The 576,716-nt window shown below is 42.6% G+C and overlaps 7 protein-coding genes, 9 long non-coding RNA genes and 1 pseudogene across 42 annotated transcripts in view; 7 read left to right on the top strand and 10 right to left on the bottom strand.

Moving 5' to 3' along the window:
* Positions 1-9,086, top strand: part of robo3 (roundabout, axon guidance receptor, homolog 3 (Drosophila)) — a 181,269-nt gene extending 172,183 nt beyond the window's left edge. For 4 of the 12 annotated variants that reach the window (XM_078931050.1, XM_078931048.1, XM_023962265.2 and 1 more), the window contains exons 22-27: positions 2,880-3,098; positions 5,744-5,940; positions 6,021-6,128; positions 6,227-6,394; positions 6,780-6,922; positions 8,339-9,086. In XM_078931050.1, the coding sequence (XP_078787176.1) occupies positions 2,880-3,098; positions 5,744-5,940; positions 6,021-6,128; positions 6,227-6,394; positions 6,780-6,922; positions 8,339-8,350 (847 nt within the window). In that variant the 3' untranslated portion in view covers positions 8,351-9,086. Of the gene's footprint in view, positions 1-2,879; positions 3,099-5,740; positions 5,941-6,020; positions 6,129-6,226; positions 6,395-6,779; positions 6,923-8,338 lie in introns of all 12 variants that reach the window. The other 8 variants (XM_078931049.1, XM_078931047.1, XM_023962263.2 and 5 more) reach the window with 3 other exon arrangements.
* Positions 4,684-59,704, bottom strand: robo4 (roundabout, axon guidance receptor, homolog 4 (Drosophila)). Of its 5 annotated transcripts, none has more exons than XM_023962267.2 (19): positions 59,358-59,704; positions 50,822-51,160; positions 50,296-50,453; positions 48,602-48,722; positions 48,348-48,486; positions 46,971-47,098; positions 37,091-37,206; positions 36,777-37,008; positions 36,552-36,673; positions 35,807-35,978; positions 35,511-35,708; positions 35,339-35,381; positions 32,996-33,108; positions 29,853-30,176; positions 29,667-29,756; positions 29,424-29,550; positions 23,282-23,500; positions 22,850-23,196; positions 4,684-4,878 (listed from the first exon to the last, which is right to left on the bottom strand). In XM_023962267.2, the coding sequence occupies exons 1-19, from the start codon at positions 59,557-59,559 to the stop codon at positions 4,826-4,828; spliced, it is 3,243 nt and encodes a 1,080-aa protein (XP_023818035.1). In that variant the 5' UTR covers positions 59,560-59,704; the 3' UTR covers positions 4,684-4,825. The 5 variants fall into 5 exon arrangements, with proteins under 5 accessions (XP_023818035.1, XP_078787184.1, XP_023818034.1 ...); XM_078931058.1 differs by lacking the exon at positions 4,684-4,878 and adding an exon at positions 9,578-11,423; XM_023962266.2 differs by lacking the exon at positions 4,684-4,878 and adding an exon at positions 18,156-21,072.
* Positions 59,705-65,192: 5,488 nt separating this feature from the next.
* On the bottom strand, positions 65,193-71,502 carry tmem218 (transmembrane protein 218). Of its 3 annotated transcripts, none has more exons than XR_013647579.1 (4): positions 70,792-71,151; positions 69,825-69,927; positions 65,792-66,040; positions 65,193-65,527 (listed from the first exon to the last, which is right to left on the bottom strand). XR_013647579.1 is itself a non-coding variant. In XM_078931065.1 (4 exons), the coding sequence occupies exons 2-4, from the start codon at positions 70,899-70,901 to the stop codon at positions 65,906-65,908; spliced, it is 348 nt and encodes a 115-aa protein (XP_078787191.1). In that variant the 5' UTR covers positions 70,902-70,916; positions 71,374-71,502; the 3' UTR covers positions 65,193-65,905. The 3 variants fall into 3 exon arrangements, 2 of the variants coding, with proteins under 2 accessions (XP_078787191.1, XP_023818025.1); XM_078931065.1 differs by adding an exon at positions 71,374-71,502 and having other exon boundaries at positions 65,193-66,040; positions 70,792-70,916; XM_023962257.2 differs by having other exon boundaries at positions 65,193-66,040.
* A 258-nt stretch (positions 71,503-71,760) lies between these two features.
* Positions 71,761-73,109, bottom strand: LOC144983772 (uncharacterized). Its single transcript, XR_013647580.1, has 2 exons — positions 72,970-73,109; positions 71,761-72,597 (listed from the first exon to the last, which is right to left on the bottom strand). It is a non-coding gene; the product is annotated as an uncharacterized LOC144983772 (long non-coding RNA).
* Positions 73,034-180,185, top strand: LOC101163134 (pbx/knotted 1 homeobox 2). Of its 3 annotated transcripts, none has more exons than XM_023962256.2 (12): positions 73,051-73,190; positions 86,610-86,691; positions 139,567-139,673; positions 144,509-144,645; positions 155,606-155,777; positions 157,133-157,318; positions 157,473-157,605; positions 168,861-168,958; positions 173,843-173,962; positions 174,041-174,117; positions 174,843-175,021; positions 178,718-180,185. In XM_023962256.2, exons 3-12 carry the CDS (start codon positions 139,587-139,589, stop codon positions 178,981-178,983), a joined length of 1,455 nt encoding a protein of 484 aa, XP_023818024.1. In that variant the 5' UTR covers positions 73,051-73,190; positions 86,610-86,691; positions 139,567-139,586; the 3' UTR covers positions 178,984-180,185. The 3 variants fall into 3 exon arrangements, with proteins under 3 accessions (XP_078787188.1, XP_023818024.1, XP_078787187.1); XM_078931061.1 differs by lacking the exon at positions 73,051-73,190 and adding an exon at positions 86,406-86,451; XM_078931062.1 differs by lacking the exon at positions 86,610-86,691 and having other exon boundaries at positions 73,034-73,190.
* On the bottom strand, positions 74,032-80,453 carry LOC144983776 (uncharacterized). The gene is made up of 2 exons (XR_013647584.1): positions 80,319-80,453; positions 74,032-74,277 (listed from the first exon to the last, which is right to left on the bottom strand). It is a non-coding gene; the product is annotated as an uncharacterized LOC144983776 (long non-coding RNA).
* Positions 180,186-235,181: 54,996 nt separating the features above from the next.
* On the top strand, positions 235,182-245,849 carry LOC101163377 (pannexin-3). 3 transcript variants are annotated; one of them, XM_023962728.2, is made up of 6 exons: positions 235,182-235,306; positions 236,040-236,232; positions 242,043-242,185; positions 242,539-242,753; positions 244,237-244,988; positions 245,391-245,849. In XM_023962728.2, the coding sequence occupies exons 2-6, from the start codon at positions 236,046-236,048 to the stop codon at positions 245,447-245,449; spliced, it is 1,356 nt and encodes a 451-aa protein (XP_023818496.1). In that variant the 5' UTR covers positions 235,182-235,306; positions 236,040-236,045; the 3' UTR covers positions 245,450-245,849. The 3 variants fall into 3 exon arrangements, with proteins under 3 accessions (XP_023818496.1, XP_078787190.1, XP_023818497.1); XM_023962729.2 differs by having other exon boundaries at positions 235,251-235,306; positions 236,040-236,167; XM_078931064.1 differs by lacking the exon at positions 245,391-245,849 and having other exon boundaries at positions 244,237-245,231.
* A 6,277-nt stretch (positions 245,850-252,126) lies between these two features.
* LOC144983764 (uncharacterized) lies at positions 252,127-268,648 on the top strand. Its single transcript, XM_078931044.1, has 3 exons — positions 252,127-252,246; positions 252,322-253,308; positions 267,253-268,648. Exon 3 carries the CDS (start codon positions 267,805-267,807, stop codon positions 268,450-268,452), a length of 648 nt encoding a protein of 215 aa, XP_078787170.1. The 5' UTR covers positions 252,127-252,246; positions 252,322-253,308; positions 267,253-267,804; the 3' UTR covers positions 268,453-268,648.
* On the top strand, positions 254,223-569,982 carry opcml (opioid binding protein/cell adhesion molecule-like). 4 transcript variants are annotated; one of them, XM_078931040.1, is made up of 10 exons: positions 254,223-254,606; positions 432,323-432,398; positions 505,844-506,079; positions 520,622-520,747; positions 548,083-548,220; positions 549,148-549,268; positions 550,068-550,103; positions 550,532-550,683; positions 564,899-565,020; positions 565,101-569,982. In XM_078931040.1, exons 1-10 carry the CDS (start codon positions 254,546-254,548, stop codon positions 565,386-565,388), a joined length of 1,356 nt encoding a protein of 451 aa, XP_078787166.1. In that variant the 5' UTR covers positions 254,223-254,545; the 3' UTR covers positions 565,389-569,982. The 4 variants fall into 4 exon arrangements, with proteins under 4 accessions (XP_078787166.1, XP_078787165.1, XP_023818600.2 ...); XM_078931041.1 differs by lacking the exons at positions 254,223-254,606; positions 432,323-432,398 and adding exons at positions 436,239-436,315; positions 436,397-436,460; XM_078931039.1 differs by lacking the exons at positions 254,223-254,606; positions 550,068-550,103 and adding an exon at positions 412,892-413,012.
* LOC144983771 (uncharacterized) lies at positions 375,840-376,343 on the bottom strand. The gene is made up of 2 exons (XR_013647578.1): positions 376,214-376,343; positions 375,840-376,133 (listed from the first exon to the last, which is right to left on the bottom strand). It is a non-coding gene; the product is annotated as an uncharacterized LOC144983771 (long non-coding RNA).
* On the top strand, positions 381,281-382,393 carry LOC144983769 (uncharacterized). Its single transcript, XR_013647574.1, has 3 exons — positions 381,281-381,384; positions 381,810-381,924; positions 382,004-382,393. It is a non-coding gene; the product is annotated as an uncharacterized LOC144983769 (long non-coding RNA).
* Positions 382,383-384,371, bottom strand: LOC144983768 (uncharacterized). The gene is made up of 2 exons (XR_013647573.1): positions 383,374-384,371; positions 382,383-382,748 (listed from the first exon to the last, which is right to left on the bottom strand). It is a non-coding gene; the product is annotated as an uncharacterized LOC144983768 (long non-coding RNA).
* Positions 402,732-409,462, top strand: LOC144983770 (uncharacterized). Of its 2 annotated transcripts, XR_013647576.1 has the most exons (5): positions 402,732-405,730; positions 405,973-406,177; positions 406,299-406,453; positions 406,605-406,684; positions 408,737-409,462. It is a non-coding gene; the product is annotated as an uncharacterized LOC144983770 (long non-coding RNA). The 2 variants fall into 2 exon arrangements; XR_013647577.1 differs by lacking the exon at positions 406,605-406,684.
* LOC111948695 (uncharacterized) lies at positions 436,052-436,515 on the bottom strand. Its single transcript, XR_002874653.2, has 2 exons — positions 436,391-436,515; positions 436,052-436,305 (listed from the first exon to the last, which is right to left on the bottom strand). It is a non-coding gene; the product is annotated as an uncharacterized LOC111948695 (long non-coding RNA).
* LOC144983763 (uncharacterized) lies at positions 478,838-479,700 on the bottom strand (annotated as a pseudogene). Its single transcript, XR_013647569.1, has one exon. The product of XR_013647569.1 is annotated as an uncharacterized LOC144983763 (transcript).
* LOC144983767 (uncharacterized) lies at positions 514,066-520,142 on the bottom strand. The gene is made up of 2 exons (XR_013647572.1): positions 519,388-520,142; positions 514,066-519,057 (listed from the first exon to the last, which is right to left on the bottom strand). It is a non-coding gene; the product is annotated as an uncharacterized LOC144983767 (long non-coding RNA).
* On the bottom strand, positions 538,536-540,910 carry LOC105353729 (uncharacterized). Its single transcript, XR_013647575.1, has 2 exons — positions 540,262-540,910; positions 538,536-540,157 (listed from the first exon to the last, which is right to left on the bottom strand). It is a non-coding gene; the product is annotated as an uncharacterized LOC105353729 (long non-coding RNA).
* Positions 569,983-576,716: the final 6,734 nt, after the last annotated feature.

Genomic DNA, 576,716 nt, shown 5'->3' with positions numbered 1-576,716 from the left:
ATTGAGTCACACACAACAGGATTAGGAATTGTCAGGGGTCTAGACCAGTGTTTTTCAACCTTTTTTGAGCCACGGCACACTTTAACCTTGACAAAAATCCCGCGGCACACCAGCATCCAAAAAACAAGCAAAAAGGAGAAACTCATAGTCTGTATTGATGTACAGTCCCTCTGCAATCTCAAATGCATTTTTGAGATAATTGTGGCAGAAAAAGCTGGAAGCTGCAGCTGTTTTTCCTAATAGATGTAATAAAAGTTAAGTTAGAAGATTTAAAAACGGTTTATTTGTGTTTGTTGTGGTTTCAAGACGTTAAGAGGAGAGACTCATTGTGCGCCGAGACGCTGTCACTCTAACCCGATGCATCATGGGAGATGTAGTGCAAAAATCCGCCGACTGCAGACAGACTAGCGTCTCTGAGCTTCATGGTTTTGTTCACTTGTTCCACGGTCTGAAACCGGATTCTGTGGAAAGCTACACCCCTAAAGACGAGCTCTAGCTGGTATTTATGTTGGAACTGAGAGACTTTATGAGCAGAATCAGAACAAGGAAGTGAAGACTTGAACCACTTCTGATTGGTCAGACTGATGATGTATGATTAAGCCTCCAAGAATGATTGGTGGAGACAGTTAAAGGGGCGGGACTTTTCCTAATACAGCTGACCGTGGTACGGTCATTCTGATCAAAATGTCTTTAATAGAATCAAATAAACACAAAGAAAAAAGTATTTTATGGTCTTTCATATTCCTAACTACTCAGTGTTTTATCAGGGCCTGTTTGGATGAACAGAGAGCTGAAATCCTGGAGATAGTAAATGTTTTTAGATCAGTTAATGAGGGCAATTTCCCACGGCACACTTGACCATCTCCCACAGCACACTAGTGTGCCGCGGCACACTGGTTGAAAAACTCTTATTTAGATAATGGAAGTGGTGCATCCATCACATTTAACTATGATGGAAGTCTGAAGGACAACTATTCCTATCTCTACCCATGGAGGGCCAGTGTTGTTAGAGTGGTGTGTCCAAAAAGACATGCTGCTTAAATTAGCAGCCCAATAATAAGAACGACAATTTGGAAGCGACAGACCAACGTCTCATTTAGATGTTTCCTTAAAAATGATTACATAATAGAATCAAGTTCCTCAAAGTAAGCATCAGGAATGTTTACTGGGAGGCACTGAAATAAATGCAGAAATCTAGGCAGTACTGACAATTTACTGCATTTACCCTCCCAACTAGTAATAGGTATAGGGGAGACCATTTTATTAACTCCAGCACAATTCCCATGTCACAGTAATTCCAAGATAAAAAAGTTGTTGTTTGCAATCTTAAAAAGAATATGAATTCCTCCAGAGTAGATTCAGACAGATTGATTGGCAACAACTCACTTTTATCTAGGTTTAATTTGTGACCTGACACCTTCCCAAATTTATCCAAAGGATGAAGAATATGAGGGATGTTTTTTTCTGCTGTAGATATAAACAGCAGAAGATCATCTGCATAAGCCTTGTGCTATCCCATGGGGTCCAGATGACCATTGACGTGTTCTCCCTACCATGACAAAGGTGGATAAAGGTGGAAAGATTTCATGTAATCCATGGACACCAGTGAAGATCACAAATCATTGAAGAAAAAAGGTTCAGAGCACTGTCTAGTGGGTCTAGATGACCCCACTCCCAATGTTAAAGTGCCTAGGATGGCACAAGGGTTACAGGGCCAGTTTATGATCAATACCACACCCAAGATAGATAGCCATAGATTGAAGGGTCATTCCTAATGGCTATTACCAATGGTTCAATGGTTCAATAGCCTGAATAAACAAAAGTGGGCTAAGGGGACAACCTGACGAGTCCTGCGGTGTGGTCTGCAAGGCTTTGAGTAAATATCATGAGTGAGTACCATAGCAGAAGGCGAGGCATATAGAAGCTTAATACAAGATTTCAAAAAACGAATAAATCCAAATCTATGCAGGGTTTCAAAAAGATATTCCCACTCAACCCTGTCAAATGCCTTTTCTGCATCCATAAAAAGGAGACACACGGATTCACTGACACTGGGGGTATTTGAAATGTTAAATAGTCAGCAAATACTGAAAAAGAAGCGTCTGTCTTTGACAAAACCAGATTGCTCGCCAGATATGAAGCTAATACTTTTGCCAACATTTTATAATCACTATTCAAAAGTGAGATTGGCCGATATGAGTCACATTCTAAAAGATTTTGGGGAGTAAAGTGACATACAAACCACATCTATAGTGCATTGATCCTACTGAGGGATCTCCTCACGCTGTCTGAAGACAGTGACATCACCTGGTCACCAGGAGAGGGTGGAGTTTTCTGGACCGTTGTGGTGTTCATTGCCTGAAAGCGAGTGTTGAAGGAGTTCAGAACGTTCAGCAGGGAGATGGAGCTGTCACATGTCTGTGGAGGCTTGTAGTCTGTGATGGTCTGAAGTCCTCGCCACAGGCTCTGAGTGTCTCTGCTGCTGATGAAGTGATGAGCGATCCTCCTGGAGTATTGTCTCTTAGCTTCCCTGATGCCGCGGGACAGGTTGGCAGACTTGACTCATAAGAAAACCTGAAGGCTTCATTTATTCCCCGCTGGGCAGTTATTAATGTATTGTCCTGTGCTGTTACCCCAGTAATAACTTACTTAGCCCTTTCCCCTTTCAGATGTTTTGCTAATATTTCACCTGCCTTGTCTCCGTGTTACTCATACATAGATGTTACTCTGATTTCTTAATTATAGATACTCAATGGAGTATGCTGTAACAGTGTTAGCCGTTCTTTGTACAGGTTTTGGGTGGATTTTGAGAGTATCTATAATCTATGTCAGCTATTTGTTTTTCCAAAACCTTCTGCCTTAATCACATTTCTTTTTAGGTCAGAGGACGAGTGGTGCCCCCCCCTCCCAGAGAGAACATACCTGATGGAGGGCTGTGAGAACGGGCTTTCCCCCCCTGAGAGGAACAGCGCTTCCTCTCCTGCCAACTCCTACAGCCACCAGTCGACTGCCACACTCACCCCGTCACCCCATGAGGAAGCCTGGCCTCAGCCTGACGCCCCCCGTCCCAACCCAGTGGAGGGCCAGCCGCTGTCACGGTATGAAAGACAGCTCAGCTTGGACTGTTGTCCTACCTTCCAAATGAAGTCAGACTGTCCACATGTATTTGATTAGAGAGCATGGACCTTCACATGCAAACATTCACTCTCATTTGAAATGATTAACCATGGATGGATATTACCGGATTGGCCTTCGTCTATTTGCAGCTGCGCACAGCGACGCGCAGACGCCATAGCTATGCATCCAGTCACGTCAGCAGAAACCTGCTGTTCCTGTTTAGGACAGGCAGACATCAATCAACCCCCCCCCTTAACCAATTTCTACAAAACTATGCTTGATTTAAAACTTGGAAAATTATTGATCTAGTTTATTTAAGTATTTATTATCTGTAAAGATTAATCTGTAAACAGTGCAAGAAGTGCTCCTTCTGGTGTTACAGGTAACACATTACTGTCAAATGAACAGCTTCTGAATATCTGGGATTTGCCTATATGTCAGCATTTATGTAACTGAGTCTGTAAATGCTTGTCAGCCAAACCCAGAAATGAGGAGGATGGTTGAAGTTTAACAGCATGGATGGATGATAAACTTGACAAAGTGAAGTAACTAAGTCCTTTTCCTATGAAAAGCACCTCCAAGGGCTGGAAAGGAGGAAATTGCCCTCTACCATACATTTAAATGTAAAAATCCACCACAACAAAAATAAATAATAGGAAACTACAACTTTTATTATCGTTGCATTGTATAAATGTCAAATACATCTTAACTTCGTTCAGGAAAACATTCAAATACAGTAAACCCTTGTTTCTCGCGGGGGTTACGTTCCAAAAAGAACCCGTGAAAGGCAAAATCCGTGAAGTAGAAACCTCTATTTTTTTTAACTATTATCATACAATTAAATCCTCTATTATACATTGAAAAGAAAGAACAAACCATTTTACAGGCTCAAGCATTTGTTTCACAATAAAAGTACTTTAGAAACGTTTTTTTCAACAAATAACTTCTGTACTGTACTGTCAAATAATAAGTTTAATCATCAATGTGAACAGAAGACTTCAAATTGCGGAGATTAGCCCCGCCCACCGCGACCCGAGTATTGGATTAAACGGGAGAAAATTTAAAATGATTATAAAAAATACAAAGTACAGTGGGACAAATAGTGTATTTCACTGCTCTTCAGACTGAGCCGCTGCATCCTGACTCCGCTCTGCAGTGTTTTCTTCTTTTGAAGCCCGCGGTGCAGCTGTGTTTGTTCAGGAGAAGAACATAGTGATAGGCAGTTGTTGTCGCTCTTTTTTCTATGGGTTTTAGAGAAACTTGAAATTGCAAGAGAATTTGCACGTACGTAATGTAAATTTGGAAAGCTGATTTACGTACGTGTACATATTAAACTGCAACGTTATTGACGCACAGGTAGAGAAGAAGCAGAGTGACTTTTTAGCCAATCACAATGCAGAACACAATGCACCATGCAAATCCGTGAAGTAGCGAAACCGTGAAGAGCAAACCGTAATATAGCGAGGGATCACTGTAGACAATTTCATAGTCCTTTGAGAAGAATCAGCTTGGGGTTGTGTTAATGCTGTCTGCAGCTGTGGAGTGAGTAGATGTGCGTCGTGATGCACGTCGTAGGTGACGTTCTGCTGACGACAGGACAGCAGTTACTGATTCTGATGGAGTCTGCCAACATCTTTGAGGTTTACTGGATTGAAGGCCTCTGCAGATCTTTGAGATGCAGTACTTTCCAGAAGCTGTCCTTCCAAATCTACCAAATCTCTTCCAAAGATACTCCTTTGGAAGATTTCTTTACAATCCAACCTACAAAAATAAAAACAACAAAACAATTTTGTAAGACCAACTATGGCACAACTTCAAAAAATGCCAGAAAAATAAAACCTTTTTTTTCATTTCTAGTCCAATAACTGTAGACTTTTCAAAGACAATCCAGTTAATAAGTTGATGAAAATACTGCATCTCATGGAGTTTTATAGTAATTTTTGGCAATGAAGAATCTGTAGAACATTTGAGAGAGCAGGATATTGTTCTAAAAATACATTTATTTGTGTTTTATTATAAAGAAAGATTGATAGATGTTGCTCTCTTTATTCTTAATCAAACAAAACAAATGAACTATTTGCCAGTTACTAGTCCACTATAACTGCTGTTTCCTACAGGTGTGTAAATTATTAGCAAAGTAGTTTTGCTTAGTTATGGGACTTTAGCAGCATGGATGTAAACGTGTCTAAAACACAGTCTTCAGCTGCAAAGCCTTTTGTAAAAGGCATGAACGTTATTCCTGCACTACATCCCAACATGGCATGAAGAGAGAGAGTCTGTTTGTCAGACAGCCGTCACTCTTCCGCGCCTGACTTCTCTCTATTAAAATGTCATCACTGACCTGTGAAGGGATTCCTCTCCATCGGAGTTTTTATGTGAATCTTTGCGTTCCTGTTTGAACCTCATCATTACTTCACTCAATGCATAGAAATGGCTCATGTGTGTCACGCCGTACGTCACGTGACGACCAATCCAGTAATATGTAGATAGATAGATGAAAAAAAAGAAGACATTTCTGTTTTTTCTTAACTGTGTACTTTTTTGTGTTTTCTAACTCCACTTCAGTTCCCTCACAGTATCTGGGCAGTAACAGCCAGTAACCCACTGCCTTTCATTCCCACAGCAGAAGGTTACCCTGCGGTCTGACGCCAGGACCACAGGCCCCCAGCCCAACACTGACGCGGTCCAACCCAAACCTCTCCAGCCAACAGCAGCATGCCTCATCAGAGGGCTACATGCCACACTGCCAAAGCCCCGCCCATCGCTGCTTTCACAGCCAGGGGCCAACCAAGGATGGAGGCGCTGTCGGCACAACTACACCCGGTAAGGTGACAAACCCGGCGGCCCACTGACACGAGTGGGCATCTCATCTCTCAGCTGTGTCACCTGTGTTTCTCATCCAGCACATGACTGCCCCTCCCCAGCAGAGGCATGCACCCCTCCCTACCAAAAATCACGAGGAAAGAAAAAGCTCTCTAAAACTTCTGCGTACAGGAGGGATCTGCAAGGAGGTGATTTTCCACGCATGAAAGAGTTTTAGAGCTTAAATGACTTTTTTTGGTTTGGTTTTGCATTTCATGAGTTTCTCTCCTGATTTCTGTCTGCTTAGACCTTCCACCCCCACCTGACCCCCCTTCAGAGGAGGACGGACCACAGGGCTGGCAGGGCTGCATGGAGGCGGGCCAAGCGTCAAACAGAGTCCTGTCCTCTTTGGAGAGGAGGGAATACAGCAGCAACAGCCAGCAGCGGAAAAGCTCTGCTCAGAGGCACGCTGACAGTAAGACTCTGCTTTTCCTTTGGACTTCATTCATTCATTTTGATGAAGGTGGAAAAAAGGTCAAAGAACCATTTTTCTTGGTGAACTGTTGGTCAACATGTTGGTAGTTGCACTTCTGATGTTCAAACACGTTTCTTCACATGTTCCTTTTCACACAATCCCGTTTGGCAGATCTTGATTCTGCAGCATTTACGTTCTTAACCTGATCTACGTGGTGGATCTCTTTTTTGGGGCAAATTCACAGGAGTTTTACTGACTGTATTTAAAGGAAACTACTTGTTTGTGCATTAAAAATGTTCATATTTTTAATTTAAAGACCAAATCCTTTCTTTATTTTCTAAAAGCTTTAATAGCTTTCCAAACTGTCTCTTTCTTGGCTTGCTAGACGAAGAAGGGATGGCGTACAACAGTAAGGGCAGTTATCTCTCCAGGAGTCAGATGTCTAGTAACTGCTCAACCACAGGAAGCTCCTCCTCCAGAGGATCCACTGGCTCTCGAGGGCTTAACTCCACCCAGAAACACAGCGAGGTAAAGCTCTCCTCTGTCCACCGCTGCCTGAACAAAGCCTGTTCACGCCATGTTTAGTGTCATGCAGCCATAATTACATCTGCTCCATAAAGCACGCAGGAAGAGAGCTCCTGCAGGCACACACACACACACACACACACAGGCACGTCTGCCATCACAGTCTATCAGAGAGTTTTACAGTACCAAACAATTAGGGTTACATGCCTGTCACTCCTGAGTGCACTTCAGAGGGTGCACTTCACAGTGGGGCTGCTGCTTTAAATGCAGCCCCTGCAGGCTGCTCTATAATGGAGCAAGCTGAGCCCGTCTACCAGAAAGGTCTGCAGGGAGTTTGTGCTCCCTCACCAGGTCTGACATGGCTGCAGGTCCACTGATCCACAGCCGACTGCAGCTTCAGCCCTGTCTGAAGAAACCAGCAGATGTCCCTCTTCCCTCGAATCCAAAAAACCCTTTTCATCTCAAAGTGGATTCATTATCCAAACCATCTCCCAGCAGCTGACATTTGGATTCTCTCTTCTAGATGAACGTGTACATGGATGTAAACGTGTCCACTTTAGTTTGGTTTTAAAAACCTCCCTCTGTCTCTGCCACTGAACAAGCTCAGTTTGTTTGTGAAAAATGAGAACCTGAGTAGCAGGGGGGCTTCCAGGTCTCCTGATGTGACCCCTCGGCTGCTCGAGAGCTGCACTTGTTACGTTCATGGCTGTTTCCTGAGGCGACGCCATAAAGCGTCTCGTGTGAGGAGACAGGATGGGAAGCGTGCCAGGCGTGGCTCTCAGCACGCATCTGACATGGGAATGTTGCAAAGAGTAACAAGCACATCTGCACTTTTTTTTGGCCCTGCACTCAAACACAGACATGGCCCCCCATGTACCTCATGCTGTCACCCGTAGCCCCCCACAGAGGGGTGAGGAAGGCTCCCACACTTCCTCCCAGCTGACCCTGACTGCTCTTACTCAGACACAAAAGCATTGCATTAATCTGCAGTGAAGTTTGGGTGGTTGTAGCGGAAGCTTACAGAGGTCACCTCTTGCTCCTGGGCGGCTCCAGCCACCTCCCTCTGACCCCTGACCCCTGACCCTGGCAGTCTGAGCCAAGCAAGGCAGCTTGCTGGCTTAGAGGATGCGTAAAAGATCTCTTCAACAAAGTAAGCCTGATGCTGTCAAAGAGAGAGGCCATTTACTGCTAAGAAGCTGTCTCCTGAAGTGCATTTTGATCTGAAAAAGCTCCACAAAAACACGTTCAGACTCTTATTCTGACAGGTTTATGTCAAACATGAATGACTATCTGTTGATAGAAGCCCAGCAAACGTTATCTAAAGGTGAGGATGAACATGACAAGCACATGCCTCTGTGTTCAGAGTTTGTTGAAGTGAGGACGTCTGCTGTCCCGTGGCTCAAACGTGTGTCTCTTTAGGACATGAGATAAGGACAGCAGAGGTTCCTGGTGGGACGTGATGCCTGCATTACCCCGCCCTGGATAAAGGGAGCTCAGCTGGAAGCTCAAGAAGCGAGATTCATTCCGGTGTCATTCCTGTGAAGAAGGGGAAAAGGACGGACTTTTTAGTCTTCTCAAAGTTATTTATGATTTGGAGCTGACAGCTCTCCATTCTTCTGTAAATACCTCTGCTGTAATGTTTCTTTGTGGATTCTGGATGCAGGCAAGGAGAAGTTTCATATTTATGATGATTAAAAAACATAAAAAAAGTCTGTTTTCAGAAAGACGTTCCCCTCCAATGTGCCATGTTTTTTGGTTGTTTTTTGTCTGAATATGAAAACATTTGAATAGCAGAACCACTGCTGGACTCTGGTTGTGATGGAAAAACAGAAGAGGATGTGAAGCACAAAGTGTGTTTGCAGGCTTGGAAAGGAGCTCAGAAAACCAAAAGGAGCCTGGAACGATGCCCGCACTCCCAGCATTTTCCTGACGGGATCCCAAATGTCGCCTTTCTCTTCTGGTTTCCCTGCTGCTCCAGCTGACAAACTGAGAGGCACATGAACGTTTGATTGTAACCCCCCTGTTCCCCCCATGTCTAGCTGAGTCTGTTTGCTCCATTTAGAAGATCCGATTTTCCTACATTCCTAAAGTCAATGAAAACAGATGTCTGTACTGATTTTTGTACTCTTGTTGTTTTGTAATTGTACAATAAAATACATTTGCTGAGTATTGACTTCAGTAGAACATTTTCAAATCCAAATCACAGCTTTTACTTTTATTTCACATTTGTAACCCTTGTTCTATCCTAGGCACTTTAACGTTGGGAGGTGGGTCATCTAGACCCACTAGACAGTGCTCTGAACCTTTTTTCTTCAATGATTTGTGATCTTCACTGGTGTCCATGGATTACATGAAATCTTTCCACCTTTATCCACCTTTGTCATGGTAGGGAGAACACCTCAATGGAAGGGGGGGTCATCTAAGATAGCACAATGGTTAAGCATCACTCTATATCAAGGGTGCCTGCACTGTTTTAGCATGTGAACTACTTTTGAGATGACAAAATAGTTGTAAGCAAGCTACTCTTCTTAGCCTGGAACTATGCACCAAAGTCACTTTTTTCAACTTCAAAGTTGACAACTTCTAATGTCTTCAGTCAAAAATGCTGTTTATGTACTACTAGTTCAAAACTACACAGAAAGAGTACACAAATCGTTGTGAGGAGATAGCTTTGTTGTGTGTATTAAAATCATTTTTGTACTAATACATATTTAGAACAGACACAGCGTTTTATTATGAAAACAGAAAGCAGCGACGATGCTCTGCAGTCAACCATATAATTGGGGAAGCATGACGTTTCTAAAGCTTAAGCACAGCTGAGCATCAGCCGGCCCAGGGAGAAGGGCTGGAGGAGCTCATGCTTGTGGACAACGCTGCTGCCAAGTGGGCTCGAATCCCTCAAACTGTGGCAGGACGGCTGAGTCGACCGGGGCATCTGGAACTTGCTTCTGATCGAGGAAGAACACGGGTCAGGCCAGGCCTCAAGCTTGGGTGAGAAACCACCCGCAGAGGGTGAGAGGGGCGGCATATATAACATATATAATGATGGTAATATATATTATATATACTGTAGCCACTCCTCCAGCTTGGGGGTTACTGCCCCGAGTGCTCCAATTACCACAGGCACCACTGTCACCTTCACTTTCCAGGCTTTCTCCAGTTCTTCTCTTAGTCCCTGGTATTTCTCCAGTTTCTCATGTTCCTTCTTCCTGATGTTCCCATCGCTTGGCACTGCCACATCCACCACAACGGCTTTCCTCTGTTCTTTATCCACCACTACAATGTCTGGTTGGTTTGCCATTACCATCTTATCAGTCTGGATCTGGAAGTCCCACAGGATCTTTGCCCTCTCATTCTCTATACCACCTTTGGAGGTGTTTCCCATTTTGACCTTGGGGTTTCCAGTTCATATTCTGCACACATGTTCCTGTATATTATTCCAGCCACTTGATTGTGGCGCTCCATGTATGCTTTACCTGCCAGCAGCTTACATCCTGCAGTTATGTGCTGGATTGTTTCAGGCGCCTCTTTGCACAGTCTACACCTTGGGTCTTGTCTGGTGTGGTAGATCCACACCTTGGGTCTTGTCTGGTGTGGTAGATCTACACCTTGGGTCTTGTCTGGTGTGGTAGATCTACACCTTGGGTCTTGTCTGGTGTGGTAGATCTACACTTTGGGTCTTGTCTGGTGTGGTAGATCTACACCTTGGGTCTTGTCTGGTGTGCTAGATCTACACCTTGGGTCTTGTCTGGTGTGGTAGATCTACACCTTGGGTCTTGTCTGGTGTGGTAGATCTACACCTTGGGTCTTGTCTGGTGTCGTAGATCTACACCTTGGGTCTTGTCTGGTGTGGTAGATCTACACCTTGGGTCTTGTCTGGTGTGGTAGATCTACACCTTGGGTCTTGTCTGGTGTGGTAGATCTACACCTTGGGTCTTGTCTGGTGTGGTAGATCCACACCTTGGGTCTTGTCTGGTGTGGTAGATCCACACCTTGGGTCTTGTCTGGTGTGGTAGATCTACACCTTGGGTCTTGTCTGGTGTGGTAGATCTACACCTTGGGTCTTGTCTGGTGTGGTAGATCTACACCTTGGGTCTTGTCTGGTGTGGTAGATCTACACCTTGGGTCTTGTCTGGTGTGGTAGATCCACACCTTGGGTCTTGTCTGGTGTGGTAGATCTACACCTTGGGTCTTGTCTGGTGTGGTAGATCTACACCTTGGGTCTTGTCTGGTGTGGTAGATCTACACCTTGGGTCTTGTCTGGTGTGGTAGATCTACACTTTGGGTCTTGTCTGGTGTGGTAGATCTACACCTTGGGTCTTGTCTGGTGTGGTAGATCTACACCTTGGGTCTTGTCTGGTGTGGTAGATCTACACCTTGGGTCTTGTCTGGTGTGGTAGATCTACACCTTGGGTCTTGTCTGGTGTGGTAGATCTACACCTTGGGTCTTGTCTGGTGTGGTAGATCTACACCTTGGGTCTTGTCTGGTGTGGTAGATTTGCTTCTGCAAAGATAAAAGCGTCATTGTAAAGTTACATAATAAATGGGGGCGGGGGGAGGGGGGGTCCAGCTTTCTGGGATCAGCAGAACTTGTCGGTTCAGGAGAAGGAAACGTCCCCAAAGACTCCATGTATGTGAGTGAAGACTTTTAGGCTAAAACAGGGGAAAAGACAGAACCTGCTCAGGTTTTGTTCTGATGCCACATCTCAGTTTCACCCAAAAGTGAAAAGAACTCCTGTGAAGGTGAGACGATCCCGTACAAACTAAAGCGAACGACCACCAAAAGATTGTTCCTGACCTTTCAGAGCAGGACCCGGTCCTCCTTATCCCTTCACATCCCTCCCCCGGACCTCCCCTCTATCCTACTGTTCTCCCTTTTAGTTATTAATCACCTCACTCCTTTATACGATGTGTGTCGAGGCAAAACAGCCCCCTGACTTGTTGAGGGGTGGGGGTGGGGGGGGGGGGTCCCTCAGAGAGATAGAGAAAAAGCAGCAATGAAAAGAAAGAGGGGGGCACTGTTTAAAGCCTGGCTTCTGTGATCCAGAATGTAAGTCACCAGTTTCCATGCTAATTTGTTTAGTGACAGAGGATATGGATGTCTGGGGGGGGGAAGGCTACCGCATGAATGGTGGGAGGGTAAATGAAGCCGTTTCATCAGCAGCATGGATGATGTGACATGTAGACTGCTGAGACTCAACAAATCTTTCACCAGTAAAGTGGCATCATCAGAAATAGAAATTAGTAAAGGCCACAAAAGCTCTGAGTGACTTTTGGAAGTTGTTGACTTGATGACCGTCCTTCAGAGGAAAAGACAAACCTGAGCGTGTTGTTAGGCAACACTCAGAAGCATCACTGTTATGCTTGTGTGGTTAGTTGAGTGTAAAATAAACCTCCAGCAGCGGTGAAGCTGTTTTTAATGGCCTTTGGTGACACAGTTGCAGCCCCTTTGCAGATTCAGATGGTTCAGGACACAAATGTCATGTGCAGCTGGGAAATGAAGGAATTCATTCATGAAGTCTGCATGAAATTTTAAACCTTTTTCAAAAGGCAGAGATGAAAAAAAACGACCAGCAAGGCTCCATGGTTCTCCGCTCTCTTGATTGGCAGCATGTAGACATGCAAAATGCGTCATTTGACTGTATTTTTGTCGTCTGCATTCCGCAGGTGTCTCTGTTCCATAAACACTCCTGAACAAAAAAGAAAACTGAGACCAGGAGACCACAGACAGGCCTGCTGCTGACCTTGGAGCATCTTATCTGGTCCTCCAGGCATATTCACATTACAATATCCAGACATGTATAGAATCAAGTGAATGCATAATCAAAAGAGTAAATATAATGGAACCCTGTTCACCTCCAAGACTTCTTCACAACGCAGCTGGATTACAGTAACTCTTCATTTTCAGTCAGCCAGTCGTCTCTTTTGCATCTCCAATAGTCCAGAATGCAGCTGCTTGTGTGTTAGTTGGAGCACGGAAGAGGGACCGCATCCCAGCCATCCTTCACTGGCTGCCTGCTGTGAGTTCACGGGTTCCCTCCCGACGTTCAGGCCCTGTGCCTAAGATCAGCTGACCAGTTTCTCCTGAAGGTACCAAGGTCCAATAGGAGGCTCAGAGGAGAACCAGCATTTTCAATCTGTGCAGCACAGAATCTCAGAACACATTTTTACAGCAGGAAACTCTGCTGAGCTGCTGTGTTTTATGTGTAATATTACTTTACTATGTCAAGTCTTTTTAGATTTCACTTTCTAACCTTTTTTTAATCCTTTTAATTGCTGTCGGTGTTTGGAGTTTGAACGTCCGGTGCTCAGTAAGCTGCTCCCTACCCGGAGAGTCTGTCATTCTGCGGCGTGTGGGGCCAAAGTCTAACAGAGATTCTGTCTTCAGAAAAATGAAAATAATCCAAAGTGTGTAAAAAATACTTGATGGAAATAAACAACATACTGACAGACAATGAAGGACAAATATGAGCAGAGATGCCTGTTTGCTCTTCAAGGACAACAACCAGTTTATCTTTTTGTGTTTGTAAGCGGCAGCGACAGTGACTGAGTACATTGTCAGAATTTTCACACCCACCACAGATGAAGTCACTTCTAGCTGCAAGAGGAGCTAAAAATTGTCCAGAAATTGGAAGTCAGGCTCCACTCAGCGCAGGACGTGTCCACAGAAGCAGCGTGTTTGTAATTATGTTAATGAAAAAGGCATCACCATCATGCTGAAGTGGGCTTTTCTGAAAGGTAGGTTGCTGCTCCTGAGTGTGTGTTGTGGTCAGTCAGTGAGCGTTTGTGTGTCTTTTCAGAACACACACCTCTAACTGGCTTTCAGGAAAAGACACTGAAGCATATTCTTTTTAGCAGTCTAGTGCACTAACACTTTGACTTCCAAACACTAATGAAGACGGCAGCAAATGGACAAAACAAACAAACATATGTAGCTGGAATTCTGACGTGGAAAAGAAAAAAAAATATCAGAAGAAATGATGCAAAACTAAATCCTGAATCATTTTTGTTTCCATGCTAAATGAGTTACTTCCTGTTGCTTGTTTGAGCTCAGAGTCTCTACAGCAGGGGTGTCAAACTCATTTTGGTTCGGGGGCCACATTCAGCCCGTCTGATCTCAAGTGGGCCGGACCATAACATAAAAGCAAAATAACAGCTTTGTTTTAGTTTTTTTACTCAGTTGGAAAAAATGCCTCAACCAACATAGTAGCCTAATCACTTTGGGCCAATGGATCTTGAATAAAATTAATTTCAGTTAAAAAAAATTGGTCTATTTAATTTTATACAGACTGAATATTTTACATCTGACACTGAAGCAATCCAGAAACTTTTCTTTATGGTAAATCTCATAGTGGTGCTGAATGTTATATTCTTTGAATTCTTTTGATAACATACCAAGCATGCAGGTTTTGCATTCAGCTCTGTGAACAAATTAAACTCTGTCCATTTTTCCTGGAAAGCTCAGCAATCCACTTCTTTTTGACGACATTTTGGTCATTAGGGTGTCACTACTGGTCATCCTTAACCCTTGTGCTGTCTTAGATGACCCCACCCTTACTTTGACGTGTTCTCCCTATCATGACAAAGGTGGATAAAGGTGGAAAGATTTCATGTAATCCATGGACACCAGTGAAGATCACAAATCACTGAAGAAAAAAGGTTCAGCGCACTGTCTAGTGGGTCTAGATGACCCAACTCCCAACGTTAAAGTGCCTAGGATAGCACAAGGGTTAAAGCAACATAACAGTGGTAAGGGAACCAAAGTGCATCTTATCCAGACACAGAGCTGTCAGGTTTCGCTTTTGTTACATGCAGAGTCATGCTGTTTCACCCGTTTTGCCTTTCCTTTGCTCCCTCTAGTGGCGGAATTGCCCATTTCGGTTATTTCTTTAAAAAATCATAACTCGCCACAGGAATGGACTAGAAACGTGCTTTCTTTTTTTAAAAATCCTTTTGATTTTTACTCTTCATGTGTGGGCCGGACTTAACCACCTGGCGGGCCGGACAAGGCCCGCGGGCCGTATGTTTGACACCCCTGCTCTAGAGGAATCTGTCTGACCTGGGGGGTGTTCCAGAAAGCAGGTTATGCTAGTTACCACGGTAAGTTTGAGGCTAAGGAAGTGGATAACCTCAGCTTTCAGTTTCAAAACAGAGGTATGTTTCAGGGTATGTCAAGTTGGAATAGCAACTCATGGTCTGAACATAACCTGGTCTGGAGCAGGTTTAGTTGAAGGTTAGTTTGTTTTCAGAGAGGTGAAGCAGCATGGCGTGTCCATTTAAAGATTATTGAGTGGATGAAGAAGCTCAGATAATACTTTTTCCACCATGAGAGGGTGATAAGACCACATATGGATGTTGGAAAGATGAACTTTTTACTTTGATCTAACTTAATTATTTGCTTTAGTTAAGATAAATCAATTCTTTTTTGTTAAGTCATTTTAAAAATAACATAGTTATCAGACATTTATTTTACTTTCATTCAAATTAATTCAATTTTTTTTTTACTTAATGGTAAATGGCTTATACTTATGTAGCAGTTTTCTACTTACAAGCCCCAAAGCCCCTTACAGTCACAGACACATTCACACACTGGTGGCCGCTCCGCTGCCAAACACAGGCGCCTGCCTACCAACAGAGGCAAGGTGGCATTCAGTGTCACTTCGACTCATGGGCGTGCAAGGCGGGAATCGAACCTGCAGTCTTACGATCATGGGTTGACCGCCCTACCGCTGCACCACGGCCGTCGCTTAATGAAGTTAATAAATACCAGATGCTCAAAATGGCTACTGAATTATCTTCACACTAAGATACATAGAAAGAATTTCAGTTCAAATGAAACTTTACTAAATAATATCCACGTCTTTGTGTTTGTGAGTTTGACCTTGAATTCATTCTTTAAAAACATGTCTAATGTAAACAAAGTACATTTCATAATATTAGAAATCTTTAATTAAACTATTTTTTTTAAAAATGGTAGAAAAAAAGAAGCTGAGTTATAAACAGAACTCATTTGAATATTACAAATTGTAAATTTTAAGTGTAACAATTTCCAGCTTTAAAAAAAAGAAAAAATATATGTATATAAATATATTCATTCTAACAGTGCGGCTGCTAACTACAGACAAAAAATGTTAGTATGCAATCATTTTTTCATAAGAAAAAATTCATCAAATGTAAACATCAGCCTTCAAATGAGAACGGAGAAGAGACAACAACTTGGAATATGTAACAGAAATCATTAAATAACAATTCTTGAATATGTTGCATATATATTATATTTGACTGATACAAAATCCATAAGACCTGCAGGGACCTGATTCCAAAAAGTCCATAAATTAACAACTAGAGATAAAATAGAGGCACGATGTGAGGATTGGGTTTCACATCTCTGACTGCGCTGCATGCGGCCTTTTCAGCCTCAAGCCAACGTCCTGAGGGAAGTGTCCAGTTCTACCTAGTTCAAGTGAAAAAAGGGGAAACAACTTCATCACTCACATAGAAATCATTTTAAGATATAAACATCAGAAGGACTTCCCTGAGGTGAAAACAAAAAGTTCAGGATCAGACGTGTCACGAACAGACAGACTTACGGTAATGGAAATACAAAAGAAAATTCATACATTGAGAAAAGTAACACAGTAAAGAGTTGCCATGTAGATGACTCAGGTGACTGGATGACTCAGGTGACTGGATGACTCAGGTGACTGGATGACTCAGGTGACTGGATGTCTCAGGTGACTGGATGACTCAGGTGACTGGATGACTCAGGTGACTGGATGACTCAGGTGACTGGATGACTCAGGTCACTGGATGACTCAGGTGACTGGATGTCTCAGGTGACTGGATGTTTCAGGTCACTGGATGACTCGGGTCACTGTATGTCTCGGGTCACTGGATGTGTCAGGTCACTGGATGTCTCAGGTCACTGGATGACTCAGGTCACTGGATGTCTCAGGTGACCGGATGACTCAGGTGACTGGATGTTTCAGGTCACTGGATGACTCAGGTGACTGGATGTTTCAGGTGACTGGATGTTTCAGGTCACTGGATGTTTCAGGTCACTGGATGTCTCGGGTCACTGGATGTGTCAGGTGACTGGCTGTCTCAGGTGACTGGATGACTCAGGTGACTGTATGTCTCAGGTGACCGGATGACTCAGGTGACTGGATGTTTCAGGTCACTGGATGTCTCAGGTGACTGGATGACTCAGGTGACTGGATGTCTCAGGTGACTGGATGACTCAGGTGACTGGATGTTTCAGGTCACTGGATGACTCAGGTGACTGGATGTTTCAGGTGACTGGATGACTCAGGTGACTGGATGACTCAGGTGACTGGATGTCTCAGGTGACTGGATGTTTCAGGTCACTGGATGACTCGGGTCACTGTATGTCTCGGGTCACTGGATGTGTCAGGTCACTGGATGTCTCAGGTCACTGGATGACTCAGGTCACTGGATGTCTCGGGTCACTGGATGTGTCAGGTGACTGGCTGTCTCAGGTGACTGGATGACTCAGGTGACTGTATGTCTCAGGTGACTGGATGACTCAGGTGACTGGATGTTTCAGGTCACTGGATGTCTCAGGTGACTGGATGACTCAGGTGACTGGATGTCTCAGGTGACTGGATGACTCAGGTGACTGGATGTTTCAGGTCACTGGATGTCTCAGGTGACTGGATGTCTCAGGTCACTGGATGTCTCAGCGGACTGGATGACTCAGGTGACTGGATGTCTCAGGTGACTGGATGTCTCAGGTCACTGGCTGTCTCAGGTGACTGGATGTCTCAGGTGACTGGATGTCTCGGGTGACTGGATGACTCAGGTGACTGTATGTCTCAGGTGACTGGATGACTCAGGTGACTGGATGTTTCAGGTCACTGGATGTCTCAGGTGACTGGATGTCTCAGGTGACTGGATGTCTCGGGTGAATGGATGTCTCAGGTGACTGGATGTCTCAGGTGACTGGATGTCTCGGGTGACTGGATGACTCAGGTGACTGTATGTCTCATGTGACTGGATGACTCAGGTGACTGGATGTTTCAGGTGACTGTATGTCTCAGGTGACTGGATGACTCAGGTGACTGGATGTTTCAGGTCACTGGATGTCTCAGGTGACTGGATGTCTCAGGTCACTGGATGTCTCAGGTCACTGGATGTCTCAGGTGACTGGATGTCTCAGGTCACTGGATGTCTCAGGTGACTGGATGACTCAGGTGACTGGATGTCTCAGGTGACTGGATGTCTCAGGTGACTGGATGTCTCAGGTGACTGGATGTCTCAGGTGACCGGATGTCTCAGGTGACTGGATGACTCAGGTGACTGGATGTTTCAGGTGACTGGATGTCTCAGGTGACTGGATGTTTCAGGTGACTGGATGTCTCGGGTCACTGGATGTCTCAGGTGACTGGATGTCTCAGGTGACTGGATGACTCAGGTGACTGGCTGTCTCAGGTCACTGGATGACTCAGGTCACTGGATGTCTCGGGTCACTGGATGTGTCAGGTCACTGGATGTCTCAGGTGACTGGCTGTCTCAGGTCACTGGATGTCTCAGGTCACTGGATGACTCAGGTCACTGGATGTCTCGGGTCACTGGATGTGTCAGGTGACTGGCTGTCTCAGGTGACTGGATGACTCAGGTGACTGTATGTCTCAGGTGACTGGATGACTCAGGTGACTGGATGTTTCAGGTCACTGGATGTCTCAGGTGACTGGATGACTCAGGTGACTGGATGTTTCAGGTCACTGGATGTCTCAGGTGACTGGATGACTCAGGTGACTGGATGTCTCAGGTGACTGGATGACTCAGGTGACTGGATGTTTCAGGTCACTGGATGTCTCAGGTGACTGGATGTCTCAGGTCACTGGATGTCTCAGCGGACTGGATGACTCAGGTGACTGGATGTCTCAGGTGACTGGATGTCTCAGGTCACTGGCTGTCTCAGGTGACTGGATGTCTCAGGTGACTGGATGTCTCGGGTGACTGGATGACTCAGGTGACTGTATGTCTCAGGTGACTGGATGACTCAGGTGACTGGATGTTTCAGGTCACTGGATGTCTCAGGTGACTGGATGTCTCAGGTGACTGGATGTCTCAGGTGACTGGATGTCTCGGGTGAATGGATGTCTCAGGTGACTGGATGTCTCAGGTGACTGGATGTCTCGGGTGACTGGATGACTCAGGTGACTGTATGTCTCATGTGACTGGATGACTCAGGTGACTGGATGTTTCAGGTGACTGTATGTCTCAGGTGACTGGATGACTCAGGTGACTGGATGTTTCAGGTCACTGGATGTCTCAGGTGACTGGATGTCTCAGGTCACTGGATGTCTCAGGTCACTGGATGTCTCAGGTGACTGGATGTCTCAGGTCACTGGATGTCTCAGGTGACTGGATGACTCAGGTGACTGGATGTCTCAGGTGACTGGATGTCTCAGGTGACTGGATGTCTCAGGTGACCGGATGTCTCAGGTGACTGGATGTCTCAGGTGACTGGATGTTTCAGGTGACTGGATGTCTCGGGTCACTGGATGTCTCAGGTGACTGGATGTCTCAGGTGACTGGATGACTCAGGTGACTGGCTGTCTCAGGTCACTGGATGACTCGGGTCACTGGATGTCTCGGGTCACTGGATGTGTCAGGTCACTGGATGTCTCAGGTGACTGGCTGTCTCAGGTCACTGGATGTCTCAGGTGACTGGATGTCTCAGGTGACTGGATGTCTCGGGTGACTGGATGACTCAGGTGACTGTATGTCTCAGGTGACTGGATGACTCAGGTGACTGGATGACTCAGGTCACTGGATGACTCAGGTCACTGGATGTCTCGGGTCACTGGATGTCTCGGGTGACTGGATGACTCAGGTGACTGGATGTCTCAGGTGACTGGATGTCTCAGGTCACTGGATGTCTCAGGTGACTGGATGACTCAGGTGACCGGATGACTCAGGTGACTGGATGTCTCAGGTGACTGGAGGACTCAGGTGACTGGATGACTCAGGTGACTGGATGTCTCAGGTGACTGGATGTCTCAGGTGACTGGATGACTCAGGTGACTGGATGACTCAGGTGACTGGATGTCTCAGGTGACTGGATGACTCAGGTGACTGGATGTCTCAGGTCACTGGATGTCTCAGGTGACTGGATGTCTCAGGTGACTGGATGTCTCGGGTGACTGGATGACTCAGGTGAATGTATGTCTCAGGTGACTGGATGACTCAGGTGACTGGATGTCTCAGGTCACTGGATGACTCAGGTCACTGGATGTCTCGGGTCACTGGATGTCTCAGGTGACTGGATGACTCAGGTGACTGGATGTCTCAGGTGACTGGATGTCTCAGGTGACTGGATGTCTCAGGTCACTGGATGTCTCAGGTCACTGGATGACTCAGGTGACCGGATGACTGAGGTGACTGGATGTCTCAGGTGACTGGATGTCTCAGGTGACTGGATGACTCAGGTGACTGGATGTCTCAGGTGACTGGATGTCTCAGGTGACTGGATGTCTCAGGTGACTGGATGACTCAGGTGACTGGATGTCTCAGGTGACTGGATGTCTCAGGTCACTGGATGTCTCAGGTGACTGGCTGTCTCTGGTCACTGGATGTCTCAGGTCACTGGATGTCTCAGGTCACTGGATGTCTCAGGTGACTGGCTGTCTCAGGTCACTGGATGTCTCAGGTCACTGGATGTCTCAGGTGACTGGCTGTCTCAGGTCACTGGATGTCTCAGGTGACTGGATGACTCAGGTGACTGGATGTGTCAGGTGACTGGATGTCTCGGGTGACTGGATGACTCAGGTGACTGTATGTCTCAGGTGACTGGATGACTCAGGTGACTGGATGTTTCAGGTCACTGGATGTCTCAGGTGACTGGATGTCTCAGGTGACTGGATGTCTCAGGTCACTGGATGTCTCAGGTCACTGGATGTCTCAGGTCTTTTGTACGTTCACAGAGATGCTTGTTTTTCTTTTCACTGCCAGCCTCTATGTCTCAGAGGGGAGTCTTCCAGGATAGAGGGCTTTGTACTGGGCGTCCATTTCCTCCATCCAGGCTACGCTCCAGTCCCACACAGGGACAGGCTCCCCGAAGGAGTCAGTGTCTCCCCACTGCGATGGGTACAAGGCACTGAGGGGGGAGGCCGGTGGGGAGAGATCTAAAGAAAGAATGTTTGAAAGAAGATGAGAAGGTTCCAGAAAACACTGCAGTAAGCTGCTCAATGTGATTTCATCCCTCATGTTCTGTTCTTTTCTTCTGTCTCTAAACACATTTCTTCCTTTTTCCCCATCTGGAACAGAATCAACTGTTTTTATTATAAAGACAACAGGAAATGATCTGAACTGCTTCTCTACTGGAACACTGAAGCACAAGGCAAATTCAAATCTAAACACACAGATTTCATCTTGTGTCCATGTCTCTGTAAAAATAAAAAAATAACTTTGGCTGTAAAAAGAAGTGGTTCAGTTGGCTGTGTGTTGGAAATCAGGGTTCCACCCCCAAGGGGCGGGATGAGCTTCATCCAGTGAGGGTTCTTGGGCAAAACCCTTCATGCTATTGCCTAACTATGAAGCCACAAGGGGGCCCTTGTGGCTCTCCCTGTGCCGTTCCCCTGGCCAGATCAAATGCAGAGTTGTGTCAGGGAGGGAATCTCTGCCAAACCATCTGTGAGGCTCAGCGACCCCTGATTGGCTGTGGTGAATCCTGAGGGGATGGGCTGTAAGGTCAACAACGTCTTTTGCTAAAAAACATCAGTTTGAACGTATCCAGAGGTCACAAATGTCATCTGTCTCTTTCCTGTCTGCACAGCCCATAGGCTGTCACAGCAGGAGGTCACTGGCCCTGAGTTTCTGCTGGAAGTTTCTTCCTGAAGCTTTCATTTGGAGACGTTTCCTGTCTTCTGAACATTAAATGATGTGTTTTCATCTTAAACATTGTGAGAATCCATGTGACTGTACAGAGCGCTCACATCTACTAAATCCCTCACAGATCCCAACCTCTCCTCTTTAGACTGGGATGCCTTTGTGACCAAAGAGCGCCATCTAGAGGAGCAACATGATAATTACAACAAAACATATGTGACAATGATGCTGCTTCTTGGTATTATTGTGGCTCACTGGTGTGTACTCTCTGTCTGTGCCTTTGTTTTCAGAATCTGTCACAAACCAGTGTGCAGTTTCTCTATCTCAGAACTGACTGTAAAAATGAAAAATGAGGCTAAATGTAGCAGCTTAAACGTCCAGAAATGATCTTAGTTTAGTCATCAATGTGATAAAAATGAGACAGAAGCTCAATGACGTTCATAGTGTTTGTATTATTAACTGACTTCTTAGGTTCTTCTGGTGTCAGACATCAGACACATACCAGGTACGTGTCTGATGTCTGACACCAGGAGAACCTAAGAAGTCAGACAGGAGCTCAGGGGTTTTTGAATTTAGTAAATGCTTCAGCTTCTGACTGAGCTCTTATAGCTCCAGTCAGACACATTGAAATATTTTTCTGCCAAGAAGCAACAAAGGCACCTTACACGCCCAGACCTTGAAACCGTTTTTTCTCCGTTTGGCTAACAGATGTAGACAGACAGATTTTGTGGAGGAAAACGGGCTCATTTGAAAGCTGCTCTTAGTTGACCTCCACAGCTTTGTATTTTTACAGGTTTCCTTCCCCTCAGAGGAAAAACACTGACTGAAAATGACACTAGCCTTTTTAAAGTTTGGAATTTCTTTACAAACATGCTGGAATAGGAGAGAAGAGCGGCACATTGGAAAACCAAACTCAGGATATTGCTGAAATGACTATTTGACTAGAGTGAGTGAATCACACAGACATTCTACATGTTGTCTGTTGCACAGCTAGGCAGTGATTGTTTCACAAACATGCTGGTTACAAATCCATTTCCAAAGGTGGATGTTAGGGAACATTGTTCTTCCCTGTACCTGTCAGTGAAGCTCCGCTCATGCTCTCTGCTGCCACTGCCAGCATGTGGGCGAAGGTGGCGCTGTCTGCGGTGTAGCAGCTGTCCACTGAGCTGATGAGGCTGGTGCGGGCGCTGTCCAGGTTGCCGTCCATGACTGAGCTCCAGGTGTTCCACAGGGAGCCGTCCCAGTCACTGTAGCAGGACGACGGCGAGCTCTGAAGGCGGGCGTGACGCAGAGCGATGGGTAAAAACTCCAGCTTGTTTGTGGCGCTCTCATGCAGTAGAGAGGAGCAGACTGGCCCACAGATGCTGCCCAGGGCAGAGGACGGGTACTGAGTCATGGCAGGACGCTGCTCTGGCAGAACACTGCCCACAGAGGCGGATAGATTAACCAGGACAGAATTAACAGAACAGCACATGCAACGGCCCAGGCTGCATTCAACACCCTTACCTCCTCCTTTCTGGTTTAGGACTGAGTTCCAGATACACAGTGTCCTCCTGTGAAGTCAGAGTCCCACCTGTGTCATTGTCCAGTGACATGGAGCATGACTGGTGGCAGAGGGAGGGGCAGCTGCTGGTTGGTCCTGCTGGTTGGTACAGGAGGCCTGATGCAGGAGGGACTGACTGGATGGAGCCAACATCTTCTGTCAGCTTAGTGGAATGACTGGAACTGTCAAAAGTAAAAGACACAGCTGCATTAGCAGTAAAGAGTTTGATGACACAGCTTTTTTATTGAATATTTTACCTTTATGTGTATTTGTATTTGTGTATCAGCTTTGGATACTGTTTTCTACTTCTACTTAATTTTAATGAAATGTAGGCTGCTTTTGTTTTTTAGGAAAACATCGAGTGAAATTAAGAAGTTTTTTTCTAAGGGGTGTAACAATGATGTTCTGATACATCTGTCTGAGGCAAGTTATGAATCAAATTGACTTAAACCAATAAATTTCCACTGTCTGTTGCACAGATGTGTGAAATTTGTTCTCTGCATTTGAGCTGCAGACAAGCTGCACTCAGGAGGCAGCAGTGTTAAGGGTCTTGCCCTGGGTGATGTTAATTGCTTGCCATTGAAATGGTAATTGCTGCATTATTTCCAGGAATCGAACCCTGGATTCCTGCGTGGCAGCCTTCCACCTTACCACCCAAGCTAGCCAGCCGGTTCCTGACATTGTTTCATTGTATAAGCTGCTGGAGCCTATCCTGGCCACTTGTGGGTGAAGGCAGTGGACACCCTGGACTGGTTGCCAGTCTGTGGCAGGGCCACAATCACACCTCCATTCCAATCACACTCACACCTAGGGACAATTTAGAGTTGCCAATTGACCTGTGAAGCATGTTTTTGGACAGTGGGAGGAAGACAGAGACCCCGGAGAAAACCCACACATGCACGGGTAGCACATGCAAACTCCACACAGAAAGGCCCCCCGTTGGTGTTCTGAACCAGGGGCCTTCTTGCTGTGAGGCAAGGGCGCTAACCACTGTGCCACTGTGCAGCCTTGTTTCAAAATAAAATAAAAATTGATTATATTGATACAGGAAAATACCTTATAGATTGACACGTGGTAGTTTTACTTTACCATACGGTAAAAACAACCAAGTTCATCACTTCAGACAACACACGTGATGTCAGACAGATCAGCCCATCATTCAATGTGTGGAAACACTTTGAATTTAGCAAAGACATGTGACCATACAGTGAGCTATAACTTATTCCCAATAAGTTGTGCATTATCAGAAATTAACCTAAACTGTCCAAAGTGGAGGAGGCTGCCTTCATGAAGTGCATTCAATTTTGATAATGGACACATCGAAAGGCATTATCCTGATTTTATCATGGTCACTTATAAAAGAAATGTGTATTCAACCAATTTGTAATACTTCTGTCTAGTTGACTTTTTAGATTTGCATCACATTTTCACAAAGAGTGAATAAATGCGATACTTGGTGCAGCGCGTTGTCATGGCCTCGACTGCAGAGGCAAAGGAACGCAATCTATATGCTGATGATCACGATGTTCAATTCAATTCAATTTTATTTGTATAGCCCAAAATCACAACAACAGTCGTCTCGATGGGCTTCGAAGTAAAACATGAAATCAAAAGGATCACGAATACAAAGAGTTCAATAGGAAAATACTAAAATGAACTAACAAACTGACTAAGCTATACTGGCATCCCTGCCCTTAGACCCCCCTTCGCGGTAAGGAAAAACTCCCAAAAAAACCGGATTCCGGAAAAAACGAAGAAACCTCAGGGGTGCCCACATGAAGGAGGGATCCTCCCCCAGGACGGACAGGCGATTTACCAGAAATCTTAGAGAAGAATTAACTTATCTAAATCTACAACTACATATATAAAAGTCCAGCAGACGAGCTTCATCCAGCCGTGGTTGGGGGGACAGTCAAAGGCGCGAGTCGAGCCGGAGACAGGAACCACAGCCAGGTGTAGGAGCAGGAGCAGAGACGAGGTACTCGGTCAGGTACAGAGCAGAGACGAGCCAGAGATGAGCCAGAGGCAGGATCCACAGCCAGGTGTAGGAGCGGGAGCAAAGGCGAGGTAAACGGTCAGGAACTGGAGCACGGATGAGCCAACTGGAGTCTGGAAGCACTCCCACTCCCCAGGAGGGGAGAGGAAAAGAGGAACAATACATGAATCGCACTGCACCAAACAGAGGCATGGAGAACTAAATGATAAATTATGATCAAGAATAGAGGAGAGAGGAAGGGTAGAAGTAAAAAAGGAAAGAGGACAGAACCCCAGTGCACCATAGTTACCCCAGCCTCAACTTCTAGCAGCCTTTTAAAAGAAATAGTTATTATTAAGTTTAATTTAAACAAATTAACATTAAGTTGAATAATCTCTGAATACTAACTAGTCTGACAATAAGCCTGTCCAAAGAGGAATGTTTTCAGTCTAGCTTTGAATGTAGAAACTGTGTCGGCCTCTCTTACATGAGCTGGGAGTTTATTCCATAAAACAGGGGCTTGGTGGCTAAACGCTCTACCTCCAACCGTACTTTTACTAATTCTAGGAACCACAAGCAGTCCTGCATTTTGCGAGCGAAGTGTTCTGATTGGTTGGTAAGGGACTATGAGGTCCTTAATATAGGACGGGGCCATTCCATGTAAGGCCTTATAGGTTAACAGGAGGATCTTGAACTTGATTCTAGAATCAACTGGGAGCCAATGGAGCGAAACTAACACAGGAGTGATGTGATCTCTTCTGCTAGTTCCAGCTAACAATCTAGCAGCTGCGTTCTGAACAAGCTGGAGACTTCTTAAGGAACTCTTAGGACACGCTGCTAACAAGGAGTTACAGTAATCCAGCCTCGACGTAACAAATGCATGGATGAGTTTTTCAGCATCACTCTTAGAAAGTATATTTCTGATCTTAGCAATATTTCGCAGGTGAAAAAAGGCAGTTCTACATGCCTGAGATATGTGAGCCTTAAATGATAAATCCTGGTCAAGTAAAACCCCAAGGTTTCTAACTGTGGAATTGGGGGCTATACTTATACCATCCAGGGAGACTATCTGAGCAGACAGAGCATCTCTGAGGTTTTTAGGACCAAGTATAATGACCTCAGTTTTTTCTGGGCTTAAGAGGAGGTCATTAATTGTCATCCAGGTCTTGATGTCACTGATGCAGGCGTTCAGTTTCTCTATCTGGTCATTCTGGTCAGGCTTCATGGATAAATACAACTGCGTATCGTCGGCATAACAATGAAAATTAATGCTGTGTTTCCTGATTATGTTTCCTAGGGGTAACATATAAAGCGTAAACAGGATCGGTCCCAAGACTGAGCCCTGTGGGACTCCATAGTTGACTCGAGTGCACTGAGAGGAATGACCATTTACATTAACGAACTGATACCTATCAGACAGATAGGATTTAAACCACTGGAGAGCAGATCCTCTGATCCCTATGTCCTGCTCTAATCTATGGAGTAAAATACCGTGGTCGATAGTGTCAAAGGCAGCACTGAGGTCCAACAGGACCAGAATAGAAAGTAGTCCCTTTTCTTAGGCCAATAACAAGTCATTAGAGACTCTAACTAGTGCAGTTTCCGTACTGTGGTGAGGTCTAAACCCCGACTGAAAGTCTTCAAAGTGGCTGTTGTCCTGTAGGTGGCAGTAAAGCTGCTTAACTACAACTATGTGTTAAATAAAGCATCAGTTCTAAAGTCTAAGTTGTTCATTCTTCCTCATGTCTTATTTCCCCCTGGATTCTTTTGTCTCTTTCTAATCTGCTGCATTGGATTCTACAAAATGATCAAATGAACCAAACGGGAGGAAACTATAAAATCATTCGTCTTTTCTAGTGGCTTGCAGTTGTGATAAACTGTAGAATAGGTTATGAAAACTTATGTCTCTTCTCTAACTTGTGTAAAACATGTTAAATATTGGAATGTAGGCCAGCACAGTGACAGTTTTTTTTAGGCGTGCATTATCACTGTGGAATATGTAAGGGAAGTATGCATTATCACTTTTTAACCCTTGTGCTATCTTAGATGACCCCCCCTTCCATTGACATGTTCTCCCTACCATGACAAAGGTGGATAAAGGTGGAAAGATTTCATGTAATCCATGGACACCAGTGAAGATCACAAATCATTGAAGAAAAAAGGTTCAGAGCACTGTCTAGTGCAGGGGTCGGGAACCTATGGCTCGCGAGCCATATATGGCTCCTTTGATGGTCACATGTGGCTCGCAGACAAATCTTTAATTATACTTTTTTTTTTCTTTTTTTCATTAGACCAGTCCTTCTCGGGCGCGATGCGATGCCAGAGGCGCGCAGTAGTAGCGGTGCTTGGAGAGAAAACTATCAGTTTACTGTTATCTATTATTTCACAGAGTTTGTACCACCCGGAAACCTGTGAATTGCCGTGCCTAAAACTGCGCGCTCTCACGGGAGTGCGGAGACGGGATGTGTGAGGAAGAAACCAGAGGGTGGGGGTGGGGGGTGGAGTTGTGGGCACAGGCAGCAGGTGAATCGCGCAGGGATTGTAATAACGTAAAACCTGCTACCCGTCACTCACTGCAGCGTGGGTGTGTGGGTTTGGCTCCAGGTCTGCATGTGAGCAGTCTTTCTCACATCTACAGAACATTCAGACCAACCTACGATCACGTTTAAAGTCTCAACGCCTCATTTATCAGCAACAGCATAACAATGTTATTAAAAAGAATCCACAGACTTATTGTACTTTAAAAATGTTGAAATTAAATCAAATGCACACATTCACTTGTATATTTAGTTTTAAACATATCGTTGCTTACTGACGTGGACTGGGTGGCTGTTGGGCCGCGTTAAAAGTTCTGATCTGATTGGCCCTCAGTTCTGTCGCTCAGCCTGTTGTTAGGTAGTTTGGACCAATGGGGTTCAGCTATGGGCCGAATAAGGGAAATGGGAGGGCTGGAGAGGGGAGCAGGTGAATATAAAGTTGGGAGAAGCGCTCTCGTCTCGTGTCGACAGGAGAGATTCAGGAGTTGCTGAATTAATTTTACGGCGTTTGTTGTGGTCTACAGTAACCAGAATAAAGAACCTTAAAAGAGGTTAAGTCTCCGTGCCTCAGTGTGGGAAAGGGACGCTACATTATTGTATGGCTCTTTTGAAATTACATTTCAAAATATGTGGCGTTTATGGCTCTCTTGGCCAAAAAGGTTCCCGACCCCTGGTCTAGTGGGTCTAGATGACCCAACTCCCAATGTTAAAGTGCCTAGGACAGCACAAGAGTTACCGCACGCCGTGGAAGCCTGAACCGTTGGATGTGAAGTGCGTTAAAAAGTGATACTCCATACATCATCGGCCATTAACCTTATACCATGGTCACTTACAAAAGAAATAAATAGTAACCAGTTTTTAGTCCTTAATTCTTGTTTTTTTTCCAATTTTCTCACAAAAAGCGGACTATTTGTTGATATAAAGCAATATATATATATGCTGATCTTTCAGATGGGTTGAATAAAGCATCAGTTCAGAGAGAAAGTTCATCTCTTACCGCTTGTTTTTGTCCAGATGATGAAGATAAAGGTTATTTTAAAGAAGCCGGCGCAGTGATACAAAACATTTAAGCTAGGTGACAGGAACTTCTTTTTTATCATGTGGTACATTACTTTTTAATGCACACCCTGCAGCCAATCAGAAACGAGTATTCACCCAGACCATGGTATAACACTTTTTAATGTTCCCTTTGGATTCTATGGATGTGGAAAAACAACAGTGGTGAACTTTAGGAAACTAACATGTGAATGGATTTGACATTTATTCTAGTTTACTTGTTTATTTCATTTCCACTTGATGATCTGGAAGAAATCCAGGAATCTGGAAAACTTCACTGTTCAGTATCAGGAATTTCTGTCTGAGTCTCAGTGCTGGAAGTTTGGACAAAGATGATCTGGATCCATTATAGGTCAGTGAATGGGATCATTCAGAACCAAAGTTGATTAGGATTCGGATTAGCAACCACAGATTATGATATGAATCGGATCTTTATACCCCTATTTTTTCATGATGGGAGTTGGGATGGGATAACTTCAAAACCTGAGGAACATTTTGAAAGGGCAGTTTGATCTACGCCCCTCATGGCTGCCTCACCCTTCATCTGAAGAGAGGCTGCGTTTGTCTGACGCGTCCTCCGCTGGTGGAGGGGGCAGCACGTCCAGGAGGTGCAGTGATGCAGAACAATGCAGCAGACGAGAGCTGCCGTCACCTTTACAACAGTCTGCATGGAAGCAGGAGAGACCAGGGGAAAATATGGATTTTAATTCAAGTTACAAAGTCCTGGTTTTGAAAGAAGAAAGGTGAGTGCATGTCCCAACAGAACATGGGGAGCGGTACCGGGCACTGGTGTGTGGCTGAGTCGTTGCTTGTAGAAACACGCCTGACTTCTGGATGACAGCACAGGAACACTGTTCACTGCATGCAGCTCTAAGGGGGGAAATAAAACCATTTGCTTGTGTTTTCACTGAATGAAGGGCTTCAAGCAGAAGACTAAAGCATCAGACAAGCCTCAATATAAGTCACCTTGCTTGTTGTGTTTCTTCTCCCAGCATTCCCTCAGCACACCCATCTTTGGCTGAGGGCGGATGACTTGTTTCCACGGCAGAGACTCCCGACTGCTGGCAGACGGGGAGCTGGAGGGGCACTGAGGAAATATCTGAATGGTCTCTTGTCCTTGTTGAGCAGGCAGACCATGAGGCATTTTAGGAGAGCGCCTGGGACTGTTGAAGGTCTGAAGGGTGCTCCCTGTGAGGTCAACATAAAAGGTCCTATAGACACCACAGCTGTCTGTCACCATGGGAACCGAACAGTCCAGGCTGCTGCTGTGCTTGGATGAATCCGGGAGACCTGATTTGACACGAACAAAAAACCAAACCCCCTTGGTTTGATCACTAATGACCATTGATGAAAGCTTTTTAGTAACAAACAGCCAAGCTGAAGAAATGACCAGACCTGAGTGTTAGTTCTCACTTAAAGCCAACTCAGTTGCACTGAGTGGCACAAAGACTCAAACGTTTATGGAAACTGATTCTTTTTTGGACTGCGGTAACATTCTTCTGTCTGCTCTTCCAATGGGATTGTTCCAAAAGCTCAGCATATTCTGAACACAGCTGCCTGAGACTGGACCAGAACTAGAAGGACTGACCCTTTGCCCCCTGCTCCTCCATTCTTATGCTACGTTCACACCAAACATGATTTGCACATTAAATTCATGTCAGCCGCTTCTCCTTTGCCGCACAGCAGATTTAGCCTCATGGCTACAAAGAACAGTGTCTGTGTGTTTCACATTATGATTTTTAGATATCAAGTTGAGTTTTTTCAAAGAGCTCTATAAAAACATGGTCTGAGTTCATGAGATCATTCAGAGATTCTCCCGGTACAATGAAGTTTACTCCTGCTGCGTCTGAATGATGGCCGCTTCAGCTGTGTGTCTGTGTCCCAGTTTAAAGGCTTAATGTCCCGCGCTCGTTCCACAGGGGAAAAGTAAAAACAAGAACAAAATCAGAGACTTTTATTATTATTGTCTCAATGAAAATAATCACAAAGTTCAGGAGGCTGCCTCCCTAAGCCACGCCGGCTTTCTGTCCGGCTGCCAGCTCGCCCCCCCTGGGGCGGACCCCAGGCGCAGCAGGCGAGCTCGCTCCAGCCCCATGGGTCCTGAGAAAGACAAGTGACCCGAGCGCCGCGCTGCTGTTGACCGATGCGTCCATTGCTCAAATAGCGCCGCAGGACCTCAGATCGCCTCTGTACCATTGACTTAACCTTAAAACTGGCCACTTCTGCCGCGCGAGTCGCGCCTGGTGTGAACGCAGCTTCACACCGCCTGCTAGTTAGGTGAGAGTTTGAGCTTTAATCCAGTTGTGTTGGGCCAACAACCTCAGGTCAGAATCAAACAGTGCTGTGGTGTGTGAGCGTTTGTGTATTTGTGTTTCATGCTGCGTCTTTGTAAAGTACTTCAAATACTAGAGTATGAACGGTGCTTTTCCCATGAAAGCTGTCTGGCCTTTAATATTAGATTGACGAAACCTTAGAAAAAAGAAACTTTAAAAAAGGATGGCTTACTTTGATGGCTGACTCTGGGACTATAAATGTTCTTGTGGCTGTTTTAGAGCACATGTTTGTGCACAAAGAAGCCAACTATTTTGTTAGTTGGTAAATTGTAACATCTGTCCAGGGAAAACAGATGACAAATATGGCTACGTTTGGCTCATTGCGGTGATGCTTTAAATGGGCTCTGTCCCTGAGAAATACATCCAGTTAACTTCCAAAGGCAACAATAAAACACAGATGATTTGTGATGCCGCTACCTTCTGTTGGATGCAAAAGTCTGTCTGATGTTTAGCATTAAAACCAAAATGATTATCAGTGGGGAAAACTAAAAGAATTCAAGTTTCAAGTACAAAAATTCTGAGTGATGTTGATTTCAATGAGCACAACCATTTATTTAAATAGAAATCAGGTTTATTTTTTCATTTATCAGTGATTTACTATTTGCAGAAAACAAAAAGGATTTATGATACGGAGGCTGATGATTCAAAGAGAAATCAGAACATAGTAAAAAGTTCTCATCATTTCAATCCATCCTCAAATGTTCATCTCCTGTTGTTTTCTGCATTTTGGGACCGAATTTGTTGGAATAATGTATATAGGTTATCTCATATTTGCTTATTTTATGCATCACCTAGCTATATATAAATATATATATATATAGGTGATTTAATCATGTTTGCAGAAGTGTCTGTGTGTGTCCAAATCTGTTTCACAGGAAGGTTGGAGGTGACACACTTGGGAGAAATGAATCGAAGGACGCTCTGTGTTAGTTTATCTGTGAGAAATGGATTTGCAGGTCCAGAGATGATTTGAGACGACTGTGGAAGGACGGACATGTTGTAATAAATGCTTTCTGATAGCGCTGCAGCTGTGTTTTTATCTGTTTCCCCTCCTTAGAGCTCAGTGCATGTGTAACTTAGGGACAACCCAAATCAACTTATTAAAAGAGGAGGCAGCAGAATTTGCGCCAGAGTGGAGAGAGATTGTTAACTGGGTAGATCTCTGTCTGCTCTCCTCGTAAAGGTACCTTTGTCTGTTGGTCTTTCTTTCCTTTTTGAATTGTTATCATGTTGCAGGTTGTTTTAACCCAACAGAATTTCACTACAAAATGAACCAGATAGCCGTCAATAGTCTGTCTGTGATGGAATAAACGGTTTTCCAATAGGCGTCTGTCTCTAATAAATGCTGACCCGGCTGCCAAATTTTTGGATCATTAAGGCAGATATACAATACAATATCAATATATATATATATACAATATCGACATCAATCTTAGCAAAAGTTCGGGTGTTGTTTGCTTTCATGGTAGAATCACAGACACACTGCTGAGGCCGACTCTAGGATGACGTCATGAAATGGGCGGCACCCACAAGGAGAGAAAGGCGGAGCCTCTGAGATCAAGCCGTCTTACTTCCAGGTAGGAAAAGAGTTCACACAAATAAGTCATATTTCATAAACAATTTGTTCTTTTGTATGCCAAAAATCATATGTATAGATTTGGATATAGATATGGATATGGAATAGAAAAGCAGGATATAGGCCCTTTAACAAGTTCCAAGAACGGTGATCATGTTGTTTTGGCACCCAATCCTCCCTTATATAGAGTGGATACTCACTGGTGCTCCGGATTCCGGGGTGTTTCTGACCCTGAGCCCATAAATCCTGATACTTGTGCTTGAAGGCAGGTCTCCAGCTTCCAGATATCCATGAAGAATCTGGAGCTGCCATCCTAGAGATGAATCACAACACTGTAGATTGCTAAAACGTAAAAGAAACTGAATATTTGAGTGTATGACCTAATGCATGAACATCGTTTGTCTATAAATGTTTAACTTTTATGATTACATCCATCAGACTTAATGACTGGCAAAAGATCATTTCATTCAGAATAATTTGTTGTGATTTAGCTGTATAGGTTTTTAGAAAGGTCCCACAAGTATTAAAAGAGATGTTTGGACCTGTCGTCTTGCCTGGATGTTTTATGTGGTGTGTGCACATTTGTTTGAGTTTTAGTTCCTGTAGAGCAGTGTTTTTCAACCAGTGTGCCGCGGCACACTAGTGTGCCGTGGGAGATGGTCAAGTGTGCCGTGGGAAATTGCCCTCATTAACTGAAAAATTAAACATTTAACATCTCCAGGATTTCAGCTCTCTGTTCATCCAAACAGGCCCTGATAAAACACTGAGGAGTTAGGAATATAAAAGATCGTAAAATACATTTTCTTTGCGTTTATTTTATTTTATTAAAGACATTTTGATAAGAATGACTGTACAGTACCGCGATTAAGCTGCACCTTCGGCTGTATTTTGGAAAAGTCCCGCCCCTTTAACTGTCTCCACCAATCATTCTTGGGGAGCTTAATCACATGTCATCGGTCTGACCAATCAGAAGTGGTTAAAGTCTTCACTTCCTTGTCCCGATTTAGCTCGTAAAGTCGCTCAGTTCTAACAAAAATACCAGCTAAAGCTCGTCTTTATCGGTGTAGCTTTCCACAGAATCTGGTATCAGACCGTGGAACAAGTGAACAAAACAAGGAAGCTCAGAGACGCAATCTCCGCCGGCCGTTTAATGCACTACATCTCCCATGATGCATTGGGTTGTGAGAGTGACAGCGCTCAAGGAGATCTGTTGTTAAACGTCTTGAAACAACGAACACACATCAAACTGTTTTTACATCTTCTAACTTAACTTTTATTGCATCTTTTAGAAAAAAACAGCTGCAGTTTCCAGCTTTTTCTGCAACAATTATCTCAAAAATGCATGTGAGATTGTGGAGGGACTGTAGATCAATACAGACTATGAGTTTGTCCGTTTTTTTTTGTTTTGTTTTTTTTTTTAATTTTTGGATCCTGGTGTGCCGCGGGATTTTTTTAAGGTTAAAGTGTGCCGTGGCTCAGAAAAGGTTGAAAAACACTGCTGTAGAGGTCCAGCTCCCCCACTGCTGCTGACTCCGCCCCCTGCTGATTGAGGCTCCAGGAATCGCCCGGCTGGGAGGGAAGTTTCAAAAACCTCTGCTGCAGTGGCGGTTGAATTCCCGAGAAGAGTTTGTTCTTCAGCCTGCCTCTTCTACAGTGTTGCCAGATTGGGAGGTTTTCTGCCCGCTTGGGCAGCTTTGGTTCTAAATTTGCGGGTAAAAAGACTTTGGGCGTTTTGGGTTTTAGGGTTGGTTCGGCGGTTTTTATTTTATATTCAAAATATAGTAGGGGACTAAGTAAAGCTGGGTGGCTGTTGGAGTTCCGCTAATTTTCTATGTACTGGAAGTCCGTGAACGCAGCAGGCAGAGCTGCTTAATAGACCCGGGCTCTGTCATGTAACCTGTTGTTGGGGGTTTGCCGTCCCGCCCCGCCTGTCCAAAATTAGTCCAGCAGGGGGGGAAAAACAAAACAGCTGTGTATTGTTGATTCTCCTGATCCCGTTATTCTATTTATATATGGAGGGGCAGGGTACGTAGGAGAGCCCCCCCGTTTTTTTGCTGGGTCTGGCTGTTTTCAGATGGAAAACTGTGACACTATCTGGCAGCACTGCTCTACTGTCTGCCTGGCCTCAGCCTGTCAAAGCCTCTGGCTTTCCTCTCCTTAGTTTTATTCTGGATTTGTCCTTTTTGTTCAATTGAACCTTGTGGTTTTTCTTTGCTTTTTGAGTAGTTGTTGTGTTTTAGAGACTGCATGTCTGGGGATAGGTATCTTGCTTTAAACCTTAGAGTTTATGAAGTGATTTCATCGTTAAGCCAGCCTTTAGTGTTTGGTTTTTATGTTGTGACACCTGCAGCCCTAATAAACGGCTGTGTGGCTACCGGAACTCCGCCCAGCTGTTATTTTTCCTTTACGTTACCTACTTTCTCCCTCCTCCCTAAAGAGGGACGTTTGTTAAAGTTATTACAGCTCTGGAGCAAATGGTGTTACCATATCAAACTTTTTCATATTACTGCACATGGCAGCTGGTCCAGCCTTCCCCTTTGTACCTGTGCTTGATGATGAGGTCTTCACTGGTCAGCCTGCAATCACCTGAAGAACAGAAAAACTTGAACATTTAGCTTTTTCATAGATCAGAATCTCACTTTCTAAATGAGTTTCATTCTTCAGATTTGATCAACACCCTAGTTTAACAATTATTTTGGCTGTTTGCACACACACCCTTAGTTTTGCCGGGTCCAGGGAACAGCTTGCCAGCGTGGCTGTGGCGTCTGAAAAGGAAGATGGCGGTGACCACAAGGCTGCAGCACAGGAAGGCACTGAGAAAACCAATCACCACTGGATTGTAGAGCAGATCCATGACATGAAACAGGTCTCGGCTTTGCTTGTCTGACTCGTTCAGGCTGCGTGTCTTTGGGTCTGAGTAATAACAGAGAACAGTTAATGAAATCTTGTCTCATGGTGTTTCTAAAACGCACAGCCCAGGTGTGGGCAGAGATTACAGCCAATCGGCTCACAGATCAGTAATTCCTGAGGGTCACTGAGCATTCCCACTCCAGCTCCATTGACTGCTGCCATGGTGATCCAGTACTGTTTCCCTGCTTTCAGATTTGAGACATTCAGGCTCATTTGGCTGCTGTCCACGGTCCAGTTTTGATATAGCTTTTCTTCAGACTCCACACACCACACCTGGAGAAGCATTTATGGCATTTTAATGAGTTTTCTAAGAAAACATGCTTTCCAGGCTTTTATTAATTTGAATAACTAGACACTTGAGCTGGACATCTATGGGGCTTAAACATGAAAAAACATCAGCAGGATTTTGATGGATCTTGACTTTCCAAAGTCCCTGTAGATTTTTTGCATTACCATGTTCCATCAATAATACACATTTATAGTCAAATAATAATCCCCCATTGTCATACTATGGAGAATATGTCATTGAAGATTTAAAGATATGCTCTTAACATGATCTCTCAGTAAGAAAAAGAGAAAGGCAATAATGCCACCCGTTGTGAGAAATGGGCAGTGATGCACAAACCCTAGAAGTGAACTGTAATTCAAATCAATCTAAAAAAGGAGTGAACAACATCTTATTTCCCAGCTTGGGGTGACTTGAACTTTCATTCAACAATTGTAGAATGAATGTGAGGTCGATGTGACTGGAAAACACCAATGACTGTGGTGGAAGTCATGAATGGAGACATCTTGGCCTCAGTTGTTTTGGGGTCTGGTTTTAGCAGTCAGGAGTGCTTTCATTACCTGGTATCCCTGTATGATGCCGTTGTGGCTTTCAGGAGGTGGAGGCTCCCAGCTCAACCTGATGGTGTTGTTCTGTTCATGGTTCACTGTCATGGACACCGCCAACGGGGGTGCACTGGGGACTGAGCAATAAGAATTCCAATAAACTCACTGGCATTGTTGTTAAACAGTTATTGTTATATAAGGAAAATACATGTTTGGTCCTGTAACTCTTCAACTTCTCACCTTTCTCTGGGACTCTGAGGTCCTGTGTGTTGCTTTCTCTTCCGTACAAGTTGCTTCCATAGGGGCGAACTTTAAATTCATACTTATATCCCCTTTTCAAGGGGCCTACATGAGTCTGGAATTTGGGCACGCTGACTTTTTTAGCTGCCCAGTCCGATCTGGCAGGCAGAACAGAGCGATAGAGCACCTCAAAGCCATCCAGGTAGTGTGGCTGGGATGGGATGTGCTGGGGCTGGGTGGAAGCAAAGCAAAAGAAGATCAGACACCTGCTGTTTTTCAGTACAGAATTTCACTGGAGCTTCGATGCATCATACCGCCCAGCGAACTAAAGATATGTTGGACCCTGTGGCCATGATGGTGATGTTCTCCAGAGTCACCCGCAGAGCTGACAGTTCTTTGTGGAAGTCTCTTTGCTCAGTGCTCGCAGACTCTAGAAACACAAATACTTCATTCATTTTTGAAACCAGTGAAAAAACAATATGCTTCTAACTGTAAAACTGTAAAAACTAAACCTCTGTTTTTTTTATCCCAAATTCAATTTTTGATTTTGATCCATCTTTTTTTGCACTCCTTTTAATCCTTTAAAAAAATGACAATGATGGAATATATTTAACAAAAGCTATTTTATTTTAATATCTCCTTTTGAAATTGGCTTTAACACAGAAGACAACTAAATACAAACTGTAAAAATGGTTTTAGAGCAATGTACCAGGAGTTTTGTGAGCTACCGCTACCTTGAGAATGTCATACATAGAAACACTAGAACACATTCTGCAGAGCATTTTTGGTAGCAACAAACTGACTTTGAAGAAAATTAAGTCATTCATAAATGGTATGAAGATGTATTTAATGTCATCTAACAGTACACTCAAATTAAAACCTGTGGAGAAAAAAAGGACAGATTTAGAGGAGGCAGATTGACAGAAAAAAAACTTTCTTCCTAATTCTGCTTCCAGTTGATACATTTTTATATAAATCAAAATAAAGTTTTAGGTTCTTGTTTCATTGACAGATTCATTCTCACAAGGGGGGCTTTTTTTCCAACTCACCACTGGCTTTGTAGTGTTGCAAAGGCACTACTAATAAAGTTGCATACAAGGTGGATTCACGTCTTTTATTATATCTATAAACCACCATTTATGCCCTATCAATTAATGTCATTATATTTATCAGCCACATCTTAATGTGCAGTCCATGAAAATATTTCAAACAGGATCGCGGTTTAATGTCTCTGGATGGAACAGCTCACTAGCATAGCACAAGCAACATAGCATCCTAGCACCATACCATCCTAGCACCATACCATCCTAGCATCATAGCACCATAGCAACCAAGCATCCTTGCATCATAGCATCATAGCACAATAGCATCCTTGCATCATAGCATCCTAGCATCATAGTACAATAGCATCCTAGCAACATAGCACCATAGCAACCTAGCATCATAGGACCATAGCATTCTAGCATCCTAGCAGCATAGCATCCTAGCATCATAGCATCCTAGCACCATAGCATCCTAGCATCATAGCATCCTAGATTAATAGCACCATACCATCCTAGCATCCTAGCACCATGGCATCCTAGCATCACAACATCCTAGAATCATAGCACCATACCATCCTAGCACCATAGCATCCTAGCATCATAGCATCATAGCACCATAGCAACCTAGCATCCTAGCATAATAGGACCATAGCATTCTAGCATCCTAGCATCCTAGCACCATAGCATCATAGCATCCTATCACCATAGCATCCTAGTTTCATAGCATCCTAGCACCATAGCATCCTAGCACCATAGCATCCTAGGATTATAGCACCATACAATCTTAGCATCCTAACACCATAGCATCCCAGCATCATAGCACCATAGCAACCTAGCACCATAGCAACCTAGCATCCTAGCATCATAGCACCATAGCATCCTGGCATCATAGGACCATAGCATTCTAGCAACCTAGCATCATAGCACCATAGCATCCTGGCATCATAGTACCATAGCATTTTAGCATCCTAGCATTCTAGCACCATAGCATCCTAGCATCATAGCACCATAGCATCCTAGCATCATAGCACCATAGCAACCTAGCATCCTAGCATCATAGCATCCTAGCATCATAGGACCATAGCATTCTAGCATCCTAGCACCATAGCATCCTAGCATCATACCATCCTAGCACCATAGCATCCTAGCATCATAGCACCATAGCATCCCAGCATCATAGAACCATAGCAACCTAGCATCATAGCATCATAGCACCATAGCATCCTGGCATCATAGGACCATAGCATTTTAGCATCCTAGCATCCTAGCACGATAGTATCCTAGCATCATAGCATCCTAGCACCATAGCATCCTAGCATCATAGCACCATAGCAACCAAGCATCCTAGCATCATAGCATCCTAGCATCATAGGACCATAGCATTCTAGCAACTTAGCACCATAGCATCCTCGCACCATAGCATCCTAGCATCATAGCATCCTAGCACCATAGCATCCTAGCATCCTAGCATCATAGTAGAGCCCTGCGCGGGACTATTTTCTTTATCCCGCTCCCGCCCGCGCCCGCTGAATTTTTGACCAATCCCGCCCGCTCCCGCAACGTATGCGTTACACTCCCGCCCGCTCCCGCAATATGTTTGTCCACTCCCGCCCGCACCCGCAAAACTCATAGAATTTAGTCCCGCACAGTAATAGAGATGCATTGATTTTGTATCGTCTCCCGTCCCGCAGGAAAAAAACACGTATTTTTATTGATATTATTAAAGAGATTCATGTCCCTCCTCCAGCCTCATCTTTTCATGCATTCCTCTTGTGTAATGTGCAACTTAATTATTAAATATATTTTCACAAATCCCGTTCGGTTAAAAGTGTGCGTGTGTGCGCGCGCAGACAGACGGCCTGAAGCGCGCTCTTAGTAAGAGGCGGGGCGGGGCGCACCCCCAACAACAGGTTAGATGTCAGAGGCCATTGGGCGTCTCTACCTGATGCCTTCACGGAGCTTCAGTACATAAGAATCCAACAGCCGCTCAGCCTAACGTAGTCCGCTAAAATATATTCATGAGATATTCATGCCAGCACTGATCCCGCGGGGGTTTTTTTTTGCCGCCCGCTCCCGCCCGCAGCACAATTCAAACCGCCCAATCCCGCGAGATTTGGGTTGGGTCCCGCGGGACCCGGCGGGACCCGATCCCAATGCAGCCCTCTACATCATAGCACCATAGCATCCTAGCATCATAGGACCATAGCATTCTAGCATCCTAGCATCCTAGCACCATAGCATCACAGCATCCGAGCACCATAGCAACCTAGCATCCTAGTATCATAGCATCCTAGCACCATAGCATCCTAGCATCCTAGCACCATAGCATCCTAGCATCATAGCATCCTAGATTCATAGCACCATACCATCCTAGCATCCTAGCACCATAGCATCCTAGCATCATAACATCCTAGCACCATACCATCCTAGCATCATAGCACCATAGAATCCTAGCATCATAGCATCCTAGCACCATAGCATCCTAGCATCATAACATCCTAGCATCATAGCACCATAGCAACCTAGCATCCTAGCATCATAGCACCATAGCATCCTAGCATCATAGGACCATAGCATTCTAGCATCCTAGCATCCTAGCACCATAGCATCACAGCATCCGAGCACCATAGCAACCTACCATCCTAGTATCATAGCATCCTAGCACCATAGCATCCTAGCATCCTAGCACCATAGCATCCTAGCATCCTAGATTCATAGCACAATACCATCCTAGCATCCTAGCACCATAGCATCCTAGCATCATAACATCCTAGAATCATAGCACCATACCATCCTAGCACCATAGTATCCTAGCATCATAGCATCACAGCACCATAGCAACCTAGCATCCTAGCATCATAGGACCATAGCATTCTAGCATCCTAGCATCCTAGCACCATAGCATCCTAGCATCATAGCATCCTAGCATCATAGGACCATAGCATTCTAGCATCCTAGCACCATAGCATCCTAGCATCATACCATCATAGCACCATAGCATCCTAGCATCATAGCACCATAGCATCCTAGCATCATAGCACCATAGCAACCTAGCATCATAGCATCATAGCACCATAGCATCCTGGCATCATAGGACCATAGCATTCTAGCATCCTAGCATCCCAGCACCATAGTATCCTAGCATCATAGCATCCTAGCACCATAGCATCCTAGCATCATAGCACCATAGCAACCAAGCATCCTAGAATCATAGCATCCTAGCATCATATGACCATAGCATTCTAGCATCCTAGCACCATAGCATCCTAGCACCATAGCATCCTAGCATCATAGCATCCTAGCACCATAGCATCCTAGCATCATAGCATCCTAGCACCATAGCATCCTAGCATCCTAGCATCATAGCTTCATTGCCTGGCAACACCACTGTCTCCAGATCAACACTTTTTATTAAACGTTCTGGTTGCTGATGGAAGTCCAGCAGCTTTATCCTCCAATTGTGTCTAGATCGTGTTAAAAATCGACACATTTCCAGCTGCTTCATATCAGCCCAAACTGAACGCTACACCGAGGTGGCACTGGGCATTCTCATGTCACGTGCACAGTGTGCACAGTCGTGCGCCTTGCGAGAAATGGGAAGCCCAAGAAAGCAGAGAGCTAGGAAAACAAAATCTCGATTTTCCCTAAAATAAATCTTCTAAAACAAATTTGAATTTATCAATAAAATTGATTTATACCTCAGCCCTAAAAGATAGATCGACATTTACTGAATATAGATCACATACACTAGATCTATGCCACAGAGGCATAGAGCAGCTGCACTGCAATTCTATTTAAGGCAAAAAAAACGTAAATATTGAGAAAAGCAATTCCTAGACATGCCCCCAAAAAAAACAATGTCGGAGGAATCAGAGGACATGAAGAGTTGCTTGATTTCGTACTTGAGGAAGATTGAGCCAGTAAGATCCAACATGGACAATATCTGAACACGGTCTAAGAGGTGAAGCAGGTCCGGGCTTTGCATGAGCAGACTGTCAACAGGATTGATATAATCGAAACACGAAGAGCAGAACTCCAGGATTAACGACTTTATTATCACCGGATTGAAAATCAAACCCCGGTCATATGTCCACGCAGTGACTGCCGGGAATCTGACGAGCAGGAGACGATCTCTGTGGAGAAACAGGTGGAGGAGTTCCTAAAGTCCAAAGGAATTTCTCTGGACACAAACAATGTGGAGATCTGCAGACCGCTTCCCAGGAGGAGAGAGACCGACAAACCAGCAATCCTCTTAAAGTTTTTCAATCGGAAACACAAAGCAGCTTCATTGAAGCAAGGAAGAAATCTGAAGGGAACCAACGTTTTCATGAATGACAACCTCACTAAAAGGAAATGCCGACATCGCCACAAGGGCACATTATTTGAAAAAGCTGGGAAAAATTCAGAGCACTTGGGTGAGAGACTGCAAGATTTACGTGAAATGAAGCGGCTCCCTGAGCAGTCCAAGGTTCTTATCAGAAGCCTGAAGGAGCTGGAGACGTTTTCAGCCACTGCAGTCTAAACAAGCGATAAGTGAAGATGCTGGTCTTACGAGGTGAGGAGACGAACTATACTATCCCTGGCTTCTTAAAAAAACAACACTTTTTCTTCAACAGTCACCTGCACAACTCTCAGAGAGATCTGAATGGTGAGCAAACCGACCTTAAAATATTCAGTGATGATGAGAACAACCTTCAAGACATCGACCCTGATCAATTCTTTTCCACTGTTAATATAGACTGCAAATACTACAGCATAGATGACTTTAAAAACTCTGTTAACCCAGAAGGAAGGCTGTCAATCATTCACTTTAACAGCAAAAGCATGTATACCAATTTTGAAGACATCAAGGACTATTTACAGAATATGGAGCATTCCTTTGATAACCTTGGTTCAGCCGCGACAAGGACACTGACTTTGAATTGGAAAACAATGAACTTAACTATGTGGACAGAGTAAACAAAAAATGTGGAGGAGTCGCAATATATGTGAAAAAAATTCAAAGTTTACAGTAATTGATAAATTGTCAGTTGCAGTGTATGGAATACTGGAATGTCTTACAATTGACATATGTAAGGATACAGGGAAAAATGTCATTATAATGATATTAAATTTTCTGTTAATTACATTAGGTCACCAGGGTCAAGCTTAGAAGGATGGAAAAGATGTTTACCTCTGAAAATAACAATATATTATACATCTAGGGTTGCACACCCTTCCAAACTCCTCAACCAGACGTGCCAAGTTCTCTTCTGAGTCAGCCACTAGTGCAGTATCATCTGCAAACAGCAGCTGATTCACACTCCATTCGCTGCCGTCAGTATTTATCATGCTAACACCCGTACCCTACACCCTTTCATTCACCTCTTTTACCACACCATCCATATACACGTTAAACAACCACGGAGACATCACCCATCCCTGACGCAGGCCAACCCTCACAGGAAACCACTCACTCATGCTATTTCCCACTCTCACACACGCTCTACTGTTTCTATAAAAACTCTTTACACCTTCCAACAACCTACCATCAATACCATACATACTCAACACAACCCACAACGCCTCTCTATCAATCCTATCATACGCCTTCTCTAAATCCATGAATGCCCAAAACACCTCCCTCCCCTTAGCCAAAAACTTTTCACACACCTGTCTCACAACAAACACCTGATCCACACCCCCTCTACCTCTCCTGAAACCACACTGCTCTTCACCAATCATACACTCAGTTCCCTCCACTACCCTATTAATCAGCACTCTCCCATACACTTTGCCTACAACACTCAGCAGACTAATACCCCTAAAACTACCACATTCATACTTATCACCCTTACCCTTGTACAGGGGAACCACACACGCACTCATCCAATCAAGCGGCACCTGCCCATTTGCAAAACACACATTCAACAATCTCACTAACCACTCAATCATGATCGCTCCACCACACTTCAGGCATTCCACAGCACACCCATCCACACCTGCAGCTTTTCCTACTTTCAACTTTCCCACAGCTTGCTCAACTTCCTCTCCCCTGATCAACGATTCATTCAACTCTCCCAAAACATTCAGTCTACTTTCCCTTCCATCCATCCCAATCACAGCATCCCGATCTTCCTCCAAATTCAGCAGCCTCTCGAAATACTCTGCCCATCTTTTTCTTACTGCATTCCCCTCATTCAACATCCTTCCATCTTCTGTTTTTACTTTCTCCTCCCTCCCTGACACTCCCTATATATACGGACGGATATATAAATAAACGAACTGAAATAACACGGTACAGTAAGAAGTGTACGTCAATAATCTACTGAATGAAAATAAAAACAGCGTAAAGCGAGTTTGGGAAATATTAAATAACATCATTAAAAATGGGACAAACAAGCGAACATATTCAGATTACTTTACAGACAGAAAAGGTCAAAGCTAGAACATCAATGAAGCAGCAAACTGCCTCACTAATCAAAAATGCTCTGGACAAAAAGAAATATGCAGCTGGAATTGTTATTGACTTAACCCTTGTGCTATCTTAGATGACCCCCCCCTTACATTGACATGTTCCCCCTACCATGACAAAGGTGGATAAAGGTGGAAAGATTTCATGTAATCCATGGACACCAGTGAAGATCACAAATCATTGAAGAAAAAAGGTTCAGAGCACTGTCTAGTGGGTCTAGATGACCCAACTCCCAATGGTAAAGTGCCTAGGATAGCACAAGGGTTAAAAAAAAGAAGCATTTGACTGTCAATCATGACATCCTACTTGACAAACTGGAAGTGTATGGGATAAGAGGAATAGCGCTAACTTGGGTCAAAGCTATCTAACGGGAAGAAAACAATTTGTCAAGATTGGTGAATTTACATCAGAAACCATAGTTGTGGTATCCCACAAGGATCAATTCTGGGCCAGCTACTATTGAATATTTTTTTAAATGATATATTCAACATTCAAAGCTGTTAAAACTCATATTATTTGCTGATGACACAAATATATTCTATTCTACAAACAATCAAAGGGAACGTATCAATGTGGTAAACGTAGAGTTAACCAAAATTAAATCATGGATGGATTACAACAAATTATCTTTGAACCTAGATAAAACCAAAGTGATGTTTTTTGGTAACTACAAAGCCGATACCGAGCTCTAAATTAAAACAAATAATGCCTCGATTGAAAGTGTTACAGAAATCAAATTCTTGGGGGTTGTTATTAATAACTAACTACGTTGGAAGCCTCACATCAGACACATACAAACTAAAATCTCAAAAAGTATTTCAATCATAAATATCTAAACATATATTAGAATACAACAGTATATATTTATTGTGCTGCTCCTTAATTTCACCAAATTTGACCTACCGGATAGAAATTTGGGGGGTTCACTACATCCTCTCTTCTTACTTCAAAAACATGCCATTCGAATTGTACATAAAGCAGGCTATCTTGATCACACAAACAATTTATTTTATCAATCCAGACTGTTACAACTGTCTGACCTTTTCTGATTATTACACCGCACAACTTCTACACAGAGCCAGTTGGAAATCGTTACCATTCAATATCCAAAAACAGTTGTTGGAAAATGAAGGAGGCTACAGACTGAGGGGATGTAGGAACTTCAAGATCAAACTGATAAGAACCACAAAGAAAAGTTTCTGTGTGTCACTGTGTGGCACTAAACTTTGGAACGGGCTAAGTACTGAGCTCAAACAATGGTCAAACATCCAAATATTCAATAAAACACATAAAGAAAATCTGATTTTATGATATAAAGATAAGAGGAGTTAAGGATCAACAGGTGTTTGAATAATTCCAAATTAATGTGAGAACTTGATTGTGGGGAAATAATCAAAGTTTTTTCAATTATAATCAATTAGTATTACATTGTAATGTGCAATAATGATTACTGAAATGTTTGAATAACAATCAATAAGCTCTTGATTTTCTTTATTTGATCTGCAATGCACTGCAATAATTACTGGTTTTGTGTGATATTGTGCTCCTTTTGTAATCATAACGGTACATAACGGTTCCCGTTACTGTTTACTAAAGTCATGAATTAATGTTTTCTGAAGATAATCAGTCATAAATAAGAACTGATCTAGTAACTTAAAAAATAACTGCTTTTGAATCTATGCATTTCATCATTTCTGTAATGAATTTGATACATCTGTGTGGATTTTTTATTGTATTGATAGCAATGCTTGAAATCAATCAATCAACACGTTTTAGTCCAGCTCAAACACATTTTAGTCCAGTTCAAACATGTTTTAGTCCAGTTCAAACATGTTTTAGTCCAGCTCAAACACGTTTTAGTCCAGTTCAAACATGTTTTAGTCCAGTTCAAACATGTTTTAGTCCAGTTCAAACACGTTTTAGTCCAGCTCAAACATGTTTTAGTCCAGCTCAAACATGTTTTAGTCCAGTTCAAACACGTTTTAGTTCAGTTCAAACATGTTTTAGTCCAGTTCAAACATGTTTTAGTCCAGTTCAAACTCGTTTTAGTCCAGTTCAAACATGTTTTAGTCCAGTTCAAACACGTTTTAGTCCAGCTCAAACACGTTTTAGTCCAGTTCAAACACGTTTTAGTTCAGTTCAAACATGTTTTAGTCCAGTTCAAACATGTTTTAGTCCAGTTCAAACACGTTTTAGTCCAGTTCAAACATGTTTTAGTCCAGTTCAAACACGTTTTAGTCCAGTTCAAACATATTTTAGTCCAGCTCAAACATGTTTTAGTCCAGTTCAAACACGTTTGAGTTCAGTTCAAACATGTTTTAGTCCAGTTCAAACATGTTTTAGTCCAGTTCAAACACGTTTTAGTCCAGTTCAAACACGTTTTAGTCCAGTTCAAACACGTTTTAGTCCAGTTCAAACATATTTTAGTCCAGCTCAAACATGTTTTAGTCCAGTTCAAACACGTTTTAGTTCAGTTCAAACATGTTTTAGTCCAGTTCAAACATGTTTTAGTCCAGCTCAAACACGTTTTAGTCCAGTTCAAACATGTTTTAGTCCAGTTCAAACAAGTTTTAGTCCAGTTCAAACTTGTTTAGTCCAGTTCAAACACGTTTTAGTCCAGTTCAAACACGTTTTAGTCCAGTTCAAACACGTTTTAGTCCAGTTCAAACATGTTTTAGTCCAGTTCAAACCTTTTACCTTTAACTAGTAGCTGTGCGCCGGCAGTGGCCATGCCAGCATCATTGACTGCAGTGCACATGTACTTTCCTGCATCTTGAGTTGTGATATAAAAGAGCTGAAGGGTCTGGTCTGGTTTCACAAGATACCTGCAAGCAGAAGAGAACAGACTTGGGTGGAATACCACTTGAAACAAATGGGAGCATTTTATCAAACCAACAAGTAAAATCAGATTCAGTTTTTAAAGTGAAATGCTGCTTGACGGTTTCTCCAGAACCTCTCAACAATACGTAAAAAAGGAGACAACCAGCAACATATCTGTTAAAAATGCAGCACATTTACCAAAGCAAACATCCTTCAAACATGTGAATCTATTTTACTGGTGGACATCAAACAACATTTCAGTTATCCTGATGCAGAACAGCTAGAAAACAAGACTAACAGCATTTTTTGAATAAAGAAAAAAGCAAAAGATCCCTTCTGACTGATGAATGAGGATTCTTAAATACCCAGTGCGGTAAGGCTTTATAATAAGAGTCCTTAATAAACTATTTATAAAACATTAATAAGCACTAGTAATGTTTTAGTAAGCTGCTTATAAGTACATTAATTACCATTTGTAAATGTCTTACAACTGACTTACAAGTTTAAATAAGCTGTTTATAGATACATTAAAATATTCCTTAATAAACTACTTATAAGACATTAACAAGCATGAGTAATGTGGTATTAAGCTGCCTATAAAGACATTTATTAGCATTTGTTAATCCTATTCACAAGCTATTTATAAATTGCTTGTATGGGATTAATAAATATGTTAACAGTGTTCTTATTAACAGTTTATTGGGTGTTTTGCAGTGCTTAATGTCTTATGAAGTTTATTAAGTTTATTAAGGACTCTTATTATAAAGTGTTACCAAAAGGGCATTTTAAAACCGAATGTCAACGATGACTTTTATTCAGCTCATTTCTGACAGCACTGTATTACCCACAGGGCTTTACAGTAAAAAAAAAAATGGAAAGAGCAATACAAGCAATAATATAAAAACAATACAAGCAATAATATAAAAAAGATATAACAAAACAGCAATATCATAAACCCTTGTGCTATCCTAGGCACTTTAACAATGGGAGTTGGGTCATCTAGACCCACTAGACAGTGCTCTGAACCTTTTTTCTTCAATGATTTGTGATCTTCACTGGTGTCCATGGATTACATGAAATCTTTCCACCTTTATCCACCTTTGTCATGGTAGGGAGAACATGTCAATGTAAGGGGGGGGTCAGCTAAGATAGCACAAGGGTTAGAGGTATGACTGCAGCTCCTTGTGGTTCATATCTTAGAGATTTATGAGCAGAGGTATGGCATGAATCCTGCCTGATGCTATTGTACTCTACCTGCCATTGGGCAGAGCCCCCCCCTCTCGGCTCCAGACCACTGAAGGGGGAGGATCGCCTTTTGCTTGACAGTAGAAGTGGGCGGAGTCTCCCACCATGACAGTAGCATTTTCTGGTGTCAGTGTCAACACTGGCTTTGCTGCAAACAGACAACAGAAATACTTTGGTTGTTATGTATGTAGTGAAATAAAAACCAACAAAAATTGGTTCAAATAATGGAAGATTTTGTAAAGCTGTGGGAAGTTGCTTGTTACCCAGCACAGAGAGGCGAGCTGCCCTGCTCTCTCTCATCCCCATGATGTTTGTGGCCACACACACATAGGCACCGGAGTGGTTCTTCTCTGCAGGAGCTATGATCAGCTTCCCACTGAGCTCCTGCAGCAAACCCCCAGAGAAGACAAGCAAGGTATTCACTGCATGTTTATACGAACAATATCCATGATATGAAACCCGAGGCTGGTCAACAGTGGAAGCAGTCCATAAAGACTACACAGAATATATCTAAGACTACGGTCACATATCCCGCAGGTTTTTCAGCTAAATCGGCAGGTGGCATTTGTGACCACGAAGCGACAGTCGCATCTTCACAAGCAGCGCAGAGCTTTTCCAAAATAATTCAAATTTTGTGGCGACTGGACAACTTTTTGACGTCGGTCAGCGGTCGCCCTGTCACATGGCAGGTCGTGCGGTGGCAGTCCAGTGACAGGCGGGTGGCAGGAGGGCAGCAGCGTGATAACTGACTGATAGGAGGGGCCTCCAAGTTCCCCACAATCGTCTGAATATAGGTCAATTTAAGACTGCCATCCTCCAGTCACCCGTGCCCCCATCCCACTGCACTGTCTGATCATTAGAAATCGTATGGCAGCAGCTCGGGAACTCAACGAGGGCTGTTGACATGGCTAGCGGTGACCAGACGTCTGGTGATCCCCACCTCAGTGGGTCCAAATAGGAAGACGGTATTGATGCTGCACAAAATTCGTCATGGCGTTGATAGCACCACAGCGACTGAGAAAAACTGTGTCTAGACAAGTTGCAGTTGATGCCAAGAATCCAAAGAAGACAGAACATTGTGCTGTCCTCGGAGGCCTGTTGTCTGAAATTGTGTAGATTTGTAAATTGACAAGTTTATGTAAATTGACAAAATCTGAGTAGCAATGACCTGTGGTGCAGAATGGCTCACTTTTTGTATACCAGTGGCTACTGGACAGCCGTAATTGTCCAATTGTCCAATCAGAGCTGCTGCCGGCCAGCGATCCGGTTGCCACCGCCCTATGGCCTCCCAGCTGTCGTCCCATTTTGTCATCCCCGCCTGACTGACGGTCGCCTGACTGCCGCCATTTGTATTCATTAACACGCCAACAATTTTCAAAAAAATCGGTCAGCAGCTAACCTTGAAGATTCTCCCCAACACGCGGTGACAGTTGTATATGTGACCGTAACATTAATAAAAACAAAGACAAGCTTAATGTTGTCCAAGAAAAATGTTCATTATTGGAGTTTATTTTGCATTTTTTTGATCCTTTTAGGCCAATAATGTCTACTGCATATATTTAAACAAATGGAAGTAAAAATAGTTAAGAAGCTAAGCTAAAAACAGCAGACATTATTATTATTTGAATGGCAGAGTTCTCACAAACACAAAGCTGATTTAAAGTGTTTAAATCTAAGAAAATGTAGATTAAACACACAAGTGTTTCATTTCCATATTGCACTGATATGAAAATATACGTTGTGTATCAGGAGGTGTGACAGCACAAACTTCATAAAATTTGCTTTTTTCTTTGACTAAGTGCTGCCTTGTTCCCAATTTATGAATTAATTATTAATTTGTTTTTGGGAGGGGGGGGTATGGAAAGCTCAAAACGATCAAAAAATTCAGATCAAATGAAAAATTCCTTGTGTGTGTTGTGGTAGCATGAACTCTAAATGAAAACATGCATGGCCTTACAATGTAGCGATGGTCTGAGATGTTGATGGGTATGCCATCCTTCTTCCACATGACATTAGGCTCTGGGTGTCCCACTGGAGGGACACAGTTTAGGACGGCAAGCTCCCCCTCTGCCACCTCTACATCTCTGGGTTGTACACTGAACTCGTCCTGTAACTCTGCAGAGACACAGGGACAGTCACAACAAACTGCAGCTCCCATCAGGCCAGTCACATCACTAACTGGGATTGGCCTTGATGCACTGAGGAAATATGTAATGGTAACTTTACTCATGTTGATAAAAGCCCAATGGAAAATGTCATTTCATTCATTCATGTTTGTGCATGTCCAGCAGTCCTAAAAACAAGCATTTTCTTTTACTGATGTCAAAGTAGAACTTCATATGTGCTTCAGCCTCACTCACTGCAGTCCACGGGACAGGCAATATGCAAAGAGTTAACACCCACACATACACTGCTTAATCCTAATGATTCTCATGTTACCTGCTACAAACTCAGCATTAGGCCTGCACACAACAAAGTCTTACCAGCAATATGCAAGGATGCATTGCGGCTGACAGCCTTGCCAGCACTGTTACTGGCAACACAGGAATAGACGCCCTCGTGTGGTGAACCACGCCTTGCCCCTCCCACGCTCAAAAAGAAAAGGTTCCCGTCAGACAGAACCATGGGTTGCAGCTGGCCGTCTCCCTCTCTGGTTCTGAGAGGCTGACCGTTGCGCAGCCACTGGATGGTGGGCTTTGGGCTGCCATCTGCACGGCAGGAGAGTGTGGCAGGATTGCCAACTTTCACCACAACGTCAGAGGGCTGATGGACTATGTGTGGGGGCATGTCCTCCCCATGAACTCCGAGGCCTGAAACAAAAGCTGCATATGATAAAGAGGGTCAAATATTCTATTTGGACAAAAAAGAATTAGTGCTCCACATATTTAGACAGTCGTTTTTCAACCATCAATAAGGGTCTGGTTCTGAAAAGAGCAAGTTAGAACCAAGAAAAAGTGATGAGTTTGGTTTTCAGTATCAAGCCAGGATTTCATTTCAAGATCACACATGTGTGGTACATACATGTGCAAACACCTTTTGACTCCATTCAACATCTACAGAGCCCCTACAGCAAACATGCTTTAACCTTGCTGCCCTAAATAATGTCTATTTACAGCCGGCTCAAGTGGAATGCCATTGTTTGAACTTCCTGTGAGGTGGAATGATCAGGTTGGAGGAAACGGGAAGAATGCCATCAGCTTCCTGTCAAGAGAGGAAGGTCTTAGGAACATCAGCTCCAGGCCCATTGACAGAACATTACAAAGCAGCAGTGAAAACAGACTCACTCTAATGATCACCTTTAACCAACGCCAGTCAGAACAACGCCTGACAGATCTGTGACTTGTTCACTGAATCCTCTATAGTAGAAACATCAAAGGTTTGTGAGCTCTTGAGTCGTACAAAATGCACTTCCATGTATGAATTCATTCAGTCATTGTCATGCTTTAGTCCTTTTGTTACATTTGTTACACAGTAACAAATTGACTATAGACATTCATCACAGATCTTTTTCCAAAACAACTGTGAAGGTGGTGGTGGTGGTGGTGGTGGTGGTGGTGGTGGTGGGGGGGGGGTCCTGATTTCAGACCTCCTGAGAAAAGAGCCCAGAAATTCAGATGTCCTGCTGCTGTCACTCAAAGACTCAAACCTCCAGAGTGTTGATCACACCTGCTGCCTGTAGGACACAACCTCTCTGTTAGTCTCTTTGGGTTTTTAGTTCATTTGGTATTTAGCAGAAGAGCTGTGGCTATTTGCAAGATAACTAATCTATATTGTGAAAATAAGATCTGATGTCATCTTTCACTTTCTTGTTCCTCAGAAATACAGAAATAAATTAGTGATTCTATAATTAAGGGTATAAGTCTTGCCCCTGAGTTGTATTTATCAGTTTTATAAACTATTAACTTCCTGTGTTACTGACATGTTCATGTGAATTTGCTATTCTATTTGCAGAAACACATGTACAATTATAAAACTATGAGTTGCCCAAGGTTCTGCGGGTAGCACAGGGCTCTAACATGGCCAAAATGTCAACCCTGTTACCTGTCAAACATGTTATCTGTCAACCATGTTGCCTGTCAACCATGTTATCTGTCAACCGTGTTACCTGTCAACCATGTTACCTGTCAACCCTGTTACTTGTCAACCATGTTATCTGTCAACCGGGTTACCTGTCAACAATGTTTTTCTGTCAACCGTGTTACCTGTCAACCGTGTTACCTGTCAACCATTTTACATTTCAACCATGTTACCTGACAACCATGTTGCCTGTCAACCATGTTATCTGTCAACCGTGTTATCTGTCAACAATGTTATCCGTCAACCGTGTTACCTGTCAACCGTGTTGCCTGTCAACAATGTTTTTCTGTCAACCGTGTTACCTGTTGACCCTGTCACCTGTCAACCGTGTTACCTGTCAACCATGTTATCTGTCAACCATGTTGCCTGTCAACCCTGTCACCTTTCAACCCTGTTACCTGTCAACCCTGTTACCTGTCAACCATGTTATCTGTCAACCGTGTTGCCAGTCAACCGTGTTACCTGTCAACCATGTTACCTGTCAAATGTGTTACCTGTCAACCCTGTTATCTGTCAACTGTGTTACCTCTCAACCGTGTTGCCTGTCAACAATGTTTTTCTGTCAACCGTGTTACCTGTCAACCGTGTTACCTGTCAACCATTTTACATGTCAACCATGTTACCTGTCAACCATGTTATCTGTCAACCGTGTTATCTGTCAACAATGTTATCCGTCAACCGTGTTACCTGTCAACCGTGTTGCCTGTCAACAATGTTTTTCTGTCAACCGTGTTACCTGTTGACCCTGTCACCTGTCAACCGTGTTACCTGTCAACCATGTTATCTGTCAACCGTGTTGCCTGTCAACCCTGTCACCTTTCAACCCTGTTACCTGTCAACCATGTTATCTGTCAACCGTGTTGCCTGTCAACCCTGTCACCTTTCAACCCTGTTACCTGTCAACCATGTTATCTGTCAACCGTGTTGCCTGTCAACCGTTTTACCTGTCAACCATGTTATCTGTCAACCCTGTTACCTGTCAAACATGTTATCTGTCAACCGTGTTGCCTGTAAACCGTGTTACCTTTCAACCATGTTATCTGTCAACCATGTTATTTGCCAACCGTGTTGCCTGTCAACCGTGTTACCTGTCAACCATGTTATCTGTCAACCATGTTATCGGTCAACCGTGTTGCTTGTCAACCGTGTTACCTGTCAACCGTGTTACCTGTCAACTGTCATGGTTTGAGTTTGTTGTGTCTTGTTTTTCGTTTTAGTTCTTGTTCTGTCTTGTTTGGTTCTGTTTCCTGTTTTATTTTGAAAGGTTTCCTGTCTTGTATTGTTTCTTGAGTTTTACTTCCTTTGGTCCCCATCTGCCCTGATCGTGTTCACCTGTGTCTTGTTTGCCCTGTCTGTATTTAAGTCTTGTCTCTGCCTTCCTCCTGTGCTAGTCCATTAGCATTTGTCATGGTGTTCACGTCTTCATGTCTAGCGTCCTGGTTTCATGTCCCTCGCCATGCCACAGTGAGTTTTTGTTTTGTTTTGTAATCCTGCTCTGCAGCGCTTTTGTTTTGCATTAAACCCCCTTGCCCTTGAACCGTGTGCCTCCGCCTCTGCATTTGGGTCCTACCGGCTCTCGAGCCACCCCGCATCGTGACATCAACCATGTTATCTGTCAACCGTGTTGCCTGTCATGTCTATGGTTTTTTAGCGTCATAATCTCAGGGCTCACCGGCGCCCCCTAACATGAGGCACGAGAACTGCTGGCCTCACCCAGCGGCTTTTTCGCCGGCGTTTAGCGCTCAGCACAAGAAACACGTCCCTCACATACAGTTATTTATAAAAACAAACACTGTACATCATATACATCTGCTAAATTATGTAAACTCAGCTCCTATAGTACAAGTGATTGAACCGACACACAGAGAGACAGCAGTACCGTCTGACTACATAGGTATTGCGCAATCCAAGGTGATGCTCAGCGGGCTGGTGCCTCATCGCACGTCACTTAGTATCTGAACGGCAAATGCGGAAATTCAGCGATTTTGAAAAGAAAAAACACCCAAAAATGGTACATTTAAATGGAAAATGACTGCAAAGCACAAATTACTGATTAAATATAATAATTGAATTTATTTTTTCTCTTTTCTTCCCAAAATGACAGGTGAGGCACAGCCTCACTTGCCTCTCCTGACTGCACGTCACTGTCTAAGATAGCACAAGGGTTAAATTTGTATTTCTGAGTAATTTTTTAGTAAAATCAATCAGATGAAGAAATGCAGTTTGAAAGGGCAGTTGAAGTCAGCTACAGTCAGCGGTCCACAAGCTCCACGTTCTCCTCCATTCTGATGCATCCACTGTCAAATAGATTCATGATCGTCTTTATTTTCTCGTCTGAGCTGGTATCTGGATCTAAACTGTACGGCTGGATAGCTGTGACATTGATCACCATTTTTGATGCTCTGGTAATGTTAGGTTAGAGGTGAGAGGGGTGTTAGCTGGTCAGAGGGAGTGTAAACAAAGAGATGATGGGAAATGATGAAGGGCTTAAGGCCCGTTCACACCGGGACGAATTTCGCGCGTGATTTTCGCCGACGTTTAACGCCTCGTGACTAAACAAGGGGCACCATTGAGAGTGTGCACACCGACGCGAAAAAACGCCACGCGTCAAAAAAAAAAAAACGCCTCGGGTTCGTTTTTTTTTTTCTACGCGTTGCGTCGAAATCTATTCGACCAATGAGAATGCCGCTTTTGCACACGTGTCTGGAGCTTCTGAAGTTACAGTAAAACACAACTTGGGGGCGCTCAAACACAAAACTGCCTTGCTGAGCACACATCCCAGCGAAGAAGATAGACGCCAAGTAGCGTCTACACTGCCGCAAAGAAATAATGACGGACATTATAAAATATCCCCTTACCAAGTACCAGTTGGAGCTACTGATGCTTGAAATATTCATGTTTTCTTTGTTTGATTCTGACAAGCGTGTAAATACTTGCTCTCTTCTTCTGAGTGAAAAGCGACTTTAAGAAGCGTAAAGTTGCGCAGCGCCACCTTGTGTACAGGAGTATTTCTGTTTACATTAAGCGCCATCTAATGTCAGGGAATGAAATTGCATGTTCGCTCGGCTCATCGTCAGCGAAAATCGCCTGGGTGTGAAAACAAAAAACGTGGCGAAAAACGCTGGCGAATAACGCCTGGCGAATATTCGTCCCGGTGTGTACGGGCCTTTACTCTGCTCCAACGGTCCTACAATTCTCAAATTTCTAATAAGCTCATGTTGATCTGCAGAAACTATGTCCTGGAAAACTACCCAGGATTTTTGATTTTGGCTAAAAACGACATAATCATTATTACAAAACCACGAACGCTGATGAGTGGGACTTTAAAAGAACAAGAACAAAGATGAAATACAGTCAGTTGCGTTGAGTTGGAAAATACAAAGGGATTGGAGACCCATTGGAAAAACATATGTGGCCCACAGAGACATATGTTCAAACTTGCTCCGTTTAAGATTCTATGAAGTGCTTTAAATTGCAGTAGTTTATCAGTTCAACTGAAAACATCAGCTACATTTATGAAATAAAACGTTTTTTATTCCATAAGGGCCCCCCTGGTCTCCTGTCCCATCAACTGGGTTATCGGTGTTTTTGTACCATGGATGAAATGTAACAAAAAAGATTTGGGAAATTCCTGAAGAGGGAAATCAGAGATGGAGATTAAATCCACGTTCAATGTTATAAAATCCCCATTGTAAAGCTCAAAAGTCATCTTTTCATATGAGTTGGACAGATAAACTCTGACTATCTTGTAAATGACAGAAACTCTTTCAAACAGATGTGTTATCAAATGTGTAATATACTTACAAATCCTTTGCATTACACAACATTTTTCTGTACCTCAGCTGACAATATAATGAATCAAATCTTCATTTTTCATTTTTCATATTTCATATATATATATATATATATATATATATATATATATATATATATATATATATATATATATATATATATATATATATAACTATTCAGATATATATTCACGTATTTCAAAATTCAATTCAGCTTGAGCTTTCTAATGAATCCATTCAACATATTAAATGTGTCCTGAAAACATGGAGTTTCTTTTTTTATATCAGAACAGAAAACTAATATTAGGAGTTTTAGCTTGAACCCCTACAACCAGAGGCCCCTCTCTACATGTCCCGCTCCCCGCTTTTCTCCCGCATCAGCAGATTTTCGGCTGTTTGCTGATGACATTCTTCCTTTCACTCCAGAGTGAGTTCAGTTTAAGGGGATTTGCCAGAAAACTCTCCACAGAACCTCTTCTTTTCTTTCAGCAGAAACATGACATGATTCATTTAGAAATAAAGAATTCAGCTCTCACCTGCTGACAGAAATCCAAACACAGCCACGGACACGCGCACCGCACACTGCCGCATCTTGGCGCGCGGGACTACTACTGTCTTCCTCTTTTCTAGTAAAGGTGAAGCTGCTGGCTTACTGACTGACTGACTGACTGACTGACTGACTGACTGACTGACTGACGCTGTAACACAGAGTTGCACTCACGCGGGGGCGCGCGCGCTCGGACAATGCCGCTCAGCTACTTCCGTTACAAACTTCCCTTTTGTTTAAAAAAGAAAAAAAGGAAATATGTATTTAAAAAATAAAATGCTAAAAATATATAAAAAACTAGAAGGGGTTTATACAGATTTACACCCTGGTCCCCCCCGAAGATTCATAACCTGTTTTGTAATATTAAAAGCTGTCCAACACAAAAGGCCTTCAGCCTTCATCTGTTTAATCAGCTGTTTGTCACAAGTTAAAAAACAAACAAAAAAAGTGGCAAAAGATAGAAAAGACATTTGGAATTGGACACGACAGCAGAATAAAAGTATCCTTTTGTTTTTCCACTTCTGCAACAATGATGGTCGACATGATCACATGAACTGTCATGACGTGGACCTAATCAGGTGGGAGGAGTCATGAAAACAGGTCAAACCGGGCTCAGTAGCTTTCCTTCTGTTTTTCTGACTCTGAAAGTTTTGAAACTTTCAGGTCTCCTCTTTTCTAGAACCATCAGAGGGATTCCTTTCAGAGAAGATGCTGAATTACTGAAGACATTACAGAAGGATGCTGAGCTCCACCTTTGTTGTTTTCCAAAGCTGCCATCCAGTGATCTGAAGCATGTTTGCTGTTGGAAGGGGACTGCCTATTCAACCTCTGCTGTTTAGTGTTTGTGTTCCAGCAGCTCTATCACCAACTAAGAGGCAGGAAGTCCTCTGCATTCTCTTTTTATACAATTGGAGGAAGTAGTGGATCTCCGTGAGTGCAGTTTGTTCAGCTCTCAGACAGCTCTTTGTCTTGGGCTGCAGGATGTGGGCTTGTAGTTTACCAAGCTCAGAGGGCTGTCGTCATGAGAGCGTTAGTTAGATGTGTCTTCACCCACCAGTTCTGTCTGAGGCAGAGAGCAAAACACGTCAGAAGGTTGAGTTTCTTTCCAGGTTTACTTTCCAAGTAAGTGAAGCAGTGCTAGTTCATTCCCTCTGATGGCACACATGAATGAAGCATAGTGAGAAGAGCCCTTCTTTGTTTAGCTCAGAAAAGCCCTGGCCTAAGTGATGGATGTTTATATAGATCCAGCAACTTAGGCTTGATGGCCGCGGCATCAGCCAGCTTTCAGACAGCAACAAAAGCTTTAGAGGGGATGAAGGATGAACGTCCTGCTCAAAGGCAAACTGTGGGAATGGTGCGAGGCTGAGATGTGCCCCGAGAAGGGACCTTTTTTCAGGCTGTTGATTCAAAGGTCAGAAGACGCATTAGAAAAGAGGATGGAAAGAGACTAAAAGAAGAAAGGACATGTCAGCCACGCTGAGGAATGGGAGAAACACAGACTGCAGAGTAACTTCCTGATATGTGTCCCTGAAATGCTCCAACTGTCACTGCTTACACCAACAAATGCTTTGTAATAATTAGATAGATACTTTATTTATCCCACAATGGGGAAATTCTTCTCCGCATTTTGACCCATCCCCTGGGGGAGCGGTGAGCTGCAGACTAGCCACGCTCAGGGTGTTATGCATAAAAGTGTTATGTCTTTGATGATGGATGTAAAAGAGACAGATTGTCTTCAAAAAGGTGAGCAGAATAAATCAAATTTCAAATTCAAATTTTATTTGTCACACACACAATCATACAGCGTACAATGTGCAGTGAAATGCTTAGGCGACCGCCCGCGACCTCAAACAAAGAAAGAATATCAATAGGAAAATAGATTTAAAATATAGAAATATAAAAACAGAATGTCCGAATGAGTGCAAATATGCTCTAAAGAAAAATAAATGTTGTAATTAGAAGTAATCAGGTGCATTACATAGAGATGATAGTTGTAATTTCAGTGAGCATTAAAGTACAGAAAGAATTCCTGATACATGAAATGAGTGACTGAGTCAGAGTTTTAGCAGAAATGAAGGAGAAGAAACGATGTAAGGTGTGCTGGAAGACTCACTTCTGTACACGGGACGTGACAAGTCTTTTTCTTTGAAATGTGAAAAAGATAAAAATGTAAGAAAAGATGAAGAATCAAAAGTGATCTTCTTTTTGCTTTTAAAGGGTCTAAAATGTAGCTTAAAAGTGTCTAAATTTGATTTATCCTTCTGTATAAACATTTTCTTCCATTTCCTTAGTAAAATATCACAAAGATTGACATAAGTTGATGATGCAATTTGCATCATGGACCTTCATGATTGATTCTGCTGCAGCACAGGGCTCTTTAGTCAAAAGAAGGTGATCAAAAATGTTCATTCTTTTGCTTCTTTAACTCCGTAGTGTTGCAGAATGCTTTAAAATAAAACCGTAGGTATTGCAACATTATTGACATCCCTGTTTTTTTTTTCTTTTTTCATTACAATCCACAGCAGAGAGGTGTTTTTCATGCAGCTGCTGCTTCAGTCTGCAGTGACAGCAGCAGCCCTGCAGCAGGCTGCACAGTCTTACCTTTTCGATGTTGTTGTTGTCTGCTCCTGTGAGATCTGTGCTGGTGCCCCAAACTGTGATGAATCTGCTCCTTGACCTGGATCTCTGACCCCCTGTCCAGGCGTGCCTCTTTTGGACAGATGTGCTGGAACGGGCACTGCTGGGAGAATTCAGTGTACGCATAAAGCCAGTAAACCAATAGAAACCAGGCACTAACGTGCATCTTCACTCCACAACCCTTTCTGGTTAAAACACTCCAACCCCTTCAAGCTGCTACTCCTCAGCAGCCGTGGCCCCATCCACACTGAACGCCCTGAGACGCTGCATGTGGCTTGTCCTGGGATTGACTCGCTTGGAGTTTGGCACCCTGCACGTACTTCATTTTACTTAAGACACCCTCCCCTCCTGTTTTCAGTGCTGCTGGCATCTTGGTCTCCCTCCTTCCTGGGTGTTGGATAGAGCAAAGCTGGAAGGGAATAGAACAATCATCAACTGGAACTTTCCAACTTCATGCTGGGAGAGAGGCAAAGGGGTCACAGGAGTTTTGTATTGTCCAACAACATTTGCATCGATACATTTGGAAGTGCTGAGAGAGGGGAGAAAACAAAGCTAACAGGCCAGAGGACAAAGATCCAATGAGCTGACTGTTCTCTAAGATCAGCTTCATGTCGAGTGTAATGAGAGAAAGGTAAACATGAAAAAAATCATCTGCCTCATTCAAAAAACTATTTTTGCACAATGTAATAAAGAAATAGAAATAGAAAGTTGTAGAATTCTATCAAAAGTCAATAAAACTGAAAGAAAAAAAAAATTACTTATAAATTATCTTAAATGTAAAAAGCAGTGAACTTTCCCTGTACTAAAGATGTTTAAAGTGACAAAATGAGAAAAAAGGCCTCCTTTTGTCACTGCACTGTGGGTTATTGCCACCATCCTCTTTTTCTCCTCTATCCACGTCACACCGGTCATGTAGCCAAAGAAATTTGTTGCTGCCTGTCTGCACAGTGTGAGTCTCATATATCATCCTGGTTCGCCCGCAGGAAAGCAAAAGTAGCAAGTCAATTTTATGGCTAGTTAGCTTGTCTGGTGTGTGCCCCCCTTTTTTCCGGAAAAAGTTCTTCACTTCTGATTTTTATCTTTCTTCTACCAAAGAAAATGATCAATTGAAGTTGATCACAAACCTAAATGCCACAGAGATGGCTGTCTGTCAGAAACTGCAGCTGGCTGAAACTGTTCTGTTACTGTGGTCTGACAGCATTAGCTGGCCTTTTTTGGTCTTTCATTTACAGTCACCCAAACATTTCAGAGAAAGCTGTCAGTCACCTAAGTCTGACCCAGAGCATGATTCTAAAAAACAACATCGGAATACATCCATTGTTGGGTCAACCCAAACTCCCCAAACATGGCAAGAACCGGCCATGAATCTGGAGATAGTGTACAGCTACAGCATCAAAGACAGTGTCAAGAAAAATAAATGTGCCTTTGAGACATACTTCATTTAATCCAATTATTGTTTGCTAAATGCTTTCTGTCATATTTTAAGCAAAAAGAAAAAACATGCCCAGCAAATTGAGAGTTTTTCTTTATTTATTTGATAGCCACGGAGCTTCTTCATGTTGCAGACAATGTGTCTGTTATTGTTGTTGTTCTTTGTAAAAAAATCATTCAGAATCTGACTTTAGAAAAAGGTCATTTTTGTTTTGTGAGAGACTAACAGCCATGACCACATGGCCCCTGATTCTGTGAGGGGTGGGGCTTTGTAACTAAATCAAAAATTACACATAACATTAACTTTTTCATGGTGTAAACATAATTTAACCATTGTGCTGTCTTAGATGACCCCCCCCCCCTTCCATTGACGTGTTCTCCCTACCATGACAAAGGTGGATAAAGGTGGAAAGATTTCATGTAATCCATGGACACCAGTGAAGATCACAAATCATTGAAGAAAAAAGGTTCAGAGCACTGTCTAGTGGGTCTAGATGACCCAACTCCCAATGTTAAAGTGCCTAGGATAGCACAAGGGGTTAAGTAACTAACACCAAACTAGCCATTTCACTTGCTAACAGCTGTACTTTATTGCTCTTAAACAGGGACAAAAAGACAAAACGATGGTCATTGTTTGTGTAGTTCTCTACTCAGACCACTCTAATAAATGATGGTGCAATTTCTATCAAACTGGAATTCAGTGTGATGATGTATGGAATAATAATCTGTAATCAGTAAAGGAACAAGAGTGAAGTGAACATCTTGGTGTCTCTTTGCTCGGTTCACAATAAAAAGCTATACCCCCAGGAGAAAGGAAACTGCAGCTTTGAGCCCACATATAGCAACAGTGTTCATTCAAGTCAGTCTGATGAAAATTAGTGTTTGTTTGGTTGGTACTTGGAAGATCCTTATAATACAGAAGATATGATTAAAGTAGGATCTCTGGTTTTTTTCTTTAGAAAAATGGTGTATTCAGGCCATTAATGTTAAGATGCTGTGACTTTGATCACGGGAACTATGGGTAATATATTGTCGTTTTCATAATTCATGCAAACAGAGCCCCCATGGGGGGAGTTCAACCTGCCTGTCCTCCCCTAGATCTTCATATTTGTAGCATACAGAGTTGAACACTAATTCTGTTGTGACAAATAATTAAAAGACTGAGACAGAAGCTGCCCCCCTCCCCCCCCCTGTGAGTTGCAGTGATAGCCCCCTGGTAATGTACAAAAGGACCAAGCAATGTTTCCTTGGTTGCCAAGGAAACAAAGCTGTGTTTCTTTTTTCACTCTGTCTTTCACACTGTAGTGAAAACACCATCGTCTTTAAGCTAGCCAAACACCCACCCAGTCCTAATAAAGTGTCGTCTAAACGAAGCTCAGGAAAGCTTTCAGTGATACTTCAGGGAGCACTAAACTGGTTTTGTTTACCTGACTTCGACTGAACATGAACAGAGCCACATTCTTGTTAGAGAAGTGCACAAACAGTGTCTGAAATCTACTCATTGAATTTCAATGTTTTGGAATCTGGGTGGGACGGGAACAGCGGGCAAAATGGCTGCGGATGTGAACGGCAAGCTAGAAGTTCTGCTTCAGTGAATCTGAATGTCAGTTCTGCCCCAGGAGACGTGCTGCCTGTTCCCTTTGCAGTCTCACAACCAAGCAGCCTGGGCTTTCAGCTACCACCTCTTTGCCCTTGCATTGCTCTTGTTTTCGTGGCCACGCCCACCCCTTCTCTTTATATGTCCAGCTGGCTGTGCCACAAATGATCCTCACACCCCCACATGCTTTGTTCCGCTTATTTTCCCAGTCCCTAGAACCTGAGGGGGGAGACAAAGTAAGGTGACATGGGAGAGGGTGTGAGAACAGAGGAGTGGGCGAGGCATTCTCTTGGACATTTTGAACCTCAAGCTCTGGAAATGTCTTGAACTTCCAGAACTTGAAGGCCGAGCGGAAGTAGTGAGAGTGGTGTTCCTGACCTGAGACTCAACAAATGAGTGACATAAGTAAAAATGAACTTGTTCCACTTTCTGCTACAAGTTAGGCTCATGTTTATTCCTGTCTGTGTTCACTAAGAAGTCAAAATGGTGTCACCGCTTATCTCCCACTTCTGAAACGCCAGCAGTTCCCATGCAGCTTCTGGAAAGTCGTGCAGAAATAGGTCCACAGTATGGACATGTGGGCTGGAACTAACAGGATTGGTTTTGATTCATTAGATTCTCTTTCATCGCCCTGGTTGGAATTCCACTCCATGTCTCCTCTGACTTCACACTTTAAAATGGATGTGGGAGGGGTCCTTTGTAAATGAAGCTTTATCCTACAAAGCTCATTACTCACTGGGATCGTCATTTTATTACAACGCCACGGGATCGACCTCACAACACTTCTGAATGCAGTGCTGGGATCTTCAAAGGTATGATTCAGTGGCAAAATGTGAAACCAAGGTGTGGAGTTCTTTGAAAAAACAAACGCATGTTTCCTTCTGTGTTTACTGCCATGGTGGGAAGCATGTGAAGAATTCATGACAACACAACTACTCTTGTTAATTCAAGCGAAATCATCTTTACCAGCTTCAGTGATTATTTCTATTTTTGTTTTTTTTCCAGTCAAATAAATGCAGAACTCACAAAGCTGTGTTTTTATGTGCCTTTTTTTCTAGGAATGACAAAGCTGGTTATGTGCTAGTGTATTATTCATTAGGAGAATCATACCCACCAAATTCAGTTCTCTCTAATCCCTACTCCCACTTCCAAAAATAAATTTCCTGTTTACATGAAAGCTAAAAAATCAACACGCAGGAAGCTAAATGCGGCTTCTTGGTCAGTATGTGGACATGTACTGAACAACCCTTGTGCTATCCTAGGCACTTTACCATTGGGAGTTGGGTCATCTAGACCCACTAGACAGTGCTCTGAACCTTTTTTCTTCAGTGATTTGTGATCTTCACTGGTGTCCATGGATTACATGAAATCTTTCCACCTTTATCCACCTTTGTCATGGTAGGGAGAACACCTCAATGGAAGGGGGGGTCATCTAAGACAGCACAAGGGTTAAATCCTCCTTCTTGGTAAGGAAAAACTCCTAAAAAAAACAAATTCCAGAAAAAAACATCAAAATACCTCAGGCGTGTCCACATGAAGGAGGGATCCTCCCCCAGGACGGACAGGCCATGTACCAGAACTCATAGAGAAGAATTAGCTTATCTAACTCTACAACTACTTGTTTGAATAGTCCAGCAGACGGCCTGTGTTAACCTTACAAATTTGTAAAACGATACAAATGCTCTATATATAGCAGACTAAAGCCTAACATTATAGAATGCATTGTTTTCAAATAGCTAACTATAAATCAACTAACCAAACAAGCACATTCTCATAATTCATTTGATGCAAATGAAATAAACAACAATATACAACATTACTTTTGCTGCTGAGAGCCATTATTTACCATCTCTGTTTCTAATTACATACAGAGAACTTCCTAAAGGCCATTTTTTTAAGTTTATCTATACATTTTTTTATTAAATTGATGGTCAATTAGTGTTGCTTCCAAAGTGGAGTGGACAGTTTGATTTCACAAACGTGTGATTGGCTTGGAGTAACTTTCTGTTGTTCCCCAAGTATTTGCTTTATTTTTTTGAGTATGTGTACAAAGTTAGTCTGGAAATGTTGCTCAACACTACAGGAAGACTGAGCTGCTATTTCAAACGTCAAAGCACTGAGAAAGCAGCAGTCTGGGTACAAGGCTTTCCATGTTTTAAGAACCAATCACGGTTGTAGGTTTTTGTTTTCAGGGCAAAAATGAAGAGCATTCACCTCTGTGGTCTGCAGTAAAGTTGCTGAAAAAGGGCAGCAAACATTCAGATCAATTGTACGATGTATCAAAATGTTAATTTTTGAACAGTTCAGTCTCATTTTGTTTTGAAACAAACAATGACAATTCCCATTTCATGAGGACATGTTCTTCATATGTTAGTTAGATCATGAATTAACCCCTTGTGCTATCTTAGATGACCCCCCCCCCTTCCATTGACGTGTTCTCCCTACCATGACAAAGGTGGATAAAGGTGGAAAGATTTCATGTAATCCATGGACACCAGTGAAGATCACAAATCATTGAAGAAAAAAGGTTCAGAGCACGGTCTAGTGGGTCTAGATGACCCAACTCCCAACGTTAAAGTGCCTAGGATAGCACAAGGGCTACAGCGGGTTTCCACAGCTGGTGTGAATGTGGCTTTAGGGCAGCACTGACATGTCAAAGGTGGTGGACGTTTGTCGGCTTGGAAACTTCCTGCTGGGTTTGACATCATCAGCTTGTAATATTACTTCCAGTAGCAGGAATGAAACCCAAATGTAAAGAACATGAGCCAATCTAGAAGGTAGGTGCAACGTTTAATATACCAAAAAACTGCCACAGGTGTGGGAACAAAACTGCTTTTCACAGGCAAACAAGAAACCCCTCTCAATAAGGCAGACTATAGAAAAACACACTCTGAAGACCCACAGACAGATAGTTAAAACAAACTGACATAGTAACTTCCAGTCACATAGTAAGCATTCAGAATGGAGGTGAAAGGCTTGGAAAAAATGTCTGAAGCCCCCTCAGTACATGGTTAACACTCTTCTGGATGTTGGAGTTGAAGACCCTTCAACAGTGAGCTCAGATCTTCCCCACTGATGAGTCTAGAAGGTTCTTTTTAAGGATGGACTTTCAGAGGATCCAGAGTTAAATGTGTGTCACGAACCAGGAGAAAGAGAACAAAAACAACTTTAACTGACCTTCACACACATGTGGAGTTTTTAGAAAAACTGTCAATCGTGTTTATCATCGGTCAACCAAAAATGACTATAGATTCACAGCATTAAACATTTTGTCTGTTTGTGTTTGTTTTAATTGACAGAAAATTACACCTCAGAAAAAAACAACAACAGTTTGTTTGTTCTATGACTGTCAACAACAAACAAAGTCTACCCAGATCCATCTGAGGGCTCCCCCAGGAAAGGTTCAGCTAACCGGCCGCCTGGCTTGTCTTGTGTTCATGCAGGCGGGGGGCGTGGTCTTGGAGCCCCCTCTGATGCTGGCGGCTCACCGTCTTCTTGAGACCTTGGCATGCACCGACTCCAGGAAATGAAAGGGAAGCAGCATAAAGACTGTCACCAAGAAAACGGCGCTCACCACAGCCAGGAGAACATAGCGGCCAATGAACAACGTGTCTGTTATCTGTTGAACAAAAAGAGAGAACTAATAGATAATACTATAAATAATACATTGAGTCCTGTAGCATTTGTGCTTGGTTACTGTCCCTTTGCAAAGGAAACAACTTTCCATCAGCAGTCTTTATTGGCCACTAGATGTCAGGAGAGCGCTTTGGTCAGCTGGGCTGTTATTTACATGCCTAAAGAATTTGTGAATGCACAATTTAAAGCCAATATCAACCAGCAATATTCTGCATACTGTTTGTTTATTGTGCATTGTTGTTATTGTGTCTTGGGTCAGCGATTCTTTGTCAGGAACACTGATTTTCCAGATGTTGGGCTGCCTGTGGAGTGAAATGTCTGATCTAATGTTTAGCTTTTGCTTCATTCACATCAATTGAAGGTAACTGGTTGATTTGTTCAGGAACTGACAACATGATGAAAGCTTCAAGCATCAGTTACATACATCGAATCATTGACAGCCCCCCACCATTTCCCCTCCTCCATCTGCACAGGAGAAAGTACTAAACCACTTTATTGTTACACTACAGTTTGGATTTTTCTCTGACACTGTCATTTTGATTCAGGAACATAATCATCTGAACATATATGAAGAAGAAACTTTAGCAAAGCCTATATGGAAATATTGGGAAACCAGTTGCCTAAAAAAGGTTCTCAGTAAATTTGGGTTATGCTTGAATGTTGTGGTTACAAAAACGTAAAATGTACAGGTACAATAACTGCTGACAGGTCAGAGAAAATGCACTCACTCTGTAGTTAAATACCAATGCAGCAGAAAGAACCGGAGGGTTTTGGTATCATTGAACGTCACGGTGTGAAGAAAAGGATCATATGCAAACACATAATGTCTGAAACTTGGAGATATAGTTTCATACCTAAAAAATGTCTTGAGTAGAGAAAACTGGAGATGTGGGGATTGTGAGTCCTATATTTGTTCCGTTGTTAAAGTAAACTGTGTGAATGAAAAAAACCTTCAAAGACTGAAAACTTTCACTTCTACACATTTCTTCCCAGTTTCTGCAGGTCTGGCGGTGAATAGATTGGTTTTACATTCATATTTGTATCAAATTCATACTGGATACAAGAGAGCAGCTTATCCCAGACGTCTACTGTAACGGCAGAGTTATCATCAAACACAGGAAGAGTTAAAAAAGCAGCTGCTGGTGGGATCAGATACCACACCACCACACACAACTGCAGGTTATACAGTTACAAGATCTGTTTAAATAAGACCATAGTGGAATGTAGTCAACAGTTTAGGTCCATCACCGTGAGACAGCCTCAGTTCAACTAGCTAGAGTTTTCACGTCTTCTTTCAGCTTAGAGGCTGAGGACAGAGTGAACCAGCTGATGAGAGCAGACAGTCAGTGCTGGTATGTTCTATGACACAATCTCATTGAATCTTTTGACAGCTAATTGGAGGTTCAATGGCCTAGCTGCTGCTGCTGCTGCTGCTGCTGCTGCTGCTGCTGCTGGGTTTACGTTACTGTCACAGCCACGTGAAGACACCTGTAACCATGTAGCTCAGGTGTAGAAGTGGTTTATGGTGACCTGGTCAGAGCACTGAAGCGTCCATATTCCACACTGCAAGCTACTGAATGGACGGCAGTTCCAACAGAAAGGATATGGTTTGATGGGAGACGTCTTCATTTACAGACTCAGAGTTCACTCCCTAGGAACCTAACTTACCTTATGGGATTTATTAAAGTAAAAAATGAATCACAACTGTATTGACTTAAAACCCTAACACTAGCAAAGTCAGTCAGTAAGAGTTATATTTTTTAAGAAACTTGTAAAAAGAAAAGGAAATGTCAGGAATCTCAGTGCAGCACCACTACTGTCACAGTAGAGTTTGGGTTTGATGTAAGTATGGATATCATCATGACAGGATGCAGTCATTTAAGCAGTAAATAAAGAGAGCTGAACAATGTTCTCTTGAACCTAAAATACAAATTCCTGGCTTCTTTATTTCGGCTCTGAAGACACGATTAAAGGACTCAACAAGGACGCTGAAAGAACAAAAGCCTGTCACCACCTTTAAATCCAAAGACTGGGCAAACTTTGCCTTCCAGAGACCTGCCGAGTTGGTGAACTAGCTTTTTTTAAAGTGAGTGTTAAAAATGCCGGCAGTGCAGTAGTTTACCATAACTACATTAGAAAGACAGGTCTCAGTAATTCAGTGATCGGTACATAAAATATGAAGAATGGAGAGGAGATCCTGAAGAAACAACAAGCCTCTCCGACAGATGTTGATGCTTCTTTGTATAGAAACTCATGTTTCAGAGAGATTTTCCAAAAGCTCACTGATGTCTCAGAGTGCGCTAATAATTTATGAGCCGCCAAGGAAAACAAGACGACAAAGTGAGAAAAAAGCCTCAAGCAGAAATAACAGGAGACAGCAGCCCAACTGTTGTGTACAGAGAGACAGTGACTTTTATGGAATGAGACAAGATGATCATAGTCCTAATGATGATGATGATGATGATGATGCCTGTGAAAAGCATTCTTGTGTCTAAGAAAGGCGGGTATAACAAAGGGAGTCATTCAGAGATGGATCCAAATAACACACCTCAGGTTTTAATCTGCCAATTAGACGGCGAACAGGAAGCCTGAGTGTGTGGAGCATGTTTTATTAATGTGCCTGTGCGTGGGAGCAGGTGGGGAGTGGGGTGTTAAATAGACCACCCCCACCCTAAGTTTAGGACTGGTGTAATTGGTGGTGTGATGTTTTATTTGAGCTTAACAGGATGAGGTTAAGGCCGCCTCTCGTGGGCGCATCTCTGCTGGCAGCTGAGACGCAGACACAAAGGATTCTCACTGCATCCAGTTCTTTTCCATGAACTGTATTTTTAGGAAAAACAAATGTAGCATCATTATCATGTTCTCTTTTTCTGAATCATATTTTGTGAGATTTGAATCAAGTTGACGGCTGCTAAGGGGAGCAGCAGCTCACATGAGGACAGGAGTGAAGTAACCGGAAGGTCTGAGCGGCTCTGACATCTTTGTCTGTGGAGTCTGGAAGGGAAACCCAGAGCGTCTCTGCTGGTCTGGCCGTCAGACAGAGGCCACGCACGCAGGACGCCGCTCTGCTCGCCTATTTCAGTGGGGCGGCAGCTTGCTTGGCAGAGCTAGTCGGCTTACTGGCACGACTCTGAGGCAACATGGGGGAGTGTTTGTTGTGTGTTGCTGTTGGAACAAGATGAAGCAGGCAGGCCTCCACAACAAGTGCAGAAATTCCCACAGTGACACTATTTGCAGGCACACAGGCTGAAGCACAATCAGCTGTCGCTGAAGACAGAATCCTGTTCTCACTTAAGGCTGGGCATCGTCTCCCTTCTGCTTTCTTTGTCCGCAGACACAGAATAAGTGTGAAACTCAGACACCACATCCTTTTGAGTGCATTAGTGAGCGGCGAGCTGAGCTGGACCCTCTGGATGCAGACACGGCCGTCTGGACCCAAAACAGTTGGTGGTGATGAATCCCAATGGCACCAGATCAAGACTGCTCTGTTTTCAAATGAGCCACATTATGCTTCCATTAAGCATGTGCCGCCATAACAGCCCATAATACTGCTAGGGTCTTTACTGCACTCAGAGTGGGGGGGTGCTGTTGCTGCTTTTGGCAGCTGTGCTGGGGAAGGAGAACGGCTTCTGGGAGCCCTTCACAAAATAAAAAAGCAGAAGTTTTCACTTCATATCCTTGATGGGACTGGAGGAAGGACGGTGTGCAGTCAGCTGCAGCTGCACAGCAGCAGGTTGTGAGAGGAGTGTGATGTGCGTCCAGCTCACCTCCTTCTCTTTGAAAGGGGGAGGAGTCTCTGGGCTTCGAGGGAAAACGACCAGAGCTAAGGTGATGGAGAGAGCCAGGAGGAAGACAGGGATGACTCCTAACCTGCAGGAGGAAGACGGTTCAGATTCAGAGGTTCAGGACGTCATCAGCGGCTCTCTGGGAGCTTTGGTGGAGTAATTTCTGGTTACGTTGTGTAATCTAACTACAGTTACATTATCAAATGCTGTGATCACTGCATGGACACTGTGGATGTTTCAAGAAGTCAGAAAAACAAGACACTGCTGATGTCTACAGAAAAAAGGATGTGTGTGACGGAACCAAACAGGGTCATGAAAAAAGGTTACATCAAACGAATCAAATCCATGTTAACAATAGCCAGTAGTTTACAGCAAAAAGCTTATTCAGGTGGTTTTCTTTAAATAATTCACATTTTTGGATACAAGTTCCACCTTTGTTTGAGTTTAAATCATGAAGTGGTTTTTTAGAACCACTTCATGAAGGGAAAATGTAAAAATAAATGTCATTGAATTAATCAGTAAACTTTTAATCATCATCTAATCAGTGCAGTATTTTGGCAGAAATACCCCCCACTATTATGAAACGGTTTTCTCCTGTCAGCTCAGTCTGAACAGGAGAAAAAGGTCCATCAATGAGATGTTTAACCTTTTTCTACAAAGAGATCAAAGATAAACTTTCCAAAATCAGATTTATGGAGTATTTGATAAAATCCTGATGTGTGAAAGAAGACGACTTGAACAAATCTCGAGGTGTTCCTCAGGGCTCAGTGCTGGTGTGTTGATGACATCATGCTGTCAATCAAAGTCTTCAGTTTAAATCAAACTGATGCTGATGATTCACAACCTACTACAGGATTTCAACTGGACGTGTGTATGAAGCACGTCATCACGAGCTGAGGGAGAAGCATCAGCATTTGAATGAGGCCTTCCGGTTCGGGTTCCCACTCACTTGGCAGATCCGGACGCTCTCAGCAGCAGGATGCCGAACGCAAGAGCCGCGACCCAAACGAGGGCGAGGATCAGGACTCCAGGGCCCACCTGGAGGACGGGGGAAGCCATGCTGATGCTCTCTGTCTGTCTACGGACGACAACAGAGATGTGATGATCATGTAGAGGCGACCGCGGCGCCGGTTCCGGGCCGGCGGCAGCTCGGAACTCCGCCGCCCGGGATTCCGGCTCAGCCCCGTCCTCCTTCCGGTTGGTTCTAGGTCAGCGTGGCACACGCACGCGCGTGCTTTGTGTAAAATAATATATGAGCGCTCAAGTTTTAAAGCTATATTCCCAGTGTCTGCGCTTTTCACCGTTTCCTGGTAACCAGAAGCTTTGCTCTCATTGGATAAATGAAGTGGAAGATAAGCCAATCGGCTGTGAGGTTACTTCGAACAGAGCCAATCAGAAGGCCGCCTCCATGTTTCAGGACAGATAGGAGAAAAATGGATTTGGGAGATTTGTGGGGAAACGAATCATATTTATATACGATAATCATTTAAAATTCAATGTTCACGGAACAAAAGGCGGTAAAGGAAAACACGTGCCTTAAATAACCTTCCACAGCCGCCGGGGGGGCTGACCGGATCCGCAGGGGGACCGCGGGTGTTCCGCTCACTGATTGGCTGGAGCTGACGCTCAGCAGCGTGCGAAGACGTGGTGCCTTTAGGGTACCCTCGAAACTTCCATGCACTGTTGTTTAAAAAAGCCCGAGAAGGTTGATGTGTTCACGGCGTCTGGTGATCAATTTAGAAGATCAAGGGAGCTTTTCAATAAAAATAATAGATATAAAAACAGACAAAGCTGCCAAATTTCACTGTCAGTGATTTTGTGAGAAGTCTAAATAAAGGCTAACTGAGGTGAATAATTCAGCTGTAGTGCAGTTTTGCATCTGAGCATTTAGACATTTAGTCAGAGAAATAAACTAAGAAAAGCTGAAACAAAGGATTTTTAATGAATTTTCTGGTCAGCCAAAGGCAGAATGTAGGATTCACATGCTCTGTGCCTTCTTAGGTTATTTATATTTGAAAGCAGTTTCCTTCATTAACCGGTGCAGGGATGTAATGGGATGGCTTCAATATTCCTTAGCATTTCATTCAAAGTAAATATAAGTTGCCTGCAGATGTGCGGTGAACTGATCTGGACAGGAGAGTGAGTGGGCTGCTTTTGAAAGCAACTTTATGGTTTATCAATAAAAAATAAACAAGCTGAACATTTTTTCCATCATGTGATAAAAGGTGGAAGTGAGGGATGACCACTGAAAGCTGGAGGAGTAGAACACACACACTAAAGGTCAGAGTGCTACTTCCTGGAGAAGAACAAAGATGCCTGATGTTAGCAGTAAGATGCTGCAGTTTGTGTGTCAGCTGGTCCAGCAGCACCAGAGACTCAAAGAAGCAGAACAAGCTGACCCAAGATGCTGGTTCTGAGATCAGCCTGAACCTCTCAAGCTGTGTCCAGACATCCATCGTGCAGGACGTACTCAGCATGTTGTTCACCTTTCCGCAGGGGTCGCCACACACAGCTGTCACTGATTCACACAGGAGGCTTGGCAGAGATGTTTACGCTGGATGTCTTTCCTGACACAACCCTGTGTTTTATCTGGGCTGGGGACCGGCACCGGGGACCCAGACTCGGGTTCCTTTGTGGCTACGTAGTTAGGCAGCGGCATGAAGAGTCTTGACCAAGGACCCACACTGGAAGAAGCTCATCGCGCCCCTGGGAATAGAACGCTGGTTTCCCTTGAGCCATCCAGTCACTACAGATGCTGGAGGAGCACAGCATGAAAGATGAAACGTCTCATGATACCGAACACTTCTTTGAATTGCGCTTTCAGTCAAAGGTCTCTTTAAATTTGAATAAAAAAAAAACAGAATAGCAGAAGAGGATTTTTGATGTCTTTAGTAAACAAGACATTAAAGCCTAGGCTAGAGAGTTTACGTTTATGCCACATTCATGTAAAATAAATCTCATTATGACTTTACAAGCAAAATAGCTTTAAAGCATTTATAACATGCTTGTCTTTCCTGCTTTCAAATTATTGAAAAAATAAAAAAGTACAAATGCAGGGATTTGTGCCTTCAACAAAAACAAGACAGGAGATGATGGAACGAGAAGTTTAGGCTTGTTATAGTGAAACCTGATCTTCGTGATCCAATCGGCGTCTTCCAGTTGCAACTGCCCGCGGTGGCCGTATTTCCCACAGACATGGAAGGCATCGGCAGCCCGGGTCGGGAAACAGAAGAAAATGGATGAAGATGGAGGTGGGAGGAGTCTGGCTTGGCTGACGTCAGCGGCTGTGTGGAGGAGTATAGGCTGTGCTGTCAGCCCAGTGTCAGTCTGATGAAGATTGGCATGCAGGTAAGCTGTCATTCATTTTCAGTGTCAGTGCATGAGAGCAGAGCTGCAGCCCTGCAGCGGCCTTTCCCCCCTTCCCCCCCTCATTACAAAAGGCAGGACATTATTCATGCAGGCAGGCAGACACCCAGCCAGGCCGGAGAGGGAGGGAGGGAGGAGACGGAGAGGCAGAGGAGGGGAGGGGAGGGGAGGGGAAGAGGAGAAGCAGAGGAAGAGGAGGAAATGCAGTTTGCTGGGACCGTGGAGGAAGAGCGGCCGTTTCTGTCTGCGCCTGTTTGGGATGCTGGATCCGCTGGCTGTTGTGTTGTTGTTGTTGTTGTTGTGTAGTTAGAGGTGCAGAGTCGAGGCGCTGGAGATCCGCCGCCGTGTGTGTCTTTGTGTGTGCGTGTGTGTGTCAGTGTGCGTCCTGCAGCCGCTGGTAACCTGTGTATTTATCTGTTTACTTCATTGTTTAACATCATTCTAGTATCTTTTTAGAGTTGGTGAGAATATTAACTTGTAGAAAAATGTGAAAGAAAAAAAAGTCTTTTTAAATTATTAAACGAAGTTTGTGATGACGTTTTCTGCTGTTTACACTTATTTATTCTTTTGGAAGAATATGATTGTAAACTTTTCTCAACAGCACATTTCTGACTGACAGAAGACTATTGCATTTACTCTGACCCAACAAATAAACCAAGAAATCAAAAATGGGTTGGATGCTTGCTGACTTTTGCTGCTGCAGTTCTCTCTTTGTTTTGCGTAACTGAGCTCCTTTGTTTGTGTCGCTACTTTCCTCTTGTGTTCTGTTTGTGGATGTTTGGCTGATGCTTGTGCGAATCCTTGTTGTGTGTGTGTGTGTGTGTGTGTGTGTGTGTGTGTGTGTGACCTGCAGGCGTCCTGGCTGAAGTCTGTCCGTCTGCGTCTTCCCACGTCACCCACTTTACTCTCTGGGTGCTTGAATGACGGTTTGCATGTTTTGACAGCTCTCAGTCTCAGTGTGTGCGTCCTGGAAGCCCGTTGGCGTCCAGCAGCACTCTGTCCACCAGCTTTCAGCCGTTTAGGGAGTCCGTTCAAGTCGCTCCGTCACTCAGAAATGGTAGACTTCCACCTGTCACCAAGAAGGCAGATTTGGAACTGATGTGTGACTTTAAAAATTGCAAATTTACTACTTTTAGGTTCACAATATATTCAGTTTTTGTCTCCTGTCAGTGAAATTAAAATGTCTGTCAAACCGATTCATTAAAAAAGCCTGACAATCAAGAATCCATCAGCTTAATCAAATATGTCTGAGCCATTTGTTTACTAATCATCCGCCTTCCTTCGAAATCCCAGCGGTGATTTGAACCACTTCAGCTCTTTCCTCAGAAGAGCCTGGCAGGTGTGGGCTGTAAAATGCCACGAGGAAGTAAAGCGGCCCCCTCTGTGGCAGTCAGGGCTTTGAGAAATGCTGCTATTGTCGCTGCTCAAAGACCATGAGACGGCCTGTTTCCTCTCCCAGCGGTCAGATGAAAGTGTATTTTTGTCAGTGGATGATTCAGCGGGGAATGAGTTTCAACGGAGCACGAAGAAGGTGTTTGCTCTTTGTTGTGATGCTCCCCACGCCGCTCTGTATGAATTGGCAGAGTGGGATAAGACTAATTTAGTTTATTCACCAAGTCCTGCTGAGATCTTAATTGATGATTTGTGTCATTGGACAAGCAGCCCAGGGGCATATTTGGGAGCCGCAAAATAACTTCAGCACATTTGCATATTCTCATTTCTGCTGTATGGATAAATGATAGGATGGAGTGTAATGCTGTGGATTCCTGCAGCTTTTGGGGGGGAATAATCCCCAAAAGAGGGATTCAGTCGCACTAAATGAGGAAGCTAAACGAAGCCAGGATGGCATACGTAAAAACCAAATTTCAACATTTGTGTGATTGAACCTATGAAGAGGAAATGACATCATCTTGTTTGCTTCTTTTCTCCTTTATTTTTTCCTGTCTTGTTGATTCAGAAACAGATGAATAAGATCATGTAGTAATTATCCATCTATTCTTTATGAAAGTGCTAACTGGACTTCTGTAATAAGGTTGGGATTTGTTTACTTATTTATCTTTTGAAACATCTAAAAGGTTAAAATTCTGCAATGAAGACAACTATTGAGAGTTCTTTGTCAGACTGGTCTGCTGGGCGTCACTGGAACATCCTACAGGAAGTTCCTTCTACCCCCTCTCTGTAGTTTGATTTCAGCTGGCTTTCCGTGTTCAGTGGTGCAGCAACACTAAAGACAACTGCATTGCGTGTTTTAGCCGTGTTGGGGGCCTTACAGGCCACGGCCACTGAGCCCGCGTGACCCTGCTGCTCTCCAGAGGAGGGCGGAGGGCTTTTTGAACGGCTTAAGGACACAACCTTCTGGCTTTTGGCTGTGCAGCCAGCTCTGTTGTGGCTGTGCTTTAAGCAGACCTTGAGGGATCCAGCGGCAGCGCTGAGGACCAGCTTGATTTCTGCCTCCACCTCTTCCAGAAAACGTCAAGCAGAGGTCTGCTTCTGCAAAGCCAGACTACAAACAAAAGTAGAAAAGCTTTAGCAAGACTTTTGCTTAATGCACTTCAGAGATTTTTGTTCCACTTCAAACCATTCCCAAAGCCGGCACATGATGTGATCTTTTTTATTTGTTTGTCAAATGTGATCTGCAGAGGATGCATTCTCAATTTAAATGTATTACTGTTTATTGATTGAACCTCTCATTTTTTTCATGTAGCTCAGCGATTTTCAACTAAAATTTAAAGAGATCCAGTTAGAAAAAAATTCTTGAAGCTAAAAAGAATATTTCTAAATATTCTGTGTAATATATTACCGAGTAGCTGAGGATTTGTGGCACATCTGCATGTGTTTATTATCTAACTGTCACTTCAAATGAATTCAGTATAATTTAAAACCTTAGGACAGTTTTTAATGTCACAACATAACACACATGGAACTGTGCACGCACACACACACACGTGCACGCACGCACGCGCACACACACACACACCGCGCGCACACATACACACACAGCAAGCACACATACACACACACACACACAGAGCAAGCACACTACCAGGACAACTACCGATATCACCTGGAAAACTAGAAAAAGGAGGATCCTCCAGCCCTCATTAGCTTCTTCCACAAATCAAACTCCTCCCCAGAAGAACGTATTTGATCAAATGTTTGAAGTTTTTCAGTCCATCAGGGTTGCATTTCAAAACTGGTAAATTCCTGCTAAATTCAACTTTTTCTGTAGGAAAAATTCAAAACGTCCCTTTTCCCAGTTTCTTCAGTTCAGAAACATCTTCAGATAAAGTCATAAAGTGAATTTAAACAAAAATAAATAAGTAAAAATCACAGCAAAAGCAACCGTTAAAGAACATAAAAAACTACTGGGAAACAACAACAGCTGCAACAGTTTGTGAATAAACACGTAATTATACCATGGTCCGGGTGAATACTCGATTCTGATTGGCTGCTGGGTATGCGTTAAAACCTGATAACCGCACGGTGAAAAAAGAAGTTCCGGTCGGCTAGCTTAAATGATTTGTATCACTGCGCCGGCTTCTGTAAAACAACCTTTTGCTTCATCATCTGGGCAAAAACAAGCGGTAAGCGATTAACTTTCCCTCTGAATTGATGCTTTATTCAACCCATCGGGACGATCAGCATATTTATATCGCCGAATCTTGACTGCAGCGGTGGTGCTGCGCGACGTTTATGAGAAAAGTGATCCAAATCGGAAAAAAAAACAAGAATTAAGGACTAAAACCTGGTTAATATGTATTGCTTTTGTAAGTGACCATGGTATAAGCGGGTTAATGGCCTTCGAAGTGTGCAGTTACTACTTTTTAACGCACTTCGCGGAAGCAACCGTCCTCCGCGAAGGCTTCCACGGCGTGCGTTAAAAAGTAGTAACTGCACACTTCGAAGGCCATTAACCCTTACATAAGTAAGTGAATGAAAAGAAAAGAAAGAACACCCGTGGGTCCATAGTGTGTCACTGTAACACGGTGTTGTACAGTCTGATGGCTGTGTGTGTGTGTGTGTGTGTGGGGGGGGGGACCTGTGGTAGCTTTTTCTTGCACTGTGGGGGCAACAGTCTGGTGCTGAAGGAGCTTGTCAGCGCCTCTACCGTTTGGTGCAGGGGGTGGGAGGGGGTATCCATGATGCATGTTAGCTTAGCCAACATCCTCCTGTCCCCCACCTCGATGGTGCAACCCAGGACAGAGCCGGCTTTGTTAAGCTGAAGCTAAGCTGAAGTTGAAGCTTTTCTTCAGTTTCCTCACTGGCTCTTTTCCCCAAAGAAACTTTCCAAACACGTCTTTTTGTTTGGCTTTTGTTAACTTTTAGCTTTGGGCTTATAAGTTAGCTTGCGCTCCGAGCGAGCAGTCGCTTTTTGTCACCGAATCTGGCAAGACAGGCAGAGGTGGTGAAACAGAACCCAGTAGTTTTCCAAAACAATACTTCCTTCTGAATCGGAAAATAAAAAATGGGAAAGAATCAAAGTTAAACTACTGTATGCATTGTTTTCCCATCGGCTGCCCCGGTACCAAGCGGCCCTAGGACTGCAGACCGGTACTGGTTCGGGGTCCGGGAGTTGTGGACCCCTGATTTAATGCGAACAAGGCAGCGCGTGGAAAAATTATGAATTGGGGACACCCAAAACGTATAAAAGTAACACGGAGGGGCCCCCGAAAATACACCCATATATGGCAAGTCAAGTTGGGAGTGAGAACGTATCGGTTGCAACGACAAGAGCTCCACCATTTAAAAAAGAGGCGCCCATCGTATTGGTTTTGTGTCAAGTCTGGTTCTGGTTCTGGGTCTGCGTGACCCAGATGCTGGGTCTGCATGACCCAGCGTCTGGGTCTGCATCCTGACAGTGGTCCCCAGTTAGTGACCCCTGATGGAGAACCTTTTTATAACTACAAGGCAAAAAAACAACAACATCCTAATAGCCTACGTGCACGATAGAACTTCCGGTTAACTTCCGTGTTTCGAGTGTGAGGCCTTTCATAGCTTTCCTGTATATGTGTCGGTGAGAGCCGAATGGATGGTGAACACGGCGGGAGGACTTCACCCCAAGCAAGACGAGTCGTGTTTCGTATTTGCAGCAATCGGAAAGAAAATGCGTCATGTAAACACGCCGTTCGGAATACTTTGCCCCGGTCAGACTCGTTCGGATCAAAATTTCTTTCCGATCGAGATAGCTGGGTATACCGATCGTTGTTCATGTAAACGGTCATTCCGATCGTGTGTCACTGCTGCTCTGGGTTACGTCATGCATAGACGGTGTTTCGCTGAGAGAAAGCTAGTGAGCTCATACGGGACCGACCAGCGGCTCTGCGGACGCCCCGCGTAAAGCCCCACTCTGCTCTCGCCCCGCTGGGTCTCCCCTCTCTTTCACCCCTCACGAGGGAGATGCGGGGGGGATGCGTGTCCACTGAGGTCTGGACCCGGCATCCGAGCTCTGCGTTCGGGCTCCGGTGCCAGTGGACCGAGTGAACCTCTCTGAGCAGAGCAGCCGGATTTATTGATGTGTTTGAGGGGAGGGTGCTTTGTTATGTGTGCGTTTTGTTATGTGTGAGAATTCGGACTGCGAGCCGAACCGCCGCTCTGGGTTAGCGGCTGCCGGACTCGCGAGGACAGAGCAGAGCACACAGTGTGTGTGAGCTTTTCAGAGCAGAAATGCCGCTCAGTCCTTAGAAACTGTTCAAAAAAATCACGACACATGGAATTGTGTTTCTAATTGTGCCCCGACAAATAAAGGCTGATCATTTACGTGCAGCCAGGATGCAGATTGCAGCGTTTCCCACATGGTTTGTCCTGGATTTTGTCTCCATCAAAAGGCTAATGTTGTTAGCCCGTGTTGTTAGCCTATCCTAACACTGGGTTGTTCTTCAGTTCTGCTCTTCTTCCACAAAAAAAAGCACTGACCACAAGGATTAAATATAAAATGATGAGCGAACAGGCACTTCATAATATTCATAAAATTAATAAAAGCACGTTTGGAAGATCGCCTCGTATGTTACCGAGCTGCTGCATAAATATGTGACAGCACAGGTTTGTCTACAACGGGACACATTTCCTTTCGGTATTTTCGACACTATACATATATTTTAGACACGATATTTTGCCCATGTAACCACGCACTGGTCGACAATCCTGTAGATGTCGTTCACGTCGATTTTCGGGAGACCTTGTAGAAAACGGGTGATATATACCATCTTTCGCAATCAAAATCTGCCGTGTCGCTGCTATAGAAGTTGCAAGCCGGAAATGGTCGGCCTCACACTCAAGGCGGTGGAAGTAGAACTCCTTACTTTCGTGCACGGAGCCTATTCCATCCATCCATCCATCCATCCATCCATCCATCCATCCATCCATCCATCCATCCATCCATCCATCCATCCATCCATCCATCCATCCATCCATCCATCCATTATTTTGCAGTTGTGAGTTTTTACAGCTCTTCTAAAACACAGAATGACCATCATTTAGGCATTTTGAATGAGCTAAAGTCTTTTGTCTTACAAACAAAGAACCAAATTAGCTCAAATTTTAACAGTTAGACTTTAAAAGAAAGCCAATATAAATACATGTAAGCATTAAAATGCACTTCTTGTTTGAAATAAGTAAAGACATAATATAGATTTATCTTGTAATTTGCATTCTTTAAATATTTTTTTATTATTCAAATTTGGAAAGTTTTTGTTTTAACAAGCACCAAAGTCACTTCCAAAGAAACATAAAACCAATTTCAAAATATTGCTTAAAACATTATGTTGGTTTTTGTGTCAGCCGGAAACAGGAAAGGTGAACACAATAGAAACATACAGGTTCAGGAAGGTTATTGCCTCTGAAATGACAACATTAAATTATGAGGCACTAAAACATGCTCAGATAATAACACAACACATTCATCTTATTAGAAATGATTATTTTGTAAAAAAAAAAAAAAAACCAAAACAAAGCACAGACTGTAGCTCTCAGCACTTTGGGATCATTTTTTTGCACCACAAGTCAAACTGAAGATAAACTTGAATCCCTTCAATACCAGGACAAGTGTACACTGGAACTCCACAGCAAGGAAGGATGGATACAAAAGCTGTAGTCATTAGGTAATGATTTTACCATCAGTGCGCATCTTTACAGACAGAGGAAATGAAGACCCAGCAGGGACACATTCCCAAAGTGAAGAAAAAAAAGTCTAAAAGTGGAATGGAAAAATACGCAGCAGCTTTGGTTGTCAGCACCAGCAGGATGCACAACAAATGCAGCAGACGAGGCGGCTTTGTTTTAGTTTCTCACCATTCTTCAAAAAACAACAGTTCTAATGTTCTTGCCAGTTTCACAGTAAAAACAGCTACAGGAGGTTTTTGGATCCATCACAGATATTTAATGATCAAGCAGACAATAAAATTCCTTCATAGCTTTGACTAAAATAATATGCTGTAAAATGTAGATAAAGGGGTGCTCACACTTGTTTGGCATGCAAGCTACTATAAGGAACAACAAACTCCAAAGGATCTACCTATAAGGATCCATATATGTATGTATGTATGTTTATATGTATGTATGTATATAGTGGTGTATATGTAGTGGTGGATAAAGAACAGAGGAAAGCCGTTGTGGTGGATGTGGCAGTGCTAAGCAATGGGAACATCAGGAAGAAGGAACATGAGAAACTGGAGAAAGCCTGGAAAGTGAAGGTGACAGTGGTGCCTGTGGTAATTGGAGCACTCGGGGCAGTAACCCCCAAGCTGGAGGAGTGGCTACAACAGATACCTGGAAAGACCTCAGACCTCTCAGTCCAGAAAAGTGCAGTGCTAGGAACAGCTAAGATACTGCGCAGGACCCTCAAGCTCCCAGGCCTCTGGTAGAGGACCCCAGCTTGGAGGAGAAACCACCCGTGGAGGGTGAGAGGGGCGTTTTATATATAAAAGTCTAAAATACTTTATGTACTAGTAACTCAAAAAATACACAGTAAGGGTACACAAATCTTTTGGAGGAGAAAGCTTTGTAACGTTTATAAATATTATTTTGTAGTAAAACACTATTAGAACACATAGAAAATACATCTTTATTTTTGGGGTTATTTATCTTTGATGATCCCTGATCAGTGTTGCTAGATTGGGCGGTTTCCCCCCAGTTCAAGGTTTCTGAAAAATATTTTACTTTTTATGGAAAAAATAAAACAATCAAAAATTACCCCCAAACAATATTGCGCTCAGCCTACCTGCACATACCAGAGCGTGTTTACAGGTGGGGAGAGAAACCTAATTAGATTAACACCACACTCACGTGCATCATTCAACACCCAAACAGTCAAGGAAGGGGGGAACCCAACCCTGAAAGGACCACACCTCCGCCTGTGACCTGGTTCTTGTGAGGGGCTGGCTCTGAAAAAAGATAATAAGTACACAATTTTAAAGTACACATGCACAAACATTCTCCTAAAAAGATATTGGGGGGGGGGGGGGGGGGGCAGTCATAGCCAGATGCTCTGCAGAGGCAGCGGCCGGTCAAAAGAGTGAGCGTGGCAGAAACCGCCAGTTTGAAAGGATCTCGTAAGCACTTTTTTTTTGTAGTGGCTGAACGCGATGTGGAAAGAGCACTTGTTTGTAAAGCACTCAGTACTGTATTTTCACAACCATAGGGCAAACTGGGTTATAGGGCGCGGCCTCTGTTATAGAGTTTTTTCTGTATTTAACACATACAAAAGGCGCACCAGGTTTTAATGCGCGGGCACAGTAGAACATACCGGTAAAACATGGATGAAAGAAGTTTAAAAAAGGCAGCGGGAGCAAAACTGAGTTGGTAGTGATTTATTTTTTATTTTTTCAGTCATCAATCAGCATCCAAAAATCCATCAAAGTCCTCATCTTCTGTATCTGAAATGAACAGCTGGGCTACATTTCTATCAAACACGCCAGGCTCCTTTCCGTCATCGACAGAGTCCGTCTCGTTGCCTGCAGCTCCTCATGAATGATGCCGGCTTCTGTGAAAGCTTGAAGGAGACGTGTTAGCCCAAGCTTCTACAATCCATTCACAAATTGTGGCATAACTCACCCGGCGCCTCCCAGTCTTAGTAAAACTGTGTCCTCCGTTTGACAGTGGGACCACCAGGATGTCAAAAGTGAGCGGCATCTCGTCCATGTTGGTGATGTGGATGGATGTGTTTGTCGGTGATCGTTTTACTGCAGTATGAGCTGAAGATGAACAGCTTTTCATGGTCGTCTGCTGGAAGTTGCTGCACCACCATAGTCCTTGCCCGGAAGGAAAGATGACGGCGTTTCATAACAGGAAAGCACCAAGACGGCCCTCCATGAAAATGTTCAATTTTCATTTCCTCTACAAGCGATACTGCGTTCTGTAGAATGGTTACTGTATAGACGCTTCTTCCAGCTGTTCTCTGATTGTTCATCCATCACTCCAGTAGATCTTGAAACTTGGAAGACCCCCCCCCCCCACTCTGTACATGGAAGTGGTAGCTATATACTTTCTCCTCAGTAACATCCTACTCTGAAAACCTTTGAGGCGCTTCACAGTTTAAGGCGGTAGAATACAGAATACAGTAAAGGGGTTTTTAGAAACCCCCTTAAATGTGTTATTCAATAATGGTTGCTTCTTCTGCCTGCGCCATCTCCTTTTATTCAGCCTTTTACCCTCCAGGACAATTCCTCCTAAAAACAACGTCTCTCAAACTCCTCCCTTATTCCTTGTTTTGAAGGAAAGTGGCATTCTCTTCACATCCATTTCTTTACCTTGCTGGGAATCACTAAGGAGTCTTTGAGAACGTCTGGTGGCTTTGGTGAAACAGCAGCTTATCAGCAGACCTTTGGAAAAGCTTTGTGCAGTACCAAGGAGCAAATTGTGCCATAATCGTTTTTAGCAATCCCTTTTTTTTAGCAGCAAATGACTTCTTATATGTCAAGCTGCATGTTGTGGGAAAAGGCCAGTGATTTTATGGCAGCGCTGGCCTCTGTCTTAGTGAATATGCAGTGCCGGGGGAAGGTTATATGCATAAAACAGTGTTGTAATGTTGTTATATAAAACACTTTTTCAGTTTTTCTCCTGGACGTCTTAGTGAACAAATCAACTCATCAGAATTTCTACATGATGGTAATGGCTCCACAGCCTGCAGCTCACTCTGTTGCAGCTGGTGTATGAGGACTAACTAGCTTAGAAAAGTGCTTTATAAATGGTACAAAGCATTGTTTCAGAGGAAAGGTTCACTTCTTACGGTTTGTCTTTGTCCAAATGATGAAGTAAACTTATCTTTCAAAGAAGCAAAGTCCACAAGTAGTTTCCTAGATCTCTTTCATTGGGAGAAATAACAACCAGTAACTCTGGTCATTAAATGTGAATCAACAAACATACTATTTCTTTCATTAATTATGAAAGGAATAATGCCAGATGAGGTGCCCATTATTAGAAATTGATGGATGATGTGGAGGCCTGAACCCCCCAATGGGAAGCTGGGGGTGGTTCTGGGCATTATCCTTTCCATGATGCACAACTCAAAGGCCATCATTCTGTTTATACCATGGTCACTTACAAAAGAAATGTGTATTCAATCTAATTTTTAGTACTTAAGTCTTGTTATTATTTAGATTTAAATCCCTTTTTCACAAAAAGCGGACTATTTGGTATGTTGCCATGGTAACAGCCTCAGTTGCAGTAGCAAAGGAAAGTGTTAGAATATTTACGGTGATTGTCATAATAGATCAAAAAGGGCATCAGTTCAGTGAGAATTTTCCCCTCTAACCACTTGTTTTTGTCCAGATGATGAAGTTAAAGTTTGTTTCAAAGAGTCTAAATTGTTCCATCCCTTCCTCATGTCTTATTTTCTCCTTCTAAAATTATTTTCTCTTACTCTCTTCTGCTGGATCGCAGTCTTCAGAATGATCAAATGAAGCAAACAGGATAAAGGAAACTAGTCACTCAGTCGTCTTTTCTACTGTCTTGCTGTTGCGATAATCTGTGGAATAAGCCACGACAACCTATGTTGTAGTTGTTGTTTTGAATGTTAATGATTGGAATACCAATAGTGATATAGAACATTTGGGCTATGTGACCAAAACCTCTCTTTTTAGGTGTGGAATATCACTTTAATCCACACTCTGCAGCCAATTGGAATCGAGTATTCACCCGGACCATGGTATAATTTGATATGACATATTAGGACCAAAGAAATGTATATAACACATATATCCAGAGTTGTAATGGCCATACTGAACTCTTAATACAGGAAACACGTTTTATTGTTGTCTAAATGTCACTTGCACTGCTGTACTTTAAATGCTACTTTTACTTACCAATAAAGATTTGTGGTGTAAACATTTGTCCACCTCTGCGTGCTAGAGACTTTAGCAAAAGCGGTTAGCGTTAGCTTGAGGGACCAGTGAACCAGTGTGAACCATGGTCATGGACAAAAAACTAAGGGTAAAAGGTAACTGAATCCGCTCCAGGGTTCTTTTTAGAACATGCGATAAACAAAGGACCACGACAAGTCTTTGACTTGTTAATTCAGGTCTTAATGAGGTCTTTGTCATTTTATACTTAAAAAACAAAAAGAGCTACTTACATGCATTCACACAGGGCTGCCCAGTCTTGGTCCTAGAAGTCTTCCACTCTGCTTGTTTTCCAGTTCTCTGTTCACTGGTTTCTGCTAAATAGGTGACTCAGCTGTCTCCTTATTCGGGGTAACTAAACACACCTGATCCAAGTAATCAGTAGCAAAAAGTGCACGGTGAGCTGGAAAACAGGCAAGGTGTTACATCTCAGGGGCCAGGTCTGGGCACTCCTGCACTGACATGTTTAACATACTGAGATGGAAACAGATCTTGAGGCAAGGTTTTACCTTTACCTTTACCTTTACCTTTACCTTTACCTTTACCTTTCATTTGCTGTTACTGGTCTGGTGGCTGTTTTCTTGTCATGGGATGAATTTAAATTCACCTTTCCCTAACAGCTGCTGGCTCTCTGGTGTCCCGCTTCAACGTGGGTCATTGGAAGTGCACACAGTTGTGTGTAAAGGTTCACCTGCCAGAAAATCCCTTCATTTCTAGTAAAGAATTATTGTGGTGAATACATTTGACTGTAAATACCCCGAGCACTGCACCTTCACTCTGTGTTACCAGCATGAATGATTTTGAATTCAAGCCATTCAAATTGTCTTAACCTCAATTCCACCTGTTCAAAAAAAAATTGAAAACACAAGAAATAGAATCACAAACTTGATTTTTTTTATTTCCACTCTGATTTGTTGAACTGAAATAGTTTCTCATTGCTAAATTGAGAAGAGAAATAACTGATGAATAAAATAAAATTGTAGAGTTCTTTAACTCTTGATTTCCCATGAGGTGTCAGCAGTTGTACGTGCTTCCTCTGTACAGGATGTCTGCCCGACTCTCTGTTGTTATGGAGACCGACTCTGCTCTGTTCACAAATTAACATTTAATTTCATTTTTCTTGATTGTTCTGCCGCCCGCCTGTGCAGTTTGAACTGAGGTGTTGTCTGAATGGACGATGTCAGCTCCTGAGATGCAGCAGTTAAAGAAAGCCCTCATCCTCATTCATCCTCATCTTCACTGTCATGGATCAAGACTACAAATGAAATATGAAATTACAGAAGCACTTCAGGTTACTTTTAGAGGGAAAAGTTGTTTGCGCTGTTGATGACAAACCTGCCAGTTTATCTTTACCCTGTGTGGCATGCAGAACAGAGGTCCGTCCCTCTGATGCATGCCATGGGTTGTGCTCTTTCTTAATACTTGACTGGGAAATACGGCTGTTTACTCAGACCTTATAATCAGTAAGTAATCCTATCTCCACCAAAACCGAGGTATTCATAGACCGCTGATGGTCCCCAACAAAAAGTACTTGTTACATCCAGGTCTCATGTGAAAATAAGTGTCATCAGGCAGAGAAGTGTCAGAAGAACATTAAGATGTACTGTATTTTACAAAGGACTGCATTTGTTATTGTCTGATGACCAAGGTTCTGTTATGTGTGTGTGATTAATCGTCCTTGAATTGGTTAGTGACATGCTTTGAGTGTTTGTGTCTGAATTGTTGCATTTGTGAAAAAGCACTTGTGTTTGTACGACGACACATGTCTGGGAGCCATCTTGGCCATATCTTTTGCCCTTGCTTTCTCCCTTCTGCACCTCATTACATTTACAACATTCTGACTTTATTGCTTTGAGTGTTATGGAACAGGAGAATTGCTGACATAAACCCGCAGAGTTCAGGGAGCGCTAGTGAGTTCTCTTGCTGCAGTTTGCTCGTCGTCCTGTTTTTTAGTTATTCAAATATTTTTTGGGTGTAACAATAAGAGAATCTTAAGTGAAATGACTCTGCATGAGAAACACCCTTTAGGTTTTGTTGGCTGAACTCACTGTATCATTTTTGCCTTTAGCTTGGACTCTAAAGTCAACCACAGGGGAGAAGGCTTACATGTTACAGGATGGATGGCGCTGATTCACACACTTCTGTCACAGGTCAGTAAAACCAACTCCTTCCCACATTAGCTTTTAGGATTTAGAACTGGTCATGTAAAAAATCCGTCAGTGATGGCTTGCTGTGCTTTGTGTTGGTCTCATAGTTTTTCAAAAAAGCCACAGAGTGTTTACAGCTTTGCAGCAGGAAAACACATCCACTCAGTTTTAGAAGAGGCAATATCTTACAGCTCTCCTTCCCAAGTGCTCGACACAGAGCACCTCTCCTTTCTGAAGGTGTCCTTTGTGGACTGATGACCCAGACGTCATGTTGCTCTGCTTCCAAGTTGGAATGTAAACATGCCAAAGTTTGGAGCTTGCTGCGGGGTTGGGAGAGCATGCACAATTATTAGAACGAACACTTAACAGACTGAAAATGTACAAAAAACGTAGCGGCCTGTTCTACACGAAACAGTGCCTCTGCTTTAAGTGCTGAGTATAAGATGAGTCTGTATGTGGTTAATCAAGAAAGTGCAATCCCACTTGTTAATTGCAACTCTGTGAACCTAATGAGGGGAAAAACGGAACCCCTCTTGCTGAACCAAGACTTCTTGCCACTACAAAGAATAATTACTTTTCCAGCTCCCCTTCTATAATTAGTTACTACTCTTATAATATCAATGTGCATAATGATCACAGTCATCATATTAGATTATTTCATGCATAATAAATGAATTCAGACTGTGGGTGGGGTAATTAGCATGTTAGTATACGAACCATAATGAGACACAAAGACTTCATTGTTGAAATCTTGTGTGAGCAGGAATGCAGATGGAGCTGAAACCCCAGTGGTTATTGCTTTTGCTGAGTCTTACTTTGAACCTCTTGCTAAAAGAAGACAGCAGTCCACTTACACACAGAAAAGAAGACATCAGCACACGAAAGAGGCTCCTGTAACACTCATCAGTATTTTACAGTAGTTTTCTTTTCGGAGCAAGGCTTGGTTCATTTTTTTACATATAGCCGTATCTTTTATTAATCCAGTGATCTGATATGAGAAACAGTTTTAGTTTGGAGAAGTTACGGACAGCAGCTGCACCACTACAATGCAAACTGTTCCAAACTTGTGGGTCCACATCTCACAGCCAACAGTTGCATCACTTGCAGTGAGCAGAAAACCATGATAGTGTCATGCTGTAAAGATTAGCAGCAGCTGCGCTAGCTTGTAGTATTTGTCACTGTGAACCACGATGCTGACAATACAAATGTGAAAGCAGTGAAGAATATGTTTAGGTGAGAGAGAATAACAAAACTCAATTCAGCCTTGTTTTAATAAAAGAAGCACATTGATGTCACAGAATATGAGAAGGAGCAGAGCATCACAGCATTGATGAAACTGAAACCTCAGGGCAGTATTTGGACAGTTTTGTTGTCTGTGTAGACAGAAAATGACCCGTGTGAGGGCTGGAGGACAGTGAGTGGGGAGGTGTGCAGTAGGGGGGACAGAGGAGTTCAGGGTGGAGGTGGGATTACATCAGGAAACAGCTCTGAGCCACTTCCTGGTTGGAACAGTGATGGACAGGCTGACAGATGAGGTTAGACAGGATTCCTCATGGACTAAGATGTTTTCAAATGGTGTCTTTTCATCACCTCCTGATTCCCCACAATTTAGACTCAGAAATGCAATTTTTAGCTTAATTTTCTTTATATTCATCCATCATATAAGATCTTTAAGAACATGTTGAAAACACCCAAAACACCATTTTCAGAATGTTCCAAATTTCAAAAATATTAAAAGAAAAACAGCATTCTCTGCTGTCTCTGGATCTCATTCAAAGGAGCTGCTGGTGCTGATTGGTAGATGCAGGTGGGCGTGGCCTCTCGCTTCACTCTTGCTCCTCGTCTCACTTGGTTGGCTCAGCAGACACAGCCGCTGTCCGGAGTTTTAGCGCTGAAATTATTTTATCACTTGTTATTTCAACTCATTTTTGTCCTCTATCTATCGCTCTCTTTGTTCTGGTTTGGAGTAAACCGAGAAACAAGTTTACCATGCTCAGGTTTCTGGTCGCCAAAGCTAGCAGTAGCAGCAAAGCTGCCCGTGCCGGGGCATTAGCGGAAGCAGCAGAGACCGACTCGTTGGGCGGGACTGAAAACTGGAATCCCTGTGCTCAGCCCAGTCTAGTTTGTCTAGTGCACATGTGTCAAACTCAAGGCCCGGGGGCCAAATGCGGCCCTCTGTGTCCTTTCATGTGGCCCGCGAGAGCATAAAAGTTTTTAAGTAATAATAAAAATTGGTGTGTATTTATTTATATCTAGGGGTAATCAGACTTGAAATATGGGAAATATACATTAGAAATTAAACAATGTCCATAGAACCTAACCTGACAGAATCAAATGTAAAAGGATTTATGCTAAAGTAACAAGCAAACATATGTTTTCTATGCAACTGTAATTGTCACTTTCAAAAGTTATAATAAATAGATAAATGAGTAATTTAACATTAAGGAGTAGTTACATTTATTTTCATTACATTTAGTTACATGTAGAAGTTATATCTGGCCCTTTGAGGACAGACACTATGTTGATGTGGCCCTCAGTGAAAATGAGTTTGACCCCCCCTGGGCTAGTGTCACAAGCACAGCCCCTGCTTTCCCAATTGCTCCCAGCCCTGACCAACCCCGCTACAGATGATGTAGATTTAGGCTTGAACACTTCAGCGCCGTCACAACCCACAGCTCTTTTCCCCAAGCGTAACTCTGGTAAGAACGCTCTCTCATTCTGCCCAGGCTGGTATTGTGGAAGACCATGGCTGGAGTATTCAGCAAAGCAGGATGAATGCTTTTGCTTCCAGTGCTGTAAATTTGACAGGGATTTGTTTTTTACAAAACAAGCATTTAATACTTGGAAAACTGCATTGGAAAAAGACAAGGGACTCACAAAGCATGGATCAAGTCAATGCCACATTCATTCATTCATCTTCTTCCGTTTGTTCCCTTTTGGGGTCACGGGGCTGCTGGAGCCTATCCAAGCTACTTCTGGGCGAAGGCAGGGGACACACTGGACAGGTCGCCAGCATGTCACAGTCACACACATGCACACCTATGGACAATGTAGAGTAACCAATTAACCTATGAAGCATGTCCAGAGTCCCCGGAGAAAACCCACGCATGCACGGGGAAACCATGCAAAATCCACACAGAAAGGTCTCCCATTGGTGTTCTGCTTCAGGTCCCCCAGCCGGGACTTGAACCGGGGGCCAAGAACGCTAACCACTGCTCCACCGTGCAGCCTCAGTGCCACACAAAAAAAGCAAAATCCTGGTCTGAAATGTCCCACAGAGAGGCCACTGGGGAAACCGTCAGTAATCTGTTGGCTGCACTCAAGTTGGAAAAAAAAAAGGTAAATAAAAACAATTGGAAAGTTGCAGCAAAGTTGCAAAATACACCTGTCACAGCATCCAAGATGAAATGATTGAAACATTGGCCAAAATTGAATTAAATAAAATCAAAGATAATTATGACAAAGCAGATTTTGCTGGGTTTTTGCACCAAAAGTGATTGAACCACAGACAGATGCAATGTGGAGTATCTGTCAGTCATGATTAGATTTATCTGGAAAGGTATTCCAGAGGAACACCTGATTGGTCTGCTTGACCTCAGTCAGTTAAATGGAGAACTTATTACCCAAATTCTTGATCATCTTTCTGCCTCAGGTCATAGTGCTGCTGAAATTATCAGTCAGTCTATGATGCAGCTTCTGTCATGGGTGGGGTCAGGGGTGGTGTTCAGGCCTTATTGCAAAAGAAGGTAGGGAAGGATTTACCTTCTATCCACTGCTGGAACCACCAGCTGCATTTGTCAGTAATCAATACACTGCAAGCAGAGCCGTGTGCACAAACCTTTTCTGATCTATCAGGATCCCTGCACTCGTTTTTTCATCATCATCAAATCAAACGTTATTTATAAAATAGCGCTTCTCATACATTGCGCAGCTCGAAGCGCTTTAACATTAAAAACAAAAACACACATTATTACATTAAAACCCAACCCACCCTTTACCCTTCCCACTCCCCTCCATTAACACATACGACCCATGAGCCCACACAATGAATACTGATAAAAAGAACTTCTAAAAGAAATGGAAGGCTTGGCTCTGCTGTGAGGAAACAGTATTTGGGAATCCATTCATACCAGGAGCAGCTCGGCCATGGGAGCATCGCCACGGTGCCAAACCAGACTGGGACACTTCACAGCCATGAAGCTGCAAAGTTAAACTCCAGCTGCCCCAGCAAGGGCGACAACTGCAGCAACAACCACCGACCAAGCCGGCAAGTCCTGGAGGAAAAGATCCCCACAAGAGACACTGGGGCTAAAATCATTATCAGATGCTAGAATTAAAGACAGAAGATGTAAATAAATATAAAACTGAGAATAAAATGAAAATAAATACATAAAATAGCCTATACTAAAACTAATAGAATAAATTAGCAGTTAAAATCAACTAAAAGCCAAATTAAAAAGGTGGGTCAGTGATGATGTTATGGAGGCATCATTTCTTTAAACAGGAAAGTTTCTTCTAAAACTTTTGGGTTCCCTGAAGTCTGCAGATGCCCCGCTGCAGGCTCATTCTGTTGACCTGTGCTGTGCTTCAGAAGCAGTCAGTGCATCTCTGCAGCCTCTGAAGCCGATGAGGGATGAAGAGAGTGAGATATTACCCAGCATGCCTGCACCAGCTGCTAAAAGAGTGAGAACAATGAGCTCAGTGCTCAGGAAGTGCTGACATGTCCACTGTGGGCCGTGAAGAAGACTCCATGACTCCTCGCCAGGCTCTGAAGTGAACTCTTCTCAACATTTTGGACATAGCCATTGTGGAGATGGAGACAAGATTTTCCAATAGCAATCTCGACCTCATGAAATTAGTTAATTGTCTTCAACCTCAACCTCCCTCTTTTCTGAATGTTGCCATGTTAAGTCCTCTGCAGAAAATGGCAGAAAGTGACAAACTTTCCAAGAGATTCTTGTCACAAAAATGATTTTGGAAAAAGAGTTCAAAAAGACTGATGCTGACAGCAATGTGGAGTTTGTAGACCTCTCCACTGTTTGCTAATATCTACAGAGCTATAAGAATGCCTTTCCTCAGCTCCATCATATGCATTATGTAAAAGCTCTTTCTCTACTTTGTCTCCAGTTCTTACCACCTTCTGCTGCGCCATGCTACATTAAAGAAAACAAAATTTAGTTATTTTAGCTCATGAGAAAGCTCACAAGAAGCCTGGATATGGACTCGTTTGTTAGGACTTTTGCACAAAAAAACAGATGAATAATGCTAAAATGACTGAGAGAAGCCAAGCTGTGTGTTCAGAACTAAATATTAAAAAAAATGCATACAAATAAATTAAAAAGACAAAAACATTAAACCAAAGATAAACTAAAAATAAATTAATAAGCGACACAAAGTATGCAATAAATAAATAAAAAAGGTTAAAAAATAAAATACAAAACAGAGATGGAAAAACAGACAGAAAGGCTTTAAATAAATAAACGTAACCACTCACTCACTCACTCACTCACTCACTCACTCACTCACTCAACTCACTCAACTCACTCAACTCACTCAACTCACTCACTCACTCACTCACTCACTCACTCACTCACTCACTCCACTCACTCACTCCACTCACTCACTCCACTCACTCACTCACTCACTCACTCACTCACTCACTCACTCACTCACTCACTCACTCACTCACTCACTCACTCACTCACTCACTCACTCACTCACTCACTCACTCACTCACTCACTCACTCACTCACTCACTCACCCACCCACCCACCCACTCACTCACTCACTCACTCACTCACTCACTCACTCACTCAACTCACTCAACTCACTCACTCACTCACTCACTCACTCACTCACTCAACTCACTCAACTCACTCACTCACTCACTCACTCACTCACTCACTCACTCACTCACTCACTCACCCACCCACCCACCCACTCACTCACTCACTCACTCACTCACTCACTCAACTCACTCAACTCACTCACTCACTCACTCACTCACTCAACTCACTCAACTCACTCAACTCACTCACTCACTCACTCACTCACTCACTCACTCACTCACTCACTCACTCACTCACTCACTCACTCACTCCACTCACTCACTCACTCACTCACTCACTCAACTCACTCAACTCACTCAACTCACTCAACTCACTCACTCACTCACTCACTCACTCACTCACTCACTCCACTCACTCACTCACTCACTCACTCACTCACTCACTCACTCACTCACTCACTCACTCACTCACTCACTCACCCACCCACCCACTCACTCACTCACTCACTCACTCACTCACTCACTCACTCACTCACTCAACAGGGCAGAAGCCAGTGTCACATTTGTGCCTGTCCAAAGCCCGGGTAAATGCAGAGGATAGCGTCAAGAATGGCATCCTACATAAAACCTTGAAGAAAAGTCAAGTGGAACACAGGAGACAATGGTTATATCACAGTTAGCATAGTTTTTATACGACACCACTCTCGTTGTTCCATTTCCCATCTCCTTTAGCCACATCTTTAAGTTGATTGTGTTTCTACCTTCCATGCCAACCTTTATATTTGGTTGATGAGAGGTTGCTGCTGTACAACATGACACACGAAGATCAGTGTGGCTGCAGTAAATCAAGTCTTTGGATGATTAAAAGCGTGCTTGTTCACTAAAATTATTACCCAATTTTTTTAAATTCACTAATAAAATGGAAAAACTGTTTCAGCCGTATTCAAAATATTTTAATTAAACTTCTTCAGCTATCTCTACCTTTAACCCTTGTGCTATCTTAGATGACCACCCCCCCTTCCATTGACGTGTTCTCCCTACCATGACAAAGGTGGATAAAGGTGGAAAGATTTCATGTAATCCATGGACACCAGTGAAGATCACAAATCATTGAAGAAAAAAGGTTCAGAGCACTGTCTAGTGGGTCTAGATGACCCAACTCCAAACGTTAAAGTGCCTAGGATGGCACAAAGGTTAAAAAGTGTTGAAAGTTCTGTCCATGTCTCATATTTTCTTGAGGATTCAGATGGATTTGATCTGCTTTTTTAATGACAACTAATAAAACAGTCATTCTGGGTTTAAAAAATAGCAAAATCACAAGTCATCAGTCATCCATCTGTGTTGACCAGATCACAACCAAGCCAATGGGAAGTTTCCTTCATTTAAGAAGGAACATCGTTTATTTGCATAGGTTCTCCACTACCTCTTTGAGATGGCTAACCATAATACTTTCCACTGATTTCTATAAATCAGAGTAGTAGAGTTTCATAAAAAAAAGTTTTCCTCTTTCTTCTTAAGTTTTATTTTATGGCTTTAGGATCTAAATCCTGTATGTTCATTCTATTGAATGATTTCTCCTTCTGCTGCTTCTCTGTTACAGCAAACCTTTCTAAGGGATGTCGATCAGGTTTTTTGGGGGCCAGACCTGATTCATCATTGAGTATCTGCCGACACAGTCTGGATCCAATGCTTTTGTAAAACATTGAAAAAAATGAACACATTTAATAAACAGATTTAGGTTGTCCCACATTTTCATTTCATTAACTTTCTATTATTATTTAACACCTAAACAGAGCACTTCTATAAAGTAACTTAACAATAAGTAAAATAGTGCAACTATTTATGGCACTAAGTATGGCAAAATATCTACTAAGTATGGCAAAATATGATAATTAGTCAGATGAGAAAGTGTAGTGACTTTAGCTTTATATTTTCAGAACATTTTTAACCAAATGTGATTTACATCTTCATTTAAAATTCTTAAAAAATAATGATGACAGTTGTAGCATGAATATGATGATGAATATTCATGACTAACTGATAACATTAAGACATCATATTTTGTTTTTTTTTGACAATAATTAATTAACTTAACTGGGTCTCTGTCAGAGAAATAGAAAAGGCAAATCAAAGCAGAGTTTGGGTCTTAGGGGGTTAAAACACAGAGCTAGCGCTTAGCAGCTGCTGTGCAGCCGTCTCTGTGTCAGAGCTTAACATTAACAAAAACAAAAAGACAATCTTTTTTCTGTTGAAATGCATTTGTTGTTTGGATTAAGAAAAACTACTAGAGATACCTGTTGTCAGTTTAAAACATTTGTAAGAGTTACTGATCCTGGAAGTAAGAATCTATGAACATCTTGCTAGCTTGACTCAGTGATTCTCAAACTTGTTCTCTTGCCCCCCCCCCCCCCCCCCCCCCCATTCATTTTGTACAAACAATAACATTGAACCTTTGTGCAAAAAAAATAAAAAGTTGTGTTAATGGCTGCAATGTACCTGCTTTGTGCTACACATCCTTCCAAAACGAGGTTGCAGGTTTGTTACTGCAACCTTCAAGTCCTGCTCAATACTGAGCATAGCTCTGTTTTTTGATTTCAAAGTGGTAACAGCAGAAAATCTCACAAAGATATGATGTAGAATGGAAGCAGAATGCCCCCAGCCTTCTGCTCCATGAGTGGATGCTGCCTCTCCACACCCAGCAGAATTCAGGGAGTGTCTGAGCTGTAGACGTCATCCTCAGGGTGGAGTCTGACATCATTTTCCAATTAAAATTCCTACTGCAAGACATTGCTCAGAGTACGCATGGTTAGAGAGAAACTAGCATGTCAGAGGCTGCAGTTATGAGAGTACGGCAGTTACAACGAAAAGACTGATGTGCAGCAACATTTGGATTTAACTAAGCGGAAGGACATCTGGACATTCAGAGAATCCGATTCGTGCTATTACTGCTCATTATATCGAGAACAAAAAGCAAATTCTCTTTAATCTGCTACTGAAACAGACATACAGTATATATGCCTGTTGCCCATGGGCTGTTTCTGTCACAGTATACTTAGCCTCATAAGCGACTCTCAGAATACCAGCTAGAGCAGGCAATGGTTATTCAATGTAAGTCAGATGATTCCGAAAGGGTTATTGAACCAAACCCATTTTGTACTAACACAGCAACTAGTGATTGATGTGATAGCCTTCAAAAACTTTCCTGGAGATGCTGGAATGTAGCTACAATCATATTCAGCATTATCATATCATGTAGGCTGAATGTTAAGGGTCATCACAGTTAAATGTCATGGGGCACCTCATTCACAGATTTACATATCCAATGTAAATCTTTAATAAAAATTATATTTTTTAAATTTAACTTTTAACTTAGAAGCTACAAACCCAATGTTAGTAAATGTTAGAAGCATGGACAATGAACAATGTGTTCAGCCTACTTTGATTTAAGTTTCATTACAACAGAGAGAGAGGACGTGTAGAAATTTAAATATTTTTATATCAGAATTATCACACAACAACACTGCAACAAGCCATACATATTAATATTAATAATGTTAACTTCATATAAACTGATCATAAAGGTGTAAATATGAACTTCTTTTAGTTATTCTAGCTTTTGTAAAAATAAACAAAATAGTTTCAATCACACTAATAGAGAGAAAAATATAAATGCAAAAGCTTCAACAAAAAAATTGCAACAATAGGATATATCTCTGCCTCACGTAAGTCATCCTCTAACACAGTGTTCCTTAACCATGGGCCCGCGGCCTAATTTTGGTCAGTGAGTGCCAACTAGTGGGCCGCAAAACAAAATCTGTTCTGAATCTATGGGCCGCTCGACCTGATCGCAGCCTCCCGCCACTTGGTGGCAGTGATGCATCAGTCAGGTGTTATAGTGTGCGGCAATATGCAGTGTAGCTGAGTCAAAAAAAAAAAAAGCTCTTTGTCCGAATTTCCACCTTAACCCCTAACTACTAAAGAAACTCTACAGTGTGGAACTATGTAGTGTCCTGAATTTTAAAAACAATTCAAACACAATGCTGACTACTTTTTTAAACGGCGAAGATGATGTCATTGATTTCACGAAGTGAAAATCTAATTTATATGAGCATTTTGCGACTACTATTTATGAATCCACTGTTTTCTGGGAATGAAATCACTGATAATTTCTTTAAAAAACAAGTTTAACTACATTTTCTTGTCAAAAAAGTTTAAACGCAATGCATTGTGGTCTATATTCGCCAATCTGGTGAGCATCCATGCACACTGGTTTCTCACATAGATGCAAAAAGTGTGGGTACCTCTGCTGTACAGTAGACACAGCACAGAGAAGATCGAAAAAGTCTCCAGCCAATCAGGACACAGAACAGGGTGCACTGTTTAAAAAAAAAAGCAGCATAATCGCTCTAAAAGAATGAGCAAGACCACAAAAGATGAACAGCGACGTTGAAAGGCAACACTGTTTTATTTGACAGGGATTTTTAGAGGGCTTCAGATCAAGGCACAGACTGCAGAGGGGGAGATAAAAGTGTTACATTCGAACTAAATGATCCGTCTCTGTTCAGGGGGCTGGACCAAAAATAGTTACACTGTTAGTAACACGCTTATATTTAAACAACATTACTCCCAACACCGCAGATGAAACATCCAAGATGCATGAATACGTCAAGTAGAAGTCCCTAACTGACAGTGTGGTCAGTGAATGTCTCAGCACATGGAGAGCAGTATAATGGAAGGACAAGCCCTTGCATGGGATGTACCACCAAGTAATTGCTAATACCTTGGTCAGATGCACCAGTGAGAGGGTTACCAGTATGGGTGCTATGGGTTTTGAGGTTGGCTGGGCCTGTAGAGAGTTGTTGAAAGGAGGAGCTGCATCTTAAAAGGAGAGCAGATGTGTCTTGCAGTTCCTTTGGGGTTTTTTCATGGCCACCTTAAGGGATGTCGTGAAACTGGGAAGTACCATTGTCACAAGGAGAGTGCACCTTTTATGTGAACCCATCCATGGAGTGTCACAACCAAGTGTCGGAAATAGTGTAAAGAAACATGTGCAGGATAAGGCCTGGAAAACCAGATGTGGATAAAGAACAGAGGGTGGCCGTTGTGGTGGATGTGCCAATACCAAGTGATGGATACATCAGAAAGAAGTAACATGAAAAATACCAGGGACTCAGGGAAGAACTGGAGAAAGCCTGGACATGGACACTGAACATGACAGTGATGCTCCCCCCAACTGGTGCACTTGGGGGAGAAAAAAACCCAAACAGAAGGAAAGCAGTAATATCTAGCGCTTTGCTGCTGGCCACTGATCTGCTCATGCAGCTGCCAGGCAAGATGATCAATTTAGAGTCTATTGTATAAAGCTGAAACCATCACTTTTTCTGGAAAGGTAATGTTTGGTAAATGAGTTGATCTGTGAGGTCACTTAGTTGCAGCTTTGGGTTTACATGGGGGAGCATTTGATTTAGTTGCCAAAACTTAGCTAGACCTCGGTATTCAATTTATTATTTGTCTTTTGTTTTAAGTTCATCTGAGTCATAAAAATGCAAGTGAAATTTCAGAAAAGACATCATGGCATAATGTTAATCTTGCTTCTGGCACTGAGAGTCTGTATTGTAATGGATCTTGCTATTGTCATGGGAACAAAGACCACTAAACCTCTGCACAGCTGTTGGTATTAAAGCTTGTGAACAGCTGGGGGCTATGGCTGACAAGAAATTGTGGAAAAGCTAAACGTTCTTTGTACTATGACCCCTAAACTTTTGTTAGATTTAAATATTCACGTGCCTTACCCAAGTCTTCTGATATGCAGTCAACAACAAAGTCAAACAAAAGTAAAGACACTTTCTTTTCCTGTCAATAGTTTAATTTGTCAGTGAGCAAATATTATATGTAACTAACTTGGCATCAGTGGTGGAGATCGAACATTTTAGTAAAGAAACAATAAAAACAAATGTTTGGACATTTTTGTTTGACAACTGAAATCCAGATGGTACATTACCGTCCCAATCCCAAATAACAAAAGCAAAACTGAGGACTTTTAAAGGGTCTGTACCATGCTTTTTGTAACCCCTGTGCTATTCTAGGCTCTTTAACGTTTGGAGTTGGGTCATCTAGACCCACTAGACAGTGCTCTGAACCTTTTTTCTTCAATGATTTGTGATCTTCACTGGTGTCCATGGATTACATGAAATCTTTCCACCTTTATCCACCTTTGTCATGGTAGGGAGAACACGTCAATGTAAGGGTGGGGTCATAGGAGAGCACAAGGGTTAAGAATTTCAGAATAAATTATGTCCATATCTAGGATCATATATTACCTTTCGCATACTAAAGAACAAACTTTTATGAAATATGAGTTATTTTCGCAGTTCATTTTTCTACCTAAAGTAAGATGACTTGATCTCTGCTCTGCCTTTCACTCCTTGTGGTTGCCGCCCATTTCAGGATGAATGCAGCATGAAACGTAAGTTTGTATCCGTCTTCTTCTTCTATGATTGATAAAGGGCTATACTGCCTCCAAAAGTTCCTGTTGTGCTTTGTGATCCCAATGACTTTGTGGCTTGTGATTACTATCCCTTGTGCTATCTTAGATGACCCCCCCCCTTACATTGACGTGTTCTCCCTACCATGACAAAGGTGGATAAAGGTGGAAAGATTTCATGTAATCCATGGACACCAGTGAAGATCACAAATCATTGAAGAAAAAAGGTTCAGAGCACGGTCTAGTGGGTCTAGATGACCCAACTCCCAACGTTAAAGTGCCTAGGATAGCACAAGGGTTTAGCCGGCCTGCAGTCCCTCCATCCTAATGCAACCAACGCATCAGCTAAAGTATCCAGCAAGATAACAGCGGGGGTAGGATAGCACAAGCATTAAACTGATCCATTTTGGCCACCAAAACTCACCAAAAGACGCAAAGCCTCACCTTACCATTTGGAAAAACTACACTGTTTGTTGTTGTGTCCATTAAGTAATTCATCTATAAACTGTAAGTTGTGAATATTTGAAACCATTGAATATCAGTCTAGATCGTTTGCTGTACAAAGAACCAGACACAGACATTGCCTTGAATTTTAACTGGTTTAATTGACCTGCCACAAGGCTGATCACAATCTCTGCATCATCTTACGCCTGGTGTGTGTTGCTCCACAATACAAACTAGTTCCTCAAAACTTCCCAACACATTGCACCTTTCCTGATACGCACATAACATAAACAACATCCCTTAAGCTGTACAAGCATTTTCTTACTGAAACATTAGGCTTGGAGCAACAACATTTTAAACGACGGTAACCTGTTGCATGCAAGGGGGTTGCTCTGTAGCTTAGAAGAACTAAGGAATGATCTTTCTGTTTTAGCATATACATGGCCGTCCTCACCACCACCTGCCTCACCATTAGCTTGTCAAAAATGTGGGCTGGTAGTAACATGCTGGAAGTCAAAATTCTTTGAGAAAACTTGGAACACCACAGGAAACTGTGGTCCATTGTCAGTGACCAACGCAGTTGGGCAACCCCATCTAGCAAAGATGGTGCTGAGGTGAGAGCGCACTGCAGCTCCAGTCAGACTTGGTAGATAGATCAGCTCAATGTATCTCAAAAATGAATCCACTACAACAAGATCATTATTTTATTAAATTCCCAAATATCTGCATCCACTCTCATCCAGGGCTCGTTAGGTAAAGGGGTGGAGATTAGTGGCTTATGCTGCTGTGAAGGTTTTGTTGGCTGACAACACTGACAGTGTTCAATCCATGTCTGCAGCACCTTGCCGATCCCAAACGCTTGACTGCGCCCATGTGGCCATCATGCAGTCTTGTCAGTATTTCTGACCTCAGGCTTTTGGAAAAGACAATTCAGTTTCCATAGAGAAGCAGGTCAGTGGATACTGAAAGGGTGTCTTTTACTGCATAATATGGCTAAGTTGTTAGCAACTTTTGAAGCATACTTAGGCCAGCCATTTTTGACAAAGTTCTGCATGTTCTGTAGCTCGGGGTCCTCTTTAGTATGAAGTTTGACCTCCTGCAACCAAAAACTTGACACCAGCCATGCCGCCTGTCTGGCTTCTTCCAAAGCTAATATGTCTTCTGACAACTCAACCGCCTCCACTTGCTGAACTGTGCAGGGGTGTCGCGACGTGGAGAGAATGTCATCAAGATGTACCTTTCCGAATTCCTTGCTGTAGTGAATTCAAGGACAGTATGAAATATTCACAAATATACAGGTACAACTGTGATTAACTATTTCCAATTGATTTGGTGGAATTACATGAAACAAAGCAACTGTTACATAAACACCAGGCGAGTCCTCGCATTCAGAGACTGGCTGTTTCTCCGTTGCTCCGCTCAGGTCAAAGTATTGTGCAGCAAACAGCTCAAATAGACCAACGGGCCGAAACTCGCAAATCTTCATATCCAATTAATGAAATGAACAGTCAGTACTTATGATCCCATGAAGCAAGATCTGTCAAGACTATTTTCTTAAAACATGAGTTTTCCAAAAATAATAATTTCTTCTTGCCATAGCATGGAAACTGTCACATTAAAGGTTTTAAAGACAAGCCAAAAAAGATGACCTTGTCCCGTGTTTCAACTGGAGGAATCGGACAGGATCGGTTAAGTCAACACAGTGCTGAGGATTGTCAGTTGGGCAGAATGAACTCAGATGAAGATAGGGTTCATCTTCTCTCCGGGACAGAGTGTCAGCCTTGGTGTTCTTGGATCCGAGTATGTAGGACAGGGTAAAACTGAATTGGCTAAAAAACATTGCCCACCAAGTTTGGCATGAGCAATGTGAGTCTTCTCATCCCACATTTTCCTCTCTTGGATGGGTTGATGGGGCAGCGACTTTGCTGTAATTCCTAATACACTGCTGATAGAAATGAGCAAAGCCCAAAAACTGCTGGAGTTGCTTGTGGTCTAGGTTAGGCCAATCAAGGACTGCCTTAATTTTAGCTGGATCCATTTTTACCTTTCTTTACTCTTTAACCAACCCTAGAAAGGTTGTGGATGGGACATGGAACATGGAACTCCCACATTGGTCCTGGAGGAGTTCAGGTTCAGGTCCAGGAGCAGTTGTTGCTGGTAAGCTGAGACATTTTGGCAAAGGCTGCGTTGAAACAGCGCCGATTTTGGATGAGGCCAGGATGCTGACAACCCAGATGGGTCGGCATCCATAAAACTGGGGTGAAGCAAATCATTTGAGGGGCTCAAAATTTTATTAAGAAATTGCTTTTGTTATTTTTGCAGTGCTTAAAGAAGCTTGTATTGATGATATCTTAATCTTTCTTAATAATAATACTAATATTTAATCAAAATGCTGGGGGCATGTGGGGGGCAAAGCTTTTAGCTGGGGGGGCAGCTGCCCCCTACTTGTGCCCCTGCAGGGTAACTTGTAGGCTCTAAGACTTCAGAATTCTTCACCTTAGTTTTTAATTTACTGTTTTCCTGTACAAGTTCTTAAAATGATCACCTTGGAAGTGACAGCAAAGAGCGACAGGACAAAGCATCAACAGAAACTGAAGAATTGTTTCTGACCGCTTCAACCAGATTCAGTTTACAGATAAAAAGAAGGACTGGAGGAAAGAAAAGGCTTTAAGTGAGGACAGTTCAACTAACTAAATGGTGCTAGGAGTATAACCTCAACCATAGCTTTTCTTTAAAGAAAGCTCAAACTCAACACTTTAAGGTGTTAATGCTTCAACCCAAGAGAGGATCTGGTTCAGCAGGAGAAAAATATATATTTAAAGGCTTTTCTTTTGGAAACCCTAAGTTTAACAAGTAATGCTTCAGTCAGAGAACCAAGTGTATTAAATCTCCTCTGGTTTCAACCATGGACTGTAAATAAAGACGAGTGAGAGATGTGGTTAAATGACCCTTTCTTTCACATGAGAGCGGTTTTGAAGCTCTTTGGTAGGCGCCATCTCACCCTGATGTGACATCAACAAATTGTGGCCTTTGAGCAGATAAATCAAAAACTCATGGGGCTTTCAGGTTCCCTGAATGTGTAAATGAACAGCTAACGTCCAATATTGGGGTAAAGGAGTGGTATAACAAAAGTTTACTACCCATGCAGTTTTTTATTAATCAAGATGCCATATTATGATAAAACATTTGGGGTGGGTAAAATAACCCAGAAAGTTCTTGCATCGTTTGGGGATAGTAAAAGTAAAAGCAAGTACTTCTAGAAACTTGATTCTTTTGTGCGTTCAAATAGGTGTTCAGGTCAGAAATGAATTCAAGCTTTCTTGCAGTGGGACTGAATTTGAGACTGTACTGGTCTCAGTATGACAGAAACCAAACCTGGAATCATATGGGATCATCTACGGCTGGTGTAAATATCCAAATGGTTTTAAGTAGCTTTGCATAAGCGGTCATGAGCCAGACTAGTTTCAGCATAGAGTGTGGTCACACCAGATGTGGCTGTCAGGCAGTTGGGAAACTGCACAGCTGTGCTAAACATAGACATGCATGAAATCCGTTTACCTGCGCTGCAGTGGATGAATTTTATAAATGGAATCTCATAGTCTAAGAGAAAAAACAAGGATTTATGAAAATAGAATCAAAATTTAAGGCCACAAATGACCTTTGAGTCGACGATCTCCTGTCAAAGTCCAGTCAAATAAATTTGAGAACACAAAAACAGAATATGATGCACATAAACACTCATGGACGATTTAGAAACAAGCTCTACAGTCTAGTGTTACATACCTCTAGAAATGTTTCCAGTGTGTTAAGGCCTGTTCACACCGGGACGAATTTCGCCGGCGATTTTCGCCGACGTTTAACGCCTCGTGACTAAACAAAGGGCACCAATGAGAGTGTGCACACCGACGCGAAAAAACGCCACGCGTCAAAGCGTCAAAAAAAAAAACGCCTCGGGTTCGTTTTTTTTTTCCGACGCGTCGCGTCGAAATCTATTCGACCAATGAGAACGGCGCTTTTGCACACGTGTCTGGAGCTTCTGAAGTTACAGTAAAACACAACTTGGGGGCGCTCAAACACAAAACTGCCTTGCTGAGCACACATACCAGCGAAGAAGATAGACGCCAAGTAGCGTCAACACTGCCGTGAAGAAATAATGACGGACATTCTAAAATATCCCCGAACCAAGCACCAGTTGGAGCTACTGGTGCTTGAAATATTCATGTTTTCTTTGTATGATTCTGACAATCGCGTAAATACTTGCTCTCTTCTTCTGAGTGAAAAGCGACTTTAAGAAGCGTAAAGTTGCGCAGCGCCACCTTGTGTACAGGAGTATTTCTGTTTACATTAAGCGCCATCTAATGTCAGGGAATGAAATTGCATGTTCGCTCGGCTCATCGTCAGCGAAAATCGCCTGGGTGTGAACACAAAAAACGTGGCGAAAAACGCTGGCAAATAACGCCTGGCGAATATTCGTCCCGGTGTGTACGGGCCTTTAGGCTGTATTCAAACTGGAGACATTTGGTTCGCTTAAAGTGAACCAAAGTTCGATAATATGCAATAAATTTCCAGTCTGAATACACCCAAGTGCATTCAATTTTCACCCAGATGAGTCTGAGAGTGGTCAAAGCAGTGGTCTGAGATGAGTCTGCCAGACTCATTTTTAATGTGGTCTCTGTTCGTTTCCAGTCAGACTGAGCTTCGGTTTGCTCTGAGATTCCTCAGTCTGAATACAATCTGTTCCCGGAGGGGAACAGCTGAACCAAAACGGCCACCGTAGCGGGTGGTCACGTGATATAAACAGATTAGAAAAGAAGCAACCTTCGGTCTGTTTACTTGTTAGAGCGTTTATTTCAGCACCACTGAAAACGCTACTTACATGCTTTTCTGTGTCACGTTAGCTGCTCACTGTTTTCCCAACAATCTATATGTCATAAACACATGTCAGCGTACCTTTTGTCTTCTCGTCAGTAACTGCCCTGCAGCATGCCTCCACCGGACCAAGAAAAGCGAGTAAAAAGTGTTGAGCATGAGGTTGATACAGACGTTCAAAATTGGTATATGTTTATGATATACCCTCATTATAAACATTTAACTGCAATGTTGTGGTTCTCTTGCCTCCAGAATTTGTTTTCCACTTCCATAATTTCTGGCCAATGAGTGAAGAGATCTTTTGTCACGTGGTTTTCTTTACAAGCCTTAGTCCGGAACAGAAATCTCCGTAGATGGCAGTATGAATACAGACAAAACGCAACGTTCAGGACTCGATCCGGACAAAATTAAGCGGACTGGGTTCAGACCAAATGATTTTTCCATTCTGAATACACCTTTAGATGTCCTTGGAAGACCGTGGAAAAGAGAGTGGTAACACATTTGGATTTTCATCATATCAGTGTCCTGGCAAGTGCAGACAAGGCATTTGCCAGGCTTTTAGACGTCATTAGTTTCTGCACGATCACTCTGAAAAAAAACATTTTGCTTTTATAATATCATCACAGATAAGTGAACTGATCTGTAGACAGTGTGTTCAGTCCTTATCTTATTTTAGTTAAAAATTTAAATACTGTTTAATTATTTGAATCCCCGGTCTGTGCTCCTGTTTCCCCATTCTGAGATTGAGTTTAAGTGATTCTGCATCTAGTCAGGAATGTTAATGTTTCCTCTGTAGACTTTTGTGAGGAACTTAGAGATTAGACCTCTAGCTCTCTGGGTGGAGGCCCTCGCTGCTCTGACTCCTACTCTGATTTACTTTGACGCTGACAGCAAGGTCAGTTTGGTCCCAGAGGGGTCATGGAGAAGGAAAGATGGTGAAGGGTGTGTGGCGGAATTCAGTATACCAAGACACTCTGAAAATCTGAGACAGAGGTAAAATGTGGGAGGAAGGGTCTTCTGAGCCTAGGGAGGGCCTCAGGAGGGATTACTGAGAGGCCAAAATGTTTTCTTTGTAGCTACAAGAAACCCAACACAAGCTCTCTCTTAGACTGTCTCTGGTATAAACAGTCTGTCTGGAAGGAAAACTGTCTACCTTCACTAATCTGTTTTGTTGGGCTTTGAGTAGGTCTACTGCCAGTAACCTGGCAGTTTTACTCAGTGAATCCTCAATACTCAGTAAAAGCGTGTTGGAAATAAAAAGCAATATTGACTGGATTCTCCTCCTATGTGACCATTGTGTAGCACATTATGCTTGAGTATTATTCACCAGAAATACCTCATAGCACAATATCAAAGATGAAAGCAAAGGAAATACATGTTTTATTAGCTCTATGTTTCTCAAGAATTACCTTTTTTTAAGGTATAATTAGTTGTTTTCAGATGAAAAAACACACCAGAACACAAACAGCAACTGTTTTTACAAAATTGCTACTTATTCTTGAGTTTATTTTTAAGTCTTTATTTAAAAAAAAACATGTTCAAATTCTTTCTATTTTTACTGTTCACTGTTTCTTTGTGAACCTAAAGCATCAAAAAGGATAACATTTGAACTCTTTTCTAGGATTCTATACAGCTTTTCTTTCAATCCTCCTGCTTTTTCATTTGGGGCCTCTGTTGGTGTCTACCTACCGCACACAGTAGTCCCCACAGAGCGCTGCTAGACTAGTTACATATCATCTCGTCAGTGTTGCCCGCTGCGAGGCCCCACTGCATTCTTACTGCTCTGAAGCAGCTTTGAGCGAAAGATCAGGTGTCCAGGTCCGAATTCTTGATTGAACTTAAATCTTTTGCATGTGCGCTTCAGCTCAGTATGTGGTTCAAAACCCAGCAGACAGTAGCTGCTTCGAACTCAGGTCAATGACTCCACATTGCTACTTTCCTTTCATCGTTGCTATAATGGGGTTCATGATGTTGAATACACAGACAATTGAAATATAAGATGGCACATCCAGAAACAAAAATGAAGATTTTATTAGTCCCAAATAGAAAGAATACAACTATTTCCTTAGATGCCCTTCTCACAGGCCAATTCAACAAACATTTCCACATTTCCAGGCTGCACGGTGGCGCAGTGGCTAGCACTCTTGTCCCACAGCAAGAAGGCGCCTGGTTCAAGTCCTGGCTGGGGGACCTGAAACAGAACATCAATGGGGGACCTTTCTGTGTGGAGTTTGCATGTTCTCCCCGTGTATGCATGGGTTCTCTCCGGGGTCTCCGGCTTCCTCCCACCATCCAAAAACATGCTACATAGGTTAATTGGGAACTCTAAATTGTCCATAGGTGTGAGAGTGAATGGATGTGTGCTTGAGGACATTTTACCCTGCGACAGACTGGCGACCTGTCCAGGGTGTCCCCTGCCTTCGCCTACAAGTGGCCGGGATAGGCTCCAGCAACCCCGTGACCCGTGAAAATAAATGAAAATGGGAAAAAATGAATATCCGCATTTCCTCTCTAGAGTTTTACCTTTGCCTTTCAAATACAATTCAGATAATTCTTACACATAAACCAAACAAAAAATAATAATAAATAATAAAATGTAGCCATGTTTAACCATTATATATTATTTAATTATATACAGTACAGACCAAAGGTTTGGACACACCTTCTCATTCAAAGAGTTTTCTTTATTTTCATGACTTTGAAATTTGTAGATTCACACTGAAAGCATCAAAACTGTGAATTAACACATGTAGAATTATAAACATAACAAAAAAGTGTGAAACAACTGGAAAATATGTCATATTGTAGGTTCTTCATAGTAGCCACCTTTTTCTTTGATTACTGCTTTGTACACTCTTGGCATTCTCTTGATGAGCTTCTAGAGGTAGTCACCTGAAATGGTCTTCCAACAGTCTTGAAGGAGTTCCCAGAATGCTTAGCACTTGTTGGCCCTTTTGCCTTCACTCTGTGGTCCAGCTCACCCCAAACCATCTTCATGGGTTCAGGTCTGGTGACTGTGGAGGCCAGGTCATCTGGTCTAGCCCCCCCATCACTCTCCTTCTTGGTCAAATAGCCATTCCACAGCCTGGAGGTGTGTTTGGGGTCATTGTCCTGTTGAAAAATAAATGATGGTCCAACTAAACGCAAACCGGATGGAATAGCATGACTGTGATGCAAGATGCTGTCATCATTTTTTTCAGAAATCAATTTATTAATCATAATTTTGTATATCTTTAATATACTGTACACATTGCTGACTGCAGATATCAATAATGTAAATAAAAGTATTTGATTGCAAAATCTTACTTTGAAAAAATTGTTTCCTTGAAAAGAGAAAAGAATGACACTTTTAGCTCCAATATCCAAACCACATTTAGAACTTAAATGTAATTTTCTGAACAAAAAGAAGTTAAAGTTTGGTAATCAGTTTTATTTATTCATTAACTAAAATAGATGAAACTGTATTCTTGTATCAGGGAGCAGCTTAACCCCTGTGCTATCCTAGACACTTTAACGTTGGGAGTTGGGTCATCTAGACCCACTAGACAGTGCTCTGAACCTTTTTTCTTTAATGATTTGTGATCTTCACTGGTGTCCATGGATTACATGAAATCTTTCCACCTTTATCCCCCTTTGTCATGGTAGGGAGAACACGTCAATGGAAGGGGGGGGTCATCTAAGACAGCACAAGGGATAAACAATTCATGTTTAGTTTTAAGTGTCCATTACATGGAATTTCAGTTTGTCATTGAATTAGTTTATTGTCTGGGAAGCTGCTAACAATTCTGTGAGACCTAAACAAAAACCCCACAGCTGTTGCAGAGTTGAAATCCTTAAGGTGCCTAACACCCTAGTGCTAGCAAGTCAGGCTCTTTTCACAGATGTGGCTCTTTTAGCCCTGTTTCTGATAATTTACCCAATTAGAGGAATTGTTAATTGTTTGAGTGTTTCTAATGATACGTTTATTCCTTGTTTCATTGAAGCCTTTTTATGCAGTTTCTATTTACACAGTTCCCACTGTTAAACATTTTACTCAAACCTTAACATCAACAATTGAACACAGAACAGCAAACTCCAAATAGCCAGTCTTGTTGATTATGTGGCTGAGGGGGTTCAGACCTGTGCAGAACAGCAGTGGGGACAGAGTGTCACATTTAAGTGGCTTGCCATTTTATATATATATATATATATATATATATATATGTGTGTGTGTGTGTGTGTGTGTGTGTGTGTGTGTGTGTGTGTGTGTTTGTGTATTTCATTTGACCTTATCCTTAGTTTGATATATCTATATGTGTATACACTTTTTTTTCCCCCCATTTGTCGTGAGATGAGCTCAAAGAGCTGAAGTATTTGTCTCAAATGATTTTCACAAATCTGTCTAAATCTGTCACAGTAAGCACTTCTTACTACTTCTTCACTGAGATAATTCGTACCACCTTACACGTGTGTTATAATCAAGATGCTGATTAGACAGCATGATTATTGCACAGGTGTGCCTTAGATTGGCCACACTAAAAGGCCACTCTGAAACATGCTATTTTGTTCTATTGGGTGGGGGGGTCTGGGAACTCTGAAAACCACTTAGTATCTGGTGTGACCACCATTTGCCTCATGTACTGCTACAGATCTCCTTCAGATAGAGTTGATCAGGTTGTGGACTGTGGCTTGTGGAATATTGGTCTATTCCTTTTTAGTGGCTGTGGGAAGTTGCTGGTTATTGGCAGGAACTGGTACAGACTTCCATATGTGCCGATCCAGAGCATCCCAAACATGCTCAATGGGTTCTACAGGGGGAGCTGGCCATGAAAGGTTTTCAGCTTCCAAGAATTGTGTACAGATCATTGCAACATTGAGACTGTTATGCATAGAAATGTAAGTAATGCTTTGTGAAAGTAACCAATGTTTTTCCTAAGGTGTTATATCTTTCAGTGAATAGTTGAACAAAAAAGCAGTCCAATACAATTTATAATAGTAAACAAAGATATGATTAATCACAGAAATATACATTCTAAAGAATCCCTGGAGAAATGTGTGCCCATCAACCAACATATCAACTTTTAGCTGCTCTGTATCCTTGGCCACATGAACTCCACCTTAAATGCTGGTATGATGTAAAAACGGTAACTTTAAAAAAATGTCAAGGCTGGTGTTAGGTTAAAGGCAGTCCTTTGGGCTTTCTTTCCAAACTTCTTCTATTATATTTTTCTAACTGAGGTGTGACAATGTCCTGAATAAAGGAATACATTAGGTAAAATTAAAAAAAATAGGCACCAGTGCTTGATCCCTATCTAAAAACAATAATCTGCCACTCACATTCCTGCTACTTTTAACAACATAAATAGGTCACATCATGTCCTTCTCATTAAATCTAGTATGTATTTAAATGGTGGACAAAGACAGACAAACATCTGCTCTAAATTGTGCTTTGATGCTCAGGCCCTCAAGTGGCACGGTTTTAAAAACAGACGCCTTTCTATAACCTAACTAATAGTACGGACGGAGGAGCACATTTGGCAACCATTATCAGACTATTTATGGCATTTGCAGGAGGGGAATTAGTCATTTTTTAGGACCTATGTGTTTGAGAAAGCTCACAGCGTGTGAAAAGTGTGTTAAATGTGTTGATTCGGCAATGACAATCCATACAACCGAAATAAATACTTCAGAGGAGCAGATGTAGAGCAGTCCACCAAAGATTGCAGTTTAGGTTCCCGCCTTGCCCGCCCAAGTGTTGAATCGTCCTTATTTAACCCTCCTTTTATGTACATTTGTGAAGAAACAGAAATGGTGTTCACGGGTCAATTTGACCCGATACATGTTTAATTATCCAAAAAGGTATCTGAACCCTAAATAAATCCTAACGAGCAGTGTGAATATTTCATTATTAACTCCATCACTAATTATTTGATCAATATTTAGTGCAATGGTGTTCCTCGTTTCCCTACTTTTTTACTTTTGAAAGACTAACATATAAAATATAATAGTTTTACATAACATTAAAACATGAAATTGACATTTTGTTTTACATACATGCATTGTGAACCAGAAATGTGTGTGTGTGTGTGTGATTGGGGTGAAATATGTCTTACAGCTGCAAAAGAAAAAAATCTCCAGACATTTCTGACACCTTTGTACCTCCAGTTTGACTGCTGGGTCAAATTGACCCAAACAGTGTCTATGTGATATAAACACGCAGGGGGTGGTTGCAAATATGCAAGATTAACCATTTTCAAATTATATGTTGATTACATTAAATAAGGCAAGCAGAAGAAGTTTAATACTGAAAAAATACTTTTAACAATTTTTCCTAAATGTTCAAATACTTATAAGTGCTATACAAGTACAAGCCATTTACCTTTTTTTTATTAATTTTTTAAGAACATTTGACTTGGGTCCAGTAATTAGATTAGAAATTATACATTTGAAGAAGTAAATGTCCTCAGACTCAGACTCATCTCTGTTGTATGGCTGGGATAGATCCTCCTCCAAAATTACAGAGAGGAAGAATTTATAGTTGAGTATTAAATAAAAAAAGCAGGCATCAGTATTTCGTTTTTTAGAGTTCAAAGGTGTGCACTTAATACGGCACCATACAGCAACTCTTTGATTATTAACCAACTCAACTGAGGAAAGGATCCTGCTGGCCTTGAAGGATGTCATATCATTCACAACATTTACTGTAGTTCTGGGAGTCCAAAAACATGATAATGGAGACACTTTTTGTGTCACCAGTTCTTCCTAAAAATAATACATCTATTCCTTTTACATGAATGGGAAATGCAGTGAGAGAGATCCAGTATGTCTGGAAACATTTTTACTTGACATTCTTCAACACCAAACTCTTTTTTGCTTGTTCTGATTAAATGAGTCAGTACAGCTACACTGGGCCATTGCTAAAGAGGCTGAATAACAAAAACTCAACATGACTCATTGGTGCAACTTGCTGCCAAATCCTGACCTAAACACCATTTTGCTTCACCCATTCAAGACAAATAAGAAATGAAATCAAACAAAAAGAATGCAAAACAAAATGACTCCTGATGAATTATTATGCCTCTATTGATATGTTGTTTACAATGCACTGCTGGTGTGTGGGCTTCATATATGCTGCAAGTATTTTGTTCTTAAAGAATTACTTTTTGTTTGAATGTGTGTTTCTGTAACAATAAATTTTTACTATTGCTTATGAACCCCATTCTTAAATAGATGTACATTATGCATTTGTTTTTCTCCGTTTTAGCTGCCAAATCCAGAAATGGCTTTAAGTAGACACAGTTTTGTATTCAAATGTTTAATCATTGAGAGATAGCCATAATTACTTATGACAGCAGACAGTTTTAAAGTAAGGTTAAGAAACGTACAGTTAGTTAACTCGTTGTACCTTCTAATGTTTTAAAATATAAACACCTTTTGGGAAGATGCAGATGGATTTCTGCTGGAAAAATGTAAGCTCACAATAGATCAAAAATTTTCATTTTTAGAATTTTAGTTTGACTGCCAGAAAATATCTGCTGGTAATAAACGTTCAGTCTTCTCCTAGCTAGAATAATAGCATAGTGATTTTCCACATCAGCCCCCGTCAGTGGTCTCCCTGCCCCCCTTCCTCTCCATACCCCAGTTCTCTATCATGATTCCCCGCCAAGGATTGTTTTACGCTTAATTTTGTTAGACTTAATGAGATTTCACTAATTAAATCTCCTCCCGGTTGGAGACTTCACCCCCTCTTCTCTTTACATAGGCTCTACAATCCCTCCAAACATAGCTTAGAGAAACAGAAGCTTATTTGTTATTTTGTCTAGTCATAAAGAGGCAGTGGGTTGAATGAAGAAAAGCCAGTTTAAAGTTGAGATCTTTTTTTTGTACCAAGATGCAGCACTTCTGGTAGCTGCTATGCTTCAAACCTGACCTGGGTTGCATGTGATCATACTGATGTTGACACAATATAAAACTGTTATGCATTTAAGCATTCTGTATGTCGGAAGTCATTTGCTCTCTCTTTTGGATGTGTAACTGACTCCTTGTTGTGGGTCAGAGGTACAAAGTCAATTCAGTGTGATTCCATAAATTAATATATCTCGTTCCCACAAATTTATTAATTTGTGCGAACAAAATAATTATTTGCGTCATTCCTAAACACGGATTGCTGCTTCGCCTACCGGAATTAGCTCCTAGCTTCATAAACACGCATGTGAACAATATTTGGATTCACAGCAGATACTTTCACATTTCTGTCTGTGTGTCTCATTACATTGCATGGAAGACACAGAGGATCTTTAGAGATCAAATTTTTTTATTGTAAAAAGCACAAAAGCATCTGTAATCATGTTTTCATGTCTGGGTTCATTCATATTCTGATACGCTCTCCGTCCATCCTGCTGCAAAAGCCGCTTTCTGCTGCTACTTCCTTGTCTCTGTGACCCACATTCATTTAAGAGGGGAAAAATAAAAACAAGAATGACCGATCTATTATTGTCTCGATGAAAATCAGAAAAATATCATAAGATTTAGGATGTCCAAGCTTCCTGCTTCACCATACCGGACATGACTCCGAGCTCTGGCGCAAAACTCTTTCGCTTGTCATGCCGGCATTCGGGCAGCTGGCTGGCCGAAGGCCGAATGCCAGCTGTGGTATGGGATATTGTAGTTTAGGGTTGAATAGGTATAATAATATTCAGGACTTGTCTTTTATTAACATACTCTTTAGCAGTCGCTTTATCAATCATAATCGTTTGCCCTGTTGTTACACTACAGTTAGAGGGACACGGTGACTGGATGCATTATGAGGAATGTGTGATGCATGATGGGATACGTAGCATGTAGCCTACTAGCCTTTCGATGTAAAGTGACTGCTAACAAGTATGATGCTTTTGTAGGGCTTTTTAAAATAAACAAATCTGATCTCTAAAGATCCTCCGTAGGCCTGCACAATATACCGCAAATTTATCGTTATCGCAACATCAAGCTGTGCAATATGCATACCGCAAAAGATGTCAAAAATCGCAATAAATGGTTACCTTAAATGTGCTAAAACAAACTCATGGCAGCTTGAAATAGTGAACAAATGAAATAAATCCCTTTATGCATTTAACCAATCAGAAGGACCCGTTTACGTTGTTGATCAATCAGATGAGCCCTTTTATGTTTGATGTTTGCCTCCTACGTCGACAAGGGTCATTTGGAGTATAAATTTTAAACTGTTGCAGTGAAATGGAAATTATGTTTTTGGTTGTTTTGCTATTTGTTTATATACCGCAAATTATATCGTTATCGCAATATTAATCACCAATATCGCCTATCGCGAGTTTTCCTCATATCGTGCAGCCCTAATCCTCCGTATCTTCCATGCAATGTAATGAGACACACAGACAGAAATGTGAAAGTATCTGCTGTGAATCCAAATATTGTTCACATCTGTGTTTATGAAGCTAGGAGCTAAGTCCGGTAGGACACGGGCTCCGTACAGAACAACCAGCGCCTCGGCTCCTGAGCCAGAAAGTCCAATATACCCACACCCCTCCTCCACTCATGTACATGTGTGTACAGTGTAGCGAGTTTCTCCCCATTCCCCGCCGTAAATGTGTCTCTGACACACACATACACACAAACACACGCACATACACACATACAGTGTAGTCTGAGGAACTGCGCCTCTCAGTTTGGGAGGTGGGCAGTGCGCCCGATTCCATTGGGACTGGCTCCCTGATGAATGCTCATGCTGATGTGTTTTTGCCACCTGTCAGTCAGATTAGGAGGCAGACAAAAGGGAGGGTGGTGGTGGGAATGAGAACCAGAAGAAGTTGTGGAGGCGTAACAAGATAAATCACTGGATACTGTGCCTGTTGATTTTTTTTCTAGTTTTTTACTCCTGCAGCTGCAAATGTATAGATAAATAATAGATATTACTTTTTTCATTTTACACTATATGTGTAATTATATCCCTGGTATTTCTCCAGTTTCTCATGTTCCTTCTTCCTGATGTTTCCATCTCTTGGCACTGCCACATCCACCACAACGGCTTTCCTCTGTTCTTTATCCACCACTACAATGTCTGGTTGGTTTGCCATTACCATCCTATCAGTCTGGATCTGGAAGTCCCACAGGATCTTTGCCCTCTCATTCTCTACCACCTTTGGAGGTGTTTCCCATTTTGACCTTGGGGTTTCCAGTCCATATTCTGCACACATGTTCCTGTATATTATTCCAGCCACTTGATTGTGGCGCTCCATGTATGCTTTACCTGCCAGCATCTTACATCCTGCAGTTATGTGCTGGATTGTTTCAGGCGCCTCTTTGCACAGCCTACACCTTGGGTCTTGTCTGGTGTGGTAGATCTACACCTTGGGTCTTGTCTGGTGTGGTAGATCTACACCTTGGGTCTTGTCTGGTGTGGTAGATCTACACCTTGGGTCTTGTCTGGTTTGGTAGATCTACACCTTGGGTCTTGTCTGGTGTGGTAGATCTACACCTTGGGTCTTGTCTGGTGTGGTAGATCTACACCTTGGGTCTTGTCTGGTGTGGTAGATCTGAGCCTCTATCGCTCTGGTGCTCAGGCCTTGTTCCTGAGCTGCCAGGATGAGCGCTTCAGTGCTGTCCTGTAGGCCAGCCCTTTCTAGCCATTGGTAGGACTTCTTGATATCAGCCACTTCTGTTATGGCCCGGTGGTACATCCCATGCAGGGGTTTGTCCTCCCATGAGGATCTGTCCTCCAGCACTGTGTCCTCTGCTCTCCATTGCCTGAGACATTCACTGAGCACACTGTCAGTTGGGGCGTTGAGCTTGATGTATTCATGCATCTTGGATGTTTCATCCTGGATAGTGGCTTCAACGCTCACAAGAACTAACATAGAACTGACAGCACCTTCAGTGAAGGTTATACTAAACATGGATTTTTGTCAAATCTATCAGCTCATCTTAATGTTCTATTTACACTAAACAAGAGCCCTTTATAAATAAGACAATGTGATTTTCTCATTTTGTCTTTCATAGTTGATGTTTACTAATGATGAAAATTTCAGGCCTCTCTCATCTTTTCAGGTGGGAGAACAATTGGTGGCTGACTAAATACTTTTTTACCCCACTGTATTATGAAAGGGATACAGCCTGACGAGATGTTCGTTACTATAAATGAATGAGGTAGACGGAGGGCTGATCACATGGGACGGCAAACTGTGGAATAAGGTCTGTCAAAATGTATTTGGGCATTAATAATAAGCTTGTGGTCAGCATGTTTTGGATTTTTAAAAAAGTGTTTCTTGTTTTTTATGGTAAATTTGAACACTCTGGACCTAATGTTTGGTTGGTTGTTTCGTGTTTTGTTTTTTCTTAGTTGTTCAAGAGTTAAAAAAAATCCCTCTTGATGGTGTAAAAGTAAAGGTTGGAAGTCTGTTATATGAGGAAAACCTAAAAAAGCCATTTTTTTTTGTAATTTAAATAAAAGAATCTTAAAATTAGGCTTTTTACAGCAATTATTAGGTAAACAATTATTGCGATTAAAATTTATATTAATTAGAGTAATTAAGTACAGGTCACAGAGTGAAGGCTCTCTCTGCATTTGCATTTTCTGACATGATCCAGCAAGATTACACGGATGTGTATGTTCCCATTATTGCGGTATTTGGTCTGTGGCTTTTCTTGTTGTGGGGAGAAAGTACTACTTCCTGCACAGCTTCACCTGAGTATTTTTGCAGCTGCATGTATGACTAACTTGTGAACTGGTCCATGCTGACCTCTCTGAGACATGGTGTTAAGCTAACCCTTGATGTTTATCATCAGTCTCACTTTGTGCTGCTACATCTCCCGCTTACTACCTCTGGGCTTAACCCTGTTCCAACAGTCCACTCATATCCTTTCTCCCTCACCACAGCTCTTTACCCCCCACCCATAATTGTAATTATGTTGATTTTTATTAGGCACATGTGGCACCCTCCCTGTCATCTGAATGGAAGCTTATTTATTTATTTATTTATTCCAATTTCTCAGGGTTCCTGTCGGCATTTTCAATTACTCTTGTTGTGCGTCTGTAATTGCCTCCATGCTAATGGCCGCTAGACAATCATGCTAAATGAGGTGAAGCCGAAAGGCTAGAAGCCTGACTTCATTAAGAGCTAATGGGATTTTATAAGGGGGACTGAAGACCCATCTCATCAAAAAGATGGAGCTGTAAGGAGAACAAAACAGAGGGGGGGGGGGCAAAATCACTAAGACTGCTTCTTTTCCTGACACTAATGGAAAAGAAAGAGAACAACAATTCCTGTCCAGGAATCCCACACAACTGTACACACAATGGCACAAAAACCCAGTGATTCACAACAAAGCTCACATCACATCTATCAGCTAAATGTGTAAAATTCATTTAACAGGACGTCTGAACATTCTATTAATATTGCAACAAAAATTCTCTTTAGCTTCAATCACAAAAAAACAAATTCAAAAATGTGTGTTCCTGAAAATGATGGACAATTATTGTCAAAGTGGCCACATCCTAAACACACTTTAGATACACATGGAAGGTGGGACCTCTGATCGTATGTCCCCTACCCATCCCTCATGGGGGGAACCAGGCCCTTGCCACAGGGGGGCGTGTCCCTTGGATGCTGGCTTCCTGGGCTGGGAAGGCCCTTTTCCTCGTGAGTTCCTGGGTGGACCACGAGCCAGAGATCATATTACATCTGAGCCGGGGGGGGTGTCCGTGTTCCCGTGGTCCCCTTCAGATTTCCAATGGTGGGTGAGCCTGGTCTAGCAATGTTTACTATGCTCCTCAGGGACCCCACTTCCTCATTGACGAGGGTGGGCGGCCCCTGCCTTACTCTCTCCCAACATCCTGCAGGGTGGGAGGGTGGCTGCCTGGAACTTCTGCCATAACTTCTGGGTGGTGGTGGTGGGTGGCTCGTCTGGGGCTGGGGCGCTGTCTGGGGGTGGGGTCCCATGCTGGCGTGGCTGGGGCCTGCACTCTCCGTGCTTCTGTGCCTCCCTGCTCTTTGGCGTTGGGGGGCCGTCGGGCAGTCCTGCTCGCACCGGTTCAGGTGTCTGGATTGCCCGGCGGGCGGATCCCCTCTATCAGCTGTATCGTGCCGGTGTCTAGGACCCTGGCTACCGCTTCGGCGGGGGTCTTGGTTTGGGGAGGGCTGGAGGGAGAAAAAAAGGGAAAGTATTAAATATGGACCAGCATGAACTGTATTTTTATTTTTTTTTTGAGTCATTCCAAAGACAATATTGGGCACAGAGCAGTGAAGTCGACCAGGACTCACGTTGTGGTCAACCTTTTGGCTTGCAGTCTGTATTTCAAAATATATTTGTTAGGAGTGATTAGAAACAGAATAGTTAGAAACTCCCTTTTACATTTTATTACACTAACTTTTACTTTTACCACATTAATAGTTTAAACTTGATTCACTATGTATTATCATCTCAAAATTATATTACAGAGCACAACCAAGACTATTGTCTCGTAACATTCCTTCAGCATCCTCCCCGTTCATCTTTGTGTGTCCCGGTGTATGCGGTCTGGCAAATGTCTGTGATAACCTCAGAGAGATCTGACACTTTTAGGTTCTCTGACCTTCGAACATCTAGCCTGCAACAGTCTGTGGGTGGGTTTTTCACACCATGACCCATCGGATGAGGTTCTGAATATGCAAATGCAAGGTATATAGACCAAGCCTATTTCTGAGTTCCGTTGTTCGGACTCTGATGCAACAGCTCTGTTCATCTGTCTGTAACCCTGCGTACAAATTTGTGCTCTTGGAACTGGATTAAACCTACAAAAGATAAGTTTTGTCTCTGAGTCATTTTTTGTTCATTTCTGTGTGCAAGAAACTGACGGGGTACGAACTAATATAACCCTTGTGCTATCTTAGATGACCCCCCCCCTACATTGACGTTTTATTCCTACCATGACAAAGGTGGATAAAGGTGGAAAGATTTCATGTAATCCATGGACACCAGTGAAGATCACAAATCATTGAAGAAAAAAGGTTCAGAGCACTGTCTAGTGGGTCTAGATGACCCAACTCCCAACATTAAAGTTCTTAGGATAGCACAAGGGTTAATGCAGTCCTTTCTAGAGAATCCAGTTTCTTCACAATATTTTTATGATTTTTGATACTTTTTTTTTAATGGAAGCGTGATGCATTTAATAAAAAAATTAAATAAAAAAAGACCACTGTTTTTATTTTGAACAATAAAATGATTTCTTTTGTGTTTCCCCCCCCAAAACATCATGGATGCAAAAAATATGCATATACTGAAATATGAACAACGCTTTGCATTGTTGTGTGTGTTCTTACAGACCAGTGTGTTGTAGTTGTGAGTCTTTAGTCATTTCTCAGTCTTACAACATGGAGCAACAAGTGATAGTGAGTTTGTGTTGGCTGAAGTCAGTGTGAGCAAACGCTTGAAATTACAAGCGCAGCAATTGTGAGTTCTTAATGAAAGCACATAAGTGCGGAAATTCCATGCAGCCCCTGAATGCATCTCCTGCTGCGGCGAATGTGACTATTACATCTGCGTAATCAAGTCAGAGATAAATGTTTGACCAACTCTGGGTTGGATGTTTGTTGTGGGGGACAGACCCTTAAAAGTCAGGGTTGTGAGTTTGAGCCCCCTGTCAGAGAGAACAACGCCTCATCTGCCAAAGTGGCAAGTGAAAAGGTTTTTCTACCCGCCAAATTAAAGTTTTTCCCCACATTTGGTAATACAATAAGCAAAGTTTTGGTTACAGATACCACTAGCTACAAACAGAAAGCCGTGTTGCATTCACGTATAACAAAGAGCAGCTAACAGCTTCCAGATACGATGAAATAAAAAAGATTTGAGAGCCATTAAAAAGCACATGAAACGTGTTCCTATGGCCCTGATGAAGAAGAAATGGGGGCAGAAAATGAAATGGTGAACATTATTTTTTGCTTTCTTTCTTTAAAAAGTAAAGTCAAATATTGTTCATTTATTTCATCTAGAAGTCTTCTTTTTGCTTTGATGGTGTATCGGGCTGCAGAGCCGTGGAAGAAACAGCTGTCCAACAGCTGCTATCTCTCCTGCTTCAGCACGGGGGGGCTGGGGTTGAAAAACAGTCCCAAAGCTCTTGGGTCAGAGCCCTGGTATGGTGTCTCCGTAGCAACAGGAGGCGAGACATTGGTGGTAGTGTGTGTGTGTGTGTTTTCTCTGCAGTGTCAGAATACTGAAGCCTGGATTTAAAAATATGTCCACTTTCTGCACCTCCTTCCACTGCTTTCCTGAGTTAATGTCCAAGAAGGTTGAGTCTTCACCTCCCAAAAGTACATCCACACTCAATCCACACAGTGATGACTCATTCTTTGTCTATTTCTATCTTTCACAAAGCTGAACTCAACATGAGAGAAAGTGAATCTCTGCTTAGATGTAGATGCTGGGGGACGGGGGTGTGGGGTGTGTGTGTCTGTGATGGGGTGGAGAATGTGGATGTAGGAAAAAAAGAAGAGGCAGCAATTGCAATAATGAGGTAGACAATGGTGAGGGTGAAGTCAAGAAAGAAAAGGACCACAGAGGGAGGAATTGACGGGGACAAATGGATATGAGGAGATCCTCGGCTTCAGCTCTGCAGACATGGTCAGGCAAACTGAAACCACGTTTTGGTTTGACACTGCATACAAACACACACTCTCTGTTTCACAGAGACATTTATCATCTTTCCAGTTTTAAAATAAACATTTAATGAGATGATAATCATTTAACCAGTTTTCTTATTCGTGCAATTATTCTCATGTAAGTGATAGTTTCTGACCAGTCTTCTAAAACTTTTACATATCCTTTTAGTTCTGAGCCAAAGTATCAAACATATCTCCTCTTCATACATGTTTGATTGGATATGTCTGCTTGAGTTCAGGGGAATGCTGTCCAGGGAATTTTAAAATGAAATAACGTTTTAGCACGGTTAACGGTGTTAGGTTAGGATATGGCGCTTGTATTTGCTGCTGTTCTTTCCCACTCAGTTTGTTTTTATCTGCTTGTTAATGCCACATGGCTGTGGTGCAGAGATAGAGCGGTTACCCTCTGTTCAGAAAATGGCAGCTTCATTTCCCACGCTGCCTGCCCATGTGTCAAAGTGTCCTTGGGAAGACATGGAACCCCATACTGCTCCAGGTGGTTCTAGGTTGGTGCCAGTGTTCGGCACCGGAGCCACCACCAGTGTGTGAATGTGTGGATGTGTGAATGGAACTGTGATGTAAAGCGCTTTGGGCCTTTAAGGAAGGTACAAAAGTGCTATATAATTATACACCATTTAATTATGTCTTTATATTTAGGAAGTCTAAGAAGCATCGAACACTTCATTCTTCCACATTTTGTATCCACAGTTAGGCCTTTCAAGTGTTTTTAGAAACAGAGCCAGTATGGTTTATAAAGAGAAGTAAGAACTATTTTCTCAAGTTGCAGTTTGTTTGTTGAAGTGAACATTTTGCGAGCAGCAGTATGGTTTCATGCCAAAAAAGAGCACAATACAACATTTATTCCTTTTTTTCCCTTTCATGAAGTGCAGGAACATCAGAAATACAAAATCATGTACCAACCACAACGCAATCCTACAACTTCAGGAATGAAATGGAGCAGTGGAGCAGAAGAACAGTGCTCTAATTTTATGCCTGCCCCTTTGAGGATGTTGATAGAGAAGTACAGAGAAGGTCTTTGTAGATCTAAAGAAAGCTTATGATGGGGTGTCCAGAAACAAACTGTGGTATTGTATGAGGAAGTCTGGGGTGACAAAGAGGTGTGTTAGAGCAGTGCAAGACACGTATGAGGGCTGTAAGACAGTAGGCAGGTGTGCTGTAGGGGTGACAGAGGAGTTCAGGGTGGAGGTGGGATTACATCAGGAATCAGCTCTGAGCCACTTCCTGTTTGCAATGGTGATGGAAAGACTGACAGATGATGTTAGACAGGAATCACCATGGGCTATGATGTTTGCAGACAAAGTATCTGTGCTCAACAGTCCAGAATAATAGAGAGTGTAGAAAAGAAGTGAAGAAACTAATGCAGGCAGGTTGGAATGGGTGGAGGAAAGTGTCAGGTGATAGAAAAGTTTCAGGTCAAATGAAAGGAAAGGTGTAGAAAACTGTGGTGGAGGCAGCCATGTTGTTCAGCCTAGAGACAGTGGTACTGAGGACGAAACAGGAAGCAGAGCTGAAGGTAGTAGAGATGAAGATGCTGAGGTTCTCTTTGGGAAAGACCAGGATGGATCGGATCAGGAATAAGGATATCAGAGGAAGGGCCCTTGTTACAGGTTCTGGAGATAAAGTCAGATGGTTCAGACATGTCAGAGGAGAGACAGTGAATCTATTGGTAGAAGGATGCTGAGTCTAGAGCTGCCAGGCAAGAGGTTTAGAGGAAGACCAAAGATGTTTGTGGATCCAGGGAAGGAAGACATGAAGGTGGATGGTGTTTGTTAGAGGAGAGCATGCAGAAGACAGAGATAGATGAAAAACTGTTTTAAGTGGTTTTGTGAAATAGTTATTGTAAAACACCATGACTGAGATGTGTGAACTTAGGCTTAGAATGTAAATGTTGTAAATTGGAAAATAGCAAACCTGCTGGCATTGATTGTGTGCTCCTGTCCAGCAGCAAACCTAAAAAGTTATCTTCAAAAGCTCATTTTAAACGCAAGTCTGCCAGTTCTGACAGAGCAAGACTTTGTTCAGGGGATTGATGGTGTTTCCATAGAAACAGACCTTGTGTGAAAAGGTCACTGTCTGTCGTTTGTCTCTGCAAAAAAAGGGAAGAAACGATTAAAGGAAAGGAAAGTGACAAGAACAAAACATTGCTATTCCATTTTAAAGGTTTACTGTGCCACACACAGGCAGACTCACACTTCCCCACCACCACCCACATGCTTAGTATCTTGGAGAAGGCTGCAAATGGTGACAGTCCCTTCTTTGTATACTTATTATTTCTGCATTCGTTTTTGAAGTCAGGAATGGAAGGAGAGTGGTAGACAGCCTGTGCAGTGCCTGAGCTTTGTGTTTCACTGCAGATACGTTGCTTGCCTGCCCCCTCTGTCACCAGCAGCCCCTCTCCCCCCCTTCTCTCTCAAGTCATTTTAATTAAGTCAGTCTCACTGGCATGGTAGGCAAAGATAATTGGAGAGGGTTTTTGGATGCCATTTACTCTAAATGACGCCTGTTTCTTCCCATTCTCTCTCTCTTCCTCCACCCCCTATGCTCTTCATCTCCTGGCAGAGTAACCTATCTTCCGTCTTTTCCTTTTTTTCTTCTTCCATGAGATGTGGATTAACCTCTTCTGTGTGGCTCTGGGGACAACTTCCTGTGAATTGCAAATTTTGGCCAACACTCCAATTTATTTGAAATGGCAAATCAGGCAAAGCAATTTATTGGATATGACGTGCTTCTTTGAACTCTCCTCCTTTGAAAATGTTTGTTTTTTCATTGCAAGGGAGCAAAGAATCTCTCAGGAATGTCCATTGTGGGCTTTAATGAAAAAGTACAATGCCAAAACACAGAATAAGCTTTGATTAGCATCTCTATGTCTGGAAAACATTTTAACGTTAAAGAATCACATGCTGACCTGTTAGCAAGACGCTAATTCAAAACTCATTCTAAACTCACGTTTCTGAAAATTTGTTGAGGCTGGCACGGATGGGTATTGGGGACAAAAACACAAAAATGGATATTTTATCTGTTGATGCTGCTCTGGAATCCAATCTCTGTTGTTAGTTATAAAATATAGATTGTCCTCCAATCAACATCATGGGGTTGACAAGCACAATCACACTTCTTTGTCTAAATACTTATATCAAATTTAAAGAATGATCACAAAGTTGTATCTTTGCCCCACAATGATTTGTGTGTTGTGGTTCCCTTAAATGACATCAGATCACACATTAAGACATTAAGATAGGCTCACTTCGTGTGTCTAGTCTAGTGCGAAGACTTCTGTATCTGTAAGCAAAAATGATGCTGCAATAAAGGCTGACGTAAGAATTACATCCAGCAAAGAGGAAAAAGTAGAAGATTTTGCAGAAAACAATCCTCCTCCAAAACCTTGCTTATGTTCTCTCTGCTACCATTCCTTCTTACCCTCAAAATTGGAATTTTAAGGTTTTGGACCTTCTTCAATTGGTCTAATCTGCATTTGGGATCTACCTGCCTCAGAAATCCACTTTCCTCTGTGCAATGCAGTGGCACTGTGAAGATCATGTCCTCTGATTTTCCCAGTTGGTTCAAAACAGCAGCTCTTTTGCTGTTTGACAAACTCCAGGAAAAGCACATAGACACTGCCATAGCTGCCCGAATTATTGAGTGTGTAAGAGAGACCACAGGCAGTGGCCTGCTTAGGGGTCTGTGGTCTATTGGTTTCTGTTTTCCATGAACATTTCTGACTTTCAGAACATCTCAGAGTCTAACCAATTTCTAACATAATGCCAAAATTGTGTGTTTCTGAGTTTTTAAAAGAAGGGCTGAGTATGAATAGGTAGACCAATTTGTATGTCTTACAGCAATCAGTGAACCTATGATACAAAAGAAAATTTTTCCTTTTTTAAGCCGTGAGATTGAGTTCATCGATAACAAATGAAATTCCACAATTTCCTGGGGGAATAATGGGGCTACGTTCACACAGCAGGCTGAAAGGATCCTATTTCGATTTTTTTGCCCCAATGCGACCTGTATCTGATCTTTTCATGACAGTCTGAACGACACAGATCCGATCTTTTCAAGTGCGACCCAGGCCACTTGGGTATGTGGTCCTGAATCCGATACGTATCCGATCTTTTGAAATGCGACCGCCGTCTGACCGGCCAGGCCACATGAATCCGACCCGTACGTAATCGATACGCTACAAACGTCATCATTCTGCGTTGAAGTAGGCGGGAACGAGAACGTAAACATCAATCATGGCAGACGATGCTGCTGAGACCAGTCAGTGGAAGGGAAGCCAGGTCACCGATTTGATTACGGTTTGGGGTGACATCTCTATTCAGGCCAAACTCCAGGGCTCTTATCGCAACCGGGCGGTTTTTGAAACATTTCCAGCGAAATTGCCGAGCGTGGTGTTGAACCTTCCCCGCGATGACTTTTTTTCCTTTCCGACTGTGGTCAGAAGCACGGGGGAGACCGGCTTCTCCAGGGTCGAAGGTGGATCCTCCTTCGGGATTCACTTCCCCGTTTGGACCCTCAGATTCTCCAGAGCGGGTTAATTGCATTTATTCTGGGGGAAACCTTCTTTTATTATCGTTTTCCTTCCTTCCTAACGCACAACATGAATGCGTGCCCCCACTGCCCCCCTAATTCCTTAACTCGCTGCACGCACTCTCTTCTCTTTCTTACACACACACATGCGCAGCCGCAGCACATACACATCTCCATTCCACAACAGTGGGTACAGACGATTCTGGCTCCAATGTCTTCTTAAAATGAGAAGATTGTAATTGTGCTGGCTCCTTCATGAAAATAAATGTAATAATGCAAAAAGAGCTCTGCTGTTGACAACACTGTTGTTGACATCCATTGCTAACGTTAGCTACTTCCACAAACGAGTGACGTCGTTCACCGTTGAGTACTATTCTGCGCATGCGGGTTACTTCTGGGTCATTTCACGGTCACAAAGGAGATCACAAAAATTCACATTTAATTGGAAATGTGAACGGCTGTTACGGCCCCGACAGGCAAACCTGTCCCAGTCTAGGGGAAATCAAAAAGGGGCCAAAGCATATGGACGATGGACACCAAATACATTTAGGAACACAGTTTATTAAGTTGTAGAAATAACCTGTGTCCTGTAAAACAAAAAAGAATTAATTACTGTGCTGGTCCCAACAAAAGACAAAACAGAGGGATTGGAGCCTTGGCCAAACAGAAAATAATTCAGGGAGACAACTGACCCAGCCACGTTGACCGTCGGAGTCAGCAGCTCCCTGCTAAGGCTGCCTAACAAAATCTAACTATTGAAACAAAATAAACAAAGCCCGCAAATAAGGACTACCAAGGTCCAACCCCAAACAAAAATAACAAAACCCAGCAGTACAAGACTGCTGAGGACCAAGAGGGAATCAAAATGGAAACAAAACAACCAGCACAGCTCCAACTCAAAGCCAACTGCTCCTCAGCCTCCTGCTCTGCTCTCTCTGCATGCCTCTCTTGGTTGTGGCCTCCTAAGACTTAAATACCTGGCAGGTGCTGATCAAGATCATTGGCTTCACCTGCCAGGTGAGCAGAATGAAAGGAGATTCAGCAAAGCAGCAGCAGCAAGACATAACAACGGCCTTGCAAAAAATCGAGATTTTTTCAAAAAATCTGAATTGAGCATTAAGCCATGCAGTGTGAAGGTAGCCCATGTTAATCAGTTCAATAGTTAATCACAAAAAATAAACTGAAAAATCAGCCAAAATATCTTTTACAAAGAACATGTTTCTCTAAAGAAGTGTTAATCTTTTAAAACTGGAAGATCTTTTGCAAGTCTTAAGTGGACAGTGCAGGTTTTTCGGTTTAAAGCCATAGTCTGTCCCAAAGCTTGTCCAGTGTGCAAAGGCAGCTCATCCCACTGTTTTGGTTTGGGGAGAACAGGATGATGGAGCTCAGAGACGACTTGGAAAAAACATCTTCAAACATTTAAATACAAAAAGAAGACATTGCATTGCAGTAATCTAAGCTAGTATCAAGGAGTTGAACAAAGTACTGTTATGACACAACGCTTGCTGTGTACCAATGTCAAACAAAAAAAAATCATTGCTCTATTTCCGGATGTTTTTCAAATGTTTTTGGAGTTAACCAACTTAAAGGCAGCTTCACTGCTAAGTCCAAACACCAAGTTCATTCTTTGCATCTGATAGGAGCAGAAAATACCCATCAGCTTTATTGTTATGTAGGCAGCAGGATTTAAAGACAGAACTCTTTGTCCAGTGTTTCAGATTGGAGCACTTATTGCTATCTGTGTGGATCTTGAAAGGTGAATGTGTGTGTGTGTCTGAGTGTGTGCATGTGTGAAAGGGGGTGTGCTTGTGTGTGTGTGTGTAAATGCACAGAAAGGTGGCCATGGCCACCCATCCAGTTGAGAGCTCAGGGAAGATCCTACGTCCTCAGTGCTTTAATTTGCTCCAGATGTCCCTTCAGCTTCCAAGGAAAGAGGGATGTGGAAGCTGGAACTGGAGACTGTTGTAGCTGAAAACACACCAGAATCTGGTTCACAGATTGCACCTCTGAATTGCTGAAGTTTCTCCTCAGAGGTCCACCTGAAATTTAGGGGCTTTTACAGCTGAGGAAAGTTTGTGTTTAATCAAAAAAGATAAATGAAGTTCATGTTTCCATGCATAAATGCTGCACACATAAGGTGTCTTGCCCATAGGGCGCTTTCAGGATGTCCACATTAACTACATTGTAATTGTCGAACTTCGTAATCTCTAACAGACAGGCTGTCGCAAAAAGGTTCCTTGCACAATCCGCAGAATTTGGGTGCAGTTGAAAAAATGAAAAATCACAACAAACTTACTGCTGCACGTTGTATAAGGAGCCACTTACCTGTTTCTTCGCAGCATGCCCATTGAAAAAAGAACACAAACATTTTCACACTACCGGCCTACTGCTGGTCTACCGCCTTAATACATCATGTAGGCCACCTACATTCTCTGTACATGTTTGTCCTTTATTCATCCACAGACAGCCTGTATCCACCTGTAAGGGCAGTAGTGACAAAGGCTTAGCTGTGGGTATCTGTCATTATACTGTACATATTTCTGATTTACCCCCAGGCCAGGTGTAACTTTCATTTCATTATTTAAAAAAATCATACAAACAAACATTTAGAAATAAAATCATTGACATGATGTTGAAGTCAGGAATGAAGACAACAGTTGGTGAGAGCAATCTTTTAACAGATGAGTCTGGCCTGTTGTAGATGGAGAAAAGCCATTGACTGTTTAAAAGAACTGGACCAGGTGAGTGTGACATCATCCATGTAAAATGCTTTTTCTTTCCGAATACAGTGAAAAGAAGCAAATTCAGTCATCAATGATGATTGAGCTTGTTCAAAGTCAACGGCCCTTCCACTTAAAGCATACATGGAAGAATCTGTCAATCAAATATTCAAAGTGGGGGCTAGCAGGCACTACATGCTTTTATGGAGGCATCTGATTGTTCAGTCCATAACACTTGAATAAATTGCGCTAAAGAAAAATATAGGACCAGCAGATGTTAAAAACAAAGCTATAAGAGCAAGAATGGTTCTTCTGACTAATAGAATGACGAGTATCAGCTGTTTATTTCTCTATAGAAGTCTTCCTGTTTGCAACGCTAGTGAGGAGGGGTCACTCAGTCCAGTTCTCTATAGACATTCAATGAGAAAAATGGCTCTTTGGCAAACCTTTACAGGTTATTGGCTGGTAGTTGGATGGCACTGCACTCTTTGGGGGATCCTTCTGGATCAGGATCGTACGCCCATCCGCTCATCTGGGACCAGAAGGAGCAGCAGTCTAAGCAAAGATGCCCAGACTTCCCTCGCCCCAGCCACTTCCTACAGCTCCTCTGGGGGATCCCGCGACATTCCAAGGCCAGCCATGAGACCTAGTCTCTCCTGTGTGTTCTGGGTCTTCCACGGGGCCTCCACCCAGTGGGACATGCCCGGAACACCTCCTAATGAGGCATCCAGGAGGCATCCGGAGTAGATGCCCGAGCCACCTCAGCTGGCTCCTTTCAATATGGAGGAGAAGTGATTCTACCCCGAGCTCTCTGCGGGTGACCGAGCTTCTCACCCTCTTTCTAAGGGAGCACCCAGCCACCTTACGGAGGAAGCTCATTTCAGCCACTTGTATTCGGGACCTCGTTCTTTCGGTCATTACCCATAGCTCATGACCATAGGTGAGTATCGGAACAAAGATCGACCGGTAAATTAAGAGCTTTGCTTTTTGGCTCAGCTCTCTCTTCACCAGAACGGACTGGTACAGCAACCGCATAACTACGGACGCCGCTCCGATCCGACTGTCAACCTCACGCTCTGGTCTTCTTTCACTTGTGAACAAGACCCCAAGACATTTAAACTCCTCTGGGGCAGGGACACTCCACCCACCGAGAGATGGCAAACTACCTTTCTCCGGTCAAAAACCATGGCCTCACATTTAGGGGTGCTGACCCCCTCTTCAATTTAAGCCCCAGCCACTTCACACTCGGCCAAAAACCTCCCCAATGCACGCTGGAGGTCCCGGCTCGATGAAGCCAACAGGACAACATCATCTGCAAAGAGCAGAGAGGAAATTCCTGTGGTCCCCAAACCAAACTCCCTCCAGCACCTGGCTACACCTAGAAATGATGTCCATAAAAACTATGAACAGAACCGGGGATAAAGGGCAGCCCTGCCGGAGTCCAACATGCACCGGGAACATGTCTGACTTACTGCCGGCTACGCAAACCAAGCTCTTGCTCTGGTCGTACAGACACTGGACAGCCCTCAGTATGGCTCCCCGGACCCCATACTCCCACAGGATACCACGGGGGATGCGGTCAAATGGTCCAAATGCAGCAGGTTTATTAGCTCAGCTTATAGTCCGCAAAGCTAAATCAGGATCAGGCAGCCAGGAGTTGATAACAGACATGAGTTCATTAGAGGAGACACAGGATGGTCAAAGTACACTTGAAAGTCAGGGCAGGCAGCAGGCAAACAGAGTAAGAGTCAAAGGATCAGGTCAAGATTTAATGCTCAGTGATGAAGGCAGAGTGGCACAAACAATACTTCCCACTGAGCTCAGCTCAGTGCAGAGCTTAAGGAGACTGTGGTTGACAGAGTAAATGAAAGTCAGGTGTGCAGCATCCAGCAAGTGTGGCTAGAACTCTGGAGATGGTTCCCGCTGGTGAACAGAGGGGGAGAACACTCTAAAAAGAAAAAAGTTGATCCAACTTAAATGAATCACTTCAATTGGTAACACGTAATTGAATTAAGTTTATTCAACGTAACTTTTTATGTAATTTCCATATCAAAGACATAACTGACCCAGGGACCTCTTTCAACAATCACTTGACATGGGTCCGTCTGCCACAGAGCAAAGGTGTGATGGAATTGTTTTTCAATCATGTCGAGTAAAAGATTATTCAAATTAAAAATAAAGACATCACCAATAATCCAGACTAATTTGAAAGACAATGAAATAGATTTTACTTAAATATTTGGACATGTGCTGTTTTCGCAAAAAATGTGTTGCAAATGGAAAATATTTCATCTTGTTTTTGCTCACGATACATATAAATCACAACACAACATTATGTGATCATACAGCATGTTAACACTTCTTTAAATTGAGAGGAAAATAATATGTAACACATTTATCTATTGCTGTTATGATGCATTGTTTAATAAATAGATATATAAAGGTTACAATAAGATATTACATTTTTAAATTCTATATTAGGACCACAGAAATACAATTTTCGAACTTGTTATGAGCTGGAGGACGCGTTCTTGCAAACTATGTCATTTAGGAAAATATGTTTTTATTGCTGTCTAAAAGTCACTTGCACCACTGTACATTTTATGAGTAAAACACAGAAGTACTTACTGATGCAGATTCATGATGGAAAGATTAGTCCCCCGCTGTTATCTTGCTGGATACTTTAGCTGATGCGTATTGGTCGCATTAGCATGGAGGGACTGCAGGCTGGCTTAACCCTTGTGCTAACCTTGGCACGTTAATGTTGGGAGTTGGGTCATCTAGACCCACTAGACAGTGCTCTGAACCTTTTTTCTTCAATGATTTGTGATCTTCACTAGTGTCCATGGATTACATGAAATCTTTCCACCTTTATCCACCTTTGTCATGGTAGGGAGAACACGTCAATGTAAGGGTGGGGTCATCTAAGATAGCACAAGGGTTTTAAACTGTGGGCGTGGACAAAAACAAAAGGGGGGAAAAAAACACTAAATCGGTCCTGCCTATATTCCCTATAATTGGATTAGACGGAGTTAACTCCAGCCAATACAGCAGCGCCGTGAGCTGACAATTTAGGCTTCAAGTAGGGGACTGTAAAAGTCGATGGGTGAGAGAGTTTATCCGTCCGTCCATTTATATATATCTTTATGGTCTCTTTAGAAGAAGTGGTGCATGGACTTCATTTATGAGTAAAAGGAAGTCAACAATTACAATTTTGGTGATTTGACAATCAACAGCCATTGTCGGGCGGGTATCTCAGGGAAACGATCTGGAGTACCTGGAGGTCATCACCAACTTTGTGGACTGGTGTGCTCTGAACCACCTGCACATCAACGCCAGCAAGACGAAGGAGGTGGTGATCGACTTCAGCAGGAAACCACATCTGACTGCACCGGTGAACATCCAGGGCTTGGACATCGAGGTCGTGGAGGACTACAAGTACCTGGGTGTTCACTTAAACTATAAACTGGACTGGACACACGACACAAACGCCCTGTACAAGAAGGGCCAAAGTCGTTTCCACCTGCTCAGACGACTGAGGTCCTTTGGGGTGTGCAGGACACTGCTAAGAATTTTCTATGACTCTGTGGTAGCTTCAGCCATCCTTTATGCAGTGGTCTGCTGGAGCAGCGGAAGCTCGGAGAGAGAAAGGAAGAGACTGAACAAGCTGGTCAGACGGGCCGGCTCTGTCCTGGACTGCTCCCTGGACTCCATCGAGGAGGTGGGTGAGAGGAGGATGTTAGCCGAGCTAACATCAATCATGGACAACCCCTCTCACCCACTGTACCAGACTGTTTCAGACCTCAGCAGCTCCTTCAGTGGCAGACTGCTGCACCCACGATGCAAAAAGGAATGCTACCGCAGGTCCTTCATCCCAGCTGCTATCAGGCTGTTCAACCTCAGCCTAAGTAAATAGTTTTTATAGTTTTAGTTTTTGTCTTTTATTCTACTGTACAAAAACTGTATATACAGATGACTCTATATTCCTGCACATCTCTTTCCCTGTTTATTATTTCAGAACACTCTTATTTCTGTATATATCCTTTCAAAATGTGTATGTTAATTACTTTCTGAACATACTTCTGCCAAACTCCATGCTACTGTGACAAGGAAATTTCCCATTCGTGGGATTAATAAACAAATCTAATAAGTCTCTATTAAATGGCAAGACTCAGATTTAACAAGATCTCAAATAAAGAGCTCAAAACCATGCAAGCCAGTGAATAGAACACATGTTCCAAAATTATTAGGAGTTACATGTATGTCTTTACTAAGGCCGGCCACACAAGGGATAGGAGGTGCATGCCTCAACATTTAAGCAGGGATTTGGCCCGTGGCAGTTCCTGTTTTCGGTGATGCTCAGTAAAAACACACTGGACAGCTGGTCAGCCTGCATCTGTTTCTGTGGCCAGATCTGGTCCAGATCCTTACCCTGTGCCTCATGTGTCTGCTCCCCTTGTCTTTTGCTATTGTGCTTACATCTAGATAGAATGACGGTATCATTTGTGTGATTGGCTTCTTTTGGATTCCTTTTTGCCAGCCCGTTCTAGTGGAAGTTTCAGAAAACTTACAGAAACTATAAGCTTGAATTTCTGTCATGTCAGTTGCTCAGCTTAGACTAACCTAACTCGGGGACCAAAGTCTTTTTTATAAATTATGTTATGTGCAAGACCCTTGCTGTGACTACAGTCACATGACATTTTCAACTAGATTTGAACCCGCCCAAAAGTGGTGTGGAAGAACAAAACTGTGTTGTCGGCTCAACTGAAGACATTCAGATCAGTCTGTGCAGATTTAACATCCAAATACCCATGAATCAAAAATAAGGAAAGAAAATATATAGCATTTAACTGCATTGTAAGCAGCAATTAAAGGTTCATACTTATATTAACACGAGTATGTTTCCCCACTAAAACTTAGCAACAGTGTAATGGAGCAGAGTTAGCTGGAATGACCTAACATATTTTATAATTACAGCTTTGGTAAAGCACTGGTGTCTGCCTAGACACATTGTGCAGAAAAACACATCATCATATTTGCATGGAGAATAATGCAAACAGTAACAAAGAGCAGCAGTTCAACTTCAGCCAGATGCTCGTTCCGACGGTAAAGCACATTGCAGTGATCTTTTCCACGAGTGCATGAAAGTGAATAAAAGTTGATGAATTTGTATTTAAAAAGTCCTTCTTAACAGTAGGGGACCTTCACCTCTTCAAGCCTGAATTTATTTCTTGTTTAAAAAAAATAGTCTTCAGTGTTATTCCTTTCAGGGTGATACTAAATTAGGTGGAGTCCTGGATTTCATGGCACTACGTGAATTAGTGACATATGGCGTTGAAGAGGTTAAAGTTTTTTTATTAGCATGGAAGGAGTGATTGCAGGAACCAAACAAACTGTACTTTTATGTCAAACATCTCTAGCGTCCAGTACAGATAGCCTGGTGTGGGTAGATCCTAAAGAACACTACTGCCTTTTCGCATTTCTTCAACTTGTTTGACAGTTTTGGCACATTTTTTATCAAAACACTTCATTTCAACAAGGTTTCGAACTGACAAAGCCCCTCTCACTCACTTTTATCAATTTACAATGACATTCTTTACTTGAATGTATCTATAACCTTGTTTTGAGCTGAAATGCCTAACAAACACCCCTCACATATTCAAATATTTCTCAGATCATAATGAAGACACAAGGATTTCCCTCGGGGACGACAGTTTGCTAGATCCACAGCTTCATTTTTAATTGCTGACAATGGCATCAGTACTTGTTCTTGTTTTCTTTTTATTTATGCAAATGCTTGTTTGGTCGTTATGGAATACAGTTTGTGTTGGTTTCTGCTGTTAGAATGACAGATAGTTTGAGGTAGGATGGGCTGTGTTAAATCAAAAGTGGAGTGATGCATTTTTTGTAAATTTCCTCTGGGGCAGATGGTAGGCATGCAAACAACTTTATTATCAACAACTTTATTATCAACATTAAAAGTGCATTTTTTTGGTTCAATATTCTCTGGGAAATATTGATCTGAAAAATATTTGAAAAAATATTCCAGTTGAAAGACAATAACCCAATAACCCAACCCGATCTTATTGTTACTGCAAAAAGCCTAAAAAACAATGAGACAGACCGATAACATTCTAAAAATGATAAATAATGTTGACAATTGCTGTTTTTCATTTAGGAAAACAGCTTACATTTGCTTTTAAAGTCTGTATGAAATACCTCTGTTAAAAATAAAATCCAAAAATGCACAATCAAACTTTTCACCCTTTTAGCTGCTGTCATCCAGCAAACTCAGCAGGCAGAACTCTAGTTTTCCTTTTACAAGCTCTAAAAATTATCTTCCTGAGTTACAGTTCTCTGACTGCATGAGCTGTACATCCACCACAAATGGTGCTGTTAGAGTTTTAGATAGTTGGGTAATTCCTGAAAAGGGTAGATACTGTCAAAGTGTAGATAAGTATAAAAGATGCTTTATTTTAACTGTAGGAACCTGGGCAAACCTTAGTCTGTGGGAGAGATTGTATCCAAGGCTCCAGTTTTATGTCTCTTTTAGAGATTATCTGACATTGGAATGGGGCCATGCCAAGAAACCAAAAATTAGAAAGCAACACAATATTTTCTTAGTGATCAGACAGCAGTTTCTGCAAATGACATACATGGAAATATTCCAAACCCTGGAAAAAAGTAGATCATAATCTCTTCTTCCCTCCTTTTCCTTTCCGTCCGGTCCAACAAAAGACTATGAGTAAGATGAATAAAGTTTAGCCTAAATTACAAAAAGGGTTTATTTAAATATACTGTACACCTAGTGTGTGAAATGTTTCATAACCCCTATTGTAACAGCAAAATATGTCCAACACAAGAGGCTTTCAGCTCTCATCTGTCTGCTCAGCTGTTGGACAGGACAAGTTAAAAAAAAAAGATTACGTAAGACCGCATTGCAGAAATCTGCTTGATGGAAAGTTAGTAAAGTTCAGTTCTGTGTTTCTTAAGACAAGAAGGAGAAAATCTACATTGTTTTTGACTATCTTACTGTACCGTAAAAGAGTAACTACAGTAGTTAGTAGGGGTGGGTATCGGCATTTCCACTTGATGATCTGGAAGAAATCCAAGAATCTGGAAAACTTCCTTGTTCAGTAGCAGGAATTTCTGTCTGAGTCTCACTGCTGGAAGTTTGGACAAAGATGTTCTGGATCCATTATAGGTCAGTGAATCGGATCCAGTCAGATGCAAATGACTTTCAGTCCGGTTATATTGCCAAAGTCTGCCCTTTTTGGGTGTTGAGATAAAAGCTTTATGGATTGAGTACGGTAGTTAGGTACGAGCTCCAATGCTTGTTGCTTTTGCTGAATGGTGTAGGTGAAATTCAGCTATTGTCACAGTGTGGGTGTGAAAGTCTGTCCCACCGCGTCAGTAGGATGAAGTGATCACTTTGTCCAGTTGAGCTCCGTGTAGCTCACCATGAAAAAGATCGGAGATGGATCCCCCCAGTGGAAAAAGCCTGGTCTGTACAAACAGAACCAAATGCATTTCAATTACCAGAAAGGCTTAAATCCCCTCTGATAATTCAATCAAATGTGTCTCTTGAAACAATGTTGTGATATTCCACATGTAAATGGTCAAATTCCTTTAGAATACTCATAATTTTCATTTACATAATAAGAAAAGAGAGGTTTTTTTCTTAAAGCCCGCACCAGCTGACTCACAAAAACAAAAGACATAACTAACCAGTTTTTGTGTGAAATTATAAGTTTGGCGGGTCGATAAGTACGAAGGCGCTTGGCAGCAAAGCTTTTGCCTACATTCCCATAAGTGCACATCCACTGACCTGCATCTCCTCCACAGTTTTATAAAGGTTACACTTAGTACTGGCAGCATGGCAAAGCTAAAGCAGTGTCCATGATGTGCCTTTGGAACAGAATCATGTGTTTCTCATTAGACAAGGGCAGCCCCATCTGAGAGATGTGCCTGGCCTCTTTCCCTGTGATCTTAAATAAACTTACTTGTTTACAACAGTCCTAAAAGTCCTTCACACAGTTTTCAGTCAATACTTGATCTGTCTTGTGGGCTAGAGGGAGTCCAATCAACAAGAGCAGATGAATAAATGATATTGGTATGAATTGTAAGTGCTGTGGAGTCGAGTATTAGCTGGATGAAGGGAGGAGCAGAGGCTCAGGTTAATGAGGTGGTCTGGGAGCGTAAACTGGCTTCTTTCTGTAGTATGCAAGGAGCTTGCTTTAGCCTGGGGGCGATTTGTAGCCCTAAGACCAGTGGTTAGGCTCTCCTTGCCTCAGGCTACTCGTGCACTTCAGTGTATACGCATGCAAATGCATGTGTGTTTGTGTGTGTACTTCAGGTTGTGATGCTGTGATGGGGATGCAGCTCCTTGAATGACTCGAGTTGAAGCTGTGAGATCTCCGTATCTATGCAGGCGTTTCAGTTGATTTAAATATACCTTAGTTTGAATGTCGCCAAAAGAAAAACAACAAAAAAAGACCCAAAACTCATTACTTTTCCGCCCTTTCCTCCATCGTTTTACTCAAAGCCATCAAGACTTCCCTCCTGTTGTTTGCCTGGTAAATCAGGGCTGACAATAAGGTCATGATTAGATCCTGCTCCCTTTCAAAAACACCCCATTTATTTATTCGGCTACATCCCTTTCAGCTCATTAGGATGCATAATATCTTTCCAAGGTGACATATCTATCTCTAAATATTATTCATTGCTTTGATGGTCAGTCTTTTAACCAGGACACTCAAAAAGATGGATTTCAAGGGGAGCAGAGCATGTCTCACACATGTAGATGTAATATTGGTTCGTCTCTAAAAAAGCAGAAGAATGTTGTGTAAGTTGTATGAGTAAGAGCTCTTCATCCAAGCTTTAGGTATGAAGCCTCTTTTCTCCAAACAAATGGGTTCTAAGAAGTAGAGTCTTTAAAGATAACTGCCCCCCAACACACCCACCCACACATACACCCATCCCATATAGGCTCACAACTTTATTTAAAGTCCAAAGAGACATTTAGCTTTGGTTGTAATTTCTTGAGCTAAAAGGACACACTATGCTATGTGACTGAACACAGACGTGTTGAATGACCACATTTTTAAAAATGATTCCAAAGCCGGAATTCCAGATTAGTAGAAAGCTACTAACTGAGCCAAAACTTGTCTCTTTACTTTTAGAATGGTAAAAGCATTTTTTACAGAACTCCTGCTTTTTGTGGCACCAAAGGATGAAGGCAATGCTGAAGACTGCAAGCAGCAATGCAGGACGAATACAAGCAACTCAGTGGCTACAATATGAAGACAGTGCAAAACAAGCGATACTGTCATCTGAAGCTGATTTCTCCTCTCTAGTTACCTCTGATGAGTCACCAACGTCACCAGACAACAACTTACTTGAGTTTAACATATTCTGGTGGTAAAAAAGTCAGAACACCTCCAAAATAAGCCCTCACCTTTTATTCCTCAACTTAATGCAAACCGAAAAGTATTTGCGATTTATGGGTTTATGAAGCTTTTGTGTTTATTGTTTGTAGGGGTGGGGGTGGGGGTTAATCAGCTGTCTTGATTTTTCTCAGTGAGTGGTGTATTTTTTCTGATTGGCAGGTTGTCTTTTTGCCTTGAAGGCTTCATTTATAGCCATGCACAATCTAAAAGGTGATGTCAGAGAATATCCATATGTTGTGTATATTTTTATGATCAAATGCTGTTAGTGGTGTAGTGCTTAGCGCTCCCACCTCACAGCAAAAATATCATTGGTTCAAATCCTGACTGGGACCTTTTTGTGCAGAGTTGCATGTGTCTCCCCGTGGATGAATGGGTTTTCTCTAGCTTCCTCCCACCATCCAAAAACATGCTCTAAACTCTCTGAATCCCCCCTGGGTCTGTGCGTGTTGTGAGCCTGCGACAGGCTGATGACCTGTCCTGGGTGTACTCTACCTGCACTCAACAGTTGATAGGACAGATTCAAGCAGCCATGTGACCCCAAAAGGAATACAGTGGGTTAAGAATATGGATGGGTGTTAAGGAGCATTTTCAGAAGTACATACAGAAGTACATTCCTGCTTTATGTCCTCTCCACATGTTTGTGGCAAATTTCTCTGTGCTTTGTGATTTTGAAACAAGATAATATGCAAATTTTAAGAAAAAAGGCAAAAACAAAACATACTAGACCCCAGAACTCAATCAGGTTGTTCTCCACAGTAATGCTTGCTTGTCTTAAGGAGGAAGCGGCACACATTTAAAAGAGATACAGTTCTAAAGATGGACTCACCTTCAAACCAAAGCAAATACCAAGGACTCAAATGGTCTCCATTGTCATCAGATCTCAACCCAATAGAGAACCTTTGGGATGTGGGGGAACGGAAGATTGGCATCATGGATGTACAGCCAACAAATCTGCAGCAACTGCGTGATGCTGTCATGTCAATACGGACCAAACTCTCTGAGGAATGTTTCCATTACCTTGTTGAAGCTCTGAAGTGTCCAGTTTGTGTATATGAATGTTTATGGAGCTGAAATTACAGGGACTGTCTGCAGGATTTGAACTTTTAAATGAAAGAGGAATGTTGCTCTGCAAGGGCTGTGTTTTATCATTGATTCCTTTTTATTTTCTATTTTTTCTGTTTTCTAGTCTCATTGTTTGAATGTTGTGTCTTCTTAGCAGCCACGTATTGCTTGCTTTAGACCAATCCATGGGCATAGATTGATGATTACCTGCTTAAATTAGGCAATTGGAGGCTTGTTCCTTTGAGGAATGCTGAAACTTGAATAACCACCTAAAACATTTTGGTAATTGGAATTGCTTTATCTTCAGTCTCATCAATTAATGTGTGATTTTCCATTTAATCACTAGCACACTTGCTGCATTTGCAATTAAAATTAGGACTGATAACAGAGAAGATGTCTTACAGCTGATACCACTTGGAATGAGAACAGAAACCGAAAGATGCAATCAAAGAACTAAATGACTCCCAAAGACATGCACATGGTACACAAACAAGTGTGACAGCACACACCACACACAGCCACTGTGATGAATCCACAAACGTTTAGACAATGCTTGGCCGTCTATACAAGAATTAGCAGATTTTCCTCCAAAACCCCAAACTAAAAAGTGTCTTGACATATATCATCAGCACAGGCATCCATACTCTGTTCTGATGACAGACGGAAGACTTGATCTGGCTCTTGACCATGGTCTGGATCACTGTAGAGGATATACACTCACCAACCGATTTATTAGGCACACCCGTCGCGTTAAAAATGTCTAATCAGCCAATTACATGGCAGCCTTTCAATGCATTTAGGTCTGTACACATGGTTAGAATGATCTGCTACAGGTTAAACCGAGCATCAGAATGAGGAAGAAAGGTGATTGAAGTGACTTTGAATGTGGCATGGTTGTTGGTGCCAGATGGGCTGTACTGAGGATTTTAGAAACTGCAAATCTACTGGGATTTTCACCCACAACCATATCTAGGGTTTACAGAGAATATAAAAAAAAGAGATAATATCTGGTGGGCATGACAGCCTACCTGAGTATTGCTGCTGACCATGTCCATCCCTTTATAACCACATGTGTACCATGGTGGTGTGCATATGACAATAAACCCTTTGAATCTTGAATCATCTAATGGCTACTTCCAGCAGGATAAGGCGCCATGTCATAAAGCTGGAATAATCTCAGACTGGTTTCTTGAACATGACAATGAGTTCACTGGACTCAAATGGTCTCCACCGTCACCAGATCTCAACCCCATAGAGAACATTTGGGATGTAGTGGAACAGGAGATTGGCATCATGGATTTTCAGCCGAAAAATCTGCAGCTACTATGTGATGCTGTCATGTCAATCTGGACCAAACTCTCTGAGGAATGTTTCCTTGTTGAATCTCTGCCACCATGGATTAAGGCAGTTCTGAAGGCAAAAGGGGTCCAACCCAGTACTAGCAAAGTGTAAAAGTGGCTAGTGAGTGTACATTCTGATCCCTAGGTCTGACCTTGCGACAGCTGAAGAATTGGTCTCTTTTTCTTTTTCATCACAGTTGGTCTCAAGACCAGTGGATGATACAAATATGTTTAAAACTCATCCATTTGTTTTCAGTATCATCACCGACCTGCTTCTGTGTCCAATTTTTGTCTTAACGACTCAATTTTTAAAAAGCTCTGCTTTGTTTGTCTCTGTACTTTCCTTTATTTTGGGTGCTGCAAAGAACAAACTGAGTATAGAAATGACAGCTTGCAAATAGTGAGACGGTGGGATTTGAAGTGTGTAAAGATCCCAACTTTGATTGTTTAGTCTTAGCAGCACCTGGTCGCTGCAGATGTTATAAAACTGATCCATGCCTCATTTCTTGCACTAACTTAAGGTTTATCTCCATTTATGTCTTATTTTTCAGTCTCATTGTAAAGCTGTCCCATGATGAAACATGTGTCCCCATCACCTGCAGTGACAATGATGGCCACCCAGAGTGTTCCTCCACCATCATACCAGGAGAGCCAACAGGTGAGAACACTGTCCCACAGCAATGGAGCAGGTCCAACACAAACATTTTGTTCAAAACCCTTGTGCTATCCTAGGCACTTTAACATTGGGAGTTGGGTCATTTAGACCCACTAGACAGAGCTCTGAACCTTTTTTCTTCAATGATTTGTGATCTTCACTGGTGTCCATGGATTACATGAAATATTTCCACCTTTATCCACCTTTGTCATGGTAGGGAGGACACGTCAATGGAAGGGTGGGGTCATCTAAGATAGCACAAGGGTTAAGTGACAACATGTCTTTGTTTAGTGTTTAACTCCTCTTACTTGGGCCTGTTTCTATTTGGACATCATTTTCAGAGAAAAAACACAGATTTACAAGAAACAAAGAGCAAATTTGATTTCTTAAAGAGTTTGAATCAAACTTTATTTACAGACCCTTTCCAAAAAATGTGTTTCTGAAATGTAACTTCTATATCTCTGTTGTATACCCTAACATTGTGTTTGTTGTCATAGTTCTGCTGATGACCCAGTTTTGTATCGATGTGTCTTTTAAATGTAAATGTACTTTACACTGTATTTTAGATTTAAAGTCATGGATGGAGGACTTACTCAGCTTAACCTTCCTCTTATGTTACGGGTCAAATTGAGTTGTTGTTAAAAGAAGTTTGAACATCTGGGAAAAATAGTTAAAAGTATTTTTTCAGCATGAAACTTCTTCTGCTTGCCTTAATTAGTGTAATCAAGATATATTATGAAAATGGTTCATCTCACATATATGCAACCCCCCCCCTGCATGTTTATATCACATAGATGATGTTCGGGTCAATTTGACCCGGCAGTCAAACTGAAGGTACAAGGATGTCTTATTATTATTAGTTTTCCTTTTATTTGCAGCTGTGAGACATATTTCAACCCAATCACACACATAGACACACACACACAAACACACACAGGTGCATAGTTGTTATGACTTTTGACAGGAACCATTTATGTTCTTGCGGGAAAACTCAACCCACATTCAGTGATCACTCAACAGGGGAGGGGCAACAAATTTAAAAGATTCTCTGCATGGAAGTCCTTCCAACATTACACTCTTTCAGGCAGACCTTTAGAAAATGAGCAGCAGAAGCAGAAAGACGACAGTCCAGGAGGCTCTGGAAGTCATCACTGATCATGATCAGAAGAAGACTATCTTGAGCTAAATTCTGATTCTAATGATTCTGATTTTGAACCAGATGAGGGCATTTTTATTTTTGTTCCTCCAAGCAAGACATTCAAATCAAAGAATGGTGAAATACATTGGTCTTCATCCCCAAATATGCGTCAGACAAACCTGTGTGCAGAAAACAGAATAAAGACAGTGCCAGGGCCCACTAGGATGGCAGTGACTCATGTGACCATGTCAATTCATCCAATCTAATTCAATTCACTTCATTTCAATTCAGTTTTATTTGTATACCCCAAATTCACAACAACAGTCATCTCGATTGGCTTTGTATCGGTAATTGAAAAGTAAAACATAAAATAAAAAGGATCATGAATACATAGAATTCTATAAGAAAAAACTAAATTGAACTAACTAAACAGACTAAACTAAATGGTCATCCCTGCCCATAGACCCCCCTTCGCGGTAAGGAAAAACTCCTAATAAAAGAAACGGATTCCGGAAAAAACTAAGAAACCTCAGAGGTGTCCACATAAAGGAGGCATCCTCCCCCAGGACGGACAGGCGATTCACCAGAACTCATAAAGAGGAATTAACTTATCTAACTCTACAGCTTCATATTTAAAATCCAGCAGACGAGCTTCATCCAGATGGAGTTGGGGGGACAGTCAGGGACGCGAGATGAGCCGGAGACAGGATCCAGGTCAAGACAAGCATGACCTGTGTGAAATGTGCTAAATGAATTTGCACAAAGCACAGTGTGATGACTTGTCACTCTTGTGCTGTGTAGATGTACAGACACACACACAACTTCATATTGCAATTGCTTGTTTGTTGTATTGTGATTTTGTTTTTTTCTGGTTCACAGTGAATTTATGTAAAACAATTTCAAGATTATGTTTCACTGTTATGTAAAACTATTGTATTTTATATGTTATTCTTTCAAAAGTAATACAGTAGTGAAAAATTAAAAAAAAAAGTTAGAATATGTATATATTTTAGAAAAAACGAGTGAATTATCAAATAATTGAACTACTTCCTGTTAGTGGTAAAGAACGGCATTTTAACTAAGTTTTTGAAAGTATAATTGGTAATGGAGTCAGTGATGATATATTCACACTGCTTGTTAGGATTTTCTGGGTTTCAGACATTTTTTAATTAATAAAACATGGACCGGGTCAAATTGACCCAGGAACATCATCTCCGTTCCTCACAAATGAACATAACAGGAGGGTTAAGGACCAACCAGAGGTTTTAGGTGTTGGTATTGAATGCAAGAGAGAGATAAGGGGGCTGTGTTTTTGCTCTGTTTTATGCTGTCAATCACCTTTAGAAATTTCCTCTCCACATGAAATGTTGTAATTGTACATACAATTCATCTTACAGTTTTGTACAATTGTTTCCAATCTAAAATAAAATTCTCCACACAATTTGAAACATTTTACTTCAAGGAGCAAAATACTGCCACAGGTTTACACAACATTAAACACAATGTGTGCATCACTCTTTTTGCGTGTTTTTTGAAACTAAACAAAACCGATAAGGATTGTGCGGTTACTTCCTTGGCATTACAAAGCCCCGGATTGCCAATGGCGACACAAATGAACAAACTGGAGACTCACATCCACAAGATTGGGAAGTACGTGTGCTAATTTGAAAACACAATCACCACTGTGCCAGGGCAACAAGAAGGTAACATCACCCTCTGCGCTGCCACCACACACAATCCACCATGCAAATCTGGGACCCTATAAAGCAAATCTAATACTTGCATTTCTTGACAGATTGCACGAGAATGTCACAACATTAAGCCAAGCGGACCAGATGCAGGACATTGTCATTTGGGACAATGTCTCATTCCATCAGCTGCTCTGGTCCAGAATGGGTTCCATGATCACCCTTTATTTGGAGTCCTCTACCTTCCCTCATACTCCCCCGTCCTGAATCCAATCACAGAGTTGTTTTCAGCATGGCGGTAGAAGGTATCCGACCCGCGGCGCCTCATTCACGCCATGGAGCAGGCATGTGATCAAATGGAAGCAGCTACTGTGCAGGGGTGGATTTGGAAGGGATCATTTTGTCATCCAAACGATCCCTTACATAACAACATCTGGCCCCATATCTTGCACATGCTATTTCCTAAAATTCGTTTTTTTACAGTTGTGTTTTTAATTTATCACAGCAGAGTGAAACTGTCTGCAATAGTGTCTGATCATTGAGGACAGCGTGGGTTAAAGGAAAACTATTAGCATTTTCACAAATATGATCATATGTTTTGACTGAAGTGTGTCATTTTCCAAACAATCCAGGAATTCTGCAAATTGGGTGTGCTGTTTAGATGATTCTGATTATATTTTGAGAAGTGGAACCCGGTTTTTGAAATTATGTGTAAACAATTGGGAAAAAAACTGTAACAAAGCATATTAAAATGTTTATCTGTCTCCAAAGAATTTAAATACATAACAAACATTTAAACAAATATTTTTTTATGTTAACATGTCAAGCGAAATTGGGAAGCAGGATGTTGCCTAAAATGTGTCCTTTTTTTATCATCAGACATTTTTCTTTTTATGTGTAAATCCCCCAACCACTAGTGTGACCTAGTCCATTCATCTTTCACTTTCTATTTTTCCAATTCTTTAAATCAGCATCTTCAATGGTCATGAAATCAAAGAAAATGAACAATTGCAAAATTCCAATATGTCCTACAACTTCACCGTGGCTGAAGCCTTTTATTTTGGGCAGATTTTCCGTTAAAGGTCTACTTGATTATTGTTATTTAGTCACCCAACCTTCCTTTTTTGCATACCACCCATGTCTGCTTTCACCCTGAGGATTAGTGCCAAGGGAAAGCTCCCCAGCACCAGCTTGCGCCCTCAACAAATGCAAATGAGGGCTAGTTAAGTGTGAAGAAGCTAATTTATTTCCCAATTGGTGCTGGGATTAAGACTTGAAGCTACCTCCCACCCCACACTAAATTAAAAAATAAAAACCAAAGGGGGATGGGGCCTTTCAGGCTCATGCCTACACAGAAAAAGAACGAGGAAAAGGGAGAAAAAACCCCACAAATGGACATTGTTTGCATTTCATAACAAGTTTTCAGGTACTGTCATTCAAAGGGGAATAACTATTCTTATTAAGGGCCACTGTGGCATGTGCTGAGTACTTTGACAAGAAATGGGTCAGTTCAGTTGCGCTTGTAAATCAGTTACTATAACTGTAATGTGTGGATGCCTTGTTTCTGTAATAGTCGATTCATGAATCTGACTCTTTTCTTTTAGGTCATCATCAAATAAATGTTACACCTGGTTGCTTTTTATATTTGAATTGGAAAATGTATTCCTGACTATCAGAGAAAAAAACTACAAATCCCACAGCCCCACCCTTTCACATCTGGTATCAGTGAAAAGCTCCAAATGTCGTCTATAGTTACCAAAAGGAGCTCATTGAGTAGGATGCAGTGTGTACAAGATATTCAGGTTCAAGAGTCAAGATATTCAGCAACTACATTGTAGTTACTGCCATGACTAAACAATTGAGTTTGAAAAAAATGTGTTTTGTCATCACACACCGCAATAAATCTTAGGATTTTAATGTACACAAAAGGCCCAAACGTTCCTTAACTGACAAAAATGTTTGGCAGTAAGACAGATACTAAACAATTTTGTGTTTACTTTATTTACCACCAGATGACGGGCACCACTCCACAGAACAACAAGACGACGCAGGTCCATATCCCAGCTGCCTCTGCAGCAGGAAACAGCTCTGTCAGCGTGACCCTTGACACCCAGACCCAGCTCGAGTCTGACAAGAGGGCCGTTTACCGGTGGGTTCACCGTCCTGTCAAGTCTTTTGTAGTATCTTGACACAAATGTAATTTTAGTTTATGAAACCTGAGCGTAAGTAGAGAGAATTGTCTTTATATGGGCATCCATGATGTTCCCGTGACATTTGTCTCAGTCTGGTGTTACATTAGTCACATAAGCCTTGAGCTCCATTCAGTCTTGAATTTTCCATCATTGATATTCTATTAATATTAATTATTTGATTTCTTTCTGCTTTAACAAAGGCTTTGAAAATGAGCTTTTATCTTTTTGTAACCTAACATGACAGCTTATAAAATGACTTTAAGGTCATTTTAATCGGTGTCACTTACCAACCAAAGAGCACTTTTGAGTTGATAAAATAACTTTTTTTCTCAATTAAGTGAAGTGTTTTTATTGATCTGTGTGAAGGAACCAACACGGTTTTTAGCTAAAGATCAGGTTCATTGTTGAGATTGTACTTCAAAGTGTTTGAACTCTTCTCAGGCAGACACTAATGTGAGGTTTCGGTAGGATAGGAGAGCAGTATTGTAAAACTTTATTCATTTCTCTTTCACGCCAACAGTCATTTTCAAAGGTAAGGATCAATTTTTAGATGACCGACTTCTTGAGAATACCTATTTTAATATTTAAACTCTTTCTTTATAAAGGAATTTGAAAAACCTGTATTCACAGCTGTTTCTGCAGAGACTTTACTAAACATCAGCAAATATCAATTCTGTGGTAAGATTTTCATCTTTTTAGTTACATGGACGCATTCATCTTTCAAAAAATGCAAGAAAGCAATCCCCTCAGCATTTAGACATAGTTTAAACCACAGCAGCATAATTCTCCTATTAGGGTGTCCAGTTTGTAAAATATTGTGGCAACCAACAATTTTGACAGCCAAATGAAAGTTTGCCTTTTTCACACAGGCTTTCAATGTACAGGTCATTCTTTTTGTGTCATTGGTTGTTACAACTGCATGTCTTTTTAATGATCAAATTGTATTCAATTGTTGAATTCAGTGAGTCAAAGTTATTTACCATTTTTTAACGGTTGTAATATGTAGATGCAGTGCTTGCTTTGAAGATGCTGCTGCAGAAAGTCAGAAGCATCTCTGCATATTGTCTTGGTAGGTTGAGAGAAAGTCAGTGACAGAAAACCGCACTGTTCCACTCTCAACGCTTATCCAGAAGTGTATTCATAGACCTGCCGCATGTGGGAGGAGCTACCGTCAAATGTTTTTTGCCTTATGGCTACATAATAAGAAACAAAGAGGATGTTTAGAGGTCAGGTTTCTTTATTTGAAGAGCTGTACAAAAGCCTCAGTAATCATGTCTCCATGGTTCATTCGATCATTCAGAGATTCTCCTGTACAGTGAGATTCATCATCTACTGCAGGAGCTGCATCTGAATGATGGCTGTTTTCAGCTGTACCTCTGTCTCTCTGTGACCCAGTGTGACGACTTGCAGTCCCGTATTAGACAGAGGGAGAAAAAAATGAAAATAAGAAATAAGATTAGAGGACCTTTTTATTATTGTCCCCATACAAATAAGAAACAAATCAAAAAGCTTCAGCTTCTCCTCCATGTTGGTTTTAGACTTCAGCTACTGTTAACATCATCAACACCTCACTGCCAAAGCAGAGTTCCTGATTGGTAGAGGTGACGCAAAGCTTCACCAAAGTTAAGATATTTGAACGCTGGGAACATTACTCCATGCGGTAAAATCGCACGGTGGACCTGCAGAGAGCTGGAAACAGAGTAACAAAGGCTACCATCAGTAACACACTATGCACTACAAAGGCTTTGAAAGTCAGCTCTTATCTTTTTGTAAGCTAACATGACAGCTTATAGCATAAGTTTAGAGTCATTTTAATCGAGGTGTCACTTATCAACCAAAGAGCCCTTTCAGTGGACTCAAACCCTGCAGTGCCAGACGTGTTCCCCTGGAAAACACTGCTTCTTTTTGGGCTGGGATCCATCGGGTGGGAACTGTGAAGGCTTGCGGGGCGATCCGGGCCTCAATAAACTCTCCGGTGGGCCGGAATGGTCTTCTGCCGGGTACATGACGGGACAGGTAGCGACTTTCTGGTGACAGAATATGTGCTGAGTGTATTTAAACACGCATGTGCAGTGACGTATGTATCAGAGGACGCTCGATTGGCTGTTCAGCATGCCAATCACGTCCAGTGCTTCTCTGTGAGGATTTTGATTCGCTGACGGATCTACCCTCATGTCCTTGAAGATTGACCGTGAAGTAATGAGCGTAGAGGAAAGAATGAATGGAGCCATGTATGGTCAGATTTTGAGTGAAAACCTCCTTCCATCAGCATTGAAGATCAAACGTGGCTGGGTCTTTCAGCATGACCAGGATCCCAAACACACTGCCCGGAAGACAAAGGAGTGGCTTCGTGAGAAGCAGTTCAAGGTCCTGGAATCCAGTTTCCAGATAGATCTCAACCCCTTAGAAAATCTTCAGTGCAAGCTGAACATCTATGTTGAAAGTCCAGCGACAGCCCCAAAACATCTCTGCTGTGGTTCACCTTAAATCTCCTCAAACTAAACAGCAACAAAACCAGATTTTTTTATGAGCACCAAGTCCACATTTAGTAAACTCATTAACTCTGTCATCCCCGTCGACACTTCCTTCATTTTTCCCTCTCCTTAAATCAAAGAGCCACTGCAATGAAAATTGTGTTTTTGGTGTTTTAACTTGATGGAGGTCATAGATAAAGAAAATTAAGATTAAAGCGGTGTTTCTGATTATTCCTATGTTTAAATTGCGGTGAAATTTAAGAAGATAAAACATGCAGTTAGAAGGAGCTTGTAGCGGTGATGCAGCTGCAGTCAGCGGCCCCAAGTCTCTCTGCTCTGCTCCATTCTGATAATCCACAGTCAGACAAACAGATTCATGTTTGTCTTTGTTTTCCTCGTCTGAGCTGGAATCTGGATCTTTTTGTTGCTCCGCTAACGTTAGCTGGGGGTTGTGAGCTAGCAGTACAGCTCATAAACTACAGGTGTCAAACTCCAGGCCTCGAGGGCTTCGTCTTTTCCATCTAACCTGCCATTCAAACTTAGGATGATTAGTCATAAATTAAATGGAAAATATGTATACATCCACAAACTCTTGTAGATAATTTAATATTTATCCTTAATCCTAATTAGACATAGTAACTCTTCTGCATACAAAACATTAAACACATTTAAACCATTAAATATTAGGTTTGTCAACAGGAGTTTAATTAATTCCCTGAGAGGGAGAAAGAGAAATCCCACTCCTGTTTTGCTTTACTCAACTTTGATTTTTCATTATTTTCATTCCATATATCATCCGTTCCTTAACTTATCAGTTATTTATGCTCTACCAACACAAATGCTGGTGAGTAAAAAAACCCATAACTATTAATAAATCAAATGAGAAAGAAGAAGAACATTCTAACTGTGTATTGCTCATGGTTGAGGAGTCCACAGCCGGCTGCAGTTGTGTAGTGAGGCGTGATCAGGACCTTACGGTGTGGTAGTGAGGACTTGCTGTGGGGTCTTCATGTTCAGGAGGATTAGCAACTTCACCAACATGGACTGATGAGACGTGATGATCCACAGCTGAAATCCTTCATTCTTTTGGTGTTCATTGTCAGCAGAGGACATTTAGACTGACTCGGTTTATGTTTTGTGAACTAAAATAACTGCACAAATCTCTTGTCATAAATACAATTTCCCACAGTGAAAAAAGCAATAAGAAACAAATAACTCCTCATTTTAACAAGTGAGTTCTGCCTGCGTTGTGGGGGCATTTGAAGGGGCTGAAGTCTTTTAAAAAAGAAAAGCAACATCTCTGCTGTTTGCCTCAATTATTTTGCTGAGGAAGTCTGTGCAGACTTTAATGTTGTTTTCGCTAATTGCTGATCTCCTGCTTTACGTGATGCGTGCTTTCCTCTCCCCGTTTCTGTGCCTGCTTTGTTATTAGCAGCAGAGTAAATGTGTGATAGGGTAATTAGTCTAATGAGTTGTGGCATTTACTGTAAAGATCAGTCTGGATTCTCTGCATCTTATTAAAAAGCCAATGAAGTCTTTTTCTGGGGTTTTTTTCTTCTACTTTTTGTATTTAATGCTCCATTTGAGGCAGATGTGGCTCAGGATTTACATTAACATTATGTTGACCTTTTTAATCCAATCAGGAACATCCTGGTGATTTTCAGATATAATTTGTGGCATAAAGATTGGTGTTGAGCAGCAAAGTTCTTCTTCATAGGTAAGCAATTGCTTCACTCAGTTACAGACAATGTTCAAACTGGTCAAACGTAGCATGTTTTTGTTAGCCAGAACAATTTGTACTGTTTTCCCTAAAACACCAGATCTTTGACAAAGAGCGCTCAGGATGGAGCATGCTCATTCACCTGTGGGTATTTGTTTAAAGCCCCCTCATTCTGGTCAGCTGAGGATTTAATGGTTGTGTGTTTCTGTGGGATTGGTGACATGCATGACGAGCTCATGCTTCTACATGCAGTTATGTGAGGAAATGTCACGCTCAACAGACAGGAGCTTTTGAAACCTGACGTGCCTGAGCAGGATGGTCTTTGTGTTTTGTGGCTCTGGTGGGATGCACCATAAAGGGACTTTACCCTCAGAACCTCTGTGAGATGAGCTGTGCCTTCCATTTTTTGGCAGGTCAGCTCCTGAATGCAGAAAACGTCTCTTGCTTTTATTGGCCGTTTCTGTCAGGTACTCTCTGGAATTTGCCCGCGGCTTATGTGGATTAGAAAAAGCACAAAGTATACTTTTTTCAATTAATCTTTTTATGTGTGAACAAGGTGTGCTGGTTTGAGGCAGAATTCTTAAGAAACAAAATAACTGCTGTCAGACAGTTTCTGTAGATCAAAGGAGAAACTGTTTAAGGAAATGTTAAGTGCATTTGTGTTGGAAATGTGGACTGGCTGAATTAAAGTTTTTCATTTCACAAAAAAAAACTAAATGGGTTCAGGGCCAAACAACACATAAAACTTAAAAAATACAAACAAAATGAGATGCTGTTGTTCAGATTGTGCTGGAAAAGCCTGTGTGCGTGTGCGCCACACAACACCATACAGCTTGTGTTCCAGACATGTAGCACAGGGAAACAGGAGCCGTGTTGTGAACAAACGCAGCATGACTGCTCCGCAAACTGATTTCTAAGGCATAGGCCTACTGCAGGCCTGATTAGCCTGGCAAACAGTGGGGAACAGACTGTTGGGAAGGGACCTCTGTCCTTCCTGCTCTGTCCGATTCTCACATATAGTGTTATGAACACTCTCCCTTGATGGATTGTCTTTTTTTTCTTTATTCCTCAGATTGTTCAGTAGTTTAAGAGGTTACCCTGGCAACGATGAGATTTGGCATGTAGGTTTAAGGCCTTTGCCCTTTCTAGACTCAAGCACACAACTTGGTCATAAAAAATAGGTCAGTACCCCTGTTTAAGTTTCAGTAACAAAGTTTTTCTTTCAGAAAATTGTGAAAGGGTCTTTTTTCTTTGTTGCAGCAGTCAGACATCCACATTTATTTTAGATTAGTGAGACACGTCTTGATGTGAATAGCTCGACTTTTCATATACTTGCAGTAACTGAAAAAATAAGTATTTTCACTACCTAACGTGAAACAGAGTGAAAGCTAGATTTCATGTTTTTCTTAACCCTTTCAAAGTAAACTATATCCCTATATATAATCGTATAGGATCTTTGGCACATTAAAGAACAAATTATTTATGAAATATGACTTATTTTCGTAAAGTCTTTCCTACTCAGAAGTAAGATGACTCGATCTCTGAGGCTCCGACTTTTGCTCTTTGTGGGTGCCGCCCATTTCATGATGTCATTATCAGCGCGTCTGTGTTTCTACCATGAAAACAAACAACACCCAAACTTGTATATCTGCCTTTATGATCCCCTGCATTTATTCCAAAAATGTGGCAGCCGGCTCTGCTTGTGCCTTTCTCTGATACGTTTAGGATCCTCCCCAAAATGCCGTGCAGATTTTTCACCAGAATGTTCTTTGGTGTATGCCAGCACATTAAATCTAAACACTAAAACGCATAAGCGTTTCTTGGCCATCGCTACACTGGCTCACATTATAAATACCACAGACACCCGGCGTCTGCACAAGGAACCCGGCCGCTACTAAAGACCGGCGTCCTGAGTAAGGAACACGTGTTAGACCCGGCATCAATTGGAGACGGGACACAATTGGAAGATATTTGGTATTGTGTATTTAAAAGGAAAGTGTTTGCTGAACACCGCCAGTTCAGTGGAGAAAGTGGGCGTGTGTGTGAACCTGGGGGGCGGTGCTAGCAACACAGACAAGGGGCTGTTCCCAACTCTACTGTATATGCCCCCTTATGAGGAACCGCTTGTCTTTGTAGATTGGGAGGGGCTGGTGCTCAGAGCGCAGCTTTTTAGTGGAAAAAACATGATCAAAATACCACTTTGGGGTTGTTCATAATAAGGAGTGGACATAATAATGAACTTAAAGCTCCAAATGTTCATTTTGAATGGGAAAGGCCCTCTAAAACACTCCAATTTCACCTTCGCTTCACGAAAACCAAAAGGTTTAGTTATAAGGAAGGAAAATAAAAGCTAGGTGGTGTGAAACTGAAACATAATTCACCGTCACAAATCATGCAAGAAGACATTTTTTGGGGTTGGGATTAATCCGGCATCAAGCTAACCAATCCAAACAAAAGAACTTCTGTAGGAAACAAGAACAAAACTGGAGATTTCAAATGTGCATCATTGTGCAGCTGTTTGGGTAGAGAGGGAGAAGAGTGAAAAATAAAGCAACCAACAGATTAGAACTGAAAATCTGTCTGAAAGGGACTTGGTTTCTGTTGTAAGAAGTGCAATAAAAGTGGTTCAGCTGGGTTCAGTTTTGGTTAAAAGATCTTCTGGCCCTGCGACAGACTTGCGACCTGTCCAGAGTTTACCTGCCTTTACAGCAAAAGCTGGGTCAGGCTCCGGCAGCCCCGTGATCCTAAAAGGGACACAGCAGGTTAGGAAAATGGATGGATGCATATCTGCTTTTGTTATTTTTACTTTTATTATAACTTTTTTTGTTGCCTTTTTTGTTCAGTGACTTATTTTAGATTTCACTGACACATAAAACTGCATCTTTAAACAAAAGGAAAAGAAAAAAAATACCCAAGAAAAGGAGTTTGTGTTTTTCAACCTTCTGACCCCCAATATTTTCACTTGAGGATCAAATTTCAAAACCAAAGTATTTATTTGAGTGAATGGCTGAACTACAGTGGTTTTTAATGTTCCAATGTTTGTCCCTCAAAGAAATCTTTTCCATCTGTCTATTTATGTAGCAGTGAAATGTTTAAATTTAAATGTTTCAAGTTAATTTAAATAAGAGGTTTTAAAAATAGGTTGTGACAAATTAAAAAAAACACAGTGGCCATTTTTTGAGAAAGATCTTGTTTCAAGAAGGTTTGAATGTGACTTTCTTTAGAAATATAAACTTCAGTTGATCTGCAAAGGTAATGCTGACACAAAAGCGTTTTAGAAAGTTTCAATATGAAGTCGCCAAGTTCACTTTCATGAGTAAAACTTCCGCTCAGAACCAATGATCAAGCAGCTCTCAGCATCATCTGTGAGTGGCCTCTCTCCCTGGGATTCTTTGTTTTGGGCTTTTTGTCAGTGACCCAGCACCAGTGAGAGAGGCTGCGAAGGCCGTGCTGACTCCACTCACCGGCTGTTCCCTAAATCGTTCTTTTATGGCCCTTGTAATGATCCCCCAGTCGGCAATATCCATCCGTCGCACTGCAGATGGAAGATGGCGCTCTTGGTAGTCGACACGCTGGTGCTCAGGCTGGCTGGGGGAAGTAGTCAGGGAATGGAAAACACACATTGTACCATGCAGTTACACAGGCACACGTACATACATTATGTTCAGGTTGAAAAATGCCTGCCTTTTCACACTCCATCCATCTATGCTCTGACTTTCATTGAAAAGGTTGTTGAAGGACTTTGGCATGTTCTGGAGATGGAGAGACTTAAAGGGGTCTTTCTCTACACGTTTTACTTGAAATCCAAGTGTTCAGTGGACTTCAAGGCTTAACTGATACTCTTCCAGTATAGAGGCGAATGTTACAACAATATTATCTGAAAAGGTTTTGTGCCACCTGAGAAAGTCATGTCTGTTTTGGGTCAGTTTACATCTCTGAGGCTGTGCATTTGAACTTTTACATGCCGTACAGTCGTGCTCACAGAAGATGTTTTTTCAAAGCAAACAGAAGAATGCCAGACTAACTGGATTATGTCCAACGGAATCAAAATAACAACAAAATCGTGTTACACACACATTGCATTATGCATCGGCATTAGATGGACATACAAAAGCACACAGTTAAAAATTGGGTCCAATAAAATTAAATGAAATAAAGCCAAAAACTGCCATCAACTTTTCTTACATCAATCGAAGAAAATCTTGACGCATAACAAAAACCCTGAATTTACCAAACAAAATAGTCTCGGTTTTACACGTTGGTACGGGTCATTTACGTACTCACTGCATGTTGTGTCGTACAGCACACATCTGGTTTTGCTAGCTAAAACTGAACCTCGTGGCGTGTTAGCACTAACGCAAATTCCTAAAGAAAGGAAAAAAAACGCACTGAAACAGCCTGCACACTCTTTCTGGTCACTCACTTTAGATTTTTTCCCCCCACAGAGCCTATTCACAGGCAATATCCCTCCGCATGAGTTTTCTTTTATCCTCTACATTCTGCGAGCATAGCGCCCTCTACTGGATCAAAACAGTATGATTCCTTTTAACCTGGGTTACACTAACAAAGTGTTTTTTTTCGTTGTCTAACTTTCATTTTATACTTCTTTTATTTTAGCTTGGCTACCATATTATGATGGTGTTGTTTCCCTTTCTGTCCAGTAGGAAAGCTTTCACTCTACAGCAGATAGACTTTGCTTCTGTGTCTTAGTGATAATGTTGAGCAGACCATACTGCTCAACATTATTTTTCATCTGAATAATTCTTTGTTTCTCTGAAAGAATCCTCCAAGAACAATGTGACACCAAATACCTCAAACGGCTTTGGTTTGGAAAGCATCTAGCCATTGCCCTCCTCTCTGTCTTACCCCATCTAGGTTTTTTTCTAGCTAACCACATACACAGGACAGAAGGCTCTTCTCTGTGCACATGACCCCTGTTTAGTATGCCGGCCACGTCTGCAAGAAGGAGTGGCATTAAATTGGGATCAGGCAGATTAGAGTATATTATAGACATCTATTAAAGGCAGCAAATGAGAGCCATGGGTTAGAAGCTCATCAGAAGCCCTTTCTTGTGTTGTGTCAAACCTTGCAATCAACATTCACACATGAAGTACAGGTATGAGGAGGAAATCTGATCATATTCAGGAAATGAGATAAGGTTAAACAAAATAAGCTCTCCTCTATGCAGGTTTGTCAGAGATTTTACAGACCTCTGAGGGGGCCACAGGAGTCACGTGGTGGTCGCCTTTGGTTCAACCACGGGGTATGAATCCCAGACATTGGTCCAATTCACTGAGAGTAGGTAAAAACAAAGAACATTGCAAAAAGCTGTTTTAAGATACCTCAAACATACTCAAATAGTGTGAGCTTTTTGTTATAGAATTCGTCCCTCCACAATTTTGGCACCAAATGTGTAAAACAAACCCACAGAAACATTGTTTTCCAAAAACGTAGCAAAAACTGAGTACAACGTGTGTTCTTGTCTTTTACCTTCGGACAGAACATTTAAGAATACCAATTATTGAATTAAATAAACAAGAATTTTCTTAAAAACAATAAAGGAATACAATAGCATTTAGTTACACATTTAAAGATAAGAATCAGTGTGAAGATACCCAGTCTTGATGTAGAGCACATGTGTCAAACTCAAAGTCCACGGCCAAATGTGGCCCGTCATGTCCTTCTATATGGCCCGTGAGAGCATAAAAGTTTTTTATCTCATAAGATATTTTTTTTTGTTGATTGCATATTAATAATGTGTAGCTGCTGTTGTAATTATTCAATGTTTGCAGGTTTTATGTGTGTATGCAGACAAATTGTTGCATTCAAACCATCAGTTGGATGCGAAGCTGTGTGCAGCCTTTTTTTGTCAAATGTTACACGTGTCATACATGTTCTTCAGCTCAGTTTTATGTTATTTTCCTTTATTCACTTGGACAGTTTGATCCTTGGTTAATGGAGCTATATGTGTTTTAATAAGCAGACAATATTTAAAAGGATTTATGCTAGAATAACAAGCAAACATAAGTTTTCTATGCAACTGTAATTATCACTTTAAAAAGTTATAATGAATAAATACTGAGTTTTTTACATTAAGGAGTAGTTACTTTTACTTTTTATTACATTTAGTTACATGTATAAGTTATTTCTGGCCCTCTGAGGACAACTGCTATGCTGATGTGGCCCTCTGTGAAAATGAGTTTGACCCCCCTGCTAAAGAGGATCTCATAATAATAAAAATGCATTAGCTGTAAAATAAGCTTCCTGTTGCTGCTGACAGTAGTGAATCATTCAACACCGCTGACCACAACACAGAACTACAAGGGTTTATTGTGTCAGTTAGTGATGGTTAGCCAAAGAGTTGGTAAGCTCTTTCATTCAGAAGAACAGAGGTTCTTTGGAGTGATGATGACTGCGATATGCGCCCCCCTGAAGAGAGTACCTGGAAAGAAATGAACTCCAGCCCCCAATGCGCTCTATCTTTTTCTTTATGGTGCTTATGCAAATCAGCACAGATATCAATACCAGGCCTTGTCGGGACTCTAACGTGGGTTCAAAGTAATGTCCTAAAAAACAAGTACTGGTTTCCTCAGAAGAGAAAGGAAATAGGACTAATCTTCCAATGTTGAAGGGATATTTGATAAAAGAAATGCTTACAAGGTGTATTTGCATAAACATGAGAACCTCTTGAAACCAGTGCTGGTACTTTCTGTTTCTCCTCAGACATCCATTATTCCCCCTGTTGGGGCTTCTCTTTGAGAAGTGCGAGCAGGCTACACAGGGATCCGAATGCATCACCTCAGCCAGCTTTGACGTAGACATCGAAAACTTTGTCCACCAGCAGGAGCAAGAGCACAAACCTTTTTTCAGTGAAGACCCAGAGCTGGACAATTTGGTGAGCCAGCAGTTCTGTTAAAACGGTGATTGATTGAACTTGTGTAACTTGGAATATAGGCTGTATTAGTCCACTTTTTCTGTAGGTGAAGGAAAACAAAGGAATATAGAATGGCTAAATGAATTTAATTTAACTTTCCTTTTTTAAAAATATTTTTTTATTCCCTTTTGGAATGGGAACTTTAGAGACATTGGTCAACAAGATGAATAAAATGTGAAGGGTGCTTTATTAAAAACTATTTATTTTACCTTTTAGAACAATATGGCAAACGTCACAAAAAGGGGGAAATAGCTAATCTTCTCTTGTGTTATAACAGTTATATAAATGATTTAAAAAATTAGGCTTCACACAATAGACATAGTAAATTTACATTTTCATTCAATGCCTTGCTGTTACTAGCAGCTTTAAGTGTGCATCAGATGCATGGACTGCCACTTTCTTCTGTGTTCTGTTGCTGCCAAAGACAGGAAAGAGTTTTCAAAACTGCAGTTTTTACTATGATGCCTTGGAAAGACCGTGTCGAATGGTCAATCAAGTCTATGCATTTGAGTTTTATGAGGCACTGTGTGTCAGCATCCCTCCCCAAAGAGGGTTCTAGGCAGTTTGCAGGGTAGTAAAGCTACAGCTTGATTCATTTTCTCCTCTGACAAGCACTTTTGGGCTGTTTTGTTGACCTTCGCTTGTGACATTGAAGACTTTTGCAACAGTTCAGTTTAGGTTGTTGGTGGTGGTGGGCACCCTGAACTGAATGTCATTGGTCAAGTTAATGTTCATATGCAGTAAAATATTGACCAGAAGGACACCTTAGCAGAAGTGCAGTCAAATCCTCACAATTTGAACTGACTCTTAATTAAGAGTATTTGGATAAAAGAGAATTACTTGTGGTTTTTCTTACAGCACAAAGTCCTTATTGCCCCACTAATATGACTTCTTTTAGTAATAAGCTATGTTTTATATAAAAAAAATCTCAATAATAATTTGGGCTCATTTACTGCCCAATGTTATGACAAACTCAGCACTGTGGAGCAGCTCACACAGTTGGCTGAAGAGCAGAAATGTTTTCAGTTTCTGGATGACAGAAATCTGCCCCTTTAACAGGTGAAACTGTGAAATATCACATATGTGAACTGAAATATCTAAAAGCTCATATTTTGGATAAAAAAAGGAAACAGTGTTAGTAAAATCAATCTTTGAACTTTAATTTCTAATCTGTTTAAAATGAGACTTTCTTTCATGCAAAACAAAACTCTATATCAGTACAGAGTTTATCCTATCTCTGAGTCTGTGACCACGTGGAAATTTCTGAGCTAAGCCAACATGACAGATGTTCTGACATGGCTCTTGATTTCTGTCAGATGGTAAAGGCCATCCAGGTGTTAAGGATCCACTTGTTGGAGTTGGAGAAGGTCAATGAACTCTGCAAGGATTTCTGCAATCGCTACATCACTTGCCTCAAAACCAAGATGCACAGCGACAACCTTCTCCGTAATGACTTTGGAGGTCCCTATTCTCCGTCCCACACCAGTCTCAGTTTACAGCAGGTCAGTCACGAACACATTTTAAAAACATACACCTTCCCCAGCTACCATCATCACATGTTAGCCTACATGTAACAGAAAAGTTAAGCTTTTGAGTAGGAATTAAAAAAATAAAATCGAAATAGTTGTCCAATGGTGTTTCTTTTATTATCTCCAGGAACTAATTCCGACCTCCTCTCCATCCATGACCTCTGTCTCCAGCTCTGCAAACCCTTCAGGGATTGTGGTGCCAGAGGGTCTGCAGCAGAGCAACATTGCCATGACGGCCATCAATTCACCAGTGGTGTCAGGTAGACATGGGACTGCATACACGTGTGTTAAAATGCCCTGACAACAGAAACGTTTTAAAGTTTGTGCTGGAGCTATGAACAGGGGCGCAACTACCTAATTGCATAGTGGTATGCAGACACATTAACCTCCCACACACACACACACACACACACAGACACACACACACACATAAATGCACATAATATAACGTCCCATCCACCCCTCCTAAGGCTATCTAAACATCCACACCAATAATGTTTAGATGGCTTTCATTGTCCTTTTGGCTGTTATTGTGAATGCAAAGCAAGAATTTCCTTTAATGCATGAAAGGAACAATGAATCTCACATAGATCAGTTTTGCCCAGCACTTGGTTTCATATTATCTCACAATTATCTACAAACAGCAGGAAAGCAGAACTCCAGTGACTATACAGAAAGAGAGATGGTCCTAGAAAACAGTGTGGCATGTTCAAAAACAATACACGGGTCTGTACCTCTCTGTTCTTCTCTCTCTTCATCATCAGTTGATCGTCTCTCTTTCTCTTAATCATCATCATCATCAGAACCTCTCTCCTCATTTGTCTCTGTTGGGACTGACTTGTCATGTGTCTCTGCACTTGTTTTCCCAAAATAGGTAAACAGGTGTACAGCTGAAGATTAAACCAGAATGAGCATCTAGGTTTTTGTGACTTTAATAGTTTAATTATTCCTACCTGAAGTCATCTCTGCTCTCTTTAACCCTTGTGCTATCCTAGGCACTTTAACATTGGGAGTTGGGTCATCTAGACCCACTAGACAGTGCTCTGAACCTTTTTTCTTCAATGATTTGTGATATTCACTGGTGTCCATGGATTACATGAAATCTTTCCACCTTCATCCACCTTTGTCATGGTAGGAAGAACACGTCAATGTAAGGGGGGGGGGGGGGGGTCCATCTAAGATAGCACAAGGGTTAATATCAGATGCACCAACCTCATGTCTGTCTCCTTCACCTCTGGTCTGTGTTCTTCTCCACTAAATCAAATGTCCAAGCAACAATAATTTCATGTTTTAAATAAGTTAAACATCTTGCTAATGCATGTTTTTTTTTAATTAAGAATACTATTTGAAAATGACTGACTTGGTCTGAACTGGCTTTGCCCTGAACGTCCACCATCAGACCAACCTGTTTCTTTCCTCCGTCTGTCCTGATTCTTTTTCTCTCTTCTCGTCTTTCTCTCCATCCTCACATCTGTGTGACATTAACTTTGTGTTGGGAAGATTTTAAAAGAATACAGAGACTAAACTATATGTAAAAATGGAAACATTTTGAATTTTAAATTATATTTGTGTTGGATATCAGTTAGTGGTGGGACAGAATAGCATATATTTATTTATTGTTGTTAAACATCTCCAAATGTTCAACTAAAATCCAGAATGTCATTCAGCCAAAGTGATATTAAAAGCAAAATGCTGTAAACTAAATAGTCATTTAAAACATAATAATTATCCAAACTTTTAACAATATAAAAAAAAAAAAACACCATCTAACCCACCATCACACATGCTTCTCCCTTCTGCCCACAGGAGCAGCTTTTGTCATCATTTAGTGCTGTTTCAGTCAAAGGATAAAAACTTTTTCAGTGTTTGGTACATCTAGGTAAAGAAATTATTTATGTCTATCTGAAACAAAATCAGAACAAACAAGCTCCTTTTTTTTGTCTTCATGATTATTGATACTGTAAGTCCTGCTCAGTACAGCAGCAAGACACTAGTGACCATTTTACCATAATAGATTTAGCTAGGGAACACAAGGCACACATTTCTATGGTCCACAGATAAATGTTGGTGGTCTGGCTGCAGTTTATTATGCCGTTTTAAGGGCTTGAACCCGTGACCACTCCTAACCACGCTTATTTACATTGTTCATCATGATGAGATATGTAAGACTCGGGTCTGCAACGACGAATGCCGCGTGTTTCGTCAACTTTCCTTAATGTTTAGGGGGTGGTTTTGGGGACCTTATTTGTCTTGTACCTGTCACGAAGCTGTGAAAGTGAACCAAAGTCGTGAGAAAGTTGTCGTTGGGTCACAAATGTCCACTAAGTCCACTTTACCATTTTTCGATTGGAAATCAAAGTATAAGCTATCCCAGTAAGCACCGCAACGCATAGTTTAACACCGTTGATTCTCCAATGCGAAGACCACGTTTTTCAATGGTGAAGCAAACATGAGCAGACGGCATGGGCAGTGCCACCCTTTGAAGTCCCTACTTTAGCCTGAATAAGTCCAAGCCTCCCATAGCAAAGCAAAACTGAAGATGAGATCTCGTTTCTGTCACATTTACGTCTCCTAGACATAAATGAGAACTGTTTGAGACTAAACTGCTTTTCTCATTCTTCTCAAACATTTCTCCTGAGAAATAAGTCTCACAATGAGCACTGTTTGAGATCTCAAAATTCTCTCACAACTGTCTCTTCTCCAGATCTCAATTAAGAGAAAAATGAGCCATATTATGTTGCGCTCAAGTATGTCTCAATTTGATATCCTTACTTCAAATTCCTATCTCAGTTATGTCTCAGTGAAAGACATCAATGGTTCTGTCTCTCGTTGCTCAATAATTTAGATCTTGTTTTAGCCTTTTTTTTTTTAATTGTCTCAGCAAAAAGAAAAATGAGAGTAGTACAAGACCTAAAATGAGTCTCATGATGACACCATTACAGTTCATCTCTAGAAAATAATATTTATTTATTTTATGTTCAACTTAAAAAAGTTGTTTATTGCTTACACATTTATATAACTCAATTACAATTTCAAGAGAAAAGAAGTTTAATCATTTAGACGGTCATGTCCTCAAAAGACATATTTTTGAAACTTTTTAAAAAACATGAAATTTCAAGACAACGTTGCAGTGTCGATTTAATAAACTTTTCTTTTGACTGGTTAGATAAACATGAATGAACAAGAATGTATGTGTCACGGCGTGTAGATGGATCCCAGGGCAGAGTCAGACTTAATGTGTCAGATAAATGACGTTTATTTGCTTCACCACAGGAACAAAACCAAAGGAGGCAGACTGGGGGTGAAGGCAGGAGGCTAGGCCACGGACAGCGTTCACAGGAACAAGGGCGAGGCCACATGGAGAGGAAAATAACCTGGCAGGTTGGAAGAGCCAGGGAGAGGCTTTTAAAGGACAGTGTAGATTGGGTGCAGGTGTGCAGAGACACCAGTCTAGAAGGCCACGCCTCCTGCCCCAGGCCACCCTGCAGAAGCACAAAGCAGACAAAACATAAGTACAAAACACAGCAACACAAAACCAAATAAAAGAAAACCCCTAACCATAACAGGGCTCCCCCCTCAAGGCACGCCCCCCGGCGGGCAACCAGACCCAGCCGAACGGCTAGCATAAAAGTCAGAAATAAGGGCAGGGTCCAGGATGAAAGAGCGGGGCACCCAAGAACGCTCCTCAGGACCATAACCCACCCAGTCCACCAAAAATTGCAGGCCACGACCCTGCCGCCGGACTCCAAAAGGCGACGGACAGCAAAAGCCGGACCGCCATCCACGACCCGGGCGGGAGGAGGGGGCTCGGTCGGAGGGCTAAGAGAGCTGGAGGACACAGGCTTCAGGAGAGACACATGAAAGGACGGATGAACGTTCAGGGAGGGAGGCAATTTCAGGCGGACGACAGAGGGATTGATGACACGGTCAATCACAAAAGGGCCAATGAAGCGAGGAGAGAGTTTCCTAGACTCACACTGCAGCGGGATGTCCCGGGTCGACAGCCAGACCTTTTGCCCCCGTACGTAGTCCGGAGGAACCCTATGGCGGTCCGCCAGTGCACGGTTCCGCGAAGCAGTCCGGGAGAGGGCCGCCCGGACCTCACGCCAAACCCGACGGGCCCTCCTGAGGTGGTCCTGGACAGACGGGACAGCCACCGCACTCTCCTGGAGGGGAACAGGGGAGGCTGATAGCCAGCAGAAGCCATGAAGGGAGATACACCCGTTGCAGAAGGTGTTGTGGGAGTATTCGACCCAGGGCAGGAAAGTGGACCAGGATGCAGGGTGACTGGCAGTCACACAGCGTAGAACCGCCTCCAGGTCCTGGTTAGCACGCTCCGTTTGTCCATTGGTCTGGGGATGGTAACCCGAGGAGAGACTCGCTGTAGCTCCAATCGCTCGGCAGAAGGCGTTCCACACCCTGGAAGTGAACTGGGGGCCACTTTTCGACACGATGTCCTGGGGGAGGCCGTGTAACCTGAACACGTGCTGGACGAGGAGGTGGGCAGTCTCTAAGGCGGAAGGAAGCTTGGAGAGGCACGAAGTGGACAGACTTGGAGAACTGATCAGCGATGGTCAAATTGGTAGTGTTACCTTCAGAGGGGTGGAAGGCCTGTAACGAAATCCAGAGAAATATGGGACGAGGGCCGGTGCGGTACAGGAAGCGGTCGCAGGAGACCCGCAGGTGCACGGTGGGAGGCCTTTCCACAAGCACATATAGTGCAGGCCTGGACGAACTCCCGGGTGTTCGAGGCCATGGAAGGCCACCAGAAGCGCTGCCGCAGTAGAGTTAGGGTGCGGTGAATACCAGGATGGCAGGCCACCTTAGAGCAGTGACCCCACTGCAACACTGACGAACGAGTTGATGGAGGAACAAACAGAAGTCCAGGGGGACACTCAGGAGGAGAAGGGCCGTTCACCTGGGCTCTCTGGACAGCATGCTCCACCTCCCAGACAGCGGCACCGATCACACAGGAGTGGGGTAGTATCGTATCCTGAGATGTCGGGTCTAAAGCCGGGTTGTCGGACTGACTGGATAGAGCGTCTGGTTTCACGTTACGTGAACCGGGGCGGTAGGTGAGGGTGAAATTGAAGCATCCCAGGAAAAGGGACCAACGAGCCTGGTGTGGGTTTAGCAGAACGGAGGTACGACGGGTTTTTATGGTCAGTCCATACCAGGAACGGTTGAGATGCACCCTCCAACCAATGTCGCCATTCGGTCAAGGCCAGCACCACCGCCAACAGCTCCCGGTTTCCCACGTCGTAATTTCTTTCTGCTGGTGAGAGCTGCCGAGAGTAGAAAGCGCAGGGGTGCATCTTTTGATCAGAGGACGACCGCTGGGAAAGGACAGCGCCAACCCCAGACTCTGATGCATCCACTTCTACCACAAATTGAGCCGTAGGATCAGGGTGAGACAACACAGGTGCAGAACAGAAAAGATGTTTCAGTCTTTGAAAAGCCAAATCGGCTTCCTTGGACCAGGAGAACTGTTCTTTTACAGAGGTGAGTCTGGTGAGGGGGGAGGCCACTGAACTATAATTTCGGATAAACCTACGGTAAAAATTAGCAAACCCCAAGAACCTCTGGAGTTGCTTTCTGTTAGTGGGTCTAGGCCAGTCCGCCACTGCTTTAATCTTAGCAGGGTCTGGCTTGAGTTGCCCCCCCCTTTTAATAACAAAACCAAGAAAACTGATAGTGGAAACATGAGAAACACATTTCTCCCCCTTGACATAGAGCCTATTGGTTAACAACCACTGAAGGACATGTCTGACATGTTGAACGTGCTCTGCAGGAGTCTGTGAAAAAATCAAAATGTCATCTAAATAAACAAACACAAATCTATTCAACATGTCACGCAGCACATCGTTAATGAGACACTGAAATACCGCAGGAGCATTGGTAAGTCCAAAGGGCATCACAGTGTATTCAAAATGTCCGAGGGGGGTGTTGAATGCCGTCTTCCACTCATCTCCTTCCTTTATCCTCACCAAGTGATAGGCGCTTCGGAGGTCTAGTTTAGTGAAAACTGTGGCGGTCTGTAGAGAGCTGAAGGCAGAGTCCATGAGTGGAAGAGATTACTTGTTCTTAACAGTGATAGCGTTTAAACCTCTGTAATCGATGCAAGGGCGGAGGGTTCTGTCCTTTTTCTCAACAAAGAAAAATCCAGCCGCTACTGGAGAGGAAGAGGGGCGAATGAGACCAGCTGCCAGGCTCTCTGTAATATAAGTCTCTTCACTTTCTGGTTTAGAGAGGTTATACAACTTGCTAGAGGGAAGTGGAACTCCAGAAATCAGCTCAATCTCACAGTCATATGGTCTATGGGGAGGCAGAGACTTAGCGTGGTCTTTTGAAAAGACATCTTTGAGGTCATGATATTCTGGTGGAACTAAAGAAAGGTCTACAGGCCTAGGGGGCGTGTGCGAACAGGCAACAGGCGGCACAGCAGCATGCAGGCAATGAGAATGGCAAAACAGGCTCCAGTTTACAATAGATTGTGATGACCAATCTATGTGTGGGTTATGCAACTTCAACCAAGGTAGACCTAACACGAGCTGAGCTGACGTAGAGGGAACCACATTAAAACAGATCAGTTCTCTGTGATTTCCAGAAACCAGCAGAGACACAGGGAGAGTACGATGAGTAACACAGGCCAATAGTCTACCGTCCAAAGCATAAACTCTCCTAGGCCTAGGGAGTGGTTCTGTAGGGATCTTGGACTGAGAAACAAACTGAGAGTCGATGAAGTTGTCATCCGCACCAGAGTCCATTAAAGCATGGATCTCTACTGTGGTTGAAACAAAAGAAACAGTACCTTCAAGGAGGAGGCGCCGGGAGGAGGGGTCAACAGGGGTTCGGCTCACCAGTGCCCCTCCTGAGCCTGATGAGCCTGGTCTTTTGGCCGCGCGGGACAGCTACGCCTGAGATGGCCGGACAGGCCACAGTAGATGCAGAGCCCCTGGTGGAAACGGCGTTGACGTTCCTCAGCCGAGAGCCGAGTCCTGCCGAGCTGCATGGGCTCTTCACTGCTGACCAGCTGGATTGGTGCTGAGGTGGGCGTGGCCGCCCTCTGAGCCGCAGCCGGGGGACTCACGGGCTGGTGACGTAGCTCAGGCGGAGAGAAGCGGCTTGAGTATGGCGTTCCTCCTGCTCTTTCCCTGCGTCTCTCCCGAAGTTGGTTGTCCAGTCTGGTGGAGAGGGAAATCAACTCCTCCAGACTTGACGTTTCGTCGCGAGCCGCCAGTTCATCTTTAATGTCCTCCCTGAGGCCGCGGTAGAAGATTCCTGTGAGCGCTCCCACCCGTCCCACCCACACTCTGCAGCCAGAATCCGGAAGTCGATGGAGTAAGCCGACACTGGACCAGAACCTTGGCGTAGGGCGAGCAGGCGGTTACTCGTCTTTTTCCCCTCCAGGGGATGATCAAAAACGCGCAGCATTTCTGCGGTGAACAGCGGCAGGGATTCACAGAGCGGGGAGTTTCCGCCAGACAGCACTACAGCCCAGGCGGACGCTTTCCCTGAAAGCAAACTCATTATGAAAGCCACTCTTGCTCTGTCGGACGAATAAGAGAAGGGCTGCTGCTCAAACACAAGCCTGCACTGGTGGAGAAACGGTTTGCAGAGTCCTGGTTCTCCTGAAAACCTGCTCGGAGTGGGGATGAAGGGCTCACGGAGCTGTGAGGCAGGAACCGGAGGAGGAACTGGACTCGGAGCTGGGTTGAGGTCCATGGAAGGAGCATGGTCTGAAGACTTTAGAGATGTGAGTTGGGAGGAGACCTCGTCCAGACGACCGCCGAGCCGGTTTACTCCGGTGGAGAGATGTTGAAGAGAAGACATGATCTCCTGAAGAGCTCGGTCATGTTGTCCCACGAGAGCCCCTTGGGATGTGATGGCTTGCTTCACTTTGTCTAGCTCCGCGGGATCCATTGTGGCCAGGTTATTCTGTCACGGCGTGTAGACGGATCCCAGAGCAGAGTCAGACTTGATGTGTCAGATAAATGACATTTATTTGCTTCACCACAGGAATAAAACCAAAGGAGGCAGACTGGGGGTGAAGGCAGGAGGCTAGGCCACAGACAGCGTTCACAGGAACAAGGGCGAGGCCACATGGAGAGGAAAATAACCTGGCAGGTTGGAAGAGCCAGGGAGAGGCTTTTAAAGGACAGTGTAGATTGGGTGCAGGTGTGCAGAGACACCAGTCTAGAAGGCCACGCCTCCTGCCCCAGGCCACCCTGCAGAAGCACAAAGCAGACAAAACATAAGTACAAAACACAACAACACAAAACCAAATAAAAGAAAACCCCTAACCATAACAGTATGTTGGGTTAATGATGCTGCGCTATTTTTGTTCGAGCTGTTACCATTCTGACAAGGTTAATAAAAGCCAATAAAAGCCCTGCAGGATCTCCAGCTTCTGGAAATGAACCCAAACGGCAGAAAAAGGTTCTGACTCTGCAGAGGCTCTGGCTCTGGGAGTTTTAAAACAGGGTCAATTATTCGCGGATTTTTCGTTATTCGCGGGGGGGAACGTAACCCCCGCGAATACGGGGGGATTACTGTATACGCACACTTATATGTTGGTGGGTATAAAAGTTTAACACATTGATGTCTGAACTAAGTAAAGGACATTAGGGATCAAATTTGGATCACCTTAAAGTGAACAAAAATAGATTGTACATTTGAAACAAACAAATAAAATACATAAATAAAAATAATCAAATAAATTAATCAACTTTAGGGTGGTACAGATTTATGGGGTTCAGTTTGAGTTAATTTATCTTTGTCTTTAAAAATCCCCCTTCATGCAGCCTTACAAGCTGAAAATATTTTCTTTTTTCTTGATCTTAGTCTGCATCATATTGAACAAACAGAAGCCTGGAGTAACGCGATTTGAATTTTAAACTGTATCACAGCCTCACTTGACACAGATTTCTGATTGGTTGATCACAGTGGGAGGGAAAACTCAGTGGTTGACGTCACCAACGGGCCGGAATCTGCAAGCGGGAGAAGTGCAGAGAACGAGAGACCTTTGACGAGCGTTTGTCGTATTTTTTCTGCGTTTTTACTATCCGTGGGATGAATCTCCAACATTTTTTTTGCTTGTCTGGAAAGGATTCAAGTAAAATCTTTGAAGTTTGCACGGTAAGCTTGCGATTTCTTTCCTCCAACTCTCAACTCAGTGCTAAAGGTGTTTTAAGCTAGCTCCGCCAGTACTGCAGTCTGGGCTACTCGCGGTGGCTTTGGCTGTATAAGTAATTATTACATTTTAAAAAGGATAACGATAACATTGAAGTGTTATCTTTGTTTGTTATGTGCTGTCTATTATCAATCTACTCATGCCAGATTTTAATGTTCTTGTCTTACAGCTGATGCCTAAGATGTGCCACTCTACCTGGTTGGGAACAAATTGAAGAGGCCAAGCTCAAGAAAGCCGTTGTCAACAAATGTAGGGCAGAGCAGGTTCTAAGGCCACTGCTATGATCTACAGTATGCGGACTGGTTTCCCTTCCATCTTTTTTCTTATTTTTTATCTTAATTTGGTTTTCAAATTGGTTCATGGATTTGATAGTCTGCAAGTTTCAGAGAATGTTTTTATGTTTATGTTTTTATAATGTTGTTTTTTTCAGTGTGTTGTTTAAAATCTGGAAGTATTCATGACCAGCGTGTCAACCAGATTGAGTACGCCACGGTTCATGTACTTAATGCATTTAATATTTTAAAAAGTGTGTAATACTGCTACCACAATTCAAATGCTGTACTGATGATGGTGCTGCCCAAATAAAGTGTAAAGCATTTACATTTTTAGTTTTGTTTTTACTGTTACTGTATATCAGTGGTCTCCCATCCTGGTCCTTGAAGGTCACTGTTCTGGATGTTTTAGCTGTTTTCCTGCTCCAACAGATCTGCTGCAGTGGTTGAATTGCCTCTTCAAGTTCTGCAGGAGGTGGTTAATCACCTGTTGATTCACATCTGGGGAGCAAAGAAACATCTAAACCCTACAGGATGGTGGCCCTTGAGGACCAGGATTGGCGACCACTGCTATAAAACTAAATTCTCTTTTCTTTCTCAAATATCCTTCTCATTAACGGCTTTGGTAAGACATTCAAGAGAAATGATTAAGACATGAAAGAGACATCAGACAGACAATGATGAGATCTCTTTTAGGACTCGTTCTTCTCAGATTTGTCTCATGAGCGTCTTAGATTCGTCTCTCCCACTTCTTAATTATTGCTCTAACAGTTGTCTCAACTCAACCTCATTTGTCTCAGTGATGTCTTTTCTCATTATAGCTGAACTCTTGCTCCTAAGGGACCCTTAGGAGCAAGAGTTCAGAAGCAAATGATCACAGAATGATACGAATATGAGACGCTCAAACTGATCTCAAGAGACGAGATCAAGCAACATGAGCAACAGATTTTTCCTATGGGCTGTTTCTCAACACTGCTATAACGTACCTGCTGTCTCTCAACCGTTTAAAGAAACTTTTCTTCATTCACACCACATCTTCGTCCCTTTTGTGTTTTCTGTTTTGAGCCTACATTGTTTTTTTTCTTTTCCCTTTCCATTTAATCCTGTCATCAGACAATCACACAGTTCAAATAAAAACAAACAGAGCGCGTCTCTGCAAGAGCGCCATCCAGCACGTTCTTGCGGACACGTGCTGGATGGCGCTCTGTTCAAGACCCGAGGGAGGGGGGAGCGGCTGCGGCGGGGGTGCCCCCTTTGGCCGGCGCCCCTTTGTGACGCATATTCTGCATACCCACTTTTTGCGCCACTGGCTATGAATGTTAGCTTTATAAAATAAAGCTTCAGCAAGGATTTCAATGAGAAGCACTGTTACAGTTCAGCCTAGCATGCTCATTACAATGTTCAGTCTCTTGTTTACAGAGGATTTCTTTGCCTTAAACGTTTACCAGCTTATAACATTATCTCACAATTTTTGCTACTGAAATAAGGCACTGAGTTTTCCAAAGGATGCTGCAACAACATTTACATTTTTTTAAATGTATTAACATTTTCTTAGGAAGACCATAAACAAGTACAGCTAGTTCACAGTTACCTCATAGAAAAAAAATGTTTCCATTTAGGATCAAACCAGGGACGAAAAGATTAAATGTTATGAGCTTGTTTTTGATTACAGTTAAGACTTGAGGACCTGAGCGGGCCTGTTTGTGTGCCTGACCTACTGCTTACTTTTATTGTACAAAGTGTGTACTACCAAATGTCAAATGGCCTCTGGAAATCCCTGTTACACCAAAATAAATCAATACCTTTGATCTCTACACACTGTAAGCTTTAATGTTTGGTATAAGGGCCTTGATCAAGGCTAGTTAAGGCAGGAGCAGAAAGACATTTCTCTTTTTTCTTGTTTTATCAGGGTTAGTCAACATTAGAGGGGCTTTGAGTCTTATTAATTGGCTATCGAGTAGTTGGTGCACCTTCAGTGGAATTGTGAGGTTTGGGCTTCTAATAGTGGATGAGGCCACTTGATACTCACGGCAGCAAATTATCTCCTCAGGTGGGACCCTGTACCAGTCAGTTGCCATGGTGACATCACAAGGGCCAGTGTTAACGCAGGCGCTACCGACAGGAACTATCCAGATTCAGAACTCACAGGTAATGTCATGCGTGCCGTGAGCTATTAGCCAGCCGTTATGATCCCTCCCTGTGCTTTTACCCCACACTGTTTCACTCCTTACATCTCACAGCAGACCCACTGCACCATTGCCCACTACCTCCACTTGGCAAGGTTTCTTTTCATTGCCTCTGTCTGGTTGCAACCCCCTGCTGCCACTCTAAATTGACATTGTTTATCCCAATAATGTTTAGATGGCTTTCATTGTCCTTTTGGCTGTTATTGTGAATGTAAAGCAAGAATTTCCTTTGCTTGTTTTAGAGTTTTTATGCATGAAAGGAACAATGAATCTCACATAGATCAGTTTTGCCCAGCACTTGGTTTCATATTATCTCACAATTATCTACAAACAGCAGGAAAGCAGAACTCCAATGACTATACAGAAAGAGAGATGGTCCTAGAAAACAGTGTGGCATGTTCAAAAACAATACACGGGTCTTCTCTAGAGTTAAAGGAGTAGTCACATAATTCTACCAGTACCATTCAATCAACTTTTTTTCTTTCAAATTCTCCAATTAACTTAGGCTATCTTAGATGACCCCCCCCCCCCCCCTTACATTGAGGTGTTCTCCCTACCATGACAAAGGTGGATAAAGGTGGAAAGATTTCATGTAATCCATGGACACCAGTGAAGATCACAAATCATTGAAGAAAAAGGTTCAGAGCACTGTCTAGTGGGTCTAGATGACCCACTCCCAGAGTTAAAATCCCTGGGATAGCACAAGGGTTACATAATGTGCGTGGTATCATTGTGTATAAAAATGTTTTATAAAAGTATTTACCATAAATTCCGGACTACAAAGTCCGGACTACAAAGCGCACCCGATTACCCATTACTCATTTTCACATGTTTAATTAGTTTTATACATACACAAGCCGCGTCAGAGTACAAGCCGCGCATGTGTTAGGCGATATTGTCATCCTGACAGATCACGGCCAGCATCCCAGAGTGAGTGCAATTTATTAGCACATTGTGGGTGGTGCCAGTTTTGCCTCTGGCTCACGTATTTGAGTGTATCGACATCCGTCAAACAGCATGGACCTATATTCTGTTCACAAGTTCCTCAGTTATGGTGTTTTTATTTCATTTTTTTTTTACTTATTGACAATCTAGGTATCATACATAAAATTACAAACAGTAACCATATAATCAACATTACATCCCTCAGTTATGATGAGGAAATTTACATCCGCGATTCCACATTTCCCATGAGTCTTAGGGGCTAAAGGCGAGGCCAATGCTCGGCTCGCCATTCTGTTGTACGTGTTTAAGAATGACCAAGTATCAGCAGTGCATGGAGGGGTGAACGGGTAAAGCTCTCCTTCCGCTTGTGTCGCGGCAGCGTTATGGGAGTAACAGGACTGGTTAGAAAACACAACGGTAAAATACAGCAGCGGCGACTGAAAAGTGCGCGCCTCAGCGCGATACGCGCGCCTCAGTGCGGCGCGTGCGTCAGAATTCAGAAGCCTCTGCGCTCCGCTCCCGCCCCGCGCGCTCCTTGTCTCCCCTTCCTATCTACTCCGACAGCTCTGGCCAGGGCGGCTTCAAGGAGGAGCACTTCGTCCCCGTTGCGCCGGTGGATGGAGCAAATCGTTTCTGTGCAAAGCAATCGGACTTAATACTGTACGTATGAGGGGCGGATGCGTTGTTACGTGTGGGAGCCTTCAGACTGCCATCGGCCCCGCAGCGAAATCAGCAGGAGAAGATGTCTCCAGCTCACACGGAGGCTGTGAGTTTTTCAAAGCAAAATTCCGCTTTTACGGTTTCCTTAGAAACCGTAAATGGAGTGAAAATTCACTCCATGCGCTGTTCTCTCCGTCACGCAGCAAACCGGCTTTTCCAAACCCGTTGGTGACGGTGGACTTTTTTACGCTGCTTTTAACGATTGCTTTTAACTTGAAAGCTTCATCATATTGTAGCGGCGATCACATGCACGTTGGGTCTAATGGCACCAAAGGATTCTGGGATGCGGCCGGGCATGCGTGTTTCATTTTGTTGAACCATGACTGAAGTGTCTAAGACCTGAAGTCAAGTCCATGCTGTTTGGCTGCTTAGAGGTGTGTTGAATATAAATGCCTTGTGCTAGAATACAAACTATTCACTGAGTTCGAAAGTACGTACATGGCGGCCACTAATTAAATCCATAAATTAGCCGCGTCACTGAATAAGCCGCAGGGCTGTAAGCGCAGGAAAAAAGTAGCGGCTTATAGTCCGGAAATTACGGTAGTTTAATTGTGTCTGTTGTCCACTTCACCTTAATCCTGTTTCTTAAATGTTGTTATTACTTCTTCTTAAGTTTAACATCTAAAATAATCCAGACGTTATTAGAAAAGTGTTTCAGTTGTAAAGATGACTTGGACCAAACTCTGGGATGTTTGGCTGTTAAGAAACACAAACCTGGAAGGAGAACTAAACTGTTGACCTCTGATTTCATCAAGAAGATTTATAAACTGTTTAATGTGTGTTCGTTGTGGTTTAAGACGTTTAACAGGGAAGACTCATTGTACGCTGTCACTTTAACACAGTGCATCATGGGACATGTACTGCAAAAAATGACACCGATGCCAGAAAGACTCTGTCCTCTTGTTTCATGGTCTGACACGGGGGGGGGGGGGATGTATTCCAGAAAACATGTTTAAATCCGCCTGAACTTGCTTACTCTGGGTATGTCGGTTCCAAAAGACCGGATATGAGTTAGAGTAATTACGCTCCACTTGGTAACCCTGGGTTAATGCACGTGCACAGCAGGTACATAAAGACATTCTCAATGGATCGCCAATTTCCAGAGTCACCATGGAAACACATGGTGAAAAAAAGAGAGAGTGGTATACTTTAGTGAGACGGAGTCTGAGAGTGTAACCCTTGTGCTATCCTAGGCACTTTAACATTGGGAGTTGGGTCATCTAGAACCACTAGACAGTGCTCTGAACCTTTTTTCTTCAATGATTTGTGATCTTCACTGGTGTCTATGGATTACATGAAATCTTTCCACCTTTATCCACCTTTGTCATGGTAGGGAGAACACGTCAATGGAAGGGGGGGGTCATCTAAGATAGAACAAGGGTTAAACTGATCAATTAGAAATTGATCAGTTCTGATGTTCAACATTTTCTCTAACAAACGGCTTTGTTTTGCTGTGGATTGAGCATGAAAAATGAGAAAAAAAAATTAAAAAGTAAATTCACTAAAAAAACAACTTTTGTGGAGCGTTCCTTTTGCTAATGTTGAGAGCTGTTGGTTTAGCGGTTCGGCGTTGGTTATAGCCTATAATAACCACAAAAGAAAGAGATGAACAGATTACATCTCGGCATCTTTGTCCGGAAAAGGGAGAGAGGGACGCTACAGTATCACCAGAAAGTTGTTTTCTCATGATGATGAAATAGTAGATGCTGGTATTACGAGAAAAGGGTCACAAAAAAACGTTGGATTGGCCGTTTTCAGCTTCCGTATATGATGCCAATGCAACATGAGTCAAATTATTTCAAAATACCAGTTTTTATGGGTACATTTTCATGGAGTGGATTACGGAAGTGAAACAAGGTCAAGACAAAACAAACAATCAATGATTACAAAAAAAGTGCCAGAAACCTGGTCCACCCACTTAATGTGCTGCAGCGTTTGTACAAATATCTCAGTTTTATTACATCAGGCAGGAAGTAGAGCAAGTTAATGCTATCCATTCAGTAAGTAAGTAAGCGCCTTGGGAAATGCAATGTAAGGCCTCACTCACCCGTTATGGGGGCTGCGGGCTTTTGGGTTGTTCAGGGCTGATGAGGGTCACAGAGAGTAAAACTTGTGTCTTGCAGTTCTCTTGAGGCTCATACAGCCAGATATTGTCTTGCGTGTGGTAAGCATACATATGTGTTAGCTACAAAAACTCATGAGTTACAAAAACTCATGATGTACAATTAATCATGTCATCCGGTCCTTACACTTCAGTTAGTAAGGTCCACATCCTGGCTCCTTACTGACCGTGCACAAAGGCTGCATGCATGGGCTGGGATGTGATTGTAGGATGTCAACACAAACTACGCTCTGACTATCTAATTACCTTTTTTGTAACAGTCCAGCTGCACACAAGGAGCGCAGAAGAAGCATACTTATCACCTGAACAGCACTAGTGCACTGGGTTGTGGTGGTGGTGTGTGTGTGTGTGTGGGGGGGGGTGTCTGTGTCTCACCTACTTTACCCGGACGTATTGTGTAAGTGTTCACTACAACCTGTCACCTGTCACATACTGTAGCAAAAAATGTGCTTGATAAACATATTTGCACTACGGGTTCACCTAGCGTCTACAAGCTGAAAAGTGTCTGGGCCATCTGTTTGGGGTACATACAGGTTTGCCAATATTTCACCTGCAGACGGTCCATGTCCATCAACTCTGATCCTTAAACATAACCCTAAGCAATGAAAATTAAGCTTAGCCGTTGACGTGCAACCCGGACCAAAATTTAATTCACACATTATCCCTAAATCTAACCATGAGTCTAATATTTGTAATCTAACGTACTAGAATTTAACAAGTTCTACCGGTCCTTGTAAAATTAGTACATATCCCAGAAATGGTTGTTCATAAAACTACATATTGCGCAAGTTTTCCATTAACTTCTAGCAATTTAATTTAACTCTGAAATGCAAACATCTGGTTTAATCTGCTGCTCTCCTAAATCCAATTTATACAAGAAAATGTATTTTAACATTATAATATAAAGTCAGTTGCCATGGCGACATTTCAGATGGTATGCACCACAGGAAAGAAAACTGCAATCAGTAGCCTCCCTGTTGTTTCCATAGCAACAATAACTACTAGAAACCTTCTGCTTTTTGATCTCTCACTATTTACACTCTTTATGTATTTATAAAGGTGAACATGGATCTGACATCCCTGTTGGACAGTGAAGACAAGAAGTCCAAGAACAAAAGGGGGGTGCTGCCCAAACATGCCACAAATATCATGCGCTCTTGGCTCTTCCAGCATCTCATGGTGGGACAGAAAAAAGCTCAGACCTTTTTATGTGATGTATCAAAGATAGAGCAAAATAACATGGTCTGTTTGTTCCAGCATCCATACCCAACAGAGGATGAGAAGAGACAGATAGCAGCACAAACAAGTCTCACCCTTTTGCAAGTGAACAACTGGTAAGAAGCCATAGGGTTGACCATTCTGTTATTATTTGAGGAGAACCTATATGTGTTACAGATGAACTGTTTTGCTCAGCTCAAGTAAAATGCTGACACAAGCAAAGAAGGGAAAATCATGATTTTTCCAGAGCAGACATATATGCTGTGGAATGTTGAACTCTCATTTTTTTTTATGATACTGTGATGCCATCTTGTGGTTGTTCCTGCGTACATGCTGTTAAGATGCTCTGCTGCGCATTCCTACCAAAGCTGATACAGCATCCTATTGTAGCATCATGTTACATCACAGAAAATTTTTTACAGCTCACTGAGATCAAGGCAGCATGTTCAGCTTTTCTTCTGTTTGGACAACCTTGATAAAGAAAAACTGACAGCTCCTCCCACATTTTAACATTTGCCGTACTGCTGACAATGAAAAGCTTTTCCCCCAAACCAGGATGTGTCATTTATTATCAGAGATGACTGAAATGATTTCTGGAAAAAATAATGCAATTTTAGGATTAAGATAACAATATTGTAGTAAATGTAATCTAATTAACAGCTCTTGAAATTCTCAATTTTTGACATAAATGTTTGAAAATGTATTTTTTTTAAATCTGTTCATTCTGAGAATACTGTTTATTTCCTTAGTAAACTCTCTTTCTGTATTATATGAGCGTTGCCTAAATATTCATGACAGTTCTAATCTGTGAGGTTGTGTCCTTCATCTTCATGTTTTGTAGGTTCATTAACGCCCGCCGGCGTATCCTCCAGCCCATGTTGGATGCCAGTAACCCAGACCCAGCTCCCAAAGCTAAGAAAATGAAGTCGCAGCATCGTCCAACACAACGCTTCTGGCCTGACTCCATCGTTGCTGGAGTTCTGCAAAGCCACAGATCCCAAATGGGAAACAATTCAGAAAGTAAGTCAGTTACCAAAGAAATACAGTAAAAGCGCAGGTCATCTTTTTCTTCTCATTGCCAAGGAGCAGGAGACAACATTTGAAAAACTTTATCGTGTTTTAAGTTTAAAACGTTACCACGAGAAGACACAGCTCACTCTTATGGAGTGATGTTTCTGCCACCATGTTGCATACAAAACTTTCTAAGTTGAACACAAAACTTTCTAAGTTTTTTGCTCAATAATTTTTTTGTGCTCAAATTCTTTTTTTTTTTGCTTTCAAAAACGTGTTTTGCGTTTGCAAAACACGTTTTTTTACGTGCGTTGTGTCAAATCTCGGTTTTGTCTTATCTTTGATTTTGCTGACTACTTTGAGCGTGACTTAGCGTGACATGACTGCCACTGGCATCGCCAAAAAGAAATTTGCATGCGTTGTGTGTCATCTCACTTTTTTCCAATCTTTGCTAAGTTAAGTTTCGGTTTGACGTGACCAAGCTGCCATCAAACAGCTGCTGATTGGTCCAGATTCTAACCAATCACATTGCCATATGAATCTAACATAGTGTCTGCTGCCGAGGCTCAGAGGCTGAACCAGCTCTTTTGACGCTCATTTTTGGATGAAGACGTTTTCATTTTTTAAATAATTCATAATAATTCATACTTTTTTTTTTTAGCATTCGTTCATTTTTATGAAGTCAGATTTGTGAATTTATGGCTGAGGATCTGCTGAAACTGTAAAGTTTATCTGCTGACATTACATCAACAGGTCTGTTTGATCTGTGAAAACTCACCACAGGAGACTCAATGCATTTATCAGAAGAAGCATTTTTAACTTTTATGTAAATTTTCACCAGTGTCTCATCTTTTAGAACTTGTGTGTTTGTCCAAAGTTTAAAAATATTAGTCATCAAAAATGCTATTTTATTTTAATATTGCAACAATTATTTATTAAAATAAAACAAAAGTTCAGATACAAATCTTAAAAAGTTTAACTTCTTCCGGCTGGATGGAGTCGGAGCTCGGACGTTTTTTTTTTTTGTTTTTTTTTTGCTGCAGACGTTTTAAACACGTTTGTTTCTACACAGACATGAATAAATACTAAATTCTGTGATTTTAGCTGCTTGCTGTTCCTTCTGGGTTTTACTCTGAGACAAACGGGCCAGAGTGGGTGAAAACGGCAGAATCCCGTACGAACAGAACCGACACAAAGTCCAAAGTCAATGTCTGCCTCGGAATACCGTCAATATGAGACACAGACACTTGATTGGTTAGAATCTGGACCAATCAGCAGCTGTTTGATGGCAGCTTGTCACATCAAACCGAAACTTAACTTAGCAAAGATAGGAAAAAAGTGAGATGACACACAACGCATGCGAATTTCTTTTTGGCGATGCCAGTGGCAGTCATATCACGCTAAGTCGCGCTCAAAGTAGTCAGCAAAATCAAAGATAAGACAAAAGCGAGATTTGACACAACGCACGCGAAAAATGTGTTTTGCAAACGCAAAAAACGTTTTTGAAAGCAAAAAAAAGAAATTGAGGAAAAAAAAAAAATTTTGAGCAAAAAACTTAGAAAGTTTTGTGTGCAACATGGTGGCAGAAATATCACTCCATACACTCTCATCCTGTCAACATAACGGCGGTAAGGACGGCTGCCTGACACAAATAACATCCCACAGTTCAGAAACATGCATGTTAGGTCAAGGACAGCCTAACTGCTTTCTGTCATATTGCCTTCTGGGCAAAGAACATGTTTGGTTATTTACTTATAAAAATAAATAATCACGTAAATTAACAGAATACATCATTCAAAAAAATTAATATTTCCCACATGAATCTAAACAGCGGTCTTGTTTTTTTTTTTTTTTATCTCACTAGAATATCTTGAGGGCAGCCTTCTCCTCTCAATCAGGAAGCCTTTGTCTTTTTTTTCATAGCCAGGGTGGATTATAGATTCCAGATTTAGAATGTTTTAACATATATTTCAATTTTTCAAAAGTCATAAACTAAAACAGTTGGCTGTTGCAGATCTTCCAGCACATCTAATGAGGCTCCAAATGCTTCAAGTCTGAACTAAAGACAGGCCACCTGCAAAGCTGTTGCACTAGAACCACCCATGTTGTTTCAATCATTGCTGAGGGTCTGACCCTCTTTGTCAGTGTTTTCCATAATCATTATTGGTTAACCGACGTTCCAGCAGGAACATTTTTAAGGAAATGGTTATAGCCAGTGTAAACTTATAATGCACGGTGTTTATTTAAAAAAGAATTACATGATTAGATTGTTTTCTGTTTTCAATTGTCCTTTTTTTAAGCATCCTAGTTTTTTAGAGCTGAGATGTCACTTTTAGGGCCAGTTTACAAAAAAACACTTTTTTCTAAATTTACGACTTTTAAGTTGAACATTTACGAGAAAGAAAGTCATAGATTAACGAGGAAAAAACACCAAAGTTTTCTGTTTATCGGAGCCTAGCTTGAAGATGAAATGTGTGGAGCCTTTTGTGAAGCTTTATTTCTGGAAAGGTTTAAAAAACAAAGAGATTCTGAACCTTTTGGTGACTTAAAATGAGATTATTTTCAGTGTAGCCAGCTTTCCGGGGTTCGGTGTCAGTAAAGCGGAGTTTCACATGATAAGGAGCTCAGAGACACATTTGGGTGTAAAGGACAACTGCAGCCTTGATTCTCCTTTTTATTCACATAACCTGAAGTTCATCTGTCACCTTATGTCATGAACCTGTCATCCGAACACAAATGCAGAAGTAAACAGTGTTACATACGCCCACTCCTCCAGATGAAACGTCCCGTTTCAACATAAAACTATAAAGAGGAATGAAAATAGTCTGTTATATTAGCACTAGAACGTTGAAAATGCTAAGAAGTGCTTCTCCTCAGACGGAAGCGTCACACAGACGTAGAGAGCTGGTTTTTGGTGGAGGAAGAAAGGATTCAGGTGGACAGCTGTGTCAGGGTGAGGGGGGCTTGAGAGCAGGTAGGATCCAGACGCAGAGGCAGGAGGCAAACGGTTTCAGGGCAAGAGGGTTTATTGCAAACAAAAGGCGCTGCCGAGCAGGAGAACAAAAACAAAACTAGACTTAGTGTGGCGTGGCATGAAACATGGAAACATCCAAGAAATAAATGACGCTATGACAAGAAGACGTTAGGGAGAGACGAGACTTAAATACAGACGGGGCAGACAAGACACAGGTGAACAGGATCAGGGCAGATGGGGACAAGGAAGTAAAACTCAGGAACATGACCAAACAGAACACCTTTCAAAATTAAACAGGAAACAGAACCAAACATGACAGAACAAGAAATAAATCAAAAACCAAGACAAAAGAAACCCAAACCATGACAAGCTGCAAGACACCCATTAATAAATGAAACATTAATAAATAGTAAATCAAACTAATGAGCTTCCAAACATTTGGAACGTTATCAATAAATATTCAGCTTACCTGAGTTTAGTTGGTCTGCTCTGCTGCTGCACGGCCTTCACCTGCTGCTCTGATGCTCACTTCCACATTAATCTCGTAAATGTAAGAGTTTTTTTCTCGTAATTTGACTCTTTTTTTTTTTGGTGGCCCTAAATCTCCGTCGTACTATTTCAATAACTCCCTAACAACTTTTTTCACAAATAATTCATGTATCACCTAAACAGAAACTGCATGTCGGTGAGGATGGATGCTGACAGTTAAACATTTGTAATGTGTCACACAGACCCACTCAGCATGGACAGCCTCCAGTCGCTGTCCTCAGACTCAGCCACTCTGGCCATACAGCAAGCCATGCTTGGTGCTGACGACTCCATGGACGGCACAGAGGATGAGGAGGAGGAGGAGGAAGAAGAAGAAGAAGAAGAGGATGGAGTAGATGATGAGGAAGATGAAGAGGATGGAAGAGAGGATCATGACAGGGGAAGGCAACTGTCCAGGGAAAGAGGGAGGAGAGATCTAAGCTTGGGGCCCACAGAGGAACTGGACTAAGGGCTACATGATCTTTGACCTTAGCTGTCAGCTTCACAGCCCATTCTTGTAGAACGACTCCAATGTTCTGCAAATCTTTAGCATTTAAGGCCATTCAAGGTCTTCAGAGACTTATCTGTGGAACCTGTCAGAAACATTTGTCTTAACCCTCATGACTGTAGACACATTTTAGTTAAGTATGTTGAGTTAATGCTGTTGGAATCTTTTTGTGGGTAACAGCACACTTTTGTACTCCATAGTTCTGTTTTTCATGACTTGAATTGCACAGAAACTAAAGAGTTGATGAGATTGTTGTCAGATTTTTTAGACCATTATTAGCCTGTTTGAACATTTGTTGCATGCTGTCAGGAAAACAAGACATTTTGAAATGCTGCACAGGACAATGACAACATGTATTAAAGATCTGCCAAGCTTTGTACAAGAAGGTGTGCGAAAACAGCTGTTTAAGGGAATGTATTACTGTGGCATCTGAGTTACCAGATAAAGGGCTGTAGTCTTTTTGTTCACAAGAACACTTCATTTCACTCTGGAGCCAATGTGGCATTTCACTTTTAAAATCTGTTTCAAGAACCAAGACAAGAAGACGCCTTCTACTAAATGCCATAACTAAATGGCTGTTGGAGATAGCGTCCTCTGCTGGACATCAGCACCTATTTGGAGGCTCTGAGATTACAAAGCACTCTGAGAACATTTTTCCCTCAGAGTAAATCCCTTCATTTACAGCAGCAGCAAACCTTTGCAAGCAGGACCATCACATTTCTTTAATGAAAAACTAAACAGTCAATCACAGACGTCTTCTGACTGCACATACCATGTGCGTTGTGATGTTTGCATATTTATTCAGTTTCTCTGAATGTGAGTGAAAGAGTGTGTGCCCTGAGTATGTAGCTAAAAGAAAAACTCTCTTTCTAAAGATGGTTATTAATGCAGGTGGCAGCCATGAATATACAGTTGTGCTTGGAAATTCAAAGTAATAAGCAATTCTCAAATGACAATTCAGTCTGCAATTCAGGCTTGGAATGTGAAAATACATTTTGCAATTTAGAATTCAATATTAAGATTTACAATTCAATATGACCGTTTTAATATTATATGTAAACAAAATTAATTGCATTTAAATTGTCATGGATTTCTGATGTCATAATTCAAATGACACTGCATTTTGCAATATACAATTCAGTATTAAAAATGTCATTTCAATAGATGGTTTGTTTTAAATTAATTTTAAATTAACTTGTAAATCTATTGCATTATTAAATGCCGTGCTGTTTTTGTGTCACAATTCAAGTGAAATTGCAAAACAAAGCCCCCCCCGGTTCTTTGCCGATATGCAAACTGTCAGATGCTTATCAGGGCGGGGCACCACCTCACTAAATTTGCTTAATCATGCCTCCATTTCCTTTGGTCGACCAATTAAAAATAATTAAGACTCAACTAACCTATGGAATTATGCGGCGTTGGAGGTTAGAGAAGAGAATGCACTATCTGCTAATGAATTTTCTTCTGTGTTTACTACAACTGCAACTGCTGTGTTGCAGCTTGATGTTATGGACAACATTGTTAGGTGTCCTTTAAAATTAATAGTGGTCCCCAACCCCTGGGCCACGGACCGCTACCAGTACTTGATACCGAGCCACAGACAGAAATAGCGAATAAATATGATCGATTTTTTCCTTTTTTTTTACTTTCTGATCCTGGAGGTAGTTCTGTTTTGAAAAAACTCCCAGATTCTGTTAACCGCCATTCGTCTTGGTCCCGTGACTTAAAGCGCCTACTCTGCCAAGTTAGTTGCCCAAAGCTAAAAAGCTAACGATTTACAATTTTTATAGGGGGAGGAAAGAGCCAATTGAAGAAATTGAAGGTGACTCTCCAATGTTTCACATTAAGAAAAGAAAGTTTCAGACAGGGGGAATCCACGTTTGTATAATTATTTAAATTATGTATATATATATATATATATATAAAATTATTTAGAAAAGACCAGTTTTATGTCGGTAGTGCCATTTTATTTAGCTTTATTTATCCATAACCCCGTAAAAGTTTCACATTAAGAAAAGAAAGTTTCAGACACGGGGAATCCACGTTTGTATAATTATTTAAATTATATATATATATATATATATATATATATATATATATATATATATATATATATATATATATATATAATTATTTAGAAAAGACCAGTTTTATGACGGTAGTGCCATTTTATTTTGCTTTATTTATTCATAACCCCTTAAAAGTCGGACACAGCTAAAGTTAGCGTCCAGTTGTTAGCATCCACTTATTCAAACAGACTAGCCACCGGTATGTATGCTTTTGTTATGCTTTATAAATGTGTTTGCCGTGTATTTAACTTTTACAATCTAGATTGTTAAATATTGGACATACTGTATAAATACTGTATTCTTTTACATGCTCCAACATGCACTCTCTAGATCTGAAGGAAACAGGAAGCTGTTTGGTTTCCACAACAGACGTGTTTGGATTGGAACTGTAGGAGTAAAGTTCTTCCATCCTCTGCGTTAGGATTTACACTCTATTGAGAATTGCACATTACTTTGAATTATAATTAAAAGAAATTCCATAGTTGTGTTCATAAGTTTTCATACCCTGGAAGGAATGATGATTTCTTGGTCATTTTTCAGAGAACATGAATGATAACACAGGAACTTTCCACTCATAGTTAGTGGTTGGGTGAAGCCATTTATTGTCAAAGAATTCTGTTCACCGTACTGTATTTAACCCTTGTGCTATCCTAAACACTTTAACATTGGGAGTGGGGTCGTCTAGACCCACTAGACAGTGCTCTGAACCTTTTTTCTTCAATGATTTGTGATCTTCACTGGTGTCCATGGATTACATGAAATCTTTCCACCTTTATCCACCTTTGTCATGGTAGGGAGGACACGTCAATGTAAGGGTGGGGTCATCTAAGATAGCACAAGGGTTAAATCCTAACGACAACAGAAACTTCCCAAAAGACCCTGTTCAAAAAATAACATACTCCAGTTCCTAATACCTTGTATTTCCTCCTTTGCATCAATGACAGTTTGAAGTGTCTTGTGGTTGTTGTGGAGGAAGTACTTTCTTTTCTCTAACAGTAAAGCAGCTCATTCTTCTAGGCAGAAAACCTCAAGTTCCTTTCAATTCTTGGGCTGTCTTGCTTGAACTGCTCGTTTGACATCTCCCCAGAGCAGCTCAATAATATTGAGGTCAGGAGACTGAGACGGTCACTCCAGAACCGTCATCTTATTCTGTTGGAACCAATGACAGGTGGACTCTGTCTGTTTTGGATTGTTGTCATGTTGAAATGTTTAAGTGCGTCCCATGTGCAGCCTCTGAGCTGAAGAGTGCAAGTTTCCTACAGTATCTTCTGATACGAACTGCATTCATCTCAACATCTGTTTCGACCAAGTTTCCAGTGCCTTTGTAGCTCACACATCCCCAAACCATCAGCCGTCCCCCTCCGTGCTTCACAGTAGGATTAGTGTTCTGCTTCATCATAGGCCTTGTTGACTCCTCTTCAAAATGTAGCGTTTATGGTTGTGGCCAAAAGTTCAATCTTGGTCTCATCACTCCAAATGACTTTGGTTCAGAACTTTGGAGGCGTGTTTCTGTGCTGTTTGGGAAATTGTAAGCCAGCTATTTTATGGCATTTGCTCAACAAAGGCTTTCTTCTGGCAACTCGATCATGCGGCCCATTTTTCTTCAGGGGCTTCTTGGTATAATGTTTAATTATACCAAGACTTCTACAGTTTTTCAGAGAGTCCTGGATCGAAGCGGAAGCTTTTTCCGGCAGTTGTAGCAGAAATTTTTGTGACCGGGGTTTGGGTTCAACAGAACCCCTCGCTTTCTACTTCTTGATCAAAGTCTGAACCCTGCTGACTGGCATTCTCACTACCATGGATATCTTCTTATATCCCTTTCCTATGTGTTGTACAATTCAGTTTCCTTTTCCCGTTGGTCTTTTGACAGCTATCTAGCTTTTCCCATGACCAGAAATGTCAGTGCAGTACAGGATGGAGGCTGCAAGGGTCTGTTGGGGGCACAGAAACTCCAAGGCCTTTTGTGCGCACACATTGATTACAGAGAAACGAGTCACAGGTGAGGATGGTTACCTTTAGCGGTCATTCAAACCTTTTTGTATCAGCCTGTGTGCAGGTTTTTTAGAACAGAGTCATTTTCAGGATTTCAAAATGGTAAACAGATTTTCTTTTTTTTTTTTTTACCATAAATGGCTCACCCAACCACTAACTACGAGTGGAAACAAAGTTTTTGTGTTTTCATTTAGATTTTCTGAAAAATGACCAAGAAATCCTCATTTCTTCAAGGGAAACGGCATGTAAACTTATGAACACAACTCTACATGCTTGACACCAATAATCAACTCCGTAAAATTGCCACAACATTTTTGTGAGTTCAGGGGATTATGCTGGTCACCACAAACAGATATCCTAAAATATCAGAACAGGTCACTTTGGAGACAATAAAACTTTTTTTTCACAACAGATACCTTTTTGAGGAACACATAAAGGTAGACAAAACAGACTTGTCTTCTTGTTCATTTTTCACAAAAGCATTTCAAGAAACAATGTATTTTTCATTGCTTTTTGTTTGTCACTAAACATATTTATAAAAACTCATTTTAAATGTGAATTGGTCTAGAAAAGTCATGTTATGTTGAGTGTTGAAGTTGTTCAGTGTGAAGTATGTTCCTCATGAATATTCTTTTCTCAGTTGCCTTCTTAATAGATCTTCCACAGAAAATGGTAGAATTTCTATTTCTTTTGTACACGTTGTTGTCAAAATCTATTGTGTTCAATACACCAATTTTAATAATTAAATCTTTCTCATTTTCTCATACTACCAGTCACAATCTTTTTCATTTCTCCCCTTTCTCATTTTCATTTTTACTGATGAAACAAAACTGCAAATGGCACGGTGAAATGTTTAGCATCTTGCCTTTCCCTCTGTTGCCAACCACCCACTGGTGATGCCTCACACCTGTAATCTACGGGTTTATTAAGACTGGAAAAATCCATTGGTCCGGACTGAGTCCACTTAATTTGGTCTGGATCGGTTCCTGAACCTTGTGTTTGGCCTGTATTCTGATTGTCGCCAATCTGACATTTCTGTGTTTAAACCAAAGCTTGTAAAAAAGATCTCTTCAGTCATTGGCTAGGAATTACAAGGGCAGGGCAAAGCAACAAGGAAAAAGAAAAATAGAAGCTTTGAAGTCCTTTTCAGGATAGTTGAATTATTCAAACTTTATATTTCGCTGACCAGTTTTAAACGTCTGAAGTAACGTCAGGTACAACACTTTCTGCTTTGGTCAGGAGGATACATGCTGCAGGGCGGTTCTGACAAGACAATGGCTAAGAAGGTACACTGATAAGTGTGTATGACATATAGCTTGTCGGAAAAACAGTGAGAAGCAATGTGCGTCACAGGAAATGACGTCCATTTCCTGTGACGTCATTTCCGGGTGAGCTATTCCCAGTGCTAGTCGTGTGTGACTGCTGTCCTCTTGTTTGGCATTAGCCTTACTACTATTGCTTACTCTAAGGGTTATCTGGGTTAATAGTCACATCTAGTACCTTTTATTAGCGAATTCACCACTGTTAAACCGCTTGCTGTTCACTTTCTCATTTTGCTAAATAGACCACTTCTCTTTACCTAAACACCGCTAGCCTTAGCTTAAAACCTGGCATGGCCACCACTCCTTCCGCCTCTCCTCCTCTCTCCTGCCCCGTGTGCCATATGTTTAGTGATGATCCTGCCTCCTTTAGTGAAAATAGCGGTAGTTGTGTTAAGTGTAGTCTTGTGTTAGACTTGGAGGCCAGGCTGGAGCAGTTAGAAGCGCGGCTCCGCACAGTGGAAGCTAAGCCGGCTAGCCAGGTCGTTACTCGTAGCGCGGGCCGCGCTACCAGGGCTAACTTAGCTAGCACCCCAGCGCCCTCCCAACAGCCGGGAGACAGTCAGGGGTTTGTACCGGTTGGGAGGAAACATAGTGCTAAACGCAAAAACCTTTGCAAAGCCTTTGCTCCTGCTCCTACACCTGGCTGTGGATCCTGCCTCTGGCTCATCTCTGGCTTGTTTCTGCTCTGTACCTGACCGAGTACCTCGCCTCTGCTCCTGCTCCTACACCTGGCTGTGGTTCCTGTCTCCGGCTCGACTCGCGCCTTTGACTGTCCCCACAACCACGGCTGGATGAAGCTCGTCTGCTGGACTTTTATATATGTAGTTGTAGATTTAGATAAGTTAATTCTTCTCTAAGATTTCTGGTAAATCGCCTGTCCGTCCTGGGGGAGGATCCCTCCTTCATGTGGGCACCCCTGAGGTTTCTTCGTTTTTTCCGGAATCCGTTTTTTTTGGGAGTTTTTCCTTACCGCGAAGGGGGGTCTAAGGGCAGGGATGCCAGTATAGCTTAGTTAGTTTGTTAGTTCATTTTAGTATTTTTCTATTGAACTCTTTGTATTCATGATCCTTTTGGTTTCATGTTTTACTTCGAAGCCCATCGAGACGACTGTTGTTGTGATTTTGGGCTATACAAATAAAATTGAATTGAATTGAATTGAATTGAAATTCAAGGAGGAGGAGAACAGTTGGGCGGGAGATGCTGTAGTATCGCGAGACCCAGCGAGACGAGTGTGGTGAGTCGACTTGGCGGCGCGTAAGCATTTGAACAAACATTTTCGATCTTGTTTCATTTTTCCGCCATATTAAAATATTTCCTGCTAACTAACACAACCTGTTAAGAGTATTAAGCTTCTGTCAGCCTGGAGGACCTGGAGAATTTCATTGACGAGTGTTTTAATACCTGCAACATGGTGAAGCCCAGAACCGCCACCACCACCCCCTCCGCCAAGCGTGAACGGCCTGAGGACTCTCCCGGGGCTGTGTCCTCTCCGGGCAGCGGAATGAGCGATATCCTGGATTCGATTGACAAAAAGCTCTCCAGCTTTGATTGCCGCCTCAATTTGCTGGAGATCCTCCATAGAGAATTTCAAGGTCTGCGGGAGTCTCTGGAATTCAGCCAGCAGCAGGTGCGGGAGCTCGCAGCGGAGAACCAGGCCCTCAGAGAGACCGTGAAGACCCTGAGCAATGACACCGCCCGTCTCTCAGAGGAGAACCGATCCATAAAGGAAACCCTCCTGGATCTTCAGTCGAGGAGCATGAGGGACAATCTAGTGGTCGCGGGGGTTCCAGAGGAGGTAGGAGAAGACCCCGAGGCCACCGTTAGATCCTTTTTACAGGTCCACCTGAAGCTCCCCAAGGAGGAGGTGCAGAAGATCTCTTTCCACAGGGTTCACCGCCTCGGAGGAAGAAGGTCCGACCACCAGCGCCCGCGTCCTATTGTGGCTAAATTCGAACATTTCAAACAGAAGGAGCTGGTGAAGGGCCGCGGACGGGAACTGAGAGGCACGCATTACAGCGTGAATGACCAGTTCCCGGCAGAAATCCTCCGTAGAAGGAAGATCCTGTTCCCGCTGAGGAGGAAGCATCTTGCTGCTGGTTCGAGAGCGATTGTGGCCGTTGACAAACTTTACGTGGACGGCCGGCTGTTCCGGGACCCGGAGATCACCCCCTGGCTGTGCTGAAGGCTTTCAGATCCGCGCTGAGAACATCTGCGCTGCCCAGAAGAAACCCGCTAAACTTACTTCAATGAATGGAAAACCGGATCATCAATAATCCACACCTCGATCGCAGGAAAACAGTCTTTTTTTTTTCTTCGTCACCTCAGTCCCACTCATGTTTCTATTGTTGTTTTGTTGTTGTTTTCGTTTTCCCTTCTATCTCTTTTTTTCTTTCCTTTACTCTCCCCCCCCCCTCTCCCCCCTCATTATATGTAAATCACCTGGAAGCAACTCATCCTCGGTAAGTATTTATTTATGCACGGAGCGGGCGCGCGCACACACAAGCGCACACAGGGGCGTGCACATGCGATCCCGCACACACACGCCGACATACTGCAATCACCTCACACAGGCTTTCATAGGACGCACGCGACACGCAGCTCACATAGCCAGAAAACGTTCACATGCACAGCGCTTCTCAATGCGGGCACGCGCACACGGACTGGTACACAAGCACTACTTAGCTTTACACCTTTTCAGTCAGAGCAGTTATGAACAGTCTTAACATCGTTAGCTGGAATGTGCGTGGACTTGGCTCTGAGCCAAAGAGACTGAAAGTGTTAAATCACCTGGATGGTCTAAAAGCAGATATAGCTCTACTGCAGGAGACCCATTTATCAAATTCTTTGGATCACCTTATGTGCTGCTTACAATTTCCAGTTATATACTCTGCCAGTTACAACTCCAAACAACGAGGAGTTGCTGTTTTAATTAATAAAAATCTTAATTTTACTCATAAGGATACAGTTACTGACCCAGAAGGCAGATTTGTAATCATTAATATATCCATTCAGAATAAGGACTTTTGTATAGTGAGTATTTATGGTCCCAATGTTGACGACTCTTCCTTCTTTCACAGATTCTTCACCTCACTCTCAGTTCACTCTGACTCCACAATCATTATAGGAGGAGACTTCAACCTTGTTTTGGACCCTGAACTTGACAGACTCAGCACAGCAGCAAATCAGCGTACATGGCGATCTGCAAGTATTCTAAAGCAGTACATGAGTGATCTGGGTCTCTGCGACGCGTGGCGCTCATGTCACCCAAACACTAAAGGGTTCACCTTTTTTTCTCCAGTTCACTATTCACACTCCCGTTTAGACTATTTATTAATCAGTAACTCCCTTTTAAAAAATATTCAAAGCTCCAATATCCATCCAATTATTATCAGTGATCATGCACCAGTCTCTGTAAACATTTCTAGGGAAAAATCCACACCCTCTGGTACAACCTGGAGGTTTAATACGTCTCTGTTAAAGGACCAGGAATTTCTTGAATTCTTTAAAAAAGAGTGGGCAACCTTCTTAGACTTCAACAATACTCCAGACGTCCCACCGTGCGTTCTTTGGGAAACAGCAAAGGCAGTCATGAGAGGGAAAATCATTTCTTATTCAACGCACAAAAAACGCAAAGAGAAAGCAGATTTATTAGAATTAGAAAATAAAATCAAAACCCTGGAGACTGCTTATGCTGCTTCTGCACAGGAACGCATTCTGGGAGATCTGAAAAATTTAAAGCTGCAGTTAAATGACATCATTAATAAACAAACACAATTTCAAATACAAAGGCTACGACTTGAAAGATTTGAAAACTCTAATAAATCTGGCAAATTTCTGGCTAATCAGCTTAAAATTAACAGAGAAAAATCATCAATCACCTCTATTATGGACCAAACAGGAAATGTCACCCATGACCCGGTCAAAATTAATAACGCATTTGAAAACTTTTATAAAAACCTGTACACACCGCAGATCAATCCGTCAGAGCAAAGTATTGACTCATTTCTTAATAATGTAAACCTACCCAGGCTAAATGAGGATCAAATCACAAACTTAGATTCTCCGCTCTCGCCGTCTGAACTTCATGAAGCTCTGTTACTTATGCCCAATGGTAAAGCACCAGGGCCTGACGGCTTTCCTGCTGAGTTTTATAAAGAATTCTGGGAACAACTGGCACCAACATTTTATAAAACTGTCACATCTATTAATGAGAGCCAATCAATGCCATCTAACATGAACTCAGCCAACATAATTCTTCTTCTAAAACCAGACAAAGATCCCACTAGTCCTTCAAGCTATCGCCCTATTTCTCTAATCAATGCAGATGTAAAAATTATCTGCAAAGCACTAGCACAGAGAATAGAAAAAATCACTCCTCACATAATTCACTTCGACCAGACTGGATTCATCAAAGGCAGACACTCGGATGATAATGTCCGTAGACTAGTTAATATAATAGACTTTGCCACCATTAAAAACCAGGAAATGACGGTACTATCGCTGGATGCTGAAAAAGCCTTTGACAGAGTTAATTGGAAGTTCCTTATTGCTGCCCTCCAGAAGTTTGGTTTTGGAGAAGCGTTCATCAATTGGATCAAAATATTATATCACAACCCCAATGCATCAGTTAGAACTAATAAACAGACTTCAAACAGGTTTTTTCTTGGAAGAGGAACCAGACAGGGCTGCCCACTCTCTCCTTCTCTTTTTGCTATATTCATTGAGCCTTTAGCTGCAGCAATAAGACAGAATGAGAGCATTATAGGAATAAAAACCAAACACAGCCATCATAAAATTAGTCTTTATGCGGATGACATATTACTGTTTTTAAGGAATTTACATTCTGTAAATGAAACAGCAATGATCATAAATGAATTCTCCTCCATATCAGACTATTCCATTAATTGGAATAAGTCTGTTTTATTACCACTCAACAGGAATATGGAACAAAGACTCACAATTCCAGTTAAAACAGGAAATATCAAATATCTGGGTATCTACTTTTCCCCCAAACTATCAGAACTGGTGCAGCTAAACCACACCCCATTACTGAAAAGCATACAGGACGATCTAACACGCTGGACCAACCTGCCTTTGTCCCTTATGGGCAAGGTAGCCACGGTTAAAATGAAAATCTTACCCAAGGTTAATTATCTCTTCTCAATGATTCCCACACAACCGCCATTAAAATGGTTCAAAGCATTAGACTCATCCATATCAAGCTTTCTATGGAACAACAAACCTGCAAGAATTAGTCTAAAAACTTTAAAATCTGCAAAAAACTGTGGAGGATTAGAATTACCTAACTTCCACAAATACTTTCTTGCAAATAGATTACAATACATCTTAAAATGGTTAAAAAATAATCCAGAAACCAACTCATGGTTAGACTTGGAACAGGCGTTATGTGGAAAGATCAACCTGTCACAGCTACCATTTATTAGCCAAACAGTTAAAAAACAGGATTGTTTCAAAAGCATTAATATAAATGCCACCTTAACAGCCTGGTGGGAATTTCTCAAAATATCAAAATCATCAATTCAACCGTGCAAAATGACACCCATCTGGAACAACCCGGACATCCTTATTAACAAAAAAATGATTCACTTCCCAGCTTGGCAAGCAGGGGGCATAAAACAACTAGAGCACGTAATTATTGATAGAAGATTCATAACCCCCCAGGAACTTCAAGACAAACATGGAATAAATAACTTCTTGGAATATCAGCAACTTAAATCAAGTATTACTAAAAAGTATAAAATTAAAGACGACGATTTAAAGCTACCAGATGTAGTTACCACTCTGATTAATTTTTCAATGAATAGAACTCTCTCCAAAATATACAAACTTTTATGTAATTTAGATAACAATATTGCCCTTCCAACAAAAAAATGGGATGCAGATTTGAGCATCAGCACAGATGAAAGCTTCTGGTCAGAACTTTGTCTAAACACCTTTAAACTGACAAAAAGTCCAAATCTGCAGCTAATCCATCTCAAAACTCTTCACAGAATTTACTACACTGGACAGAGGATGTTCAAGATGGGTCTCAGTAACTCAGACATTTGCGAGCACTGTGATAATAATCTACCCGACAGCTACATGCACGCACTGTGGTTCTGCACTCCTGTCCAGGCTCTCTGGCAGCAGGTATGTGCCGATTTATCAGTCTGGCTTAAGGTTTCAATCACTGCCTCACCGTCACTTTGTGTGCTTGGTGACATGAGTGCCATCGATATAGAAGAAGGATTAGCTTCTATCATTTTCATAACTCTTTGTATTGCCAAAAAAACTATTTTAATAAATTGGAAAAACAAGAAAAATATAAACATAAGTCAACACAGAAATCTGCTGTTTGATCATATCAGCCTGGAAAAAATGTCAGCCCAAAGCTCAAGTAACTTTGAAAGAATTCAGTCTCTCTGGTCTCCTGTGGTTGACTCCATGACTTAGGGGGTGGGGGGCTTGGTCGTCGCTGCTCCTTGCCCTTCTGCCGTGGTTTGGGGTGGGGGTCGGGGCTTCCGGTGCCTGGCGGGGGCGGTGGGGGGCTCCGTTGGTCGGGGGGTCGGGTCCGGTGCCTGGGTGGGGCGGGCTGGGGCGCTGCGTGGTCCTCTGGGCTTGGGTGTGGGGGTGCGTGGTGGGGGGGTGGGGTGGTGGTCTGGCTTGGCTTGGGGGGGTGGTCCCTTTGCCTGTGCTGGGGGGGGTTGGCGGGGGGCCCTGCTCGGGTGGGGGGGGCCCAGCGGCGCCGGATGGGCTGCCCATCTGCACCTGGGGCTGGGATCGGCCCTTCCCTGGCTCTGGGGCGGGACGGGACAACCCTCTCGGGGCCCCCGGTCGCTCTGGGTGTCACCCGCTTCGGCTGCGGGGTCTGGGGTGGGGTGGGGTGGGGGGCTTGTCGGCCCTGTCCTGTGGGGGGGCGTTCTGGGGGGGAGGGGGGGCCCATTATTAGTACGGGTCGGGGGGGCTAGCGGGTCGGGGTCTCCGCTGAGGCAATCGGTGGTTGCCTCGGCCGGTTGGCCTCCTCGGTCCCGTCGAGGCCTGACCAGAGCTCTTCTAGGGCCGGCGTCTGGGGGTGGGGGCCTGGGCTTGCTCCGGGGGGGGGCGACGCTTTCTGGCTCCTCTCTCTCTGTGTGGGGTGGGTGGTGCCGGGCCTGGGGTGTCGGCGCCTCCGGGGGTGGGCCCCTGGGCTGGGTGGCCCTGGCCCCTTTGCTGGGGGTGGGCTGGGGGACGGCTGTTTGACCACCGGGGGACAGTCTACCAGCTGTCCCCAACTTACCCCCTTCCTTATATAACCTCATATTAGGGTGAGGGGGTGGGGGGTCTAGCCTGCGATGCGCCTTGGGGGGGGGCTACTTGGGAGTGGCCCCCCTCCTATGGTTGCCGTATGGAGTGGGCCCCCCCTCTTTCGGTTTTATTTGCACCTTAGACATGTAGGGTCCTTGGTAGGGGGGGTGCTTGGACATCACTGCAAGCAAGCAGCAGATGTCCTCCTGGCACCCTACCCGCCAATTTTAACCGCACCTTAGACATTTAGGGCCCCTTGGTGTGGAGGGTGAGGGGACATCACTGTGAGTAATCAGGAGATGTCCCCTTAGTGCCCTACTCGCCAATTTTAACTGCACCCCCCTTAGTACACACACCCCTCCCCCTTCAATATATACATTCAAACATAAACACACACACATGCACACAAACACCCTCTCAAACACACATACACGCACACACATTTTACAAGGAAGGTGGGACCTGGGTCCATCTGTCCCCTACCCCTTCCCTGGTGGGGGGTGCGGGCCTCTTGGCGATGGCGGCCGTGTCCCTTGGGTGCCGGTTCCCTGGGCCCGGCGGTGCTCTCTCCGCACGGTGGGGGGGTTCATATTACACCTGAGCCGGGGGTGTTCGTGTCCCTGGGGGGTGGGTCCTGGTCCTTGCCCCTGGGCGCTGGGCCCCGCCAAACTTCCAACATGGCCGAGCCTGGTCGGGCCATATTTATAACATCCCTTGTGGGCCGCCCTTTTTTCCCCGGGGTTCCCCCCTCCTGGGCGGGGGCGGCGGGCCCCTGCCTTGCTCCTACCTGGACCAACCGTGGGCCGGGTGGGTGGCTGCCTGGAGTGCGGAGCGGGTCTCCCTTGGGGGGTCCTGGCTCGTACCTGGGGTCGGGGCGGGGGGATGCCCGGAACTCCTGGGTGGTGGTGGGGTGCTCGTCTGGGGCTGTGGGCGTCCCTCTCCGGTGGGGCCCTGCGTTGGGCTCTTCCGGCGCGGCGGGGGGCTGCTTTCCTGGCTGGGCTGGGGCGGCGCTCTCTTTCCCTCTGCGCCTCCCTGCTCTCTGGCTCTGGGGGCCTCGCGGCGGTCCGGCTGGCCCTGGCCTGGGTGGCGGTCTTGGTCGCCCGGGGGGCGGTTGTTCCCTGCCTGTTCCCGTGTGGCGTTGGGGGAATTCCGGCTGCCGCTGCTGCTGCGGCGGGGGTATGGGTGTAGGGGTGGCTGGGCGCTCCTCCTCCTTCTTTTCACATTCCACCATCCATTTTAGAAGAACATAAACACTCACCTGAGCACAGGTGTTAGCTCACCTTTGCACTAATAGTTTGCATGATTGAATGAATGAAAGATTTCACACTAGTTGGTTTAAAGGCATAGGTATGCGTTCGTGAACACTATCTGTTTTGTGTGCATGTTGACATGTGGACATTTTTGCGGCTAGCAGGTGTGTTGATAATATTTGAGTGTGTGTGAACAGGCCCCGCCCTTTTTGTACTACATTTGAACCGTACCGTAACGATAAACAACCAGTAAACCTGCCTGCTCTATGCTGCTTCATGGTCTTACCCCCCTTCCCCTCCTATTATCACCCTCCTACCCCCCCCTCTCTCTAACGTCCCTCTCTCTTCTTCCCCTCTTTCCTTTTCCGTCCGGTCCAACACCAAAGAGTCTCAAACATGATTGAAATTAATAAATTTTGGCCTCAATTACAAAAGGGGTTTATTCAGACATACCTTTGGTTTGTCTGAAGATGAATAACCCCTCTTGTTAAAATAAAATATGTCCAACACAAGAGGCCCTCAGCTCTCATCTGTTTGCCTAGCTGTTGGACAGGACAAGTTAAAAAAGAAAAAAAAAAAAAAAAAATGAATTGAATTGAAATTGAATTCACGTTGAAAGTTGTGTTATTCAGCCAGCATTTATTCAACCACATTTCAACGAATTGCTGTGTCTTATCGTTGCTTCACGTTTCTCCGTGGCTCATCAGTTGCTTCTTTTTTACTCTGTTTGCAGCCCATACATTGGCTGTGAAGCAGGGGTGAAAGTAGATATTTGTTGATGCCAGTACTATAGCAAATTACGTCAACGTAAATCTTTTTAATAGCAATAAATGGAGAGGGGTGTAACGATTAATTGATTTATCCAACAAGATCGATCAGTCTGATTGTAGTTGTTTATTGAATCAAATCAAACTCTACCATTATAAAATCATGTTTGTGTGCAGGAGGAGGTGCCAGTCGGAGTGATGTGTGGCAGGAAGTCTTCTATGGATACTGTGAATTTGTATATGATTAAAGGCCTGTTCACACCGGGACGAATTTCGCCGGCGATTTTCGCCGACGTTTAACGCCTCGTGACTAAGCAAAGGGCACCAATGAGAGTGTGCACACCGAGGCGAAAAAATGCCAAGCGCCAAACCGTCAAAAAAAACAAACGCCTCGGGTTCGTTTTTTTTTTTTGACGCGTCGCGTCGAAAACTATTCGACCAATAAGAATGGCGCTTTTGCACACGTGTCTGGAGCTTCTGAAGTTACAGTAAAACACAACTTGGGGGCGCTCAAACACAAAAGTGCCTTGCTGAGCACACATACCAGCGAAGAAGATAGACGCCAAGTAGCGTCTACAATGCCACAACGAAATAATGACGGACATTCTAAAATATCCCCGAACCAAGCACCAGTTGGAGCTACTGATGCTTGAAATATTCATGTTTTCTTTGTATGATTCTGACAAGCGCGTTAATACTTGCTCTCTTCTTCTGAGTGAAAAGCGACTTTAAGAATCGTAAAGTTGCGCAGCACCACCTTGTGTACAGGAGTATTTCTGTTTACATTAAGCGCCATCTAATGTCAGGGAAGGAAATTGCATGTTCGCTCGGCTCATCGTCAGCGAAAATCGCCTGGGTGTGAACACAAAAGACGTGGCGAAAAACGCTGGCGAATAACGCCTGGCGAATATTCGTCCCAGTGTGTACGGGCCTTAAGACTGGTCGAATGCTACGTGATGGTTTGTGCGTGTGTATGAACATCAATGCATGTAATAGAAGTTACATACAACACCTTTCCCATGACCTTGTATCGCCCCCCCCTCCCCCATCTTGTCTGAGTGACTAAAACTCAACAAAGTTCACATCTATTACAAAAGGGGTTTACATTAACGCGCTCGATGAGGAACAACCCGAGTGTAAAAGCAAAACATGTCCATCACAGCAGGCACTCAGCTGCAATCTGTGTGTTCACTTAAATAAATGCATGAATAAAATCATTTCAAAATGACATAAATCAAGTATAATAAATATTGGTAAAAATCATTTGAATTGATACACTGTAGGTTTATTCTACTATAACGTCGAAAAGACTAAATGCATCACAGTGGACAACACACATGTGATGTCATCAAAAAAATCAATCCATCATTCCAGTTCAACGTGTGGAAACACTTTAAATTTAGCAAAGACATGTAACCATCCAGTGTGCTAGAACAGGGGTGGCGAACAAGTTTGACGCAAAGAGCCGAAAGTTTTAACTGTGAGAGTCAAAGAGTCACACCATACACTGACCTGCCAATAATAATAATAATAATGGATTATATTTATTTGCGCCTTTTTCTTGGTGCTCAAAGCTCTTACAATGTGTCCATCAGTGGCAGATGGACACATTGTAAGAGACAGACCATCTGCTGGTCTGTCAGAGAAGGGAAGCTCATTTTCGGCCTACATCATAAAATTGTCTATTTATTTAAAAGTAAATTCTGCCCTACGTTTCCTTTCAAGTAACTGGTCTGTGACCCTGTCATAGTAGGACAGGGTCACAGTAATATAATTTAAAGCGACATAACACAATATAATCACAGCAATATAATTTAAACATTTTTGGACGGAGCAATTTAAAAAAGGATCATGACTGATTTTATGTGGGCTTTCTTTATAAAAATCTAATTTTATTTAATCTTTTAAATCTTGGTTTTATTTATTCGTATTTGTTCAGTTATGTTTATTGCTACACAAAAAACAAATACATACAAATAAACATATTTTTAGAATGAATTAATAAATAATTTATGACGGACTCAAGCCCCAAATGAGAAGACCATAAATACAAACAGAACCAACATTCATTAATAGCGAGCATATAACAATGCTAAGATGAATAGATATAAGAACCAGGCAAAACACAAATTAAAAACTTAAAAACTGAAGGACTATTTTTTGCTTATTTATCTGCGTAAATCCATCCAATGTAACTGTCCTCTAGTCCTCAGACATCAACAGGAACAGAAAGACAGGCGGCAACTCCAAACTGCATAGTAGGAGCGCCCCCTGGTGGCTTGTGCACACTACCCCATATATTATTTATTTATGTTTTTTTTCTAGAACTTTATTGATCACAACGATCCAATACAAAAAAGTGAAATACAATAATAAAAAGGGAATAAGTAGCTAGTAGCTGGCGTTAGCTTCCGAATGGGTATCAGCCGGAGCCGGAGATGAGCTGCTTTGTCTGAGTCGTGTTACCGTTTGTTCCCGGGAGACTCACCGAACAGCATGAAGAGCAGCGCGCAGACCAGCGTGGCCACGATGACCAGCAGCGTGAGGCCGACGCTCTGGTCCGCGATGGGAATAAGCGCGAAAAGCTTCAGTGATTCCTTATAGTACAGAATCGCTGTCAGTCAAAAGGAGATGCAGTCTTTGACAGACTCTCCAATCATCACGCAGAAGCTCGGAGTTCGGGCCAGCCCACTCCCCATTGACCCCCAGAGACGCTGAGCATCCGTGGGCGGGACATAATCGCAGCGTTTATTCAATGACCATCTAGTTTCGAAGCGCTGAAAAAAAACGTTCAAAGCAGTCAATGGACGCTTGGCTTCAATGCGCTGTGACGCTACGGGAATGTATGAGAAGGAAATCGAGTCAGCCGACCTGCTATATGTAACGGATTCTGAACGAACTCGTCTTTGAGATGAACGTTTTCTAACGCATTTTAAGTCAGTAAACTGTTAATACAATAGTACATATTTAACCATCAATTTTGGGACATTATAAGGGAAGCCGAGCTTCCCTTGCAGTCTTAAAGAAATCACCACTGGTGTCCATTATTCATCCATACTTGGTGATGGTAACTACTGACATAGCCTCAGCTGCCCTGGGGCAGACTGACGTGGCGTGGCTGCCAGTTCGCGGTTACAGCCCCTTTGACCATCACCGGAACATTCATGCACATTCACACACCAGTGGAGCTGAACTGGAGGCAGAGAGGCTGAAGTGTCTTGCCCAAGGAGACAACGACAGCTGGCTGGAGGGAGCAGGGATCGACCCTTCGATCATTGGACGACCCGCTGTACCGCATGAGCCACTGCCACCAAGACACGCACACACAAACATGCAATTACGGTCAAGGCATATTATTTCCCATAACACACTCCTCTCCCTGCAATACAACAGCAAGTATTGCACTTGTGTTAATTTCGAGGAAAGTCTCCACCCTCAAAACACATCAAATGCAGCTAAGCCAGAGTTAATAGTTAACCCTGGAGGTCAGATACCCCTCCACAGACAAACTCACTCTCTCACTATCTAATTCTCTGCCTCTTTCTGACACACACAACTACTCAGTGACGTGCAGTGAGGTTGATGGCCGGTGAGGCACCAACTCCTCTGAAGTCAGATTAACGATGATAAAAACTGAATATTTTCACCATTCATCCAACAGTATTTAACAGGTAATTCTTTGTATCTCAACATTCGTCTTTTAATGACCCTTACGCCAACAAATACACAAACATCTGGACAGGGCATCCTAGACAGAGTGTCTAAGTAATTCATATTCACAATAAACACATTAAATGCCTTACATTTCAGATGTGTAAAGCATATATTTAATTTTTACTTTCAGTAAAAATGTGTTATTTTTCTGACTTCTTTTTATTTTTTATTTAAAAACTAATAAATGACTATTTAAATGAAAAACTGATAATTGATGGAATATTCAAATACATCAAAACACCCACTCTGCCAAATTAATTTTATTATTATTATTATTTTTACATTCTGATGGATTTGAGTGTTAATGTAAAATATGCATGCTGGTGTGTGTTTAAAAAAGGCAGCAGGTGTCAAGATTTGATTCTGTCTTTTCCAGCGTTCTCCCGCTCACCTGTTCCCTGATTACTGAGTGGCTCCAGCTGTGTGCGGGGTATATGAGGTGGGTGTGTCCGCTCATTCTCTGCCAGTTCGTGATTCTTCAACCTATTGAATCGTCGGGAATCTGTTCCTCTCCACCCCCGACGCTCCCGGGGAGCCTGCTGATGGCTACTAACAACATTCACGTAAGGAGCCTGCCCCTCCCAACGCTCATGAACGCTGTCTGCTTCTTTCCTCTCTCGAGTGACACACACGCAGCCTGCTGTATGCACAGACCTTGCCTCTCACAGTATTCCTCCCTCGAATCACAAACTCAACAGGACATAGCAGCATCCTTCCATAGGACTTTGGAGATTTTTCGGATTAATTGAAGTCTCCAAATAAACTTTATTTACACTGTGTGTGCCTTACCTTGGGTCCTCATTAATTCATAACAGCACGAACTGGCCATAATGGACCCCAAGGGCACCCAGGATTGGAGAGCAGGCATAGAGGAGGTCTTATCCGGTCATGAGAACCGGTTTGTGGGACTATCTGCAGGTATGAATGACATACTTCAACATCTAAATGATATCTCCTCAGAAGTTGTCAGGCCTTCCAAAGCTAACAGGCTAGCCCAGGAGGGCACACCAGAACCCAGCATGCCTCCCCCAGAACGTTTTTCAGGTGATCCTGGACACTGTCGGACATTTGTTGCCCAATGCAAAAAAATTTTTGCTTTACAACCGTCTATGTTTAGTTCTGAGCTTTCCAAGGTGGCTTTCGTTGTCTCGCTGCTCTCGGGGAGAGCTGGACAAAGGGGTACTGCGGAATGGGAGCGACAGTCTCACGTCTGTTCCTCCTTTCCCCGATTTGCTGCTGCCCTCAGACGGGTGTTTAACCCACTCATTCCATCCCATGAGGCTGGTCGTCAGTTGCCTCGTTTACTCCAGGGCAACAGATCAGTTGATGATTATGCTATAGACTTTCATACGCTCTCTGCTGATTGTGAGTGGAACGAGAGGTCGCTGTATGATGTTTTTTATTAAGCACTCAACGACCCCATCAAAGATGAACTGGCGGCTTGAGACCTACCATCGTCTCTCAATGGCCTGATGGAGCTGGCTGCCCGCATCGACCGCCGGATGAGGGAGAGACGCAGAGAGAGAGGTATGAGACGGCCACCTGCATCTCACGTTCCTCAGCCTATCTTCACTGCAGACACGAACTCAAACATCAGAGGAAGAGAGGATCTGGGGTCATCTGAACCCATGCAGCTGGGCCGTACAAGAATCACACCGGAGGAGCGAGAGCGCAGATCCCGGATGAATTTGTGTTTCTACTGTGCAACACCAGGACATCCAGTGGCCCGCTGTCCGGTAAAAGAGAGGGCTCAACATCAATGGGGAGGACATGTTTGAGCCGTAACAAAATAACCTCCTCAGAGTCAGGTGCGTCCACTGCTGCTGTGTTTCATGTTTAACCAGGACCTGTTGAAGTAACTGCTTTAATTGATTCAGGTTCTGACTGTAACTTCATAGCTCCCGTATCACTGGACTATCCAGGTAGAGAATCACTTCGAGGACATGTGTTTCCACGTTATTTCACTTCCTGCTCCCTCTGTCATTTTTGGTCTCCCCTGGTTGAGAAAGCACAAGCCTAATATCGACTGGTCCTCTGGCAGGGTTTTGACCTGGGGATCTGGTTGTCCTGAAACCTGTCTCGGTTCCATGAAACGTCGTGGAGTTCCTGTTGTGGCTGTAGAGGAGGTGTACCCTTATTTATCCAAAGTACCCTCTGAATACTTGGAACTGAAGGAGGTCTTCAATAAAGTTAAAGCATGTTCATTGCCTCCCCACCGTCCTTTTGATTGTAGTATCGAACTCCTTCCCGGTACTATTCCTCCCAGGGGTCATCTATATTCTCTGTCTGGTCCTGAGCGACAATCTATGCAGGAGTACATCGATTCTTCTCTTATGTCCAGCCTAATTTGTCCTTCCTCCTCACCTGCGGGTGCTGGCTTCTTATTTGTAAAAAAGAAGGATGGGGGCTTAAGACCATGCATTGATTATAGAGGGTTAAACCAAATAACTGTAAAGAATCGCTATCCACTTCCTCTAATGAGCACAGCCTTTGAGTTACTTCAGGGAGCCTCCATCTTCACTAAACTTGACCTACACAACGCATACCACCTCATTCGTATCAAAGAGGGTGATGAATGGAAGACGGCATTCAATACCCCCAGCGGCCACTACGAATATCTGGTCATGCCGTTTGGCCTCTGTAACGCACCAGCCATTTTCCAGAATGTGGTGAATGATGTGTTGGGGGATATGATTAATAATTTCGTCTTTGTGTATTTGGATCACATTTTTGTCTTTTCTAAATCCAAGGCTGACCATGTTCAACACGTACGCCGGGTTTTGCAGCGGCTTCTCCAGAACAGATCATTTGTGAAAGCAGACAAGTGCGAGTTCCATCTCAGTTCAGTGTCGTTTTTAGTGTCGAACATAGCAGAGGGTCAAGTTCCAATGAATAACACCAAGGTGCAGGCAGTTTTGGACTGGCCTGTCCTAGAGACCCGCAAACATCTCCAATGTTTCCTTGGGTTTGCTAATTTTTACCGCCGTTTTGTCAGGGGATACAGCCAGATAGCCGCACCATTTCATGCTCTCACGTCATCAAAGAAACGCTTTGAATGGAATCCACAAGCCAATGAGGCCTTCGTCTGGATAAAGAGACATATTACTTCTGCACCAGTGCTTAAGATGCCTGATGGAGACAGGCAGTTCATTGTGGAGGTTGATGCCTCGGACCAAGTTGTGGGTGCCGTGCTCTCGCAAAGGTGTATGGAGGACAACAAGGTTCATCCTTGTGCCTTCTTCTCACGTCACCTAAGTGACTCTGAACGGAGGTATGATGTGGGAGACAGAGAACTACTAGCCATCAAGCTCGCCTTGGAGGAGTGGCGCCATTGGCTAGAGGGGGCTCAACATCCGTTCATCGTCTTTACGGACCACAACAACCTGGAGTATCTTTGCACAGCCAAGAGACTCAATTCACGCCAAGCCAGAAGGTCCTTGTTTTTCAACCGTTTCACTTTTTCACTCTCCTATAGACCTGGTTCTAAGAACATCAAGGCTGATGCCCTTACCTTCGGCTAAGGAGGCCGCTGAAGTAGTTTTGCGTCAGGTTGTCAAGTTGCATGGCGTTCCTAGAGATATAGTCTTGGACAGGGGTCCACAATTTACAGCAAAGTTCTGGTCGGAGTTTTGCAGACTGCTGGGTGTCACAGTGTAAAGAATAGTTAGAAACTGCCTTTAACTTTTATAACACTAATGGTTTAAACTTAACTCACTAAGCATGTATTGTCATCTCAAAATTATATTACATTTGAAGAAAGCACAGCCAAACTATTTTTCTCACAGTTTCTTCTCATACTCCCTTTTTTCTGTGCATGTGTGATCTGCTCAGCAGGCCTCAGAATTATCTTCACTTTAGCCTTGGAGTTTCTCTCCAGTCTCTTCGTGGTCGTGATTTTCACACGAGGTCCATCGGACGATCTTCTGAATATGCAAATGCAGGCTTTATATACCAAGCCCATCTCTGAGCTCGTTGGTTCGGACTTTGAATGCACCATGTTCATCTTTCTGTCCCTTTCGTATTTGTACGAAGTAAAACCTCCACAAAAGATAAGTAACTGTCTCTGAGTCGTTATTCATTTATTTCTGTGTGCAAGAAACTGACGGGGTACGAACCTAAAATTTAATACAGTCCTTTCTAGAGAATCCAGTTTCTTCACACACAGTTAGCCTCTCAACAGGTTTTCATCCCCGATCCAATGGTCAGTTGGAGAGACTCAATCAGCAACTGGAGACCAGCCTACGAATCCTGTGCTCTTCAGATTCTTCATCCTGGTCACGTAACCTGATTTGGGCAGAATATGCCAACAACACCTTGCCATCAACTTCTACTGGCCTTTCCCCGTTTGAGGTGGTCTATGGTTTTCTGCCACCCGTGTGTCCCACCCTGGAGGGTGCTGTCTCTCTCCCATCAGCTCAAGCATCTGTTCGTAGGACCCATAGGGTCTGGAGTCGAGCTCGTCGGACGCTGCTCAGGACTGTGGATTCGTACAAGCGTCAGGCAGACAAACACAGGACACCGGCACCTGTTTAAAGGTATGGCTATCCACCGCTGATCTTCCTCTGCGTGTGACCCATAGGAAGCTGGCACCCCGTTTCATCGGACCCTTCCCAATAACCAAAGTCATCAACCCTGCTGCTGTGAGGTTACAGTTACCCCGGCCCATGCGAGTACACCCCACTTTCCATGTGTCCAAGATCAAGCCTGTACAGAAATCGGACCTGGTTCCGACTGATAGACCCCCTCCCCCTGCCCGTTTCATCGATGGGGGTCCTGCCTACGATGTTATGGCTCTACTCAAGTTCCGCCGCAGGGGACGTGGTTTTCAGTATTTAGTTGACTGGGAGGGCTATGGCCCGGAGGAACATTCTTGGGTCCCCTCCAGGTTCATCTTGGATCCTGACCTGATTGCTCGGTTTCATCGGGATCACCCTGGGCAGCCGGGTGGGCCTTGTCGGTGCCCTTAAGTGGGGGGCACTGTCAGGATTTAACTCCAGCTCCAGCTGTGTGCGGGGTATATGAGGTGGGTGTGTCCGCTCATTCTCTGCCAGTTCGTGATTCTTCAACCTATTGAATCTCAGGTCAAGGAGTGAGTTTCTTTCCCTTCTGGCATCACACGTTGGGAATCTGTTCCTCTCAACCCCCGACGCTCACGTAAGGAGCCTGCCCCTCCCAACGCTCATGAACGCTGTCTGCTTCTTTCGGACCTTGCTTTCTTGCCTCTCACGGGATTCCTCCCTCGTCTGTGACGTCACGCTGCCTCACAAACTCAACAGGACATAGCAGCATCCTTCCATTGGACTTTGGAGATTTTTTGGATTAATTGAAGTCTCCAAATAAACTTTATTTACACGGCGTGTGCCTTACCTTGGGTCCTCATTAATTCATAACAGCAGGAGCAAAACTGAGATGGTTGTGATTTATTTTTTATTTTTTCAGTCATCAATCAGCATCCAAAAATCTATCAAAGTCCTCATCTTCTGTATCTGAAATGAACAGCTAAATTTCTGTCAAACACTGCAGCTTCACTTTTGTCATTGTCAGTCCGTCTCGTTGCCGTGCGGATCCATATGAATGATGATGGCTTTTCAGCACTACGAAAGCAGTGCAAGCAGACACGTTAGCCCAAGCTTTCATACATTGTGGTGTAACTCGCCCGACGCTGCCTCACAGTAAAAGGATCAGAAGATGAATAGCTTTTCATTGTAAATGAATGTGAATGGATTTGACATTCATTCTAGTTTACTTGTTTGTTTGGACACATATTTCATTTACACTTAAGGATCTTGAAGAAATCTAAATAATCCGGAAAACCTCACTGTTCAGTACCAGGTATATCTCTCTGCGTCTCACTGGTTGAATTTTTGACAAAAAATGTGTGTCAAGTGTATTCGTGAACTGCGTGCTCCCACACTTGCAAAGGGACAGGACTAGACCCAGGATTTCACTCTTTCCAAGTTTTTATTGAGCAGTTGATAGTAGCAGGGAAAAAACTTTAAAAAATCAGAAACAGAACAATAAATAAACAGTTAAGTAAATCGGTAAACCAGGTGAGTAAATTAAGGTAAAAAATTAAACCAACAACTTAGTTACATTTTAGGAAACTTGTATACAATTAACCTTGACTTTTATTTTATTTTTTTATTTAGTTTTTAACTTGTCCTGTCCATCAGCTGGGCAAACACACATTTTACTGTAACATTGACCTTTACTTTTAAGTCGATTCTTTACAAATAATTATATCCTTTTTCAGGCTAACAAGCTTTTATCATTTTCATACAAACATTTGTAGGACATTGTACAACATTGAATGTTTTTCCTTTTTTTTTTCCTTAACCCAATACAACAATGTGACGAATATTAAAAAAGCCCAGCATTGAGCTTACCAGTAGCCCTTTAGAGTTCAAGTCCCACGCACGCAGTAGTTTGACTTCAAGTTCCAAGTTCATAGAAGAGAAGTTGCCATCCTCCAGCTCAGATTTACAAATGGCTTGGCAAAACGCCATTTAGATTGTTCCCAGTTTATGCGCCGATTGCCTTCATTGAGTTTAGCTGGTAATGGCGCGCATGCATGTGAAGTGCTGCACGCACCAGGACACAGCGAGACAACCACACATCCGCTGACCAGCGTGACACCTCCCACTCGATCTTGTGGCACTGCCCTGAAAGATTGTACCTCCTCAGGCAAGCTGGTCTCTCTGGACTTGATCCTCCACTGGCAAGACGACGACGAGGCGTCGGACGTCTCGATGCAGGATGGTACCCTGACAGCTCTTGGACAACTCAGAATCTCTGCAACAGTAACTGGCTTTGGAGACCTCACCACACTCAAAACACCATAACTTGGGGAGACCTTCACGTACACATCTCGAACAACACCTCCTTGGTCAGGAGTCACACCAACCCCTCTTGCAAGCTTGAACTGACCTCATGATGCATTCTGGTCACAGAGCCAAACGACATCTCTATGGGTGACGTTTCTTTCAGCAGTATGCCACTTACTGCGAACGAATAGATTCAAACCGGCCAGTTGGCTCCAGGACTTGCAGAAGTAGTTGACTATGCTTTGTATTTCCTTCAGTCTCTTCAGGGGGTAGGTGGTGTAACTGACTGACTTGAAGTCTCCACCCGATGAGGCTCAGGGCTGTTTGGACTGATGGACTCTATGCGATCTTCTTGACTCTGGATTTTGGCATCGATGGGTCTTTCATTGGCAAGTGTAGTCAGAAACTTGCTGAAGGTAAGGCCTTCTACTTGCGAAGACTCAACAGAGCTCTTTTGTTGACTCTTACAGCAGCGTCAGCAGCCCCGTTTCTGTGAGATGAATCAGCTGGTTGGATCTTCCATGTCCAGTAGGACCCATTTCTGGTGGCATATTCTTCTGGTGCTTTGTCTTGCTCTCTCAGGAAACTATACATGTCCTTTAGTATAGGTTTTGCTCCTATAAAGTTTGTGCCTAGGTCAGACCAGATTTTTTGGGGGTGGCCCCAGACAGCAGTGAACCTCTGGTAGCCAAGCAGGAAGCTCTCTGTTGATAGTGTGTTTGTATGTTCAATTTGGATGGCTCGTCAAGAGAATGCCAAGAGTGTGCAAAGCAGTAATCAAAGCAAAAGGTGGTGAAGGAATTTATATTTTTTGGTAATTTCATTAGGGTTGTCAGTCTTAAATTTTTATTACAGTGAAGATAAGTCATTTGCTGAAGTGTGTGCTTTAACATCCTTTCCTATAGTTGCATATGTGAGAGGTGTCAGGAATGCAGCTACAATCTCAACCCCCCCTTCAGGAGAAAACGGTCTTTGATCTTCTGAGGCCATTTGGTTGTAGGTCTGACTTGGATCATAAATCAATCATCTCAATCCCTGGGAACCGCCACAGGCATCTGCTCCCGTGTGAAGAACAAAGCTCTAGGATCGACTTCCTGCGGTGACAGTTCCTGCCACCCATGGGGATTCCGTACCGTGTCTATCTGTGAGGTTCCCCCCAGAGACCAGATGCTGTGATTCTAAGGATGGGCTGAAGGAAGTAGGCGGGCTCCTCTGTCAGCCAATCTCTAGCGACCAGAGGCGGAGATTCGGCGGCCATCTTGCTCCCGGGGGAGGATGTTCTGACCACATGCTTAAAAGTCTGAACTCAAGGAATTTTCCTGTGTCTCCAGACAAGCTGCATGTGAATTCGGAATGTAACCTCTTGCGTATTGCAGGCCTTGATTTTGGACACCCAGATCGATCTGTTTTTACTCTGTTTTTAGAAATATTGTTAGAGAATAAATTTGTTAAACTTAATCCGGCCGAATCCCGTGGTTTTCTCCTTTTCGACTTTATTGAACATGCAACAAGGAAAGTAATCTCAAAGCGACAGATTATATTTTCCAACAGTGGCTACTATGAAGAACCTACAATATGACGTATTTTCAGTTGTTTCACACATTTTTGTTATGTATATAGTTCCTCGTGTTAATTCATAGTTTTGATGCCTTCAGTATGAATCTACAATTTTCATAGTCATGAAAATAAAGAAAAAAACTCTTTGAATGAGAAGGTGTGTCCAAACTTTTGGTTTGCACTGTACACCAGAAAACTATGCCCCATACTTTCATAATTACTCGCCTCTTTACATCATCCTTTACATGGTAGGGTCCAAACAGGTCAACGGATGTAAACTGGAATGGTGCAGCAGGACTTGATCTCTCTTTAGATAAGTCACCCATGATTTGCTGACAGGTTCTCGCTTTGGCCTTTTTGCAGATGATGCACTTGACTACGACCTTTTGGGCAAGAATTCTTCCCTTGATGACCCATGGCTTCCTCATCATTCTGAGTAGGTTCCCAGCCACTCTTTAGTGTCCCTCTCCGTGAGCTTCTCGGGCTAAGAGGGTGGAGATCCAGGTTTGGAACGGTAGAAGGGGAACAGCTTTTTTGTCCTCTTTGAAGGTGTGGATTCTGCCATCACATACTAAAAGTCCAGTTGACTGGTGTGGGGGACAACAGATGACCACTTGTGATCTAAAGTGATTTAAGAATGTTAAGCGCAGGGATTAAAAGGTTCAGGCAGTTTTGGACAGCTAAAGGGTCCTGAAATGAGGTCCTGAGATGTTTTTTGTGTGTGAGCGCTCAGGAACGGGGGGATAGAGTGACAGAAAAAGCACATGTGTGATGGCGAAATTCGTGAGGTCCAAGCAAAGATTAGAAAAGAAAGACGGATTAAAGCAAGTTTTAAAAATTCATGTACGCCTGAATTATCATCATTCAAGACTAATATTGGAGGCACCGGTGGGATGATTAACGCCGCGCACCTGCTTTAATTGAGACCCGCGCAGCACAGCAATACACACGGGAGCACTCATCACACACGGGGCACGTGCACGAAGCACGTGCACAAGGCAGCGGGGCCCGCAGCGTCAGAGTGAGACTGTGTCCCAAAGATTGTGGAGCTTGCAGCTGGACCAACTTAAACAGGTGTGAGCAGGCAAAAATCCCATTTGGAAATATAGTGACAAAGCACGCGTTAATCAAACAATTAACAGAATCTGTGGACAATGTAATCGATGATGAAGAGAAGGATGTCACAAACTGTTGCCTCCGTAGGATGATGAAAACAGTTGACCAAATCTTTAGTAGTGAAGAAATTACATGTCATAAAGAAGAAATAAGGGAAAATACCCAAGACACTCAGCCAGCAGCTGCAAAAAGTATTTTAACACACAAGTACACCCAGCGTCAGCAGAGCAGCCAACTTTTATTGGAGGAAGTTAAAAAGTTAAAAGAACAAGTTGACTAAGCATCTCTAATAAAAACGCCAGTTTTGCCAAATGAGTTGCCCTTACAGACTCGTAGACTCCCGGATGTAACAATACGGAGAGATTTTAAAATCTGTGGGCAGATTGGAGAGAAAGGACAAAAAGAGAAGCTCTCATACACAAATCTGATGCACCAGAGTGAAAGAGGCCTCAGTCGAGGGCATAGTGAAGCTGAAGTGGTTGAAGCTGTTGTAAAGTCGATCAGTCCTGGTTTAAGTCTTCCTGATATGCTGGAAGTAAAACACGACCTTAGCTTGTCACAACTAAAGGTCATAATAAAGGGACACTTCAAGGAGGATAACTCAATAGATCTCTACCACAAGCTAGTTAACATAACCCAAGACAGTCGAGAGTCCCCTCAGAACTTCCTGTGTAGGGCTATGGAACTAAAAGAGAGGGTGTTACTTGCGTCTAAAGAAGTGGGGTCTGATACGTAGTACAGTGCTCAATTCATTCAAAAGAAATGTCTGAGGTCAGTAAGTACTGGTTTGGTGAGTGATCATATCAAGTTCCAGCTAAACCCTTATCTTGATGATCATACAGTGACAGATGAGATACTTATTGAGGAGATGAATAAAGAAGCAAGCATTAAAACAGAAAGACAGTGGAAACAGAGGAAGAGCATCAGCAGTAAGAGCCCCAAAGTCAGTGAAATACAGTATGAAAGCCAAGGGGTACTTGTGCGAGTTCTAGCGTCTAGTGAGCCTGGAGTTGCTGAAACCCCAATAGGCTTCAATGTGATTAAACTATTGATTGAGAATGTAATGGAGCAACAACCAGAAATGACAAGCACAGCAGTTGGGGACGCATTCTCAATCACCTGCAAACAGGCCAAAATGCTGATTCAAATTGTACAAATTGTAAAACAAAGTAAGAAAAAGACAGAGGGGGCATGGTCAAGGTCAGAAGTTTAAAAACTACTGTTCCTGCAGGCCAGACCAGAGAGATTAAGACTTTTTTTTGAAGCGGAGAGCACTTTTAACCGTCTTCGTAAAAAGGATGGGGGCTTACGTCTGTGTGTGGACTATCATGAGCTCAACCAGAAACTGATACCAGACTGTCATCCCAGTCCTCGTGTGCAGGATATTTTAAACAACTTGAGTGGAAGTGCATGGTTCTCAGTTTTAGATCAAGGAAAGGCAAACCAGGGCATAGAGGATAATATTAGACCACTCACAGCATTTATTACACCTTGGGGACTATATGAGTGGATTAGTATCCCCTTTGGTCTATCCTCAACACCAGCAAAGTTCCAGCGCAATATGGAAGAATTTCTTTCAGAAATAAGGGATGAATCATGCCAGCCATATCTAGACGATAATCTGGTTCATAGCAAATCATTTGAAGATCATCTGAATGAGGTGAGAGAGGTGCTGCATCGCTATCAGGCACATGGCGTTAAACTGAAGCCGACCAATTGTTAAGTATTTAGAGATCGAGTGAAGATTTTAGGAAAGATCGTAACCAAAGATGGCTACTGCATGGATCCAGCTGAAATTGCACCTGTGCTAGCTCTCAAAGACCATGAACCAAAGACAGTGGGTGACCTGAGAAAAATGCGGGGCTTTCAGCCAGACCCTGTCTCCAACCTTATACTCTGGGGGACGGGTTCGCCGACGATTAGCCACAGTCGTGAACCTCTCCTGGTTCCTCAACAGCTGGTTCCTGAATGTCCTCCAGGTGCGTTGACAACGCCGTAAAAACTGCTGCTGGACCAGACGTGGATGCCAACTGCTCCTGGTGAGGGAAGAGAGGGGGCTGGTATCCATAAGCAGCCTGGAACGGAGAGAACCCAGAGGAGTTTACCAAGGAGTTATGAGCGTACTCCAACCAAGGTAATTGAGTGGACCATGTACTGGGGTTGTTGGAACACATGACACGCAGTGTTGTCTCAATGTCCTGGTTGCAGCGCTCTACCTGGCCGTTGGTCTGAGGATGGAAGCCTGAGCTCAGACTGACCCTGACCCCCAACAGCCTGCAGAACTCCCTCCAAAAACTAGACACGAATTGTGGACCTCTATCAGACACAATGTCCTCCGGTAGGCCGTGCAGACGAAAAACGTGTCTAGACACAACAAAAGCAAGCTCTCTAGCTGAGGGAAGTTTCTGCAGAGGAACAGCGTGGGCTAACTTGGAGAACTGGTCCACAATGGTCAGGATGACAGTTTTACCTCTGGAATTGGGGAGCCCGGTAATGAAGTCCATTGCCATGTGGGACCAGGGTCGAGAAGGCACAGGTAGAGGCTGAAGGTCTTCGTGGCATCTTTACGCTGGCACAAACGGGACACGAAGAAACAAAAGCCCTAATGTCCGAGGACATGGAAGGCCACCAGAATCGTTGTGCCACCAAAAAGGCAGTCCTAGTAGCTCCTGGGTGGCACGCCAGACGGGACGAGTGTCCCCATTTCAATAGCTGGGGGCGGAGACTTGAAGGGACAAACAAACAACCAGCAGGGCATCCTGCAAGAACAGCAGACTCGTCTCTTACAGAACCCTTCACCTTGCGCTCCAAAGCCCAGTGGGTTGTTCCCAGCACAATGGCGTGAGGTAAAATGGGGCCACTTCACGATCGACGACCTCCTCCTTTTGGTACTGGCGAGAGAGAGCATCAGGCTTGAGGTTCTTGCTGCCAGGTCTGTAGGACAGGGAGAACTTGAACATGTCAAAAAAACAAGGACCACCTGGCCTGTCGAGAGTTGAGTCGCTTTGCTGTGCGGATGTACTCCAGGTTCTTATGGTCAGTCCACACTACGAAGGGATTTACGGCCCCCTCTAGCCAATGACGCCACTCTCTTTTCAACAGAGAACTGCCAGCAGTTCTCTGTTCTGTTCTCTGCCAGCAGTTCTCTGTTCCCTTTATCGTAGTTTCTCTCCGCAGGAGTGAGCTTGCGGGAGAAGTACGTGCAGGGATGGATTTTATTATCAGTTATTATCAGTTACCCTTGTGACAAGACTGCTCCCACTCCAGAGTCAGACGCATCCACCTCCACAATGAATTGTTTGGAGGTGTCAGGCTGAACCAGAATGGGAGCTGTAGAGAAGCGTCTTTTGAGATCGGTAAACGCTTTGTTGGCCCTCTCATCCCAGAAAAAACGTACCTTTCCAGAGGACAGCTTATGAAGAGGTGCAGCAACACCACTGAAGCCCCCTGTAGAAGTTGGCAAAACCCAGAAAACGTTGGAGCTGTTTTCTGCCAGTTGGGACAGGCCACTCCAAGACAGCTTGGACCTTGTAGTCATCCATTTGGACAGCGCCTGGAGTGACCACATGCCTGAGAAACTTCGTTTGAGTGGTGTGGAACTCGTACTTCTCAGCTTTACAGAAAAGCTGATTCTCCAGCAGGCGCTGTGGGACGGCTCTGACGTGCTGCACATGGACAACAGGGTCTGGTGAATATATCAAAATGTCATCCAAATAAACAAAAACAAACTTATTGATCATGTCCTTCAATACATTGTTAATCAGTCTCTGGAAAACTGCAGGAGGGTTAGTTAAACCAAACTGCATGACAAGGTACTCAAAATGTCCTGTAGGGGTATTGAAGGCAGTCTTCCACTCATCCCCCTCACGGATACGTACTATGATAAGCGCTACGGAGATCCAGCTTGGAAAAAATGTTAGCAGCTCTTAGCAAATCAGAAGCTGTATGCATTAGAGGCAGGGGATAAGTGTTACGTACAGTAATGTTGTTTAGGCCTCTATAGTCAATGCATGGTCGTAAACCACCATCACGTTTTCCAACAAAGAAAAAGAGAGGAGGCGGATGATGCCAGCCTGTAGACTCTCTTGAAGGTACTGCTCCATAGACTCCTGCTCAGGAGGAGACAGAGGATAAATATGTCCTCTGGGTTGTTGTGTCCCTGGAAGTAGGTCTATGGCACAGTCGTATGGACGGTGAGGTGGCAGAGACTTAGCTCGAATCTTGCAAAAAACTGCTCCTAAATCATGATAATCTGAGAGAACCTTGCTCAGGTCTGGAGGTGGAGTCAGAGAAGGAGAAACAGAAGAGCCCACAGCAGCAGCGTTTAAACAGTTCATTAAACAAAGGGGCTCCAGGAGAGCACACCTCCAGAAACCCAGTCAATGTGGGGGGAGTGTTTGCAGAGCCAGGGAAACCCTAAAATAATAGATGGTCTCATAGTCTGTACAACCAGGAATAACATGAGTTCTGAGTGATTACCAGACACAGTAACTTTAACTGGTAAAGTCTTAGCAGAACACTGGAGAATTGTTGACCCATTTATAGGATTGATCTGTAAATTAGGAATGAGAGGTTCGACTGGAATGTTCAGTTTATCCACAACCTCCTGAGAGATTAGGTCTCCATCAGATCCTGAGTCTATAAGAGTCTCAAACTCACCCTGCTTCGAAACGTGAGTCACCAGGATTCTGGTTGTAGGACAAGAAGGAGAGGCATAATTTAGTGATTGACTCACCAGATGCCCTCCCACTTGAAACCTGGGTCTTTTTGGGCAATTTCTAATGTAGTGACCTGACTGCCCACAGTAAATACACAGGCCACAGCTCATACGTCTCCGTCGCTCTGCTGAAGTTAGACGTCCTAATCCCAGTTGCCTGGACTCCAGTGAAGAAGGGGAATCCAATGTGCTGGATTGGAGTGGAGAAACACCCACAGGAAGCGGTGGACAAAAGCTAGAGGTGCAGCGTTGCTCTTGACTCCGTTCCTTCATCCTCCGATCGATGTGAACGGCGAGATTGATGAGCTCCTCCAGTTCCTCCGGAATCTCCCTCGCTGCCAGCTCGTCCTTGAGTACGCTGGAGAGGCCATGATGAAAGACGTCCACCAGCGCGTCGTCCGACCAGTGGGTGCTGGCAGCCAGAGTCCTGAACTCCACAGCGTAGTCAGAGACGCTGCGCACTCCTTGCTGGAGGCGGATGAGTTCCGAAGCGGTGGCACGGTGAGGTGTGGTTGGGTCAAACACCGTGAGGAGTTGGGCAGAAAATGCTCGAAAAGAGCGGCACAGCTCAGCTCCACGTTCCCACTCTGACAGCCCCCACCGCTTGGCTCGACCTGTCAAGAAACTCAGGGCGAAGGCCACTTTGCTCTACTCTGAGGGAAATTCGCTGGGATTAAAGTCAAAATGAAGGTGACAGGAGGTGAGAAACGCCCGGCAGTCCTCTGCAGAACCATCAAATGGCTCAGGGTGGCCCAGTCGTGTCTGTCGGGGTGGAAGCGGGGGTGCGTGCTCCAGCCTGGAGAGACGATCATGGAGCTGCTGCATTCCAGACAAACAGCTGCGCATGTCCTGGATCAATCTCACCTCCTCAGCTGGAGAAAAAACCCCACCGGAGTTAATCTGTCCTGCTGGGTCGCAGTGTAATGTTACGGGGAATCAAGATGACCCAAATGCAGGAACAGAGGAGCAAGTGAGGTGAGGAGAATTATTTAATATGACTAAGAAATCCTCTTCAATGAACTAAGCCAAGTAAACCAGGAACATAGTGAAACAAACAGAAACTACACTGCGACACAGACTGCTGAAACAGGTGAGCTTAAGTAATACAAGAAACCAATTAACTAAATGCAAGCAGCTGTGGACACTTCAGGAATGACAGGAGGGGAGGAGGAGTCCTCCAGGAGCCACAGCCAATCTACACACACAAAACAAAGAGAAACTGACAGACTGTAACAGAAGATGTCTATGTGGTCACAGAAAGAAAACACAAAGACAGCCCTGTCTATGCTGTGCAACCTGAAAAAGGTTCAGGAAAGACAAGAGTGCTGCACAGGAATTTGTTATTGCCATGCGACTTCTTACCACTTGCGAAAGAACCTGATAAGACAGTGCAGACAGAAAGTAGAAGGCAAACAGACAAAAGGAGAAAGGAAGCTGAAAAGAACGGAGATTCTCACAGTGATTCAGAAGATGAGAACACCTGGAATGCCATCATTACACACACAGCGGAGCCATCTGAACAGGGTGAACATAAACCAAGACTTTTTGAAGATGTAACCCCTAGACGGTGCTGCTGTGTGTAACAGCTCTAAATCCCTTCAAATGGAGTTACTCTAAGTCTAGGTTCAGTGAGGAGACTGTTGACTGTCATGTATTCCAGTATTTAGCCAGGAATATTCCACCCCATAGAAATGTATGATTTATAGTTGAACCAGAAAAGAATACTTAGGTTTAGGCAATAAAATAACACAAAATAACAGTCTGAAGAACTGAGTGAATTACTTATATTTAACACTTCACAGCAAAAAACAAGTGGCCACTGACTTGAAAAGGAGGTTCAAATAAAATTGAGATCTCAAAAAGAAAACTTAAATCTGAGTCCAACTTTCTCTTTTCTTTAGAATAAAAATAAATAACCCTTTGAGTGCACTCAAAAAAATAAATAAAGGTAACCCACTTAATGTCCAACCAGTAGATGAGATGAGATGAAATGAGATGAACCAAGGAGGTAAGATGACGGAATGATGATGGAGTAGATGAGTTGAACGAAGGAAGGTCTGGGATCCAGATGTGCACCAAGAAAAAAACCAGTCTACACAAATGTGCAGAAAATCATTAAATATTGTCCATATATATTGTCCTTTTAACATTACTTCACAGTCATTTTCTTTTTTCAAGGATTTAACTCAATATACACACCAAAATTATATAACTCAACATGTATGCAAAAAAAGTCAAACTAGCTTACTGTGCAGCTAGCCTGCAACACGTGGCCAACCGAGGAGACTCCGTGCATTAAACTTAAAACATTACAATACTGATCACACATTTCCATAGCTACCTCAACTGGTTTTTTCTACAATACTTGCCCTGCAAATCACCGTTCTTTCAAATCAACCAACACACATCACCAGTGAACATAGCAGGTTATCCGACATCAAATGCAATATTACCACTCACCGAGGTAACGTATTTTTCCACAAAGTTAACAAAGTCCAACGTCGCTCTTTAACAAGATTTCTCTTCCTGGGTACACTATAACTGTTGGAAGTGAGTTTTTTTTTCCCGAAATTAGAACAAATACAGTTTTAACAACCACAATTAATTTCAGTCTGTTTTTTCCTCTTTACCTCGCTCAAGTCTTTTTTCCTCTGACGCTTTGCTTTGAGAAAAGTTGAAAAGACGTCACAGAGTTGTATTATCTGGAATAACTGTAATATTGTCTATAAAAGGAAAACTCTGTTTTTAAATGATTGGTTTAATAATGGTATAATTTTCCTCAATCAATTATTCAAAGAACCTGGATTATTATATAACTACTCAGATTTCACAAAGCAGTATAAAGTACCAATAACTCCCAAAGACTTTGCATTAGTGTTTGATGCCGTCCCATCCGGGCTTTGCATGTTATTCAGGGGTTTCTACAGCGCTCCTCCTCTGACTCTTCATCCTCCTGAGGTGCTCAAATCTCCTCTGGGTAATTTCTGCTTCACTTCCGCTAAACAGTTGAACTCAAAAATCAGAGCTTTGTTCCAAGATAATTTAGTTTCTGTTCCATCAGCTATCTATTATTGGGCTAATTTCACTTCTAACATTGATTGGAAAAAAGTCTGGTCTTTACCACAAAAATACTTCTTAACAAATAAAGTCAAAGAAATCTCTTTTAAACTCCTACACAGATTTTATCCAGCAAAGCATTACTTAACTAAATTTAAGGCTGACATAAACACCAGTTGTACTTTCTGCCAGAAACAACCTGAAACCTGCTCTCATTTATTTTGGTCTTGTGAATTTACATACAGATTTTGGAAAAACATTCACAAATTTATCACCGATTCTATTTTTGCTGACATACAACTTTATTATAAAAACATACTTTTTGGTTTTCATAGCTTTGATGTCAAAGACCGTGATGCTTTCTTTTGTGTAAACATGGTATTATTTATGGCTAAATTTCATATACACAAAAGAAAATTTTCCAATAAAAAACCGGATTTCTTTGTGTTCAAACTGGAACTGCAGCGTTATTTAAACTTAATTTCTGCTTCAAAAAATACAAAAGCTCAAAAAACATTTAGCATCTGTAATTCTTTTGGACTGCTGACATAGATTTACTCTCGCATTTTCTCTTTTCTCTTTTTTTTTTGTTTCTTTTTATTTCTTATTCCCTTTTGTGTTTGTTATTAATAATTAGTATTTTTTAATGAATGCAACACGTTTGTTCTGTATTCAGAATTCTATTGTACATTATATGTGCATAATTGTTGTATTTTCTTGTTTTGTATGTTGCAATTGTTCAATTAAAAAAAACAAAAAAAAACAAAAAAAAAACAAAAACAAAAAACGTCAAAGATAAAAACAATGACAGGATGATCACTCCTGGCAAATCCCAAAAAAACAACATTTAAAATGTTGACTGCCACCAGTGGTGAAACTGAAAATTACACTAAATGAAAGAGAATAACTAAGTAACTTGAGCAGGGTTACAAAGAGGAGATACAATCAGAATCAGCTGACAAAGAGCAAGAACTATGAAAGACAGCGATGGAAGTCATGGCTGAGCCAGAGTCATTGTCTGATGAAGCTGATGACAGTGAACCTGGGGCAGCATCCTCCTCCGATGAAGAGGATGAAAAGGGAGCTGAAGCAGCAGTCCCATCTGATGAAGAAGGCGAGGAGCACTCGGAGCAGCAGTCATCTTGTGCAAAGCTATATCCTTTCAGAAAAAGACATCCACCTAAGACACTCACATATGATAGATTAGGTCAACCAAGTTTTGTGTCTGACCTGAAGCAATATGTCATTTCTTAAAACGAAAAACATTGGGTTGTATTCAGTCAAACACAATACAGTTTTTATTTTTTACTTGTTCTGTCCAACAACTGAGCGAACAGATTAGAGCTGAAGGCCTTTTGAGTTGGACAGGTTTTACTATCACAAAAAGAGGTTATAGAACTTCTGAAAACCAGAGTGTCAATTTGTATAAACCCCTTTTTGTTACTTTTTTTTATTTATTTATTTATTGCTTATAGTGTGTGTGTGTGGGGGGGAAGAATGTGAGGGGGGGGGGTGGAAGAGAGTTAAAGGAAGAGAGGTGGAGGAAGTGGGGGATACAAGCACTGATTTGAATAAGTTATTATTTTAAGCTGTAACAATTATACCAGATCTGCTGGAAAGACAAATATTACATTAAAGGTGAAAATCTGACACTAAGATGAAAGAAAGACATCTGTCCATCAATACACTGTGGGTTAGGAGGAGGGATGAAGCAGACAGGGAGCAGTGTGGCAGTGTGCACGTGGGGGTGGAGATACATGCATGCTGCCAAAGTGAACCGTGTGTTCATAAGGGGAACCAGATCTTACCCAGCCAGACCAGGAGAGGTGGGGGGGGGGGGGGGGGGACCCCAGGCCAGGAGTGTGGGGATATCTCAATACAGTATAAGTAAGTGATAACTTTTTATTATTTCTGGTTTACAATTAGAGTGGATCTGTAGAGCTGAGACTATAATCACATCCAACAGTGCTATGGTAAAATGTAAAGCTTATAGAAATAGATGTGGGTCTGAGTAATTAGTAAAAAGGTAAATGGAGGTTCACACCTTTCAATCTGAAACACATCGCCTGCAAAAGAAGCAGAGTATTATTTCAGATTTTGCCTGGCGATTGATATCTTCTTTTTGGACCGTGGTGTGAAAAGGGAGATGCATGCCATGTTCATCCGTGTGACTGTGCACTGTGTCTTATAATTCAATTCAATTTTATTTGTTTAGCCCAAATTCACAACAACAGTCGTCTTGATGGGCTTCGTATCGGTAATTGAAAAAGTTAAACATAAAATCAAAAGGATCATGAATACATAAAATTCAATAGGAAAATACTAAAATGAACCAACAAACTGACTAAGCTATACTAGCATCCCTGCCCTTAGACCCCCCTTCGTGGTAAGGAAAAACTCCTAAAAAAAATGGATTCCAGAAAAAACGAAAAAACCTCAGGGGTGTCCACATGAAGGAGGGATCCTCCCCCAGGACGGACAGGAGATTTACCAGAACTCATTGAGAAGAATTAACTTATCTAACTCTACAACTACATGTTTAAAGTCCAGCAGACGAGCTTCATCCAGCCGTGGTTGGGGGGACAGTCGGGGGCGCGAGTCGAGCCGGAGGCAGGAACCACAGCCAGGTGTAGGAGCAGGAGCAGAGACGAGGTACTCGGTCAGGTACAGAGCAGAGACGAGCCAGAGGCAGGATCCACAGCCAGGTGGTAGAGCAGTAGTAGATACGAGCCAGAGACGAGGTACACAGTCAGGTACAGGAGCACTGATGAGCCAACTGGAATCTGGAAGCACCCCAGCAGCCGGGAAACACACAAGCGTTTGCACAGGTTGGGAGGAAACATAGTGCTAAACGCAAAGACTTAGAGCACCCGAGACTCCACGTTAGTAATAGGTTCTCCCCCCTCAGCGACACACCCGCTGAACACTCAACTCTGGTTATAGGCTCTTCTGAAGTTAGAAACGTGGAGCTCCCAGCGGCTACAGTCAGGTGTTATCCGGGGGCCAGAGTTGGTGACATCGAGGGGAACCTTAGGATGTTAGCTCAGAGTAAGTCCAGGTTCCGTCGAGTCGTGATTCACGCAGGCGGTAATGATGCCCGACGGAGACAATCAGAGGTGGTTAAGTTAAACGTAGCTTCGGTGTATTAACTGGCTAAGACGATGTCCGACACTGTAATTTTCTCTGGTCCCCTGCCGAACTTAGTCAATGATGAAATGTACAGCCGCTTTTCATCATTTAACCGCTGGCTTTCTAGATGGTGCCCAGAAAACGGCGTTGGTTTTGTGGATAACTGGAGCGTGTTTTGGGGGAAGCCCGGTCTCATGCGGAGAGACGGCGTCCATCCCACTCGGGACGGTGCCGCTCTTCTTTCTAGAAACATTTCTGCTAGCCTTAGTCTGACAACCTGACAACCCAGAGACGAGACCCGGGCGCAGAGCAGCAGTGTAAAACGCTCCTCTGAGCCTCCCTTAGGGTTAGTGCCGGTGCAAAACCCATGCAGGGAAAGTCAAGCAGGTCCGAGCTTTAGCTTATGTGCTGAAAGACAAATGAAAGGAACGCGTCATAGAAACCTTACAGTGACAGACAGCAGTACTCACAAGCAGAATTATGATGTCATTAATTGCGGTTTATTAAACATTCGATCCATTTCCTCTAAGTCCCTCTTAGTCAATGAGTTAATTAATGATAACAACTTTAGTCTTCTAGCCTTAACAGAAACTTGGCTCCATCAGGATGACTATGTTAGACTGAATGAAGCAACCCCCCCCCCCACCAATAACTATCAGAAATCCAGGATTTCAGGGAAAGGAGGTGGTTTGGCAGTAATATCACAGTCTAGCTTACTTCTCAGCCCTAAAGTTAAAAATGCTTATAATTCATTTGAAAGCATCATATTGTCTATAAATCACCCGAACAGGAAAACTCGAAAACCTGTTTTACTCATAATTATTTATCGCCCCCCCCGGCCCATATTCAGAATTTTTAACTGAGTTTTCCGACTTCCTATCGACTATTGTCTTAGATTCTGATCAAACTATAATATTAGGGGATTTTAATATTCATGTTGATGACCCCAGTGACTGTTTAGGAAAGGCTTTTGCAGCTTTATTAGATGATGTTGGTATCACCCATAGTGTGAATGAACCCACTCACTGTCATAAGCACACCCTGGACCTTGTTCTAACCCATGGTATAGAGATCAGCCAGCTGAGTGTCCTTCCTCTTAACCCCATCATTTCTGATCACTTTCTGATTACCTTCCAGTTCACATTAGAACATGCTACTGCCCCAGTGAGTAAGAAACAGCTTAGAAGAACCTTAACTGACCGTTCTGTGTCAGAGTTTAAACTCACAGTTCAACCAGTACTTAGTGACATTCTGAAAAAATACTCTGAGTCCAGCTCCCATAGCATCAGTCCTAGTATAAATGACCAGTTTGTTAATGATGCCTTACAAGCCCTCAGGAGTACACTCGATGTTGTTGCCCCCCTGAAACCTAAGTTCGTCAGAAATAACCAAGTAGCACCGTGGTTTAACGCTGAAACTCGTTCTCTTAAACATGAAACCCGTAAGTTGGAAAGAGAATGGCGCCGCTCCGGTTCAGAGCAGTCTCTGGATATCTGGAAACATAGCCTATTTAATTATAAAAAAGCTCTGCGTAGAGCTAGAACCCAGTACTATTCAACCTTAATATCAGAGAATGGAAACAATCCAAGATTTCTTTTTAGTACTATTGCTAAATTAACTCGCAGTCAGAGCTCAGTAGAACCACATGTTCCTGTTTCTCTCAGCTCTGATGATTTTCTTACATTTTTCGATAGTAAAATCTCAAATATTAGACATAAGTTAAATCAAGTTATTCCTACTATCAGCCCAGAACAGGCTGAAGCGGTAGAAGTGGAGGCCTCCATAGAAACCTCTGTAACATTAGACTGCTTCACTATTGTGGATCAAGCAGAAATAACATCAATTATTACGTCCTCCAAATCCTCAACGTGTCTGTTAGACCCCATTCCCACTAGACTTTATAAAGAAACCTTTCCCTTAATTAATGATTCCATATTAACAATGATAAATACCTCTTTGGAAACGGGTTACGTGCCACAGTCTTTTAAATATGCAGTTGTTAAACCTCTTCTGAAAAAGCCCAGTTTGGATCCTAGCATGTTGGCCAACTATAGACCAATATCAAACCTCCCCTTTATTTCTAAAATCCTAGAAAGAGTTGTAGTTAAGCAGCTTTACTGCCACCTACAGGACAACAGCCACTTTGACGACTTTCAGTCGGGGTTTAGACCCCACCACAGTACGGAAACTGCACTAGTTAGAGTCTCTAATGAATTGTTATTGGCCTCAGAAAAGGGACTACTTTCTATTCTGGTCCTGTTAGACCTCAGTGCAGCCTTTGACACTATCGACCACAGTATTTTACTCAATAGATTAGAGCATGACATAGGGATCAGAGGATCTGCTCTCCAGTGGTTTAAATCGTATTTATCCGATAGGTATCAGTTCGTTAATGTAAATGGTCATTCCTCTCAGTGCACTCGAGTTAACTATGGAGTCCCACAGGGCTCAGTCTTAGGACCGATCCTGTTTGCGCTTTATATGCTACCCCTAGGAAACATAATCAGGAAACACAGCATTAATTTTCATTGTTATGCCGATGATACGCAGTTGTATTTATCCATGAAACCTGACCAGAATGACCAGATAGAGAAACTGAACGCCTGCATCAGAGACATCAAGACCTGGATGACAATTAATTACCTCCTCTTAAGCCCAGAAAAAACTGAGGTCATTATACTTGGTCCTAAAAACCTCAGAGATGCTCTGTCTGCTCAGATAGTCTCCCTGGATGGTGTAAGTATAGCCCCCAATTCCACAGTTAGAAACCTTGGGGTTTTATTTGACCAGGATTTATCATTTAAGGCTCACATATCTCAGGCGTGTAGAACTGCCTTTTTTCACCTGAGGAATATTGCTAAGATCAGAAATATACTTTCTAAGAGTGATGCTGAAAAACTCATCCATGCATTTGTTACGTCGAGGCTGGATTACTGTAACTCCTTGTTAGCAGCGTGTCCGAAGAGTTCCTTAAGAAGTCTCCAGCTTGTTCAGAACGCAGCAGCTAGATTGTTAGCAGGAACTAGCAGAAGAGATCACATCACTCCTGTGTTGGTTTCGCTCCATTGGCTCCCAGTTGATTCCAGAATCAAGTTCAAGATCCTCCTGTTAACCTATAAGGCCTTACATGGAATGGCCCCGTCCTATATTAAGGACCTCATAGTCCCTTACCATCCAATAAGAACACTTCACTCGCAAAATGCAGGACTGCTTGTGGTTCCTAGAATTAGTAAAAGTACGGTTGGAGGTAGAGCGTTTAGCCACCAAGCCCCTGTTTTATGGAATAAACTCCCAGCTCATGTAAGAGAGGCCGACTCAGTTTCTACATTCAAAGTTAGACTTAAAACATTCCTCTTTGGACAGGCTTATTATCAGACTAGCTAGTATTCAGAAATTATTTAAATTTAATAGTTATTGTTATTAAGTTTAATTTAAACACATTAACATTGTTTTAAAAGGCTGCTAGAAGTTGAAGCTGGGGTAACTGTGGTGCACTGGGGTTCTGTCCTGTTTTCCCATCTACTTCTACCCTTCCTCTCCTCTATTTTTGATCATAATTTATTATTTAGTTTTCCATGCCTCTGTTTGGTGGAGTGCGATTCATGTTTTGTCAGGAAGGGAGTGCTTCCAGACTCCAGTTGGCTCATCCGTGCTCCTGTTCCTGACCGAGTACCTCGTCTCTGCTCCTGCTCCTACACCTGGCTGTGGTTCCTGCCTCCGGCTCGACTCGCGCCCCTGACTGTCCCCCCAACCACGGCTGGAAGAAGCTCGTCTGCCTGACTTTAAATGTGTAGTTTAAGATTTAGATAAGTTAATTTATCTCTATGAGTTCTGGTAAATCTCCTGTCCGTCCTGGGGGAGGATCCCTCCTTCATGTGGGCACAACTGAGGTTTCTTCGTTTTTTCCGGAATCCGGTTTTTTAGGAGTTTTTCCTTACCGCGAAGGGGGGTCTAAGGGCAGGGATACCAGTATAGCTTAGTCAGTTTGTTAGTTCATTTTAGTATTTTCCTATTGAACTCTTTGTATTCACGATCCTTTTGACTTCATGTTTTACTTCGAAGCCCATCGAGACGACTGTTGTTGTGATTTTGGGCTATACAAATAAAATTGAATTGAATTGAATTGAATGAATCACTGCACCAAACTGAGGCACGGAGAACTAAATGATGAATAATAATCAAGAATATAGGAGAGAAGGAGGGTAGAAGTAGATGAGAAAAGAGGACAGAACCCCAGTGCACCATAGTTACCCCAGCTTCAACTTCTAGCAGCCTTTTAAAACAATGTTAATGTGTAAAAACTAAATGTTATTGTTGTTAAGTTTAATTTAAACACATTAACATTAAGTTAAATAATCTCTGAATATGTCAGGATTCCGTTGCGGACACAAACGCAGGATGCAGGAATGCAGAATCAAAGTCTTTAATTCAGCACTGAACTGAACTGAACTGAACTGAACTGAACTCAACTGACCTGAACAAAAACCAAGGCTAAATTTCTCATGAGCCTCGAGAGGCAACACAAAACAATCTCGCAATGAGTGGAGGAAACACACAGACAATAGACACAGGTGGACTGATGACATGAGTGAACACAGGTGTAGCCAATAAGATGCCATAATTACACACCCCACCCTAAATACCCCACAGCATACTAGCTAATCTGATAGTAAGCCTGTCCAAAGAGGAATGTTTTCAGTCTAACTTTGAATGTAGAAACTGTGTCGGCCTCTCTTCCATGAGCTCGGAGTTTATTCCATAAAACAGGGGCTTGGTGGCTAAACGCTCTACCTCCAACTGTACTTTACTAATTCTAGGAACCACAAGCAGTCCTGCATTTTGCGAGCGAAGTGTTCTTATTGGATGGTAAGGGACTATGAGGTCTTTGATATAGGACAGGGCCATTCCATGTAAGGCCTTATAGGTTAACAGGAGGATCTTATTTTTATTTTATTTTTTTCTAAACTTGTCCTGTCCAACAGCTGGGCAAACAGATGAGAGATGTAGGCCTCTTGTGTTGGACATATTTTACTTTAACAACAGCGGTTCTGAATTTTTTGACAAACCAGAGGTATGTCTGAATAAACCCATTTTGTAATCGAGGCCAAAGTTTATTCAATTCAATCGTATTTGAAGATTTTTTGTGTTGGACCGGACGGAAAAGGAAAGGAGGGAAGAAGAGAGAGAGATGTCAGAGAGGGGGGGTAGAATGGTGATTATAGGGGGGGGGGTTAAACCTTGAAGCAGCATGAAGTAACAAGTTGCTGAATGTTTATCAATACGGTCAGGTTCAGATGTAATATAAATCTAGAAGGGGCGGGGCCTGTCCACACACTCTCAAATGTTATAAACTCACCTGTTGGCTGCAAAAATGTCCACATGTCAACATGTACACAATACCGATAGTTTTCACACACGCATACTTATGCCTTAAAAACCAACTAGTGTGAAATATTTCATTCAATCATGCAAACTATTAGTGCAAAGATGAGCTAACACCTGTGCTCAGGTGAGTGTTTATGTTCTTCTAAAATGGATGGTAGAATGTGAAAAGAAGGAGGGAGAGTTCCCAGCCATCCCCACACCAAGACCCCCGCCGCAGCAGGTGCGGCAGTCAGAAACCCCCAACGCCACTCGGCAGAGAACAACCGCCCCCCTGGTGACCACATCTGCTACCCAGGCCAGCCGGACCGCCCCGAGGCCCCCGGAGCCAGAGAGCAGGGAGGCATGGGAGGAAAAAGAGTGCCGCCCCAGCCCAACCAGGAGAGCAGCCCCCCCACCGCGCCAGGAGGGCCCAGCGCCGGGCCCCACCCGAGAAGAGTGCCTGCAGACCCCGACCAGCGCCCCAACAAGACTCAGGAGGTCTGGACATCCTCCCGCCCCACCCCAGGTACGGGCCAGGACCCCCCAAGGAAGACCCGCTCCACGCTCCAGGCAGCCACACACCCGGCCCACGGTGGGTCCAGGAAGGAGTAAGGTAGGGGCCAGCCGCCCCCGCCCACGAGGAGGGCACACAGGAGAAGAGGGGGTCCACAAGAGATGTAGTAAACATGGCCCGACCAGGCTCACCCACAGTTGGAAATTTGGCGAGGCCCAGCACTCAGGGGCAAGGACCAGAACCCACACAACAGGGACACGGACACCCCCGGCTCAGGTGTGATGCGATCCCCGTCTCTTGGCCTTGCCTGAGAGCTCAGGGATCCCTCTCCCTGCGTGAAGAGAGCACCGCCGGGCCCAGAAAACCAGCACCCAGGGGATGTGGCCACCGTTGCCAAGGGCGCAGTTCCCCCTACCAAGGATGGGTAGGGGACAGATGGTCCAAGGTCCCACCTTCCTTGCAAAATGCGTGTGTGTTTGTGAGGATGTGTGTGTATATGTTGGAATATATATCTGGAGGAGTAAAGGGGGTGTGTACTAAGAGGGTGCAGTTAAAATTGGTGGGTAGGGCACTGAGGGGACATCTTCTGATTACTCACAGTGATGTCCCCTAACCCTCCCAACCAAGGGGCCTTAAATGTCTAAGGTGCGGTTAAAATTGGCGGGTAGGGCGCTAAGGGGACATCTGCTGCTTGCTAGCAGTGATGTCCAAGCACCCCCCCTACTAGGGGCCCTACATGTCTAAGGTGCAAATAAAACCGAGAGGGGGGGCCCATTCCATACGGCAACCATGGGAGGGGGACCACTCCCAAGTAGCTCCTCCCCCCAAGGTGCATCGCAGGCTAACCCCCCCACCCCCTAACCCTGATATGAGACTATGTGACGAAGGGGGTAAGTTGGGGACAGCTGATAGACTGCCCCTTGGTGGTCAAACAGCCCTCCCCCAGCCCCCCCCCAGCCCAGGGGTCCCACCCCCCGAGGCACCGACATCCCAGGCCCCACACCCCGCAGCCTGGGCGGGTGTCACCCAGAGCAACCTTTGGCCCCAAGAGGGTTGCACCGCCCCGTCCCAGAGCCAGGGAAGGAGTGATCCCAGCCCCAGGTGTAGATGGGCAGCCCATCCAGCGCCGCCGGAACCCCCCCCCCCCCCCCCCCCTGAGCAATTTATTAAAATTGTTTTTTTTTTCAATACAAAGAGTTATGAAAATGATAGATACTAATCCTCCTCCTTCTACATCGATGGCACTCATGTCACCAAGTACACAAAGTGACGGTGAGGCAGTGATTGAAACCTTAAGCCAGACTGTTAGATCGGCACATACCTGCTGCCAGAGAGCCTGGACAGGTGTGCAGAACCACAGTGCATGCATGTAACTGTCGGGTAGATTACTGTCACAGTGCTCGCAAATGTCTGAGTTACTGAAACCCATCTTGAACATCCTCTGTCCAGTGTAGTAAATCCTGTGAAGAGTTTTGAAATGGATTAGCTGCAGATTTGGACTTTTTGTCATTTTAAAGGTGTTTAGACAAAGTTCTGACCAGAAGCTTTCATCTGTGCTGATGCTCAAATCTGCATCCCATTTTGTTGTTGGAAGAGAAATATTAATATCTTGGTTATATAAAAGTTTGTATATTTTGGAGAGAGTTTTATTCATTGAGAAATTAATCAGAGAGGTAGCTACATCTGGTAGCTTTAAATCGTTGTCTCTGTATTTAAACATTTTAGTAATAATAGATTTAAGTTGCTGATATTCCAAGAAGTTATTTATTCCATGTTTGTCTTTTAGTTCATGGGGAGTTATGAATCTTCTATCAATAATTAAGTGCTGTAGTAGTGTTACGCCCTCTGCTCGCCAAGCTGGTAAGTGTATCATTAAGTGTATATTAATACTTTGGAAACAATCCTGTTTTTTAACTGTTTGGCTAATAAACGGTAGATCTGACAGGTTGATCTTTCCACATAACGCCTGTTCCAAGTCTAACCATGAATTGGTTTTTGGATTATTTTTTAACCATTTTAAGACGCATTGTAATCTATTTGCAAGAAAGTATTTGTAAAAGTCAGGCAATTCTAAGCCTCCACAGCTTTTTGCAGATTTTAAAGTTTTTAGACTAATTCTTACAGGTTTATTGTTCCATAAGAACCTTGATATGGATGAGTCAAATGTTTTGAACCATTTTAGTGGCGGTTGTGTGGGAATCATTTAGAAGAGATAATTAACTTTGGGTAAGATTTTCATTTTAACCGTGGCTACCTTGCCCATAAGGGACAGAGGCAGGTTGGTCCAGCGTGTTAGATCGTCCTGTATGTTTTTTCAGTAATGGGGTGTAGTTTAGCTGCACCAGTTCTGATAATTTGGGGGAAAAATAAATACCTAGATATTTTATATTTCCTGATTTCACTGATATTGTGAGTCTTTGCTCCGCATTACTGTTCAGTGGTAATAAAACAGATTTATTCCAATTAATGAAATAGTCTGATATTTTACAGAATGTAAATTACTTAAAAACAGTAATATGTCGTCTGCATAGAGACTAATTTTATGATGGCTGTGTTTGGTTTTTATTCCTACAATGCTCTCATTCTGTCTTATTGCTGCAGCTAAAGGCTCAATGAATATAGCAAAAAGAGAAGGAGAGAGTGGGCAACCCTGTCTGGTTCCTCTTCCAAGAAAAAACCTGTTTGAAGTCTGTTTAGTTCTAACTGATGCATTGGGGTTGTGATATAATATTTTGGTCCAATTGACGAATGCTTCTTCAAACCCAAACTTATGGAGGGCAGCAATCAGGAATTTCCAGTTTACTCTGTCAAAAGCTTTTTCAGCGTCCAGCGATAGTATGGTCATTTCCTGGTCTATTATGTTAACTAGTCTTCGGAGATTGTCATCCGAGTGTCTGCCTTTGATAAATCCAGTTTGGTCGAAGTGAATTATGTGAGGAGTGACTTTTTCTATTCTCTGTGCTAGTGCTTTGCAGATAATTTTTACATCTGCATTGATTAAAGAAATAGGGCGATAGCTTGAAGTGCTAGTGGGATCTTTGTCTGGTTTTAGAAGAAGGATTATGTTGGCTGAGTTCATGTTAGGTGGTATTGATTGGCTTTCATTGATAAATATGACCGTTTCATAAAACGGTGCCAGTTGTTCCCAGAATTCTTTAACAAACTCAGCAGGAAAGCCGTCAGGTCCTGGTGCTTTGCTGTTAGGCATAAGTAACATCACAGCTTCATGAAGTTCAGACGAGAGCGGAGAGTCTAAATTTGTGATTTGATCTTCATTTAACCTGGGTAGGTTTACATTATTGAGAAATGAGTTGATGCTTTGTTCTGATGGATTGATCTGTGGTGTGTGTATAAGTTTTGATAAAAATCTTTAAACGCATTGTTAATTTTGACCGGGTTAATGGGTGACATTTCCTTTTTGGTCCATAATAAAAGTGATTGTTGACTTTTCTTTATTAATTTAAAGCTGATTAGCTAGAAATTTGCCAGATTTATTTGAGTTTTCAAATCTTTCCAGTTGAAGTCTTTGTATCTGAAATTGTGCTTGTTTATTGATGATGTCATTTAACTGCAGCTTAAATTTGTCAGGTCGCCCAGAATGTGTTCCTGTGCAGAAGCAGCATATCTCCAGGGTTTTGATTTTATTTTGTAATTCTAATAAATCAGCTTTCTCTTTGTGTTTTTTATGAGATGAGTAAGAAATGATTGTGAATAGATATATTAATGATTACAAATCGGCCTTCTGGGACACTAACTGTATGTTGTACTGTTGTAACTGGCAGAATACAACAGGAGGATTTTAAACGTAATTCTAGAATGAACTGGGAGCCAGTGAAGTGAAACTAACACAGGAGTGATGTGATCTCTTCTGCTAGTTCCAAGTAACAATCTAGCTGCTGCGTTCTGAACTAGCTGAAGACTTCTTAAGGAACTCTCAGGAAACGCTGCTAACAAAGAGTTACAATAATCCAGTCTAGACGTAACAAATGCATGGATGAGTTTTTCAACATCACTCTTAGAAAGTATATTTCTGAACTTAGCAATATTCCGCAGGTGAAAAAAGGCAGTTCTACACGCCTGAGATATGTGAGCCTTAAATGATAAATCCTGGTCAAATAAAACCCCTAGGTTTTATTCAGAGACTGCTCTGAGCAGGAGCGGCCCCATTATCTTTCTATGGGTTACTTGTTTAAGAGAACTTATTTCAGCCTTAAACCACAGTGCTACTCAGGAGTCCAAGAAACTGAAGGACTGTGTAAGGCCAGACCACAGGCTGAGAAGAATTATCTTGTTGCTTGCTTGACATCAGCAAGTCTCTCCTCTTGAAAACAAAACAGATTCACAACTCCAAACACTCCTGAGAGAGGCAACAGGTCAGCACATGCGGAAAGCAAACTTGGATAGCCAAAATTTTACTTTTTAGGAAGCTGTCACTACCATAAAACTATATCCTTCAGGCAAAGCCGCCAGACCTGTTGGCATCTGCTCCGAATTCTATCAGAGGTTTTTTTCTCAGAATGATTCTAAATAGGAGAATATTTTGCCAGAAACTCTTTATGAAGCAACCATTTCTCTTATCTAAACAGCGGCAGAGAAGAAACTGATCCTGCTAGTTTCAGAGTAATTCCACTCCAACATTTTTTTTTTTTTAATTTCTCTTTATTGAGTTTTTTACATATTTTACTAATAAACAACACCAACAGCTTACAAGAACAGTTTGTGGAAAGAAAAAAAAAGAAAAAAAAAAAAAAAATTAAATAAATAAATAAATAAAGTAAAAATAAAACAAATTTAACTGTCTCTAATCCACTAGATGTGTGTGGGAGTCTGCGTTTGCTTCCAATTTAAAAGTATCATTCGGCGTGCAAGTAAGCATGTGAACTGAATTAGCCTACGCTCAGATTTCTTTTTAAAAGTTTGGGGGTCGGTGATTCCCAGAATACCGATGAGGGGGTCCAACTTGACTGTCTGGTTTAAAAGTTTTGACAGTGTCAGAGAAACATCAGACCAAAAGTTTGACAGTTTAGAGCAACCCCAAAACATGTGTGACAAAGATGCTGGAGCCTGTCTACAGCGTATACACAGAGGGTCAACGTCAGGGAATATCTTACTCAGCCTGAGCCTGGTCCAGTGGAGCCTGTGTATTATCTTAAACTGAATCAAACCATGCCTGGCACAGATTGAGGTTGTGTGTGTGGAGCCTAAAGCTAGATCCCATTGCTCTTCTGAAATATTTATTCCGAGCTCTTCCTGCCAGGCCTCCCTCAAGTGCTGCAAAGTGCTGTGGCCATTGAGGTGGCTCAGTTTGTTGTACAAATGTGATATTCCGCCTCTTTCAAAAAGAATGAATCGGTAACAGATTCCTCTGGGAGTTGTGGGTAATTTGGAGAGTTGTGTCTAACAAAGTCTCTTACTTGCAAAAATTTAAAAAAGTGAGTGTTAGGCAAGTTATATTTGTCTTTCAACAGTTCAAATGATGGAAACAAACCATCAATATAGAGATCTTTGAAAACACGTAGTCCACGATCATACCAGTCAGCAAAATTATCATTTTTCATTGATGGAGAAAACAAATGGTTTTTAACAATAGGGCCTGATAATGGATTTGCCTGCAGGCCAAAATGACGCACAATTTGTTTCCATATTCTGACTGTGTGGGATACAACCAAATCCTTAATGTATTTTAGTGATATTGTAGTTATGTCTGCAAAAAAAAATGCCTTAGGGGAAGAAGGGGTGCAATGGTTCTGTTCTATCTCCATCCAGTTTGGAGATTTCTCTGTGATCCAAAATGAAATATTTTTAAGGTTACAAGCCCAGTAATAAAGCTGGAAATTTGGTTAGCCCATCCCTCCTGAGGATTTTGGTCTTTGTAGAAACCCCCGTCTAATCCTAGCGACTTTCTTATTCCAAATGAATTCCAGTATTGTCTTGTCTAATTTTTTGAAGAAAGATTTGCTTAGGTGGAGAGAGATAGATTGAAACAAAAACAAAAATTTGGGCAGCACTGTCATTTTAATCACCCCCACACGACCGGCAAGAGAGAGTGGAAGAAAAGACCATCTCTCAAGGTCAATGATGGTTTGTTCAACTAGTTTGGCGAAATTTTGGTTGTAAAGTTCTTTTACCGATGATGTAACTGTAACTCCCAAGTATTTAAATTGGTATGAAATCTTGAGGGGAAGTCCAGATATGTTGACACGGGTGTCATTAATTGGAAAAATTATACTTTTATTTATATTTATCTTATAGCCAGATACGGATCCAAAGAATTCTAGTTTTTTCATTATACTTGGAATAGAAATGCTAGGATTTGAGACGTATAACAGCAGATCGTCCGCATAAAGTGAAAGAGATTGCAAGTGGCTCAATTGCAATAGCAAAAAGTAAAGGGGATAATGGGCAGCCCTGTCTTGTGGACCTGGCAAGTGGAAAGTACTCTGAACTATAGCCATTTGTTTGAATAGAGGCGACTGGAAAGGCATATAATAATTTGACCCAGGAGATGAAACTGTCTCCAAAACCAAATTTTGCAAGGGTGAAGAAGAGGTAAGACCACTCCACCCTATCAAAGGCCTTCTCCGCATCCAATGAGATGAGTAATTCAGGTGTGGGCTTTTCACCTCTTGTAAAGATGATGTTAAAGAGACGACGAAGATTATGAGATAGCTGTCTATTTTTAATGAAACCATTTTGATCGGCATGGATAATTGTAGGTAGAACTGATTCCAATCTGTTACTTAAAATTTTTGCCAGAATTTTAGTATCAACATTTAAAAGGCTTATAGGTCTGTATGAGGACACAGATGTAGGATCCTTGTCTTTTTTATGGATCACAGATATTGTTGCCTGATAAAAAGTTTGGGGGAGCCTACCAAGGCAGAGAGATTCATTATATACTTGCAACAACACCGGGGCCAGCCTATCAATAAAAGATTTATAAAATTCAACAGTATAGCCATCAGGTCCTGGAGCTTTTGAGCTCTGAAGGTCTTTAATGGCCTGTTTTACTTCCTCCAATGTAACTGAGCTCTCTAACTCTGTTTTATTCTTTTGACTAATTAAAGGAATAGAAAGATCTTCAAAAAAATTGTTTACAAGGTTAGCATCTTCAACTTCAGATGAGTACAGATCTTTGTAAAACATTTTAAATTCTGTATTAATTGCTTGTTGGTCAGAGGCTTTAGTGCCCGATTTTGTTATTATTTCCTCAATTTGATTTCTTTCCGCCATTACTTTAATTTGATGAGCTAAAAGTCTACTTGGTTTTTCCCCATGTTCATAAAAATGTTGTTTTGTCTGTTTTATTAATTTCACTGCGTCATTTGTAGATAGTAGATTAAACTTAGTCTGCAATGCTGTATGTTCCGCTAGGGTTTGAGGATTTGGATTACAGGAGTATTGTTGATCTAGTTTCAAAATCTGCTGGGCAAGTGACTGCTTTTCTAATTTTTCTTTTTTACTCTTAAAAACACTGTGCGAGATAATTTGGCCGCGCATATAGGCTTTCATTGCTTCCCACAGACACTGTTTAGAGATGTCAGGGGAGTCGTTTGTTTCGAAATAAAATGCTAATTGAGAGTCAATGAATTCTTTGAAGGATTCATTCGTTAAAAAAGTGTTGTTCATTTTCCATGTTCCTGGGCTTGGAAATTTTGGGAACCCGAGTAGTAATGTTACTGGACCGTGGTCTGACAGTACGATAGCTTCATATTGTACTTTTTTAATTATCGGTTTTAATTTGGAATCTACCAGAAACATATCAATTCTTGAATATGAATTATGACGCTGAGAGAAAAATGAGTATTCACGTTTAGAGGGGTTGTGATCTCTCCATGGGTCCACCAGATTGGCCGAATTTAAGAAATGTCTAATCAATTTGGCAGATTTGGTAAGTGTTTGTTGGCTATTGGAAGACCTATCGAGCAAAGGATCTAAAACACAATTGAAATCTCCACCAAGAAGCAGGCTGTGAGTATGTATATTGGGAATAGATGAAATTATTTTCTGAAAAAATTGTTCATCATCGTGGTTGGGTGCATATATGTTTGCTAAAATAACTGGTGTGCCACAATGTTTTCCAGTAACAATAATAAATCTTCCCTGTGGGTCAGAGATCGAGTCATTACAGATGAATGGAATATTTTTCCTGATTAAAATAGCCACGTCCCTTGATTTTAAATTAAATTTTGAGTGAAATAAGTGGCCCACCCAGGGTTTGCGAAGGACAGTTTGACTACAAATTTTAAGGTGTGTTTCTTGCAAAAACATCACATCTGCTCCCATTGTGTTAACGTGACACAGTATCTTATTACGCTTTACTGTACCATTTAGACCTTTACAATTCCAGGACATGATTCTTATCAAAGAAGGGGCCGGCCCGTCATCAGCCAGCCCATTCAGGAACTGTGCAGCCTCTTTTGGCCGCTCGAATGCCCTGCTTCGGCCCCCATGCCAGACTTTGAGTGTAGAAGGATATAGCATTGCGTATTGCAGGCCTCTCTCCCGAAGCCTGCGCTTCACAGCGGAAAACTCCTCACGCTTCTTGGAGACCGCAGCAGAAAAATCATCAAATATCATGATAGGGGCGTCGCCAAATTTTAACGCCTGCTTCTTCCTTGCTGCTTGCATGATCCGAACTTTGTCTTGAAAGTTGTGAAGTTTCACCAGAAATACCCGAGGTCTTTTTCCGGGGGTCCTCCCCCCAGCCGGCACTCGGTGACACCGATCCACTTTCACCGCTCCTCCTTTGAAGCTCACGTCCACCAACTTCGGGAGAAAGTTTTCCACAAAAAGAACCGGGTTAGATCCCGCGCTCCCTTCGGGAAGCCCCACGACTCTGATGTTGCAACGTCGACTTCGGTTCTCCAAGTCATCAATTTTGGCGAGCGCCGTTTCGAGTTGAGATTTGAAACCTGCAAGCTGCGCATCATGGCCGCTGCAGATGTCCTCATGATCGGACACCCGCTGCTCCACTGAGCTCACCCGAGTACCCAAACCAGCAATCTCCGACGTGCAAGTCTGTAGTGCCCGCAGCACCGGTTCAATCCTTTTATCAAAAGCCTCCTCCACAGCTTTTAGCATAGCTTTGTGCACTTCAGTGGATATTCTCTCCACCAATTTGTCCACATCCAGAATCCCTGCTGGGGGGACAGCTGTAGCTTGCTCGTTAGCCGCCGTTAGCTCTTCTCCACTCATTGCGGTTTCATTGCCAGGCTTATTTCCAGTTTTGTCCGTCTTTGCAGCCAGGTCTGTGGTCTTATGTGGTCTAGGCATCTTCAGAGATACTTTGGGTCGTTTTTTGTCGTAGTTTTCTTCGTAAAATATACGAAACAGGATATTAAGCTGCGGGAGCCGTAGAAACACGTCCTACTCCGCCATTAACGCTCCACTCCAACATTTTGACCAGAAAGTAATTATTAAATTTTTGACGATTCCATTGAACAATCACCTAACCACTATTATTCAACCTGACCAAACAACGTTCATCCCAGGCAGACATTCTTGTCAGGAGCCTCCTTAATACCATCTTTGCTGAGCACAATGGTGTTGATGGAACAGTGATTCTGTCTCTTGACACACACAAAGCCTTCAACCAGACTGAAGGGTCTTTATATGTTTGAGTCCTTGCGCAGATTTGGGTTAGGTGAGTGGTTTATTTCCTAGGTACAGCTGATATATGCTAACCTTGTGTGTTCTGTTCTTACTGATGGTGACAGATAAGCTTTATTTCCAATACAACTCTCAGTACAGCAAGGTTGTCCTATATCCACTGCCATCTTTGATATTGCATTGGAACCAAGAATGAGATAAATGTGATTTTCTGGAATTTTTCTCATTTTCTCTCTAATAGTTGAGGTATAACTATGATGAAAATGACAGGCCTCTTTCTTTTTTTAAGTAGGAGAACTTGCACAGTTGGTGCCTGACTAAATACTTCATGGCCCACAGTATGCTGAGGATGTAATAATTTACCTGTGAAACACAGGAGAATAAATTCCAACTGCTTCTCCATTTAGTTAATTCAGTTACTTCCTTTGGCTGAATATCTGGATACATTATGAATTGGTTGTAGAGTGAATTTATGCCTCTCTCCACAACACACACTTTTTTTGGCTTTTTGAAAGCGTTCAATTGAAGTTGGTTGATAACTATTTTTTTATTTTGGTAATAACTAAAAATCCTTACTTAACGTTTTAAATTTAAATGTGCTGAATTTGCATTGAAACCTAAACAAATCTAATCGTTTAATCTTCACAGAAAATCTATATACTAACTATAATTTCTTATCATTTAGCCAACCCTAAACCCTGAACCTTGATCCAAGGTCCACTATTGCTCTATTAACACTAGGCATCAACTAATAAGACTGCCTATCATTAAATTTACCCTAAAGTTAAGCTGCGCAGCATTAATCTCTCAGTTTTGTCCTTTATGAGGCAGATGTAAGGCATCCGAGGGTACAATGTCTTGTACTTGGCTGCTCTTCACTGAAGAGCCTAAAAACGTGAAGGGGCATAAGGGTAATAGGGGAAGAAATATGCATCTACAGAATGGAATTTTAGGAAAATTAACTAAAACAGAAGACAGTTTCTGAAATGTGCAGAGGAGTATAGAAACAACATGTAAAATTTGACCTAGAATAAACGTCAACTATAATTAACCCTTATAAAGACATCATGTTAACCGAGATTTTAGACGTTACACTTTGGAAACGTCACCTGGCTTCGTGTTCTGCAACCGCAGGGCACCGACACTCGACGTAGAAGGCGACATAAAAAAGAACGTAACTTTACACAAAGGGAAATGCCCACACAGCCACAAACGTTGTGTGTTGTCTGAGCTTAATGATCTGATTGGTGTGAGCGATGCTCTATAGCTGCAAATTCTTCTGAGGAGCGAGTCAGGCTAGCAAGAAAATATATATACATAACGAAAATGAGGGAAAAGTAACTAAACAAATATGAATAGAGGGATATGAGCAAGGCTGGCAGGGGGGGTGATCTAAAGAATCTAAGATATGAGCACCAGTCCAATGAGATACAGTCAAAACCATTCTTTATTTTATTTAACCCTTACCCTTTTGGCATTCACAGCAGACAGCAAAGTCAGCATCTCATTGTACAGGGAAACCAGTTTCCTTATTGTGCATATGACAATAAACCCCTTTGAATCCTTGAATCCTTAACTGCATGCACCTATTCTTTCAAGTGACATGTTGTATGCTGACTTTTGAAACCCAGGTAAAACTTTCCTCAATGCACAGACGAACAGACAAGAGTGCTTCACGGAGTACGTGCAGCAAATTGTTACAGATGCACATATGAGTGGTCACACACTCACACACACACTCACACAAGGCTCACAACACAGTACTGGAGACTGGAGTTCGGCTATCTTTGCCATCTGGGTGTCGGTGTGCTCCCAGATGTCTACCCTGTAATTAGAGCCAGCCCAGGCCCCATCTACCTCAAATCCAACCTCTCATTTACCAAACCACTCCTTGAATACTTAAGGAGCTCTCTTACACTCGGCACACTCTGTAGGTCTTCAGAGCGACAGCTTGCTCCATCAAATTATTTCACCATAGAGGGCTGGAAGACTTAAGGTAAGCAGATTGGAGTTTTTATCAGTTGTTAAAGTCAACATTTCATCCTGTTAATATAATTTGATGGAGTCTTAGGGCCATAAGAAGAATATAAAAATTATAAATCTATGATAATAATGTTGTAAAATAAGGTAAAATTGGTTGTTAAGCCTCCATCTACATTACATGCCAGCGAAATCCATCAATGAAGCGATTTATGTTTTTATTTTTTTAATCATCTGAATCTATTTGCCATGATGCATTCGCATCTCTGCCAATATACTGCTGAAGGCATAAACGGTTCACTCGGCGAAAATCCACCCATTGTGGGTCCAGAATCTTCTTCTGAAGAGGCCCAGGGTCCTCTTTCCAATGTCCTTAAAGATGTAGTATTTCCTTTTATGTTAAACCGATGCTGAATGAAGGACAATGTGCTCTATGTCACCTTATTGGTTCTTTTCTTTGTTGATGTTTAAAATATATTTATCATGGAAAATATTGACTCTTTAGCTCATAATTCCATTCTTGTAAAATGACAACTTTTCCCCCATAATTTTATGACTTACTTGTTAAGACTCAAGAAAACTTCTCTGTTTATTGTATTTTTATGGTGGCCCTAATAATCCATCGTATGGAAAAAAAAAAAAAGAACTCATACTTTGATAAATACCGGTACTGATGGGAAAGATTATGAAGGCAAGCAATTACGTAAATAAAATGACATAAAAGGTTTGCCCTTTCTTTTGCTGTTCAGGTATTCATGATGTCCATTGCCAAAGCAGCAGCAAAGGCCATGCTATCTGATGCCCTGCTGCAGGATAACTCTGGGATTTTCAGGATCAGCCATCTGGAACTGGAGCTTCCCTTAGACAAGGTTATCAAGTATGTGTCTGTCGGGCTGCCGCTAATGCTGGTGTGCATGGCCTTTGTCCGCGAGATCTCTCTAGGTGAGCCTCTGTGTTTCTTTTAAGTAGTGTTTGAGGATTTTTTTCCGTGGCCGCCTCTCATAAATGTAGTTTTATTTGACCAACTCACCCTGGAGCAGTCAGATAATTTTCCAGTTCAGGTCCTCTAGCAGGGGCCAAAGAGCTTGAGGGCTCTCCAAAGGATTATGGCTGTTCCGAAGTCTACTGGACTGTGATCTTAGATGTTGTTCTTGGAATCTCTTGAAGGCTTTCCTCCCAGTTTGAGGGGTCACATGTCTGTGTGTTTATAAATAGAAAGCCCTCGACGGATTTCAGGGACAACATCCGAGATCACATGTATATTTATATGAATATTTACATGTGTAATTCTGGCAATCTGTTGCCAAGGAGGACTACTCCCTTGACTTTGAAGTATGGCTGGTTGTGACAGAGCTGAACTGCAATCAGCCCGATTCTCCTGATGGCAATTACTAGATAGCATGATTGAGAGCACAGCTTACTAACACTGGCAAACTGTAATTACAAGGCTAAGTTCTGCTCTGGCAGCTCTCTACTTTCTGAGTTAAATGAGAGGATGTGTTGATTAGCTGCAGGGAGGGGTTGCTACTGAAGTAGACATTTCATCTGCTGAGCAGTTGGTTTGACAACGGTACTTGATTGCAGTCTAAAGTCGAATTTATTTGCAGCTGCAGTCTCAGCTAAGAATTTTTGTACAGGATGTAAATGTGGGACTGACTTACCAATGTAAATTAGGAATTGGGAGAGGAAAACAGGAGCAGGGAAAGAAATCTCAGATCCGCTTTATGCTAAGTAGTTTTACAAAAAAGTCACAAGTTATTGTGTTTTATGTGGAAACACAATGAAAAAATTTCTTAAAATGTGGTCACACAGCTCTTAAATCACGTCATGTGGTTGAGTATTTCTATCTTACCTTGTCAGTAATTTGGACTACAGAGAGCTTGGAAGACCAAAAGAGGCACAACGGGCTATGGCTTAGAACAACAGCATTTACACTATCATGCTGAAAAATACTAACTACACATACCGAGTGATATTTATGCCACTTCACTGCAAAAAATTAGCAGATCTAATTAGCAGATTAAAACATGAAATATTTGCTTTCAAAAAATATTTTTGCGTTTGCAATACAAATGTTTTCACATGCGTTGTGTCTCATGTCACTCCCTATTTTTGATTTTACTTTCATCAGTCATGAATGTGGTGGCATAAATATCACTTTTTAAACGAAAAACAATAACGCCCTTTTAAAGAAAGAAAAACTAATGTGTTATGTGTGCAATCTTTATAGTACAATTTTTAGACATTTATTTGTTGCCTTGCAGTTTTATTATTGTTTTCTTGCTTAACCCTTGTGCTATCCTATGGGGTCAAGATCACCATTGACGTGTTCTCCCTACCATGACAAAGGTGGATAAAGGTGGAAAGATTTCATGTAATCCATGGACACCAGTGAAGATCACAAATCATTGAAGAAAAAAGGTTCAGAGCACTGTCTAGTGCAGGGGTCGGGAACCTATGGCTCGCGAGCCATATATGGCTCCTTTGATGGTCACATGTGGCTCGCAGACAAATCTTTAATTATACTTCTTTTTTCATTAGTCCTTCTCGGGTGCGATGCGATGCCAGAGGCGCGTAGTAGTAGCGGTGCTTGGAGAGAAAACTATCAGTTTACTGTTATCTATTATTTCACAGAGTTTGTACCAACTGGAAACCTGTGAATTGCCGTGCCTAAAACTGCGCGCTCCCGTCTCTGAGAACGAGCGCGCAGATGCGGGGACGGGATGTGTGAGGAAGAAAGCAGAGAGTGGGGTGGGGGGGTTGTGGGCACGGCCAGCAGGTGAATCGCGCAGGGATTGTAAAAACGTAAAACCCGCTGCCCGTCACTCACTGCAGCGTGTGAGTGTGTGTTTGGCTCCACGTCTGTCTCACATCTGCAGAACATTCAGACCTACGATCACGTTTAAAGTCTCAACGCCTGCATGAAGCAGAAACTCACCACGTATCAACCAGACTAGACCATCAGCAAAACCACCACGAGAAATATTTATCAGCAACAGCATAACAATGTTATTAAATAGAATCCACATGTTTATTGTCATTTAAAAATGTTGAAATTTCATCAAATGCCCACATTTATTTGTATAATTAGTTTTAAACATATTGTCGCGGACAGAGTTTAACTGGGTGGCTGTTGGGCCGCGTTATAAATTCTGGAGTTCACTAAACGCATCAAGCAGAGATCTGATTGGCTCTCAGTTCTGTCACTCAGCCTGTTGTTCGGTAGTTTGGACCAATGGGGTTCAGCTATGGGCCAAATAAGGGAAATGGGAGGGCTGGAGCGGGAGCAGGGGAATATAAAGTTGGGAGAAGCGCTTTTATCTCGCTGGAGAGATTCAGGAGCTGCTGAATTAATTGTACGGCGTTTGTTGTGGTCTGCAGTAACCAGAATAAAGAACCTTAAAAGAGGTTAAGTCTCAGTGCCTCAGTGTGGGAAAGGGACACTACATTATTGTATGGCTCTTTCAAAATTACATTTAAAAATATGTGGCGTTTATGGCTCTCTTGGCCAAAAAGGTTCCCGACCCCTGGTCTAGTGGGTCTAGATGACCCACCTCCCAACGTTAAAGTGCCTAGGATAGTACAAGGGTTAAAAAGTTTTGCTCAAAGAGCAGTAAAGTTCTGCACCACAACATCAAACCCTAATTGCAGGGCTTGTATGAGCGCCGCACAAGGCTGCCCTTCTACTCAGAGGCGGTCCTGGCTAGTTTGGCCCCCTGGGCAAAACAACTCCCCCCTCTCCTTTCAAGCCTCACCCCCAAGAGCTGAAGCCTGTTTTCAAACAAACACGAAAGCAAAATATAATCTCAATGATACTTATTAAGTATCAAATAGGTAAAATTTACTTATTTAGATGAATTCGCAATTAATGTATAGTATGTAAGTTACTTCACATCTAATATGCATCATTTTGGGTTTTCTTTATAAAGAAGGCTGGCTTCTGGTGAAATTGGCAAAATTTTCCGTTATTTATTTTATTTTATTTTTTTTTTTTTTATGAGGTCACTGCAACACATAATTAACTCCAATAATTTATGTCGGCTTCATGAATGGACAACAATGGAAACTTAAGAACGTTTTCTTTTACATTGCTCAAGTACCAATAAAACTGAATAAAGAACAAATAAAATAGAGTCTGTTGCATCTGAACAGCAGAAGAGCATGAATGAAATCTACCAATAAGCTCATTAACAAGACTAGCCTAATTAGGTGCAAGCCTTTATTAGCTATTTAGCAAATTATCCTCAAGATTTTAGTCTTTTTCAGTTTCTTTTACATAGTCCAGTAAACCTAATAAAATGTGTTACTTTTATGAATTTGCTAAAAAGAGTATTTGGGCTGTAGTTGGAAAGATGAACTTTTTTACATTGATCTGACTTAATTATTTGGTTTAGTGAAAATAAATCCTTGTTTTGAGTTCGATCAACTTAAAAATAACACATAGTTGTCTGACATAGCTATTTTACTTTCATTCAACTTAACCCTTGTGCTATCTTAGATGACCCCCCCCTTCCATTGACATGTTCTCCCTACCATGACAAAGGTGGATAAAGGTGGAAAGATTTCATGTAATCCATGGACACCAGTGAAGATCACAAATCATTGAAGAAGAAAGGTTCAGAGCACTGTCTAGTGGGTCTAGATGACCCAACTCCCAATGGTAAAGTGCCTAGGATAGCACAAGGGTTACTTCAATTAAGTTGGTGTAACTTCATTATGAAGCTGTCAATGCGTCATTACGTAAGGACGCATTGGGATATCTTCCCCTTTGGCTGTCTGGGCAGATTGGTGTTTAAATGCGGATTTCTGTCCATGTGTTTTGTTGTGTAGCTGTTTTACTTTGTTTTAACTACGGTAGTTATTTAACCTTTTGTGTTTATTTCTTTTTGCACCATGGGTTAGAGAGGGAGGGGATGATGACCAACCCCCTTGTGCTGAAAGACGGATTTTCTAATATTGAAGGCAGAGTTCACAATAGCTGAACTCCTGCCCTGTAGTGCAAGACATAGCTGGGTCATTCTTGTCTTTAATATTGAAAGAACAAGGCCAGATGAACTAAACTCCAGCATATATGAGTTCAATATAAGCGTTGAGAGAAAAAACACACATATACATATAATATAAATATATATATATTCAATTACTTGTTGTTACTAATTGAAGTGATTTATTTAAGTTGGATCAACATTTTTCTTTTTAGAGAGCATTTCAAAGCAGCAGTTTGTGTGTTGTGCCGTCTGGAATCATAGGCAGTAAGTGCAAAAGCCTCCTCCACCCCCTACCTTTCTTACCTTCTAAGAGTCAGACTTCCTGTTACCGGTTCACCTCCTCTGCAGTTGTGAGTTGGCTTCTTTCTGCATCTTTTACACAGAGAGCGCACATCATATGGTCTTTAGAACAAGACCTTGACATGACAGTTTTGGAATCTTGGTGCATATTTCAACTACAGCACATGAAACTGGATGGTTTTAGTCAAGAAAACCAGCAACCACAACAAAAAGTGTCAACGCGTTTTTTTGTTTTTTTTTTGGCACTTGTAATTGCATCCTGGGCGATTGCACACGTTACTCATGAATTAAACCGCCATGGTTTTACTGCATGGATCATGAGTCTGAGTTTAACTGTGATGGCAGAGGAAGTGAACTGTATTACAAATGTACATGTGCAGCAATGAGGTTACTGTAGCATCAATTATATGAGCAGTAGAACAGAGCTCTAAGAGCTTTTGGGACTATTCTGACAGAAGAGTGTGGTTTGTTTAAAGAGTTCCTTGTGTAATAATATTGCCTTTCTATGTTGTTAGAACCTTAAACTACTAAACCCAACATACATTAGTAGCATCAATATAGAGCAACAATATAATAGAATAATCTTAGGATTCTACAGAGAAAAACTGCATCACCAAAATTTGCGTCTAAAGTTAATGCACAAATAATAGAGGCCTACTCCAACATAAACACAGGAACTTCTTTTTACAACCAACATTGAAGAAATCTCCTGTTAAACACACATTTTCCTCTTAAGTCCATGTTTTTGAGGATCCTTAAAATAAGCTTGGCTCAGAAGGACCAAAAATATAGAAACTTTCCTGTTTCAGCCTACATAACTAAGTCTTTTTTTTCACCTTCCAGTCTAAAACGTCTCTCATTATAACCCCAGCTGCCACATTGATGCGATGAAAAACAAAGTTGATTTCAGTCTTAAAATGCAGGCTAATTACAGACATTTATGCATGGCTCAGATGACTGGCCATATAGCTGGTGGGTTTAGTAGTGAACTCCCACCTTGAGAGTAAATTAGTGGCTGCACATTTCTATTCACAGATAGCTGGAAACTGTGCAGGGTGCTGGGTGAAACTGTGTCACACCCACGACTCTAAAGTAGGTGGAGAGAAACAAGGGTGTGCCTCATCCCAGGCCTTCTTTAAAAGGGTGGAGTACCCTCTATAAGTGGTACGGACCGCTGGGATGTGGCCCGGTTGGACCATCTGTGGTAAAAGCGTGGTGAACTAAAAATACAATACGTGTAAGGGAGGAAAAAATACACACAGCCATCTTATTTCTTTAAGACAAGTTTCCATTTTATTCCCATGTGAAAACGTGTGTCAGGGAAAAAACGTTCTGAGGGAACAGACCGCCAGAATGTGAATGTATGTATTGGCACAAAACATGTAGTGCTTAACACAAACTCTTACAGCAAACTCCTTACATTGTCAGAAATTGTTAAAGCTCACATCATTTTTTTTCTCACAGGGCCCCAGATCAGCTGTTTTACTCCAAGTAATTTTACTGCAAAGCAGGCCAGCTATGTGGACACGTACTGCTGGGACTCTCTCATGCATCACGAGTTTGATTCTGATGGGAACTTTGAAGAGCAATCTCTTTGGGTACACAAAGTAAGTGTAAACTTTCTTGTTGACTTTTTTAACATTTTTTTTTTTTTTTACAAACCTAACCAAACAACTGTTGTTGCATTTTTCCTGTTTCTTCACACATATACAGCACTCAAAAATAACTATTTGCATTCTAAATGTTGACGTTAAGCCTAGTTTGGCAAAGAGTGGGGATAAATTTCATTCTTAATTCTTCTGTATTTCAAGTTATGGTTTTTAATTAAAGATTAGATTAGATTAGATTAGATTAGATTAGATTAGATTAGATTAGATTAGACTAATTTCAGATTCCATTTCTTGTCAGCCTATCTATATGGATAACTCTTCTGTAAATGTTTGTCTTACTGTTCTTTTAGATGTTTCCCTATTCTCTGATGGCCATGGCCATCTTGATGTATCTGCCAGCGCTAATTTGGCGCCAACTTGTCATGCCCACTCTTGGGTCAGACCTTCTTTTCATAATTGATGAACTTGACAAATCGTACAACCGTTCCATCCGGCTGGCCCAAAGCATTCTGGACATGCGCCAAAACACCAAAAACCCACTAACATTTCAAGCTGAGCTTCAGAGGTAAGTGTCAGACAAATTTCAGCTTACACACTTTCCAAAGTGATGTTGGTTAGTTACAGGCTGAGAAACCTGGTTTGCAGGTGTCACTGTCACATTTATAATAATCGCCAATTGAAAGAAAAATACCTAGAGCTGATTAGAAAAAATATCTTGTTTAACTGACTTGTTCAGCAATTCTGTACGATGGAGTTTTAGGGCCACGGTGAGGAAAAAAAATTCTGACCAACATGACGAGATTAAAGTCGTCATGTCGACTTTAATCTCGTCATGACGAGAAAAAACTCGACACAAAGTTTCGAGAAAAAACTCGTCGTGTCGAGATAAAAGTCGAAATAAAGTTTCGAGATTAAAGTCGCAATGTTGCGCGAGAGCAGTGAAGCTGAGTCTTTCAGGAGTATTCAGTGTTATGGCTAATGTTAGTGAGCTAGTGGCTTCGTATTTAAGAGTTTACGACAGTTTTATGGCCACCAAAAGAAAGTAATTTTATTAGGAGATAAAAACTCGTACTTTTGTGAATCTTTATTTCCGGATTATAGGTTTAAAACAAAGAGATTCTGAGCCTTCTGGTGACTCAAATCAGATTATTTTCAGTGTAGCCGTCTTTCCGGGGTTCAGTGCTAGTAAAGCGGACTTTCATTTGTAAAATAAGGAGCTCAGAGACACGTTTTGGTGTAGTGGACAACTGCAGCCTTTATTCTCCTTTTCATTCACACAACCTGAAGTTCATCTGTCACATTACGTCATGAACCTGTCATCCTAACACCAATGCGGAAGTAAACAGTGTTACATACGCCCCCTCCTGCAGATGAAGCGACCCGTTTGATCATTAAAAAACAAAGATGAATGAAAATAGTCTGTTATATTAGCATTACAACGTTGAAAAAGGCAAAAAGTGCTGCTCCTCCTCAGACGGAAGCATCACACAAACATAGAGATCTGGTCTTTGGTGGAGGAAGAAAGGATTCAAGCAAACAGCTGCAGGGACACCCGATGGCTTCATTGGGCTGCAGAGATCCTGCAAACCAACCATCAATAAATAAAACTTTAATAACTTGTAAATCAAACAAATGAGCTTCCAGACATTTGGAACGTTATCAATAAACATTCAGCTCACCTGTTCAACTGAGTTTAGTCGGTCTGATCTGCTGCACGGCGTTCACCTGCTGCTCTGCATGATGCTCACTCCCACAATAATCTCGTAAATTTACGAGTTTTTTTGCGACTTTAATCTTGAAACTTTATTTCGACTTTTATCTCGACAAGACGAGTTTTTTCTCGAAACTTTGTGTCGAGTTTTTTCTCGTCATGACGAGATTAAAGTCGACATGACGACTTTAATCTCGCCACGTTGGCCAGAATTTTTTTCCTTACCGTGGCCCTAAAACTCCGTCGTAATTCTGAGTAGAAACACTTCACTGTGATTGTATGCTGCTTTAAGACCAAAAACTAATGGCTTACTTTTTTTTTTTTTGTCCGATTGCAGAGCCAAGAGGAAGAGATACTTTGAGTATCCACTTCTTGAGAGATACTTGCAGTGCAAACAAAACTCTTACTTCCTTGTGAGCATGCTTTTCCTGCGAGGATTTCTCCTCTTGACCTTCATGACCTCTGCCTGCCTCTATCTAACTTACTTTCACCTTTCGGCCTTCCTAAAGGATGACTTCAACTGTTTTATCCGCACAAGTATTCTCCAAGATCAGAACAGGGTTCCAGAGTTAATTCAGTGCAAGATAATTGGACACTTGGTCTTTCAAGTGATAAGTGTGGCTAATGGTGCAATCTATGTCTTACTAGCACCAATAGTTCTTTTTAGCCTCCTTCGACTCTTTGTGTGGGACAACACCTTTATCTCTGTCTACGAGGTCCTTCCTGCTTTGGATCTCCTCAAGAGTAGAAAGTTAGGCTGCCCTCTGAATGACCTTAATGTTCTCCTGCTTTTTTTGCGTGCGAATGTAGCTCATTTAAAGTCCTATGGACAAGTCAGAGCTTTGTGTTCCCTTGCACCACCACAATTAAGCAACACAACAGCAGGACAAGGCTTACATGTCATATTCACACAAGAAGAAATCGAGGAACGTGAGGAGGCAGCAATGGAGCTTGCAGAGGAAATCGATGAGGCTAAGGAAGAAGGGAAGCTCAACCTAGTGGATATCATGACTATTCTGGGAGCAGCACAAGGACGAGTGGTGAACTGCAGGGAGACAAGGCCTCTAGTGGAGGAAAATATGAGCCTGGGTACCTCAACCTTCATATATACACTCAAACGCATTTTTTTAATGGCTATACTTGTATTTATTGTTTGGGACGCACAAAAACGTATTAAGTGATACCAAGCCTGGAGTCTGTTTCTTGTGCTTTTACGTATTGGGTGGCATTGGCAGTACCCCCAATACAGAGCAAGTATAACAAACAAATATAAAGTAAAACTTTGAAAATGTTTACAACTGTAGGCATTGCAACCATCATTATAATCATCAGGTTTTATGACAACAGTGTTCCTTTACTCTATAATTTTACAGTGGGGCAAAATGACAGACCTTTGATTCTAAAAAGGTCTTCAAAATCCTGGCGGATTTTAAAAAAAGACAGATCAGTGGCACTTAACATGCCCTAACTGCCATTTCCATCTTTTCACAGAACCAAACCACCAGGGGTACCATGAGTTGAAGGAGACCACACCATTTGGTCATTTTTAACCTTCAATGGACTGACTCAATCTTAGGGCAATGGGGAATGGTGGGGTCACACACCAATTGGTTCTTGACACTCTAAAAACACAAACAAAAGCTTAAAACTGCTGATCTGTGTGTCTGTGGATTTGCCAGTTTTGAGCTACTGGCCATTTGTTAATATTGTGATTTTAACTTTCTTCTGTGTATCTGTACATCACTATATATAGAAAAGAGCCAAACAGCAAAAAAGTGTGCCAATGAAACTGTCTGGTGTTATCAGGCTCCAAGCACACCACTGATAATGACAGCAGTTTCACAAGTAATATTTTAAACTTACAAAATGTCTGAATGCTACAAATGTCATTATTATTTACATTTTGGGATTTATGTTGATGACAATGAATATTAAAAATGATTAACTTGATTTTGATTGCATCTTCTTTGTTTCAGTTTTCCTACCAATCCTGTTTTTGTTGTTTATTTCAAATAACAGACATACACGTACAGTACTTTTTGCTGCAGTTGTGGTTTTGCCAGCACTGCCCCCAGGCTAACACACACAAACTGTTTCTCCACAGACCTAGCGGTGCTCAGCAAAACACTTTCATATACACATAGGGTTCTAAAATTAGATAGAAGACCTGGACCAGGAGCAGATGTGTGGAGTGAGAAAGAAATAAGATGGAATCTGCATGAAAACTTTTGGATTGAAAATGATATTTTAAAACAGAGCATTGAAGAGTTTTTAGGTTTAAACTTTTGTTCTCAAATTAGAGCCAATTGCACCAACGACTTGATGTACCTCATGTAAAACTTAGAGAAATGCTGCGTTCATGTGGTGTTTGAACGATAGGAAGAATGAAAAACAACAAATCTTCCAACATCACATATGGATGCTAGAGCAAGTCAAACTTTTTCTTGTGAGGCCACAATAACTCTTTTTTTTAAACTTCTATTATCTGTCTTTTGTTGTAAAACCCTATAATAAAATTTTACTAATTCATGATCCTTTTAATAAAAATAAATAACACTATTTATTAAATAAAAAAATGACCAAATAACTGTGATTTTCAAAGACAAAAAGTCAGGAAAAAATATACATGAAAAAAAAAACAATAAATAGTGGATCCTCTGCCCTCATTTCCCCGCTGAGACTTTGAGGCTGCAGCTCCTCAAACGTCTCACAGTTTGTGCTAAAACTGAGCAGCTGTGACCTGCACGTCTGTTTCTCATCCAGTAATTAGGAAAAAGCACATTTCAATGTCTTCTACTGCAGCTATGCATGTATCTGCGTTACCTTTTCACCAGAACAGAGTTCCCTCGTTTATTGAAGGAATTACATTCTAAAAATAACCGTGATCAGTGAAATCCACGGAGTCTGATTACAGATGTTTATGGCAGTAAAACTCCTCCCTGCCACTTTCTACACTTTTCTCACACAGACATGAACATTTTCACACTTTTCTCTTGTTTAAATTCTCAAGCTTTCATAGAAATTAGGTCCAGGATCTTAGAATGAAAACAAAGATCTGATCGATCACAGATTTCTGATCTGAAGAGCTCCGTGTTTCTGTACAGGAGACACGGATCAGAGGAGAGTGATTGACAGAGTCTACAGCCAATCAGGACACAGAACAGGATGCGCTGTTTAAAAAAAGCAGCATAATCGCTCTAAAACAGTGTTTTTCAACCAGTGTGCCGCGGCACACTAGTGTGCTGTGGGAGATGGTCAAGTAGGCCGTGGAGAAATTGCCCTCATTCACTGATCTTAAAACATTTTCCATCTCCAGGATTTCAGCTCTGTGTTCATCCAAACAGGCCCTGATAAAACACTGAGTAGTTAGGAATATAAAAGATCTTAAAATTACTTTTTCTTTGTGTTTATTTAATTCTATTAAAGACATTTTGATAAGAATCACGGTACCGCGATTTAGCTGCAGCTATAACTGTGAAAGGAAAAGTCCCGCCCCTTTAACTGTCTCCGCCAATCATTCTTGAAGGCTTAATCACATGTCATCAGTCTGACCAATCAGAAGTGGTTGAAGTCTTCACTTCCTTGTTCTTAATTCTGCTGATAAAGTCGCTCAGTTCTTAAAAAAACTGCTTTAGCTGGTTGTTCATCTCTTAGAAAAAAACAGCCGCAACTTCCTGCTTTTTCTGCCACAATTATCACAAAAATCCACGTGAAATGGCGGGGGGGGGGGGGGGGGGGGGGGATCAATACAGACCATGAATTTCTGCTTTTTTCTTTTGGATGCTGGTGTGCCGCGGGATTTTTGTCAGGGTTAAAGTGTGCCGTGGCTCAAAAAAGGTAGAAAAACACTGCTCTAAAAGAATGAGCTAAACCGGGAAAGATGAACTGCAGCGTAGAAAGGAAAGACTGTCTTCTGTTCTGTTTGACAGAGATTTTAGAGGGTTCCAGGTTGGAGCTCAGACTGCAGAAGGTGGAAGAAAATGTCACGTTCTCTGCAGGTCTTGATCGTGTGGCCAGATGAAAATAAAAAACATGAGTCCTTGATATTGTTCAGTGGGCTGGACCAAACATGGAGGTGGGCCGGATCCAGCCCGCGGGCCGTAGTTTGCCCACCCCTGGTATATATTTGAATTGTGTTCTGTCTCCAATAAATGCCAGGACTAACAGGTGTTCATAACTTTAGACCAGTGTTTTTCAACCGGTGTACTGTGTCGCGGGAGCTGAAAATAAATAATATTTGATGATCTAAATACATTTGCCATCGCTGTGGTATATTGTAATAGACAGCGGTAATTACCACCGCCACCAGTAGATGCTGCTGTTGACCTTATGACATCAGGATTATAGAGTAAAAGCTGATGTGGATGCTCTCTTACCAAAAGCTGTGTCCCTGTCATCTGTCCTAATTAAGAGACCCTTTGACAACAGCCCACACTATGGTAACTCGGTGCAACATCATATAAAACCACAAGATAGTGTCAGAAGTCCAAGCTGTCATGTGGAGGGAAACCACAGCCGAGCAACGCAAGGAAACTATCTAAAATTAGCATACACTGTTGCTGACAATATGGAGCAGCTCAAAAAGCCATCACCACTGCAGCTCACTAGCAATCTGTCAGAGACTCGGTGCAGGTTGTAACCAAGATTCCAGTTGTACATGACCGCAAAAAGGTGCGTTGGAGAAAGATGAAAAGATTAAAATAGCCATTCTTCTTCCCACTATCGGCAATGAAACGCTAGCAGTGTACAACACACTTGCTATTACCCCCGGATACGTATCTTATCGTGGGGCACGTATCTACAATATCAGCATTCAGAAAGGCATAGTCATGGTAGGAGACAAGATTGTGATACCACGAAACTTCAGACAAACTATCCTGGAAAAACTGCACTTGGCTCACCAAGGTATACAACGCACAAAAGCCAAAGCATACAAAGGGCTGTACTGGCCAGGCATGTCCAGTGATATAGAGACTATGATTCAGATATGTGAACAGTGCCAGCAAATGCAACCAAAGAATCCAGCGGAGCCATTTGTTCCACATATGATTCCAGAGCAGCCGTGTATGAAAACTGGAGCGGACATTTTTGAGCTGAATGGTCACCCATATCTGTTGTTACTTGATTACCTAACCAAATACCCAGAAGTTCTTAACTTGCCAGACAAAACGGCTTACTCTGTCATTCAAAAGATGAAGTTAGTGCTTGCAAGACATTGGATTCCCAAAGAGAGAGTGAGCGGCCATGGTCCATTTGCTATGAGATGAAATCGTTCGCAGATCCTTGGGAGATTAAGGTCACTTAGGCTACGTTCACACTGCAGGGCTTAATGCTCAATTTGGATTTTTTGAAAAAATCCGAATTTTTTGCAAGACCGTTCACATTTCCAAGTAAATCCGAACTTTTGTGGTCTCTAGTGTGACCGTGAGACGACCCAGAACTGACCCGCATGCGCAGAAGAGTCCTCAACGGTGAACTACGTCACTCGTTGTTTGCGGAGCCAACGTGAACAATGCATGTCAACAACAGTGTTGTCAACAGTGGAGCTCTTTTTGCAAATTTTCTGTAGTAGAATGAGGATCTGTTTGGGCCGCGCGCGCCGTACAGACAGGAGAAGAGATCGTGCAGCGGTGGAGAATTGGGGGGGGGGGGGGGGGGGGCATTCATGTTGTGTGTTACGGAGGAAGGAGAACTGTATAGAAGAAGGTTTCCCCCAGAATAAGTGCTATTGATTCTTTATTAACCCGCTCTGGAGAATCCTGGAGAATCTAAGGGTCAGAACAGGGAGGAGGAGGAGGATCAGCCTTGGGTCCCCCGCGCTTCTGATCACGGTCGGAAAGGGGAGAAAGAAAAGAAAGTCATCCATCCTAGCTGGAAATTTTTTCAAAAACAGCCCGGTTGCGATAAGAGCCCTGGAGTTTGGCCTGAATAGAGCTGTCACCCCAAATATGAATCCAATCGGTGACCTCACTTCCCTTCCACTGACTGGTCTCAGCAGCATCGCCGCCATGATTGTTGTTTATGTTCTCGTTCCTTCCTACTTCAACGCAAAATGATGAAGTTTGTTGCGTATCGATAACGTATGGTTCGGAATCAAGCCGCCTGGCCGGTTAGACGGCGGTCGCAATTGAAAAGATCGGATACGTTTTGGAATCAGGACGGCATACCCAAATGGCCTCAGTTCAGACTGTCATGAAAAGATCGGAATTGGGTCGCATAGGGGCAAAAAAATCGGAATTGGGTCTTTCAGCCTGCAGTGTGAACGTAGCCTTATTCCAGTCCCGGTTTTCCCTCTTCAAACAGAATGGCAGAGCGATACTTTAAGACTGTTAAGCATGCATTAAAAAAAGCACTCCAGACCGACACTAATGCACATCTAGTGCTGTTGTCACTGAGAAACACTCCAGCTACTGGATTAAACTTGTCACCCGTACAAATGTTGATGGAAAGAGTGATACTCGGGTGATATTCTCAGGAGTCTGGAGTCAGGAGTCTACACTCAAGTCTGTTAAAGGACACAACCTTGAATTTGGACCCGGACGGACTGTTCTCTCAAAACCCAGAGCCAGTTGATCCACTAGCACAGGGGTCGGCAACCCATGGCTCCGGAGCCACATGTGGCTCTTTCATCCTTTTGTTGTGGCTCCTCGTGACTTTGGAAAATAATGAGTATTTTATAATAATTAAATTTTATTTTAGTTTGTTCATCTGCTGGCTCCGTACGAAGCGTGTACCACGTCAAAACCAGCTTCCTAAATGAGCTTGTATTTATCGGGCGAGAACTGCAGAGCTGATAGCAGGAGGACACACGCGGTCCGGAGTGATCTTCTGCTGGGAACTTGACGTGCCGCGGGGCAGAGACCAACTCGCTGATGACAGAGAGTTTGCGCCAGTGTTGCCAGATAGAGTCACAGTTTTCCAGCCCAAAAGTCATCTGAAAACACCAGACCCAGCCAAAAACCGCCCAACACAGCTTTTGTTGATGTTTTTTTTTCCGTACTGGACTGATTGGCAAAATAAAAGTTTTTTCTAAATAAAAGATAGTTCAGACTAATAATAAAATGTGTACACTATTGAATAGTTCTTCAGCGGGCCGCCTTCTTCCATTCATTTGCTTAACCCGCTCTATCCCCGCTATAACCTGCGTCCGGCTCTTTCATCCTTGTGCGGCGTTGGAGCGCCCCGTCTATCGCATTTTGCGCTCTCTGTGTAGGACAAACTGAGGAGCGCGGGGAAACCAACTCTCAGCTGCAGAGGATGTGAACAGGTAGAGAGGAAAAGCAGGTAAAGAGGCGGAAGAGGGGCTTTGGCTTCAAACTCTGTCAGAGAGATGGAAACACGGAGCGCCAATATCAAACTAATTGCAGAGGCGGTCATGGCGAACAAGCAACCGGAGGTACTTTTTCACATCTTTTACTATATTAAAAAAACCACTCAAACGTTTACTCTATGTAACCGGAGAGCGCCAGCATAGTCAGATGAACTCCCCCGGTAACTGGTGGTAAAAAAGATGTTAGAAAGTAAGATGTTGCATGACAAACCATTGCCATTCATTGTAAAAACCATTCTCCTGTGCTAGCTGTGCTAACTTAATGTTAGCAGGTTTTATTTTTTGTTTCATTTTATGACATCATCGTATAAAAAAAATTAAAAAAAACAATCCCCCATCCTTGTCCCTGAGGCATGGGGTCAGCTTCCAGCCCGATCCGCAGGTCTCTGAGAAGACAATTCTCCTGGTACGTACTCGGCTCACAGGGTTAATGCTGCCAGAGTTGTCCCACAAGCCATCTGTTGGGGTGTCTGCATTTGCAGAAGATGTAACAGTTTTTGTAAGGAACCAGGGGGACGTTGATTCTCTTTGCAATATTCTGGATCTATTCCAGAAAGCTTCTTCAGCTAAGGTGAATTGGGGTAAGAGCATGGCTCTACTATTGGGACGTTGGGTTGGCTCCACATGTACATGTACATTCCATGTACGCTCATGCCCAATAATGTTAAGCTCATTTGACCAGGAAGAGGTAAAGAATAGTTATCAGTAATTGTGAATTCGACATATCTTAAAGGTGATATGCATGTCATCAATACAACTAATTTTTTATACTACTTTCAGCCTGGTGATGGCGAATTCCCCATATCCCATATCTATTTATGAACCTAACCATGCATGCCAGTTCCTGTGGAGAAAGGTGAACCCTTTTCCGTAGCTTAAATATTGTTTGTGTAACATTAATTACATAGCACAGTTTGGCATTACCTCAAATCCCCTGCTTTTTCATCATTTCCACAGGTCTGACAGGAGTCTCGAAACTAGCACTGCATCCGATACAGTTTCTGACAAGATTTCTTGGTAAGTAAAGATACACTGTGAAATTGTATAAAATGCTTAAATTTCTTGCTCCAAATCATTTCATTTTCTGAATAGTGAGAAAGATGTACATTGGATTGCTGCCCAAATTTACCACACAAAAGAGTTCAGCCTGTGTGTGGCACGAGAACAGTGGGTGGAATGGGGTATGATGCTATGGAAAAGACAAAAAAGAAGTTCCCCAATCAATCCTCTTGAAGTTACCTTTCTGGGAGAGTCTGGAATTGACACTGGGGCACTACGTGTGGAGTTCCTGACAGGTACCTATGCTTGAGTAATGAGGCAACAGTTCATTGTTATTATAATTGTTGTGCATTTCTACACATTTCTGTCTAATCTACTTGAATGTCTTTTTACTTGCGTTTCAAAGTTGATTTCTGGGAATGCTGACAGACTCTTTGAGGGTCAAGAAGGGAAAGAATGTTCCCAAAGTATTCCGTAAATGACCTTGACAGTGGCCTCTTCAGGTGTGTAATGTTGTGTCAAGTTCTTCCCAGGAATTTGAAATGAAATAGTGCAGTGTAGAGGCCTTCCTTCATGTACACTGAAACATATTTAAATTGATACAATTGGTTTGAATTTTTCAAACTTTTAGGTATCACCTTATAAATGTCCCATTGCATTGAGTGTGAAAGTGGTTTTCTGTGATAGACTGGTCTCCCATTCAGAGCAGAGGTGGCTAACCCTTGTCCGTAAGAGCTACAGAGAGACTAAGAGATACAGCCTGTTCTTATGCTTTCCTGCTTCAGCACCACTGTGATACAAATGGCGATGTCAGTCACAGACCTGCACTTACCTTTATTACATGTTGTCTATGGCCATTTATTGGAATCAGGTGTGTGGAAGCAGGGAAACAGAAAACATGCTGGATTGTGGCTCCAGAGGGCCAGGGTTGGCCACCCTTGCATTCAGGGTGTACTCCTGCCTTTTACAGTTCTGTGTGTGTTTTTTAAGAGTTGCAGGGGAAGTCTTTGCAGTAAGCCTGGCCCAGTGCTCCAGTTCCATGTTACCTGCAAGAATGGTGATACCAGTTCTTGGAAACTGGTGAGCTGATGCCCATAGCCAAAGACAACATATTTGACTTGGAGTTGCATTCAATGATTGAAGCTGTAAGCTCCGTTTATTGTTTTATTTTAATATTTAATTGAGGTTTTAAACATGTTTGTTACTAAAAACACCTTTTTTACAGATTGAGGTGAACAATATAACCAGCTTCATAGATCAAATTGTTTATTGTGGTTACACATGTCCAAAAAAACAAGGAGCGTAAAGCTAGCATAATCAGGTTTGTTTGTCTGCAAAAACAAAAAGGTTTGTTTTTATGCAATGGCAGTCATCGAAAAAGCTTAAGAAAAATGTAGACGCCACATTTTTTGGACATGTTCTCTGTTGGTGGGCGTGTCTCATCTGAAAAGTGCAGAGGCACATTTTTGTAAACATGCAGACTAGCATAATCCTGGAATGAGTGATACAGAGCAGAGACAATGTTAAACACACTAGCAAAAACATGCTTATTATGGTTTTATTCCCCTTATTATTGCACAAATAAAGATGCATAGAAATAGTAGTTTAAAGATGCATAGAAATAGTAGTTATGTTAAATTAGGTGGTGGTTTTAAAATTGAACTAATCCTGTATTTCTGTGTTGGTTTCTGTAAGGGCCAATGTCTTGCATGCCTACAAAAAGCTCTTGACACAACACTATTTGGATTCTGGTGCAAGCTTTCTCTTTCTTGAACATTTTTGAAAAATGCACATTTCCAAATTTTTTTACAAATTTTGCTCTCCAGATCACGTGAATTAGTAAATGGGGTGCTAAAACTGGTCACACAGAATTTCAGTTCTCTGTCAGTTCTTGAGTCCTGTTCTGCTGAGAGCAGAGAGAGAGGGAAGGGTAATGGAAGAGCCAGACAAAGACAAAGGGGATGGTAAGTAGACAGAGCTCAGACTGTTCATGAGTGAACGGCAGTAACATCAGCCAGTGTGTGCAGAGCACAGCCTGCCCTCCCCTTACTTTTCCTTGAATGTTGCAGAGCACTGGTGAAGAGAGGGAGATCGAGTGCTGTACGAGAACCCGTTTTCTATCCAAGTCCTTATCATTATCTGGTACTGTTGTTGGATAGCAAACAGCTTCAGAATAATGCAGGGTTGAACAAGAGGTCAAAGTGACAAAGCTAAGACTGAAACAAAAAGAAGAGTGAAGATCTCTGGGAAAGCCCTGCTGTGGGAAATATCTGAACATCTACAGCAAACAGACCAGGAACGGTACTTTTTGGGAAGCATGTGCAATTCACTATATTTCATCATTTTGTCAGGGCTATTCGCTGTGCTTGTGTTCCCAGGTAAGATTGCTTTTATTACCACATCTATCTGTGTGCATCTGCATGAGTCCCTAGCTGTAAGGATCATATAGTGGGGTGCACTGCCGAGATGTTGCATAAGGCTCTACTGCTTTGTAATGAGGTCTGTCTGAAAACTTTGTGTCCAGAGGCTTGTCTCAGTACTCTTAGTACTAGTTATTTTCAGTATTTAGTAAAGTACAAAGTAAAGTCTACTTTTAAAGTTAAATGACAGATTCTCTATCAATAACTTGACACTTAGATACCAGAATATATGGATCTTTAAACAGATGAAGTTAAACTGCAGCTTTAGCTGATGTGAAGAAAAAGGGTATCATGCATTGGGGATTTTCTTTTACTATTTATGGTTCTGATGCAAATATGACCTGCTGTCCTTTAGTTAGTACTTTGAAAAAAAAAACAAAGAAGTGACTTAAGGGGCTCTGTGACGAGGGCTTTTTAAAGAGTTGGGTTTCCAACTTGAGCATTTATGATGACTGTCCTTGCTGTGATCTTGTTGATAAACAAGATCCTTTTACACCAGGAAATATGCAAATCTTCCTGCAGAGATGCAGACATTTTTTACTAACAAAGTGCAGATAATGAGCAGTATTTTTCTGCAACCACCAAAGGGTCATGGAAAAATAAAATGTTGATAATCATCTCCAAAATACAAGCAGTGGCTATTTTTTTGCTTGTTTGATTGTGTTTGGAAGCAAAAAACAGCCAGAAATGTCACGTCACTTTTTGTGTGCAGTCCATAAAATACTTATAGTCCCTCTTCCATCATTTTTTAATATATTGTAAAGTGTTCCCAGTGGTCTTTTAATTATACGAGTTTGCTATTTTAAGACAAAAAGCTGTGTTATTTTCTAGGACTTAGTTTCTGCAGAGCGGCAGGAGTTCATCAGAAATTTCCCTCTGACTTGTGAGCAGGACTGTTGGCTCTGTGTCAGCCTTCCCTCAATTCCCATTATGTTTACACTCTCATCCGCTAGCCTACAGCCCTTCACAACCCCAAACTAACATGAGCAGTGCAACAATAACGGCGGGCAATATTAGAGCAATATTAGGGCAATATTAGAGCTCCGCTGCCGAACACTGGCGCCAACCTAGAACCACCAGAGGGAATGTGGGTTCAGGGTCTTGTCCAAGGATGCTTCAACACATGGGAAGACAAGACGGGAATTAAACCTGCAATTTTCTAATTAAAGGTTGAAAGCCCTATCTCTGCACCACGGTCACCTCAAGTAATAAAGAAATACTTAGAAGTGCAGGTTGATGATTTTTTTTTTTTTTTAATTATCAAGAATGTTCTCAGGAATGCTTTCACATGTTCCCTTCATGTGAACCCTGACCCGGACATGTTCCTGCCTCACTGTCCCACACATTTTGGGACTCCAACAAAATCATTCCCTATTGTAAAAAAAAACCTTTGAAATATTGTCTCTAATATTTAAGGTTAAACTTCCATTGGACCCTATAGCAGGATTATCCATAGTGCCAACTGCTGGAACTTGTTTAAACAGTTAAGTTAAGTTAAGTTAAGTTAAGTTAAAAAGTTAAGTTATGTTACCCTATTGGCTACACGTCTAATCCTACTTAATTGGAAAAGCAAATTTCCCCCAACACATCTTCAAAGAAACATAATACAAAACTTACATTTAGAAAAGATTAAATTTTCATTGAGACAGCAAGAAAACCTTTTTTATGAAACATGGCAACCATTTATTGATTATTTCAATGGTATATAGAAAAGTCGACCTCTACTTAAACAATTAATAGTAAAATTTGCAGGGTATTTTTTTTTATTTTTTATATTGTATTGCTTGTATCGTTTGCCAGGAAAAAAAAGAAAATAAAAAGAAGAGAATCAACCTAGTTTTTACCTTTACTTATCAACAATACCCTTTATATTACTGATAAAGGCCTACAATTAGACTGTTTATACAATTCACTGCTCACATTATCCCTATAACAACCAAAAAAATGATTTTCTATTGCTTATTGCCTTGGGTGAACATTCCATACAATCAGTGTATTTAAAATATGTATTCAAATGTTCTCTACAAACCGGAAATGTGCAATAAAATAGTGGGGATAGTGTAGTCTTTTTTTGTGATGTGTTTAACTTACCTTAAATTGGTTATATTATATGTTTGTTTACTAAAAAAGAGAAGAATAAAAAAGAAATGCAGGTTGAATCTTTAAGTACTTTTTAATGTCCTCCATAATGAGAAAAATGCTTCAAGAACGTATAAAAAATACCAAACACAATTTTCATTAGAGTGGCTCTTTAAGCCAAATTATACCATGGTCCAATTGAATACTCGATTCTGATTGGCTGCTGGGTATGAATTAAAACCAGATAACCGCATGGTGAAAAAAGAAGTTCCAGTCACCTAGCTTAAATGTTTTGTATCACTGCGCCGGCTTCTTTAAAACAACCTTTAGCTTCATCATTTGGACAAAAACAAGCGGTAAGAGATGAACTTTCTCTCTGAACTGATGCTTTATTCAACCCATCGGGACAATCAGCATATATATATCGCCGAAAATTGACTGCAGCGCTGGTGCTGCGCGACGCGGACTATATGTTACGTATGTCACGTAACATATAGTCCGCTTTTTGTGAGAAAAGCGATCCAAATCGAAAAAAAAAAACAAGAATTAAGGACTAAATCCTGGTTAATATGTATTGCTTTTGTAAGTGACCATGGTATAAACGGGTTAATGGCCTTCGAAGTGTGCGGTTATTACTTTTTAACGCACTTCGCGGAAGCAACCGTCCGACACGAAGGTTCAGGCTTCCACGGCGTTACTTATAGTTTTAGAAAACTGAAACTAAAACCAAGAACGGTGGAATGCAAGCAAGAACTTTACAGAACTTTACTACATCTAAAACGTATTATAAAGTAACAGAAACAAGCAATAGTTACAGTAACTGCAAACAGAAAGTTGGTGTTAAATGCGACAAAGCAGAAATAAAAAATGAAGGTGTTATTAAACTAAACACTGAAGCAGATAGATACAAATGTAAAAGAACAAAATCTCTCAGATTGAAGCCTCTATAAGAGGAAAACTAAAGTCAAACAATCCATCAATTCACAAATAGGGGTGTCACGTCATATTCTTGCACTAAGTAATTACAAATTAGTGTGTTATTTATTTTAATCTCATTAATCTTGTTTTTAATCTATAACCATTGTCCTTTTCTCAAATACGAAAAAACATAGGTCCAAATGTTTTCTTGCATGGACATTTTATTTGAACTGGCTATTGTAAACCAGTTAAAATTGCTAACTGACTGGTAACTGGTTACTCGTTACCAACTACCAGAAGTAAAGAATGATGAGGTTGGTCTAGTGAAGGGTGGGGCCACCCATGTAAAAAGAGCTCCTGCTTGAGTGGAGTATTAATGTTATCAGCAGCTTGGTGATGCTAAACAGCTGCATTTCTGCTCATTTGTTTTGCAGATGGCCAATTTGTGAAAATATCAAAACATTTACTTTTTTTTAATTTTTAAGTAAACACTTAAAAGATCTTTTGAACACTTTTTTTAAACTTAGCTGGACCTAATTTTTTATTCATTATTTCAGAGGATTTCACCCCTGACATGAACAATTATTTATTAGGAATAATTAAATGTATTTTCTATTATTTAAGAAAATGTTATGCAGGTTGATGCTGGATTAAGTTTAGATAGTTCATTTAAATATAGCAAATAAATAAAATTTGAGGTATGACACAAATTTTCAACAGGAGACGTCTTTGGTAAAAACAAAAACTCATCTCAAGGATGTGGATAGTTTTATTTATGCAACACAGTTATTTCCAGTATTTACTCTTAAGACTGCCAAACTATTCAATCACTAAAATCACTCATCTGAGCTTCAGAAAACTCACTATCAATACAAAACTCAGTGTGACTGTCTTTTCAATGTAGTGCCCATTGCTTAAGTCTAATTGAGAGGAGCTGCTGGCTTCCCTCTTGCAGCTGCATCACTGGTGCCCAGAGGTGCATTATGAGTCCCATTAATATCTTTATCCCTGCTGCTCGCATCATCTGTAAGGATTGTGACAGAGAAAAACATTGTGACCAAATGAAGTGTTTTAGCTTCATAACCAAATTTTTTCTGTGTGGGTCATGAGATGGAACTCAAAGATCAGAAACATTTTCTACGTACACAACATAATCATTTCTCTCAAACGTTTCCCAAATATCTAAATCTGTCACAGTGAGCACTTCTCCTTTGCTGAGATAACCCATCCCACCTCACAGGTGTGTCATATCAAGATGCTGATTGGATGGCATAATTGTTGCACAGGCATGCCTTAGACTGGCCACAAGAAAAGGCCACTCTGAAACATGCTGTTTGAGAGTAAAGCAATGTTGTGGTGTTTTTGATACAGGGGGTACTTTCACTTTAATGAGACACAGTCAGTGGTTGAAATTAACACAAAGAGGCGTGCCCCTTTGCCCCAGCAACAACCAAAGCTTTGCTATGTCAGATGGAAAAACCCCTGGGGCTACAGGGAAAGTTCAGTTTCTGTATCGCTGGCATGGTATAACTTATCCCATGGAAACATATATCATGACTGATCAAGATCTCATTTTTTCCGGTGATTTTGGGACTGGATTTTTTGACAATAACATCAACTGTTACCGATCTAGGTTCCAACAAATATGGGGTAAAGGGAACAAGAGGCTACATCTATCATGCATTTCTTGAAAACCCTGAAATGAAAGGTTTCCGTTTGGGTAATGAACTTTTCATGGCAAACTTGTATTTTGCTGTTTATGCCCCTAGCACACCTGATCTCTCTGTTACATTAGGAGATGAGGATGCCTTCAAGGAACATCCATCACAGATCAGAAATTTACCTGTTTATGCTCAGGGCTTTCAAGGATAACTACTGTAGAAAAACAAACTTTCATTTTACAGATGAAGTTCCAATCCGTTGAAAAGCCTACAGGGTGTCACCGCAAAAACAGCAAATCAATGCTGAACATATAGATCAGATGCTTAAGACGGGAATAATCGAGCCATCTCAATCTTCATGGGGTTGAATCACTCAGATTTTGTGTGGATTAATGGAGATTCAACAATAAAACTCATCCAGATACTTATCCAATGCCCATTATTCATGAGTTAATTGAATTCATGCATGGTACACAAAGCCAAAACTGCCGTCATTACACCTATAGTACTTTATCAATTTCGGGTCGTGCCATTTGGATTAAAAAATGCTGGTGCAACCCTCCACCGCTTGATGGAAAAAGTTCTCTGAGAACTGAAAGGACAGACTTGTTGTGTTTACATAGATGACGTTATTGTTTTTCCCCCAATCCTGAGCAACATCTAAAAGATCTGAAATGAAGTTTTTTAGAGACTTGATCGTGCTCAATTAACTCTCAATCTGAAGAAATTTCTTTTCTTCCAGACGCAAACAAAGTTTCTTGGACATGTGGTGTCAGGACAAGAGGCCATAAGAGCATATCCTCACTCACAAATACTCACAAATCTTAAAGCTCTTCAGCGTTTTCTTGGAGTGGTGGGATGGTACCACAAATTCATTCCACACTTTGCCGACATAGCAGCTCCCTTACATCGTTTGAAAAGACAAAACGTGAGATGGGAATGGTTTGCAGAATGTCAATTAGCTTTTACCCGCCTAAAAGAGGCATTAACAAAAGCTCCTGTCGTAGTACATCCAGATCATTCACTGCCTTTTGACGTTCACACTGATGCCAGTGAGGTGGGGTTTGGAGCAGTGTTGGTCCAAAGGACAGAGGAAGGGGAAAGGTGGTTGGTTATGCATCCCAATGTCTGAAGGGAGCAGAATGTAACTCCACTTCAGAGAAAGAATGTCTCGCAGTGGTTTGGGCAGTGGAAACGTGGAGACATTACTTGGAGGGAGTGGAGTTTGTCATCTTTACTGACCATTCTGCGTTGACTTGGGCATTCAATTGCCCTAAGACATCTTCGAGACTGACCCGATGGACTTTGAGATTGCAACAGTTCCAATTCAAAGTCAAATACAGGAAAGGACTACATAATATTGTGCTGGATGCTTTATCCAGAGCTGTTACCACACTTGCTCCAAATGAGTCCTTTGTGGCTCTACAGGTTTCCGCTTGTTCTGCTGATTTGCCAACTACTTTGATGGACATCAAAGAAGAACAAGAAGAAGATCCAGAATTTCTCTCTTTGGGGGAGCAAGCCAGACAAAATCGCACCTTAGTTGGAATTGGATTTGTGTATATTCAAGGGCTCATGTATCGGCATACTCCTGTTAAAGAAGGAGGGGATAAATAGCAACTTGTAATACCAAGGTCTCGTACAGACACATTCCTGGACTATTTTCACAACAATCCACTGAGTGGACATTTGGGACGCCTGAAGACCCTTCTGAAGTTGTTAGAGGTGGCATGGTGGCCTACAGTCAGAAAGGATGTCTGGACCTATGTTAAATGTTGCTCTGTATGTCAAAAATACAAGCCCGATAACAAAAACCTGGCCAGTCTGTTGCAATTAACGACAAGCGAGGAACCATGGGAAAAAGTGGGCATAGATTTTATTGGCCCATTCCCTAGAAGCAAGAACGGCAATGTATTTTTGTTAGTAGTCATAAACTATTTCTCAAAATGGGTCGAGCTTTCTCCTTTAAAAGATAGTAAAACCCATCGAGTTATTGCAATTATTATGAAAGAATTGCAATAACGTGTGAAATGTTCACACGTTATGGGGTTCCAAAGAAGCTTATTTCTGATAGAGGCCCTCAGTTTATAGGCCGAGAAATGAAAAACCTTTGCGGGTGCTGGGGAGTAAATCACAAATTTACCACTAGTTATCAACCCCAAGAAAACCTAACCTCAACAAGGTTCAAACAGAACGATCAAAACTATGATTGCCTCATATGTAGGAAATCAACACAACACTTGGGACCAATGGGTCAAAGAATTCCGATACGCCATAAACTCTTCAGTTCAAGAAGCAACTGGAAAATCTCCTGCTGAGATAACCTTAGGGAGAGTGCTTAAAGGACCTTTGAAACGAATGATATCATCACTGCCTTTGCCAATAGCCCAGCCTACACTCTTGTAGAAAGACAACAGAATCTCATAAATTAAGTCAAGCAGAGAGTGAATAAGTGTCAGTCTAGACAAGCCCGTTACTACAATACCTGGCGGAGAGATGCTCAGTTCCAGCCGGGCAACGAGGTCTGGATTCAAGCTCATCCTCTTTCTAATGCAGCTAATAGTTTCTCCGCCAAGCTTGCGCCCAAGTGGACGGGACCAGCACATGTGGTGGCACATGTAGGGGCCCGTAATTATCAAATACAGTGGGAAAAAACAAAGAAAAGTGACAGTGTTAATGTGGTCAACATGAACCCCTATTTCAGAGGTAAAACTTCCATGCCGTTGACTGGGGTGGGTTTGTGACAATGTCACATTACACTGATGTTGTGCAAAACACAGTGGAGGAAAATTGTTTTGACATGGTACCGTCAGGAATTTATGTTTTGTATAAAAAAAATGTATGTATATATTCCTGCTGTGGATAAAAGTGGTTGCCTGTTTTTTTTAATGTAAATTACTCTTCAAACGAAAAATAATCAAAACTAAATAATTGGGGAACTTCATCAAAAGACTATATAAGGGGGTGCCAGCCCAGCTGACTTCCTTGGAAACGCCAGTGAGGAGTGTGGCACAAGGATTTCCCCTGTCATACTTGCAGACCAGAATGACAGCTCCACAGGTGGATGTTTGGAGTGAGTTCTTTTTCGTACGCTGAAGGCTTTAATGGAAAAAGGAAGAAACCCACTGGAGCCGGGTCGTTAGATCAACGGAGGAAGCGTTACTGGGAGCCCGTGATTCCCACACCAGGACGTGCTTTGTGATCAGGAGGAGGAGGGTTTGCCGAGAGGCCACGTCAGAGATCCTGGATTTAACCTGGTGAGATCGAACCATACTTTTTTAAATTACTGGTATACCAGAACATAGCAATCGCATTAGGGCTATTTTTTCTTTTCTTTTTTGACTCTCCTCATATTTTGGAGTTTCCGGAGTGGAATTGAACTCTATTAGTCTGACTTAAGGCTGAGCACGCCTCATCTAAATGTTTGCTTTTGAACTGAACCAATGATCATTTTGTTTGAACTCTGTGTGGAATGACGAGTGGCAGTAGCTCGATGGTTGAAAGCAGAACAATTTATTAACGTTCTCCAGAACCGCACATCATACCTGTCTGCCGTAAATCGCACTGTCGCACAGTGTCGTGAACAAACAATTTTGAGCTGCATCATTCATTATATGACATCTCCCCTTTTTTTTCAAAATAAAATAATAAGTAGAAAACATACTTCAACATGTGTCCATGTTGTAAAACATTTGTGTATTAAACATACATTAAAATTAGATTTTCTAACCCAAACATTTTCTTTGAGAATAATGTCTATCTTTCTGCAAACTTAGCACATAGAAAACCAATGAGTTATATCGCTACAGGAGACACGCCCACTTGGGAAGGCGGGCCGATGATGGCGGAGCGTGACACCATCTTGGTGAGGTCGACAGCGCCCACATGACAATGATTAGGATTAGCTGCAGATTTGGACTTTTTGTCAGTTTAAATGTGTTTAGACAAAGTTCTGACCAGAAGTTTTCATCTGTGCTGATGCTCAAATCTGCATCCCATTTTGTTGTTTTGAAGTGAAATTTTATTATCTAAATCACATAAAAGTTTGTATATTTTAGAGACGGTTGTATTCATTGAAAATTTAATCAAAGAGGTAACTGCTTCTGGTAGCTTTAAATCAATGTCTTTTTATTTAAACTTTTTAGTAATAATTGATTTAAGTTGCTGATATTCCAAGAAGTTATTTATTCCATGTTTGTCTTTTAGTTCCTGGGGAGTTATGAATCTTCTGTCAATAATTAGGTGCTCTAGTTTTTTTACGCCCCCTGCTTGCCAAGCTGGGAAGTGTATCATTTTTTTGTTTATAAGGATGTCTGGGTTGTTCCAGATGGGTGTCATTTTGCAAGGTTGAATTGATGATTTTGATATTTTGAGAAATTCCCACCAGGCTATTAAAGTGGTGTTTATATTAACACTTTGAAAACAATGCTGTTTTTTAACTGTTTGGCAAATAAACGGTAGATCTGACAGATTGATCTTTCCACATAACGCCTGTTCCAAGTCTAACCATGAGTTGGTTTCTGGATTATTTTTTAACCATTTTAAGATGCATTGTAATCTATTTGCAAGAAAGTATTTCTGGAAATTAGGTAATTCTAATCCTCCACAGCTTTTTGCAGATTTTAAAGTTTTTAGACTAATTCTTGCAGGTTTATTGTTCCATAAAAAGCTTGATATGGATGAGTCTAATGTTTTGAACCATTTTAATGGCGGTTGTGTGGGAATCATTGAGAACAGATAATTAACTTTGGGTAAGATTTTCATTTTAACCATGGCTACCTTGCCCATAAGGGACAGAAGCAGGTTGGTCCAGCGTGTTAGATCGTCCTGTATGCTTTTCAGTAATGGGGTGTGGTTTAGCTGCACCAGTTCTGATAGTTTGGGGGAAAAATAGATTTCCAGATATTTGATATTTCCTGATTCAATTGGTATTGTGACTCTTTGCTCTGCAGCAATCAGGAGCTTCCAATTTACTCTGTCAAAAGCTTTTTCAGCATTCAGCAATAGTATGGCCATTTCCTGTTTTTTCTTTTTTTTTTTTTATTTGGGTAGTGAAAACATAGTCAGTCATGAAAAATAGAAAATCAAGATGTTTACAAACCCATATTTCTTTTTAACATCACAAACCAACACAAACAGGCAGCAGATTGAAAAATAAAATAATAATAAATAAAATAAAAAAAATCAACCTTAATCACCAGCGGCAAAAGGCTAGTAGGTGTTTTTTTTCTCTTCACATTTTACCAGAACAGAGTTCAATTCAAAGAAAGATTAGTCTTATGCAGAACTGGTTGCCAGACTTTTTTGAACTCCTCAATGTTGTCATGAAGGGTATGCCTTACTCTTTCCAGAGGAAGAATCTTCAAGTCCTCTGTGTACCAGTCCTCCATGGTCGGAATTTCCTTGGAAATCCAGAATTTCAGAATGGTTTTTCTTGCTACAAACAGAAGAATTTCAACCAGCTTGGCGTTGTGTTTGTACCTAGTGCCATTCACTTTAGTGCCAAGAACACACTGAAAGGTTGAAAGTTCCACACTATATCCCAACAGTATTTTCACTTCCTTTTTTATTTCAATCCAGTATTTTTGTATCCCACTACATTTCCACAGCATGTGTGCATATATACCTATTTCACTGTTACACTTGCAGCAGGGAGAGCCTAAGTCCAGTTTGCTCCTCAAAAATTGTGTAAAATGGAGTCTCAGTCATAATTAGGGCCCGAGCACGGAGTGCAAGGACCCTATTGTATCTGTTAGAGTTATTATTATTAGGGCCCGAGCACGGAGTGCAAGGACCCTATTGTAATTCGAATGTTTATTAGGGCCCGAGCACGGAGTGCAAGGACCCTATTGTATCTGTAAGAGTTATTATTAGGGCCCGAGCACGGAGTGCAAGGACCCTATTGTATCTGTTAGAGTTATTATTATTATTATTAGGGCCCGAGCACGGAGTGCAAGGACCCTATTGTATCTGTAAGAGTTATTAGGGCCCGAGCACGGAGTGCAAGGACCCTATTGTATCTGTAAAAGTTATTAGGGCCCGAGCACGGAGTGCAAGGACCCTATTGTATCTGTTAGGTTTATTATTATTAGGGCCCGAGCACGGAGTGCAAGGACCCTATTGTATCTGTTAGGTTTATTATTAGGGCCCGAGCACGGAGTGCAAGGACCCTATTGTATCTGTAAGAGTTATTAGGGCCCGAGCACGGAGTGCAAGGACCCTATTGTATCTGTTAGGTTTATTATTATTAGGGCCCGAGCACGGAGTGCAAGGACCCTATTGTATCTGTTAGGTTTATTATTATTATTATTCTTCCGACTTTTCCGTCGCCTTTTTGAGGCCTATAACATACCCCAAAACTCACCAAATTTTGTATACACATCAGGAGTCGCGAAAAATTTCATATTTTATAGGAGAACGGCATAGGTAAACAAAAATGGCTCGATAGCGCCACCTGCAAAATTTGTTTTCGCGAGCACCTCCATATGCTTTATAGTACAAACCTGATTTTAACAGGGCATGTTCATCGGATAGAAACTCCAAACTTTGGTTTTGTAAACTAGACACATGTCCGATGTTAAATTGCAAAGCTTTTAAGTTTTTATGGATGTTTGTGACCATGGCGGCGCGTCAAAATTGGAGGTCGTTTCGAAAACACGCCATGAAAAGAAAAATGGCCATTACTCAGCCATGCATAATCCAATCTGATCCAAAATTGATGTGCATGATTGTAGTCTGACTCTGAACACATCTGCAGTGAAAAAATCTGGAAAAAGTGTAGCGCCACCTGCTGGCAAGAGGAAATGACATGTTTTACTTGGAGCATCACTACTCCGAGTAGGATGAGCCGACACACCTGAAAATGACGTCCACCTGTTGAAAAGCCATTGAAGTTTACTCTGACAAAAAACCATAACTTTTAATGCGGGGGTGTGGTCGTGACAGAGCGGCAAAGTTGGGCATCTCGCTATGCACACAAAAGTTGCTCTCACGTGCACATTCCTTGTCCAATCTCACTGAAATTCAATGGATATGATGAAGCTTCTATTCTGAACCCATGGATATGACAATCTTGGACGAGCTCTATAGCGCCACCTAGTTATTGCATTGGGCACATTCTGCCCTGTATTTTCTCTTTGCTTTGTCCGATGTGCATGAAATTAAAACTGGAGATACTCAGAAGGGTCCTCTCTCATCATGTAAAGTTTCATGGGTGTACACCTGACGGTGCCTGCGCAAGCCACCACCAAACAGGAAGTGGTCGATTATGTGCACCCAAATAATAGAAATTTATTATAAATCAGCCGTTTGTCTCAGGAAGCTGAGATTTCAGAATTAGATGCCTTTAATAACCTCCAGCTTTGATATGTAACACTATAGGGTCTACGAGAAACTTCATCACTTGATTTTTTTAATGAAATTTTGGACTGAACAAAGATTTTTAGCATAAATTCTGTTTAGGTTATCAGCACCAAGAATTCAACTTTCATAGGCATTTATGTGCTACTGCTTCCTAAAAAAATTCAGAATTATTGAAGTTACAGGTGAACTTTTAGACATCATTTCATCCAAAAAGGTCCGAAAACGTCTTTTTAGGCAAAACTGCAAACACCTATTTTTTTGCATAACTTATCTTTCAAATATCAGCACAAAAAAATTAAAAACGGTAGGGATCTGTGTTTGCTGCCTTCCATATTTTTTTCAGACTTAAAAGTGTAACAGATGATTTATAAAAAATCCTTTTTCATCCAAAAACCTGTGTTAAATCTGTCTAGACTCCAAACAAACATTTTTTTATGGTAACTTATGTTTCAACAATCGACACCAATTTTCACAGACCTATAGCTAAACATGTCCCATAGCTACCTGAATATTTTCATAGCTATAAAATGAACTGGTCATTCTAACATCTGGCATTCTAACATCTAACATCTTACATGTCAAAGCCTCTCTCAGCCTGGCTCTGCTGAAGGAGTCGTGTTACAACCCCGCCCCCTCCTGCTGGGACCCCTGCTATGTAAATTAGCAAGCAGTGAACAAAGAGATGAGGAGTAAGAATGACCATTATTCAGGCATGCATAATCCAAAGACAGCCAGTTAAACACTGAAAGACATATTTTTTCGGTATGTCTTTCATACATCTTTAGTATTAAAAACTCTCCAAGATGAATGTGCCTGACTCCACCTGCAGGTGGATCACAGACTTCCTGACGGACAGACAGCAGTATGTGAGGCTGGGGAAGCTCGTCTCAGATACTCGGACCACAAGCACCGGATCCCCCCAGGGCTGTGTCCTTTCACCCCTGTTACTCTCCCTGTACACAAACAGCTGCACAGCTGGTCACCTGTCTGTCAAACTCCTGAAGTTTGCTGACGGCACCACACTCATCGGCCTCATCTCTGACGGAGATGAGTCGGCCTACAGGAGTGAAATAGCCAGGCTGGTGTCATAGTGCAGCGCTAACAACCTGGAGCTTAATGCTCTGAAGACAGTGGAGATGACAGTGGACTTCAGGAAGGCCCCAGCCCCCCTCCCCCCTGTCATCCTCTGTGACTCCCCGGTGACCTCTGTGGAGTCCTTCTGCTTCCTGGGAACCATCATCAGCCAGGACCTCAAGTGGGAGCAGAACATCAGCTCCATCACTAAGAAGGTCCAGCAGAGGATGTACTTCCTGAGGCAGCTGAAGAAGTTTCACCTCCCTGAAAAGATGCTGGTAGACTTTTACACCGCCATCATCGAATCCACCCTCACGTCCTCCATCACAGTCTGGTTCGCTGCGGCCACGGCCAGAGACAAGGCCAAGCTGCAACGCGTCATCCACTCAGCAGAGAAGGTGATCGGCTGCCACCTCCCGTCTCTCCAGGAGCTGCACATCTCCAGGACCTGGAGGCGGGCAGCCAGGATTGTAGCCAACCCCTCTCATCCAGGACATAATCTCTTTCGGCCCCTCCCTTCTGGCAAGAGGCTCCGGTCCATCAGGACCAGGACCTCGCGCCACAAGAACAGCTTCTTCCCCACTGCAGCCAGCCTGCTGAACAGAACCCCAACTCCCCCAGGTGACCCCCCCCCCCCCCCCGCCCACCAAAGGACTGTCGGTGCCACTTACAGGCCCCACCATCCCAGCCCATCTGTGCTCCCACTTTAATTCACCTTACTCTACTGTATATAGTGTGTTGTTGTTGTTAACTTAATTTTTAACTTATTCTTAATTGCACTATACACCAAGTCAAATTCCTCGTTTTGTAAAGTGCGCTCTACTGAACCTGGCAATAAAACTTTTTCTGATTCCTGATTCTGATTCTGATTCTATTAATCATTGTTTTTTATTCATTCAAAATGCAATTAAATCAATATTTTATCTTTTTTCTTTTCCTTTTTCTTTTTTTTTTTATCTCTTATATCCTTTTTTATAATCAATGTTTGAACTTCTTTTCCTTTCTATTGTCATGGTTTCAGTTTGTTGTCTTTTTTTTCGCTTTAGTTCTTGTTCTGTCTTGTTTGGTTCTATTTCCTGTTTTATTTTGAAAGGTTTCCTGTCTTGTCATGTTTCTTGAGTTTTACTTCCTTTGGTCCCCATCTGCCCTAATCGTGTTCACCTGTGTCTTGTCTGCCCTGTCTGTATATAAGTCTTGTCTCTGCCTTCCTCCTGTGCTGGTCCATTAACTTCTGCTCATGTTGATCACGTCTTCTTGTCTGGCGGCCATGTCCCTTGCCATGCCACAGTAAGTTTTTGTTTTTAGTTTTGTCATCCTGCTCTGCAGCGCTTTTTGTTAGTTAAATAAACCCACTTGCCCTGAACCCGTTTGCCTCCCGTCTCTGCGCCTGGGTCCTACCTGCTCTCGAGCCTCCCCCCCACACGACATCTATACATCCAATGAAATTAAACTACAAATCAACAAACACAACTGATAACAAATGTCTCTAAAAAATGATGTGTATATTTGCAGAACCTTAAAAACACCAAACAAATAACAAATGCTTCCCAATTAAAGCACAAAAAATGGAACACAAAATGTAAAACCCAAGTTAGAAATTGCAATTTGAAAAAGATACTTTTTTCAGCAGCTTTTCAAAATCAATCACCAATTCTACTCTTCTGTGGATGAAACAAAGTACTCCAGAACAATGAAGCCATTTCTCTAAGTCTCTCTCACCTTCAGTTTTAAACAAGGTCTGTGAAAATCCACCATACATTGGTCACATGAACTCAGAGACCTGCTAAAAGTGCACAATTGTAAAAGCTCTTTTATATAGACAACTGTTTGTTTGCTTAGAGCTCTAAATATAAAAAAAATGCTTTTCTATCACCTAGACACAGATGGAGAACCATATCAACTGGATTAATAACAGGGTGGCATGTTTAGACAACATGAAGCTGTCCATCACATTTTTGACCTAAACATGTAAACACATCCTTGGCTCTGCGGTTAGGAAATGGTAATTGGGAATCTCTTCATACCAGGAGCCAGCCTGAACATTGGAACATCACCACAGTGCCCATCCAGACTGGGACAGCAACGGGGTCCACTTCACAGCCGTGAGGCTGCTATGTTTAACTCCAGCTGTCCCAGCAAGGGAGACAACTGCAGCAACATCCACTGACCAAGCTGGCAAGCCCTGGCAGAAAAGATCCCCACAAGAAAAACACTGGCTCAGGCAGGCTGGTAAAAAAAAAATAGTTTTGCCATTGTCTTGCAGCTCGCAGATCAAGTGGTTTAGTTTTCCAGTAATGTCAGTCAAGAATACAAGTTCAGATTCACCATATTCATATTCACCATATTCAGCAGATATCTCCACCAATAGCACCTTAAAAATCCTGTTCTGTTTTGCTTTGCAGCTGAGTTTTTTTTTATGATTTTCACAATAGGAGTCCATTGTGTCCAGAGCCAATCACTTCTGCACATAAGGCCTACTGGTGAATGACGCAGCAGTAATGCAGACATTTTGGAAAGTCTGGGTCAGCTTTACAGCTTACAGTGAGTGATGAAACCTGTCTGCAGTTACTGCTACTGGCTTTTCTAATGGTACCTTTTTCTGCACAAAAATTCCTTCACCGTGTTATACATTTCAACTCCTCTTGTAGTTGTCTGTTAGGGCAGATGTGTCAGGAGTTCTTCTCTTGTGGAAACCAAAGGCTATGCTGTACTGTTGCCGTCCACAGACTCATCACACTGGACGTAAACCCTCTGCACTTTGCAAGATCCCGGTCCAGCTAATTGGCCAAGTTATCAGACATAGCTGACACTCATCTAGACATTGTAGTGGAAATTGAATGAGTTCTATTGTTCTCATTCTTAGGAACAGTGATAGCAATTATCATCATTGCTTGTTTCTTAATCTGATAAAAACCTTCTTCTACTTGATGAGAAATTGAGCAGGTCTAAACGAGGCTTAGATTTAAGAATTTTTTTCATGCTTTATGCATAAGTCTTTGTCCTTTAAGGAAACAGATTACAGTCCCCCCCCCCCCCCCCCCACAGGCTGCTGTCATATTAACATTATCTTGGAGCTCCAGAATGGACAAGAAAAAACAACGAGAATGGCTCGAGCAGGGCATTGCTCACGGGGTGGTCGCTCGTGCCAGGCGGTGGCACGTGATCGGGCCCGCTAAATGCTACTTGTAGCTTTAATTATTATTATTATTATTCTTCCGACTTTTCCGTCGCCTTTTTGAGGCCTTTAACATACCCCAAAACTCACCAAATTTTGTATACACATCAGGAGTCGCGAAAAATTTCATATTTTATAGGAGAACGGCATAGGTAAACAAAAATGGCTCGATAGCGCCACCTGCAAAATTTGTTTTCGCGAGCACCTCCATATGCTTTATAGTACAAACCTGATTTTAACAGGGCATGTTCATCGGATAGAAACCTACAAAAAAGTCTCTTGGGACCAAGCTGTCAGTCGCACAGGAAGTCTGATATTTTGATGACAATATGTCATTTTTGCTGTATTTTGGTCATTCGCAGGCCTCGCTCTAGAACGAACTCCTCCTAGAGATTTGAGAGTAATGACTCCAAACTTTGGTTTTGTAAACTAGACACATGTCCGATGTTAAATTGCAAAGCTTTTAAGTTTTTATGGATGTTTGTGACCATGGCGGCGCGTCAAAATTGGAGGTCGTTTCGAAAACACGCCATGAAAAGAAAAATGGCCATTACTCAGCCATGCATAATCCAATCTGATCCCAAATTGATGTGCATGATTGTAGTCTGACTCTGAACACATCTGCAGTGAAAAAATCTGGAAAAAGTGTAGCGCCACCTGCTGGCAAGAGGAAATGACATGTTTTACTTGGAGCATCACTACTCCGAGTAGGATGAGCCGACACACCTGAAAATGACGTCCACCTGTTGAAAAGCCATTGAAGTTTACTCTGACAAAAAACCATAACTTTCAATGCGGGGGTGTGGTCGTGACAGAGCGGCAAAGTTGGGCATCTCGCTATGCACACAAAAGTTGCTCTCACGTGCACATTCTTTGTCCAATCTCACTGAAATTCAATGGATATGATGAAGCTTCTATTCTGAACCCATGGATATGACAATCTTGGACGAGCTCTATAGCGCCACCTAGTTATTGCATTGGGCACATTCTGCCCTGTATTTTCTCTTTGCTTTGTCCGATGTGCATGAAATTAAAACTGGAGATACTCAGAAGGGTCCTCTCTCATCATGTAAAGTTTCATGGGTGTACACCTGACGGTGCCTGCGTAACAGGAAGTGGTCGATTATGTGCACCCAAATAATAGAAATTTATTATAAATCAGCCGTTTGTCTCAGGAAGCTGAGATTTCAGAATTAGATGCCTTTAATAACCTCCAGCTTTGATATGTAACACTATAGGGTCTACGAGAAACTTCATCACTTGATTTTTTTAATGAAATTTTGGACTGAACAAAGATTTTTAGCATAAATTCTGTTTAGGTTATCAGCACCAAGAATTCAACTTTCATAGGCATTTATGTGCTACTGCTTCCTAAAAAAATTCAGAATGATTGAAGTTACAGGTGAACTTTTAGAAAACATTTCATCCAAAAAGGTCCGAAAACGTCTTTTTAGGCAAAACTACAAACACCTATTTTTTTTCATAACTTAATCATCATATATCAACACCATTTATTTTTTTAAATGTAGGGATCTGTGTTTGCTGCCTTCCATATTTTTTTCAGAAGTCCAGGTGAAACAGATGATTTTAAAAAAATCCTGATTCATCCCAAAACCTGTGCTTTTTCCGTCTGGACTCCAAACAAGTGTGTTTTAAAATTACTTATGCTTCAAAAATCCACACCAAGTTTCACACGCATATAGCTGAACATGTCTAAATGCTTATTGAATATTCTTTACAGATGTAAAATGAACTGGTCAACTGTAGGATGTCATTTCCTCTTACATGCTTCAGGCTTTTCCTCATGCTGCAGTTTGTTCCTCAGCCTGCTCTGTTGCTGGAGTCAAATTTCACCCCCCCCCCCCCCCCCCCACACACACACACACACCAGCTGCCTGTTTATATGCTAACTAACCCAGAAGTGAGGTGACAATAGTTTAGACACAAGAGGGAGGGCAGACTGCTTTTTCATTTGTTTTGTATGTCTTTCATAGATTTTTATGAATAATCATTGCTTTTCTAGTCATGTAAAATGCAATTAACTTAATATTTTATCTTTTTTTTTTTACAAACAAAACATATGAATGTGCTCCAAAACAAAACCCAACTCTCAGTACAGTTCTACAGATGTAACATAAGACTTAGACAGTAAATGTCTCTTTTATCCTTTTTTAATCAATGCTGCAACTTCTTTTCCTTAATATAAATCCAATGAAATTAAACTACAAAACCAAAAAACACAACCTATAGCAAATTTCTCTAAATAAATTATGTGTATATACAATATGTAGCACTTTTAAACAAAATAATAACAAATCCTTCCAATACAAGCACAGAAAAATGGAACACAAAATTTAAAACCCAAATTTGAAATGGCAATTTTAAAAAGATAATTTTTTCAGCCTGCTAAAAGTGCACAATTGTAAAAGCTCTTTTATATAGACAACTGTTTGGTTGCTTAGAGCTCTAAATATAAAAACAATGCCTTTATGGACGTGGCACGGATGGCACGGATGTTCAGCAGGGTAAACCCCAGGAAAGCGGCGGGACCTGATGGAGTTCCCGGAAAGGTTCTGCGGGCCTGCGCCGATCAACTCTCCCAGGTCTTCACAAAAATCTTCAACCTGTCGCTAGCTCAGGCTTTCATCCCTGCTTGCCTGAAGTCATCCACTATCATCCCGATACCCAAAAAGTCCTCATCCACAGCCTTCCTCACGGACTTCCGCCCAGTTGCACTCACTGCTGTCATCACAAAGTGTCTGGAGCGGCTGCTCCTGGGACACATCAAAGACTCCCTCCCTCCAATCTTCGTCCCCCACCAGTTTGCTTACAAAGCAAACAGATCAACGGATGATGCCATTTCCATCACCCTCCACACTGCGCTGAGCCACCTGGAACACAGAGACACCTACGCCAGGATGCTCTTTGTGGACTATAGCTCAGCCTTTAACACAATCATTCCTGACATTCTGGTCAACAAACTGTCTGAACTAGGACTCCACCCACTCACCTGCACGTGGATCAAGGACTTCCTGACAAACAGACCACAGACAGTCAAACTTGACCCCCACCTCTCCTCCACCCGGACGCTGAGCACAGGCTCCACACAGGGATGTGTGCTGAGTCCTCTGCTGTGCACACTGTACACAGCAGACTGCAGACCAGCCCACACCAGCAACACCGTGGTGAAGTTTGCAGACGACACTACTGTGGTGGGGCTGATCTCTGGGGACGACGAGACGGCCTACAGAGACGAAGTCCTGAAACTCTCAAGGTGGTGTCAGGCTAATAACCTCATCCTGAACACCACCAAGACCAAGGAGATCATCCTGGACTTCAGAAAAAACAGAACAGATCCACCCCCACTCTACATCGATGGAAACTGTGTGGAGAGGGTCCACAGCTTCACCCTCCTGGGCACCACCATCTCTGCTGACCTCACATGGTCTAACAACACCATGACTGTCATCAGGAAGGCCCAGCAACGCCTGCACTTCCTGAGAAAACTTAGGAGGAACGACGTCAGCCAGGAGCTGCTGGTAACGTTCTACCGCTCAACCATTGAGAGCATTCTGTCCTATGGCATCACAGTGTGGTTTTCCCACTGCACTGAAGCAGAACGGCAGAGTCTCCAGAGAGTGGTAAAGACAGCGCAGAGGATCATCGGCTGCCCCCTCCCCTCACTGAAGGACATTTACCAGTCTCGCTGCATCAGCAGAGTGACTAGCATCATCACTAACTCCACCCATTCTGCTTTCCCTCTGTTTGAACTGCTGCCCTCTGGAAGGAGGTACAGGTCCATCAGAACCAGGACAAACAGACTAAGAAACAGCTTTTTTCCATAGGCAATTATCATACGGAATGCACATACGTCCACCAACCACACCTCACTCTAATTTTACTACAATGCGTGCAATATCCTGACTGTCTAACCGGGTCACTGTGCAATAACTTGATATTTATTAAGCTGTGCTCACAGCAACTCATGTAATTCCTTTCTATTTTATTCACAAATATTTAATATTTAACAGTTTCTGTCCATATTGTTCATTTTTTGTTAAGAGTTGTAAATACAGTATTTCTTTTTCTATTCTATTTTTATTTTTATTTTATGTAACTCCTTCACTCCAAGGCTGCTGCAATTTCATTGTATCCCCATGTACAATGACAATAAACGATTCTGATTCTGATTATATCACTTAGACACAGATGGAGAACCATATCAACTGGATTGGTAACAGCAACAACCACCGACCAAGCCGGCAAGCCCTGGCAGAAAAGATCCCCACAAGAAACACTGCAGGCTGTTCCATAAAAAATATAGTTTTACCATTGCCTTGCAGATCACAGTTGAAGTGGTTTAGTTTTCCTAAAAAAATTCAGAATGATTGAAGTTACAGGTGAACTTTTAGACATCATTTCATCCAAAAAGGTCCGAAAACGTCTTTTTAGGCAAAACTGCAAACACCTATTTTTTTGCATAACTTATCTTTCAAATATCAGCACAAAAAAATTAAAAACGGTAGGGATCTGTGTTTGCTGCCTTCCATATTTTTTTCAGACTTAAAAGTGTAACAGATGATTTATAAAAAATCCTTTTTCATCCAAAAACCTGTGTTAAATCTTTCTAGACTCCAAACAAACATTTTTTTATGGTAACTTATGTTTCAACAATCGACCCCAATTTTCACAGACCTATAGCTGAAGATGTCCCATAGCTCCCTGAATATTTTCATAGATATAAAATGAACTGGTCATTCTAACATCTAGCATTCTAACATCTAACATCTTACATGTCAAAGCCTCTCTCAGCCTGGCTCTGCTGAAGGAGTCGTGTTACAACCCCGCCCCCTCCTGCTGGGACCCCTGCTATGTAAATTAGCAAGCAGTGAACAGAGAGATGAGGAGTAAGAATGGCCATTACTCAGGCATGCATAATCCAAAGACAGCCAGTTAAACACTGAAAGACATATTTTTTCGGTATGTCTTTCATACATCTTTAGTATTAAAAACTCTCCCAGATGAATGTGCCTGACTCCACCTGCAGGTGGATCACAGACTTCCTGACGGACAGACAGCAGTATGTGAGGCTGGGGAAGCTCGTCTCAGATACTCGGACCACAAGCACCGGATCCCCCCAGGGCTGTGTCCTTTCACCCCTGTTACTCTCCCTGTACACAAACAGCTGCACAGCTGGTCACCTGTCTGTCAAACTCCTGAAGTTTGCTGACGACACCACACTCATCGGCCTCATCTCTGACGGAGATGAGTCGGCCTACAGGAGTGAAATAGCCAGGCTGGTGTCATAGTGCAGCGCTAACAACCTAGAGCTTAATGCTCTGAAGACAGTGGAGATGACAGTGGACTTCAGGAAGGCCCCAGCCCCCCTCCCCCCTGTCATCCTCTGTGACTCCCCGGTGACCTCTGTGGAGTCCTTCTGCTTCCTGGGAACCATCATCAGCCAGGACCTCAAGTGGGAGCAGAACATCAGCTCCATCACTAAGAAGGTCCAGCAGAGGATGTACTTCCTGAGGCAGCTGAAGAAGTTTCACCTCCCTGAAAAGATGCTGGTAGACTTCTACACTGCCATCATTGAATCCACCCTCACGTCCTCCATCACAGTCTGGTTCGCTGCGGCCACGGCCAGAGACAAGGCCAAGCTGCAACGCGTCATCCACTCAGCAGAGAAGGTGATCGGCTGCCACCTCCCGTCTCTCCAGGAGCTGCACATCTCCAGGACCTGGAGGCGGGCAGCCAGGATTGTAGCCAACCCCTCTCATCCAGGACATAATCTCTTTCGGCCCCTCCCTTCTGGCAAGAGGCTCCGGTCCATCAGGACCAGGACCTCGCGCCACAAGAACAGCTTCTTCCCCACTGCAGTCAGCCTGCTGAACAGTACTCCAACTCCCCCAGCTGACCCCCCCCCCCCCCTGCCCACCAAAGGACTGTCGGTGACACTTACAGGCCCCACCATCCCAGCCCACCTGTGCTCCCACTTTACTTCACCTTACTCTACTGTATATAGTGTGTTGTTGTTGTTAACTTAATTTTTAACTTATTCTTAATTGCACTATACACCAAGTCAAATTCCTCGTTTTGTAAAGTGCGCTCTACTGAACCTGGCAATAAAACTTTTTCTGATTTCTGATTCTATTAATCATTGTTTTTTATTCATTCAAAATGCAATTAAATCAATATTTTATCTTTTTTCTTTTCCTTTTTCTTTTTTCTTATCTCTTATATCCTTTTTTATAATCAATGTTTGAACTTCTTTTCCTTTCTATTGTCATGGTTTCAGTTTGTTGTCTTGTTTTTCGCTTTAGTTCTTGTTCTGTCTTGTTTGGTTCTGTTTCCTGTTTTATTTTGAAAGGTTTCCTGTCTTGTCATGTTTCTTGAGTTTTACTTCCTTTGGTCCCCATCTGCCCTAATCGTGTTCACCTGTGTCTTGTCTGCCCTGTCTGTATATAAGTCTTGTCTCTGCCTTCCTCCTGTGCTGGTCCATTAACTTCTACTCATGTTGATCACGTCTTCTTGTCTGGCGTCCATGTCCCTTGCCATGCCACAGTAAGTTTTTGTTTTTAGTTTTGTCATCCTGCTCTGCAGCGCTTTTTGTTAGTTAAATAAACCCACTTGCCCTGAACCCGTTTGCCTCCCGTCTCTGCGCCTGGGTCCTACCTGCTCTCGAGCCTCCCCCCCACACGACATCTATACATCCAATGAAATTAAACTACAAATCAACAAACACAACTGATAACAAATGTCTCTAAAAAATGATGTGTATATTTGCAGAACCTTAAAAACACCAAACAAATAACAAATGCTTCCCAAATAAAGCACAAAAAATGGAACACAAAATGTAAAACCCAAGTTAGAAATTGCAATTTGAAAAAGATACTTTTTTCAGCAGCTTTTCAAAATCAATCACCAATTCTACTCTTCTGTGGATGAAACAAAGAACTCCAGAACAATGAAGCCATTTCTCTAAGTCTCTCTCACCTTCAGTTTTAAACAAGGTCTGTGAAAATCCACCATACATTGGTCACATGAACTAAAAGACCTGCTAAAAGTGCACAATTGTAAAAGCTCTTTTATATAGACAACTGTTTGTTTGCTTAGAGCTCTAAATATAAAAAAAAATGCTTTTCTATCACCTAGACACAGATGGAGAACCATATCAACTGGATTAATAACAGGGTGGCATGTTTAGGTTTAAACTTACATCAATAGACAACATGAAGCTGTCCATCACATTTTTGACCTAAACATGTAAACACATCCTTGGCTCTGCGGTTAGGAAATGGTATTTGGGAATCTCTTTATACCAGGAGCCAGCCTGGCCATTGGAACATCACCACAGTGCCCATCCAGACTGGGACAGCAACGGGGTCCACTTCAGAGCCGTGAGCTGCTGTGTTTAACTCCAGCTGTCCCAGCAAGGGAGACAACTGCAGCAACATCCACTGACCAAGCTGACAAGCCCTGGCAGAAAAGATCCCCACAAGAAAAACACTGGCTAAGGCAGGCTGGTCAAAAAAAAATAGTTTTGCCATTGTCTTGCAGCTCGCAGATCAAGTGGTTTAGTTTTCCAGTAATGTCAGTCAAGAATGCAAGTTCAGATTCACAATGTTCATATTCACCATATTCAACAGACATCTCCTCCATCAGCACCTTAAAAATCCTGTGCTGTTTTGCTTTGCAGCTGAGGTTGTTTACGATTTTCAGAATAAGAGTCATTATATGTCCAGAGCCAATCACTTCTGCACATAAGGCCTGCTGGTGAATGACGCAGCAGTAATGCAGACATTTTGGAAAGTCTGGGTCAGCTTTACAGTGAGTGATGAAACCTGTTTGTCTATTGATCATAGCAGGAGTCCCATCTGCAGTCACTGCTACCAGCTTTTGTAATTGTACCTTTTTCTGCACAAAAACTCCTTCACCGTGTTATACATTTCAACTCCTCTTGTAGTTGTCTGTTAGGGCAGATGTGTCAGGAGTTCTTCTCTTGTGGAAGCCAAAAGCTATGCTGTACTGTTGCCGTCCACAGACTCATCACACTGGACGTTAACCACCTGCACTTTGCAAGATCCCGGTCCAGCTAATTGGCCAAGTTATCAGACATAGCTGACACTCATCTAGACATTGTAGTGGAAATTGAATGAGTTCTATTGTTCTCATCCTTAGGGACAGTGATAGCAATTATCATCATTGCTTGAATTTTTTTCATGCTATATGCAAAAGTCTTTGTCCCTTAAGGCAACAGATTACAGCCCCCCCCCCCCCCCCCCCCCCCAGGCTGCTGTCGTATTAACATTAGCTTGGAGCTCCAGAATGGACAAGAAAAAACGACGAGAATGGCTCGAGCAGGGCGTTGCTCACGGGGCGGTCGCTCGTGCCATGCGGTCGCACGTGCTCGGGCCCGCTAAATGCTACTTGTAGCTTTAATTAGGGCCCGAGCACGGAGTGCAAAGACCCTATTGTAATTCGAATGTTTATTATTATTATTATTATTATTATTATTATTATTCTACCGGAAGAGTCGCCTTTTTGAGGCCTTTAACATACCCCAAAACTCACCAAATTTGGCACACACATCAGGAGTCGCGAAAAATTTCGTATTTTATAGGAGATTGGCATGGGCGCACAAAAACGGCTCGATAGCGCCACCTACAGTGACTTTTGTCCCGACGCCCCGCATACGCTTTAACGTACAAGCTTGATTTTTACAGGGCATGTTCTTCAGATGGAGACCTACAAAAAAGTCTGAAAGGACCCACCTGTCACTCGCACAGGAAGTCTGATATATTGAGGTCAATATGTCATTTTTGCTTCATTTTGGACATTTGCAGGCCTCGCTCTAGAACGAACTCCTCCTAGAGATTTTGGAGTAATGACTCCAAACTTTTGTTTTGTAAACTAAACACATGTCCGATGTTAAATTGCGAAGCTTTTAAGTTTTTACGGATGTTTGTGACCGTGGCGGCGCGTCGAAAATGGAGGTCATTTTGAAAACACGCCATGAAAAGAAAAATGGCCATTACTCAGCCATGCAAAATCCAATCTGATCCAAAATTGATATGCATGATTGTAGTCTGACCCTGACCACATCAGAAGTGGAAAAATCCAGAACAGGTGTAGCGCCACCTGCTGGCAAAAGGAAATGACATGTTTTACTTGGAGCATCACTGCTCCGAGTAGGATGAGCCGACACACCTCAAAATGATGTCCACCTGTTGAAAAGCCATTGAAGTTTACTCTGATAAAAAGCCATAACTTTCAATGCGGGGGTGTGGTCGTGACAGAGCGGTGAAGTTGGGCGTCTCGCCATGCACACAAAAGTTGCTCTCACGTGCACATTCCTTGTCCAATCTCACTGAAATTCAATAGAGGTGATGAGGCTTCCATTCTGAACCAATGGATATGACAATCTTGGACGAACTCCATAGCGCCACCTAGATATTGACAAATACATTTTATGTCACATTCTGACCTATCTTTTCTCTGTGCTTTGTCCGACATTCATAAAATTACAACAGGAGATACTCATAAGGGTCTTCTCTCATCGTCTAAAGTTTCATGGGTGTACACCTGACGGTGCCTGCGCAAGCCACCACCAAACAGGAAGTGGTTGATTGCGTTGCAGTCAGATAATTAAAAATTCATAAAAAGTCAGCTGTTTGTATCACGAGGCTGAGATTTCAGAATGAGATGCCTCATAAATATCTCCAACTTAGATATACAGCACTTGCATGGGTGAACAAAAACGGCTCAATAGCGCCACCTACCATGTTTGTTTTTGAGAGCCCCGCCATGTTCTTTAACATACAAGCTTGATTTTTACAGGACATGTTCATCAGATGAAAACCTACAAAAAAGTCTCTTGGTACCAAGCTGTCAGTTGCACAGGAAGTCTGCTATATTGATGTCAATATGTCATTTTTGGTGTATTTTGGTCATTTGCAAGCCTCGTTCTAGAACGAACTCCTCCTAGAGATTTTTGAACAATGACTCCAAACTTTGGTTTTGTAAACTAAACACATGTCCAATATTAAATTGCGTAGCTTTTAAGTTGTTACGGTTGTTTGTGACCGTGGCGGCGCGTCAAAATTTGAGGTCGTTTCGAAATCACGCCATGAAAAGAAAAATGGCCATTACTCAGCCATAAATAATCTAATCCGATCCAAATTTGTTGTGCATGATTGTAGTCTGACTTTGAACACATCTGCAGTCGAAAAATCCGAAACAGGTGTAGCGCCACCTGTTGGCAACAGGAAATGACATGTTTTACTTGGAGCATCACTGCTCCAAGTAGGATGAGCAAACACACCTCAAAATGATGTCCACCTGTTGAAAAACCATTGAAGTTTACTCTGATAAAAAGCCATAACTTTCAATGCGGGGGTGTGGTCTTGACAGAGCGGCAAAGTTGGGCGTCTCGCCATGCAGACAAATGTTGCTCTCATGTGCACATTCCTTGTCCAATCTCACTGAATTTCAATGGATATGATGAAGCTTCCATTCTGAACCCATGGATATGACAACTTTGGACGAACTCTATAGCGCCACCTAGTTATTGCATGGGGCACATTCTGCCCTGTATTTTCTATGTGCTTTTTCCGATGTGCATGAAATTAAAACTGGAGATACTCAGAACGCTCTTCTCTCATCATCTCAAGTTTCATGGCTGCACATCTGACGGTGCCTGCGTAAGGCACTGCCAAACAGGAAGTGGTCGATTCCGTTACAGTCATATAATCAAGCTTTATAGGAAATCAGCCGTTTGTCTCAGGAAGCTGAGATTTCAGAATTAGATGCGTCCTACAAAGCTCCACGTTTGAAAAGCAGCACTATACGTACGAGAAACATTTAACCACCTTAATCACCCTATTGTGCTAAAAGCAAATTTTGGGACATTTTGACTCAAGCAAATATTTTTATCATAACTTCTGTTTAGTTTATCAGCACCAAAATAAAAAATATTTACATTTATAAAATGAACTGGTCAACTCTAGGATTTTATTTATTCAATCTTACATCCTCAAGCTTTTCATCAGTCTCCCCTGCTGCATGAGTGGAGTTAGCCCCCCCCCCCCCCAACCCCCGGCTGTGTGCTCACATGTAAATTAGCCAGGAGTGGCAGACAGAAAGTACAACAGTTAGAAAGCCTAGTTCAACCCTAAAATACAGCATTTTCCTTTGTTTTGTTTGTCTTTTATACATCCTTAGCACTAATCATTGCTTTTTTATTCATCCAAAATACAATTAACTTTATATTTTATCTTTTTTTTTTTTTTTTTTTACAAACAAAACATATGAATGTGCTCCAAAACAAAACCCAGCCTCAGTACACTCCTACAGATGTAACATCAGACAGTAAATGTCTCTTTTATGCTTTTTTTAATCAATGCTGCAAATTCTTTTCATTTCCTTTCAATACATCCAATAAAATTAAACTACAATGACAACAAACACAACATATAGCAAATGTCTCTAAGAAGATTGTGTATATACAATATGTACCACCTTTAAACACCAAATAAATAACAAATCTTTCTAATAAAATCACAAAAAATGGAACACAGAATGTAAAACCCAAATTAGAAATTGCAATTTTAAAAAGATAATTTTTTTCAGCACCACCAATTTAACTTTTCTGTGAGTGAAACAAAGAAGTCCAGAACAATGTAGCTACTTCTCCAAAGTCTCTGTCACCTTCAGTTTTAAACAAAGTCTGTGAAAATCCACCATACATTGGTCACATGTACTCAGAGTCCTGCTAAAAGTGCACAATTGTAAAAATGTCTTTTGTATAGACAACTGTTTGTTTGCTTAGAGCTCTAAATATAAAAAAATGCTTTTCTATCACCTAGACACAGGTGGAGAACCACATCAACTGGATTAGTAACAGGGTGGCATGTTTAGGTTTAAACTTACATCAATAGACAACATGAAGCTGTTCATCACATTTTTGACCTAAACATGTAAACACATCCTTGGCTCTGCGGTTAGGAAATGGTAATTGGGAATCTCTTCATACCAGGAGCCAGCCTGAACATTGGAACATCACCACAGTGCCCATCCAGACTGGGACAGCAACGGGGTCCACTTCACAGCCGTGAGGCTGCTATGTTTAACTCCAGCTGTCCCAGCAAGGGAGACAACTGCAGCAACATCCACTGACCAAGCCGGAAAGCCCTGGCAGAAAAGATCCCCACAAGAAAAACACTGGCTCAGGCAGGCTGGTCAATAAAAAAATATAGTTTTGCCAATGTCTTGCAGCTCGCAGATCAAGTGGTTTAGTTTTCCAGTAATGTCAGTCAAGAATACAAGTTCAGATTCACCATATTCATATTCACCATATTCAGCAGATATCTCCACCAATAGCACCTTAAAAATCCTGTTCTGTTTTGCTTTGCAGCTGAGTTTTTTTTTATGATTTTCACAATAGGAGTCATTATGTGTCCAGAGCCAATCACTTCTGCACATAAGGCCTACTGGTGAATGACGCAGCAGTAATGCAGACATTTTGGAAAGTCTGGGTCAGCTTTACAGCTTACAGTGAGTGATGAAACCTGTCTGCAGTCACTGCTACTGGCTTTTCTAATGGTACCTTTTTCTGCACAAAAACTCCTTCACCGTGTTATACATTTCAACTCCTCTTGTAGTTGTCTGTTAGGGCAGATGTGTCAGGAGTTCTTCTCTTGTGGAAACCAAAGGCTATGCTGTACTGTTGCCGTCCACAGACTCATCACACTGGACGTTAACCACCTGCACTTTGCAAGATCCCGGTCCAGCTAATTGGCAAAGTTATCAGACATAGCTGACACTCATCTAGACATTGTAGTGGAAATTGAATGAGTTCTATTGTTCTCATTCTTAGGAACAGTGATAGCAATTATCATCATTTCTTGTTTCTTAATCTGATAAAAACCTTCTTCTACTTGATGAGAAATAGAGCAGGTCTAAACGAGGCTTAGATTTAAAAAAAAATTTTCATGCTATATGCATAAGTCTTTGTCCTTTAAGGAAACAGAATACAGTCCCCCCCCCCCCCCCCCCAACACACACAGACTGCTGTCATATTAACATTATCTTGGAGCTCCAGAATGGACAAGAAAAAACAACGAGAATGGCTCGAGCAGGGCGTTGCTCACGGGGCGGTCGCTCGTGCCAGGCGGTGGCACGTGCTCGGGCCCGCTAAATGCTACTTGTAGCTTTAATTATTATTATTCTTTTTCTTCCGACGGAAGAGTCGCCTTTTTGAGGCCTTTAACATACCCCAAAACTCACCAAATTTGGCACACACATCAGGAGTCGCGAAAAATTTCGTATTTTACAGGAGATTGGCATGGGCGCACAAAAACGGCTCGACAGCGCCACCTACAGTGACATTTGTCCCGAGCCCCCGCATATGCTTTGACATACAAGCTTGATTTTTTCAGGACATGTTCATCAGATGGAAACCTACAAAAAAGTCTCTTGGTACCAAGCTGTCAGTCGCACAGGAAGTCTGCTATATTGGTGTCAATATGTCATTTTTGCTCTATTTTGGACATTTGTAGGCCTCCTTCTAGAACGAACTCCTCCTAGAGATTTATGAATAATGACTCCAAACTTTGGTTTTGTAAACTAGACACATGTCCGATGTTAAATTGCGAAGCTTTTAAGTTTTTACGGTTGTTTGTGACCGTGGCGGCGCGTCGAAAATGGAGGTCATTTTGAAAACACGCCATGAAAAGAAAAATGGCCATTACTCAGCCATGCAAAATCCAATCTGATCCAAAGTTGATATGCATGATTGTAGTCTGACTTTGAACACATCTGCAGTGGAAGAATCTGGAACAAGTGTAGCGCCACCTGCTGGCAGCAGGAAATGACATGTTTGACTTGGAGCATCACTGCTCCAAGTAGGATGAGCCGACACACCTCAAAATGATGTCCACCTGTTGAAAAGCCATTGAAGTTTACTCTGATAAAAAGCCATAACTTTCAATGCAGGGGTGTGGTCGTGACAGAGCGGCGAAATTGGGCGTCTCGCCGTGCACACAAAAGTTGCTCTCACGTGCACATTCCTTGTCCAATCTCACTGAAATTCAATGGAGGTAATGAGGCTTCCATTCTGAACCAATGGATATGACAATCTTGGACGAACTCCACAGCGCCACCTAGATATTGACAAATACATTTTATGTCACATTCTGACCTATCTTTTCTCTGTCTTTTGTCCGACGTTCATACAATTACAACAGGAGATACTCATAAGGGTTTTCTCTCATCGTCTAAAGTTTCATGGGTGTACACCTGACGGTGCCTGCGCAAGCCACCACCAAACAGGAAGTGGTTGATGGCGTTGCAGTCAGATAATTAAAAATTCATAAAAAATCAGCCGTTTGTATCACGAGGCTGAGATTTCAGAATGAGATGCCTCCATACATATCTCCAACTTATATATACAGCACTTGCATGGGTGAACAAAAACAGCTCAATAGCGCCACCTACCATGTTTGTTTTTGAGAGCCCCGCCATGTTCTTTAACATACAAGCTTGATTTTTACAGGACATGTTCATCAGATGAAAAGCTACAAAAAAGTCTCTTGGTACCAAGCTGTCAGTTGCACAGGAAGTCTGCTATATTGATGTCAATATGTCATTTTTGCTGAATTTTGGTCATTTGCAGGTCTCGTTCTAGAACGAACTCCTCCTAGAGATTTTTGAACAATGACTCCAAACTTTGGTTTTGTAAACTAAACACATGTCCAATATTAAATTGCGAAGCTTTTAAGTTTTTACGGTTGTTTGTGACCGTGGCGGCGCGTCAAAATTTGAGGTCGTTTCGAAATCACGCCATGAAAAGAAAAATGGCCATTACTCAGCCATAAATAATCTAATCTGATCCAAATTTGTTGTGCATGATTGTAGTCTGACTTTGAACACATCTGCAGTGGAAATATCCGAAACAGGTGTAGCGCCACCTGTTGGCAACAGGAAATGACATGTTTTACTTGGAGCATCACTGCTCCAAGTAGGATGAGCAAACACACCTTAAAATGACGTCCACCTGTTGAAAAACCATTGAAGTTTACTCTGATAAAAAACATATCTTTCAACGCAGGGGTGTGGTCGTGACAGAGCGGCAAAGTTGGGCGTCTCGCCATGCACACAAATGTTGCTCTCATGTGCACATTCCTTGTCCAATCTCACTGAATTTCAATGGATATGATGAAGCTTCCATTCTGAACCCATGGATATGACAACTTTGGACGAGCTCTATAGCGCCACCTAGTTATTGCATAGGGCACATTCTGCCCTGTATTTTCTATGTGCTTTTTCCGATGTGCATGAAATTAAAACTGGAGATACTCAGAAGGCTCTTCTCTCATCATCTCAAGTTTCATGGCTGTACATCTGACGGTGCCTGCGTAAGGCACCGCCAAACAGGAAGTGGTTGATTGCGTTGCAGTCAGATAATTAAAAATTCATAAAAAATCAGCCGTTTGTATCACGAGGCTGAGATTTCATAATGAGATGCCTCTTACATATCTCCAACTTAGATATACAGCACTCGCATGGGTGCACAAAAACGGCTCAATAGCGCCACCTACAATCTTTGTTTTCGCGAGCCCCGCCGTGTTCTTTAACATACAAGCTTGAATTTTATAGGACATGTTCATCAGATTAAAACCTACAAAAAAGTCTCTTGGTACCAAGCTGTCAGTCGCACAGGAAGTCTGCTATATTGATGTCAATATGTCATTTTTGCTGTATTTTGGTCATTTGCAGGCCTCGTTCTAGAACGAACTCCTCCTAGAGATTTGTGAATAATGACTCCAGACTTTTGTTTTGTAAATTAAACACATGTCCAATCTTAAATTGTGAAGCTTTTACATTTTTACGGTTGTTTGTGACTGTGGCGGCGCGTCAAAATTGGAGGTCGTTTCGAAATCACGCCATGAAAAGGAAAATGGCCATTACTCAGCCATGCATAATCCAATTTGATCCAAACGTGATGTGCATGATTGTAGTCTGACTCTGAACACATCTGCAGTGGAAGAATCCGGAACAGGTGTAGCGCCACCTGCTGGCAAGAGGAAATAACATGTTTGACTTGGAGCATCACTGCTCCAAGTTGGATGAGCAGACACACCTCAAAATGACGTCCACCTGTTGAAAAGCAATTGAAGTTTACTCTGATAAAAAACCATATCTTTCAAAGCGGGGGTGTGTTCGTGACAGAGCGGTGAAGTCGGGCATCTAGCCATACACAAATGTTGCTCTCGTACACATTTCTTCTCCAATCTCCCTCAAATTAAATAGATTTGATGAAGCTTCCATTCTGAACCCATGTATATGACAACTTTGGACGAGCTCTATAGCGCCACCTAGTTATTGCATGGGGCACATTGTGCCCTGTATTTTCTCTGTGCTTTGTCCGATGTGCATGAAATTAAAACTGGAGATACTCAGAAGGGCGTTCTCTCATCATCTAAAGTTTCATGGGTGTACACCTGACGGTGCCTGCGTAAGCCACTGCCAAACAGGAAGTGCTCGATTGTGTTGCAGTCATAGAAAAAAGCCTCATATAAGTCAGCCGTTTGTCTCAGGAAGCTGAGATTTCAGAGTTAGATGCGTCTAACAAAGCTCCAAGTTTGATAAGCACCACTATAGGGGCTACGAGAAACATTTAACCACCTTAATCACCCTATTTGACTGAAAGCAACTTTTTGGACATTTTGACTCAAACAAATATTTTTATCATAACTTCTGTTTAGGATATCAGCACCAAAAAAAACAGCTGAGGTTGTCTATTATTTTCACAATAGGAGTCATTATGTGTCCAGAGCCAATCACTTCTACAAATAAGGCCTACTGGTGAATGAAGCAGCAGTAATGCAGACATTTTGGAAAGTCTGGGTCAGCTTTACAATGAGTTATGAAACCTGTTTGTCTATTGATCATAGCAGGAGCCTCGTCTGCAGGCATGGCTACCAGCTTTTCTAATTGTACCTTTTTCTGCACAAAAACTCCTTCACCGTGTTATACATTTCAATTCCTCTTGTAGTTGTCAGTTAGGGTACATGTGTCAGGAGTTCTTCTCTTGTGGAAACCAAAAGCTATGCTGTACTGTTGCCGTCCACAGACTCATCACACTGGACGTTAAACCACCTGCACTTTGCAAGATCCCGGTCCAGCTAATTGACAAGTTATCAGACATAGCTGACACTCATCTAGACATTGTAGTGGAAATTAGATGAGTTCTATTGTTCTCATCCTTAGGGACAGTGATAGCAATTATCATCATTGTTTGTTTCTGAATCTGATAAGGCTTAGATTTAAGAATTTTTTTCACGCTATATGCAAAAGTCTTTGTCCCTTAAGGCAACAGATTACAGCCCCCCCCCCCCCCCCCCCCCCACAGGCTGCTGTCATATTAACATTAGCTTGGAGCTCCAGAATGGACAAGAAAAAACGACGAGAATGGCTCGAGCAGGGCGTTGCTCACGGGGCGGTCGCTCGTGCCATGCGGTCGCACGTGCTCGGGCCCGCTAAATGCTACTTGTAGCTTTAATTATTATTATTATTCTACCGGAAGAGTCGCCTTTTTGAGGCCTTTAACATACCCCAAAACTCACCAAATTTGGCACACACATCAAGAGTCGCGAAAAATTTCGTATTTTGTAGGAGATTGGCATGGGCGCACAAAAACGGCTCGATAGCGCCACCTACAGTGACTTTTGTCCCGACGCCCCGCATAGGCTTCAACGTACAAGCTTGATTTTTACAGGGCATGTTCTTCAGATGGAGACCTACAAAAAAGTCTGAAAGGACCCACCTGTCACTCGCACAGGAAGTCTGGTATATTGAGGTCAATATGTCATTTTTGCTTCATTTTGGACATTTGCAGGCCTCGCTCTAGAACGAACTCCTCCTAGAGATTTTGGAGTAATGACTCCAAACTTTGGTTTTGTAAACTAAACACATGTCCGATGTTAAACTGCGAAGCTTTTAAGTTTTTACGGTTGTTTGTAACCGTGGCGGCGCGCCGAAAATGGAGGTCATTTTGAAAACACGCCATGAAAAGAAAAATGGCCATTACTCAGCCATGCAAAATCCAATCTGATCCAAAATTGATATGCATGATTGTAGTCTGACTTTGACCACATCAGAAGTGGAAAAATCCAGAACAGGTGTAGCGCCACCTGCTGGCAAGAGGAAATGACATGTTTGACTTGGAGCATCACTGCTCCAAGTAGGATGAGCCGACACACCTCAAAATGATGTCCACCTGTTAAAAAGCCATTGAAGTTTACTCTGATAAAAAGCCATAACTTTCAATGCAGGGGTGTGGTCGTGACAGAGTGGCGAAGTTGGGCGTCTCGCCATGCACACAAAAGTTGCTCTCACGTGCACATTCCTTGTCCAATCTCACTGAAATTCAATAGAGGTGATGAGGCTTCCATTCTGAACCCATGGATATGACAATCTTGGACGAGCTCCATAGCGCCACCTAGATATTGACAAATACATTTTATGTCACATTCTGACCTATCTTTTCTCTGTGCTTTGTCCGACATTCATAAAATTACAACAGGAGATATTCATAAGGGTCTTCTCTCATCGTCTAAAGTTTCATGGGTGTACACCTGACGGTGCCTTCGCATGCCACCACCAAACAGGAAGTGGTTGATTGCGTTGCAGTCAGATAATTAAAAATTCATAAAAAATCAGCCGTTTGTATCACAAGGCTGAGATTTCAGAATGAGATGCCTCTTACATATTTCCAACTTAGATATACAGCACTTGCATGGGTGAACAAAAACGGCTCAATAGCGCCACCTACCATGTTTGTTTTTGAGAGCCCCGCCATGTTCTTTAACATACAAGCTTGATTTTTACAGGACATGTTCATCAGATGGAGACCTACAAAAAAGTCTCTTGGTACCAAGCTGTCAGTTGCACAGGAAGTCTGCTATATTGGTGTCAATATGTCAGTTTTGCTGAATTTTGGTCATTTGCAGGCCTCGTTCTAGAACGAACTCCTCCTAGAGATTTTTGAACAATGACTCCAAACTTTGGTTTTGTAAACTAAACACATGTCCGATCTTAAATTGCGAAGCTTTAAAGTTTTTACGGTTGTTTGTGACCGTGGCGGCGCGTCAAAATTTGAGGTCATTTCGAAATCACGCCATGAAAAGAAAAATGGCCATTACTCAGCCATAAATATTCTAATCTGATCCAAATTTGTTGTGCATGATTGTAGTCTGACTCTGAACACATCTGCAGTGGAAATATCCAAAACAGGCGTAGCGCCACCTGTTGGCAACAGGAAATGACATGTTTTACTTGGAGCATCACTGCTCCAAACACACCTCAAAATGACGTCCACCTGTTGAAAAGCAATTGAAGTTTATTCTGATAAAAAAACATATCTTTCAACGCAGGGGTGTGGTCGTGACAGAGCGGCAAAGTTGGGCGTCTCGCCATGCACAAATGTTGCTCTCACGTGCACATTCCTTGTCCAATCTTACTGAATTTCAACGGATATGATGAAGCTTCCATTCTGAACTCATGGATATGACAACTTTGGACGAGCTCTATAGCGCCTCCTAGTTATTGCATAGGGCACAATCTGCCCTGTATTTTCTCTGCGCTTTGTCTGATGTGCATGAAATTAAAGAGGAGGGTCCTCTCTCATCATCTAAAGTTTCATGGCTGCACATCTGACGGTGCCTGCGTAAGGCACTGCCAAACAGGAAGTGGTCGATTGTGTTGCAGTCATAGAAAAAGCTTGATAGGAAATCAGCCGTTTGTCTCAGGAAGCTGAGATTTCAGAATTAGATGCGTCCTACAAAGCTTCACGTTTGAAAAGCAGCACTATACGTACGAGAAACATTTAACCACCTTAATCACCCTATTGTGCTGAAAGCAAATTTTTGGACATTTTGACTTAAGCAAATATTTTTATTATAACTTCTGTTTAGTTTATCAGCACCAAAATAAAAAATATTTACATTTATAAAATGAACTGGTCAACTCTAGGATTTTATTTATTCAATCTTACATCCTCAAGCTTTTCATCAGTCTCCCCTGCTGCAGGAGTGGAGTTAGCCCCCCCCCCAACCCCCGGCTGTGTGCTCACATGTAAATTAGCCAGGAGTGGCAGACAGAAAGTAGAACAGTTAGAAAGCCTAGTTCAACACTAAAATACAGCAATTTCCTTTGTTTTGTTTGTCTTTTATACATCCGTAGCACTAATCATTGCTTTTTTATTCATCCAAAATACAATTAACTTTATATTTTATCTTTTTTTTTTTTTACAAACAAAACATATGAATGTGCTCCAAAACAAAACCCAGCCTCAGTACACTCCTACAGATGTAACATCAGACAGTAAATGTCTCTTTTATGCTTTTTTAATCAATGCTGCAACCTTTCTATACATCCAATGAAATTAAACTACAACGACAACAAACACAACATATAGCAAATGTCTCTAAGAAGATTGCATATATACAATATGTACCACCTTTAAACACCAAAGAAATAACAAATCTTTCTAATAAAATCACAAAAAATGGAACACAAAATGTACAACCCAAATTAGAAATTACAATTTTAAAAAGATACATTTTTCAGCAGCTTTTCAAAATCAATCACATATTTTACTCTTCTGTGGATGAAACAAAGAAGTCCAGAATAATGTAGCCACTTCTCCAAAGTCTCTGTCACCTTCAGTTTTAAACAAAGTCTGTGAAAATCCATTATACATTGGTCACATGTATTCGGAGACCTGCTAAAAGTGCACAATTGTAAAAGCTCTTTTATATAGACAACTGTTTGTTTGCTTAGAGCTCTAAATATAAAAAAATGCTTTTTATCACCTAGACACTGATGGAGAACCACATCAACTGGATTAGTAACAGGGTGGCATGTTTAGGTTTAAACTTACATCAATAGACAACATGAAGCTGTTCATCACATTTTTGACCTAAACATGTAAACACATCCTTGGCTCTGCGGTTAGGAAATGGTAATTGGGAATCTCTTCATACCAGGAGCCAGCCTGAACATTGGAACATCACCACAGTGCCCATCCAGACTGGGACAGCAACGGGGTCCACTTCACAGCCATGAGGCTGCTATGTTTAACTCCAGCTGTCCCAGCAAGTGAGACAACTGCAGCAACATCCACTGACCAAGCCGGCAAGCCCTGGCAGAAAAGATCCCTACAAGAAAAACACTGGCTCAGGCAGGCTGGTCAATAAAAAAATATAGTTTTGCCAATGTCTTGCAGCTCGCAGATCAAGTGGTTTATTTTTCCAGTAATGTCAGTCAAGAATACAAGTTCAGATTCACCATATTCATATTCACCATATTCAGCAGATATCTCCACCAATAGCACCTTTAAAATCCTGTTCTGTTTTGCTTTGCAGCTGAGGTTTTTTATGCTTTTCACAATAGGAGTCATTATGTGTCCAGAGCCAATCACTTCTGCACATAAGGCCTACTGGTGAATGACGCAGCAGTAATGCAGACATTTTGGAAAGTCTGGGTCAGCTTTACAGTGAGTGATGAAACCTGTTTGTCGGTCAATCATAGCAGGAGCCCCGTCTGAAGGTATGGCTACCAGCTTTTCTAATGGTACCTTTTTCTGCACAAAAACTCCTTCACCGTGTTATACATTTCAACTCCTCTTGTAGTTGTCTGTTAGGGCAGATGTGTCAGGAATTCTTCTCTTGTGGAAACCAAAAGCTATGCTGTACTGTTGCCGTCCACAGACTCATCACACTGGACGTTAACCACCTGCAATGCATCTGTCAACCTGTCAACCATCTCGCTATGCACACAAAAGTTGCTCTCACGTGCACATTCCTTGTCCAATCTCACTGAAATTCAATGGATATGATGAAGCTTCTATTCTGAACCCATGGATATGACAATCTTGGACGAGCTCTATAGCGCCACCTAGTTATTGCATGGGGCACATTCTGCCCTGTATTTTCTCTTTGCTTTGTCCGATGTGCATGAAATTAAAACTGGAGATACTCAGAAGGGTCTTCTCTCATCATGTAAAGTTTCATGGGTGTACACCTGACGGTGCCTGCGTAACAGGAAGTGGTCGATTATGTGCACCCAAATAATAGAAATTTATTATAAATCAGCCGTTTGTCTCAGGAAGCTGAGATTTCAGAATTAGATGCTTTTAATAACCTCCAGCTTTGATATGTAACACTATAGGGTCTACGAGAAACTTCATCACTTGATTTTTTTAATGAAATTTTGGACTGAACAAAGATTTTTAGCATAAATTCTGTTTAGGTTATCAGCACCAAGAATTCAACTTTCATAGGCATTTATGTGCTACTGCTTCCTAAAAAAATTCAGAATTATTGAAGTTACAGGTGAACTTTTAGACAACATTTCATCCAAAAAGGTCCGAAAACGTCTTTTTAGGCAAAACTGCAAACACCTATTTTTTTGCATAACTTATCTTTCAAATATCAGCACAAAAAAATTAAAAACGGTAGGGATCTGTGTTTGCTGCCTTCCATATTTTTTTCAGACTTAAAAGTGTAACAGATGATTTATAAAAAATCCTTTTTCATCCAAAAACCTGTGTTAAATCTGTCTAGACTCCAAACAAACATTTTTTTATGGTAACTTATGTTTCAACAATCGACACCAATTTTCACACACCTATAGCTAAACATGTCCCATAGCTACCTGAATATTTTCATAGATATAAAATGAACTGGTCATTCTAACATCTGGCATTCTAACATCTAACATCTTACATGTCAAAGCCTCTCTCAGCCTGGCTCTGCTGAAGGAGTCGTGTTACAACCCCGCCCCCTCCTGCTGGGACCCCTGCTATGTAAATTAGCAAGCAGTGAACAGAGAGATGAGGAGTAAGAATGGTCATTACTCAGGCATGCATAATCCAAAGACAGCCAGTTAAACACTGAAAGACATATTTTTTCGGTATGTCTTTCATACATCTTTAGTATTAAAAACTCTCCAAGATGAATGTGCCTGACTCCACCTGCAGGTGGATCACAGACTTCCTGACGGACAGACAGCAGTATGTGAGGCTGGGGAAGCTCGTCTCAGATACTCGGACCACAAGCACCGGATCCCCCCAGGGCTGTGTCCTTTCACCCCTGTTACTCTCCCTGTACACAAACAGCTGCACAGCTGGTCACCTGTCTGTCAAACTCCTGAAGTTTGCTGACGACACCACACTCATCGGCCTCATCTCTGACGGAGATGAGTCGGCCTACAGGAGTGAAATAGCCAGGCTGGTGTCATAGTGCAGCGCTAACAACCTGGAGCTTAATGCCTGAAGACAGTGGAGATGACAGTGGACTTCAGGAAGGCCCCAGCCCCCCTCCCCCCTGTCATCCTCTGTGACTCCCCGGTGACCTCTGTGGAGTCCTTCTGCTTCCTGGGAACCATCATCAGCCAGGACCTCAAGTGGGAGCAGAACATCAGCTCCATCACTAAGAAGGTCCAGCAGAGGATGTACTTCCTGAGGCAGCTGAAGAAGTTTCACCTCCCTGAAAAGATGCTGGTAGACTTTTACACCGCCATCATCGAATCCACCCTCACGTCCTCCATCACAGTCTGGTTCGCTGCGGCCACGGCCAGAGACAAGGCCAAGCTGCAACGCGTCATCCACTCAGCAGAGAAGGTGATCGGCTGCCACCTCCCGTCTCTCCAGGAGCTGCACATCTCCAGGACCTGGAGGCGGGCAGCCAGGATTGTAGCCAACCCCTCTCATCCAGGACATAATCTCTTTCGGCCCCTCCCTTCTGGCAAGAGGCTCCGGTCCATCAGGACCAGGACCTCGCGCCACAAGAACAGCTTCTTCCCCACTGCAGCCAGCCTGCTGAACAGAACCCCAACTCCCCCAGGTGACCCCCCTCCCCCCCGCCCACCAAAGGACTGTCGGTGCCACTTACAGGTCCCACCATCCCAGCCCATCTGTGCTCCCACTTTAATTCACCTTACTCTACTGTATATAGTGTGTTGTTGTTGTTAAATTAATTTTTAACTTATTCTTAATTGCACTATACACCAAGTCAAATTCCTCGTTTTGTAAAGTGCGCTCTACTGAACCTGGCAATAAAACTTTTTCTGATTCCTGATTCTGATTCTGATTCTATTAATCATTGTTTTTTATTCATTCAAAATGCAATTAAATCAATATTTTATTTTTTTTCTTTTCCTTTTTCTTTTTTTTTATCTCTTATATCCTTTTTTATAATCAATGTTTGAACTTCTTTTCCTTTCTATTGTCATGGTTTCAGTTTGTTGTCTTTTTTTTCGCTTTAGTTCTTGTTCTGTCTTGTTTGGTTCTGTTTCCTGTTTTATTTTGAAAGGTTTCCTGTCTTGTCATGTTTCTTGAGTTTTACTTCCTTTGGTCCCCATCTGCCCTAATCGTGTTCACCTGTGTCTTGTCTGCCCTGTCTGTATATAAGTCTTGTCTCTGCCTTCCTCCTGTGCTGGTCCATTAACTTCTGCTCATGTTGATCACGTCTTCTTGTCTGGCGTCCATGTCCCTTGCCATGCCACAGTAAGTTTTTGTTTTTAGTTTTGTCATCCTGCTCTGCAGCGCTTTTTGTTAGTTAAATAAACCCACTTGCCCTGAACCCGTTTGCCTCCCGTCTCTGCGCCTGGGTCCTACCTGCTCTCGAGCCTCCCCCCCACACGACATCTATACATCCAATGAAATTAAACTACAAATCAACAAACACAACTGATAACAAATGTCTCTAAAAAATGTGTATATTTGCAGAACCTTAAAAACACCAAACAAATAACAAATGCTTCCCAATTAAAGCACAAAAAATGGAACACAAAATGTAAATCCCAAGTTAGAAATTGCAATTTGAAAAAGATACTTTTTTCAGCAGCTTTTCAAAATCAATCACCAATTCTACTCTTCTGTGGATGAAACAAAGTACTCCAGAACAATGAAGCCATTTCTCTAAGTCTCTCTCACCTTCAGTTTTAAACAAGGTCTGTGAAAATCCACCATACATTGGTCACATGAACTCAGAGACCTGCTAAAAGTGCACAATTGTAAAAGCTCTTTTATATAGACAACTGTTTGTTTGCTTAGAGCTCTAAATATATAAAAAAAATGCTTTTCTATCACTTAGACACAGATGGAGAACCATATCAACTGGATTAATAACAGGGTGGCATGTTTAGGCAACATGAAGCTGTCCATCACATTTTTGACCTAAACATGTAAACACATCCTTGGCTCTGCGGTTAGGAAATGGTATTTGGGAATCTCTTTATACCAGGAGCCAGCCTGGCCATTGGAACATCGCCACAGTGCCCATCCAGACTGGGACAGCAACGGGGTCCACTTCAGAGCCGTGAGCTGCTGTGTTTAACTCCAGCTGTCCCAGCAAGGGAGACAACTGCAGCAACATCCACTGACCAAGCTGACAAGCCCTGGCAGAAAAGATCCCCACAAGAAAAACACTGGCTCAGGCAGGCTGGTCAAAAAAAAATAGTTTTGCCATTGTCTTGCAGCTCGCAGATCAAGTGGTTTAGTTTTCCAGTAAAGTCAGTCAAGAATTTAAGTACAGATTCACCATATTCATATTCACCATATTCAACAGACATCTCCTCCAATAGCACCTTAAAAATCCTGTGCTGTTTTGCTTTGCAGCTGAGGTTGTTTACGATTTTCAGAATAAGAGTCATTATATGTCCAGAGCCAATCACTTCTGCACATAAGGCCTGCTGGTGAATGACGCAGCAGTAATGCAGACATTTTGGAAAGTCTGGGTCAGCTTTACAGTGAGTGATGAAACCTGTTTGTCTATTGATCATAGCAGGAGTCCCATCTGCAGTCACTGCTACCAGCTTTTCTAATGGTACCTTTTTCTGCACAAAAACTCCCTCACCGTGTTATACATTTCAACTCCTCTTGTAGTTGTCTGTTAGGGCAGATGTGTCAGGAGTTCTTCTCTTGTGGAAACCAAAAGCTATGCTGTACTGTTGCCGTCCACAGACTCATCACACTGGACGTTAACCACCTGCACTTTGCAAGATCCCGGTCCAGCTAATTGGCCAAGTTATCAGACATAGCTGACACTCATCTAGACATTGTAGTGGAAATTGAATGAGTTCTATTGTTCTCATCCTTAGGGACAGTGATAGCAATTATCATCATTGCTTGAATTTTTTTCATGTTATATGCAAAAGTCTTTGTCCCTTAAGGCAACAGATTACATCCCCCCCCCCCCCCCCCCCCCAGGCTGCTGTCGTATTAACAATAGCTTGGAGCTCCAGAATGGACAAGAAAAAACGACGAGAATGGCTCGAGCAGGGCGTTGCTCACGGGGCGGTCGCTCGTGCCATGCGGTTGCACGTGCTCGGGCCCGCTAAATGCTACTTGTAGCTTTAATTATTATTATTATTCTACCGGAAGAGTCGCCTTTTTGAGGCCTTTAACATACCCCAAAACTCACCAAATTTGGCACACACATCAGGAGTCGCGAAAAATTTCGTATTTTATAGGAGATTGGCATGGGCGCAGAAAAACGGCTCGATAGCGCCACCTACAGTGACTTTTGTCCCGACGCCCCGCATACGCTTTAACGTACAAGCTTGATTTTTACAGGGCATGTTCTTCAGATGGAGACCTACAAAAAAGTCTGAAAGGACCCACCTGTCACTCGCACAGGAAGTCTGATATATTGAGGTCAATATGTCATTTTTGCTTCATTTTGGACATTTGCAGGCCTCGCTCTAGAACGAACTCCTCCTAGAGATTTTGGAGTAATGACTCCAAACTTTGGTTGTGTAAACTAAACACATGTCCGATGTTAAATTGTGAAGCTTTTAAGTTTTTACGGATGTTTGTGACCGTGGCAGCGTGTCGAAAATGGAGGTCATTTTGAAAACACGCCATGAAAAGAAAAATGGCCATTACTCAGCCATGCAAAATCCAATCTGATCCAAAATTGATATGCATGATTGTAGTCTGACTTTGAACACATCTGCAGTGGAAGAATCTGGAATAGGTGTAGCGCCACCTGCTGGCAACAGGAAATGACATGTTTTACTTGGAGCATCACTGCTCCGAGTAGGATGAGCCGACACACCTCAAAATGATGTCCACCTGTTGAAAAGCCATTGAAGTTTACTCTGATAAAAAGCCATAACTTTCAATGCAGAGGTGTGGTCGTGACAGAGCGGTGAAGTTGGGCGTCTCGCCATGCAGACAAAAGTTGCTCTCACGTGCACATTCCTTGTCCAATCTCACTGAAATTCAATAGAGGTGATGAAGCTTCCATTCTGAACCAATGGATATGACAATCTTGGACGAACTCCATAGCGCCACCTAGATATTGACAAATACATTTTATGTCACATTCTGACCTATCTTTTCTCTGTGCTTTGTCCGACATTCATAAAATTACAGCAGGAGATACTCATAAGGGTCTTCTCTCATCGTCTAAAGTTTCATGGGTGTACACCTGACGGTGCCTGCGCAAGCCACCACCAAACAGGAAGTGGTTGATTGCGTTGCAGTCAGATAATTAAAAATTCATAAAAAATCAGCCGTTTGTATCACGAGGCTGAGATTTCAGAATGAGATGCCTCATAAATATCTCCAACTTAGATATACAGCACTTGCATGGGTGAACAAAAACGGCTCAATAGCGCCACCTACCATGTTTGTTTTTGAGAGCCCCGCCATGTTCTTTAACATACAAGCTTGATTTTTACAAGACATGTCCATCAGATGGAGACCTACAAAAAAGTCTCTTGGTACCAAGCTGTCAGTTGCACAGGAAGTCTGCTATATTGATGTCAATATGTCATTTTTGCTGTATTTTGGTCATTTGCAAGCCTCGTTCTAGAACGAACTCCTCCTAGAGATTTTTGAACAATGACTCCAAACTTTGGTTTTGTAAACTAAACACATGTCCAATATTAAATTGCGAAGCTTTTAAGTTTTTACGGTTGTTTGTGACCGTGGCGGCGCGTCAAAATTTGAGGTCGTTTCGAAATCACGCCATGAAAAGAAAAATGGCCATTACTCAGCCATAAATAATCTAATCTGATCCAAATTTGTTGTGCATGATTGTAGTCTGACTTTGAACACATCTGCAGTCGAAAAATCCGAAACAGGTGTAGCGCCACCTGTTGGCAACAGGAAATGACATGTTTTACTTGGAGCATCACTGCTCCAAGTAGGATGAGCCGACACACCTCAAAATGACGTCCACCTGTTGAAAAACCATTGAAGTTTACTCTGATATAAAACATATCTTTCAACGCAGGGGTGTGGTCTTGACAGAGCGGCAAAGTTGGGCTTCTCGCCATGCAGACAAATGTTGCTCTCATGTGCACATTCCTTGTCCAATCTCACTGAATTTCAATGGATATGATGAATCTTCCATTCTGAACCCATGGATATGACAACTTTGGACGAGCTCTATAGCGCCACCTAGTTATTGCATGGGGCACATTCTGCCCTGTATTTTCTATGTGCTTTTTCCGATGTGCATGAAATTAAAACTGGAGATACTCAGAAGGCTCTTCTCTCATCATCTCAAGTTTCATGGCTGTACATCTGACGGTGCCTGCGTAAGGCACTGCCAAACAGGAAGTGGTCGATTCTGTTGCAGTCATATAATCAAGCTTTATAGGAAATCAGCCGTTTGTCTCAGGAAGCTGAGATTTCAGAATTAGATGCGTCCTACAAAGCTTCACGTTTGAAAAGCAGCACTATACGTAGGAGAAACATTTAACCACCTTAATCACCCTATTGTGCTAAAAGCAAATTTTTGGACATTTTGACTCAAGCAAATATTTTTATCATAACTTCTGTTTAGTTTATCAGCACCAAAATAAAAAATATTTACATTTATAAAATGAACTGGTCAACTCTAGGATTTTATTTATTCAATCTTACATCCTCAAGCTTTTCATCAGTCTCCCCTGCTGCAGGAGTGGAGTTAGCCCCCCCCAACCCCCGGCTGTGTGCTCACATGTAAATTAGCCAGGAGTGGCAGACAGAAAGTAGAACAGTTAGAAAGCCTAGTTCAACACTAAAATACAGCAATTTCCTTTGTTTTGTTTGTCTTTTATACATCCTTAGCACTAATCATTGCTTTTTTATTCATCCAAAATACAATTAACTTTATATTTTATCTTTTTTTTTTTTTTTTTTACAAACAAAACATATGAATGTGCTCCAAAACAAAACCCAGCCTCAGTACACTCCTACAGATGTAACATCAGACAGTAAATGTCTCTTTTATGCTTTTTTAATCAATGCTGCAACTACATTTCCTTTCTATACATCCAATAAAATTAAACTACAATGACAACAAACACAACATATAGCAAATGTCTCTAAGAAGATTGTGTATATACAATATGTACCACCTTTAAACACCAAATAAATAACAAATCTTTCTAATAAAATCACAAAAAATGGAACACAAAATGTAAAACCCAAATTAGAAATTGCAATTTTAAAAAGATACATTTTTCAGCAGCTTTTCAAAATCAATCACATATTTTACTCTTCTGTGGATGAAACAAAGAAGTCCAGAATAATGTACCCACTTCTCCAAAGTCTCTGTCACCTTCAGTTTTAAACAAAGTCTGTGAAAATCCATTATACATTGGTCACATGTATTCAGAGACCTGCTAAAAGTGCACAATTGTAAAAGCTCTTTTATATAGACAACTGTTTGTTTGCTTAGAGCTCTAAATATAAAAAAATGCTTTTCTATCACCTAGACACAGGTGGAGAACCACATCAACTGGATTAGTAACAGGGTGGCATGTTTAGGTTTAAACTTACATCAATAGACAACATGAAGCTGTCCATCACATTTTTGACCTAAACATGTAAACACATCCTTGGCTCTGCGGTTAGGAAATGGTAATTGGGAATCTCTTCATACCAGGAGCCAGCCTGAACATTGGAACATCACCACAGTGCCCATCCAGACTGGGACAGCAACGGGGTCCACTTCACAGCCGTGAGGCTGCTATGTTTAACTCCAGCTGTCCCAGCAAGGGAGACAACTGCAGCAACATCCACTGACCAAGCCGGCAAGCCCTGGCAGAAAAGATCCCCACAAGAAAAACACTGGCTCAGGCAGGCTGGTCAATAAAAAAATATAGTTTTGCCAATGTCTTGCAGCTCGCAGATCAAGTGGTTTAGTTTTCCAGTAATGTCAGTCAAGAATACAAGTTCAGATTCACCATATTCATATTCACCATATTCAGCAGATATCTCCACCAATAGCACCTTAAAAATCCTGTTCTGTTTTGCTTTGCAGCTGAGGTTTTTTTTATGATTTTCACAATAGGAGTCATTATGTGTCCAGAGCCAATCACTTCTGCACATAAGGCCTACTGGTGAATGACGCAGCAGTAATGCAGACATTTTGGAAAGTCTGGGTCAGCTTTACAGCTTACAGTGAGTGATGAAACCTGTCTGCAGTCACTGCTACTGGCTTTTCTAATGGTACCTTTTTCTGCACAAAAACTCCTTCACCGTGTTATACATTTCAACTCCTCTTGTAGTTGTCTGTTAGGGCAGATGTGTCAGGAGTTCTTCTCTTGTGGAAACCAAAGGCTATGCTGTACTGTTGCCGTCCACAGACTCATCACACTGGACGTAAACCCTCTGCACTTTGCAAGATCCCGGTCCAGCTAATTGGCCAAGTTATCAGACATAGCTGACACTCATCTAGACATTGTAGTGGAAATTGAATGAGTTCTATTGTTCTCATTCTTAGGAACAGTGATAGCAATTATCATCATTGCTTGTTTCTTAATCTGATAAAAACCTTCTTCTACTTGATGAGAAATTGAGCAGGTCTAAACGAGGCTTAGATTTAAGAATTTTTTTCATGCTATATGCATAAGTCTTTGTCCTTTAAGGAAACAGATTACAGTCCCCCCCCCCCCCCCCCCCCCACAGGCTGCTGTCATATTAACATTAGCTTGGAGCTCCAGAATGGACAAGAAAAAACAACGAGAATGGCTCGAGCAGGGCGTTGCTCACGGGGCGGTCGCTCGTGCCAGGCGGTGGCACGTGCTCGGGCCCGCTAAATGCTACTTGTAGCTTTAATTATTATTATTATTCTTCCGACTTTTCCGTCGCCTTTTTGAGGCCTTTAACATACCCCAAAACTCACCAAATTTTGTATACACATCAGGAGTCGCGAAAAATTTCATATTTTATAGGAGAACGGCATAGGTAAACAAAAATGGCTCGATAGCGCCACCTGCAAAATTTGTTTTCGCGAGCACCTCCATATGCTTTATAGTACAAAGCTGATTTTAACAGGGCATGTTCATCGGATAGAAACCTACAAAAAAGTCTCTTGGGACCAAGCTGTCAGTCGCACAGGAAGTCTGATATTTTGATGACAATATGTCATTTTTGCTGTATTTTGGTCATTCGCAGGCCTCGCTCTAGAACGAACTCCTCCTAGAGATTTGAGAGTAATGACTCCAAACTTTGGTTTTGTAAACTAAACACATGTCCGATGTTAAATTGCAAAGCTTTTAAGTTTTTATGGATGTTTGTGACCATGGCGGCGCGTCAAAATTGGAGGTCGTTTCGAAAACACGCCATGAAAAGAAAAATGGCCATTACTCAGCCATGCATAATCCAATCTGATCCAAAATTGATGTGCATGATTGTAGTCTGACTCTGAACACATCTGCAGTGAAAAAATCTGGAAAAAGTGTAGCGCCACCTGCTGGCAAGAGGAAATGACATGTTTTACTTGGAGCATCACTACTCCGAGTAGGATGAGCCGACACACCTGAAAATGACGTCCACCTGTTGAAAAGCCATTGAAGTTTACTCTGACAAAAAACCATAACTTTCAATGCGGGGGTGTGGTCGTGACAGAGCGGCAAAGTTGGGCATCTCGCTATGCACACAAAAGTTGCTCTCACGTGCACATTCCTTGTCCAATCTCACTGAAATTCAATGGATATGATGAAGCTTCTATTCTGAACTCATGGATATGACAATCTTGGACGAGCTCTATAGCGCCACCTAGTTATTGCATTGGGCACATTCTGCCCTGTATTTTCTCTTTGCTTTGTCCGATGTGCATGAAATTAAAACTGGAGATACTCAGAAGGGTCCTCTCTCATCATGTAAAGTTTCATGGGTGTACACCTGACGGTGCCTGCGTAACAGGAAGTGGTCGATTATGTGCACCCAAATAATAGAAATTTATTTTAAATCAGCCGTTTGTCTCAGGAAGCTGAGATTTCAGAATTAGATGCCTTTAATAACCTCCAGCTTTGATATGTAACACTATAGGGTCTACGAGAAACTTCATCACTTGATTTTTTTAATGAAATTTTGGACTGAACAAAGATTTTTAGCATAAATTCTGTTTAGGTTATCAGCACCAAGAATTCAACTTTCATAGGCATTTATGTGCTACTGCTTCCTAAAAAAATTCAGAATGATTGAAGTTACAGGTGAACTTTTAGACAACATTTCATCCAAAAAGGTCCGAAAACGTCTTTTTAGGCAAAACTACAAACACCTATTTTTTTTCATAACTTAATCATCATATATCAACACCATTTATTTTTTTAAATGTAGGGATCTGTGTTTGCTGCCTTCCATATTTTTTTCAGAAGTCCAGGTGAAACAGATGATTTTAAAAAAATCCTGTTTCATCCCAAAACCTGTGCTTTTTCCGTCTGGACTCCAAACAAGTGTGTTTTAAAATTACTTATGCTTCAAATATCCACACCAAGTTTCACACGCATATAGCTGAACATGTCTAAATGCTTCTTGAATATTCTTTACAGATATAAAATGAACTGGTCAACTGTAGGATGTCATTTCCTCTTACATGCTTCAGTCTTTTCCTCATGCTGCAGCCTGCACCTCAATATGCCCTGTTGCTGGAGTCAAATTTCACACCCCCCCCCCCCCCACACACACACACACACACCAGCTGCCTGTTCATATGCTAACTAACCCAGAAGTGAGGTGACAATAGTTTAGACACAAGAGGGAGGGCAGACTGCTTTTTCATTTGTTTTGTATGTCTTTCATAGATTTTTATGAATAATCATTGCTTTTCTAGTCATGTAAAATGCAATTAACTTAATATTTTATCTTTTTTTTTTTACAAACAAAACATATGAATGTGCTCCAAAACAAAACCCAACTCTCAGTACAGTTCTACAGATGTAACATAAGACTTAGACAGTAAATGTCTCTTTTATCCTTTTTTAATCAATGCTGCAACTTCTTTTCCTTAATATAAATCCAATGAAATTAAACTACAAAACCAAAAAACACAACCTATAGCAAATTTCTCTAAATAAATTATGTGTATATACAATATGTAGCACTTTTAAACAAAATAATAACAAATCCTTCCAATACAAGCACAGAAAAATGGAACACAAAATTTAAAACCCAAATTTGAAATGGCAATTTTAAAAAGATAATTTTTTCAGCCTGCTAAAAGTGCACAATTGTAAAAGCTCTTTTATATAGACAACTGTTTGGTTGCTTAGAGCTCTAAATATAAAAACAATGCCTTTATGGACGTGGCACGGATGGCACGGATGTTCAGCAGGGTAAACCCCAGGAAAGCGGCGGGACCTGATGGAGTTCCCGGAAAGGTTCTGCGGGCCTGCGCCGATCAACTCTCCCAGGTCTTCACAAAAATCTTCAACCTGTCGCTAGCTCAGGCTTTCATCCCTGCTTGCCTGAAGTCATCCACTATCATCCCGATACCCAAAAAGTCCTCATCCACAGCCTTCCTCACGGACTTCCGCCCAGTTGCACTCACTGCTGTCATCACAAAGTGTCTGGAGCGGCTGCTCCTGGGACACATCAAAGACTCCCTCCCTCCAATCTTCGTCCCCCACCAGTTTGCTTACAAAGCAAACAGATCAACGGATGATGCCATTTCCATCACCCTCCACACTGCGCTGAGCCACCTGGAACACAGAGACACCTACGCCAGGATGCTCTTTGTGGACTATAGCTCAGCCTTTAACACAATCATTCCTGACATTCTGGTCAACAAACTGTCTGAACTAGGACTCCACCCACTCACCTGCTCGTGGATCAAGGACTTCCTGACAAACAGACCACAGACAGTCAAACTTGACCCCCACCTCTCCTCCACCCGGACGCTGAGCACAGGCTCCACACAGGGATGTGTGCTGAGTCCTCTGCTGTACACACTGTACACAGCAGACTGCAGACCAGCCCACACCAGCAACACCGTGGTGAAGTTTGCAGACGACACTACTGTGGTGGGGCTGATCTCTGGGGACGACGAGACGGCCTACAGAGACGAAGTCCTGAAACTCTCAAGGTGGTGTCAGGCTAATAACCTCATCCTGAACACCACCAAGACCAAGGAGATCATCCTGGACTTCAGAAAAAACAGAACAGATCCACCCCCACTCTACATCGATGGAAACTGTGTGGAGAGGGTCCACAGCTTCACCCTCCTGGGCACCACCATCTCTGCTGACCTCACATGGTCTAACAACACCATGACTGTCATCAGGAAGGCCCAGCAACGCCTGCACTTCCTGAGAAAACTTAGGAGGAACGACGTCAGCCAGGAGCTGCTGGTAACGTTCTACCGCTCAACCATTGAGAGCATTCTGTCCTATGGCATCACAGTGTGGTTTTCCCACTGCACTGAAGCAGAACGGCAGAGTCTCCAGAGAGTGGTAAAGACAGCGCAGAGGATCATCGGCTGCCCCCTCCCCTCACTGAAGGACATTTACCAGTCTCGCTGCATCAGCAGAGTGACTAGCATCACCACTAACTCCACCCATTCTGCTTTCCCTCTGTTTGAACTGCTGCCCTCTGGAAGGAGGTACAGGTCCATCAGAACCAGGACAAACAGACTAAGAAACAGCTTTTTTCCATAGGCAATTATCATACGGAATGCACATACGTCCACCAACCACACCTCACTCTAATTTTACTACAATGCGTGCAATATCCTGACTGTCTAACCGGGTCACTGTGCAATAACTTGATATTTATTAAGCTGTGCTCACAGCAACTCATGTAATTCCTTTCTATTTTATTCACAAATATTTAATATTTAACAGTTTCTGTCCATATTGTTCATTTTTTGTTAAGAGTTGTAAATACAGTATTTCTTTTTCTATTCTATTTTTATTTTTATTTTATGTAACTCCTTCACTCCAAGGCTGCTGCAATTTCATTGTATCCCCATGTACAATGACAATAAACGATTCTGATTCTGATTATATCACTTAGACACAGATGGAGAACCATATCAACTGGATTGGTAACAGCAACAACCACCGACCAAGCCGGCAAGCCCTGGCAGAAAAGATCCCCACAAGAAACACTGCAGGCTGTTCCATAAAAAATATAGTTTTACCATTGCCTTGCAGATCACAGTTGAAGTGGTTTAGTTTTCCTAAAAAAATTCAGAATGATTGAAGTTACAGGTGAACTTTTAGACAACATTTGATCCAAAAAGGTCCGAAAACGTCTTTTTAGGCAAAACTGCAAACACCTATTTTTTTGCATAACTTATCTTTCAAATATCAGCACAAAAAAATTAAAAACGGTAGGGATCTGTGTTTGCTGCCTTCCATATTTTTTTCAGACTTAAAAGTGTAACAGATGATTTATAAAAAATCCTTTTTCATCCAAAAACCTGTGTTAAATCTTTCTAGACTCCAAACAAACATTTTTTTATGGTAACTTATGTTTCAACAATCGACCCCAATTTTCACAGACCTATAGCTGAAGATGTCCCATAGCTCCCTGAATATTTTCATAGATATAAAATGAACTGGTCATTCTAACATCTAGCATTCTAACATCTAACATCTTACATGTCAAAGCCTCTCTCAGCCTGGCTCTGCTGAAGGAGTCGTGTTACAACCCCGCCCCCTCCTGCTGGGACCCCTGCTATGTAAATTAGCAAGCAGTGAACAGAGAGATGAGGAGTAAGAATGGCCATTACTCAGGCATGCATAATCCAAAGACAGCCAGTTAAACACTGAAAGACATATTTTTTCGGTATGTCTTTCATACATCTTTAGTATTAAAAACTCTCCAAGATGAATGTGCCTGACTCCACCTGCAGGTGGATCACAGACTTCCTGACGGACAGACAGCAGTATGTGAGGCTGGGGAAGCTCGTCTCAGATACTCGGACCACAAGCACCGGATCCCCCCAGGGCTGTGTCCTTTCACCCCTGTTACTCTCCCTGTACACAAACAGCTGCACAGCTGGTCACCTGTCTGTCAAACTCCTGAAGTTTGCTGACGACACCACACTCATCGGCCTCATCTCTGACGGAGATGAGTCGGCCTACAGGAGTGAAATAGCCAGGCTGGTGTCATAGTGCAGCGCTAACAACCTGGAGCTTAATGCTCTGAAGACAGTGGAGATGACAGTGGACTTCAGGAAGGCCCCAGCCCCCCTCCCCCCTGTCATCCTCTGTGACTCCCCGGTGACCTCTGTGGAGTCCTTCTGCTTCCTGGGAACCATCATCAGCCAGGACCTCAAGTGGGAGCAGAACATCAGCTCCATCACTAAGAAGGTCCAGCAGAGGATGTACTTCCTGAGGCAGCTGAAGAAGTTTCACCTCCCTGAAAAGATGCTGTTAGACTTTTACACCGCCATCATCGAATCCACCCTCACGTCCTCCATCACAGTCTGGTTCGCTGCGGCCACGGCCAGAGACAAGGCCAAGCTGCAACGCGTCATCCACTCAGCAGAGAAGGTGATCGGCTGCCACCTCCCGTCTCTCCAGGAGCTGCACATCTCCAGGACCTGGAGGCGGGCAGCCAGGATTGTAGCCAACCCCTCTCATCCAGGACATAATCTCTTTCGGCCCCTCCCTTCTGGCAAGAGGCTCCGGTCCATCAGGACCAGGACCTCGCGCCACAAGAACAGCTTCTTCCCCACTGCAGCCAGCCTGCTGAACAGAACCCCAACTCCCCCAGGTGACCCCCCCTCCCCCCCCGCCCACCAAAGGACTGTCGGTGCCACTTACAGGCCCCACCATCCCAGCCCATCTGTGCTCCCACTTTAATTCACCTTACTCTACTGTATATAGTGTGTTGTTGTTGTTAACTTAATTTTTAACTTATTCTTAATTGCACTATACACCAAGTCAAATTCCTCGTTTTGTAAAGTGCGCTCTACTGAACCTGGCAATAAAACTTTTTCTGATTCCTGATTCTGATTCTGATTCTATTAATCATTGTTTTTTATTCATTCAAAATGCAATTAAATCAATATTTTATCTTTTTTCTTTTCCTTTTTCTTTTTTTTTTTATCTCTTATATCCTTTTTTATAATCAATGTTTGAACTTCTTTTCCTTTCTATTGTCATGGTTTCAGTTTGTTGTCTTTTTTTTCGCTTTAGTTCTTGTTCTGTCTTGTTTGGTTCTGTTTCCTGTTTTATTTTGAAAGGTTTCCTGTCTTGTCATGTTTCTTGAGTTTTACTTCCTTTGGTCCCCATCTGCCCTAATCGTGTTCACCTGTGTCTTGTCTGCCCTGTCTGTATATAAGTCTTGTCTCTGCCTTCCTCCTGTGCTGGTCCATTAACTTCTGCTCATGTTGATCACGTCTTCTTGTCTGGCGTCCATGTCCCTTGCCATGCCACAGTAAGTTTTTGTTTTTAGTTTTGTCATCCTGCTCTGCAGCGCTTTTTGTTAGTTAAATAAACCCACTTGCCCTGAACCCGTTTGCCTCCCGTCTCTGCGCCTGGGTCCTACCTGCTCTCGAGCCTCCCCCCCACACGACATCTATACATCCAATGAAATTAAACTACAAATCAACAAACACAACTGATAACAAATGTCTCTAAAAAATGATGTGTATATTTGCAGAACCTTAAAAACACCAAACAAATAACAAATGCTTCCCAATTAAAGCACAAAAAATGGAACACAAAATGTAAAACCCAAGTTAGAAATTGCAATTTGAAAAAGATACTTTTTTCAGCAGCTTTTCAAAATCAATCACCAATTCTACTCTTCTGTGGATGAAACAAAGAACTCCAGAATAATGAAGCCATTTCTCTAAGTCTCTCTCACCTTCAGTTTTAAACAAGGTCTGTGAAAATCCACCATACATTGGTCACATGAACTCAGAGACCTGCTAAAAGTGCACAATTGTAAAAGCTCTTTTATATAGACAACTGTTTGTTTGCTTAGAGCTCTAAATATAAAAAAAAATGCTTTTCTATCACCTAGACACAGATGGAGAACCATATCAACTGGATTAATAACAGGGTGGCATGTTTAGACAACATGAAGCTGTCCATCACATTTTTGACCTAAACATGTAAACACATCCTTGGCTCTGCGGTTAGGAAATGGTATTTGGGAATCTCTTTATACCAGGAGCCAGTCTGGCCATTGGAACATCGCCACAGTGCCCATCCAGACTGGGACAGCAACGGGGTCCACTTCAGAGCCGTGAGCTGCTGTGTTTAACTCCAGCTGTCCCAGCAAGGTAGACAACTGCAGCAACATCCACTGACCAAGCTGACAAGCCCTGGCAGAAAAGATCCCCACAAGAAAAACACTGGCTCAGGCAGGCTGGTCAAAAAAAAAATAGTTTTGCCAATGTCTTGCAGCTCGCAGATCAAGTGGTTTAGTTTTCCAGTAATGTCAGTCAAGAATGCAAGTTCAGATTCACAATGTTCATATTCACCATATTCAACAGACATCTCCTCCAATAGCACCTTAAAAATCCTGTGCTGTTTTGCTTTGCAGCTGAGGTTGTTTACGATTTTCAGAATAAGAGTCATTATATGTCCAGAGCCAATCACTTCTGCACATAAGGCCTGCTGGTGAATGACGCAGCAGTAATGCAGACATTTTGGAAAGTCTGGGTCAGCTTTACAGTGAGTGATGAAACCTGTTTGTCTATTGATCATAGCAGGAGTCCCATCTGCAGTCACTGCTACCAGCTTTTCTAATGGTACCTTTTTCTGCACAAAAACTCCTTCACCGTGTTATACATTTCAACTCCTCTTGTAGTTGTCTGTTAGGGCAGATGTGTCAGGAGTTCTTCTCTTGTGGAAACCAAAAGCTATGCTGTACTGTTGCCGTCCACAGACTCATCACACTGGACGTTAACCACCTGCACTTTGCAAGATCCCGGTCCAGCTAATTGGCCAAGTTATCAGACATAGCTGACACTCATCTAGACATTGTAGTGGAAATTGAATGAGTTCTATTGTTCTCATCCTTGGGGACAGTGATAGCAATTATCATCATTGCTTGAATTTTTTTCATGCTATATGCAAAAGTCTTTGTCCCTTAAGGCAACAGATTACAGCCCCCCCCCCCCCCCCCCCCCCAGGCTGCTGTCGTATTAACAATAGCTTGGAGCTCCAGAATGGACAAGAAAAAACGACGAGAATGGCTCGAGCAGGGCGTTGCTCACGGGGCGGTCGCTCGTGCCATGCGGTCGCACGTGCTCGGGCCCGCTAAATGCTACTTGTAGCTTTAATTATTATTATTATTATTATTATTATTATTATTCCGACTTTTCCGTCGCCTTTTTGAGGCCTTTAACATACCCCAAAACTCACCAAATTTTGTATACACATCAGGAGTCGCGAAAAATTTCATATTTTATAGGAGAACGGCATAGGTAAACAAAAATGGCTCGATAGCGCCACCTGCAAAATTTGTTTTCGCGAGCACCTCCATATGCTTTATAGTACAAAGCTGATTTTAACAGGGCATGTTCATCAGATAGAAACCTACAAAAAAGTCTCTTGGGACCAAGCTGTCAGTCGCACAGGAAGTCTGATATTTTGATGACAATATGTCATTTTTGCTGTATTTTGGTCATTTGCAGGCCTCGCTCTAGAACGAACTCCTCCTAGAGATTTGAGAGTAATGACTCCAAACTTTGGTTTTGTAAACTAGACACATGTCCGATGTTAAATTGCAAAGCTTTTAAGTTTTTATGGATGTTTGTGACCATGGCGGCGCGTCAAAATTGGAGGTCGTTTCGAAAACACGCCATGAAAAGAAAAATGGCCATTACTCAGCCATGCATAATCCAATCTGATCCAAAATTGATGTGCATGATTGTAGTCTGACTCTGAACACATCTGCAGTGGAAGAATCTGGAATAGGTGTAGCGCCACCTGCTGGCAACAGGAAATGACATGTTTTACTTGGAGCATCACTGCTCCGAGTAGGATGAGCCGACACACCTCAAAATGATGTCCACCTGTTGAAAAGCCATTGAAGTTTACTCTGATAAAAAGCCATAACTTTCAATGCAGAGGTGTGGTCGTGACAGAGCGGTGAAGTTGGGCGTCTCGCCATGCAGACAAAAGTTGCTCTCACGTGCACATTCCTTGTCCAATCTCACTGAAATTCAATAGAGGTGATGAAGCTTCCATTCTGAACCAATGGATATGACAATCTTGGACGAGCTCTATAGCGCCACCTAGTTATTGCATTGGGCACATTCTGCCCTGTATTTTCTCTTTGCTTTGTCCGATGTGCATGAAATTAAAACTGGAGATACTCAGAAGGGTCCTCTCTCATCATGTAAAGTTTCATGGGTGTACACCTGACGGTGCCTGCGTAACAGGAAGTGGTCGATTATGTGCACCCAAATAATAGAAATTTATTATAAATCCGCCGTTTGTCTCAGGAAGCTGAGATTTCAGAATTAGATGCCTTTAATAACCTCCAGTTTTGATATGTAACACTATAGGGTCTACGAGAAACTTCATCACTTGATTTTTTTAATGAAATTTTGGACTGAACAAAGATTTTTAGCATAAATTCTGTTTAGGTTATCAGCACCAAGAATTCAACTTTCATAGGCATTTATGTGCTACTGCTTCCTAAAAAAATTCAGAATTATTGAAGTTACAGGTGAACTTTTAGACATCATTTCATCCAAAAAGGTCCGAAAACGTCTTTTTAGGCAAAACTACAAACACCTATTTTTTTGCATAACTTATCTTTCAAATATCAGCACAAAAAAATTAAAAACGGTAGGGATCTGTGTTTGCTGCCTTCCATATTTTTTTCAGACTTAAAAGTGTAACAGATGATTTATAAAAAATCCTTTTTCATCCAAAAACCTGTGTTAAATCTGTCTAGACTCCAAACAAACATTTTTTTATGGTAACTTATGTTTCAACAATCGACACCAATTTTCACAGACCTATAGCTAAACATGTCCCATAGCTACCTGAATATTTTCATAGATATAAAATGAACTGGTCATTCTAACATCTGGCATTCTAACATCTAACATCTTACATGTCAAAGCCTCTCTCAGCCTGGCTCTGCTGAAGGAGTCGTGTTACAACCCCGCCCCCTCCTGCTGGGACCCCTGCTATGTAAATTAGCAAGCAGTGAACAGAGAGATGAGGAGTAAGAATGGCCATTATTCAGGCATGCATAATCCAAAGACAGCCAGTTAAACACTGAAAGACATATTTTTTCGGTATGTCTTTCATACATCTTTAGTATTAAAAACTCTCCAAGATGAATGTGCCTGACTCCACCTGCAGGTGGATCACAGACTTCCTGACGGACAGACAGCAGTATGTGAGGCTGGGGAAGCTCGTCTCAGATACTCGGACCACAAGCACCGGATCCCCCCAGGGCTGTGTCCTTTCACCCCTGTTACTCTCCCTGTACACAAACAGCTGCACAGCTGGTCACCTGTCTGTCAATCTCCTGAAGTTTGCTGACGACACCACACTCATCGGCCTCATCTCTGACGGAGATGAGTCGGCCTACAGGAGTTAAATAGCCAAACTGGTGTCATAGTGCAGCGCTAACAACCTGGAGCTTAATGCTCTGAAGACAGTGGAGATGACAGTGGACTTCAGGAAGGCCCCAGCCCCCCTCCCCCCTGTCATCCTCTGTGACTCCCCGGTGACCTCTGTGGAGTCCTTCTGCTTCCTGGGAACCATCATCAGCCAGGACCTCAAGTGGGAGCAGAACATCAGCTCCATCACTAAGAAGGTCCACCAGAGGATGTACTTCCTGAGGCAGCTGAAGAAGTTTCACCTCCCTGAAAAGATGCTGGTAGACTTTTACACCGCCATCATGGAATCCACCCTCACGTCCTCCATCACAGTCTGGTTCGCTGCGGCCACGGCCAGAGACAAGGCCAAGCTGCAACGCGTCATCCACTCAGCAGAGAAGGTGATCGGCTGCCACCTCCCGTCTCTCCAGGAGCTGCACATCTCCAGGACCTGGAGGCGGGCAGCCAGGATTGTAGCCAACCCCTCTCATCCAGGACATAATCTCTTTCCGCCCCTCCCTTCTGGCAAGAGGCTCCGGTCCATCAGGACCAGGACCTCGCGCCACAAGAACAGCTTCTTCCCCACTGCAGCCAGCCTGCTGAACAGAACCCCAACTCCCCCAGGTGACCCCCCCTCCCCCCCCGCCCACCAAAGGACTGTCGGTGCCACTTACAGGCCCCACCATCCCAGCCCATCTGTGCTCCCACTTTAATTCACCTTACTCTACTGTATATAGTGTGTTGTTGTTGTTAACTTAATTTTTAACTTATTCTTAATTGCACTATACACCAAGTCAAATTCCTCGTTTTGTAAAGTGCGCTCTACTGAACCTGGCAATAAAACTTTTTCTGATTCCTGATTCTGATTCTGATTCTATTAATCATTGTTTTTTATTCATTCAAAATGCAATTAAATCAATATTTTATCTTTTTTCTTTTCCTTTTTCTTTTTTTTTTATCTCTTATATCCTTTTTTATAATCAATGTTTGAACTTGTTTTCCTTTCTATTGTCATGGTTTCAGTTTGTTGTCTTTTTTTTCGCTTTAGTTCTTGTTCTGTCTTGTTTGGTTCTGTTTCCTGTTTTATTTTGAAAGGTTTCCTGTCTTGTCATGTTTCTTGAGTTTTACTTCCTTTGGTCCCCATCTGCCCTAATCGTGTTCACCTGTGTCTTGTCTGCCCTGTCTGTATATAAGTCTTGTCTCTGCCTTCCTCCTGTGCTGGTCCATTAACTTCTGCTCATGTTGATCACGTCTTCTTGTCTGGCGTCCATGTCCCTTGCCATGCCACAGTAAGTTTTCGTTTTTAGTTTTGTCATCCTGCTCTGCAGCGCTTTTTGTTAGTTAAATAAACCCACTTGCCCTGAACCCGTTTGCCTCCCGTCTCTGCGCCTGGGTCCTACCTGCTCTCGAGCCTCCCCCCCACACGACATCTATACATCCAATGAAATTAAACTACAAATCAACAAACACAACTGATAACAAATGTCTCTAAAAAATGATATGTATATTTGCAGAACCTTAAAAACACCAAACAAATAACAAATGCTTCCCAATTAAAGCACAAAAAATGGAACACAAAATGTAAAACCCAAGTTAGAAATTGCAATTTGAAAAAGATACTTTTTTCAGCAGCTTTTCAAAATCAATCACCAATTCTACTCTTCTGTGGATGAAACAAAGAACTCCAGAACAATGAAGCCATTTCTCTAAGTCTCTCTCACCTTCAGTTTTAAACAAGGTCTGTGAAAATCCACCATACATTGGTCACATGAACTCAGAGACCTGCTAAAAGTGCACAATTGTAAAAGCTCTTTTATATAGACAACTGTTTGTTTGCTTAGAGCTCTAAATATAAAAAAAATGCTTTTCTATCACCTAGACACAGATGGAGAACCATATCAACTGGATTAATAACAGGGTGGCATGTTTAGACAACATGAAGCTGTCCATCACATTTTTGACCTAAACATGTAAACACATCCTTGGCTCTGCGGTTAGGAAATGGTATTTGGGAATCTCTTTATACCAGGAGCCAGCCTGGCCATTGGAACATCGCCACAGTGCCCATCCAGACTGGGACAGCAACGGGGTCCACTTCAGAGCCGTGAGCTGCTGTGTTTAACTCCAGCTGTCCCAGCAAGGGAGACAACTGCAGCAACATCCACTGACCAAGCTGACAAGCCCTGGCAGAAAAGATCCCCACAAGAAAAACACTGGCTCAGGCAGGCTGGTCAAAAAAAAATAGTTTTGCCATTGTCTTGCAGCTCGCAGATCAAGTGGTTTAGTTTTCCAGTAATGTCAGTCAAGAATGCAAGTTCAGATTCACCATATTCATATTCACCATATTCAACAGACATCTCCTCCAATAGCACCTTAAAAATCCTGTGCTGTTTTGCTTTGCAGCTGAGGTTGTTTACGATTTTCAGAATAAGAGTCATTATATGTCCAGAGCCAATCACTTCTGCACATAAGGCCTGCTGGTGAATGACGCAGCAGTAATGCAGACATTTTGGAAAGTCTGGGTCAGCTTTACAGTGAGTGATGAAACCTGTTTGTCTATTGATCATAGCAGGAGTCCCATCTGCAGTCACTGCTACCAGCTTTTCTAATTGTACCTTTTTCTGCACAAAAACTCCTTCACCGTGTTATACATTTCAACTCCTCTTGTAGTTGTCTGTTAGGGCAGATGTGTCAGGAGTTCTTCTCTTGTGGAAACCAAAAGCTATGCTGTACTGTTGCCGTCCACAGACTCATCACACTGGACGTTAACCACCTGCACTTTGCAAGATCCCGGTCCAGCTAATTGGCCAAGTTATCAGACATAGCTGACACTCATCTAGACATTGTAGTGGAAATTGAATGAGTTCTATTGTTCTCATCCTTAGGGACAGTGATAGCAATTATCATCATTGCTTGAATTTTTTTCATGCTATATGCAAAAGTCTTTGTCCCTTAAGGCAACAGATTACAGCCCCCCCCCCCCCCCCCCCCCCAGGCTGCTGTCGTATTAACAATAGCTGGGAGCTCCAGAATGGACAAGAAAAAACGACGAGAATGGCTCGAGCAGGGCGTTGCTCACGGGGCGGTCGCTCGTGCCATGCGGTCGCACGTGCTCGGGCCCGCTAAATGCTACTTGTAGCTTTAATTATTATTATTATTCTACCGGAAGAGTCGCCTTTTTGAGGCCTTTAACATACCCCAAAACTCACCAAATTTGGCACACACATCAGGAGTCGCGAAAAATTTCGTATTTTATAGGAGATTGGCATGGGCGCACAAAAACGGCTCGATAGCGCCACCTACAGTGACTTTTGTCCCGACGCCCCGCATACGCTTTAACGTACAAGCTTGATTTTTACAGGGCATGTTCTTCAGATGGAGACTTACAAAAAAGTCTGAAAGGACCCACCTGTCACTCGCACAGGAAGTCTGATATATTGAGGTCAATATGTCATTTTTGCTTCATTTTGGACATTTGCAGGCCTCGCTCTAGAACGAACTCCTCCTAGAGATTTTGGAGTAATGACTTCAAACTTTGGTTGTGTAAACTAGACACATGTCCGATGTTAAATTGCGAAGCTTTTAAGTTTTTACGGATGTTTGTGACCGTGGCGGCGCGTCGAAAATGGAGGTCATTTTGAAAACACGCCATGAAAAGAAAAATGGCCATTACTCGGCCATGCAAAATCCAATCTGATCCAAAATTGATAGGCATGATTGTAGTCTGACTTTGACCACATCAGAAGTTGAAAAATCCAGAACAGGTGTAGCGCCACCTGCTGGCAAAAGGAAATGACATGTTTTACTTGGAGCATCACTGCTCCGAGTAGGATGAGCCGACACACCTCAAAATGATGTCCACCTGTTGAAAAGCCATTGAAGTTTACTCTGATAAAAAGCCATAACTTTCAATGCAGGGGTGTGGTCGTGACAGAGCGGCAAAGTTGGGCGTCTCGCCATGCACACAAATGTTGCTCTCACGTGCACATTCCTTGTCCAATCTCACTGAAATTCAATAGAGGTGATGAGGCTTCCATTCTGAACCAATGGATATGACAATCTTGGACGAACTCCATAGCGCCACCTAGATATTGACCAATATATTTTATGTCACATTCTGACCTATCTTTTCTCTGTGCTTTGTCCGACATTCATAAAATTACAGCAGGAGATACTTATAAGGGTCTTCTCTCATCGTCTAAAGTTTCATGGGTGTACACCTGACGGTGCCTGCGCAAGCCACCACCAAACAGGAAGTGGTTGATTGCGTTGCAGTCAGATAATTAAAAATTCATAAAAAATCAGCTGTTTGTATCACGAGGCTGAGATTTCAGAATGAGATGCCTCATAAATATCTCCAACTTAGATATACAGCACTTGCATGGGTGAACAAAAACGGCTTAATAGCGCCACCTACCATGTTTGTTTTTGAGAGCCCCGCCATGTTCTTTAACATACAAGCTTGATCTTTACAGGACATGTTCATCAGATGGAGACCTACAAAAAAGTCTCTTGGTACCAAGCTGTCAGTGGCACAGGAAGTCTCCTATATTGATGTCAATATGTCATTTTTGCTGTATTTTGGTCATTTGCAGGCCTCGTTCTAGAACGAACTCCTCCTAGAGATTTTTGAACAATGACTCCAAACTTTGGTTTTGTAAACTAAACACATGTCCAATATTAAATTGCGAAGCTTTTAAGTTTTTACTGTTGTTTGTGACCGTGGCGGCGCGTCAAAATTTGAGGTCGTTTCGAAATCACGCCATGAAAAGAAAAATGGCCATTACTCAGCCATAAATAATCTAATCTGATCCAAATTTGTTGTGCATGATTGTAGTCTGACTTTGAACACATCTGCAGTCGAAAAATCCGAAACAGGTGTAGCGCCACCTGTTGGCAACAGGAAATGACATGTTTTACTTGGAGCATCACTGCTCCCAGTAGGATGAGCCGACACACCTCAAAATGACGTCCACTTGTTGAAAAACCATTGAAGTTTACTCTGATAAAAAACATATCTTTCAACGCAGGGGTGTGGTCTTGACAGAGCGGCAAAGTTGGGCGTCTCGCCATGCACACAAATGTTGCTCTCATGTGCACATTCCTTGTCCAATCTCACTGAATTTCAATGGATATGATGAAGCTTCCATTCTGAACCCATGGATATGACAACTTTGGACGAGCTCTATAGCGCCACCTAGTTATTGCATGGGGCACATTCTGCCCTGTATTTTCTATGTGCTTTTTCCGATGTGCATGAAATTAAAACTGGAGATACTCAGAAGGCTCTTCTCTCATCATCTCAAGTTTCATGGCTCTACATCTGACGGTGCCTGCGTAAGGCACTGCCAAACAGGAAGTGGTCGATTCCGTTGCAGTCATATAATCAAGCTTTATAGGAAATCAGCCGTTTGTCTCAGGAAGCTGAGATTTCAGAATTAGATGCGTCCTACAAAGCTCCACGTTTGAAAAGCAGCACTATACGTAGGAGAAACATTTAACCACCTTAATCACCCTATTGTGCTAAAAGCAAATTTTTGGACATTTTGACTCAAGCAAATATTTTTATCATAACTTCTGTTTAGTTTATCAGCACCAAAATAAAAAATACTTACATTTATAAAATGAACTGGTCAACTCTAGGATTTTATTTATTCAATCTTACATCCTCAAGCTTTTCATCAGTCTCCCCTGCTGCAGTAGGGGAGTTAGCCCCCCCCCCCAACCCCCCCCCCCCCCCAACCCCCGGCTGTGTGCTCACATGTAAATTAGCCAGGAGTGGCAGACAGAAAGTAGAACAGTTAGAAAGCCTAGTTCAACACTAAAATACAGCAATTTCCTTTGTTTTGTTTGTCTTTTATACATCCTTAGCACTAATCATTGCTTTTTTATTCATCCAAAATACAATTAACTTTATATTTTATCTTTTTTTTTTTTTTTTTTACAAACAAAACATATGAATGTGCTCCAAAACAAAACCCAGCCTCAGTACACTCCTACAGATGTAACATCAGACAGTAAATGTCTCTTTTATGCTTTTTTAATCAATGCTGCAACTACATTTCCTTTCTATACATCCAATAAAATTAAACTACAATGACAACAAACACAACATATAGCAAATGTCTCTAAGAAGATTGTGTATATACAATATGTACCACCTTTAAACACCAAATAAATAACAAATCTTTCTAATAAAATCACAAAAAATGGAACACAAAATGTAAAACCCAAATTAGAAATTGCAATTTTAAAAAGATACATTTTTCAGCAGCTTTTCAAAATCAATCACATATTTTACTCTTCTGTGGATGAAACAAAGAAGTCCAGAATAATGTAGCCACTTCTCCAAAGTCTCTGTCACCTTCAGTTTTAAACAAAGTCTGTGAAAATCCATTATACATTGGTCACATGTATTCAGAGACCTGCTAAAAGTGCACAATTGTAAAAGCTCTTTTATATAGACAACTGTTTGTTTGCTTGGAGCTCTAAATATAAAAAAATGCTTTTCTATCACCTAGACACAGATGGAGAACCATATCAACTGGATTAATAACAGGGTGGCATGTTTAGGTTTAAACTTACATCAATAGACAACATGAAGCTGTTCATCACATTTTTGACCTAAACATGTAAACACATCCTTGGCTCTGCGGTTAGGAAATGGTAATTGGGAATCTCTTCATACCAGGAGCCAGCCTGAACATTGGAACATCACCACAGTGCCCATCCAGACTGGGAAAGCAACGGGGTCCACTTCACAGCCGTGAGGCTGCTATGTTTAACTCCAGCTGTCCCAGCAAGGGAGACAACTGCAGCAACATCCACTGACCAAGCTGGCAAGCACTGGCAGAAAAGATCCCCACAAGAAAAACACTGGCTCAGGCAGGCTGGTCAATAAAAAAATATAGTTTTGCCAATGTCTTGCAGCTCGCAGATCAAGTGGTTTAGTTTTCCAGTAATGTCAGTCAAGAATACAAGTTCAGATTCACCATATTCATATTCACCATATTCAGCAGATATCTCCACCAATAGCACCTTAAAAATCCTGTTCTGTTTTGATTTGCAGCTGAGGTTTTTTATGATTTTCACAATAGGAGTCATTATGTGTCCAGAGCCAATCACTTCTGCACATAAGGCCTACTGGTGAATGACGCAGCAGTAATGCAGACATTTTGGAAAGTCTGGGTCAGCTTTACAGCTTATAGTGAGTGATGAAACCTGTTTGTCGGTCAATCATAGCAGGAGCCCCGTCTGAAGGTATGGCTACTAGCTTTTCTAATGGTACCTTTTTCTGCACAAAAACTCCTTCACCATGTTATACATTTCAACTCCTCTTGTAGTTGTCTGTTAGGGCAGATGTGTCAGGAGTTCTTCTCTTGTGGAAACCAAAAGCTATGCTGTACTGTTGCCGTCCACAGACTCATCACACTGGACGTTAACCACCTGCACTTTGCAAGATCCCGGTCCAGCTAATTCGCCAAGTTATCAGACATAGCTGACACTCATCTAGACATTGTAGTGGAAATTGAATGAGTTCTATTGTTCTCATCCTTGGGGACAGTGATAGCAATTATCATCATTGCTTGAATTTTTTTCATGCTATATGCAAAAGTCTTTGTCCCTTAAGGCAACAGATTACAGCCCCCCCCCCCCCCCCCCCAGGCTGGGGGGGGGGGGGGGGGCTGTAATCTGTTGCTTGTTTCTTGTTTCTTAATCTGATGCTTGTTTCTTAATCTGATAAAACCTTCTTCTACTTGATGAGAAAATGAGCAGGTCTAAACGAGGCTTAGATTTAAGAATTTTTTTCATGCTATATGCATAAGTCTTTGTCCTTTAAGGCAACAGATTGCAGTCTACCCCCCCCCCCCCCACACACACAGGCTGCTGTCATATTAACATTAGCTTGGAGCTCCAGAATGGACAAGAAAAAACAATGAGAATGGCTCGAGCAGGGCGTTGCTCACGGGGCGGTCGCTCGTGCCAGGCGGTGGCACGTGCTCGGGCCCGCTAAATGCTACTTGTAGCTTTAATTATTATTCTTTTTCTTCCGACGGAAGAGTCGCCTTTTTGAGGCCTTTAACATACCCCAAAACTCACCAAATTTGGCACACACATCAGGAGTCGCGAAAAATTTCGTATTTTACAGGAGATTGGCATGGGCGCACAAAAACGGCTCGACAGCGCCACCTACAGTGACATTTGTCCCGAGCCCCCGCATATGCTTTGACATACAAGCTTGATTTTTTCAGGACATGTTCATCAGATGGAAACCTACAAAAAAGTCTCTTGGTACCAAGCTGTCAGTCGCACAGGAAGTCTGCTATATTGGTGTCAATATGTCATTTTTGCTCTATTTTGGACATTTGTAGGCCTCCTTCTAGAACGAACTCCTCCTAGAGATTTATGAATAATGACTCCAAACTTTGGTTTTGTAAACTACACCCATGTCCGATGTTAAATTGCGAAGCTTTAAAGATATTACGGTTGTTTGTGACCGTGGCGGCGCGTCGAACTTGGAGGTCATTTTGAAAAAACACGCCATGAAAAGAAAAATGGCCATTACTCAGCCATGCAAAATCCAATCTGATCCAAAGTTGATATGCATGATTGTAGTCTGACTTTGAACACATCTGCAGTGGAAGAATCTGGAACAAGTGTAGCGCCACCTGCTGGCAGCAGGAAATGACATGTTTGACTTGGAGCATCAGTGCTCCAAGTAGGATGAGCCGACACACCTCAAAATGATGTCCACCTGTTGAAAAGCCATTGAAGTTTACTCTGATAAAAAGCCATAACTTTCAACGCAGGGGTGTGGTCGTGACAGAGCGGCTTAGTTGGGCGTCTCGCCGTGCACACAAAAGTTGCTCTCACGTGCACATTCCTTGTCCAATCTCACTGAAATTCAATGGAGGTAATGAGGCTTCCATTCTGAACCAATGGATATGACAATCTTGGACGAACTCCACAGCGCCACCTAGATATTGACAAATACATTTTATGTCACATTCTGACCTATCTTTTCTCTGTCCTTTGTCCGACGTTCATACAATTACAACAGGAGATACTCATAAGGGTCTTCTCTCATCGTCTAAAGTTTCATGGGTGTACACCTGACGGTGCCTGCGCAAGCCACCACCAAACAGGAAGTGGTTGATGGCGTTGCAGTCAGATAATTAAAAATTCATAAAAAATCAGCCGTTTGTATCACGAGGCTGAGATTTCAGAATGAGATGCCTCCATACATATCTCCAACTTATATATACAGCACTTGCATGGGTGAACAAAAACAGCTCAATAGCGCCACCTACCATGTTTGTTTTTGAGAGCCCCGCCATGTTCTTTAACATACAAGCTTGATTTTTACAGGACATGTTCATCAGATGGAGACCTACAAAAAAGTCTCTTGGTACCAAGCTGTCAGTTGCACAGGAAGTCTGCTATATTGATGTCAATATGTCATTTTTGCTGAATTTTGGTCATTTGCAGGTCTCGTTCTAGAACGAACTCCTCCTACAGATTTTTGAACAATGACTCCAAACTTTGGTTTTGTAAACTAAACACATGTCCAATATTAAATTGCGAAGCTTTTAAGTTTTTACGGTTGTTTGTGACCGTGGCGGCGCGTCAAAATTTGAGGTCGTTTCGAAATCACGCCATGAAAAGAAAAATGGCCATTACTCAGCCATAAATAATCTAATCTGATCCAAATTTGTTGTGCATGATTGTAGTCTGACTTTGAACACATCTGCAGTGGAAAAATCCGAAACAGGTGTAGCGCCACCTGTTGGGAACAGGAAATGACATGTTTTAGTTGGAGCATCACTGCTCCAAGTAGGATGAGCAAACACACCTCAAAATGACGTCCACCTGTTGAAAAACCATTGAAGTTTACTCTGATAAAAAACATATCTTTCAACGCAGGGGTGTGGTCATGACAGAGCGGCAAAGTTGGGCGTCTCGCCATGCACACAAATGTTGCTCTCATGTGCACATTCCTTGTCCAATCTCACTGAATTTCAATGGATATGATGAAGCTTCCATTCTGAACCCATGGATATGACAACTTTGGACGAGCTCTATAGCGCCACCTAGTTATTGCATAGGGCACATTCTGCCCTGTATTTTCTATGTGCTTATTCCGATGTGCATGAAATTAAAACTGGAGATACTCAGAAGGCTCTTCTCTCATCATCTCAAGTTTCATGGCTGTACATCTGACGGTGCCTGCACAAGCCACCGCCAAACAGGAAGTGGTTGATTGCGTTGCAGTCAGATAATTAAAAATTCATAAAAAATCAGCCGTTTGTATCACGAGGCTGAGATTTCATAATGAGATGCCTCTTACATATCTCCAACTTAGATATACAGCACTCGCATGGGTGCACAAAAACGGCTCAATAGCGCCACCTACAATCTTTGTTTTCGCGAGCCCCGCCGTGTTCTTTAACATACAAGCTTGAATTTTATAGGACATGTTCATCAGATTAAAACCTACAAAAAAGTCTCTTGGTACCAAGCTGTCAGTCGCACAGGAAGTCTGCTATATTGATGTCAATATGTCATTTTTGCTGTATTTTGGTCATTTGCAGGCCTCGTTCTAGAACTCCTCCTCCTAGAGATTTGTGAATAATGACTCCAGACTATTGTTTTGTAAACTAAACACATGTCCAATCTTAAATTGTGAAGCTTTTACATTTTTACGGTTGTTTGTGACTGTGGCGGCGCGTCAAAATTGGAGGTCGTTTCGAAATCACGCCATGAAAAGGAAAATGGCCATTACTCAGCCATGCATAATCCAATTTGATCCAAACGTGATGTGCATGATTGTAGTCTGACTCTTAACACATCTGCAGTGGAAGAATCCGGAACAGGTGTAGCGCCACCTGCTGGCAACAGGAAATGACATGTTTGACTTGGAGCATCACTGCTCCAAGTTGGATGAGCCGACACACCTCAAAATGACGTCCACCTGTTGAAAAGCAATTGAAGTTTACTCTGATAAAAAACCATATCAGAGTTAGATGCGTCTTACAAAGCTCCAGGTTTGATAAGCACCACTATAGGGGCTACGAGAAACATTTAACCACCTTAATCACCCTATTTGACTGAAAGCAACTTTTTGGACATTTTGACTCAAACAAATATTTTTATCATAACTTCTGTTTAGGATATCAGCACCAAAAAAAACAGCTGAGGTTGTCTATTATTTTCACAATAGGAGTCATTATGTGTCCAGAGCCAATCACTTCTACAAATAAGGCCTACTGGTGAATGAAGCAGCAGTAATGCAGACATTTTGGAAAGTCTGGGTCAGCTTTACAATGAGTTATGAAACCTGTTTGTCTATTGATCATAGCAGGAGCCTCGTCTGCAGGCATGGCCACCAGCTTTTCTAATTGTACCTTTTTCTGCACAAAAACTCCTTCACCGTGTTATACATTTCAATTCCTCTTGTAGTTGTCAGTTAGGGTACATGTGTCAGGAGTTCTTCTCTTGTGGAAACCAAAAGCTATGCTGTACTGTTGCCGTCCACAGACTCATCACACTGGACGTTAAACCACCTGCACTTTGCAAGATCCCGGTCCAGCTAATTGACAAGTTATCAGACATAGCTGACACTCATCTAGACATTGTAGTGGAAATTAGATGAGTTCTATTGTTCTCATCCTTAGGGACAGTGATAGCAATTATCATCATTGTTTGTTTCTGAATCTGATAAGGCTTAAATTTAAGAATTTTTTTCACGCAATATGCAAAAGTCTTTGTCCCTTAAGGCAACAGATTACAGTCCCCCCCTCCCACACCCCCCACAGGCTGCTGTCATATTAACATTAGCTTGGAGCTCCAGAATGGACAAGAAAGAACGACGAGAATGGCTCGAGCAGGGCGTTGCTCACGGGGCGGTCGCTCGTGCCAGGCGGTCGCACGTGCTCGGGCCCGCTAAATGTTACTTGTAGCTTTAATTATTATTATTCTTTTTCTTCCGACGGAAGAGTCGCCTTTTTGAGGCCTTTAACATACCCCAAAACTCACCAAATTTGGCACACACATCAGGAGTCGCGAAAAATTTCGTATTTTACAGGAGATTGGCATGGGCGCACAAAAACGGCTCGACAGCGCCACCTACAGTGAAATTTGTCCCGAGCCCCCGCATATGCTTTAACATACAAGCTTGATTTTTTCAGGACATGTTCATCAGATGGAAACCTACAAAAAAGTCTCTTGGTACCAAGCTGTCAGTCGCACAGGAAGTCTGCTATATTGGTGTCAATATGTCATTTTTGCTTCTATTTTGGACATTTGTAGGCCTCCTTCTAGAACGAACTCCTCCTAGAGATTTATGAATAATGACTCCAAACTTTGGTTTTGTAAACTAGACCCATGTCTGATGTTAAATTGCGAAGCTTTAAAAGTATTAAGGATGTTTGTGACCGTGGCGGCGCGTCGAACTTGGAGGTCATTTCGAAAACACGCCATGAAACGGAAAATGGCCATTACTCAGCCATGTATAATCCAATCTGATCCAAAATTGATATGCATGATTTTAGTCTGACTCTGAACACATCTGCAGTGAAAGAATCTGGAAAAAGTGTAGCGCCACCTGCTGGCAAGAGGAAATGACATGTTTGACTTGGAGCATCACTGCTCCAAGTAGGATGAGCCGACAAACCTCAAAATGATGTCCACCTGTTGAAAAGCCATTGAAGTTTACTCTGATAAAAAGCCATAACTTTCAATGCGGGGGTGTGGTCGTGACAGAGCGGCGAAGTTGGGCGCCTCGCCGTGCACACAAAAGTTGCTCTCACGTGCACATTCCTTGTCCAATCTCACTGAAATTCGATGGAGGTGATGAGGCTTCCATTCTGAACCAATGGATATGACAATCTTGGACGAGCTCTATAGCGCCACCTAGATATTGACAAATACATTTTATGTCACATTCTGACCTGTCTTTTCTCTGTGCTTTGTCCGATGTTCATAAAATTAAAACAGGAGATACTCACAAGGGTTTTCTCTCATCGTCTAAAGTTTCATGGGTGTACACCTGACGGTGCCTGCACAAGCCACCGCCAAACAGGAAGTGGTTGATTGCGTTGCAGTCAGATAATTAAAAATTCATAAAAAATCAGCCGTTTTTCTGACGAGGCTGAGATTTCAGAATGAAATTCCCCCATACATATATTCAACTTAGATATACAGCACTTGCACGGGTGCACAAAAACGGCTCAATAGCGCCACCTACAATCTTTGTTTTCGCGAGCCCCGCCATGTTCTTTAACATACAAGCTTGATATTTACAGGACATGTTCATCAGTTGAAAACCTACAAAAAAGTCTCTTGGTACCAAGCTGTCAGTTGCACAGGAAGTCTGCTATATTGGTGTCAATATGTCATTTTTGGTGTATTTTGGTCATTTGCAGGCCTCGTTCTAGAACGAACTCCTCCTAGAGATTTGTGAATAATGACTCCAAACTTTGGTTTTGTAAACTAAACACATGTCCGATGTTAAATTGCGAAGCTTTTAAGTTTTTACGGTTGTTTGTGACCGTGGCTGCGCGTCAAAATTGGAGGTCGTTTCGAAAACACGCCATGAAAAGAAGAATGGCCATAACTCAGCCATGCATAATCTAATCTGATCCAAAATTTATGTGCATGATTGTAGTCTGACTCTGAACAAATCTGCAGTGGAAAAATATGGAATAAGTGTAGCGCCACCTGTTGGCAACAGGAAATGACATGTCTTACTTGGAGCATCACTGCTCCAAGTAAGATGAGCAAACGCACCTCAAAATGACGTCCACCTGTTAAAAATCCATTGAAGTTTACTCTGATAAAAAACCAAATCTTTCAAAGCGGGGGTGTGGTCGTGACAGAGCGGCGAAGTTGGGCGTCTCGCCATGCACACAAATGTTGCTCTCACGTGCACATTCCTTGTCCGATCTCACTGAAAATAAATGGATATGATGAAGCTTCAATTCTGAACCCATGGATATGACAAGTTTGGACGAGCTCTATAGCGCCACCTAGTTATTGCATGGGGCACATTCTGCCCTGTATTTTCTCAGTGCTTTGTCCGATGTTCATAAAATTACAACAGGAGATACTCACAAGGGTTTTCTCTCATCGTTTAAAGTTTCATGGGTTTACACCTGACAATGATTGCGCAAGCCACCACCAAACAGGAAGTGGTTGATTGCGTTGCAGTCAGATAATTAAAAATTCATAAAAAATCAGCCGTTTGTATCACGACGCTGAGATTTCAGAATAAGATGCCTCTTACATATCTCCATTTTAGATATACAGCACTCGCATGGGTGCATAAAAACGGCTCAATAGCGCCACCTACAATGTTTGTCTTCGCGAGCCCCGCCATGTTCTTTAACATACAAGCTTGATATTTACAGGACATGTTCATCAGATGCAAAACTACAAAAAAGTCTCCTGGTACCAAGCTGTCAGTTGCACAGGAAGTCTGCTATATTGGTGTCAATATGTCATTTTTGCTGTATTTTGGTCATTTGCAGGCCTCCTTTTAGAACGAACTCCTCCTAGAGATTTGTGAATAATGACTCCAAACTTTGGTTTTGTAAACTAAACACATGTCCGATGTTAAATTGCGACGCTTTTAAGTTTTTACGGTTGTTTGTGACCATGGCGGCACGTCAAAATTGGAGGTTGTTTCGAAAACACGCCATGAAAAGAAAAATAGCCATTACTCAACCATGCATAATCTAATCTGATCCAAAATTGATGTGCATGATTGTAGTCTGACACTGAACACATTGGCCGTGTAAGAATCCGGAAAAAGTGTAGCCCCACCAGCTGGCAACAGGAAATGACATGTTTTACTTGGAGCATCACTGCTCCAACTAGGATGAGCAAACACACCTCAAAATGACATCCACCTGTTGAAAAGCCATTGAAGTTTACTCTGATAAAAAGCCATATCTTTCAAAGCGGGGCTGTGGTCGTGACAGAGCGGCAAAGTTGGGCGTCTCGCCATGCACACAAATGTTGCTCTCACGTGCACATTCCTTGTCCGATCTCACTGAAAATAAATGGATATGATGAAGCTTCAATTCTGAACCCATGGATATGACAAGTTTGGACGAGCTCTATAGCGCCACCTAGTTATTGCATGGGGCACATTCTGCCCTGTATTTTCTCAGTGCTTTGTCCGATGTTCATAAAATTACAACAGGAGATACTCACAAGGGTCTTCTCTCATCGTGTAAAGTTTCATGGGTGTATATTTGACGGTGCCTGCGCAAGCCACCGCCAAACAGGAAGTTGTTGATTGCGTTGTAGTCAGATAATTAAAAATTCATAAAAAATCAGCCGTTTGTATCACGAGGCTGAGATTTCAGAATGAGATGCCTCCTACATATCTCCAACTTAGTGTCCAGAGCCAATCACTTTTACACTTAAGGCCTACTGGTGAATGAAGCAGCAGTAATGCAGACATTTTGGAAAGTCTGGGTCAGCTTTACAGTGAGTGATGAAACCTGTTTGTCTATTGATCATAGCAGGAGCCCTGTCTGCAGTCACTGCTACCAGCTTTTCTAATGGTACCTTTTTCTGCACAAAAACTTCTTTACCGTGTAATACATTTCAACTCCTCCTATATTTGTTTGTAAGGGCAGTTCTGTCAAGAGTTCTTCTCTTGATGTAAAGAAAAACAAAAAAAAACAAACAAACACACAGCTGCGCTGCACTGCTGCTGTCTAGAGATTCTTCAAACTGGATGCAAAACAACATGCGCTTTGCAAGATCCCGGTCCACCTGATCGGCCAAGTTATCAAACATAGCTGACACATGTCGAGACATTGTAGTGGAAATTAGATCACTTCTATTTTTCACATCTTTAGGTACAGTGTTAATGATTATCATCATTGCTTGATTGACAACTTTTTAATCTGAAAAGGCCTTCTGGATGAGAAAATGAGCAGGACTAAACAAAGCTTTGTTTGAATTTTTTTTCACAATATATGCAAAAATATCAGTCCTTCAAGGAAAAAGATTACAGCCCCCCCCCCCCACCCCCACCTTCCGCCGAAAGGCTGCTGTCATGTTAAATGTAGCTTGCAGCGCCAGAATGCAGAAGGAAGAACGACACAAAACGGCTCGAGCAGGGCATTGTTCATTCACTCACTCGTTCATGCTATATGCAAAAGTCTTTGTCCCTTAAGGCAACAGATTACAGTCCCCCCCTCCCACACCCCCCACAGGCTGCTTTCATATTAACATTAGCTTGGAGCTCAAGAATGGACAAGAAAGAACGACGAGAATGGCTCGAGCAGGGCGTTGCTCACGGGGCGGTCGCTCGTGCCAGGCGGTCGCACGTGCTCGGGCCCGCTAAATGCTACTTGTAGCTTTAATTTAAATTGTGTTTCTCTATGTAAATTTGAAGTTAGGAGTTTTAGCGTGTTCTCTATCAGATGGGTCCACTCATTGTCACTTATTTCTTCTCCTAAGTCAGTCTGCCACTGTCTTTTGAGTTCATCTGTAGAATGGGTAATGCTAGAAGAAACATTTCTATAAATGTGGGTGATAAATCTTGTAGGTTGGGGTTGTGTAAGAATGCGTTCTAGAAATTTTAGTTTAGGGGTGTGTTTTGTTTTTGGTATGTAATGTTTGATCTGCAAGTACCGGAAAAAGTGGGACGGGGCCAGAGAATATCGAAGGATTCCAATGCATTCCCACCATAGAGTTTGGCTAGTTGGTCCAAGCCCTTTTCATGCCAGAGTTTGAAGGCAATCTCTTGACATGATGGGATGAAATCTGCCAGCTCATTTTTAACTTTCATGTAAGCTCGGACATTTACAGGAACGTTTCCTTTGTATTCTGGCCAGCCTTTTCTTACAAGTTCGATGACAGTTTGTAGTTCACTGTCTTTGGCTGTGGCTGCTCTAATGCTGTCTATTCGACTCTGAGAGGCAGGAATGCTTTGTACTACCGTGGCTAAATAACATTCAATCTCACTTTGCATATCTGTGGTTTCTCTGGTAGGTGCCTGAGGACAACGTGACAGGGTGTCTGCAACGACGAGGGTTTTGCCTGGTACGTAGACAGCCTCTGGGTTGTACCTCATAAGCCGCACGAGAAGGCGCTGACATCTCAGAAAAATCTCATCTAAGCTACGGCTGTTCACCAGGGGCACTAAGTGTCTGTGGTCGGTCTCTAGCCTGAATTGATCCAAACCGCGCAAGTACTTATCGAACTTCTAACAGGACCACACGCTGGCTAGACATTCTTTCTCGATTTGAGCATATTTAGTCTCAGCCTCTGATAGGCGACGGGAGCAGTAGGCAACTGGCCTCCACTCCTCTCCATGAAGCTGGAGTAGTACAGCGCCTAGCCCATAGCTGCTGGCATCTGCGGAAAGTGCCATCTGCTTTGTTACACCATAGAAGGTGAGCACCGGGGCTGTTGTTAACATGACTTTGATGTTTTCTAATGCTGACTGTTGTGAAGGACCCCAGGTCCATGCATTTTTCGTTCTAAGGAGATCTAAAAGAGGTTGTCCGAACGTTGCTAGTGAAGGGAGTGAAAATGGTGTTATACGTGTTGTTAACTCGCTGCTATCTGGGTGCAGGGGAATCTGCCAGAACCCGCTTGCCGCATCCAGAGATGAAAACACCGTTGCACCACTCAACTTAGACGTTATCTCATCTGACGTTGGTAGGATGTACCGCTCTCTTTTCACCAACTTGTTGAGTTTAGTTAGGTCAACACAGATCCTGGCTTTGCCTGTACCATTCTGTCGGTTTTTTTACGCTTTTAATGAGGTTGTTTTGCTCCATCCTTAACAGCTCCTCTTTTACTTTCTAGAGCATGGGATTAAAAAATGTAAAAAAAAAAAGCTGTTATTTTCATCTGTGGCCTGGCAAAAGACAAGACCTTTTAAGAAAAAAAAAGGGTTACAGGAGACACATATAACAGAAATCAGGATAAAACAGCAGTCACACAGACGATCATTAAAATACTTAAAATAATAAAATTATTAAAATCATTAGCATCATAAAACTAAGCTACAGAAACTTTTACAAGGGTCAATACGATTCCTTTTAAAAACTGTCTTTGAAATAAAACTGTCCATTCTAAGTTTTTTTGTTGTTGTTGTAAATTATTCCAGTATCTGCGTGCTGCAGCCTGAAATGAGAAAGAACCCGATGAGGAGTCTGATTTAGGGACTGGTAACAGAATCAGTTTTGCAGACCGGGTGTTGTACATGGGGGATTGAGTGTGCAAATCCTGGTTAAAATAAGGAGCAGACAGGCCAAGGAGAGTTTTGTAAATTAACAGCAACCAGTGAATTTTACGTCGAGTGACTAAGGAAGTCCAATTTAGTGAAGGATAGAGGGAACAGTGGTGAGTTTTGAAGAGAGCGTTTGTTTATAAGTCAAATGGCAGAATAATGAAGAGGATACAATTTTTTTAGCAAATGTTTATTAGCTGATCTATAAATGACATTGCCATAATCAAACACGCCGTCGTTGGTCAGCTTGAACTAATGTTTTTTTTCACGGAGTAAGTAAGTGAGAAATTATATTAAAAAAATCCTAATGTCTACCAGCTGTCCCCTTCCTCATATAATCTCATATTAGGGTGAGGGGGTGGGGGATTTAGCCTGCATTGCGCCTTGGGGAAGAGCTACTTGGCAGTGGTCCCCCTCCCATGGTTGCGGTATGGAATGGGCACCCAATCTCTCGGTTTTATTTGCACCTTAAACATGTAGGGCCCTTGGTAGAGGGGGTGCTTGAACATCACTTCCAGCAAGCAGCAGATGTCCTTTTAGCGCACTACCTGCCAATTTTAACTGCACCTTAGATATTTAGGGCCCCTTGGTGGGGAGGGTGATGGGACATCACTGTGAGTAATCAGGATATGTCCCCTCAGTGCCGTACCCGCCAATTTTAACTGCACCCCCTTTGTACACACACCCTTCCCCCCTCAAAATATACATTCCAACATAAACACACACACATGCACACACACACCCTCACTACTCACTAACACACACACACACACACACACACTCATTTCGCAAGGAAGGTGGGACCTTGGACCATCTGTCCGCTACCCCATCCCTGGTAGGGGGTACTGGGCCCTTGGCAACGGCGGCTGTGTCCCCTGGGTGCCGGTTTCCTGGGCCCGGTGGTGCTCTCTCCACGCAGGGAGAGGGATCCCTGAGCCTTCTGGCAAGGCCAGAAGCCGGGGATCATATCACACCTGAGCCGGGGGTGTCTGTGTCCCTGTGGGGTGGGTTCTGGTCCTTGCCCCCGGGTGCTGGGCCTCGCCAAACTTTCAACTGTGGCCGAGCCTGGTCGGGCCATGTCTACAACAACCCTTGTGGTGTGGGCACCCTTCTCCCTGGGGTGCCCCCCTCCTGGGCGGGGGCGGCTGGCCCCTGTCCTGCTCCTTTCTGGACCAAACGTGGGCCTGGTGGAAGGCTGCCTGGAACGCGGAGCGGGTCTCCCTTGGGGGGTCCTGGCTCGTACCTGGGGTTGGGGCGGGGGGATACCCAGAACCCCTGGGTGGAGATGGGGTGCTCGTCTGGGGCTGTGGGCACCCCTCTCGGGTGGGGCCCGGTATTGGGCCCTCCTGTCGCTGCGGGGGGCTGCTCTCCTGATTGGGCTGGGGCGGCACTCTCTTTCCCCCCATGCCTCCCTGCTCTCTGGCTCTGGGGGCCTCATGGCGGTCCTGCTGGCCCTGGCCTGGGTGGCGGACATGATCACCCGGGGGGTGGTTGTTCTCTGCCTGCTGCCGCGTGGCGTTGGGGGCTTCTGGCTGCTGTGGCTGCTGCGGCGGGGGTCTTGGTGTGGGGATGGCTGGTCACTCCCCCTCCCTCTTTTCACATTCCACCATCCATTTTAGAAGAACATAAACACTCAATTGAGCACAGGTGTTAGCTCACCTTTGCACTAATAGTTTGCATGATTGATTGAATAACATATTTCACACTAGTTGGTTTGAAGGCATAAGTATGCGTGTGTGAACACTATCTGTTTTGTGTACATGTTGACATGTGGACATTTTTGCAGCTAACAGGTGTGTTTATAACATTTGAGTCTGTGTGTGGACAGGCCTCGCCCTTTGAGATTTGTATTACATCTGAACTTTACCGTAATGATAAACACCCAATCGCTTGTTGCTTTATGCTGCTTCATGGTTTTACCCCTTATAGGAGGGTGATCATATGAGGGGGGGGGGGGGGGGCCTCATATGATCACCCTCCTATCCCCCCCTTTTCTAACATCCCTCTCTCTTCTTCCCTCCTTTCCTTTTCCGTCTGGTCCAACACAAAAGATTTTCAAAAACTATTAAAATGATTAAAGTGTGGCCTCAATTACAAAAGGGGTTTATTCAGACATACCCCTGGTTTGTCAAAAAATTCAGAACCGCTGTTGTTAAAGTAAAATATGTCCAACACAAGAGGCCTTCATCTCTCATCTGTTTGCCCAGCTGTTGGACAGGACAAGTAAAAAAAAAAACAAATCCTAATTTCGACTCAACCTTTCACTGCAAATAGTCAATGTGGACAGAGAAAAAGCATTGTCTATCCAGATTCCAAGATATTTATACTCTGTGACCATGTCTAGAGGAGTGCCATCTAGAGTGAAGATATTGAACGTCCTTTCTTGCCAAACCACATGATTTGTTCTAGGAAACATTAAGGTTCAGATACAGTCTAGAGAGGGCACACTGATAAAAAACTACTTGGAAGGGTTGAAGTCATTATACATTTAAATTGTTTAGAAATTGATCAATTATTTTGGGCAGCAAGAAAAAATAATTCCATTGGGTAAATTTTAATCTCATTACCCTTTTGCTTTTAGTAGTGTCAACAAAGCTGAGAAGATTTTGTAAAATATACCCTAAAAATGAATGTTTCTCACCAGGTAAAATAATACCCTCGAAATTTTCTCAGAAACTCTTTTGTCAGAACAATTCTTTTTTGGTTCAGTTTTTTGTCTTGGGCCTCTGATGTATACAGTGGGGCAAAAAAGTAATCAGTCAGCCACAGATGGTGCAAGTTCCCCCACTTACAAAGATGAGAGAGGCCTGTAATTTACATTATAGATATACCTCAACTATGAGAAACAAAATGAGAAACATTGTTTGATTATAAAGGAAAATAAAAATATTGTCACTAACAGAAGTTCAACTCAATACTTTGCTATATACTCTTCAATCACAGCAGTCAAATGTTTTCTGTTGCTGGTATTTTGGCACATTCTTCCTCTAGAGTAGTGATGTTTCGGGTCTGTAGCTGGGCAACACAGACTTTCAACTCCTTCCAAAGATTTTCTTCTGGGGTTGAGATCTGGAGCTTGTCTAGGCCATTCCTTCGAAGCCACTCCTTCATTACTCGGGCAGTGCGTTTGGGATTGTTTTCATGCTGAAAGATCCAGCCAAGTTAAATCTTTGATGCCGTATTCTGATGGAAGGAGGTTTTCACTCAAAAATCCGATGATACATGTTGTTCTTTGGATGCAGCTCAGCATTCTTTCTCCTCCAAACCAGACCAGGAGAGTTCTTACCAAAATGTTCTATTGTGATTTCATCTGATCATAGGACATTCTCCCAATCCTCTTCTGGATCATCCAAATGCTCTCTAGCAGACTTTAGACGGGCCTGCACATGTACTGGCTTTAGCAGGGGGACACGTCTGGCCCTGCAGGGTTTGAGTCCCTGGTGGTGTAGTGTCTCACTGATGGTAGCCTTTGTTACTTTGGCCCCAGCTCTCTGCAGGTCATTCACTAGGTCCCCCGTGTGGTTCTTGGATTTTTGCTCACCATTCTTGTGAAAATTTTGATGTCACAGGGTGAGATCTTGGGGGGAGCCCCAGATGGAGGGAGATCATCAGTGGTCTTGTGTGTCTTCCATTTCCTAATAATTGCTCCCACAGTTGATTTCTTCACACCAATATGCTTACCTGTTGCAGATTCAGTCTTCCAGTCTGGTGCAGGTCAACAGTTTGGTTTCTGGTGTCCTTAGACAGATCTTTGGTCTTGGCCATAGTGGAGTTTGGAGTGTGACTGTTTGAGGTTGTGGACAGGTGTCTTTTATATAGATAACCAGTTCAAACAGGAGTTATTAATACAGGTGGAGGACAGAGGATCCTCTACAGAAGAAGCTACAGGTCTGTGAGAGACAGAAATCTTCCTTGTTTGTAGGAGACCAAAAACTTATTTTCCACCATTTACAAATACATTCTTTAGAAATCAGATAATGTTATTTCCTAGATTTTTTTCTAATTTTGTCTCATAGATGAGGATACCTATGATGAAAATTACAGCCTTCTCTTATCTTTTTAAGTGGGAGAACTTGCACCATTGGTGGCTGACTGTATACTTTTCTGACCCACTGTACAGAAAAATCAAAATATGCATCCCAGAAACAGATTCCATTAAGAACTGATGTAAATGCCAAACCCAATTTCTAGACACAATTTCAAAATAGAAAAATCCTTGGAACATGAGTAAAGATGTATTTTTAGAAAGATATGCTAGTGGTTAGCCACTGGTGTCCTTCAAATTTGGCATATATCAATAAGCTCCACATTGCTGTTCGGCATGGGTCTTCACCCCTCGGCCAAATAATCAACAAGAGTGGTTATGGATATTAACTCAGGAATGGGGCCACTATCTGTCACCTCCTAATTATGGATCACATCAAGGGGTTGACAGTCCTGATATTGGCATGTTGAGAAATGCAGTTGAATGGTGACAAAAAAAGGCAATGTATTCCACACAGAAGGGATCTTACCTGCTGATCACTGGATATTTTCTCTTTTTGGACCATTTTCTGTAAACCCTTGAGATGGTTGTGGGTGAAAATCCCAGTAGATCAGCAGTTTCTGAAATATGCAAACCAACCAACAAACAACCATCCCTTCAATCACCTTTCCTCCTCATTCTGATGCTCAGTTTGAACTAGAGCAGATCGTCTGGACTATGTCTACATGTCTAAATGTATTGAGTTGCTGCCATGTGATTGGCTGATTAGAAATCTGTGTTAACGAGCTGTTGGACAGGTGTGCCTAATAAAGTGGCCAGTGAGTGTAAATATGTGTGACATGCAGTCTGGGGAGGCAGGTTAGGCATTGACTCACCTGTCATCTTACTGGCCCTTCATAAAATGTACACAAATAATAAAGTAAATGTGTTGTCTAATATGTGCTGAAATGGAATTTATAAGATTCTAATCAATTTAATAATCGACAACGACTTTTAAAACTAAGAGAAGATCAGGAGGACTTTTATGCTAAAGTCACTGAGATCTTTGCTCAGAAGAAGAGACGTATAGAGTTCCTTTGCAGTAAAATTTAGACCTGTGTGAGATATATGTTGTTCTTTATGACATTCACAAATCGGACTAAAAGAGTCAGTACCTCACCAGCCACAACTCTCACCGCAGGTCACAAATTTTCTTCCGTATATATTTCTTCAAGTTTTCTTTGAAGTATATGTATATTTGTCTGTGATTTTTCTAAATAGTCCATTCAAATGAAAGTAAGCATACATTTAAAGACAGGCAAACCTCCAAATAATAACTTTTTTTTTTAAATAAAAAACATAATGCACTTTTCCAAATTATTATGTACAACAGAGTTTTGAAAGAGTCTATGCAGCAAAAAGTGCAGAATTAAAATCAACTCCCACTGATTCCATGTTAGCACTTTTTTAGGAGTTTAGATAGGTCCTCATACTCTTTAGAGTTAAACATTTTGAAAATAGTTAAATAATTAACACGGTGTTACAGTAGAATGTTTATCTCCTAAACATATCTTAAGCTTATCGAAAAAGCTGCTTTAGAAATAATTCAATTATAGCTTTTTACCAAGAGCCTAGTATTAAAATGAGCAACTTTGTGCTAGATTATGGTGATATTTTTATATGAATGCCTCTTCCGCACGTCTTCAAACACTTGACAGCATTTACCATTTCTCTTGGCAGTTTATAACCAACTGCAAGGCATAGTTGTGATCTGTAAAAAGGAGTAAGATGACTTTCTCTCTCCACTAGGAGGCAGCACTGTTCATACATTTCTGTTTATTAATCTTACGCAGGATTACTGCCTCTCTACATCCACACAATAGTTAAAAACACCCTGGGCTACAGGAGGACAGAGCGGACGGCACCTTCTGGGTTCTCTCTTCTTTAGCTTTTTATAATCATTTCCCTTTTATTTCTGTTTGTTTTTGTGTATTTTATTATGAAGGGCTTAGTTTATTATTTTATTGCATGTGTGGGGATTGGTGCTTTTGTAAGCTTGTTTGTTTATCTGTACAGCAGCTTGAGCTGTTTTTACAAAAAAGGAGCTATCGAAAGGAAAAAAAGAAGAACATGTTTATACTGTATGTATTCACACATTTTGTTGGTCTGGTTTTTTTGTTCTTGTTTTTTTTTCAGCTGAGGCATCTCGTTTCCTTCTTCCTTTTTTATAGGGGGTGTGGTGTGTGGTCGGAGTATTTGGGCGTGTCTGTCTTTGCCATATGTTTGTCATATGTTAGCATTATAATGTCAAATTGTTAATCTTGTTTTGTTGTTACAAGTGTTGTTGAGAGGGGTATTGGATTCTTATAAGCATAAGCTTTTTCCATTCCCCTTTCAAATTGTATTTTCAAAGTCGTGTGTACACCTATTTGTCATGGTGTCGATGACGTAACAGACCCAGTTGCTGAAACCCGGAAGAAAACTCAGACTCAGGAACTTGGTTGTAGATTTAATCACTATTACAAATCCAAGAAATAAGCGTAGTGGCGCAGTGGCGAGCGATCCTGAGTGCAGCGAGGAGGGCTGCGTGGCTTGAGCGGCTTGAGGCGTGGAGGAACCAGTGGTACCCGTGGAGAAACAGACCTGAAGGCCTAGAACAAGGCAAGGTAAGTGCGTGACTTGACTTGGCAAAAACGAAACTTAACTTGAGACCAGGCGTAGGCACCAGAGAGAGTGTAACGGACTGGCGTAGAATGCTGGGATGGATTTCCTTATGAAGGTCTGCCGGTGATGAGGTGTCAACAACAGTCACTTAATATTTTTTTGTCTTTTACCCTACCTTAACATGAACATTTACATTCCTTTCTCCTCTTCAATCTGTTTTATTTAGTGATATACTTCCACTCCATTAAAGCACTCTTTAAAGAAATATAAAAAATATGTAAAATAAAACATTGACCATTATTATGGATTTTAAATCAAATAGGTTTTTCATAATGGCAAAACATAATCCTTTTTAAAAAGACAAAACATGAAAGGTTTTTCACATTTTGGAATGCTGCCATATGACATATGGAAATATGTCATAAATATGTCATTTAAATATTTGCTTAGATTTAAGAATGTTGTTGATTATGTGCACTAAACGATGGTTCATCTAAAGCAGGGGTCGGGAACCTTTTTGGCCAAGAGAGCCATAAATGCCACATATTTTGAAATGTAATTTCGAAAGAGCCATACAATAATGTAGTGTCCCTTCCCCACACTGAGGCACGGAGACTTAACCTCTTTTAAGGTTCTTTATTCAGGTTACTGCAGACCGCAACGAACGCCGTACAATTAATTCAGCAACTCCTGAATCTCTCCCGCCGACACGAGAGCGCTTCTCCCAACTTTATATTCACCTGCTCCCGCTCCAGCCCTCCCATTTCCCTTATTCGGCCCATAGCTGAACCCTATTGGTCCAAACTACCTAACAACAGGCTGAGCGACAGAACTGAGAGCCAATCAGATCTCTGCTTGACGCGTTCAATGAACTCCAGAACTTTCAACGCGGCCCAACAGCCATCCAACTCAGTCCGTGACAATATGTTTAAAACTAAATATACAAATGCATGTGTGCATTTGATTTAATTTCAACATTTTTAAAGTACAATAAGTCTGTGGATTCTTTTTAATAACATTGTTATTCTGTTGCTAATAAATGATGAGTATTTCTCGTGGTAGTTTTGCTGATGGTCTAGTCTGGTTGATACGTGGTGAGTTTCTGCTTCATGCAGGCGTTGAGGCTTTAAACGTCATCGTAGGTCTGAATGTTCTGTAGATGTGACAAAGACTGCTCACATGTAGACGGGGAGACAAACACACACTCACACGCTGCAGTGAGTGACGGGCAGCGGGTTTTACGTTTTTACAATCCCTGCGCGATTCACCTGCTGCCGGTCCCCACAACACCTCAGCCCCACCCTCTGCTTTCTCCCTCACACATCCCGTCCCCGCATCTGCGCACTCTTTCTCAGAGACGGGAGCGCGCAGTTTTAGGCACGTCAATTCACAGGTTTCCAGCTGGTACAAACTCTGTGAAATAATAGATAATAGTAACTGATAGCGCTGGCGCAGATTTCTCTCTCTAAGCACTGCTACTACTGCGCGCCTCTGACATCGCATCGCGCCCGAGAAGGACTGGTCTAATGAAAAAAAAAAACTATAATTAAAGATTTGTCTGCGAGCCACATGTGATCATTAAAAGAGCCATATATGGCTCGCGAGCCATAGGTTCCCGACCCCTGATCTAAAGGTTCATACAGAAGACCTACATGTAGATCTTTGTAAATTTGTGACCTAGAAACTATTTCGTCATTACTGTCTCCACGGTATGAACAAACTTCATTCATTAATGAAAAATATTTTTATTAACACATGCAGTAACATGTTTGAGTTTAAAATACCAATCTTTGTCATCTTTGCTCCATTTTAATGAATTCTGCAAAAAAAATGCATTAAACCCTACTTAGACAAGCAGCAAACGTTGCTAAGTTGTTAGTATTTATGAGTTATTGTTTGTGTTGCACACATTTTATCAAATTTAGTAGATCTTTGCAAAGCTTTGATTTTTGATTTGATTTTTCCGACATGCCAATACTAACTCAACAATGACACAATTGAAAATAAAGAAAAACATCTTGACAACATAACATAAAAAACAAAACTAACCAAAATTAACTAAATTTGGGCATGTTGGTCAGATAGCGGGCAGAAAGCGTGGCTTAGTCAAGCCCTGCCTTTTACTTTGACTGCTGGTTTTACAATACATTCTCATAATTTATCTGTGTCAATATATCATTGTTAAAACGAAAGACGATAATAATGATAAAAAAATTCACATTTTTGTCATCACCACCATTCTTAACATTGTTGCAAATCTGGCACTTCCACACATCGATCACATACATTGTCATTAGTTCAATTCACACTATACTGTGACAAGTGCTCTGAAAATATGAATGCTTTGACATTGCTTGTGTTCATTACCCTGACTTTTCCATAGTTTAAGCCCTGACACAGACACCCGACATCTTCTTCAGGCTGTTTATACTATTGGTCATTTGAAAGTTCTGTCGCCCCTCACATTCTGGGTCTTCTCTTTGACTAGAAATAAGTTTTGTATTAATTGGCAAGACTTCATTGAATGCCTTGGAAAGAATTTGTGCAATTTCATATTTAACTGAGTCATGGAATTTCAGCAGTTAAAAGTTCATTTGTGTGTTCTAAAAATCTATCGCTCTGGTGCTCAGGGCTTGTTCCTGAGCTGCCAGGATGAGCGCTTCAGTGCTGTCCTGTAGGCCAGCCCTTTCTAGCCATTGGTAAGACTTCTTGATATCAGCCACTTCAGTTATGGTCCGGTGGTACATCCCATGCAGGGGTTTGTCCTCCCATGATGATCTGTCCTCCAGCACTGTGTCCTCTGCTCTCCATTGCCTGAGACATTCACTGAGCACACTGTCATTTGGGGCCTTGAGCTTGATGTACTCATGCATCTTGGATGTTTCATCCTGGATAGTGGCTTCTACACTCACTAGTCCTCGGCCTCTTCCTTGCGGCTAGCATACAGTCTCAGTGTGCTGGATTTGGGATGGAACCCTCCATGCATGGTGAGGAGCTTTCGTGTTTTAACATCCGTGGTCTGTATCTCTTCCTTTGGCCATCTTATTATTCCTGCAGGGTATCTGATAACTGGCAGTGCGTAGCTGTTTATTGCCCGGGTCTTATTTTTGCCATTGAGCTGGCTTCTCAGGACTTGCCTTACTCGTTGGAGGTATTTAGCTGCTGCAGCTTTCCTTGTTGCCTGCTCCAGGTTGCCATTTGCCTGGGGAATTCCAAGGTACTTGTAACTGTCCTCGATGTCTGTTATTGTTCCTTCTGGGAGTGAGACCCCTCCTGTGTGGACTACCTTGCCTCTTTTTGTCACCATCCGGCTGCATTTCTCGAGCCCGAATGACATCCCAATGTCAGTACTGTAGATCCTGGTGGTGTGGATCAGGGAGTCAATGTCACGCTCGCTTTTAGCATATAGCTTGATGTCATCCATGTAGAGGAGGTGACTGATGTTGGCCCCATTTCTGAGTCGGTATCCATAGCCAGTCTTGTTGATTATTTGGCTGAGGGGGTTCAGACCTATGCAGAACAGCAGTGGGGACAGAGCAACACCTTGGTATATCCCACATTTGATGGACACTTGTGCAAGTGGCTTCCCATTGGCTTCAAGGGTGGTTTTCCACAGCTTCATCGAGTTTCCTATGAAGGCTCTTAGAGTCCTGTTGATGTTGTACAGCTCCAAGCATTCAGTGATCCATGTGTGTGGCATTGAGTCATAGGCCTTCTTGTAATCAATCCAGGCTGTGCACAGGTTGGTGTGTCGTGACTTGCAGTCTTGGGCGACTGTTCTGTCGACCAGGAGTAGGTGTTTGGCTCCTCTGGAGTCTCTACCAATGCCCTTCTGTGTGTTACTCATGAATTGATCCATGTGCCTGTTTATCTTGGTTGCAATGATGCCTGACATGAGGTTCCATGTTGTGGACAGACAGGTTATTGGCCAGTAGTTGGATGGGATTGCACCCTTTGAGGGATCCTTCTGGATCAGGATCGTTCGCCCTTCCGTTAGCCATTCGGGGTGAGTCCCATCTCTTAGCATCTGGTTCATTTGTGCTGCCAGGCGCTCGTGGAGTGCGGTAAGCTTCTTTAGCCAGTAGGCATGTATCATGTCAGTGCTGTCCAGTTCTTCATACCTGAGACTCTTTCTCGGATGCCTGCCACTGTGATGGATACTGGATTCTGTTCAGGGAGGTTGCTATGTTCTTTTCTCAGAGAGACCAGCCACTGGGCATTGCTGTTATGTGCTGTCTCTTTCTACCATATACCTTTCCAGTACTGTTCAGTTTCCAGCCTTGGTGGGTCTGCTCGGCTGTTTTGACCCTGCCACTGAGTGTACACTTTTGCAGGTTGAGTTGCGAAGAGCCTGTTTATTCATCTGGCTTCATTGTCTCTTGTGTACCTCTTTAGGCGGCTGCTCAAGGCTAGGAGCCTTTGTTTGGCAGTTTCCAGTGCTTCAGGTTTGGACATCTGGCTGTATCTCTTAGGTACTTGCTTTCTCATTGTACCTCTTTGAGCCTCTGTCAGCTTACTCACATCCTTCCGAGTTGCCTTGATTTTGGCCTCTAACCGTTGCTTCCATGGTGGGTACTGTTTTCTTCCATGGTTGCTCTTATAGCCAAGCATCTCAAGGATCACTGCTGCTGAAGTGTAAACCAGTTCATTGGTTTCTGTGATGGTTGTGGTAAGAATTGCCCTCAATGCTTCATTCACAGTTTCCAGTAGACTTTCAGGTACGTCACTTAACCGTTGTAGTTGGTGTCGGGGTTGCCTAGTGTTCATTGTAGACATGATCTTGTCTTTCAGGTCAGTTGCTGCCTCGCTCAGCGTAATTGTGGTTGTTGGGGCTGTGTACCCAATCTCAGGGTGGGAGTGTGGTATAACCTCCTCTCTGACCTGTTGTTCTGGCTCTCCCGTGGCATTGTATTGTATTGCTTCAATCTCAAGTTGTGATAGGAGTTGCCGTTTGTGGATGTTAGAGCACTGGGCTACCAGTTGTTTGGCAGTTAGCCCTGATTGTGGGTTTTGAAGCATCCATTTATTCCACATTCTCTGCATGTAACCCCTCTGGGTGGGATTACTTGAGTAGTAGCATTCTAACAGAACCTTGTTCTCACATCTAGTCCATTTCCGTCTTGTTCCAGTAGCCCACTTTTCATCAGGGTGCTCTGGTCCCTCAGCACCTGACGCAGACCTTGTTTGGCCGGGCGACGTCTGAGCCGGCATGACATGTGGTTCATTGTCTCTCATGTTGTGAGGTAGGCGGTAGTGTTAAGGGTCTTGCCCAAGGACCCTCACTGGGTGATGTTAATTGCCCGTCATTGTTATGGTAATTGCCCCATTTCTATTGTCATGGTAATTGCCCCATTTTCATTGCCATTAATTGTTCATTCAGCCCTGGGAATCGAACCCGGGTTTCCTGCATGACAGTCCTGCACCTTACCAACCGAGCTACCCAGCCGGTTTTATATATATATATATATATGATATTTCTATCTATATATATATATATATATATCATATATATCATATATATATATATATATATATATATATATATATGATATTTTGAGACTAAAATATTGTTTAAGAAACATAGTATTATAAAGTATTAATACATTACATTGTTTATGTACTGATAATTGAAATGCTACACAGTAAGAGTACACAAAACTACTTATGTATTAAAAGATGAGGCGTTTTTTACAAAACTATCATATGTCATGCTCTCCTGTAAACCTAGGGGGACTACGGAGCAGGAGGAGACTCATGGGGCGAAACACTCCAGTCTTCCGGAGTAGTCTTCTGCCAGGGACTTGACATGCCGCGGGGCAACTTTCTGATGATAGAAACATTGATGTATGTATCAGAGAACGTTCGATTGTCTGTTTGCATGTCAATCAAGTTATTTTTCGGTGAGGATTTTGATTCGCTGACAGATTTTTTTAGAAGTCCTTTTTTATGTTGTTGGTTATTTATCTTTGCTGGCCTGCGAGCTACCCTCATGTCTTTGAAGATCGACCGTTCGATCAAGATCGAAGTAATGAGCACACTTTGATACACTGAGGAATGGGGAGCCAGTGAAGGTTCTGGAGGACGGGGGTGATGTGTTCACCAGAGCAGGTGTGTGTGAGCAGACGGACAGCAGAGTTCTGAATGTATTGCAGCTTATCTCTTAATTTTGGAGGATGTACCATAAAGTATGTGTGGCGATGTAGCATCACGGGTTGCTGGACAGCAACACCAGCTTCAATTGTTGTTTTGTCTCTTTTCTTCCATCCCGGTAGCAGTTTACTGACACCGGACACATGCAAACACCCAGGCAAACAAATCATTCACATTTCTTTTCTTTTTTTATTCAAAGGGTGCACGCTTGGTTTTAAACAGAATCTTGCTCACCATCTGAGTTTCCCTCCACACACAGCCAAACCAGAGCATTTTACATGTCAGCATTCATATCCACAGGAAACAGGAAGTGACTTTACATATCAGAATTGTTTTTTGCTTTGTTTCCCTTTCTGTCTAATTGATTTTGTTTCAATCCAATTTCTGTATTTCAATTGTTACCATCTTTTTTGATCAAATATTTGTAATTTGGGAGTTATGTATAAGAATCTTCCAGGTTGCAAGTCAAGAATTTGTTTTAAAGAAGTGTTTGGTTAATTGGCCTATGGGACGGGCTAAGCCTTTACGAGGGGTGAACTTTGAAATGGGTGAACCCGTTTGTGAAAGAGCAGTTTTGGTTGCAGTGGTGGCAACAGGCTCTCCCAGAATCAGTTGAATTATTTCTTTGATTATTGTTTTGGGATCAATAAAATCCCATTGTTTGAAATTTGGAGTCTGCTGGCTTGGCCATCGTATTTTAGAGGAATTTATTTATTCACTGCTAAGAAGAACCCTGTCACAGTATGCTTTTGCATTAATCTACCCTTGAGGTAATAAAAGCATGAATGAGGGTTTCAGGAGCAGAAAAAGAGAGGGCAATGTGTTTCAGGTGCAAACAAGCAGATCAGGTTATTTGGTTGACATGCTGTTCACATGATAGATAATTGTCAAAGAGAATGCCAAGGTTACGGATGACTGGTGATGGAGAAAGTTTGGTGTTGTTGAAGTTTAACTGAAAATTTGGAATGGATTTTGTGATTGTTAAAAGTTGTGTTCAAGCCATGTATTGATGTCTGTTAGACATTAAGTGTGAAGTGAGTTGTGGAGCTGATTGATTTGGTGGAGATGTATAGTTGTGCATCATCTGTCAACAGTGAAAATTTAGACCATGTTGACAGATGATGTTGCCAAGGGGAACGAGGTAAAGGATGAACAGGAGTGGACCAAGCACCGAACCTTGGAGAACACCTTGCAACAGAGGAGCAGTGGAGGATGAGCAGTTGTTTCCTTTTATAAACTGTTGACGGTTGGTGAGGCAGGACTGAAGCCAGGACAGAGCAGAGCCGGTGATGTTGAGACAGAGTCAGAGGGGAGAAGGATGTCATTGGAAACTTTGAGCAGAGCTGTTTCATTGGTGCAGTGCGACAGACTGGCGAACTGTCCTGTCCCCTGCCTTGGCCCACAAGTGGCTGGGATAGACTCCAGCAGCCCTGTGACCCCAAAAGGAATAAACGGCAGAAGATGAATGAATTAATAACTGTTTCAGTGCTGTGTTGTTGCCAAAAACCAGATTGAAAGGGTTCAAACAGATTATTTGAGTTTAGATGGGATTTGAGCTAGTAGGCAACCACTCCTTCAAGTATTTTGGCCAGAAATGGCAGGTTGGAGATGGGGCGGAAATTTGCAATTTTGTCTGAGTCAAGACCAGGTTTTTTCAGGATAGCTGCCAGCTTTAGAGACTGGGGCATGGTACCAGAGGAGACTGAAGAGTTAATTATTGTTGTGATGAGTGGGGAGATGATGGGACAGCAACCTTTAACAACGGGTCCAGAGTGCAGGTGGAGGCTTTGTTACCTATCAGCTGCTTGCTGAGTTCCACAGAAGAGCCTAGAGAGAATTTAGAGAGCTGAAGAGTGGAGGAAGGGGCCCGGAGCTAGCACTGGGCTAGCGCTAGCTATGAAAGCGGGTGGATTAACAAGTCCATATAAAATTCCAACAGTCTGCGGAGAAGTTATGGATACCGACTCAGAAATGGGGCCAACATCAGTCACCTCCTCTACATGGATGATATCAAGCTATATGCTAAGATGTAGCGTGACAGTGACTCCTTGATCCACACCACCAGGATCTACAGTACTGACATTGGGATGTCATTCGGGCTCGAGAAATGCAGCCGGATGGTGACAAAGAGAGGCAAGGTAGTCCACAAAGGAGGGGTCTCACTCCCAGAAAGAACAATAGCAGACATTGAGGACAGTTACAAGGACCTTGGAATTCCGCAAGCAAATGGCAACCTGGAGCAGGCAACAAGGAAAGCTGCAGCAGCTAAATACCTCCAACGAGTAAGGCAAGTCCTGAGAAGCCAGCTCAATGGCAAGAACAAGACCCGGGCAATAAACAGCTACGCACTGCCAGTTATCAGATACCCTGCAGGAATAATAAGATGGCCAAAGGAAGAGATACATACCACGGATATTAAGATACAAAAGCTCCTCACCATGCATGGAGGGTTCCATCCCAAATCCAGCACCCTGAGAAAGTATGCTAGCTGCAAGGAAGGAGGCGAAGGACTAGTGAGCGTAGAAGCCACTATCCAGGATGAAACATCCAAGATCCATGAGTACATCAAGCTCAAGGCCCCAAAGACTCCCCGAAGGAGCTATGGACAACTGTCCTTGGTTCCACCAAAACAAAGCCGCTTCTACAGAGTGGACTACTGCAGCTGTTCTTGAGGGTTGATAACTGCAACTCGCCCCCTCCCTGCTTGTCCTCGGCTTCCCAACCCCCTCCCTACCTCCTCTGTGTGCTGCCCGGAAGATGTGCCTGGCTCACGGACCTGCACCTGATGGACAGACTCATGGGGGGCCCCCCCACTCCCGTCCACCACCGTTTCCCCCCTGAGCCTCATGTACTGTGTCTTTGTCTGAATATGTGCTATTTGTGTTTAAACGGTGTAGTTTTTTTCTTGTATCAACACATTGTACGCAGTGTAGGGATACGACTTTTTTTTGTCACCAAACCCAACCCCCGGCCCTCTTCGTGGTCCATCTGCATGCTATACAAAGGTGCGCCGGCGCAGGTCATCTAAGGCGCTCGGCTGCATTGACCTCAGTAACCTCTCGAGATGTGTGTGTGTATCCTGTGCTGTTTGTCTGACCTTCTTCATCGAGATGTACTGGAACTGAGTTTCTCCTTGTTGGGATTAATAAAGTTTTTTTCATTCATTCAAATGACAGTGTGCTCAGTGAATGTCTCAGGCAACTGAGAAAAGAGGATACAGTGCTTGAGGACAGATCCTCATGGGAGGACAAACCCCTGCATGGGATCTACCACCGGACCATAACTGAAGTGGCTGATATCAAGAAGTCCTACCAATGGCTAGAAAGGGCTGTTCTACAGGACAGCACTAAAGCAGTAATCCTGGTAGCTCAGGAACAAGCCCTGAGCACCAGATCTACTACACTAGACAAGACCCAAGGTGTAGGCTGTGCAAAGAGGCACCTGAAACAATCCAGCACATAACTGTGGGGTGTAAGATGCTGGCAGGGAAAGCATACATGCAGCGCCACAATCAAGTGGCTGGAATAATATACAGGAACATGTGTGCAGAATATGAACTGGAAACCCCAAGGTCAAAATGGGAAACACCTCCGAAGATGGTAGAGAATCCGAGGGCAAAGATCCTGTGGGACTTCCAGATCCAGACTGATAGGATGGTAATGGGGAACCAACCAGACATTGTAGTGGTGGATAAAGAACAGAGGAAAGCCGTTGTGGTGGATGTGGCAGTGCCAAGAGATGGAAACATCAGGAAGAAGGAACATGAGAAACTGAAGTAATACCAGGGACTCAGAGAAGAACTGGAGAAAGCCTGGAAAGTGAAGGTGACAGTGGTGCCTGTGGTAATTGGAGCACTCGGGGCAGTAACCCCCAAGCTGGAGGAGTGGCTACAACAGATACCTGGAAAGACGTCAGACCTCTCATTCCTGAAAATCTTTTGGTAAATGGTAAATGGTAAATGGCGTATACTTGTATAGCGCCTTTCTTCCTACAAGGACAAAGCGCTTTACAGTCACAGACCCATTCACCCAGTCACACACACATTCTCACACACATTCACACACTGGTGGCGGCTCCGCTGCCAAACACAGGCGCCCGCCTACCACCAGAGGCAAGGTGGGGTTCAGTGTCTTGCCCAAGGACACTTCGACTCATGGCCGTGAAAGGCGGGAATCGAACCTGCAATCTTATGATCATGGGTCGACCGCCCTACCTCTGCACCACGGCCGCACATTTGAGCTTGTCATCTTAAATGTAGCTCACATTCTGAAAAAGTGTGAGGACCCCTGGTCCTGGACAACAACCCTTTACTTGGGAGGAGGGAACCAAAAGGTTACCAAGAGAAAGGGTAAGGACGTTGAATTTTGAATTTAGTCCCAACAAGGAGACGTTCAGTTTTATTACTGTTGAGTTGCAGGGATTTAGAAAAAAAAAGGATCTGAGTTTTGATAGACAGGATGTCAGGTAAAACAAGCAGAGAGCAGCAGATGTGTAGATTAAATTTCAGCTCCTTTTCCACTAAAGTATTTTGATTTCAGTTTCCTATTTTCAGTTTATTACAGTTTGTTAAGGTCACATCATGCTGTAACTTGTATTAAACTCCAGTTACTTAAGCATGCTGAAAAGCAATTATCAATACGAAAAAGGGAAATATTTTCAGGCCAAACATGGTCCATACTCAAAAGAAAACATCAATGTTTATTGCTAATAAAAGAAAGCTTTCCCCCAAGGTACCAAATACTGTCATAATGACGATGACAAGGCAGACCCAGATGCTGGAACCCGGAAGTAAACTCAGGCTAGGAGATCAATCGAAAGAGTTTAATGGATTCACAATCCCAGAGTTCAGGAAAACAGCGTGGACCAGAGGTGAGTATGTGGCATGGAAACCAGAGCTTCATGCAAGAACGTCTTGGAGGAGGACTTCGTGCCCTGAGCGGAGGAGACGAGGAGAGAACAGGATACCAGCTGCACCTGTGGTGAAGAAGACCTGAAGGAGCACAAAGAGGTAAGTTCAAGGCTTAGACTTGAATTGGCGTAACTTAACTTTGAGCCAGACGTAAGCACCGGAGAGTGTATAACGAACTGGCGTCGAATGCTGGGATGGATCTCCATAAGAAGGACAGCAGGTGATGAGATGATGTGAAGCAGCTGGTTCCAATGAGCAGAGTTGGGAGGGGGGAGGCAACCGACCGAGGCACCGTGACAAAATACTATTGGTCTTCTTTTAAAAATTACTACCAGAAACCGCAACTTTTTAAGCAGCAGGAATTTCTAATCTTCATCACTGACCAATCTTTGTTTGTGTTGACCCAGAATTTTTTTTTCTTTTTTAAACGACAGAATTTGACATGGTGCCTCTGTCGGCCTCCTCCCCCTCTCCTCTCCGCTTGGCTGCTGATTCTCAACACCTGCGACCACTTACCTCATCACCTCATCCGCCTTCATAAGGAGCCACAGGATCATCAGTCTTCGCCAGTCCGTTGCCCCTGATGGAATCCAGTACCACGAGTGGTCGCCTGAATCAGCTTCCAGCCGGTCTCGCCAATCTGTCCTCCCCTGCGGTCCCACCACGAGCCTCTGCCACCTCAAGGATCCCAACCTTCGCCAGCATCTGCCTACGGAGAAATCCACCAGTGACGCTGCTAACCTCTGTCTCCAGTTTGGAACCGACATCCAGTCCTGCTCACGCTCTGCTCTCTGCTCCTCGAATTAAATCTCTTACCTGCCACGCTCGCCTCCCGCTGTGTTTCTTCTGGGTTCCAGCATCTGGGTTCGAAAAGTGTTCTGTAGCCATGACAGAACGGACTGGCCATAACCCCGACCCAGCTGACCCAGAAGGACTCAGATTAGCCGTTTCCCAACAAGGAACCTTATTGGAACTCCTCTACAGTACCATAACTCGGATCACGACCATTCAAGAGGATTTGCTTACACGGGTAAAAAGGAATACACAAAGCATTACTAAGCTAACAGACCTCCATGCCAATATTTCCCCAGGTTCATGCCTAACATCTTCCGGCAACAACCCTATTTCCGTTTCCTGTCCGCCTGCTGAAAACATCCGACTCCAACCGGAACCTTTCTTCGGGGATGTGGAAGCCTGCGGAGGATTTTTGCTGCAGTGCCAGTTAATATGTCAACAAGCTCCCCGATTCTATCAGACCGACCACAGTAAGATCACACTCATCGTCAATTCTCTACGAAGGAAAGCTCTCCAGTGGGCCCAAGCCTTTCTCTCTGCCAATCCCATCTCTCACCTGTCTTATGAGCGTTTCCTCGGCGAATTCCGCCTGATATTCGACCAACCTCATAAACGGGAAGAGGCGACCCGGCGGCTGCTTGCACTCAAACAGCGGAGCCGTCCTGTTAGCGATCACGTCATCGATTTCCGCATTCTAGCGGTTGAAGCTGGCTGGCCCGATCTGGCCCTCAAAGGTGTTTTCTACCAGTCCTTAAATGAACAAATTAAAGACCACCTTTGTTCTCAACCGGAAGCACGATCCTTTGAGGAGTTAGTTGCCGCCGCTCTCAGGTCAGACGTTAGGATACGTGAACGCCAAAAAGAACGGAATCATCCGCCTCCACGTCATCCAACTAAGTCAGTCCACGCTCCACCGATCGATCCAGGCCCGTATGCTGAATGTCCTGTCCCCTCCAAGACTATGGATGAACCCATGCAGATCGGTCACTCAAGGCTATCAGAAGAGGAGCGGCGCAAAAGACGCGAAGCTGGAGCCTGTTTCTACTGTGGGGCTAAAGGCCATTTAGTCTCGGGGTGCCCAGTACGTTTAAACTCCCAAGCCCCTCGCTAGACGACAGGCCGCGAGGGGAGTTATCTGCCACAAGTTCTGGTAAAGAATTTATGTATTTACCTGTCAAGTTATGCCTCGATCTCCAAGTTCATGATCTTCGGGCCCTCGTAGATTCTGGGGCGGAACAGAGTCTTATTGACTTTCATGTAGTTAACCACTTGTCTATCCCCACAGAGCCCCTAGAAACCCCCATTGAAGCTTCTGGCCTCGGGGGACAACACCTGTCCCGTATCACCCACCGTACCAAGCCCATTCTACTCGTCACGTCAGATAACCATAGGGAATCAGTTCAGTTTTACATCACCCAGTCCGCGCATACTCCCATAGTGTTAGGGTTCTCCTGGCTTAAGTTACACAATCCCCAATTTAACTGGGCTCAAGGATCTGTCACTCAATGGAGTTCGTACTGTCTCGCTAACTGTTTACTGTCCGCGGTTCCTCGTGTGTGTCCCATTGATACAGAGAGTCCCGTCTCGGTAGATCTTGCTTCCATTCCATCATGTTACCACGACTTAAAAGCGGTTTTCAGTAAAACGAAGGCTAGCGCCCTTCCCCCGCATAGACCTTACGATTGCGCTATTACCCTCCTTCCTGGTGCTCCTTTACCTAAGGGGCGGCTATTCAACCTGTCGGGCCCCGAAAGAAACGCCATGGAACAGTACATCCAGGAAGCGCTTTCACTAGGGCACATACGACCCTCCTCCTCCCCTGTGGGGGCTGGATTTTTCTTCGTGGAGAAAAAAGATAAGACACTCAGGCCTTGTATCGATTACCGCGAACTTAATCAGATCACAGTCAAAGATAAATACTCCCTGCCACTAATCACATCCGTTTTTGACTCCGTTCAACAAGCTCGAATCTTCACTAAATTAGACCTCCGCAATGCGTACCATTTGGTTCGCATCAAAGAAGGCGACGAATGGAAGACTGCATTCAAAACCCCCTTAGGCCACTATGAATATTTGGTCATGCCTTTTGGCCTCACCAACGCCCCTGCAGTCTTCCAGAGGTTAGTTAACGACATACTACGTGATTTCCTTAATCGGTTCGTCTTCGTATACTTAGATGACATTCTCATCTACTCTCAGGATCAGGCCCAACATGAACACCACGTACGTCTAGTGCTGGAGAGATTATTGGAAAACCAGCTTTTTGTAAAATTTGAGAAATGCGAGTTTCATGTTTCAACCGTTCAGTTTCTCGGCTATATCATTGAGGCTGGTTGCATCCGACCTGATCCTGCTAAGTTGGAGGCCGTCACCAACTGGGCTCCTCCAGACAATCGGAAAAAACTTCAACAGTTTTTAGGCTTCGCCAATTTTTACAGGCGCTTTATCCGTAATTACAGCAGCATAGCTTCTCCCCTCACGCGCCTTACTTCTACTTCTCACCCCTTTGTCTGGTCCACTGAAGCCCAACAAGCCTTTGATAAATTGAAGGAACTGTTCGTTTCCGCACCCATCCTTATCCAACCGGACCCATCTCGCCAATTCATCGTCGAGGTCGACGCTTCTGATACCGGTGTGGGGGCCGTCCTCTCCCAAAAGGAGGACTCTACAGGCAAAATGAAACCTTGTGCCTTCTTCTCCCGCAAATTATCACCGGCGGAACAGAACTACGATGTCGGCAACCGAGAACTACTTGCCATCAAGCTAGCTTTGGAGGAGTGGCGTCACTGGTTGGAGGGAGCAGAACAGCCATTCATCGTCTGGACCGATCACAAGAACCTGGCCTATCTCCGCTCAGCCAAACGGATCAACTCCAGGCAAGCTCGTTGGTGTCTCTTTTTTGACCGCTTTAATTTTGTAATCACCTACAGACCCGGATCCCGAAATGTCAAGCCTGACGCCCTGTCCCGAAAGTACAGCCCATCTGAACGCGCCCCAGCCACTATCCTTCCCCCCACCTGCGTCATCGGAGCCCTCACGTGGGACATCGAGAACAAGGTACTCCAAGCCCTGAGGGACAATAGTAACCACCCTCCTGTCCCCAGGGGTACCTTGTTCGTTCCTGCTGATCTCCGGTCCGAGGTCATTACCTGGGGGCATACTTCCCGCTTGGCTTGCCATGGGGGGGTTCACCGGACTCTGAACCTCATCCGCAAAAGGTTCCATTGGCCTGCCATGGAAAAGGACGTGCGGGAGTATGTCGCTGCCTGCTCCACGTGCGCCCGATCGAAATCCTCATCCTCTGCTCCTGCAGGTCTGCTTCATCCTCTCCCCACTCCCAATCGACCCTGGTCCCATCTTGCCATGGATTTCGTCACCGGTCTTCCCCCGTCACACGGTAACACTACTGTCCTCACTGTTATTGATCGTTTTTCGAAAATGGCTCACTTCATTCCCCTTCCTCAACTCCCCACGGCCACTGAAACTGCTGATCTGATGGTCAAACACGTTTTTCGCCACCATGGCATCCCTATGGACATTGTCTCCGACCGTGGCCCTCAATTCACGTCACAAGTGTGGAAGGCTTTCTGCTCGGCCTTGGGGGCCACGGTCAGTCTCTCGTCTGGTTATCATCCCCAGTCAAATGGCCAAGCGGAGAGAGCGAACCAGGAGCTGGAGGCAGTTCTCCGCTGTCTGGCGGCACAGAATGAAAAGGACTGGTCCACCTTCCTGGTATGGATAGAGTACGCCCATAACACTCATCCTTCATCTGCCACCGGGATCTCTCCTTTTGAGGCCGCCCTAGGGTACTCACCACCTCTGTTTCCATCCCAGGAGTTGGATCTGGCAGTGCCTTCCGTCCAACATCACCTCCAGCGTTGTCAACCCGTCTGGACTCAGACGAAGGCCGCTCTCCTCCGCACCAAGGAGAGCAACTGCCGGATCGCCAACCGTCGCAGGGTGGTGGGACCCGACTATCAACCAGGTCAGAGGGTTTGGCTCTCTACTCGCAATATCCCCATTCAGGCATCTTCCAAGAAACTGGCTCCCCGATTCATCGGTCCTTACGTCATAGACAAACTCATCAACCCTACCTGTGTCCGTCTTCGTTTGCCCAAAGCCCTGAAGGTCCACCCGTCGTTTCACATCTCCCAGATCAAGCCAGTCCAGGACAGTCCTCTGTGCCCGCCGTCCACTTCCCCACCGCCCGCCCGGGTCATCGACGGCGCTCCGGCCTATGACGTCAGCCGGATTTTGGACGTCCGTCGGAGGGGTCGTGGATTCCAGTTCCTGGTCGACTGGGTGGGCTACGGTCCGGAGGAGCGCTCATGGATTCCCCGCTCGTTTATTTTGGACCCCTCTCTCATTGAGGATTTCTACCGTGCCCACCCTGATCGCCGCCCTTGACCGCCTGGAGGCGGTCGTTGAGGGGGGGGTACTGACATGGTGCCTCTGTCGGCCTCCTCCCCCTCTCCTCTCCGCTTGGCTGCTGATTCTCAACACCTGCGACCACTTACCTCATCACCTCATCCGCCTTCATAAGGAGCCACAGGATCATCAGTCTTCGCCAGTCCGTTGCCCCTGATGGAATCCAGTACCACGAGTGGTCGCCTGAATCAGCTTCCAGCCGGTCTCGCCAATCTGTCCTCCCCTGCGGTCCCACCACGAGCCTCTGCCACCTCAAGGATCCCAACCTTCGCCAGCATCTGCCTACGGAGAAATCCACCAGTGACGCTGCTAACCTCTGTCTCCAGTTTGGAACCGACATCCAGTCCTGCTCACGCTCTGCTCTCTGCTCCTCGAATTAAATCTCTTACCTGCCACGCTCGCCTCCCGCTGTGTTTCTTCTGGGTTCCAGCATCTGGGTTCGAAAAGTGTTCTGTAGCCATGACAGAATTTACTCTTAGGACAGTTTGTAATTGATTATTTACAAATTAATAATATTACCAATACCAAAATCCTTATATATTTAAACTGGAATGCAATTGAGATGTATTGATCCACAATCTTCCTGAAAAGGTGTCCTTCTGAGAAACAAGGCAATACTTAGATTTGATTTTTAGATGAATTTTATTTTGTTTTTCTAAATAAAAGCCATATTTACATTGCTTAAGAAAGATTTATACTGTAGACATTTCATGGGTAGAATACATTATGTAAAATATAAGGAGTGATGTTCTGCAATGTCAAGATGCAACCTTTTATTAAAAAAATGTTTAATTACCATTTCATTTCAAGGACCAGATGTTGTTTTCGTTTCTTATTTAACTAAGTTTGTTTTTGAGGGGGGGTGAAACGGCTGTTTGACCACCGGGGGACAGTCTATCATCTGTCCCCAACTTACCCCGTTCCTCATATAACCTCATAATAGGGTGAGGGGGTGGGGGGCTTAGCCTGCGATGAGCCTTGGGGGGGGGTTTACTAGGCAGTGGCCCCCCTCCTGTGGTTGCCGTATGGAGTGGGCCCCCCCTCTTTCGGTTTTATTTGCACCTTAGACATGTAGGGCCCTTGGTAGGGGGGGTGCTTGGACATCACTGCCAGCAAGCAGCGGATGTCCTCCTAGCACCCTACCCACCAATTTTAACCGCACCTTAGACATTTAGGGCCCCTTGGTGGGGAGGGTGAGGGGACGTCACTGTGAGTAATCAGGAGATGTCCCCTTAGTGCCCTACCCGCCAATTTTAACCGCACCCCCCTTAGTACACACACCCCTCCCCCCTCAATATATACATCCCAACATAAATACACACACATGCACACACACACTCTCTCAAACACACATACACGCACACACATTTTGCAAGGAAGGTGGGACCTAGGACAATCTGTCCCCTGCCTCTTCCATGGTGGGGGGTACGGGCCCCTTTGCAACGGCGGCTGTGTCCCCGGGGTGCCGGCTTCCTGGGCCTGGCGGTGCTCTCTCCGCGCGGTGGGGGGGTTCACATTACATCTGAGCCGGGGGTGTTCGTGTCCCTGGGGGGTGGGTTCTGGTCCTTGCTCCTGAGTGCTGGGCCCCGCCAAATTTCCAACTGTGGCCGAGCCTGGTCGGGCCATATTTACAACACCCCTTGTGGGCCCTCTTTTTTCCCCGGGGTTCCCCCCTCCTGGGCGGGGGCGGCGGGCCCCTGCCTCGCTCCTCCCTGGACCAACCGTGGGCCGGGCGGATGGCTGCCTGGAGTGCGGAGTGGGTCTCCCTTGGGGGGTCCTGGCTCGTACCTGGGGTTGGGGCGGGGGGATGCCCGGAACTCCTGGGTGGTGGTGGGGTGCTCGTCTGGGGCTGTGGGCGTCCTTCTCCGGTGGGGCCCTGCGTTGGGTTCTCCCGGCGCGGCGGGGGGGCTGCTCTCCTGGTTGGGCTGGGGCGGCGCCCTCTTTCCCTCCGTGCCTCCCTGCTCTCTGGCTCTGGGGGCCTTGCGGCGGCCCTGCTGGCCCTGGCCTGGGTTGCGGGCTTGGTCGCCCGGGCGGCGGTTGTTCCCTGCCGGTTCCCGTGTGGCGTTGGGGGGATTCCGGCTGCCGCTGCTGGTGCGGTGGGGGTCTTGGGGTGGGGTTGGCTGGGCACTCTCCCTCCTTCTTTTCACGTTCCACCATCCATTTTAGAAGAACATAAACACTCACCTGAGCACAGGTGTTGGCTCAACAGACTGAATGACTGAAATATTTCACACTAGTTGATTTTAAGGCATAAGTATGCGTGTGAACACTATCTGTTTTGTGTACATGTCGACAGGTGGACATTTTTGCAACTAACAGGTGTGTTTATAACATTTGAGTGTGTGTGTGGACAGGCTCCGCCCTTTTTTTTTTTTTTTTTTTGCATTTAAACCTTACCATAATGATTAACAACCAGTAAACTTGTTGCTTTATGCTGCTTCATGGTCTTATCCCCCTTCCCCTCCTATTATCACCCCCTACCCCCGCTCTCTCTAACGTCCCTCTCTCTTCTTCCCCTCTTTCCTTTTCCGTCCGGTCCAACACCAAAGATTTTCAGACATGATTGAAATTAATAAAGTTTGGCCTCAATTACAAAAGGGGTTTATTCAGACATACCTTTGGTTTGTCTGAAGATTAATAACCCCTGTTGTTAAAGTAAAATATGTCCAACACAAGAGGCCCTCAGCTCTCATCTGTCTGCCCAGCTGTTGGACAGGACAAGTTAAAAAAAAAAAAAAATAAATAAATAAATAAATAAATAAAAAGGATTTGGTAATGTTAACTATCAAACCAACCAGCCAGAATGCTTGTATTTGTTAGCCAGTTGTGTGTTGACTGTTTAAACATTGAAATCTCTGAGTGTGTTGCTTGTCTTGGCTTTGCGCTATATTTAGCTATAGTCGTGATAGACAGGGAGGTTGCCTCCAGCAGGAATTAATTTCAATGACAGAATATCAAGGCAGCTTGATGTGTTACACACCAAAAATAACTCTGTTTCTCTTATCATTGAGAAAGCCTGCTAAATCTTAGTCTGGAGAAGGGAATTCTGGATGCTTAGCACTGGGAAATTTATCCCAGTAGATACCAGTGTACAACCCAGCCTGGGGTAAATGCTTTTAAACAAAGCCTGATAACCTGTGAGAATGTGATAAAACCTGTCTTCTCTCCGCTGAAATGAACAATAAGGCTGTGTGGGTTTTACAGCAGCTTCTGAGAGGGAATGCCAAATGAATTTAATATGAGTCATCATCATAGCAGCTTGAAAATGACTCACTATGGTAAAAATAAAGCATCAAAACAAAATTCTCCTAACAATTTACACATTAAACGTTATCAGCATAAGAAATGTTTGTTCAAATTTAAACCCACATGTTTTAATATATCATAAACACTGCCTCTATTTCTCAGCACCCTGAAGGTTATGATAATGACACATTCTCTTCTGCACTGAGTCTGCGTGCCACTGGGGGGCAAAATTGTGCTTTCAACATCTTGCAGCTGTGACCCATTTTCCTGATGCTGTTCTTGTCTCATGCATTTGTTGTTACCCTCCTTCCAGACAAAATATGAGTGTAAAGACAAACACATAAAGCATTACCATATCAGTGCAGTGCCACATGCTACATCAATGCAGCTGTGGCTAAACATCACTGACAAGTCGTGGACCTCGCCTTTTGACTCCATATTGTCATGTGATGTCATTAACAGAAACATAGAAAGGAGACAGCAGGTTGGTTCAAAACCGTATGAATGTCTTTCGCATGAAAATAATCCTCTGAAAACTGTAATGGATTCACCATTAAAGGGGCACAACTACAATACTTAGTCCAGCAACATTACAATGAGGGATACAATTAAGCCTTTACTGGATTTAAGTCTTCTGCTCCATGTAAATAATTATCCATCTCAGTCATCCTCTCATCCATCAAAGAGATGCAGTCAAAAGATTGGTGCCTCCCCCTCTGTGTGCAGAAAGACCTTCCTGGCTGTTCTGTTGATATTGTTTGTGACTGAGCTTGACTGTATCCAAGAGAACCCAGAATGGGCTTTTTTTCTACTGTCAACTTACTGAGCAGTAAGTGAAGATTGGTAATATCCTCAGGTGAATAGCTGGTGATCCACTTTCACAGCCAGAAGTTAGAAAAAAAACACATAACTGAGGAGAAATAATTGAGGCAAGCCGTCATAGGAACATCAAATAAAACAAAGATATGTCTTGTTTTTTTATTCCCTCCACATAAAACACATAATGAAACCAAGTATAAAATGAAATACGCAAACATGGTGATTCAGAAATTGTTGTGTTTTGTTGTTATTGTTGTGTTTACACATTTGAGTGTGTATAGACAGACCCCGTCCTTTTGATTAACATCTACACCTGCCTGGAATGGGAATAAACCCCCAGCAACTTGTTGCTTTGTGATTCTACCCCTTCCTACTTATTTTCCTCCAACTTCTTTAACCCTTGTGCTATCCTAGGCACTTTAGCATTGGGATTTGGGTCATCTAGACCCACTAGACAGAGCTCTGAACCTTTTTTCTTCAATGATTTGTGATCTTCACTGGTGTCCATGGATTACATGAAATCTTTCCACCTTTATCCACCTTTGTCATGGTAGGGAGAACACGTCAATGGAAGGGTGGGGTCATCTAAGATAGCACAAGGGATAAGCAATGTTGAAGTAGAAAAGGAAAAAGCATTTTGGAGGATTGCTTTTTCATTTAAATTTTTAGTCAATGGTAGGAATAACACGTCAATGGTCATCTTGACCCCATAGGATAGCACAAGGGTTCTGGCCCTTTTTCTCCCCTTTCTTTTGGACCCTTGTCCCCAAAGTTCTTTTTTTCCATTTGGTCCAAAAAAATGTTTACAAACATAATTAATATAAATAAAGTTTAGCCTCAAATACAAAGAGGGTTTATGCAAATATACACCTTGTGTGTCTGAAGGATCTAATTCTACTTACACATCGAATGCTGACAATGCAGACACTTCGAGGGCTTCTCTGCTCCTGCGCGCTCATGTCTCTACCACTGCACACGGGCATCTATTCCTTATTGTCATTTATTTTAGTTATTTCGACTTGTTCTGAGCAACAGCTGAAGGCCTCCTTTGTTGGACATATTTTACTGTTACAATAGGGGGTTATGAATCTTCTCACTCACAAGTTGTGTATTTGTATAAATCCCTTTTGTGATTTAGGCAAAACTTCATTTAAATTGATTAATTCTGTATTAGTTTTTTATTGGACCGGACAGAAAAGAAAGGGAGGGAGGAAGAGAGAGGGATATGGGGGGTAGGGGTAAGGGGACAAAAGAAAGACGGACAAAGAGGGGGTTAAGTTAACAGAATTGAATTTAATTGCATTTATTTATATAGCCCAATATTTACAACAAAAGTCGTCTCAATGGGCTTCATACCGGTAAGCTATAATTAGCTTAAAATAATAAACACATAAAAATTCACAAGGTAATGACTAAAAAAAACTAAACAGACTAAACTAAACTGGACATCCCTGCCCTTAGACCCTCCTTTGCGGTCAGGAAAAACCCCTACACAAAACAGATTCCGAAAAACAAAAAAGAAACCTCAGGGGTGTCCACACGAAGGAGGGATCCTCCCCCAGGACGGACCAAACGGAGACATGGAGGACAAAATGATAAATACATGATCAAGAATAGAGGAGAGGAGAAGTAGATGAGAATAGAGGACAGAACCCCAGTGCACCATACTTTCCCCAACTTCAAACTTCCAGCAGCCTACTAACAACTAATTGTTATTAAATGTAATTCAAACATATTAATAGTAAGGTTAACCCTTGTGCTTGCCTATGGCTCCCCACCCTTACATTGAATTTACATAATGTCATGGTGCCTCTGTTAGACTCCTCCCCCTCCCCTCTCTGCTTGACTCCTGATTAGACTCAGCTGCTTCCACTCACCTCATCTTCAGCCGGCCTTCATAAGGAGATCCAGGATCAGGATTCAAAGCCAGTTCGTTGCTCCTCTATGGTGCATAGCTTGGTCGCCACGTTCATAGCCACAGTCCTTGTTTTGCTTCTCTCTAAGCCTTGCTCTCCGTTTGTCTCCAGGATTCATTCACCACGAGTGGTTGCAGCAGTCATCCTCCCCTCGGATCCTAGCCACAGAAAACCTCCTGTTTCACCACGAGCCTCTGCCTCCTTACGGTCATTTATACCAGTGACGCCACGGGCCGCCGAACAGAATCATCCCCGCCATCGGATTCCCCAGGGACGCCACAGCTCCGCCAGGATCCGTCTACTAACCAAGAATCAATATTAAAACCTCTTTCTCTCATCCACAAACTCACCCTGTGTTTCTTCCGGGTTCCAGCGTCTGGGTCTGCCCGTTACGTTAGCCATGACAGAACGAACTGGCCAAACTCCCGACCCAGCTGACCCGGAAGGCCTGAGACTCACCGTTACCCAGCAGGGTATTTTGCTCGGACGCCAAGCTGAAGCTCTCTCCCAAATGACCGCTGCTAAAGGGGAACTGTTTCTTCGCCTGGATGGTATGACGCAGAAACTTCATGAATTAACTGGACAATTTTCTCACGCCGCAGCTGCCGCTTCCCGTGCATCCACCAACGGCTCAGATACTTCCGCATCCGGGTCCTCCGGCGGTTCGGAAAACTTCCGACTCCAGCCGCAACCATTCATGGGTGACGTAGAAGCCTGCGGAGGGTTCCTTCTACAGTGCCAGTTAATTTTTCAACAGGCCCCCAGGTACTACCGAACTGATCATAGTAAAATCACGTTGATAATAAACTCCCTCAGAAATAAGGCACTTCATTGGGCTCAAGCTTTTGTTTCGGCTAATCCCATTACTCATGTTTCATACGATCGCTTCATCAATGAATTCAGGCTTATTTTTGATCAACCCCGTAAGCAGGAGGAGGCCACCCGGCGGCTGCTCAATTTAAAACAACACAACCGCTTGGTCAGTGACCACGTGATTGATTTCCGCATCCTAGCCGTCGAAGCAGGATGGCCCGATCTCGCACTTAAAGGCATTTTTTATCAATCGTTAAATGAAACAATCAAAGACCATCTCTGTTCACAACCTGAACCACGTACATTCGAGGAATTGGTTACTGCAGCTCTGCGTTCGGACCTACGTTTACGCGAACGCCAAAGGCCCCCAACCATGCACAATATTAACCACTGTCCACTCACGATTCCCTCGCCCGATTCCCCTCTTCTTACTGAAAACTTTATAATACAAAAGCCTCCTGAAGAACCCCATGCAAATAGGACATTCTAAACTCACAGAAGAGGAACGCCGCAAACGTCGAGAGGAGGGGTCCTGTTTTTATTGTGGCAACCAAGGCCATCATGTCCACACCTGTCCTCTCCGTTTAAACTACAGGACCCCCCCCCCCCCCCCCCCCCCCGATAAAAATCAGTTCGCGGGGAGACCAATCCAGTAAGAACTCTGACAGTAATTTCTTACTCCTTCCTTTCAAAATCTGTTTTCAGACCCATGTTTTCGAGCTAAGTGCTTTAGTAGACTCTGGGGCGGAGCAGAGTCTCATTGATCAACATCTGGTTAAACAATTGTCCATTCCCACAGAACCTCTGGATGTGCCCATTGAAGCCTCTGGCCTGGGAGGTCAACACCTCTCACGTATAACCCAGCGCACCAAGCCATTACTACTCGTCACCTCAGGTAACCACAGAGAAACCATCCAACTCCTTATCACGCAATCCACTCATACTCCCATAGTTTTGGGCTACTCCTGGTTAAAACAGCACAACCCACAGTTTAACTGGGCGTTTAGAACGATAAACAATTGGAGCCCATTCTGCCTAGCCAATTGTCTTCTTTCAGCCGTTCCTGCCTCATCCGTCTACACTCACAATGACCAGAGCGAAATTTACCTTTCCAAAGTTCCTTCATGTTACCATGATCTACGGAATGTTTTTTGTAAAGTTAAGGCTAGCGCTCTTCCGCCCCACCGTCCATATGACTGCGCTATTAATCTGCTTCCTGGAGCCACCTTGCCCAAGGGGCATTTATTCAACCTGTCTGGCCCCGAAAAACTGGCAATGGAAAATTATGTCCAGGAAGCCCTGTCTCTGGGTCACATCAGACCATCCTCTTTTCCTGTAGGGGCCGGTTTCTTTTTTGTGGAGAAGAAGGACAAAACTCTTCGTCCCTGCATAGACTATCGAGAATTAAATCAAATTACTATAAAAGACAAATACTCTCTCCCCCTCATCTCGTCAGTTTTCGACTCCATTCAAGACGCTCGGATTTTCACCAAATTAGATCTTAGGAACGCACCCGCTGTCTTTCAAAGGATGGTCAATGACATCCTCAGGGACGTCCTCAACCGTTTCGTGTTTATTTATCTGGATGACATCCTGATTTATTCACGCAATCAAACCCAACACGAGCATCACGTCCGTCTGGTTCTCAAGAGACTTCTGGAAAATCAGCTGTAGGTCAAACAGGAAAAATGTGAATTCCACGTCGAGACAGTTCAATTTCTCGATTACATCATCGAGGCTGGCCGCATTCGTCCAGATCCCGCTAAGATTGAGGCAGTTAAGAACTGGGAGCCTCCCGAGAATCGCAAAAAGTTACAGCAGTTCCTCGGATTTGCGAATTTTTACAGACGCTTCATCCGGAACTTCAGCAGTACCGCCGCCCCGCTCACTCAGTTAACCTCCACCAATCACCCTTTTCAATGGACACCCGAGGCTCAACTAGCCTTCTCTAAGCTCAAAGAACTGTTTATTTCTGCTCCCATTTTGATCCAACCAGATCCTACACGCCAATTCATAGTAGAAGTGGACGCCTCTGATTCTGGGGTAGGAGCTGTATTATCCCAGAAAGAAAAGGGCTCTGAAAAACTCAAGCCATGTGCCTTTTATTCACGCAAACTTTCTCCAGCAGAGCAGAATCATGATGTGGGCAACCGAGAGCTGCTGGCTATCAAACAGGCCCTGGAAGAGTGGCGTCACTGGTTAGAGGGAGCAGAACAACCTTTCATCGTCTGGACAGATCACAATAACTTGGAATACCTCAGAACAGCCAAAAGACTGAACTCCAGACAAGCTCGTTGGTGCCTCTTTTTTGACCGTTTCCGTTTCACGATCACTTACAGGCCAGGTTCCCGCAACATTAAGCCCGACGCACTCTCCCGGAAGTACAGTCCCGCTGAACAGGACACCACCACCACCATTCTACCTCCCACCTGTGTCATCGGCAACCTGACCTGGGATGTGGAGTCTAAGGTGTTACAAGCCCAAGGTGAGGTACCTAATCCTCCTCCCGTTCCCAGGGGCATGTTGTTCGTTCCACCTTCGCTCCGTTCAGACGTCATTTCCTGGGGACATTCTTCCCGAGTGGCATGTCATGGAGGGGTCCATCGCACACTCCACCTCATCCGGAGGAGGTTCTTCTGGCCGTCCATGAGTAAGGATGTACGAGAATACATCTCTGCCTGTACCACATGTGCCCGTTCTAAATCGTCGTCTTCTGCTCCGGCCGGCCTCCTTCATCCTCTGCCCACGCCCAAGCGCCCTTGGTCACATCTAGCTATAGACTTTGTCACTGGTTTACCCCCATCACAAGGTAACACCATCATTTTCACAGTCATTAACCGGTTTTCTAAGATGGCGCATTTCATACCATTGCCTCAACTGCCCACTGCCACAGAGACTGCCGACGTCATAGTCAATCATGTTTTCCGCCACCATGGAATCCCCACAGACATTGTCTCTGACCTTGGTCCTCAGTTTGTTTCCCAAGTCTGGAAGGCCTTCTGTTCGGCCTTGGGGGCCACGGTCAGTCTCTCATCTGGCTATCACCCCCAATCCAACGGCCAAGCAGAGAGAGCGAACCAGGAATTGGAGGCAGCCTTGTGTTGTCTGGCGGCGCAGAACCAACAGGACTGGTCCCAGTATCTGGTTTGGATTGAGTATGCCCACAATACCCATCCCTCCACCGCTACTGGGATCTCCCCGTACGAGGCCGCCCTAGGGTACTCACCACCTCTGTTTCCGTCACAGGAACTCGATCTGGCAGTGCCCTCAGTCCAACACCATCTCCAGCGCTGTCAACGCGTCTGGCACCAGAATAGGGCAGCTCTCCTCCGCACCAAGGAGAGCCACTGCCGCATCGCCGATCGTCGCAGGGTGGTGGGACCCGACTACCAGCCTGGGCAGAGGGTCTGGCTCTCGACACGCAATATCCCCATTCAAGCCTCGTTTCGTAAACTGACTCCTCGGTTCATCGGACCCTATGTCATCGACAAGATTGTCAATCCCACCTGTGTCCGTCTACGGCTACCCAAGGCCCTCAAGGTACATCCTTCATTTCATGTCTCTCAGATCAAGCCTGTTATGGACAGTCCTCTGTGCCCGCCGTCCACTTCCCCACCGCCCGCCCGGGTCATCGACGGCGCTCCTGCCTATACTGTCAGCCGGGTTTTGGATGTCCGGCGTAGGGGTCGCGGATTCCAGTTCCTGGTCGACTGGGAGGGTTACGGTCCGGAGGAGCGCTCTTGGATCTCCCGCTCCCTCAGCTTGGATCCCTCGCTCATTAGGGACTTCTACCGGGCCCACCCAGATCGCCGCCCTGGACCGCCTGGAGGTGGTCGTTGAGGGGGGGGGTACTGTCATGGTGCCTCTGTCAGACTCCTCCCCCTCCCCTCTCTGCTTGACTCCTGATTAGACTCAGCTGCTTCCACTCACCTCATCTTCAGCCGGCCTTCATAAGGAGATCCAGGATCAGGATTCGACGCCAGTTCATTGCTCCTCTATGGTGCATAGCTTGGTCGCCACGTTCACAGCCACAGTCCTTGTTTTGCTTCTCTCTAAGCCTTGCTCTCCGTTTGTCTCCAGGATTCATTCACCACGAGTGGTTGCAGCAGTCATCCTCCCCTCGGATCCTAGCCACAGAAAACCTCCTGTTTCACCACGAGCCTCTGCCTCCTTACGGTCATTTATACCAGTGACGCCACGGGCCGCCGAACAGAATCATCCCCGCCATCGGATTCCCCAGGGACGCCACAGCTCCGCCAGGATCCGTCTACTAACCAAGAATCAATATTAAAACGTCTTTCTCTCATCCACAAACTCACCCTGTGTTTCTTCCGGGTTCCAGCGTCTGGGTCTGCCCGTTACGTTAGCCATGACAGAACGAACTGGCCAAACTCCCGACCCAGCTGACCCGGAAGGCCTGAGACTCACCGTTACCCAGCAGGGTATTTTGCTCGGACGCCAAGCTGAAGCTCTCTCCCAAATGACCGCTGCTCAAGGGGAACTGTTTCTTCGCCTGGATGGTATGACGCAGAAACTTCATGAATTAACTGGACAATTTTCTCACGCCGCAGCTGCCGCTTCCCGTGCATCCACCAACGGCTCAGATACTTCCGCATCCGGGTCCTCCGGCGGTTCGGAAAACTTCCGACTCCAGCCGCAACCCTAGGTTTCCTCCAGGTTCCAGCGTCTGGGTCTGCCCGTTACGTTAGCCATGACACATAATTTCATGACATCCAAAGTTGTTTTTCTACATATTATCAATTCGATTGTATTTTCTTTAATTTACAACAACAAATCTGTTTTAGTATCTTTCACTGGCAAAGTCAATATTATTGTCAAAAATTTTCTAATGTTTGACAATAATATAACAATAATCTCGATTAGTTCATTAAAATACTGCTTTTTTTTAATTGTTTTTCACACCCTGAACATTCATTCTGTCTGTTATTTTAGCAAGGCAACCCCGAGATCTAATATGAGAAGCGAACTTTGTCTTCCCCAGTGCTCCTCTTCGATGGAGCAACCAGCTTGATGCCATTCAAAACAAAGATGCCACTAGTTTTTACAAGAAGGATGGAGCCGAATTGAGCAGTAATTCACTTTTGCCATTTTGACTGTTCTAGTCAAACTGTTTTTGGCTGTTTTCAGCATTCTGCTGGAAACATTCAATATGCCACTTTATTTTTTGGCATTATCATACATTTTTATGTCTTTTTTATTTTGTTGGACAAAGAGAAATGCAGAAAAGCTATGCTATTTTTGTTTACACTGTAAGTGCTGAAACGTATTTTCAGATGGCAAGAAGAAGGCACACATTTTTTTGTTAAATTTTGAGCGTTATTTTAAACTTCAATAAAAGTTAAAAAGTTGGACTGGCATTCATTGTTATTGTTTTGAAAAGATAAAATATATTAATCTTAAGATTAAGCTCTAGTTTTAAGCTTTGAGGATTAAGACGGGCCAACTTTTTATAATATCTTATTTTAATTTCCGTTTCTTTAGAACTAGCAAAAAACACTTATTTTGGGGATGGATATTATTCAATTTTAAGTCATTCTATATAGTCTTTAAGCCATTTTTAAACCCTTTTTAAGCCCTTGTGTGGAATTTCGTGTTTCTAGATTTTGTTGTCTTATTTCAAGAATTCTTGTCAAGTAAAAATGACTTGCTGCATGGACAAATAATTTTTATACTTTGTAGTACTTATTTTTTGACACATTATTTTTGAATTAACGTGTTTTTGCAGTGTGGTCATTCTGGTCAGGTTTATTGGATAAATACAACTGCGTATCATCCGCATAACAGTGAAAAGTAATGCTGTGTTTCCGGATTATGTTTCCTAAAGGTAGCATATAAAGCATAAACATGATGGGTCAGAGAACTGAGCCCTGTGGGACTCCGTAGCTTACTTGAGTGCACTGAGAGGAATGTCCATTTACATTAACAAACTGGTACCTATCGGATAAATAGGATTTAAACCACTGGAGGGCAGATCCTCTGATCCGTATGTCATGCTCTAATCTCATTAACAAACATTAACAAATTTATACTAGGACTGATGCTATGGGAGCTGGTCTCAGAGTATTTTCTCAGAATGTTACTAAGTACTGGTTGAACTGTGAGTTTAAACTCAGACACAGAACGGTCAGATAAGCTTCTTCTAAGCTGTTTCTTATTCACTGGCGCAGAAGGATGTTCTAATGTAAACTGGAAGGTAATCATAAAGTGATCAGAAATGATAGGGTTAAGAGGAAGGACACTCAGCTGGAGGGAGCATGTTATTGCTACAAGAGAAGCTAGCAGCAGTGTTGCCAGAAACTTTGTCTTTACTACGGTTCTCCTTCCTCTAGACACACACAATATGAACACACACTCCTCCCTCCGCTCTGACACCCCCCTCTGTCGCTGCACGCGCGCTCCTCTCCTCTCCTTTTTTCCGCTCCGTCCTGTGTGTGCGTGTGTGTTGGGGACTGCACGTGCCTGTGTGAGAGGACAGAGCGGAAAAAAGGAGAGGAGAGGAGCGGGCGTGCAGCTCCCTCCACAGCTCACTGTGACATTACTTTCTGTTAGGTAGTTAGCTGCTCAGCCCAGTAGAAATTTCAGAATAAAAGCACTTCAATTGCTGCTTTACTTCCGTTGTGAGTTAATGTGTTGTGAGGTAAGTTAATGTGTTGTGTTGTGACCCTTCTGGGCCATGAGTTAATGTGTTGTGTTGTGAGTTAATGTGTTGTGTTGTGAGTTATTGTGTTGTGAGTTAATGTGTTGTGTGTTAAGTTAATGTGTTGTGTGTAAAGTTAATGTGTTGTGTGTAAAGTTAATCTGTTGTGTGTAAAGTTAGTGTGTTGTGTGTAAAGTTAGTGTGTTGTGTGTAAAGTTAGTGTGTTGTGTGTAAAGTTAATGTGTTGTGTGTAAAGTTAGTGTGTTGTGTGTAAAGTTAGTGTGTTGTGTGTAAAGTTAGTGTGTTGTGTGTAAAGTTAATGTGTTGTGTGTAAAGTTAGTGTGTTGTGTATAAAGTTAATGTGTTGTGTTGTGACCCTTCTGGGCCACCGTACATGACAGATCTACTAAAAATAATAAACTAACACACAGGTTAATAACGAGAGCACAACAGAGGTTGGATATTTTAAACAGGACTGGTGTAACAATTCATTTTCACAAAAAATACATTCATAGCGTAATCTGTGGTTGCCGATCCGATTCATGGTAATATTGGTTCATTTTGAGTGATCCGATTGGATCCGTTTCACTGAGCTAAAATGGATCCAGGACAGCTTTATCCAAAACTTCCAGCAGTCAGACTCAGACAGAAATTCCTGCTCCTGAACAGTGAAGTTTTCCGGATTCCTGAATTTCTTCCAGATCATCAAGTGGAAATGAAACAAACCAGTAAACTAGAATGAATGTCAAATCCATTCACATGTTAGTTTCCTAAAGTTCACCACTGTTGTTTTTCCACATCCAAAGAATCCAAAGGGAACATTCTTAGAACCTTCTAGTGGCGAACACGCGGCTCTCGGCCAATGAGCGCACGGCTCTTTGCGTCTCATTATATTTTCTATATACTGTGCTTCATTTCATAGTTTTTTCCCTCTTAAACCACACTCAAATCATGTACTCTGCTGCTCCCGACACATACGCGATCCTTTAATGCAGAGACTGACTGCCAGAGATCCCCGCTTGTCACTGATGAGGCAGCGAGACAACCGGAGATGATTGAGCTGAAATCTCTTTGTTAAGTTTTGGAGAAAGGAGAAATACCCCTGTGAGAGAAAAAAGAGCTGCTCTCAAGCTACTGTCGATGTTCTCCTCGATATATGTCTGCCAGTCTCTGTTTATTACCCTGAAACACGTGAAATCAAGACATCTGTCCGTTCTGACCGACACTCACGTAAAGGAACTGATCAGAGAGGCTTCAACTGGCCCGGGGGTTAGCCCCGCCTTCAGCCCCTAAGGATCGTGGGAAGTGGGAAATCTTGGGTGTAAAACCAGTAAAACCAGGCTGTCAGCAGAAGTGAGATCCATGCTATTCGGCTGTGTTCAACTGAACTGGTTCTGAATCTGATCGGGAGGGGTGTGAACAGGTCAATAACGCAGCCAGTTAGTCGGCCACGCATTGCTTGTTTTCCTGTCACGTTGATAAATAAGCTGAGCCATTGAAATGTATTAACATTTCATCAATCACAAGTATTTTGTGCAAAAAGTCAGTCATTAAATATTAAATAAAAAACATAAAAAAGCAAAATATTCTAATCAAGATAAAAACTAATTTAAGTTTCACCCAACTGAAATGTAATGCATTTAATGTGTTTATTGTGAATATGAATTACTTATACAGAAGAAGGATACTCTGTCCAGATGTTTGTGTATTTGTTGGTGTGAGGGTCATTGAAAGAGGAATGTTGAGATACAAAGAATTATCAGTTAAATACTGTTGGATAAACGGTGAAATATTCAGTTTTTATCATCATAAATCTGACTTCAGAGGAGTCAGTGGCTCATCAGCCATCAACCTCACTGCACGTCACTGAGTAGTTGTGTGTGTCAGAGAGAGGCAGAGAAAAGAGAGATAGAGAGTGTGGGTGTGTGTGAGATGAGAGAGAGGTGCCTGTGTGTGTGGAGGGGGTATCTGACCTCCAGGGTAGTTGCTGTGTTAACTCTGGCTAAGCTGCATTTGATGAGTGTATGGAGGGTGAACACTTTCCTTGAAATAAACACATGTACAATACTTGCTGTTGTATTGTAGGGAGAGGAGTGTTTTATGGAAAATAATACGCTTTTAATTGCGTGTTTGTGTGTGTACGTCTTTGCAGGTCAATGTGTGGTGTGGCTCTTTGACTCTCACAGTGAAAAAAGTCGGCTCTTGGTGACACTGGATGGTCACATGTCTTTGCTAAATTCAAAGTGTTTCCACACATTGGACTGGAATGATGGATGATCAGTTTTTGATGACGTCACATGTTTGGTTCAGTGGCTGTATGGGTCAGTTGGTTAAGTGCAGGACTGGCACATGTGAAATCAGGATTCGCTTCCAAGGAGGCGGGATGAGCTTCATCCAGTGTGCTGTGTCCTTGGGCAAGACCCTTCACACTACTGCCTATGTGGCCACAAGGAGGCCCAAGTCTGGCTCTCCCAGCCCAGATAAAATACAGTTATGTGAGGAAGGGCATCTGGCGTAAAACTTTCTGCCAAACCACCTGTGCAAACCAGTGAAAGCTAATTTGCTGTGATGACCCCTGAAGGGAAATACTGAAAGATGAACAACAGCAACATGTGTGTTGTCTGCTGTGATGGCGCTAAGCAGTTTGCATGTTACAGTAAACGAAACTATAATTCAAATGCTATTTTCCAAGATCCATTATAATTGATTATTTTTATTTTGAAACAAATGTTTAACGGTATAGGTTGATTGGATTTGATTTGATTAAAATCTTGCCCCTGACAGATAGTTGTTGCTGGATAAATGAATTCATTATCAATCGTCAAACCCATATTATTAGCACTTTACAGACCTCTTCACTGATTTTTTTCTGGCATATCTCCCAGGTAGTGGACACCCACCAGTTTCCTGGAGTACCAAACACCAGATGCCATGGTGATGGAGCAGTCTGATAGAAACATTTATTTCGGTTATGTTAAACAAACAAACTTAAAAACATCAACATAAACTGATCAATGTCAACAGAAACATTGGAAAAAAAAAAAAACTCTGGATGCAGATAAAAAAATTTTGCAGCCATGGAACATTAAGAGATGTACTTTTTAAACTTTTTACTCGGCACAGGGGATACCGGGCCTATTGAATATAACTGCTTGTATGGACCTCTATAACTGTAGTGTCTGGATTATGCGCTAGGCGGTCATATTCAGCGCCTTCCTTGTCCCTATGGATCCTGAAAAATATCCTGACCTCCCTTTGAGACTAAACATAGCTGAATGTCAAACCACACCTTTTTTGACGAGGCAGTGCAGATAAACACCTGGTGATCTCAGGGTCCAACTCTGGAATATGAGGCTGGTAATAGCTGGAGTTTTTCCCACTCTTTTTTATAATACTATAATATCACCTCATAAATCACATTGCTGCTCACAAACACTGTGTCAGTAATAATGTTAACTTCTTTTGAGAAGCAGTTCTCAAACTCCTCAAACTGGCAACACTGTCATGATCAGAACACGAGATGGACCCAGGTGCTGTAACCCAGAAGGAAGAGGCAGGTAAGTTGTAGGTAAATAAAGATTTATTTAGCTGATCCAGGCAGGACTATGGGCAAACGTGACTGTGGTTCTGAGTGGGTGATCCTGGCGTGAAGCGTGGTTGGTGTTCCAGAGGGGTTGCGTGGCTGAGGCTCTTGAGAGAGGCGAGGCTGGAGGTCTTGGAGAGTGGCGTGGCTGGAGTTTCTTGCGGAGCACAGGAACTGTGGCTCTTGAGGATGCAAGGCGTCAGTGTGGCAACAGTGAGTCTGCTGCTGCTCGGGGTGGTGTAAAACTCTGGTGACTCTCTTGGCTTGAGATTAAACCTGAGGCAGAGGAGACAAGACACAATTAGCGAGGTACGAGACAAGATGAGCCAGGCGTAAATCTTAACGTGACTAAGCACCATCAGGGTTAACGGACTGGCGATGATTGCTGGAGCTGGGTCTCCTTAAGAAGAGCAGAGGCTTGATGAGGTGATGGGTCACAGCTGTGAGTCAGGAGCAGAGCAGAGCTGGGAGGGGGAGGAGTCTGACAGCGGCACCATGACAGTATCCCCCCCTCAACGACCGCCTCCAGGCGGTCCCGGACGCCGATCAGGGTGGGCACGGTAGAAGTCCGTGATGAGGGAAGGGTCGAGGATGAGGGAACGGGAGACCCAGGAGCGTTCCTCAGGACCGTACCCTCCCCAATCCACCACATACTGGTGACCACGGCCACGACGACGAATATCCAAGATGCGGGACACAGTGAACGCCGGAGCGCCATCGATGATACTGGTGGGTGGAGGGGAGACGGACGGCGGGCACAAAGGGCTGTCCAGAACAGGCTTGAGATGAGAAACGTGGAACGTAGGGGGAACCTTGAGGGCCGCAGGGAGGCGAAGACGGACGCAGGAAGGATTGACGATGCGGTCGATGACGTATGGGCCGATGAACCTGGGAGCCAGCTTGCGAGAAGTGGATTGTAGAGGAATGTTTTTAGAGGAAAGCCACACCTTCTGTCCAACCTGATACGTGGGTCCCACCACCCTGTGACGATTGGCAGCGCGGCAGTTGCTCTCCTTGGTGCGGAGGAGAGCAGCCCTGGTCTGATTCCACACACGTCGGCAGCGCTGGAGATGGTGTTGGACCGAGGGCACTGCCAAATCGAGCTCCTGAGAAGGGAACAGAGGTGGTGAGTACCCAAGAGAGGCTTCAAATGGGGAGATCCCAGTGGCTGATGAAGTGTGGGAGTTATGGGCATATTCAATCCAAACTAGATACTTGGCCCAGTCAGCAGGATTTTGAGCTGCCAGGCAGCGAAGAGCCGCTTCCAGCTCTTGGTTTGCCCGTTCCGCTTGGCCATTAGATTGGGGGTGGTAACCGGAGGTAAGGCTGACTGTGGCGCCCAGAGCCGAACAGAAAGCCTTCCATACTTGGGATATGAATTGTGGGCCCCTGTCAGAGATGATGTCAGCGGGTATTCCATGGTGGCGAAAAACACTGTTAACTAGGAGGTCTGCAGTCTCGGTGGCGGTAGGGAGCTGGGGAAGAGGTATAAACTGGACTGCTTTGGAGAAACGATCGACAATAGTGAAAATAACTGTATTGCCTAGAGAGGGAGGTAAACCGGTAACAAAGTCCACAGCAATGTGGGACTAGGGTCTGTGAGGAGTGGGTAATGGGCGAAGTAGGCCTGAAGGGGGTGAGTTGGATGATTTGGATCGGGCACAAGTGGTGCATGCGGCAACGTACTCACGCACGTCCCTCAACCATGTTGGGCCAGCAAAACCTCTTCCGGATCAGATTGAGCGTACGGAAAACTCCTCCATGACAGGCGATACGAGAATTGTGACCCCAGGAGAGAACGTCGGATCTGAGAGAGGTGGGAACGTAGAGGATACCGTCAGGACAGGGATCATGGTTAGGTTCCTCACCTTGGGCATTCATGACGCGGTTCTCAATGTCCCAGGTTAGATTCCCCACGATGCATGTAGAGGGAATGATAGTGGTAGTAGCGGGAGAGTTGTCAGAGCTGAATTTCCGGGAAAGGGCGTCAGGCTTGGTGTTACGACTGCCCGGCCTGTAGGTAATGGTAAAATTGAATCTGTCAAAGAAAAGGCACCACCGAGCTTGACGGGAATTTAACCTCTTGGCAGACCTTAAGTAGGCCAGGTTTTTATGGTCGGTCCACACAATGAATGGTTGGCTAGCTCCCTCCAGCCAATGTCGCCACTCCTCCAGCGCCAACTTGATGGCCAGCAGCTCCCAATTTCCTACGTCATAGTTACGTTCTGCTGGAGAAAGCTTCCGGGAGAAGAAGGCGCAGGGTTTGAGTTTTCCAGAGGTGTGTTCTCTTTGGGAGAGGACAGCACCGACACCAGTGTCTGAAGCATCAACCTCAACAATAAACTGTCTCGTGGGGTCAGGTTGAATGAGTATAGGAGCCGTGACAAACAGAGACTTGAGGGTGTCAAAAGCGGCCTGGGCCTCAGGACTCCATTCATAGGGTTTGGAGATGGAGGTTAATTGAGTGAGGGGTGCTGCAATACTACTGTAGTTTCTTATGAATCTACGATAGAAGTTGGCAAAACCAAGAAATTGTTGTAACTTTTTGCAAGTTTTAGGTGGTTCCCACTGAGAGACGGCTTCGAGTTTCGCTGGGTCTGGACGGATGCTTCCTGCCTCGAGAATATAACCGAGGAACTGGATAGAGGAGGCATGGAACAGACATTTCTCAGCCTTAACAAAAAGCTGATTTTCAAGGAGACGGGATAGGACTAGGCGAACGTGATTTTCATGCTGAATGGGGTCCTGAGAGAAAATCAAAATATCGTCGAGATAGACGAAGATGAACCGGTTAATGAAATCCCGGAGGACGTCGTTGACGAGTCTCTGGAAAACCGCAGGGGCGTTAGTAAGGCCGAAGGGCATGACCAGGTATTCGTAATGGCCCAGAGGAGTATTAAATGCGGTTTTCCATTCGTCGCCCTCTTTCATGCGAACTAAGTGGTAGGCGTTGCGAAAGTCGAGTTTAGAGAAAATTTGAGCGCCTTGAACAGAGTCGAACACAGAACTAATAAGAGGGAGAGAGTATTTGTCTTTGATCGTGATTTGATTGAGCTCACGGTAATCAATACAAGGTCGTAGCGTTTTGTCCTTTTTCTCAACAAAGAAAAAACCTGCACCAACGGGCGGATGTGACCGGACGAAAGAGCTTCATGGATGTAAGACTCCATGGCAGCTTTCTCTGGACCTGACAGGTTGAACAGATGGCCTTTGGGCAAGGTCGCCCCCTGGAGGAGTTCTATGGCGCAATCATAAGGCCTATGTGGCGGCAGAGAATTAGCCTTAGATTTGCTAAAGACCGCTCTGAAATCATGATAACAGGAGGGCACAGATGTGAGGTCAATGTTTTCAGCAACTACGATGTCAGCGGGTGACATAGCGGGTATAGCAGACTGGAGACAGTTAGCAAGGCAGAAAGCACTCCAGGTTATAACGCGTTGGTGGACCCAGTCAAATTGAGGATTGTGGGTTTTAAGCCAGGAGTAGCCTAATACTACAGGGTTTTGCGGAGCGTGAGTAACAAAAAATTGAATGTACTCGTGGTGATTACCAGACGTAACGAGCTGAAGGGGTTTAGTACGATGGGTGATTAACGAGAGATGCTGACCCCCCAAACCGGCAGCTTTTATGGGGGTGTCTAAGGATTCCATGGGCAACGAGAGTGATTTAACCAGATCTAGATCAATAAGACTTTGCTCGGCCCCCGAATCAATCAAAGCATGAGTTTTGGTAATCACAGTTTTAAAACATAACTTGACAGGGATGTAGCAAAAGTCCTTGGAGGTGGGAGCGATAAACTTACCCGCCCGCGGCCTGCCGTCTAGCGGGGGGTTCGGGAGTTTAAACGGAGCGGACACTGGGAAACCTGATGACCGTGATTTCCGCAGTAGAAACACAACCCCTCATCTCTGCGCTTCTGCCGCTCCTCTGCAGACAGCTTGGAATGGCCGACCTGCATGGGCTCCACTGGTGGTTCGCGTGGTCTGAGTGGGGGAGACTCAGCAAGATGGACTGTGAATGGAGACAGATTAGCGGATGGCTGCTTGCGAGGTAATGAGTTACGTTCATGATGACGTTCTCTGAGGCGGGTGTCGGAACGTAGCGCAGCGGAAACCAGTTCTTCAAATGATGAAGCTTCGGGCTGAGAACACAAGTGATCTTTTATGTTATCATTTAAGGACTGGTAAAAAATACCTCTAAGCGCCGGGTCAGACCATCCAGGCTCCACTGCTAGGATCCGGAAATCTATCACATGGTCGCTGACAGATCGATTGCGTTGCTTGAGGCTCAGCAATCGTCTTGTGGCTTCTTCCTGCTTTCTAGGTTGATCAAAAACGAGTCGGAACTCACCGATGAATCTTTCGAACGGGAGATGAGAGATGGGATTGGCCGCCAGGAAGGCTTGGGCCCACTGTAGCGCTTTACTCCTGAGGGAATTGACAATTAGTGTTATTTTGCTGTGATCCGAGTGGTAGAATCGGGGGGCCTGTTGGAATAGCAGTTGACACTGTAACAAGAAACCCCCGCATGCTTCGACGTCACCGTGAAACGGCTCCGGTTGTAATCGGTAGTTTTCCGGGGTCGAGGCGGAAGCGGAAACCGTCAGGTTGCCGGAAGGCGGAAGTGGGGCTGGAGCTGCAGAGCTGGATTGTTGTCCCGTTAATTCTAACAGAGTCTGTGTCATACTTTCCAGACGACGAAATAAATCCTGCTGGGCGGAGGCCATTTGGGTCAATGCGTCGGCTTGACGTCCCAGCATGATACCCTGCTGATTGACTGCCAGGCGGAGTCCTTCTGGGTCAGCTGGGTCGGGGTTAGGGCCAGTCCGTTCTGTCATGATCAGAACACGAGATGGACCCAGGTGCTGGAACCCAGAAGGAAGAGGCAGGTAAGTTGTAGGTAAATAAAGATTTATTTAGCTGATCCAGGCAGGACTATGGGCAAACGTGACTGTGGTTCTGAGTGGGTGATCCTGGCGTGAAGCGTGGTTGGTGTTCCAGAGGAGCGTGGCTGAGGCTCTTGAGAGAGGCGAGGCTGGAGGTCTTGGAGAGTGGCGTGGCTGGAGTTTCTTGCGGAGCACAGGAACTGTGGCTCTTGAGGATGCAAGGCGTCAGTGTGGCAACAGTGAGTCTGCTGCTGCTCGGGGTGGTGTAAAACTCTGGTGACTCTCTTGGCTTGAGATTAAACCTGAGGCAGAGGAGACAAGACACAATTAGCGAGGTACGAGACAAGGTGAGCCAGGCGTAAATCTTAACGTGACTAAGCACCATCAGGGTTAACGGACTGGCGATGATTGCTGGAGCTGGGTCTCCTTAAGAAGAGCAGAGGCTTGATGAGGTTATGGGTCACAGCTGTGAGTCAGTAGCAGAGCAGAGCTGGGAGGGGGAGGAGTCTGACAGCGGCACCATGACAAACACTTTATTCTCCCCTTTTTCCTTAGTCCACTGGACAGATAGATAAAAAAACTCAATCTTTAAAATATTCAAATTCACCAAACAGGTTAAAGAAAACTATAAAATGACTCACATCTTTTCATTGTCATAGTTTAGTTATAAACTGTGGAATAACAGATGTCAACCTAGGTTACAAGTTTCTGTTGTTTAAGGTACCAACTGCCGGCACAACAATATAGAACATTCATGCCACCTCTAATTATGTCTTTGCACCTAAAACAGAGAATGTGAATGGAAGAGTATGGCATGGCTTTTGGGAGTTTATTCCATCTCGTTTGTGTTTCTGACATGTTTATTTATTTGCCTCAGTAGGTAACCCCCCCTATCCAGAAAGGGGATTTGAAGTAACTTCTTGAGGGAATTTTTATTGTGAAGATGTCTTCTTCAGTCAGTGCAGCGTCTGGATGGCTCGGTTGACTGTGTATAGGTAGGACTGGTGTGTGGGAATTCAGGGTTTGTTTCCAAGGGGCCACGATAACCTGAATCCAGTGGGGGTCCTTGGGCAACACCTTTCACACTACCTATTTAGCCACAAGGGGCCTGGGTCTGGCACTCCTTGTGCCAGTCCCCAGCCTGGGTAAAACACAGTTCGTGTCAGGAAGGGCATCCGGCGTAAAAATCTCTGACAAACTAAATTCAGTTCAATACCATTTTATTTATTTATATAGCCCAGTATTACTTAACAGTTGTCTCAACGGGCTTTACACAGATAATTGTACAAAACATAAAATTAGTTACAGTATGAAACTCTATAGGTAATTGCTAAACTATACTAAACTGGGCATCCCTGCCCTTAGACTGCTTCTCCGTAAGGAAAAACTCTTGAAAAAAAAAAAACATTCCAGGAAACAAATAAGAAACCTCAAGGATGTCCACATGAAGGACAGATCCTCTCTCAGGACGGACAGGCGATGTACCATAACTCTTAGAGAAGAAAAAGCTTATCTAACGCTACAACTACATGTTTGAATAGTGTAGCACATGGGCTTCATCCAGATGGAACTGTGAGATGGCCTGGGGCCAGCCGTCAGAGGCCAGTTCCACGGCCAAGGACATTAGCACAGACTAGCCAAAAGTGCGGATCAGTGAAAGCTGATTTGCTGTGCAGACCCCTGAAGGGATATGCCGAGAAGGTGAACAACATCTTCAGTAGTCAGTTTGTGCACAGGAAACTCCTGTAAATTATGCCATCCACCTTCCCTCACCACCACTAAAGTCATACACATATTTAGGCTCTGTTGATTCAGCACCTCAGTCCCCCAGATGTCTCATTTCATACTAAAGGTCTTTCACTGAGTTTCTTTGCAAATACTTTAAACTGGAGACCAAAACATGGTCCCCTAACTTGTACCTAATACAAAAAAGGATTTAGACTTGTTAATTTACCTGTCAAAAGGGCGTAAAGGCATTTAAATGAACTGTTTTATGAAAAGAAAGAATAGAAAAACTCAGAGACTGCAGACCAAATTATTTCAGAGGATTAACTTTCTGTCATCTGTTTCTCGCTCAGCCTGGCATTGAGTGTGTGCCGACTTCCAGGAAAAACACAAGCTGTCTTTCAAAGAGTCAGCCCCAGCTCACACATATACTTTTTTTTTTGTCTTATCAGAGTTTACTAAACAAAGGAATCCCACAGATGCACATCTGCCTCCTGCTTGGAGCATGATTATAAATTATTCTGTTTTCTTAATTATCTTCAAGATATTTTGGTAGTTTAAAAAAACCCGAGTAAAATTGGGCTCTCTGATATTAAGAAGCATGAAATGTCGCCATTGAAATATTTTATGATGGTTCACAGCAATACTACTACAATAAATTTAGTTTTTAAAAAAATCAGAAAACAGTAGATTTATTTTTTCAGTTGACAAGGATTCTGTGAAGGAAAATTGTTGATTTGTAGAAGTTGTGTCTGATTTGTAAAAATTTCAATAAAAGCAACATTGCCATCTTTTCCCATAGAATCCCATTATAACATTGAGAACTCAACCCAGGCTCAGATCATGCCACCTTCAGGGGAACAGACAACAGAACAGAACAACAGTCTCAATAAATCCATATGTTGAGGAAGAGTCCTGGTGTTGTCTGTAAATAGCAGCTTTATTTTTATGTGAAGTCAAAGACAGTTGTTTAGCTAGGAGGCAAACTGATAAAAAATGTGCTATACCAACAAATCCGTTTTTCTATATTTAAACTGCTGGGAGGTATAACCACTGTGTAGGTTAAGATAAGGAGCAGTATCACCCAAGCTTTTCATTACATGGTCTTGAAGCGTGTGCACTGCAATGTTTTTCAGACAGCCAGTTTTGATAATATTCTGATGCGAGCATTCTGCTTTAAAAGACTATATTTGAGTAACGCCAATGTAAGTAAGTACTGCATCATTCAGATACTGATCAAAATGGTAAGAAAAAAATAAAACTATTATTATTGCACAAAATGTTTAATTTGATTTTTTTTTTCAAATAAAGAAATGCTTTAAGTACAATTTTCCTTGTGGATAAATACAGTTAATAACTACTGCTGAAATACAGCACACTTCCTGAACCCACTTTACTTCCATGTATTTCACTGGGGTATGACTTTGGATTAATGGATCTGTCCATTGGCCTAAAGTCAATGTAACCAGGAAACAGTAAAAACACTGTTTATGGACTTCCGGTATGACGGCATAGAGGAGACACGCTTAATATGAAGCTCCAGCACTCCGTTCATTAAAAACTCCACAAAATAGGGAAAAAAAACAACAGAAGAGAAGATTTGAGTGGAGGAAACACACTGTGGAAAAGCAGAAGAACAAAAAAAGAAGTGAACGAACCGACCGAACCAGAAAATAGCGAGCATGAGATGGAAGAAGCAGCCAGTGAAGATAACTCGGACAACGAGAACCAACGAGGCCACAGCGACACAAAGCTAATGCTAGACTGGCTAGCAAAAATCAGCGCTCAGATCCATGACTTGGACACAGAGCTGCGAGGGGCAAAGAACGAACTGAAACAGGAAATATCTTCCCTCAGGCAAGAAATGGACCGACAGTTCAAATAGCACCACAATACGCTGGAAAGTCAAAAAGCAGACCTAGCTGAAGCCCAGACACATATCGCAACTTTGGAGGAGTGCAACATGGAGGCTAACAGGGAGCTAAAAACAATGAAAAAACAGATTCAACTTCTGCAAGACAAAGTTACGGAATCTGAAGCCAGAGCCCGGAGAAACAACATCAGAATCTTCGGGTTACCAGAAGAAGTTAAAGGGGGTTCAGTTTTAATCTATCTGAATGAGTTGTTTAAAAAAAAATGTTTCTCATACCGGCAGACTTTGATCTTCAGATGCAACGCGCACACAGAACGCCCCCGATGAAACCCAAAGCAGGCCAGCCCCCGAGGCAGGTAGTGGTCAATTTTCTGAGTTTTCAAAATAAAGAATTAATCCTAAAGAAAGCCTGGCAAAAGAAAATAAGAGTGGACAACCAGCTAATCCCGTTTGACCATGACTACCCAGCAGAAATAGTACAAAAAAGGCGCTCATACTCTGACATTAAAAAAGTTTTGAAGGAGAAGGGAATCCGGTTTCAAACCCCATACACCAGGCTGAGGATTCATTAGAAAGAAGGCGTCAAAAGCTATAACAGCGCGATGGAAGCGGCACAGGACATCAAGAAGAGAGGGATCAATGTCAACACTCCAAGCAGGGAAAGCAGCAGGGGACCGGACCCAAGCAGCAGAGGGATGGCAGCGGGTCGGAGGGACAGCGCGGCGTGCACAAGAGAGGCTCCAGGAATACCAGAGGAATTAACCACATGGAATCTGCAAATGGAGCCGATTTAAACAAAAATGCAGAGACAGAGCTCACAGACTGAAGAGGAAGGAACGTTGGAAGGAACTTGTGTCTAGAGGCAGACCCCCATCTGGAATGAGGACATCCTGCCCACCCGGGGGACAAGAGAGGAGAGATGAATCTTTTCTCCATGTGGAAGTCAGAATTTATTTTTTATGTTCAGGTTGTACAGTTTCAATTTTTTTTGAGATGGTCACTGTCTAGGTGCATGGAAATGATTTCTATAAAACATAATGTGTAGTTTGAGTATTGCCTCGCTAAATGTGAATGGGTTAACCACACCAAAAAACAGGGGGATAATTCTGCAAAAATTAAAAAAAGAAAATATACAATTAGCTCTGTTGCAAGAAACCCATTTAAATGATCAAAAACATGAGAAACTCAGAGAAATTCAGAAATAAATATTACAGTTCATACAAACAAAGTCGCAAACGAAGAGTCTCTATTCTACGGTGGCCCTGAAGTGCAAAGCATTCAACAAATCACTCGATACAAAAACATTTTTAAGATCACAACAATTTAAAAAAATTTTTTTTTTAAAAAGCAGCATTACATTTTAGAAAACAAAACAAAATTTCAGAAACCAAAACTTGAAAAACAAAAATGACAAAAAAAAAAACATTTCAGAAAACAAAATGAATTTCCAGGAAAAAAAAGAAATATTAAAAAATGAAAACATTTCAGAAAAAAAAAAAATTCCAGAAAAAAAATGAAATATTAAAAAATGAAAAACATTTCAGAAAAAAAAAATGAAATATTAAAAAATGAAAAACATTTCAGAACACAGAATGAATTTCCAGAAATCAAAACGAAATCTTCAAAAATGAAAAACATTTCCAAACCGGAAGATGCAGGTACTATGGGACAACGCTGATTGGATGATGATTTTTGTCAATCATTTGAACTGAAAAGTATTTTAAATGAAGCGATGACGGATTTTATCGTCCAAACAACAATGTATCATAATAATCCACGTATTTCCCATTTATATATCAAATAAAAAATGCAGCAAACTGTTAATGAACTTTAAAATTATTTTTTTAACATTTCGCCTGACACGGTCACCCGGAAGTAGTTTGTGAGCACTTTTACTTTGAACGCTGTGCGCTAATGTCTACGGCTGCGAGGTTCACGCTGTCAATCATCTTTAGGTAAGAATCAATTCTGTGATCTTTTCTTTTGTCAGTCACATGTCTCTAAGGATGTTAATTTTAGGATGTTAAAGTGCTGCTTTGAAAAGATAATTTCTTTTTATCTTGCGCATGCGCAAAAAGAACCCGATGGAGACGAACCGTCTTCACATGATAGCCGTTCCCGTTTTCGGTGACAACATGAGAGCAAAAGGTTCGAGCCAGCCTGATTCTGTGATTTAAACAGTAATTACAGTAATTATACGGCACCAGTGTTGCTAAAAATCGACTTTAATACTGAAATCAGTAAACAAGTTCTTATGGGAAATAATATTTAAGTGCATTGTATATTTTTGAACCATGCATATACACATATACTGAAACTTAAGAATGAACTTTAAAGTTTATAAAATACTTAATTGAATTAACATGTGATATTTCTGCAGGTGAAGTTACTCAAAGCGAAGTTCCAGAAAGGTTTGAGCTGCAGAAGAACAGATGGCAGCTCTACATGGGAATACAAGAAGACTAAAGTCATTCATATCATTGTGCAGTGTACAGGCAAGTCACCATGATTTATGTGAAATGTAATCAATAAATATTATTTAACCTTAATATCTAATTTTTTTTTAAATTGCAGGTCCTTTAAAAAAAAGTCTTTAACCTGCTGCATAAGCCTGATTTGTTGTAAATGATGCAGTGGGGAGTGAAAAACAAAGCACAATTCCTGGCTTTAGCGTCGGGCTGATGATCTGGAAATCACATCTGAGGAATCGCATCAAACACTTGTACAACTCCAAACAACTTAATGTTCCTTTAAGCAAAACTCCAGTTTAAAATGTTCATATTAGGCTTGCTTCATTTAGGAGTTTTTCCATGTTTACCATTTTAGGTTTTAAAGCTTTATTAACAAAGTTGATGTTTGATTTTCAAAGCTGTTGTTTAGAAATGTATTTTTGTCAATGAAAAAACTGAATGCTGACGTGAGGATTGTAATAATGGATATGAAAATAAACAAATTTGTTTCATAGCAATGCAGTATATTTATTGAAAACTTAACATGAATATGTTATTCAGTAACAGAAACAAAGAAACAGTTGTGGATTTTCCTTTATGGGCTTCTTCATGCAGTCAATCAAATGTTGCGCTTACAATCAGCATTTACTCAGCGTACCTGTCAGTCACATTTATTAGAGGAAAAAATGCATCTGGGAAAGTCTGTTTGTGCTTAACAACTATATCAAAAAGAGTCATGTCAGGGAAGTTTTGTCCACATTGCTGCTCAGCATCACATCCAGAGGAAGATGTACAGGTAAGAGACGCCAGTTCCTGCTCGTACATGCTTGCAGCTTCCTCTGCACTGGACTCCAGCTCCATTGAAATCCCTGACAGAGATAAATTAATAAATTAAAAATCCCTGACAGAAAAACATCGGCTGCCGTTCATCTTTCATTCAGGAAAAAGTTGAGTTCATCAAAATGAGGAGAAAATGGGTTAAACCAGAAATTCATTAGGGAGGGGTCAAAACACCAAACTCAGAATAAAATACATTAGTTCAGTCTTATAAAAAATACATTCTAAAACAATTTGGTATTCCTCCTCTGCCTGAAAGACTAAAACGTTTTTTTTAAAGATTTATTTTACACTACAGACTTTGCCACCTTTAGTTACACACCTGGACGTGTCTGATGATGTGCACATCCAGTCATTTACTGTCATGTTTCTGTGCACTGACACACTCTAAAGTCACAGATCTTAATAGTGTGAATAAGAAGCATTCATAAATGTTATTCTGAGACACAAACTGCTGCAGTTTACCAGACAGCTTTGCTGATTTATGCGGCTGCTACACCTGTCTGAGAATCCTGCCCACGTGACCCCCCCTCTCCAGCTGATGAGGTAACCTGTCATTAACGTATGACTGAAGGATCTTGGATCTGTCTGTAAACACCCACCTAGAAATCACGTTTAACGCTACATTTATTAGATCAAACAAATGTGCCTCCATACCTTATCTGTGGATGGCGGGACTGCATTTCCTGATGTGCGCCGTCTTTAAAACCCGTTTCTTCGCAGCTGCTGCTTTAGACAGAATCCTCTCACGACATTTTGAAACATTTGTAAACCTGGTTGGTGTTGATATTTCTGCGTGCGTTCTGTCATCACATCCGCTAAATATTCAAAGATTAACGTTTATGTTAACGTTTTACCGTCCCTTTCTTTGTTTACCTGCAGAACGGACGTCTTCCACACAAACTACTTCCGGGTGACCGTTCTGCTTCAGACGAAATATTCAAAAAATAATTTAAACCTTCATTATCTGTTTGCTGCATTTTTGATTTAATATGTAAATGGGAAATACGTGGATTATTATAGTACATTGTTGTTTGGACGATAAAATCCGTCATCGCTTCATTTAAAATACTTTTCAGTTCAAATGATTGACAAACATCATCATCCAATCAGCGTTGTCCCATAGTACCTGCTTCTTCCGGTTTGGAAATGTTTTTCATTTTTGAAGATTTCGTTTTGTTTTCTGGAAATTCATTCTGTGTTCTGAAATGATTTTCTTTTTTTAATATTTCATTTTTTTTCTGAAATGTTTTTCATTTTTTAATATTTCATTTTGTTTTTCTGAAATGTTTTCATTTTTTTTATTTCATTTTGTTTTCTGGAAATTAATTTTTTTTCTGAAATGTTTTCATTTTGTAATATTTCTTTTTTTTTCCTGGAAATTAATTTTGTTTTCTGAAATCTTTTTTTCTTTTTTTTCTTTTTTATGTTTTGGTTTCTGAAATTTTGTTTTGTTTTCTAAAATGTAATACGCTTTTTAAATTGTTGCTGTGATCTTAAAAATGTTTTTGTATCGAGTGATTTGTTGAATGGTTTGCACTTCAGGGCCACCGTACTATTCTGATATCAAACAGAACACAATTTAAGACTGATAAAGTGATAAAGGGGAAGGACGGGCAGTACATCGTTGTTAAAGGACGAATGGGAGATGCAGTTTTGACAATAGTAAATGTATACGCCCCACCTGAAAGCGATAAACAGTTTTTTAAATTCCTGTTTAATGTCATCGCTGTGGAAGCTGAGGGGATTCTAATCTGCGGAGGAGACTTCAATGTAGCCGCAAACTTTAAACTAGACACAACTAGTAAACACAAACATAAAAAGACAATTGCCAAATTTGTTAAATTATCCATGGGAGAATTTGGATTAATTGATGTGTGGAGAAGCCTACGTCCCCATAAGAAAGATTATACACATTACTCCACAAGTCACAAAGTACATTCACGAATAGATTATCTCTTTGTCTTTAAATCTGATAGAGTTGAAGAATGTAAAATTGAGTGTGCAGATGTGTCTGACCATAATATTCTGCACATGAAACTAAATATATCAAATAGGAAGAAACACACAACATGGAGACTGAACGTTGGGATTTTGAATAATGAAACAATTATAAAGGACATAAAAACCGACATAAAACAGTATATGGATGACAATGACAATGGAGCTGTAGACCCTACAGTACTGTGGGATACTCTTAAAGCAGTACTTAGAGGAAAACTAATAGCGAAAACAGCATGGTTGCGGAAAAAAGGAATTCAAAAATATGAAGAATACTCGGTAGAATTAAAAGAACTCGAACACCAGCTTATAAATAAAAATACAAAAGAAATATATCAACAAATACAAAATGTTAAAAAACAAATCAACCACACATTAGAGGAAGAAATAGAAAAAAAGCTGATTTATTCCAAACAAAGCTACCAGGATGTTGGGCCTAAATCAACAAAATTACTAGCCAAAAGAATCAAAAAACAACAAACGCTAAATACAATCTATGAAGTCATTGATCCCGAAACCAATAAGGTAACAAATAATCCGGAGGAAATTGAAAGAATATTCATAAACTACTATAAAAAAATTATATTCCCAACCTCCCTCAGCCTGTGACCAAGATAAAAAAAACTTTCTGGAAAATATAGATCTGCCATTTATCGGATTAAATCAAAATAAATTACTTACAGCTGAAATTACTAAAGAGGAAATATTAAAAACCATAAGCTCTTTGAAAAACAATAAATCGCCAGGCAGTGACGGCTTCCCAGCTGAATGGTATAAAATTTTAAAAAATGAGCTGACTCCAATATTACACAGTTCTCTAAACTGGACCCTACAAAATAATAAAATGCCTATTTCATGGTCCGAAGCAATTATTTCAGTTCTTTTAAAACCAGGGAAAAACAAGCAGTTGTGCGCCAATTATAGACCTATTTCAATACTAAATATAGATTACAAAATCTATAGATCTATAGTCTGTAACAGGATAAACACATTTCTATCTGACCTTATTGATGAGGACCAGACAGGATTCATAAAAAGTCGCCAGACACACGATAACATTAAGAGAACCCTGCATATAACTGAAAGAGCCTGAAGAGAACATAGAAGTACAGTTCTCTTAAGTATTGACGCTGAAAAAGCTTTTGACTGCGTTAATTGGAAAATTTTATTCTTAGTCTTAGAAAAAAATGGGATTTAATAACAAATCAGTAGAAATAATAAAAACAATATATTCACAACCAACGGCTAGAATTAAAATAAAGATGTTGAGGGGGTCATGTTTTCAGGAAACTCAATCCACCAAAGTGACAAATATTTATTTAAAGTTATGTCACTAGCCGCCAAAAAAACAATAACCAGAAACTGGGGCACTACGGAGATCCCTTCAAAGGAGCAATGGACTTCAACAATCAACAACATATACTCAATGGAAATAATAACATACAGGCTGAAACTACAAGAGGCACAATTACACTGAAAGTGGAAAAAATGGACACTGTATAACAGATAGACATATGAAGCACCTAGACTGGACCTTTTTCTTTTTTTTTGTGATGTTTGAGATTTGTGTTTAACAAAACTAATAAAAATAAAGTTATAAAAAAAAAACACTGTTTATCTAGGTCTAGTTGATACAAGGACATTTTCATCTAGAATGATTCTTTTAAAAAAAGCTCAAACAGTAGTTCTTTACTGTCAAAAGAGTAGTAGCTTGACCTGGAAAACATATTTAAACCACACTGTGTCCTGATAGCCTGAGTCAGAGTTTTCATTTTTCACGTTGTTTCAAAGTTTTAGCTCTAAATAGAGATCAGCACACTGGCTTGGCCACAGAGGGAAAGTTTTGACCTGTGGCGATTTTAGCTTCAGCAGCAACGGGTCGACCCTGTGACAAGAGGATAGTCTCATCTATTTCTGCTTGGAGCCTAACAACAGTCTAGTGCAGTGTAGGAAGACCAGTGCTGAGCATAAACTAGTTATATGCTACATGGTGGGTTTTGTAAAAGCAAGGTAGGGGAATTCTTCTAACATTGCTATGCATTAATCATTTTAAGCTACTATTAAAGGCTCTTTATTGTAAAACATACTTATGGGAGCATTTGTGTGGCAGAATTAAAAATAAAATTCAATACCAGTTATGCATTTTCATTTTAAAAATGAATCTGCATTTGTTGACTCCAAATTAAAATGAAAAATAAATACCTCAAGATGGTTTTTCATTTTCTACTTTAAAACCGCTTATTCTGTGTCATACTTCAAACGTAAATGAAAAGAGGGGATTGCATTGTCATTTTAACATCCACTCTGCGAATAGAGTCGCATAATTCAATTTGAATCGGCATTTCCGCCTTCAGTGGTGCGTCCGAAGGAGGACCGTTCATCGAAACTTTCCCAGGGACTAGCTTTGTCTTTGGACCGGCAGCCGTATCGCTGAAGGCGGAAGTACTGCTACGCAGACCTAAAAGACTCTAAATTATCATATGAATTTGTGTTTCCAGTGGTGTCCAGACAAAATAAAGGCTGATGTAATTCCCCCATATTTTAACATGGCAGGGTATCTCCGCAGGCACCACAAAAACATAGATTTATCTGTAAACCAACAACTACACAAACTTCTCTTCCGCCTTCGTTTGAGTATTCATAGCCGCGACATGCAACCTTATTTGGTGGTGGAAAACTCCGGTTTTAGGCATTTAATTTGCATTCTACTCGAACTGTTCGATGCTTCCCCAACAACAAGCCCTGCATCAGCTGTGACCTGAAGAACCTCCTGAACAGGAAGAAGAGAGCCTTCAGGTCTGGAGATCGGGAGGAGCTGAAGAGGGTGCAGCACCAACTACGGGGTCAGCTGAGGAATGGGAGAGATTCCTACAGGAGGAAGCTGGAATCCAAACTCCAGCAGGATAACATGAGAGCAGTGTGGTCTGGAATGAAGAAGATCACAGGATGTGGGGGGAGAAGCAGACCCATCACAGGCAGCAAAGACAGAGCTGACAAGCTTAACACCTTTTTCAATAGGTTTAGCTCTCTGAATGCCTCAGCCCCCCCCCCACCACCACCACCTCCACCACGCCCCCCCCCCCCCCCCCCCCCGCTATCTGACCTATCTGACCTCCCCCCTCATGAACCCCCCACACCTCCTCACCTTTCTCCCCCCTCTACACCACACCTACTGGGCCCGCAGTCCATCACCCCTCCCCCCAGTCCAACCACCACCCCCCTCCCTTCCTGTTTGACTGTAACAGCCTGCCAGGTGAAGAGGCAGCTGGAGAAACTTAACCAGCACAAAGCAACCGGCCCGGATGGCGTCAGCCCTCGTACCTTGAGGACCTGTGCCCACCAGCTGTCTGCGGTTCTCCAGCATCTCTTCAACCTGAGCCTCAGACTGGAGAAGGTGCCCCTCCTCTGGAAGACCTCCTGCCTGGTCCCCGTTCCTAAGAAGACCTCACCATCTCACCCCGGGGATTTCCGTCCAGTTGCCCTCACTTCTCATGTGATGAAGGTGCTGGAGAGGCTGGTGTTGGCTCAAGTGAGACCGGTGGTGAGCTCTTCTCTGGACCCCTACAGTTTGCCTACCGGCCGCGTCTGGGGGTGGCTGATGCTGTCATCCATCTGCTGCAGTGAACTCACTCACACCTGGATGGTGGTGGAGGCATGGTGAGAATCAGCTTCTTTGATTTCTCCAGTGCCTTTAACACCATCCGGCCTTCTTTACTGGGTGATAAGCTGAGGCTGATGGGTGCTGGTGCGTCCACTGTCTCCTGGATCACTGACTAACTGACAGACAGGCCACAGTTTGTCCGACTGGGCGGCGTCCTGTCTGACGTGGTGCTGAGTGGTGTGGGAGTCCCACAGGGCACTGTGCTCTCTCCATTTCTGTTCACCTTATACACCTCAGATTTTCAGCAAAACTCAGAGTCATGTCACCTACAGAAATTCTCTGATGACTATGTGGTTGTGGGGTGTATAAGCGGTGGACAGGAGGAGGAGTACAGGAGGCTAAAGGACGGATTTGTGGAGTGGGCTGGAGAGAATCACCTGCTGCTCAATGTGGACAAGACCAGGGACACGGTGATCGACTTCCGGAGGAAAAGGACTGTCTTACAACCCCTCTGCATCCTGGGCAAGGATGTAGAAGCGGTCGAGGAGTATAAATATCTGGGTGTGACTATCGACAGCAGACTGAGCTGGAGGAGCCACAGCACTGCTGTGTACAAGAAGGCCTGCAGCAGACTCTACTTCCTAAGGAAGCTGAGGTCATTCAATGTGTGCAGCAAGATGCTGGGGATCTTCTACCAGTCTGTGGTAGCCAGCACCCTGTTCTCCTCCGTGGTCTGCTGGGGAAGCAGCATTGCAGTCAGTGACACCAACAGACTGAACAAGGTGATCAGGAAGGCGGGTTCTGTCATTGGCTGCAAACAGGAAACCTTTGAAGCAGTGATGGAGAGAAGGTCACTGAACAGATTCCTTTCAATCATGGACAACCCTGAGCATCCTCTCCACCCTCTTCTGAACAAACAGCGGAGCTCCTTCTCTAGGAGGCTCAGACAGCTCCGCTCCAAAAGTGCCCGGTACCAAAAGTCATTCATACCCAATGCAATGACCCTGTACAACAACTCACTATGCAAAAGATAACCTTTGCACATTTTTTATTATCTCTTTATTTAGTTGTTTTCTATTTTGCACATTTCTTTTGCACATCTTTTTACTTGCACTGTTCTTTAAATAGCTTTTTAAATTATAAATAATAGTTATTATAATAAATTATAATAACTTGATGCCTGTATTTATGCTACATTTTCTTGTTCTTGCTTTTTTTTACTTAATTCTAAGTCTTTTTTTCCCTCTGCTGTCAGTTGCTATTGTGACAAACAAATTTCCCACGTGTTGGATCAATAAAGTATCTCTTATTCTCTGACTCTGATTCTAGAGCCCCTTCTAGTAGAACACATCTCACAGCTACGGTGATTCCCTCCATGTACAATAATGTAAAAGAGAAATTTATTGACGGTCTGAGCAGACCTTGAAAAAATATGAAAAAACACAATCATCATTCTCAGGTGATAAAAAGTAGTTATCACTGTGGTATATGTTCATCTGTTCAGAAATAGTTTAAGACACTTAATTGTTCAGAGACTATGGACATGTCTGTTTTCTTGTTTTTGGTTGTTTTGTTGTGAACTTGAATGTCATCTTTTGTGAAGAAGACTGCACTTACAAAAGAAAAACTGGATGGCAGTTTATTTTAAGTTTTCAATTGACTATAGATATAAGTTATGGTAACATTATGTTGTTAATAAAAGTTTTAAATTTGACAATGTAGTGTGGTACATTGCATACAAAGGTCAGATATTCTATTGCATTAAAGTCTAGTTTAAAAAAAATGACAATCTGTGCTTTAAAAAGAATGAATGTAAAAATCGAGAATCGAATCGAACTGTGATCTTAGAATCGAAAATGCAATCGAATCGAGGATTTGGAGAATCATGACACCCCTAGTCACAAAGCTATCTCCTCTGCCGCTAAGACAAAGCTACAAGCCTGGCCGCACTGCTCCTAGCATGTGTCTCTTAGCAGCTAGAGATAGCACTGACGTCATCGCCCCGCCTCCCCTCTGGAAATGCTAAATCGAATTGTTATATGAGACAGATGTGAAAATGAAAATGCAATCCCCTTTTTACATTTTCTTTTAAATTATGACACAGAATAAGTGGTTTTTAATAGAAAATGAAAAATCATTTCTGTTAATCCATTTTAATTGTCAAATTAGACATTTCTAAATGAATTTTGCTACACATTTACCAGAGAACTTTTTGAAAATGAAATGTCAAATACCATTTTCTTTATGATTTTAAGTAAGGACCCTGCTATCCTAGGCACTTTAACATTGGGAGTTGGGTCATCTAGAACCACTAGACAGTGCTCTGAACCTTTTTTCTTCAATGATTTGTGATCTTCACTGGTGTCCATGGATTACATGAAATCTTTCCACCTTCATCCACCTTTGTCATGGTAGGGAGAACACGTCACTGTAAGGGGGGGTGGTCATCTAAGATAGCACAAGGGATAAGCAGTGTTGAAGTAGAAAAGGAAAAAGCATTTTGGAGGATTGCTTTTTCATTTTAATTTTGAGTCAACAAATGCAGATTCATTTTGAAAATGAAAAAGCCTTTCTGGTTGTGACTTTTATTTTTAACTGTTAAACAAATGTTTCCACAAATACCTGCAATTTAAATGGCTTTCTGTTTTGTTAAGAACTAGTCAAATGGGTCTGTTGAGGTGAAAAGCTCTATTCATGAGTAGATTCCATAAAGCCACATACATCCAAGACTACAGATATCTATCACAGCTCTGCAAACTGTAAGGTCAAAGTCAATTTTATGACATGGAACTTTATGTAACATATCACTAAAAACTGTCACTGACCTTGCAGTGAGAAGAAATCCCAGCAAGACTTACAGACTGAGCTGCTGGTTTGCAATTTCAAGAGCCTGGGGTTTACTCTTCTTCAAGCTCATCCTGATCAGCCAGCGCTTAAAATACCAACAAATTAGCATTTTTCTTTAGCAAAAGGTATTGAAAAAATATTTTATGTAAGAACTGACTGCAGTCCAGAGAAGGCATGAGTCAAACACCTGTAATAACCTAAACCTTTTTTCTTATCTGGAAACAAGTTTTTTATTTTTTAGTTTTGTTTTTTCAACTTGTTCTGTCCAACAGCTGAGCAAACAGATTAGAGCTGAAGGCTTTTTGTGTTGGACAGGTTTTACTATCACAAAAAGAGGTTATATAGCTTCGAGAAACTAGAGTGTAGATTTGTATAAACCCCTTTTTGTCGTATTATTTTTTATTTATTTGTTACATTTAGTGTGTGTGGAGGGAGAGGGTACGGTGGCCAAGAGTTGCAAGACACGCTTACATTTAAGATACAGCAACAGCAAATCCCAGTACAAATGAACAAATCAAGAAACACAAGAGCAAGAACTGAAACACAAGAGCAAATCACGAAACACAACAGCAAATACTGAAACACAACAGCAAATCACGAAACACAACAGCAAATACTGAAACACAACAGCAAATCACGAAACACAACAGCACATTCGGAAACACAACAGCAAATCACGAAACACAACAGCAAATCATGTAAATTACAGTCCTGAAACAAATACCGAATTACAAAAAAATAACCCAGTTACAAATGACCAAAACCAGAAACACAATGAAAGCGGAGACATGGCTTCTAACAGAAATGGACAGTATATAAAACTAGTTGTGTATGATTTTTTAAATGTTATTACTGTTTTCTTCATGTGGACATTTTAAATACATGAAACAGTCCTGAAGCATTCTTGCTAGAGTGGCCTTAACGGAGAGGGAATACCCTTAATACCGGAAAAGCAAAAACTTTACCTTGCTAAACGTTGTTGTAATTTTTATTGTAGTAATACAATTGAAGAAATGCTTTTGGACTGTCTCATGTATTGAAAATGTCCACATAAAAAAGACAGTAATAAGGAAATGTAAAAAATACACAATTAGTTTTATATTACGTCACTTCCGGGATTCAGGACGTTCCGTTTCAGTTAGACGCCGTTTCTCCGCTTTCCTTGTTGTGTTTCTGGATTTGTTCATTTGTATCGAGATTGTATTTGTAATTCAGTATTTGTTGTCGTGACGCTCTTAGCGTGAGGACCCAGACGCTGGAACCCAGAAGAAGACAGGTAAGTGGTTTTGGTGAAAAAGGGGTTTATTGTTTCTCCAGGGATGGTTGTGTAAATAGTTGGAGGGTGTCCAGGCTTGAAGTCAGCTGGTGGCGTGGCTGGAGGGCTTAGTGCGGTTAGTGTGTGCAGTGGGATCTTCTGGCTTCACCGAGCAGCAGAATGGCAGGAAGCTGACGTCACTCGTGAGATGTTGATGATCCTGAAGCAGAGAGCAAGGATTAATGCAAGGCTGAGAGCAAAACAAGAAGATGAGAGCATAAACCGAAGACCAGGCTTTAGTCACCATAAGGGGTAACGAACTGGGGTTGAACTGATGAGTGAGGTCTCCTTTTAAGCAGCATGGTAGATGAGGTGAGAGAAGTCTGCTGGTGGCAATCAAGGAGCAAAGCAGGCAGAGCTGGAGGGGGAAGAGTCTGACAGGCACTGTGACATTTGTTAGTTTTCACCCAAAATTGCTTTTGTGTTTCAGGACTCTGTCATTTGTTCCGTGGTTTGCTGTTGTGTTTCAGTATTTGTTAATTTGTTTCGAGATTGTTATTAGTGCTTTGTGATTTATTAGTTTGGGATTTATTGTTGGTTGTGTCCGAAATATAAATGTGTCTTGCACCTCCCGGCCACCGTAGGTTTCATGATTTGCTGTTGTGTTTCAGTATTTGCTGTTGTGTTTCGTGATTTGCAGTTGTTTCAGTATTTGCTGTTGTGTTGCGTGATTTGCTGTTGTGTTTCAGTATTTGCTGTTGTGTTTCTTGATTTGCTGTTGTGTTTCGTGATTTGTTCATTTGTACTGGGATTTGCTGTTGCTGTATCTTAAATGTAAGCGTGTCTTGCACCTCTCGGCCACCGTAAGAGGGGAAGAATGTGAGGGGAGGGTGGAAGAGAGTAAAGGGAAGAAAGGTGAAAAGGTGGGGGATACAAGCACTGATTTGAATAAGTTATTATTTTAAGCTGTAACAATTATACCAGATCTGCTGGAAAGACAAATATTACATCAAAGGTGAAATTCTGACACAAAGATGAGCAGAAGACATCTGTCCATCAATACACTGTGGGTAAGGAGGAGGGATGAAGCAGACAGGGAGCAGTGTGGCAGTGTACATGTGGGGGTGGAGATACATGCATGCTGCCAAAGTGAACCGTGTGTTCATAAGGGGAACCAGATCCTACCCAGCCAGACCAGGAGAGGGGAGGAGAGACCCCCAATGTATTAAACTCCAGCTTTTAAAAGGTAGATTAGATATAATGGAGACTGGAACAAGATCAATAATGGATGTATTTGAGTATCTCTCATGTCCTTTATGAAGGTGTGGCTGACTATCAGATAGTCAAAACAAGAGTATGAGTGGTTGCAGAGACCTAATTCCTCCATTCTGTCTGAGAGAATCTGCTCATTGCCAGCTTCACTGTTTCCTCACTGAGTCTGTCGAGTTTAGGGTCTAGGACCAGGTTGAAGTCTCTTTCCTAAAAGGGAGCTGACAGTGAGGTAAAAAAGAAGGGGTCATCAACATTTGGACCATATATACTGGCTATGCAATATTTTGTATTTCCCGTTATTATGTTTATAATTATATATCCGCCTTCTAGATCTGACACAGTGTCTGTATGACTAAAAGTAACATTTTTTACCAATCAGTATAGCATTATTAGAACATTCTACCATTCTACTTGCTCATTGTCAAGCATTAGCAAACAGGTAAATAACATTTTTATGAAGGAAACCTCCGTGTCTTTTGGACCCTTGTATATCCCAATAGACAAATGTCAAACGGGAGGCCTGGCCAAGTATGACAAAGCAGCCCTATCCATCTGTGCAACCTTTTGTTCTGCACTTTCCTCTTCCAAGCCTGTGATGCCCAGCACACATCGCTGTGATTGCAGATTTTGTTGACTTTGAAAGTTTTTCGTTCCAATAACATGGAAGTGAAAAGGACTTTTTTGCTTTCAGTTTGCCTCATTTTCCAAATGGGTGGCCTATGTTATAATCATGTTGGTTAGAAAGTCTTGCTCTTTTACTGAGTTATCTCTCATATATGAGTTTTAGTTGTGAATTCAGTGATTCTTAAGGAACTAAGGAATACAAATCTGTGTTAGAAGCATGCTTTTCTGGGTGTGCACGTTTAAATCTCTTAAATGTCCTTCAGTCTGTGGAGTGGCTATAATCTGTAAGCATGTGGTTTTTAAATGGAAGGAAAGCATGCTTGAACTGTCTGTTACAAAAGATTGACTGACTCTAACTATGACTTTTTTACATGACTGACTTCTCAGTTTAACCAATTCCTGATAAAGAGAGATTAAAAACATCTCTTCTTACAGCTCAAGAACCACTTAGCCTTTTTGTTGGGCTCTGACACACTATTAGTTGATAGAAGGGCTTTACATAGCAGAGGCTTATCTGAACAAGTTCCAATGCATTTGACAAGACGGGAACTGGTAATTCACATCTGTGTTGAAAGTTAAGAAGCCTTTTTGTTTGGAGGTTTCCATGGGTGGGTTGGGCTTACATCTTTCTAGCAATAGACAGGTTGAAACAAATCAAAGTAAAATAAAAAAAGCCTCAGTGGGATCAGATCAGAGCGCCTCACTGGACTGCAAAAGCTCACAATGACTTCAGAATTAAATTGTGTAAGGCTTTACCAGCAGTGAACTCAAAGGGGGAAAAAAGGTGACAGAGAAAAAAATCTCTCAGCACATTTATTGTGAACATAAGTCAAATATCCTTACTTTGTAAATGATTTGCAGCAATAGTCTTTGTCTTGTACACATCCATCACTTAAAGCTCCAACTACAAAATTATGATTCAACACTGCAAAATGAAGGCAATTGTTGAGAGGTTTTGTTAAATGTATTCAAGATGGATATGTGATTTATCTTTGTTGCCAAATAAGATGTAGTTTTTTTATTTATGAAGTACAGATTTAGAGGTCAGGGATGTTTGCTGTGTCATTACTTTACCATGTAGTGGTGTAACCCAATGTATGTCCTTGATTTTTAATGCAAAATTTAGAAACCAGCAATAAGCAAATGGGTGGGTACCGGTATCAGTAATGTAATAAATAATGTATTTTCTGAGCTTTGGTTGGAGCTTCAAACTGCTAAGTGAAGGATGTGCACGGACCAAACTTACCGCCAGCAGTTTAGAAGTAGAATTTTATTTTATTTTATTGTTTTTTTTTTTAACTTGTCCTGTCCAACAGCTGGGCAAACAGGTGAGAGCAGAAGGCCTCTTGTGTTGGACATATTTTACTTTAACAACAGGGGTTATGAATCTTCATACAAAACAGAGGTATGTCTGAATAAACCCTTTTTGGAATCGAGGCCAAACTTTATTAATTTAAATCATATTACAGGGCTCCAGACTAACTTTTTTCACTAGGAGCACTGTGGCCCCTAACTGAAAATTTTAGGGGCACAACCAGAAAATTTAGGGGCGCATACCGTAAATCAACATTTTAACCAAATCTACTTATTTCCACTGTATTACGAATAAATACTTTAATAATAGATGCAGAAATTACAATGGGCTGTTTCTAATTCAGTGTCACATTTTATTCTGCACTTTTGAAGATGCAACAACAAGGTAAACTGACAGCACCATCGCTGTCATGACAGTACAAATAAGTAAAGAAAACGGATGGAAATGAATGTTGGTGACACCAAATAAGTGCAGCCAAGATGCACAATAAGTCTGTTTGAGATCACCCAGGTGGACGAAAAGCTGCGCAGATCACCTGGTGTGAGACGTATATTTTTGTTTTTGCTCCAACATCACCTGTCAATCATCACAAAAATATCACGAGAAAGGGGTGGGAGTGAGGGGCAAACCTACCCGAACACAGCTGGAAATTTAGTACTGAACTGACTAAAAGCTGCCCTACAGACTACAAAACAATGCATTATGGGACATGTGTCCTGATGGGTTTTTGTAGTTCAGTGATCAATCAAAATAATTTAAAATACCAATTGATTAAAAAAAGGCTACATACATTACAAGACATTAAAATAATCATAAAATATATAATAACACAGATCATACTAAGGGGGAGAGGAATATTAAAACTAAATTGAATTTTAAGGACAACTCCAATTTCCTGTTCTCCTTCAGTCTCGCTGCAGCTTCGTCTTCAACCCCCCCCCCCGGCCTGGTCTCCCCAACTATACAGGCGAGCCGCCGGTTCATCTCAAACACGTCTATCGTTGCATTTTCCCCACGTATTTTCAGTGTGTCTTAAGGCCCGTACACACCGGGACGAATTTTGCGCCGACGTTTAACGCCTCGTGAGTAAACAAAGGGCACCAATGAGAGTGTGCACACCGACGCCACGCGTCAAAGCGTCAAAAAAAAAACCCACCTCAGGTTCGTTTTTTTTTTTTTGACGCGTCGCGTCGAAATCTATTCGACCAATGAGAATGCCGCTTTTGCACACGTGTCTGGAGCTTCTGAAGTTACAGTAAAACACAACTTGGGGGCGCTCAAACACAAAACTGCCTTGCTGAGCACACATACCAGCGAAGAAGATAGACGCCTAGTTGCATCTACACAGCCGCGAAGAAATAATGACGGACATTCTAAGATATCCCCGAACCAAGCACCAGTTGGAGCAACTGGTGCTTGAAATATTCATGTTTTCTTTGTATGATTCTGACAAGCGCGTAAATACTTGCTCTCTTCTTCTGAGGGAAAAGTGAGTTTAAGAATACGTTCTAAAAAGGAAAGTAAGGAACTCCTTAATGTGGTCCGGGGAGGGGGCTGTCAGGTTTCCTGCTTTCAAGCCCTGTCATTATCACGCCCCCCAAGAGTCATTTACTCCACTGTGATTGGTTGGTCATCTCCGCGCACGACAATGAAAAAGTGTCATTCAGACAAACTGGCGGCCCGCGTTAATATTAAACTTTCATTTTAAGGCGGGGGCCGCAAAATATCATCTTGGGGGCCGCAAATAGCCCGCGGGCCGCGAGTTTGAGACCCCTGCTGTACACTCTGGCACTGGTAGACCAGCCGCAGGTCGGAAGAACGAATCAATAGTTCGCTTATTCATAGCTCAGACGCACATATCAGTTTGTGATGATATTTGTCTCCGTTTCCTTCCCACAGATGTTTACGCGCGCGCGAATATCTGTAGGCCCCTCCCCCTACACGCATTTTAGCCACTCACAGTGGCTTTCCCTATTCTCCTCACACGCAGTGGCCGCCTCACAGACGGGCATCACGCGAGTGTGTGCTCGCGTTTCATGAGTATGTGCGCGAGTGTGTGCGTCTGCCTGCGTGCGTGTGCGCTCGCGTCTCATTGATTATTTCATTGCTCATTGATGTGCCCCTTCCACGTTTAATGTATAAAAAAATACGGAGGGTGGGGGAGGCAAATTTACTGGTAGCACATATGCGACTGGATGTAAAATTCAGTCGCACACTCTCAAATTTTGGTCGCAAAATGTGACCAAATGGTCGCAGTCTGGAGCCCTGTATTAGAAAATCTTTTGTGTTGGACCGGACGGAGGAGGGAAGAAGAGAGAGGGATGTTAGACGAGGGGGGGGTAGAGAGGTGATTATGGAAGGGGGGGGTAAAACCATGAAGCAGCACAGAGAAACAAGTTTCTAGATGGTTATACTCATTACAGTGATGTTCAGATGTAATGCAAGTCTATAAGGGCGGGGCCTGTCCACACAAACACTCAAACGTTATAAACACACCTGTTGGCTTAAAAAATGTCCACATGTCAACATAATAATAATAATACATTTTATTAAATAGATCAGATTATATAAAGACATAAGAACAGGATAAAAACAGGATAGAAAAACCGACAAATGAGGTTGAGTTAACTGAATGGATTAACTGTATTATTATGATTAACTGTATGATTTTTTGAAAAGATGAGTCTTGAGTTTGGATTTGAACAGTGGCAGTGTGTCTTTATTGCGTAGATCTGGTGTAAGAATTTCATAGCTGGGGGTTGGAGCGACTGAAAGCTCTGCCCCCCATGGTGGCAAGATGGGCAGGTGGGACATGGAGTTGGAGAGAGGAAGAGGAGCTGAGAGATTGGGAGGGAATGGAAATGTGAAGATCAGAAATGTAGGGTGGAGCCAGGTTATGGAGTGCTTTGAAGGTTATGAGGAGAATCTTGAAACTAATCCTTTGTTTTGTGGGAAGCCAGTGTAAGTTTTGGAGAATTTGTGTGATGTGGTGGGATAACGGGGTCCTGGTGATGATGCGGGCTGCAGAATTTTGGAGGATCTGCAGTTTCTTAAGGGTTTTATTGGGCAAACCAAACAGGAGGGAATTACAATAATCGATTCGAGAAGTGACAAGACTATGAACAAGTACAGCAGTTGTATGAGGAGTGAGAGAAAGGCGGAGACGAGATATATTGCGGAGATGAAAGTAAGCAGAACGGGTGATGTTATTACTGTCTGACTGCTACTGACTGTTAACCTGAGGGGAAGGAAGAACAGAGAAGTTGTTGATAGAGATGGAGAAGCTATTAAATTTGGAAATAGTAGATGATGTGTCTACAAGGAGGACTTCAGTTTTGGAACTGTTGAGTTGGAGACAATTGGAAGAGAACCAGAAATGGATTTCTTGGAGACAGAGGGTAAATGAGGAAGGAGGAAGTGATGAGGAAGGTTTAGTAGATATGTAGAGCTGGGTGTCATCAGCATAGCAATGGAAATTAATGTTGGGTTTATGGAAGAGAGAACCAAGAGGGATGATTTAAATGATGAAGAGAAGGGGACCTAGGACAGAGCCCTGGGGAATACCAGCAGAGAGTGGGACGGTGTTTGACATGTGAGATTTAATCTTGATAAATTGACTACGACCTGATAGATATGGGGAAAACCAGTACAGAGGAGTGTGAGAAATGCCAATAGTTTGAAGCCTGTGAACAAGAATATTGTGGGAAATGGTGTCAAAAACAGCAGTTAAATTGAGAAGAATGAGAATGAACTGTAAACGGGAGTCAGAAGCTAAGAGGAGGTCGTTTGTGATATTTAAAAGAGCTGTTTCTGTACTATGTAGTAGGCAGAAACCACATTGAAAGTGTTCGTAGATATTGTTACTGGAAAGATGAGCACCGAGCTGAAGAGCAACAGTTTTTTCAAGGATTTTGGAAATAAAAGGTAAATTAGAGATAGGGTGAAGATTATTAAAGTTGTTTGGGTCAAGACCAGGTTTTTTCAAAACTGGAGTAATGTACACAATACAAAAATTGTTCACACACGCATACTCATGCATTCAAACCAACTAGTGTGAAATATTTCATTCAATCACGCAAATTGTTAGTGCAAAGGTGAGCTAACACCTGTGCTCGAGTGAGTGTTTATGTTCTTCTAAAATGGATGATGGAATGTAGAAAGAAGGAGGGAAAGTGCCCCACGCCAAGACCCCCCCCCCACAGCATCAGCGGCAGCCAGAACACCCCAACACCTGCAGGAGCAAAGCAGGGGCCAGCCGCCCCCGCCCGGGAGGAGGACACCCAGGGGAAGAGGGGGTCCACAAGAAGTGTTGTAAACGTGGCCCGACCAGGCTTGCCCACAGTTGGAAATTTGGCGAGGCCCATCGCTCAGGGGCAAGGACCAGAATCCACACCACAGGGACTTTGACACCCCCCAGCTCAGGTGTGATGTGATCCCCGGCTCTTGGCCTTGCCAGAAAGCTCAGGGATCCCTCTCCCTGCGTGCAGAGAGGGCTGCCGGGCCCAGGAAACCAGCACCCAGGGAACACGGCCGCCGTTGCCAAGGGCCCAGTACCCCCTACCAGGGATGGGGTGAGGGACAGATGGTCCGAGGTCCCACCTTCCTTGTGAAATGCATGTGTGTGTGTTTGTGAGGGTGTGTGTGTGCATGTATGTGTGTTTGTTTTGGAGTGTATATTTTGAGGGGTAAAGATTGTGTGTACTAAGGGGGTGCAGTTAACATTAACGGGTAGGGCACTAAAAGGACATCTGCTGCTTGCTGGCAGTGATGTCCCTGAGCTTCTGCATCAACCTCAGCCTTAGCCCTGAGCCTCAGTCTCAACTTTAACTCCAGTCCTGCTCTCTGCTTCAGCCACAACCTCAGCCTTAACCTTACCCAGCTAATTAAGTGTAGACTGTACAGAAACTATGTACACTGGAGCCGCAGATTTCATCTAGGCTGTTGTCATGGGACCACTTTACTCTGTGGATTTTAACATTTGTTTGTATAAAAATCCACAAGACTAAACTTGATTTTTATTCATAATGTCAATATTTCCATATCCACTGATGGGTGTAGTTTTGCCCACCAGACATTTTTTTGATGCAAACCTTGGTTAATCAAATGAAACAACTCTAGAACCAATACACCCTAAAGATCCCTTACTAGTGTTGCTCTAAGACCTACAAAAGCAATCATCTTCTACTGAGCTGATTCAACTGAGACGCAGCATGATCCTGTGTCTGACTGTACATTTCAGTTTCGTTGAGGTCTGCTTTATGGTTGGAAGACATAATTCTTACTTAATGCACAATTATCTATTTGAAGGAAAATGGTGGCTCTGTTGTCCAATGGGCTTCTTACGGTGGCCCAGAAGGGTCACAACACAACACATTAACTTTATACACAACACACTAACTTTACACACAACACATTAACTTTACACACAACACACTAACTTTATACACAACACACTAACTTTACACACAACACATTAACTTTACACACAACACACTAACTTTACACACAACACATTAACTTTACACACAACACATTAACTTTACACACAACACATTAACTTAACACACAACACATTAACTTAACACACAACACATTAACTCACAATACAACACAATAGCTCACAATACAACACAATAGCTCACAGCACAACACATTAACTCACAACACAACACATTAACTCATGGCCCAGAAGGGTCACAACACAACACATTAACTTACCTCACAACACATTAACTCACAACGGAAGTAAAGCAGCAATTGAAGTGCTTTTATTCTGAAATTTCTACTGGGCTGAGCAGCTAACTACCTAACAGAAAGTAATGTCACAGTGAGCTGTGGAGGGAGCATGTTATTGCTACAAGAGAAGCTAGCAGCAGTGTTGCCAGAAACTTTGTCTTTACTACTGTTGGAAAATATAATCTGTCGCTTTGAGATTACTTTCCTTGTTGCATGTTCAATAAAGTCGAGAAGAAGAAAACCACGGGATTCGGCCGGATTAAGTTTAACAAATTTATTCCCTAACAATATTTCTAAAAACAGAGTAAAAACAGATCGATCTGGGTGTCCAAAATCAAGGCCTGCAATACGCAAGAGGTTACATTCCGAATTCACATGCAGCTTGTCTGGAGACACAGGAAAATTCCTTGAGTTCAGACTTTTAAGCATGTGGTCAGAACATCCTCCCCCGGGAGCAAGATGGCCGCCGAATCTCCGCCTCTGGTCGCTAGAGATTGGCTGGCAGGGAGCCTGCCCACTTCTGTCCGTCCATGTTAGGAGTTACAGCATTTGGTCCTAGCTTCCTGCTTCAAACGTCCAGGGGGGTTATTTCAAAGACGGACATCTGTCCGACCACCAACTGTGTCCCCATGGGGGTCCAGCAGAGTCGCCCGGATCCCTCTCCGCAGGCAATCAGTCCCAACTCTTTGTCCTTCTCATGTGAGTTGACACCTCCAGGGTTTCCCATGATTTAAATTGAATCCTGGAGACAATTTAATTCTGGTCCATGTCAGATCTACAGTTAAGGCTTCCAGATGGTCTTAGAAGATCAAAGACTGTTTTCTCCTGAAGGGGGGTTGAGATTGTAGCTGCATTCCTGACACCTCTCACATATGCAACTATAGGAAGCAACTTCAGAGTTGAAAGGATGTTAAAGCACACACTTCAGCAAATGACTTATCTTTACTGTAATAAAAATTTAAGACTGACAACCCTAATGAAATTACCAAAAAATATAAATTCCTTCACTACGGTTCTCCTTCCTCTAAACACACACAATATGAACACACACTCCTCCCTCCGCTCTGACACCCCCCTCTGTCGCTGCACGCGCGCTCCTCTCCTCTCCTTTTTTCCGCTCTGTCCTGTGTGTGCGTGTGTGAGAGGACGGAGCGGAAAAAAGGAGAGGAGAGGAGCGTGCGTGCAGCTCCCTCCACAGCTCACTGTGACATTACTTTTTGTTAGGTAGTTAGCTGCTCAGCCCAGTAGAAATTTCAGAATAAAAGCACTTCAATTGCTGCTTTACTTCCGTTGTGAGTTAATGTGTTGTGAGGTAAGTTAATGTGTTGTGTTGTGACCCTTCTGGGCCATGAGTTAATGTGTTGTGTTGTGAGTTATTGTGTTGTGTGTTAAGTTAATGTGTTGTGTGTAAAGTTAATGTGTTGTGTGTAAAGTTAATCTGTTGTGTGTAAAGTTAGTGTGTTGTGTGTAAAGTTAGTGTGTTGTGTATAAAGTTAGTGTGTTGTGTGTAAAGTTAATGTGTTGTGTGTAAAGTTAGTGTGTTGTGTATAAAGTTAATGTGTTGTGTTGTGACCCTTCTGGGCCACCGTAGCTTCTACAGAAGAGATACTTCATGTCTGTATATCTGTTGTCCTGTTATTGTCACTGCTGTCTGTGTGTGTGTGTGAGCGTGTGTGTGTGTGTGTGAGCACACAGCTCAAGCCACATCTACACAGAGTGTAGGGTGAGCAGCAAAAAACGTTACAGCCTTTGCGCTCCATCGTTGTCTTCACATGGGGGTGTTCATCGACAGTGTTAGCAGCAATAACAACACTCTCCCCCACTCAGTCAAACACATAAAGATTCATCTGATCAGCTGATAAACCAGGACACAGCACATCAAAGAAATAATTTGTGCACTTTTTGATGTAGATCTTTGATTTTGTTTTTCTCTACAAAAATAAAAAAAGGATTTCGAATTGAATTATCCTATTCAGTTCTGCTCTTATTTCTCTGTGTCCCCATCTGCGTGCAGCTTGGGTTAGCAGTGTTTGGTTAGCAGTGAGCTCTGACCGGCACCCTTTCATTGTCATATCCCACCTCAGTTCAGACAGTCAGACTCTTTTGGTATGTTCACAATCACGAAATTTACTTCTATTATCCATAGATTTTCTGAATGGGTTTGGATGACATCACCATAATAGCAGGCTGACTACCGGTACTTAAAGATTATAACATGACTTTTAATGTCAAACCCAAACTTTTCATTTTTTAAAGATCTGATCTGAAGAGCTTGGTCTGCAATGGCCTGTCTCACAGTGAAATACTGTATTACGGAATATGCAAGGTGAAATGCCTTCTTTAGATATCTGATCACCAAGCTCCACTTTTTTCCAAGTGTCTTCTAAACAGAAACACAAAATCCATTAGGACTGAGTATTAAAAGAAAAATCAATAACTGGACTGAAACCCTTTGCTCTTACCACTTCATATCCCATCCCTCTGCATATCAGTGTAGGAAACACATCATCTGTGAGTATATGTGTGTGCGTGCCTGTGTGAGAGAGCAGGATTGGTCCCAGACGGAGTCAAAACAGGGATCAAATTATTTGAAATATATATTAACGACACAATAAAGCCTTCTACAGTGGTCCATAGAAAACAGAATTATTACTGGCTGTGCAACTACTCTGTTAGAAAAAGAGGTACAATACAGGTCCATTTTTGTTCCCTAAGGTACAAACTTTGCATATGTACCCTTAAAGGTACAAAAATGTATCTTTAAGGTACAATTGTGCACCCTTAAGGTACAATCATGCACCTTCCATTGTACATTGTGAGCTTTTCGAGTTGTAAGGTACATATTTGTCCCTTACATATTTGTACCTTAATGTTTAAATATAAAATGGCAGGAATTAGTGGATGCTGAAAATGTCATCTCTCAATATAGAAACTCAAGTTAACCTATACTATCAAACTCAATAATTATCAAACTAAATTTAACTAAGTTTTGAGATATGGGCAAAGTAAATCAGAATGTTTTGATTTTGTGAAGTGTCCCTTTGAATCATTTTTAATCATGTTAATGAGGATTATATAATCATTTACATTCACAAACAGTATTGAAGAATTTGATTTTCAAACCCTTTACCCTATTTATATTAGAATAAAACATACAAATAATTGTTAACATTTAAGTTGTGTTCTATTGAAAGGATCTAGCTACAGGCTAACCTTGACTCGGCAGAAGCATAAATATTGCAGCGCGGAATGATACATGAGTGAAACGACAATGATCCAACGGTCAGTCTCTGTCTGTCGATCAAAGGTGGGAGGATGGCGCTTCGACATTTATCCACAGAGGATTTAATCACGGAGTTATTTCATTTTGGGATAGAGGTCACTGAAGATGAGAGAAGTAAATTCAAAGGTAAAGTATTTGAAATTTTTATCAGTGTTTGTGGTGTTAATTCAATTTAAGTTGGAAGTTAACTTTACTGTTAGCGCTAGCCAAGTTCATACTCTGTCAACAACATTAGCTAGCTAGACTCACTTTGACGATTGCCATTACTAACGTTAACGCTAGTTAAAACATTATTAAATAATTTTAGTATAAATAAATATTATAAATTAGCGGTACTATCTTGGCTACAGTTCACCATCGAGCTAACGTTAACTTTTCTGCGGCAAGAAAAACGCTTCTCATCCAAAACTCTGCCGCCGAAAAGTTAACGTTAACGTGAAATATTAATAAAATATTTCAGAACAAAAGACAAATGAGCGGCAAAAACGTTTTTTTTTGCTCTCTTTTCTCTCACATTGTATGAAACCATGGCCCTGATCAAAATGTAAGTTTTGCAACCCAACTGGATCACGCCATTTGAGTTATTAGTACTAACTATGTCTGATGTTACATTCCTCACCTTATTGCCTCGCTGTTACAGGTTTTCGACCAATGATGACTATGTGAAAGTGTGTAAGGCCCTGATTTTGAAATACCCTTTCTTAAATGACAAAGAAGGCAATGGTTATGTGATTTGACAGAATATTAATTGCCAACCTTTATTTATTATACTAGAGTACTAATCCAGTCAAGATATTAACTATGTTTTCTGCATTTTGTTGCACACATTGTTTTTCACCATGTATTTTCATGCTTGTGCTTTCAGTTTTGTGCAAGTGGTTTGTATGCTTATTTAATTGTTCTGTTTTATATTCTTTTAAATAGCATACCTGGCACATGTCTCTCAAACGTAAGTTCAAATATGAGCGGGTGCCACTGGTAGATGATGAAGAAGTGAGAAAAATGAAACAGAAATTTGGTCATCGCAGAAAGCCTTTACAACTGGAATGAAACACAAGTAAACGAGCCAAGGCATCAAAGGTTAGAGCATCTTCTTTGGTTTGCTGTGTATCTATGTGTGCATGTTTTACACACAAGCAGTGTGACCCAATGGTTAGCCCCTTAACCCGGAATGGAATAGAATGGTCCCCCCTGTAAAGTGCTTTAAGTAGCTATGATAAAGCGCTAAATAAAATGTAATAGGGGCTCATTTTTCATAAACTTTAAAAAAGGTAAAAGCAACTGTCAAATGAGCAAATGTTTGTCATCCCTCTGTGTCGTAGAAGGTGGATATTATTGGGGAGGATGATACCTCAGTAGCGAGCCATGTGAAAGTCCTGCAGGACCAGTACTGGAAGACACAGCCAGATGCCCGAATGGTGGAGGAACGGATGATGAGGACATTTGGTTGGAGAAGGCGAGAGATTGCTAATGGGTTGACTGTCAAAGAAACCATTAACAAATATCCATGCCTTAACAGTCCATGTGGTGTGTGTCTACATTTATTTCCTTACATTTGTGTTGGGAATTCATAGTTATATTACTAAAGGCTGTCTTTTTTTAATTTTAAAATCCTATGATAATGTTGTGACATGTTTCCATGTTGCAGCTATTTCAGGAAATGGAACGGCTTCATGATGAAATGAATATCTGCCGAAGATTCGAAGATGGCTTTAAGGTCCTTGAGCTTGACTCAAAGGAAATCTCCCCTTGCAGATCTGGCTTTGGAAGAAAGAGAGGCTGCCCTCACTGAAGATGTCCCTGGTAAGTGACTGACTGATCAGCCATGGTCACCCATAGTGTTGTGGAGCCATTTAAGCTTAATTTCTTTTCCATTTGTCTATAAGATAAGGTCTAACTAACACTGTACATTCACGTAATAGACTTTTTTTTTTTTTTTTTACTTAATTTTCAGGGATTGATTTCAGAGCTGCAATCCTGCTGCTGCCGATTCTGTTCAGGGAGAAAAATGACATTCTCGTCATCCTTGGGGAGGTGTGTAATATGCATATACCGTAATTTCCGGACTATAAGCCGCTACTTTTTTCCTGCGCTTACAGCCCTGCGGCTTATTCAGCGACGCGGCTAATTTATGGATTTAATTGGCGGCCGCCGTGCACGTATTTTAGGACTCAGTGAGTGGTTCGAATTCTCTATCTAACACTAAGCACAAGGCATTTATTTTTAAACACACCTCTTAGCAGCCAAACAGCATGGACTTGACTTCAGGTCTTAGACACTTCAGTCATGGTTCAACAAAACGAAACACGCATGCCCGGCTGCATCCCAGAATCCTTTGGTGCCATTAGACCCAACGTGCACGTGATCGCCATTACAATATGATGTAGCTTTCAAGTTAAAAGCAATCGTTAAAAGCAGCGTAAAAAAATCCACCATCACCAACGGGTTTGGAAAAGCCGGTCAGCTGCGTGACGGAGAGAACAGCGCATGGAGTGAATTTACCTGAGTCATAGTGACTCGGCTGGCTGCACGTAAATATGTCGGAATAACATCAGCCTTTATTTTGTCAGGACACGACTGGAAACACAAATCGACGTGATCATTTTTACGGTTTTTAAGGACTGAGCGGAATTTTGCTTTGAAAAGCTCACAGCCTCCGTGTGAGCTGGAGACATCTTCTCCTGCTGCTCTTATAGAGCTGTGGGGCCGATGGCAGTCTGATGGCTCCCACACGTAACAACGCATCCGCCCCTCATACGTACAGTATTAAGTCCGATTGCTCTGCACAGACACGATTTGCTCCGTCCACCGGCGCAATGGGGACGAAGTGCTCCTCCTTGAAGCTGCCCTGGCCAGAGGTGTCGGAGTAGATAGGAAGGGGAGACAAGGAGCGCGCGGGGCGAGCGCGGAGCGCAGAAGCTTCTGACTTCTGACAAACGCGCCGCACTGAGGCGCGCGTATCACGCTGAGGCGCGCGCTTTTCAGTCGCCGCTGCTGTATTTTACTGGTGTATTTTTTCAACCAGCCCTGTTACTCCCATAACGCTGCCGCGACACAAGCAGAAGGAGAGCTGTTCCCGTTCACCCCTCCATGCACTGCTGATACTTGGTCATTCTTAAACACGTACAACAGTATGGCGAGCCGGGCGTTGGCCCCGCCTTTAGCCCCTAAGACTCATGGGAAATGGGGAATCGCGGATGTTAATTTCCTCATCATAACTGAGGGATTTAATGTTGATTATATGGTTACTGTTTGTAATTTTATGTATGATACCTAGATTGTCAATAAGTAAAAAAAAAAAAAAATGAAATAAAAACACCATAACTGAGGAACTTGTGAACAGATTAGAGGTGCGTGCTGTTTGACGGATGTTGACATAAACAAATACATGACCCTGAGTGAAAGCTAACTCCATCCACGGTGTGCTAATGAATTGCACTCACTCTGGGATTCAGGACGTGATCTGTACGTCGCCTAACACATGTGCGGCTTGAACTCTGACGCGGCTTGTGTATGTATAAAAGTAATTATACACGTGAAAAGGGGTGGGTGCGGCTTGTAATTGGGTGCGCTTTGTAGTCCGGAATTTGCGGTAGTTTTATTTTTTAATTTTTTTTACATTACTTCCCACAGAGACAGTCCAACAGTTTTTTTGTGTATGTGTGTGTTTATATATATATATATATATATATATATATATATATATATATATATATATATATATATATATATATATATAAGATGAACTGTTTTTTTTTTTTTTTAATGAATGTTTGTGGTAGATTTAAGGTAACTACTTAATGACCTTTATGATCGCTTAAAGAACTAGTGCGTGACGCGTTTATACTTCTCTGTCGCTGCCATTTTGGTCTAATAATCATATTTTGCGTTGTCATATTTCATTTTTTGTTGTCCCAGCCCTAGCCCCTAGTTGTTTTGATTGTTAAAAATCAATAATTTATCAATATTGAACTTACTTATTACAATTTTCACAAATTGTGACTGTAAAGCTTCTTTGACACAATTTGCATTGTAAAAGGCGCTATATAAATAAATGTGACTTGACTTGATTTGAATCTCTTCCAGGAACAGCCACCAACGCCATATCCTACTGTACAACTCGAAGCTGTCACTGACTGGAGAAGTGTGCTGACTCAAAGGGTCCCTGCAGTGGTCAAACTGGATGGGCGGTCAGTCTGCAGGGCGCTTGGTTTGGAGGAAGGTGTTATTGCTGCTTTTTGTGCTTATTTCATCTACAACATTGTATATCCATCTCGCCTGAAGAACCCCCTGATTTTCATTCAGCGGTATGTTCTAAAAATGTCTGAGGTTAATGATAAGCCTCTACCTGTTAGTGTGACCAGGGTAATCAACATTTTAGCTTGATCAACAACCGCAATGCCTACACCATTCAGCTGTCCTAAATGCTCTCGAAGAGCCTTCACATTGATGAAGTTTTGAGGTGATGGATTTTCATGCTTTGGATACATATTGTGTCGATGATAAACTTTCTGTTAGTATGCAGCATTTATGTTAAGCTGTGTTGGGAGGGTTGTATAGCATTGTGGATGAGATCAAAGCTTGTGTTTTTTAATCCAGAACATCAAGTGTCATGTAGTTTATTCTTTAACCCTTTATAGGGCACTCAATGAAATACTCTAAAATTCAAAAATTCAACCTTAGAGTGTTATTGGAGAACATAACAAGACTTCATATCATTGGTGACATTTTTCAATTTTTATTTTATTTTCATGTAGTAAATTAATGCCAATGAAGTTACCATATTTAGTTACTTGCCCATGAGTGGGAAAACAAATTACAATAAGTATATATATATATATATATATATATATATATATATATATATATATATATATATATGTATATATATGTATATATATGTATATATATGTGTATATATATATATATATATATATATATATATATATATATATATGTATATATATGTATATATATGTATATATATGTGTATATATATATATATATATATATATATATATATATATATATATATATATATACACATATATATACATATATATATATATATATATATATATATATATATATATATATATATATATATATATATATATATATATATATATATATATATATAAGAAAACACACATTATGTATTTTGAACATCACTTTTAGAACATAAAAGTGCTAATAACAAAAGTGTTGAATAGACCCTCACACAACTGTGTGTGAGGGTCTGGGAATGTCCTGGTTGTGGGTGGGTGGGACGAAGTCGGGGTCTGACACATCATCATCTTGATCCTCATCATCCTCACCAATGTCAGGCTGGACTGGCACAACAGCAGTCTCCCTCCTCTTGCCATGAAATAATAAAACAACTTTTATAACATCATAAACTGACAAAAATCAATCTTTATCACTATTCATAAACTAAAAACAGTGTTTAAATTCTCTATGAATCACTGTATAGTGATATAAAAACATTTGGCAAAATTTAAAACATAATATGCTAAGTATTATTTCTCTATTTGTAAAGAAATGCACTAATATGGTTTGTTAGATGCATAGGGCATATGTTCAAAAACAGACATACCAAGTAAAAATTTGTTTTTAGTGAAAAGGGCGTATGATCAAATATGGTGCCTGCATTTTTCATGCCGTATTTCCACTCATTTCAATAAATTCTCCGCAAACAAATTATATGTCAACACTTAACACAACTATTCAACAATAAAATGTATGAGTTTCATCAACTTACCATGGTTAGTTTTGATGATTCCTTTGAAAATGTTCAGTGAACTGAGCTGCAAAAGCAACTTTTTCTGACTTTGGAGAAAAAGGGAAATTTGATGCGACCCTGTTCTCTGCTGATTGGTCAAGTTGCACAATTGAGTAACCTATAATGGAGGGTGATCTTTGTTGATTGGCTGGGTAAAGATCACATGATTCTTGAACTCACTGAGACACGGGATGGGCGTGATAACTAACGTGCGGAAATTACCAAAAACAGTCACTTGCCCGCTAAAGGGTTTTAAGTGACTCTCTTTACTTTGGTGTGGTGTGTTAAAGTGTTTTGCTTGGTCTTTGAGTTTGAATAAACTTATTTGTTTCTGCACTATATTGCTGTTCTTATTAGTGATATTCATGAAATTGAAAGAAGGAAAATATAAATGGTTCCATTGTATTTATTCCCTGTATCTGATATCGCTGTTCATTTTGTTGAGTGGCAGTAAGTTGTCAGTTGGTCAGTGAAATGCATCTTAAAAAATGTAACTAATTATTTTTAATGTTTTTTATATCAGACATGACATCCTAAACATTGTGACATTTTATTTTGGGATGTTACATTGTATGGTTGTGAGATGAATTATTATTTAATCTGTGAATTAAACTGTTTTCCATTTAAGGACTAAAATAAATGTCTAAAATTCAGTTAGTTGTTGTTTGTCTTTATTTTCTTTCACTCCTTAAGGAATAAAAAGGAACTTTTTTGCCACCTAAAGGTACAAAATGGCTTTGTCACTGGGGCGGTACCCTAAAGGGACAAAATTGTACCTTTTTCCAGAGGTACTTTATTGTACCTTTGTCTAAGGTACATTATTGACCCTCAAAGGTACAGTATTGGCCCTTAGAAGGTACAAACAAGTAAGGTACAAATTTGCTCCTCTGACTCAAGGTACAATAATGTACCTTTGAGGGTACCACCCCAGTGACAAGCTTTTGTTCCTTAAAGGTACCGTTTTGTACTGTTTTTTCTGAGAGTGTAGTATACAGGGAAATGGGGGTTTACAGGTAACGACTGTGAAATAAAAGATTTATGTATGGACATTAGACTGTTCTTGTTTAGGTATCTCGAATCTAATAAGCATTTATCTAGACTTTCTTAAAACACAAATGACACAACCAGAAAGTTTTAGCCTTTCTAACAAACAAACAGAAGCAATGGGGAAAAGTGTGCCAATTCCCAAGTAGTAAATAATTCATGTGTCACTGAAAAATGATTCCTATCTGGTCTTAGATTTTTTTGACTGGTTTCCCTTGATGTAGAAAATAGATGATCCTCTGCATGGAATGGTCTGTAGTCTTTCTTTTAAGGTTATCTTTTCATGTAAATATTTTTCTAGCTTTCCTAAACTTACATCCATAGGTTAGAATCAAATCAAATTTGAGCTGTTTCTTGATTCCATGCAGAGGTATTGGATCTTCTTGACTAACACTTGAACAGTTTCTGTGTAAATGAACATTCCTGAAAGTTGCTCTCATCACTTCAAAAGCTTCAGGATGCTGTAGCCATAAAGCGTGTTTGTAGCCTCAGGCTTCACCTGCTCTCTCTGCACATTTAAAAGTGAACAAGGTAATGTCAATGAAACTGATGTGAGGCTGCTTGGGTAGCTGTGTGGATTTGTCAAGGTTCCTATGTCCGAAGCTCTGGATACAGAAACAGTCAAATGGATTCTGATTAGGGAAACCTAATGAAACTCCATAACAATTTTTTTTTGTTATGGAGGGAGTTAATCATTGATAAAAAAAAAATCTTTCTGGAAGCACAGCTAATCTTTTTCTGGTCATTCATGATATCTATCCTTTCTAATATTCCCTCAGATCCAGTTAAGGTCTCCCCATCCCCCAGATCACATTTTAAAAGGTTAAACTGAGGGTTGATATTTTAAACATTTTATGTTTTTGACTGCGAGTGCCTTGAGAGATAAAGACCATTTTTTTCTAGAAGGCAGACCTTTGGCCCACCTCTATTCAATTTCCAAAAAGGAAAAAACAAATCAATTGAATCCTTCAATGCTATGATCTGTTTGACCTTCAAGCCCCTTTATGCTCATGACTGAGTTTTTTCAGTTGCAGTTAAAGACTGGAATGTTGCAAATGTAGCCCATGTAATATTTTTTTGTGTTAATTTCACCAAAATCGCTTTTGTTGTCTTTATTTTGTTGTTTTTATGGGAATGTTTTAAGCGGAGACTTTTATTTTGGTGGTTCGCTGCTACTTCCTGTCTTTTCGCGGCATCCCCCTCAGTCTCTGTAAGGACTGCCGAGAGGAGGTAAGCAGCAGATTTTGCTCTAACCAGTTTGGGTAAAAGTGGAGTTTAGTTAAAGTTAAAAAAAAAATAAAAAATGTTGTTAACAAGATAAAACTTTCCTCACATCATTTCTATTTTTGTTTATCGTGTGAAATATATTGTTATGGGCAAATAAAGCACTCGGAGGTATGCTAGCCTTGACGGGACTTGAGCTAGCATGTATGGTCTCACATGTGACTCTGGGGGTTTTCTCCCCCTTCCTCAGGTGTGTGTGGAAGAGTGAGACCGGACGCGACGTTTATGTGCTGTATTTTTGTTTTCACACAGGTATGTGAGCATTTATTTTCATCAGATATATTTCATTACCTTTTGCTTTTTATTAATTGATTTATATTTGTTTGGGGTATATTTTAACACAGTGTTATTTGTATTGATGTTTTGTAATTTGAAATGATACAAAAATGCCATTCAATGAGCGGAAGTGTGCTATATATGTACTTTTGTAATATGTGGAGTCTCTGTGAGGACTGCCGAGAGGAGGTGTGTGTGGAAGAGTGAGACCCGACGCGACGTTTATGTGCTGTATTTTTGTTTTCACACAGTAAATCCCCTTAAATGGATGGCAATCCCTGTGTGAGACTCTTTATTCATTGAAGACACAACGCAGAAGATTTTAGCTGATGCTGCACTCACCGAGCAGCAAGAGTGCGCCCGACTACACAAACATGAAAATACACGACTCCAAAAATAAATATGCACTAAATACAAAGCTACCACGAAGTCCAAACCTTTTATTTAGAATTATTCACACAAAAAAGTCGAGCAAAGGTCAGTGGGAGAATGTCTAATACTGTATCAGTGTATCTGCCAAACACATGCCTGCTGGGAGCACACAGAATATTACACCTATTGATAACACAGGATGTCTGAGCATTCAAATCCTTTTAAGTCAGCTTCTCATACCAGCCCGTTCTATAATTCATGCCCCAAAGTCTCCCTTTCATTGACGACTCTGCAACACAGTTTTCATCTTTTAGCAGCGGGTAAAAAGCCAGTGAAAGCTTAGAGAAAAGACACCAACTTCTGTAGAGCTAAGGACCAGTTTTAAGCCCATGCTCATTTCTTTGATATAGTGAGTTAAATAAAGACATCTCACTTTTGTAATTGAAGGAATGTTTATTTAGATTCTGAACATCTTTTTTGTTAATTTCTTTTCAACTTGACTTTTTACTGTGCTGCCCCTGTTACCACACATACATAAATCATACAAATAGGGTGTTGAATAATGGTTTTTATGCTTATTTGCTTGGTACTATAATTAATAAAAAGAAATATAATATAATGTAATATGTATAATATTGACCAAAAAGATATTACTCATTATACTGACTTGATTACAGAATTTTTCAAAGTTTAGGTTGCATTTTTTTTTGTATGTTTTGGCTGGGGGTGCAACTTTCCGATTTTTTTTAGTGTGATTTCTAAAAACTAAATAGGCACATATGTTTATTATTTTCCAACATCCGCTAGAGGGCACTGTAGGTGAGTGTATCAGTATTTGTTACTGACAGCGACACAAAAGTCCAAAGCCAACTTGGACGAGAATCTTTTCCTTCTCCTCCTGAACTTTATGATATCGTCCTATTTGTATCATGACATTCATTAAAACGGTCAATGGTATGTATGTCAATGGTATCTTATCACCCTCTCACCACCGTGAGAGGGTGATAAGACCACGTATGGATGTTGGAAAGAGAGATTCCTTAAAAAGCTTTATTAACACATTAACAAGCATTATAATAGAATTTTTTGAATTTAAATGTAACAAAGTGGCATTTGTTACTTGTGTATGTCAACATGTGTCCACCTTATTTTACCTGTTTTCCTGCTATCAGCATGCCAATTGCACGCTCCCTCAAAACTTGCGACATCTGTGGCATTGTGCTGTGTGATACAACTGAAGATTTCAGAGTGGCCTTTTCTTGTGGCCAGTCTAAGGCACACATGTGCAATAATCATGCTATCTAATCAGCATCTCGATATGGCACACCTGTGAGGTGGGATGGATTGTCTTGGCGAAGGAGAAGTGCTCACTATCACAGATTTAGACAGATTTGTGAACAATATTTCAGAGAACTGGTTATTTTGTGTATGTGGAAAATGTTTCACATCTTTGAGTTCATACCATAAAAAATGGGAGCAATAGCAAAAGTGTTGCGTTTATATTTTAGGTCGGTGTATTATTTGATCTCAAAATGAAATAAAATTTTAGAAATATTGAAAATGTTCTTGTATTTCTTTGTATTCGAGTTCCCATTCTAGTTGGTGATGCACAGTCGTTGAAAAGAACATTTTAACCCTTGTGCTATCCTAGGCACTTTATTTTTTTATTTAAGCTTTATTTAATAGGGACAGTGCACATTAATGAACATCTACCAAACAATGATAGGCGTAAACATGCTGGATTATAGCAATGATGCTAATTTGCATCCATAGTCCCTAGGCAGGAAACATAAAACAGGACAAAACAAAAGACAGAATCACAGATACAATAAGAACACAAGAAGGTGGTACATTATGAGAGTTAAAAGTTAGTGGCTACAGGACTGGTTTGCTTTCAGCCACTGCTTGAGCTGTGTTTTGAAGGTCTGTAATGTTTGACACTCCCTGATGTACAGTGGAAGACTGTTCCAGAGTTTACTGGCCTTTACAGAGAGAGCGTTTTGTCCAAACGCTGTTTTTGGGGCTGAGACTTTGTGCAGACGGTTGAGTGCCGACGTGTCCAGTTCTCTAGTCTCTAGGTGGCTGACCCCAGCTGCTGAGTGACCCTGAGAGGATCTGACCAGAATGACTGCAATTTATGCTGGCGGTGGGCCCATTTAATCCTGACCCAATCCCCCACAGCTAGTGACGGGGTCTGCACTCGATGTGTGGCCTCAAATTTTCTCTTCTTCCGAGCCTGTGAACTCACGACCCAGGCTCTGACTTTCTGCAAACCTTGAGTTTCATGTGGAGGGACAGGCTGTGCTCTCAAACAGTCCAGGGGGTGTTTAGGTTCAAGTCCTTCGATGAGCAGAGACAGAGACACCCCTGTGTTGGAGTGCCTTGATGCTCAAATACTCAAGAGAGTTTGGTTGAGGGCCTCGCTGAAGATTTTTCCTTTCTTCTAGACAGGCACAAATCCCATTTTTAAGGGTTTTATTAAGCCACTCCAGCCCTCTACTTCTCTCTCTGGATGGTACGCTGCTGTTCTGATTTGCTCACTTGCTCTGTGAACTCAGCTGAGATAAACTGGGGTCCATTATCTGTTGTAACCATGCTGGGACGCCCCCACCATCCAAACAGTTCCTCCAATTGGCCAATGATGGTATGGTGGTGACAGTGCTCGGCTGAAAAACCTCTGGCCATTTGGGATGCAAGTCATGCACAACCAGGAGGTGCCGTGCATGTGCAGGTGCCCCATGAACTTCTCCACAGAGATCAAATTGGAAGTGTTCCCAAGGCTATGATGGCCACAGGGCTGTGTTGAGTGGTACCGTAGCTGACTGACCAGTCTTCCCACTCAGAAGGCAAAAAGCACAGTTTAGTACCAGCTCCTCAACCTCTGAATCTATGTGAGGACACCACACTGTATCACGACACTGTTCCGTCACTTTGACCATCCCTAAGTGCCCTCCGTGCACCATGTGAAGCACTCTTGATCTAAGTCTTGATCAATGCCACCGGCTGTTCCACCCCCTCATGGATCTGGGAGAGCACAGCACCAAGGGCCACGCTGGAGGCGTCAGAGGTGACCAACGTAGGTGCCGTCTGGCTAAAATGGGTCAAAGTGGGAGGTGAGCTGTTGTTTAATTATCCGCACAGCCTCTTGGCAGGATGAGGTCCAGTCCCAGCGCACCTCCTTCCGAAGCAAGCTACGCAATGGAGCTGTCGAGTCGGAGAAATGTGGCATGAAACTAAGGCAGTAAGAAGCCATGCCCAAGAAAGACGACAGCCAGACTGAGGATCTGGCAAAGACAGAATGGCTTATGTTAGCCATAATGGGGGCTATTCCTGGCTGTGATTGCCTGAAACCTAAAATTTCAACCTCCTTAACTCGAAACACGCACTTCCCAGCATTTAGTATCACGCCATGCTGTTCGAAACGTCGAAAGACTTGCACCAGAGCGTCATGCAGTGCCATGGTTGGTCCAACCACATCATCCAGGTAGATGGAGACACCCGGGATACCTGCCAGTATGAGTGACATAATCTTCTGGAAACAGCTTGGAGCTGAGGAAAGACCAAAAGCCATGCATTTAAATCTGAACACCCCCCCATGTGTAACAAATGCTGTGAGGTCCATGCTAGCAGGTGCAAGGGGAACCTGCAGGTATACATTTCGCAGGTCCATCATACTGATGAAGACAGTGGAACCATGAAAATGGCTGGTGAGCTCCTCAGCTGTAGGCAAAGGGTACTTATCAGGAATTATAGCTTTGTTCACATCTGACAAGTCAACACAGAGACGCAGACCGCCCCCCTTCCTCCTAGCTACCACCAGGTTAGACACCCAAGGTGAGGCGTCAACCAGTTTGAGAACATTCTCTTCCACCAGGTGACACAGCTCAGGCCCAACTTTGTCATGCAGGGCCAGAAGAATGCCCTGCAGTTGGAAAACTGGGCGTACGGATGAGTCTGCAGTGGGCTTGTGCACAAAAGCGGACATGCAACCAAGCCATGTGAAAGGTTGGGGGTAGCGCTTATCTAAGCTTCTGCAGAAGAGTGAACTCACTGAATAAGCTCTGTTTATTAAGTCTGCCCATGCTTTTCATGAGTATTAACTTACTTTGGTCAGAGGCTAGTCCATTGTGTGCTAGCTCATCCCGTCCTTGCATGATATGAATAAAGATTAGAATGGACTGTCTGAATGAAGCACACAGATTCTGTTATTAGTGAGTGGCAGCAGGAAATTATTTAGATGTTATAGGATAAAGAATGGAAATCAAGACAGTTGGACTCTGAATAGTTAAAAACAAACAAAAGATACTCGTAACATTTGATATAAGTGAAACGGCGTCTTCTAAAATACACATCTCCCCAGTTTCTCAAGGTGGTGAATTTTTTCACCTTCCTCCCCTCTTGTCTTTTCTTACTCTTCATTAATGTGTTTGTGTGATCCATCAAGAATGATTCAAGTGGGCTAAGCAACAAACACTGCCATTCTAATTTGTCACAGCTGCATGCTTGGCAACTTCAGTTGTGTTGGAGCGTTGGCAAGGTCATGGGAGGTACCTGACCTGCTGCAATGCAGGGAATGAGGTTGGAACACATGATGCATTTGACATGTACTGAAATGGATGGCAGGTAAACTTTATCCTTGAAACACCACTGCAAGACTATGAGGTAAATCCACTGCACCTGCACTTGAATATTTTCTGGAAAGGCTTTTTAAACCCCCTGTTTCCTCAGGTTGGTATTAGAAACTGCCATGGTGTTAATATTTTGTCAGGTAGCTAAATGTAGCCCTTATCAAGTAGAGGCGTCTGTGAATCATGGCCTCAGCCCACCCATCTTTCTATCCTTGACTCTAATTAAGACTGCATATCTGTGATTTTGCTGAGGTCAGGGAGGGTTTTAATTTGAAAACCATTAGGCCATGCATGTAATCAGGACTCATGTTGCATCCCAGGCAGATATCTCTTTAATTAAGTCTTATCCTAGGCCAATTTCTCTTGCACACAACATCATCATAATTTCTCACTAACAACCTTCCAATAATCTAAACAGCCACTTCATACCACCATCTTCCCAAACATTACATCCTTAACTGACTTGGGTGTCTAAGGCTTTTAACAACCTCAATATAAATGATGGTGTGATTACCTTTAACACACAAGAGGAAGAATGTTGATATGAGGCACTTGACTTGTCACGGAGTAGACAACACTAGAGATAGTGTCAATTAGTTAATTCTCTTTTTGCTAGGGTTACATAAAAGGTCTCTGTTTATCTGTTCAAACTGCCACAAAAAATGTATCAGAATTATAAGGAAAGAAGAGAAATCATTTTCAAATATTTGTCCTTTATTGATATACTGTAAGTATACTTTTTTAAAATGTGTTCATTTGTAATTGTTGCCATTTGTGTGTGTCAGGAGTCTGAACGAATGTAGATGGCTTCTCACTTAGTGACCATCAGTGTTCTCACACATACTTTTCTTTGAAGACAGGAACAATACAATGTGGTACTTGTATGTTTCCTAGTAATGGCATCCAGTGCTGTCAGTGCATGTTCATTCCCTTTTCGCTCGATATCCACTTCAATCAAATGTCTTTTAGAGTGTCAAGCTGACATTAAGATAAAGAAAATAACTTTTTCAATTGTCTCACTAGACAGAAAAGCTCTCATTGCAATATAAAGAGTTACTATTAGATGCACAGCTAAGTGCCACTCTTATCCCTAGTGGCCAGAAATCCTGCCATGCATATAGATGGGAAAGAGAAAAGAGAGAGCAGGCACACATTAGTAAACAAAGCAAATGTGCCTCAACATATTCCAGGCTAACACTTTCCCTTCAAACTTATCTCATCATCGTTTATCTTTAAAGGCCCATACCATACTAAATCTTTTTTTTCTTCTTTGGTGTATCATAATGTTCACTCCTCACTCACTGCATTTCTGAGTATTCCTCTAAAAACCTGCTCTCTGAGCCGCCCCCCCCCCCAAGAACGAGCGCGTTCTAACGGGCTGACGTAGACCAGTGAGAACCGCCCCTTCCAGGAAGAATCTGTGCTACCAGCACCGCCCCCACACTAACACACACACCCACTTTCTCTGTGTAGCGAGCTGTGTTTGGTAAAAGCATTTTCATTTAGTACTTCTTCCAATTGTGTCCCGTTGCCACTGGTCATCAGGTCCAACATGTGTTCGTGACTTTAGACCAGCGGTCAGCAGGGGTCAGGAACCTTTTTGGCAGAGAGAGCCATGAACACCACATATTTTTAAATGTAATATTGTGAGAGCCATACAATGTTTAAAACTAAGAATACAAGTGAAAGTGAGCATTTTATGTCATTTCAAGACTTTTAAAGTACAATCAGTCTGTAATTTTTTCCCCCATTTTCAGTGTGGGAAAGGCACACTACATTATGGTGTTGCTAATAACCCTTGTGCTATCCTAGGCACTTTACCATTGGGAGTTGGGTCATCTAGACCCACTAGACAGTGCTCTGAGCCTTTTTTCTTCAATGATTTGTGATCTTCACTGGTGTCCATGGATTACATGAAATCTTTCCACCTTTATCCACCTTTGTCATGGTAGGGAGAACCACTCAGTCATATTTCATAAATAATTTGTTTTTTAGTGTGCCAGAGGTAATATATGATCATTTATATGGATATAGTTCCAAATAAACAGGCTCTTCGCAACTCAACCTGCAAAAGTGTACGCTCAGTGGCAGGGTCAAAACAGCCGAGCAGACCCACCAAGGCTAGAAACTGAACAGTACTGGAAAAGTATATGGGAGAAAAAGACAGCACATAACAGCAATGCCCAGTGGCTGGTCTCTCTGAGAAAAGAACATAGCAACCTCCCTGAACAGAATCCAGTATCCATCACAGTGGCAGGCATCCGAGAAAGAGTCTCAGGTATGAAGAACTGGACAGCACTGACATGATACATGCCTACTGGCTAAAGAAGCTTACCGCACTCCACGAGCGCCTGGCAGCACAAATGAACCAGATGCTAAGAGATGGGACTCACCCCGAATGGCTAACGGAAGGGCGAACGATCCTGATCCAGAAGGATCCCTCAAAGGATGCAGTCCCATCCAACTACCGGCCAATAACCTGTCTCTCCACAACATGGAAGCTCATGTCAGGCATCATTGCAACCAAGATAAATAGGCACATGGATCAATACATGAGCAACACACAGAAGGGCATTGGTAGAGACTCCAGAGGAGCCAAACACCAACTCCTGGTCGACAGAACAGTCGCTCAAGACTGCAGGTCACGACACACCAACCTGTGCGAGCCTGGATTGATTACAAGAAGGCCTATGACTCAATGCCACACACATGGATCACTGAATGCTTGGAGCTGTACAACATCAACAGGACTCTAAGAGCCTTCATAGGAAACTCAATGAAGCTGTGGAAACTACCCTTGAAGCCAATGGGAATCCACTTGCACAAGTGTCCATCAAATGTGGGATATAGGCAAGGCAAGGCAAGGCAAGTTTATTTGTATAGCACAATTCGTATACAAAGTAATTCAAGGTGCTTCACAAAACAGAAAAATGCATTAAAATCACAATACATCATAGAAATAATCAACGTAAAATTTACTTTAAAAGAAAAAAAAAATTTGAAAATTGATTTAAAAATAAAGGAAGGAAAGGAAAGAAAAGTGCAGATAGGACCTTTCAGTCATATACACGGCTGAACAGAAATGTTTTAAGTCTAGATTTGAACATGAACACAGAAGAGGCCTGTCTTACGACTTCAGGGAGGCTGTTCCAGATTTTAGCTGCAGAATATTGAAACGCTGATTCCCCTTGTTTAGTTCTGACTCTGGGCATCAACAGGAGGCCGGCCCCTGAGGTCCTCAGAGTACGAGATGGTTCATATGGCACTAACATGTCAGAGATGTACTTTGGTGCGCGGCCATGGAGAGACTTGTACACAAGCAGAGCTGCTTTGAAGTCTATTCTTTGAGGTACAGGGAGCCAGTGCAGAGACCTGAGCACAGGACTAATGTGATCATACTTCCTGGTTCTGGTCAAGACTCGAGCAGCAGCATTCTGGATATACTGAAGCTGTTTTACAGCTCGTTTGGAGAGGCCGGTGAGCAGGCCGTTACAGTAGTCTAACCTACTGGAGACAAATGCATTAATAAGTATCTCCAGGTCTGGCTTTGACATTATGTTTTTGATTTTGGCAACGTTTTTCAGATGGTAAAATGCTGCTGATGTTACTGACTTGATATGGCTGTTAAAGTTCAGGTCAGAGTCCATGATTACCCCTAGATTTCTGACTTGATTTGAGGGTTTAAGAGACAGAGAATGAAGGTAGCTGCTGACACTTTCTCTTTGTTTCTGTGGGCCAAAAATAATAACTTCGGTCTTGTTTGAGTTTAGCTGGAGAAAGTTGTTCTGCATCCACGCACTGATCTGTTGGAGGCAGCGGCTGAGTGAATCCACTGGCCCATATTCACCTGTTGTCAGTGACACATAGATCTGAGTATCATCTGCATAGTTGTGATAAGATATGTTATTACTACGTATTAACTGCCCTAGTGGCAGCATGTAGAGGTTGAACAGAAGGGGTCCCAGGATCGATCCCTGGGGCACACCACAAGTCAAGGCCATGTAGTCTGAGACACAACTCCCAATTTCAACAAAATATTTCCTGTCTTCCAGATAAGACTTGAGCCAACTTAGGGCAGATCCAGAGATGCCAACCCAGTCTTGGAGTCTGTGCAAAAGGATCCCATGATCAACAGTATCAAAGGCAGCACTCAGGTCTAGCAGGATTAAGACAGTGACTTTGCCATCATCAGTGTTCAGGCGGATGTCATTGGTTACCTTGATAAGAGCAGTTTCTGTGCTATGATGGGGTCTAAAACCTGACTGGAAAACATCAAATGAATTGTTTAATAAGAGAAAATCAGTGAGCTGTTGGTAGACAACTTTTTCAAGGACTTTTCCTAAAAATGTCAGATTAGAGATAGGTCTGTAATTATTCAGTACAGTGGGATCAAGACCGCTTTTCTTCAGGAGAGGTTTAATGACTGCAGTTTTTAAGGCCTCTGGGAATATTCCAGATTGAAGAGACATGTTAACTATTTGAGTAATTGATGGCAACACACTGTTCAGGACAGACTTTAGAAATCTAGTGGGTAACACATCAAGGCAGCATGTAGACGAGCTCAGACGGGTGATGGTCTCTTGGACAGTTTGGTCAGTGACAGGTACAAAGTGAGTCAGCTGGCCGTTCGATAGTTATATGTGTTGTGGAGTTGATTTTTTAATTTTTTTTTTAATGCCCTGAACCTTGTCATTAAAAAATACAGCAAACTCATTACATTTGGGTGTGCAAACCAGTTCTATTGGTAGCTGGGTTGGAGGGTTAGTTAATCTGTTTACTGTTGTGAACAGGACACGAGAGTTGCTGCTGCAACTTCCAATGATTTCAGAGAAGTACCTTTCCCTTGTTCTGCATAAGATCTGGTTGTAAGCGTACAACTCCCCCTTATACATTTCATAATGAACCTGGAGTTTTGACTTGCGCCACTTTCGCTCAGCTCTGCGGCACTGTTGTTTCTGTGCCCTGACTAGATCATCGTTCCTCCAGGGAGCTTTCTGTCTATGTTTTCTCAATTTAACCTTCATAGGGACAATGGCATCCAGAACATTCAAGATGCTAGAAGTAACAGAATTCAGCATTTCCTCAACATTGGTACCAGAGGCGTTTTCAGGGTTTATCATTTCTACAAACTGTGCCCTAGTGCTCTCATTTATTTGTCTCCTTTGGAAAACTGCAGGGCCAGGTTTGGGAGCAACAGACAGGTCAAAGAATACACAGAAATGATCAGAGAGGGCGACATCAACCACACTGACATTGTAAATATTAACCCCCTTTGTGATGAGCAGGTCCAGAGGGTGCCCTCTGCTGTGGGTGGGGCAACTCACATGCTGAATTAGATCAAAGGTTTCAAGGACAGCATTGATCTCTTTTGCATTTCTGTCATTGACATTATCAACATGAACATTAAAATCACCTGTAATGACTAGACCATCAAAGTCTGTGCACACAAGTGAGAGCATTTCAGTGAAATCATCAATAAAACTTTGGCTGTGCTGAGGAGGTTTGTACATGACTATGCAGAGTAAGGGAGGAGTTTGTTTTAACTCAATCTTAAAGGACACATGCTCAAATGATGAAAACACACCAAATGATAGTCTGCGGGTTGCAATATTATCTCTAAACAATGCAGAAACGCCTCCACCCTTTTTATTTTCTCGTATTTCCGATACATGTTTGTAGTTGGGGGGAGTTGATTCAAATAGAACTATGTTTCCTGTGTTTTTGTCAAGCCATGTTTCAGCTAAAAACATAAAATCAAGATTAAAAGAAGAGAGAAGATTATTGATTGAAAATGATTTGTTGCATAAAGATCTGACATTGAGTGCAGCAAGTTTGAGATTAGTTTCCTTGGGACTGGTCAAAACCTTCTTGCAAGGGATATCAACTAGGTTTATTTGATTGGACAGTCTAACTGCCCTTTTTTGCATTCTACGTGGTGCAACTACAGGTATAGCACCAGAAGGAAGCTGTTCATCACAGGGCCCCAGTTTGACATAACCTTTCCTAGGACACTGGGGGCCCGTTTCATCCTAGCTCTGGGGGATAGCACGTCTCGAGAAATGCAGCCGGATGGTGACAAAGAGAGGCAAGGTAGTCCACACAGGAGGAGTCTCACTCCCAGAAGGAACAATAGCAGACATCGAGGACAGTTACAAGGACCTTGGAATTCCACAGGCAACTGGCAACCTGGAGCAGGCAACAAGGAAAGCTGCAACAGCTAAATACCTCCTATGAGTAAGGCAAGTCCTGAGAAGCCAGCTCAAAGGCAAAAATAAGACCCGGGCAATAAACAGCTACGCACTGCCAGTTATCAGACACCCTGCAGGAATAATAAGATGGCCAATGGAAGAGATACATACCACGGATGTTAAGACACAAAAACTCCTCACCATGCATGAAGGGTTCCATCTCAAATCCAGCACCCTGAGACTGTATGCTAGCTGCAAGGAAGGAGGCCGAGGACTAGTGAGCGTAGAAGTCACTATCCAGGATGAAACATCCAAGATCCATGAGTACATCAAGCTCAAGGCCCCAAATGACAGTGTGCTCAGTGAATGTCTCAGGCAATGGAGAGCAGAGGATACAGTGCAGGAGGACAGATCCTCATGGGAGGACAAACCCCTGCATGGGATGTACCACCGGACCATAACTGAAGTGGCTGATATCAAGAAGTCCTACCAATGGCTAGAAAGGGCTGGCCTACAGGACAGTACTGAAGCGCTCATCCTGGCAGCTCAGGAACAAGGCCTGAGCACCAGAGCGATAGAGGCTCAGATCTACCACACCAGACAAGACCCAAGGTGTAGATCTACCACACCAGACAAGATGATGGCTTCATCGGGCTGCAGAGATCCTGCAAACCACCCGTTAATAAATAATACATTCATAAATCGTGAATCAATCAAATAAACTTTCAAACATTGTTAACATTATCAATAAACATTCAGCTCACCTGTTCCATTGAGTTTAGTCTGACTGCTCTGCTGCTGCACGGCCTTCATTTGCTGCTCTGATGCTCACTTCCACTTTAATCTCGTAAATGAACGATGTTTTTTTCATAAATTTATGACTCGTAATTTTACTTTTTCTTTTTTTTTTGGTGGCCCTAAAACGCCGTCGTGACGAAGAAAAAAGTGAACAAAGTATCACAAATTAGATGAATGAACTCCAGCATACAACAAGGAGCAACACTGTTGTAGAATGCACTAATGAATCAGACATAGTTTGTAATCCCTTGTTAAAAATCAAATGTAAAACATAAAGATGTTATGTACGTGCAACAAGAGTGGCAAAAATGTATTTGACTGCCATCGATTCTGCAAGTTGTTGTTTCCCTTTCGGCTTTTCCCATCAGGGGTCGCCACAGCGAACGAGTCGCATGGTAAACTTGGCAATGTTTTACGCCGGATGCCCTTCCTGACGCAACCCTCTCAAAGCAACCGGGCTTGGGACCGGCACAGAAGTAGAGAAGGGAACAGGGAGCAGCCCAGAGTTGAACCCTGGTTTCACGGACGGAAGGCGCCGCAAACCAGCACGAGCTAAACCGGCTCCCACCATCGATTCTGCAAGTAGTCCCCCTTTAAAAGATGAGAGGTCTGGAATGTTCATCGTGGAGACGCTTCAACTGTGAAAGTCAGAGTGTAAAAATAAAATCCAGGAAATCACATAAAGAATTTTTAGATATGATGGAGCAGAAAACAGGCAGAGGGTTGGACTCGAGTCACATGACTTTGACAGAAATATTAAACACTAAACTAAATGTAACATTCATATCGTTTTGTTTTTTAGAGTCAAACATAACCGCTATACATTTTACATTCCTTCTCTGTCCAATATGAATCTGCTGTGTTTATAAAAAGATGCTGATATGAGATATGAAACACAATCAGTAGTTGGTAAACATATATTTGGTCCATTTGTCTGTAAATCTGACTCTAAAAGAGACAGTGCCTTATCTGCCACAACCTGAACCACACATCGCTGGTCTGGAGTGAGGGGATTTAATATCTAGACTTGGTTTCCTTCCATCTCCAGGTTATCACAGTTACAAACGTGGTAAACTGGCTTTTTGTTATAAAGAAATGATTTTGGAAGCGGGGATGCATAAGCCCAGAGGCAATTTACCTAACATTCTTGCAGAATTTTAATTAATAAATGCAGTTCCTAAAAGCATACATGGTCGGTGTAAATAATACTACTCTCTTGTGGAAAGGACTTGAAACATTCAACAGTGAGACTTGGACTTGAGGTTCTTGACTTGTTGCTTGACCTTACACTTGCATTGGACTTGAGGACAAAGACTTGAGACCTTAATGTGTCTGGCAAACAATGACTGGGTTCCACCTCTGAAAAATAAGGCTCCATTTACACTGCCGGTCTTGATGCCCAAATCCGATTTTCTGACTAAATCCGATTTTTTTGACGACCCGCTTACACCATCTTTTAAAAGTGACCCGTATCTGATTTTTGCATTTACACTACACAATGCTGAAACTATCAAACGTAGATGTTCTGAGGACTACGTAGCAGCATTTCCGCCTTCCACAGACCTCCTTCGGACTTTTGTGTGACTGCGGTTGTCATGAAGGCAACGCAGCGACGGAAGGAGGCGTTGCCTTGGGCGCTCCAGGATGAGGCAGGCTCACGAGAGGGGATGCGCGGGAGAGGGAAAAGGAAGGCTGCTCTGTCGGCTTATGTGCTCTCTCTGAGTTTTGAATGAGGAAGTGTTTGCAGACAGTTTGATCCAAGCAAAGAAATAAACGGCTTCTAGCCTGTTCCAGAGCAACGGTTTCCCGCTTCAGTAGTTACCGTTTGCGTCTCGACCGGGACCGGACTGGAATTAGCGGTTTCCGACTCCAGTATGAAGCCTGAAGATGAAAGGTAACAGCTGATGGGGCTCCAGCTGTCCTCGAACAGCAAAATCAGCGCACAAAAGCACCTTAATAAGTCATGTGATCTCAGTTGGTGGTGTCCTGAGTTGACGTCACTGATGTACGACTCACATTTACTGGGGAATATTCGATTTGTCTGCTTACATGGCTCACGCAAATGCACGTATCCGATTCCTATCCGATTTATTTCCACATATGAGTGAGGCCTGAATCTGATCTGAGAAAAACGGAATCCATGCGCTTTTGTCCTGCTTACACATTCACCGGTCATATCCGATCTGTGCCACATGAGAGGAAAAAATCTGAATTGGGTCACTAGAACCATGCAGTGGAAATAGGGCCAATGTGTTCATTAACAAAAGTTTTTGTGATGTTCACATGTCCTGCTGGCTTGGCAATGCAAGATGTCAAAAGTTTCCTGTAGGTCGTAGAAATATGCAATAGGTAACAAATAAACTACAGATTTTAACCGCACCTTAGACATTTAGGGCCCCTTGGTGGGGGGGGTGAGGGGACATCACTGTGAGTAATCAGGAGATGTCCCCTTAATGCCCTACCCGCCAATTTTAACTGCACCCCCCTTAGTACACACACCCCTCCCCCCTCAATATATACATCCCAACATAAACACACACACATGCACACACACACCCTCTTAAACACACATACACGCACACACATTTTGCAAGGAAGGTGGGACCTAGGACCATCTGTCCCCTGCCTCTTCCCTGGTGGGGGGTACGGGCCCCTTTGCAACGGCGGCCGTGTCCCCGGGGTGCCGGCTTCCTGGGCCCGGCGGTGCTCTCTCCGCGCGGTGGGGGGGTTCACATTACATCTGAGCCGGGGGTGTTGGTGTCCCTGGGGGGTGGGTTCTGGTCCTTGCTCCTGAGCGCTGGGCCCCGCCAAATTTCCAACTGTGGCCGAGCCTGGTCGGGCCATATTTACAACACCCCTTGTGGGCCCTCTTTTTTCCCCGGGGTTCCCTCCTCCTGGGCGGGGGCGGCGGGCCCCTGCCTTGCTCCTCCCTGGACCAACCGTGGGCCGGGCGGATGGCTGCCTGGAGTGCGGGGCGGGTCTCCCTTGGGGGGTCCTGGCTCGTACCTGGGGTTGGGGCGGGGGGGTGCCCAGAACTCCTGGGTGGTGGTGGGGTGCTCGTCTGGGGCTGTGGGCGTCCCTCTCCGGTGGGGCCCTGCGTTGGGTTCTCCCGGCGCGGCGGGGGGGCTGTTCTCCTGGTTGGGCTGGGGCGGCCCTCTCTTTCCCTCCGTGCCTCCCTGCTCTCTGGCTCTGGGGGCCTTGCGGCGGTCCTGCTGGCCCTGGCCTGGGTGGCGGGCTTGGTCGCCCGGGCGGCGGTTGTTTCATGCCGGTTTCCGTGTGGCGTGGGTGGATTCCGGCTGCCGCTGCTGCTGCGGTGGGGGTCTTGGGGTGGGGATGGCTGGGCGCTCTCCTTCCTTCTTTACACATTCCACCATCCATTTTAGAAGAACATGAGCACTCACCTGAGCACGGGTGTTGGCTCACCTTTGCACTGGCGGTTTGCGTGACTGAATGACTGAAATGTTTCACACTAGTTGGTTTTAAGGCATAAGTATGCGTGTGAGCACTATCTGTTTTGTGTACATGTCGACAGATGGACATTTTTGCAGCTAGCAGGTGTGTTTGACACTTGGGTGTGTGTGTGGACAGGCTCCGCCCTTTTTGTACTGCATTTGAGCCTTACCATGGTGATTAACAACCAGTAAACTTGTTGCTTTATGCTGCTTCATGGTCTTATCCCCCTTCCCCTCCTACTATCACCCTCCTTCCCCCCCTCTCTCTAACGTCCCTCTCTCTTCTTCCCCTCTTTCCTTTTCCGTCCGGTCCAACACCAAAGATCTTCAAACATGTTTGAAATTAATAAAGTTTGGCCTCAATTACAAAAGGGGTTTATTCAGACATACCTTTGGTTTGTCTGAAGATTAATAACCCCTCTTGTTAAAGTAAAATATGTCCAACACAAGAGGCCCTCAGCTCTCATCTGTTTGCCCAGCTGTTGGACAGGACAAGGTTAAAAAAAAAAAAAAAAAAAAAAAACTACAGATCCCATCATGCAGTGTTGCGGGATTGGGCGGTTCCGATTTTTAATTTGCGGGTAAAAATTGCTTCGAGCAGGTGGACATACTTTGGGCAGGTCTGGGGTTGCTTTGCTGGTTTTTAGATCCTTATTGAAACAGGTCTCAGCAGGGACATGTAGCCAGGGGAGGCAGGTGAGCCATTGCCTAACCTGCAAACTGTTCTCGTCAGCATGAAAACCTCATTATAAAATATAAATTTGTGCACTAATCTGTTCCATAAATGCAATTTATATGAATGACTTCAATTCATTTATATCCTCAAATTTGCAGTATTTTGCGTGTTTTCTTTAGAAATACTGTGCAGGCTGCGAGGTGAAAAAGCAAAGCGCAGCCTTGATTGCGCAACCCTGATAAACTTTTAGTTTACTTAGTTTATGCTATTAATGTCATTTTTTCTTCATGTTTTACACAGTGTAGATATTTTTGTTACTTCACTTCCCATATAACATGTATTTTACATTTATCTGTCCTTTATTTGGTGTTAGTATCTGACATAAAGCTCCGCTGAAAAAACAAAAGGTGATGCAAACCACAGAACAACCGCTCTTTTTCTGATATCACTATGATACGTATTCATTAATATGAATACATACATGCAGCATTTGTGCACAATCACTAAGGAGCCAGTACCTTAGGAACGACTAAAGTGTGGTTCAAGGACAGTGGATGACAGTATTATCCATACATGGTGAGGGGGTTTAACTTCAATTATCCTTACAAATACTTCACAATACACTTCTCCTTTGAAATTTGAAAGCTTTTGCTTTTATTTTCAGTGTAGTTAATATAAATACCTTTTCTCTGTTATCTGAAAAATAAACTGTTCTATCATGTTCCTTAAGTGCAGCTGTTATGTTTAAAATAGGAAATAAATATTTAAATCTAAACAACTTGCTGATGATTATATATTTCTATTATGCGCAATAGTGTTCAAATTTGAAAAATATAGTTCTTTGGATTATATCATCATATATAAATCATTATCGCCTGATGTGAAAAAAAACAATATCCTAATATAAATAATTCAATTTTGCCCAGCCCTAGATGAACGTTACAGAATCAGTGGCTGCCAGATCATTATTTGCCTCGTCTGCACACTGACTTTATCCTTTGCGCCTCATCCCACCAATATAGATATGTCATTTTTTCTCAGACTTTCCTTTTCAACACTGCAAAGATGGAATTATACAGGTTCACACGATACATTTACTCCTGACAAATAGACAAAGTATGCAAAATATGTAGAAGTTATTTTGTTGAGTAAATGTCTAGCTACAGCCAAAGCCTGCAGAATGTTGATGGCTCACTTTTGAGGGAATTGCTGTAATTGTTACACATCCCATATCATAAGTGGAAATAAGCATATCTATGATTAACATTAAACACAGTAAGGAACTTCAACAACAAAAAAAGACTCTAAACACAATGCTCAACTGAATGATTTAATATGTAAAAAAGCATGTAAGACAGTTTAACACAAACCAGAAATGAAATTAACAGTTTTACTTCCTACAACAATATTGCAATCAAGCATAGTTCTCATTAAAAGATAACAGTGATTAAGGTCTTGAGATGAGATTTAGCAAAATTCTGAGGACAATCTCTCTGAGAGCACTGACCTACTTTCTGCTTACTGCTCAGCTCTTCCTGTCACCAGGAGAACACAGCAGTATTACAGCTTTCAGACCTCTGCTGCAAACTGATATGTTGATGGTGTAAATAAACCATTGGAATCCCAAGGTTGCTGGTGCCTGTCCTGGCTACTGTAGGGTGAAGGCGGGGTACACCTTGGAGAGGTTGCCAGTCTGTTGCCGGACACACAATCCCTCCTACACAAACATGCACACCTCAGTGACAATTCAGAGTAACAAATTAGCCTATACTGCACAGTGGCGCAGTGGTTAATGCTCTTGCCTCACAGCAAGAAGGCCCGCGGTTCAAACAGAACATTAATGGGGGACCTTTCTGTGTGGAGTTTGCATGTTCTCCCAGTGCATGTGTGCAGCCGGGGACCACAGCTTCCTCCCACTGTCCAAAAACATGCTTCATAGGTGTTAATGTGAGTGTGTGTGATTGTGGCCCAGACTGGCGACCTGTCCAGGGGGTCCCCTGCCTTCGCCCGCAAGTGGCCGGGATAGGCTCCAGCAGCCCCGTGACCCAGAAAGGGAACAAACAGATTTGAAGCTGAATAAATGAACAATTAGCCTATGAAACAGGTTTTGGGACTGTGGGAAGTAACCAAAATGTCTGGAGAAAACCCACACATCCAAACTCTGCACAGAAGGGCACCGGCCGGGACTCAAACCAGGGCAGTCTCACTTTGAGGTGAGAGTGCTAACCACTGCGCCACCATGCAATCCCCAGAAAAAGAATGAATTAAGAAATTGCTTTGAACTGTATTTAACTACATTCAGACACAATATAAGAATGGTTTGGACTAAATAACAATTATAAAATGAAGCTGTGTGTTTTTGTGCCACTGTGTGTTTAGCTTGCAGCCACCTATCTGTTCCTGCAGGTCACTCACCCAGATAATTAGAGGGCTACAGTGATGTAATTAGCCGGTGAGTAAATCTTACAGTGTGTGTGTTTCTTTGCTAAAGCCAGATTTACTGGTGCTGCGTGTGATGACGAGACTGTCACACCAGAGCTTATTGCAATACCGTCAAATAGGGTTTGTTGCTGATAAACATGGAGCTCTCCCTAAAAAACCGCCGTGACCTCAATAATATGAGCACTCTGCGTGCTGCAAAGCTGCACGGTGCGCGTGCTGCATGAGCATGCACCCCGGAGAGGGAGGCGCTGCATCACCTCAGAACGGTCCAACAGCAGCGCTGGATTGCGCCTGATGTTTGGAGTGCAGCTCTGAACTGTGCCGGTGGCAGCAGAGGGAAAACCCCATCCGCATCCTGGAGAGTCGGTCGGTGCGTCTCTCTCTGCCGGAGCATCCATTGACGGAGATTCCAGAGAGAAGCGCGGAGCTCTCCGCTCCTCCGGAGTCCCTCAGTGTCTGCGGGGAGAAGGCTGCTTTTCCCGCAGCACTGACACGGACAGCCGGTCATAACGGGACTGTTCATCGAGAGGTCGGAAAAGCAGGTCGAGCGCGACTGAGCGTCTGAAAACAGAGGGATTCACCGTCCGCGGCTCTGAATACCCGACGGTTTAAGTTTTCCTGGAAGTTGCGCTGTCTGCAAACATCATCATGGGAATAAGCGGCTGTCTTGCGGTTCCTGGGAGATGCGTTGTGGTCCTCGGACTTAGACTTCTGCTGCTTGTCCCCGCAGGAGTTCCGGTGAGGAGCGGGGACTCTGTGCTGAAGGACAACATCGCCGTGAGACAGGGGGACAGCGCCGTCCTCAAGTAAGTGCCTGCTGCGTTGTTCTATCACGTAACCGACGCCATTGGCCGTTGAGCCGAGCAAAGGCGACCGCTGCCGCCCGCGCTGGGCCGCCAAAGGTCACCATAGAAAAACACGCGCATGCCCGTTCCCATCCTCTTCTCTGCCTGTTTGACCTGCGCTTGTTATGGTGGGACGGAGTGCAGCCTCCATTCCTCACTGCCCTTGAATGTTATTGGTGTTTCCCCAATGCACTGCTGTGGATGAAAAGCTGACTTCTAAGGCGCATGTAGGTGACAATTACAAGATAACATAGACTGTTCTTGATCTATCTGTCTGTCTGTCTGTCTGTCTGTCTGTCTGTCTGTCTCTCTGTCTCTCTCTCTCTCTCTCTCTCTCTCTCTCTCTCTCCCTCCCTCCCTCCCTCCCTCCCTCCCTCCCTCCCTCCGTCCGTCCGTCCGTCCATCCATCCACATCTGAAAGACAAACACACTTTCCCCGAGCACTGACGTTTCTTCATTTGGCTGCTTGCCCTTATTTGCAGTGGATCAGGTGTCCCTGGTTCACTGTCAATAGAAGTGAGAAAGGACCCCTCCCCACCCAGCAATTTATCTGTCTTTTAATCTATCCGTGCATCCATCCTCACATCTACACCCAAGTTTAATAAAAGCTAATATTGGTGATCCTCAATGGTTCAAATGTGGTTATCTGGGACACCTTTGAAATGAACTGATTTGGATTGATCACTTTTTAAATAAAGATTGCAAATGCTTTACTCTGTGGCGATGCTGAGAAGATCTGTGTGCACTAGAATCTGTCAGAGCAGGGCAGCACAGTCAGCCTGACTACAGCAGATATTGCTTAAAAGGAAAATTAGACATGAATTATTTTTCAAGTGCTGTGGCTTAGATCATGTGGAAGCATTTTGACAGTTTGGCATTTTGCTGAGAACATCTTGTAAGAAGTTATCATACAGGATGCATTTCTGCATCAGGTCACATCTGATAGGCTGCACATTTGTCTGAAATGAAAACTGATTGGATGTCATCTTCTGTCCTTGGTTCTGTGCAGTCATGATGATCCTGCCTTGAACCTCAATCGTTACAAATATGTCCTGGCCCTTTGATGATGAGCATTACTTATTAAGGAGCCAATTGATTTCACTGGAAGCATATGGTTTACTTATGTGACCTTTAATGGAACAGGGTTTAAATTCACTCCAAGCTTCTTTGTCACATGGATTTTAATTTGGAAATGAGTGTTGTTTTTGTAGCTAGTGGATTTTTTGTTTTGTTGTTGTTGTTGTTGTACCCCCCCCCCCAGATGTATTAACTTTGCACCGAGGCAGAACTAATGTTAACCGTGAGTTTCCGCTATGTTGTGGAATGAGTGTGTGCTGAAGCGTGTGTCTGCCAATGAGTTGGTGTCTGTGCTGTGCGCGTGCAGGAAAGGAGGGGGGGCAGAGCACATAGCACAAGAGTGAGTGTGAGCGCACACTCAGGGTGTGCTGCTCAGTCTGCTGGAACCATAAAATAATGGTTTTCTCTAAAAAAAAAAAAAAAAACAGACAATGGTTCTTTTATGAACCTGCTCTGAAGGCTCTGAGGATCAGAATGGGGAAGTGAACCCCGAAGGAAGATCCGACTTTGGCAGAACGGATCTCCCCTGCGTTTTCCGACCACCGACAGAAATGTCATTGCAGTTCAGGTTTAATAGCTATTAGGTGACGGAGGTGACAGTGAGCATGTCAACATATGGCTAATGGAGACATGAGGCCAGAGCTGGGGACCGCCCCACCCCCAGCTCCTTACACTCTCCTTTGTGGGGGAACAGTTCGGGTTTGTTGTCAGCATCCATGAAGGGAAAAGACAATTGAATGATTCAAATGCTGTGTGTCGACATTGTTACACAAAGATAGCGTATGTCACAGTAACTCATCTGATCTGATATCGCACTAAAAATGGCATCACCGACTGAAACAATCGGGTCTACAAGAAAAAAATGAACAAGTTCAAATATTTTTTTTTTCAAGCCAGTGTTAAGGATCCAAAGGTTTTGGTTCATGAAGTTGTATTATTTTATATAGCAGATCACCTACATAGGTCAATGTTATGATTGTTACATAAAACCAATAAATGCATTTTGTAAGAATTTTTTTTCTGCTTTTTTTGTACCAAAATAATACCAAAAATTTATCAAACCGAGCCCTATGAAATTCTGAATCTAACTGAATTGAAATTTTAGTGTACTGTTACACCCTTAACCCTTGTGCTATCCTAGGCACTTTAGCATTGGGAGTTGGGTCATCTAGACCCACTAGACAGTGCTCTGAACCTTTTTTCTTCAATGATTTGTGATCTTCACTGGTGTCCATGGATTACATGAAATCTTTCCACCTTTATCCACCGTTGTCATGGTAGGGAGAACACGTCAATGGAAGGGGGGGTCATCTAAGATAGCACAAGGGTTAATGAGTTATATAGGCTAGAGTTGCTGCACTACGAGTTACATATGCAAAGTCAAGCAAAGGAAGCCATATTGGAAAGGTCGAGATGCCAGCTGACTGCTCTGGAACAATTGAACAGACAGAATCAGAATCAAAATTCATTGTACATGGTGATACAATGAAAGCTGGAAAAACAAAGATGTGAGTTTTCACAAGTAAAATCTTTACTACATTTTAGGGAGATCTGAGTGTGTTTATTCTTAATAGTGAACGGTGGGGTAGGGGTGGGATTATATAAGCTTGCTTCTTCCCACTCCTTTTCAAGCAATAAATCAAGCTCAAATTCTTTTTTTTCTTCTATTTTTGACTAGAATGCTTAAAATAAATCCATCAATCAATTAATCAAACATTTTGGATGATTTTGTAGTGATGACGGTGAGGTCAACAAACCAAGCCTGTTCAAAGTGAATGGTAGCAATAGATCTAGCACTATCTTTTTTGTTTTTTGGAGGATGACTTTAGTATATGTCTGTGCTCGATCTCAGATAAGACAAGATGACCTGCTAAGTTAAAGCACATTACTAAATGGAGGAAAAGAAATTAACTGGGATTCCCTCAGTAGCGGCGAGCGAAGAAAGGAAGTGCCCAGTGGCAAATCCCAATCCGGCAGGCAGACGAGGGACATGTGGCACACGGGAGACCAGCTGCTCGGTGTTTTATGGGTGCTTGAGACCTTCTGATAGTGTGCTTAACAACATTCCCTACACGGCAAGTTTCGCCGTGGACCAAAGTGCTCACTGCGCTCTCCTTCATCCGCGGGAGGGACAGGGCCCCACGCTTTTGGGGGCCCTGTCCCTCCTATTTCAAATGTTTGAAATTTCAAATGGTCTGGAAAACTTCCTCCTGCGTGTTTCATCACATCATGTTCTCTCCAATGACAAAATTTCATCTGTTGCACCTTGTACAAAAACATTACAAAAATACGGCCTGAGTCTTTTTTTTGTGATGACCAGAGTTTTTTTCTTTTTAATATCAGACCAAAATTAAGCATGCCATATTCATTTTAGTGTATCTGCTAAGCTGTGTGTTGTTGTTTACTTGGTGTCAAATCTTGACGTACATTGGACAATAGTTACAGCCTGACGTAGCATTTTTTACCTATATAGTGTCATGGCTACAGAACGACAGAGACCCAGATGCTGGAACCCGGAATGAGACACAGAGCTCAGGTAACTTGGCAAGAGGAAAGGGGATTTAATGAGGTAGCTGGTCAGGTAAGGCACAGTTTCTGGAGGTCCAGAGATAGAGAGACTACGGCCCGTGGCGTCACTGGTTGATGTCCTCACAGAGTCCGGGGTCGGCAGCGTGGATCCGTCTCTTGAGGGTGTTTACTCGGCAGAGGCTCGTGGTGAGGTCAGGGGAAGCAGACCAGAGGAGGTTCCAGAGTGCAACAGGTTCAGGCGACCACTCGTGACTGGGGTTTCCTGCAGACAGGTAAAGCAACGTTCATTAACAGCTGGCTAGAAACTAGGAAGCAAACGTGAACTAGAGGTGAAGGCCAATATGCACCATCAGGGGCAACGGACTGGCGAAGACTGATGATCCTGGAACTCCTTAAGTAGGCGGATGAGGTGATGAGGTAAGTGGTCGCAGCTGGGATGAATCAGGAGCCAAGCGGAGAGGAGAGGGGGAGGAGTCCGACAGAGGCACCATATCATATAGCTTATTGGGAGTACCGTAGTCATAATAGAATTTGAGTGACTGTGACCCTGAGTTTAATCATAGAAGGATAGACAGAATAGAAAACTGACAATACAGTTACCTGGGGTTTCCCTGTGCTTTTCCACTGTTTATGTATGGCCCTTCAGCCAGATGAAATGTGTCTGTTGTTGACCTAGTCACTAACAGGCAGCTCAATCCAGAAAACCATGCTCTATCCATAAAGATTTGCTTTTAGCTTTTCCCCAAGCAGGACGCACCCAATAGTATTGAAAGCATTAGAGAAAAGTAAAGAATTGTCATCCCTCCCTCTCCTTCTGTAGATAGGAATTAGCCCTTTGAAGATGGCCCTCAATTGCGCTGTCCACACAGTGGATGCCACATGCCTGAAGCACCCCTGGCTCAGAGAACCAACACCCCATGGCTGGCTTCATGCGTCCTCAATGCCTTCTCTGTGAAGAGAGTTGTCACACAATCAGCTTTTGAAAGACAGCTAGTTGTGAGATTCCAGCTCATAGAGGCTGGTATGGATCAAGAGCGAGCGTAGCTGATTGATTTAAAGGAAAGACCACACTTTCCACAACAATAAGGTCACCACGATTTTCCATGTTATACCGTACTTATTTTGAATTCAAATCTAAGGAGTCATTAAATATATTAGTTTAACCACACATTTTACAATAAGAAAATACATTAACCCTTGTGAGATATATATATATATATATATATATAAACAATTGTTTATTTTAACATGCATATTTTGACATCAAGATTTTATGTACGTAATGTTATGTGAGAGCCAGTTCACAGAAGCTTGCCAAAAATGAACTGCTTTTAAATGAAGAGAGGTAGAAAATGAATGTGATTATATTCTGAATGACTTTTTGTGAGAGTAACATTTCCCAGGAGAGCTATCTTTCTTTTACAGTGCTTTATTAATAACACTCTTTAGGCTGATGTATTGTGATATCACTTTTTATAAAGAAAAGGCAGCACTTCTGTCATGGGCTAAATTGAAGTTGACATACTTAACAGCTTGCATTTAAAGTTGAGCTTTTCTTGAGGCTCGTACAGCCACATCAAGGGACGTCATCAAAATGGAATGTAGTAAACTGCACGCACCTGTAAAGGTCTGATGTTGTCGTACACTGCTGTTACACAACTCTAGGCTTTAGTAAGGTGCGAGTACTGGTCCTTTACTCTCCCTGTGAGATTGTTGCACGCACTGGGTGTGCACGTGATACATAAGTGCCCGTAGGGTGCCCACACAAACTTCCAATATCCTAATTTCTAAAAGTCAGGCAGGAGCCCACAAGGAGCGCAGATTTATCATGTCAACAGTACTAACGGGCCCCATCAGCAGTCTGTGGGATTGAGGGGCTGAAAAAAGAAGAAAAATAGTTACCATATGCCTGCGTCTCACCTACTTCCTCCTTGATCAACCTTTCATGCGGTTAATGTGTTCAGTACAACCTATCGTTTGCAGCATGGCTATAGAAAAATGTGCATGATCATTTTCTCTCTAGGGGTTCATCCAGCGGTCTACCACCTTGCTTTTTTCCAGCCTAGAGTATCATATCTATAATTCACCTTTTTATCCAGCTGAGTCTGCGTCACCTTTGGGATCTGCCAAAGCCTTACAGGAAGTTAAGTACTAACTACAAAATATAACACCAAGGGGATTTTTAAAATAAATTAACCACGTTTATGTTCACAGCTTCCTCACTACAGGTCTGAAATTAATCTGTTCAATATATCTTTTCTGGATTAGAATTGCCTTCTTTAAATTGTGTATCATTCAGTTTCACAATCTTTTTTTTTATTAAAATCTTTCCAATGACAAAAGATGCCTGTGTTTAGAGGATCTGATGAAAAAGAGAGTGTAGCTTGCTGTGAATCCTAAAACCACAGTCACATTGGGTGCAGCTGTTAGGAACCGGGGGTGTAGGAGCCAAAATGCAGGAAACTGGGCTTGGTGGCAGAAACATAAAGATTTAATACATACATGTAACCCTTGTGCTATCCTAGGCACTTTAGCATTGGGAGTTGGGTCATCTAGACCCACTAGACAGTGCTCTGAACCTTTTTTCTTCAATGATTTGTGATCTTCACTGGTGTCTATGGATTACATGAAATCTTTCCACCTTTATCCACCTTTGTCATGGTAGGGAGAACACGTCAATGGAAGGGGGGGGGGTCATCTAAGATAGCACAAGGGTTAAACCGGAGAAAAATTGTGGACAAATAAAAAAGGGATAAAGCAGTTGACCTGACTATGTAGAACTGAAAAGCAGACAGTTCTACTCCCTGAAGACAATGAGCAGAGAAGAAGACAGCTGTGGAAGATTAACATGAACCAGGAGTGACTGACAGAGGACAGAACATGACCCAAAACACCACTGAACTGAAATGAACCTCAAAATCCTGACAGCAACAGTATGATAATGACATTAAATAATAAAATATTAATATTTTTAGCATACTGGAGACAAAATTTGTGGGATGTCTGTGTTTAAAATATGACTATCCGGATTAAACTTGAATCATGTTGAAAATGTCTGCTGCACATTATGCCAATGTAAATAGTTTCCAGTGTTTCGTTGCCTTGAATGCCTTTCAAGTCTATGATAAAGTGAACAAACTTATGTTGACAATAATTTGTTTACATGAAAAATAAAAATGGTCTCACTTTCACCTACACGGGTCGCATAGCTGCGTAGTTATCTATTAGTACTAATATTATTACTACTACCATTATTTAAATACTTTACTAAATTTTCTGTATTTTTTAAAGGACGAAAAAGGAATGTTGTTTTTTCTGCCTGTGCCACATAGGTGTTAGTATTTCTTTCATTTTTCTTTGAAAAGTAAAACATTCATTTTTACTTTATTTACTTGAAATAAATTATCAATGGATGCACACATTTGATTAATTTGTTTTAAGTGAGGTAAATTGTTTATTCCCTTTTTGTTTTTCCTGAGTTTCCATCCCAGCTGAGCTCTCCATAGTAATCAGTAGAGGAGATTGGGAAATTCCAGTGGGGAAACTGCAGGGATTACCAGCTCTCCTCATGGACTTTATTTTTGCGTATTTAAAGGAAATTATTTAGTCTGCTTTTTGTTGAAGAGTACTTTCATATTGTATAAGTTTTGTTCTTCTGTTTTCTGTTTTGCAATCATAGATTAATTAGTTGGAATGTTTGATTAGTTTGTTTCCCCCTCCCTCATGTGTCCAGTATGGTTTTTCCCTGTCTATAAAGCTCAGTGCAGTGGCTGAGTCTCGTCAGGCCTGTTCAGTTTTGTCCCAATTGTTTAATTTCATTTAGTTATTTTTTCAGTTGGGCCCAGATTACTTTAGTTTTGTAACTATTCTGTTTTGTACCTTTTTTGATCCTCCTTTACAAAAAAAGCACAAGAAATATATATATTACAAGATCTTGCAAGAAACTCCATCTTTGTCCATTGACTAATTGTAACCCTTTACACTGCCCTTTTCCAACTTTGAACCCCTGCCCTTCTGAAATCCTATTGCACATCCCAGTGTTCAAACAATAGTGGCACCAAACGTCTCACTTGGATGGTCAAACGCTGCACACCTCTTCCATAGAAACTGGTGTCTTTTAGTGCCGGTGTTGGTACAAAACGTGTTCGGCCTGCAATAACTGATCGGGGGCCTGACAATAATGATGATGTCACTCTGCGGCAGGGGTCCCCAAATCCAGGCCTTGAGGGCCGTTGTAGGTACCGTCACCATTCGGCCTGCAATAACCGTCCGTGTCCGTTCGACTGAGGATGACGTCACACCACGGTAGCCCCACTTGGACAAACTACGTAGCGTGGAGGTCTGCTCGGGAATAAGCCTGCTGCTCCACACGAGCGAACCGTGTCTCTGAACAGAGCAGTTGGAGTCTCGCAGCTTCGTGTTCGCAGGCAGGGAAGATGCTTTTTATAGTGTGCGTTTATAGTGCGCAGTTTGTTTGGCTGCAAATGCACTCAATAATAACAATAATAGAAGCACGTTTAGAAAATAATCTCACTCCATGTCTGAGCTCTGTTTGTTTACAACAGACCGCATAATATCTTCTTCTATGGTAGTATCGTAATTTGTCGAGACCAATCACTATCTGACACGTCATCAGACCAATGGACAGCCAACCGCATAATGCAGGGGTGGGCAGTTATTTTGGCTCGCGGGCCACTTAGGGTTCTAAAATTAGTTAGAAGGGCCAATTGCACCAACGGCTTGATGTACCTCATGTAAAACTTAGAGAAATGCTGCGTTCATGTGGTGTTTGAACGATAGGAAGAATGAAAAACAACAAATCTTCCAACATCACATATGGATGCTAGAGCAAGTCAAACTTTTTCTTGTGAGGCCACAATAACTCTTTTTTTTAAACTTCTATTATCTGTCTTTTGTTGTAAAACCCTATAATAAAATTTTACTAATTCATGATCCTTTTAATAAAAATAAATAACACTATTTATTAAATAAAAAAATGACCAAATAACTGTGATTTTCAAAGACAAAAAGTCAGGAAAAAATATACATGAAAAAAAAAACAATAAATAGTGGATCCTCTGCCCTCATTTCCCCGCTGAGACTTTGAGGCTGCAGCTCCTCAAACGTCTCACAGTTTGTGCTAAAACTGAGCAGCTGTGACCTGCACTTCTGTTTCTCATCCAGTAATTAGGAAAAAGCACATTTCAATGTCTTCTACTGCAGCTATGCATGTATCTGCGTTACCTTTTCACCAGAACAGAGTTCCCTCGTTTATTGAAGGAATTACATTCTAAAAATAACCGTGATCAGTGAAATCCACGGAGTCTGATTACAGATGTTTATGGCAGTAAAACTCCTCACTGCCACTTTCTACACTTTTCTCACACAGACATGAATATTTTCACATTTTTCTCTTGTTTAAATAATCAAATTTTCATAGAAATTATGTTCAGGATCTTAGAATGAAAACAAAGATCTGATCGATCACAGATTTCTGATCTGAGAGCTCCGCCTTTCTGTACAGGAGACACGGATCAGAGGAGAGTGATTGACAGAGTCTACAGCCAATCAGGACACAGAACAGGATGCGCTGTTTAAAAAAGCAGCATAATCGCTCTAAAAGAACGAGCTAAAGCGGGAAAGATGAACTGCAGCGTAGAAAGGAAAGACTGTCTCTTTTCCATTTAACAGAGATTTTAGAGGGTTTCAGGTTAGAGCTCAGACTGCAAAAGGTGGAATAAAATGACACGTTCTTGATCGTATGGCCAGATAAAAAAACAAAACAAAACATATTGTTCAGTGGGTCGGACCAAACATGGAGGCGGGCCGGATCCAGGCCGTGGGCCGTAGTTTGATCACCCCTGACATAATGTGACGTCAGCACTAGTCGAAGGACCCCGAACAATTGTTGCAGGCCGAATGGTTATGGTACCTAAACCGGTGTCCTGCTGGTTTTCCAGAATCCCTACCTTATCTGCTACTGATAACCTGGATCAGGTGTGTTTAGCCAATAAGAAGCTTCAATGGCTGGTTGGTTGGAAAACATGTAGAACACCAGCCCTCGAGGGAAGGATTAGAGGACCCCTACACTACGGTTGCCCCACTTGGACAAACTATGTAGCGTGGAGATCTGCTCAGGCTCTACATATTTTCTTTTCACGTTTACTTTTGTAACCTTAAGTTCTTTTTGTTCATAAGTTGTCTCTGAAATGATTCTTTATAATGTTTTGCCACAACCCACTTTGCAAAAAGATCTGTTGCTGTTAGAATGAACCAACTGTGTCTCTGAGCAGAACAGCTGGAGTCGCATAGCTGTGTGATTGTGGGCAGGTGAGGTGCTTTGTTACAGTGTGCGGTCTGGAGAAGGGTCCGCAGTCTGTTGCGCGGCTCTGTGCGAGCTGCTCTGTGTGAGCTGCAGTACTCAGGAGAACCGTGTCTCCCGGGAGATTTGTGTCTCCAAGCAGAGAAGCAGCTTTATGACGGTGTGTGCGCTAGTGGAGGCAGCTGTTGAATGCACAGTCCTGAGAAACCGTGCAAACTGTCATGTAATTTTGTGTTTCCAGTCGTGTCCAGACAAAATAAAGGCTGATGTTACTCCAGTTTTAAGTTCATCCGCGGCTAAATGTTATTAGCACGTATTAACCTAATCCCAACCCTTCTTCCAGGTCAGTTCTGGGCGCACGGATTAAATTCTATAAGCGAACATGCACTTACTAATAATCAGAACAATAATAAAAGCCTGTTTAGAAGATCATCTCGCTCTATGTTGGAGTTTGGTTTGTTTACAACAGCACTCATAACTTCTTCTTGTACAGTTGTACTCGAATTTTTCCGGACTAATTGCTATCTGACACGACATCGGACCAATGTACAGCCAATCAAATAGTATGACGTCAGCATTAGTCGAAGGCCCCCGAATACTTATTGTAGGCTGAACAGTTTTGGTACCTGCACTGTGTTTGGACAGGTTATGGTGTTACCGCCCTTACAAGCCACCAATTTGTTACATCTGAGACAGCGCATGAGAAAAAGTAAGATAAAGTTACTTTATTGATACCATCTTGGGAAATTGACTGGTTGCAGCGACCGTATACAAGCTTAATACAACGAAATAATCAGTTTGGATAACAGCTCTAGAAAAACACAGATGAAATAAGCTTATCTGTGGCAGAAGGATGATGAGTTATGAAGTCCAATGTAGTGAGGTAGGAATGATCTCCTGTAGCGGTTGGTGTGACAGCGACGCTGCCTTAGCCTCTTGGATCAGGTGCTGCGCTAACCGTCTAGGACAGGTTGGAGAGGATGCTCAGGATTATCCATGTTCTGTTCGCATTTACTCTGGAAAAATAAAGCTATACTTTGGACCTTTTCGCCTGCGAACAGTCTTCGATTCACGTGTGTTTGTTGTTACACACAGTGCAGAAATACACGTGTCTGAATGAGGGAAAGGGAAAAGCAGGGAGGAAATACGGAGACTGAGATATTAGCCATATTGAATCAAAGTAGTGCACGTCGTGTCTGCGCTGTTGCCACGCCACTATGCCGGAAGAAGTGCACTATGCCCCCATCACACGCGCATCGCATTTCATGGCACTATTTGAGGACTGGTTGTTGTGTTACCGCAGCATTTTGATGTGTTTTTGACCTGTTTGGACAGAGCTACCTAAAGTCATTAGTTGATGCTTGTGTATGTTATGTCAATTTTTCAGAGAATGAAGAGAGTCTATATATTCTTATTTTAAGAAGAAAAGTACAGCAGAAGGAGCAACAGAGAAGTAGTGAGGAGGAGGAAGATGAGACAGAGCAGCATCATCCTCAGCTAGCATGAAAGACAGAAGATAGTGCGGAAGATGAGACGGCATCAGACGAGGGACAGTCAGCATCATTGGTCTGAGAAACAAAGCAGAACTTAGCAAAAGGACCTCGACCTGTTCCTGGACCAACAGGTGAAGTTAGAATTATGTTGCCCTAATAATAAAACTGTTTCATGTTTATTATTCTGAATAGAAGTGTCTACAGATATAATTAATATTTACCATGGAACGGTATCATTATTATTATTTCAGAACAACTGATTTGACTTTTTTTCATTATAAATATCTCCCAGTGAAGAGCCGAACACCCCAAGCAGACACAGCTAAGCACTAAGTAGAAACAAAATAAATCAAAATATATCAGTAGGCTACCCCAAGATTTAAAGTGGCCCCCCTACCGGCCACCCCCATGAAAAATTTCTCTGTTACTTTTCTAAAGGCTTTTTTACTCCTTTTAGTAAAATGAATTAAAAAAATATAGCTAATGGGTTTTGTGTGCTACCCCAAGATTTAAAGTGGCCCCCTACCGGCCACCCCCATGAAAAATTTCTGGAGGCGCCACTGCATGTACGGTGAAGCTTTCGTGTCTTAACATCCGTGGTCTGTATCTCTTCCTTTGGCCATCTTATTATTCCTGCAGGGTATCTGATAACTGGCAGTGCGTAGCTGTTTATTGCCCGGGTCTTGTTTTTGCCATTGAGCTGGATTCTCAGGACTTGCCTTACTCGTTGGAGGTATTTAGCTGTTGCAGCTTTCCTTGTTGCCTGCTCCAGGTTGCCATTTGCCTGCGGAATTCCAAGGTCCTTGTAACTGTCCTCAATGTCTGTTATTGTTCCTTCTGGGAGTGAGACCCCTCCTGTGTGGACTACCTTGCCTCTCTTTGTCACCATCCGGCTGCATTTCTCGAGCCCGAATGACATCCCAATGTCAGTACTGTAGATCTTGGTGGTGTGGATCAGGGAGTCAATGTCACGCTCGCTCTTAGTATTTAGCTTGATGTCATCCATGTAGGTGACTGATTTTGGCCCCATAACCACTCTTGTTCCCACCTATGCAGAACAGCAGTGGGGACAGAGCGTCACCTTGGTATATTTTGCGTATGAAGGAAAATAAAAAGACTTTGTTATGATAGATCAATGCTGAAGAATTCTTGTGTAGAGGTTAGGGGTGCAACGGATCATAAAATTCACAGTTTGGTACATTTTCAGATACATCCATCCATTTTCTTAACTCATTAGATCTCTTTCAGGGTCACAGGGTTGCCAGAAGCTATACTGGCTACCGTTAGGCAAAGGCAGGGTACACCCTGGGCAGGTGGCCAGTCTGTTGCAGGGTAACATAATCCCTCCCATGCACACACACTTACTTCACAGTAACCAATTAACCTATGAAGCACGGGAGGAAGCCAGAGTGCCCAGAGAAATCCCATGCACGCCCAAGGAGAACATGCAAACTCCACCAAGAAAGGACAAGTCAGGATTGAAACCGGGGCGTTCTCACTGTGAGGCGAGAGCGCTAACCACGGCTCCACCATGCAGCACAATTTTGGCTGTTGGCCTTACCTGGAGTTAAAGCTGAAAATAGCAAACAAAGCACTGAAGCTGGGTGCTTGGGTAAATGCGATTCCAAATTAAAGTTTGCCGCCAATAAAAACTTGTTGGCAGGCCGCAGTTTGGAAACCACTGTTCTAGAGAGACTAACGCTAGAGTTTTGTTGTGCTGTGTTATCCTGTTGTGTTCAGATGGAACCACTAGGAGGCAATGTAAGATGTTGAAGGAGAAGAAGAAGAAGAAATGAGAAAGGAGAAGTGTATTGCCTGTACTGCTGACATGTTCTGCAATAATAACTGAATGAATGCAGTTCATCTTAAAAGATACGCCACATGATCTCTCTACAACTTCACAACCTAACAAGGGGCGAAAAGTGGGATAAAATGTTCCGAAATTTTTTGCTGGTGCTTGCCGCGTTGGGTGATAAATGGCCAGAGGAGAGAAAAAGAGCACTTCTACACACGATGGGGACAGAAGGTCAGCGGCTGTTTTACACACTTCCAGAACAAGGTACTACAATGGAAGATGCCTGACGGCTTTGAAAGCTCACCTCAATCTAAAGCGGAGTGCCGTTGCAGAGCGCTATGTTTTCAGTAAACACGCCCAAAGTCTGACTGATTCTATCTTGCAGTACGTGGCCGCTCTAAGAGATTTAGCAGCAACATGTGGCTTTGATGATAAGCTGGATGAAATGATCCGGGACCAGCTAGTTCAGTGGTTCTCAAACTGTGGAAGACAGTGGAAGACTAATGTTTGGACGTCAGAATTTTTCCGTGGCGGAGCATGAACAAAAAGCGCTTCAGGACCGCATTTTCGCGGGTCTTATGTCACTTACATCAACCTAATCCTAAGTGTGACATTTGAAGACGTAATTATTATAAGACGTAATTATTAAGACGGTTTTAACGTCTTAAAAGAACAGTAATCCCGCCCTGACGTTAATGTATTTCGCATATGTAACGGATTGCATACGTACTCCTGCCTTTCTCTGCAACTGTGATCAGATTTGTTGAAAAGTGGAGATATGTTGTTGGAATGTTGTGTGTGTGTTTGCTGAAACTGGTATGTCTGCTTGCACAATGCAGGAAGGTAAGGGTGAAGAACGAGTGTGAATGCAGTCAGTCGCCGTTTTTGGAGTTTAGAAAAAGTAATAAGGAAAGTTCATCTTAAAGAACTGAGACTGTTTTTTTGTTTTTGTTTAAACCGATCTGGGGCTCTGAGGGTTCTAACAGTGAAGTGACCCCCGAGGGAAGATCAGATCTAAATTTTGCCTGCGTCTTTCGACCACAGTCAGAGAACGTATCCCCCCAGGAAGGCATGCCCCACAGTTGGAGAACATACAAAGTGAATGATCCTTTATTAAATTTATGTATTTATTGGAAGAGATCATTCACTTTGTACATCACCTTTGTTGGCCAGTCCCTCTTTAACAGCCATGATGCGCCCTGCGAAAAACCCCTGCGGAGAGATCCCCACACACAAGCACCGTGTCAGGATTGCAGGTGAGGACACAAGCGCAGGACGCAGGAGATCGTAGACGAAAATGGTTTTAATGCTCGAAGCTGAACAAACACAACAAGGTAAGCAAAACGATCCCGTGATGAGGACAGGGGAGACATAGGTTAAATCCTTTCAGCGTAATTTGCCACAGGTGTAAATAATGACAAAACGTAAAGACAGCGAGAACGAGAACGGCACAAAATCCGGAAACGCCAAAATAAAGCCCAGAAAAACCAGCCTAACCACACCGCCCTGGCCCCAGTACCTGACAGTACCTCCCCCTCAAGGGGCGCCCTTGGGCGCACCACCAGGCTTGTCAGGGTGCCGGCGGTGGAACGCCCGGATCATGTCCTTGTCCAGGATCCTGGAAGCCGGCTCCCAAGTTCTGTACTCGGGACCATAACCCCTCCAGTCCACGGGGTACTGAAGACCCCGTCCAGGCAGGAAGTCCGTCGATGACACGAGGAGGTGGAGGCGGGGGGGGGGCAGTCTGCTGGAGTGGATTTGTGGCGAGAGGCTTGAGCTGAGACACATAAAAGACTGGGTGGATGCGCATAGTCCGTTGCAGGCGCAGTTGGACCACCACTGGATTGACCATCCTCAATACGTGATCCGCGACCAGTGCGGCGGTTTTCACGGCGGAGGGCAGCTTCTTAAGGGCCACAAAATGGGCTGCCTTGGAGAACCGATGACCCCCACTGGAGGACCTGACTCCGTACAGCCCTGGGAACGAAGAGTCTATTTGGCGGTCCTCCGCCAGGATCCGGCTCCCGGGCTTGAGCGTCCCTGATAGTCCTCTCCAGATGCCAGGAAACAGCACCCAAAACACAGTTAGCAGGTATCAAGGTTGTGGGCTGCTGATCCCCTACAACCGGGTCCTGCTGCCGGGAGAGAGCATCAGGCTTAACGTTCTTGGAACCAGGGTGGTAAGACACCGTAAAATCAAAACGGGTGAAAAACAACGACCACCTGGCTTGCCTGGGATTCAGCCATTTTGTGGTCCCGATGTACGACAGATTTTTATGATCTGCCAAGACCACAAACGGCTGAGTCGCCCTCTCCAGTCAGTGCCTCCATTCCTCAAGAACCAGTTTAATGGCCAAGAGCTCCTTGTCCCCCACGTCGTACCTCGACTCCGTTGGAGAAAGCCAACTAGAAGAGAAGGCGCAGGGATGGACCTTACCGTTGGACTGCCCAACTGCTGAGACAACAGCAGTTGGGCAGTCCTGGCGGGTGGATATCTCCAGTATTCCCCTCCCCAGAAAGTTCAGCCGTTCCTCCTGCTGGCGGATGACCCACTCCCGGTCGCCGACGCCGGAACGCAAATCTTCTGCGCCTGCTGCATCCATGATGATGGATACAAAGTGAATGATCCTTTATTGAATTTATGTATTTATTGGAAGAGATCATTCACTTTGTACATCACCTTTGTTGGCCAGTCCCTCTTTAACAGCCATGATGCGCCCTGCGAAAAACCCCTGCGGAGAGATCCCCACACACAAGCTCCGTGTCAGGATTGCAGGTGAGGACACAAGCGCAGGACGCAGGAGATCGTAGACGAAAATGGTTTTAATGCTCGAAGCTGAACAAACACAACAAGGCAAGCAAAACGATCCCGTGATGAGGACAGGGGAGACACAGGTTAAATACTTTCAGCGTAATTTGCCACAGGTGTAAATAATGACAGAACGTAAAGACAGCGAGAACGAGAACGGCACAAAAAAACGGAAACGCCAAAATAAAGCCCAGAAAAACCGGAAGTGCAAAGACAAAAACCACACCGCCCTGGCCCCAGTACCTGACACTCCGTCTGTGTCGGCATGAGTGAGATCAGCTGATCCTCGTAGCAAACAATGCGATGATGGAGTTGCTGGGCAACGGAGAATCCGCCAAGCCAGAGTACAAAAATAAAAAAACACCAAGACTCGCTTCGCTTTCATAATTGGAGAAGACTTTCAGAATTATTAATAGCCATTCACAAGCCTGCACAAAAAAATGATGACTTGAGACATTAGTGGGGGTACCCTGAGAAGTTAAGTAAAAAAATTGATTAATTTAATGCTAACACATTGCAAAATTATTTTTAAAAATACTACTTTTTTTAAATGCTTTGTAATCTGAAGAATGGTTGTGCTATGAACATTAGTTGACTACTTATTTAAGCATTCAATTAAATGCTCATACCACTAAGCAATGCATAAAAGCAGATGTTAGTGCGATATTTCATATAAAATTAATGCTTTACAATGCTCTAACTTACATTAACAAAGGGACCCCGAGTCATTGAATGTCACATGATTAATCGTTTGCTTTTGATGAAACCTTTCAACCATGGCAAGGCCACATTCCAGCACCAAAGAGGTCGCCTGTGGAATGGCCTGCCTGAGGATGTGAAAGCCAATCTACTGTGAAAGTTTTCCAGGAAAAACATAAAACTTTTTTGCTTAGCTTTCAGGTAGGTTTTACACTTCCTTAGGTTTTCATTGATTTAATGGATTACTCTGTTTGTTTTTGTATAATGTGCTTAGGATTTAATTGTGATTATTATTTTGACTGTTATTTTTATTATTTATTTATTCATTTATTTTATATAAAGCACTGTAACATGAGGTGTGCTTTATAAATAAAGTTTCATTTGAATTTTGTGCAAAGAGGAGAGGGTAACTTATAATCATCAGTTCTATCATTAGTGTTTTTTTATTTCAAAATAATTTTGTAACCCTTGGTCTATCCTAGGCACTTTAACGTTGGGAGTTGGGTCATCTAGACCCACTAGACAGTGCTCTGAACCTTTTTTCTTCAATGATTTGTGATCTTCACTGGTGTCCATGGATTACATGAAATCGTTCCACCTTTATCCACCTTTGTCATGGTAGGGAGAACACCTCAATGGAAGGGGGGGTCATCTAAGATAGCACAAGAGATAATAACTTAATAAAAAAGGAAGAGATGTAAGAAAACGGCACAGATGAAGTTATCTGAGACTAATTTGCGAGGTTTTTGTTAACATGATTGGTAAGGGACAGGCATGGATGTGGGACAAAAGTTCTAAATGTGCAGAAGCATCACACTGTGGCCACACAAGGACCACAGAGGAATGCTGGGAGGTGTTCCAAAAAGCAGGTTATGCTAGTTACCACGGTAAGCTTGAGGCTAAGGAAGTTGATAACCTCAGCTTTCAGTTCAAAAAATGGAGGTATGTTTCAGGGTATGTCAAGTTGCCATAGCAACTCATGCTCTGAACATAACCTGGTCTGGAGCAGGTTTAGTTGAAGGTTAGTTTGTTTACAGAGAGGTGAAGCAGCATGGCGTGTCCATTTGAAGATGATTTAGTGGATGAAGATAATAAATGAATGAATGTTTCCTATTGCTAATCCACATTGAATCATTAATTTTAATGTTATAAAAATGAGAATATCTGCAGCTTCCTCAAACGTCAAGAAGTACAATAAATTAAGATGGAAAAACATTTAATTGAATTGGAGTAATATGACAATTAGTTAGATAAATATGTAAATTTGAGTTGTAAAAACAATTATTGAGTTGGATAAACGTAAGAAATTAGGTTAAATAAATTTAACTTAATTACCTGTTACCAATTCAAGTAATTCATTTAAGTTGGATAAGTTATCTATCTATCTATCTATCTATCTATCTATCTATCTATCTATCTATCTATCTATCTATCTATCTATCTATCTATCTATCTATCTATCTATCTATCTATCTATCTATCTATCTATCTATCTATCTATCTATCTATCTATCTATCCTCATTTATAAACATAATAGATTATTCACAACTTCACTTTTTTGATGAAGTACAAAGGATATTTTAGCTACATCAACCCTTGTGCTATCTTAGATGACCCCCCCCTTCCAGTGGCGTGTTCTCCCTACCATGACAAAGGTGGAAAGATTTCATGTAATCCATGGACACCAGTGAAGATCTTGTGGGTCTAGATGACCCAACTCCCAACGTTAAAGTGCCAAGGATAGCACAGGGGTTAAACAAAAACAACAAAAAGAAAATAAAGGAAAAAAATCCAAATTGCCAACAAAAAAATCTAATTTGCTTAGACAAAGAATTACAAAAGTAATGTTTTAATAGGCAATTGCTGTGTGTATTTCTTCATTATAAATATTATTTGCACCTACAATTTGCATAAGCATTAAACATGGCAGTGTAAAAGAAAATGCTTTAAACATAGAAACAGTGAATGACTTTCACTGTTGGGTGGTATTGTTGTCTCTATCATATTTGAAATAAATAAATAAATTTAAAAAAAGGAGAAAGAAAAAGACAACGGGGAAAAGGCAGTTGAACTCCTCATTCATGTAAATAATCTGTCCTCTTGGTGGATTTAGTTTACTTTTGCTTACTCTCCTGTGGCTTCACAGATTCCGGTGTCATTTTTCCTGGTGGAGAACAGGAAGAAGGACAGCTGGCAAAGCCATCCGGAATGAGTAGAATTAAACATCCATGGATTAAAGACGAAAATATGATTCTGATTGGCTGAGCAGAATAAGCAGGTGATTTTGCTAGTTTGAATGAAAGCGTAATGATGAGTGGTATGTAGAGTGAAGAAACAATTCCTGAAAAGGAGGGAGGTCTTTCTTATAAAAAATGATGCTAAAGCTTCAACTACTTTATTTTGTATGTCTATGTGTATTAAAGGGTCATCAATTCGATCCCCTTTCCCCCTATACAACAGCCGTTGTGTCCTTGGGAAAGACACACCTCCCTCCCTACCTTTAGTGTTGCTCCACTGGTGTGTGAATGCATCTGAATGTCACGGTGATGGTCAGGGGGGCCAGAGGCGCAAACTAGCAGCCACGCCTCTGTCAGTCTGCATCAGTAGTTTACCATCACAACGTATTTATGAGGAATGAATAAATAACAGACACATTAGAACAGGGGTCCCAGCCATATATGGCTCGCTTGGTGGTCACATGTGGCTCACAGATAAATCTTTAATCATAGTTTTTTTTTTCATTAGACCAGTCCTTCTCGGGTGCGATGCGATGCCAGAGGCGCGTAGTAGTAGCGGTGCTTGGAGAGAAAACTATCAGTTTACTGTTATCTATTATTTCACAGAGTTTGTACCAGCTGGAAACCTGTGAATTGCCGTGCCTAAAACTGCGCGCTCCCGTCTCTGAGAAAGAGCGCGCATTTGCGGGGACGGGATGTGTGAGGGAGAAAGCAGAGGGTGGGGGTGGGGGGGACCGGCAGCAGGTGAATCGCGCAGGAATTGTAAAAACTTAAAACCCGCTGCCCGTCACTCACTGCAGTGTGTGAGTATATGTTTGGCTCCAGGTCTGCATGTGATCAGTCTTTGTCACATCTACATAACATTCAGACCTACGATCACGTTTAAAGTCTCAACGCCTGCATGAAGCAGAAACTCACCACGGATCAACCAGACTAGACCACCATCAGCAAAACTACCACGAGAAATCCTCATCATTTATTAGCAACAGCATAACAATGTTATTAAAAAGAATCCTCAGACTTATTGTACTTTAAAAATGTTGAAATTAAATCAAATGCTCACATTTACTTGTACATTTAGTTTTAAACAAATTGTAGCAGACTGAGTTGGACTTGGCTGTTGGGCCACGTTAAAAGTTCTGGAGTTCATTGAACGCATCAAGCAGAGATCTGATTGGCCCTCAGTTCTGTCGCTCAGCCTGTTGTTAGGTAATTTGGACCAATGGGGTTCAGCTATGGGCCGAATAAGGAAAATGGGAGGGCTGGAGCAGGAGCAGGTGAATATAAAGTTGGGAGAAGCGCTCTCGTTGAGAGATTCAGGAGTTGCTGAATTAATTGAATGGCAGTTGTTGCGGTCTGCAGTAATCGGACTAAAGAACTTTATAAGAGGTTAAGTCTCCGTGCCTCAGTGTGGGAAAGGGATACTACATTATTGTGCTCTCTTGGCCAAAAAGGTTCCCGACCCCTGCATTAGAAGAACTTTGAGCATCTGGAAAAGTGCAAAAAAATCCAATCCATCCATCTTCCTTCAATTATCTGGGACCGAGTCGCGGGGGTAGCAGTCGAAGGAAAGATGCCCTGACTTCCCTCGCCCTGGCTACTTCCTCCAGCTCCTTGGGCGATCCAGAGGTGTTCCCAGGCCAGCCGAGAGATGCAGTCTCTCCAGCGTGTCCTGGGTCCTGGGCCAAGTGCCACGACCGGGGTTTGGGACGCCACCCAAACCACATTGCACCAGCACCTTTTGAGGTCTCCTTTGGGTGGGGGGCTCATTAGAGAGTGGACCCACTATGATCCTTCGGGCTGAGTCCGACTGGGGTCCGTGGGAAGGGCACCCGCTAACCAGGCATTCGCCTGCGAGCGCCAACCCCAGGACTGGCTCTAGAGTAGATACGGTGACGCCAATCCAGACGACGGCAATTGGGTCCAGGGTTTTATGCTTCATCAGAGGCTTCTGAACCGCTCTTTGTCTGGATTGTCACCCAGGACCTGTCTGCCATGGGAGACCCTAGCAGGGGCTTAAGCCCCAGACAGCTTAGCTCCTGGGATCACTCGAGCTCTCAAACTCCCCCACCACATTAAGGTGGTGATTCACGGGGGGGAGGGGAAAAAAAATCAAATCCATTATTATAATATATTTTCATATATGAAGGAAAAAAATTACCCGTAAAACAATATAAAAGCATTTTATTTTGAAAGATTTTACTGGATTAGGATTTTAACCATGCCATACTCCCTTTAACACTAAAGGCCCGTACACACCGGGACGAATTTCGCGCGCGATTTTCGCAGACGTTTAACGCCTCGTGACTAAACAAAGGGCACCAATGAGAGTGTGCACACCGACGCGAAAAAACGCCACGCGTCAAAGCGTCAAAAAAAAAAACGCCTCGGGTTTTTATTTTTTTTTTCAAAATCTATTCGACCAATGTGAACGGCGCTTTTGCACACGTGTCTGGAGCCTCTGAAGTTACAGTAAAACACAACTTGGGGGCGCTCAAACACAAAACTGCCTTTCTGAGCACACATACCAGCGAAGAAGATAGACGCCAAGTAGCGTCAACACTGCCGTGAAGAAATAATGACGGACATTCTAAAATATCCCCGAACCAAGCACCAGTTGGAGCTACTGGTGCTGGAAATATTCATGTTTTATTTGTATGATTCTGACAAGCGCTGAAATACTTGCTCTCTTCTTCTGAGTGAAAAGCGACTTTAAGAAGCGTAAAGTTGCGCAGCGCCACCTTGTGTACAGGAGTATTTCTGTTTACATTAAGCGCCATCTAATGTCAGGGAATGAAATTGCATGTTCGCTCGGCTCATCGTCAGCGAAAATCGCCTGGGTGTGAACACAAAAAACGTGTCGAAAAACGCTGGCGAATAACGCCTGGCGAATATTCGTCCCGGTGTGTACGGGCCTTAAGACTGCCTTACAGTGGTGCAATACAACTGGGCCTAATTAAATCTGTGGTACAATGGTTGTACAGTGGTTATTCAAAGTCAGTGGATAATGTATTTGGTCTGATAAAAATGTATTCTGTCATTTTATCTGCTGCTGCCAAATCTCCTGTGGAACGCAGAAAAATGATGTTTATAGAATGACAGGAGTTCATCGGTACTGGTCTGACGGTGCCAAGCTTCCCACATCAATCTTCCTGTGGAGGCCCACGTGAGACCATGCTGCTGACAGCTAAAGCACCAAACTAGTGACTAAACACCATTTTTAAATGTGAATATTTGAAATTAAAGATGCATCTCCCCATACCTACACATCACCCCCCACTCCTTTCACACCCCCGACCCCCTAACTGATGGGGAAAGACAATGAAAAATAGGCTGAGCATGTAAACAAGATGTTGGGAACGCTAATACTTTGGACCCCTGGCACCCAAGCCCGGGTCGGCCAGCGGCCACGCCTGGTCATCATCAGATTCCATGCGTTTCCTGATAAGCAGAGAGTGATGGCGGCGCTGCAGCATAAAGTTGCAGAGGGCGAAATCATGCTGGATGGAAATAAGATCTCTTTCTACAACGACCTGTTGGCTGCAGTGATCCAAAATGAAAGGAGTTTACACTGGCCAAACAGCGTCTGAGAGAAAAAGGCGCGGAATACTCCATGCTGTTCCCGGTGAGTCTGTAGGTGTCATTCAACGGCTCCTTGGAAACTTTCTGTCGTATGTATCCAGCATTACTAATAACGGCTGAATGAGGACACCGGTGGTTCTAAATAAGGCGTGGGTTGCTCCTAATATTTATTTTATGACTCATTAAGACTCATGTTCATGCCCTGTATTATTATTTCTATTTTTTTTTCTTCTTTTTAAGATGTGATCATACCAAACTCAAATTATTTATAACTGGTATCTTTATTGGATTAAAGGAGAACTACTAAGACAAAACTTTAAGGACGCTTAAGTAGCGGCCTGCCACTGATTATGGTATCCCTGCTGGTTGTCTGTGCACCTTTCCCAGGTGTCTTTCAGGAAAGCTATCCCCAACCAACCTGGGGAGATACCCCTCACTTTTTTTTTGTCAATTTTGTTTTGGTTCATTGTTCCCTGCTGACTATTGTTTTTACGTATGGTGTTCTTGGATGTTGTTTCTGCTCAGCACTGGTCTGTTATGTTATTTAGTGCAAACCTAGATAATTACACTTGTTGTTTTCTTACAGTCTCTCATATATCTCATTACTTATAATGTCACCAACTAAAGTCATGGAATGTAAGGGGTTTGCGGGGGGAAATTAAACAGAGGAAAGTTCTTTCTCTGCTACGCAGGGAGAAAATGGATGTGGCCTCAATGATAATGAGCATCTGAAACTCAAACATGGCTGGGTTAGCCAGGTCTATTTTTCCTCTTTCCCAACCAGTAGCAGGGGCATGGTCATACTTACGAATAGGAATTTTCCTTTCCAGATTGAGACTTGTATCAAACATTAATATGGGAGGTATGTTATCATCAAATGTGTCTTGCAAGGTGAAGAAATTACTATTATGAATCTGTACTGCCCACCAAATTATTCCCCTGATTCCCCTAAAAGTGCCCTTCTTTTTTCCAAGCAGAGGCTATTTGAGTCTGGAAACAAACCTAGCAGATATTTTTCACATCTAACAAAGGCCCAGACTGATCCTCAAACAATTAATTGTTGATGCTACCGGCAATCGCCATTTTGACAAAATAACCCTTGTGCTATTTTATGGGGTCAAGATGACGATTGATGTGTTCTCCCCACCATGACTAAGGTGGATAAATGTGGAGAGGATCTCATGTAATCCATGGACACCAGTGAAGATCACAAATCATGAAGAAAAAAGTTCAGCACACTGTTTAATGGGTCTAGATGACCCAACTCCCAATGTCAAAGTGTCTAAGATAGCACAAGGGTTAAGAGTAAAAATATTTTCACAAAACTCTCTCTTGATTTTGCATAGATTTTTGGAAAAAAAGATGTTTTGTTTTATTTATTGTACATTTCAAATTAGTCCTAAGATAAGAAACAGTGCTTTTTAAGACGTTATTTCACCAAAGAACCAGTAAAAGCCACAGATTTGTTTAAGGATGACATGCAAAAATAGAATATAGAAATTTGGTTAGAATTGCATCTAAACCCCCAGCCCATCTATCCATCTGTACGTCTGTCTGCACGTAGGTTTGGGCTAGACTGAAATTTTTTGATTAAGCATTTTAACATGGCAGAGCCACATCTGATACTGCAGCGTCCTCAGCTTTGGGTTCCAAAAACAGAGGTTTGTTTCAAGGTATGCTTAGTCCCCATAGCAACTCATGCTCTGAACATAACCTGGTCTGGAGCAGGTTTAGTTGAAGGTTAGTTTGTTTTCAGAGAGGTGAAGCAGCATGGCGTGTCCATTTAAAGATTATTGAGTGGATGAAGAAGCTCAGATAATACAGATAATATATTAATAAACATGTCTATGTCTGTTAGCGTACTGTGAATGAATGAGTTTTTACGACTTTTAAGCTATTTTAGATTACATATTTAGTTTTTTTTTCGGGCTTTTTATAGAATGATAGGTTGTTGTTTTGTTTTTCAACTACCGTGCCTGTTTTTAGTAAGGCTACTTTAGAAAGGCTAGCTCAGAAACTGTGCAAGTCAAAGCAGATTCATTAAGACCCAAATCAAGGGTTGGTTACCTGTGATATACTTATGAAGAAATATTCTGTTAACATATTCATATTGTTTTGCTCTCAGTTGTAATAATCAGTCATAAGTGATGAGTGATGCGTTGTGACGTTTGCCAATGAGTGGCTCTGTTATGATCACGTGACCTGTAAGAGGAAGCAGTTGAGAAAATAAAGTTGTGTGAAAAGTAGGAGTTCAACTAACGTGGAAAAGTCTCTTTATTTTTCTCCCGTTCTTGAGTCGGATACTGGGTACACACGCCAGGACCAAAGCGTGAAAACAACTCTGCTAACAGGTTATGGGCCCAGTCTGAGTCTACCCGACGTTTTGCACCGAGTGAAAAGACGCAACGCACCGCGTGTCCCGGTGAGCATCAGCATTGTTTTTAGCGGTAGCAACATGAGCAGACGAGCTGCAGAATCCGCTACTCGCTGGTCTTGACTAGTTTTTGACGGAGATGAAAAGAACTACGAGCTGTGGGAGACAAAATTCCTTGGCCATCTTCGACTGTTGGGTCTAAAGGAAATAATTTTGGAATCCGACGACGAGCAAGAAGACGGAGATTTGAAAAATGAGGAGGCCTACGCTGAATTAATCCAATTTTTGGATGATAAAAGTCTATCACTGGTGATGCGGGAGGCAACAGATGATGGACGAAAGGCTCTTCAGATTTTGAGGAATTATTATGCCAGAAAAGGTAAACCCCGGATCATAAGCCTGTATCCAGCAGCGAGAGTGTGACCGAATACGTCATCCATGCAGAGACTGCCATCACAGCACTGAAAAATGCTGGAGAGACTTTTGAGTGACGGGCTGCTTATAGCAATGGTTTTGAAGGGACTGCCAGACTCATTTAAACCCTTCATTATTTACATAACACAGAATGAAACTACAGTGACATTTGCAGAATTTAAAACTAAACTGCTGAGCTACGAAGACACAGAAAAAATGAGAGTAGCAGCAAAAGAAGACAATGTCATGAAGATGAGAGTGCAGGCGGGGAGGAGACCCGCGATAGCAAATTCACATGACGCCGGTGCCGACTGTGTGGATATGACATGCTTCAGATGCGGACAGAAAGGACACAAGGCTAAAGCATGTCACCGAAAACAGTGGTGCAGTCTGTGTAAGAGTGGCACACATCGAGACTCAACATGCAGGCGACAACAATGACAAGATGATGCAAGAAAAACCTCTGGGGACACCAACAGCAGTAAGGAATACGCATTTAAAGTCACCGATTTGGACAAGGCAGAAGAATATACCGCAAGAAGGAGCAGCTTGATGGTTGACACAGGAGCTACGTCGCATATAATCACGGATATTACCAAGATCACAAAGTTTGACGACAGCTTCCAGCCAGAGACACATTGCGTGGAGCTAGCTGACGGCACCCGATGCAATGGGGTGGCAGAACGCAGAGGAGATGCTGAGGTATGTTTGATCGACAGCGAAGGGGGACGGAAGAAGGCAATGCTAAGACAGGCGTTGTACATCCCTTCATACCCACAGGATATTTTCTCTGTGAGAGCTGCAACCACAAATGGAGCAACAGTAGTCTTCAAGCAAGGAAAAGACTTCCTGAAACATAGTGATGGTACAAAATTCCACATCCATGAGCAGAAAAGACTGTACTTTCTAAAGACAGAGGATGAATGTGATGATCATTCCAAAGGTTGTTTTGATATTCAAACATGGCACGAGATTCTTGGTCACTGTAATTATGAAGACATTTATAAATTGCAGAATGTTGTTGATGGGATGACTGTCAAAGGAAAAGCAGAGAAACAGTGTGAAGATTGAATGCAGGGAAAGTTTGTTCAAACAAGGAACAGAGCACCTGACAGAAGAGCAAAAGCTGCCCTAGAGCTAGTTCACACTGATTTAGCAGGACCAATAGTACCTGTACCCTTCTTTAGACTCTGGGTCTATACCCAGAGTCTAAAGAAGGGTACAGGTTTGCACTGTCATTCACTGATGATTATTCCAGTGTTGTCTTTGTGTATTTTCTGAAACATAAGAGCGACACAGTGCAAGCAACCAAGAAGTTTATTGCAGATACGGCACCGTATGGCAAGATCGAATGTGTAAGATCTGACAACGGTAGAATTTACAGGGAAACAGTATCAGTCACTTCTTAGCCAAAATGGCATCAGACACGAGACATCAGCTCCATATTCGCCCCACCAAAACGGCACAGCTGAGAGAAACTGGCGAACACTTTTCGACATGGCCAGATGCATGCTGACAAAAAGTGGTTTATCTAAAGCACTATGGCCTTATGCAGTGCAGACAGCAGCTGTGGTAAGGAACAGATGCTACAACAATCGCACAGAGCTAACACCGTACTACATGTTGACAGGGCGAAAGCCAAACCTCTCCTAGATGGAAGAATTCGGAACCGAATGTTTTGTTTACAAACAAAACAAAGGAAAACTAGATTCAAGGGGAGAGAAAGGAATTTTTGTTGGGTACGACAAAAACAGTCCAGCGTACATGGTTTACTTCCCAGAAAAGGGGAAAGTGCAGAAACACAGACTTTTGAAGTTTGTTAGGAAACGTACGACTGAACACCTGACGACGACAGTGAAGTGAGGAGCAGGGTTATTGACAAGGAAACACGGTCAGACGTGGGACAGACGCGTGTACGTAGTCCTACTACCACACCAGAGGCTAATGGTCAAACGCAGCCTAACTGTGAGACAGAAAACGAGTCTAAAAGATACCCTTCCAGAAACAGAAAAAAGCCAAGTTACCTGAGTGAATATGTAACCGGAGTGGAGGAGGACCAAGTGTTGACAAACATTGATTATTGTTACAGACTTGTGTGTGACATTCCTCTAACATTTAGAGATGCTGTTACTTCATCCAGGTCGAAGGAATGGACACGTGCAATGGATGATGAGATTCAAGCACTGAAGGAAAATGACACATTTACACTTACAACCCTACCAGAGGATAAGAAAGCAGTGGGGGGCAAATGGGTGTACGCCATCAAAAAGAACATGGATGGATCCAAGAAATACAAGGCACGATATGTAGCCAAAGGGTTTAGCCAGAGGAAAGGTATTGATTATGAGGAAACATTTTCCCCTACAGCTAACATGACGAGTATAAGAGTGTTGATGCAAAAAGCAGCAGAGGAGAACCTGATTTTACATCAGATGGATGTTAAAACTGCTTTTTTGAATGCAACAATAGATTGCGAGATCTATGTAGAACAACCAGAAGGTTATGAGGTTAAATCGACTACAGATCATAAAAAATTGGTGTACAAACTTGAGAAGTCGCTATATGGACTTAAACAGTCAGGCAGAAATTGGAACAGGACATTGCATGAATATCTGACTGAAAGTAAATTTGTCCAAAACCCAGCTGATCATTGTGTTTACACAAAAAAAAACAGAAAATGAAAAAGTGATCATCATTATATGGGTTGATGACTTGATCCTTGCTGGTAACAGTGAACATGCGCTGAACGCTGTGAAAAAAAAAGCTGACGGAGAGATTCAAAATGAAAGATTTAGGAAGACTGAAGCATTTTCTTGGCATTGATTTTGACCAGACTAATGGCATTGTAAAAATGACACAGCAAGAGTATGTGAAAAAGATACTGAAAAGGTTTGACATGCAGGATTGTTAAACTAGATCAACCCCATGTTTGCAGAAATTGACTTACACTTGCTACATGCACACGACCGGATTTGAGTTTGGTAGTAAGTAAACTGTCTCAGTATTTTAATGAACCAACAGAAGAACATTGGACTACTGTAAGACATGTTCTAAGATACTTGAAAGGTACAATCAATCAGGAACTGTGTTACAGGAGATGTGAAAATGCAAAGCTGGGATTACATGCATACAGTGATGCAGACTGGGCAACAGACACAAGTGACAGACGAAGCACAACTGGTTATTGTGTCAGTTTAAGTGAGAATGGTCTTTTGATCTCTTGGAAGACAAAAAGGCAACCTACAGTCGCTTTGTCCACTTGTGAGACTGAGTATATGGCACTAGCTGCAACTACTCAGGAATGTATGTACCTAGTAACACTGCTACAGGGCATGGATGGGTACCATTACACCTTACCCAAAGTCTATGAAGACAACCAAGGGGCTATAAAGCTAGCAACGAACCCTGTAAGCATGCAACGATGTAAACATGTTGACATCAAATACCATTTTGTAAGGTCAAATCTGAATGAAGGAAAAATAATTTTGGAATATTGTCCAACTGACCAGATGGTGGCAGATGTGATGACGAAGCCTGCAACAAAATTTAAGTTGCATAAATTTGCGAGTTTTATGTTTGAAGTTTAATCTTATATACTTAGTATGATAAGATGACAGAAGTTTTGTTACTATAGTTAAGTTAGTATAATAATATGACAACGTGAGAACAAGTGGGGGTGTTAACATATTCATATTGTTTTCCTCTCTGTTGTAATAATCAGTCATAAGTGATGAGTGATGCGTTGTGACGTTTGCCAATGAGTGGCTCTGTTATGATCACGTGACCTGTAAGAGGAAGCAGTTGAGAAAATAAAGTTGTGTGAAAAGTTGGAGTTCAACTAACGTGGAAAAGTCTCTTTATTTTTCTCCCGTTCTTGAGTCGGATACTCGGTACACACGCCAGGACCAAAGCGTGAAAACAACGCTGCTAACATGTTCCATTTTCTTTGACGATCATGAACTATGATCAGCGGTCATTTGATGAAGATGGTCACCGGGTGATCGTCGCTGGATACCTGGCATGACGTACCTTTGACAGGCCTTGTACTTAATCAATAAAGGGAAGTAGCAATTTACTTTCTTTCAGCAAAGCTGGCGCACTAGTACTATAGATGCTGATGGCGTCCTGCTGTTATGCCCCTAATCCGAAGCGGATCCAGGAGCGCTTGGCTGGTTGATGAGCTTGCTATCTTTGTGGTAAGAAAGTGCTTGATTCACCCCTTGGATTGTGTGATCTATACACATTAAAAATTGAACAAAGACTGGGCAGTAATTCTCTCTATTTGCCCGCAGCTTTCAAGTTCCGTGTTCCTACCTGTTTGTGTGGCACGTCACGGGAGGACGTCTGAAAAAAAACGGTTCTTGGTGTATCCCGAACTGAATTCTGGCAGAAATCTGGACTGAATGCTGCCATGGCCAAAGATTTAAACACCTTTCTTCGGAGCCCCCGACAAATAATATCAAGGGCTGAAATATTCTTCCTGCTAACATTGGCCTTATTTTCCATCAGAGACTTTGGCATTTCCGTAGCTCCAGTTAATCCAGTATATTATGTATTTCGTGCTGGAACAAAAACTTTTCTTCATGAATGTTATAATGCTTACTCGTCTGTGTGTCTCTCAGACAATCCAAATGAATTGCTGCACTTCAGCTGTGTAATGGCTCTCCAAAAGAATTTTACTTTAAACTCTATAGCCTTTTTAGAAACGTTCCCATCTCTGGGACCTTCAAGTGTAGTTTGTAAGAAACCACAACTTCAAAAACGCCTTATATTTTATTGTTGTTAATCTCCGGGAATATTCCACCGAACCCTGGACCAGATAGTTCTACTTTTAGTATCCCTGAAGATTTTAAATCTCGTAATGGTCTTGGATTCATTTATTTCAATGTAAGGAGTTTATTGCCTAAAATGGATATGACTTCAACTGAAGCAGATGTAATTGGTGTTTCTGAAACATGGTTAAACAAATCAACAACTGACATTGACATACATATCATTGGTTATAATGTTTTAGGGCTGACTGTCCCAAAAGAGGTGGAGGTATAGCCATCTATAGCAAAACTAAACTTAAAGCAAAAGTTCTTATGCAAACATCAATGGCAAAGAAATTTAACCACAGATTTCTGGAGAAATCCTAGCTAATTGATTTGATTCTTACAAATTCTCCCTCAAAGAATTCCACTGCTGCTGTATTTGCAAATGATATAAGTGATCACTGTATCATTGCTACTTCGAGAAACACAAAAATGCCTAAAACCAAACCACACATCATCATAAAGCGCAATATCAAGCAATTTTGTGAACAATCCTTTTGTCAGGATCTATATGAATTTGACTGGCACGCGATGATGGAAATTGATAATGTTGAAATGGCCCGGAGTTATTTCCAAAATGAATTTAGTAAAATTCTTGATAAACATGCTCCTATCCGGCACTATAAAGTGAAAGGTCGTAAAAATCCGTGGTTTGGAGCTCAGATTTGGCTAACAAGCTACATAAAAGGAATGTAGCATGGGCAAAAGCTAGACATTCTTATAATGCATCTGACTGGCTGGCATTCAAAAAACTACGCAATGCTATCACTATTCCAATTTGAAATGTGAAATCTGACCATTTTTTTAAAATACCACAGAAAATCTAAATAATCCCTCAAAGTTTTTGAAGATAGTTAAGTCCCTAAATGACAGTAATTCAGATGTTGAGCTCCCTTCAAGTATAATGAAAAAAACACTTGTAATATTACAGACAAGACAGAGAGGCTTTCATGTTTTAATGAGCATTTTGTTACCTCTGGATCATTATTTAATTCTATAAAACATTCAGTTAAGTACTCCCTCCCTGTGAATCACGAAGACTTAACACATAATTTCTCATTTTACCCCTTCACAACTTTAGACGTCTCAAAAGCCCTTAAACTCCTTGATCCTACTAAATCTGCTGGTCCTGATGATCAAGAACCATATTTTATAAAAGCTGCAAATGACTCTATTGCACTTCCGCTGACCTTTTTATTAAATTTGTCTTTGTCCACAAGCACCATTCCGCATGTATGGAAATCGGCTTATGTGTTACCTCTACTTAAAGGGGGTGACCCAACAAATTTGAATAACTAAAGACCAATTTCCAAGTTACCCATTTTGGCAAAGGTTTTGGGAGGTCTTATAAGTGTACAATTGAAAGAATTTCTCACTTCAAATAATATTTTAAGCCAATCACATTCAGGTTTTAGAAAGCATCTTGGCCCACCACCCGCAGCTCTTTTTCAAAGTTTCAAATGACATATCCGAATCCCTGGATGACAAACACCACTGTGCCGCCCTCTTTATCGAGCTCTCTAAAACTTTTGATACTGTGGACCATACTGTACTAAAACCTTGTGCTGTCTTAGATGACCCCACCCTCACATTGACGTGTTCTCCCTACCATGACAAAGGTGGATAAAGGTGGAAAGATTTCATGTCATCCATGGACACCAGTGAAGATCACAAATCATTGAAGAAAAAAGGTTCAGAGCACTGTCTAGTGGGTCTAGATGACCCAACTCCCAACGTTAAAGTGCCTAAGATAGCACAAGGATTAAACAGAAACTGTGCAGTATTGGGCTGTCAGAGCATACCGTCGGGTGGTTTGCAAACTACCTGTCTGACAGGACACAGTCTGTAAAGGTTCAGAACCAAAAATCAAAATTGTGATAGTATCCGCAGGGGTTCCGCAAGGCTCGATTCTTGGGCCGCTTTTTGTTACCATCTATATAAACGACCTTGACAAAGGTATCATTAATAACTTGCAACTATATGCTGATGATACCATCTTGTACACTTCAGCACTTTCAGTTGAGCTTGCCATATCAAAGCTCCAATGAGCTTTTAATCAACTGCAGAAAACCTTTTATCATTTAAATCTGGTTTTAAACTCTAATAAGACTTAATACATGCTATTCTATAAAAGCAAAGCCAAACTCCAAAACCTGCCCCCAATTACTACAAAAGAAGGACATTTAATTGAACTGGTCACAGAATACAAATACCTTGGTATTTTAATTGATGACTGTCTAACTTTTAAACAACATATTCAGAAACTGGCTCACAGGCTGTAACTAAAATTGCACTTTTATTTCAGAATCAAATCATGTTTATCATTTGAAACCCGTAAAAAACTTGTCACTGCAACGTTCATGTCTGTCCTTGAATTTGGTGATGTGATTTATATGAATGCTTCTGCTGATGCTTTGCATGCTTTGGACACAGTTTTTCATGGTGCGCTGCGTTTTCTAACAAACATGAGGTCATTAACCCATCACTGTGTTCTGTATGCTCGGGTAGGTTGGCCCTCCTTATCCCAGCGCAGACTGAAACATTGGTACCTTTTAATTTACATTGGCATTCTGGGGTTGGTACCGTCTTATCTCCAGCAGCTCATAGAACTGAAGAGCAGATAGATAGATAGATAGATAGATAGATAGATAGATAGATAGATAGATAGATAGATAGATAGATAGATAGATAGATAGATAGATAGATAGATAGATAGATAGATAGATAGATAGATAGATAGATAGATAGATAGATAGATAGATAGATAGATAGATAGATAGATAGATAGATAGATAGATAGATAGATAGATAGATAGATAGATAGATAACTTATCCAACTTAAATGAATTACTTGAATTGGTAACAGGTAATTAAGTTAAATTTATTTAACCTAATTTCTTACGTTTATCCAACTCAATAATTGTTTTTACAACTCAAATTTACATATTTATCTAACTAATTGTCATATTACTCCAATTCAATTAAATGTTTTTCCATCTTAATTTATTGTACTTCTTGACGTTTGAGGAAGCTGCAGATATTCTCATTTTTATAACATTAAAATTAATGATTCAATGTGGATTAGCAATAGGAAACATTCATTCATTTATTATCTTCATCCACTAAATCATCTTCAAATGGACACGCCATGCTGCTTCACCTCTCTGTAAACAAACTAACCTTCAACTAAACCTGCTCCAGACCAGGTTATGTTCAGAGCATGAGTTGCTATGGCAACTTGACATACCCTGAAACATACCTCCATTTTTGGAACTGAAAGCTGAGGTTATCAACTTCCTTAGCCTCAAGCTTACCGTGGTAACTAGCATAACCTGCTTTTTGGAACACCTCCCAGCATTCCTCTGTGGTCCTTGTGTGGCCACAGTGTGATGCTTCTGCACATTTAGAACTTTTGTCCCACATCCATGCCTGTCCCTTACCAATCATGTTAACAAAAACCTCGCAAATTAGTCTCAGATAACTTCATCTGTGCCGTTTTCTTACATCTCTTCCTTTTTTATTAAGTTATTATCTCTTGTGCTATCTTAGATGACCCCCCCTTCCATTGAGGTGTTCTCCCTACCATGACAAAGGTGGATAAAGGTGGAACGATTTCATGTAATCCATGGACACCAGTGAAGATCACAAATCATTGAAGAAAAAAGGTTCAGAGCACTGTCTAGTGGGTCTAGATGACCCAACTCCCAACGTTAAAGTGCCTAGGATAGACCAAGGGTTACAAAATTATTTTGAAATAAAAAAACACTAATGATAGAACTGATGAATATAAGTTACCCTCTCCTCTTTGCACAAAATTCAAATGAAACTTTATTTATAAAGCACACCTCATGTTACAGTGCTTTATATAAAATAAATGAATAAATAAATAATAAAAATAACAGTCAAAATAATAATCACAATTAAATCCTAAGCACATTATACAAAAACAAACAGAGTAATCCATTAAATCAATGAAAACCTAAGGAAGTGTAAAACCTACCTGAAAGCTAAGCAAAAAAGTTTTATGTTTTTCCTGGAAAACTTTCACAGTAGATTGGCTTTCACATCCTCAGGCAGGCCATTCCACAGGCGACCTCTTTGGTGCTGGAATGTGGCCTTGCCATGGTTGAAAGGTTTCATCAAAAGCAAACGATTAATCATGTGACATTCAATGACTCGGGGTCCCTTTGTTAATGTAAGTTAGAGCATTGTAAAGCATTAATTTTATATGAAATATCGCACTAACATCTGCTTTTATGCATTGCTTAGTGGTATGAGCATTTAATTGAATGCTTAAATAAGTAGTCAACTAATGTTCATAGCACAACCATTCTTCAGATTACAAAGCATTTAAAAAAAGTAGTATTTTTAAAAATAATTTTGCAATGTGTTAGCATTAAATTAATCAATTTTTTTACTTAACTTCTCAGGGTACCCCCACTAATGTCTCAAGTCATCATTTTTTTGTGCAGGCTTGTGAATGGCTATTAATAATTCTGAAAGTCTTCTCCAATTATGAAAGCGAAGCGAGTCTTGGTGTTTTTTTATTTTTGTACTCTGGCTTTGACCTTGACAAAGGTATCATTAATAACTTGCAACTATATGCTGATGATACCATCTTGTACACTTCAGCACTTTCAGTTGAGCTTGCCATATCAAAGCTCCAATGAGCTTTTAATCAACTGCAGAACACCTTTTATCATTTAAAACTGGTTTTAAACTCTAATAAGACTTAATACATGCTATTCTATAAAAGCAAAGCCAAACTCCAAAACCTGCCCCCAATTACTACAAAAGAAGGACATTTAATTGAACTGGTCACAGAATACAAATACCTTGGTATTTTAATTGATGACTGTCTAACTTTTAAACAACATATTCAGAAACTGGCTCACAGGCTGTAACTAAAATTGCACTTTTATTTCAGAATCAAATCATGTTTATCATTTGAAACCCGTAAAAAACTTGTCACTGCAACGTTCATGTCTGTCCTTGAATTTGGTGATGTGATTTATATGAATGCTTCTGCTGATGCTTTGCATGCTTTGGACACAGTTTTTCATGGTGCGCTGCGTTTTCTAACAAACATGAGGTCATTAACCCATCACTGTGTTCTGTATGCTCGGGTAGGTTGGCCCTCCTTATCCCAGCGCAGACTGAAACATTGGTACCTTTTAATTTACATTGGCATTCTGGGGTTGGTACCGTCTTATCTCCAGCAGCTCATAGAACTGAAGAGCAGACAGACAGACAGACAGACAGACAGACAGACAGACAGACAGACAGACAGACAGACAGACAGACAGACAGACAGACAGACAGACAGACAGACAGACAGACAGACAGACAGACAGACAGACAGACAGACAGACAGACAGACAGACAGACAGACAGATAGATAGATAGGACTTTATTGATCCCCAGCAGCAGCTTCAGCCTGCGCTCTAATGACATGCTCCTGCCCTCTGTGCCGAGTGTGCACAGAGATGGAAAAAAGGCTTTTAGATGTGTTGCAGCACAGTTTTGGAATGAACTCCAGAAAGAGTTTAAATTGAAAGAATTGACCTTCCTGGGCTCTTTTAAAAAACTTTTAAATGAACGTGAGACAAAGCTTTTAAACTGTAAATGCTTTATTTAAGACTGTCTTTTATGATTGAGTGTGAGTGTAAATGAGAGTTGTGTGTTATTGTTGTGCTGCTTCCTCTTTTCAGGACGCTCTTGCAAAAGAGATTTTTAATCTCAATGAGTTTTTTTTATCCTGGTTAAATAAAGGTGAATGAAATATATTCAAGGAGTTTTACAAACAACTTATGAGTCAGATCTGCCTCCAGGAGCTTCAGGTGAGATGGTGTCCTTTCTGTCAGGGCTGACTCTCCCTAATATTTCTGAGACTCAGAAAGCTGAACTGAATGCTCCTATTACCAAGGAGGAGACCCTTTTAGCACTTAAAGCACTGCAATCACGTAAAGCTCCTGGGCCAGACGGTTTAACTTGTGACTTTTATAAAGAGTTCCATCATGTGTTGCTAGAACCTTTTCTGGCCATACTAGAGCATTCATTTATCCCTCAGTCACTAAGAGAAGCAGATATTACACTTATCCTAAAAAAAGGTAAAAACTCAGAACATTGCCCTAGTTATATGCCTATAGCCTTGCTGAACCAGGATCTATAATTGTTATCAAAAATTTTGGCACTGCGACTAGAAAAAGTCTTGCTCTATTTACTAAAAAAGGACCAGACAGGCTTCATTAAGGGGAGGAGCTCCAGTCATAAAATTAGAAGACTTTTAAATGCTATTAATATATGTCAAGTGCAAGATATGGACAATCTAGTCATCTCACTAGACGCGGAAAAGGCGTCTGACCGCGTCGAGTGGCCTTATCTGCATCATGTTCTACACTTGTTCAATTTAGGTGAAACATTAATACAATGGGTTAAGTTATTGTACAATAATCCCTTGGCCTCAGTTATCACAAATGCCTGTTGGTCTGACAGTTTTTCATTTCATCGCTCAACACATCAGGGTTGGCTGCACGGTGGCGTAGTGGTTAGCGCTCTTGCCTCACAGAAAGAAGGCCCCTGGTTCAAGTCCTGGCTGGAGGACCTGAACCAGAACATCAATGGGGGACCTTTCTGTGTGGAGTTTGCATGTTCTCCCCGTGCATGCCTGGGTTTTCTCCGGGGACTCTGGCTTCCTCCCACCATCTAAAAACATGCTTCATAGGTTAATTGGTCATCCTAAATTGTTCCTAGGTGTGAATGTGAGAGTGCATGGGTGTGTGATTGCGGACACTTTACCCTGCGACAGACTGGCGATCTGTCCAGGGTGTCCCCTGCCTTCGCCCACAAGTGGCCGGGATAGGCTCCGGCAGCCTTGTGACCCCGAAAGAGAATAAACGGTAGAAGATGAATAATTGACACATCAGGGTTGTCCTCTCAGCCCTGCACTATTTGCTTTGGCGTTAGAGCCTTTAGTTGAGTCCATCAGGCAGACCTGATTATACGGGAACTAGTAAACTCGACATAAAATTTCATTGTATGCTGATGATATCTCATTGTGTGTAATAGAACCCCGAGACTCATTGAAATGATTAAGCATTTTTTGACATTCTCATTCATCTTCAACCGTTTATTCCCTTTCGGGGTCACGGGGATGCTGGAGTCTAACCCGGCCACCTGTGGGCGAAGGCAGGGGACACCCTGGACAGGTCGCCAGTCTGTCGCAGGGTAGAATGTCCACAATCACACACCCATTCACTCTCACACTCACACCTATGAACAATATAGAGTTGCCAATTAACCTATGAAGCATCTTTTTGGATGGTGGGAGGAAGCCGGAGATCCTGGAGAGAACCCACGCAGGGAAAACATGCTAACTCCACACAGAAAGGTCCCCATTGATGTTGTGTTTTTCATGTCCCCCAGCTGGGACTTGAACCTGGGGCCTTCTTGCTGTGAGGCAAGAGGGCCACCATGCAGCCTTTTTTGACATTCTCGGTCTACAAAATTAACTTTTCCAAATCCCTAGCCATGCCAATGGGTAGACTCAAAAGTAAAACTAACACACTGGCATGATTCCCTTTCTGATGGTCATTATCAGGATTTCTCCAAACAGAAGACATCAGATGAACCCTCAAATATCACCTATGTGTTTAAAATGTAAAAAAGCACTGGGAAGGTATTCTCACTGTATTCAATTCAATTCAATTTTATTTGTATAGCCCAAATTCACAACAACAGTCGTCTCAATGGGCTTCGTATCGGTAATTGAAAAAGTGAAACATGAACTCAAAAGGATCATGAATACATAGAGTCTAATAGGAAAATACTAAACTGAACTAACAAACTGACTAAGCTATACTGGCATCCCTGCCCTTAGACCCCTTCTCTGTGAGGAAAAACTCCTAAAAAAATGGATTCCAGAAAAAACAAAGAAACCTTAGGGGTGTCCACATGAAGGAGGGATCCTCCCCCAGGACGGACAGGCGATATACCAGAACTCATAGAGAAGAATTAACTTATCTAAATCTACAACTACATATTTAAAATCCAGCAGACGAGCTTCTTCCAGCAGGAGTTGGGAGGACAGTCAGGGGCGCGAGTCGAGCCGGAGGCAGGAACCACAGCCAGGTGTAGGAGCGGGAGAGGAATGTCCATTTACATTAACGAACTGATATCTATCGGACAGGTAACATTTCAACCACTGGAGGGCAGATCCTCTGATCCCTATGTCATGCTCTAATCTATGGAGTAAAATACCGTGGTTGATAGTGTCAAAGGCTGCACTGAGGTCTAACAGGACCAGATAGAAAGTAGTCCCTTTTCTGAGGCCAACAACAAGTCAATAGAGACTCTAACTAGTGCAGTTTCCGTACTGTGGTGGGGTCTTAACCCCGACTGAAAGTCGTCAAAGTGGCTGTTGTCCTGTAGGTGGCAGTAAAGCTGCTTAACTACAACTCTTTCTAGGATTTTAGAAATAAAGGGGAGGTTTGATATTGGTCTATAGTTGGCCAAGATGCTAGGATCCAAACTGGGCTTTTTCAGAAGAGGTTTAACAACTGCATATTTAAAAGACTGTGGCACGTAAGCCGTTTCCAGAGAGGTATTTATCACCGTTAATATGGAATCATTAATTAAGGGAAAGGTTTCTTTATAAAGTCTAGTGGGAATGGGGTCTAACAGACACGTTGAGGATTTGGAGGACGTAATAATTGATGTTATTTCTGCTTGATCCACAATAGTGAAGCAGTCTAATGTTACAGAGGTTTCTATGGAGGCCTCCACTTCTACCGCTTCAGCCTGTTCTGGGCTGATAGTAAGAATAACTTGATTTAACTTATGTCTAATATTTGAGATTTTACTATCGAAAAATGTAAGAAAATAATCAGAGCTGAGATAAACAGGAACATGTGGTTCTAATGAGCTCTGACTGCGAGTTAATTTAGCAATAGTGCTAAATAGAAATCTTGGATTATTTCCATTCTATGATATTAAGGTTGAATAGTACTGGCTTCTAGCTCTACGCAGAGCTTTTTTATAATTTAATAGGTTATGTTTCCAGGTATTCAGAGACTGCTCTGAACCGGAGCGGCGCCATTCTCTTTCCAACTTACGGGTTTCTTGTTTAAGAGAACGTGTTTCAGCGTTAAACCACTGTGCTACTCGGTTTTGTCTAACGAACTTAGGTTTCAGGGGGGCAACAACATCGAGTGTACTCCTGAGGGCTTGTAAGGCATCATTAACAAAGTGGTCATTTATACTAGGACTGATGCTATAGGACAGGGGTCGGGAACCTTTTTGGCCAAGAGAGCCATAAACGCCACATATTTTTAAATGTAATTTCGAAAGAGCCATGCAATAATGTAGTGTCCCTTTCCCACACTGAGGCACGGAGACTTAACCTCTTTTAAGGTTCTTTATTCTGGTTACTGCAGACCGCAACGAACGCCGTACAATTAATTCAGCAACTCCTGAATCTCTCCCGCCGAGACGAGAGCGCTTCTCCCAACTTTATATTCGCTCACTGCCGCGTTAGCCCTCCCATTTCCCTTATTCGGCCCATAGCTGAACCCCATTGGTCCAAACTACCCAACAACCACCTGAGCGACAGAATTGAGAGCCAATCAGATCTCTGCTTGATGCGTTTAATGATCTCCAGAACTTATAACGCGGCCCAACAGCCAAGTTAAACTAAGTCCGCAACAATATGTTTAAAACTAAATATACAAATGAATGTGTGCATTTGATGTAATTTCAACATTTTTAAAGTACAATAAGTCTGTGGATTCTTTTTAATAACATGGTTATGCTGTTGCTAATAAATGATGAGTATTTGTCGTGGTAGTTTTGCTGATGGTCTAGTCTGGTTGATCCGTGGTGAGTTTCTGCTTCATGCAGGCGTTGAGACTTTAAACGTGATCTTAGGTCTGAATGATCTTTAGATGTGAGACAGACTGATCACATAAAGACGGGGAGGAGCCAAACACACACTCACACGCTGCAGTGAGTGACGGGCAGCGGGTTTTATGCTTTTACAATCCCTGCGCGGTTCACCTTACTGGCCGTGCCCCCCCCCCCCCCCCCCCCCCTGCTTTCTTCTTCTTTTTTTTTTTTTTTTTTTTTTTTTTTTTTAACTTGTCCTGTCCAACAGCTGGGCAGACAGATGAGAGCTGAGGGCCTCTTGTGTTGGACAGATTTTACTTTAACAAGAGGGGTTATTAATCTTCAGACAAACCAAAGGTATGTCTGGATAAACCCCTTTTGTAATTGAGGCCAGACTTTATTAATTTCAATCATGTCTGAAAATCTTTGGTGTTGGACCGGACGGAAAAGGAAAGAGGGGAAGAAGAGAGAGGGACGATAGAGAGAGGGGGGGTAGGGGGTGATAATAGGAGGGGAAGGGGGATAAGACCATGAAGCAGCATAAAGCAACAAGTTTACTGGTTGTTAATCATTATGGTAACGTTCAAATGTAGTACAATAAGGGCGGAGCCTGTCCACACACACACTCAAATGTTATAAACACACCTGCTAGATGCAAAAAATGTCCACCTGTCGACATATATACAAAACAGATAGTGTTCACACGCATACTTATGCCTTAAAACCAACTAGTGTGAAATATTTCAGTCATTCAGTCATGCAAACTGTAAGTGCAAAGGTGAGCTAACACCTGTGCTCAGGTGAGTGTTTATGTTCTTCTAAAATGGATGGTGGAACGTGGAAAGAAGGAGGGAGAGTGCCCAGCCATCCCCACCCCAAGACCCCCACCGCAGCAGCAGCGGCAGCCGGAATCCCCCCAACGCCACACGGGAACCGGCAGGGAACAACCGCCGCCCGGGCGACCAAGCCCGCCACCCAGGCCAGGGCCAGCAGGACCGCCGCAAGGCCCCCAGAGCCAGAGAGCAGGGAAGCACGGAGGGAGAGAGAGCGCCGCCCCAGCCCAACCAGGAGAGCAGCCCCCCCGCCGCGCCGGGAGAACCCAACGCAGGGCCCCACCGGAGACGGACGCCCACAGCCCCAGACGGGCACCCCACCACCACCCAGGAGTTCCGGGCATCCCCCCGCCCCAACCCCAGGTACGAGCCAGGACCCCCCAAGGGAGACCCGCTCCGCGCTCCAGGCAGCCATCCGCCCGGCCCGCGGCCGGTCCAGGGAGGAGCGGGGCAGGGGCCCGCCGCCCCCGCCCAAGAGGGGGGGAACCCCGGGGAAAAAAAAGAGGGCCCACAAGGGGTGTTGTAAATATGGCCCGACCAGGCTCGGCCACAGTTGGAAATATGGCGGGGCCCAGCGCCCAGGAGCAAGGACCAGAACCCACCCCCCAGGGACACGAACACTCCCGGCTCAGATGTAATGTGAACCCCCCCGCCGCGCGGAGAGAGCACCGCCGGGCCCAGGAAGCCGGCACCCCGGGGACACGGCCGCCGTTGCAAAGGGGCCCGTACCCCCCACCAGGGAAGAGGCAGGGGACAGATGGTCCTAGGTCCCACCTTCCTTGCAAAATGTGTGTGCGTGTATGTGTGTTTGAGAGGGTGTGTGTGTGCATGTGTGTGTGTTTATGTTGGAATGTATATATTGAGGGGGGAGGGGTGTGTGTGCTAAGGGGGGTGCAGTTAAAATTGGCGGGTAGGGCACTGAGGGGACATCTCCTGATTACTCACAGTGACGTCCCCTCACCCTCCCCACCAAGGGACCCTAAATGTCTAAGGTGTGGTTAAAATTGGCGGGTAGGGTGCCAGGAGGACATCCGCTGCTTGCTGGCAGTGATGTCCAAGCACCCCCCCTACCAAGGGCCCTACATGTCTAAGGTGCAAATAAAACCGAAAGAGGGGGGGCCCACTCCATACGGCAACCATGGGAGGGGGGCCACTGCCTAGTAAACCCCCCCCCCCAAGGCTCATCGCAGGCTAAGCCCCCCACCCCCTCACCCTATTATGAGGTTATATGAGGAAGGGGGTAAGTTGGGGACAGCTGGTAGACTGTCCCCCGGTGGTCAGACAGCTGCCCCCCCCCCCCCCCCCCCAGCAAGGGGGCCAGGCCCACCCAGCCCAGGGGCCCCACCCCCGGAGGCGCCGACACCCCAGGCCCAGCACCACCCCCCCCCACACAGAGAGAGAGGAGCCAGAAAGGAAAGGAGCAAGCCCAGGCCCCCACCCCCAAACGCCGGCCCTGGAAGAGCTCTGGTCAGGCCTCGACGGGACCGAGGCAGCCGACCGGCCGGGGAAACCGCCGATGGCCTCAGCGGAGACCCCGACCCGTCAACCCCCCCTGCCCCGTACCAATAGAGCCCCCCCCCCCCTCCCCCAGAATGCCCCCCCACAAGGCAGGGCCGACAAGACCCCCCACCCCACCACCCCCCAGACCCCGCAGCCAAAGCGGATGACACCCAGAGCGACCGGGGGCCCCAAGAGGGCTGTCCCGTCCCGCCCCAGAGCCAGGGAAGGGCCGATCCCAGCCCCAGGTGTAGGTGGGAAGCCCATCCAGCGCCGCTGGGCCCCCCCCCGAGCAGCGCCCCCCGCCAACCCCCCCCAGCACAGGCAAAGGGACCACCCCCCCAAGCCAAGCCAGACCACCACCCCACCCCCCCACCACGCACCCCCACACCCAAGCCCAGAGGACCACGCAGCGCCCCAGCCCGCCCAACCCAGGCGCCGGACCCGACCCCCCGACCAACGGAGCCCCCACCACCCCCCGCCAGGCACCGGAGGCCCCGACCCCCACCCCAGCCCACGGCAGAAGGGCAAGGAGCGGCGACGACCAGGCCCCCCCCACCCCCTAAGTCACGGAGTTAGCTATGGGAGACCAGAGAGACTGAGTTCTTTCAAAGTTACTTGAACCTTGGGCTGACATTTTTTCCAAGCTGATATGATCAAGCAGCAGATTTCTGTGTTGACTTATATTTATATTTTTCTTGCTTTTCCAATTTATTAAAATAGTTTTTTTAGCAATGCAAAGAGTTATGAAAATGATAGAGCCTAATCCTCCTTCTACATCGATGGCACTCATGTCACCAAGCACACAAAGTGACGGTGAAGCTGTGATTGAAACCTTAAGCCAGACTGATAGATCGGCACATACCTGCTGCCAGAGAGCCTGGACAGGCGTGCAGAACCACAGTGCATGCATGTAATTGTCGGGTAGATTACTGTCACAGTGCTGACAAATGTCTGAGTTACTGAGACCCATCTTGAACATCCTCTGTCCAGTGTAGTAAATTCTGTGAAGAGTTTTGAAATGGATTAGCTGCAGATTTGGACTTTTTGTCAGTTTAAAGGTGTTTAGACAAAGTTCTGACCAAAAGCTTTCATCTGTGCTGATGCTCAAATCCGCATCCCATTTTGTTGTCGGAAGTGAAATATTATTATCTAAGTTACATAAAAGTTTGTATATTTTGGAGAGAGTTTTATTCATTGTGAAATTGATCAGAGTGGTAACTACATCTGGTAGCTTTAAATCGTTGTCTCTGTATTTAAACTTTTTAGTAATAATTGATTTAAGTTGCTGATATTCCAAGAAGTTATATATTCCATGTTTGTCTTGAAGTTCCTGGGGAGTTATGAATCTTCTATCAATAATTATGTGCTCTAGTTGTTTTATGCCCCCTGCTTGCCAAGCTGGGAAGTGGATAATCTTTTTGTTTATGAGGATGTCTGGGTTGTTCCAGATGGGTGTCATTTTGCACGGTTGAATTGATGATTTTGATATTTTGAGAAATTCCCACCAGGCTGTTAAGGTGGCATTTATATTGGTACTTTTGAAACAATCCTGTCTTTTAACTATTTGGCTGATAAATGGAAGATCTGACAGGTTGATCTTTCCACATAACGCCTGTTCCAAGTCTAACCATGAGTTGGTTTCTGGATTATTTTTTAACCATTTTAAGATATATTGTAATCTATTTGCAAGAAAGTAATTGTGGAAGTTAGGTAATTCTAATCCTCCACAGCTTTTTGCAGATTTTAAAGTTTTTAGACTAATTCTTGCAGGTTTATTGTTCCATAGAAAGCTTGATATGGATGAGTCTAATGTTTTGAACCATTTTAATGGCGGTTGTGTGGGAATCATTGAGAAGAGATAATTAACTTTGGGTAAGATTTTCATTTTTACCGTGGCTACCTTGCCCATAAGGGACAGAGGCAGGTTGGTCCAGCGTGTTAGATCGTCCTGTATGTTTTTCAGTAATGGGGTGTAGTTTAGCTGCACCAGTTCTGATATTTTGGGGGGAAAATAAATACCTAGATATTTTATATTGCCTGATTTAACTGGTATTGTGGGTCCTTGCTCCGCATTACTGTTCAGTGGTAATAAAACAGATTTATTCCAATTAATGGAATAGTCTGATATAGAAGAGAATTCATTAATGATTGTTGCCGTTTCATTTACAGAATGTATATTACTTAAAAACAGTAATATGTCATCTGCATAGAGACTAATTTTATGATGGCTGTGTTTGGTTTTAATTCCTTTGATACTCTCATTCTGTCTTATTGCTGCAGCTAGAGGCTCGATAAATATTGCAAAAAGAGAGGGGGAGAGTGGGCAACCCTGTCTAGTTCCTCTTCCAAGAAAAAACCTGTTGGAAGTCTGTTTATTAGTTCTAACTGATGCATTGGGGTTGTGATATAATATTTTGATCCAATTGATGAATGATTCTCCAAACCCAAACTTATGGAGGGCAGCAATGAGGAACTTCCAATTTACTCTATCAAAGGCTTTTTCAGCATCCAGTGATAGTATAGTCATTTCCTGGTTTTTGATGGTGGCAAAGTCTATTATGTTAACGAGTCTGCGGACATTGTCATCCGAGTGTCTGCCTTTGATGAATCCAGTTTGATCAAGGTGAATTATGTGAGGAGTGCTTTCTTCTTCTAACATCCCGTCCCAGCAACTGCGCGCTCTTTCTCAGAGGCACGGCAATTCACAGGTTTCCGGCTGGTACAAACTCTGTGAAATAATAGATAATAGTAACTGATAGTGCTGGTGTAGATTTTGTTCTCCAAGCATCGCCACTACTGCGCGCCTCTGCCATTGCATCGCGCCAGACAAGGACTGGTCTAATAAAAAAAAAAAAAAAAGTATAATTAAAGATTTGTCTGCGAGCCACATGTGACCATCAAAAGAGCCATATATGGCTCGCGAGCCATAGGTTCCCGACCCCTGCTATAGGAGCTGGACTCAGAGTATTTTCTCCGAATGTCACTAAGTACTGGCTGAACTGTGTGTTTAAACTCAGACACAGAACGGTCAGTTAAGATTCTTCTAAGCTGTTTCTTATTCACTGGGGCAGTAGCATGTTCTAATGTAAACTGGAAAGTAATCAGAAAGTGATCAGAAATGATGGGGTTAAGAGGAAGGACACTCAGCTGGCCATGGGTTAGAACAGAGGTGGGCACTGAGGGCCGCATCACTGCATGTTTTCCAGCATACCCTGCTCTGGCATGTTCTAATTGGCTGGACACACCTGAACCAGGTAATCAGCCAGTAGTAGGGCAAGACTATCTGGAAATCATGCAGACACACCGGCCCTCGAGGCCTGGAATTGCCCACCCCTGGGTTAGAACAAGGTCCAGGGTGTGCTTATGACAGTGAGTGGGTTCATTCACACTATGGGTGATACCAACATCATCTAATAAAGCTGCAAAAGCCTTTCCTAAACAGTCACTGGGGTCATCAAGATGAATATTAAAATCCCCTATTATTATAGTTTGATCAGAATCTAAAACAATAGTCGATAGGAAGTCGGAAAACTCAGTTAAAAATTCTGAGTATGGGCGGGGGGGGGATAATTATGAATAAAAAAGGTTTTCGAGTCTTCCTGTTTGGGTGATTTATAGAAAATATGATGCTTCCAGATGAGTTATAAACATTTTTTACTTTAGGGCTGAGAAGTAAGCTAGACTGTGATATTACTGCCAAACCACCTCCTTTCCCTGAAATCCTGGATTTCTGATAGTTATTGGTGGTGGTGGTGGTGGGGGGGGGTGCTTTATTCAGTCTAACATAGTCATCCTGTTGGAGCTAAGTTTAATCATTATGATGTCATTTAATGACAACATAATTCTGCTTGTGAGTACTGCTGTCTGTCACTGTAAAGTTTCTATGACGCGTTCCTTTCATTTGTCTTTCAGCACATAAGCTAAAGCTAGGACCTGCTTGACTTTCCCTGCATGGGTTTTGCACCGGCACTAACCCTAAGGGAGGCTCAGAGGAGCGTTTTACACTGCTGCTCTGCGCCCGGGTCTCGTCTCTGGATTGTCAGGTTGTCAGACTAAGGCTAGCAGAAATGTTTCTAGAAAGAAGAGCGGCACCGTCCCGAGTAGGATGGACGCCGTCTCTCCGCATGAGACCGGGCTTCCCCCAAAACACGCTCCAGTTATCCACAAAACCAACGCCGTTTTCTGGGCACCATCTAGAAAGCCAGCGGTTAAATGATGAAAAGCGGCTGTACATTTCATCCCTGACTAAGTTCGGCAGGGGACCAGAGAAAATTACAGTGTCGGACATCGTCTCAGCCAGTTTACACACCGAAGCTACGTTTAACTTAACCACCTCTGATTGTCTCCGTCGGCCATCATTACCGCCTGTGTGAATCACGACTCGGTGGAACCTGGACTCTGAGCTAACATCTTAAGGTTCCCCTTGATGTCACCAACTCTGGCCCCCGGATAACACCTGACTGTAGCCGCTGGGAGCTCCACGTTTCTAACTTCAGAAGAGCCGATAACCAGAGTTGAGGGTTCAGCGGGTGTGTCGCTGAGGGGGGAGAACCTATTACTAACGTGGAGTCTCGGGTGCTCTAAGTTTTTGCATTTAGCACTACGTTTCCTCCTAACCGGTGCAAACGCTTGTGTGTTTCCCGGCTGTTAGGAGGGCGCTGGGGTGCTAACTGTGTTAGCCCTGGCAGCGCGGCCCGCGCTACGAGTAACGACCTGGCTAGCCGGCTTAGCTTCCACTGTGTGGAGCCGCGCTTCTAACTGCTCCAGCCTGGCCTCCAAGTCTAACACAAGACTACACTTAACACACCTACCGCTATCTTCACTAAAGGAAGCAGGATCCTCACTAAACATATGGCACATGGAGCAGGAGGGAGGGGGAAAGGCAGAAGGAGTGGTGGCCATGCTAGGTTCTAAGCTAAGGCTAGCGGTGTTTAGGTAAAGAGAAGTGGTTTATTTAGCAAAATGAGAAAAGTGAACAGCAAGCCGTTTAACAGTAGTGTATTCGCTACTAAAAGTTGGTAGAAGTGAATATTAAACCAGATAACACTTAAAGTAAGCAATAGTAGTCAGGTTAATGCCAAACACAATGTCAAACACGACCAACACTGGAAAACGCTCACCCGGAAATGACGTCACAGGAAGCGGCGAACTGCAGCCTTCCAGAGGCGGAACCTCTTCGTAGATCTGGTTCTGCCCTAAAACCTTATTGGAGAGGCATTTTGGAGGACATGGCAAAAATATTTGGGACAGCCCTGGACCTGAATCCGGTCTTTCTACTTCTGGGTTAAAAGTCACTCTACTTCTGGCAGATAGTATGACATCCTAACATAGACCTCACTTATAAGTACTTTAATTAGCATTTGTAAATTTCTTACAACTGACTTACCAATTCTGGGTGGCATGTTTCAGTTCATTTATTAAATGTTTTTTTTTTCTGTCACCAAGCCTGGTCTCCTGGATTTTGGGTCTTTCACCTCCAGCTCCTCACAGAGAGATTCATTTTTAAATTTTCTGCTGGTCGTGCGCCTTTGGATATATCGGATGAAAAGTTTTCCTTGCCCAAAAAGGTTGAAACACGCTGTATCAGGCCCGGAAAGTGCAGTTAAACTCTTAAACGTTAGTCTTTGATCATTCAAAAATGAAGACTGATGAGGAACTAGACTAAATGAAAGGCTTGATGCCTTCAAGCCTGATTCCTTTCAGGTTCAGAAAGTCAACCGATGCATCAGTATACATTTTTCTGTGTTACTACTTCACATGAGTTACCCATGTTTCAAGATGGTGGTAATTGTCTCAAGCATTATCACCCTAGCTGTTGCTGCAGACCAGGCCTGCAGGCTTTCAAATGAAAGTGCATTTTGGTTGTGCCAGATGTCAAGAGAGAAATAGATTACTTCTTTATCGTCCAAGGGACATCATTTAGAAACACCATCACTAAGATGATGGATCATGCTTTTTCTGCAGTCCACATACAGAACATATCACACCTGCTGCCACCTTTATCCTTGTGGTTGTTGGGAATGTAGATGGCAGCAAAAGCTGGAACGCCTCCTAACACCCTGAGGATAGAGTCTGACTGTTGCTGTAAGGAGTATTTCACACCAATAAAAGATGAAGAAAAGTGATTGTACAGGATGATGGACAGCTGTATCACAGATTAATCTAGCTCTCTCTGACCTAGAAAATGACAGTTGTGGAAACAGATGAGCTTCTTTTTCAGGCTCTGCTGGTTATTTTTCTTTCGTCATGCATGTTAGATGTCAACCAAGAAGTGAAGCTCCTTGTATTTCGTTTTGTGAGCCGGGCTGTTTGGGAAATGAATTCCAAGAAAAAAATAACTAAACTGCAGCTGGTCTGACTGTTTGAGCTGCCAACTCCAGCTCATATAAAAACACCTGCAAAGCTACTGGCTTAAAGACATTGTGACATGTACACATTATCTGTTTTAAGGCAAGTTTTACACAATTTAGTATAAATTCATAAACAGCAGCAAAATCCAGGACATCAACTGATTAATACCAGTAGAATCTTGGAGGTGGTTTCTAAGAGACTGAACTTCTTGATCCTTTCACTTCCTGCTCAACCAAACAGTAGAGGACATTTAGAAAACTACTGATTGTTTGTATTACTCCATGTCGTCCTGGACTCACCCCTCTGACACAACACACCATCCTACCTCAGTTGTTTCTGATCAGAAACTGCACCATTCTACACAACCTCTGTTAAGTAACGCCACTTTGTGCATTTAAAACATTTTGCACCACTAGGATACTTTTGTGATCCTAAAAATACATAGTAAAACTACAGTAACATATATTAATGCTTACTGCTCTTAGACCTGTTCTCTTTCGGACAGTTGTGCAATACATTTCACTACTGTACTATGTGTGTGTATGTATGTGACAAATAAAATTTGAATGATTAAAGGGATCCGGGCATGCTGGACGCCAATCTAATTCTGCTGTTAAACTCAAACACTGCGAATGAAGAACCTGAGGATTCATGTATGAGGAGTAAACTATAAGTTTATTCAGCGGTGACTGTTTTTTAATTTCGAGAATAAAACTATGTATTTTTTTTTATTACTGCAAAATGAAATAGTCGGCGAATGTCAACTAAAACAAGTAAAAAACCATGAAACCTAAACCTACTACACTTTCTTTGTCCACCACACTAACATGGCTAATGTGCAGTGGTGTCAGACTGCTTGTGTTACATGTTACTAACAAGGTTGGGAGTTAGTTTATGTTGCAGCCAGAAAATTTTACGTTAATTTACTTTAATTAAGGCATGGTCCATGAAAGATGTGAGAAACATTTCTTATTTTAGTTATTTATTATATTCTTTTATTTTGAAAAGACAGCAGTGTCTCCATGTTTGCAATGTGCTCATGTGCAGAACCGGGATGCGCTGAGATGTTTCTTTTTTTTTTGGCCATCACGTTTTTCCTGTCTTGCTCTGGCTGCCTCAGAAGAAAGCACTAACTATAAAAGTATACAAAGTCCGGGTGAATAAAGTTGCCAAAAGAAGACGAAGTCCTGTCTGTTTTCAAGGGTGCAACATAAATTTGGTGTTTCCGCCCGGTTTGGAGTGCTTTCTGCAACGAGGCCCATTCAAAAAGACACGTGAGTGACCGCCATGATGCCAGCTGAACTAGCTTAGCCTGCTAAAGTGTTCGACGTTGTTTTGCAAAAACGAAAAAGAGCAAAGATAAAGACTCTGCTACCATGGCTACCAGTGTAAAAATGTCAGCTGCATGGGAGAGTGTCTATGACGAAATAGAGGAAAAGCTAATGACGTTGTCTGTGCCGGAGTTAAATGAAGCCTGTCAATCACTTGGGGTTCCGGTCGGCGAGCGTGAGAAAGACTTACCTCGTAAGCTGAGGAGACAAATCCTGCAGTTCATAGAAAGTGAAGAGGTAACAACACTTGAAGATGAGGGAATGTCTTTGCTACTTGCATTTAATGACAAGATTGATGAGCTAAAAGAAAAAGACGAGAGCTCTGAGGTTCATTCAAAGAAAACGGCCTCCCAGCACCACCCCGTGGCAGAAAATGGCGCTGCATCCAAAAGTGCAGTTAGAGAAAATGAGTCAGTCCCAGAGTCAAAAATACCTGAAACAGTTACAATTACTGAAAAAAAACCCACATTTGTCCATCCATTTTACAGGAAGGATCTGAAAATTATAGGACAGATTGGAGAACCAAACCAAAAAGATAAATTAGGATATGCCAGTCTGGAAAGACAAGTTCAAAGAGCTCTGAAAAAGGGATATGATGAAGGAGAAGTTGTGGAGGCCATCATTCAAGCCATTTCCTCAGGGACAAAACTGAAAAGCTACCTGGAGAGCAGAGTGGATTTGACCCTTCACTCTCTCAGACAAATATTGCGGACACATTACATTGAAAAAGATGCCACAGAACTTTACCACTCACTTACTCGTGCAGTGCAAGAACCCAAAGAAACTCCAATTCAGTTTTTGGTTCGAGCCATGGATTTAAGACAGCAAGTTCTATTTGCCTCAGAAAGAGCTGAGTCTGGATTGAAATACAGTTCAGAATTAATCCAAAATCAGTTCCTTCAAACAATCATTACTGGTCTTCAAGATGACATCATCCGAGCTGATTTAAAACCATATCTGCAAAACCCACTGGTAATAGATGAGGTACTTCTGGAAAGAATGACAGCTGCATATAGCCTGGAAATGGAAAGAAGGAACAAGCTTGCAACAACATTTAAACCAAGAATGGTTAAGGTTGCAGCTGTGGGTGAGGAAAACAGCCACCTTGATGAAAATATTCTGCCACAAGAGGCAAATAAAAAGAACAAACAGACTGAAACAACGAAACGTGACACACTGATGGAGAAGGTTGACCAAAGCAACAAAGCTATTTGTGAAGCCATTCAGAATCTTTCCTCGCAAATTGCAAGTTTAAATCAGTCTCCAAGACCACAAAAAGTAAAAATGAGCGATCAGCGAAGCTGGAAGCCCCGTCCACAAACATGGATAAACAAACAGTGTCAACAGTGCCAAGTGACCAACCAAGAAGGAAGATGCAACCACTGTTACAAGTGTGGGAGCACAGATCATTGGGCAGCTGGTTGTCGCACCAAAAATGTTGCAGCTTCCACCAACAAGATCGAAATTCAATCACATGCTGGAGTAAAGATGAGCCATGTGGAGGAGCTCAACCAGAGAACACCCCTTACTGGTAAGCAGCAACAAACAGCCAAGTTAGTAGGGAAGAGATGTTTAGTCCGAGCCTCCCTTGGTGGCGTTGACACCACAGTGCTGTGGGACACAGGGTCACAAGTATCAATTGTGGGAGCACACTGGAAAAAAACATACCTTCCAGACACTGAAGTGAGACCAGTAGAAGAATTGCTTGAAGAAGGAGCATTAGATCTGTCAGCTGCTAATGGAACTACAATCCCATATGAAGGATGGATTGGAGTTGATTTCACCCTGTCGCAAGATGCTGTGTGTGGAAGTCGTGACAAACCAGTGCTGGTTCCAATTTTGGTAGCTCATGGTGACCTTGAACGCCCCATCATTGGGTTTAATGTAATAGAAGAACTGGCTCTGACTAGTGAAAAGCCTGGAGGACAAACGTTTTCCAGACAGATGGTGAAGAAACTTTCTTCTGCTTTGGAGGTGGGGCGAAAAACTGCTAAAGCTGTCCTATCTGTTCTAAAAAAACAGAAACAGGTGAACAGTTCCATGACAGCAAGGCTCGGCAGGCACTCAATAATTATCCCTAAAAATAAAGTGAGGGAGGTGGAATGTGGTCTGTTGCACAAAGGCACCCTAAATGGGTCACATTTTGCATTTGAACCAAACCAAGAGGCACCGTGGCCTACAGGGCTAATTATCCGAGAACAAGTGATTCAGGTGCCCCAGCACGATAGAATAATAACAGTTACTGTTGAAAACACAACTGATTCTGATATCTCTCTCTGTGGCCGAACCACACTGGGGTGGTTGTATGCTGTTGATGCAGTCTACCCACTGGAGACAAAGCCTTTGGAGAATCAAAAATCCACATCACAAGACAGCTGTGCCACAACTGGAGCAGATCAAACAAACCAACTACCAAAGAAAGAGTCTTGGAATCCGCCAGTAGACCTAAGTCATCTGCCGGAAGAACAACAGCTACAGGTAACAAAACTGCTCAGAGATGAGTGTGATGTGTTTGCAAAGGATGAGTGGGACACAGGACTGATTAAAGACTTGGAGATGGACATCCACTTGGAAGATAATGTCCCGGTGCAGAAAACATACAATGCAATCCCTAAACACCTCTACCAGGAAGTAAAGGCACATCTTCAAGATCTGCTTAACCGAGGCTGGATCCAGAAATCCTGCTCCCCATATTCATCACCTGTGGTATGTGTCAGAAAAAAAGATGGAAGTCTTCGGTTATGCATTGATTACAGATTGCTGAATAAAAAAACAGTGCCTGATCGTCACCCAATTCCAAGAATACAAGAGATCCTAGAAAAACTGGGAGGTAATTCCTGGTTCACAGTTCTGGATCAGGGAAAGGCTTATCACCAGGGCTTCATGAGTGAGAAAAGCAGACCCTGCACTGCATTCATAACACCTTGGGGACTTTACGAATGGGTTAGAATCCCATTCGGACTTACCAATGCCCCAGCTGCTTTTCAGCGCTATACGGAAGGATGCCTGAGAGACCTCAGAGATGAAATCTGTATCCCCTATCTGGATGATGTGCTTGTGTTCAGTAGCAGTTTTGAGCAACATATTCAAGATGTGAGGCAAGTTCTGCAGCGGCAAAAGCAGGGTGGCATCAAGTTAAGGCCAAATAAATGTGACTTTTTCAAGCGTGAAGTCTGTTATGTGGGCCAGGTGATCTCTGCTGAAGGATACAAAATGAACCCCAAAGAAGTGGAAGCAGTGCGAGCCCTCAGACACGAGAAACCAACCACTGTCCAAGAAGTGAGAAAACTCATGGGTTTCCTGGGTTACTACAGAGCCTACATCCCAGACTTCTCCAGAATTGCAGCACCACTCTACAGACTTTTGACAAATCCCAAGTCAGAGTTAAAGAAAAATCGCAAGAAAAAGAGAAGCGGCACATTACCCAGTCAACTGCCTCCATCACATCATGTGGAATGGACGGTAATTCATCAAGAAATACTGGAGAAATTGGTGGACCAGCTGACCAACCCACCAATTATGGCATACCCTGATTTGGAAAAACCTTTCATCTTGCATGTGGATGCGTCAGAAGAAGGCCTGGGTGCAGTTCTGTATCAGCGACAAGATGGAGTACTCAGGGTCATTGCTTATGGGTCTAGAACATTGACAGCTGCAGAGAAAAACTACAAGCTACACTCTGGAAAATTGGAATTTCTTGCACTCAAGTGGGCAATAACAGAGCGCTTTCGTGACTACCTGTTTCATGCACCCCATTTTGTTGTTTACAGTGACAACAATCCACTGACATATGTTACCAAATCAGCCAAACTCAATGCCACAGGACATCGCTGGGTTGCAGAGTTGTCGGATTATCGATTTACTATCAAGTATAGGCCAGGCTCAGCTAATGGAGATGCTGACTTTTTGTCTCGCAGACCAAAGCCTATTGAGAAGATCATCCAAGAGTGCACAATTGAATGTCAACAGGACGTCATTGAATCCATTGGAAAAGCATTGGAAGCAAGACAAACGGGTGAAGTGGACTGGATTTCGGCTGTCACCTGCAATACAGATGCACTACCAGTGGAAAGCAACATGTCTGGGTCTATCCAGCCTATTTCAGCGAAAGACTTGAAAGAAGCCCAAAATGCAGACCTAACAGTGAGAAGAGTTGTGAGCCTCAAAAGAACACAGTCCATCTTAAAATATAAAGACAAAATGACAGAGACCCAAGCTGTTAGACAACTCTTAAGAGAGTGGCCCCGCCTGCATATTGATGAAGATGGAATCCTCAGAAGGGAAACATCAACGAGAACACAACTGGTTGTGCCAGAGTCCCTGAAACCCACCATCTATCAACACCTGCATGAGGAGATGGGTCATTTAGGTGCAGACAGGATGATTGCACTCGCCAGAGAGCATTTCTACTGGCCCAAGATGAGACAAGAGATTGAACACCATGTTACCCAAGTGTGCCGCTGCGTAAAAAGAAAGAGACCCAACCGCATAATTCGAACACCAATCCAAAGCATTGAGACCTCTGCAACATTTGAAATGATTTCCATCGACTACCTACACCTGGAAAAAAGTAAGGGAGGTGAAGAATACATTCTTGTTGTTGTGGATCACTTCACAAAATATGCCCAAGCATATGCAACCAGGGACAAGTCTGGGAGGACAGCAGCTAAAAAGCTCTTTGACGATTTCATCATGAGATTTGGATTCCCATCAAAGATCCACCACGATCAAGGAAAATAATTTGAAAATCACCTTTTCCAAAAGCTGCAAAGCTACTGTGGTATCCGCCCATCTCGCACCTCTCCTTACCATCCCCAAGCAAATCCTGCAGAGCGCTTCAACAGAACTCTCCTAGGTATGCTGCGCACACTAGAGGAGACACAGAAATCAAGGTGGAAAGAACATCTCAGCAAAGTTGTCCATGCCTACAACTCCACAGTGCACGAAGCTACAGGCTTTTCTCCATTCTTCCTTCTCTTTGGGCGTGAGCCAACCTTGCCAGTGGACCTTTTGTTTCCAAAAAGGGAGAAAAAGGGGACCCAAACACATTCCGGCTATGCAGAGAAGTGGCGAGAGACTATGCAAGAAGCCTATGCTATTGCAAAGGCACATATGAAGAAAAGTGCTAAAAGAGGGCAGCAAAATTACAACAAACGTGTTTGGAGCTCCACTCTTAAACCAGGTGACCATGTTCTGGTTAGAAACCTCACACCAAGAGGAGGCCCTGGGAAGCTCAGAAATTTCTGGGAGGAGACAATTTATGAAGTCAGTGGAAGGAAAAGCCCTGACAGCCCAGTATATGTCGTCAAACCCCTGCATAGAGAGGGAAGGGAACGAGTGCTACATAGAAATCTTCTACTACCATGTCCCTATCTAGTGGAAGAATCTGAAGTTGGGGGGCCTAACCTGAAAGATAAATCCATCAATGAAAAACCCAAGAGGTCAACACGATGTCATCAAGGGACCTGTGATACTTACCAAACTGATGAAAGCAGTTCCAGTGAAGATGAGTATCACATGTTGCCAAGTGCAAGGCCAAATGACTTTCATCTCAATGAAGATGCAGAAGAATTCCACCCTAAAGATGACATGTTTGTTGAAACGGCTGAGAAGATTCAAATGCCTGAAAATAATAATGAGGAAGAACAAGAGGAGGAAAGACCCCCAGTAGCAGAAGAGGTTGAGGCGGTCGGTGGTGAACCAGATGACATACTTGAAGATGAAGAGGATGTTAGAGCATGGAGAGGGAGATCAACAAGGATCAGACAGCCCAGAAGAATTTACACATATGATCAGCTTGGGCAGCCAACAGTACAACTGCTGAAGAGTTTTTCATCCAGTGTGAGGGCACCCTCAGAAGGCCACAGGGACCTCTACATCAGGCCATCATTCCTCATGTATCCTTTTCATGAAAACAAGTACTAAATTGATAATAGTAAAGTATATGGGTCATCTTAACAGCTTGAATAGTGTTACAGATTTTGTCCAACAGATTTTGCAGTTCAGGTAGAGAGAGATAGCTCTAATGTTAATGATTAGGCATCTAGATAATGATGCAGATTTTCTGGATATGAATTTGAGTTTATATTAATCCAGATATGGGCTATAATAAAGGTGCTGAATAGAGATTTAAAGTGAGTAAAGTACGCAAAGTTAGTGAAAAAATTAATGCATGGTATTAAATGTTTTAAAAAATATATATAATGGGTGTAAACAGGTAATTTCCTTGTCCCTTTTGTGAAGATTTTGGGGGGGCCACCAATACTTCTATGGACCAATCACCCCTTTAATACTAATGGACATATGGACAGTCCCTTATTATTGCCATGAGAAGAACAAAGAGGCAGGAAATGCTGAAGAGAGTGAGGAAGAAAACCCAATACTTAATGTTTTCATGTAGTTGTCAACTTAGCCGTCTAGTTTTCACGGTTGTTTGATGTGTTGTGTATAATGTTACCGGGTAGAATTGAAAATGTTATACCACATTTTTTTTTATTTTTGCGGGGGAGGGTGTTGCAGCCAGAAAATTTTACGTTAATTTACTTTAATTAAGGCATGGTCCATGAAAGATGTGAGAAACATTTCTTATTTTAGTTATTTATTATATTCTTTTATTTTGAAAAGACAGCAGTGTCTCCATGTTTGCAATGTGCGCATGTGCAGAACCGGGATGCGCTGAGATGTTTCTTTTTTTTTTGGCCATCACGTTTTTCCTGTCTTGCTCTGGCTGCCTCAGAAGAAAGCACTAACTATAAAAGTATACAAAGTCCGGGTGAATAAAGTTGCCAAAAGAAGACGAAGTCCTGTCTGTTTTCAAGGGTGCAACATTTAGTCACAATAATGTCTGTTTTAGTGGTATCAGACTGGTTTCTATGGGTTGCATAAAGAACACACACATTAGCTATGTGTGGCGGTATCGGACTATGTTTTTTTTGTAACCCTTGTGCTATCCTAGGCACTTTAACATTGGGAGTTGGGTCATCTAGACCAGTGTTCTTCAACCTTTTTTGATCCACGGCACACTTTAACCTTGTCAAAAGTCCCGCGGCACACCAGCATCCAAAAAACAAAAAAAAAAGGAGAAACTCATGGTCTGTATTGATGTACAGTCCCTCCATGATCTCACGTGCATTTGGGTGATAATTGTGGCAGAAAAAGCTGGAAGTTGCAATTGTTTTTTCTAAAAGATGTAATAAAAGTCAAGTTAGAAAATTTAATAAGTGTTTGTGTGTTTGTTGTGGTTTAAGACGTTTAACAGGGAAGACTCATTGTACGCTGAGACGTTGTCACTTTAACCCAATGCATCATGGGAGATGTAGTGCTAAAACTGCTGCACATGGCAGACAGACTCTCTTCTCTGAGCTTCATTGTTTGGTTCACTTGTTCCACGGTCTGACACCAGATTCTGTGGAAAGCTACACCACAAAAGACGAGCTTTAGCTGGTATTTATGTTATAACTGAGAGACTTTATGAGCAGAATCAGAACAAGGAAGTGAAGACTCTAACCACTTCTGATTGGTCAGACTGATGACATGTGATTAAACCTCCAAGAATGATTGGTGGAGACAGTTAAAGGGGCGGGAATTTTTTCCGAAAACAGCTGACGCTACGGTTAAATCGCAGTACCGTCATTCTGATCAAAGTGTCTTTAATAGAATCAAATAAACACAAAGAAAAAAGTATTTTATGGTCTTTCATATTCCTAACTACTCAGTGTTTTATCAGGGCCTGTTTGGATGAACACAGAGCTGATATCCTGGAGATGGAAAATGTTTTTAGATCAGTTTATGAGGGCAATTTCCCACGGCGCACTTGACCATCTCCCATGGCCCTTAAAAAACAGCATCAGTGTATAAATGGTAAGACACAACTACTTATAATTCTTCCAAGACAGTTTATATATAAAAGAAATGGGATTGGACCCATTGCTAAGCCCTGAGGGACACCATAAAAGGGGGGGGGGGGGGGGGGGGGGGCATCTCAGATAATAAATCATAAGCCATATGACAATAGTTCTGTTGGACAGGTAAGAACACCATTCCAGAACAGTACCAGAAATTCACAATTGATTTTGTAGTCGACATGGTAATGTCTTATGGTCAACTGTGTCAAAGGCTGAGACAGATCTAACAAAACCATTACGCTGTATTGATCCGACTCTGCAGCCGTCAGACTTTTAAGAAACCAGTCTGGGTAGATTGCAACTTGCGAAACCCAGATTGTAATTTATCTAGAATGGCATGTTTATTCACAACAAATGTCAACTAACCTGCGACCACTTCTCCATAATCTTTGCTAAAAATTGCTGTTTGGATATTGGCCTGTAATTATTTGGATGCAGTGGATCCAAATTTGGCTTCTTCAGGGTTAGATTTAATGTTGCTTGGCACTCAGCCAGCTGTCAATGACTATCAGTCTGATAACCTGTGGACCTAGTACAACAAATACCTTCAAAAACAATGAGATGGGTACAATATCAAGAGGCTTAGAAGAGCTTTAACATCCCCCAGTCACAGGTGAAAAAGAGGACGAGGTGCATAAAAAAGAAGAGGAACAATGAGTCCTAAGAGCGCTGCCTGTTGATGGTGCTAGCCCTGAGATTGATTGATTGATTGATTTCTTTTTGCACTGAGGTTACAGCAGTCTGCGGCTGAACAAGCTACCTAGGGTCCTTACCGTCTCATTAGGAGGGTGAGAGGGGTTGTTCTGGATCCTGGGCAGCTTGGTCAGCATCCTTCTCTCACCTACAGAGTCCACTGAGTTAGCCCTCTAGACCAGCTTGTCCCGTTTCTTCTTGTCCCTGTCTGTAAGCCCACCAGTCCAACAGACCACTGCATAGAAAGTTGCTGATGCAACCACAGTTTCATAAAAGGTCCTGAATCAGCAGAAAAGCAGCTATTTTGAAAATAGTGGATTTTCTATAGACTTATTACATGTAGCTCTTACCAATGGAGCAATGTGTTTGTCTGACTGAATTTATGATGCTGATCGCTAAGCTAGCACGTTTAGCCACATTAGCATAACTAGGATAGTAAGCATAATTTGCATCTAAAGCAGGGCTGGGAAAACTACGGCCCGCCAGGATTCGGGCCGCCTCCATGTTTGGTCCGGCCCACTGAACAATATCAGAGACCCATGTTTTTTAGTTTTATCTGTCCACACGATCAAGACTCGCATAGACCCCAGAGAACGTGACATTTTATTCCACCTTCTGCAACCTGAAACCCTCTAAAATCTCTGTCAAACATAACAGAAGACAGTCCTTTCTACGTCGCAGTTTTAGAGCGATTATTCTGCTTTTTTTAAACAGCGCATCCTGTTCTGTGTCTTGATTGGCTGGAGACCTTGTCAATCAATCTCCTCTGAGCTGTGTCTCCTGTACAGAAAGGCAGAGCTCTTTAGATCTTTGTTTTCATTCTAAGATCCTGGACCTAATTTCTACAAAAGTTTGAAAATTTAAACAAGAGAAAAGTGTGAAAATGTTCATGTCTGTCTGAGAGAAGTGTATTTAGGCAGTGAGGAGTTTTACTGCCATAAACATCTGTAATCAGACTCCATGGATTTCACTGATCACGGTTATTTTTTGAACGTAATTCCTTCAATAAACGAGGGAACTCTTTACTGGTGAGAAGGTAAAGCAGATATATGCATAGCTGCAGCAGAAGACAGAAATTCATTCTTCCTATCATTCAAACACCACATGAACGCAGCATTTCTTTAAGAAGTAAATCAAGCAAATCAAGTCGTTGGTGAAATTGGCTCTAATTTGAGAATAAAAGTTTTAACCTAAAAACTCTAAAATCCTCTGTTTTAAAATATCATTTTCAATCCAAACGTTTTCATCCAGATTCCATCTTATTTCTTTCTCACTCCACACATCTGCTCCCTATAATCCCACCCCTGTTCTACTGTAACCATTTTATTACATGATTTATCATTATCCAGTTGATAACTTTATCAGAAAGAAAAAAGAATCCTTAGTTATCAATAAAGCACATGGCAAAGATGAATTACCAAAAATATTATGTAAAATTAACTATTTTAGAAATCAACATGGCAAATAGGATAGAACGCAGCTTGGATTTCATCAAGAATCTATTTATTGTCTTCATAGTCAGCTATTGCTTGGTTTATCTTAGGGCCATGGTCACCTCTCTTTTATTTGTTGGAGAAAATCAACTTTTAAGTCACTTGAAGATACTTGTATAGCTAAGTAATCGTCTTATCGCTGCATGGAGCGGTGTCTGTGTACATCAATGCATGGTAAACCTGATCTCTCCACATTCTCAGAGTCTATTATTTTGAAGAGTTCGGCATGGAAGGGAGTTCATAAAATCATCCCTCTGCTTCAACTCCTGCAGTGAAAGCTGCATCTCAATCTGACGCCTGTGTTTCCATCTCTGTGAAAGAGTTTGAAGCCAAAGCCCCTCCCCCGCCTCTCTACCTGTTCACCTGTTCACATCCTCTGCAGCTGACAGTTGTTTTCCCCACGCTCCTCAGTGTGTTCTACACAGAGAGCACTAAATAAGGTCATCATAGCAGCAGGTTGACACGATAGTCGGGGCGCTCTGGCTCAAGCGCAGCAGCAAAAGGATGAAAGAGCCGCATGCAGGTTAGAGCGGGGATGGAGCAGGTTAAGAAAATGAATGGAAGAAGGCCGGTCTGCTGGGAAAATATTCAATACTGTATAGTTTTATTAGATCAGGAGAAACAAGAATACAGAGCTTACGTTGATTTTTTTCTCATATTGGACTGATTTAGCACCCGATCCGATGATTTTCAAAATAAAAGATAGTTCAGACTAATAATAAAAGGAGATTGATTGACAAGGTCTCCAGCCAATCAGGACACAAAACAGGGTGCGCTGTTTAAAAAAAGCAGCACAAACGCTCTAAAAGAATGAGGAAAGATGAACTGTGATGTAGAAAGGAAAGACTGTCTTCTGTTCTATTTGACAGAGATTTTAGAGGGTTTCAGGTTGGAGCACAGACTGCAGAAGGGTGGAAGAAAATTTTACGTTCTCTGCTGGTCTTGATTGTGTGGGCAGATGAAAATAAAAATAATGAGTCTCTGATATTGTTCAGCGGGCCGCACCAAACATGGAGGCGGGCCGGATCCAGCCCATGGGCAGTGGTTTGCCCACCCCTGCCATAGACAGTTCTGATGTACAGATCAGCAAACCTCTGCAGTTAAGATGGGAAAGAGTGATTGCACAGCCAATGGCAGCAGTGTGAAATCAATGCCTCTCACCACTATGTTCCTCCAGAGCTGACCACAAACCACACAACAGCCTAAGATGCTGTTAGTGTTAGGTGTGAACAGCCTTTTACTGGTCTCATTAATCAGATACTTTTGGCTAGTACATATTCAGCTTAATTAATTACCGTATTTTCACGACCATAGGGCACACCGGGTTATAGGGCGCTGTCTGTTATGGATAATTTCTCGGTATTTGAGACATTCAAAAGGCACACCTGGTGTTAAGGCGCAGGCACGTTAACACAACATGCCAGTAAAAACATGCATGCTAGTGTTGAACCATTCCTGCGATGACGTTTCTGACCACGGGGGAGATCCTCTCTAGGGTCAACGGCGGATATTCCTTCAGGGCTTCACTTCCCGTTCGGATCCTCAGAGCCTCCAGAGCGGGTTCATAGTAGAACCAGTCTCTGTTTTTTTGGAGGAAAACCTTTTTTTTTGTTTTTTTTTAATTACTGTTCTCCCTTACTGAGTAACACAAACTGAATGCAGGCTCAAACACTCACTTAGTTGAGTGTCTGCCCCCCTCCTTTTGAAAACGGGGGAGCGCGGAACACGGGAACTAGGCACACACACACATTGGCTTGAGCTGATTTTCTGGCCCTCCTTTTTACAGTTTGGATAAAATTTAAGACTTTTATGTGCGCCTTATAGTCGTGAAAATATGGTAATAAATTCCTTTTCCTGTAATTCAACCAGATCGATCTGTCTGAGGCAAGTTGGCAATCAAATCAAATCGACCTAAACCTTTATGATATTGTTTCGAAATGAAAATAATCTATATTACCCCTATTGGAGAATACCATAAGGATTGTGATGCAGTAGTTAATTAATTTATTCACTACAACCAACTCCATCACAGTAGGCAAGACAAAAAAGATCACACTGCTTGAACCTGGTCCAATTTCAGGTCATTGAATCAGATCATTCAATCAATTGATTGACAGATTCATTAGCCAATGGTGACATTAGTTGACCTGCAGCGTGAAGGGAGCCTCAATATTCACCGCAGAGAAATTTTTCACAAATGTGGGGAGATTCACAAATGAAAGCGGGTTTGTAAATGCACGTTCTAAAATTTGAAAGAAGTGTGAGTTCATATTACAAGTGTTCCTCAAAATGATGTTTGTGAAGCATCTATTGTGCATTTCTGAAAAATGTATTGTGTTTTTGTGAAATACAGCGTGCACATTTGTAAGAAACACTTATAGTGCATGTGTGAAACATTTAGTGAGCATTTCCAAATGTATATTGCACGTTTGCGTAAAATTACAGTTGTGAATGAGAGCGTGTGTATTTGTGAAACCAGTTGTGTGTATTTCTGATTATTGAGACTGAATTAACTCCATACTGAGAAATATGTCTCTGAAGACTCTCATTCATCCAGATTGCTTCCATTGTAGTAGGTTTAGGGGCTGTCATCTGGACTTAGTTTTAAAGTTAAAAGACGTTTCACCTCTTATCCAATAGGCTTTGTCAATTCTGAATAAGCTGGTCGAAGAGCTGGTATATATGCGCTCATGGGGGAGGAGTCAGACCTGAAACTGGATGGTACTGTCAACTTAGCCTACATGATTTCGGGTCATTAGGAGTCCTTTGTCCTCAGCTGGGGGTTGGGGAGCCAGTGACTCCCTCCCCAAACTGGTCATCTCTTTCAGCTGTTAACTACCCAGGTGGAACTTGTTCGGTTTTATTATAACACTTCCATCAGGAGTGCACAACCGTCACAAAGCCCTCTCCTCTGCCCTTAACACAAAGCTACACTGCTCCTAGCATGTGTCTGTTAGCAGCCGGACACATGGAAATAGCACTGACGTCATCGCCCCGCCTACCCTCTGGAAATGCTAATTTGAATTGAGATATGTGACTCTATTCGCAGGGTGGAGGCTAAAATGAAAATGCAATACCCTCTTTGCATTTTCATTTTAATTATGACACAGAATAAGTGGTTTTTAAGTAGAAAATGAAAAAGCATTTTGAAGGATTAGTGTTTCATTTTAATTTTGAGTCATTTGATGCAGTTACATTTTGAAAATAAAAAAGCATTTCTGTTAATTCATTTTAATTGTCAAATTAAATTCTAAATGAATTTTGCTATACATTTACCAGATAAGTTTTTGAAAAGGGAATGTCAAATACCATTTTCATTTTAATTTTAATTAAGTGACAGAATAAGCGGTGTCGAAGAAGAAAATGAAAAAGCATTTTGGAGGATTGCTTTTTCATTTTAATTATGAGTCAAAAAATACAGTTACATTTTGAAAATGAAAAAGCATTTCTGGTTTTGACTTTTATTTTCTATTATGCAACATAATCGCTTCCATAAAATGTTACCTACAACCACAAATTATATGAATCAAATGGTTTTTAAAATGACTCATTACAGTCTTAGTAGTTGCAGTCTTTTAAACTTGCGCTTGAGTTGTGGATGAGTGTTACGGCTGTGGCCATGATATTGTTGTGTTTGAACTTTTGGAGTGTTTGGAGTTGCCAAAAGGTTCTGAATTTCTTTGTTTATAAGACCTATAAGAAAATTAAGATTCACAAAAAGCTCCACATATTTCATCTTCAAGCAGCTTCAGCGTTTTTTCCTCATTAATTTATTATTTTTTTCTCGTAATTTACGAAATTCTAAGTAGGAATGGGTGTCGTTAAATTTTTAACGGTTCTACTACTCTTGTTGATACTGCTTATCGATCCGGTATTTAAACGATACTCTTATTGATACTTTTTGAGGACGAAAAAAAGATAAATAAATAACAAATTAAGAACATAAAGTGTTTTATTTCCTCATTATGCAACATTGTTTTTTTAACAAAACATTTTACTTTATACATGATAATGTTCCAATACAAACCTGGAATGCATGTGGATCTGTTAGACCAGGGGTCGCTAACCTGAACCTTTCAAAGAGCCATTTGGATCAGTTTCCCACTGAGATGAAAGTACAGGGAGCAGCAACACTAGATGTGTTAGAAAAATGTTTTTGCCGAAATATTACGATAGTTCATTTGGCAAAACTTGTATTGATTCAAAATGCTGTCAGGATATGTATTTATTTGTTTTAATTATTTTTATTCTTTACAAGTGTGATGTTTCCACAACCTTGAATAGACTTTTCTGTCTGTCAAAAGTTAAGATGTTAAAAAAAAAGTTAAGAGTTAAGATGATGGAAACAGATTCACTTTGATGCAGACTAGTTTCTTTTTCTTTTTTTCTTTGAATTCAGTAAACCCAATAAATTATATTAATTTTATGGATGACAACTATTTTTTTTTATTATGAAGCAGCTGTTAGTTTCTCTGGAATCATAAGCGGTGAGTCTAAGCCCCGCCACCGCCTTTCTACCTGTTTGCTGTTTTCCTACGCATGCCCCCCCCCCCTCCCCCCTCCAGCGTGTTCTACACAGACAGCGCAACATATGGTCATCGTAGCAGCAAGGTGATCTCTTTTGGTGTACAATTCTTTAGGCGCTGTTTTGACACTATAGCTGTCTTTCCAGAAAAACTTTCCATCCCATAACAGACTCTGGTCGGCGTTCACAGCTGCAGACACGCCACCCCCCCTCCGCGTACTCACGCTGCTCTCTTTCCACCATCGTATATCTTTGATAGCGTTCTTGTGTGCGCTTCCTTGTCTTGTGCGTGCGCCATGTGCTGTCTGAACAACACACCCCCCCCCCCCCCCCCCGTGCACAAAAATAGCCAGACAGACCTCCTCTTCAGCGAGAATAGCTAAATTAATATCATCAATGATTAACGGAAAATTGACTGACTTGATGAGTTAAATATGGCAGATAACGTTTATATCTTGTGGGACACAAAAAAAAATGCGACTTCTCCAGTACAGATAGCAGAACCGTTGAGGTCAGATCTTAACGATACTGCGGTCTTGAAGAATGTTGCCCCGGGGCTCGTTCAATACCGGGGCTCGGTACCCATCCCTAATTCTAAGTGATAAATTTACGAGAAGAAATCTCGTAAATACGAGAAGAAATCTCGTAAATTTATGGCTTTATACTCATAATTTAGCAGTTATAATCTTTTTTTTCATAAAAGTTTTTTTCTATACTCTGATCCGAGTCCGAGTCATTTGATTTTGCCACAGAGACAGTCCCAATCCAATGCCAAAATGGTATAAAGTCATTTAGGTTGGTTTTTTATCTATATACTATTCACCTTCTTTTATCATTTCACATGTAAACAGAACACTCCTGTGAAGTAGCTTCAACATGTAAGTTAAAATTGTACAATTATTAACTAGAAATTATTTTTAACAATAAACCAATAAGATTAAAAGATGATTAGTCTTGTTAATAAGTTTGATAACTCTGTAGCGCTAGTTCCTTTAGAACTATGTCTTTTTGATCAATTATAATCCATGTTTACATGAAAACTGCAAAATTAGAAGCTATTTTATTTTTCCAATGGCCTTTTTCCCTAAGCCTGCACTTTGCTGACTCTCTGTCGGCAGCAGGAGAGTGTCGTTCTTATTACAAAGAAACAAAAACTCGTCTATTGTATTTTGAAATGCCTTTGTAAGTTGTTGTTTTTGTTAAGACAAACGGAAGAGACTCTTGCTATCAGTTTAAACGTTTATTACGTTTTTGATTATCAAAGTCCGAGTCTGTGAATATCTTGCTAACTTTATTAACTGTTTTTTGCATTAAAAACAAGAATACTCTCACCTTGGCGACTCTGCCCTTATTTCCTTGCGGGACCCATGACAAATTGGTATCAGAAGTGGGATATGCAGATGGCTGGCCACAAAAAGGTGAGACACAGAGGTCTGCGTTCCCAGAAGGAGGAGATGGATCGAACCACAGACACAGGCCTTCAATTGTCCAATTCATCCTCGGAGGAGGAGGTGGTGGATCCTGGTGCCTCTGTTGGTTCTCCAGGCCCGACCAAAGGCCCAGAAAGTGACTAGGGGGCCATTATGAGAGACTTTCTCCATGGACAGCAGCAGCGAGAAGACCGATTCATCGCTGCACTCAAAGGAGAGTCGTCAATCAGGCAACGCAAGGTACCAACCCAGCACCTAACCAGCGAGTGGCGGGTAAGGTCCTTGTATGTTACTATTGCCAGCAGATTGGTCGCAAAGCCGCTGTGTATCCAATTGGCAAGACCAAGTTCTCAGGTGCTTGCTACGCACCCAGGCCTGAGGCTGACTCAGGAACAGGGCCTTTACAGATGGACAAATACATTTTCCATTCACTTAACTCAGTGACTGTGAACGGACAGCAGGTTACCGCTATGTTGGACACTGGTAGTTTTGTTTCTTTGGTCAAAAAGAGTTTAATCCCTTTTGGTGGACTTGATTATGGCAGGCAAACAAGTGTTGTGTGTGTACATGGCGACAAACATTTGTACCCAAAAGCGGATGTAACAGTGACCATAAATGAACAATCATATCTTTTGACTGTTGGGGTGGTAGAGAACCTGCCTGTTGATTTAATTTTGGGGTGTGATTTACCTATGTTGGGGGACTTATTAAACGAGGCTACTGAAACAGCTAAAGCTAATGCTGAGCTAGCTGTTAATGTTTCATCACCCGTGCTAACTAGAGCTCAGGCTAAAGCGGGGATGCAAAGTCTTCCATATCTGGATGACAGTTTCTTTGATGGAGGCAAAGAAATGCCCAGAAAGTCCCGTCGTCAAAGACAGTTTGAAAAAAAACTTAAGTTGTCGGATCTGGAGATCCCATCTACAGCAGACACATTTGAAATACCAGCTGACATTTCAGCTTTACAAAAAGAAGACCGAACTTTAAAACCTTTGTTTGCCAAAGTGACGACGGAAAGCGACAAATGTTTGGGAAATGTGCGGTTTATTGTTGTTGATGATGTTGAAGGATAAATCTGTTTTCCTTCTTTTTCTTTGGACTAATAGAGAGCAACGCCCAGAAGGAGGGGCTTGTCATTTAAAAAGAGAACCTGTTTACAGGTGTCAGTGTGGGAGTCTGAGTGGAGAAATGTATGTTGCTTGGCCTTTGTGGAGCAATTGTTGTGCTCTGTTCTTGCATTAAAAACAAGAATACTCTCACCTTGGCGCCTCTGCCCTTATTTCCTTGCGGGACCCACGACAGCCATGGACATTTTATCAATAACTCAGAATAAAAAACAAGGAAATAAGGAAAGAAAGAAGAAAGTAATGCAGGAAAGGTTCAACACTTGATATATTTACAAAGAAAGACGGTACTCTCACCCTTTCTGCTCAAGCTCCCCTAGCGGCCGTTAGAAAAAATGCATAAAAGAGCAGCTTCATTTTGCATCTTATCAGAGTTCAGGAATGAAACCCAATGATTGAGGATGATGATGGTTAAATATCAATAGATTGCATGTAAGAACAGACATCTTTTTGCACCATGTAGCAGTATTACCAATATGTCAATAAAATTAATCTAAAGAACTCTAAATGTTGCATATCAGTCATTCTTATCCTTTGAAGAGCAAGGAATACACCATAAACAAAGATGCCCAATGTTCTTCTGTCGTTAGGCTGTCAGTCTTTCAGAAGACTTCCTTCAACCTTGAAAGTTGTCCCATAAAACATGACTAGAGAGCACTTAAGGGAAAGTGACTCATTATTGCAAAGGTTGACTGTTTTTTATGTTGTTGAATGGCATATAATGGAAAACAAAACCTCATTGATTTTGCACCTTTGTGTTGACTTAAATACCCGTGTTGTTTTTTTTAAGATTTTGTTAGGATTCCGTTCTGTGGGGGAGAAAATCTTTTTTAAGGATAATATTTTGTTTCAATCAGCCCTCAAGGTCATGGTTTCGGTTAAACGTGACGCTTCATTTCTGAGAAATTGAACCTGCATATTTGAGAAATCACAGTTCATCACATCACCATTAGCCTGGTTCTTCAAGCTTAAAAGCCTAAATTATTGAATACAAGATAATGAACAGGCCCCTCCTCTGCATTGGCCTCAGCATTACAATGTATTGTTACCCAAAAAGGATGTTATTTGATCTGCTGTCCCAGGTTTGTGCTCAGAGCAGGATGATGCGACCTAATTCACTAAAGTTAACTCTAGCAAAAGTAATCTGACATCATTATCTCCTAAAGATAGGATGTTTCAAAGAGCCGTTGAAATGACTGGCTCTTTTGGCTCTTTTTATATTTTTCATTTTTAGGAATCCAGCCTGGAGTTTATTCATTTTATCCTGGAAATAATCACAGGGAGGATTGATGGGCTGAGATGTGAAGCAGAATAATTCAGATTTCCCATCAAATATTGAGTTTTAATTGTTTTGGAAATATCAATTAAAGCTTCATATGTCATTTACATAAATGACATATTCAATGTTTCAAAGCTTATGAAACTCATATTATTTGCTGATGACACAAACATATTCTATTCTACAGACAATCATAGGGAACGTATCAAGGTGGTGAACACAGAGTTAAATGAAATAAAATTGTGGATGGATTACAACAAATTATCTTTGAACCTAGATAAAACCGAAGTGATGTTTTTTTGGAAACTTCAATGCAAATAAAGAGCTCTCAATTGAAATAAATATTGTCTTAATCAAAAGTGTTACAGAAATCAAATTCTTAGGGGTTTTTATCGACGACAAACTAAGTTGGAAGCCTCACATCAGACACATACAAACTAAAGTCTCAAAAAGTATTTCAATCGTAAATAAATCTAAACATATATTAGGATACAACAGTAGATATTTATTGTACTGTTCTTTAATATTACCATATTTCACCTACTGTATAGAAATTTGGGGGAATAATTACAAGAGTTCACTACATCCTCTCTTTTTACTTCAAAAACGAGCCGTCAGAATTGTACATAAAGCCGGATATCTTGATCATACAAACAATCTATTTTATCAATCAAGACTTTTAAAACTGTATGACCTTGTTGATTTTTACACTGCACAACTTTTATACAGAGCCAGTGGGAAATCGTTACCATTCAATATCCAAAAACAGTTGTTAGAAAATGAAGGAGGCTACAGACTGATGGGATGTAGGAACTTCAAGATCAAATTGATAAGAACCACAAAGAAAAGTTTCTGTGTGTCGGTGTGTGGCACTAAACTTTGGAACGGTTTAAGCAATGAGCTCAAAAAATGTTCAAATATTCAAATAGTCAAGAAAATGTATAGAGAAACTCTTATTTTAGGATATTAAGATCAGAGGATTTATATGGAAGCAATTATGTAGCATAAATAAAAAGCAAAGTCAAAACCAGAAATGCTTTTTCATTTTCAAAATGAAAAGGCATTTTTTGACTCAAAAATATAATGAAAAAGCAAACCACCAAAATGCTTTTTCATTTCCTTCCTCAACACAGCTTATTCTGTCACTTAATTAAAATTATAATGAAAATGGTATTTGACATTTCATTTTCAAGACGTTCTCTGGTAAATGTGTAGCATAATTCATTTAGAAATGTCTAATTTGACAATTAAAATGGATTAATTGAAATGCTTTTTAATTTTCAAAATGAAGCTGCATTTTTTGACTCAAAATTAAAAAAAAGCAATATTTCAAAATGCTTTTTCATTTTATACTTTAAACCGCTTATTCTGTGTCATAATTAAAACGAAAATGCAAAGAGGGGATTGCATTTGCACTTTAACATCCACCCCGCGCACCTTGTCACAATATTCATTTCGAAAAAGCATTAGCAGAGGGGAGGCGGGGCGATGACGTCACTGCTTTCTCTGTGTGTCCGGCTGCTGACTGACGCACACACATGCACCAGGAGCAGACTGTGTTAGCGGCAGAGACGAGGGTTTTGTGATGGTTGTGAACTTCTGATGAGTTTCCACAGCTTCTCAGGACTAAGTAGCTGCATGTCCGCCTTCTGCGGTCCTCCTGACGCACCGCGGACAAGCTTTTTTCTTCGGACCGCCAGCTGCCTTCGCATAGCGGGGCGCGAAGCTCCGATGATCGCTGAAGGCGGAAATGCTGCTGCGATCTGAGAAACCATCATATGGATTTGTGTTTCCAGTGGTGGATTATGGTTGGATTATGAAACCTGGTCTCATTTATAAATCCACAAATCCGAGGGCTCTCAAAAACAGAAATGAAAACACTTTACCTGTGTTCTGGATGCACAATTCAAAGGCCTGGATTACAAAGGTCCTGACATCCAACTGGTTTCATCAGAGCTTTATCCCCCAAGTGCGAGAATACCTCCGTGAAAAAGGAATGCATTTTCAGGTGTTGCTGCTCATGGATAACGCTGGCGGTCACGCTGTGGTTTTGCGTCATGAGGGTGTCCGGATTGAGTTTCTCCCTCCCAACACCACATCGCTACTCCAGCCCATGGATCAAGGGGTGATTCGTGCCTTTAAAGCACTTTACACCGGCAACTGTCTTCAACAGCTAGTTGATGCAATTGACGGGGACGAGAACTTCCAGTTGAAGGTCTACTGGCGCAACTTCACAATTACGTCATGCCTGATGGTCATACACAAGGCACTTCAAGATATGAAAGAAGAAACGCTAAATGCATGTTGGAAAAAACTCTGTCCAGAATGTGTGCGTGACTACAAAGGCTTCTCACCTGACGAAGTTCAACGTGACGCTGTCAACAAGTCAGTGAAACTGGCACAGCTGATTGGCGGTGACGGCTTCGATGACATCACCCACGAAGACATCAATGAACTGGTTGACGCCCACTCGCAGCCTTTGATTTGGCGGAGCTCACGCAGTCCGCCAGTGAAAACGGAACAGAGGACCAGGAAGACCCATCACAAGAGGATGAAGAGGATGAAGGTCTAACTCTTGAACGGTTGGCTGATCTCATGCAAGCAGCAAAACAACTGCAGGAGAACGTTAAATCGTGGGACCCTTACATGGTTTGTGCGCTACAGTTCTCAAATGCAATTGATTTTTCTATGTCAACGTACAAAACCCTCTTCACCAGTATGAAAAAACAACAGAGCCAGCTACCGATAACAATGTTCATAACGAACATAAAAAAAGCGTCTAACACGCCTGGAGAAGATACGACACCATCTCCCGACTCCTGAAGTGCGAAGAGTGGAGGAATGGCCATAGACGGCAGTTAATAATACTGTAATACATGTACAGCAATCATTTCCATATTACAGTACTATATTTCACAAATTTTTTTTTTATCACTGTTAATAAACATTACTATGTAAAAAATTCAAATGTACTTTGTCATTACTATACATTACAAGATTCTTACTGTATTAATTAGTAAGGCTCACATAAGGCTCTGTGAGTTTTAAAACACTGTCAATTGTTCGCGGATTTTCGTTATTTGCGGGGGGGCGAGGAACGTAACCTCCGCGAATACGGTGGGATTACTGGATTATCATTCTGGTCAAGTTTAATGGATAAATACAACTGCGTGTCGTCGGCATAACAATGCTCAATGCTGTGTTTCCTGATTATGTTTCCTAGGGGTAGCATATAAAGCATAAACAGGATGGGTCCCAAAACAAAGCCCTGTGGGACTCCATAGTTAACTCGAGTGCACTGAGAGGAATGTCCATTTACATTAACGAACTGATACCTATCGGATAAATAGTATTTAAACCACTGGAGGGCAGATCCTCTGATCCCTATATCATGCTCTAATCTATGGAGTAAAATACTGTGGTCGATAGTGTCAAAGGCTGCACTGAGGTCTAACAGGACCAGAATAATTATTCATTTAGTAACCTCAGCACCGTGTTCATTTCAAGAACAATCACTTCTCCCACCTTGATCGCAGACTTAAGGGCCGTACACACTGGGACGAATATCGGCGCATGTTATTCGCCAGCGTTTTTCGACACGCTTTTTGAGTTCACACCCAAGTGATTTTCGCTGACGATGAGCCGAGTGAACATGCAAATTCATTCCCTGACATTAGATGGCGCTTAATGTAAAACAGAAATACCCCCTGTACACAAGGTGGCGCTGCGCAACTTTACGCTTCTTAAACTCTCTTTTCACTCATAGGAAGAGGGCAAGTATTTACGCGCTTGTCAGAATCATACAAAGAAAACATGAATATTTCCAGCACCAGTAGCTCTAGCTCCAGTTCCAGCGATGAAGAAATTATTGTTCTGTTGAATAATGAAAGACGCCGGAAAGACGCCGATTTTGGGTACATCCCATAGTTACGAGAAGAGAAGAACGTGGGGAGTTTTATCGACCAGTACAAGAGCTGAAAATGTATCATGAGCGTTTTCAGGGATATTTTAGAATGTCCGTCAGTGAGTGCATCTTCTTCGTCTTATTTCCCTGGCGCCAATGTAGACGCTACTTGGCGTCTATCTTCTTCGCCGTTACGTATTTGTGCTCAGCAAGAAAGTTTTGTGTTTGAGTGCCCCTAAGTTGTGTTTTACTGTAACTTCAGAAGCTCCAGACAAGGGTGCAAAAGCCCCATTCTGATTGGTCGTATAGTTTTTGACGCGGCGCGTCAAACCAAAAAAATGAACCCGAGGCATTTTTAAAAAAATGACGCTTTTACCCGTGGCATTTTTCGCGTCGGTGTGCACACTCACATTGGTGCCCTTTGTTTAGTCACGAGGCGTTAAACGTCGGCGAATATCGCGCGCGAAATTCGTCCCGGTGTGAACAGGCCTTTAGACTTGCAAACCCAAGCAAAGTCTCCTGATTTGTTGCAGTTTCGGCAGGTTACCTTTCTTACTGGGCTGGGGCATCTGATAGGTGAGCTGAAGAGCCACATTTGAAACGGCATCTGTCCCATTTGGAGGTGTACTGTTACTCTTTGGGCATCTTTACTTAGACTGCTGCCCCCACAACCCAGTCCTAGATGAGCAGAAGACGGATAGAGGGTAGAACGTGATTGTATTCATTTACATTTCTGTTAGCTTACTCCATAAAAAGTGAACAATGTGGTGGTGCAGGTAGAAGTAAGGGATTCATTAGAAGAAAAGACCACGATTGCTACTTCAGGCCTTTATTTTTTATTTTTTAAATTCCTCTTAACACATACAAAACTGTTCTGCAGCAACACCCAGTCCTATGGCATTGAATACACAATAAACCACTGAGTGTCTTGGCTGTGTTACAATTAAGTCAGAATATCTTATAGGACTGAAATCAACATATTTTTTTCTTTTTCTTTCTTTTTCCAACCAGATGCAGTGTTGACAGTAAAGTCTCAAGAGTGGCCTGGCTCAATCGTACCACAATTCTATTCGCAGGGAAAGAGAAGTGGTCTTTGGATCCACGTGTCATCCTGTTGGAAAACACAGCAGTCACGGAGTACAGCATCAAGATCCAAAATGTTAACGTTCATGATGAAGGACCCTACGTTTGCTCCATTCTCACAAACAAGAAACCAAAATCCACAAAAGTGCATCTTTTTGTTCAAGGTAAGATGTTTCCACTGCAATAGAAAGCCCAGAAAGAGTGGTGTGCAAAGATGCAAAATTTATTATCATCATTGGTTCCATAAAATTGTAGGTTGGTTTGATAAAACAAGCTTTTTGCATACAAAAGCTAATGTCTAAGCTAAAGTAGATTTACTACATAAAATGGGACAAAAAAGTATTCAGTCAGCCACCAATTGTCCAAGTTCTCCCACTTAAAAAAAGCATGAGAGAGGTCTGTAATTTTCATAATAGGTATACCACAACTATGGGAGACAAAATGAGGACAAATATCTAGAAAATCACATTTTCTGATTTTTAAAGAATGTATTTGTAAAATATGGTGGAAAATAAATATTTGGTCAATTACAAAAGTTCAGCTTAATACTTTGTTATACACTGTTGGTGATGACAGCAGTCAAACGTTTTCTGTAAGTCTTTACAAAGTTTCCACAAACTGTTGCCAGTAGTTTTTCTTTATTTTTTCAATAATTATTGAAAAACAACAATTATTGCATGATTCCACCCCTTTTTACAAAACCTTAAAATAAACAATACTTTTTAGACTTTCAACTCCCTCCAAGATTTTCTAATTTCTAAAAAGAAAGAAGTTGATCCAACTTAAATGAATCAATTTTTGTATGAATCACAATTTTTTATGTCTATTCAACTCAATTTAATAGGTTGATCCGAGTTAAATTCTTTGTCATTTTTATTTTTTTTATACAACTTAAATTGACACAGTTTTCTAAAGTTTCAACCAATGGGATTTGTAATTTCCATATCAAAGACATAACTGACCCAGCAACCTCTCACATTAGAGGGCAGGAACTCACGTGTCATCAACTCTGTCTTTAATATTGGGACATACGGTGTTTTACCGCACAAGGGTGTTGGTCATCATCCTCTCCCAAACTCTAACTCAAGGTGCAGAAATAAATAAATCTAACAGTTTAAATTACTAGTTAAAACAGAGTAAAACAGCTAGACAACAAAACACATGAACAAAAATCCATACTAAAACCCCAATCTGCCCAGATAGGCAAAGAAAATGGTATCCCACAATTCTTTGCGCTGCCGTACGTTACGACGTCGTGACGAATTGACAGCGTCACACCAAAGTCACACCAACTTAATTGAATTAAGTTGATTGAAAGCAAAATATCTATGTCAGACAACTAGGTGTTTTTCTTAAGTTGAATGAACTCAAAAAAAGGATTTATTTTCCATTCATCTTCTTCCGCTTATCCGGAACCGGGTCGCAGGGGCAGCAGACTGAGCAGAGATGCCCAGACTTCCCTCGCCCTAGCCACTTCCTCCAGCTCCTCTGGGGGGACCCCAAGGCGTTCCCAGGCCAGCCGAGAGACGTAGTCTGTCCAGCATGTCCTGGGTCTTTCCCGGGGCCTCCGCCCAGTGGGACACGCCCGGAAAGCGGGGAATGCTGCAGTTCATTTCCTTTCAAATAAAAAATTAAAAAAAAAACGTCAGGGGTTTTTTTTTTGTCCCGGGAAGACCGGAGCGTGACATCGACAGGCGGATCGGAGCGGCGTCCGTAGTTATGCGGTCGCTGTATCGGTCCGTCATAGTGAAGAGAGAGCTGAGCCGAAAAGCAAAGCTCTCAATTTACCGGTCGATCTTCGTTCCAATACTCACCTATGGTCATGAGTTATGAGTCATGACCGAAAGAACGAGGTCCCGAATACAAGAGGCTGAAATGAGCTTCCTAAAGGTGGTGGGGCGCTCCCTTAGAGGGGGACTCCACCCGCGGAGAGCTCGGAGTAGAACCGCTTCTCCTCCACATCGAAAGGAGCCAGTTGAGGTGGCTCGGGCATCTAGTCCGGATGCCTCCTGGACGCCTCCCTGGAGAGGTGTTCCGGGCATTTCTTTCCAACTACAGCCCAAATACTCTTTTTAGAGTGAATGGGTTGAGATCTGGAGCTTGGCTAGGCCACTCCAGGACCTTCAAGATTCGAGATTCTTTTATTCGTCACATACAAAGTTATATTTAGCAAATACAACCAGTAGTGAAATGTAACCCAGGTCCGCTCCATGGACAGTGCAATAATTAAGGAAAACAGTACAGGAAATGTACATAATATATTTCTGTAAAATATACATAATATACATAAGTGAAACTATGTAAAGATGAAATAAGAAAAGAATGTGTATTGTAGAATTAGAATGTAATATAGAATGCAAAATAATGTGTATGAATGTGGACTGTAGACTTAAATAATTAAGATACACGTTTAGAGTTAAAGTTTAAGAGCCTGATGGCCTGGGGGTAGAAACTCCTGAGTCTCTCTGTCTTTGCCATCAGGCTACGGTAGCGCTTACCAGATGGCAGCAGAGTGAAAATATGAATACTGGGGTGGGTGGAGTCTTTGATGATATTTTCTGTTCTACTTCTGCAGCGTTTGAGGTAGATGTCCTGCAGAGAGGGAAGAGCAGACCCTGAAATGCGCTCAGCTACGCGCACAACTCTCTGCAGGGCTTTGCAGTCTTGGCTTGAGCTGTTCCTATACCACACTGTGATCTATAGCCCTCTCTTTCTATAGCCCCGGAATAGAAGGTTTTCAGGATTGCTGGTGAGACCCTGAATTTCCTCAGCTGTCGCAGATGGTACAGTCTTTGCCTTGCTTTATTTACCTGTGTTTGAATGTGAGTAGTCCAAGTCAGGTCCTCCGAGATGTTTACACCAAGGTACTTGAAGCTGCTCACCCTCTCCACAGGAGTCCCGCTGATCATAAGAGGTGTTGCTGTTGTCTCTTCCTGAAGTCCACAATCAGTTCTTTAGTTTTGCTCACATTCAGAGAGAGACCGTTGTCCTGGCACCATGATGTCAATTTCTCTACCTCATCCAAGTATGCGGTCTCGTCGTTGTTGTGAATGAGGCCCAGAACCACAGTATCATCAGCAAATTTGATGATGGATGTGGAGCTGTGCGAAGACACGCAGTCGTGTGTGTAGAGAGAGTAAAGCAGGGGACTCAGGACGCACCCCTGCGGGGCTCCTACGTTCAGGGTGATGGAGTTAGAGGTGTACTGGCCCAGTTTCACCACTTGAGGTCTGCCGGTGAGGAAATCCAGAATCCATTTGCAGAGTGAAGAATTCAGTCCGAGGTCTATGAGTTTGGAAGCTAGCTTTATGGGGACTATGCTATTGAAAGCTGAGCTGTAGTCAATAAATAGCAGCCTTACATAGTTCCTGTTATTGCTGTCAATGTGTGTGAGAGAAGAGTGCAGGATGTGGGAGATGGCATCATCTATGGATCTGTTTGGGCGATAGGCAAACTAAAGAGGGTCCAGAGTATCTGGGATGGAGGAGCAGATGACGTTTTTAACCAGTCCTTCAAAGACCTTCATGACTGTTGATGTGAGAGCAACTGGACGATAGTCATTCAGACAAGAGGGTTTATTGTTCTTAGGCACAGGGATGATGACCGTTTTTTTGAATGAGGTGGGAACCACCGATGCAGCAAGAGACTCATTAAAAATGGATGTAAACAAACCAGCAAGCTGATCAGCGCAGGACCGCAGAACACGGCCAGAAATCCCATCAGGTCCGGCTGCTTTCCTTACATTCACTCGCTTTAGCGCCCTCCGAACCTCGTCCTCCGTCACGGTGATCGCATGATGATCGCTGATCTGGCTGTTGCTTCCTAACGCGCTGATCGGCAGACTCACACTGCTTAGATTGCTTTCAAAGCGGCCGTAGAAAGTGTTTAGCTCGTCAGCCAGCGACGGATCTGCTCTCACCTCTGCAGAGGATTTATTTCCAAAGTCACAGATGGTCCTTAGTCCTTGCCACATGCGTCGGGAGTCATTTAGCTGGAAATGTGACTCTATGCGTTCCCTGTATCTGTGTTTGGCGGCTCTTACTGCGCGCCGGAGAGCATAGCACGATGCTTTGTACTCGCTCATGTTTCCCGACAGAAGACCGGCATTGCAAGCAGCAGTGCGTTTGTTTATTGCTGCGCGGATTGATCTGTCCACCCACGGTTTCTGATTTGAGAATGTCCTTATGGTTATTGTAGTCGTAGCTTGTTCGGCTAGTATGTTTACAAAGCTTAGCGCTACATTTGTGAACTCGTTGACATCAGATGAGGATGCGCGAAACATGTCCCAGTCTACGTCATCAAGAGCCACCTGTAACAGTCCTTTCTGATTGGGCGGACCATCGCGTCATCACCCTCTGCGTCGGGGAATCTTGTACGAGCCTTTGTTTATATTCCGGTGTGAGGAAAATGGCGGCATGGTCCGATTTGCCGAAAGCCGGTAGAGAGCGAGCTTTGTAGGCATTCTTAAACTGAGTGTAGCAATGATCCAGTGTGTTCGGTCCTCTGGTTGGACAGGATACATGTTGATGGAAAGTAGGCATGACTTGCCTGAGTTTGGCTTTGTTAAAGTCCCCAGCAAAGATGATAGCAGCGTCCGGGTGTTTGTTGATGTTGCCGCTAAGCGCGTCGTGAAGCTCCGACAAAGCCGAGCCACAGTCTGCTTGTGGAGGGATGTAAACAGCAGTTATGATGATCGATTAAAACTCCCGGGGCAGATAGGATGGGCGACAAATAATTGATAAGTGTTCCAGATGAGGCGAGCAGGAGCGCGACAGAGTGGAGATATTCCTGGGATCACACCATTTCTTGTTAATCATAAAACAAACTCCTCCGCCTTTGGATTTGCCGGCCTCGGCTGTCCTGTCCATCCGTAAGACAGAGAAGTTCTCGGCTGGCATTACAGCAGCGTCCGGGACCGAGGGCGTGAGCCACGTTTCAGACAAACAAAGGATGTTACAATGTCCAAAAGTGTTTCCTTGTCGTATATGATCAGTGCAGAGGTAATGTGTGTAAAAAGAGAAAGCAAAAATAGGTAAAAAAGTAAATAAAAACATAATCTAAGCGGAGCGACCTGGACGGCGACCGGACTCAGCGGCGCCATCTTTAAGCCTCAGCCTCAACATTGAAATGCTTCTTATGAAGACACTCCTTTGTTAAGTGTGTTTGGGATTGTTCTCATGCTGAAAGACCCAGCCACGTTTCATCTTCAGTGCTGATGGAAGAAGGTTTTCACTCAAAATCTGACCTTACATGTTACGGGGTGAGGTAGGAAGTACCCAGGCGCAGAGAGGAGAGGAGGCAGGAGGTTCCAGGCACGCAGGACATTTAATAAAGTCCAACAATTACAAACAAAAACCACTGCTAAGCAGGCTAACCAAAACTCAAAACTCGAACACTTGGCATACTCGAAACAGGGGAACAGCAAAACTAAAAACTATGGACCAGCACAGGAGGAAAGGAAAGACAGACTTAAATACATACAAGGCAACAAGACAGGTGGAAACACTCAGGACTGATGAGGAGGGGTAAAACTCGAAACAACAACAGACCAGGAAATACTACAAAATAAAACAGGAAGTAACTCAAACCTAGCAAAACGCCGTCCAGCATTGAGAGTCCGACCAGCAAACGGCTGGCGGCTCGGGCTCAGAGTCTGGAGCTGGCGGCTCGGAGTCCGCGTCTGGAGCTGGCGGCTCGGAGTCCGCGTCTGGAGCTGGCGGCTCGGGCACAGGGTCCGCGGCAGGGGGCTCGGGCACAGTGTCCGCGGCAGGGGGCTCGGGCACAGGGTCCGCGGCAGGAAGGGGTTCAGGGTCGGCGGCAGGAAGGGGTTCAGGGTCCGCGGCAGGGGGCTCAGGCTCAGGGTCCGCGGCAGGAAGGGGTTGGGGTGCATCCGGTTCCCTCCGGTCTGCCATCCCCCTGTCCAGGACCCTCCTGGGAGCAGGAACAGGACATAATGCGTCCGGCAACGTCCTCGGAGCAGGAACAGGACAGGGTGCGTCCGGCACCCTCCTCGGAGCAGGAACAGGACAGGGTGCGTCCGGCAACCTCCTCGGAGCAGGAACAGGACGGGGTGCGTCCGGCAACCTCCTCGGAGCAGGAACAGGACGGGATGCATCCGGCACCCTCCTCGGAGCAGGAACGGGTCGTGGTACGTCCGGGACCCTCCTGGGAGCAGGAATGGGACTGGGTGCGTCCAGCACCCTCCTCAGAGCAGGAGCGGGTTGGGGTGCATCAGGCACCCTCCTGGACGCAGGACGGGGTTGGGGTGCTTCCAGGTCCACCTCCGGAACCAAGATGGAACGTCAAGAAGGGCGGCGGCGACGACGACAGCGGCCCCCTCTTAAAGCCAGACGACTCCCGTCGAAGTCCGAGGAGGAGTACTGAAAGCCGTTTGCGCTCCGATGGGTTGCGGCCCCCTCCTCCTCCAGGAATAAGTCCTCCCACAGCCATAGGCCCTGGTCCAGAGGGTCTAGGAAGGACCTATGCCGGAGAACGTCCTGCTCCATCCAGGAAACAGGGGAGGACTTATAATGGGGGCGGCGGTGATGACGACGACCCCCTCTTACGGCCAGGCAACTCCCCTTGAAGTCCGCGTAGATCTGGGAAGAGTCAGGGGTCCACCAGAGACAGGTCCCCTCTGCTGGGTACTGGTATGGCTGGTCCATAATGTTACGGGGTGTGGTAGGAAGTACCCAGGCGCAGAGAGGAGAGGAGGCAGGAGGTTCCAGGCAAGCAGGACATTTAATAAAGTCCAACAACTACAAACAAAAACCACTGCTAAGCAGGCTAACCAAAACTCAAAACTCGAAACCTTGGCATACTCGAAACAGGGGAACAGCAAAACTAAAAACTATGGACCAGCACAGGAGGAAGGAAAAGACAAGACTTAAATACATACAAGGCAACAAGACACAGGTGAAAACACTCAGGAATGATGGGGATGATGGAGTAACTCAAACCTATACAGAAAACCAAGGAAACAAACAAAGAAACTGAAACTGTTACACTTCACGGCCCCATTCTTTTTTCCTTTACAGGGATCAGTCGTCCTGGTCCCTTTGCTGAAAAACATCCCAAACCATGATGTTTCCACCCCCATGCTTTACAGTAGGTCTGGTGTTTGGATGCAGCTCAGCATTCTTTCTCCTCCAAACACGACCAGTAGAGTTCTTTCCAAAATGTTCTATTTTGGTTTCATCTGACCATAGGACATTCTCCCAATCCTCTTCTGGATCATCCAAATGCTCTGTAGCAGACTGTAGACGGGCCTGCACATGTACTGACTTTAGCAGGGGGACACGTCTGGCCCTGCATGGTTTGAGTCCCTGACAGTGTAGTGTGTTACTGATGGTAGCCTTTGTTACTTTGGTCCCAGCTCTCTGCAGGTCATTCACTAGGTCCCCCGTGTGGTTCTGGGACTTTTGCTCACTAAATACTTTTTTGCCCCTCTGTATGTGAAAAAAAATCATTGTTACTCCTCTTTGTTGATAAAAGAAAAAGCCACAATAATCATTGAACGTTAATCTGACAAATGTAGTAATAATTTCTAATTTACCAAAAACATTTACCAATCACAAGTAGACGTTGATTTTAACAGTTTAACACAATCATAAAAATTATATTATTTAAAAAGGCCTGGACAAAAATGATGGTGTCTTTAATATCTTGTTGAACAACCTTTCAAGGCAATAACTGTAACCTTTCTGTACCTGTAAATGAGGCTTATGCACCCATCAACATTTAGTCTTTTCCACTTATTCAACCAACTTCTCCATAGGTTTTCTTTTTTACGTTCCTTCCCTAGACGGGATTTCTTATTTACTTTCACATTTGCTCATTAGAATTTAGATTGGCCTCAAAGAAGGCCACCTCCACTAGATAGAAAAATAACTATTGTTGGGATGATAAAAAATGTGTATTAAATTAGCACCAGACCATAACCAAACATTCTTCATGTAGCAAAGTGAAGACAGTATTTTTTTATTGATATCCGTCTGTTCACTTAGAGCTAATAAGGCTTGAGTTTTAAAAGGACATTCTCCTGAATCATTTTTACCAGGTCAGTATGCAGTGCAGCAAATTCCAGGAGCGCTTTATTATGATTTGCTTTTGCATGGGTGCCCTGTTTTCCATGATATCAAACATCAATAGATGGTGTCATCTCCCAAACATGTATGCACTTTATTATTTTAGACAAGTTTAACAAAGGTCAGACTACAGCATAAATTCAAACTAAGATGGACTTAGTGACACAGAGTGTTGGACAACGGACTGGACTGGCAGGAGGAACTGCTCCTAAATATTGTATACTGGGGGATATGGAGACAGTTTGTTGGTGTGCATGAGTCCTTGCCAACAGATCTGAGCTCCAGTGGAGAAACCGAAAACAGGAAAAAGCTGAAGGACCAACTCTAAACATTAAAGAAAAGGACAATCAAAGGTACAAAAGCCTCTCAAGTCATCGCAGGAAATAAAATCAAACCCACATTTCCATGCGTTTTGTTCTGTTGCACACTTGTGTGTTTGTTGTTTTTGCATTTGGTATTTAAAAGTACATTGATTAGAAATTGTACATTTTATTTATCTGAAGAGTGCGATGGGACTCTACTTTCTCCTGCTCATGATTTATACGCTTTCTTTTCCTATTCTTAGTTATTCTATTCAACAGTTACACCAACGTTGATTTTTAACTTTTAAATGTTACTTTAGAAACGGGAAAAACAGTCTGAAGCTGTTTTGCAGCACCATGCCTCATCTTACTCCAGGATATTTTCACAAACTTCCTCAGAAGATCACAAGTCTGGAATTAAATATTCATTGCCCAGAAGAAATTCACAAAGTTCTAAAAAAAGTTCACCGATTTTATGAAGAAGCTGTGTTTAACCCTTGTGCTATCCTAGGCACTTTAACATTGGGAGTTGGGTCATCTAGACCCACTAGACAGTGCTCTGAACCTTTTTTCTTCAATGATTTGTGATCTTCACTGGTGTCCATGGATTACATGAAATCTTTCCACCTTTATCCACGGTAGGAAGAACACGTCAATGGAAGGGGGGGGGGGGGGGGGTCATCTAAGCACAAGGTTTAATCAACACTGAGGTGTCTCTACCACCAGCAAGAAAAGTGGTTAAGAGATTCATTCATTTTCTAAACCCAATTTGTCCCTTTTGGGGTCACGGGGCTGTGACAGACTGGCGACACAAATCACACACCCATGCACACTAACATTCACACCTAAGAACCATTTAGAGTAACCACTGAACCTATGAAACATGTTTGGGGACGATGGGTGGAAGCCGGAGTCCCTGCAGAAAACCCACGCATTCTGGGGAGAACATGCAAACTCCACCCAGAAAGGTTCCCCCGATGGTGTTCAAATATGCCTGAACAAATCAAGGGTTATTCGTTTGTTGCCCTCCTATTGCATCCACTGCATCATTCATCTGCTTTATGTACCAAGGAAAACACTAACATGTTGGGTTTTTGTGTGTTTGATTAATTCATTTATTTTATTATTATTTGCATTTATTTTTATTATTATATATACTTTGAGATGCTATGTAGCATGAAAAGCGCTATATAAATAAAGTTGAATTTGAATATTAATACTTTGCTTTATGTATATTTTACTGGTGCATCTAGAGCTATTAACTGTATGTCTATCACCCAAACAAGTGAACACACTCCTACCATAGCGGATAGACAGCATAAGTTAAAGAAATCCTCAGTGGAATACAGTGTAGTCGCTGTGAGTTTTTTAGTCTCTCAGTGTAATCAAAGAATAATACCTTTGACGGTGATCAAGGAAGTTAGTTTTATTTCTTGGGTATTACTAACTTCATGTGTCACATGCCAATCTTGCTTTTTTTGAAAAAATATTTAAAAAGAAGGTCTTTATATATAATGAAAAAAAGAGAGAAGGAATGACAGTAATTATATGTACAGTAGATATGAATTCTAATTGTTTATTCCAATTTGCATTCATATAAATAGTGAAAATGGTAAAAATGTGTATACTTGTATAGCCCCTTTCTACCCTCCTTGAAGGTCCAAATCGCTTTACTGTCACAGTCCCATTCACAAACATTTACACGTTGATGGCGGCTCCGCTGCCGTATACTGGCGCCAACCTATAACCACCAAGAGCAACATGGGGTCCAGTGTCTTGTGTAACCCATGTTACTAGAACTTGTTAGAGATGAAGGTACATTTATCCTGTAGAGGGCGCTGTAGGTTCTGAAGTGCAGAAGAACTTCTGTGGAGAGATACGTGAGTTCGTTGAATTGTTAGCTGGGTTGAATTGTTAGCTGGACCTCAGAGACGACTGCAAAAGAACGCGAGCGAGTTGTCCCCTGTTAATTGTAAATCGTGGCCTGTGTTGCTCAGTATTTAAGCAGGAACTCTCCTCTGGATCGGTAGGCCTCAGCAACATAACACTAGACCTCCACCGCGGGATCTGCTGCATCTCTGTGATCTCTGGGAAGTACCTGCAACAAAAACAAATGTGGTGGCAAATAATGTCTTTGGCAATTTGTCCACCTATAACTGAATATTGTTCGGACTGATTTACAAACAACTTCTTCCTGCACATTCTGTGTTTACCCTGGCAATGGGGCGTTGTGCGTTTGTCGGGTTTCCAAATGCAATTGTTTGTGAGGTTCTAGGACAGTGGCTGTTGCCTTGCTATGAATGTTCTCCACTTGACATATGTTTTAGGTTTGCAAGTTGAACTGCCTTACGATTGCTCACATTTGTAGTTTTTGACAAACCCAACTCTTTTCAAAGTTCCAGCAAGCTGACTGACGTATAGAGCTGACATCTCGAGGCCTCGTTTGTGCGGTCGTGTGACTTTGACATGTTTCAGACAACAGCTTCAAACAAGACTTCCGGTTCATAAGTAAGAGTTGAGCAGAGTGGCTCGAGCAGAACCTCCCTACTTATCATTAAAGGCAACCAGAAGAAGGCATGGGAGGGACATGGATTAGGTGATCCAACCTTGTGAGGAAAGAGTGGTGATTTGATGAGATTTCAATGGACATGAGGGTAAGGAAGTTTTGTGTTCAGAATAGGAATGCAGAGGGAAAGATGGTGATGGAGTTTGCTAAAAGAATAGAAATGGCAGTGGTGAAGACATTTTCCAGAAAAGGAGCATAGGTCCCTATAAGAGTGGAGGGAGAACTGCCTAAATTGATTACATCTTGTGTTGTTCCTCATTCATCAGATTCAGTGTCAAGGAAAGCCTCCTGCTGCTCAGCTGCACTCCTCCTGGAGGCCCCTCCTCCCCTCCCTGCTCTCAGGTGTTCACAGCTGGTTCTCATATGCTCCTGATTTGTGCCCTTCTTAAGTTGCTCTAAACCCTCTGTCATTGTCGCAGCGTTGTGGTTTGCTGGCTTCTCTAGCTTTGCTCTTGGCATTAAAAGCCCTTTCGAGTTATTTAGTTGTGTGTCTTTCCTGCACCTGGGTTCCTCCTTGGTTCCTCGTCACATTACGCTGCGACCATGTCCAACCCAGCAGGAGATTCGTCTCAACGAGACTTACCTGGATCCACCGCCGTTGGTGGCTCCGTCACGGGTACGGAGCGAGCAGACCTGGCTCAGGAGATGCGGGGCTTCATGTCGGGTATGCAGCAGCTTCACGAACGCCTCTCCAACCTGGAGCATGCTTCCTCGCCTTCTCCTCGGCAGACCAGACTGGGTCACCCTGAACCGTTTGGGAGACTGCCGGGCGTTTCTCACTTCCTGAAGGCTGCAGTTTGACTTTAATCTTGATGATTTCCCCTCTGAGCAGAGCAAGGTGGCGTTTGCTCTGAGCTACCTAACCGGAAGAGCCAAACGATGGGGACTGGCGGAGTGGGAGCGCGGATCAGAGCTGTGTCGCTCCTTTCGGGTCTTCTCCGCTCGGCTTCTCACGGTATTCGATCCCACCACGCCTCATCGTGCTGCTGCGTCTGAGCTTCTTCGCCTTCAGCAGGGATCCCGCTGTGTCTCGGACTACGCGGTGGAGTTCCGGACCTTGGCTGCCAGCACCCGCTGGCCAGATGAAGCACTGCTCGACGTCTTCCTGTGGGGTCTGTCCGACGCTCTAAAAGACGAGCTGGCAGCGAGAGAACTTCCAGACGACCTCGAGGAGCTAATCGACCTGGCGGTTCGTATCGACCGGAGGGTGAGGGAACGGGGTAACGAGCAACGCAGCCTTCCAGGTTACCGTCCACCGCGCCCCGCGGAGGTTCCTCTGCCTCCTTCCAACTCCCCTCCGGAGCCCATGCAGCTCGGAGCTGGCCGTCTCTCTCCAGCTGAACGGCAGCGCCGCATGCGGGAGGGACTTTGCCTTTATTGTGGACGTACGGGACACGTTGTGCGCAACTGTCCGGGAAACGCCTGGGCTCCCCAGCAGTGAGGAAACTGGTGAGCTGCAACCATTCTTTTTCCTCTCCTTCTCGTCCCTCCACCAAGGTTTTGGTGGCTTATGCTGGAGCCCAGGTGGAATTTGACACTCTTATCAACTCGGGGTCTGATGGGGATCTGATCTCCCAGGAGGTGGTGGATAGACTGAAGATCCCCACCGAACCTCTGTCTCCAGCATTAGACATTCATGCCATTAATGGGTCCCTCTTACACAAGGTATCTGTTCGTACTGTTAATATTTCTGTGTCAATCTCTGGAAACCACTCTGAGACCATGTCATTTTATGTTGTTGAGTCCCTTAAACCTCCTGTTATTTTAGGGTTTCCCTGGTTGAGCAGACACAAACCTCACATCGACTGGGCTTCGGGGCGGTTTTTGTCTTGGAGTCCCTTTTGTTTGCTTAATTGCCTCTCCTCTGCCTCAGTTCGTAAAGACCTCCAGATCTCCAGACCCTCCAGATCTCTGTAAGGTTCCGTCTGTTTATCACGCAATATTTTAGGAGACTATGTGCTTTGCCACATAACATTGCTTTGGCATGACTTTCTGGTTAAGTTGTATTACCCACACAGCTGGAGTATTAACCAGCCCACTGTCACTGGTACTATTTAGTGAATAAATCATTATCCATCATAACATACTTACATTCCAAACTTTGAAGAATTGTGGGTCTTCCTCACGTTTGTATATGGGAAGCCAGTACAGGACAGGAGTACCTTTGACATCAGCAGTCTGCTCTTGCTTCACAGAGACAAAGGCAAATTAATATGGCAAACATATTTCAAATGACTGCACCCTTTGGTCTGGCTCAGATCAGTTCATCTAGTCTTTAATTATCTTAAAATTGTACAGTTATTTCAAAAAAATACACCAAACATAAGATGACATTACATTTATATTTACAAATGCATTGGGATCAACGTTGATGATTCTTTCTCCAGTGAAGTAAACATTTACAGTCATTCACTTTATTAGAAACGCTCAGTGATTAATATGAACCGAGCCAAGTCAGCTCCGTCTTTTAGCTATACTAATACATAATGTTGATCATGCCATGCAGTTACACCTCACCTGTTTATCATAGAGGTGCAGAATGTCGCATAGAGCCTTCCGGTTCGTGCTGCCTTCTGTCTCAAAAAGATCAGCATCCTCTGCGTCTGTCTGTCCAGGTCAAAATAAAACTGTTTTCGCAGGTTGACATTTGTGATGCAATGAAACTCAGCTCACATCTACAAAAAAAATGTAAAATATTTGTATGTGTGGAGCTGCTCGTGTTTGTCTGACCTTCTTCATCGAGATGTACTGGAACTGAGTTTCTCCTTGTTGGGATTAATAAAGTTTTTTCATTCATTCATTTCATTTTCATTCATTCATTCTGGCTTCCTCAAACAGTCCAAAAACATGCTTTACAGTTTAATTGATGCCTCTAATTTCTCCTATTGATGTGAATGTCAGGTGTGTGAGGTTGTGTTGCCCTGTGATGGTCCAGAGTGTAACCCACCTTCGCTCAAAAGTGGTTAAGACCTATGACTAAAACAACCATGTGACCTTGAAAAGGATTCAGTGGATTTAGAAATGGACGGACAGATATTAATAGAGCTAACGTTGTATCAATATTTTAGGACTTTGTCAGACACTTTTGAAAACAAATTTTGAATATGCAATGATCAAAAGTATTGCATTCTGTGAATTTCTTCTATAATATGACTTTGTGGATCCCCACATCAATCTTCAATGAGTCCTTATCTGGTCAATTGAAGGATACTATATAAGTTTTTGTTTGTCTTAAAATACATTCAAATCAACAACTACAAGAATAAAGTAAAGAATTCTTTATTTGAAAATTAGCTTGTCATGTCTGCAAATAGTTATTAGGTTTAATTTCATGTGATTTGAATTGCACTGCATGTTGTAAACATTTGGCTCTTGATGTCAGGCTAACCTCTTCCATTTTGGAATTGAGCATTTAATAATTAAGCTTAGCACAAACACACACACTTTCTCAAACACACAAATCCAATCAGCCAAGGCAAAGAAATGAAATTCTGTCTAACTTCAAATAAATCAGCTTGATGCATGTCCAACGTACAGCATGACAAAGACACGTGATGCGGAGAATCAATCATCAGCACACTGCCAGGAGATTGTCAGATTTGCCAGAAAATTTCATTCTAATTGAGACCTCTCAAATTATTTTCTTCCACGTCTCTAATCACATAGGTCTGTCAGTTTTTTTGCACTAAATGAAACTCAATGTTCCATCGTTGTTTATTTTTCTTGTTTATTTCTATTTTCTTTTTCGTAGTACCTGCCAGGATCACTAATATAACAAAGGATGTCACAGTGAATGAGGGCCGCAGCATCAGTCTTATCTGCCTGGCAGTCGGTCGACCTGAGGCCAGTGTTGTGTGGAGACATCATTCACCAAGAGGTAGGCAATAGAAGTTCAAATGATTTTTTGTTTGCACTATATAGTTCATACTTCTTGTTATAAGCAAATAAATAAATATTTAGATGATCAAAACAAACAATGCAACTTTTGAGTTGCCAACATTTGCTGGTAAGCTCATCTCAAGAATTAAAATCTAAAAACACAAAAGCTAAATGTTTCAAACTTGGCTCTTTGATTCACACCAGGGGTCGGCAACCTGGGGCAGGGAAAGACATTGGCACGCAGGGGCGTGACATCAATAAGCACTTGATCTGTTGTTGAAATGTTGTAATAATGGGTGAGAGGGAAAAGCGCAAAGCTGATCCACGTTAATGACTGCACAGCTGATCCTTTGGTCATGATTTTGGCATCACGGCGGCTGATATTTATGAAGTCATAAATTCAGTTTGTTAAATAATAACCAAGCCATGTCAGATTAAACCCAGACTTTCTCTATGTTCTGCAAAATGTCAACATAAAATGTTCCATAATGTAACAAAAGATGAATAAGTCAAAATACGCTTAATATGTTCATGTTAGTGGTTGTTAAGTTTTTATTTATGTATTTTTTTTTCTTCTAACTTGTGCTGTCCAACAACTGAGAAAACAGAAGAGAGCTGAAGGCCTTTTGTGTTGGAAATGTTTTATTATTACAAAAAGAGGTTATGAATCTTCAAAAACTTGAGTGTAAATTTTTATAAACCCCTTTTTGTTCTGTAATATTTTTTATTTCTGTGTTACATTTAGAGTGTGTGGGGAGGGAGAGGGGAAGAATGTGGAGGGGGGGGGGGTGGAAGAGAGTAAAAGGAAGAGAGGTGAGAAAGTGGGGGATTCAAGTACCGATTTGAATAAGATTATTTTAAGCTGTAACAATTATACCAGATCTGCTGGAAAGACGAATGTTACATCAAAAGTGAAAATCTGACACTAAGATGAGCGAAAAAAATCTGTCCATCAATACACTTTGGGTAAGGAGGAGGGATGAAGCAGACACAGCAGTGTGGCAGTGTGCACGTGCACGTGGGGGTGGAGATACATGCATGCTGCCGACGTGAACCGTATGTTCATGAGGGCAGCCGACCCCCAGCGCCGTATGCCCGACCATTCCCGCAGCCGACAGGATACCCATAAGCCCGGCCGCCCTGAGAGGACCATGCGGGTGAAGACCGGCCGCCCCCCCCCCGACCCCACCTATGTATGGAGGTGTGGGATTGCTGTGTGTGTGCTGAAGGTAAAATAGAAGGTCTCCAGTGTGGGGGGCTCCACCGCTGCCAAGCCGCAAAGCCCCCCACTCCGGGGTCCCTCTGTGAGTGGTGTGTATTTGCTGTGTGTGTGCTGCTAGCATGCAGTCTGTGTGTCTACAGAGGAAGTTAAAATTGTGGGGGGAGCCAGCGAAAGGTGAGCACGGATGTTTCACCGTGCCCCCCTCCACCAGACCCCCTCCACAAGGCCCTAGATGAATCAGAGTGTCTAATATGCAAGTAAAAAGCGGGGAGGAGGGCGGGTGCCAACGAGAACCCAGAGAGGGGCATCCCCAGTGAGCCCCGCCAGCATACCCCTCCCATCCAGTTCCCGGAGCCCTTTGTGCCTGTGTGCAATATTTGTTTGGGTGAGAGCGGGGAGGAGCAAGCGGATGAACACACCCCGGGGAGAAGGCTCCCCCGAGCGACCGGCCCCCCAGCCGGCCGCGGTAGGCGCCCCCCGCCAGGCAGCCAGAAACGGCAAGCCAGCCGCAGTTGGAGGCCAGAGCCTCGTGGCGCCGAGAGACAGCCAGCAAGGAAGGGTCCCGGTGCCAGAACGGAGGGGTAGGGGGTCCAGCCCCACCATTCATACCCTGGCCTCCCTAAGGACTAGCACCCCCCCCCCCCAGCCCCCCCCCCCCCCCAAAAAAAAAAAAATAATAATAATAAAATAAATAATAATAATAATTAAAGCCGCAAGCGGCGTTGTATGGCCCGCAGACGCAACCCGCCTTCCACGCCCAACTCTACGCACCACAACCTCCCTCACCGCCCTCACTGCCCACTTTTGATAAAGGCTAGTCAAAACGGCATTTGCTAATTATGCTAACTATGCTAGCTATGCTTATGTGGCTAAAAGTGCTAGCATAGCGATCAGCATCATCAACTGACTCAGAAAAACACATTACCTAAAATTCTAATTATGCTAACTATGCTAGTTATGCTAACATAGCTAAAAGTGCTAACATAGCGATCAGCATCATCAACTGACTCAGAAAAACACATTACCTAAAATGCTTATTATGCTAACTATGCTAGCTATGCTAATGTGGCTAAAAGTGTTAGCATAGTGATCAGCATCATTAACTGACTCAGAAAAACACATTACCTAAAATGCTAATTATGCTAACTATGGTAGTTATGCTAACATAGCTAAAAGTGCTAGCATAGCGATCAGCATCATCAACTGACTCAGAAAAACACATTACCTAAAATGCTAATTATCCTAACTATGCTAGCTATGCTAACATAGCTAAAAGTGCTAGCATAGCGATCAGCATCATCGACTGACTCAGAAAAACACATTCCTCCAATGGTGAGAGCTATATGCCATAATTTGATAAAAAACCCACTTTTTCCAAAATGGCGGCTTTTTTGTTTATTTTATCTCCATAGCAACCATTTTATGTTTTGGTCCCCTTGAGAAGACGAACATATTGACGTCAGTTTCGGACAAATCGGTAAAAGTACACTTTTTGCCGTCCTTAACAACAGTGGTTTTATGCTAACCACGCCCACATTCTTATATGTCCATATCCAGTGTTTTTCAATGTTTTCAGTTTCAGGCATGAATGCATGCATTCAATTTTCACTGTATTGTGTTGAAAGGCATGGGAGTTATAACAGTGCGCCACTTTGCTAGCTTGCCACGCGCACGCCGTTCAAAATCTACAACTTCTAATTCCAACATTTTGTCCAGAGTAGCTGGCCGTTGGTGCCCGAAAAGGTACGAGACGATTGATGAAAATTCCAGCGACGAGTTTTCGTTTGTATCTGGTGCTAAAGGTGCTTTTTTGAGAAAATTCCAGATGGCGGCCTTTTCCCAAGGTCAAAGGTCAACGACACTTCTGGGGTGTTTGTAGACTGGAGCTGGCAGCAAGTGTGTGCAATTGCGTGAAAATCCTTCAAACAAAAGTGTCTTTTCCCCATATTGTGGGAAAACACGAAAATTGCCAATTCTCAGAGTTCGCCACAAGATGGCCGCCAAGCCGTAGGTCGTGTGGCCGTCCCATAATGAATTCAAAACATCTTTGGGATATCCCCGACACGTGTGTCTTAGTTTCGCGACTGTATTTTGAAGTACATTTTGTTGGGCCCCATACGCAATTTTCGGCCCATTCATTTTTTTGACGGGATCGCTGGCCGTGATGTCATCATCTTCGGGGGGGTGACGTTGACTTTGTGGAAAATTCATTTGCAATTTATCCCAGGTGTGTGCACATTTTGGTGACTTTTCGAGCATGCGGCGGGGGTCAAATTCTCGCTGAAAGGCGGCGAAGTCGTCGTTCCAACTGCGAAAACAATATGGTCCTTGCAGTCAGTGACTGCTGCTGCGGGCCATAATAATAATAATTAAAGCCGCAAGCGGCGTTGTATGGCCCGCAGACGCACCCCGCCTTCCACGCCCAACTCTACGCACCACCGCTGACCTCAACGCCCTCACAGCCCGCAAATTAAAAGCTAGTCAAGGCTGGATTTGCTAATTATGCTAACAATGCTAACTATGCTAATGTGGCTAAAAGTGCTAGCATTGCAATCAGCATCATCAACTAACTCAGAAAAACACATTACCTAAAATGCTAATTATGCTAACTATGCTGGCTATGCTAATGTGGCTAAAAGTGCTAGCATAGCGATCAGCATCATCAACTGACTCAGAAAAACCCAATACCTAAAATGCTAATTATGCTAACTATGCTAGCTATGCTAATGTCGCAAAAATTGCTAGCATAGCGATCAGCATCATCAACTGACTCAGAAAAACACAATACCTGAAATGCTAATTATTCTAACTATGCTAGTTATGCTAACATAGCTTAAAGTGCTAGCATAGCGATTAGCATCATCAACTGACTCAGAAAAACACATTCCTCCATTGGCGAGAGCTACATGTCATAAGTTGATAAAAAACCCACTTTTTCCAAAATGGCGGCTTTTCTGTTGATTTTATCTCCATAGCAACCATTTTATGTTTTGGTCCCCTCTGGAGGACGAACAGATTGACGTCAGTTTCGGACAAATCGGTAAAAGCAAACTTTTTGTTGTCCTTAGCAACAGTGGTTTTATGCTAACCACGCCCACATTCCTTATATGTCCATATCCAGTGTTTTTCAATGTATTCTGTTTCAGGCATTAATGCATGCATTCAATTTTCACTGTATTGTATTGAAATGCATGGGAGTTATAACAGTGCGCCACTTTGCTAGCTTGCCACGCGCACGCCGTTCAAAATCTACAACTTCTAATTCCAACATTTTTTACACAGTAGCTTGCCATTGATGCCCAAAAAGTTTTGAGACGATCGAAGAAAATTCCAACGACAAGTTTACGTTTGAATCTGGTGGTTAAGGTGTTTTTTATAGAAAATTCAAGATGGCCGCCTTTTCCCGAGGTCAAAGGTCGACGAAACTCCAAAGGTGATTGTAGACTTACGCTAGGGACATGCGAGTCAAATTTCGTGAAAATTGCTCGAAAAAAAGTTCATTTTTCCATATCGTGTAGAAACGCGAAAAACTCAAAATGGCAGATTTTGGCACAAAATGGCCGCCAAACCGTAGGTCGTGTCGCCATCACGTAATGATTTCAAAACTTTCTTTGGATATACCCGACAAAGTTATCTGAGTTTCGTTAGCCGATTCTTAAAAATAAAATCCGAAAAATTTTTTTTTAGCCGAGTCAGCACTTTTTTTTGCGACGGTTTTTTGTTTACCACGGCCACATTCCTTTATCGATTTTGTCGTGCGTGACATCGTTTTGTTCAGTGTGGGCCAGGGTATCGCATATTTCAGTTTCAGGCTGTTCCGATAAAATATGTGCGAGCTAGCTAAAATGGCGACGGTTGCGAATTCGCCACGCGCACGCGTTTCAAATTCTACAACTTCTAATTCCAACATTTTGTCCACAGTAGCTTGCCATTGATGCCCGAGAAGTTTCAAAAAGATCGATAAAAATCCCTAGGACGAGTTTTCGTTTGTATCCGTCAATAAAGGTGCTTTTTTATGAAAATTCAAGATGGCCGCCCCTTCCCAAGGTCAAAGGTCAACAAAACTTCTTTGGTAGTTGTAGAATCGTGTTTGTGGCATGTGTGTGCAATTTCGTGAAAATCGCTTGAACAAAAGTGTAGTTTTCCCATATTGTCAAAAAACACGAAAATCGCCATTTCTCTGAGTTCGCCACAAAATGGCCGCCAAGCCGTAGGTCGTGTGGCCATCCCATAATGATTTCAAAACTTCTTTGGGATATATCCAACACGTGTGTTTTGGTCTCATACCTGTATTTCGAAATATTTTTTTTTGGCCCCATAAGCGATTTTCGGCCCATTCATTTTTTTTACGGGAACGCTCGCCGTGATGTCATCGTCGTGGGGGGGGGGACGTTCTCTTTGCCGAAAATTCATTTTCAATTTATCCCAGGTGTCTGCCAATTTTGGTGAGTTTTCGGGTATGTGGCGGGGGTCAAATTTGAGCTCAAAGTGGAAGAAAGAAAGTAGAAGAAAAATTAAAGCCGCAAGCGGCGTTGTATGGCCCGCAGACGCAACCCGCCTCCACGCCCAACTCTACGCACCACCGCTGACCTCACCGCCCTCACAGCCCGCAAATTAAAAGCTAGTCAAGGCTGGATTTGCTAATTATGCTAACAATGCTAACTATGCTAATGTGGCTAAAAGTGCTAGCATTGCGATCAGCATCATCAACTGACTCAGAAAAACACATTATCTAAAATGCTAATTATGCTAACTATGCTAGCTACGCTAATGTGGCTAAAAGTGCTTGCATAGCGATCAGCATCATCAACTGACTCAGAAAAACACATTACCTAAAATGCTAATTATGCTAACTATGCTAGCTATGCTAATGTGGCTAAAAGTGCTAGCATAGCGATCAGCATCATCAACTGACTCAGAAAAACACATTACCTAAAATGCTAATTATGCTAACTATGCTAGCTATGCTAATGTGGCTAAAAGTGCTAGCATAGCGATCAGCATCATCAACTGACTCAGAAAAACACATTCCTCCATTGGTTAAAGCTATATGTCATAAGTTAGTAAAAAAACACCACTTTTTTCAAAATGGCGGCTTTTCTGTTGATTTTATCTCCATAGCAACCATTTTATGTCTTGGTCCCCTCAAGAGGACGAACAGATAGACGTCAGTTTCGGACAAATCGGTTAAAGTAATATTTTTGTCGTCCTTAGCAACAGTGGTTTTATGCTAACCACGCCCACATTCCTTATATGTCCATATCCAGTGTTTTTCCATGTATTCAGTTTAAGGCATGAATGGATGCATTCAATTTTCACTGTACTGTATTGAAATGCATGGGAGTTATAACAGTGCGCCACTTTGCTAGCTCGCCACGCACACGCCGTTCAAAATCTACAACTTCTAATTCCAACATTCTTTCCACAGTAGCCTGCCATTGATACCCAAAAAGTTTCGAGACGATCGATAAAAATTCCAACGACAAGTTTACGTTTGAATCCAGTGGCAAAGGTGTTTTTTATAGGAAATTCAAGATGGCCGCCTTTTCCCGAGGTCAAAGGTCAACGAAACTCCAAAGGTAATTGTAGACTTATAATACGGACATGCGAGTCAAATTTCGTGAAAATCGCTCGAAAAAAAGTTCCTTTTTCCATATTGTGTAGAAACGCGAAAAACTCAAAATGGCAGATTTTGGCACAAAATGGCCGCCAAACCGTAGGTCGTGTCACCATCCCGTAATGATTTCAAAACGTCCTTTGGATATCGCGGACAAGGGTATATGGGTTTCGTTAGTCGATTCTCAAAAAAAAAGTTCCGAATTTTTTCGTTTTTGCCGAGTCGGCACATTTTTTTGCGACGGTTTTTTGCTTACCACGCCCACATTCCTTTATCGATCTTGTCGTGCGTAGCATCGTTTTGTTCAGCGCGGGCCAAGGAATCGCATATTTCCTCTTCACGACATTGCGATGAAAAATGTGCGAGCTAGCCAAGATGGCAACGGTTGCTAGCTCGCCATGCGCACACCGTTCAAAATCTACAACTTCTAATTCCAACATATTGTCCAGAGTAGCTGGCCGTTGGTGCCCGAAAAGTTACGAGACGATTGAGGAAAATTCCAACGACGAGTTTTCGTTTGTATCTGGTGCTAAAGGTGCTTTTTTGAGAAAATTCCAGATGGCGGCCTTTTCCCAAGGTCAAAGGTCAACGACACTTCTGGGGTGTTTGTAGACTGGAGCTGGCAGCAAGTGTGTGCAATTGCGTGAAAATCGCTCAAACAAAAGTGTCTTTTCCCCATATTGTGGGAAAACACGAAAATCGCCAATTCTCAGAGTTCGCCACAAAATGGCCGCCAAGCCGTAGGTCGTGTGGCCGTCCCATAATGCTTTCAAAACATCTTTGGGATATCCCCGACACGTGTGTCTTGGTTTCGCGGCTGTATTTTGAAGTACATTTTGTTCGGCCCCATACGCGATTTTCGGCCCATTCATTTTTTTGACGGGATCGCTGGCCGTGATGTCATCGTCTTCGGGGGGGTGACGTTGACTTTGTGGAAAATTCATTTGCAATTTATCCCAGGTGTGTGCACGTTTTGGTGACTTTTCGAGCATGCGGCGGGGGTCAAATTCTCGCTGAAAGGCGGCGAAGTCGTCATTCCAACTGCGAAAACAATATGGTCCTTGCAGTCAGTGACTGCTGCTGCGGGCCATAATTAAAGCCGCAAGCGGCGTTGTATGGCCCGCAGACGCAACCCGGTTTCCACGCCTAACTCTACGCACCACCGTCAACCCTCTCCGCCCTCACCGCCCACAAATTAAAAGCTAGTCAAGGCTGGATTTGCTAATAATGCTAACTATGCTAACTATGCTAATGTGACTAAAAGTCCTAGCATAGCGATTAGCCTCATCAATTGACTCAGAAAAACACATCACCTAAAATGCTAATTATGCTAACTATGTTAGCTATGCTAACATAGCTAAAAGTGCTACCATAGCGATCAGCATCCTCAACTGACTCAAAAAAACCCATTTCCTAAAATGCTAATTATGCTAACTATGCTAACTATGCTAATGTGGCTAAAAGTGCTAGCATAGCGATCAGCATCATCAACTGACTCAGAAAAACACATTACCTAAAATGCTAATTATGCTAACTATGCTAGTTATGCTAACATAGCTAAAAGTGCTAGCATAGCGATCAGCGTCATCAACTGACTCAGAAAAACACATTCCTCCATTGGTGAGAGCTATATGTCATAAGTTGATGAAAAACCCACTTTTTCCAAAATGGCGGCTTTTTTGTTTATTTTATCTCCATAGCAACCATTTTATGTTTTGGTCCCCTTGAGAAGACGAACAGATTGACGTCAGTTTCGGACAAATCCGTAAAAGTAAACTTTTTGTCGTCCTTAGCAACAGTGGTTTTATGTTAGCCACGCCCACATTCCTTATATGTCCATATCCAGGGTTTTTCAATATATTCAGTTTCAGGCATGAATGCATGCATTCAATTTTCACTGTATTGTATTGAAAGACATGGGAGTTATAACAGTGCGCCACTTTGCTAGCTTGCCACACGCACGCCGTTCAAAATCTACAACTTCTAATTCCAACATTTTTTCCACAGTAGCTTGGCATTGATGCCCAAAAAGTTTCGAGACGATCGATAAAAATTCCAACGACAAGTTTACGTTTGAATCCAATGGCAAAGGTGTTTTTTATAGAAAATTCAAGATGGCCGCCTTTTCCCGAAGTCAAAGGTCGACGAAACTCCAGAGGTAATTGTAGACTTATGCTACGGACATGCGAGTCAAATTTTTTGAAAATCGCTCAAAAAAAAGTTCCTTTTTCCATATTGTGTAAAAACGCGAAAAACTCAAAATGGCCGATTTTGGCACAAAATGGCCGCCAAACCGTAGGTCGTGTGGCCATCACGTAATGATTTCAAAACTTTCTTTGTATATACCCGACAAAGTTATCTGGGTTTCGTTAGCCGATTCTTTAAAAAAAAATCTGAATTTTTTTTTTTTTGCCGAGTCAGCACTTTTTTTTGCGATCGTTTTTTGTTTACCACGGCCACATTCCTTTATCGATTTTGTCGTATGTGACATCGTTTTGTTCAGTGTGGGCCAGGGTATCGCATATTTCAGTTTCAGGCTATTCCGATAAAATATGTGCGAGCTAGCTAAAATGGCGACGGTTGCGAATTCGCCACGCGCACGCGTTTCAAATTCTACAACTTCTAATTCCAACATTTTGTCCACAGTAGCTTGCCATTAATGCCCGAGAAGTTTCAAAAAGCTCGGAAAAAATCCCTAGGACGAGTTTTCGTTTGTTTTGGTTACTAAAAGTGCTTTTTTATGAAAATTCAAGATGGCCGCCCCTTGCCAAGGTCAAAGGTCAACGAAACTTCTTTGGTTATTGTAGAATCCTGCTAGTGGCATGTGTGTCCGATTTCGTGAAAATCGCTTGAACAAAAGTATTGTTTTACCATATTGTCAAAAAACACAAAAATCGCCATTTCTCAGAGTTCGCCACAAAATGGCTGCCAAGCCGTAGGTCGTGTGGCCATCCCATAATGATTTCAAAACTTCTTGGGGATATCTCCAACACGCGTGTTTTGGTTTCGTAACTGTATTCCGAAATATTTTTTTTTGGCCCCATAAGCGATTTTCGGCCCATTCATTTTTTTTACGGGAACGCTCGCTGTGATGTCATCGACTTCGGGGGGGTGACGTTCTCTTTGTCGAAAATTCATTTTCAATTTATCCCAGGTGTGTGCCAATTTTGGTGAGTTTTCGGGTATGTGGCGGGGGTCAAATTCTCGCTGAAAGGCGGCGAAGTCGTCGTTCCAACTGCGAAAACAATATGGTCCTTGCAGTCAGTGACTGCTGCTGCGGGCCATAATAAGGTATGAGAAATAACAGTGCGCGACTTTGCGAGCTCGCCACGCGGACGCCGTTCAAAATCTACAACTTCTAATTGCAACATTTTTTTCACAGTAGCTTGCCGTTGATGCCCAAAAAGTTTCAAGACGATCGCGGAAAATTCCAACGACAAGTTTACGATTGAATCCAGTGGTAAAGGCGTTTTTTATAGAAAATTCAAGATGGCGGCCTTTTCCCGAGGTCAAAGGTGGACGAAACTCCAGAGGTAGTTGTGGACTTGCTCTAGCAACATGCGAGTCAAATTTCGTGAAAATCGCTCAAAAAAAAGTTCATTTTTCCATATTGTGTAAAAACGCGAAAAACGCAAAATGGCAGATTTTGGCACAAAATGGCCGCCAAACCGTAGGTCGTGTCACCATCCCGTAATGATTTCAAAACGTCCTTTGGATATCGCGGACAAGGGTATATTGGTTTCGTTAGTCCATTCTCAAAAAAAAAGTTCCGAATTTTTTCGTTTTTGCCGAGTCGGCACATTTTTTTGCGACGGTTTTTTGCTTACCACGGCCACATTCCTTTATCGATCTTGTCGTGCGTAGCATCGTTTTGTTCAGCGCGGGCCAAGGAATCGCATATTTCCTCTTCACGACATTCCGATGAAAAATGTGCGAGCTAGCCAAGATGGCAACGGTTGCTAGCTCGCCACGCGCACGCCGTTCAAAATCTACAACTTCTAATTCCAACATTTTGTCCAGAGTAGCTGGCCGTTGGTGCCCGAAAAGTTACGAGACGATTGATGAAAATTCCAACGACGAGTTTTCGTTTGTATCTGGTGCTAAAGGTGCTTTTTTGAGAAAATTCCAGATGGCGGCCTTTGCCCAAGGTCAAAGGTCAACGACACTTCTGGGGTGTTTGTAGAGTGGAGCTGGCAGCAAGTGTGTGCAATTGCGTGAAAATCGCTCCAACAAAAGCGTCTTTTCCCCATATTGTGGGAAAACACGAAAATCGCCAATTCTCAGAGTTCGCCACAAAATGGCCGCCAAGCCGTAGGTCGTGTGGCCGTCCCATAATGATTTCAAAACATCTCTGGGATATCCCCGACACGTGTGTCTTGGTTTCGCGGCCGTATTTTGAAGTACATTTTGTTCGGCCCCATACGCGATTTTCGGCCCATTCATTTTTTTCACGGGATCGCTGGCCGTGATGTCATCGTCTTCGGGGGGGTGACGTTGACTTTGTGGAAAATTCATTTTCAATTTATCCCAGGTGTGTGCACGTTTTGGTGACTTTTCGAGCATGCGGCGGGGGTCAAATTCTCGCTGAAAGGCGGCGAAGTCGTCGTTCCAACTGCGAAAACAATATGGTCCTTGCAGTCAGTGACTGCTGCTGCGGGCCATAATAATAATAATAATAATAATGAAACAAAGCAGAAACAATATAGAAGTTTTTGCAGTCAGGTGGCCTATGTATTTCAATGCGGCCTGTCTTTTACTATAGGCTGGGCATGTCTGTTTGGCTTTAAACCCGTCTTTTGAGGGCTTTTTGGGGCTTTTTTGTGTTTTTGTCGTCATTTTTGCGACTACAATTTTAACGTTTGTGCGATGGTGTTGTGCGTGTGTGTGTGTATTTTTGTTGCGTTACACAATTGTCGTGTCGTTTTGTGCTTTGGGCGACTTTTGACCCCATTTTTTGGCGTTTTGACGCGTTTTTTTGACGTTTTGGACTTTTTGAGTGTTCGACCCTCGTACCAGTTACAATATGGTCCTTGCACTCTGTGAGTGCTGCGGGCCATAATAATGAAATAAACCCACCCAAGTGAACCCCTTAACCCCTGCTGTGACTGCGGCGTCCACCCCTGGGGGGCCAGGCCACGCGCCAACTACCGGCCACGGGCGAAACACCGGCCATGGGCAGACGACCCCAGGCCCCAGAGCCCCAAGCCCCCCCCCCCCCCCCCCCCCCCCCCCCCCCCAGCCCCCGCCACGGCGACCAGCCACCCAGCACGGCACCCGGCCGCCGTTCCCGGTCAGCCGCACTGCCTACCCTGCGCCCAGAAGGCACCCGCCCGGGAACCCCTGCCAAGTTGCCGGCAGAGTGTGCGCCCCCACCACCACCCCACCCAGGCAACCAGAGCCCCGAGCTGGGAGAACGGCAGGCCCGGCAGAGCCCACCCCCCCAAACCCACCCAACCAGCCAGGACCCGGCTCAACCTATCACCATCCCACCCCCACTAGGTGATGTGACTTACCAGCTGGAGCCAGGGAGAGTCTGAAGCCGACAGGTTTTTTGTGGAGGACATTATCTCTGAACTAATATGCTCTGACATGAGGTTTCTGTAGTGGTTGATGCTAAGATTATTTTTAGATTTCCAGTTTAGGAGGATAGTTTTCTTTGCGATACATACAGCGGTGAGAACCATAAAAGCCTTGTTAGATTCCATGTTGATGTTATTCAGGTCACCTAATATGCAGAATTTGGGGCAAGCAGGAATCTTATGATTAAACCAGATTGATAAATCCTCACAAACCTTACGCCAGAATGATTGGACAGGTGGACAGACCCACAGGGCATGCAAATAGTCGTCTATGTTGTTACCTGTGCACTGTGTGCATGTAGCAGACTGATTGAGACCCATTTTAAATAACCTCTGTCCGGTGTAGTGAGTTCTGTGGAGAATCTTGTATTGAATAAGTTGCAGATTAGGGCTTTTGGTCATATTAAAGGCATTCAAACAGATCTGTAGCCAAAATTGATCACTAGAAGTCAATGATAGCTCAGACTCCCATTTCCTCATGGGTAAGTAAATTGTTTCATCTATGTCTGATAACATCTTATAAATTTTGGAGGTGAGTTTGTGATTTTTAAGGTCCATGAAATGTGTTACTGTAAGGGGAGGGTCTAGGTCTATTTGGGTCAGGCAGTATTTAGTGCTTATAGCTGATTTAAGCTGCTGATATTCTAGAAATTTGTTTATATTAATTCCATAGGTTGAGGATAACGTTGAGAGGGACATAAATTTTCTATTCTGAATTATATGCTGGAACTGCTGGATTCCTTTGTTCTTCCATGAAGCAAAATGAATCATGTTTTTGTTAATCAAAATGTCAGGGTTGTTCCAAATGGGGGTAAGTTTACATGGAAATAATGTGAGGTTGTTTTTTTTAGGAAAATCCCACCAGGCTGTTAAGGATGAGCTGATGTTTAAACTTCTGAAGCATTTGTGTTGTTTAATTTTAGAACTGAAGAAAGGTAAATTAGAAATATCTAGGTTATCACAGAGATTTTGTTCAATGTCTAGCCAGGATTCATCTAGCACACCAGGATTCAGCCATTTTTGTACATAACACAATCTGTTCGCGGAGTAGTAGTCCTGGAAGTCTGGAAGGCCTAGTCCTCCTCTATCTTTAGGTTTTTTAACAGCAACGTTTATGATTAGGGTTGTGACGATAACCGCATCACCACGGTGATGAGATGACCACCGAGGTGATGACTCATCATCACTCATTTTTCCGTGAGTCCTATGTTCAAACTTCAAGAGCTTTTGGGGGAAAAAACCTCCTGCGCAAGGGAGGGACAGTTAATTAAAAATGGGGGATTTTTTTTGTGTGTGTCGGATTTTTATTTAACTGCTTGCCATGTTTCAGTACTTGTAATGTTTATAGATAATGTTAAATACACACAAACACGGGCATAAAAGACAACAGCGTAATTAAAACAGACCAAAAAGAATCGGTGCAGACACTGAAGTCAAGAGAGATTTGCAGGAGGAAGCCCTCAATCTGCACTCGGATCCGCTTGCCTGGTGTCAGGATAATCAGGCTCGAGTCCCTCTTCTGTCAAAAGTGGCTAAAAACATTTGTCTGTATGTGCTCCAAGCACGCCATCAGAGCGTGTTTTCAGTGCGGCTGGCAACATCGTCACCCCGTTAAGATCCTCGCTGAAACCTGACAAGGTTCACATGTAAGTGTTCTTGTTGGTGTTCATGTTGGGACATATGAAAGCAGCAGCACGACTCATTTCAGCGGCACTTGTTCACTTTTTGTTCTATTTTGCACTTTAAAAAAGGTTGTTAATGTTTACCTGTATAGTTAGTTAATTAGTTAGTTAGTTGTTGTTACTGTTATTTGTTTGTTATACATTTCCATTGTATTCATTTCCATTACAAGCTGCGTGCGTTCTTGAGTGCACGACGCGGCCGCCCGCCAGAGGATTTTGTGTTGGGGGGGGGGGGAGTCCCGACTCTTGCTGCTTCATCATCGCGTCGATCAAAATCCCACACCGTCACAGCTGTACTCCAGAGCGGGTTAATATTAATAATAATAAAGTAATAAAGTAAAATAACAAGGAATCATTCACCGTTCTTCTGGGGGAAACCTTTTATTACTGTTCTCCTTCACTTTGTAAGACCAAACATGAACGCGTACCCCCAACACTTGCGCTCCCTCCTCCTTCCTCCTACACATGCAGCGTGCTGACACACACACACACACATAGTCATTCTTGGTTTTTTGGTATCAACTCAGAGTTTTGTCATAACAAAATTGCAGAAGGAAAATATGTCAGAGCTGAAATGGTACTGCAACTATGTTTTGAAACCAAAAGTACTGTCAGAACAAGATCTTGAGGATCAACAAAAGATGACAGATCCAGGAGTATGAGAACTACAGAGTTTATTACAAGAGCAGGCAGGATGCTGGGCAGAATCTTGACACCAGGGGGCGTGGAGGCAGACTTGTGGGTGACCAGGAATGAGAGGAGGAAGAAGACGGAGCAGAGTCCAGAGTTCATTGAAGGGGCGGGGCGCCGAGTCTAGAATGAGGACATTCGTAACAGAGAATGCAGTAGAGGAGATTTCATACGGCGGAATTCTTGATGCAGGACTTGGCGGCGAGGAATAAGCGATCACAGAAAGATGACTCAGTAGAAACAGCTCAGGAGAAAGTCTGGGCAAAGGATCAGCTGTGCAGTCATGAACGTGAACAGCAGCTGGCAGATCAGCTTTGGGCTTTACCCTCTCACGCTCACCTTCCATCCACAGATGGAAGGAAAAAAAATTAAAACTTAAAATATATTTGAAAAATAAACATTATTAACCTTAATAGACATGTAAAATGGTAAATGTGAATAAATACTTTAAAAAAAATTAAAAAATAGATAAATTAAAATAAATAAATATATATACATACATATATGTATTAAATTGGTAAACAAAAAAAAACATATATCAAAATAAATACCTAAATTTCAACTAAAAGCTAGATTTAAAAGGTAGGTCTTGAGCCCTCCTTTAAAAACAAGAACAGTCTCTGCGGCCCTGAGGCATGCTGGGAGGCTGTTCCACAGCCGAGGTCCACAAAAACAGAATGAGGCCTCACTGTATACTTTGGTTCTAACTTTTGGAATAACCAAAAGGCCTGTATCAGAGGACCTCAGGGTCTGCAGGGGCTCCTACTTTCAAATCATATCAGATAAATGTGAAGTCCCAAGAACATAAAAACATTTATAAACCAATTAAATAACTTTGAAATGCACGGGAGCCAATGCAGCTATGTTAAAATCGGTATAATGTGTTCCTTGGTCCTTGTCAGAACCCACGCGGCTGAATTTTGCAGCAGCTGAAGGTTTGATATCCTTCTTCTGGGAAGACCAGAGAGAGGGCATTCAAAATAATGTAGTCTGCTGGAAATAAAAGCATGCATTAGCACCTAATGCAATGGTTGAACTCTGGCAATACAGATACACCTGTTCTGAGCTAAGACACTAAATGCCACCATGGTGCATGTCAAAATGGTTCAGCATAGAATCAATAGTGGAAAGGGTTAAAGTCTTTTTTCATCTGCCTGCGTTCGTGTACTGTCCAGGTCTATTTGTTTCTGGGATGCTGGAACTTGCTCCATGTGAATCTCCCTGATGACAGGCTAGACTGTGATTAACCCTTGTGCTATCCTATGGGGTCAAGATTACCATTGACGTGTTCTCCCTACCATGACTAAGGTGGATAAAGGTGAAAAGGAATTCATGTAATCCATGAGGTTCAGTGGGTCTAGATGACCCAACTCCCAACGTTAAAGTGCCTAGGATACCACAAGGGTTAAGGATTGTGGGAGAAACATAAGTGGGTGCATTACAGTCCTGTTTTCTCCAACAGGAGGACCTTTTCTCACAAAATTTGATTGTTTTATTTTATTGAAAACACTTGGTATGGGATAGTGGGATTGTGGATATATTGGTAGAAGGATGTTGGAGATGGAGCTGCCTGGCAGGAGGGCAAGAGGACGGCCAAAGAGGAGATACATGGATGTCTTAACAGAGGACATGAAGTTGGCTAATGTTAGGGTAGAAGATGTCCATGATAGAGTGAGGTGGAAAAGGATGATTCGCTGTGGCGACCCCTGATGGGAAAAGCCGAAAGAGAAAGAAGACTTGGTATTCCAGATATTTTATTTCACAAAAGTTAACAACCTCAATTCAAACTATTACAAAGAACGAAGTTGTCTCTGTCTTTTTATGGAATGTCTACATTGCTTATAAATACACAAATATTTACTTGTGATGCATCTCACAGCCTTTTTGCTGTCTGGCATTATATTAGATAGAATTAGATTGTTTTTGTTTGAAATTAACTCCTATATTTACTTTCTTATTTCAAGAGAGCAAAAACATGATGGACTGCTTGATAAACCCAAGCTCTCTGTACTCTGAAACAATCGCATCAGCTCTGTGATTACTCTTTGGAGCTTTTCCAGACTTTCCCAAAGAATGCCCCTATATGAACTAAGCAACTTTTTCTTGCAAAATGCTTTCCTTTTTTTGCGTATTATAAAGCCAGTTGCACACCTGATGAAGCTTGAATGAAAAAGACATAACAGACATTCCCAGTGGTCTTCATGTTTCGTTTCAACTCACAAGCCCAAGTACTGTCATCAAACTGACTGTGCTGAGTGCCACATGGGTGTCAGACTTCTTTTGCATGAGTGCTTTACTGATTCATCGCTGCTAATTATCATCGAGCAGAATTCACAGTCTCGTGAAACACAGGTGTGGTAATTTCACACTTCACTGTCACACTGAATTTCTTCAGATCTAGCAGTGTGCAAGCACTTAAATTCTCACTCCGAACATCTTCTGATCTTTTGTAGAAGCTTTCCCAGCAGTCTTTCAATTGTGATTATGCCATTTTCAGCCAAAAAAACAAAACAAACCTATGTTGTTTTCTAGGACATAGTTTCTGCAGAGCGGCAGGAGTTAATCAGAAATTATTCTCTGAATTGTGGGCGGGACTGTTGGTGCAGAGTAAGCCTGTCCTGACTTCCCATCATTCCTTTATTTTTCTCTCGCTAGCTTACTGTCCCTCACAACCCTAACCTAACATTAACAGTGTAACAAAAATGGTGATTAATATTGCAGCTATCCAGCCGTACAGTTTAGAGCCCGAGGAAAACAAAGGCATACATGGATCTATTTATCTACAGGTGGATTCATCAGAATGGAGTCGAGCAGGGAGCTTGTGGCCTGACGATTGTTGGTTTTACACAACTACAAGCTTTTTCAAACTGTATTTTTTGTCACAATTTAAATGAAGAAATACTCAGAAACGCAATTTTAATCCTACTTTTCTTTAACTATAACCTCTATCATAAGACAAATGCTACAAGAACATGTTAAAAACACCAACAACACCATTTTCGTTTAAGTGTGTCTTTAATGAGATGCCAAAACATAAAGCTTCTTTTATTTATCAAATTAATTTTGTTGCAAATTAATTTTACCGGAGTACAGAGAACGTCATAGCAACTTCTGTGCATGCTTCTCACTCCCATCTGGAGCAGCGGGGGAGCTATGTGAGGATGCTCTTTGTGGATTAAAGCTCGGCCTTCAACACCATCCTCCCGCACAAACTGGTGGCCAAGTCGGAGGACCTGGGACTGCCCCGTTCAACCTGCTGTAGATCAGCAGCTTCCTTTCCGGTCGCAGACAGAGAGTCAGAGTGAGACATCATACATCCACTGCACTAAGCCTCAGGACCGGCTCCCCCCAGGGTTGTTCCTGTACACGTACGACTGCACACCTGCCCTTCACAGCAACACCACTGTAAAGTCCGCTGATGACACCACAGTGGTGGGGTTCATCTATGATGGGGATGAATGTGGTTACATAGATGTGGTGGAGCAGCTGTCAACTTGGTGTTCAACCAACAACCTCTTTCTTAACACATCAAAAACCAAAAGAAATGATAATAGACTATAGGAAGAAAAAGATGGACATACTGCCATTATTCACCAGTGGGGACTGCATGGAGACGGTGGCAGACCTCCGCTTCCTGAGAGTCCAAATGGAGGAAAGCCTGACCTGGTGTTCTAACAGTGAGCTGCTGAAAAAAGCTCAGCTGTATTTACCTGAGGTTACTCAGGAGAAATAACATCACCCAAAGACTGCTGGTGACCTCTTACCTTGCCATTGTAGAAAGTGTACTAACATACTGCATCAGCACTTGGTTCAGCAGCTATGCAGTGGCTCAAAGGAAGGCTAGCAACAATGTGATAAAATTATCACTGGCCCTTCCACCAAAAAGTTTTGATACAAACATAACATATCCATTGGGGGCTATACAGTATAGGAGTTTGTATGTGTTATGATGTTTGTAATTGCTGTAAGTTAGTGATCTTTTTCTTAAGTTCTTTGGCCTTTGTACAAAGACCTCAGTGCAGTCAATGATGCATGTGGCTTTAGGATAATTTTTGTTAAATGTCTTGGGCCTAATTCTGTTCAGCGTATCCCTGGGCAACCAAACAATCACCTTTTCCCTCATAAACCTTGCAAGGAATGGTCTCCAAAATGTAAATATTTCAGATGCAGTGGTTCTACTCACTCCAAATCGTTTACCCAAGTCAGTGAACAATAAACTCAAACGGAGTCTCATTAAAACTAGCAAAAATTGTTCATGGACAGCCAATTTGGTATTAAGTGGTTGTGAGCAAAAAGTCAAAACGACTCGCAAAAGTAGCCAGAAACTGTAAGCACATAAACCTGTATAAAATATTAAGTCTTTGTTATTTAAATTTTTCGCTGACACTAATGACGTTGGATCAGTCTGAGTGCCACAGTCCTTCATCGGCTTGTTACCGCAGCTGAAACTGTAGTTGTGGTCCATGTGATCTGGCCACTGGATTCCAACATCACGTGTTTGCAGAGGCAAATTTTCCAAATTTCCAACATCCACATCTGTTTCCATTGGTTCAATAGCTGAGTTCAGGTGTAGTGGCTGAAGACATCTTTTTTTGGGTGGAGGTCTAGCTGGAGTTACCTAAAGAAAAAAAAAGACCTGTGCATTAGTAAAACATGACAATGAAGCATATTTAAACTAACAATGTGATGCAATAATATGGCTCTGCTAAGAGACCTACTTACACGACAATCATAGCCCATGAACAACACAGGATATGGATTTTCTCTTGTGGGTTGTCCGTCAGGAAAATGTATCCCACACACCTTAGAGTGAAACATAAATATACATACATTGGTTGTTGTAAATACTTCTGAAATACTTTGCACATGCACAATTCCATTTTACCATCCTATTTATTAATCCCTGGAGGGGGTTTACATATAATATTGTTCTTTTTTGTGGTGTAAGGGGCCAAAATTGTTGTTTATTCCCATCCTGTTTAGTCTCCGTGGTAACTGAAGTACTATGTGGATTTTTTATTTTTTGCAAGAATGAAGATTTGTCTATTTGACATACTAGTTTAATTATTTAATAACACCAATCACAGAATTATCAAAAAACCAATTGGTTGAGTACATTTACCCATCCATCTAGCAGATGTTTTTTTTACCCAAAGAAAAGCAACGAGGACAAACAGTTAAGCCAATGCACAGAAAGAAACTACAGTAACTTAATTACAGATCATACAAAGCAGTAAAAACAGAGCTTCAGTCTTGTAAAATCATATTTTCACTTGAAAACACTACGACATGAATTGAAAGCTTCAGCTGTGTTTTCGCCTGTGGCTAATAATGTTAGCATCTTAGCTAGCTATGTCGTATGTTTACACCCTCTGCGTGCAACATGTGGCATTAACAGATAGAACAATCAAGCCAAACGTACCACAGTATTCTTGTTTGCTGTGAAGCCATCTCGGTTTATGTATTTCATCCACTTTAGACACACATCTTGGTCCTCCGCTTGACCAGGAAATCTGTGTAAGGCCGGTAAACACGGGCAGTCGGTGCAGTAAAGGTTTGTGAATTTCACAAACAGTCTTATTCCAGGCCTGCATTTTTGCACTGCTGTTAAAGCAGCCGAAAACACATGTTCTTCCCGGCATCGTTGAAAAGAAAAAAAAATGGACAAACTTTTCGCATCTAAGCTCGCTTGTAAGCTTGCAGCGAACGTCTGCAACAGCCGCTGTGAGACCAACAACAAGCTACTTCTGCTACTTCCTTAGCAGCAGAGCATCGCAGTAATGGCGGCGCTACTTTACTTCCGGGTTTCGCCGAATTAGTGTATAGAGCAAGTTAGCGTGTGGATTCTCCTGTTTCTAGTCTTCTTTCAGGCTTGTCTGGCTTCCTTAACTCATGGATGTTGCATTGCTGAAAATCTTCGGATAACTTACTCCATGGAAGATCTGCTGCATTTACAATCTGTAGATCATTCAGTAGAATGTCTGTATTTTATACCCTTACCGGACACCATAGAGAAAAGTTTAGTTCTGTTGCTGGATGTATGATGGCTGCATGCTCGACATTAAAGCGGTGTTCTAGCTCCATCTAGTGTGATCCTTGACTCACACAAACACACAGAGATTTGAGAGAAATCTACATGGTGTCAGAAGAAGTCACGGACTAATCTCCTCGGACCCTTTTTTGGAGGCAGAGAGAGTTTTTTTGTATAACGTGGTGAGTCGTGTTACCCGCTCGTCTGCTCGCTCAACATGGCGGATGGATTTCGAAGACCCGATCCCTTGATTTTTGACGAAAATATTGCGGAAAACTGGCGTGTGTTCGAACGGGAGTTTGATATTTTTATTGCCGCCGCACATGCTGACAAACCAGACAAGACCAAAGCCTACATCCTGCTCAATATTGCTGGGCCGGACGCCATAGAGCGCGAACGCTCCTTCATGTACGCTGCGGAGCTGCGCGATGAGGCAGGTGATGTCGTCATACCGGCAGAGTCCAGGGAGGACCCTGAATGTTTGAAGAGGAAATTCCGGGAAATATGCAACCCTCAAAACAACAGAACAATGGAGAGACACAGATTTCATTCCAGAAATCAGAAACGAGGTGAGAGCATTGAATCTTTCATAAGTGATTTAAGAATTAAAGCTAAAAGCTGCAACTTTGGCGACCTAACTGAGGAGCTGATCTGCGATCGGATCGTTTGTGGCATCAGCAGCGACACGCTCAGAAAATCCCTGTTAAGAGACAGTGAACTAACATTAACAAAAGCCTTTTCAGTGTGTCGTATTCATGAAATGACAGAGGAAAACAGCAGGACGCTGGCAAGTCAAGTCACAAATATTGATGCTTTAAACTCGATGCCTGATAAACAACAAAAGCCTAAAGCAAAGCCATCTACACGCATGATCCTGAACTGCAATAACTGTGGCGGTTCTCATGCTGCCAAGAGAGAAATGTGTCCAGCTTTCGGACAGCAGTGTCACAAGTGCAAAAGGCTCAATCATTACAAAAGTAAGTGCAAGAGCAAAACTCCAAAGAGCTCATTCAGGAGAATTCCAAAGCAATATGTGCATGATGTCGGAACAGAGCAGCCTGAAGAGGATTCTGATGACATGTTTTATGTAAATGGTGTCGAGATTGACTGTGTAACTTCTAAATCAGATAACAAGAATGAAGGATTCATCACCTTACTTGTGAAAGGCATAGCGATTGACATGAAAGTTGACACAGGTGCCAAGTGCAATGTACTACCTCTAAAAATATTTAAAGCCATCAGAGACAAGGAGCAGGTATTCAAACAAAGCAGTGCTGTCAATCTCATCGCATATGGAGGGACAAAAATTGAAACAGTTGGGAAGATCAGGCTCTCCTGCACATTTAGAGGAAAGCAACACCTCCTGTCCTTTTTCATAATAGACAAGGACGTGCAGCCACTGTTAGGATTTCAAGCCTGTACAAGTATGGGAATTGTCAAAATGTGCACCGAAGTCCATCAGGTCACAACAGAGGATGAGACAGATTTTAACAAGCACATTTTTACACAATATAAAGATCTGTTCAGTGATGAACTAGGAGAGCTTCCCATTACTTATTCGATGACAGTGGACCCAAATGTTCCACCAGTAGTGAGACCTGCACATCGCATTCCTGCCGCAATGCAAGACAGAGTTAAAGCAGAACTGGAGCACATGCAAAACATGGGCGTTATAACTCCAGTCACAGAACCAACAGACTGGGTCTCATCTATGATTGCGGCACACAAAAAGGATAAACAAGAAATAAGACTGTGCATAAATCCAAAAGATCTGAATACAGCTTTGAAAAGACCCCACTACCCTATGCGCAGCGTTGAGGAAATTGTTGCCAAAATGGCTGGGGCAACAGTATTTTCTGTACTGGATGCAAAGAACTCTTTCTGGCAGATCAGATTGGACAAGAAGTCCTCTATGCTGACGACGTTCAGCACACCATTTGGACGTTACAGGTTCCTACGTATGCCGTTTGGAATTAACTCTGCCAGTGAATTGTTTCAAAGAACTATGGAGCAGCTCTTTGCAGGTTTTCCATGCTCAGTGATTGTCGATGACATCATCGTTGGTGGCCGCAACACTGCAGAACATGATGCAAACTTGGAAAAGGTGCTCAACCGAGCCAGAGAAATAAACCTCAGACTCAATCCAAGTAAATGCAGATTTCGCCAAAATGAAGTCTGCTATGTCGGTCACATCTTCACAAGCAAAGGCCTCAAAGCTGACCCTGCTAAGACTGCTGCTATCGCCAACATGCCCACTCCCACAGATGTTGCCTCAGTACAACGCGTTCTGGGCATGGTGAACTATCTCTCTAAATACATACCAAATTTTAGTGACATCGCAGCCCCACTCAGAAAGCTCACTCATAAGGACACGGCATGGAGCTGGTTTCAACAGCATCAGGAGGCTTTTGATCACCTCAAAGCATGTTTAACAAACCCCCCAGTGCTGGCCTATTATGATGTTAAAGAGCCTGTCACACTGACCTGCGATGCTTCTTGTTATGGGCTGGGAGCGGCCTGCATGCAAAACAACAGACCTGTTGCTTTTGCTTCTCGCACCCTTACAGACACGGAAAAACGCTACGCGCAGAAGGAGCATCTGGCTGTTGTGTTTGCGTGTTTGAAGTTCAAGGACTATATCTATGGAAAAGCCACCATTGTAGAGACAGATCATCAACCCTTGGTGACAATTTTCAGGAAACCCATACACTCAGCTCCTGCTCGCTTGCAGAGAATGCTACTGAGACTACAGCATTTTGACATCACACTGGTCTACAAAAAAGGAAAACATATGTACTAGCTGATACACTCTCAAGCGCTCCCCATCATCACAAACCCCAAAATTCTACAGAGGACAACGCTTTTGACGTTATGTCCGTCAGCTACATCTCCACAAACCGCATGGAAGAACTGAGGAAGCACACAAAGGAAGATGCAGAGCTCACGGCTCTGAGTGCTGTGATCAAACAGGGCTGGCCAGACAAGGAAAAACATTTAGACCCTGCCCTTCGCCCTTTCTTTCCATACCGGGTGAACTCACAGTAGACAATGATATTGTTGTAAAAGGCCAAAAAACGGTTGTTCCACAGTCCCTGCGCAGTGAATATGTAAAAATAGTGCACGCAGGACATCCAGGAATAGAAGCGACAAAACGCAGAGCCAGGAACATCTTTTACTGGCCCACAATGTCCAAAGACATAATGGAGGAGTTGGTCTCATGTGCAGTGTGCAACAGCATGAAGAAACATCAGCAAAAGGAGCCACTTCTCCTACACCCAGTTCCAGAACTTCCTTGGTCCACAGTAGCAGCTGACATTTTTGAATGGCATGGAAGACACTACCAGGTGCTTGTCGATTCATACTCTGGTTGGTTTGAAGTTGACCTTTTGAGTGACTTGAAATCATCCAGTGCCATCAGCAAGCTGAAGAGACATTTTGCTGTTCATGGCATTCCTCATGTTCTTCTCACAGACAATGGGACTCAATACACCAGCCAGATGTTTAAGGATTTTGCAAGGCATTGGGATTTTACTCATGTCACCAGCAGTCCTGAATATCCACAATCCAATGGTCTTGCTGAGAAAGCAGTGGGCAGTGCAAAACAGCTCATGGAGAAGTCTCATAGAGACAGGACCGATGTGTTCCTCAATCTACTGAATATGAGAAACACTCCTCGTGACTCCACGCTTGGCTCTCCAGCTCAACGATTAATGTCAAGACAGACCCGTATAGCCTTGCCAGTAAGCACTTCACTCCTAACACCTCGACCACTGCAGGCTCAGCAGGTTCATTCCCAGCTTCTTCACAAAAGACTTGTTCTTAAGCGTCATTACGACAAGTCAAGTCGCCCACTTCCACCTCTGACAGAAGGTCAAGCTGTTCGGATGCAGACCCCTCATGGTCATGACAAGCTAGGTGTCGTCAAGAGCATCTGTTCAGAACCAAGATCCTACATCATACAGTCACAAGGAAGAGAATACAGGAGAAACCGCCGCCACATCCTTCCTGTGCCAGAACAGCTGCCCCCAACCCACCTCACAGACGACTCGGACGGTGAAACTCTAACCGATTCCAAAACGAATGGTGACAGACACACACTTCCGTTACGATGCCCTCCACTTGCCAAGTCCACGCCCAATACATCACCTCAGAAGGATTCATCAGGTGGTCACTATATAACACGTTCTGGGCGTGTCTGCAAGCCTAACCCCAGATATATGGACTGAATGTGAAAAAAAAAAAAAAAAAAGTTTGTGTTGATCTGTCACAAGCAATGTTTCGTTTAAGTGTTTTGAACATAAACAAATGTTTGTTGAGAGCTAAAACATATTCATGCTTGTTTTCTGCTGAATATATTCACGTCAGTAAGATTCATTTCTTTTACGTTGGAGCCATCAACATTTTGTTACATTTTGTTTTATACACCTGGAAGGTTTAAGCTAACGAGAAGGGATGTAGATCATTCAGTAGAATGTCTGTATTTTCTACCCTTACGGGACACCGTAGAAAAAAGTTTAGTTCTGTTGCTGGATGTATGATGGCTGCATGCTCGACATTAAAGCGGTGTTCTAGCTCCATCTAGTGTGATCCTTGACTCACACAAACATACAGAGATTTGAGAGAAATCTACACAATCCTCTTCTTAGCCCGTCTTCATCAATGACAGCTCAGCTATTCAGGACTTTGTGGACTGGTTTGACTTTTCAAACCAGTCCACAAAGTCCTGAATAGCTGAGCTTGAGCTCAACATTAAGAAACAAAAAAGATGATAGTGACCTTCTACCCCAGACAGAGACGGTTGGCTGGTTCAGTCCCCACCATCCTTCATGGAGAGCCTGTGGAGATTGTCAAGGAGTACAGATAGCTATAATAAATCTTTGATGACCTGCTGAGGTTTTCCTTCAACAGTGAGGCTATTTTAACAAAGTGCAGTCAGTGTCAATACCTCCTGAAAAAATGAAAATCATTTGGATTCAACAGAGACATTCTGACCAGATTCTATTATGCTTTAATTGTAAATGTAATAACCTTCTCATTCATCTGCTGGTTTTACTCATTAACTGTACAAAACAGAACCCCTCTCACACGGTTAAAATCTGCTCAAAAATCAGAGCACTTGCAACTTAACGTCATTACCAGACAGCAAAAATGATTCAAACTGAGTGAGATTGAGATTAATTAAGATTAAAACTGCATTTGTAAGTAATTTTGTACTCAAATCATAGTGAAAAATTTGCAGTTTGAAAAGATTGTAGTTGTTGCGTACAAACTACTCAAGCTCAACGGCTGGACAGCTTTAATATTGCTCGCCATTTTTGTTGCACTGCTAATGTACGCTCAAGGTTGTGAGGGGCTATAAGCTAGCTGCAGAGAGCGTAAACATGGGGATGGCGTGGAATGAGTACACGCTTGGAATTTGACGCACATAGTTTGATTGTATGCAAATCGCGTAATTTAACCTGAATTTATTTCAAGCAACTAGAGTATGCGATTATAGAGCAGCTCTGTACAGAAAAATGTCTTTTTAACACTGAAGATGATGAAAACTTAACGGAAGAAGTTAAAGGAAATTTCTCACACAGACACAGCGAGAGTGGATAAAATAAAAATAAAGCAACTCTAGAAAGATCTTTATTTATTTATTTTATTTTTTTGCGAGTTTCCTCGCTTCTAGAAACGTTTTTTTGGGGAAAGTGCAGATTTTTCAATTGCAACAAATTCCACCTACAAAAATAATGAAAGATTGGTTGTTTATTAATATACCATTTTATTTATACTTTTCAAAATCTGATATACAGTGTGTTTGCTCAAACTTTTTGTTGAACGTAAGAATTAATGTGTTTCTGTTAACTGGACCCAAATTTTTTACTATCCGAAAACAGACTAATGACTATTGAAAAAGAAAACCAACTTTTGGCCAAAACTAAACTTTTATTCTAAGTCTCCAACACATTTAGGGCAAACATTTTTCTTTTGCAACAACTTGGTTTAGCTCTTAACCCTTGTGCCATCCTATGACCCCCCCCCCCCCCCCCCTTCCATTGACGTGTTCTCCCTACCATGACAAAGGTGGATAAAGGTGGAAAGATTTCATGTAATCCATGGACACCAGTGAAGATCACAAATCAATGAAGAAAAAATGTCAGAGCACTGTCTAGTGGGTCTAGATGACCCAACTCCCAATGGTAACCCTTGTGCTATCCTATGCACTTTAACATTGGGAGTTGGGTCATCTAGACCCACTAGACAGTGCGCTGACATTTTTTCTTCAATGATTTGTGATCTTCACTGGTGTCCATGGATTTCATGAAATCTTTCCACCTTTATCCACCTTTGTCATGGTAGGGAGAACACATCAAAGTAAGGGTGGGGTCATCTAAGATAGCACAAGGGTTAAATTGACTTTTTCATAAAAAAGTAAAAAATCATGGGAAAATACTTTTAGATTTCTCCAGAGCAGCCGTCCTTTTTATTGACCATTAATAAATGCTTTTTATGTTCCTTCTTCACAGGCATATACACATTCGTGGCAGAAGGGCAACATCTGGAGTTGGCAGAAATCACCAAGGAGCAGTCAGGATCATATGAATGCATCGCCTCGAATGACATCTCAGACCCAGATATCAGGACAGTGCAAGTCACAGTCAACTGTAAGAGCCTGGCTGTGACATTTCAACCATTGATCAAAATGTATTTCTTCAGTTTTTTTTTACTTGAACAAAAATATTAAAAAAAAAACATAACTTTGTTGTTATGCTGAGGTATGAAAATGTTTACAGTATATAGAAGTATTGTAATTCCTCTTTAGTGTGTATATATATGTGCATTTAAAGGGCCTATATCCTGCTTTTCTTAAGCCTTTCAGAGTAAATTATAGCCATATATATGATCATTTATTACCTCTAAAGAACTTTTTTTCTTAAAGAAATCTTAATCAGTTTTGCAGTTCATTGTCCAACACAGGAGTAAGACGACTAGATCTCTAAGGAACCCCCTTTCTCTCCGTGTGGTTGCCGCCCATTTCATGACATCAACATAGAGCCTCAGCAGCGTGTCTGGATCTCACCCACGAAAACAAACAAAATCCAAACATTTGCAATGATGGATGTGCATATTGTGAATTCAAAAAGAACGTTTTTAGCCAGTCACTGCTAGCTCAGTTGAGAAAGTGTGTGTGTTTTAGTCTGGGGCAGTGCTGACAGTGCAGACTCTTCCTGGAAGGGGGAGTCCCTTTGTGACATCACAATTCGAGAACCCTCTCGTTTTTGTGGATTGGGAGGGGCTGGTGCTCATAGAGCGGGGTTTTTACAGGAATACTCAGAAATCCATGAATAGCTTAGAATGCCACTGTGGGGTTGTTTTTGTGAGGAATGAACATTATAATAAACATAAAAGCTCAAAAAATTGATTTTTATTATCTAGGCCCTTTAAATAAATTTAAAAAAAATCTATGCATTCGTCTGTTTTAAGATTCCTACTTGTTGACATACTTCACATTCTCATTTTAAGTTCCAATAATAAGCAACCCCAAAAACTCAATAAGGCTGTGGAAACCTTTGTCTTACGTTGACTTGTAGATCCTCCATTCATTTCAAAAGCAAGAAGCACAGGTACTTCAGTTGGCCAGAAAGGAGTCTTGCAGTGTGAAGCCTCAGCTGTCCCAAGACCAGATTTTGAGTGGTACAAAGAAGACCGCAGGCAAGTTTAGTTTTCTTTATTCGTATGACTTGAAACAGCATGCAGTCTGCACACAAACATGTGCTTTTTGCTGCAGGTTGTGGATATAAGGTATTCTATATACAACCAAAAAAATGTACTCTTATCTTGACTATTGGGGAGCAATGACACGCTTTTTTTGTTTAACTAGAAGACCTTGATGTTGGCTTAGTAGGATGAAAACATTTTCCGTTTCCACTCACACAGCATTCTTTATATCCCTGTAGTTGTACTACAGTAATTTCATGTGAATAAGTCCTAGTACGGCTGCACAGTGGTGTAGTGGTTAGCACTCTGGCCTCTTCATAAGAGTCGAGTCCCCAACTGCAAACTTTTTGTGAGGAGTTGGAAGGTCCTCCGCATGCACACATACTTTTCTCCAGGTAATTTTGGTTTCCAACAACATGTTTTGTGGGTTAATTATTTTTTATAAAATTGTTCCTTAAATGTGTGTGTGGTTTTATGTTTCTGTGTTGCCATGCGGCGGACTTGCCAACCATCCGGGTAATACCCTGCCTTTGCCCAACATTGGGTAAGATAGGCTCCACCATCCCTGTGGCCTTGAAAGGGATTAGGCAGGTTATGAAAATTGATGAAATGATATACCGGTACTTCCCATATCAAACAAAGTGGGCCTCCAAAAGGGTTATCAGGGTTGATAAACCATTCTATATTCAGTCTTTGCAGAATGACAGGGCAGTACTTTTGATATAGAAGTTGTTTGATTTCAACCAATCCATCCAGCCATTAGTTTTTTATACCTACTTTTTCCCTTTTGAAGGTTGCTGGAGCCTGTCCCAACCACTGAAGGGCATAGGTAGGTTACACCTTTGATAGTGCTCCGGTCCATAGCGGGGCAACACAAAAAGACAACCACACACACTCATATTCACACCTAAGGAATGTCAGTTCCCAATCAACCTAAGAAGAATCCTTTTGCATAGTGGGAGGAAGGAGTGTCCAGAGAAAATCTGTGCATGTACAAAGAGAACATGCAAACTCTACACAGAAAGGACCCAGCCAGGATGTAATCAGCATAATTAATTAGAGTGCTTACCCCCCCCACCCATGCAGCCCTTTGGTTTCAACCATGAAAACGTTTGTTATCTAATTTCATGAGTATGTTATGTCAGAATTTTGTTTGTGTGAGCTTGGAAAGTTGATCAAAGCCTCTCAAAGGAATTCAGATACAGACTCTTTTCTTGCTCAATGCCAAGGGCTTGAGAGTTTTTTGTTTCTTCACAGGCTTTTCAATGGACTGAATGGGGTAAAGATAGAGAATCAAGGCAAACAGTCGCTGCTCATCTTTTTCAATGTCTCAGAAGAAGATTATGGAAATTACACCTGTGTTGCCATGAATCTAATGGGAATCTCCAATGCCAGTATTATCCTCTATGGTAAGTACACAACACCTACATGTGGTGAAGTTTGTTGCTGGTGAGACACTAACGCCTTTTGGAGTCAGAGTTAGAAACAGTGGTGGTTCTGCACTAACTTACTCCCCGGGCGAGAACCCCCCCCCCCCCCACACACACACACACACACAAACACACAGACAAATTTGACGATATCCTTTTGTGTTACCTATCTTTATTTGGCCATTTTACATTATGATGAATTTTATAAACTCGTTTTACAGGTGGTCAAACTCAGTTGCACAGGGGGCCTAGATCCCAACACGCTTTAAGGCCTGTTCACACCGGGACGAATTTCGCCGGCGATTTTCGCCGACGTTTAACGCCTCGTGACTAAACAAAGGGCACCAATGAGAGTGTGCACACCGACGCGAAAAAACGCCACGCGTCAAAGCGTCAAAAAAAAAAAACGCCTCGGGTTCGTTTTTTTTTTCCGACGCGTCGCGTCGAAATCTATTCGACCAATGAGAATGGCGCTTTTGCACACGTGTCTGGAGCTTCTGAAGTTACAGTAAAACACAACTTGGGGGCGCTCAAACACAAAACTGCCTTGCTGAGCACACATACCAGCGAAGAAGATAGACGCCAAGTAGCGTCTACACAGCCGCGAAGCAATAATGACGGACATTCTAAAATATCCCCTTACCAAGCACCAGTTGGAGCTACTGGTGCTTGAAATATTCATGTTTTCTTTGTATTATTCTGACAAGCGCGTAAATACTTGCTCTCTTCTTCTGAGTGAAAAGCGACTTTAAGAAGCGTAAAGTTGCGCAGCGCCACCTTGTGTACAGGAGTATTTCTGTTTACATTAAGCGCCATCTAATGTCAGGGAATGAAATTGCATGTTCGCTCGGCTCACCGTCAGCGAAAATCGCCTGGGTGTGAACACAAAAAACGTGGCGAAAAACGCTGGCGAATAACGCCTGGCGAATATTCGTCCCGGTGCGTACGGGCCTTTAGGTTGCGGGCGGAACAAGATAAACATTTATTGAACACACTTAAGCTAAACTTTTAAACCTTTAAAAATGAACTTTTTGAACATAAATATGAATAAAAACAGGAATATTCATCCAGATTAAATCAAGTTAAACCTTTTATCATTTATTATATTTATATTTTGCTTTCCATAAAAATATATTCTGTCAAAATACACAAATAGGAACATGCTGCAGAACAAAATAAAGAAGGTGTGAAAATATTAATAATAAGAAATAACAAATCAAATTATTTCATTTTCTTTGCTCTTTTGTCATTTATTTAGAGCTGGAGTCCGGCATCATTTTTAGAAATAAGTTCATTTCTGCTTGTTGTGAAGGTTTTAGGTTTTAGGCTATTCCAAAGTCTGTTGTATAACAAATAAAAGAAAACCAAGAGTGGCGCAAACGTTTTTTCTTCCAAGTACGGGGATGCTGCCCCCCTTTACATTGCGCCCCGGGCAATTGCCCATATTGCCTGTGCCTAAAACCGCTACTGGTTAGAAATATATTTTTTTAAGTAATAAATGCTAAAATATATGTATCAGTATTTTTATCTTACACATAGCAGGTTCTAATTGGCCAAAAGTAGATCAAAGAAAAAATATAGTTGTTCATTGTACCCCAAAAAAAACCCTAGGTGAATACTACAGACAACCAATAACAGGAGACACAGCACCACGGAGGAGGGTCCCACAAGCATAAACACAGAATTGGCATAGAGCAGGATTACCATTGCAACAACACATCATCTGTAGGGTAAAACTAACCCGTCTCACGACGGCTCTTACCTTTACCTTTAAATAAAGTCCAGCTCGGTGGCCTTGTTGTAGAGTGTCTGGCCTGTAACTAGAGGGTCATAAATTCAAATCCAGGCTGAATCATGCCAAAGACTAACTAACTATGGGAATCAATTGAGGGTTTGGATTAGGGGGTTAAACCACCAAATGGTTCCCAAGTGTGGATGTGTCAGCCCAATGCACCCCAGGGGAAGGGTCACATACAGAGAACAAATTTTATACACATAGATCACTTTAACATACAGCTCTCTTCTGAGCAAAAATCTCTGTGACTTATGTGTGAAAGTCCTCCAGATCCTCTTTTTGTTTTAGAAGCATTTAAAAACTCTTTTAATATTCTGAAGCTTGAAACCCTTTAGCTCTGACATTGGTAGCCCATTATTATTTATTTGACATTTTGATTGAAAGGCCAACTTTGAGGAATTTTAGAGCTAAGATAATACATCTGCTATTTTTGCATTTAGTCAGAGAAAAACATAAAACAACAAGCTCCTATTGAACTTCATTGCAAATCACTGAAGGACAAACACAAACTCCTGCACAATCTTCATTTCAACAGAGATACTATCTGCCCCTACCTGACTTTTCAGTGCAGCTTAATGTTAAATCCCAGCACTAATAATAGACACTAATAAGAAACATAACACTAGTAATAGAGAAGCGCAAAACACATTAGCTATTACATGGAAAGTCAAAGCTCAGTGCTGCCTCCACTGTCACTGAACAGGAATACAGCAATTTTGGTTACTAAAATTATCACAATATTTTAAATCATACAGAAATTGCACTTATAGCACAAAGAGTGGGCAAATAATGATTTTATAATTATATAAAGGTATTACCAACAACAACAATTGTAAATGATTACAATTGTGTCCATTGGCAAACTATGATGATAAAAGTTGTCAAAATATATAGGATTTCCAAGCAGCAGTTGAAGTAATATCAGACTGATCCTGTATAAAATTGTAAGTATCGTGTGTTTATCTTCTGCAGGTCCAGGTGCAATGCATGATGTGAATGGATCTGCCATGTTTCCATGTGGCTCTTTAGGCCTCCTCCTTACCACAACAATATTCTACCTGCTTAAATTCTGATGCAAACAGTGATCTTCATGGATCTTGTAACTATGAACAAGAAAAACAGACTATTAGTCCTAAGCAAAGAATAGAGAACCAACAGGTTCCTGTTGAGTTTTCTTGATATTTTTCTTCTGGCTTTGCATCAGAGTCTAATCTCTGTTGGCTTGCCAAGACAGAGAGATGTCAGTTGGAAAGAGGGATAATTTGTAATCATGCACTAATTTGATGATAGTAGAAATACAGTTTGTGTGTCCTTAAACCTTTTTTGTATGTGGAAAGAGAAATGAAAAAAAATCTAACTGTTAATAGTTGACTGTTTATTGCTCAATATTGAAGTGTAAATTAAGAGTATTATATTTACTGTGTCACATCCTGTTCAATATCTGTACAATACCATTAATTATTTTTGAGTAAAAAACAAAAAAAGGACATAATGCAATGTGATTGTTAATTTTACTGTATTTTTACAGTTGTTATGCAAAACAGTTACTGGTCCTTCATTATAAACAGCTTCAAATGATACATCAACTCCATATTAAGTTCTCAGGCCAATTCCTAAAGCATTGGACATCCCACGTTTTATCTCTGTCCAAGTGTGTGCAGAAATTACTGAAGATGTCTTGAATTACCAGAGAAAAAAAGCATTTATTTATAAAAAGGACATCTTTGATGTACATCATCACAGTTTGCTAGTGGCAGCTTCAAGTCTTATTCTCACTGACTATTAGAAATAAGGTTTTTGCACATATGTAAGTTTGGAACACTTTAGAGCAAAAACACAGAATAAAGCCCACCTTTACTCTGATCAAGACAAGCTGAGCGTAAATAGCTTATACCTGTTTGGCCGTAACACAAATAATGTTGTAGGAATCATTAAAGCTATCTTTTGGTGGCGTTAGTACTAAGCTGATTTTTAAGGTAATGCACTATAACTATTAAACATTTCCCACAAGTTATTATTTTTTATTTTTTTAAGAATTCATGCCAGTATTTTTGAGGACTTAAGGTTTTAAAAGAAACGTCTTTTGGGCCTGTCAAGCTGTTAAGCTTCAATTTTCTTTTTATCCTTCCACCTTTTTTAAATTTTCTTTTGAAAATAAAATACACATTTATAAGTTCATTCAATTAACTGGATTATGTAGTTGCCACTATGGTTCAGTAACTAAATGCGAAGGAGACGTATGAGCTAAATACGCATCAACATGCTGTCAATCATCATTACTTTATCTACTTTTATTCAGGGAAGAACGCTTTTTTTATTTGGTGACCTATTTTCCTACAAAATAACATATTGTTGACTGTCAAAAGTCTGCACTAAGCTTTCATCCAAAACTCTTTAACACCACATTAGAGAGGAGAATGACTTAAATGATTCTTCCCTGAAGCTGTGATGAAGCTGTTTTCAGGTGTTGCAAATTTGTCCTTTTAACCTCACCCCTGTGCTAATGTATGGGTTAAAATTGTGTTCAAGGTAACAGGAAAGGGACAAAACTGGTGTGTGTGTCTTTATTGTAGTATCATGTTAAGTTGTGTTTTTGTGATGATAATAGTGAATCAGTCAACTGCGGTCTTAAATCATTGAACCGGATTTCACTTGTAGGCTTTGTTGCTAAAAGCAAACAGATCAGGTGCAGAGACATGCTGCAAGTTAACCATGCACTTAAATCCTTTTGTTAAAAAAAGAGTTATTTCAAAGAACAAGCTGAAATACTGTTGTATTTTGTGCATGAACGTAACATTTTCTTTTAGTTCCTGCATTAACTTAGTTATATTTCATTGGAGAACAATTGAGTATCTAAGAATACTCATGGTTGATTTTTAAAATATTCAATTCGTTTCTTTGCTCATTTTCAGTTTCACAATTATACATATTTGGCAACCTGTTTAGTTTATTTTCTGATATACTGGAGACTGAGCATATATAATAGTCATTATTGTGATTTGCTGTCTTTGTATTCTTTGAGAGGTTGAAAAGTTGCCCATAAAATGGCTAAATGTTGATCTGACTTAGCAGTGATTTGTTGTACGTTATTTTGTATTTTATCCTTAGAGAAAGCTTTAAATCTTTGCCACTGTGCCTTTAGCCCCAGTGTTTACATTCTTTCGACTTCTGAAACTCTTTAACCTTTTACACAATTAGTTTAATTCCAGCAGATTCTGAGGCAGAGAAATGTAGGGTCGCGTTAAAATTCAACAAAAGCAGCTGATCCAAACCAGCTTTTCTCCGAGTCAGAATCAGATTATTTACGTCGATTGCATAAATGGTCAAAGAGTTACAATAGTTCAAAGAGCATTAGAATAAAAACTATATTGATCCCAAAAAGAGGAAATGACCTTGTTACCACAGCTCTATTAAAGAGAGCAGATAGATCATGAATAACACAAAAAATACACTTATAAAGATAATAATGAATGTCCAGTGTCTAAAAAAACGATCTAATAACTGACAGGAGTAGGGATCTTTGTAAGCGCTCATTCCTGCAGCGAGGTGTGAAAGTCCCTGAATGAAGGAGCTCCTCTGTGCGCCCATGGTCTCATGCAGAGGATGACGATGAAGAGGATTTTTCATGATGGATTCTACTTTCCTTTACATCTTCCTCCTATCCATCACCATAACAGACTCTCCAGGACATCCCAGAACAAAGCTAGATCTCTGCACCAGTTTGTCATTCTTTTCCTATTCCTGTGAGTGCATCCCCACCCCCCAGCAGCTGACTCTGTAGAAGAAGTGCTGGTGCAACAACGTCGACACGAAAAACCCTCAGTCTTCTCAGTCTCTCCTGCAATCTCCGGTGGCTTCTCTGGCATCAATTTGTTGTGACGACACAGCTGATTGTGTGAAAGTTGCACCCACAGACCGCTTCAGACCCAGCAGTTGTAAAATATAGTCTAAAAAGGAGTAGCAGGCACATCACGACACTTGGTAAGTGTAAAAAAAAAAGCCAATGTTAGTCAAAAACAGGTTAACAATTAAAGAATAAAAAACAAAAAATACCTAATATTTTTAGGTATGTCAAAGTTCTTTATTCAAAGTCATAAATAAGGGACTTCCGGCACTGCATGAAGCAGTGATGAAGATATGGTCGAGGCCTTGGTGGAAAATAAAGTGACCTACTCCTGAAAACTAAAAGAAAACAAGAAGCACCCCCCCCCCCCCCCCCTTTTTTTAGTGTGTGTAACAAACGTACCGATCCAGTGACACATTTTACCTCGGATTTACAGGGAAAATCCAGACCAGCGAGGAGGATCTGGATAGCCTGATGTGCTACATCAACAAGCAGTATGAGCACTTCGCCATGGGAAAAACCACCCAGCCAGGCAAGTCAGCTTCCTCCAGGAAGCGGAGCCGTCCGGAGGAATCCCCGGGGGCTCCTCCACCGAAGACCCAGTTCGAGTCTAACGCGTGGGAAATGCTTCTTAGCATCAACGCTAAGCTATCTAGCTTCGACAGCCATCTTTCCGTTCTGGAGGTCCTTCTTGGGAATTCCAAAAAATTAAGGACTGTCTGGAACTCTTCCAACAGCAAGTGGAAACCCTGAACGCACAGAACTCAGCACTGAGAAAGTCGGTAAGTTCTCTCTCTCATGGAATGAGCCGACTCTCTGAGGAAAACAAGAAGATCAAAGAGTTCATTCTGGATCTTCAGTCGAGATCAATGCGAGATAACCTGGTGGTCATGGGAATATCAGAAAAGCCAGAAGAAAACACAGAGGAAAAAATGTAAGGCTTAATTCAAACCCAGCTTGTCACCCAGCAACCGTGGTAGGGAGCCCCGGAGGACTGATTTCAGAAGGGACGATCAGTTCCCCAAAGAAATCTCGGAGCGTCTTAGGATCCTGTTCCCCATCAGAAAGAAATTTCTGAATGAAGGGGCCCGCGCTGTCATCTCTGTGGACCGGCTTTACATGAACGGACAGGTCCACCGCGACCCAAACGTCACCCCCTGGCTCTACTAAAGCAGATATGAATCCGCACTCTTAACACTCCAGGTGATAGTTTATTCTTATATTTGACACACTGGGCATAACTCACGGGGCATAAAGGTTTTCCATGTTAGTTAATATCACCACCAGTATCTTTCATAAGCAGCTGCAGACCTGTTTCTAATAGATTTGTTCTGTTTTTTCCCTCACCGTTCCCTTCATGATTTCCCCCTCTGCAGTCCTTTCCTCCGCAATCTATACTTCACTTCACCTAAGCTGGCACATAACTCAGCCACACTACAACTCAGCCACACTACAATAGTACTGATCTGCACAACACACTTAGATACTGCACAACACACTTAGACACTCAACACGTCAAGCATTACATCACATACTACACATCATCTACACATAATGTCACAAAGCAACCATAAGCGCACCAGTCTACTGTATGAACGTAGATACCGTAAATTCCGGGTTATAAAGCGCACCCGATTACAAGCCGCACCCACCTATTTTAACGTGCTTAAATATTTTTGTACATACACAAGCCGCATCAGTATACAAGCCGCTGCCACGACAAAGCGCGTCCTGACTACCTGAGTGTGCATGGCTCATTACCACACTGTGGGCAGGTACTGGCCTTGTCTCAAGCTCATGTATCTAATTACACCCACATCTGAAACAGCATGGACCTCTATTCTGTTCACAAGTTCCTCAGTTATGGGTTTTTTTATTTGATTTTTTTTTATTTTTTTTAACTTATTGACAAACTAGGTATCATACATAAAATTACTAACAGTAACCATATAATCAACATTACATCCCTCAGTTATGATGAGGAAATTTACATCCGCGATCCCCCATTTCCCATGAGTCTTAGGGGCTAAAGGCAGGGCCAACGCCCGGCTCGCCACACTGTTGTTCGTGTTTAAGAATGAGCAAGGAGCAGCAGTGCATGGAGGGGTGAAAAGGAACAGCTCTCCTTCCACTTGTGTCGCGGCAGCGTTATGGGAGTAACGGGGCTGGTTAAAAAACATCAGTAAAATAGCGCGCGCCTCAGCGCGGCGCGTTCGTCAGAAGCTTCCTTTCACAACAAACACTTGTTGCTCCCCGGACGCCTCTGCGCTCCGCGCTCGCCAAGCGGGCTCCTTGTCTCCCCTTCCTATCCGAAAAGCTCACACGGCGGCTGTGAGCTTTTCAATGCAAAATTCCGCTCAGTCAGAAACCGTAAAAACGACCAAATGGATTTGTGTTTCCAGTCGTGTCCCGACAAAATAAAGGCTGATGTTATTCACACATATTTACGTGCAGCCAGCCGAGTCACTATGACTCAGAGGTAAATAAACTTCTGAGCATGCGCTGTTCTCTCCGTCACGCAGCTGACCGGCATTTCCATTTACTGATGGGGGATTTTTTCACGCTGCTTTTAACGATTGCTTTTAACTTGAAAGCTTTATCATATCGTAGCGGCGATCAAGTGCACGTTGGGTCTAATGGCACCAAAGGATTCTGGGATGCGGCCGGGCATGCGTATTTCTTTTTGTTGAACCATGACTGAAGTGTCTAAGACCTGAAGTGACCTCCATGCTGTTTGGCTGCTCAGAGGTGTGTTAAAAAAAATGACTTGTGCTTGGTGGTGGATGGCGCATACAAAACCATTCAACGAGCCCGAATGTACGTACATGGCGGCCGCCAATCAAATCCATAAATTAGCCGCGTCACAGAATAAGCCGCAGGGCTGTGAGCGCAGGAAAAAAGTAGCGGCTTGTAGTCCGGAAATTACGGTACTAATTTTTGCACTAATCAATAATATACATTCTCTAACATTCACCTTAACAACAGCATGCCCACCCTAAGGTTAGTTACATGGAATGTGCACGGAGCTGGAACCAGAGAGAAGAGACTGAAAAAAATGACAAAATTAAAGATCTCAAAATTTTCAGTGTTTCTTCAAGAAACTCATATGTCTATTTCATCTGTGAATATCCTGGCCACAGCAGATTTTCCAAACGTAGATTTATAACTTGTTATAATTTTAGACAGAGAGGAGTAGCAATCATGATAAATAGGGGAATTAAATTCACAGAAGCCAGAACAGTCATAGACCCAGAAGGAAGGTTTGTAATACTCACTCTTTCCACTCAAAATATGCAGCTCTGCTTAGCTAATGTTTAGGCCTCCAATGTAGATCATCTGTTGTTCTTTCACTCCTTCCTCTCTGTGCTATCTGAGCACACAGAAAAATCAGTGATTTTTGGGGGAGACCTCAACACGTCTTTAGACCCAACAATGGAAAGGCTTAATAAAACAGAAAAGCTTAGAGTCCACAAACACTGTTACACATGACACATGATCCAGTCGCAATAAACAACTCTTTCAAAACTTTTACCAAATTAGTAGATTTCTCAACAGCAATGATTTGCCTAGACCAGGGGTGTCAAACTCATTTTGGTTCAGGGGCCACATTTAACCAGCGCAAAGACATCTAATCCCAATTGGGCCGGACCAGTAACATAAAAGCAAAAAACAGCTTTTTTTTTTTTTTTTTTTGGTAGCCTAATCATTTATTATAACGCATTCATTCAGAGGCCTATGGATCTCAAATAAAATGCATTTCACTTTTTAAAAAAATGGTTTATTCAATTTTAAACAGACTGAATATTTTACATCTGACACTGAAACAATCCCAATAATAAACTCAAGAGGGGCTACAGAAAAAAATGAAACACCTGCCTAGAATGTAAATGTGCAAACATTTGTGAACATAATAATTTGGAATTAACCTCCTTTCTCTCCTGAAACTTCAGCCAGACAGCAACATCGTGCGAAACACATCATGACCAGACTGACGTCATGTGACCAGTTCACTCCAACATCATCCAGCACAGGGACTAGAGAGCTGACTGTCATCAGCTGTTGCTGTTTCCATCAATTCAAGAAACTCTGCTGTGACGTCTCTTTAACACCTTTAATAAATATGTACAGCTGTTCAAATCTGTGATGTTGGTGCTTTCATCAATAGTGACTGAAAATACAATAAATGACTGAATTCCTTCATTTGGCGCCCAAGTCTCCTCAGAGATGTTGTACCTGCAGTTGTAATCCTTGACAGACTCATGTTGGCAAAGGTCGACTGCTCTTTCGGAACAAGACTTCTGCAGCCTTCAGCATTTTTTCACAAGTTCACCGTCCTAAAATGGTTTGGATGTTTGCTCCAATTTGTCTGCAATAAGGTGTCTGTCACTGCTCCATCACTGACGTCACGGTTGCAGTAAATGCAGACGGTTGTTTTTCAGTCCAGCTAATAGTTGCTAAATCTTTTCTTTCCTTAACTGCAAATGGTGAAACTTTTTCTTTATGGTGAGTCTTATAGTGGTGCTGAACGTTATATTCTTTGAGCACTGCGACCTGTTGATGACCTACCAAGCACGCAGGTTTTGCATTCAGCTCCGTGAACAAAAAAAAATGTCAATTTTTCCTGGAAAGCTCAGCACTTCACTTCAACCTTTTGTCTTTCTGACAACATTTTGTTCATTATTATGCCAATACTGATCATTCTTATAATGTAACAGTGGTGAGGCTCGCGGGGAACCAAACTGCATCTTATCCAGACACAGAGCTGTTAGGTTTCCCTTTTGTCACATGCAGATATTTGCTGTTTCACCTGTTTTGTTTTTCCTTTGCTCTCCCTAGTGGCGGAATTGCGCATTTCGGTTATTTCTTTAAAAAAATCATCAAAACAAATAAATCACAATTCGCCACAGGAATGGACTAGAAACGTGTTTGTTTTTTTAAACATCACAGATCAACAACATTATAACTTTTACTCTTCATGACTGGGCCGGATTGAATCCTCTTGGGTCGTTTGTTTGACACCCCTGGCCTAGACCAATGGAAGAACAAATTATAGCCCTAGAGTCCCCTTTTACTGAAGAAGAGCTACATAAAGCATTAACCAACATGCCTAGAAAAAAGCCCCAGGACCAGACGGCTTCCCAGCAGAATTTTATCAAGAGTTTTTGCCTACTTTAGCTCCTACTTTTCTCAGAATGACAACAGAAATTAAAGAAAAAAATTATCTACCTCCAAATATGAACTCTGCCAGCATAATTTTTTTCTGAAACCTGTCAAAGATCCCACATCACCCAAGCCGGGGATCATATCACACCTGAGCCAGGGGTCTCCGTGTACCTGTGGGGTGGGTTCTGGTCCTTGTCCCTGAGTGCCGGGCCTCGCCAAATTTCCAACTGTGGCCAAGCCTGGTTGGGCCATGTTTACACCACCCCTCGTGGGCCCCCCTTTTCCCCTGGGTGCCCCCCTCCTGGGTGGGGACGGCTGGCCCCTGCCTTTCTCCCTTCTGGACCAACCGTGGGCCGGGTGGATGGCTGCCTGGAGCGCGGAGCGGGTCTCCCTTGGGGGGTCCTGGCTCGTACCTGGGGTTGGGGCAGGGGGATGCCCAGAACTCCTGGGTGGTGATGGTAAATGGTAAATGGCGTATACTTATATAGCGCCTTTCTTCCTACAAGGACAAAGCGCTTTACAGTCACAGACCCATTCACCCAGTCACACACACATTCTCTCACACATTCACACACTGGTGGCGGCTCCGCTGCCAAACACAGGCGCCCGCCTACCACCAGAGGCAAGGTGGGGTTCAGTGTCTTGCCCAAGGACACTTCGACTCATGGGCGATGTTGCGATGATGAGGTGCTCGTCTCGGGCTGTGGGCCCCCTTCTCGGGTGGGGCCCTTTGTTGGGCCCTCCCAGCGCGGCGGGGGGGCTGCTCTCCTGGTTGGGCTGGGGAGGCACTCTCTTTCCCCCTATGCCTCCCTGCTCTCTGGCTCTGGGGGCTTCGCGGCGGTCCTGCTGGCCCTGGCCTGGGTGGCGGATGTGATTGCCTGGGGGGCGGTTGTTCCCTGCCTGCTGCCGTGTGGCGTTGGGGGTTTTGGCTGCCGCAGCTGCTGCGGCGGGGGTCTTGGTGTGGGGATGGCTGGGCACTCTCTCCTTTTCACATTCCACCATCCATTTTAGAATGACATAAACACTCAGTTGAGCACAGGTGTTAGCTCACCTTTGCACTAATAGTTTGCGTGATTGAATGAAATATTTCACACTAGTTGGTTTGAAGGCATAAGTATGCGTGTGTGAACACTATCTGTATTGTGTACATGTTGACATGTGGACATTTTTGCAGCTCGCAGGTGTGTTTACCACATTTGAGTGTGTGTGTGGACAGGCCCCGCCCCTTTGAGATTTGTATTACATCTGAACCTTACCGTAATGATAAACAGCCAGAAACTTGTTGCTTTATGCTGCTTCATGGTTTTACCCCCCCCCCCCCCCCCCTTCCTATTATCACCCTCTGATCCCCTCCTCTCTCTGACATCCCTCTCTCTTCGTCCCTCCTTTCCTTTTCTGTCCGGTCCAACACAAAAGATTTTCAAATATGATTAAAATGAATAAAGTTTGGCCTCAACTACAAAAGGGGTTTATTCAGACATACCTCTGGTTTGTCTGAAGATTAATAACCCCTGTTGTTAAAGTAAAATGTGTCCAACACAAGAGGCCGTCAGCTCTCATCTGCCTGCCCAGCTGTTGGACAGGACAAGTAAAAAAGAAAAACAGAAAAGATCCCACATCACCTTACCGACCCATTCCCCTGATTAATGCAGAGCTCAAAATAATCAGCAAAGCTTTGGCAGGAAGGCTGGAGAAGGTAGTGCCTTCTCTCGTACATCCTGACCACACAGGATTTTATAAAGGGAAGACATTCTTCCACTAACATCCGTAGATAAAATAACTTCATAGATCACACAAATATCAATAAACAAGAAGCAACCATTGTGTCACTGGATGTAGAAAAGGCTTCTAATTGGGTTAACTTTAAGTACCTAACAGTCACCTTGAATAAATTTGGCTTTAGACAATCCTCCATTGATTGGATTAAAATATTATATGCTTCTTCGAATGCTCGTGTCAGAACCGATGATCAAACATCTTCAAGCTTTAACTTACAAAGAGGAACCAGACAAGGCTGTCCACTATCTCCATCTTAATCTGCACTCTTTATTGAACCTCTAGCTGGTGCAATTAGGCAAAGCCAAGATGTTGAACGCATTCAGACCAGAAATGTAGAACACAAAATAAGTCTTTATGCAGTTGAATTTTTATTATTTAATCCAAATTCACAATCTTCTATTTGCAAAACCATGTCCCTAATTAATACATTTTCCTCATTTTCTGAATACTCCATAAATTGGTCTAAAAGCACAATTCTGCCAATTAACTACAATCATCTAAACCCATCATCCATTAAAATACCAACAGCCACCATAAGGTACTTAGGTATAAATATTTCTTCTAGGCTTTCTGATCTATTCATTGATAAAGAAACCTCATCAGTGGCTGTACTTCCTGAGGAGGCTGAGGAAGTTCGCCATGCCCCCAAAGATCCTCAGCCAGACCTATAGCTCTGTTGTTAAGTCCATCTTGACCAGTTGCATCACAGTGTGCTAATACAGCACTACCTCCATGGACCGCAAACGCCTGCAGAGATTGGTGAAGACTGCATCCAAGATCACCAGGACTCCTTTCCCCTAGCTGCAGAGCATCTACAAGCACAGGGTTCACAGGAGAGCTGCCTCCACCATCAAGGACCCCACCCACCTGCAACAAGGTCTGTTCACTCTCTTCCTTTCAGGACGGATGTAGAGGGGTGTGAAGTGCAGGACTACAAGACTCAGGAACTCTTTCTTTCCCTCTGCCATCAGATTCCTCAACAGCTGACAGGAATCTGGAACAAAAAACAACCTTTGAAGGCTCCCCAGCGGGTCATCAACACCACCCAAAAGATCGTTGGCTGCCCTCTCCCTACTCTGGAAACCCTCCACAGCTCCCGCTGCCTCAACAGAGCAAAAAACAAAAAAACATCATCAAAGACTCTTCACACCCCGGACACTCCCGGTTTGACCTGTTGGCATCGGGCAAATGCTACAGGGTCAAGCTAAAGGACATAAAGATTTCAGAATAGTTTTTATCCAACTGCCATAAACAAGTTAAGCCTGGATCTCATCCTACAATTTATGTTAGTTTGCGAGCTTTCTTACATTAATTATTTTTGTTATTATTATTATTTCTCCGGTTTTTAACAATTTTTACATATATTGAAGCATTTTTTATTTAGTTTTATGTATTATTTTTGTAGTGAGTTGATTACATTTTTTTTAAATGGATCAATACTGCACTGACTAAAAGGCACTTTTAATTTCATTGTATGTATGACAATGACAAATAAAGATCTATCAATTAATGTTTATTATTGCTGCTCTTACACCTTAATATTCAACAACATCGATGTGTATCATACTGTTTAGTTCATGAAAGTCTCTTTCTTGTCATGGTGCCTCTGTCAGACCCCTCCCCTCTCTGCTTGGCTCCTGATTCAACACAGCTGCTTTCACTCACCTCATCACCCGCCTGCCTTCAAAAGGAGATCCAGGACCAGTATTCATCGCCAGTTCATTGCTCCTCTATGGTGCATAGTATGGTTGCCTCGTTCATAGCCATAGTTGTTGTTTTGCTCTTGCCTAAGCCTTGCTCTCCGTTTGTCTTCAGGATTCATTCACCACGAGTGGCCGCAGCAGTCATCCACCTCCCGGATTCAAGCTCAAGAACTCTTCCTGTTCCACCACGAGCCTCTGCCTACACAAGGTTGTTTCCACCAGTGACGCCACGGGCCGCAGGAATGAACCATCTTCACCGTGGGTTCTTCTCGGACGTTACAGCTCTGCCAAAAACCATCTACAAACCAAGAACCGAAAATTAAAACCCTTCTTACTTACCATCAAACTCACCTGTGTTTTTTTTCAGGGTTCCAGCGTCTGGGTCTGTCTGTTAAGCTAGCCATGACATTTCTTACAATTACTCTGAGCTGAATTTGGACAACAGCTGATTAGTATATAGGTTTTGTAATTTACTGATGCACAGTTATATTTTATACTTGGGGTGAATGTTACAAATTATATCGTAAATATCCTATCCTATCTTTTAATTCATTAAATTATTTATTTTTAACTTGTCCTGTCCAACAGCTGGGCTAACAGATGAGAGCTGAAGGCCTCCTGCTTTGGAAATATTTTACTATAACAACAGGGGTTATAAATCTTCTGACACACCAGAGGTATGTCTGAATAAACCCCTTTTGTAATATGAGGCCAAACTTTATTCATTTTAATCGAAATCTTTGTTGTTGGACTGGACAGAAAAGGAAAGGAGGGAAGAAGAGAGAGGGATGTTAGAGAGGGGGTGATGGAGAGGTAATAATAAAAAGAGGGGGGGTAAACCATGAAACAGCATAAGGCAACACGTTTCTGGATGGTTATACTCATTACGGTGAGGTTCAGATGTAATTCATGTCTATAAGGGCTGGGCTTTTCCACACACACCCTAAAATGTTATAAACACACCTGTTGGCTCCAAAAATGTCCACATGTCAACATGTACACAATACAAATATTGTTCACACACGCATTATGCATATAAACCAACTAGTGTGAAATATTTCATTCAATCACGCAAAATAATAGTGCAAAGGTGAGCTAACACCTGTGCTCAACTGCGTGTTTATGTTCTTCTAAAATGGATAATGGAATGTAAAAAGGAGGGTGAGTGCCCAGTCATCCCCACACCAACACCCCCGCTGCAGCAGCACCTTATGGCCTTTAGAGTGAACAGCAAAGTAAGCATCTCATTGTACAAGGAAACCCGTATCCTTACTGTACATATTACAATAAACCCATTTGAAGCTCCTCTGTGGCAACAGTGCGGTTTTACATCCTGGTTGTGAAACAGCTCTACATTCACTTTAGGGTGTTGGAGCGTTCGTAGAAGTTTTCTCATCCAATCCATATGTTTTTTATGGATTTCGAGAAGGCCTTTCCACTATGTTCCCAGTGGTGTCCTGTGGAGGGTGCTCTGAAAGTATGGGGATGGGGAGTCTTACTGAGGGCTGTCCGGTCTCTGTATGACCGGAGCAAGAGCTTAGTTCCCATACCCGAGAGTAGGTTGGACCTGTTTCCTGTGCATGTTGGATTTATGCAGGGCTGGCTGGTTCTGCTCGTAGTCAGAATTTCTTGGTGCACCCAGGGGCCAGAGTTTTCTTTAAGATGATCTTACAAAGACAAAGTTGTCTTCTGCTACTGCCTTGACTTGAATGATTTAAAAAATGCACCACCACCTCCTCAATCTCATTAAACCTGCTACAGCTCTACTGTCCTGGTTTTTCTTGCAGCAAAGTTATTTAAACATCATCACTTGACAACAGCTTTAAGACCAAATGGTTTACACTTTGGTCTTAAAGACCAAAGTTGTTGGACCGGACCGGTCCAAGGTTCTGGTTGTGAACACCATAAAGGATTTTGAGAAGTGTTAGATCAAGGACGTCTGAACCAACACGCAGTAATAAATCAAAGAGTCAAATATAATTTTAAGAAATGAGACGCCTCGGAACTGCTCTATCTCTAAAAGTCTGAAGTGACCCTGATTTTCAGCACAGTTCTGACCTGCAGACAACTTTCAGCACCGCTGATAACAGCCACAGAAGGATACAGACCTTTGTCTAATGTCTGCAGACATAACAGCAAAGAGAACTATAAACTCTCTTTAACGCTTGTGCTATCCAAGGCACTTAGACATTGGGAGTTGGGTCATTTAGAACCAATAAGCAGTGCTCTGAACCTTTTTTCTTCAATGATTTGTGATCTTCACTGGTTTTCCATGGATTACATGAAATCCTCTTCACCTTTATCCACCTTTGTCATGGTAGGGAGAACACGTCAATGTAAGGATTGGGTCATTCGGACCCCTTAGGATAGCGCAAGGGTTAAACCCAGAAGAATGGCTGTTAATCAGCAGAAGGAGGAATACCAACCTTAGAGAATCGACAGAATATGGACCCTGTTATTTCTCAGCATTACAATAAAATAAATATAATAAAAATGCTTATGCAATTATTGAAGATGGTTAAATGATTGATTTCGAATTATATAACTTAACTTGCTCCAAAAATTGTTTCTTAAATTTTTTCTAATGAAACATAATTAGCACATATTTTTTACTTTCGATATTTGATCTATTTATGCTATGAATGTTTTTGAAACAGTGTTGTCTATTTTTCTTATGTAGTATTATTTTTTAATGATATACATGATTTTAAGTCTATTTTTTTACATAATAATTAATTAATTCATCTTTGTCCTGTGCTTTATTTATAACAAAGGATTCTTAATTCTGTCAGATAAAAGTTATAAACCAGATATTGATAAATCATGTAATAAAATGGTTATCGTAGAATTCGCTTCCTTCCACTCCCTTTCAGGCAATATTTAATTTATATCTAATTATAAGTTTGATATGTCATTGTATGAATGTATAACTGATGATTGTATCATTTTTCTGTGTATTTTTCTTATTTAATTGCTTGAAATAAACCATTTCAAATCAAAATCAAATCAAAACTTTTGAAATTAAGGTTCCTGCTTTATGAAGGCAATTCTTCCTGTAACTGGAAGAATGGCAGAAATTCTCAGGTAGCAGTTAGCAGTGACCTTATCCGTTAGAGCAAGGTCTATTAGGGACTTCCAGGGGCAACGAAATAAGATGGACGCATAGTGGTGAGCTCCGATTCCTCGGCGGAGAGAAAGGGCTTCCTATTCAGTAATTATAAGACAAAACTCCTTTAAATCGAATACGTCAGGAGGCATACTCAAGGATTCGGAAAAATTCGGCAAAACACACCAAAACTGCGAAAACGAGGAAGACCACGGAGAAGAACCCATGTTAGCAGAAAATGCAGCAGCTAGCCCCGATCAACAGGTCCTGCTCCAAGCGCTAGCCTCACTCTCGAAAAACCTGAAGGACTTCAAACATGACATCAAACAATAGCTTGCCGAATTCAAGAACGAAGTCATGAAGAATTTGAAAGACGACCTTGCGGATTTTAAAGAAGATATTCTTCAAAAACTGCTAAATCAAAACACGGAGATAGCAGAGGCACAAACGTGGATAACTGATTTGGACTCAGTCTGCTTGGAGATGAAAGAGACGCTTTTGACGGTGGTGAAAGAAAATGCCAAAATGCGCGACAAAATCGTTGATTTGGAAAGTCGCTCCAGAAGAAATAACATTTGGATTTACGGTGTTCCTGAAGACAAAGAAGGGGGGGTCTGTCATTGACTTTGTGAAAGAACTTTTTAACAAACACCTGTCCCTTCCGGAGGAAACAGAGCTGCAAATCCAACGAGCGCACAGGGCGCTGCTCCCCAAAACCGCCGCCACGGCCACTCCAAGATCAATAATAGTGAACTTTCTACAGTTCCACGTCAAAGAGCTGGTTCTTCGCAAACCCTGGCAGCAGAAGATCTAAATAAACGGCAGACAACTCTATTTCAACAATGACTATGCGACTGAAATCATGGAGAAAGGTAAGGCGTATGGTCCTGTCAAAGTGGCGCTAAAAGGAAAAGAAATTCGGTTCCAAACGCCGTACACGAAGATGCGAGTGCACTGGGAAACGGGTCTGAGGATCTACGAAACAGCGGAGGAGGCAATGGAGGATCTGAAACGGCGGGGAATCCAAGCAGCAGTGACGGCAAGCGCGAACACCAGCGTGACAGCGGCGGAGCGGCTGGAAGCACAATGCACAAGGGTCAACACAATGCACTTGTCTCTAAGGAGAAGCTGACAAAGTTCAGAAGAGCTTCAGAGTGAAGACACGGAGATGAGTGTGATGATAACGTTCTTTAACTGAAGAAAAGAGAGGGGAGGAGAAAAAATAGGGATCTGCTTTCCCTTATAGAAAATTTATGTTTTTAGATCTTATTCTTTATTATATTGCAGTTTTGTCTTTAGTGTAAAGTGAACTCATTTTGAACTCATCAGGACTTATTCTCCAGTGACCTTCAGTTATGCTTTATAGTTTTAGCAGCAACTAGGACCTCTTTGTGCAAATCTAGGGACGAATCCAGAGACGCAATAAATATGTCATGGACTACAGATCTACTATCTGGGTTGAACATCTTATCCTTGGGAAAGTGTTCAGATTCTTGTTCTCATGTGGAGGTTGGAGCCGACCTTCACCCTGGATGCCGGTAATGGAACCTAAGGTTATCCAGGAATGAGTGATGGGGACTCTTTTCATCGATGAACTGAGTGCACCCTCGTATCTGGTCCGACGGCAGGGAGGAATGAATCCAGAGGCTGATACTCCAGCTATTGCCCAAAGGAAGCAGGCGGGCTATCAGCTGACGGAGGAGTTTCAACACACATGTTTAAAAGACTGTTTTGGTACTTTTCTGTTGTTCTCAGGAAAACCAATGAATAATGCGCATGTAACTTGTGCGTCTGTAGGTCTTTTAACTTGAGAACCCAGATATCTGCAAAAATGTCTTTAATCTGTGTTAGAGCTATTGTCAGGGCAATAAACTTTGTGTATTTTTAATCCGGTTGAATCCTTGGTTTGCTTTACACTCTCGACTCCTGAACACGCACGGATGGAAAGATCTAAAAGCGGAAGATTTCTTTCCTACAATTTTGGTGACCCTGACGTGATGTCAGGGTGTAACGAACGCGGAACCGAACGGACCGGATTATAATGGTATATTTTATGAGATTACGAGACTTTCGTCGTAAAGTCAGGGGACAGCCCCTCCACGTGTTCGATTCTCCTGAGGGCCCTCATACAAAAGGTAAGCAGTGCTTATTGTAAATTCTGCATATTGATTACGTTTAGGGCTGCACGATATGAGGAAAACTCGCGATATGCGATATTTGTGATTAATAATGCGATAACGATATAATTTGTGGTATATAAACAAATAGCAAAACAACCAAAAACATTTCCATTTCACTTCAACAGTTTAAAAATTATACTCCAAATGACCCTTGTCGACGTAAGAGGCAAACATCAAACATTAAAGGGCTCATCTGACTGATCAACAAGGTAAACGGGTCCTTCCGATTGGTTAAATGCATAAAGGGATTTATTTCATTTGTTCAATATTTCAAGCTGCCATGAGTTTGTTTTAGCACATTTAAGGTAACCATTTATTGCGATTTTCGCCGTCTTTTGCGGTATGCATATTGCACAGCTTGATGTCGCGATAACGATACATTTGCGGTATATTGTGCAGGCCTAATTACGTTATTCAATTATTGAATAACTCTAATTAAAGGAGAAATCAAGTGTGGACGGCGTAGTGCGCGTACCCCATGAGTGATGGGTTTACTCATTTCCTTTGACAGGAAGTCCTAAAAGATGAAGGGTTGGGAATGTTAGGTCCAAAACCTGCGGCATTTCGGTGCGCGAAAACAGAAGAAATAGAAATGAAGATTAAGTTCACCCGAGTCCTTAACAGATTCGGAGGGTTGTCTGTTAGCCTTTGACATTTTGATGTATAAAAACAGTATGAATAAAGATGGTTAGGTTCACCCGTGTCCTTAGAATTCGGAGGGTTTGCGTCTGTTTGGACCTAAGACGCCTTAAGGCGGACGAAAAACAGTGTTACATAGGACCTAATTCTGCGCGTAGGATGATTTGGAAGAACAAATGACGCGTCGACCTCAACAAATTATTTTTTTATATACGGAGAGAAACCAAAGAAGGATTCAAAATAAACATGAAAGGTGAATTTGACAGAAGAAATTAGAAAAATTGTGCATTTTGTCCGGACAACAACAAAAACGACAAAAACATGACTTGACGACTGACTATGACGACAATACAGACGTGATTGCTGATGAATGGAATGAATGTATGAGGTTTTGGAGTCGTGACTGCTTATGAATGAAATATATACATGAGATTTTGGAAAGTATGGGATGAAAAACTGTTTGAAATCTGCGAATTTTGGCTTTATTTTCAATGTTTCTGTATGGATTGTTTTCTCTGGACGTGGCCATGTTGTTTCGAATTAGCCAATGACGGGACGTTTTAGTTTCTTCCGAATGCGTCGACGGCTCTGATTGGCTTTGTTTGTACCATGTGTTCGGCGTGATGTCGGACCTGTGCTAAACTTTCACGGACCAAAGCTGAAGAGTTTGCGATCTTATTTGTGGTAAAATAATGGCGGACAATGTAATTATTGAGAGTGGTCATGACCTCAGTTGTAAGACGTCGATAAAAACAAATTTTAGTGGTCTTGGTTCTACGAAAAATAGTTTTAAGCAGGAAGGCGCCTATGTGCAGCGCTTCCGACGGAAGTTTAAGCCACAACAGCAGCTTGAATAGGCGGACGGCTGCAGGACCTCTCTGTTCGAACGAAAATAACTTTCTCGGGAGTTTGCCTAAAGTATGGCAAATCAGTAAGGTAGGGCAGTAAGGTAATATCGGTCCAATATATTTTGTGTAAAATAATTTTGCAATTACTTCGGTTTGCTTATTTTGAATATATGTCTCTAATTTATTTGTATTTCCTAATTACCATGATTTAGTTCAGTTTTGCTCAAAGAAATGTTATTGACACTAATTGTAAGTATTTTTTGGTTTAGATCTGGACTCCCTTAAAAAGAATGTTTGCAATGTTTAATTTAGTTTGTATGTTTGTTTTAATATTTCCCAGATTACTTAGTGTTGGTGTTAAAGATTTATTGGTGTTAAATGATAGTTTAATGTCATGATTTGAGTTTGTTGTCTTGTTTTTCGTCCTTGTTCTTGTTCTGTCTTGTTTGTTTCTGTTTCCTGTTTTATTTTGAAAGTTCTCCTGTCTTGTCTGTTTTCTTGAGTTTTACTTCCTTTGGTCCCCATCTGCCCTGATCGTGTTCACCTGTGTCTTGTCTGCCCTGTCTGTATTTAAGTCATGTCTTTGCCTTCCTCCTGTGCTGGTTCATTAGTCTTGTCATGGTGTTTCATGTCATGCTGTCTCTTGCCACGTTCCATGTTTCATGTTCCTCGCCACGTCAAGTAAGTTTTGTTTGTTCAGAAATCCTGCTCTGCAGCGCTTTGTGTTTGGTTTTTGTTTATTAAATCCATTAGACTCTGATCCTCGTGCCTCCGCCTCTGCTACTGGGTCCTACCGGCTCTCGAGCCACCCCACCACCGTGACATTTAAAGCAGATCTCATGTTTTGATGTATTTATGGTTTGAAAAAAGAGTGTCTTCTTCCTCTTTCGGCTTTTCCCATCAGGGGTCGCCACAGCGAATCATCGTTTTCCACCTCACTCTATCATGAACATCTTCTACCCTAACATTAGCCAACTTCATGTCCTCTGTTAAGACATCCATATATCTCCTCTTTGGCCGTCCTCTTGCCCTCCTGCCAGGCAGCTCCATCTCCAACATCCTTCTACCAATATATCCACTATCCCTCCTCTGAACATGTGCAAACCATCTCAGTCTGGCTTCTCTGACTTTGTCCCTAACACAGGCAACATGAGCCGTCCCTCTGATTTACTCGTTCCTTATCCTGTCTAACCTGGTCACTCCTAAGGAGAACCTCAACATCTTCATCTCCGCTACCTCCATCTCAGCCTCTTATCTCTATCTCACTGCTACCGTCTCTAACCCATAGAGCAGAGCTGGTCTCACCACTGTCTTGTACACCTTTCCTTTGAGTCTTGCTGGCACTCTTCTGTCACACAACACTCCTGACACTTTCCTCCACCCGCTCCAACCTGCCTGCACTCGCCTCTTCACCTCTTTTCCACACTCCCCATCACACTGAACTGTTGACCCCAAGTACTTAAACTCCTGCACCTTCTCCACCTCAGCCCCCTGTAACCTAACGCTTCTACCTTGATCCCTCTCGTTCAGACACATGTATTCTGTCTTACTACGACTGACCTTCATGCCTCTTCTTTCCAGAGCAAACCTCCACCTCTCTAGCTGTTCCTCCACCTGCTCTCTACTCTCACTGCAAATTACCATGTCATCTGCAAACATCATTGTCCAGGGAGATTCCTGTCTTACCTCGTCTGTCAGCCTGTCCATCAGCATAGCAAACAAAAAGGGACTCAAAGCTGATCCTTGGTGTAGTCCCACCTCCACCTTGAACTCCTCTGTCTGACCTACAGCACATCTCACCACCGTCATACTTCTCTCATACATGTCCTGAACTACTCTGACATACTTCTCTGCCACTCCAGACGACCACATACAGTACCACAGCTCCTCCCTCGGCACCCTGTCATACGCCTTCTCTAAATCTACGAACACACAATGCAGCTCCTTCTGACCATCTCTGTACTTTTCCATCAACATTCTCAAAGCAAAAATGGCATCAGTGGTGCTCTTACGGGGCATGAAACCATACTGCTGCTCACAGATCTCCACCTTCTTCCTAAGCCTGGCTTCCACTACTCTTTCCCACAGCTTCATTGTGTGGCTCATCAACTTTATTCCTCTATAGTTGCTGCAGTTCTGCGTGTCACCCTTGTTCTTAAAGATCGGAACCAGAACGCTTCTCCTCCATTCTTCAGGCATCTTCTCACTCTCTAAAATCCTATTGAACAACCTCGTTAGAAATTCCACTGCTGTCTCTCCTAAGCACTTCCATACCTCCACAGGTACGTCATCAGGACCAACGGCCTTTCCGCTCTTCATCCTTTTCAGAGCCTTCCTAACCTCATCCTTTCCAATCTCTGCTACTTCCTGCTCCACAACAACCACATCTTCCTCCCTTCTTTCCCTGTCATTTTCCACGTTCATCAGCTCCTCAAAATACTCTTTCCATCTTTTCTGTACACTCTCCTGGGTTGTGACCACCTTTCCATCTCTGTCCTTAATCGCCCTTATCTGTTGCACGTCCTTCCCATCTCTGTCTCTCTGTCTGGCTAGCCTGTACAAGTCCTTCTCTCCTTCCTTTGTGTCTAACCTGTCATATAGCTCATCGTAAGCTTTCTGTTTGGCCTTTGCCACCTCTCTCTTCACTCTACGCTGCGCTTCCTTGTACTCCTGTCTACCTTCCTCAGTCCTTTCTACATCCCACTTCCTTTTAGCCAACCTCTTCCTCTGGACGCAGTCCTGTACTTCCTCATTCCACCACCAAGTGTCTTTACTGTCTTTCCTCTTTCCAGATGACACACCTAGCACCTTCCTACCTGTTTCCCTGATAATCTCTGCTGTAGTTTCCCAGTCATCTGGAAGCTCATCCTGACCACCCAGGACCTGTCTCAACCTCTGCCTAAATTCCTCACAAGTTTCTTCATTCTGTAGCTTCCACCACTTGGTCTTCTTTTCTGTTTTCCCTCTCTTCTTCCTGAATTCCAGAGTCATCTTACACACCACCATGCGGTGCTGTCTGGCTACACTCTCTCCTACCACCACTTTGCAGTCATTAACCTCTCTCAAATGACCTCGTCTACATAGGATGTAGTCCACCTGAGTACTCCTACCTCCACTTCTGTATGTCACTCTATGTTCCTCTCTTTTCTGGAAGTAAGTGTTGACTACAGCCATTTCCATCCTCTTCACAAAGTCCACCACCATCTGTCCTTCCAGATTCCTTTCCTTCACACCAAACCTGCCCATCACCTCCTCATCACCTCTATTGCCCTCACCAACATGCCCATTAAAGTCTGCTGCAATAACAACTCTCTCTCCTCTGGGAAAACTCTCTATGACCTCATCCAACTCACTCCAGAATCTCTCCTTCACTTCTAACTCACAGCCAACCTGTGGCGCATACCCACTGACTACATTCACCATCACCCTTTCAATTTCTAACTTTAGGCTTATCCTCTTGTCTGAGACTCTTTTCACCTCTAGAACACTGTTTACAAACTCCCCCTTCAGAATCACTCCTACCCCGTTTCTCTTCCTATCAACACCATGATAGAACAGTTTGTATCCTCCTCCAATACTACGTGCCTTGCTGCCCTTCCACCTTGTCTCCTGCACACACAGTACATCTACCTTCCTTCTCTCCATCATGTCTGCCAGCTCTCTGCCTTTCCCTGTCATTGTACCAACGTTAAGAGTCCCTATTCTCAAACCTATGTTCCTGCCTTTTCCCTTCTCTCTCTGGCCACGGACCCTTCTGCCTCCTCTCTTTCTTCGACTAACAGTAGTCAAATTTCCACCGACACCCTGTAGGTTAACAGCATCGGTGGCGGTCGTTGTTAACCCGGGCCTCGACCGATCCGGTATGTCTAAAGTGTTGTGGATGATTCGCATGGTTATTTTGGCAATTTTTACGCCGGATGCCCTTCCTGACGCAACCCTCTCTATTTATCCGGGCTTGGGACCGGCACAGAGGCAACTGGCTTGCAACCCCTGTGGCTAGAAAAAGAGTATACGTGGATGTTATACATCTGTGATTTCTAAAGCAGAAATAATGTATAAATAATAAATGAGGTACTTTCATAGAATATTAGAGTTATTGGTGTTGTTTCTGCCATTTGGGGCTTTGATGTTACTATATTTTAGCAATTGTATGTTTTGCAGATTTAAGGAAAAGTTTACATTGTAAGATTGTGTTACTGTGTTACTTTAGCAATCATGCAAATTATTTTTTAGGAACAGCAAGTCCTTATTGGTAAGTTAAATTAGGGGTTTAAATGACAAATCATGATGCTCCGATTAGTCTCAGTTTCTTGATTAAGAAGTGAATAACTAGCTGCCAGAATGGACCAGAATGCATCTAAGACAATGTATTTTTCAAAGATTTTGCTCCACATCCGTCATATCGTTCAAAGGAAAGTTTAGGGATTTTTTTCCTTGTCTGTCTTTCAACATTGATTGACTGACTTGCATCCACGGAGTTGGAGACGGTGAAAACTGAACATGACACTAATAAATTTTCTAAATGTTTTTTCAAACAGCACATAGCTTTAATGTTGCAGGACAGGTGAAGAGCAGACCCCTCCTGAGACCTCATAAATGTTTACACAGAACACCCCCTCTGCTTCATTGGGTGAGTGACAAAAAGAGCATTTCTCAGTTCTCTGGCTTCACATGAAGGAGCCGAGTTAGGAGTGACTGACCCTTAGGTCAGCTCCGCTAATCAAATGAAGCCATGACTGCATGCAAGGAGAATGCATTGGAGCGTCTGCGAGGTGATAAGAGTCGATTTAAAAATACATCTGATTCATCACTGCAGAGCACATTTGAAGAAAAAGGGCAGAGGGAGAAGTTGAACAACTGAAGAAAAACAATCATTTACACTGCAGGAAAAATTCACTCGGAATAATAAAGGTGTAAAAAAAAAAAGCAAATAACATGATGAGTTTAAATACCCT

The sequence above is a fragment of the Oryzias latipes genome, chromosome 14, assembly GCF_053564925.1.
Source record: "Oryzias latipes strain Hd-rR chromosome 14, Olatipes_Hd-rR_3.1".
NCBI classification, from domain to species: Eukaryota; Metazoa; Chordata; class Actinopteri; order Beloniformes; family Adrianichthyidae; genus Oryzias; species Oryzias latipes.
The sequence above is the reverse complement of the archived record's forward strand: the minus strand, read 5'-3'. Positions and strand labels throughout refer to the sequence as shown.

Bases quoted from the DNA above. Each gene is read 5' to 3' on its own strand.
- LOC144983764 (XM_078931044.1), top strand. From the start codon at position 267,805: ATGACAGTGGACTTCAGGAAGGCCCCAGCCCCCCTCCCCCCTGTCATC.
- tmem218 (XM_078931065.1), bottom strand. From the start codon at position 70,901: ATGGCTTCCCCCGTCCTCCAGGTGGGCCCTGGAGTCCTGATCCTCGCC. The intron at 69,928-70,791 runs GTGAGTGGGAAC...TTCCTCCTGCAG, and splicing joins AGAGCGTCCGGATCTGCCAA to GTTAGGAGTCATCCCTGTCT. The intron at 66,041-69,824 runs GTGAGCTGGACG...TTTGTTCAACAG, and splicing joins CCCCTTTCAAAGAGAAGGAG to ATAACAGACACGTTGTTCAT.
- opcml (XM_078931039.1), top strand. From the start codon at position 412,907: ATGGTCTCACATGTGACTCTGGGGGTTTTCTCCCCCTTCCTCAGGTGT. The intron at 548,221-549,147 runs GTAAGAGCCTGG...GTTGACTTGTAG, and splicing joins AGTGCAAGTCACAGTCAACT to ATCCTCCATTCATTTCAAAA. The intron at 565,021-565,100 runs GTGCATAGTATG...GTTTGTCTTCAG, and splicing joins CAGTTCATTGCTCCTCTATG to GATTCATTCACCACGAGTGG.
- robo4 (XM_023962266.2), bottom strand. From the start codon at position 59,559: ATGCACGTTAGTGCCTGGTTTCTATTGGTTTACTGGCTTTATGCGTAC. The intron at 35,382-35,510 runs GTGTGTGTGCAA...TCTGTTCTTCAG, and splicing joins TGGACCCGGCAAAACTAAGG to GTGATTGCAGGCTGACCAGT. The intron at 21,073-22,849 runs GTACAGGGAAGA...TTCTTTCTTTAG, and splicing joins GAGCGGAGCTTCACTGACAG to ATCTCTCCCCACCGGCCTCC.
- LOC101163134 (XM_078931062.1), top strand. From the start codon at position 139,587: ATGATGAAACATGTGTCCCCATCACCTGCAGTGACAATGATGGCCACC. The intron at 168,959-173,842 runs GTAATGTCATGC...GTATTTATAAAG, and splicing joins TCCAGATTCAGAACTCACAG to GTGAACATGGATCTGACATC. The intron at 173,963-174,040 runs GTGGGACAGAAA...TGTTTGTTCCAG, and splicing joins GGCTCTTCCAGCATCTCATG to CATCCATACCCAACAGAGGA.
- LOC101163377 (XM_078931064.1), top strand. From the start codon at position 236,046: ATGATGTCCATTGCCAAAGCAGCAGCAAAGGCCATGCTATCTGATGCC. The intron at 236,233-242,042 runs GTGAGCCTCTGT...TTTTTCTCACAG, and splicing joins TGTCCGCGAGATCTCTCTAG to GGCCCCAGATCAGCTGTTTT. The intron at 242,186-242,538 runs GTAAGTGTAAAC...CTGTTCTTTTAG, and splicing joins AATCTCTTTGGGTACACAAA to ATGTTTCCCTATTCTCTGAT.